General features: G+C 44.4%; 3 long non-coding RNA genes across 5 annotated transcripts; 2 read left to right on the forward strand and 1 right to left on the reverse strand.

Annotated features, from left to right (window-relative positions):
- The first annotated feature begins 60,618 nt into the window (after nucleotides 1-60,618).
- Nucleotides 60,619-431,031, forward strand: LOC129634988 (uncharacterized). Of its 3 annotated transcripts, XR_008706043.1 has the most exons (7): nucleotides 60,619-60,764; nucleotides 67,332-67,400; nucleotides 177,228-177,397; nucleotides 177,971-178,548; nucleotides 277,339-277,410; nucleotides 410,768-410,853; nucleotides 430,781-431,031. It is a non-coding gene; the product is annotated as an uncharacterized LOC129634988 (long non-coding RNA). The 3 variants fall into 3 exon arrangements; XR_008706042.1 differs by lacking the exons at nucleotides 177,228-177,397; nucleotides 177,971-178,548; nucleotides 277,339-277,410; nucleotides 410,768-410,853; nucleotides 430,781-431,031 and adding exons at nucleotides 113,309-113,423; nucleotides 165,830-166,129; XR_008706044.1 differs by lacking the exons at nucleotides 177,228-177,397; nucleotides 177,971-178,548; nucleotides 277,339-277,410; nucleotides 410,768-410,853; nucleotides 430,781-431,031 and adding an exon at nucleotides 75,466-75,841.
- Nucleotides 101,116-102,617, forward strand: LOC129634989 (uncharacterized). Its single transcript, XR_008706045.1, has 2 exons — nucleotides 101,116-102,415; nucleotides 102,513-102,617. It is a non-coding gene; the product is annotated as an uncharacterized LOC129634989 (long non-coding RNA).
- On the reverse strand, nucleotides 405,239-416,156 carry LOC129634990 (uncharacterized). Its single transcript, XR_008706046.1, has 3 exons — nucleotides 415,938-416,156; nucleotides 415,375-415,496; nucleotides 405,239-405,877 (listed from the first exon to the last, which is right to left on the reverse strand). It is a non-coding gene; the product is annotated as an uncharacterized LOC129634990 (long non-coding RNA).
- Nucleotides 431,032-563,578: the final 132,547 nt, after the last annotated feature.

The following is a 563,578-nucleotide window of genomic DNA, read 5'->3' on the forward strand; positions in this document are numbered from 1 at the left end:
GGATGCCCTGTGCAGCTCCTGACCTCACAGGTGAGACAGAAACTTCTCTTTTATTTAAGCCATTGTGTATTAGGATTCTCCAGAGGGAAAGAACCAATAGGAGATAAACAGGTGACCCTTGAACAACATGGGAGGGTTAGTTGTTGTTCAGTCACTCAGTTGTGTCCGACTCTTTGCAACCCCATGGACTGTAGCATGCCAGGCTCCTCTGTCCTCTACTATCTTCCAGAGTTTGCTCAAATTTATGTCCATTCAGTCGGTGACACTATCTAATCATCTCATCCTCTGCTGCTCCCTTCTCCAAAAATCCAAGTGTAACTCACAGTGAGCCCTTCATATTATTATCTGTGGTTCTACATCTGCGGATTCAACCAATCGGAGATTCAACCAACTACAAATCGTGTAGTGTTGTATTGATAGTATTTATTGAAAAAAATGAGTGTAAGTGAAATACCTGAGTAGTTAGAGTGTACCTACCTGAGTAGTTCAAGCTGTGTTGTTCAAGAGTCAGCTACAGATAGAGATATACAAGGTTTCCAAGCATGGCTATAAAGAACTGAATTCTGGGAAGCCTACAGTGGAGTTTTGGCGAGCAGGGAAGCTCACTGGCACAGGTGATGGTGGGGAAGGGGCCAAGCCTTGGTGCTGGGGGCCTGCTCTGTACTGCGCACCTCCAGTGCTTGCTAGGAAAATGAGTCCTCTCCGGCTTCCTCGAGGCTGAGGAATGCCATGTGGTATGCATTACCCACCGAGTAATAGGCCATTTACCTTCCCCAAGGCTGGGGGCAAACGAACCTAATTGGTGCAGCCCCTGGAATATTGTGTGTCTCTCATTGTGGTCCCAGGACTTGAGACCCTCTTACTTTTGCAACCAGGACAACATGTGGCAAACATGGTGGTCTTCGGTCTCAACGGAAAAAGCAACAAAACCACATTTTAGATGGTGTGTGGAGGGGAGGGGTTTGAAGTGGTTTCTGGTTAATCCTAGCTGCATCAGGCCATCTGAGAGGTTGGCTAGAGCTGGGGGCTGCTAGAATGAGGAAACGATTTTGCTAAGCCAGCCTGTGTCTGCATTCCCAAATATGGAGTTCAAGGATTCGTCTTGGAGAAAATGAAACAGAAGCTTCCAACAAAGGGTTCTTGGAAGTCGGTTTGTAATTAACCTTTCTGTGTAACATGAGATTTCTCAACTAGATGGAGGGGGGAAAATAGATTCCATTTTAATAATTAACAGATACTTGTAAACAGCAGTTCCAACATGCTTTATAGAGTATTGATAACCGTAGGCTGGGGTGTTAGTCGAGAGGCATGTCTCAACTGATCCAATCTACCTCTTGCCTTGAATTTGGGTTTTCTCCTGGGCCTGGCCTGACTCTGTGTGGGGGCTGCCACACAGCTCCTGGAGCCTGGAGCCTCAGTTACAGACTCTGCCCTTGTTTAATTAGCGACCTCGCAGACTCGTCTCCAAACCATAATTGAATTCCTACTTGATCCGTTTGACCCCAGCTTCCCCCTGGAGCCAACTCCCCTGTGGACGATGTGCTCCGGGGACCTGTGAGGCTGCAGGGGTTGCCACCTGTGCCCTCCTGGGCAGAATGCAGCCCCTGGACAAGTCTTGTGTGACCCAGATGAACTGAAAAGCACTGTGGTGGGTGAAGGCCGTCTGGGTACTAGTTTGTTAGAGCTGGCCATGATGAAGTGCCCCAGACTGGGTGGCTTAATAACAGATGCCTCGCAGTTCCTGGGGCTGGAAGTCCAAGGTCAAGAGATGGACAGGGTTTCTTCTAGAGCTGTAGGGAAGGATCTGTTCCAGGCCCGTCTCCTTGCTTTGTCGGTGGCTGTCTTGCCGTGTCTGTCTATATCGTCTTCCCTCAATATGTGTCAGTCTCTGTCCCAATGTCCCCTTTTTATGATGAAACCAGTCATAGTGGGTTAGGGCCCACCCTAACAACTTCACTTTAACTACATCTGCAAAGACTCTGTTTCCTAATAAGGTCGCATTCTGAGTTCCTGGGGGTTAGGGCTTCAACTTGTGAATTTTGAGGGGACAAGTTCAACCCCTGAGGCCATGGCACTTCACTTGCCATGGTGCTGTCCACCCACTGGTCCCTTTTACTGGGTGCCTATCATTAAGTATGGGCTTCTCAGGTAGTTATAGTGATAAGGATCCTGCCTACCAATGCAGGAACACAAGCAAGCGACTTGGGTTTGATCTCTGGGTTGGGAAGAGGGCACGGCAACCCACTTCACTATTCTTGCCTGGAGAATCTCATGGACGGAGGAGCCTGGCAGGCTACAGTCCATAGTGTTGCAGAGTCAGACAACTGAAGCGACTTAGCACACATCGTTAAGCACAGTCCCTCCTGGCTTCTGTACGCTTATGGATTGTGGTCCTGCCCTCATTTAGAAGTTTTTTCATTCATTCATTCGTTTGTTCATTCATTCATGTGTCAATCAAACATGGTAGTGCTTGCTTTGAAAGATTGTTAGAAAATAAAATATTTACAGTTTTAGCTTCACGTCTGACAGATACTAGGTACTCAACTGCATTGATTCATCCATGCATTTACTGACGTTTATTAAGCAGCACTAAAGCAGCCCAAGGCTGGGCTGAGCCTGCAGAGCCGGGTGAGATATCTGCCCTGATCAACACACAGGAAACAGAGGTGTGTGAACAACACTGCTGAGTGCTCTGTGAAGATAGGGGTCCCAGGAACCTGGGGCTGGAGCAGAAAGATAGGGACAAGAGGGCAAGGATGAGCTCCTAGAGGCAGTTCTGCAGAGCCCAGGGTCCACAGAAAGGCAGCTGAGCTTCCTTTTAGGGTCCCAGATGATGCCATTGGTAGTTTTTCAGCAGAGGGTGACAGAATGAAAGTTGTGCTGAGGGCATCGGGTTGGACTGGGCAAGAAGGGATTATGGCAGAGACCATGGCAAAGCTGCCGCTGGTGTCCCGAGGAGAGAGATGGGACCTGGGCCAGGAAGACGGTGGTAGAGACAGGGAGAGGCGGTTGACTTTGAGAGATGGGGGTTAGTGGCAATGGGCGAGTGGGTGTGTGGGCTGGGGGCAAGGATGGACTGGCTTGTGGAGCTTGCTGGGGGGTGCGGCTTCCCTCAGAGGAGCAGGAGGGTCTGGCTGGTGGTGAGATGTTGAATCGGAGGCAGAGGAGTCTGGACTTGATAAAGTATGAGGAGTTGCTGTCCATCGTGTGCTTGTTCATTCCACCACTATTTATGGAGTGCTTGTCCACAGCATGCACAGGGCTGGAGGCCAGGGTACTGCAGTAAGCAACGCAGAGCTTTATGCAATGGACATTCTAATGAGACAGACAGCAAGCATGGGAGCACATAGATGGTAAGGCCGTTCCGAACTATGATAGGGAGATGAGACCAGGCCAGGTGATGGGGAGAGGTTAGGGGCTACCTAAGTTGGAGTGGACAAGAAAGGCCTCTCTGAAGAGGTGATACTTGAGCTAAAGCCTGAATGGTGCGAATAAGTCATGTGAGGAAGAACGTGGGGAAGTTCTTGGTGGACACAGAATGTGCAAAGGCCCAGAGGAGGGAGAAAAAGGCTCCAGATGAGATGGGAGTGAGAACCAGGGACCAGGCCCCTTGGGGAAAGACAGGCTAAAGGAAGGCGTTCATAATTTCCCCAGGACTGTGCAAAGCCAAGAAACCTTTAAAGCCAGAGAGGGCCAAATTTGAGAAAAGCTGAAGAATTCTGGGGACCCTGTACCTATGGTTCTGTTTTGGCCTAACTTGGTTTGAGTTGACTTTTCATCACTTGTACCCCAAGGGTCTTGAACCCATCTGGGAAGAAAACTCTTTATCTGTAAGGAGAGGGGGATGGGAGTGGGGGGGGCGTGCGTCAGGTTCTGAGAGGCCCAGACCAGTAGAGCTCTGAGGGGCCGTAGGGCTGAGCTGGTAGACTTAAGTGCACACAGCTCCCCCAAGACTTCTGAGAGCCAAGACCCAGGTCTCAGTTTTCTGGAACAGCTGCTCTTTCAGCAGATTTTCATGTGGGGGTTTGCATGCTTGTTTACTCACACTGTCCTTGCCTGAAACTGTTTGGAAACAACTGAGCCAAGTGTGGGATGAGAAAACTTTTACAAATGGGGAAACTGAGGCTTGGGAAGATTAGTGAGTGCCTGAGCAGCACAGCTGTGAAGAGGTCACCCTGAGTGGGAGGCAGGCCTGCAGCCTCTTATTTCAGGGCCCTTGGTGGTGGAAAAGGCAGCCTGCCTCAGAGGCCTGGGATGGGAATTTTGCTCTGGCTGGGAGAATGTCCTTCCTAGATGTGGCCAGGCAGGGGCTTGGAGGAGCTACAGCCTTGGATCCATCTCTCCCTGAAGTGGACCAGGGCCGTGCACCCAGGACCATGAAGTGCAGCCTAAGTAGAGACCAGGGGCACAAGCTTTGGAATCAGAGCTAAGTTCTGAAACTGGAGCTGTGCCCAACTGACTGTGGGATGTAGGCACGTCAGTTGAAGTCCCAAGCCTCAGTTTCCTTACCTGGGATAAAATGTGCAGCAGCCCCGGCAGGATGCAATGAGATCAGAGTGAGACCTCACATGGAGTCTGCAACTCTGCACCTGTTGCCTGGCAAGCCCTGAATTAGCTACTGCTCAGCTATTAATAGGAGAAGGCAATGGCACCCCACTCCAGCACTCTTGCTTGGAAAATCCCATGGATGCAGGAGCCTGGTGGGCCGCAGTCCATGGGGTCGCTAAGAATCAGACACGACTGAGCGACTTCACTTTCACTTTTCACTTTCATGCATTGAAGGAAATGGCAACCCACTCCAGTGTTCTTGCCTGGAGAATCCCAGGGACGGGGGAGCCTGGTAGGCTGCTGTCTATGGGGTCACACAGAGTCAGACACGACTGAAGCGACTTAGCAGCAGCAGCAGCAGCTATTAATGCCATCATTTCACAAGAAACGTTATTTCATTCTAAGGCTCACACTGCAGGGCTGGGTACAGGAGGCCCCCCCGAAGGCAGAGCCTAAAGAAGGCCTGATCAAGCCCGGTTTGTCCATTGGCATGGAAATCCCACCTCACAGTAAATTTCTAATGGAAAGGAAGCCTGAGAGTTCAGTGTGTGTGCACTTAATGGAATTGTGAATTTTCTTCCTGCCATGGCTCTTTCTCATGGACCAAAGTTGCAGGAAATGCTGCCACTGCTGTTCTCACATCTTTGTTTTATTTTTATCTGATGAATGATTAAAATAAGTAAGTTGACTTGTGATTTCAAGGAGCTAAAGGAAAAAAAAAAAACAAAACAAAAAGGAAAACCTGTACAAGGCCTGAGTAGGCCCAGCTTGGATCACATCACCAGACCAGAACCAGTTGTCTGGTTAAGGGGATACAGTATTCCCATAGGCCAAAAATGGGTTTCTCTTTCTTGTGCTAGAACTATGAGTAGAGTGTCACATATCTAGAAATTTTGTGAAGCAGAGTAGAAGCCTGAAGGCTCGGGTAGTCGTCCATCTTTGTACCTCTGGGACCATAAGGTGAAGCTAATACTGAGGAAACAAGGCCAAAGGATGAGAAAGAATTGTGAGAACATTGTTTGAGCATCTGGATCCAGCTGTAGCTGAAAGCCCTGAAACTCTACAGCAAAGTCTTTGGAGGAATGGAAGTGGGCTTAAGCCAGTTTGAATTGGATCTTGCCACTGAAAACTCCTTAACTAGTTCAGAACCAGAGCTGAAGGTAGTAGAAAGAGATGGCTAAGACCAGCCTTGGGCCCAGATCCTAGCCCGGCTCCTGAGAGCTGTATGCCCTGGTTGAGCCTCAGCCTCCTCATCTGTAAAATGGGAACAGTAGTACTCTCTTCTATGGCTGTTGTGCTGCTAAACTATATAAAACAGGTTTTCTGGATGTGGCAAGTTGTAGGTACTCAGAGAATGGTTGATGTTTACTATAACCAGAGGATTCAGAAGCGGGCTTCCTGTTCTCCCTGGGCCAGGATCCAGCCTCACAGTTTGTTTGTCCGCAGATCCCACAAGTCACACGACAGCCCTTCCTGTCGCCCGCAGGAGGATGGGGTTGGCACGGGCTCTGAGCTCTGGCAGGCCTGCACCGTCTCTTCCAGAACCTCCCTCCTGCTCGTCCTCCCAGCCCAGAGGGCTCAGCACCTTGGAAATACTGCTGTCTCAGTCCCACAGACCAGCCTGGCTCTGCGCCTGGGGGGAGCCTCCTCCCTTTCCAGATCACAGGCTCCTGGAGACGGGAACCAGGGACCCTGGGAGCTCCTCCTGCTTTGGTGGAAGGAAGACAGAGGCTCTCGGCGGGGCTCTGCTAGAGCCAGGAGGTGGCACACCCAGAATCCAAACCCTGCTCTCCGCCTCGCCCTGATCCCCACCCTCAGCTCCGTCCCTGGGAGGGGAGGTGTGGGACTTTCTCAGCACATGCCCACGTGGCGGGCGGTCACTTGATTTTAGGGCACATGCCAGGGAGTGTTTTTAATTTTAGCAGCTTTGTATTCATTTGGACAGTGATCCCCCTGTCCCTTCCACAGGACAAAGCCGGGTCCACAGGAGAGGAATCCCTGTCTGCTTTGTCCCTACTGCCGTTTCCAGAGCCTTGAATACTGCCTGGCACATAGTCAGCGCTTCATCAATGTCTGGTTCACTGAACCAGGAAATAAAATTTTGGAGCAAATGTATGGCCGGCCAGTGGTTCAGTTTCTCCCCACTCAGAGATCAAGTTCTCTTTGGAAATCCATTGGAGTAGGACAACATTAGGTCGGTTTGAAGATAAATACTAAGGGATGAGGGGCGGCGCGTGTGTGGAGGTGGAAGCAGCAGTCACGTGGAGCCTGGGTGCCTGGATTCAAACAGTGCCGGGTGACTCAGACCCGGCATCCCTGCCAGCAAAATCGCCTGTGATTCTTTGTGGGCTGAAGCAAGAAATGAGCACGCCCTTCCCAGGTATATTAGTTTCCGTGGGTGTCATAACAGATTAACCACAGCTTGGCTGACTTACAGCGACCAAACTGTCTTCTCTCACAGTTCTGGGGGCTGATACCTGCCATCAAGGTGTGGGCAGGGGCACCCTCCCTTGAAAGGCTCCACGGGAGGGTCCTTTCTCACCTCTCTCAGCTCCTGAGGGCTCCAGGTGTGCAGGGGCGTGTGGCCACATCATTCCAGTCTCTGCCTCTGTCTTCACGTGGCCTTCTCTGTGTCTGTGTCTTCTCTGCTGTCTCTTAGAAGGGATATTGGTCACGGGATTGAGGACCTAGCCTGGAAATCTAGGGTGGGCCCATTTTGAGTACCTTGGTTATATCTGCAAAGACCCTCTCCCCCAAGGTTCCGGGGGTTAGGACTCTCTTTGGTGGTCCCAGATCAACCTATGATACCTGGGGGTCTGGAACCCGTGGAGCACCAACCCCAGTCCTGCGTGTCACCTTCTCCAGGGAAGCCCAGCTGTGTCCCAGTGCCTCTCAGGGTTGACATCCTTGGGGATATTTGATGGAGTCTGAGAGAGGAGCGGCAGACTCCTGGGGAGGGCTAATTGCAGGCAGCTACCGTGGGACCCCCTTCCCTGGCCAGCAGTTCCGAACAAGGAGAAGGGTGTTCGACTGGGAGGATTTGGCCCCTGGGGACTTCACTGAGGAAAGGAATCTGTTTGTCCACTTCTCTGGAGTGTCCCTCTGCAGACTTCTATGAGTATCACTTTCTTTTCTTTAAAAAAAAAAAAAAAAAAAAGTTATCCCTTTGGCTTAGGTCTTAGTTGCAGCATGTGGGATCTTTATTTGTGGCATGCGGGATCTAGTTCCCCAATCAGGGATCAAACTTGGGCCCCTTGCTTTGGGAGTGTGGTGCCTTAGCCACTGGACCACCAGGGAAGTCCCAAACATCACTTTCTGAATGTCTGTGGGAAGGAAGAAAGGAGCACCTGCATGAGGAATGTGGCTCAGGGTCCCGCGGGCCTGGCTGCTCACGTGTCTGTGCTGCTGTCTCAAACATTCATACGTCACCTGTTGGCAGTGGAGAGAAGAGTGACCCACACAGAGACAGTCCAGCCCTCATAGGGCTGGCAGCCTAGGGCAAAAGAGAGGGTAAATGTGAAGCTGTAGATAAAATGATGACAAGCTATTATCGCTGCGAGAAAGGAAACAGACTGTGTGTGGAGATGGAGCTTAACCACAGGGGAGGCCTTGCAGAGGAAATGGAATTTGAGCTGAGACTTAAAACTGGGGAAAACCATTCTAGACAAAGGGGTAGCATGTGCAAAGGTCCTGAGATTGGAAAGAGCCCAGCCATCAAATAAAATGGAAAGATGTCCAGTGGTCTGGAATGTAATCTGTAGGGGCGAAAGGGAAGGAGGTAGCAGGTGCCAAGTCCTGCTGGCCCTGTCAGCTGTAGGAGGAAATTTGGATTTTATTCCAAAGATTTCAAATAGGTTGTGTCATGCCTTGAATTAGCTTTTTGAAGGTTCCCTTCGGAGAATGGGCAGAAAACAAGACAGGGCAGGGGTTGGCAACCTTTCCCTGTAAATGTTCAGATAGTAAATATTTTGGACTTTGGGGGCCATCAAATCTCTGTCTTGACTAATCAGCTCTGCTATTGTGTAGCACGAAAGCACCCAGAAGTAATTCGTAAGCAACCTGGTGTGGCTGTTACTTTATAAAATTGGGCAGCACTCGGACTGGACTGCAGTCAGTGGTTTGCTGATTCCTGTCACTGGGGGACCAAGCTGGAAATGAGAAGAGCACCGTGGCCCTGAGTGAGTGACTTCGCCTTTGGAGTTCTGAGTGTTCTCATCTGTAGAGTAGGCACACCTTACCTCAAAGAGACGTTTGTGGTGTTTCTGAGTATTAATGGAGAGAAAGTGCTGAGCATAGAAGCCAGGCTTGTGGTCGGAGCTGGACACGTGGTGGCCACACACCAGTGGCCGCTCTCTTATCTCATTGAACCAGGGTGGTTGGATGTGTAAAGACTCGAAAGCGTGGGGTCAACAGCCTTATACATATGCTGGTCCTCATGGTGCTTTGGCGGCTGACTGAAACGCTTGCGTATGGAATTGCGTGAATCCAGCAGTGCCATGGATTAGAGCCTCTTCTTCAGTCAGGCTGACACTCGGCAAATTTTCCTCCCTGTTCGTCACTATGGCCTCACCTCCCCACCTCCTCACCTCCTGCCTTGGCCAGCCCAGCTGCTTCTCCTGTCACTCTCTTTCCCCTTTGGGGAGATATCTTTGCAGCTACAGCTGCCACTGTGCTGCCCCTCTGGGCTGCAGATGGGGTTTAATGACATAATCCTTGTTTATACCTTCCTGTGGCTTTTCTTCCCTCTCCCACCATGGGTGATTTGGAAACTTCTTTTTCTGGCTTGGTAGGAAGGAAACTATGCAGAAAGGTAAGTTTTCTGTTTTTCTTGAGCATTCTGGCTGGAGAAGAGGGAGGTGAGACAGAAGAGCTTTGGGGAGAGTCTGAGCTCATTCACCTTCCAGCTGATCCTGGGGGAACAGCTTGGGAGGAGAGGTAAGGAGGCTCATGTGGGACCTTTCCTGCCATGCTTCCCCCTGTTGTTGGGATCATTACCACGGGCACTGAGCTCGGAGAGCAGGTACTTCAGGGGAGGGCGGAGCTCCTCTTGAGGTACTGAGTTGGGAGCACCCTGTCGTGAAACTCAAGGAGGCAGAGGCAAGAGGGATGCACAGAGAGGCAGAGAATGTGGCCAGGACCCCAGGGCAGAGAAATGGATGATCCCCAAACCCAGAGAGAGAAAGAGAAGACAGATGGATGGATAAATTGACACAGAGATAGATACATACATACACCGCCCCCCCCCCCCCACACACACATTGGCACATACATACTTAAGATACAGAGCATGTCTTCTCTACGCAGTTAAGTGAGAGCCATTCCTTCATCAACAAAGATTTCTTGAGCACCAACAATGTGCTGGGCATTGGCTGGCCCAGATTACACAATGCCAAGTGAAACAGGCATGCTCCCTGCTCTCACGGCACACTCAGTCTGTTGTGAAATCTAATGCCCTGGGCCAACAGAAACTATTTTTATTCCTCTCGTTATTTCCTAGGGTGAGTCACCCGGCAGCACTGCCATTACCCCATCATCAGCCAGGAGAAGGCAGAGGGCAGGACCTGATGGCCTGGTATCCACATAAGGACATTTTAAGAGGCTGACTGGCATCCTTGAGCGAAACTGTGAACATATGAGAATCAGACCCGCCTAGGTTCAGATGGCTAGCTTTGCCACTCAGTGGCTGGGTGCTCTTGGGCCAGTGACTTTACCGCTCTGCACTTAAGGTGCCCCATTTGTTCGTTATTGTTGGTGCTGGGGACATGGCAGTGAGCAAGGCAGACAAAATACCCAGTCTCTGTGCAGTTTACATCCTAGTTGGAGGAGACAAGAAACAAATACATGAATTTCCAATACACCAGTTGGTGATGAGTGGAATGGAGAGAAGATGAGGCAGGGTACAAGAATAAGGAGTGCCAGGATGTGGGTTTGAGCACTTGAAGGGGGTGAAGGAAGAAGCCATATGGATTTCTGGGGGAAAGGCATTCCAAGCAATGAAAAAAGCAAGTGCAAAGGCCCTGAGGCTAGAGGGACTTTCAGATGTGATTAACGTAAGGAATTTGAGATGGGCGATGACCCAGGTGAATCCAGTGTAATCACAAAGGCCTTTATTAAGAGGGAGGCGGGGATTGGAGGGCTAGAAGACCACGTGAAAAGGGAAGCAAGAGGTCCCGTGATCAAAGGTAGGGCCGCAAACCAGGGGAGGTAGTGGCCTCTAGAAATTAGGAAAAACAAGTTTCTAGGCTGAAGACGTCGGAAGGAGCTCAGTTCTCCTGATACCTCAATTTCCTTTTAAGCTCAGCTCTCCAGAAATGTTAAGAGAATATGTTTGTGGCCATTTCTAACAACAGCCAAAGGAAACAAATCTAGGAAGTAGCTCGTTTCTTCTTTTGTAAAAGGAACAGGGATAGCCCCTGCCTGAGGGGCTGTAGAATTGGGAGAGCTGCTCAGAGACTGCCTGCTGCCCTGGCCACGGAGAAGGGCTCCCTCCCCCCGCTAAGTGTTCCTGGGAGCCCGGAGTGGGAGGTCTTCAGTTTGCCTCGACCGTCCCCAGCCCCAGACCTAGGGCTGCTTCCCCTGCCCCATCACCCTGGTACTAGAGTTCTGGCTCCACCAGCCGGTCCGGGTGCCCCTGGGGGGTTCCCCTCTCTCCCGCCTCCAGGTCTCTCACAGACCTTCCCTTCTGCCTGGAGTGCCCCAGCCGGTGCCGTCTGTGCCTTGGGCTAGCCCTTGATGTCTGTGACTCCTCTAGTCCTTTCTCATCCCCTCCTCTGTCCTTAGCCCTTAGCACGCCCTTGGTATTTAAAGGCTTATTTTCTTCTTTGTTTTTCTCTCTCAGGGAAAGACAAATGGCTCCTATTTATGAGTCCTCATTGCGTGCAGTCAGGGTCGCTGTGAAGAGCTGCCGAGGCTGTGGCTGATCACGTAGAATGTGAAGAGCACCTTGTAGAATTGTGTAAGGTGGCAGCCACTCGGCTAAGTGCTTGTTTCCTCCTTGCAATGAGCCCCAGGGTAAGGTTAAGACCATTTTGCAAATGAGGAAGCAGGTTTGGGACAGAAGGGACAGACTCTCAGCTCCCTGCGCCTTTTCTTTTGTAAGCATCGACTGAGCATTTGTCCAGCCCTCTCCGTGACTCTGAGACTGATGCTGTAGTCAGCCCCGTTGTGTAGATGGGACAGTTAAGACTCAGGGGAGGAGTCACAGGCCCAGGGTCACAGGTCTAGAAACCAACTGAGCTGGGATTCCAATGCTGGTCAGCCTGAGGTCTTAAGCCTCAGGAATGAGGAAGGAACGAATCAGGAGATGGCCTTCAGTTCCTTGGCTGTGACCTTGGGGATGCTTCATTACTTGGTTTGCGATAATTTGCTGCTACAGGTGGCTCTGAGAGTCTAATGAGATCCTGTCCTCAGCAGCCCTTTGAGAATAGGGCTGCAGCATTGCTGGGGGGGTGGGGAGGGAGGGATTTTTCTGGGTTCCACACCCAGGTTCTCAGCCCTCTGGGGAAATTCCACCCCTTGGCCTGCCCTGGCGCAGCCTGGAGCCTGGCCTTTTCTCCTGGCCCTGGAGAGACTTGAGAACACTGGGTGTTCCTGGAAGAGGCCCCTGCCCCACCATGGCTACTCAAGAACCCTGGGTCCTTGGCTCTTCCCAGGGGAACCCCTGAGACTTTCCTTCTGATTTTGCCTCCCTGTCCCCTGGGGGCCAGGCCAGTGGCTGCGGTGTGTGCAGAGAGTCTGTTGGATCCTTTGGGGGCCCGGGGGCACCTCAGGGTGGCTGGGAGGGCCTGGCGGGGCTCAGCTGCTTCCCTGCTGAGCGGCTGCTCCCAGCACTCTGAGGCTGAGTGAACTTCTGGCTTCCTTTCAAAGATTTTCATTAATCTCAACATCTCCTTTGATATGAATATGAATATCATGAGCGCTCACACTGCTTGGTCCTTTACCAAGTGCCAGGTACTGAGCTGCAGTCTTTATCCGGATTATATATTTTTCTCACAAGCTTATAGAGGAAGAGCCATTATTGACACCGCTCCCTTGGTGGGTGGGTAAGTGGCACACATATCGGTGAACCCAACTGGAGTTCTGCTAAACGGCCTCTGGTTAGAAATACCAGTTGAACAGATTGAGGAAACTGAGGCTCAGAGAGGTGGAAGGCCTTGCCCAAGGTCATTAACTTCGCTCCTGACAACCTGCTGCTCAGTGACCCCTGGGAGAGTGGGGAGCAGCTTGGAGGTCATGGCTTTCCTGAACTCCGGTGGGGCAGCCCCAGGAGGGCTGTGTTTTGGGAAATGCCCTGGGGCCCTGAGAGTGGTGGGCCTCTGTTTCCTCAGCTATAAAATGGCAGCGGTAACAGAAGTGTGCCTGACAGACACAGGCTCCTTCCTTAAGGCTTCCTCAGCCCTGAGTTCCAAGGCCTGAATTTTCTAGAGCTGTGTCTGGCCCGCAGCCAAGCCCGGTAACCGGCAGTCATGGGCCCTGCCCTGCGCCCGCCGGGCTTGCCTGCTTCCCCTCCCCCACACCGGGCTCCTATAATTGGAGTCCTGTCTGTGAGTTCTTGGCTCAATATTTTTATAGGTTTCCCCCCAGCCCCCTTTCTCCTCACTGCCCCCGAATAAAGGAGCCGCACGACTCAAGCCAAAAACACAGCTCAGAGCATGTGTGCCAGTGACCCAGCCCCTGTGAGGGTGAGGTGGAGAACTTTCCATGTGGGCCCAGCCCTGGGCAGGGCCTGTTCCCGTTCTCCCTCTGGCAGCTCCTGCCTGCCTCCTCCTGCTGCTCCACAGAAGCCGCTCTGTCCCCTCAGGCTGGGCCGGCTCCCTGCAGGGCCTCTAATGGTTCTTCTGGGACAAGTAGCGACTCTGTTTGCAGGCTGCCCAGGAGGTAGTCAGCCAGGAAAAGTCAGTCAGTCTGGCATTGTCTCACAGTCAGGCTCCGACAGACAGCCTGGGCCACACAGTGAGGCAGGGTCCCTCACAAGTCCAGTCACAGCTGTGGTCAGCCGGTCGCTTGGCCAGCCTCAACGGGTCAGGCAGCTGGGCAGTTAGCCACTGACTCACAGATGGACTTGGTTACACCTAGTCACAGCTGTTCACACCAGGGCTCACAGTCACCGGGTCATCCAGCCAATCTCAGTCACCGGCTCACAGTCAGCCCACCTCCAGCAGCCGCCCAGTCATCTAAACCACCTTGTCCTGTCATCTAACAGCCCATCACAGTCAGTCAGCTGGTCAACATGTTGCAGATAGTCAGCTGACAGAATGTTGTCTCACAGTCAGACTCAGGTACACAGGCCCAGTCAGCCAGTCAGGCAGGTGATCATCCATCAGTCCGGTCTGTCTCAGGCAGTGCATGGTAGTCAAGGCCGCCGGACAGTCAGTTTTCAGTGATTGAGGCAGATAGGCAGTCCATTCAGACCAGTCTTTCTACTGAGCTGTTGGTCAGAGTGAGACACAGGCAGCCACTGCCTGTGTCCAGGTCAGTTCCAGCCACAAGGTAACACCAGCCAGCCAGATGGTCATTCTCAGAGTCACAGGTGCGGGCGCCAAGGGCAGCTGAGGCCCTGGGGTTGCAGTCAGACATCTGGTCATCCAGTCAATCTGAAAGAGGCAACCCCTCCCCCAGCTTTAGTCCTTCAGGCAATATCACCACTCGAGGCTGTTGGACTGGGAGTCATAGTTACCCAGTTACCTAGTTAGTCTGAATTGGCCACCGGCCCCACTTAATTAGTCACAGGAGTCAGGCAGTCAAAAAAGTAAGTCATGGTAAGTTCCTAGGTATCCATTCAGTTTTAATTAGGCAAACAGCCAGTCAACTACCTACCACCAAGCCCATTGTCATGAACCAGTCAGCCAGTTGGTCATGCAATCCCAATCCATGAGCTAGTGTGCTGATCAACCAGTCCCTTGGCCAGTCAGGCTCCATCCATCAGCCTAGTTTCAGGCAGTCCAGTCAGCTGTGGTCAGCTGCAGGCTTCCACAGTCTGAGTCCAGGTCCAACCCAGTCACAGCCAACCAGCCGCCATCGGTCAGTCACTCATCTAACCTCATGCGCACCAAGGTTCAGGCTGGCTTCTTAGAGAACCAGATGAATCGTTAGCAAATCCCTGACAGAAATCCTAAATCAAACCCCAAACATGCCTCAACCCCCTTCAGCAGTGTCCAGAAACATCAAATCAGGCTTTGCTCCTGATTTGTCAGGAAGAGGGGGGTGAGGGGTAAGCTGATTTACAACTCTAGTGGAATTCACTTGTCAGCCAGCGAGGCTGAAGACCACCAGAACAGGGTGGGAGACCCCAGGACAGCTTCCTACCCACACCACCTATATGCTCTTGGGGGTGTTCTCAGAGCAGGGACCACCCAGGGCTCTTCGCAGAGGAAGGATGTGGGGGACAATGAGTGCACCGGATGCCCCAGAAACCCCTGGCATCCTCCTTTGCCTCGTGCCCCCTCTCACCTCTTGTTCTCCACTCCCTTTTCCATCCTCACCTCCCACCTGCTCTGCCCAGATCCGCACCCAGCCCTCCCCCATCTATTCAGATCCTGTCCTTGGCATCCCATAGTGCTGTTTACCTCCTCAACACATATGCATGTACACCTCTCTCCTTCACTTACCTCCTCATTTCAGAGCATCCTGATCCAAGCAGCCTGGGGAGGGAGACGCTCAGGCCCCCTCTGTGCCCTGTCTCCCCTTTCTGCTCTCATGAATTCCGCTGCCCAGCGATGCCCTTAGGGGACCCACTCCTGGCTTGAGAAGGGGCGTGAGAAGGAGATGCAGCTTTTCCTGCTGCAACACCCCGTCCTCCCAGCTCTCTGGAGGAGACAGATGACAAGGAAAAGCCTGGGAGGGTGGTGTCCACCCCCCTGATTTCCTGTGGTGGCCCCAGGATTTCCCTGGAGTCACACAGGAGTTCTCATCATGGGGCAAACAGGCTCCAGTCCAGCAGGGGAGTCAGCGGGGATTTCTTAGCCTGAGGGGAGGACTGTTCAGAGGCACTGAGGGTGCCTCCGGCTGGAATGGACCTGCTCCTTGCGGAGGGGCTATGGGCCCCTTCTGGCACTGGGACTTGCCCACTTGTGACAACAATGGACACAGTGGCTGGTTTTCAGAGCCTCAGATCCTACCTCCTAGGGTCAAGGTGTGGAAGAAGTTAAGAAAGCATTGAAAGGGATTAGGTCCCTGTTGACTTGGGGCTAATTTTTTCTAAGCAGGCAAACTGATGGTCCAGGCTAAAGGGGCTCATGGAAGCTTCTTCCCATGACTCTTCTCATCCTGATTCCACACACACCCAGCCCTGCCAGCAACTCCAGTCACTAAGGGCTTCTGTGCACCAGTGATACTAGATGGGATGTCAACATTTTACTCCCACAGAAATCACGTGAAGTCTGTGCTTTTGCTGTGTCCATTTTACAGAGGAAGAAATTGAGGTTCCAAAAGCTGGAGTAATTTGCCCACAGTCATGGTGCTAAGCGGCAGAGCCAGAACTGTCTGACTGCTAAGGCCCTTGTTCTGAGAGCCACGCGTGCAACATTTCAGTCTTTCCTCCCCGGTCTCACACTTCCCTTTCTTCCTGCCTCCTCTTCTGGCTCCCACTATTTGGGACTCCACTCTCTGCTTGATGTCCTTCAATATTTGTTCTTCCCTCTTCAGAAACTGAACCTCCAATTAGGTTAGGTGGATGTTAGGTGGATGCATGATCCCCTGGGATAAAGAGGACATTCCTGCAGCTGACCTTGCTGTTCTGTGTTTATGCCTGTGTTAGGGCTGACAGGATGCAAAATCGGGCTACTCTTTGCCTTCGGGATGGCTTTTCTATGAATTGAAGAAAGCTGCTGGTGGTCTCCTGGTAGATGAGGCCCCGTGGCCTAGGGCTGGGAGGGTGGCTGGCTGTGTGTCGAGGAGGATGCAGACCCGTGTTGGGGAGCACGGCTGGGGACAGAGTGCGGACTGGGGTTTCAGTCACCCTGTAAACCAGTCCTGGCATGGTGGGGGTATGAGGGGGCTCAGCCCTCAGGCCCAGCCCTGGGCTCTGCCCCAGGCATAGAGGGGAGGGGAAGGGTCAGTGATGAGTGGTCTGTGAGGGTTTGGCAGGAGCTCTGGGCCTGGGAGCCCAGGACCGGCTGTCTTGGGGCCTGTGACCGTCCTTACTCAGCTTCCCCCACCCGCCTCCCCCATCAGCCTCTCTCCCAGCTCCCCACCTCTCAGCTGTCCCCATTTTCCTTCCTCCTCCACTGCCTGCTCCCCTCTCTCCCAGCTCCTTCCTCCTCTCCCCCTTCCCCTGTCCCTCCTCCACACTCAGCCCTCCTCCTTTCTCCCACATCATCTCTTCCTCTCCTTTTGGGTTTCTCTCACTTGGTAGACCCTCCATCTCATTCCCAGGGGTCTGTCAGTTTAAAGATCCCTCTCGCCCCCTCCCTCAGTCTGTAGGTCTCTTTTTGTCTGTCTGTCTTCTGTCTGTTGGCTTCTCCTCCCCGCCTTCCTCCCTGCCCCCACCTTCCCTTATTTCCTTCCTTCGTCCTTTAGTAAGTCTCCTTTCCTGAACTCAGGTTTGCAGGAGCCGCCCCTGTGTCTGCAGTGTTTTGTAAGCCGACCGACCCTGACTCCAAGCCCAACCCGCGTGCTGGTGGGCCAGGTTCCTGCTTATCCGGCTCAGTCCCTGTGGAGCCTGCCCAGCGTCTTTCCTGCAGGGCTTGCCTGCACGTTAGGGCCTCTTCAGCCTTTCCCCACCCTCGTTGCTGCCTCATTGCCAAGTCCAGCGCATCCTTTGAAGTCTCCCAGGGCTGCTCCTTCTAAGCCACACTCGGGTCTGGCATTCTTCGGGATCAGATATGGGGGATCCGCTTCCTTGGGATCCCACAGGGGAGCCATCAGCTACTCTCCCCAGCCCCACCCACCGCCCTGAGGGTGCCCTGAGCACTTTAAAGTTCTATCCCTTTCCTAGGCAATGTTCCCCTCTCTTCCCTCTGGGAGCCTAGACTAATCTTCTAGATTTCACAACAGCCAGAGGCTATCTCCAAACCCTGCAGTAACCCCGAAGGGCCTGGCTCCCTGCTGGAGCCACTGCGAGCCAGCACAAACAGCTCTCCTTCTTTCTGCTTCTTCCCCAGCAGCAAAGGCAAAGCAAACACACATCAACAAAAGGCTCAGTTAAACATCGCCCCATCACCACCACCTGCCCCTGCCCCCCGCCCCCCATTCTCTGTATTCTCAAGTCACTGCTTTGCACACCCTTGATCTCTGTTAAGCCTTGCCCCGTATCCAGCTGAGGGGCTGCACACCTGTGTCCTGGGGGTGGATGTGCAGCAGGCCCATGTGGGAGTGCCTGTCCAACCACGTTCCCAGCAGGATCACTGCTCTAGGCTTTCCTGACAGCCTCTACTTGGACAGTCCTTTGGTTTAAAGACAACTCAAGCATCTTGGGAAAGAGTGCTGAGGCCTTTGAAGAGGGGTTGGGTGCTCTGTTTTCCTTATCCCAGGTACAATCGCCGCCCTGCCCCCTGCCCCCACCACCCATTCCAACTTTTGCTCCATCTCATAATAACCTGATAGGCTGTTTGCTGCTAACATGTGCTGACCCGAGGTTGGTGATCAGTTGGGTGGATGTTGGTGGAGGCAGAGGCCCTCAGCAGCCTGGGGAGGGGGGCGTGGCAGCCCCAGGGACACTTCAGAAACTCTGGCTGAGGAATTGGGCTATGAAAGGAATGTAGGCAAAGACTAGGAGGCACTTAGACACTATCTTTTGAGGATGGGGGAGGTGGTAGGAGAAAGGCCTCTGGTGTATGTATCTCCACATCTTTTGAGTCTTGGTCCAGATAACAGGAATCTTAAAAGCAACTCTTAACTGGCCCCGGCTTTGCAGGAATTGAGGGTTGTGTCTTAACTATAAACTTTCCCATTAGCAGTAAGAGCCTCAGGACCCCACCCAGCACCTCCTGAGACGCGGCTGCCTTGCAGGAGAGATTTCTCTAAGGAACCCTCTGGTCGCCTCCCAGCGACACTGCTCCCCTTCTGCATCCCCAGCGGCTTTGTGGAGGACTTTATTTGGATTCATGCTTGGTGGTGATGATATTTTTTGAGGGGCTTGCAGGGTGAAAGGCAGTGTCAGAAGCCCTTAATTCTGAGACTCGAGGGGGCTTTGCAAAGACAGTTCCTCCCCACAATGACAGTTCCTCCCCTGCTGAGCACAAACCTAGCATTTTCCTCACTTTCGGGTTCCAAGTAGGAGGGCCAGGCCACAGTGTGAAATGCTCTTAAAGGAGTCCTGCTGGGGTGACAAGGCGGAAGAAAAAGGCAGATGGCTTCCCACTGCCCTTGGGATGACATCCAAATGGCCTGCCTGCTGGATTCACAAAGGCCATCCTCACCCTACCCCTGGGCACTGCTCCAGCCTGTGCCCTTGTTCAGTTCAGTTCAGTTCAGTGGCTCAGTTGTGTCCAACTCTTTGCTACCCCATGAATCGCAGCACACCAGGCCTCCCTGTCCATCACCAACTCCCGGAGTTCACTCAGACTCACGTCCATCGAGTCAGTGATGCCATCCAGACATCTCATCCTCTGTCGTCCCCTTCTCCTCCTGCCCCCAATCCCTCCCAGCATCAGAGTCTTCCCCAATGAGTCAACTCTTCACATGAGGTGGCCAAAGTACTGGAGTTTCAGCTTCAGCATCGTTCCTTCCAAAGAAATCCCAGGGCTGATCTCCTTCAGAATGGACTGGTTGGATCTCCTTGCAGTCCAAGGGACTCTCAAGAGTCTTCTCCAACACCACAGTTCAAAAGCATCAATTCTTTGGCGCTCAGCCTTCTTCACAGTCCAACTCTCACATCCATACATGACCACAGGAAAAACCATAGCCTTGACTAGCCGGACCTTTGTTGGCAAAGTAATGTCTCTGCTTTTCAATATGCTATCTAAGTTGGTCATAACTTTCCTTCCAAGGAGTAAGCGTCTTTTAATTTCATGGCTGCAGTCACCATCTGCAGTGATTTTGGAGCCCCCCAAAATAAAGTCTGACACTGTTTCCACTGTTTCCCCATCTATTTCCCATGAAGTGATGGAACCAGATGCCATGATCTTCGTTTTCTGAATGTTGAGCTTTAAGCCAACTTTTTCACTCTCTTCTTTCACTTTCATCAAGAGGCTCTTTAGTTCCCCTTCACTTTCTGCTGTAAGGGTGGTGTCATCTGCATGTCTGAGGTTATTGATATTTCTCCCTGCAATCTTGATTCCAGCTTGTGTTTCTTCGAGTCCAGCGTTTCTCATGATGTACTCTACATATAAGTTAAATAAGCAGGGTGACAATATACAGCCTTGACGTACTCCTTTTCCTATTTGGAACCAGTCTGTTGTTCCATGTCCAGTTCTAACTGTTGCTTCCTGACCTGCATACAGATTTCTAAAGAGGCAAGTCAGGTGGTCTGGTATTCCCATCTCTTTCAGAATTGTCCACAGTTTATTGTGATCCACACAGTCAAAGGCTTTGGCATAGTCAATAAAGCAGAAATAGATGTTTTTTCTGGAACTCTCTTGCTTTTTTCATGATCCAGCAGATGTTGGCAATTTGATCTCTGGTTCCTCTGCCTTTTCTAAAACCAGTTTGAACATCAGAAAGTTCACGGTTCACATATTGCTGAAGCCTGGCTTGGAGAATTTTGAGCATTACTTTACTAGCATGTGAGATGAGTACAATTGTGCAGTAGTTTGAGCATTCTTTGGCATTGCCTTTCTTTGGGATTGGAATGAAAACTGACCTTCTCCAGTCCTGTGGCCACTGCTGAGTTTTCCAAATTTCCAAATTTGCTGGCATATTGAGTGCAGCACTTTCACAGCATCATCTTTCAGAATTTGAAATAGCTCAACTGGAATTCCATCACCTCCACTACCTTTGTTCGTAGTGATGCTTTCTAAGGCCCACTTGACTTCACATTCCAGGATGTCTGACTCTAGGTCAGTGATCACATCATCGTGATTATCTGGGTCATGAAGATCTTTTTTGTACAGTTCTTCTGTGTATTCTTGCCATCTCTTCTTAATATCTTCCGCTTCTGTTAGGTCCATACCATTTCTGTCCTTTATCAAGCCCATCTTTGCATGAAATGTTGCCTTGCTATCTCTAATTTTCTTGAAGAGATCTCTAGTCTTTCCCATTCTGTTGTTTTCCTCTATTTCTTTGCATTGATCACTGAGGAAGGCTTTCTTATCTCTTCTTGCTATTCTTTGGAACTCTGCATTCAGATGCTTATATCTTCCCTTTTCTCCTTTGCTTTTCACTTCTCTTCTTTTCTCAGCTATTTGTAAGGCCTCCCCAGATAGCCATTTTGCTTTTTTGCATTTCTTTTCCATGGGGATGGTCTTGATCCCTGTCTCCTGTACAATGTCACGAACCTCAGTCCATAGTTCATCAGGCACTCTATCTATCAGATCTAGGCCCTTAAATCGATTTCTCACTCCCACTGTATAATCATAAGGGATTTGATTTAGATCATACCTGAATGGTCTAGTGGTTTTCCCTACTTTCTTCAATTGAAGTCTGAATTTGGTAATAAGGAGTTCATGATCTGAGCCACAGTCAGCTCCTGGTCTTGTTTTTGCTGACTGTATAGAGCTTCTCCATCTTTGGCTGCAAAGAATATAATCAATCTGATTTCAGTGTTGACCATCTGGTGATGTCCATGTGTAGAGTCTTCTCTTGTGTTGTTGGAAGAGGGTGTTTGCTATGACCAGTGCATTTTCTTGGCAAAACTCTATTAGTCTTTGCCCTGCTTCATTCCATATTCCAAGGCCAAATTTGCCTGTTACTCCAGGTGTTTCTTGACTTCCTCCTTTTGCATTCCAGTCCCCTATAATGAAAAGGACATCTTTTTGGGGTGTTAGTTCTAAAAGGTCTTGTAGGTCTTCATAGAACCATTCAACTTCAGCTTCTTCAGCGTTACTGGTTGGGGCATAGACTTGGATTACTGTGATACTGAATGGTTTGCCTTGGAAACGAACAGAGATCATTCTGTCGTTTTTGAGATTGCATCCAAGTATTGCATTTCAGACTCTTTTGTTGACCATGATGGCTACTCCATTTCTTCTGAGGGATTCCTGTCCGCAGTAGTAGATATAATGGTCATCTGAGTTAAATTCACCCATTCCAGTCCATTTTAGTTCGCTGATTCCTAGAATGTTGACATTCAGTCTTGCCATCTCCTGTTTGACCACTTCCAATTGGCCTTGATTCATGGACCTAACATTCCAGGTTCCTATGCAATATTGCTCTTTACAGCATCGGACCTTGTGCATTTTCAGTCACATCCACAGCTGGGTATTGTTTTTGCTTTGGCTCCATCCCTTCATTCTTTCTGGAGTTATTTCTCCACTGATCTCCAGTAGCATATTGGGCACCTACTGACCTGGGGAGTTCCTCTTTCAGTATCCTATCATTTGCCTTTTCATACTGTTCATGGGGTTCTCAAGGCAAGAATACTGAAGTGGTTTGCCATTCCTTTCTCCAGTGGACCACATTCAAGTAACAGTGCCCTTTTACTTGTAGCCTATTCCAGCCACTAGAATGTCTTTGGAACAGGTCTCCTGGCACCCCAAACCACCTCCTCTATGGAGAACACTCTTCCCTCCCATTACCTCTTGGCCAACTCCTATACGTCCTTCAGGACTTAGACATCACCTCCTCCAGGAAGCCTTTCCTTATGCTCAGAGGAGAGTCAGCAGAGCATAACTGTTAGGATTTCAGGCCCAGTTGGGTTAGACTCTCACTTCCCGAGCTGTCTTCGTTGCCCAGTGCTGCTGTAACAAAGCATCCTAAGCTGGGTGATCAAACTGAAATTAATTGTCACAGAATTCTGCTTGAAGTCCAAAATCAGGCCGTCCGCAGAGTGAATCTGTTGCCCGCCTCTCCCCTAGCTCGTGGGAGCCTCAGGCATTCCTTTCCTTTTAGATGCCCTTCTCCCCGCTCCTCTTCATTGCCTTCCCTCTGTGTGATGTCTTTGTGTCCAAACATCCTGTCTCTATAAGGACAACAGTCAGTCATGTTGAGTGAGAGCTCGCCCTAATGACCTCATCTTAGCTTTACCTTTGTAAAAAGCATTTCTCCAATTCAGCTTGTATTTTGAAGTACTAGGGTTTAGGATTTCAAGGTATCTTTTGGCGGGGAGATACAGTTCAACCCATAACCCTACTCTGTGACCTTGTATGTGTCACTTACAGTCTCTGAGCCCTGTTTTTCTCATCTGTTAAATGAGGGCTGTAAAAGGGAAAAGCATTGCTCCAGGATGCTGGGGACTTTGGCTCAAGGCTTAGTTCCACTGACCAGCTGTGTGACCTTAGGGAAGTCCCTTTACCTCTCTCAATCAGTTATCTACTGCAGCAGACAAAGCACTCCCAAGCTTGGGGGCTTAAAACAACAACTGCCATATATTTTGTCATAAATCTGCAATTTGGGCAGGGCTCAGTGGAGAGAGCTCTTTTTGAGTTCTATGTGACAAAAGCTGAAGCAGCTCAGACTGAGGCTGGAGGATGAGTTAAGGTGACTCATTCATGTGCCCAGCAAGTAGATGCTGGCTGTGGGCTGGGCACTCAGCCAGGGCTGTGAGCCAGGGACCTTGGTTTTTCTTGTGAGTCTCTCACTGGAGCTGCTTGATCTTCTTCACAGCATGGTGACTGGCTTCCAAGGGTGTAGTGTGGTGGTCAGGTCAAGCTTCCAGAGACTCAATATTCCCCCACACCTTGAAGGTGCCATTTACTTGTGTTCCCTTGGGAAAGCACTTCACCTCCCCAGGGATTCAATTCCCTGTCTGAAAAAGGAGGCTGAGAATGGATGCCTCATTGTGGGTGAGGATGCACGTGCAGATCTTTGCATAGAACAAAGCACAGATGACATTCTCCGTAAACCTCTTTTTTTTCCGTAAACATTGCTTCTCATGTTCCTAAAATGGAGCTAGTATCAGAGGTGGGACCCACAGAAGTATTCCATGAAGTCACTGTCTGTGGCCATACGATGGCAGAAATGTAAGGAACCTGTAACCTACACGACCAAATGAATGAATGTTTTCTGTCTTAGGCTGCATCCCTTCAGAAGCAGACCCTGAGGCAAAGATTGGAGAGGACTCCAGGAAACACAGGCAGGTGTGTAGAGAAATGAGACAGGGCAGGGAAGCAGCCAAGACGGTGTGTATTAATGAACAGGTCACTGCTTTCGGCACCTGGGACTTGGTGCCATTGGGTCCCCTGGGAGAATTGTCCTGCTTGAGATCCGAGGAAGCTGGGTGTTTGATCCCTGCCTCCTGACTGTTTTGCTTGAGGTTGCTCCTGGGGGTGTTTACTGCACAAACTCTGCACAGTCAGGCTCAGCCCCGAGGCCAGGGGCTCCCAAAGATGAGGGCTGTCCAGGTGCTTGCCTGAGAAGCCTTTGGGTGTCAGAGAACAAGGATGTAGGTGAAGCACCTAGAAACTCAGCTTGGGGTCTCAGGGCTCCCTGCTTCTGGATGTCCTTCAAAGGCAACACATGATTCTGTACGTGGTCTCCCCTCTGCCCTCCCCTACACTCTGAATGTTCCCGTAGAACAATGGGTGTCTGTCTGCATGAACCTTCCTCCTGCTGGCATCTTCTGGGGCTTTTTCTCCCCATTGCCTCTGAAGCAGGTCATCTGACCTGAGACTCTGAAGAGTTGGGGCTGGCTGGGAAATTGGTGGATAGGTCTGGGAGGAGCTGGTGTGCATGAGAACATTTAAAACATGTTTGGCTAAAGAAGTAGGGAACTTTCCTGCATGGGTGTCTGGAGGTTGGGCGTGAACCTCTGGCTTGTTGGTGTTCCCCGCCCACTCCCTGCAGCTCCACATCTGGCTCCGAGTCCCCTGCAGGAAGGGGCTGCAGCAGAAACTGAGGTCCCCTTCTCTGTGGGATGAGGGGACAAGCTGGGCCTGGCATTGACGCTGCACTCTATGTTGGGCTTGGGTTCTGTTCCTGGCTAAGCCACTGTCTCGTGGTGACCTTGGACATGTCACTTTGTTCTCCAAGCTTATTCTTCTGCATCTGTAAAATGGGGTCAGTTCTTCACCTCTGCCTCACAGGGCCAATGTGAGCCTGGCACTTGGTAAACGATAAAGTGGGGTGAAGAGCGGCCCCCACTGCAGCCTGGAACCAGAGCTCTAGGGGTGTGTTCTTGGAGAATTTGAGCCTTTGAGGATCCAGAGTGGCATATATGCTATTGGCCACCTTGGCACTGGGGACATGAATGAGGACCCCCCCTCCCAAGACTCCAGGCAGTGAAGATTGATGGAGCAGGGCCTGCAGAGGAGACGGTGTCTGCGGCAAACTCTGGAGGCAGTGAGTTCATAAGACTGAGTGAGACACACCTTGGAAAACTCACCACACCCAGGGAAAATGGGGCCAGGAAGAAAGGACTGTGGTGCGTGCAGGGGAGGCAGGGCTACACGATGCTTGCTGACTTTACTCACAGAAACTAGCCTTGACTGAGCCTCTACTACCTATGCGGCCCCATGCGGAGTGCTTGCCTCAAAAAAAATTCTATTTTATCCAAGCAGCAATGGAATGAGGTTGAAACTATCTTTTGTCTTCATTTTATAGATGAGCAAATGGAGGCTCAGAAAAGAGAAGCAGATTCCCCGGGTGGGGGTGCGGTGGGGGACACACAGCTAATCACTGGCAGAGTTTGGGCTCGAGCTCATGTCTGGGGGTTGACTGTAGAATCTGGGTGTTTTCCACAAACACAACTATAAGTCTCGCTTTATTCTGAACAGGAGGAAAACAAAGTGATGAACTAGTCTAGCATGCAGATCAGAGGAATTTGCCAAGAGGGCCGGAGTTCTTCAGTGGGACCAGCTATAGTAATTTGTTGAACCCCAGAACTTTCCAACTGCGGATATGGAGCCCCTGGTTCCAAAATGATTTGAGAATTTCAAGGTGGTGACAGTTTGGTATGAAACTGAATGTGTGGCCCTTCTAAGTGCAGGGCCTGGGTGACCACATGGACCACACACCCACAAAGTCCCTGGCCTTGTACCCCTGTTGCCAACAGCTAGTGGGTACAGATGGGGTTCTCTGCAGCAGGATGAGTACAGGAAAAGCTCCAGGGCCAAATAGCCTGGGTTCGAACCCTGGGCTCCCAGCTTTCTAGTTAATGACCCTGAGTAACTTCTTTAACCTCTCTGAACCTCAGTTTCCTCATCTGCAAAATGGGATGTTGTTAGTTCTTCTTTTCTAGGAGCAGTGTGAGGTGGAAATAATATGATGCAGGTAAATTGTTGAGCCCAGCGCCTGGCCCGCAATACATACCAGCAGTACCAGGTACTGGAGTCAATAGTCCCTCCCCCCACACCTCCCCCAGGGCACAGACGCCAAGGAAATGCCAGGTCCCAGCTGTCATTCCCTCATGCTGCTCAACCCTGGGCCAGAATCTTAGAGATTGCAGCTTCTGCCTAGCAACCCCTCCTCCACTCCCCATCCCCCAGGCTTTTAATGAGTTTAGTATTTTCATCAAATCATTCTTCCTACAACACAGGACTGGGGGAGGCTAAAAATAGCTCTCTGAGTCACATGACAGCTCCAAATGCGGAGGCTCTCAGCAAAGGTACAAGTGCGACTCCCTGTTTCCTAGGAAATGAGAGTCATTGTGATGCCTGACGCCAGGCCTCTGCCAACGCAGCCAGGGCGCTAGCAAAAGCACATTGTCTCCTGTGACATCCCCGCGTGTGACAGGCGGAGGGCGCGGGGGAGGCAGAGCCCCCACAGCTGGCAGATCCATGGCCTGGTGCCCGGGGGTCTGAGCCAGAAGCTGCCCCTTGCCTTCAGGAGTAAGGGCACCCCAAGGCAAGAGCTTCCCCACGCCTGGATTCTCTGACCCCATCTTTCTACCCAGGAGCAGTCAGGGAACTGCTTTGCCAGCAGGAACGATGTGGTTTTTTATTTTTACTTCTGGTCCTTACACTTTCTACCTCTTGTTCTCCTGTCAACGACTTGCAACTAAAGGTTTTCTATTGTTTGGCATTGAAAGTGAATCTGTGGACAAACATTCCCTCGTGGAAACCTTGCCAGGCTCCTCCTCTCCCTGCCCCCCTCCCCCACCTACCCCCAGTATAACTCCCAGTTCCCTAGACTGGTCGTGGGACTCCCAAACTTGAGTGCCTCACAGTCGCCTGGAGGGTTCATGAATCCCTTGATGCTGGTCACAGCCCTGAGAGTTTCTCATCCTGTAGGAGTGGGGTTGGGACCAAGACTTTGCATTTCCAGGTAGTTCCCACAAGACGCTGGTGCTGTACTCCAAGGAGCAAACTTTGAGAACCACAGCCCTAGATGCTGTGGCCCATATTTCCCATCCCCTCCACCTCCCCCCATCCCTGCTTCCCTTCCCTCTCTGTTCTCATCTTAGAGCAACCCCATGTCACTTCTGTGCCCTGGCCCTACCCTTGGTAAGACTCTCTGGCCTGAATCTGCATCTTGCTGCCGGGGCTGCCCTCTCTCCCACTTCTCACTGGCTACCTCACACTTTAAGTGTAAGAATTACAGTAAAAATGATTGCTTATTGATCAGGAACCATAGAGTCCTCCCTCTTCACAATGCTGTGTGGTAAACATTGCTTTTATTTCCATTCTATCCACTGTCATTATCTCCATCCTGTGATAAGAAAACCAAGACTCAGATGGCAAGTCATAACCCCAAGTCACAGAGCTAGAAAACAGCTGGGGTTTAAGGTGGTCTGAATTTTAAGCCCATAGGTAAGTCACAGCTCATCTGCGTCCCTTGGGAGCCTTCCCTAAATCTTCTAGACTAGATTTCATATACCTTCTTGGAGTCCCCTTATACTCCATGTGTGTCTTTATTAATGCACCAGCAGCCTTGTACAACAGTTACCCTTTGATGGGTCCATCTCCTGATTTAGATTGTTTGTTGCTTAAAGGTGTGGACTTTGTCCTGACTCATAACATCACAAGTGCCTAGAACAGGGTCTGGCTTTAATAAGTGCTCAAAAATGCTAATTTGCTGGCTGACTGACTGAATAATGGTTGGTTAAATGTTTGTTGAGTGAATGCATAAATCGTTGCTGCCTGATTACTCATCAGGTAATGCATAAACAATAGGTGCTCATCGCTGGAATAAATGAATGAACTTTTTCATTCATTCAGTTCTCTAGACATGTTGGTTGGTTGAATGAATGAGCTGATGGTAGCTGCTGAAAATGCTTGCTGGATATATTAATGAATACATGAATGACTAGTAGGTATTCATTAAGTGTCTGTGGCCTGGCTGGGTGCAGGGATGGGATGGACTCGTAGGATGGATGAGTGGTTGAATGGTAGAATGGATAACCAGTTAGGTAGGTTGGTGAAAGTGAAAGTAAAGGTGAAAGTGAAAGTTGCTCAGTCATGCCCAACTCTGCGCTCCCATGGACTATACAGTCCATAGAATTCTCCAGGCCAGTATACTGGAGTATACTGAAGACTTTCCCTTCTCCAGGGGTCTTCCTAACCCAGGTCTCCCACATTGCAGGCGATTCTTTACCAGCTGAACCACAAGGGAAGCCCAGGTAGGTTGGTAGATGGATAAATAGATGGAGATGGGTGGTGGGTGAGTACCTGGATGGATGTGTGGGTGGATGAGGGGACGGATGGATGGGTGGGTTGGTGTATAGTTGGATGGATGGGTAAACAGTTGGAGAAGTAGGTGGGTGAGCTGGTGGGTGCATGGTTGGAGAAGGAGGGGGGCGGGAGACAGGGCCATGACTCTGGCCTTGTTAGCATAGGTACTCTCTGTGATGCCACTTCTACCGGATAGATGACGAAGAGTGAGTTATGCATGGAACCCCCGGGTACGTGGAGTCTGCAGTCAGCGGGGCGGCCGGAGGGTTCTCTGGGCACCAGCTATGACTTGGGAAGCCAGGTGGATGATGCATCATGAGTGTCACAAGGGGGCTGTGAAACTGTTTTAAATGTCAGGATGTCACCCCGCTGTGAGACTGGGTCTTGACGTTTGTCATGTTCCCGAATCACTTGTTTTAATGACTAATTATTTTCCCTCTTCTGACATGGCTCCTTGGGGGAGAGTGGGGGAGCTTGGCTGGAAGCCGGGAACCTGTGCTTGGCAATTGAATTCACTAACAAGCCAGGCGTGAATTAACCCCGACCTGCCAGGTGTGCAGCAGAACCTGGCAGGCCCAGCTCCCAGGCCCAGGCAGGTGCTGCTCGGCTGGGAGGTCCTTCCAGGGCTGGCAGGCACCCAAAAAGAATTCAGACTGTCTAAGCCCAAACCCAGATGGCTGTCTGAAAATCTATGAAAATGCAGGTTATTGGCTTAAGAGCTACTTGATTTTTATCTAAATGAAATGATTAGCCTTGTGGTTTTTATAAAAAAGTGCTTGCTATGTATGGGCCATTGTATAAATACTTCACCTGAAATATCTCATTTCATCCTTGCCATAGCCCTTTTATCATTATCTTCTCCATTTTATAGTTGGGGAAACTGAGGGACAGAAATTGTTATAGAGGTTTTAAAACATGTCTTGAAAATTCTCTGATGTTCCCTTTAAGAAGTGAAGTCTAATTCTCTTCCCCTTAAATTTGAACTGGGATTAGTAACTTGATTATGCAGAGCAGAATGAGGTAGAGATGGCCTATGTGACTTCTGAAACTAGATCAGGATGGTGGTACAGCTTGCTCCTGGCTCTTTCTTGAGACACATACCTCTGGAGACTCGAACCTCCATTAAAGAACTCAGGCTGCCTTGAAACCACCATGCTGGAGGGAGAGCCCTTTGGGGAGACCACATCCATATGGAGAGAGCTCTGAAGTGCTCTAGTCATTCTAGTCTCGGCGGTTTTGCATCTTTCTTGCCCTGGTACCAGACACGTGAGTGAGGAAGACTTGGAGGTGACACTATACCCAGGCCATGCCTGATTGTAGCTGCAAAACTGACTGTGAGGGAGAACCACCCAGCTGAGCCCAGTCCAACCCCATTATCACAAGTCGTAACAGTAAAATGACTGTTGTGAAGTTTGGAGAGGTTTTTATGTAGCAGTAACAGGAACAATGGGAAATGTCCTAGACGATACAGCCAGAGAATGGCCCAGCCACTATGTGAACTGGGCAAGTTGGCTCAGGAGCCACAAACTTACCCTGTAAAGTAGTCCAGACTTGCCTTCATGGTCTTGCCTCTTTACTCTACCTATTGCATGGACTAGTCTCAACCTTGGAGGCTTGGAAGAGGATTCAGTTAAATAATTTGAGTAAAGCATTGTGTTCAGTGCTTGGAACATAGTAAATGCACCATCTTAGTTAAATTCATCAACTTCTTCCTTGTAGATCCTCAGACATAAACTTTGTCTTTATCCTCACATTGCTTTCTTCCTCCCACATCACACATCTAACATGTCTACAGACCCATTTAGTACCACTGTCTTTGGATCCAGAAAGTCGCTCCTTCATCCTTCCTCCCATCCTGGTCTCTTCACTGTCTTCTCAACAAAAGAGCCAGAGAAATCCTGATAAAATCCAAGTCAAATTTTTCACCTCTGCCCCAGGCCTTCAGGGAACAGCCCATACCTCTCAGTCCATACCTACCTAAACAAAGTCCTTTCAATGGCCTGCAGTCTCCCTTTTCATCACATTCCTCCCTGATTCATCTCCTGAGATGCCTGCTGGCCCCCAAGTGCTCACTCCAATGACACAAGCTCCTTGCTAGAACAAGCCAGCACACCCTACCTCGGGGCTTGGCTTCTGCTGTTCCCTCTGCCTGAACTGCTTTGCCTGCTGATGTTGACATGGCTTACTTCCTTGCCTCTTTCAGACCATGGCTTGAATGTCACCTTCTTTGGGGGACCACTCCTCACCTCCCATTTAAAATGGCAGCCCCACTCTCTCCCCTCCTCTCCCTTTTCATTCTTCTCCATAGCGCCTGTCGCCACCTAACATGCCGATGTCTATTTTTTCTCATTCACCTGTTTCTTTTATCTAACTCCACTAGAAGGTGGGCACACGAAAACACAGATCTTTGTTTTGATCACTGCTCCTGGGAGAGTGTGGGGCACACAAGAAGTGTGTGTGTTATCAATAAATGCTTGGTAGGTGATAAATGAATGGTTGTTGACTGTTGTTATTAAGGGGACCAGGTAGGAAGCTGTTGAGCTACTCCAAGTGAGGACAGAGATGAGGAATCTGTGGAATCTGGTGGAAGAAGGAAGGAATCAGGACGCCTGGTGTTCTGGCCCATGCGAGGAGCTCCCCACCAGGAGACGTGGTGGCAGGAGCAGCTGTGGACAGAGGGAATGATGGCATATTGGTATGGGACAAGGTGGAAGTGCTGCTGGGATGTCCAGGTGAGGTCTAGGTTGGTGACAGAAATGAAGACTGGGGATGTGGTGGAAAGCCCAGCATGGAAGAATCCTGGGAACCCCAGGAGGGTGGAACAGTGAGAACAAAGAACAGCGAGGACAGAGGCCCCCCCACTGTGTAGCCCATGGGAGCCAGGGGGTCACGTTATGGAGGAGAGGGGCCTGTGGCGAACAGAAGCGCCTGTATCCCTGCTGGAAGAAGAGGGAGCCGCTGGGTTTTCACTGGCTTGTTTTTAGGTGTGAAGACAGGTCTGGGATTGTAAGAGCTTCTGGTTTGTTGAAGGAGGCCAGAAATCTGGATTTTCATGGGAAATTTACTCTTGTTTTGAGAGAGTTTATGCAAGCTTTGCAAAAGCGCTATATGGATCTAATAGTGCACACCTGTGAGCTGGATTCAGCCCATGGGCACTCAACTGACAACCTCTGGAGTAAGATGATGAGGGAAAGGGCTGCGGGCAGCCCCTGGAGCATGCAATCTCAGAGGGTGTTGTCTGGCTGAAGGCACAGGAGGCTGGGGTGCTCTAGGCAGTGGGTTGAAGTGCTGACCTTCAGGTAAGGGCCAAGAATCTTAGAAACCTGGCCCTCAGGGCATCACAGCAGAGCCTCACAGAGCAGGTCTGTGGATTGGAGGGGCAGAAGTCAGACTTTACTTTTCTGTTTAAAAGGTTTCCACCTTCCATACAAGGGTCAGCCAAGGGGAGACACAGATGGGGGTTTCTTTACTTCAGACAGGGGCTGCCCCTAGAAGAGGATGGGGCCAGGACAAGCCAGCTAGTGTGAGGCCAGTGCCCCCAACACCCACTTGAAGGGCACCCTCAGAGTCCTCCTGGAATATTGCAATTCTCAGACATTTGGAAATTAAATGCTAATGACGTTCACAACAGAAGAGTGAGGTTTGTGGCTCCCCCCTCCAACTCCCATACCAAACACAGCCTGGGGTGGACACTGCGGTCTCCCCACCAAGTTACTGTGAAAGCTGGAAGCAGCACTGCCTGCTAGGACTTTCCACGTCGATGGCAGCACCAACACAGCACCCACAGGCCACACGTGGCTGCCGAGCACGTGAGGTGTGTTGAGTTTGGCCGGGCAGCAGGATGCTTCATTTAATTGAATTGAAATGTGAGTGGCCTCCTGGGGTTAGCAGCTGCCTGAGTGGCCAGGGTAGGTCTAGAGATCTGGAAGAAACTGTCATGGGTATAAAGACAGGAGTCTGCTCTTCTCTGCCATGGCTCCCTCCTCTCGGGGCTGGATGGCCAAGAAGAGGCTGGACTTCCTCCTTGGGGCCCATGTGCCCACCCTGGTCCCCTCTTTGCCATTTCCCGGGAGCATCTCTGACGTCCAGGTCTTCTCTGGCCTAGCAGACAGCTGGACGAGAAGCCGGGCTCAGCGGAGGCTCCCGTGTAGGTTATGGGCCCAGGCCTTATGCTGCAGCTCAGTTCCCTGCCTACCCGGGCACCAGCCCAACTCATAATAAAAAAAGCCACTTTTAGCTTTCTTTCCTGATCTCTCATGTGAGTTTGTCTTCCAAAGGGACTTTGTGGGACTGAAGTGTGTGTGGCGGGGGAGAGCCAGTGGCTCTGGTTTGGCAAGATTGCTGCATTCCCGAGTTCCTAAGACATTTGCATCGAATTAACTGTAAGCCCCTAACAATGGTATTTTCTTATTTTTTTCTTCTGGTATTCTAATTAAAACAAAAGAACTTCATATATAACGTATGAACACAGTTCCTGTGTAAAAGATTAAAATAATTCAGAAGGCTTTCTCTACAGGTAAAATGGCCCGTGGCCTTAGCCTCAGCGCCCCCTCTGTGAGCACACACACACACAGACACACACATAGATAGAAACTGATACATAAAGACATACAGACATACACAGACACACGTGCACATGTGCACACGCAGAGACACACACAGACATTGAAACACAGAGACAGATAGACATACACAGACATTGACACACAAAGACATACAGACACACAGACACACACATACACAGACACTGATACACAAAACATGCACACACACAGACACACACACAAATAGACATGCAGACACACTCACACAGACACACAGGTGGGTATTTTTCCCCCAAAAGGCATCATACTAAATTCGTTTTTCTGTGACTTTCTTTTCTCACTTATCACATCTTAGGGCATCTTGCCCTTTCTGTTCGTGGAGTTAGGTCCTGTTTCTTTTGAACTGCTGTATGGTATTCCACCATATCCACGTGGTACAGTTTATTTAATCACTCCTTGTTGATGGACACTTTTGTGTCTCTAGCTGTTAATAGCACAACCTGTATTGTAGCAGACATTCTTGTCCATGCCTCTTTGTGCAAGAGTGTGAGCATAAGCCAACACACATGTATAACAGAGTTGTGCAGTCCAGATCACTGTCAGCATGTATTTGCTCCTCCCTTATTCCAAACTCTCTGACACGCAGATGCCTTCCTGTTCCATTGATGCCAGGCTTGGCTACGGGGCTTCCCTAAGCCTTCAAAGGCCTTGAATGTTTCTGCTTGTCCCTCTTGTCCTTCTACCATCACCAGATGAGGGACATTCCCCAGGAAGCTACTGATCCAAAGAGATAGGAGACATGGTTCAGATCAGCCCAACCCCTGCTGAGCTGCAGGTAAATGAGCTGGAAAATAAATGCTTGTTGTTTTGTGCAGCTGAAATTTCAAGGTCATGACCCAGGAGAGGATGCCTGACCCAGGAATGAAAACTGGAAGAGCTTTGAACATCTATCAACATGTTTCTTGACAGGCCCTTGGACCCGGCCTTCTATTTCCAGGTGTCCAGTTTCCTGAAACACTGCACACCAAAACATATGAAGCATGATCCTTAAGTGGGTGTCCTCTTTCCCATTTGATGGGTGGGACTGTATAGGCATCGAGCTGTGAAGTCACTTAGCAACTCATCCTGGGAGCCCATCGGGGGCTGGGGAGTTCCTGGGGCTGGCTCCCCTCTACTCAGAGTGACAGCCTCAGGGGTCAACAACCCCCATGGCTTTGCATGTTTGGGCACCCCCTGGCCTATCTGAGGTCAGATCATGGACTGAGAGCCTTGAGGTTTTATCGCCCTGGGAGACTTTTCCCTGCAGGAGCCGAAGCCCCTGCACAAGCAGTTCAGATCCCTAGAGGGCTGCCAGGGGCTCAAGATTGGCTGAGAAAACTCATCAGACAGAATGCCTGGGGAAAGAAGAATTTCCCATTGGATCGAAGTTGACTATTTTCCATTCAACCCCCAAACAGCCAATCTTTTCACCAAAGAACTGTGTTTTCCAGACTCTTTGTATCCTCCTGGTCCTCCAGTGGCCTCTTGGACAGGATTGCAGGAGAGCTTCCTTGGGGAGGAAGATGCTCAGTGCTGCAGCCGTGTGTCTATTGCCGGGGCTCCTCCTGCTCCCTCCCTCAGCCACTCAGCAAAGGCCCAGAGGGAGGACATGGACTTGACCACAAAGTCTCATGGACACTTACGCAGAGAAGTTGTCTTTTGCTGGGGGGAAGCCCAGATAGAATCTTGGAGCTGGGAGATAGATCTGTTTGCGGGCTGTCCCACTCACTTCTCGGTCCCTCTCTCACTGTTAGCTCAGTGCTGATAATTTTGTTGACTTGGAGCGCTCGCCTGGCTTGGCAGCGAATGGAAAGGAGGAGTTTTTCCCCAGAAGAGACTTAGCCTGTCCATGGTTATTTATGATGGATGCTGTTGTTAGATTTGGGGACGGAAGGTTGAAGGCTGGGAGGAGGGAGTGGCTTCATGTAGGGCGTTGGAGTCATTAGGGTTTCTGTGCCCAGTTGAGGTTATGGGCATCTGGGCATCCACTGGCATAGCCTGCCACAACAGGGAAGAAATAGATGAGCAGAAAAAACTGTACTCCTCAACCATCCTGGCTGTCCACTAGCCCGTCCAGAGGGGCTGCTTCATCTTTCATCAGGTCGTGGACGAAGGTCCTGTTCCTTTTCCAGCTGCTGCCTCTTATTTCCTTGTAGGTCTGTGATGCTGCCTTTGTGATGGTGAGGAGGTGGCCCCTGATTAAAGCAGTGTGGGCCCAAGACAGATTGTCCATGGGCTGGTCAACAATTTAGGAGGTGTCAGGCATGAAGCCTTGCCCAGCTGGCGTCATAGGCTCACCTCAGGACCAGATATACTCTTCCCTTTGCTGTGAGGAAGTGGGGGGTCTCAGTTCAGTTCAGTTCAGCCACTCAGTCATGTCTGACTCTTTGCGACCCCATGAATCGCAGCACACCAGCCTCCCTGTCCATCACCAACTCCCGGAGTTCACTCAGACTCACGTCCATCGAGTCAGTGATGCCATCCAGACATCTCATCCTCTGTCATCCCCTTCTCCTCCTGCCCCCAATCCCTCCCAGCATCAGAGTCTTTTCCAATGAGTCAACTCTTCGCATGAGGTGGACAAAGTACTGGAGTTTCAGCTTCAGCATCATTCCCTCCAAAGAAATCCCAGGGCTGATCTCCTTCAGAATGGACTGGTTGGATCTCCTTGCAGTCCAAGGGACTCTCAAGAGTCTTCTCCAACACCACAGTTTAAAAGCATCAATTCTTCGGTGCTCAGCCTTCTTCACAGTCCAACTCTCACATCCATACATGACCACAGGAAAAACCATAGCCTTGACTAGACGGACCTTTGTTGGCAAAGTAATGTCTCTGCTTTTCAATATGCAATCTAGGTTGGTCATAATCTTCCTTCCAAGGAGTAAGCGTCTTTTAATTTCATGGCTGCAGTCACCATCTGCAGTGATTTTGGAGCCCCCCAAAATAAAGTCTGACACTGTTTCCACTGTTTCCCTGTCTATTTCCCATGAAGTGATGGGACCAGATGCCATGATCTTTGTTTTCTGAATGTTGAGCTTTAAGCCAACTTTTTCACTCTCTTCTTTCACTTTCATCAAGAGGCTTTTTAGTTCCTCTTCACTTTCTGCCATAAGGATGGTGTCATCTGCATATCTGAGGTTATTGATATTTCTCCTGGCAATCTTGATTCCAGCTTGTGTTTCTTCGAGTCCAGCGTTTCTCATCATGTACTCTGCATATAAGTTAAATAAGCAAGGTGACAATATACAGCCTTGACGTACTCCTTTTCCTATTTGGAACCAGTCTGTTGTTCCATGTCCAGTTCTAACTGTTGCTTCCTGACCTGCATACAAATTTCTCAAGAGGCAGGTCAGGTGTCTGGTATTCCCATCTCTTTCAGAATTTTCCACAGTTTATTGTGATCCACACAGTCAAAGGCTTTGGCATAGTCAATAAAGCAGAAGTAGATGTTTTTCTGGAACTCTCTTGCTTTTTCCATGGTCTCATTCATCCTCAAAACAACCCTATGAGGTAGGTACCATCATCACCATTTTACAGATGCATAAACTGAGGGTCAGAGAAGTTAAGAATTGTGCCCAAGATCACACAGCTAGCATATAGCAGAGCTGGGATCAAAGCCAGGCCTGACTGACCCTAAAGGCCACCCACCCTCATAACTACTACCTCCCTAGATGGCCTGCTCTGCAGGAGATCAGGAAGACAGGAGAATTGGGAACGACAGGCTTCGTCCCCGGGCCTCATAGAGTTCCACATATGACAATAAGCCTCCCTACCCACACTCAGTAGCTTTATATAGCCAGGGTGGGGCTCTGGTTTCGGCCAGCAGTCTGATCAAAGTCCATGGCTTTTGGTTTGCTAGCTTTTGCCTAAAATAGCCAGATCACTGCTGCAGAAGCGAATCACTCAGGTTGAGTTGTGAAAGTCAATCGCCTCCCTCCTGGTCTTGCCCCTCCCCAGGGAAGCCTTTACCCTTGCTTTGCCTGCTTTGGGGTGATCAATGTCAAAGCCAGAGTCCTGGACCCCAGCATCAGCTCTTGTCACCCTGCAGTCAGAGAACACAGGTCTGGTGGGGATTGATGTTGGGTTGGGGTGCAGATGTTGCCAGTGGAGTTCTGCCCAGCCCCAACCTCCTGTAAGCAACCTGGAGTGCTGGAGGGCCAGGCTGGGTGGCGGGGGTCCCTCTGCCTGGCAACTCCTGGCAGACGTACTGCCTGGGGCTCTTCTGCATACAGCACCTCCAGGCTGGGCCAACACTAATATTTACATTCAAAGGCAAGGCTGCAGCTAAGGGCTGCTTCCCGTCCCCTTGGCTCTCCTGGGCCCAGGGGATGGAGTTACAGAGTGGGGTGCTGGGTGACTGCCTGTGTGGGCTGAACAGGAGCCAAGGGAGATGGCAGACAGGGAATCAGGTCCAAGGCCTCAAATAACAAAAATAACTATAGTGATCAGACCAGCAATTATTTATGAAGTTCTTACTTTGTGTCCGATGCTGGGATAAGTCTTTCTCATGCATTTCAATTTTAGTTCTCACCCTGGTTCTTCAAGGCAGGTGTATCAAGGCAGTTTTACAAGCTAGAAGAGAGGGAAATAAGAAGCTTGCCCAAGGTCACGCAACTAGTAAGTGATGAACCTGGGTGTCCAGCTGGAGCGTATGAACCTTGGTGATTCTCAAGCCCAGTTTCTACAAGGAATGGGCAGTTTAATGTAATGAGTGAAGCCTGGTAAGTGTGAAGCAGTAGGGAGTGGCGGGGACTGGGGCACACTGGAGAGGAAACCCCTAATTCTCAGCTCGAGATAGTTGTTGCCACAAGGAAATGTGGACCTAGTGGGGCCAGCTTGTCTGATTTTCAAGAGAAAATGTTGGCATGCTTATTTCTCAAATCAGGAGGAATATACATATTTATGCATCTACAGGTTTTTATTTGAAGTATTCCACTTTTTAAATGTTGGCAACACATTCCTTTTCTTAAAAAAAACACGGTGGGAGCCAAGTCAAACATGGCTTCAGGCGATCACTCTGCTCCCTCCGCAGAGCCCAGCTTGTTTGCCTGGCCCTCTGCTTCCTCTATGCAGAAGGGCATCACTGAGAATTCAGCTCAAGGCCCACAGTCCAGACAGTCACCTCTGGTCCACTTTTGGGCTGGGGACCTGGGAATAGTGGTACCCTTTGATCCAGATGATCAGGGCCCCACTGGTCCCACACTTCGGAGGGTCACCTACCGCTGTCCCCCCTGCCCATGAAGAAGAGGAGGGTCTGCTGGGCCAAGGTGTCTGCTCACCCAGAGCTCACACCCCTTCTTCTAGACCAGCCTCTGACTCCTGGCAACCCCAGAAGTCCCTACATCAGAGGCCCAGAGCCCGTTTGCCAGACCAGTGTATCAGTTTTCCATTGCTGTAGAAGAAGCCGCATGGCGTTAAATAACAGTCATCCCATTGTTATTACCTCTCCCGGTGCTGGGGCTGGCAGGGTAAGTGCAGCGGTCACCCCTCGGGTCTCTCCTGCCGTCCAGTTGGTGGCGGCCAGGGCTGAAGTCATCCTGAGGTTCTTTTACCCACACGTCTGCGGTCTCTGGCTGTCAGCTGAGGTCTCGGCTGGGGCTGCCAGCCAGAACATCTGCACGTGGCCTCTCCAGGGCCCCTGTTTCCTCATCACGGTGCAAATTATGCTCAGAGCAAGGGTCCCAAGATGGGGAACCAGGAGGAAGCTGGATCACCTTTACCATCTAGCCTGTGGGGTCACTTCTGCCGTACTTACTGGTGGAGGCAGAAACGAAAGTCTGCCCAGGTTCAAGGGGAGGGATGTGAACTCCCCCTGGATGGTGGAGGGGCAAGATGTCATGAGGAGAAGAACCTGGGTAGTGGGAGATGCTTCCTTCTGGGGCCGTTTGGGAGAGTCTTTTCTGCAGCAGTCTGCTTGTTTCTCTTCTCTGCAGGCCTCCTCTGAGGACCGGCTAGCAGTGGGAGAGTCCCCGGGGCGGTCACAGGGGCTGGGAGCAGTCTGGTGGGGCGTAGGCCAGCTGTGCTCAGGCCAGCGCCCAGGCCCCCTGACCCGCCTGTGTCAGGGGCAGGTTGCCTGGAGGGCAGGGCAGGCCCTCTGGATGCGCTTTGAGGAGCCCCCACCGAGAGCCACGTGTGGACAAGGCAGAGGCCAGCTCCTGAGGGATCAGAGTGACGCCGCCGCTGAGCAGGAAGGGCCCAAGGGGAGGAGAGAGACGGAGATAAATGAGCCCCTGTGTGTCCACCAACCTCCCGGCTGAGCATCTTGACTGAGTGTGTAAAGGAGAATCAGCACTTGGCTTGCAGGGAGCCGTGAGGGATTCTACATGGTACTTCCTGGCCAGAACTTGGTTTCGCTCAGATGAGACAGAAAGACACACAAGTCAGATATCAAGTAATGCAAGTCACTGGGTAAGTTTGGGTCAAAGCACAGGCCTTTCTAAAGATGTTTTTTTTTTTTTTTTTTAAAATGATTTATTTATGGTCATACTTCTTGGCATGGTGTGCAGGATCTTACTTCCCAGACCGGGGCTGAAACCCCTGGCCCCTGGAGTCTTAACAACTGGACAGCCAAGGGAAGTCCCAGGCCTTTCTAGAAGGAAGAGATCAGCGTCCTGGTTCTCTTATACCCCCTAAAAATCAAAATCACCTGAGGGAGCTTGGTGACCTAGTGATGCCCGGGTCCTGTCAGCTCAGTTCTTAAGCAATCTGTCCTTTGGAGGCCTAGACTTGGGGATTTTTCTGAACTTATTTTGTATAAAGGTAACACTGGTTTATAACATTATAAGAGTGTCATGTGTACAACCTTCTATTTCTACTTCTGTCTGCACTATAGCATGCTCCCCATCAAACGTTTAGTTTCGATGTCTCACTACACTGTTGGGTCCCCTTTACCCATTCCACCCTCCTCCCTGCCCCTTCCCCCTGGGACCCACTATGTTCCCTGTATCTGCCTGTTGAGTTTGGTTTGTTTATTTTGTTCTGTTTTTATACTCCATGTATGAGTGATATCATGCAGTATTTGTCTGTCTCCATCTGACTTATTTCACTTAGCATAATGCCCTCCAGGTCTCGCAGGGGGATTTTTAAAAGCTCCCCAGTGATTCCCATCTGCAGCCAAGGTTGAAACCCACTGAGCCAGAGCAGAAATAGCTGGAGGGCAAAGACTCCCCTGCCTTCATGAGGGAATGGCTGAATAGACAGAGGGCAAAAGAAGGCATTCCAGGTGGATGGAACAGCAGGAGCAAAGGAGACCCAGGTGGGAATGTGCTTTGCAGCATTAGGAACTATCCAACACAGGAATGGACGTTAATGTACTAGCCTAGGTGATGATGATAATAAAAAATACTGACATGTAAAGACACTGTGTTATAAACTTACAGATATAATCTCATATAGTCCTCACTACTACTGCTCTGTGGGTTAGGGATTTTAGTTCATGTTTTACAGAGGAGAAAACTGAGGCTCACAGAGATTCTGTGATTTTCCCATCGCTAACCCAGAGCTGGGATTTGAACACCTGACTCTAATTTTGAAAATGATACTTGGAGAGTTTGATTCACATGTGGGTGAATTCTCATGCTTGCTTCGGCAGCTTATATACACACATGTGGACCTGAGCTAGAGGTGACAGGGAGCCAGTGTAAAGTGGGCTTCAAGAAAGTGGCTGGCATGTTGGAGAAGGTCCCCATGAAGTGCTGAGAATGGCAGGGCTGTGTGGAGGGAAAAGGTAGGAGGGTGTGTGTGTGTGTGTGTGTGTGTGTGTGTGTGTGTGTAGGGCAAAAGATAGAGGGTTTGTGTGTGTATAAGAGAGGGTGTGTCACTTGAGGCCTGGCAACCTTCCTGAGCATCTCAAGCCTGCTGGGCTTGGCACGTGCTCTTCTTCTTGCCTGGAACTGTCTCACCCTCTTATCCACCTGTCTCCCTGCACATTGTCCATGCATAGCTGATCTGTCACCTCCTCCAGGAGTCCGACAAGCTGAGTTTTGAGTTTGAAATCTGACACACTCTAGTCCATGTTCTTGGGCAAGTTATTTGGCCTCCCTGATTCTCAGTTTCTTCATCTGTAGAATGAAGAGTGAAAATAGTCCTGGAGGATTATCATGCATATAAAGCTCTTAGGATGCATTATAGTTGCTATTTGTCTGTCTGTTTCCCCCTTGAGACTCTAAGCCCCTTAGGAATGAGGCTGTCTTGGCCTCCACTAGAACCCTGTGCTGTGCGCAGCAGGATGCTTGGCATGGCACGCTTCTGGGAGGGTTCTTGGTGCAAACTGGAAAATTCTGGACCTGATCTAGAGGTCACCTGATGTAGGTGTGGTAAGGACTGCTAGAGATAATCTCACCCAAGATGTTGCCTCTTGTATCCGTCTAACTGGTCACACCTTCCAGACTCTGGCAGCCAGAGTGGTCACGTGATGCTGTGGCTACGAACCAGCCAGGCTGTCTCAGTTTGCATTCTCAGAAGCAGACTCTTTAAGGCAAAGCTTCAAGAGCCAGTCATTTATTTGGAAGATGATTCCAGGAAGGATTTGTATGGCAGTGGAGAAATGAGACAGGGAGAAGAAGGCAAATGCAGACCCTGTGAGTAAGCAAGGGGGCAGCTGGGGCTCTGTTATCCCGGGGGCCTCTGAGGGTGAGAAAGCTGGAGTATTTGTCCACCATCTGCTGCCTGTCATTGGTTGAGGCTGCTCCTGGGTCCCATTAACTCTGACTTCAGGTCTGCTCTATGTGGTGAGCTGAACAAGCTACTGGGGCCCAAGGAAAATGTTTGTAGAAGTAGTTTCTGTGGCGCCCAACTAACGAGTGTCCAGGGGACATGAGAGGGGCAGGCCCCAACAGTGTCACTTACAGAAGTGTAAGTGGTTAAAGAGAACTTCCTGAAAAGCCCCACAAAAGGTAGCCAGACTCACCTGATAAGGGCTCTTTTGCTTATGACCTTCCCGCTCTTCTCTTGCTTGCTACTGCTGCTAAATCGCTTCAGTCGTGTCCAACTCTGTGCGACCCCATAAACGGCAGCCCACCAGGCTCCACTGTCCCTGGGATTCTCCAGGCAAGAACACTGGAGTGGGTTGCCATTTCCTTCTCCAATGCATGAAAGTGAAAAGTGAAAGTGAAGTCGCTCAGTTGTGTCTGACTCTTAGCGACCCCATGGACTGCAGCCTACCAGGCTCCTCTGCCCATGGGATTTTCCAGGCAAGAGTACTGGAGTGGGGTGCCATTGCCTTCTCCGTTCTCTTGCTTAGAATATAGTTTTAATGGCTGGAGCTGTGACAGTCATGTTATGTCCATGAGGAAGAGACCAACAGAACCATTAAGATTTCTTGCTGGTCTGACAGCATTTACCTAGAAAACAATTTGCCACTAGACACGATGTCATATAAGAGGGAAAAAAAGCAACACTTTATAGTTTCAAGAAGCCAATGATATTTGGATTTCATGTTGCTTTCAGCCTAATCCAGTTTTAGTTCAAAAGTTGTAAATATTGAAGAATGAATGAATAAACTCTGGGCAGGGTTTGGGATAAGGTAAAGAATACCTTTTGCTTACAGAGATACCCAGCAGGTTTGACTATATTCCTAGACTATAAGGGCTGGATAATAATTATTTTTGCTCATTATTTTATCCTCAGTCTGTACAGAGAAGTCTTGTAATAACTGTGTCCTGAATAGGTTAATGGCCAATGACTCTGGGGGACGAGAGGGATCTGCAGGTGCTCTGGACAAAATTGATTTACATTTACATTTATGGAACATTCTCCCATGTATCAGGCTGTACTTTTTTTTTTTTTTTTTTTTTTAACTAATGGGGAAGGACTGGGGAGGAGAAAGAAAGGAAAGCAAATGAGCTAGGATTATGTCCAAGTGGACCTTGGAGATGTGTGGGTTCAGTTCTAAACCACTGCAATACAGTGAATATCACAAGAAAGTGAGTCACACACAGTTTTCTCTTTCCCAGTGCACGTAAAAGTGATGTTTGGCAGTTTCCTGATGGTCCAGTGGTTAGGACTCTGTACTTCTACCGTAGTGGGCACGGGTTCTATCCCTGGTTGGGGAACTAATGTCCTGCAAGCCTCACAGTGTGGTCAAAAAAAAAAAAAAAGTGATGTTTACACTATATTATAATCTGTTAAGTGTGCAATAGGGCTTCCCTGGGGGCTCAGATGGTTAAGAATCCACCTGCAATGCAGGAGACCCAGGTTTAACCCGTGGGTCCAGAAGATCCCCAAGAGAAGGGGATGGCAACCCACTCCAGTATTCTTGCCTGGAGAATTCCATGGGCAGATTTTCTCCCTGGACTCTGAAGGGTTATTAAAATGTACCCGAGATCAGCTGACTGGTTTGTGGTGGGCCTCTCCACCAGCACCATGTGGGAACTCAGAAGGAACAAGTGCTACTAACTTTGGGACAAATTCAGCAGAGGAACTCCGTGACTTGGTCTTGTACTGAGGATCAAAATTACACAAGGGCACCAGTGGGCTCTGTGGTGGCTCATCTCATCACGCCTGGTTCCCTCCTATCCTCAGGCCTCAGAGACCTCAGGAGAGCCGCTCCCTGACTGAACTTGAATGTGCACATGCTGAGGGTGTTACACACGACCAGGGTTCTTGGGCTTCCCCAGGCAATAGAAACTGACTAGAGGCCAGACAAGAAATTCAGGCAAGGCTTTACTGGGGCCCCTGCTGCAGCAGGCAGGGAGTAAGAGCATAGGACAGGTTCCTTTGCTGGCTCCCGTGCAGGGCAGTGGGGAGTTGCGGGGAGAGGGGAATGGAGCTTGTTCCTTACAGGGGGTGAGGGCTGGGGTGTGTCCAGGGGTCAGGCTGGAGAAGTAGCTTAGGTATTTGCCCACCCCTTTCATGGCGTTGTGTGCATCGGACATGCTCAGTACGCTGTATTTGCTCTCCAAGCTGTGTTTTTGCTTCAAGCTCTTCAAAAGTGGCAGTTGGCTTTTTTGGTTTCTTTGTATCTTTTGGGTCCAGAATTTGCCCCAGCTGCACGTGCATGCAGTTATTTTTAGTTCCATGTAGTTTCTTTGTATTTCTTTGCTTAAGGAGAGGGGTGTCCAGATGTAAGCACTGCAGCAGAGGGTCCCAGGTCCCAGCCTGTCTCAAAAGGAGTTGACTTGGCATGGAACGTCTAAAGGAAGTGCCTTTTAGTGAAGTTATGGATGGAAATGTCTTCCAAATTAGGATGAGGTGCTTAATTCTCCAGCTTATTCCCTGAACAGGCTTCTTCCTCCTCGGGACTGTCCAGGTGCTGCCGATGGCAGACTTGCCGTCACCAAGATTGCAGACCCCAGTGAACTATCGGTGGCTGGTCCCACTTACCCAGGAGAAAAGAGAAGAGTTCCCCTCATCACCTGGCTGGTGGTCTTCCCTAAGGGGGGGTGACGATTTTTCCAAAATGTCTGTATGGTAATTGATGGCGTTATTAAGATTCATTGAGGAAACGATGCTCCTGTTCAGAAGCTCAGGTAGAAGCCCCTCTGACTTGCCTGTAAGTGGGCTTCCTTGTTGATTGAGCGTTAGAGCCCTACCTGTTCCCATGGTCCCCATCACAAACTCTGTGACCACCACAGTCTCACATCAGGTGACTTTCCTAAGGATGAAGGCCTCAGAGGACAGAAGGAAGGGGCAGGAGGCCGAGAAGCCCCACTTAGTCTCAACCTGAGAGACACTGGTACCAATGCAGGCAGTGCTGGGCTTTGGGTTTCTCTCTGCGGGGGCTGCCACTCCCTCCTCCAGCATCTTGTCACCTGAGCGATGGTTTTCCTAAGGTGACACTTACCCACAGGCAGAGCTGTACTTGGTGTGAAACAAGTAAACAAACACGGTCTTTCTACTTCTCGACAGAACTGCTGGAGAGTGTGGGGTGGGAAGCGACGTGTTCTTGGCTCCCGGTGTTTCCACCTCACCTCCTCTTCCACTTCACCCGTGGTGCACTCTGTACTTATTGCCTCGGGGAGGGGATGACTCAGCAGAAACTGAGAGCAAAGAGTGTCAGCTCCTGGCTTTGGAGTTTCAAAAGCGTAGGCCTCAGGGGGATGGGAGGGACTGGCAGGCATAAATAATAGATGTGAGGGAAGGGCTGGGGAAGAGAGAGTTCTGAACCTGGCTGAAGGAAGGGATCCCTCCGGCTGGGGGATGGGAGAGAGAAGGAGGGGATGTGATGATAGAGGACAGCGGACAGGGCACCTCATGGGCAAGAGGGGTTGCAGTTTCCAAATGCTGCCCGCCCCGCCCCACCCCGGGGAGGGAACACGTAGGTCTTTAGCCAGGGATGCCCAAGGGAGCCCAGTCAGGACCTCTGAGCTCCACAGTCTCTTCCTGGGGTCGCTGTGCTCTGTCAACACGCAGAAGCATAAACTATACAGGTAGGCAGGCCCTGGGCACTTGCAGAAGTGAAAGTGATGGAACAGACAGAACTCATCACTCCCAGCCCCCACCCTAACTGGACTTGCCAAGATGTTCCTGCTGAGTGGGGCAGGGCACAGCCAGGGGCTCTTGGAAGCTTGTTCGATCACAGTATGGGGAGGAGGGATAAGATGGGCTGTGGGTTCATATACATCCCTGAGGACCAACTGTCACTCCATCTTTTCTGCTCCTCTCTGGGAAGCTTGAAAAAAGTGAAAGTGTTAGTCGCTCAGTTGTGTCTGATTGTAGCCTGCCTAACTCCTCGGTCTGTGGGATTCTCCAGGCAAGAGCATTGGAGTGGATTGTCATTTTCTTCTTCAGGGGACCTTCCCAACCCAGGGATCAAACCCAGTGCTCCCTGAACGGTATTCTTTACTGTCTGAGCCATGCCTGCCTGCCTGCTAAGTTGCTTCAGTTGTGTCCGACTCTTTGCAATCCTATGGACTGTTGCCCACCAGGCTCCTCTGTCCAAGGGATTCTCCAGGCAAGAATACTGGAGTGGGTTGCTGTGCCCTTCTGCATGTCTGAGCCATGAGGGAAGCCTTAATGGGGTGAAATGTAGGAGAGAAGTCCCTCTGCCTTCCTCCTTTGCAGAAGCTCAGGGGATGCAGTCTGTGTTTCTCACAGACTGCCTCTGCATTTCTCCCCTGGGACCTCTCCTCCCCAGCCAGGCTGCCCAAGGGGTGGAGTCCCCCAACGGCCCTGGCTGGTCCTGCTCCCCACCCCAACCCTAGTCCACAGGCCTTTTCATTTGAAGAGCTCATTGCTGCAGGAAACAGATGGGATCTCAAAAATAATAAACAGTGAGAATTTCAGAGGTTCCGGAAGCTACAAGTCATGGTCTCGGGCCTGTAGTTAAAGACTTCCTTCTGAGATAGGTCCTGAAACTGACTCCACCCCCTGTTCCTTGGGCACCTGGGATGGCCAGGCAGGTGCTGGCAGCGTCCTGGGTTGTCAGCAACTGGACTGGTGTGTAAACCTGGGAGGGCATTGTTGCTGCCTTTTACAGATGCAAACATTGAGTTCAGAGAGCAGGCTGGGGCCACGTGATTTACGGGGCCCAGTGCACCATGAAAATGCAGTGCCCTTGTTCAAAAATGACTAGGAATTCAAGACAGTGATGTGTGCTCGGTAGCTTAGTCATGTCCGACTCTTTGTGACCCCATGGACAGTAGCTGGCCAGGGTCCTCTGTCCATGGGATTTGCCAGGAAGAATACTGGAGTGGGTTGCCATTTCCTCTTTCAGGGGATCTTCCCAACCCAGAGATCAAACGCATGTCTCCTGCGTCTCAGAGCATTGAACCAAGCATGGGGCCCTTCTGAGGATGGACTGGGCAGGACCCAGGCCCACGAAGCCGGACCTATGGGAGAGATGAGGCCAAAGCTTAGGAACACTCAGCTTGTGCAAGGAAGCCCAGGTTTCAATGCAAGGCCTCAGATAACCTTCAGCTGAATTTTGCTGTCTCCTGTCCTTCACCTGCAGGCACCCTGCATTCTCTCCCGCCCACCCACCCTGGCTGATGAAAGCTGGGCTGTGACCCTGATTTCCATGACTTAAAAAGAACAGTGAAAAGCAGAGCCTGACTGTAAGACAGGGACACAAGACAAATCCGATGTTGTTCCAAGCAGCCCTTTGGCTTGTGCTGAAATGGAAGCTAAAGAGAGGCTTGGGCATGCCCCGTGCCTGGCCTTCCCCATTCAATTAACTTGACAAGTCAACGTTTTTTAGACAGATGATTCTCATTTCCAATGCAGTTTGAAAGTCCCTGGGGGCAGGAAGAATATTCAGGCTTGCTTACTTCAGGAAGTGGTGTCTTCACTTCAATTTATGGGGACTTGATTTGCAGGGACTACAGCGAGCTCAATCCATGTAGATAAGTCTCCCTGATGGGACATGTATAATATAGGGTTTATAATATACGTTTGATGCAACAGCTTGAAAGCTGTTTATATGAGCATATATTTGTATTTTATTCCATTATCACAGTGATTCTCAGTGGAGGGAGGGACTTTACCCTTCCCTTTCCTCTGGGGACATTTGTCTGGGGATATTTTTGTTGTTACAGCTGGGTGGGGGGAGCTGCTACTGGCTCCTAGTAGGTAGAGAAACCCAGGGATGCTGCTAAGCATCACACAATGCACAGAATGGCCCCCACAGCCAAGAATTATCCAACAAGCGTAATTCATTTTGCTGTTTTCTAGGAATGATACCGGAGAAGGCAATGGCACTCCACTCCAGTCCTCTTGCCTGGAAAATCCCATGGACGGAGGAGCCTGGTAGGCTGCAGTCCATGGGGTCGCGAAGAGTCGGACACGACTGAGCGACTTCACTTTCCCTTTTCACTTTCATGCATTGGAGAAGGAAATGGCAACCCACTCCAGTGTTCTTGCCTGGAGAATCCCAGGGACGGGGGAGCCTGGTGGGCTGCAGTCTATGGGGTCACACAGAGTCGGTCACGACTAAAGTGACTTAGCATAGGAATGATACAGATCACTAAGACAGGAAGCCTACTTTGTGGAAATCTATCCTTAGGGAATGAAGTTTCGAGAGTGGCCCACTGAATTTGTTACCATGATGTAAGAAAAAACTGGGCCCCAATTCAGGGGTTGATTGAACCTTGGGTAATCCTCACAACAACCCCAAAGAGTCTGAATTGTTACCCCCTTTTGCTGATGAGCAAACTGAGGCTTGAAGAAGATAAGTAATTAGGGAAGGTGAGGTGAACCTTCTGAGAAGTGAGGTTCACCCGAAGATTCCACAACCGAGTCAGGCACAACATGGGGTTTTTTGACCCGAAGGGACCCACTTTTGTCTCCCGGCATCCCCAACTGCTGGAAATGATGCTGGGAAAGATTGAAGGCAGGAGGAGAAGGGGATGACAGAGGATGAGATGGTTGGATGGCATCACCAACTCGATGGACGTGAGTTTCAGCAAGCCTCAGGAGTTGGTGATGGACAAGGAAGCCTGGCGTGCTGAAGTCCACATGTTCGCAAAGAGTCAGACACGACTGAGCAACTGAACTGACCTGACCGCACCTGCTTTGGTGACCCCACCACTTGGGAGATCCTACTTCTCCACCTCCAGCCCAGGAATTCCTCTCTCTGCACTTGCTCACAGCAGCTTATATCTTTCTTGCCTCTCATTTACCCCATCTCTACTTCTAAATGCAGTGTGTTTGTAACACCTGGACTTTGCTTTCAGGGAACCACCCTCGTAGAAGCTTGACATGCACTACAGAGTCTGAGGATGGGGCAGGTCAACTAAGTGATAGCACCCAGTGAATAAATTTCCTTGGACCACAGTGATTGCTTCATGTTGAGCCAGTCTGAGCCAGTGAGAAGCTCTGAGAGGTTTGCCGCTCAATTGCTATCCCAGTGGACTCAGCCTAAGGGACTGCCAGAGAAAATACAGGAGTCCAGTTACATTAGATTTTCAGATAAATAGTGATTAAAAAAATTTTTTTATAAGTATGTCCCGCTACATGTTTCAGTTCAGATCAGTTCAGTCACTCAGTCGTGTCTGAAGCTTTGTGACCCCATGGACTGCAGCACACCAGGCTTCCCTGTCCATCACCAACTCCTGGAGTTTACTCAAACTCATGTCCATCAAGTCGGTGATGCCATCCAACCATCTCATCCTCTGTTGTCCCCTTCTCCTCCCACCTTCAGTCTTTCCCAGCATCAGGGTCTTTTCAAATGAGTCAGTTCTTTGCATCAGGTGGCCAAAGTACTGGAGTTTCAGCTTTAGCATCAGTCCTTCCAATGAATATTCAGGACTGATTTCCTTTAGGATCAACTGGTTGGATCTCCTTGCAGTCCAAGGGACTCTCAAAAGTCTTCTCCAACACTACAGTTCAAAAGCGTCAATTCTTCAGCACTCAGCTTTCTTTATAGTTCAACTCTCACATCCATACATGACTACTAGAAAAACCATAGCCTTGACTAGATGGACCTTTGTTGGCAAAGTAATGTTTCTGCTTTTTAATATGCTGTCTAGGTTGCTCATAACTTTGCTTCCAAGGAGCAGGCATCTTTTAATTTCATGGCTGCAGTCACCATCTGCCGTAATTTTGGAGCCCCCCATATTAAGTCTCTCACCATTTCCATTGTTTCCCCATCTATTTGCCATGAAGTTGGGACCAGACGCCAGGATCTTAGTTTTCTGAATGTTGAGTTTTAAGCCAACTTTTTCACTCTCCTCTCTTACTTTCATCAAGAGGCTCTTTAGTTCTTCTTCACTTTCTACCATAAGGGCAGTGTCATCTGCATATCTGAGGTTATTTATATTTCTCCCAGTAATCTTGATTCCAGCTTGTGCTTCATCCAGCCTGGCATTTCACATTATGTACTCAACATATAAGTTAAATAAGCAGGGTGACAATATACAGCCTTGATGTACTCCTTTCCCAATTTGGAACCAGTCTGTTGTTCCATGTCTGGTTCTAACTATTGCTTCTTGACCTGTGTACAGATTTCTCAGTAGGCAGGTCAGGTGGTCTGCTATTCCCATCTCTTTCAGAATTTTCCACAGTTTATTCTGATCCACATAGTCAAAGACTTTGGCATAGTCAATAAAGCAGAAACAGATGTTTTTCTGGAACTCTCTTGCTTTTTTGATGATCCAGTGGATGTTGACAATTTGATCTCTGGTTCCTCTGCCTTTTCTAAATCCAGCTTAAACATCTAGAAGTTCATGGTTCACGTACTGTTGAAGCCTGGCTTGGAGGATTTTGAGCATTACTTTACTAGCGTGTGAGATGAGTGCAACTGTGTGGTAGTTTGAGCATTCTTTGGCATTGCCTTTCTTTGGGATTGGAATGAAAACTGACCTTTTCCAGTCCTGTGGCCACTGCTGAGTTTTCCACATTTGCTGGCATATTGAGTGCAGCACTTTCACAGCATCATCTTCCAGGATTTGAAAGAGCTAACTGGAATTCCATCACCTCCACTAGCTTTGTTTGTAGTGATGCTTTCTAAGGCCCACTTGACTTCACATTCCAGGATGTCTGGCTCTAGGTGAGTGATTACACCATCGTGGTTATCTGGGTGGTGAAGATCTTTTTTGTACAGTTCTTCTGTGTATTCTTGCCACCTCTTCTTAATATCTTCTGCTTCTGTTAGGTCCATACCATTTCTGTCCTTTATCAAGCCCATATTTGCATGAAATGTTCCCTTTGTATTGCTAATTTTCTTGAAGAGATCTCTAGTCTTTCCCACTCTTTTGTTTTCCTCTATTTCTCTGCATTGATCACTGAGGAAGTCTTTCTTATCTCTCTTTGCTATTCTTTGGAACTCTGAATTCACATAGGTATATCTTTCCTTTTCTCCTTTGCCTTTAGCTTCTCTTCTTTTCTCAGCTATTTGTAAGGTCTCCTCAGACAACCATTTTGCCTTTTTGCATTTCTTTTTCTTGGGGATGGTCTTTATCCCTGCCTCCTGTACAATGTCATGAACCTAGGTCCCTAGTTCTTCAGGCTCTCTATCAGATCTACTCCCTTGAATCTATTTGTCACTTCCACTGTATAATCATAAGGGATTTGATTTAGGTCATATCTGAATGGTCTAGTGGTTTTCCCTACTTTCTTCAATTTAAGTCTGAATTTGGCAATAAGGAGTTCATGACCTGAGCCACAGTCAGCTCCCAATCTTGTTTTTGCTGACTGTATAGAGCTTCTCCATCTTCAGCTGCAAAGAATATAATCAATCTGATTTTGCTTTGACCATCTGGTGATGTCCATGTGTAGAGCCTTCTCTTGTGTTGTTGGAAGAGGATGTTTGCTATGACCAGTGAATTCTCTTGGCAAAACTCTTTTAGCCTTTCCCTGCTTCATTCTGTACTCCAAGGCCAAATTTGCCTGTTACTCCAGGTATCTCTTGACTTCGTACTTTGGCATTCCAGTCCCTTATAATGGAAAGGACATCTTTTTGAGTGTTAGTTCTGGAAGATCTTGTAGGTCTTCATAGAACAGTTCAACTTCAGCTTCTTCAGCATTACTGGTGGGGCATAGACTTGGATTACTGTGATATTGAATGGTTTGCCTTGAAAACGAACAGAGATCATTTGGTCGTTTTTGAGATTGCACTCAAGTACAGCATTTTGGATTCTTTTGTTAACTATGAGGGCTACTCCATTTCTTCTAAGAGATTCTTGCTCAGAGTAGTAGATATAATGGTCATCTGAGTAAAATTCACCCATTCCAGTCCATTTTAGTTCACTGATTCCTAAAATGTCAGTGTTCACTCTTGCCATCTCCTGTTTGACCTCTTGCAATTTACCTTGATTCATGAACCTAACATTCCAGGTTCCTATGCAATATTGTTGTTTACAGCATTGGACTTTTCTTCCATCACCAGTCACATCCACAGTTGGGTGTTGTTTTTGCTTTGGCTCCATCCCTTCATTCTTTCTGGAGTTATTTCTCTACTGATTTCCAGTAGCATATTGGGCACCTACCGACCTGGGGAGTTCATCTTTCAGTGTTCTATCTTTTTGCCTTTTCATACTGTTCATGGGGTTCTCAAGGCAAGAATGCTGAAGTGGTGTGCCATCCTTCTCCAGTGAGCCACATTTTTTCAGAACCCTCCACCATGACCTGTCTGTCTTGGGTGGCCCTACAGGCTTGGCTCATAGTTTCATTGATTTAGACAAGGCTGTGAAATGGAGTAGCCATCATGGTCAACAAAAGAGTCTGAAATGCAGTACTTGGGTGCAATCTCAAAAACGACAGAATGATCTCTGTTTGTTTCCAAGGCAAACCATTCAATATCACAGTAATCCAAGTCTATGTCCCAACCAGTAACGCTGAAGAAGCTGAAGTTGAATGGTTCTATGAAGACCTACAAGACCTTTTAGAACTAACACCCAAAAAAGATGTCCTTTTCATTATAGGGGACTAGAATGCAAAAGGAGGAAGTCAAGAAACACCTGGAGTAACAGGCAAATTTGGCCTTGGAATATGGAATGAAGCAGGGCAAAGACTAATAGAGTTTTGCCAAGAAAATGCACTGGTCATAGCAAACATCCTCTTCCAACAACACAAGAGAAGACTCTACACATGGACATCACCAGATGGTCAACACCGAAATCAGATTGATTATATTCTTTGCAGCCAAAGATGGAGAAGCTCTATAGAGTCAGCAAAAACAAGACCAGGAGCTGACTGTGGCTCAGATCATGAACTCCTTATTACCAAACTCAGACTGAAATTGAAGAAAGTAGGGAAAACCACTAGACCATTCAGGTATGACCTAAATCAAATCCCTTATGATTATACAGTAGGAGTGAGAAATCGATTTAAGGGCCTAGATCTGATAGATAGAGTGCCTGATGAACTATGGACTGAGGTTCGTGACATTGTACAGGAGACAGGGATCAAGACCATCCCCATGGAAAAGAAATGCAAAAAAGCAAAATGGCTATCTGGGGAGGCCTTACAAATAGCTGAGAAAAGAAGAGAAGTGAAAAGCAAAGGAGAAAAGGGAAGATATAAGCATCTGAATGCAGAGTTCCAAAGAATAGCAAGAAGAGATAAGAAAGCCTTCCTCAGTGATCAATGCAAAGAAATAGAGGAAAACAACAGAATGGGAAAGACTAGAGAAAGAAAATTAGAGATACCAAGGGAACATTTCATGCAAAGATGGGCTCAATAAAGGACAGAAATGGTATGGACCTAACAGAAGCGGAAGATATTAAGAAGAGATGGCAAGAATACACAGAAGAACTGTACAAAAAAGATCTTCACCACCCAGATAATCACGATGGTGTAATCACTGACCTAGAGCCAGACATCCTGGAATGTGAAGTCAAGTGGGCCTTAGAAAGCATCACTACGAACAAAGGTAGTGGAGGTGATGGAATTCCAGTTGAGCTCTTTCAAATCCTGAAAGATGATGCTGTGAAAGTGCTGCACTCAATATGCCAGCAAATGTGGAAAACTCAGCAGTGGCCACAGGACTGGAGAAGGTCAGTTTTCATTCCAATCCCAAAGAAAGGCAATGCCAAAGAATGCTCAAACTACCGCACAGTTGCACTCATCTCACACGCTAGTAAAGTAATGCTCAAAATTCTCCAAGCCAGGCTTCAGCAATACGTGAACCGTGAGCTTCCAGATGTTCAAGCTGGTTTTAGAAAAGGCAGAGGAACCAGAGATCAAATTGCCAACATCTGCTGGATCATGGAAAAAGCAAGAGAGTTCCAGAAAAACATCTATTTCTGCTTTATTGACTATGCCAAAGCCTTTGACTGTGTGGATCACAATAAACTGTGGACAATTCTGAAACAGATGGGAATACCAGACCACCTGACTTGCCTCTTTAGAAATCTGTATGCAGGTCAGGAAGCAACAGTTAGAACTGGACATGGAACAACAGATTGGTTTCATATAGGAAAAGGAGTACAACAAGGCTGTATATTATCACCCTGCTTATTTAACTTATATGCAGAGTACATCATGAGAAACGCTGGACTCGAAGAAACACAAGCTGGAATCAAGATTGCCGGGAGAAATATCAATAACCTCAGATATGCAGATGACACCACCCTTATGGCAGAAAGTGAAGAGGAACTAAAAAGCCTCTTGATGAAAGTGAAAGAAGAGAGTGAAAAAGTTGGCTTAAAGCTCAACATTAAGAAAATGAAGATCATGGCATCTGGTCCCATCACTTCATGGGAAATAGATGGGGAAACAGTGAAACAGTGTCAGACTTTATTTTGGGGGGCTCCAAAATAACTGTAGATGGTGATTGCAGCCATGAAATTAGAAGACGCTTACTCCTTGGAAGGAAAGTTATGACCAACCTAGATAGCATATTGAAAAGCAGAGACATTACTTTGCCAACAAAGGTCCGTCTAGTCAAGGCTATGGTTTTTCCTGTGGTCATGTATGGATGTGAGAGTTGGATTGTGAAGAAGGCTGAGTGCCGAAGAATTGATGCTTTTGAACTGTGGTGTTGGAGAAGACTCTTGAGAGTCCCTTGGACTGCAAGGAGATCCAACCAGTCCATTCTGAAGGAGATCAGCCCTGGGATTTCTTTGGAGGGAATGATGCTAAAGCTGAAACTCAGTCCTTTGGCCACCTCATGTGAAGAGTTGACTCATTGGAAAAGACCCTGATGCTGGGAAATATTGAAGGCAGGAGGAGAAGGGGATGACTGAGGATGAGATGGCTGGATGGCATCACTGACTTGATGGACGTGAGTCTGAGTGAACTCTGGGAGGCCTGGGGTGCTGCGATTCATGGGGTCTCAAAGAGTCGGACACGACTGAGCGACTGAACTGAACACGACTGAGCGACTGAACTGAACTGTGGTCCATGTGATCAGTTTGATTAGTTTCCTGTGACTGTGGTTTTCATTCTGTCAGCCCTCTGATGGAGAAGGATAAGAGGCTTATGGAAGCTTCCTGGCAGGACAGACTGACTGAGGGGGAAACTGGGTCTTGTTCTGATGGGTGGGGCCATGCTCAGTAAATCTTTAATCCAATTTTCTATTGATGGGTGGGGCTGCGTTCCCTCCCTGTTGTTTGACCTGAGGCCAAACTATGGTGGAGGTAATGAAGATAGTGGCGACCTCCTTCGAAGGGCATGCACTTGCTGCACTCACTGCCCCGACCCTGCGCTAAGCCACGGCCAACCCACACCTCAGCTGGAGACTCCTGGACACTCATGAGCAAGTCTGGGTCAGTCTCTTGTGGGGTCGCTGCTCCTTTCTCCTGGGTCTTGGTGTGTGCGAAGTTTTGTTTGTGCCCTCCAAGAATCTGTTTCCCCAGTCCTATGTAAGTTCTGGGGGCTCTGTGGTGAGGTTATTGGTGACCCCCTCCAAGAGGGCCTATGCCATACCCACGTCTGCTGCACCCAGAGCCCCTGACCCTGTGGCAGGCCATGCTGACCAGTACACACTTATACTAAAAAAATAATTCTTGTTTATCTTAAACCCAAATTAAACTGGCAGCCTGTATTTTTTTAAATTGAAATACAGTTGATTTACAATAAATACTATAGTAGTTTCAGGTATACAGATGACGATTCAGTATTTTTACAGATTGTACAACATTAGTTATTATAAGATAATGGCTATAATTCCATGCACTATACAAAATATCTTTGTTGCTTATCTATTCTATATGTAGTAGTTGGTACCTGTTAATCTCATACCCCTAATTTGTTCCTCTCTCCTTCCCACACCTCTTTACTAACCATAATTTGCTTTCTTATGTGTATATCTGTGAGTCAATTTTGTGTATATGTTTCCTTGTATTATTTTTTATATTCCACATATAACTGATACCGTATGTGCATGCATGCTCAGTCGCTAAATTGTGTCTGACTGTTTGCAACCCCATGGACTGTAGCTGGCCAGGCTCCTCTGTCCATGGGATTTCCTAGGCAAGAATACTGGAGTGGGTTGCCATGCCCTTCTCCAGGGGATCTTCCCAACCCAGGGATTGAACCTGTATCTCCTGAGTCTCCTGCATTGGCAAGTAAGTGGGTTCTTTACCACTAAGCCACCTAGGAAACCCAAGTGATATCATATAGTATTTGTCTTTTTCCATCTGACATTTCATTAAGCATACTGTTCTCCAGGTACACGTGTGTGCTACAAATGACAGAATTCCATTTTTAAAATATATATATTGTATGTGTGTGTATACACACACACACACCTCATCTTCTTTATCCCTTTGTCTGTTGATGGGCGTTTGGGTTGTTTCTACATCTTGGTTGTTTTAAATAGTACTGCTGTAAATATTAGGGTGCATGTGTCTTTTCAGATTAATATATTCATTTTTTTTTCAGCTACACATCCAGGAGAGGGATTGCTGGATTGCTGGATCTTGTGGTAGTTCTGCTTTTTATTTTTTGCTTTTTTGGCTACATGTGGCACGTGAGATCTTAGTTCCCTGACTGGGGATCAAACCCTCACTCTCTGCACTGGAAGTAGAATCTTTATCACTGAACCACAAGGGTAGTCCCCTGCTTGCTTTATTTATTTTTTTTTTTTGAGGAGCCTCCATACTGTTTTCCATAGCATCTGCACCAATTTACATTCCCACTGAAAGTTTCCAAGGTTCTTGACATTCTGTATTTTTAAAAATCCGGCCATTTATCAGAGGAAACTAAAGAGGAACTGGCTCCTGGTGACACCACGTGAGCCCTGATTCAACCCTGCTGCTGCTAAGTCGCTTCAGTCGTGTCCGACTCTGTGCGACCCCATAGATGGCAGCCCACCAGGCTCCCCCGTCCCTGGGATTCTCCAGGCAAGAACACTGGAGTGGGTTGCCATTTCCTTCTCCAATGCATGAAAGTGAAAAGGGAAAGTGAAGTCGCTCAGTTGTGTCCGACTCTTAGTGACCCCATGGACTGCAGCCCACCAGGCTCCTCCGTCCATGGGATTTTCCAGGCAAGAGTACTGGAGTGGGGGTGCCATTGCCTTCTCCATGATTCAACCCTACCTAAAGCCAAATTATCTTTGGACCTACAGCTGCATAACTCCTAAGGAACGTGTTATGCATTCAGGAAATTTTCTGAATCTTCTCAAAGTCTTGGCCTTAGGAAGCTTAGAAAGAAAGCCTCCTGAGGGTGTCCTGTGCTTCCTCTGGCCCTGACACCGTGCTCAGTGTCTGAGACAATGAAGGTTTATTGGAGAGCAAGCTTCTGGGCTTAGCTCCCTTATAATAAATTGTTTTTATTCTTTTGAGCAACTACTGTTGTTACAGGTCAGGGTTCTTGATAGAAGTTGATCAGAGGCCACACCAGAAATTCAGGCAAGGCTTTATTGGGGCCCTTGCTGCAGAGGGGTAGAGTGAGGACGAACAACAGGCTCCCTAGCTGACTGGCTCCTCGTGCAGGGGGGTGAGGCGGGGTGAGGCCTGGGGGAGGTGAGATGGGGAAATCAAGATTGTTCCTCATGAGGTATGAGGGTTAGAGTGTATCCAGGGGTCGGGCTGGAGGGCTGGCTTAGGGGTTGTGCCCACCCCTCCAGTGGTGTTGTGTGCAGGGGGCAGGGCAGTACTCTGCTTTTGCTCCAGGCTCTTCAGAAATGGCAGTTGAATTTTTGGTCTCTTTGTATCTTTAGGGTTCAGAATTTGCCCCCAGGGGTGCATGCACGCAGCTATTTTTAGTCCCATACTGTTTCTTTGTATTTTGTTGCTCGAGGAGAGACCTGTCCAGGTGCAAGCATTGGAGCAGTGCTTCAGAGGGTCCCACGCCCCAGCCTGTCTCACTGTGTGTCTGACACTGTACTGGGATTTCACTTAAATGACTTCCCACCCTTCAGATGTCTTGGAGTTAGGTAACATCACAGCCATTTCACAGGTGAGGAAACAGAGGTCTGGAAAGGTAGCACCCGTGGTTGTTGAGCTCAGGCTGAAACAGTGAGAAGTGGAGAATTTTCAACAGGTCCTCACACCTGCAAAGCTCGCACTGGTCCCTTCACAGCTTGCCACCTCCTGGCCCCACACCTTGCCTCCTGGTCAGCCCTTTGGAAGGAACCCAGTGTTAGCCACGGCCCTACCTTCCTCCCTGAGCCCTTAGGGACCCCCATGAGCTGCCCACCTCCTGCCTGAAACAAGCTGCTGAACATCTGGAAGCCCTAGGAGGTTGTTTCTCTGACAACCCTCACCTTAAGGGCTGGTGGAAATTCTTGCCTGTATTGGTGTGCTGTGAGCAGCTCAGGTACACAGGCCTCTGGAGGCCAGACTGATTTGGCAGCATCTGCTTCCCATTACCCCGGGGAGGGACTGCACCACCCGCCGTGGGTAACAGGAGCCCCTGGCCTCTGATTTATGGCCCATTTGGAATGAAGCCTCAGGAGCAATTACTTGGATGGAGCCTGGCAAGGGGTAAGAGCTTTGCAGAGCTGAGAGCGTATCTCAACTGACTGTGCTCCCTCCCAAGGCGGGTGAGAATCACCTGGTGAGGACCTTCTTATTTACGTAAATCACCAAATTCTTACAGGGACCTGCCCACCTGCCAGGCACTATTTTGAGCACCTCATGAATATTCAAGCAGTTAAGTCTCCTGTGGGGGAGATGCTATTATCATCCCATTTTACGGTTGAGAAACAGAGGTCCCCAAAGATTACATAGCTTGCTGCAGTCACCTAGCTGAGAACATGGGCTCAGCTGGTTTTTGAATCCAGGCCCCAGGATCCATGCTGTTCACCCTGATGCTGCCTGCAAAGGAATGAGCTTTAAAACATGTAAATAGGACCAAATTCTCCCTCAGAACCCCCAGTGGCTTCTATTCACAGTTAAAATAAAACTCAACATTTTTAAGCCATAAGGACCTCAGGGACCGGCTCCTTGTTCTCTGTTTTCTTGCTTACTCTGCTCCAGATCTTCCACCCCTTCTGGATTCTTTTTGTTTGCTGCTGCTTTTTTTTTTTTTTTTTTAAACCAATAGCTTAATTGACATATAATGAACATATAAAATTTATCCATAGAAAGTGTACAGTTCAGTGGGTTTTCCTTTTCTTCACAGAGTGATGTAACTATCACCACAATCTAATTTTAGAACATTTTCATCATCCCCAAAAGATGATGAAATACCATCATACCATACCTGCATACCATCGACCACTCATTCCCATCCTGCCTCCTCCCCGGCCCCTCAGTAACCACTGATCTTTCTGTCCCTATAGATTTGCATACTCTGGGTATTGCTTGTAAGTGGAATCCTACAACAGTGGGCTTTTGTGATTGGCTTCTCTCACTTAGCATCCTGTTTCAAGATTCAGCTAAGTATCCGAACCAGGACTTTATTCCTTTGGGTGGCCAAATAGTGCTCTGTTGTATGGATATACCCCATCTCATGTATCCATTCACCAGTTGGTAGACACTGTGCCATTTTGGCTTATGAATAACGCCCCTGTGAACATCAGTGTAGTTTTTGAAACCAAGAAGAAAACTGATGATTTGATAGGATGTTGTGTAGGAAGCAAGCACGGTGTGGCTTTTGGAATGGGCACTTTGGCTGAAAACATCTGGGTTGTGACTACTTATGAGCTCTGTGACCATGAACAATTAATTTTCTATTTTCTGGGCCTCTTTTTTTTTTTTGTTACTGTCAAATGAAAGTAATAAGAGTACCTTCTTAGTTGGATAGTTGTGAAGGTTGGATTAGCCAGGGTTCTTTGGAGAGACAGAGCTAATAGAATATAGACATATACATGATTTATTATAAGGAATTGGCTCCTGTGATTATGGAGGCTTAGAAGTCCTACAATTTGCCAGCTGCATTCTGGAGACCCAGGAAAGCCAGTGGTTCTAAGAACTGGGGGGCCTGCTGGTGTAAGCCTCAGCCCAAGACAGGGAAGATCAAGGTCTCAGTTCCCGCAGTCAGGCCCAGAGAGCAAACTCCCCCTTCCTCTGCCTTTCAGTCCTTTTCAAGCCTTCAGGGGATTGGACTGCTTTACAGTCCACTGATTTAAATGCTAATCTCTTCTGGAAACACCCTCAAAGGGACATTAAAGAATAATGTTTAACCTGGGCACCCCCGGTTCCCATCAAGTTGACATAGAAAACTGTCACAAGGGTAAATTGAAATACTTCGTGTTGGTTGTTTTTTTTCTGTGGATGAATGCAGAGCTCCAGAGAGCAGAGGGAGTGGGGAGGGTGGATGGGTAACTAGGCTGAAAGGGAAGTGGTGGGGAGTCAGTGAGGGCTTCCTGGAGGAGGTGGCATCTAAGCTGGGATAGTAAGAGGTAGCTAGGGTATCATGAGTTCCTTCCTGCCTCATCTCCGGGTCAGGGATCTAATAGCCAGAGGAAGACTCCAGGCAGGCACCTGTCCCACCACTTTGACCTCCCTGCTGACAAGTCTGACATTTGGGGGCAAGACCTCTGGGAGAAGAGGTAACACGACACAGTAGTTAAACTCAGAGCTCAGGTCAGACAGGGCCACCTGGTGTAGAGATCCCCTGCTTCCTGACCGTCCGCCTGGACACCCCTAGGCAACCTGCTGAACCTCTCCAAGCCTCCACAGCCTCATCTGTAAACAGGGACAGTGCCAGTACCGAGAGCACATGAGAGTCATGAGAATTCGGTGCAGTATTGCAGGCGATGTGGCCCAGGATGACTGGTGGGTCAGTGTCAGAGGTCAATCTTTCCAAATCCCTCTCCCATCTTCCCGGTCCCATCGCATCTAGTGCCTTCCCAGAGCAACAGCAAAGAGGCAACTGCTTTTGAACCTGGGGCTGCTCTTTGAAGAGCTGGTGTAGGGACTGGGACAAGGGAGTCCGGGTCAGGCCTGAGCCTGCTGTGTGGTCTTGGGAAAGTGAACCATCCCTGCTGAGCCTGGAGGGGAAGCCGGCTGACTGCAGAAGGGGAAATGAGATAAAGGAGGTCAAGCCCTCACTGCTTCCTGTCTCCCTGGGAATCCCTAAAAACATTCCCCAGCCTCCTCCTCCACCCTCATCTCTCTCCCAGGGCTTAATTGGGCAGCTGTAGTCACTCGGCACTTAACCTTCTCCCCATCTGCCCTCCAGGGAAAGAATTAATGTTAATCCCTGAGCACTGCTTCCTGGGCCGCATCAGGGAAGTGTGTGAGGAGCAGCGAGCCAGCCAGCCTGAGGCCTCCCAAGTAGCCCAGCCCAACTCCCTCCTCACATATCTTTGTCCTGGAGTCCTGGGGCCAGCCCTGCGGCCGTAAGCCACCTTCCTCTTTACCCCATCTTTGTCCCTCTAGCCTGGCACTTTTCGATGGAAATATAATGTGAGTCGCCTAAATAATTTTCCAGGATTTGCCTGGTGGTCCAATGTTTAAGACTTCACCTTCCAGTGTTGGGAGTGGGGGTTGGGGGGGGGTGTGGGTTTGATCCTTGGCTGAAGAGCTAAGATCCCACATGCCTCATGGCCAAACAACCAAAATATAAAACAGAAGCAATATGGTAACAAATTAAGTAAAGCCTTAAAAAATGGCCCACATCAAAAAAAAAAAAAAAAAAAAACCTTAAAAAAATAATTTTCAATTTTCTGGTAGAAACAGATAAAATTTTAATAACTCACTCTCTTTAACCCAGAGTATTCCAAATGGGATCTTTTCAACATAGAATCAATATGCACAATCATTAGCAAGATATTTTGTGTTCTTTCACACCTAGTAAGCCTTGCAAATGTAGTGTCCATTGTATGTTTTACATCATATCTCAATTCAGACACTAAGTTTTTCTGAGAATACTCGATCTGTATTTTTGACTTCACAAAATGTGTAGTTGAAAAGGGAAGTTCACCTCCCTAAGTTGTTTCAGACCCAGAGAAAAGTTTTCGAGTAACTGAATCAAGTATCTGATCTTGGGTGGCCTCGGCCTGCAACGGCTTGGAGTGAGGCTTGGGTTCCCAGCCAGAGATTGGGCTGGGCCTTGGTGGTGAGAGTACCAGATCCTAGCCGCTAGACCAGAGGTCAGTGACAAGGGCTCTGGCCCTTCAACTATGCAGAAAAGAATTTCCACAAAGACGGAAAGTAGTGAAGCAAGTGAACTTTATTAAGAGGAGAAGAGTATAGTATGTGTGACTAGACACAGAGGCGCACTCAGAGGGAGAGTCCTTGAGTTACACCCTCATGGCAGTTTGAATTACGTATATGGAGTATTTCTTCCTGATTTCCTTTGGCCAATCATTTTGATTTGCCTGGTTCAGAGTTTCTATTCGGTATATCTCAGGATCCTCCCATGTGTGTGCATGCATCTCTTAGCCAAGATGGATTTTACTGGAAAGGCATAAGGGTAGTCTGGCATTAGTTAACATCACTCCTGTTTGACCTCCAAGGAGCCTTTCTGCCTATGCGTGGATGGGGAGGTCTCCTGACTTTGGGAACAAGAAATATGTGGTCTTCCCTTAATTGTCTTGCTGTTCTGTCTTGGAGTTTTGGTCCATAGGCAATGAATCTCCAATTGCTTTACCTTGGTGGGTTTGGAGGGCAGTGGTGCCCATCTACTTCCTGCCTCATATCTATTTTTCAGTTTAAATGTAAATTAATTAAAATTAAATAACAGGAACAATTCAGTTCACTACACTAGTATCATATTGCCAAGGTTCACGAGTGGCCTGTGGTCACCAAATTGGAACCTGCAGCTCTGGCCTTTGCCTCCAAAACTTAAAACTGCTCCTCAGTGGACCTCCCCGAAAGGCATGTGAAGCAATAGAACTAGAGGAGATGGGAACTCTGCCTCCATTTGCTGTGTGACATCGTGTGAGTGGCTAGACCTCTCTAAGGCTTTTTCCAACCATCAAACTCTTTTTTCAAAGAAACCGAGTGCCTGCAACTCACCATGCTCTGTTTTTGGCTCTGGGAGTGGCCGGGAAAGAACACACAGTTCTCCCAGCACGTTTCTGGGCTGGGAAATGGTGTTAATAATGATGACAGTTAATACCAGTTAGTTGACTTACTATGTGCCAGGTGCTGCTGGACACTCTCAACATGCACCATCTCCTTGAGCCTCATGGTCATTTTGTGGGGCAGGTGCTCTGTCAGCACAAGTGGGAAAACTGAGCTGCACAGAGCAGTTACGAAACTTGCCCAAGGTTGGTCAGCCAGGGTCACTCAGCCGTGTCTGACTCTTTGTGACCCCAGGGACTATACAGTCCATGGAATTCTCCAGGCCAGACTACTGGAGTGGGTAGCTGTTCCCTTCTCAAGGGATCTTCCCAACCCAGGGGTCGAACCCAGGTCTGCTGCATTGCAGGCAGATTCTTTACCAACTGAGCCACGAGGGAAGCCCAAGAATACTGGAGGGGGTAGCCTATCCCTTCTCCAGTGAATCTTCCCAACCCAGAAATTGAACCCGGGTCTCCTGCATGGCAGGTGGATTCTTTACCATCTGAGCTATCAGGGAAGCCCAGGAAGGGGCATCACTAGGGTTTGAACCCAGGCTGTTTTGCCTCTAATCAATAGAGCGGCAATGGTGAGTGCTGGGAAGGAAAACAAGGCAAAAAAACGAAAGAGTTGTTATTTTAGATCAAGAGGATAGAAGCTGCCCTTCTCCAGGGTGACCAGACGCTCCCTAACACCCCTAACCTGGCAGCTCGTCAAGGGCTGATCCCACCCCTGGCTTTGCAGGGTAAAAGGAGGCCCCAAGGCAGAGAGTCAAGTCTTTGAGGTGGTTCCTGGCTCACATATGCCCCACAGCGCTGAGGGGTTGGGCTGCTGGGCTGCCAAGCACAGCGGGGCCCTGCCAGGCAGGGGTGTCACTCAGGCTGGGAGCCAGTGGCCAGCAGCTGCTGGGCTGAGCCAGGCTTGTGCCAGGGACTGCAGTCCAGAGAGTGGCCCGGCTTGTACTGAGCACATTTTCTTTACTGGTGTGGCCTTCTTTCCCTGATTCAGCTTAGTTCCCTCCCCTCCCCCACTTCTCTCCCTTGCTCTTACTCCTTGCTTCTCATCCATTCATCCCTCCATCCACCCGCTGAGGACTTGCTCAGATGGTAAAGAAGCTGCCTGCCAATGCAAGAGACATTGGTTCGATCCCTGGGTTGAGAAGATCCCCTGGAGAGGAAAATGGCAGCCTACTCCAGTATTCTTGCCTGGGAAGTCCCATGGACAGAAGAGCCTGGCAGGCTGTATAGTCCATGGGGTCGCAAAGAGTTGGACATGATTTAGCAACTGAACTAAAGCAATACATGGGAGGTGCAGGCAGACAAACAAGACTGGAAGCCAGGGAGTGGCTGCAGTAGCTCAGGGAGACAGTATCGTTTGAGAAAAGAAGGGACTGAACATTTGACACTGGGTTGGGTGTTTGGATTAAGAGCAAGGAGATTCCTGGGTTCTTGTCTGGTGCTTACTGGCCTGTGAGTTTACTTCTCTTCTCTGGGCATCAGACTCGCCATCTATATAACACTGGACTTTTATAAGATCAGTTATATTCCACTGCCCCTCCAAGCCCAAGATTCCAGGAAGTCCTTTTGTGGCCACGCAGCAGCTGAGGAGGTGTTGATTGACTCTGGCTTGAGACTGTTACCACCACATCAACCACAGGAGCTCCACCTCGATTTGTTTTGAACTTTGGCCTTCTAAGTTGTGATTTAAAGAAAGGGCTCCATGACTCAAGAGGGGCTGATGGGGAGATGACCTCTCATGTCCCATCTGGCAGAAGGTAGAGTCACACCCAGATGGGTGTTTCCCTGATGCTAGAAAAATGATGTCTCCATGAGTTAGAGGGAATTGACAACAACAGACCTTCCAGCAATAATCAGTGCAGACTCCAGATCCAGGAGACTCATGATCCCTGCACCCAGGATGTCCCTGTGGACTCATCTGGAGGATTAGCATCGCCAGCCCCAGCACTCCAGGGATCACAAATGAGATTCAGCTCTAGAGACACTTGCCTGGAGGTTGCCTGGAGCTGCACTGAGAAGGATTCTGAGGAATCCTTCTCAGTGCGGCTCCAGCTGTCTCAATGAGGATAAAGTGCTGACTGATTGGCAGTGTCTGCCCTGAGTGGAAGATGAGTGGTAGTGGTATGTGTGCCATATATCTCTAGCTTTGATCTATCTTTGCTCTTAACCAGGACATGAAGTCTTTCATCCCTTTCCTAGTCCCTGGCTGCTCTATTGAGCTTTCTCTTCCTTCTACTCCTCTTGCTGTTGAGTACTTCAAAGGTTCATCCTGGCCCGCTTCCCAGTGGACCAGTCACTTCAGGAAACGAATGGGCTGCTCTCTGGAGGAAGCCAGATCACTCAATGAGTTCCCATTTCTCCAGAATTAGGAGGTTAGTCATGCTGACCAGAGGCAGTGGGTGGGCTCATGGCCAGGGAAGTGCAAGACTTCTTTCCTGAGACCCAGGGCGTGGGCCTTTCTTCTGAAGAGATTCAAGGCTGTGTTCAGGAGTCTCTTAACACTAACCTTGATCCTGCTTGCTGTGTTGTAATGGGGGCCTGCCAGCACTCCTGGTGAGAATGAAGGCAGGAGTAAAAATTGGGCACTCCATTTCATCTCAGGAAATTCAAAACACACCATTATCTTTAACATTTTTAAAAAGTAATCTTGAAGAAGATGCTAAAAGATGATGCTGTGAAAGTGCTGCACTCAATATGCCAGCAAATTTGGAAAACTCAGCAGTGGCCACAGGACTGCAAAAGGTCCGTTTTCATTCCAATCCCAAAGAAAGGCAATGCTAAAGAATGCTCAAACTACCGCACAATTGCACTCATCTCACATGCTAGCAAAGTAATTCTCAAAATTCTCCAAGCCAGGCTTCAACAGTATGTGAGCCATGAACTTCCAGATGTTCAAGCTGAGTTTAGAAAAGGCAGAGGAACCAGAGATCAAATTGCCAACATCTGTTGGATCATCAAAAAAGCGAAAGAGTTTCAGAAAAACATCTACTTCTGCTTTAGTGACTATGCCAAAGCCTTTGACTGTGTGGATCACCACAAACTGTGGAAAATTCTGAAAGAGATGGGAATACCAGACCACCTGACCTGCCTCTTTAGAAATCTGTATGCAGGTCAGGAAGCAACAGTTAGAACTGGACATGGAACAACAGACTGGTTCCAAATCGGGAAAGGAGTACATCAAGGTTGTATATTGTCACGCTGCTTATTTAACTTATATGCAGAATACATCATGAGAAATGCTGGACTGGATGAAGCAGAAGCTGGAATCAAGATTGCCAGAAGAAATATCAATAACCTCAGATATGCAGATGACACCACCCTTATGGGAGAAAGCAAAGAAGAACTAAAGAGCCTCTTGATGAAAGTGAAAGAGGAGAGTGAAAAAGTTGGCTTAAAACTCAACATTCAGGAAACTAAGATCATGGCATCCAGTCCCATCACTTCATAGCAAATAGATGGGGAAACAATGGAAACAGTGAGAGACTTTATTTTCTTGGTCTCCAGAATCACTGCAGATGTTGACTGCAGCCATGAAATTAAAAGATGCTTGCTCTTTGGAAGAAAAGCTGTGACCAACCTAGAAAACATAATAAAAAGCAGAGATATTACTTTGCCAACAAAGGTCCGGTTAGTCAAGGCTATGGTTTTGCCAGTAGTCGTGTATGGATGTGAGAGTTGGACTATAAAGAAAGCTGAGTGCTGAAGAATTGATGTTTTGACCTGTGGTGTTGGAGAAGACTCTTGAGAATTCCTTGGACTGCTAGGAGATCAAACCAGTCAATCTTCAAGGAAATCAGTCCTAAATATTTATTAAAAGGACTGATGCTAAAGCTAAAACTTCAATACTTTGGCCACCTGATGTGAAGAACTGACTCATTGGAAAAGACCCTGATGCTGGGAAAGATCGAAGGCAGGAGGAGGAGGGGATGACAGAGGATGAGATGGTTGGATGGCATCACCGACTCAATGGACATGAGTTTGAGCAAGCTCCGGGAGTTGGTGAAGGACAGGGAATCCTGGTGTGCTGCAGTGCATGGGATCGCAGAGTTAGACACGACTGAGTGGCTGAACTGAACTGAACTGGATCTTGATTACATAAGTAAACCATACTCACTCTGTGTGCTGTGCGTGCTGAGTCACTTCAGTCATGTTCACTCTGTGTGACCCTATGGACTACAGCCCACCAGGCTCCTCTGTCCATGGGATTTCCCAGGCAAGAATACTGGAGTGGGTTGCCATGCCCTCTTCCAGGCCCAGGGGTCGAACCCTTGTCTCTTATATCTACCTGCATTGTCAGGCGAGTTCTGTACCACTAGCACCACCTAATCTTGATTTAAAAGGTAAACTGTACTTATTGTAGAAAGGCTGAAAAACATGAATAAGCAAAAGGAAGGAAATACAACTACCTATCATCCTAATGTCGAGAGAAAAGTACTGTTTCAGCAAGTTGGTGTGTTGGGCACTGGTCCATCAGAGTCTGGGGTGGCTGGGTTGGGACCCCTGCTGGACCAGGCATTAACCCTCTAGCTGCCGGTCATGGGAAGGCCTAAGGTCCAGCTGGTTGGGGCCAGGGCCAGTGGGGTGGCAAGTGATCTTTGAGGCTCAGGCAACAACCTCGATCAACCAGACTCAGAATAGTTTAATTTTAACAACTTGAGCTGGTCCTTTCCAGATGACCATCAGTGGTACCCATCCTCACTCCTCCAGAAGTGTGATTGGACCTGTCGGCTAGGGGTGGACCTGGGCTCTGGGGGGTGATTGGCGAGCAGAGTTGGGAGTCCACTTCCAGCCCAATGTTTCTTCCAGCTGTTATTGCTCCCGGAGTGTGAGCTGGGCCACACACACTCCCTTATCTTTTAAAATTAGTAATATTTCCCCCAACAGGGACCAAGGACTTCCCTAGAAGAGAAGAAAAGAAATCAAAGATTCTGGTCTTCATCTTGGGACTCAAAGGTAAAAACCAGCTTCTATCAAGGGTAGCTAGTCAGAAAGGACCACAGAATTCTAGATTCCTATAAGGGAAGAGAGAGTCTGGACAGACCAGAGGTCGGCCCCCAGGCACCCGGAGCTGGAGGTGAGGATTCTTGCAAGTGTGGTTTTAGGTGGATACCAGAACCCATTGTCACTGAGTGGGGACCCCACAGGACAGGGGGTGCGTGAATGCCGAGGCTCCTACACTCTGAAGCTCAGGCAGCATGGCTGTGGGCCCTTCTCGACTTTAGGAGCCTTCACACCCTGATCTGAAAGGGCAGGTCTCCCTAGGTGTGAGGTCCCAGCAAAATCTGCTCAGGGACGAGCTGCAGAGTGCAGTCCAGGGACTGGACTCTCCACCTCTATGGGTGGCAAAGATGCTCAGGACTCATTTGACAAGTAGTTTAACTTAGTGGTTTGTGAAAGTTGGGCTTCCCTGGTGGTTCAGGTGGTAAAGAATCTGCCTGCAATGCAGGAGACCCAGGTTTGATTCTGGAGTGAGACTGCTTGGGCTTAAATCCAATACCTAATGCTTACTAGTTGTGTGACTTTGGGCAAGTGGCTTAACCTCTCTGTTCCTCAGTCTTTTCACCTGTAAAGGGGGAAATGCATAGTACCTATTTTAAGGAGTTGTGGTGATGAACTAACATATGTGATTTCATACATAACTGGTTGTTAAAATTAATTGTTGGCTCATGCATCCCTAGGTGGTTTTGAAAATGCAGCATTTGAGAAAGGAAACCCTGGGAAAAGGTGGAAACTCTTTAAAAAAAAAACAAAAAACACCTTATTTATTTTTATTGATTTGGCTATGCTGGGTCTTAGTTGCAGCCTGTGAGATTTTCAATCTTTGATGCGGCATGCAGGATTTATTTATTTATTTATTTTAGTTGTGGCGTGCAGGACCTTCTAGTGGCAGCATGCAGACTCTTAGTTGTGGCACATGGAGTCTACTGCCCCCCATCAAGGGTCGATTCCAGGCCCCTTGGATTGGGAGCATGGAGCATTAGCCACTGGACCACCAGGGAAGTTCCTAGAAATTCTTATTAGTTTGGAAAGGGGGTCTTTGCGCTATTGTGTTGTGGCAGGTGATTGTGACACCTTAAAATGTATCAGGATCATCCAGAAGTCTTGTTAGAACAGATTCCTGGGCCCTCCTGCCAGTAGGTCTAGGCAGGGGTTGCGAATCTGCATTTGTCACAAGCTCCCAGGTGACGCCCAGGCTGGAGGTCCACAGGCGATGCTTGGAGCAGCACTGGTTTTGAAGATGTTACCAGTGCCCTTCATTTGTTTTCCCTGGTGTGAAACCCATCACACGCCAGTTATTCCTCTCTTTTGACTAAAGTGGGATCTTACCTGACATTTGGTAACTTCACTGTAAACTTGATGGGGGCAGAGGCCATGACCCTTCTCCTCAATGTATATACAACATCTGAAATGTAGGAAGTGCCCAGTAAATATCTGTTGAAGGGAGGAAAGAAACATGCTCTCTGCACTCAACATCATTCTTGTGTACATTTTTCCTGTTAATAAATATTCTTCCCCAGCATTGTTTGGTTGGTTGCATAGTTTGCCCTTGTATGGATGTAAGTGGGAGAACAGACTGAGCTTGCTGGAACAAAAAGGGGTGATGCATTCTAAGAGGCAGAGTGCCTCAGTGCCTGGAACCAGGGCCGCGAAGCTGAGACCTACGTAATGATCCTGCCCTGTTTTCTCTCCTCTGCACCTCTGTGTGATGGTTTGGTTCCTTTCCTTTAACTTTGCTGCCACTTTGTCCACATGGCATCCAAAATGGCTGCCTTCATCTCCCAGTTTTGTTACAGCTCCTGCCATGGAGGGAGTCAGTCTGTCTGTCTGTCTGTCATTACTCTCTCTCCTAGTAACCCCAGCTGGGACTCTGATTGGCCCTTCTGAGGTTGGGTACTTATTCCTCATCCAACCAGGGAGAAGGGCCACATGGTTCCAGTATGGCTGCCAGGTGCCCCTGCAGTGAGCGGGTACAGTGAAATGGGTCATGGTCATCCCCAAATGATCCATTCCAGTTGCCTTTCATTCATCTCTTCATCTCTCTGCTTAAACCTGATTTCATTTTCAATCTGGTGACCAGGATTTGGTTTCTGTGGACTTTTCTGGGCTCAGAGCAGGGATTTGACTGACTTAACCCCATCTCCGATCCATTAGTGATAATGACCCATGGCAATATCCTAGGTTTGTCTGGCGTCTTTGAACATTTAATCCGTGCAGTGTGATTTGGGGGGAGGCAGGAGGTTTCATCCAATGAAGCCTGTTTAGCACCAGCAAGTCTGTTCATGATCTGAGGTGCAGCTGAAAAAATAAATATAATTAAAAAGATAAGTCAGGCCAGCATTCCCGGAGACTGTTTTACATGGGTACATAATGAATGCTAAGCTTAGTGCAGCCGTGCCAAAAAGCAAAATAAATTCTTGGAGTTGGTCTGTTTCCTGCCTGCAATACATTTGCTTGTTCCAAACAAATATATTTGTCAATACAACACAATTAGGAAGGCTGAGCCAATCAGACCATCAAATATCCAGAGAAGCAGATCGTGGCTTCCATACACTCTGCTGGATGGAGCCAAGGTCTGAAGGTATCATGACCAAATCAATTACGGCCCGGGCAAGCCTTGCATTCTTTGCCAGGACAAGCTTTCTCATCTTTCCTGGTTATTGAAACAATTCAACCTCTTTTTTCTTTTTTCTCAATGTTACTCATACCCCTGGAGACACCCTCCCCCATTTCCCCTGCCTGCCCCAATCTTTTAGGTTAATTTGCTTCCTTTTTTTTTTTTTTGCCAACAGCTAGAAACAACTGCTGACATACACCATTTTTAGAAGGGCCTGCCAAAATGGGACTAATAATGAGTTTTTATAATAATAGCTAACATTCGTGGCATAGATGCCAAGCTCTTGGCATTCATGGTTTCTCCTGATCCCCACAACAATCCTGGGATAGGTATTACTAGTTCCATTTTATAGATGAGGACACCGAAGCTCAGGGAGGCCAAATAGCTTGCCCAAGACCACACAGCTAGTGAGTAACTAAGCTGAGAAATTCAGACTCTAGTCTTGTTGATACTAGGGCTTGTATTAGGAGTTTTGATGTTAAGAGACATACAGCCCAACTCAACTTGGCTTCAAACAGTATGGGGATTGAATGGCCTTTGTGGATCGATAGCCTGGATGTGGGTTTCAGGCAAGGCTTAAACCAGCCATTTTGCCCAAGGACCTGGGTTTTCTCTGCCTGCCTTCATTCTTACCCTCAGTGCTCCTGGGTTTACAGTTTGCCGCTCTGAACTCTTCCCTCATGGTAGGAAGTAGCTGCAGCAGCTGCATCCTTTCAGTCCTCAGCCAGGGAAAGAAAGAACTTCCCCTCAGGGAGCTCCCATGGAAAAGAATGGAAATTCTGCTTGGCTTGAGCTAGGTGCCCATCCCTGAACCATCTTGCCTGGCTGAGGGATGACACTGGCCAATTGCTGCAGGCTGGAGGGGGTGTGGTGTCAATCTATAGGGGGAATGGTCTAAGTAAGTTAAGCAACCCACTTGGCACAGGCACTGACCAATCGGAACCAGAGTGACCACAAAGACCTGTAAACCATTTGCTATTGAAAGCAAGCTACTGGTGTACCAGCATTGGCATAATTTGGGAACCTGCTGGAAATGCAGAATCTTGGGACCTTTCTCTGATGTACTGAATCAGTACATCATTTTAACAACATTTTTGCATTTTAACTACATCTTTAAACCTTTAACAAGATTTGGCAAGTTGGGAGCTCTGATTTAGCAGAGTGGTATAGCAGATGGGCTAGGGTTTCCGAATCAAACATGTGGAGTCTCAATCCATGCTCCATCACTTAGCTGTCACTTAGCTGGGTGAATTCAGGCATGGGGTAATGCTACCAGCCTCATAAAATTGTTGAGGGGAATAAAAAGAATGCCTTTCGTAGCTTGCCTGTCATGCTGCTGCTGCTGCTGCTACGTCGCTTCAGTCGTGTCCGACTCTGTGCGACCCCATAGACGACAGCCCACCAGGCTCCCCCTTCCCTGAAATTCTCCAGGCAAGAACACTGGAGTGGGTTGCCATTTCCTTCTCCAATGCATGCAAGTGAAAAGTGAAAGTGAAGTCACTCAGTCGTGTCCGACTCTTCACGACCTCATGGACTGCAGCCTACCAGGCTTCTCTGTCCATGGGATTTTCCAGGCAAGAATACTGGAGTAGGGTGCCATCGCCTTCTCCGTGCCTGTCATGAAGTAGGCACTAAATAAGCATTTCTCCCCTTTCCCCACCCATAATGTTTTTAAATGAGAAAACTGACTCAGGTACCCATTTGCCCAAGACACAGAACTGGACCTCTGGTGCCCTGAGCACTAGAATGGGGCTTTGAAACCATCCTCAATACACCAGAAATTCTAAGCCCTGGCTGCCCATTGGAATCACCCGGGGTGTTTAAAACATCTCAGTGCCCAGGCATCACCTCAAAGCAACTCAGTCAGAATCTCTTTGGGGGAGACCCAGGCATCAGTACTTTTAAATTTCCTGGGCCGTTCCTATGGGCAGCCAAGGTGGAGAACCAGTGCTTCTCACTTTCTTGACTCCTAAATGAATTCTGCTGTCAGAAGGCTCTGCTTTGAAAGCTTCTGAGTGGCTGGCTGCAAACCCTCTGCTGGTGAAGGTTCTCCCGTCAAACACAGCACTGAGCTCTAGGAGGGCATGCGGTGGGGTTTGTGCTCCTGGTTCCAGCTCACATGCCCGACATTCAGCAAAGGTTCAGCTTTTAAGTCAGGGAGCAAGCAGGTTCAGACCCTTGGCCTTGATTCCATGAATGAAAAATGACAAGCATTGTAACAGTGAACCTAATAGTTAAGAGTGTGCTGGCTCTGTGACCTTGGACAGGTCCCTAACCTCTCTGGGCCTTGGTCTCCACATCTGTAAAAGAGATTGCTACTAGTGCCTGCCTTATTATGGGGATTCAGTACCTGGCACCACGGGAGTATGTTTTCACCTTGACCTTTAGGGCTGTTTGACCAGGGCAGTGCACACACAGCCCGCTGTACACAGTGGCTGTTGAGCCGAGGGCCCAGATGTCCTGTGGGATCCAAACGGAGTGGCTTCAGAGCCTACTTCTTTGGCCAGACTTCTTGGCCTGCTTCCTTGGCTGGCTCGTGCAGGCTGCCAATTGCAGGGTGCAGCCCTGGAGGATACTCGGTGACCTTTACTCCCAAGGCACACCAGCCTGTGGGGCTGGATGGGGAAGAATTTGGTGGGAACCTTGGGAGAGGGATGGGGAGCTACTGCAGGCACACTCTTCTACTTCTTGCACCCTGCTGAACTGGGCGGCTCAAGGCCCTATTCCTTCGGGCCCTGGCCTCTCCCTTTGGCATGGCCCTGGACTCAGTGGGCTTTAGGGACACCTAGAGCACTGGCCAGGCCAGAACTCTGCCGCGGGACCTGGGTTTCTTAGGAAAGACCTCAACTGGGGCGTTGCCCTCCCTGCTTCTGTCTCTTGCAGTCTGGAGTCTCTCATTCTCACTGTTCTTTGATGATCCTGGGCCCTGCTCTGAGTTCCCCTCGCTTGGTCTTTACTGTCCCTGTCTCTCTTTCTCTGCTGTCTTTCTTCTCTTATGTCTGACTCTGCCTTTCCATCTCTTTCCATTCTTATCTTTGTTTCTCTCTGTCTAGCCCTCTGTCTCAGGTCTGTCTGTCTCTCTCTGTCCATTTCTCTTTCCATCTTGCCTCACATCCACCCCATGTATTTCTGTCACCTCACAAACCCCGAAGCCCTCTGGTGCATTAATGCTGAGCCCCCCACCCCCTTTTGATTCAAGACCTGGGTGACTGTGGAAGGCAAAAGTTTCTATCCACACCAACCCCCACTCCACCCCGCCCTCTGGAGGCAGAGTTTTGAGAGGTGTGAATGAGGTAGAACCTGTGGAGTGCCTGGGGCTCATGAGTGTGCAGTAAACCTTAGCTCTTAGAGCTCCTTGAGTACAAGACTGTGTCTGGACTACCTTCAAATCACCAGCATTAGCCCAGAGTCTTCTCCACAGTTGATGTTTAGGAAATACTTATTTGCATGAATAGAGACAGCATGAAAGAAAACACAAGTACTTTCTATCAGGTAAAATATACTCATGACTCTTTGTGCCTGCTGGTACCTCTTTATAGATTTAGATGCTGAAATCTGTAGTTAATTCTTTAAACCTCATTTGCTTCTTTAATTCCCACCCTTCCCCCCACTCTCCTGAAACTTCATGTTCCAGAATATCCCAGAATGTGCCAAGCTGTTTTTATACTCTCGGTTCTCCCTGCTGACTCCTATTTATTCTTCACATTTCCTCTTGGATGTCCCACTCTTCAGGAAGTTTCCCCGACTGCCCAGCTGGGTTAGGGCTGCCGCTTGTGTTTTCCTATGGTAATCTGTGTGCAGAGCCTCTTGATCCTCTTCCCTCAAGATTCCCCTCTTCCCGTGGGACTGGCAGCTGCCTGAAGGAGGGGAACAGGCTTTCCTCATCCAGCCCCTGCTTCGCCCTGGGAGGGGCAGCTACCACATGCATCCTAAGTGCCTGCCCGTGTAGCTGTGGCCCTGCGCCCTCTCTCTGGATTTTAGCTGTCACAAGTCTGTCCTCTCCAGGCTAAAAAAGACCACTCGGAGCACAGGCAGTGAACACAGACCACTCTGGAAAGTCACTCCCAGGAGCGCCAAGCTGGCTGCTGCCTGCACAACAAGTTACCTGGCCTTCAGCTTCCACTTTTGACAAGTTGGTTCTCAGCCAGGCTGAGCCCCAGGCAGAAAAATAACTACCTGTTCAGACCGGTGCTTCACCCTCATTCTCCCCCTCCCCCATCCCTGCCACATTTTTTTCAATAGGAGGAAGGGAAATGCATGAATTATGAGCCCAGTGTGTGCTCACATGCATGTATTGGGTCACCAGGTCCTGCCCTTGAAATGTGCAATTCCAGGTGTAAATGAAACTCTCAGTCGTGCCCCTAGCTCTGTGCTCTGAGGGTGTTCATCACAGCGCGTCTGCCTGGAGTGGCTGCACGTTCCTCGGGGCCTTGCCAGGCTTGGAGGAAATCCTCTGGCTGCAGCCCCACCTTGCAGGGGGTGGGAGGACATCTGCCCATTGCCCCTCCAGCCCCCAGTGGCTGTGGAGGAGGGGCTGAGATAAAGCCACCAGCACGGGCAGGAGATTAAGGGCTGCTGTGTTTATCCTGGTCTCACAGTCTCCTGTTGCAGGGGCATTAATTAGCAAGCTGGGCGCTGGGGGAGCGTGTGCAGGGGCCACCCAGCCCTCCAGCCCATCAGGTCCCTGCCTGGGAGCCCTGGGGGCAGCTGTGACAAGAAGCAAAAGACAAAAGGGATCCTGGATTGTGGCCTGGAAACTGAGCTTTTTACAGAGGCTTAGGCATTGATGTTTTAACATTCAGGAGAATTAAATGCTTTCGTGATGACATAGCAGTGGCCAGAAGTCACTGCGCTTGCTGCGTTCCTGGCCCTCCGCTTATGACTTTTCACCTGCTGTCCTAATTACTCCTCCCTGTAGAATGTGCTTCGGGTGCTTTTCTGATTCCCAGGTTTCAAAATAAGGGGGCAAGCCTCACAGGGGGCCAGGAATGTGCCAGGTTCTCACAATAGTAAGCAGTGGAGGCGGCCCTTGAACTTGTATAGTCTGATTTGAGTGCCTACACTTTTACCCGCTGTTCCTTCCAACTAGTGTCAGTAACAGGGGACACCGCTGTTGAGAGACAACCTGCCTGATGTGGAACCAAGTACAGCTCCCAGCTCGGTGGCTTCCCAGCTGGGTGTCCTTGGGTGGCTCCTGGCACCCTTTAGAGCCTCACTGTCCTCATGTGTGACGCTGTGGTAGCGACACCTACCTTGCAGGCTACTGTTGGGATCAGAGGATATTACATGCACAAGGTATCTGCCCTGGGCTGAACTGGATCCCCGCCTCCCCCCAAAAGATGTGTTGAAGTGCTTATCCAGTGCCCCAGGATGTAACTGTATTTCAACACACGGTCATTGCAGATGTAACTGGTTGAACTCCTATGGAATAGGTGGATGCATAATGCAATGTAACTCATGCCCTTATCCTGGGGGAAGATTGGGTCTCAGAGACAGACACACACAGTTTGAAGACACAGAGAAGATGACCATGTGGAGACAGAGGCAGAGTTAGCTGCCACAAGCCAAGGAATGCCAAGAACTGCAGAGAAACATGAAGCTGCAAGAACCAGGAAAATGTTCTCCTCTAATTGGTAACGGACAGAGAAGCCTGGCCTGCTGCAGTCTGTGGGGTTGCAAAGCGTCAGAAACGACTGAGTGACTGAACTGAACTGAGGGACTTCTGAGGGAGCCTGGCTCAGCCGACACCTTGATTTTGGACTTCTAGTTTCCAGAACTGGGACACAATAAATTGCCGTTATTTGAAGCCACCTGGTTTTGGTGGTGGTGGCAGTAGTTAATAGAGCAGCTCTGCACAGCGGATACCAGCAGTGCCCGTCTATCTTCCCCAGGCTACCTCGGCGGTCGCCCACAGTTTGGTCACACAGCAAGGCTTTCACCTCTAGCACCAATGGTTCTCTGCCTGCAGGCTTTCCCTGAATGCAGAAGCCGGCCAAGCCAGGTCTGCAAGGGCCCAGGAATTAATGCTGCTGTGAGCAGCCTGCAATTAGCAGGGAGTCAGTGGACAGACGCTCTGATGTCTCGGCCCTGGGGGAGACAATTCTGAGGCCTGTGCTCCACGGTCTCATGGAGGCAACCAGTGGGGTGGTGGCCCCTCTGCCCACCATGGTGACCTGTCAATGCACCCTTTACTTAACCTCCCATCTTTCCTTCCTTCCTTCCTTTCCTACGGGTGTTTCCTGGGATCAGCCCCTAAACTGGCCCCTTGTGTCCAATGCCTCATCTCAGGTGTGCTTTGGGGAGATGCTAAAGATAGGTATAGAGTGGCAGCTGCTTTCTCCTCCTGATCATGGATGGAAGGTCAGATGTTGGCACCTTTGAGCTAAATGGACCAGTAGCTGGTCTTCAACTACTTTGGGAAACTTTGAAGACCTAGATGGCCCTCAAATACAGGTCCAGAATCTCAGGAAGAATACACACACACACACCACGTCTTCTTTATCCATTCATCTGTCAGTGGACATTCAGGTTGCTTCCATGTCTTGCCTGTTGTGACTAGTGCTGCTATAAACATAGAGGTGCAAGTGTCTGGTTTTGAATTACAGTCTTATCTGGATATATACCCAGGAGTAGAATTGCTGATCACATGGCAACTCTATTTTAGTGTTTTGAGGAACCTCCATACTGTTTTTCATCATGGCTGCACCAGTTTGCATTCCCATCAACAGCAACACTTGCGGTTTTCACCTTCTCTTGGAACCGTCAGACCCATGACATCCTTCTTGGGCCATGATGGGTGCTGATTGCTTATGTTATTTTGATACAAAAGCCCAGATGGGGATTACACTTCCTCTTTCTACCCCACTTTGCACTGTGCCACTGCTAAAAGAAAAGGAAGCCTTGGTCCTGGGCTTAGTGCATCAAATTCAGAAAAGAGGAGGGTTGGAAGTTGGGAGGGAGTCATTCTTAGAGAATCTTCATGTTTCCTACATTTGACTAAATAGAAATGATATCAAATAAGCTTTCAGCTGCTGTCAAATATGTATTTCCCTTACTTGATGCAGCAAAGATAAGCCACCATGGGTGTGCTGGGTGTCACAATAGAGTGGGCTCAGAAGTCATTGTTTTTGAACTCTTTCTGAAGCTGACAGAACTGCAGAAACACTGAAAATGCTTTCAGTTTCTAGATAGACTGGCAATTTAATAACAACACGCAGAAGGAAAACCAAAAGAAAGAATAGCTGACATGTTGAGAGCTTACTATCTGCCAGGCACTATACTCAAGCCCTTTTTCATTTATTATGTTGGGACTGTTAGGAATAGATTAAGTTTTCAGATGAGGCAACAGAGTGGGTGCAATTTGCTCAGGGCCACACGGTTGGGAAATGGCAGAGCCCTGAGTGCAACTTCAGAGCCTAGCTCTGAACTGTCACGTTGGAACACCTCCCAAGAAATACCACCTTAAATCCTCCCATCGATTTTAGGTCACCTCTTGATTTCCAAAATGTTACAAAATGAAGAAGCATGTGTCTTAGAGGTGAGGAAATATGGAAGCTCTCAGCACGTGGAGGAGCCCTGGGAAGGTTTCTATAACTCACCACCAACTGCCCCTCCCTCCTGGGAAGAAGGCAGGGCTGACACGTCTCAGGGGCTGATGGCTCCACAGAGGCAAATCCATCTCCATCTCCCTGTGAGGCTGACTCATGATGAATGCCAGTGTTAGGGGTTTGGATGGGACTGGACCCTGCTGTTCAGTGCAGAACTTTTCCTTGGGAGATACAGTCCCAGGCTCTGTGCTGCAGCTAAAACCCCAGAAAGGCTCATCGAGGGGCTGAATCACACTCCCCTCCTCTTTTAATTATTCATGGCCTGACACGCTGACTGGGAATACATCACTCAGAGTACATGGCTGGTAAGATTAAATATTAGAGGAAACTCTTAATTAATTTTTAATGCGTTCTTTAGAACAATTCTTCATACCTAACCACACACTGAAACTGAGTACTTAAAAGGGAAATTAACATTCAAGATCTCAAGGGCTTGTAGGTCCAGACAAGCCCCTATTTTGCTTACCTCTGAGCTACATATTGGAATGTGCCAGAGACGACATCCATGGCGCGGAAGTGGAATGACAGTATGTCCTGGTTTTATTGGGACAGTCCCAGGTTATGCCTGTCGTCCCAGTGTACTAACACTGCTCCCTTTTACTCCCCAAAGTGTTCCAGTTTGGATGTTAAATTATATGATCACCCTACTTCAAGGCCACTACTCTCCCTTCCCCTGCCAATGACAGGCATCACTAGTTGATCACGGCATCCAGTCCTTGATGATCCTCCAAGGCATTCTCAATACAATCTTCCAGGCAGCCTCTCTGGTGATTAAAGTTGACATCAAGATGGATCCTCTTTTTCCTTGCTGAGAAAGCAGTTTACATTAAGTGCTTATATTTTTATTTCATCTTTAAGTTCTCTATACAGGTCTTTAATGTTGTGACTTACTGTTTTTCAGTCAAAGCGCTATTATTATTTCATGTGGGGCAGTTAGCTGTAGGTAACTATCTCAGACATTTTTGGATATTTAATATATTTAATATTCTTGGGCTCATGGGCATTAAATGCCAATAGCACACTCTCTTCCACCCCACAAACCTGGTCATTGTGGCAATAAAAATATGCCCCCTGCCTATTTCCAGAACACCCCCATGGACACACTACTGTCCTGAATTGGAAATAAATATAAGTATTGAGAACTGTGCTAGTCCAAACATGTTGCTTTGGCTGCCTATTGCTGTGTAATAACACCCTTTTCTCACTCCCTTCCAAGGATTGTTGCTGTTTAGTCACTAAGTCGTGTCTGACTCTTTGCGACCCCATGGCCTGCAGCATGCTAGGCTTTCCTGTCCTTCACCCTCTCTTGGAGTTTGCTCAGATTCATGTCCATTGAGTCAGTGATGCCATTCAGCCATCTCATTCTCTGTTGCCTCCATCTCCTCCTGCCCTCAATCTTTCCCAACATCAGGGTCTTTTCCAGTGAGTCAGCTTTTTGCATCAGGTGGCCAAAATATTGGAGCTTCAGCTTCAGCATCAGTCCCTTCACTGAGTATTCAGGGTTGATTTCCTTTAGGATTGACTTGTTTGATCTCCTTGCAGTCCAAGGGACTCTCAAGAGTCTTCTCCAGCATCACAATTCAGAAGCATCAATTCTTGGCACGCAGCCTTCTTTATAGTCCAACTCTCGCATCCATACATGACCACTGGAAAACCATAGCTTTGACTAGATGGACCTTTGTTGGCTCTGATTTTTAATATGCTGTCTAGGTTTGTCATAGCTTTTCTTCCAAGGAGCAAGCGTCTTTTAATTTCATGGCTGCAGTCACTATCTGCAGTGATTTTGGAGCCCAAGAAAGTAAAATATGCCACTCTTTCCCCCATCTATTTGCCATGAAGTGATGAGACACGATCTTTGTTTTTTTAATGTTGAGTTTTAAGCCTACTTTTTCACTCTCCTCTTCCACTTTCATCAAGAGGCTCTTTAGTTCCTTTTCCTTTCTGCCATTAGAGTGGTATCATCTGCATATCTGAGGTTGTTGATGCTTCCCCCAAGAATCTTGATTCCAGCTTGTGATTCATCCAGCCCAGCATTTCACATGATGTACTCTGCATATAAGTTAAATAAGCAAGGTGACAATATACAGCCTTGACTTATTAATTAATACAGCCTTAATTCCAAGGATTAAGTGATTTAAAAACAACAATTTTAAAGGTTACTTTCCACTTACAGTTATTACAAAATATTGGCTATATTCCTCATGCTGTACAGTAGATCCTTGAGCCTATCTTATACCCGATCGCTGGGACCTCCCACTCTCCCATCCCTATATTGTCCTCCCCAACTAATAACCACTAAGTTGTTCTCTAGGTCTGTGAGTTTGCTTCTTTTTGTTATATTCACCAGTTTGCAATATTTTTTAGATTCCACATATAGGTGATATCTTATAGTATTTATCTTTCTCTGTCTGACTTATTTCACTTGGCACAATGCCCTCTTAGTCCATCAGGTTGCTGCAAGTGGCAAAACATGGGTTTTTTGGGTGGCTGAGTAGGATTTCATTGTATACTTGTGTAGCACAGCTTCTTCGTCCGTTCCGTTCTTTATCCATCTATCTGTTGATGAACACTTTGGTTGTTTCCGTATCGTGTCTGTTGTAAATAATGTTGCTATGAGTGTTCGGTGCATATACCTTTTCAAATTTGTGTTTTTGTTTTTTTCATATATATACCCAAGAGTTGTGTGGTAGTTCTACTTTTAGTTTTTTGAGAAACCTCCATAATGTTTTCTACAGTGACTGTACCAACTTATATTCCCACCAACAGTGTGGGAAAGTTCCCTTCTTTCCACATCCTCACCAATGTTTATTATCGTGTTCTTTTTCAGGATGGCCATTCTGAGTGTTATAAGGTGATATCTCATTGAGGTTTTGATCTGTATTTTCCTAATGATTAGTGACGCTGAGGATCTTATCACATGTCTGTTGGCCATTGGCATTTCTTCTTTGAAAAATATCTATTTAGTTCTTCTGCCCGTTTTTTAATCCGGTAGCTGTTGTTGTTGTTTTTTAATGTTGAGTTGTATGAGCTGTTTATATATGTTGGATATTAACCCCTTATTGGTCATATCATCTGCAAATATTTTCTCCCATTCACTAAGTGACTTTTCATTTTGTCCATGGTTTCCTTTGCTGTGCAAAAAAAGCTTTTAAGTTTAATTAGGTTAATTTTTTTAAAAAACTTTTGTTTCCTTTACTTTTTGAAGTGGATTCAAAAAAGTATTGCTTCAATTTATGTCAAATTATGCCTATGTTTTCCTCTAGGAGTTTTATAGCATCCAGTCTTACATTTAGATCGTTATTCCATTGTGAGTTTATTTTTGTATATCGTGTTAGAGAATTTTCTAATTGCCTTCTTTTACATGTGGCTGTCCTGGTTTCCCAGCACCGCTTAATGCAGACTACCTTTTCTCCATTGCATTTTCTTGCCTCCTTTGTCGTGGATTGATTTTAAGTCTGTAGACTGTAAGTCCATGGGTTTATTTCTGAACTTTCTATCCTGTTTCATTGATCTTTGTGTCTGTTTTTTTGTGCCAAAATTGTGCTGTTTTAATTGCTGTAACTTAGTAACAGTAGTTTTTTTTTTAATTTGGTCATAATTTTGTGATTTTGGTAAGGCTTGATGGGGTGGCTCGACTGAGCAACAGGCTCTTCCAAGAAAGTTCCCTCACAGAGCAGACAGACAGATTTTGGCTGTCAGCTGCAAGCCCAACTGGAGCTCCAGCTAATTTTAGTTCTTCCTGTGGGCCTCTCCATGAGGCTGCTTGGGCTTCCTCAGAGCATGGAGCCTGAGCTTCAAAGGGGAGGAAATAGAAGCTGCTGGTTCCCTTAAAGGTTAGACCTGGAACTGACCTATGGTCATTTATTCCATATTATATTGGTTAAAGCAGGCACCAGCCCAGCCCAGACTCAGGGGATGAAGAAACTGACCCTACTTCTTGAGGGGGCAGTAACAAAGGATGTTAATTCATTCCACATTCCTTCACATTATCTTGATCACATTATTATGATAGTCTTAAAAATTAGGTTGGGCAGATCCCATGAATTTCTTCACTTTGCTTATGCTGAAACTAAGATCCAGAGGCTTGGTGTGGCTTGGCTGTGGCAGGTAGGTAGTTCACAAGCTGTGGAACAAAGGGAAGGTCATGGCAAGTTCTGAAGCATTCCTGTGATTTCCCTGGAACCAGTATTGTGATAGGCAAACCAGATGGAGTCAGAGGGTGTCACTTGGGTGAGGACCATTTCTTGGAAGCTCTACCCTGACAGGGCTTTTGCTGTGTTAGACATGTCACTGGTGCCTGGGTTTCTGCACAGCCTCAGAGCCTCTGTCACCTACTCACGTGTGACCTGTTTATTGAGCATCACCAGGGGCCAGATGCTGTGCTAGACCTGGGGGATGGTGAGGTGTGTCCACAGTCTGCAGGGGAGGCAACAAGATTTAATTGCACACTCTGAGGGACAGTTACAGCAGTGAGGAATGCTGAGGGGAAGGTGCAGGCGCCATGGGCATACACAGGAAGGATGCTGACACGTCAGGACATCAGAGGAGTGTCCCTGAGGAAGTGACACTTCAGCTAAGATCTAAAGGATGGGAAACAAAAAGAGAGAGAGGGGGCTGGGGAAGAATGTTCAAGACAGCGCTACTCCATGCGCCATAGTTCGGGCTCTGCAAAAACAGTAAAGGAAGCCCGGAGGCGAAACCACAGCACGTGGAGTGAGAGAAGGCCGTGGAGGAAGGAAGTGAACGAAGGGGGCCAATGAAAGATGCTCTTCTGCTTGTTATTCTTGTGTGTTATTCTGAGAACAATGGGACCACATCTTGTTTGGAGAGATTGTTCCAACTATGATTCGGAGAAGGAATTGGGGGATGGAAGTGTGTGTGGAGAGAGCAGGGCCTCAGCCCCTCTGAGAAGGTGGCTGGAGAGCATGTCAGACATGCCGAAGGAGCTAGCCCTTCCCACTCCTCTCCATGAGGACCGCTCCCACCTCCACCTCTGCCGCATGGTTAGGGTGTGTTGATAAAGATGGTGGTGCTGCTCATAGTAAGGGCTCCTCATCCACAGGATCCTAGAGCAAGGGCCAGATGCCTGGGGCGCAGAACCGAGGGAGCCATTCCTTCCCTGTCTGTGCTGCGCACCCCTCAGAGTGAATGCCTCCCTTGCTCCCTCTCCTCCCGGCCCTGCCAGGAGGGTTTATCTCCAGCCTCACAGTGTATAGCAGGAAGCTGGGAAGGAGAAGGAGGGGGCAGCGTGCCCCTTCCTTGGAAGAGCGTGACCCATGACCGGACCTGTCGCTCCCCACACATCCTGCAGGCCAGGATGGAGTCACTGCCACTGCTGATGCCCAAGAAGCTATGCGTGTCCCCTTGATCCTGGGCAGCCTGGTGCCCGGACGATGTTCCGGAGTTCTGTGACCGTAGCAGGGGAATCAGATAGCCCTGCAGCATGGTCAGATTAGAGAGGCTTTATGGTGTGGAGGTTTAGGAAGGGAGGTGAGCTTCCAGGTTGTCCAGGCTGGATTCGCTGGCCAGTTCTGCCGGCTCCTGGCTGAGTGGCCTTGGGCAAGTTATTTAAGTGGCCTCCTCTCTTCATGTGTGAGATGAGGATTGGGGTCGAATTTTTTGCAGAGAGCACTAGAGAACGTGGATTCTGATTCCAGAAGCACAGGCTGAGAGAGCGAGCGAGAGAGAGCTGGCAGATCATTGCATATCAGCTCCCTGATTTTACAGATGAGGACCCTGGGTTGTGGGGGGCGGCGGGCTGGCCAAAGTAACCTACTGAGTGGAAGCTGGGGGCTGGAACCCCAGATCCAGGGTAGCCCCACTCTCCTGACCTCCTAGTGTCTTAGCCACTCCTTTGTGGCGTGGCTCCAACAGACCCATAATGAGGGACGGGGTGCTCTAGTGCACCACATTCCTGGGGGACGTGAGTGGGCTTCCGTCCTCTTTAGAGCTAGGAGGGGACAGGCTGGGGAGGAGCATCAGAAGGAGTTCTGCCTCCTCCGGCCCTCCCCCATCTCCTCTCCCCTTTCTTCCCATCCTCCCTCCCTCGTGTGTCCTTCTCTCTTTTCCTTCCCTGGCTCCATCTCCCCTCCCGTCTCTCCCTCCAGAGCACCTTCCTCTCCTGACTTCATTCTCTCCTTCCTGCTGCATTCCCCCCACCCCAAGTGCCCCTTGTCCCTCCCTGGCACAGGTGACATCTGAGGAAGGGCTTATGATGGAAAGCTCCCGATTTGGTGCTTTGGGCACAAAGGGTGCCCTGACTCGCCCGCCCGTGGCTTCCTCCCTGCTGTGTGTTGTTGGAGGCTCGGCTGGTAGGTGAGGCTCGCTGCCTCCCTGGCCCCGCAGCCTGGAGGACAGGTCCCGCCTGTCACAGCTCAGGCTCAGGCCCCAGGGTCCTGATGGGCCCCTTCTCTGGGCAACACTCCCCTTTTTTTCCCCCTTTCCATTCCCTCCCATTCCCTCTTGTCTCTTCATCCTGCATCTCACTCCCAGCACCTCTCTGCTGGGAATTCCATGCAGGGCAACTGAGGGTGTTGGCAAGGTGGGGAGGTTCATCCAGGCTCTGTCCTGGATCTCTTTTATGTTCACTGAGTCAATAAATACTGCAGATTCTCCTTGGCTTTTGCTTTGCATGCAGCACCTGGAGACGGTTCATCACAGAGCAAAGCCACCATCCCTTTCTGAGATGTTAGCCCTCCGTCCTCATGGCTTCCTCCCTTCTCCCCACCCTGCCTCCCTCCCTCCCTCCTTCATTTCTTCTTTCTTTGCTTTCTCTCACTTCTGCTCCCACTCCCATTCTCTTCTTCTGGCCTGTGACCTCAGATGCACTATGTAACCTTTGTCATGTGCCAGGTTTCTGGAGTCAGGGGCGGTGGCAGCGGTGAGATGGGTGGAAGGCGCACAGTAGGTCTGGGGTGAAATGGACAGAGCTAGAGCTTGGGGATCAGCCATGTAGGCATGGCAGGGTCCTGAAGCCACAGATTCACCTCCTCACATTCGTATTTATGCACCATTTCAAAGCAGCCCCTTCCGTTCTTTTCCCCACTCTCTCCTCTTTCCCCTCAGACAATGAATTATTTGCTTAAATGGCCTTGGCCGAGGGCTCACGTGACAACAGCATTCCATTAAAAATCTCTTTGCCTCGCTGGAGTGCAGTAAGAGACGTTTGTGGTAGATTTGAGGCGCGGGAGTTGGGGGGAGCACCGATTGTGAAAAGAAAAAGAAACAAAGTCCTTTTCTTCCCCGCTGAATGAGAAAATACTTTCAAGACTCAGTGTCAAATGGTTTCCTCACTTTCTCCCTCAGTGTTTTGCCAGAGACCCTGGCAATGAACCACTCTCTCTTTCCCGCTCTCTCTCGGGGTCACTATGGAGGCAGAGACGTTTCCTATTTGACTTGGGTTTAAAGGGTGGATGAGTCCAGAGGAAGCCCAGAGATCTGCAGAGGGTCTGTGCTTTTCTGTCTTAGAGCGTCTGCTTTGGGTGAAGAGGGTCTTCATTCAGTCAAGGGTCATCACTCTTGGAAACACAGAGGCAGGGAAGGAAATTCCCTCTGGGCCGGTCCCTGGGGGTAAGTGAGAGGGTCTGTTTCCTGGTGACTTGGCCGTTCCATCCTGACCCAGCCTGCCCTCCAGGTGGGCAAGACAGGCTGTGTTTCTGCTTCCAAACAACCAGGAGAAGAGAGACTTGTGACTTGAAGCCAGCTTGAGCTGGGCTGTGTCGCCTTGGCCAAGTTGCTTTCCCTCTCTGATTTCTATATCCTTAAGAAAAAGTTCAGAAAAAGCTTCCCAAACTTGGCAATGAGGCCATAGAAGGACGATGTGTCTTGTGCATGCCACACCAGACCACCAGCTGACAGCCCCATCCAAAGATTATCTAACTCTCTAGGGCTCCCGCCAAATCTGACTGCCGCCTGTTTTTGTAAATAAAGTTCCACTGGAACACAGCCACACCCATCCATTTATGGATCATGGCTCCTGCTTTCACTTGACAGCAAGGCAGCGTCCAGTAGTTGCAACAGAGACCAGATGGCCCACAAAGCTGAAAATTATTTACTGTCTGCCCCTTTATAGAGAAGGTTTGCTGACCCCTGCTCTAGGGGGATGTGGTGGTGTTTGATTTACTGTTTACTACTGATTCAGGTCCAGGCTCTGGAAAGTGTGATGCTAATTTGTGGAAGATTGATAACTTGTAAATGATTTTGATCCAGGGGTCATGAAAATGATTTCTGTCCAGTATAAAAGATACCCCCACAGAAAACGATTTTATTGACCTGCAGGACATCCATCATCTCCGTGTCTAGCTTGGCATTCTTTTTCCAGCATACTCTCTGTTCTTCCCTAACTTTGGTCCCTCCTATAAGACTTTGAACCGACTTTCCCATCCGGCTGGTTCCCCTGGTAATAGGTTAGAGAAATCCTTGCCCCATGCCCATTTTCTGTTTGTGTGAGAGTCAGGACCTTAACTTTTGGAAATTATTTTCTGACATGTGCGATGAGGGCATTGGACCAGATCAGTGGTTGCCAAACTGTGCTCTGGGGGACCACCAAGTGTCTTCAGAAGTCCCTGAGGGTAGATGCTAACGAGATAAGTAAAGGTCAGGCACCAGCGTCCCCTGCTTCTTCCCCAACCAAAGAAGCTCCACTTGTCAGCCTGCCTTGTATTTTGAGGCTTCCAGCATAAAATTCCTGGAGGAAAAGGAAAAAGCATGTTGCCACACACAAAAAATGAGTAAGTAAATAAAAAGTGTTGCAGCACTGGACGAAGTGATGGGAAGTTTCCAAGTTCCTGAGGACTGTGTGTGGAGCAAACTCAGCTATGCCAGGCCCGGGTAACTGCTGGGGGCTGCACATTCCTCCCGGTCTGTAACCAGCTCCTGGTCCATCTGTGGCCTGCGGCTGGAATGTGGGGTATTTATGCTCCTTCAGAGAGAGGCCTCCAGAGACCTGACGTGAATACCAACAATTTCCCCAGGTCTTAATGGGGCGGGGTGGGGTGGGGGGGTGGAAAGTGTGCCTTTTCTTCCTAATTGTGTTTCTTAAACTTTAGCAGAGTTGCACAAGGAGTGCTCTGTGGTGCCTGATTATCGACAGTTTCTCATGAGAACAGGAGGCATTTGTGCTGGCCAGAGACCTGCAGGGTTCACCAAGTGCTGTATAGATTGGTGCAGGCAGGTGTCTGGGATCCTGTGGGTCTGCTGCGGGTGCAGTGGAGATGGGAGGAGAGGAAACTGATCAGAGTTGTGTTCTGTGAGTTTCCTCTTTTATTTTGGAGCTTAGTTGTTCATTGCATCCTGATGGGAGGGAAGCCCCTCAGGGCTCAGCCACTGCCTTTCTGGAAGCAATTCCACCTTCTCCCTGGCTGGCTGGGGCTTCCTGGGAGTGGGGTCTGGTGGGAAAGCTTTGAACAGCTGTCGGAGTCTGAGCTATGCATATTGGGCTTAACTTGGGTTAGATGAGCCTGTTGTAAGAGCCTTTCTGTTCTTGCCAGGTTGATCTTTTTTCTCTTATGTAATCGAGGTGAAATGCACATAATAGAAATTGGGATGACATGGTGGCTCAGACTGTACAGAATCTGCCTGCAATGCAGGAGACATGGATTTGATCCCTGTGTCAAGAAGATCCCTTGGAGAAAGGAATGGCAACCCACTCCAGTATTCTTGCCTGGCAAATTCCATGGACAGAGGAGCCTGGCAGGCTATACAGTTGCAAAGAATTGGACATGACTGAGCAACTAACACTTTCACATAATAGAAAATTAACTGTTTTAAGTTATACAATTCATTGGCATTGAGTGCATTTATAATATTGTAAAACCACCTTTATCTAGTTCCGGAACATTCTTATCACTCTAAAAGTAAATATCCATTAAGTAATCATGTTCTATTCCCCTACCTCTCCAACCTGACCACAACCCCTGGTAACCACTAATCTGCTTCCTAACCCTATGGTTTTACCCGGATATTTCATACAAGTGGAATCATACCATATAAGACCTTTTGCTTCTGGCTTCTTCCACTCAGCACAATGTTTTGGAGGCTCTTCTATGTCATAACTTCATGTGTCAATGCTTCATTCCTTTTTGTGTCTGAATGATGTTGTATCTTATGACTAGACCTCAGTGTATCAGTTCATCCAGGGATGGGCATTTTGGTTGATTCTATCCTTTTCTACTGACTGGCTTCTATCCACTGGTTTCTACCCACTGGCTTCTATGACCCACTGGCTACCCACTGGCCCACTATGCTGCCACATAACCTTCTCAGTCCCTCAGCAGCCTCAGTGCTCATAGTGACAACCCCCACCACAAAGTCTCCCCCAGGTATTTCTGGGTGTCCCTGGGGGGTTTCACATGATTGAAGTTCTGTTCCAGGTGCCTGGTTGCAGCCTCTGCACCAAGACCTCCTGTGGGTGGACAGCTCCGCCACACCCAGATGGCACCCCTGGAGCCCCTGTCCACTGAGCTTGTCCTGTGATGTGCTGGTCGCATGATCTGTGTCAGGGCAGGACCTGGGGACCTCTGGTTTCATGATGGAATGGGGACCTTGCCATCTTCCGAGAGCATTCTGTTACTCCCTCTCAGCCTGTGAGTGTTTATTTTTGGCCTGGTCACTTTTCCCTAAAAGGAATCATCTGGTCTCAGAGGTATCTAAGAAGGGTGCCACCTCACCCTGGGTGATCTGGGACTGCTGGTCCATCATCCTGGGAAGCCCGCTCAGTCCCAGGCAGACCGGGACCATGGGTCCTGTAGGTTTCAGCCTGACTGGGGAGCTTCTCATCGTTCAATATGCTGCCTTTCAGCGTATCCTCCTGTTTTGAATCTGACCTTCCATAGCACCCTGAAGTCCCTATCCAGAGCCTATTTGTCCACAGTTGACTAGAGAGTAAGCTTCTTTTCTTCCACTGGATTGGTTAGTTATCTTGCTGTCTGAGGCTAGGAAGAAACCTGGAGATTTAAACTCTTTTTAATGATTTTTTTTTTTTTTTTAAACCAATCCTCTTGCTTTCAGCCTTACTGGCCTCCTGCTTTCAGGGCTAGCTGGTACCTCTGGTTCTTGATGTTTTCTGGGGTGCTGTGGACACAGATCACCTGGCTTCCTACCATTTACCCTTGGGCTTGGGTGGAGCTTTTTCAGCTCTGATATATCACTCAGCTCTCATCTAATTGCTTTTCAGCCTCCCTACATCCCTCCCCTTCCAATGTATTATTGTATTTTAAAACATCTTTTGCCTGTTCTTCTCACATTTCTTTATGACTTAAACAATTCCTTTACTCGCATGTTAGTGAGTCTCAGGGAAGAGCAGAGAAAAACATATGTTTTGTTGGACATTTTTAGCAAGAAGTCTCATTTCCTCCATGTGTGAGGCCAGGTTGCGTCTCCATCGTGGCTCACCTTCTTAGCTAAGTGGTCTTGGACAAGTGCTAATACATTGATCTCTCTGAGCCCTGTTTCCTTCAATGCCTGGGTCCCCTTTAAAGTAGGAAGAGTGGAGTGGTGTAATAACAAACCAAAGAACACGTGGGAAGCCCCAAGTGTGGGCCAGGCATGGGTGGCTTCATATCTCCTCAACCCCTGTGTCCTCCCTACCCTCTTGTATTAATAGGAGCTCAGAGACTTTTCTTGTCTAAAGGGGACACACCCCTCCAACCCTCCACCCTTCATATGCATTTTCTCTAGGATTCAGAGTAAAACCTTCCTCCCCCATCTACCAAGAGGGTCACTAGCCCATCTTTCCCTTCTCACTCCTAGTTTGGGCTCAGCTTGGACACCTGTCCTTAGTTTTCCAGCCACGCCTCTGCTCTGCGTACACACTCATGTTTGACCTCCATTCTTGTTGTTCAGCTGCTTAGTTATGTCTGTCTCTTTGCAGCCCTGTGGACTGCAGCTTGCCAGGCTTCCCTGTCCTTCAGTGTCTTCCAGAGTTTGCTTACTTTGGCTCAGCATCTTCATTCCTTCTGGAGCTATTTCTCGGCTCTTCTCCAGTAGTGTATTGGACATCTACAGACCTGGGGAGTTCACCTTTCAGTGTTATCTCTTTGACCTCTAAGGTCAAGCTCAAAGTCATCTTCTCCCAAGAAACATTTCCTAAACTTGATGGCCTCCACAGAAACCCCTCCCTGACACATTTTGGGGCAGGCGGTGGAGCACAGAGGCTAAGTGTGCAGGTTCTCAAGGAGTTGCCCACCTGGGTTCGAGTCTCAGCTCTACCGCTAGCTGGCTGTGCTGCCTTGGGCAAGTGACCTCACTTGCCCAGTTCTGAGGCTCAGTTTCCTCACGAGTAAAATGGGGCTGAATAATAGCACCTAGCAGTCACAAATGAGACCCATCATTCCAGAGATGAAAGGATATGATGGAAATAAAGAAAACACAGTGGCCAGTGTACATGTATAAAAGTTTACTGTTCTTTTTGCTTCTGTCCTATTTTGATGTTTGGTTTGATTTAGCTGCCAGGCTGTCTCTAGGGGTAGGGACTTGTCTTCTTCCTCTTTCTCTACTTTGCAGCCTGGCCTCAGTGGCCCAGGAGGTTATAAGAGCACTGGAGCAGGAATCCCAAGTCCAGTTCGCCCAGCATCATTGGAGGGGTAACCTTGGGCAGATCACATCACTTCTCTGAGTCATTACTTTTGGAGGCAGCTGGGAGACCAAGTCCTGCCAAGGCATGCAGAAAAGAAAGTGAAAAAGAGACTGGAGCTGGTGACATATGTTTCTTCCCTCTTCCGGCAAGTTTATCCCCCACTGGCTCAGCCAGAGTCTTGTTAACACAGAGCTGGATGGAACCCTCTGTGCCCCTGACTCTGTGGCTCTCAGTCTCCACTTCACACGAGAATAAACTGGGGAGATTCCAAAAGTTTGAATGCCAAGGACTTGACTTTGGATGTGGGAAACTGGAATTTTGGAGGATGGGGTCTGATTAGAAAGGATTTTAAAAGCTCCTAGATGATGTGGATGCTTTTGGAGCAGGGCCACATCTGAGTGGTGAGTCTACACAATCCTCTTGTTCTTCTGGGAAGCATAGCTCAGGCCCCTCTGTGCCAGGCAGAAGGATCAATCTCTATTTACAAAGCTCCATTGAGCTTCATCTCTAATGCCATAGAACCCCTCTTTTCTGAGCCCCATTCATTTGTTGGACAGCAGCTCTGATGATCAGCAAGTTATTTTCATCGAGCTGAAGATAGCATCTCTGCAAAACCATCTCTCCATCCCCGTTGAAGGTGGCTCAGCCCGACCCAGGGAAGACACCTTGCATCCGAGCTGCCCCTCATCTGAGTGGATCTGGCTGGGGGCTGCCACATGGATTTCGAAGGGCCTTGGATCCAGAAGAGGGACCGTCCTCCTAACTCGGCTCTAGTCTAATGGTTTCCAATTGTACCTTTGCCAGAATTTTCTTGGCAACACGTCCCAAATATAACCCACTGAGTCAGAGTCTCCAAGGGAGAGGCTCAGAATGCTATCTGTTTAATACTTGTCCCAGATGAGGGTCATGATCCAGTAGTATGGAAAACATGTAGTAGGTTGATTAGATTAGCTACTTCTGGCTACAGATGGTTCCAGGGAGAAGACTCCAAGGTAGGAAAGAGCCTGGGGCTTAGCAAGGGTGGTGAGAGGTGGGACTGGGGTAAAGATGGGGTGGGCGTGGGGTGAAGATGGGGTGGATTGGAGATGCCGAGCAAGTGAGGGTAGAGGGAATCTAGGCCCAGGTGGGCCCCTCCCTGGGCTTGGGCCTTGCCGGTTGGTCGCTCTGGGACTGTGTGGGTCTGTGGCTGTTGAATCAGGAATGCGTGCTTCTTCTTGGCCCAAAGGGGTTCTTTCTTTTCATCCTCAGTTCTGGGGAAGGTGGAGGAGATAGTCGAGACCATTTATGTTTCAGTCATGCCTACAGAGTTCTGTTCTCTGGGAAAAGATTCACAGTTTCAGGACTCAGTTCTGTGTTGTTGGGTTTTTCCCCCTCCTGGAACAAGAGAATCGATCCTTATTTAAATAATGCAGTCCTGTATATTAGTTTGCGAGAGCTGCCATAACAAAATGCCACAGACTGGGTGACTTAAACTTTGGCTGGAGCTGGAAGTCCAAGATCAAGGTATTGGCAGTGGGGTTTCTCCTGAGGCCTCTTTGCCTTGCACACAGCCGCCTTCTTGTGGAGTCCTCATGCGGCCTTTCCTCTGGGTACGCACATCCCTGGTGTCTCTCTGTGTGTTCCAATTTCCTCCTCTTCTTATAAGGATGCCAGTCACATTAGACTAGGGCTCATCCTAAAGGTCTTATTTTAAGTTAATTACTGATTTAAAGGCCCTAACTCCAAATACAGTCATATTCTGCGGTTAGGGCTTCAACATTTGAATTTGAGGGGGACAGAATTCAGCCCATAACATTCTCCTAGGTCTGTGTAAGTGAGTGACTGCTGACAGTATTAAAGGGAGGCCTGGGTGGAGTATTTTTTAAACAGGAAGAGGAAATGTGCAAAGAAACAAGGGCTAGAAATCCTGACCGCACTGGCTATGTCATTTTGGTTACCTAACCCTTCTGTTATCCTGTTTTCCATTTCCAGATACTCTTTCTCATTTTCTGTTTATTTCTGAGTGTATCCTATTCTTGTTTGAAGGATATATTATTTTTTTTTTCTTAGGGTGATTTTAAGAATCTTTTTCTGTTCCTTGCATCTTCTGAATCTGTATTTTTCCCTTGGTGTCTGTTTTGGTTTCTCCCTGTCAAGGTAGAAGTACTCTTGAAATGTCTAGGGTGTATAGTTGTCTGATTGGAAAACCTGTTGATGGGCATTTTCTTCTAAGGACCCTAAATATCAAAATCTTTTGGTGTTGGTTTTTGGCTCAGTCTGGATCCTTGGATAAGAACCCTCTGATGACAGGTGTGTATATGCATGGGTGTCTTGGAGATGGTGCTGGGATGATGGTGAGATAGGGACTGAGTTGGAGGAAAGGTTGTGAGCCTTACTCTTCAGTGGATGGACATTCATTTACTCCCTGTTTTTAGCACAGCTCCTCATTCCTACCACTGGTGGGGTCCAGTGCCCGTAGGCTAGAGTTCGTGGCATAGCCTATCCTGAGAGTCAACTTCTCTGCCTCTACTGCAGAGCCGGCACCTGCCTGGCACTGGGGCCTGGGGAGGGGAGCTCTAAGCTTGAATCGACTTTCAACTCACCCTTCTGTTTCAGTGTCTCCCCTGTGTCTATCTCCAGGTGCCTCTTGAATCTTGCTTCTTATCACAGGCACTTAGCAAAGAGGAGGAAGCCGAGATCTCTTGTCACTCTCTGTCTGTGCAAAGTCAAGTGGGCCTTAGGAAGCATCTGTACAAACAAAGCTAGTGGAGGTGATGGAATTCCAGTTGAGCTATTTCAAATCCTAAAGGATGAAGCTGTGAAAGTGCTGCACTCAATATGCCAGCAAATTTGGAAGACTCAGCAGTGGCTACAGGACTGGAAAAGGTCAGTTTTCATTCCAATCCCAAAGAAAGGCAATGCCAAAGAATGCTCAAACTACTGCACAATTGCACTCATCTCACGTGCTAGCAAAGTAATGCTCAAAATCCTCCAAGCCAGGCTTCAACAGTACATGAACCATGTGTGAACTTCCAGATGTTCAAGCTGGATTTTTAAGAAAGGCAGAGGAACCAGAGATCAAATTGCCAACATCCATTGGAGCATGGAAAAAGCAAGAGAGTTCCAGAAAAACATCTACTTCTGCTTTATCGACTATGCCAAAGCCTTTGACTTTGTGGATCACAACAAACTGTGGAAAATTCTGAAAGAGATGGGAATAGCAGACCACCTGACCTGCCTCCTGAGAAATCTGTATGCAGGTCAAGAAGTAACAGTTAGAACCGGACATGGAACAACAGACTGGTTCCAAATTGGGAAAGGAGTACATCAAGACTGTATATTGTCACCCTGCTTATTTAACTTATATGCAGAGTACATCATGTGAAATGCTAGGTGGGATGAAGCACAAGCTGGAATCAAGATTGCCGGGAGAAATATCAACAACCTCACATACGCAGATGACACCACCCTTATGGCAGAAAGTGAAGAACTAAAGAGCCTCTTGATGAAAGTGAAAGAGGAGACTGAAAAAGTTGGTTTAAAGCTCAACATTCAGAAAACGAATATCATGGCATCCAGACCCATCACTTCATGGCAAATAGATGGGGAAACAATGGAAACAGTGAGAGACTTGATTTTGGGGGGCTCCAAAATCACTGCAGATGGTGACTACAGCCATAAAATTAAAAGATGCTTGCTCCTTGGAAGAAAAGTTATGACCAACCTACATAGCATATTAAAAAGCAGAGACATTACTTTGCCAACAAAGGTCCATCTAGTCAAAGCTATGGTTTTTCCAGTAGTCATGTATGGATGTGAGAGTTGGACTGTGAAGAAGGCTGAGTGCCGAAGAATTGATGCTTTTGAACTGTGGTGTTGGAGAAGACTCTCAAGAGTCTCTTGGACTGCAAGGAGATCCAACCAGTCCATCCTAAATGAGATCAGTCCTGAATATTCATTGGAAGGCGTGATGTTGAAGCTGAAACTCCAGTACTTTGGCCACCTGATGCAAAGAGCTGACTCATTTGAAGAGACCCTGATGCTAGGAAGGATTGAAGGCAGGAGGAGAAGGGGACGACAGAGGATGAGATAGTTGGATGGCATCACCAACTCAATGTACATGAGTTTGAGTAAGCTCTGGGAGTTGGTAATGGACAGGGAGGCAGGGCATGGTGCAGTCCATTGCAAAGCGTTGGACACAACTGAGCCACCGAACTGAATCAATAATAACAATGTATCTTGCTCGAAGATATGTTTCTTCTTAACAAGAACCTTCTGACTAACTTTGTTATTTAAAACTTGTATACTGTGGGAGTGGGTCTGAAGACCTTTCTATTGTTAGTTCTAATCTTGTTATTTTAAGATGTATGTTGTGGGAGTGGGTCTACTAGTGAGGGGGCGCCCTCTGTCCCCCTTCTGATGTCTATGTCAGAAGCTTTCTCTGTCCCTTTTTCACTTTAATAAAACTGTGCTACACAAAAGCTCTTAAGTGATCAAGCCTGGTCCCTGGTCCCTGGTCCCGAAGCTAAATCTTCTTCAGAGATCACGAATCTGACATAGTTCACCGTAAGCTATTACTCTGTCCTAACTAACTCTGGTGAGTTTTGGGCAGAGATCATCTGCTTGATTAGCTGGAAGTAGACCTCTCTGCTAAGCCTTCATCTCCTCATCTCGAAAATGGGCTAATAATAGCTTGTGCCTCAAAGTTGGAGGCAATTAAGACAGATAGTGCTTATGGAATGCTTAGTATAGGGTCTAGCAAAAAAAAAAAAAATCCAATAAGTACTAGCAAAGCAGCTAAGTAAACTTATTGATCTTATCCAAGGGCCCTTGGAAATCCTCAGAAACAATGAGGTTGTTAGAGCTACCCAGTGACCCGTCTGACTCAATGTTCTGTTCTCTGGCCTCTGGTGCTTGCCTTTTTCCTCCCATTATTGGAAAAAGAAGCCAAGCTTGGCATGTACCCACAAGGAAACATACTAGAGTGATGCTCCTCAAACCTGACCAGATACACCAACCCCCTGGGCTCTATTAGAACGCCAGTTCTGGCGCTTGCTCTGGGGTGGCTGGAGACTATGCACTGCTGTCATTCCTGCTGGTCCGAGGACCACAGTTTGAGTAGCAAGACAATAAATGGTAGCGATGTACCCAGTCAGCCAGTGAGGTGCGGGGAAAGGGAAGATGTCCCCCTGGGGCATCTTTGGGTGGTGGCCTTTCAGTGGAACTCTTCTTCAGGATCAAAACCCAGAGGGAATAGTGTGGGTTCCTCTAAGTGGCCACAAGATGTCATAATGTCATTACAGGAATTCTCCCGGAAAGGTTCAAGTCTGGGTGTCAAATTACATACTTTAAAGCAGCAAAGTGGCGGTTATCTCATCAGGGCGGCTTCAGGGACCCATCCCAGTTAAAACTGTCCCCTGGGATCTAGGATAGATGTCAAACTGACAGCAGAATCTTTTTCTTACTCACCTTATTCCACTCACCTTGTTCTTAGTCCCTTGGACCCTAGCAATGGAATCTATCGTGAGGGGAAACTGGCCTTCTTTGAAACAGAATGCAGCATCTCCACAGGGTGGTTCCCAGAACCTGGTTTGGAGGACGGCTTTGCACAAGCAAAAATTGTCCTGCTCAAATCAGTTAGGGAGATGTTTCCCGCTCTATCTCCATCAGAGTCTTCGAGAGGCAAGTCAAACGCTTTGATCAGACTTGCAGGGAACCAGCTTGATAACAACCATTTCTCTTCTGCTTCTCAAACCTCATCAGACAGGCCCATCTTCCCCCTTCCATGAATGCTAGTCAAACCTAGAAAGCCCCAAGGGAATGCTGCTTGAAAACCGGTGTTGCACATTTCCTGTTGGAAACGGAGAATGCCGTAGTGCATTTTGGTCACCAGGCAGGGTGAAGAGAGATGCATTTGGGGTCACCTAGCTGGAATTGTCCGGAGAAGGCAATGGCACCCAACTCCAGTACTCTTGCCTGGAAAATCCCATGGATGGAGGAGCCTGGTGGGCTGCAGTCCATGGGGTCGCTAGGAGTCGGACACGACTGAAGCAACTTAGCAGCAGCAGCAGCAGCAGCAGCTGGAATTGTCTACTCCTTCAGAGATAGTTTCAGAAAAACCATCCAATTAAATCAGCTCTACTGTGGTGATGGCCTTTTATACTTTCTTCTTCACAATAGAGTCATCTGTGTTTATTTCATCTCCCCAACCATTAGGTGGAACCACATGAACTGCTGTTTCTGGAGGTCAGGATGTCAAATATCAAGTTTCACGTGGTTTCACCTGGACTAGGGGCCAAACTGGTCCCACCCCGGCCTTTGTGAAACATTTTATTGGGATACAGCTCCACGCTCTGCGGTCATTCACGTGCTGTCTCTGATGGTTCTCAGGTTGCAGTGGCAGAGTTGTGGGATTGTCACACAGGGCTTCTGGTCTGTAAAGGCAAACTTTTTACTATCTAGCCTTTTGCAGAAAAATTGCTGACCTCAGTGCGTGTGTGCTCAGTCACTTCAGTCGTGTCTGACTCTTTGTGACTCTGGGACCGTAGCCCGCCAGTCTCCTCTGTCCATAGGATTCTCCAGGCAAGCATACTGGAGTGAGTTGCCATGCCCTCCTCCAGGGGATCTTCCCAATCCAGGGATCAAACCCATGTCTCTTATGTCTCCTGCATTGGCAGGCAGGTTCTTTACTACTAGCACCAACCTGGGAAGCCCTCAGTATATCAGTGGTAACTCCTATAGAAGAGAACTCTTGACTCATTTTTGTAGTCTCTCAGCTCCCCACCCCCAGCACCACAACCTGTAAATAGTGGGTGATTAATAAATATTGGATATGGAAAATCGCCATAAGCCTTCTTCCTGGAGAAGGACTACACCTGGTCTTTAATCTGCTTTTCCAGACCTTTGGCTTCTGTGCTGTGAGTCACTCTCAGACGTTTGGCAAGCAAGCTCTTGCTGCCGCCAGCAAAGGAAGCTTCCTCTTTTTGAGGGAAAAAAAAAATTCTTCCAAAAGCCTCTGAGGGCTTTTGGACATCAATCAACTAGCTCTGAGAGTTGGGTGGACGAGGATATACAAATGAAGCAAACATATGGATTATATTTCCATCAAAATACACATAGGCTCTGAAATTAAGTGGGAAAGGGTTTTGTGGGGTTATTCCATTGCTTGGCCATTTCTGAAACTGTTTAAGGAAAGTTTGATATGTTTGATAAACCTCGAACGCAGCATGGAATTAACCTTTCTCTCCCCAGACTGTGTAGAGGGGGCTGGTTGAGGTCCACTGAATCGAACTACTCATTTGAAAGGCTGCTTGAGTCCAACACTGCAAATGATTGGCAGCTGCATATGCCCGTTTGGGGTATTTTTTTCAGTCCCCCTTGGAGGGGGAGAATGGAGGCAAAAGTTTAATTTGCTAGGGTGGTATTTTCATTTCCTGTTTAACGTATGGCTGGTGTGGTGGTGGTGGTGGTGGGGGGAACAACCTAACTGAAAAAAATGATTACACACCAACCACTTTGATTGTCAAGAAAATGAGAAGGGACAGATGGACACAAAGAAGAAAGTAAGAACTGGTATGGTGCCATTTTACTGTCAAGAGATGGCCACATGGTCCTATGCTCAGATATTTGAGCAGAAGTCAAAGTTGGGAGGGATATTTTGGAAGAAGAATGATGTTTCTTAACAATGCAAGATATATTTGGAGGTTTAAAAGACAGGAGCGTTCTGGGGGAGGGAGTGGAGAGCTAGGAGGGTGGGATCCGTATATGGATCCTGTTTTCAGTCGTTCAAATCGGCTTTTGCCCTTTAAGAGCTCTGGCCCTTCGTCCCAAACTTCTGTGCTGTGCGACTATGGGTGATCCTGGAATTTGACTCTGAGCACCAGGAAATCATGAATTGCTTTAACTTTCTTGTAGACCTATTAGACTTTCAAAATACTAGGTTTTTGGCAGCATAAATGAAGGAACAGGGTTGGTTCCTGAATAGGATCATTTGTTGTCCCGACCTGCAGAAGTCTCACTTGCTCCAGAAAACACAGGACGTGGGAGGTGGCAGAGGCTGACTCGACCCTGAGTTGTGTTGTTCATTCCTCGCTGTGTCTGTGTTATTCTTTAGTGCACCTGGTAGGCCCTGCTGAATAGTTACCCACACTTGGTTTGCAGCTTCCTTTCCTTTGCTGCTTTCCTGTGTGGAGGAAAGCAACCTGGATAATTCTTTTCCCTGCTTCCCTTGCAGCTAGGGCAGTCCACTACAGTTCTAGCCTGTGAGAAAATGCTGGGCAGGACGGGCTGGGAAATCCTTCTCTTTCTTGTGCAGAAATGAGTACTGCTATCCATTTTTCCTGTGGCCAGTTTACTTTTGACTTGAACATGGATGAGATGTCTGGAGCTGAAGCAGCCATTGTTTGTCCATGAGAGAAACACTAAGAGAATAGCTGTGGTTGGCCCTGAGCTCATTAAAACCTGGGTCAGCAACTACCAACCTCTAGGCCTGCTGGTACGTGAGAAAATCATCCCCCTCTGTTTAAGTCAGTGTGGATCTGGTTTTCCGTTATTTGTAGCCAATGGCATTTTAGCAGATGCACCATATAACCTGCTCAGTTTGGCATTGAGACCTATTCACATCATAGTGACAGTATATAAGCATTGTTGTTGTTTCTCAGTCACCCAGTCATGTCTGACTCTTTGTAACCCCATGGACTGCAGTATGCCAGGCCTCCCTGTCCCTCACCATCTCCGGAAGTTTGCCCAAGTTCATGTCCATTGCATTGGTGATGCCATCCAGCCATCTCATCCTTTGATGCTCTCTTCTGCCCTTGGTCTTTCCCAGCATCAGGGACTTTTCCAAAGAGTCGGCTATTCACATCAGGTGACCAAAACACTGGAGCTTCAGCTTCAACATTAGTCCTTCCAATGAGTATTCATGGTTGATTTCTCTTAAGATTGACTGATTTGATCTCCTTGCTGTTCAACGGATTCTCAGGAGTCTTCTCCTGCACCACATCTCAAAGGTATTAATGCTTTGGTGTTCTGCCTTCTTTACGGTTCAGCTCTCACAACCGTACGTGACCACTGGGAAGACCACAGCCTTGACTATACGGACCTTTGTCGGCAGAAGTAACGTCTCTGCTTTTCAGCACGCTGTCTAGGTTTGTCATAGCTTTCCTGCCAAGAAGCAGTCATCTTCTGATTTCATGGCTGCAGTCACCATCCGCAGTGATTTTAGAGCCCAAGAAGAGAAAATCCATCACTACTTCTACCTTTTCCTCTATTTGCCATGTAGTAATGGGGCCAGATGCCATGATCTTAATTCTTTTGCTTTTTAGTTTTAAGACCGGGTCTTTCACATTCTTCTTTTACCCTCATCAAGAGGCTATTTTGTTCCTCTTCCCTTTCTGCCATTAGAGTGGTATCATCTGCATATCTGAGGCTGTTGATGTTTCTCACGCCTATCTTAATTCCAGCTTGTAACTCATCCAGCCCAGCATTTCTCAAGATGTGCTCAGTGCATAGGTTAAATAAACAGGGTGACAGCAGACAGCCCTGTCATACTCCTTTCTCAATCCTGAACCAATCAATTGCTCCATACAGGGCTCTAACTGTTGTTTCTTGACCTGCATACAGATTTCTCAGGAGGCAGGTAGGATGGTCTAGTATTCTCATTTCTTTAAGGGCTTTCCACAGTTTGTTATGATCCATAAGCATAGTTCTGGCAAATGCCAACTTTACAGGATGCTTTGAATTTGTTGGCTGTGTCTGAATCTCAGCAGGAAATTGATGATATACTCAAGCAGGGTAATTGAGAAGAGTTTATTAAAAGGATGATTCACAAAGGTGTCCAGAAGGTTTGGGGCTTCCCCGGTGGCTCAGCGGTAAAGAATCCACCTGTAGGGCAGTAGCTGTAGGAGATGCAGGTTTGATTCCTGGGTCAGGAAGATACCCTGGAGGAGGAAATGGCAACCCACTCCAATATTCTTTCCTGGAGAATCCTATAGACAGAGGAGCCTGGCAGGCTGCAGTCCATAGGGTTGCCAAGAGTTGGACATGACTGAAGTGACTGAGCATGCCAGAGGACTTAGGGAAACCATAAGAGATTGGTCACGCCCCAGGACCACTAGCCTGGAGTTCTTACACCCTTAGGCTAAAAGGGGAAGGGAATAAGTGATGACCTGAAGCTGGGAGAGAGAGGCCAGATGAAAGAATCTTCCTGACAGGGGTGTGACCTGGGGCAGAGGATGCTGCTAACTTGGGGAGACCCAGAATGGGTCTGTCTCTCCTTTCACCCTTCAGAGCCCTACCAGTGTTAAAAGGAGGCTAGAGGGCAAAGGAGACTGTGGATACATTCTGTATGGGGCCGCCTCTCAGGGCATGGAGCCAGGTGGACTAACATGGCTGGTAGATCTGGAGGTCTCCAGCCCACTGATCCACCAGTTAAAGGTCCTAGGCATTCCAGAGAATTGTGTTCCCCCAGTGGAGAGCTACAGCTCAGGGATCCAAAAGCTCCATTAAAGTTTGAGGACTCTTTTATCAGTGTCTTTTCTCTAAGAAATGGTCTCTGGGTTTCTAGCCAGTGGCCCGCAACTGTTCTTCCAGCTGTGACTGGCCCTCCCGGGCTTGGGAGGCCCTTTGTAGAAGCTGCTTATCTCTGGAGACCCCTGGGCTGGCTCAGGGCATTGGGAGTTGCACGAGGTGCTCTGGAATCAGTCTGGTTTTTAAAATTTAAACTCTATTTAAATGTCCCCGGGCTCAGAGCAACCTAGTTAAAAGCAAACCCTTAGACAACCAGAAAGGAAGGCATCTGGGCCGCCATCAAGTGTCCCACCCGCCTTCAGGATCTGATTTCATCCACATGACGCAATATACCCAGACCTGACCCAGGTGGGAATGGAGGCACAAGAGGGCAAGAGACTTGTCCCAAGGCGCAGGGCTGGCAAGCGGCAGAGTGACTGGGGCTCCCCTGGCTGGCCCTGCCCCTCCCACACTGCTCTTCTCTTTCTCACAGGGATACAGGGTCTGGGGCAGCTACCTACTGGGCAGCCACTGCTCTGAATTTTCACCTCACCAGGTATTTGTTGTAGCCTCCCTTTCCCGAGGAGGCACAGGGATGTTGAAGGACTTGCTCAAGGCCATGGAACTAAGTGGCATCTCCAGAAGGGAGACCCAGGTCTCCTGATGCAAAGCCTTTCTTCTTAACAAGTTAGGCCTAGATCCAGCTGCTTCAGGGCACTGCAGATCCACAGCCTCTCAATGTGGGTGCCTCCTCTGGGCTTTCTCTGGCTTGAACTACAGTTTACTTGGCACCCAGAGAATTCAGCAAAGTCATAGAAATCACAGTAGAGAATAGTCATAAAAGTACTCTGAGTCAGGCAGAAGAAGGTGAATTCTTAAACCCTGTGGACCTCAGTTTTCTCACCTGTAAAATAGTCCTATAACTTTCATAGGTTGGATTCCCCCCAGAAGCTGACCTTGGGACAAGGATTCTAGCACAAGCTGTTTCTTGGGAAGGTGACCCAAGGAAACACTGGGAAGGATCTGGGGAGTGGGTGAGACAGGAAAGGAAGGCAGCCCACACCAGGTATGATATCAAGCAAATGACCATCCTGGGTGACCAGAGTTTCATCCTATCAGGATTAAGCCCAACTGGGAGCCAGTGAAGACCACACAGAGTTCTCTCATTCAAAGAGCAGAGGAGCTGGGGTATTGATCCGCCAACTCCTTCCTTATTGGCCAAGGTTGCTCTGGGGGGTGGGATTATTTATTCTCTGGCACTCCCAGCCTGCTGATGAGTGGGCAGAGGCAGCTGGAGTAGGAGGAAGCCTTCAGCAAAGTGACGCAGGGGTTGCAGATGATACCAACCAGAGCATCCTGTACCTAAGGGTGGAGATGGGGGCTCTGGTCTCTGATGCTGATGGCCTTGAATCATGAGGAGGCCATTAAAAAAAAAAAAGCCTGTCACTTAGTAAGTGCTCATTTAATGGTGCCCATCATTATTCCTATCATCTTTATTGCCATGACCATTACTGTGACTGCTACCTACCGAGAGCAGATGGGGCAGCCCTGGAAAGCTTATTTGTCTCCCTCTGAGGATTTTTGCCATCAAAATGTTCTGCTTCAGCCAAGCATTTTATTTTCCCCAGGGACCATCCACTGGGAGAAAGCTCTGAGCTCCTGGCCCGGGCTTGAGAATTCGAGCCAGGTGTGTTTCCCAAGCACAGGAAAGAATTTGCCTTGTGGGAGGAAATTGGACCTGGCTAGGTTCACAGGGCTGGGCTCTGTTTTCTCCAACTCTTCAGAGAAAAGCAAAAAGTACCAGCCCTCTGCCTTCTGGAGCCAGGAGAGCCTGCTTCCCCTCCAGCTGGCAGCCGGTGCCATGCGTACAGCCAGGACTGCGTGCAGCTGTCTCCTCCATGGGCCCCCTGCCCTCTTCTTGGTTCCCTGAAGGCCCAGGGACAGAGAAGGGCCCTCTTTGAAGCTGCAAGAGGGTGGAGTTGCTTCCTCCAATTGCCCTCCTTCCTTCCTTTGTATTTTCTGTTGCTTCCTCTTCCGCCTCCACCCCACTCCCACCACCCTGTCCCCAGCCCCCATTCTATATCCTTGTCACCCTTTCTCTCCTGGGCTCCTAGGGGAGGGGTGGTATTTCGGTCAGGATTATTCCCACATATTCCCCTTAGAAGCCCTGGCTGGATGTGGAGTGTGTTGAGGGAAGCTTTTCGCTCCTTCTCCCTTCTGGGTCTGTTCCCTCCTGTGTTGCTTTGATCTCCAACTGATGCCGACAAGTGGACCGGCCCACCCACTGATCCCATTCAGTCTGGTTGAAAAGCAGTGTTTTCGTGTTCTTGCGGCTGGGCTGCTGTCCTTGCTGCCCACAGCAGGAAGGGATGCTGGCTGGCATGGGAGCCTCCTGAGCCCTGCAAATTGAATGAGCTGGCAGTGCTGGCTGACTTGCTATTAGGGAGCTGACGGTTGACGTGTGGCTTTGCTGTTTACTGAGGGTTGGAGGCAGGGCAGGGTGTCGGATGGGGCAGCCACAGGTGACGTAGGACAGGTCCTCAAGAAAATGCAGCAGTCTCTCTCATGAGGGATCTCTAAGGGCCACTGTCGAGAAGCAAAGTACCTGCTACTCTGGAAGAAACACAAAGAAGAAACAGACCGGCAGAACACTTGGGGTCGACTTTTAAACACGTTACTACCTGGCAGTGGGGTCTGGGATGAAACACCCAGTCCCGTGCCAGCATTTTCTGACAAAATTGATACCCTTCTTTGTTTGGGAGCCCATGGGATCAGCCCTTACTGCCTGAAAAGAACCCCCCAGACACAGTGGCTCATAACACTCAGTGGTTTGGTTCAGCTAGGCAATTTTTCAGTTTTGCCTGGACACACTCATGTACCTTTTATTAGCTGCTGGGCCGTCTGGGGGCTGTCTGTTCTAGGCTGGCCCAGCTGAGACAGTTGGTTTTCTCTCCCCTGGTTTGCTCTCCTCTGCTGGCTGGCTCTGGTGATGCCTGGAGTCGAAGAGAGAAAGGCAAAGTGCACATGGCCTCCTGATGCTGTGACCTACTCCAGTGACATTGTCACTCTTGCTCTATTCATTTGGTCAGAGCCTGTCACAGGCCACCCAGATTCAAGGGGTGGAGAAACAAACTCCACCTCTCCGTGGGTGAGCCTGTAGAGTCATGTTGTAAAGAGGTGTGACTACAGGGAGGGAAATCATCTGCATCATTTTTGCCAACAATCTGCAGGACCCATAAAATAATAAATTTACAGTTGCTTTGGAGACCAGGAAGTCTGTCATAATGCAAAGAAAGAGGCAAAGGGATGAAAATCAGTTTAATCCTGCCCTGCAGCGGGATGTGTTATTGATATTTGTCTACACCATCTAGTCATTTTCTAGGCTCACGTGATGATGTTTGGCTTTCCTCATAGCTCAGTTGGTAAAGAATCTGCCTGCAATGCAGGAGACCCTGGTTCGATTTCTGGGTTGGGAAGATCCACTGGAGAAGGGATAGGCTACCCACTCCAGTATTCTTGGGTTTTCCTGGTGGCTCAGCTGGTAAAGAATCCACCTGCAATGCGGGAGACCTGGGTTCGATCTCTGGGTTAGAAAGATCCCTTGGAGAAAGGAAGGGCTACCCACTCTGGTATTCTGGCCTGGAGAATTCCTTGAACTATAGTTCATGGGGTCACAAAGAGTCGGACACAACTGAGTAACTTTCACTTTCATCATGGTGTTCTGGCTGAGCAGGAATCAGAATTTGAATGACCAGGTGAACAGACTTAGATGAGAACTCTTTTCCTGGGTACCTGCTCACAATCTCTGAGAGATATAGGCCTCCTGTCTCATCCACCTTTGAGTTTGAATGTCCGGTACAGATGGGACTGGAAGATTTAGATAGCTTGGATGGTGGTACAGTTTCAAGGACCTTTATCATAGGGAATGGAGTCTAGTATGGGACCCCAAATGTCTCACCGAGTGTAGCATCAGAGGGAGGAGGCGATACAGTTCCTTTATAATGAATACCAGCACCTATCCTAGCTCGTGGTGGCATTTGTGTTTTCTGGAATAAAGGAGCCTTAGCTGTCACCCAAAGAGGAGCTGTTGCCAAGCTCTAAGGATTTGGAGATGTCAACCACCTTGCTGTGAGACCCTTCCACGTGATTGTAGCACCAAAGGCATTCCATTCATCTTGCTCATACGGCGCTGGGAATTGCTGGCCACCGGGAGCTGGTGTCAGTGGAGATTTGGGGCTGTGAGGATGGCGGAGTTTCAGCCTTACCAGCACCAGCAGTGAGAAACCCAGTTTCACTGCAAAGGGGACAAAATCCCGAGGCTGCAAAATCCAGAATTGCCAGCACCATGGTCCCTGAGTCTGTCTCAGGGACACATACAAACAGTCTTGGAGCCCGAACTAGCCTCCAGAATGCCAGCCACTTGTCATTCCCACCAGCAGTCTACTAGACTGCCTATTTCTCTTCTGCTTTTGCAGCCCTGAACATGCTCAATTAAAACAAACAAACAAACAAAAATACCCTGCCTGGTTTTAAGTGGATCCTCTTGATGCATACATGCTTAGAAGCTGAAGTGTCCAGAAGCCATTCAGACTGGGAAGCAGTTTGGAAGACGAATGATGGCAGCCTCATTGTGGGACACTGCCAACCCACTGCCATCCTGCTCAGGAGGGTCCCCCAGTCTGCACACGCTTTCCTGCTCTGCGGGCAAGTCCTTCTGCCTTCCTGTCCAAGTACCTGGCCCGACTACGAGGTCCTGTTCCCTCACCAAGGCCCGTCCAACCCCCGATCGGCTGATTACTCCGTGCAGGGCCTTCACCAGCAGGGGACTGCCTTGGCAGCCCTGTGCCTGCCCGTGGCCAGCCCAGATGGGTGGCACCTCCCCGCCCTCACCGGCTGCCGGGGTTTGCTTTGTTTTTGTTTCTGTTGGCTCTGTTTCAGTGGAGCCTACAGATGTGGTCAGACCGGAGAGGGGTAGGGGGCGGGGGCTGCCAGCTGAGGGGGAGAATAAAAGAGCCAATCATTTCTGATATAATCTGATCTGACTAGAAGGTTCAGAAGGGGGGCCAGTGAGACAAGCCAGACTTAGGCTGGGCCCCTTCTGGCCTGTCTTCAGGGTCTGTGTCTCCATCCCACCCAGAGAGTGGGATGCCCCACGGCTCTGGGAGCCCTGGAGAGTCTCAGCTAAAGAGCCCCACGCAGCCCTGCACGGCTCAGTCACAGCAGCCGCAATTCCCAGGCCAGGGCAGGAGGGCCTGGCTCATTTGCCTGCTCTTCTTTGGGGCACTCGGGCCTGACTCAGCCCTAATGAGGGGAGACAGATAAGAGAGGGAGGAAGCCGGTTTGACAGAGAGCTGACTTCCCCTCGCCCAGACTTTTCACCTGTCAGGTAAAAAGGATCCCAATTAAGCACCTCAGCAAAGCGGACCCTGCAGCCCCACAGCCCGTCCTGTCTCCTGCCTGCCAGGGTGGTGGAGGCCGCAGCAGGAGCCTGGGGGAGTGGCAGGGGCATGGTGGGGGGAGTCAGTCCCTAGGAGAGGCTGCCCCTCTCTGGGGTTTCCTGGCCTGGGGTCGGACCACTCAGAAAGCACAGAGCCTTGGGACCCTTCTAGAACACGCAGGCGGCTCCTGGTCTCTGGCTCCAGCAGGCTTTGGAGGAGAGACTGTGAAAGAGTCCAGAGGTCCCCTCCCTCCCTCAGCGGCCGGCCTCCCCGTTCCTGCTCCTGCTGGCAGGCACCCACTTCTGGGCTTCCCGTGGCTTTTCGGCAGGGAGGCACACAGGGCCCTGCCCCCGGCTGCATCTGCCAAATGCAAATAGTTGCTAAAGTTATTTAGTGTCCTCATGTCTCCTTTCTGTCACTGGTGTTCCCTAGGCAACCGCTGCTGGCATGCAGTCAGCTTCTAGGGGCTCTGCGCTCAGGAACATGAAATGGCTCGTGCTCGCTCATGCTCGCTTCTCATTTGGGGGCGTCTCCAAGCGGAGTCGGCATTAAGTGCCCCCATCTCTTATTTGAAAAGAGGGCACTGAGAGAAATCGGGTCTATTGGCCCCCAGAAGTTGAGGCAGTGGAGACTCCAGCTCCTTGGCTGAATCTCCTTGGGTGGGCATGAGAAGGGCTATGGAGAGTGACCGCTTCATTTCTCTGGGGTCCTCCCACCAAAACCTCCCTGTAAGTGTGGCTGCGGCAACAGAGAAAGACAGGATGCTCTCTTTTCTTTCTAAAGACTCTTTTCTTTGTTTTAATGCTTTATATATACATATAAGCATAGACTTATGGCAAAACCTTAGGAAGCATGCTGCCGCTGCTGCTGCTAAGTTGCTTCAGTCGTGTCCGACTCTGTGCGACCCCACCATAGACGGCAGCCCACCAGGCTCCCCCGTCCCTGGGATTCTCCAGGCAAGAACACTGGAGTGGGTTGCCATTTCCTTCTCCGATGCATGAAAATGAAAAGTGAAAGTGAAGTCGCTCAGTCGTGTCCGACTCTTAGTGACCCCATGGACTGCAGCCCACCAGGCTCCTCTGTCCATGGGATTTTCCAGGCAAGAGTACTGGAGTGGGGTGCCATCGCCTTCTCCGTTAGGAAGCATAGATATGTATAAAAAAAGCAGGAAAATTCTACCCCAATGACCCATCATCTCATCCTGCAGAGAGAGTGACTATTAACATTTTGGATAGACATAGAACTGTATAAAACTTTTAAAACAAAAGCAAGATACAAAAACTGTATCTTGAAATTGTGTGAAAAAGGCACTATGGTACCAACCTCCTTCCTTGTCAGTCACATGTGCCCACCTTGTGTCAGGCACCTGCTGCTGTGTAACAACTAACCCCCAAGCTCTGTGGTTTTACACAGTGGTGCTCAAACTTTTTAGGTCCCAGGGCATTTTTAAATATTTGAAATCACTAAAGACATCACAGAGCTTTTGTTTATGTCAGCTCTATCGATCAGTGTTTCCTATATTGGAAATTAAAACCAAGAACATTTTGAAAGCAAGCATACATAAGCATACATTGTGGTGCTCAGATGCTCAGTCATGTCCAGTCCAACTTTTTGCAACCCCATGGACTGTAGCCCACCAGGCTCCTCTGTCCATGGAATTTTCTAGGCAAGAATATTGGAGTGGGTTGCCATTTCCACCTCCAGGGGATCTTCCCAACCCAAGGATCGAACCCATGTTTCTTATGTCTCCTGCACTGGCAGGCAGACTCTTTACCACTAATGCCACCTAGGAAGCCCCCAAGCATACATCCTACTTGCTATCAAAGTGATGATGTCATCACATGTCATGGGTCCTCTGGAAAAGTCCTTTGTACACTCACGAGAGGATGACATTGAAAGGGCAAAGAAGGTCTTCCTGGTATCAGAAAAAGAGTTCTGACCTTGTAGACTCTCTCATAGGATCTCAGAGTCACTCTTGAGGTACCCCTGCCCTGGACCTCACTTTAAGGAATGCTGGATTTAAAAATCAGTACTTACTGTTGCTTACAAGTCTGCAGGTCAACTGGATGGATCTTCAGGGCTTAAGTGGGCTTGCCCGATGTGTCTGCCATCGGCTGGGGCTGGCAGGGCTGGGGGGTGGCCCTCTTGATCTTGGTCAGACTCTCTTGTGTTTGAGGGTCACCTGCTTTGAGGCTGGTCTGGGATGGCTTTAGCTGAGACAACTGGGCTCTCTGTCATGCAGTTGTTCATGCTCCAACAGGCGAGCCTGGGCATGTGCACATGGAGGGGGCAGGATCCAGAGAGCCAGAGATGCAGAGAGAGCGTCAAGCAGGAAGATGCGGTTACCAACCCCAGGGGAGGTTCCCACTGTGTGGAAGATAGCAAAGATCATAACAACATCAAGTGCCAGAAGTCGGAGCCCACAGATGTGATCCGCTGTGTGCTTTAGAGGTTAGGAGTTGCCAAGGAGGACTCCACACACAAGGCGCTGGTTGGAGCAATGCTTTACTCACAGATGGGCAAAGAAATGCAGCAAGCTCAGCATCTCCAGTGTCTCATGGCCATGAGTCCCTCCTGCTAGCCACGGCAGGGGGATGGGATGGGCTGCATGCACCTCTCTAGTGCTATAGGCAAAGACCCCTGATCCCTTCCCACCAGATATACTAGGTGCCTGGCCAGGTGCCAAATGCAGCACATGGTTTGGTAGTTCCCATTATGGCTGCTTGCCCAACAGAGAGGGAGGGATAGAGAGGGAGAGAGGGAAGGAGGGAGGGAGAGAGGAGAGCTCAAGTTCTCATAAGACCTAAGCTCAGTGCAGAACAGATGTACGGTCACTTTGTACTCTGTTGACCAAAGTGAGTTGCATTGGTGGCCAGGAGGGTCCAGAAGACACCCCTTCCCTTGGTGAGAGTTGCTGCAGAGTCACGTTGCCAAGGGCATGCACAGAGGAGCACAACTGTGGCTATTTTTGCAATCTCTCTACACATACTTCCTTTCTGTTTAATGGCTGCATCATTTTCCATTGAGCAGACAATACTTATAATTTACTCCAGCCCCAACTGCTGGACCAATGAGGTTCATTTTCATTTTCTCCTAATATAAATGAGGCCGGAACAAGCATCCCTCTGTATTTGTCTGACTCTTTCCTTAGGACAAATTCCTAGAAAGGAAATTGCTGCAATAAAAGTTCTGAGCATTGTTAAATTTCTCATGCCTACCGCCAAATTTCTCTCTAGAGAGTTCCCACTGGTTTATGCTCCCACCAGCAAGGAAGATGGCGTCTGCCTGTTGAGAGACTATTTCTGCTGGGGTGTCTGTGTAGGGGAGATGACTTGTTAAGCACGGTTCTCTGTACTTTGTGTAGACAAGGTCTGAGGTTGTCAGCAACTGTCTCGGCTGAGTAGAGAGCTACTCTCAGCCTTTCTCCACAGAAGTGACCATGTCTTGAAGATGATGCTGTGAGGGGCATGATACTCTGTTCAGTGACTGCTGATTCTGATTTTACCTAAGGGCGCTGCTTTCCTGTCTAGCTTCTCACTGGCCTTGATTACTTACTCATTAGAGAATCGAGATGCGCTTCTTCCCAAGAGAAAAGGAACGAGTTCTTTTAGGCTGTCAAGAGCGGTGTCACGGGCTGTCTCTCAGGAATGGAGTCCTGAGCTCTCAGGGGAAAGAAGCCAATCCTGGTTGCCAGTGGCTGAGGCTCTGAATATGGATCAGGTGACTCCTCCCCAGCGAGCCTCACCTCCTTTCTGCATTGTGCTCCCCCATGTCCTTGTGTTCCTGGGTCAGTTATCAAGTCGCTGAGTCCACAGGCCCTGTATGCATTTTCGTTTTATTTCTTACTAATTCCACAGGTGCCTCCTTGACCCCATGTTTCTGCCAAGCTGTGTTTCCTATGGTTTCCAGAAGAATCTGTAATGAATGACCCCAGCTTCTGGGTTTCTGCTTCTATTGTTCCCTCTGTCAGAATTTCTGTTCCCATCTCTGTCCATCCCATTTTTCATCCAGCCAATTCATAAGTATCCTTCCAAATTCAGCCTAAGAGAATTTGAATGGTCCGCCTTTGCATCTGGGTTGATGTTCCAGGCCCTGAACTGATGCCTCCAGTGAAGTAGCTCAGGCTGAGCTGGGGGAGCCCTGACTCTCACTGTTTCCTAGCTGTGTGACATTTGGCAAGTTAACTGACCTCGCTGAGCTTCAGTTTTTCTCTTCTGTAAAATGAGGTTTCCTGTTTGGCTTGTATATCATTCTTGGTTGCTTTGAAGAGCAAATGAATTCATAGAAGTCATCGTCATTTAAATTGCTAAAAATGCAATGTACTATTGTTATTAAAAAAAAAAAAAGAAGTCCTACTTTGGGTTTCTCTCAAAAAGCAGAGGGCTTCCCAGGTGGTACTAGTGATAAAGAATCCACCTGCCAATGCACGAGACCTAAGACACCTGGATTCAATCCCTGGGTTGGGAAGGTCCCCTGGAGGAGAGCACGGCAACCCACTTCAGTATCCTTGCCTGGGAAATCTCGTGGACAGAAGAGCCTGGTGGGCTATAGTCCGTAGGGTCACAAAGAGTTGGACAGGACTAAATCAACTGAGCTAAGAGCTTGTGTGCAGATAGTGTATTTTGATGATGTGGTTCTTGGGAAAGGGTGTGGGTGGGGGGCTGGAGACTTCAGCAGGGAAGGCTGGTAGGCCGGAATGCCTGGAAGAGGCCCCTGCTGTGGGCACATGATCTCTGGGGAGCAGATGAGAGCGCCTCAGTGTGGTCCACTCATGACAGAGGGGAGTATCCGTTCCTGCGTTGGCTAAGGTTGCCCCTGGGGGCAGCACTTAAACGTGCCTGGGGCCCCATGGCAGAGTTGCAGTGGAGGCTTCCAGTAAACAGCAGCCCCCCGTGCACTGACGTAAGGCACCCTTGCTTCAGGTGTTCAAGGTCCAAGTGTCTGACAGGACAGAAAGGTGGATGATAAGAATCGAAGACACCGAGTAAAAAATGTCTCACCCAGCCCCAAAGGCTGTCTCTGTCATCTGTGAATCCCCACTTGTGAGCGTGGTGCCTGGCACAGAGCAGACAGTAAACCAATGAGAAATGAGGAAAATCTTCCTGCTGAACTTGTTCACGGCCATCAGCTTCTGATCAGAGTGGCCAGAGGCTCTTATCCATGGTGCTTTTATACCTCTCTGGAGCCTGGAGGGAGAAGATTCTCTGATCATTGAGCAAGGCTGGTGGAGCTAATGACAATAAAGGGCTGGGTTAGATGAGCCTTTTCCAAATTCATCCTCCAGGGACCTTGTGGGCAAAATTGCAGGGATGGATGGGGTGGCTTGTGCATATCAGGAAATAGTCTCACTACCTAATTCCTGAGAATCATCTGAAACAGCAGCCATCAGCATTTGCAAAGCACAGACATTTGCCAGAGTGAATTCCCCCAAATTGGATCTCCTCCTCACCTCTTCATCCAGGGCAGTTCCACTTTCACCTCTTTGCTATTTTGAGTTTGTCTCAGTTGGGATTTGGAGAAGGCAATGGCAACCCACTCCAGTACTCTTGCCTGGAAAATCCCATGGATGGAGGAGCCTGGAAGGTTGCAGTCCATGGGGTTGTGAAGAGTCGGACACGACTGAGCGACTTCACTTTGACTTTTCACTTTCATATACTGGAGAAGGAAATGGCAACCCACTCCAGTGTTCTTGCCTGGAGAATCCCAGAGATGGCGGAGCCTGGTGGGCTGCCATCTATGGGGTCGCACAGAGTTGGACACGACTGAAGCGACTTAGCAGCAGCAGCAGCAGTTGGGATTTGGGTGCAAGCAACAGAAACCAACTTCTCTTAACTAAAGAGCAAAGAAATTTATTGGAAGCGTATGCAAACCCTAGATCTGTGGGCAAAGTCATTTGGGAAATAGAATTGAGCAAAGTAAAATAGGGCTATGTATTGCAGAACTTTTCAAAATCTTTAGTGTGCCAATGCAATTCTCAGAGGGGATATACAGTTTGTAAAGCTTTCTGAATGTATTTCTTGGATTCCAAAATGTGCTGAATGTAAGATGGATCAGCAGTTTAATAACAGATTTCTAGGATTCAAAACCAAAAAGGCAAACTATCACATCGGGCATACAAATGGATTTGAAGAAGCAACCTGCTTTCAGAACCCTGTTTATTTGTTTGAAGGCAACACATAAGTTCTCACTATACCAGGTACCACTTTAAGAAGTTTTATGTAAGTTAATCCTACCTTTTGAGGTTGGTATAGGGCTCAGAAGGGCTTGAGGATGTGCTGCTCTTACTGCTAGGGGTGGAATTGGCTGAGGGCCCCCGCCACTGAACTCTGAATCCATCTCTGTATTGGGCAGAGACCTCACTTTGTACGAGCTGTTGCCTCCAGTGACCCAGCGCATTGGGGTATAGAGACAGGCTCTTTCCTGGGTGATGCGTGATTCCTCACAGTTGATGGGGACTTAGGAACTCCTTAAAACTTTGCCAAAACTTTCTTAGAGTGGCCCTGCAATCTGAGGTCTTTTCTTTCTTTCCTCTCTCTCTTTTTTTTTTTTTTGCAGGAATTCAGTCTGCTTGGAGGTTTCACAGCATTTCTAGCCTCCTGCAGCCTCTTCCCACACTCTCACAGCTGTTTCCCTCATACACATCTCATCTTGGCATCTGCTTCTTGCAGAACCTCCCTGAACACAGTTGGATCATTTGCTTCATTCTCAATTTGTGGCTGGGAAAGCTGAGGCTCAGAGTGGTTAAGTTACTTGACTGAGGTCACACAGCTAAAAGGAGGAAGAACTGATCATCAAACCCAGTTTGTCAATTTTCAGAGTGCATGCTTGTAACCACTTCATCACACAACTTCTCATTTCATTCTTTTAAAAATCTTTATCCATTTATTTGGCTGTGCCGGGTCTTAGTTGCAGCATGTGGGATCTTTAGTTCTAGTATATGAACTCTTAGTTGAGGCATGTAGAATCTAGTTCCCTGAACAGGGATTGAACCTTGGCCCCCTGCACTGGGAGTGCAGGGTCTTAGCTACCAGACCACCAGGGAAGTCCCTCTCATTTCATTATAATATGTGAAAAATAAGAAAGCACATCAGAAGTATCTAGAAAGTGAGATATTGGATAACAAGATTTTTTTTTTTGTACAGCATCTTGTAGGACGAGGATTCAAGGAGCTGTGCCCTGGGAAAGGCTGGCACACTGCTTTGCCACACGCATCTGTTGGTAGGGACCAGTTCTCATCAACAGACAGGAAGGACGCAGGTGAGGAGGAGCCCTCCACGACTGTCCTGTGCGCCTGTCGACTGTGGCCTTGGAGAAGTATAGGAAAGACCCTGTCACACACTTGATCTTTGTGTGGGTCCTTAGCTTAATTTTGCCATCTACATGTCTGTTAGATTCTAAAGAGCCTGCCACTGTGCTGTGGCAGGAAGGCTGCTGCCTCGGGGGCCAGATGGCCTGAGTTTCCAGCCATCACCAAGCAGTGCCAGGGCCCTGGTAAATCAATGAGTTTCTCTCCCCTTGCTTCCCTCATTTGTACAAAAGTGATGGGATGAGATGGAGGCTTTTCAAACAGCGCCCTTTCAGGCCTCAGAGGCCCTTTGGAGAAAACACAGAAGCCACTGTGAGCAAGCACAGGAGGGAGGCGCCCTTGCCCAGTCTCCTCCATTTCAACACCGAGTCTCCACTTTTATCCACTTTAAATATTGGGATGAGGTGAGGATCTGTAGGCATTATTGGTTGTAAGTATCAGAAAGCTGAGTCTCCTAGCCAAACGGAAAGAAAAATGTATTAAGAGGATCTTAGAGCCAGGGATAGTTATTCAAAGACTCAGTAAGAGGCTGGAGGACCAGGCTTGGGATTGGGATGATAACTGAGAGAGTCTGAGAAGGCTTTCCACCATCATGAAGACTGCTTTCCAATCAATATGCCTGCCCTAGGTTTCTTGTTCAAGACTGACTCCGGAAAGAAGATGTCCAGTTGACTAGGCTGGCTTCTAAGACAGAAAGGAAAGACGTTGTCTCTCAGAATTCCAAACTGGGCAGGGGGTCACTTAAGAGTCTTTCCAACCAAGATGTCACAAATTGGCACAAAGTATTTCTCAAGAGGTAAAGAAAGTTCTTTAAGGAGCAGGACTGAATACCAAATACCCCCTGTATGCGTGAGGTTTTGCTTGCAGAAGAGTTCCACCATTAATCCATGTGAAAGGCACTGGCTAAGAGCCGTTCCTGCATGACACTCTGAGCCGTTCATCCCGTCCAGCCGTCTGGGTTTCAGTTGGGAGAGGAGGGAGCAGAAACTCTCTTGTTTTTGGCCACAGAACTGCCACGCGTGCCCCTGAAAGCCTCACCACCCCTGCCAGCTGCTGGGGAGAGGGCAGGAGAGCAACTGTCTGGGCTCAGGTTTCCCCGAGAAAGAAGAGCTGGAGACTGAAGGCTTGCATGCAGGTAGTTTAATTTGGGCATTGACCCCAAATCAGTCAGGGACAGGGGATGAGGGAATGTAGGGGTACATTACTGAGGTAGTCATCACTGGGAACCATCAACTGGCAAGGGTCCTCTGAGGAGTCATGTAGAACAGCACCCAGAATCATCGAGCTGCAGTACAGAAGAGGGAAGTGCTGCCAGCCTGACTTTGGTGCCTTTCATTCGAGGGTCAAGGTTGCCCCTGGTGCGTGGGCAGGCTTGTGCTTCCCAGTCTGGTGAACAGCCGAATGGCTGGGTGGGTTCCCGCACAATGTGGCAGCTGGGAATCCCCGGGGTGGAAAGTGGAGAAGAGGGGCTGCTGCTGAGATCAGCTGTGGTCAGGTCCACCTGGGCCCAGGTGATTGCTGTAGCCTCAGCTGGAGGCACAGGTGGCCGGGAAGGATGCGGGGCAGATGCGGGGCAGGGCACAGGAGGTGTCCCATACCAAACTCCTTGGTACTTGCCCGAGCGGCATCTCCCTGAGGCCGATGTGCACACAAAGTACCTGATGTCAGGGTAGCCTGGGGCTCACCCAGCGGGGTCTGCACGCTGGCAGGTGGGGGCTCTGGCCCATGAGGAAGGTGCCACCTTTGACTGGCTGCACAGCAGAGTGCTTCTCACTGTTCAGTGGCAGATGTGTCCCTGGGGACCTCACACTGCTTTCCCAGCACCTTTACATTCTTCAAAAGGCAGCACGTTTGCAGAATGTACTCAGAGGATGAAATTTGCATCCTGCTCCCTGTTCAAGCAAGCTCTGCCCCAGGGGGAAACTCAGCAGGCTCTGCCCCAGCGGGGAAGATCAGTGCTCTCCATCAGGGGCCTGCCGTCCTCAGGGACAGTGTTGGGGGTAAGCGCCGGCCGGGCCAGGTCACCAAATGCTCAAGCGGGCAGGGTTCCTGGTTTTGGCTCCAGCTGCTGAGAGCAGGGGAGGAGGTTGAGTTTGGCACCTGGTTTGGACCCCCGCCAAACTGTCCAAAGCTCGCGGGAGAGGAGGGTCCCGGGAGCTTTGTTGTTTGAACTCAGTGGTGTTTAGAGACTCCAAATGGCTTCACTGGAGGCCTGAGTTATTTTTATAAGTTTTTATTTTTAAAGTCCACTGGCCTCTGGCTCTCCTCCGAGTGGAGACAAGAAAGAGGTCAGCCTCTCTTCTGGCACAACCACTCCAGCTGAAGTCTGGCATTTTTACCCTCGATGGGAGAGATTGCTATTAGTACAATTCTGCTTTCAGTGATATTCATATATAATTGTTCTACTTAACAATATTTATCAGGTCCAACAACAGGCACTGTGCTAAGAGCTTAATGTCCCTTCTTTCATGTCACTCTATTTAACTCCCTGCATCCTTCAGATCTTCATTGTCCCTTCCATGGGGACATCTGCTTTGACTCTCCTGTGCTCCCCACCCCTCCATCATAGGCTCTCATCACACCACACACTTTCCCTTTGAGGCCTTATCTCCATTGACATTTTGCTTTTACTTGTGTTATGCGTGTACACTTTCTAAGTCATTTTAGTCCTGTCTGACTCTTTGTGACCCCATGGACTGTGGCCTGCCAGGCTCCTCTGTCCACGGGATTCTCCAGGCAAGAATACTGGAGTGGGTTGCCATGCCCTCCTCCAGGGGATCTTCCTGACACAGGGGTCAAACCTGCATCTCCTGCAGCTCCTATGTTGCAGGTAGATTCCTCACCACTGAACCGCCAGGGAAGCCTTTTATTTGTGTAACTTTTCTGTAAATGTCTGTTTCCTATGCTGGAAAGAGACCTCGATGCAACCTGCTGCTCACTTCCACTCTGCACTCTGAGCACAGTGCTCAGTCCATAGTGGACACTCAGTAGGAGTGAATGAAGAATGATTGAGTAGCCTTACCAGAGCCCTGCAACGTGGATTTTACCCTGAGGCTCAGAGAGGCTCATCGCTGGCTCAGGGTCACATAGCTAGTGAAGGGAGAGGCAGGATTCAAATGTGGGGCTGTCTGGCTTCAAGAGCAGACCTTCAGCATCACGCCCTGCTGTCTTCCAGTGTCCAGGTGCATTTTTTCTCTTCCCCTGCCGTATCCCTCCTGTGAAGGGCAGAGGGGTCCTGTCCCTCTCTCCGGCCCTCTTGTTTTACCTTCTGGCCCCTCTCCCCTAGGGGCCTGGCACTCAGCCCTGTGCCCCCTCCAGCTGTGAGTCCTGCCCTCTGCAAATGCCTTCCATAATGCTCGGCGGGCTCTTGGCTGCCAGCGTGGGTGCCCATCTGCTGAGATGGCGTGGTGCCCGCTCACAAGATGGCATGCTATTTTTACCCCACTTAGGTGCCAAGCCAGCCAGATGTTTTTCAGCAGCGCAGGGAAGCTGAGCATTGCTGGGGCATGGAAGGAGGCTTCCAGATGTCAGCTCCTTGGGGGGCTCTGGGACCTGGCAGAGGAAAGGCTGTGCCTTGGGAGTGGACACTCCCAGGAAGTTTCCCGTTCCTGGTACTGTCTGCAGCCCCGGCAGCACGTGACACACTGGCTGCCGGCTACGGGCACGTGCCGGGGCTCAGATAGGTCTGCCCCAGGGAGGAAGTGCCCTGGGTCAGCATTCCCAGGCCTTATCTCAGGCGGGGGCCCAGCTTAGTGATGGCTGGAGCGCTTCCCTTCCACAGCTAACTGGCTGCCTGGAAAATTCCAGGTTTGGCTGGCTGCTTTGAGGGACTGGCCAGATTAGGCCAAGTCCAGACAGTTGTGAGCATCAGCTTTCCCTCGGCACAAATGGATCCAGTGGTCTGGCGATGTTAAGCCCTGCTCTCTCCTTCCTGTGAGGGCTTGGCCCTCAGTTGCGGTATAGCCCCCACATAACAGCCAATTAGAGACAGGGTGTGTGGGTCTGACCCCGCTAGCTCGGCTCCCTGCTCTCCGAGCTGCTCCAGTCCTCACCTGTGACACCTTGAGCAAGTCCCAAACTCCCTGAGCCTCAGTGACCTCACCCAGGGAACCTCCAAGACCCCTCCCGTAGCTCTGGGGGTACCAGTGGTGCCAACTGTCTGTAGTGACCTCTTCCCAGGACCAGCCATTCTCAGAGCTGCAGCCAAAGAGCATACTGTAATTCCTCAGAGAGGCACGCAAATCTCACACTCAGACACGAAGCCCATTTTCTCGCCCTTGGGGACTATTTCCAAACCTTCAAACCACCTATGAGAGGTTGCCCCCCGGTTCATGTTTCTGGACAAAAGACCTCATGCTCCATGAAGGGCTGGGGTTCACCTGCAAGGAGATGAAATGTTTGCAATGGTGGCAACCGAGCTGAGAAAACCAGACCTCGGGAGGGGTCCTCGCACCTGATTGACTCGCCTGGCAGCCCTGAGCCTGAGAGATGTCTGCCCTGTTGGGCCCCAGGTGGGGGCTGCTCACACTTGAATGTGCATTTCAGGCACCTGCAGATCTTCTTAAAAGGCAGATTCTGATGGTAAGTCTGGAGTGGGCCTCCAGAGTCTGTGAGGTAGGCAGAGGAATGGCCCCTCAAAGACGTCCACGTCCAAATCCCTGGAATCGGTGGATATGCAAGTGACATGGCAGAGGTGAATCAGGGTTGTGGATGGAATTAAGGCTGCTCATCAGCTGACCTAGAGATAGGAGAATACTCTAGATCAGCAGTCCCCAACCTTTTTGGCCCCAGGGACTGGTTTCATGGAAGACAATTTTTCCATGGACCAGAGTGGGGGAGGAGGTGCTTTTGGGATGATTCAAGGGCATTCAATTTATTTTGCACTTTATTTCTATTATTATTACATCAACTCCACCTCAGATCATCAGGCATTAGATTCCAGGGATCGGGGACCCCTGTTCTAGAATATGTGGGTGGGCCCAATGACATCACATTCCTGTGTGTATGCTCAGTCGCTTCAGTCATGTCCAGCTCTTTAAGACCCCATGGACTATACCCCTCCAGGCTCCTCTGTCCATGGAATTCTCCAGGCAAGAGTACTGGAGTGGGTTGCCATTTCCTTCTCCAGAGGATCTTCCCAACCTAGGAATTGAATCCATGTCTCCCGTATTGCAGGCAGATTCTTTACCAGCTGAGCCGCCAGAGAGGCAATGATATCACAAGGGCTTTTAAATGTGAAGGGGCCAGGTAGAAGCAGAGGTGAGAGTGGGGAAACGTCAGAAGGAACCAATGTGCTGTTTCTGGCCTTGGAAACATTATGTGGGGAGCCATGGCCCAAGGACTGTGGGCAGCCCTGGAAGGTGGAGAGTAAAAGCCTGGAGGCTCCAGAAGCAATACCACCTCACCAGCAGCTTGGTTTTCGCCCATGAGATCTTCAGACTCCTGACCTCCAGAACAGTAAGGCAATATCTTTGTCTTGCTTTGGGCTACTTAGTTCATGGTAGTTTGTTACAGTAGCAAGAGGACTTGGATGTGGGAGAGAGCTGTTTGCTGGCTTCCATGGAAGCTTCTCATAACCTTGTTTGGTCTCCTTCCCCTGTTCCTCCCTAGACAGAGATTATTTGAGGTCCCTTGGGTGTCTCTTGGCCTCTTGATGTGTTCCAAGTCAGGGGATTTCCTGGTTTGTGGACTACAGCTTCCCCCAAGAGAGAGCTGGGGGCATTACTGTAAGGCCCCGATACTCTTGTGGGTGCTGTCTGGCACCCAAATATGTGAGGCCACATGCAAATTACATTTCTCAGATGTTATGCAGCTGCCATGAATAGGCTAGTATTGGAGGGAGGTGATTTGGAAAAGAGGCTTGGCCCTCTGGTTCAAATCTGAACTCTCTCGGGACCCATGTGTCCCTATGTGATCTGGCCCCTCCCTCCTCCTCCAATCCTACCTTGCTCATTTCTCCGCATCACATGGTAAGTAAGCTCCAGTCTTTGTTGCCTCGGTATCTCCCTGCTCATGTCAAAAGTTACCTTCTTGGGGGGCCCCCTCCCTCATGCCCTGAGCATGCCCACCTGTTACCCTTTCTTATGGCTCCAGTGTGTTTTTCTTTTAGTGTTGATGACAGTTCGTAGCTACATATTTATTGGAAGCATTGGTTTGTTTATCATCTGTCTTTCTGTCTGCATTGAGTTCAGCACGGGCAGGGCCAGGGGAGTTTGGGTTCGCCTGTATCCTGTGTTCTCACACATTGTGTGCTTAATACATGTTTGACTAATAGATGAATGGATCTACCTCTAGCCCCCCATGACAATTCCACAATGTGTCCACTTTCCTCAGTGCTCTGAGGCTCAAACTCAGGGTTACCCCCGTCTCCTGGAACACTGGTCCTCGAGCCCCACCTGTGAAACTGGAGCCCCATGACCAACGACCCTGGTCCCTGTTTTCCTTCATGTCTCCTTTCCCCTTTTCCATTTCTCCTCTCCATCCTCACGGTTCATCTCTGCCTCGAGGAGAATGAGCTTTGCTACTCTCCTCTGTGTGATTGGTTGTCCCCTAATGGAAAAAAAAAAAAAAAGCTGCAGGCTTGGTGCCTGGCATCCTTTCTTCCATTTTAATCTCAAGTCAGTGGGGCTTTTGTATGGCATGAAGCTGAATACTAGTATTTACTTTTGTTTTATCCCAGAGCTTGCCTGGCTTGTGTGAGTCCTGGCAGCTGCTGGAAATATTCTGCTTCTGGTCTTGCATCTCATCCTGGTGGGAGAGGCCTGGGCCGAGAACACAGGACCTGACTTCCATTGTAACAGGCAGGAATCGCAAGGATCAGCCCCACGTGGACAGAGTGTTATGAGTGGGAGACGTGCCTCAAGCTACCAGGGAGCAGAGGTCCCTGGAGAAGTTTGGGGCAGAGATGACCCTGTCCTTTGGGACTGATGTGAGCACAGTGGGGTCTGGAGGTGGGAGATGGGCAAGATCCAGCCACCGGGACCCAGGTTGACTGCTGGCTTGGGTTTACTCTTTATACCCTGTCATCCACATTTCACACCATGAGTGGGAATAGCTGAACATCTCAAATCCTTATAGATGAAGAAACTGAAACTCAGGGAGGTTAAGTAACTCATTCAAGGTCATACATTCAGACCATGAATCCCAGTCTGACTGACTGTGGATCTTTCGTGCTCCTATTGCCTGTGCTTCCTCCTGTGCACTTGAAGATGTCCTACTATGCTCTCCAGGTGTTTGTTCATGTCAGTTCCTTCAGAGGGATGCTTCGTCTGGCTTGGGGCTCCTGGAGGAGGCACCCTATATGGATGTGCATGCGGAGGGCTGAATAGTACCCATTTGAGCACTGCCTTCTCAGCGTCCATTCCTCCTGCTTCCAGTAATAATGCCTGGTTTGGAGAGGAACGAGGGGCAGGAATGGGCTTCCCTGGTGGCTCAGAAGGTAAAGAATCTGCCTGCAATGCAGAAGACCTAGGTTCCATCCCTGGGTCAGGCAGATCCCCTGGAGAAGGGAATGACTATCCACTCCAGTATTCTTGCCTGAAGAATTTCATGGACAGAGGAGCCTGGTGGGTAGTCTGTTGGGTCACAAAGAATCGGACATGACTGAGTGACTAACACACACTCGGGGGCAGGGATAAGCCACTTATTACTAATTCTCAGTCCTTATTGTTTATAGATCCTAAACATAGCTCCAAGCATGGAATATTGGGCCCAAGCCTAAGTCGGTCCATGCATCCCATGCTTCTGATCACAGGTCAAGATGGTCACATGTCCTAAGCAGATTTCATCACAATAGAACTAAAAATTTTTGAGAGGGTATCAGAAAAGTTTTGGGCTCTATTTAGCTGGATTTGGACCTTGTGGAGTTGAGGTTGGTACCATGGTAACCATATTGTCACCACGAGGGGAGAGTCTGGAGTGTAAGGCTAAAGTGGAGGATGGCTAGAAATTGAGTCTCCAAATCATGGTTTGATCATTGATCCAGCTGTACCTGAAGCTAATCCTACCTATATGAACCAGTAAATTCCCTTTTTGTTTGTTTAAGCCTGAGTCATTTTTTCCTGTCACTTCTAATGGTGACAGCCCTAGCCAATATAAGTAAGGTAGGGGGTGGCCACACAGTGCCAGCTGGGAAAAGAAGTGCAAAGAGAAACATGTTGTGAGCCTGAAAGTGTGGGAGCGAGAACGTCTCTGTATCTAAGTTCATGATATGTATCCAACTGGAAAAAGACTATACTGTGTTAGAGCTTGCCTATCCTGCCGCACAGGAGGCTGAACAAGTTGAAACTTCTTGCTCAGAACAGTAGTGTCCTGGAGTATTAATAGGTGTTTCGCTAGGGAAGGGATTGTGTGGTCCAACAAATTTGAGAAACATGGGAGCAAACAGAGAGATAAAGGATTCACTACCAGACCTCTTGAAGCCTTTAAAATGCTAACATGCATTGTCAGCTCCAAGGAGAAGAGAGAGAATGTGTGTGTGTTTCCAGAACTTACTTCTCTTGAAGCATCTCATGGGACTAATGTTGCGAAGAATATTTTGGAAAACATTGGCTTAGAGAACAATTACTGTGCAGGTTTCAGGGAGGTTACTTTCCAGAATGAAAAAGTTCTGCAAAGGCATGAGTGCTTATCTAGATGTGCTTAGGGCTGGGGCCTAGCCCTAAGCACATGGGAAAGGGGGTTCGTTTTTGATTCAAGGGCCCCAGAAATACTTTGTATTTTTACAACCAGCAACAGGATTGAAATTCTTATGAGTAAGGGCAAAGTTTGAGCTTGGAGGAAATCTTCAAGAAATTCCTCTTGAACTGTAAATGCAGAATTGCTTGGAGGCCATCTCTAGTTTACATTCATGCATTTATTCATTCAGCACTTATTTATTGAATACCTAGTATGTGCCAAGTACTGTTCAAGGTGCTTGGGATCCATCAGTCAGACAGAAATTCCTGCCTCTGTGGAGCTTAAATTCTAGCAGCTGGAGGCAGACAGTCAAGTAAATATATTTGTGGATTGTATGTTATGGGGTTAAAGAGGAACAGCAAGGAGCTAGTGCAGCTGGATAGGGTGAGTCAGGGAGAGAGGGTTGATGCTGGGGGAGGTGACTGTGGGGCCAGGTCATGTAGAGCCCTGGAGGACTTTAGCTTTCACCTTGACTGGAATGAGCAGCCTTTCATTTGTAAAGGAGGGTTCCGGCTGCTTTGTTACAACTTGAATGCGAAGGCCCAGGGTGAAAGCTGGGTGACCAGGGGTGAGGCTTTGCATTTCGCAGGGGAGAGCTGCTGGGTGGAATAGTCTAGCACTGTAAACAGGCGGAGGTGGGGAGCAGTCATTGGATACTGGCTGCGTTTTAGAGATGAAGCCAGCAGACAGACCGTCCTGAAAGATAGAAGGTGGGGAAAGAGAAAGAGAGTTGAATCAAGGCTAACTTTTGGTCCATGGAAATGGAAGGATGAAGTTGTCATTAATGGAAATGGCTAGGTTTGCGCTGTGTCTAGAAAAAAAAATGAAGCCAGTGTTTAAAAATTGGGAGATTTAAAAAAAAATCCATATCTCCAATCTCTCTTGAAAAATGAAAACATCTGGCAAAATGAGGCCCACCTTCTACCTGGCTTCCCCTGGGTTGGCATTTGCTGGCTGACCCTTGCTTAGGAGGATCTAGTTTTGTCATTTAGATCACCCACCTGGCCCCTTAGGGGTTTCAGTGGGAGAATCTAGGGATGGGTAATCAGTGGCACAGTGGCTCTTAAACTTGAGCGCGTGTAAGAACCACCCACAGGGCTTGTTAAGATAGTTCTCTGGACGCACCTGTAGAACCTTGGATATGGGAGATCTGGAGTAGGCCCGAGAACCTGCAATTCTTCTAACATCTCAGGTGATGCTGATGCCCCTGACCCATGGACCACTCTTTGAGAGGCATTGAAGGAGCACGTTTTCCCCATAGCATCCCTTCTCATACGCTGTGAATGAGGTTCTCAGATGTTCTGGGAATGGCCTGTAAGATATGTTTTCATGGGATTGGGAGGGTGGTGGCAGCTCTGTTGGGGACAGTCTAATTAGCCAGGAGGTCTTTTGAGATTTGGGACCACTTCAGGGCTTGTCAGGGGTGCCAGAGGTGCATTTGACTTGCTTCTTTGTTTTTGGCAAAAGCTGGCTTTTCTGGGTGAGGTCAACAGCAGTTGAGACAGAATGTTTAAGACCCAGAGGAAGATCAGAATCCAAGAGAAAGATGAATTCCCTGCAGCCTGCCCAAACTGCTTGCACAAGCCTTCTCCTTATTTATTTCAATTAAGCTCCAAGTTCATCATGTAGCCCCAGTGCCCACTCTTCTGCAGGGACAAGAGACATCACATTTCCATCTGCTCCTCCAGCTTTGAGAGCTCAAGAGAGAGGCCAGGGGCCACTTCAGCACTGGTCTCCCAGTTTTCCCCAAGCACATGAGGCTGGAGAAGATTCTTGAGTCCCTTGAAGCTCTTCCAGATAAAGGATGGGAATCTGGCCTGCATTTGAGGGGCAGGAGTGTGAGAGCAGGACAAGCAACTTTTGCTTTTTCTCCTCACAAAAAAAATCTCTCTGTACATCTGGTTTGCGTTTTTCTCTTGGCTTCTGCCAGAAACAATCGTGCAAACAGAACACAGCCCGAGACTGAAAGAGTCTGTCCATTCCTCTGGAATTCTCCATCTGTCTGGTTGGGCCTCATATTAAGATTTGAGGAATTCCTTAATGTGAAGTCATCAAGCTTTAAAAATACTGCAGGCAGTCTTTGGTTTCCCAGTGGTTTCTCACCTTCAAATGTTGGCCTCAGACTCTCTGTTGCCCTAGAATGGCCTCCTCACCCATGCCTATCATGATCCAATATTGATCACACTCTTTTGTTGTTTTTGTTGGGCTATACTATGTCTTGGTTAGAGTGAGCAGGATGAGTAGTTGCTACCATCTTGGTTTGGTTTTTTTAAATACTTAAAAAAATTTTTTTTTTTAATTTATTGCTGCATCTAGTCTTAGTTTTGGGCTTCCCTGGTGGCTCAGATGGTAAAGAATCCGCCTGCAATGCAGGAGACCTAGACTCAATCCCTGGGTTGGGAAGATCCCCTGGAGGAGGGCATGGCAACTTACTCTAGTGTTCTTGCCTGGAGAATTCCCACGGACAGAGGAGCCTGATGGGCTATAGTCCACGGGATCATAAAGACTGGACACGACTGAGCACTAAGCACATCCACAGTCTTAGCTACAGCATGTAGGCTCAGCAGTTGCAGTGTAGGCTTAGCTGCCCCCTTGTGTCTTAGATCTTAGTTCCCTGACTAGTGACCTAACCCATGTCCCGTGTGTTACAAGGTAGATTCTTAACCACTGAACCACCAGGCAAGTCCCCAGTTGCCACCATCTTGAGATTGAGAATCTGTATGAAAGAAGAGTGATGAGTAGTGGAGAATATGAAGCAGTGCTTCTCTAATATCTGTAAAGGACCCATCATTTTCTGTTTATCATCAATCATTGATCAATACATGGCCCTCCTGTGTGTACATGATTTGTGTGTACTTCCTACCATATAAGTTGGGTCATACTTGAACCCATCCAAAGCCTGTTCAATGAGTTGAATCTACTGATCACTTACTTGCTTGTCACAGCCATGTCAATCTGCAATAGAAGTTTCTAAACACTTACATTCTATAGGTTGATATGGAAACAAAACAATCTGTTCATGGCCCAGCACTGGTCTCTATTAAGGACAAGAGAGGGTATTAGGAGAGAGAATAACAGAGGCCTTATCCAGACTGGACTAGCAGTGGAAGTGAGACCTGAAAGATGAGGAGGGACACCTGAGGGGGAAGTGGAGGGACAAGTGTTTCTGGAAAGGAACAGCATGTGTCAGAGTTCAGAGGAGGGAAAAAGTTATAGTTTGTCATGGAAAGGAAAGAGTTGTGTGGACGGTGTTGAGAACCGGGTGTTGTTCAGAAATGGAATGCAGAGTGACGGAGCAAGGCTGGGGGAATGATCTTTTCCCATGTTCATTTTAAGAAGGTCCTTCTGGTTGTAACTAGAGCATTTTTCACAGGTCGGGGTTTCAGGGTGAAGGCTGGCATGAGTGGAAGAGGGAAGAAGCTTTAGGAGCTACTAAGATTTGGCTGTGCATTCCTTTGCTGGGGTACTGTATCACAGACTGGATGACATAAAGCAATAGAAATTTACCTTATTGTTCTGGAGGCTAGAAATCCAAAATCAAGGTGTCCACAAGGTTGGTTCCTTCTGAGAGCTGTGAGGGAGTCTTTTCCATGCCTCTTGCCTATCTTCTGGGGATTTGCTGGCTGGTAAGGAAATGGCAACCTACTCCAGCGTTCTTGCCTGGAGAATCCCAGGGACGGGGGAGCCTGGTGGGCTGCCAGATGTCTATGGGGTCGCACAGAGTCGGACACGACTGAAGCGACTTAGCAGCAGCAGCAGACCTTTATTTATTTACTTTTGGGAAAAAGTAAATAAATTTTTGCTGGGTCTTCATTGCTGCTCATGGGCTTTCTCTAGTTGTGGTGAACAGGAGCTACTCTTCATTGCTGTGTGTGAGCTTCTCATTCCAGGGACTTCTGATATAGAGCACAGGCTCTAGGGCACGCGGGCTTCAGTAGTTGCAGCATATACACTCCAGTAGTTGCGGCTCCCAGGCCCTAGAGCACAGGCTCAGTAGTTGTGGCCTAGGGGCTTAGTTGCTCCATGGCATATGGGATCTTCCCAGACCATGGATTGAACCCACGATTCCTGCATTGGCAGGCAGATTCTTAACTGCTGAGCCACCAGAAAAGCCCTGGCTGGTGATTGCTGATGGTCCCTGGCTTTTGCTGCATCACTCTGATCCCTGCCTTCATCTTCCCACAGTGCTCCTTCGAGCATCTGTCTCTGTGTCCAGATACCCCCTTTTCAGGACACTTTATAAATGGTGTGGGTCTTGCTAGATTTGGACCCCACCTAGTAACCACATCCTATCTTCATCATCTACAAAGACCCTATTTCCAATAAAGGTCTAAGTCACAGACATTGGAGTTTTGAACTTCAACATTGTTGCTGAGATACAGTTTAACCAAGAACAAAATAAGAGAGGGGCTGTTTATACCAGGGAGTTGGTAGGAGCCAGGGGGCAAGTAGAATGGATTTAGGAGATATTTTACAGTTAAACTCATCAGGCCTGGGTGATTGATGAAATGTGTGGAGTGAGGGAGAGGAAAAAGATCAGAGCTATGCCTCTCAACTTTTCATGGGAGATCACATAGAGCTCTTAGACGTAGATTCTCATTCAGGAGGTCCAGGCAGGTCTGGAGATTCTGCACATCTTATGAGTTCCAAGGTGATGCCAGCGCAGCTGGTTCATGCATATGCCCTGAGGGGTGAGTGCTTACAGCTTCATTCTCTAGCACTGAAGTCACTAACCCCTGTGACCATTGGGGGCTTCAGTAAGCACTGAGATGTGCTGGAAGTATAAAGATTTGGTATGAAAGAAAGATGGCAAACATCAATTAGTATATTTTTATTATTGTTGAACTAATATTTTGAATTATGTAGGGCTCAAATAAGATAGAAGATTAAAATGATTTCAGTTTGTTCCTTTTTACCCTTTTCTGTGTGGCTGCTAAAAAAATTAAGTTTAAAAAACTTAGAGATATGGCTCACATCACTGGCATCCCTTGGAGATAACTGCAGGTTTGATTCCAGTCCGCTGCAATACAGCGAGTATCGCAACATGGAAAGTCTCATAAATGTTTTGGTTTTCTGGTGCATATAATAGTTATATTTACACTACACTGTAGTCTATTAAATGTACAAAACTGCTGCTGCTGCTTCTAAGTCATTTCAGTCGTGTCCGACTCTGCGTGACCCCACAGACGGCAGCTCACCAGGCTCCTCTGTCCATGGGATTCTCCAGGCAAGAGAACTGGAGCGGGGTGCCACTGCCTTCTCCGAGTGTACAAAAGTGTTATGTCTAAAATGATAATGTACATGCCTTAGTGTAAAAATATTTCATTGCTAAAAAATGCTAAACATCCTCTGACAATGCAGGGTTGCCCAAACTTTCAGTTTGTTAAAAAGAAAATGACAAAACACCCCAAACCTATCTGTGAAGCACAATAGAGGAAAGCACAATAAAACAGGGTGTGCCTGTGTATTCCATGATATGTGTCTGTTGGCCAGCCCTGGCTTAGAGGGCTTGTCCTTGAAGTCATATTTCTTCCTTCCCAAAGCCTCCTGACCATTCCAACTGAGGGAGGTGTTTCTTACAGGCACTTTTCTTTAGAAACTATTTACACGTCACTTAGCATCTGTGGCTCAGCCCTGTAGTCACTTGGGTCTGTGTAAGTTCTTCACTTGGGTTCTCAAGCTCCTCAAGGGTTAGGGCTCAGCTCTGAGTCTCCTACATGACCTGTTACTCCCTTACTAAGATGATGACTGTTGACCGGGCACATGCTGAGGAGGCAGGTGTCTCTGGGGGCTACACGGGTGCTCTCTGGGGATCTGACTGAATGCTGCAAGTAGAGGCCAGGGTGGAGCTAGGCTCCTGGACCCCAGTTTACGGGGTTTGGCAGAACCTTCAAGAGCCACTCACAGGCTGAAAGAACACCGTTCCCACGACAGACAAAGACCAGGAACTGTGGCCTCTGAGGAAGGGATTTCCAGGTGCCTCCATCCTTTTTACTTAGCCTTAAGGCAAGCGCTGAGCCACCTTCTCCGAGGGGGTGGGGGCGTTGCATGAAAAGGCCAGGGCCCCATGGGCAGGGTCCTCTCTCCCCTCCTTCTCCCTTCTCTGAGGCCAGAGAGCGCTGGGAGCAGAGCACAGCCCTTGGGAAGAGGCCCAGCCATCCCTCTCTCCATCCTCAATCCTAACTCTTCCCTGCCTCCCACCTGGCAGCTTGACAGGGTGTGTGGTCCAGGTCAGCCTTAGCGAGCACATGGGGAAGCAGCCCTGGGTTTGTGCTAGCTCTCTCCCCGCCTCCCCTTTCTCCCCTCCCCTACCCCTCCCCTCCTCGCCTTTCTCTTCCCCCTTCTCTCTCCTTTATCCCCGCTTCTCTCTCCTCCTGCTTGCCCTGGCTGCCATCTCTGCTTAGGGGGTTACATTAGCTGCTGATCTCCCCTCTCCCTCAGCCTGGGCTGACATCTGAAACACAGGTTTGCCTTTGGGGAGCCTCGTAGGTGGGGTTTCCCCCAAAGCAGATTCTTGGATGGAGCTCAGGGTGCTAGAAGTTGATTAGGGAGCAGGTCCTGTGAGAGGAAGGGGGAGGAAGCAGGACCTGGCAGAGGGAGGAGCAAGAGGTGATGCCAGCCTGACAGGCCTTGGGTTCAGCCCAGCTGGTGGGGAGCTTTGGAGCAGCGCTACTTGTCAGTGTGGCTGAAATGGCCTGAGCTGGGAGGGCCAGCTGTGCCACCCACAAGCCTGCAAGCCCCTTCACAGAGGGCTGGGCTCTGTGTCCAGCATTTGGGTGTGAATGATTACTGGGGAGGTGATCCCAGGGGGCATGCTGAGAGAGTGGAGAAATGAGACAGAAGGGAGGAAATCGGATCAATACGGGGGAGTCCCTGAGCAGACTACTGCTGGGGACACCTGGGCTCCGTCCCCTGGGACCTCTGGGGTCCTGTGCAGGGCACACCATGGAGGGGCAAGGGAGCTGAGGTTCACATCCACTCACACTCACCCCCAGCTGGATACTACTCCCTGCGCCGGAGAAGGCCTGAGGCAGAGGCGGGGCACCTCCGGGTGGGGCCCTGGAGACAGGTAGCAGTTAGCAGCTCCCCACGTGGTACAGGCCAGTGTGTCAGCCTTCTCTGCTTTGAGGAGCCCTTGACTGCCTCAGCCAGCACTGCCCTGTTGCCGTGGGTCCTTGAGAATAACTGTCCCCTCCTCAGAGCCTCTGGGACAGGAGCCTGGGAGAGCCTGGTGGGCAGGCGAGGAGTCTTGCTTGGCCTGGAACCCCAGGTCTTGGTACCTGGCACGTAGTCAATCAGTGTTTGTGGCTGTTTCTGAAGAAGGGGCAAACAGTTAGGGTGAAAGGGTTATATTGTAGGGAGGGACCAGGACCAATCCTTCAAGTCCCGCTGGTTACTTGAACTTCCTCCAGCTTCTTTGGTTAAGCTCCCAGTGCATCCAAGCCCACAGTCAAGGCAACACGACTGTCTCACTCTGTCCTGATGAAATAGTCTCAGTTTATCCTTGCTTACCTTGGATGTTGGCCATGCTTGTCACTCACTTAATCCAATCACCCTGTGACATCGGTATTGTTAGCATCAGCATCCCCTTTCTAAAGATGGGGAAAGTCAGGCTTAGAGAGGATGATGCCGCTGCTGCAGGCCGGGCAGCTAGCAAGTGGCTAGGGTGGGTGGGATCTGAAGCCAGGGATCCACCCCCATCCCCCAGACTATATTTGGAGAAGAAGCAGTTCAGGCCTGGGGTAGGGGAGAGGGAGGATAGGGGCAGAAGAGTGTGTGTGTAGACACACCTTTGTTACTCCCTTCAAGAGGCTTAAGTTGCCACAGTGTAGTCCATCTTTCTCAGCCAACTTTGTCTCATCACGGATCAGAAGCCAAGGCCGGTGAGGGCCATGCCTGTCGCTGGTCAGGACCAGTCCATTGTGAGTCAAAGGACTTAGGGTTGGTGAGATGGACACTGTCAGGAGCCTGGCAGAGTCACCAATGCCTCTGGCTTTTCAGTACCTTCCCTGAGAAGGCACTGTAGCTTCTTCGCCCCTGGGGATGAGGTGAGGGTTCCCATGCTCTGTCCCAGGTCCTCCTTGGTTCCTGCCCCTCAGCCTGCCATCACCCCCATGGAGGACCAAACTCTTCCTAACTGTTCACAGCCGCAGCCTGAAAGCTGAGGCGGTGGTTTGTCAGGGCCCCTCTTCCTGCAGCTTCCAGTGGCGGAGCCAGCCTCATTAGAAGAAGAGGAACTAAGCTAACATGAAATAAAGCCCTCTCTGTAAATGTTTCCTGTTTATGGGACCATCAGCATACTCGCCTCCTATGGGCTCTGCCAGGTTCCCAGAGACTCAGGGTTCTCAGCCAATTCCCAGGGAGGGGCCGAGATGGAGCAAGGAAGAGCTCTTCCCCTCTGCTGCTGTCTACCCTTAGTGAGCGGCTGTGATTTGGGGAACCGAGAGACCATTGGGAGAGTCAAGGAGACGCGGTGACTGCCCCAGGACGCGCTGCCCTACACAGGATGGGGGGAGACGTCTCCAGGGATTGGAGGGCCACCAGGGGTCAGAGCTAGATGGGGAATGGGACACCCTCCCGAGTTTCGCTGGTCTTTGAGCACAGCTGCCAGATCTGGCCAGGGCTCAAGACCCTGCCCTGGGCAGATGGACAGGGACCCAGGAGAATGGTAGAGGACAATAAAACAAATGTGTTGATTCTAAACGTAATTAAGTGTTTCTGGTAATCCATTTTTAGAAGGTGTTAGGGGCACATTTTCTCTTTGATTACCTGACACTGACCACTGAGAAGGTCACTGAATTTGATAGGCACACCTATTCCAGGGACTCAGGAGGATAGGGTCTAAGAACTATAATTTGTCAACCATAAGATGCTGTCATCTATAAGATGCGCCAAAAGTTTTGTTGTACTGGGAAAGAAAAACACTGCAAATAAATGCTTTTCAAAGAGAATTTTATTTCATACTGATTGAAGAGATCTTTTGAACTTAAAAAATATGGTGTTTATTGAGCATTTACTATGGCCGGAACTTTCCCACCCATAGCTCATTAAATCCTCACAATAGTAGAGTGAAGTATTAGCAGTGATAGGGATGGTAGTAGTAGAAGAAGTAACGGTAGTAATTAAAATAGCAGCTGTCAAACTTTCAAACTTTTGTAGTAACGATGAAACTGTCTTAAGTACTTCCTGTGTTGCCAACTCTGCTCTTGACCTCCACCTACATTATTTTGTTGAACCTTCACAAGGACCCCATGAGAGGATGCTCGGCTTTCTGAATAAGCCCAGAAAAACGAACCAACATGAGCGCACTCTAGTTTCTTGTGACGGCTCCAATGTCACAGCCTTGACAGAAGTAGAAACTGAGGCACTAGGAGCCTAAGGCCCTTGCTCAGCGCTCCATGGTGGAACCTGGATTTAAACCCTGAAATGTGAGTGCTTACAGAGTCCTGCTCATAATCACTCTGCGGACTGCTCCTCATGTCGGCATGTGCCAGCACAGAGACACCTGCTCGTGTGAACCAAAACGACCCATGCAGGCTACATGGCATGGCCCCTCTCAGCTACTCCACCCTACCTACTACAGCAAAGGAGCAGGCGAGGCTGTGTCCAATAAGACTTCATTTACAAAAGCATGTGGCCAGCAGGTAGGGTTGCCAGATGAAGCATTTTATTTCCTGAACCTGGCAACCTTAGGTGAGCCAGATGTGACTGTGGGCCATAGTTCCCCAGCTTCTCATCTGTGAGTGCCTCAGAGCAGCTCTTGACAAGCATGCCCTCGATTCCCAGAAAACATCAGAAAGGAGGGTATTGTGATTCACATTTGACAGGTAGGGAAACTGAGGCTCAGAGGATTGAGTAACTTGTCCAAATTAAGTACAGTTTTGGGTTTGAAATCTTGGTCTATTTGACTCCTTAGCCTCCATGTACCCAAAAGACTTGAGGCTCTGGAACCAAAAGGCAACACTCCTGGCATCTTGATGAAATTTAGGCCAAAGGGAAAGATCTTCCTGCTTCCCTCCCACTCTTCTATCTCCGATCTCTGAGGCTAGTCTGCTCTTTGGTTTGTACCTGATCTCACTGGGATTACTGGGGGAAGAGAAAAAGACGATGAATGTGGCAGAGAGGTTTGTTGGGGCGCTGTCTTTCCTGGCGACGACTCTGAGTGCTTGTCCTAGTTGCGACTTCTTTTTTTAGAGCAGATGACAGTAACTGCTTATTCCTCATCTAAGCTGACTTCTCTTGGCCTCATCCAAGAAATGCGGCAGATGAATGGCTTTGGAGCCCATGAACTCTGCCACTGAGTCTCAGTCCAGTTTCCAAATTGTGGGCAGAGTAGATCATTTGCCAGTGGGCAACATCTGGAGACCTTTTGGCTTGTCACAACTCAGGAGGGAATTTGTTACTGGCATCTGGTGGACACAGAGGGGGGTTGCTGCTCAACACTCTATAATGCATGGAATATCCCACACAACAAAGAACTAGCTAACCAAGACTATCAGTAGAGCTAACCTTGAGAAGTGTCGATCTGCAGTAAAGTGACCCATGATTTGGTCTGCTTTGAACCCACTTACTGCTTTCCTTTCGTTCCAGCCCCCTTGTTATCATATCCCTTTCCCACTTTTTTTTTTTTTTTTGGCAGGTGGGAAGCAGGAGGTTGACCAGTGAAGGTTCTTCAGGGTGAAGGGCTCTAGTTGTCTCCCTCTTCTTCCTTATTTTCTGCAAAGTATACCTTCCCCTCCCCACTGTAAATCTCACCTGTATTTGCCAGACCTGCTGTGTTACTCAGGATCTAAGCCGAAAGACAGAAGCCCTCTCAATTATTTGCAGTGAAGGGCATTGAATGCAGGGAACTGGAGGAGCTGAGAAGACAAAGGGGGTGAGCCCCCTCCCCAGGAGGAAGTGGGGTTACAGGTGCAAAGGTCATCCAGAAAGTGGGCACTTGGGGGTTCTGTCCAATGGGAACTAGAGCATGCAGGAGATGTTGCTGCTGACTTGGACACAGTGGAGAGGGAGAGATACTCCCAGTACCTCCAGTTGGGCAAAATAGCTGAGCAGGAAGTCAGAGGACTCATGGACTTGAGAAGTGCAGCTACAAATGTTAGCGCCTTTGATACATGCAGCAGAGCTGGGGAAGGGTGGGAAACAACTCTGAAAGCAGTCCCTGGAATGATCTGTCTCTTCTTTTGCTGGAAGGAAGATGTAGAGGTATTCTGGTTGTGCACAGGGATTTTGGGCTGCTGTCAGATTTTCCTGAGAGAGGGGCTTGAATTAACAACTAAAGCTAATTAAGAGTTCCTACAGGCATCTCAAGGGGGGCCCAATACATGAATCTTTTGCGTATTTGGTTCAATCCTGGAAGTTGTTATAGATGCTTGAGTCAGCTCCCAGTGGATGGGTTGATTCTCACTGTAGCAAGATCACTTGCATCAGAATCCCCTAGGGACTGCTAGTAACGCCAGCTCCACAGACTGACCCAGAGATTCAGAATCAGAATTTCCAAAGGAAGAAGGGGAGGAGACCAGAAGAGAGCATTTTCAATTAAGTTCCCCACAGTTGGAGAACTACTGCTGAAAGGACCTAGTCACGTTAGCACTGGTTTAGGGGACGTTTCCCCTCCTAATTTCCCACTCTGTTGATAAGCTATAAATATAATAACTCAAACATTGTTATTATCTACTTTGTAAATGTCCCTGGAGTACTGGAGGGTTTCCTATGAGCATATTATATAGATAAACTGGATTCCTAAAGAGAATAATTGGTCAGCTGTTGTTTTTCTCTTTCTGTGAATGAACTGTACACTCTGTGTGTGTGTACATGTGAGAGAGACAGACAGACAGAGAGAGAGTAGGGGAGTGGGGGATCACATCATCAAGGGAGGGTTGATTTGTGATCAAAGAACATCAGGTATTCCTGACCCTGAGATCCTTATCTTCTCTGGGCCAATTTCTTCTCTGAGCTCACTCTCATAATGATAAAAACCAGTTCATTTTCCTAAAACCCATTTTGTGTCCAACACTTTGGATAGGTCATTTCAGTTTCTCACAGCATCTCTGTCATGTGGGGATCAACTTTTCTTATCACAACAGATGAGGAAACAAAGACACAAAGAGGTAAAATCATTTGCCTGAAATTTCTGAGCCAGTGGAAACAGGATATGCAATATACTTTCAAATAAGTCTCAGAATACATCCCCTTGTCATTCTTCCAGGAAGATTATGAGTCAAATTAATATTTAAATACTCAACTGGGTTTGACTTCTGGCATAACTGCATAGGAGCCTCTGCTGACCCATCCCCAGTGAAACTTGTCAAAACTATAAAAGAAAAAAAATTGTGTCTCTGGAAATGACCCTAAGGACACAGAAGAAATGAAGAAATATTTATTGAAGAAAATCTAATATTTAGTAAGAGCTTGAATTTGGTGAGAGTCTCTGATGTCTGAATCATGACCTGCTCCCTCTCAACTCAGTGAAACAGAAATCCCATTCCGGACTGATGAAGCCAAGAACACAGAGCTTCCCCTTGTCAGCATCTTGAAGCCTGCCTGCCACTACCTGTTGCTGGGAAAACTTTTGGGCAAGTGAAGCTGAGAGGTGGTGTAAGCTGAGAGAGCAGGGAGTCCCCAGAGAAAGAGAATTAGATATGAATTTCTTGACAGAAGAGAAGCCACTTCTAGCCTAAGCCATTTTGTGACCTAAGCATGGCCACGGTGCTTGCCCTTGAACATATCTCAGTAATTAAGGATCTTAAGGGAGCGAAAGAATGTGGAAACAGGCAAGAGAAGGAAAAATAACAATATGTTAAAGAAAAGATGTTATATCACTTGTAGAGACTCCCTGTTCTGTCATTGAAACAGAACCATTGAAGTAAACATTAGCCCGAAGTGCTAAATGACCAGATCAACTGGAACCTAAGAGATGATGATGTTGACCTTTTCTGACCATTTTGTCTTTAGTCAACTAAAGCTTGAACTCTGTGGCACCCCTCCAGACCCTGTCATCAATACACATGTACCCCCCAGGTGGCCCTGTGGTAAAGAAGCCATGTTCTCATGCAGGAGACATAAGAGATGCAGGTTTGATTCCTGGGTCAGGAAGATCCCCTGGAGTAGGAAGTGGTAACCCACTGTAGTATTCTTGCCTGGAGAATCCCATGGACAGAGGAGCCTGGGAGGTTACAGACTCTTTACAAGTCACAGAGTCAGGCATGACTGAAGCAACTTAGCACTTAGCTTAAAGGGCAGGTTTGGTGTTCAGGGAGACATTGCTTTGGGAATGATCCCTGGTAATTCCTTACTTGCTGCAAGTAGTAATTAATCCTTTTCTTGATCTTTGGCTTGGTTGTGGTTTTGATTTGATACTCACCAAGAGGCAAACCAAGTGCTTTAGGTAATAGTGGGAGCTCAGTTTTTCTGCCCAGGCAGCTCTCATAGAATGGAGGTTCTACACTGGATGCAGCACCACTGAGGCTACTGGGGCCCTGGCCCTTAATCTGGCTTGTGAGATAATGGGCTCCACACTGACAGAGACAAGATAGGGTGACTTGGAGTTGCTGGCCCTCCCTCCACAGAATTCTAGCTCAAGGAGATAGTCAATGCCCAAGCACCAGAGCCTTAGCTAAAGAGATTTGCCTGGTGGGGGGCGAGTGGGGGGGGGGGGTGGGCCTGAAAGCGAGACATAGAATAGAGAGCTCCAAACATCTTTCCAAAGGAACTGACTTCATTTGCAGCATAGTGTGGAAAAGTTCAAGTCAAAGAGCCCTCTCAAAAATAGTGAGAGGGTGGTGAAAGATAAATTGATAGATTGATAGATTCATTACAGGTACAAGCTAAACTATACGAAACTACAATAATTTTCTGGCAAGAAATGGAAAGAGCTGGCAGTTTTTTTCTGAAAAAAATCTCAAGCAATGACCCTGGCAGTTATCCTTTCAAAGGAAATGGAATGTGATTGAATCAATCCATGAAGTAACTTATGCCCCAGGGGCATTGTTGAAAATAATAGAGTGATCAGTCAGCAGTATTAATTGGTAAGACCCACTAGGATGTGGTAGTGACGCGCAGCTGGCAGTGGTCAGGGAAAGAGAGACTTAAAAAGAATCTGCTAAAACTCCTCGCATCCCAGGGTGAAGGTGGGCAGCCCCCAAGCTGTGATCCCCGAGATTCTCCCTGAGGAGAAACGTTAGAGATTTTACAGTACAGGGTGAAATAGACTTAACTAGGATAATCCAGCCAGTCACTAAACAAGTAAACAAGCAAATAATAGTAACAAACCCTAGAGATGAGTGGACTCGAAGCCAGAGTTGTTGCAATCAGTTCAGTTCAGTTCAGTCGCTCAATTGTGTCCGACTCTTTGTGACCCCATGAATCGCAGCACGCCAGGCCTCCCTGTCCATCACCAACTCCCGGAGTTCACTCAGACTCACGTCCATAGAGTCGGTGATGCCATCCAGCCATCTCATCCTCTGTCATCCCCTTCTCCTCCTGCCCCCAATCCCTCCCAGCATCAGAGTCTTTTCCAATGAGTCAGCTCTTTGCATGAGGTGGCCAAAGTACTGGAGTTTCAGCTTCAGCATCATTCCCTCCAAAGAAATCCCAGGGCTGATCTCCTTCAGAATAGACTGGTTGGATCTCCTTGAAGTCCGAGGGACTCTCAAGAGTCTTCTCCAACACCACAGTTCAAAAGCATCAATTCTTTGGCGCTCAGCCTTCTTCACAGTCCAACTCTCACATCCATACATGACCACAGGAAAAACCATAGCCTTGACTAGACGAAACTTTGTTGGCAAAGTAATGTCTCTGCTTTTGAATATGCTATCTAGGTTGGACATAACTTTCCTTCCAAGGAGTAAGCGTCTTTTCATTTCATGGCTGCAGTCACCATTTGCAGTGATTTTGGAGCCCAGAAAAATAAAGTCTGACACTGTTTCCACTGTTTCCCCATCTATTTCCCATGAACTGATGGGACCAGATGCCATGATCTTCGTTTTCTGAATGTTGAGCTTTAAGCCAACTTTTTCACTCTCTTCTTTCACTTTCATCAAGAGGCTCTTTAGTTCTTCTTTGCTGTCTGCCATAAGGGTGGTGTCATCTGCATATCTGAGGTTATTGATATTTCTCCCGGCAATCTTGATTCCAGCTTGTGCTTCTTCCAGTCCAGCATTTCTCATGATGTACTCTGCATATAAGTTAAATAAGCAGGGTGACAATATACAGACTTGATGTACTCCTTTTCCTATTTGGAACCAGTCTGTTGTTCTATGTCCAGTTCTAACTGTTGCTTCCTGACCTGCATACAGATTTCTAAAGAGGCAGGTCAGGTGGTCTGCTATTCCCATCTCTTTCAGAATTGTCCACAGTTTATTGTGATCCACACAGTCAAAGGCTTTGGCATAGTCAATAAAGTAGAAATAGATGTTTTTTCTGGAACTCTCTTGCTTTTTCCATGATCCAGTGGATGTTGGCAATTTGATTTCTGGTTCCTCTGCCTTTTCTAAAACCAGCTTGAACATCAGGAAGTTCACGGTTTACGTATTGCTGAAGCCTGGCTTGGAGAATTTTGAGCATTACTTTACTAGCATGTGAGATGAGTGCAATTGTGTGGTAGTTTGTTGCAATAGATAATCTAAAATGTCCAGTTTCCAACTAAAAATTATAAGACATGCAGAGAAATAAGAAAGTGTGGCTCATGTACTGGCGGAGAAATGGTAAAAACACTGCCTGTGAGAGTGACTGGATATTAGATTAAAAAAACTTTAAAGTAGCTATTAAAATTTGTTCAAAGAGCTAAAGGAAATCATGATGAAAGAAGTAATGAAAGATATGATGAAATGTCACATCAAATAGACTGTCAATAAAGAGACAGAAATTATAAAGAAGAACTTTTATGGAAAATTTGAATCTGAGACATACAATAACTGAAATAAAAATTTTACTAGTAAGGACCATCTGTATGTTTGAACTGACAGAAGAATTAGTGAATTCAAAGATAGATTAATAGAGATTATGCCAACCAAAGAATAGAAGGGGGAGAAAAGGGGATGAGAAAAAGGACCAGAGTCTCCAGAAGTGTGAGGCACTATCAGATGCACAAACATGAGTAATGGGAGTATCAAAAGGAGGGAAGTGAAAGGAATAAAAAAAACTTTTCAAAGAAATAATTACTGAAATTTCCCAAATGTGAAGAAAACTTTATACATTCAGGAAACTCAAACTCTTAGGAGGATAAATTCAAAAGAATCCATAGATATATCATAATCAAAATGCTTAAAGCCAAAAATGAGGAGAAACTCTTGAAAGTAGCAAGAGAAAAATGATATCACTTATAAGGAAACCCCAACAAGATTAATAGCTTAAGTTTTCATCAGAAGCAATGGCAACTAGAGGCAGTGGGATAACATATTCAAAGTGTTCAAAGAAAAGACAGTCAGTCAAGAATTCTTTATCCAGCATAGCTGTTTTTCAAAAATAAAGGCAAAATATAAAGACATTTCCAGATAAACAAAATTTGAGAAATTAATTGCTAGTAGACTCACTTTACAAATATTAAAGGAAGTTCTTCAGATGGAAGCAGGTAACACAGGATAGTAATTTGAATGCACACAAACAAAACAAAACAAACTACTAGTAAAATTCATTTTAAGAAATGATCGGTTCAGTTCAGTTTAGTTGCTCAGTCTTGCCTGACTCTTAGGAACTCCACGGACTGCAGCACTCCAGGCTTCCCTGTCCATCACCAACTCCCGGAGTTTACCCAAACTCATGTCCATTGAGTCGGTGATGCCATCCAACCATCTCATCCTCTGTTGTCCGCTTCTCCTCACACCTTCAATCTTTCCTAGCATCAGGGTCTTTCCCAATGAATCAATTCTTCACATCAGGTGGCCAAAGTACTTGAGTTTCAGCTTCAGCATCAGTCCTTCCAATGAATATTCAGAACTGATTTCCTTTAGGATGGACTGGTTGGATCTACTTGCAGTCCAAGGGACTCTCAAGAGTTTCTTCTCCAACACCCAGTTCAAAAACATCAATTCTTTGGCACTCAGCCTTCTTTATGGTTCAACTCTCACATCCATACATGATTATTGGTAAAACCATAGCTTTGACTAGATGGACCTTTGTTGGCAAAGTAATGTTTCTGCTTTTTAATATGCTGGCTAGGTTGGTCATAGCTTTAATACGCTGTCTAGGTTGGTCATTTTACGGAGAAGGCAATGGCACCCCACTCCAGTACTCTTGCCTGGAAAATCCCATGGATGGAGGAGCCTGGTGGGCTGCAGTCCATGGGGTTGCTAAGAGTTGAACACGACTGAGCGACTTCACTTTCACTTTTCACTTTCATGCACTGGAGAAGGAAATGGCAACCCACTCCAGTGTTCTTGCCTGGAGAATCCCAGGGATGGGGGAGCCTGGTGGGCTGCCATCTATGGGGTCGCACAGAGTTGGACACGACTGAAGTGACTTAGCAGCAGCAGCAGCAGGTTGGTCATTTATAAGAAATGATACATAAATGCAAATTCCGTCTTCTTTCTTGTCTTAATTGAAAAAGACATTGTATAAGACAAAGTGTGTATTATATATTGTTGGGCTTATAGGATGTAGAAATGTGATATATTTGCCAGTAATAGCTCAAAAGAGACAGGTTTAGAGCAAAGCTGTATTGGACTAAGGAAATGATTCCAGATGGTGACCCAAATCCAGAGCAACTGAAAGGAACCAGAAAGGATAAAAAAAAAAGGAGGCTAATGTAACAAAAACTATAAATATTTGTTTATTCTCCATTCTTTTCTGAGTTTCTTTAAAAGACTTCAAAGATATAAAATTACAAAAGTTATAGAATTCTAAAAATTGTACCATTAATTAGAACAATGCATTATTACACATTTCTAACACATATTGACTTAATATATACAAAATAACCCAAAAAAGAGAAAGGAGAATGGAGCCACATGGCAATAACCTTTCTGTATCTCACTGGAATTAAGGTAATAGCAATCTGAAGCTGATGTTGAGAAATTAAGACGTATGGAGTAAACTCCAGAGCAAACACAAAGAAAGTATTCCAAAAATGGAAAAAACTCATTAAAGAAAATGAAAATTCTTCCTATATATATTAAGAGATTGATTGGCAAGAACTGACTTACGCGAATGTGGTGATGGACCAGGACTGTGGTGGGCTCACACTCCATAGGGCAGGAGGGTTCGGCTGGGAACTGTTGGGCAGAATTGGCACTGTGTTCACAGGTAGAATTTCTTCTTCCTTGGGGAAAACCTCAATTCTCCTCTTAGGTCTTTCAACTGATCAGCTGAAGCCCACCAGGTCATAGAGGACAATTTCTTTTATATAAGGTCAATTGACTGTAGATGTTAATCACTTCTGCAAAATACCTTCACAGAAATTAGTGTTTAATTGAATAAGCAGGGACAATTGCCTAGCCACACTGACACATAAAACTGACCATCATGCATCCCAGATAAACTCCACGTGCCTAAACTTTTGCTTTAGAGTCAGCTTTTGGAGGAACCCAAAGTAATATACTCCTCTACGTCACTCTCTTTTTCAACTCAGCAGTGGCACAAAGATCGCCTTCCCGAGGAAGTAAAGCTCATTTTGAATACAAGCAAGTGACAGCCCATGGTCTCAAAACCCTGTGGCTCCTTGAGTTTTTCTCGTCCAGAATGTTATACGTTGGGAGATTGTGTCAGCTCTCTCTTGGATGGTGTTCACTCATGCAAGGCCAAGTTTGACACATTATTTTGGCTGCCACAGCCCCCTGTATCCATAAGCCAGTGTTTTCTGTCATCACCTTTGCTAAGCGTCCCAGGATTCACATAAATACCACATCCCCTGAGTAGTATTTACAGCTGTCTGAAGAGGGTATTCATAGGAGGGTTTCTGATTTAAAAATTTTCCCCCATTTCCCCTGAGCCCAGCATTGAATATTTTCACTACAAAGCCTGACTCAGGACAGAGAAATAGCAGATAAATATTGCCATATGTTTTTAAAACCATGTAGGATTTTTTTTGGAGTGAACTGATACTACTCTCAAAAGCTTTATAGGAGGGTCTCTTATCATTTGTAGTTATTAAAACAGAAGGAAGCAGTTGGGTTGGAGGAGCCCCCATCTTTTTCTTTCAAGTCTTTTATAATTTGTACTGGAAAACTGCAGCTGGAGCCTAAAATCTTTGAGGAGTACGTACAGGGTGGGGGCTAAGAGCCAGCAAAATATTTGTTGTCTCTATTTATAATAACAAGAGCTAAGAATTATTATCAGCTTCTCCATGCTAAGTGCTTTGCATGCTCAATCTCATTTGATTTTCAAAACAACCCTGAGATAGGTGCCGTTTTAATCCCCAGTTTCAAGATGAGAAAACTGAGGCCCAGACAAGCCATATTAAGTTGTAAACGGTCTCATAGGTGTAAGTGACAAAGCTGGCCTTAAACCCTGTCCCTGTCTGATGACAGAGTGTATGTATGTAACCACTGTGCCTCTTGCTGCTTCTGATAAAATGCTAATGCAATCTGTGAAATAGATGTGGACTGTTGTTCGTAACTCCCTACAGTTCACAGAGATGTTCTCATTGGGATGTTTGTGTCTCAGCGATGACATTAAAAGTCATCATTGCCTGTGGTAAGGCTCGAGTGGACGAGAGGAAGATTTAAAGGGAATGGTAAAAATGAGAATCTATATTCCCACGAGAAAAGAGAGTCTATTTCCCTATCACTTGCAACATGTCATCAGAGGGAAATAACCTTTGTGACACGGAAACAATGCCACTGAAGATGTGGACTTGTCTTCCTCCATTCAGTTAAATGATTAATTTTCTTCATATTAACTTAAAATGAGCCCATTTAAAAAAGTACTTTTTTTTTCCTTGAAAGCGTTGCTCATTATGCTATCATTTTAAGTAATTAAATCAGAATAAATGGCTCTGTGAAGCTATTTTAATGTAACATCTAATTATATCTGACCTAGACTGTGAACTATAATCATTAAGTACATGAACTGTGTAATGTTCTGCACGTTCTTTAATAATTTATATGGCAGAATTCAGCTGCATTGGAGCCTTAAGTAGGAACAACATCTTCCACGACACTTGTTATCTACCCGGATTGCCGAGGTGGCCTGTCTGTCAGATGCTGCTTCAGCTCTTCATCCTTCTCTCTCTGAGGATGCTCGACTCCAGTGCATGGAAACTGTCCCTGTATTTTGGATGCACATTAATTATTTTGACAGGGAGCTCAGAACAAATCAGTGAAATTGGTAGCATTTATATACTTTTGGCAATAGAAATGTTTTCTGGACCCAACTAAAGATTGGGGACACCTTCCCAGATGAACTAATTCTGTCATCCAGGAGGTGTCTGGACCGCCAGAGTCACACTCTGGCTCTTACTGGAATGGCTGCTCCGTGTTTGCATTTGCATTCGCAATTTTAAGTCTTTCACTTGGCCATGGGAATGTGTTCTTGGCAGCGGCTCAAGAGAAGACCTCTCCAAAACCAGGAGGGATGTTTCAACCAAATTTGGGAAGACACGTCAGTGTGATAGTTTTTGTTTTTGAATTTGTAAGCAAGGACTTTTTTCCTTTTAATCCATTGCTGTTACTAAAATTAGTTTCCATTTTGGACCATTTTCTTTTTCTCTTCCTCCTTTTGCATTTATCATTCTTACTGGGATACTGTCATCATTTCCCCACCCCCTCATCCCCACTCCCCTCCTTTTAAAATAGTTAAGCCTGCCATGCTTTGGGAAATGAAGATGTTTGTTTCCATTGCCCCTTTCAGGGAAGAGAGTGAGAAACTAAAGATTCTGATCTCTGAGAGAGAAGTACAAATTCATTATCCCTTCTCTGCAAGTCTGTAAATTCTGAAAACTGAAAGTGTTTTCATTGCTCATTTGGCATTGAAACCCGCCCTGACCTCTGGTCATTTGGCTAAACCTGACCTTTACCTACTAGCGCTGTTGGTTAATCCACATGATTGATCACCCTTCTGTGAATGTTCACAGATCCCACTGCAGAAGTATTGCTGTGTTTAATGATCATCTACTTCCCTAAACCCACTATGAATATCACAAAGTCCACTGTATTGATTCCCTAAACAGTTCTGGGACCTAGGGTTTTAGAGAAGGAGCCGTGAAACTTAGGATAAAGATGATATTCATAACTATCATTTGTTGAAACTCACAGTGTCCCAGGCATTTTTCATGTGTTGTCAGTTTTAATCTTCATGGTCATTCATTGTATAGATTGTTCTCATTTAACAGATAAGAACATCAAAGTTCAGAGAAGTGATTTGCCCAAGGACACAGAGATAGCATATTTACTAATCTTTATAAATATTCTTTTGAACAGATATTATTTTAGCATTTAGTTTTCCTGGCCAGATACCCAGAAAGTAGTAACTATTCAGAATGTCTAGCAAAAAGGAGACTGACTCATCCAAACGATGTGTGTGATTTGTGCTTTATCTTGTGTCCCATCTTGGGTGCTACAATTGTCTCATTCTGTGTTCATGGCTAATGGCCGAGGAATGCTTATTACACGTCAACATGTAGTTTTTGTTCATTTTACCATCACAACAATCCTGTAAGATGGTACTGTTGTCTCCCCTCCCCCACCCCACTTTACAGATGGGAACACTGAGGCTTAGGGAGGTGACTTACATTGCTTTGAGGTCACACTGTTGTAAAATCCAAATCCCTGTGCCCATCATACAGTGAGGTGACACAAACTGAAATGTCAGAGTTTGGAGCAGAGAAAGGCTTATTTCAAGGGCCAACTGTATGGGCAGCTCATGCTCAAAAGACTTGAACTCACCCATGATTTTAGGGAACAGTTTTTGAAGGCAAATTTTGGAGCAAGGGCTATCAGATGTGTAAGTTTCCTGACTGGTAGGTGGTGAGCTAAGAGGGTGGTGGTCCAGGAATCTCAGCCATCAATCTTCTGGTTCCAACCAGTCCGAGGTCTAATGCTCCCGTGTTCAGTCTGAAGTTACCATCCTCCACCTGGGTGGGGACCTTGGTTCCTGTAGAAGAACTCAGAGATATGGACCAGGTTGTTATTCACCCCTTAAAGACGAAGTAGAACTCTGCTTTGTTACGACCCTGTTGTTTCTTGACAGCTTTTCCTTTGTTTCTGTTTTCCCTCTCTTTTCCAATAAGTAACTGCTTGAATCTGCCCTTTGGAACTCGGGTGGAAGGCCTACAAATAAGAAATGGGGGCTATAGAAACACTTTTGTACCTGGGAGGGCCCCACAAAGCCCTGCATGACCAGGCTGATAGCAGAGCCTGTACTGTCTCATAAGCTGAGCAGCCATTACCTCGTCAACTCACTCTGAAGTTTAGAAGTGTTAAAATTCACTGAGACACAAGAGAAGAATTCAATTACAGCCAGTGTAACTCACAGCAAAAGAAAACTTTTCAACTGCAGGCCTCTAAATCTGAAAGCCTCTTAACCCAGTTTATGGAGCCAGTGCCCTGAGAGAGGCCTCATGCGTTTCTGGGTTGGCTACCAAAGGCCAGCAATGGCGTGTCTGTCTGTGTCGTCAGCTCAAGGTTCATGGTGGGTGGAATAAACCCATGACATACCATTTCTGGCCTTTTTGGTTTTTTTTGACTCAATATCTCAAGTCAGTTTCTGGTCCCTATATTAAATCAAATTAAATATTTACTTGAGTTACTGGCACATATTGGGTTGGCCTAAAAGCTCATTTGGGTTTTCCCATAAGATGTCATAGAAAAACCCAAATGAACTTTTTGGCCAACATGATACCATGTACCCTTTTTTAAGGGTTGAGCACAGACCAGTGACCAAATCAAAGTGTCTACTTTTAAGAAGTTTATGTTCTAGTGGCAAGGAGGATAGTCATTGAGAAAATAAAAATATGGTGTGTCAGTGACTGCTAATGAGTACAGGCTTCTTTCTGGGGTGATAAAAATGTCCTGGAATTAGATAGTGGTGATGGTTGGATAATCCTGTGAATGTGTCAAAACCTTCTGAACTGCATACTTTAAATGGGTGAAGTTTATCGTATGTGATTTATATCTTAGTGAAAATTAAGGAAATAAGGAAAAAAATGAAGCAAGGTAGAGAGCCAGAAAGTGACAAGAAGTGCCAGCTTGGGCAAGATGGTCAGGGAAGGCACATTAGGGGCTGCTGGTGTTCTCCTACCTGCTCTCTGTCCCCGTGATTTGCCACTGGGTGGATTTTGGTTCTGCCAGCAGCTCTCCCACCTCCAGTACCCACATCACTCTGATTCTAAGCCCAAGTTCTTTCTTGCCTGTCGTGGAATCTGCCCTGTGTGAATATGTACTATCAGGACAATCAAGCAATACAGCCGGGGCAGGGTGTTATGGACTGAATTTTGTCTCTTCTCAAATTCATGTGTTGAAGTCCTAAATTCCAGTTCTTTAGAATGTGCTTGTATTTGGAGTTTGGGCTTTTTGAGAGGTGATTAAGTTAAAAGGAGCCAATCCAATTGGTGATGTTATGTTGTCGTTTAGTCGCTAAGTCATGTCTGACTCTCTGCGACCCCATGGACTGTAGCCCGCCAGTCTCCTCTGTCCATGGGATTTCCCAGGCAAAATACTGGACTGGGTTGCCATTTCCTTCTCCAAGAGATCTTCCCGACCCAGGGATTGAACCTGGGTCTCCTGCATTGCAGGCAGATTCTTTACCATCTGAGCCACCAGGGAAGAAGAGGAAATTTGTATATACAGACAGACACTTGTATATACACATCCAGAAGAAAGGCTGTGTGAGGACACAGGGAGAAGGTAGCCGTGTGTAAGCCAGAGAGAGGCCTCAGGAGAAACCACACCTCTGACACCTTGATCTTGGACTTTCAGTCTGCACAGTTGTGAGAAAATGAATTTCTATTGTTGAAGTCACTCTGTGTAGGCATTGAAAATTCCATATATTTTAAGTGTGCAATGTGTGTTGCACACTTCAGAAAATAAACACACCTGTGTGCCCAACACTGCAAGGGAGAAACAGCACCCACCAGTGTCTGAGGAGGAGGAGTCCCTCTGCTCCCAGACTGACAGCGCCTGAGAGTTACCACTACCCCAGACCATGACAGCAGAGATTAGTTTTGCTTGTATTTGTACTTTACGTAAATGGAATCACCGAGTATCTACTCTTGTGTGTCTTATTTATTTCATAAAGCTTGTTTGTGAGACTAAGTGTTATTTTTATGTGTGTGCAGTTATGGAGGGGCATTCTCTCCTCTGTAGTACATTTCAATGTGAGAATACATCATAATTATCTTTTCTACTGTGGATGGGTGTTTGGGTACTTTCCACAATGGGACTCTCACGTGTAGTGTTACTGGCCATTGTTATCTTATCCCATATTTGAGTCTGGTTGAAGAATTCTCTGCCTTCTCCAAGATGTTCTTCTACCGTGTCTTCTAAAGCTTCATTGTTTTCCTTTTCGTATTTAGGTCTGTCATCCATTAGGAATTAAGGGAGGGGGAAGACACATTTTTTATTTCCTGGAAATAGCTAATTGACCTACCAGTATACATTGAAAAGACTATTCTTTCTGACTGCATTCCAGTGTTCTGAACTTCACTTTATAAAGCTAGAATTAAAGTGTTTTATATCTGAAAGTGACCCCAAAAATCTAGACCTCTGCATGGTAGATTGTCTGGGGGCAGAGAAACAAACCTCCTCTCTCTCTCTTGCTAAAACGTGTGTATGAGAGGTATATTTTTGTTTAGATATATGTGCATGTGTGTGTTAGTGTGTATGTTTTAGGGGCGTATGTTGGGTATGTGTTTATGCATAGATGTGTATATGATTGAGAGTGTGTATGTATGTTAGTTAAGTGTGTGTATGTACAGGTGTGTGTACTAGGTGTGTGTGGGGGGCCTAGTAGGTATTGTGTGTGTAAGCATGGGGTGTATTTATATCTTAGGGTTGTGTATGTGTGTTAGGTATCTATATATTAGGAGTGTGTATGCATTAGAAGTGTGTATTAGGTATGTATATTTATGTATAGGTGTGTGTATATATTAGGCATGTGTTAGATTGTATACAGGTCTCTGTGTGTTAGGTACGTTTATGTATTCAGTGTGTGTATGGAGTCAAGGGCTCCTCTGTGGAGAGGGTTCCAGACCCAGGCAAAGGAAGGGGGTTATCCAACTATAGGATAATTGGGGCAAAGGGCAGGGTGCTGCACAACTTGGTGTTTAGAACAGGATTGTTAATTCAGCACCTAGTCGGCTGCATGAAAAAAACTAATGGATTGGGTTCTCTCTCTGTCTTCCGCTCCAGGCAAGACTGTTTCTCAAAAGGGGTCTCCTCCGGGAGGGATTTGAGGATGGCTGCACCCATCCTGAACCGAGTGCTGGTGTGCCGGGGGTGCAGGCAGGACTGGTGAATCCTATGTTTCTAGGTGCTCCCCACTCCCACCCCCAGAAGCAAAGACCCACTGTGGACTCTCCCCGTTCAGTGAGCCAGGAAGCAGGCAACTCAGACTGGCTTCTCATCACTCGACTGGGAGCCTGCTTTTAGTCCCCCAAATAGATATTTGTTAGTTTCAGTGGGTGAATTTTCTTCACATCTACTTCAGCAATACAAATTCTGCCACCAAATTTTCCTAAACGTCTGTCTTCTGTGTAATTTGTATGTCACGCTAGAGAGACTGCTACTTGAGATACTTCAGTGGATAAATTATTCTCTCCTCCACTTCTGCAAAAAATTACACTCTTTGATGTGAAAATTATATGCACTTAGAGATATGCTAATCCGAAAATGATTTGAGAAGAGGAGAGGAAGGGAAGCAGCTGACTCAGAGGCTGCTGTGGTCGCGTGCACCTGCGCTGGGCGATTCCTGAAGGCGAGTGATATCTTGGCAACTCTCCTCAACCCAAAGTGGTCTTTAGTTTCAAAAACCATTGATTTCTCAAAATGTGATGGAGGCAATTTTCATGCAAAATATGATGATTTTAAATATATTAAGTGGTTGGGAGGCACGAGTGGGGATTAGCATGATATTAGGGAAACTTTCATGCATTCATCAATACTCATATTCAATGACTATTAATGGAACACCCAGTGTTAGATACTCACAGAGAATAAACAAGATGGTGAGTCTGTGCTCTTGGAGTTGTCAGAACTTAAGATGGTAAAGGTCTGTTGGCAAAGAACACTAGGAATCTACTCTAGATGAGTCAATTGTTGCTCAAGGTATGTCCATACAGCATCCTCAGTGAGACTGTCAAAAAGGCAGACATTTCAGCACCAGCTCCCCTAGACCTAGTGAAGCAGAATCTGCATTTTGGTGGCTCAGACAGTAAAGAATCTGCCTGCAAAGCAGGAAACCTGGATTCATCCCTGGGTTAGGAAGATTCCTTGGAGAAGGGAATGGGAAACTACTTCAGTATTCTTGCTTGGAGAATTCCATGGAAGAGGAAACTGGCAGGCTACAGTCCATGGGGCTGCAAGGAGTTGGACAGGACTGAGTGAGTGACTTAACACTTTCAGTTTCACTTTTTTTTTTGAGATGACTCATATAAATGTTCATCCTTGGCTACCCATTAGAGTCATCTGGGGAACTGAAAAAGCACTGGAGTACACTCCAGGCCAATCAAATCAGAATCTCCGGGGGTGGGATTCAGGCATTGTGGAAAATTACTCCTCAGGATGTCCTGAGTCACGGTTTCTGGGCAGGACCCAGGAACCTATCTGTAGCAAACCATTCAGACAAAACAGATGAGGAAGGTCTTTGCACGGTGGAAGGGGAAGGGGATAAAGCAGAAAGGAGAACTCAGTCTAGAGGGTGGGGTAGGTGAGGACAGTCCTGAACCTCACAGCTTTCCTTAACTTTTAATATTGACATAGTTTCAGACTTATAGGAAAATTGTGAGAATAGTATAAAGAATTCCCTTATATATATCATTCAGACTTCCTAGCTCAAACTTTATCCTTTATCACAGTTGTGGCTCTTCCGGCTCTCCTACTATGTATATGTGTGTGTGAGTATTCGATTTGTTTGTCTGATGTCTTCTCATGAATGAACCCAGGTTGTGCACCTTTGGCAGGGATACCCCTGAAATGATCCCGTGTCCTCCTAGTATATCAGATCCAGATGCGTTTGCCCTTGCCTGTTACTGGTCATGTTAACCTCCATCACTTGGTTAAGAAGCTCTCTGCCAGGTTTCTCCACTGGAAAGTTCCATTTTACCTTTTGTCATTCATTATGTTGTGATAAGAGACTTTGGGACTTTGTAAATACTGTTCCTCCTCCAACTTTTACCTGGAAAAGGTTTTATGCTGAAACAAATTTCAGCATCTGATGATTGTTGATGGAATCAGTTATTATTACCATGTTTGCCAAATAGTCATTTTCTAATTTCATCATTCCTTTGATGTCATTATTAGTTTTTTTTTTTTTTTTTTTTTTATTGTGAGGGAGGTCTTCCCCTTCTCCTCACTTGTTCATTTACTTACACAAGTTCATGGATTCTTGATGAACTTCTGTTCATCATCTTAATTCTGCCTGTTACTCCTATTGACTGTTTAGCATTCAAATGATCCTGGATTTGGCCAGTGTTCTGGCTCCTGTGTTCTCTGGATGTGTCTCTATCAGTCTTTGATCACTTCCTTACTTTCTGGGGTAATAAGACATTCCAGGCTCAGATCTCTCATTAGGCATGTTGAAATATGTTGGGGCTGACACTTCCTGGGAAGAAGTTTCACAGTTTAACACTGACGTGACTGAATGAGGAAAATTTTAGTGAATGGCATTGGTAAGACGATCCGCACTGGGTTTTTACAACCTATAAAAATGCTAAATTTGACTTTCAACAGTCAGTGTTTTCCTGAAACAGTACGCAAATGTGGAGTTGGCAGGGGGATTAAATTCTGTTTAAAATAATGCAGCTATCTTGTCTACACCTAACTCCATAACATTTTTAAAGCAAATTTAATTTATGGACTCTTTTCATAAATTTCCATTTTTTTCCCAAATTATAAAAGTATGATAACACATTTACAGGAAACTTGGAGAATACAGAATAAAGTTACATATAGTTCCACTATATATTAAAATTTTTTTATGTAGATAAATTAAGTTTTTAGTTGGAGTTTCAATAGCAGACTCTCAAAAATTAATAGAATGAATATATAGAAAAGTAGAAGGATATAGTAGACCTGAATACCTCATGAACCAATGCAATATAATTAAGATTTATACAATTTTCACACAACAGTAGGATACAAATTTTATTCAAGTTCCCATAGACTATAAACTAGGAGACACTGAACTATATCCAGGGATGTAATAAGGTGCAAAAATTTCATCATCTAAAGGTATTGAAATCATACACAGTTTATTCTCTTATCATTGTACTTTCCATAACTTAGTTCTCATAGAAACAGCAACTTCTATTGCCATTTCAATTTTTGAAGTGAGTCCCCACCAGTAACACTGTCCCTTTTAACAAATAATAGTGTTAACGTGGTCCACTGCAGAAGGGAATGGCAAGCCACTTCAGTATTCTTGCCTTCAGAGTCCCATGAACAGTATGAAAAGTGTTGTTAAAACAGGCTGCAAAAATGGGCTAAGTGTTCATATTCTAAGAGAGACTGGTCACTTGAATAGTCACTATATTTTCTCAATTCCAGAACTTGTCCAGATGAAAAAGTTCTGAAATCAAGTGCTTAAAGACCGATGGAGACACGTCCAAAAAACATAGGAGTCAGGTTTACAGGGTTCCCACTGGCCAAATCTGGGATCATTTGAATGTTGAATACTAAACAAGTGTAACAACATGGAATAGCTTAAGAATCCCTGAGTTTGTGTAAGTAAATTAATAAATGGGGAAGTTCTTATGCAAGGATAGTTTTGCCCCTGGGGATATTTGCTGAGGTCTGGGGACATTTTTAATTGTCACAACAGGATAGGGAAGGACTTGTTACGGGGTAGAGACTAGGGATGCTGCTAATCATCCTGCAATTCACAGAACAGCACCACAATTAAGAATTATCCCTCCCAAAATGTCAGTAGTGCCAATATGAAGAATTCTTTCCCATAGGAAAGTGTCCACAGTTTCCCAAAGTGTGATTTGTAGAACACTAATCCTCTAAACTAAGATTATGGCATCTGGTCCTATCACTTCATGGCAAATAGATGGGGAAACAGAGACAAACTTTATTTTTCTGGGCTCCAAAATCACTGCAGATGGTAACTGCAGCCATGAAATTAAAAGACGTTTACTTCTTGGAAGGAAAGTTATGACCAATCTAGACAGCATATTAAAAAGCAGAGACATTACTTTGCCAGCAAAGGTTCGTCTAGTCAAAGCCATGGTTTTTCCAGTAGTCATGTATGGATGTGAGAGTTGGACTATAAAGAAAGCTGAGCACTGAAGAATTGATGCTTTTAGACTGTGATGTTGGAGAAGACTCTTGAGAGTCCCTTGTACCGCAAGAAGATCCAACCAGTCCATTCTAAGGGAAATCAGTCCTGAATACTCATTGGAAGGACTGATGCTGAAGCTGGAACTCCAATACTTTGACCACTGGATGTGAAGAACTGACACATTGGAAAAGACTCTGATGCTGGGAAAGATTGAAGGCGGGAGGAGACGGGGACGACAGGGAATGAGATGGTTGGATGGCATCACCAACTCAATGGACATGAATTTGAATAAACTCCGGGAGCTGGTGATGGACAGAGAAATCTTGAGTGCTGCAGTCCATGGGGTCGCAGAGTCAGACATGACTGAATGACAGAACTGAACTGAACTGAATCCTCTAAAGTGTAACAGAACCTCAATTTTAGTTGAGGTGGTAATGGACCCAACAAAAAGACAACATGCCAGTTTTACTTACAGTTAGGGAGTGTGAGTGACTGGAAATGTTGTACAGGACTTTGGGGAAAAATCGTGAAAAAAGTTGATGCACTTGCGAGATGGACTCCTTTGTCTTTCCCTCCTTCATCCATTGCAGGCCTGGAATGCACATGTGGTAGCTGGGGGTCCAGCAGCCATATTGGACCATATGGTAACTCTAAGGATAGAAATGACTCCCTTCAAGTTTAGCAAAGCAGGAAGATAGGGACATGCCTGTCTAATGTTAATAACACCATGAGTTTCCATAGGAACTCTAAAGTATCTGGCTTTGGATATCTTTTATTTATGTGTGAGAGAAAAATTCTAAGTTATTGTTATTTTAAGTACCTAGGCCTTTTCAATTTTTAATAAATATGGTTAATGATTTTCCAACTTGGCATTTAATACATATATGTGTATGTACATAACAGACAGCCCTTGAATTAGAAAATCTATGGAGAACAACATTCTCCTTTAGAAAAGCATGCGCTTTCCCCCAAAGATAATTTATTTTGAATGAATACCTTCCCACAAGAGGTATTTTGCCCCTAGCAGAGGGAATGAGTTCTTTTGAAAAGGGTATATATTTTGTTCCATTTACTTCATACACATTCCAAAATAAATGAGTATTCTAATAATTTAGTGCATGCCACATGATTTCTACCATATGCCCATGTCAGGAATAAAGGGCTTCAGTGCATTTTCTTATCTGAGTGCTGAACTGAGCTCCTAAACTTCCTAGCCAGCTCGCACCATCAGGCGACCATCTGACTGGGACAGAGTGGTTTTTGGTGCAAAGTGGGTGCTCTGCTTCATCAGGGCAGGACCTCATAAGCATCTGTACTCAGAGAAGGAGGTTTCTCCCTCTCAGGAGATTTCAGTTAAGAGTCTCTCAGGCACCAGAACTGATGGGTTATGTGAAAGGAAGGTGGGCTGTCTGCTAAGGAAGACCTCCCTCCTGTACTCACTTAGGATGCAGCTCTGTGATTTCAGGGTCACAGTGAGTATTAGCAAGTTTTTAGTAATTTCCCTCCTTTCCTTCCCTCCATCTCTTCTAAGTAGTGACAATAGGCAACATTCATTGTACATTTATTATGTGATACTCATTGGAAAAGATCCTGATGCTGGGAAAGATTGAAGGCAGAAGAAGAGGGCGACAGAGGATGAGAGGCTTGGATGATATCACAGATTCAGTGGACGTGAACTTGGGCAAATTCCAGGAGAGAGTGGGGGACAGAGAGGCCTGATATGCTGCAATCCATGGGATGGCAGAGACTGACATGACTTAGAGATTGAGCAACAATAACAATAATATGTGTTCTACATCATCTACTCGTTTCATCTGGGCTCTGCTGTGCTTAGTCACTCAGTTGTGTCTGACTCTTTGTGACCCCATGAACTGTGGCCTGCCAGGCTCCTCTGTCCATGGAGATTCTCCAGGCAAGAATACTGGAATGGGTAGCCTATCCCTTCTCCAGGAGATCTTCCTGACCTAGAAATCGAACTGGGGACTCCTGCATTGCAGGAGTCTTTACCAGCTGAGTTACCAGGAAAGCCCCATTTCATCTGGAGGTACCATTAGCAGCCTCCATTTGGCAAACACTTTAAAATGTGTAAAATGGCATCTGTAAAGACCCTAGCGTCAAGTAGAGTCATATTTTGAAGTCCTGGGTGGATATAAATTGGGGGCAGTAGTGCTTTTCAACCCACTGGAGTACCCAAGATTTTAACTTCTGAGGAATACTCTTATGTAAAAGCCTTCCGCATGCAATGTTTATTTTGGATTGTGTGTATGCATGTGTGCATTTCCCGGGGGAGAAATTTTACATAGAATTCTTAATGCTTCTCCAAGTGCAAGTTCTATCCTGAGACTGAGATGTATTCTCTTTCTCAGGCATGAGTACAAGCCCAACCCATTTGGCTTTTACTGGGTGTCACGGCTCCATCCATCAGGATTGCCTGTGTCCAGAAGGCTGTTTTCATGCATTTTTATGGCTTCTGGAGACTCCATTAAAGGCACGTTCAATCAGCGCCCTGACAGTGACAGAGCCCAGTTGCTCACCAATTCTCTCTCTTGAAATTTATAGAGATCGTAAAAGACTCGTAGGAAATCCTTCGGCCTCCACATTTGGGTTGTAAAGTGTCTCCTTTAGAAGGCAAAATGCCACTGAAGACCATTTAGACATGTGGCTTTTGCATTTCCTGGGACTGGTTTCCTACACTTGCTTTTCCCACCCAGGCTCTGGGTCTCATGCTATAAAACCCAGGCTTGAGAATGAGGGAGCTTCTTTAGAAGGGACAGCAATACTGCTTTTCTTGATTTTTTTTTTTTTTCTTTTCCTTTCCTAATTTCCCAGGAACTGGGAATATATCAGCAAGATCCTGACCTTGGCCATAGTTTGGCATCCTAGCAAACCTGCAGCTCTGCCGTGTGCAACTAACCCAAGTTGGGCCATTTGCAACTGTGCAGCACCGGGTACCCATCCGCATGGAGCAGCACATGGTGGATATCTGGGTTTGCCAACCCCGCATCCATGTAGGCTGACAGCACCTTGCTTTTGCTTTCGGGGCTGTCCTGCTTCTCTTGGTGTCTGTGGGGCTGACTTCCACCCCCTCCCCGCCTCTAGCACTAGAAGTGGGCCTGACACCCATACCTGAACAAATCAAGCACCTTTCTAAAGCTTCTGTTGGAGCTATTAAGTTGACCAGAAAGTTTGCTTGGGATTTTCTATAAGATGGTACAGAAACATGGACAAACTTTTTGGCCAGCCCAATATTAGCAAGCTCAGTTTCCACAAGGATTACGCTGGGCCTTTTGCCCTCAGAGCTTGTCTCCTGCTTCCTTGCTTTTCCTCTATTCTTGTCTGTATTCCAGAGGCCCGCCCCTTGCAGGCTACATTTCCCCAACCCCTTGCTAACTGACTTCTAGCTGGATTGGGCCAATGGAAGGCACTGCGCTTCTCAGATGGCACCAGTGCTAAAGAAGCTGCCTGCCAATTCAGGAGATGTAAGAGATCTGGGTTTGGTCCCTGGGTCAGGAAGATCCCCTGGAAAAGGGAATGGCAATCCACTCCAGTATTCTTGCCTGGAGAATCCTATGGACAGAAAAGACTGGTGGACTACAGTCCATGGGGTCACAAAGAGTCGGACATGGCTGAAGCAATTTAGCATGCGTGCATGGGTAGACTGAGGGTGAAAGTAGGGAGGGTAGTTCTTCCTCTCCCTGCTCGTATTAATCATTGTCTCCAGCAGCAACCGTAGCTCCTCTCTGGCTCCAGCCCCCAGCAGGCTGGTACCCAGCCTCTGGGTACATCATGTCCCCAGTTGGGTACATCAAGTCTCCAATTACATCATGCTGTTCTTTTTGTCTCTCTGATATGAAAGGCAGTGCCTTTCTAATGTGGCTCATCTCTGGATTAGTCAGTATCCCAGGTTGTCTTCTAAGCAATCCCCTCACCTGTGTAATCAATTCCCTGCATTAATTTTTTTTCCAATGCACATACCCAGGGTAGTTTGTTTTTATGAGTGATTCAAGAAAAAAAGTAAACTGGAACTGCAGCAGGCCAAACATGGCAGATTTAGACTGAAGCTAACAGGGAGGAAAGCAGGACTGAGAAAGAAAAAGAAGGCAGACTGACTCCAGATGATGTCTGAACTGCTGGATGCAGCTGTGCCTGAAGTTTCTGGGCGTTTCATTTATGTTAGCCAACAAAGCTAACAAATCCCTTTCTGTCCCCACTCTTTATTTTTTGATATGGTTTGATTTGGGTTCGTGTCACTACAGCTGAGATTTCTGTCATAGCAATATTGAATGTGGTGAGATGCCATTAAGTATTATTTTTGTTGGTTTTTTGTTGACTTTTTGTTTTCAGCAAAAAGTTTGTTTTTAAAAGGTTATTCATCAGAGGCAGCAAATCACCTTAGAACAGATTTTTTTGTAAGTCAGCAAAGATTCTCTAGTTAACCAAACATGAGGCAAATTTTGGGCTTCCCTGGTAGCTCAGCGGTAAAGAGTCTGTCTGCAATGTAGGAGACCTGGGTTCCATCCCTGGGTCAGGAGGATCCTCTGGAGGAGGGCATGGCAACCCACTCTAGTCCTCTTGTAGAGAATCCCATGGACAGAGAAGCCTGGCAGACTGCAGTCCATGGGGTCACACAGAGTCCGAAACAACTGAAGCGACTAAGCAGTGGCAGCAGCAGCAGCAGAGGCAAATATTCACCTAGGGTTCCCAGAGAAGACTCAAACAGAGGGATTATTTCACCATTCTGAGCTGCACTATGTTTTAAAAAATTCTTATTTGTAAAAAATCTAGGTGTGTATCATAGATATATGCATATGTTACAACAGATATAATTGTATACTTTTGCTACAGTTTAGTCCATGTCAATTTAATAAAGTTGGAAAATGCCAAAAAAATCATAGAAAAAAAACAAGTAGACAGGAATACTATTTAGCACTAAAAAACGATGAACTACTGTCAAGCTGGATACATTCAATTTGACTCTGCCAATGAAACTAAGACTTATTATGCTGAGTGAAAGAAACCAGACACAAAAGTAGACATATTATGTCATTCTAGATATATGAAACTCTACACAACACAAGTCTAATCTATAATGACGGAAAACAGATCAGCGGTTGCCCAGGGAAAGAAGTGTGGGAATTATTTGAGATGAGACATGAGGGAACTTTTCGGGATAATGGAAAGTTTCTGTGTATTCATTGTGGTCGTAGTTACACAGGGGTAAAATTTAGTCTAACTCATTGAATTGTACAATTAGAATGGGTGCATTCGAATGGATGTAGTATGTAACCCATACCTCAGTATGTTTGATATAAAAAAATCAATGTGTACATTTCATATAATAGAATTTTTCCCAATTGAAGAGTTATTATTAAATCTACAGTATGGTTTCCCATGAAATGGAAATGGAGGAAATAAGGCAACACAAATGAAGCCACTACATATTGGGGGTGAGTGTTGTGTGCAATGGAAAGAAGGCTTGGCTTGGCTCCTCAAATAAGGGGGCTCTGAGAGTTCTTTTTTGGGGGTCTCTTAGCTGGCACTTCCAGCAAAAGCCTTTTGGAGGACTTCTCTGGTGGTGCAATGATTAAGATTCCACATTGCCAATGTAGGGAGCAGGGGTCAGGGAACTAAGATCCCACATGTCATGGGGCAGGGCCAAAAGATGAAAAAAAAAACCCCATTGGAGGCCAGGCAGGAGCCTCGATGATAACTTTAGGGTTCCTGAGTTTAAAGCAGGGCCTTGTAAAAGCTAGGCATGGATGAAGGTGGGAGCATGTAAATCCACGTTTCTAGCAGGTGGATGGTGTGGGGTCCTGAGAGCTTGGGTGAGGACAACTGGCAGAGTCAACTGACCATGTCTGTGTGATTTTTATGGGCCAGATGTCCTAACTGTCAAGAGTCTTGGAAATTCCTTGGAAGTTGAGTGAACATTAACAAAATGTGCTTGTGCAATTCACTGGATAAGCTTGGAATCATTACAAGAACATTAAAAGAATGCTAACCAATTTTGGCCTCTGTCCTGATGAAGTGAGGCGTTTTGTTACAATAAAATTCTGGAATGAATCACAGAGCATGATGTGACCATGACAGGAAAGTTCAAATCGTTCCTATGGCAGGCACTGGCACAGACAAAGTCATGCTACAGTTACTGGTGTTGAGGGGAGCAAGGAGTCAAGAGTAAGGGGTTGTAATGTCAAAGAATGACCCCCAGATTATGGCCAAAGAGGAGATGGCAACAGAGAATTCTGCCCCCTTGCACTTTCTCTCCCTCCCACCTTTTCTCCTCTTTCTCCTTTATCCTGATAGACAACGTATTGGTTTTTTATTCCTATGTATCAAACAAACTGCCCTTCTCCCACAAAAAAACATTTAGCAGTTTAAAAATGACACACATTTATTAAGTCACAGTTTCTGGGGCTTGGCTTGGCAGTCTGAGCATGACTTACCTGGAGACTCCAACTTGGTGTCTCTCACTGTAATAACGGTGTTGCCTCAGGATCTGTGGTCTCATTTGAAGGCTCACTGGGGCAGGATCCACCTCCAAGTCACCTAGTGGTTTTTGGTAGTATCCCCTGTGGGCTATTGGACTGAGAGCCTCCTTGCTGGCTGATGACCAGAGGCTTCCCTCCATTCCTTGCCAGGTGGTCCTTTCCATCAGGGCAAGAGCCGGAGTGTGCCATACAATAGCCACAGCCTTTTATAACCTCTCTGAAGTGACGTCCATCACCTTTGCCATTTTCTATGTGTTAGAAGCAGGTCCCTGGGTGGGCATGAATAACACAAAGTGGGGTCCCTAGGAGATAGTGAAAGGCTGCTCCCCTATCATAGGCAAAAAGCATTTATTAAGGCCCGTTCTGTGCCACATTCTAGATCAGGTGCTAAGATTCATTATTCATAGATGAACAAAGAGGGTTTATGGCCTCAGAGGTGTTCCATTCAAGGTTAAGAGCTGATCAAGTGAGCAAGCAGTTAAGACAGAGCGGTACATTTAGTGATAGAATCGTGCAGTGGAGCGGAGCAGAGCAGAGAGAAGTCTGTCTTTGGAGTTAGAGCACATGCTTTATCACTCTGGGTTGTTGGCCAACAGATTTACTGATGAAGGAGCTACAGGCACTGCTGATAATGTTGTTGAATATTGCCTAGATTCAAAATGGAAGGCTATGCTAAACTTCAGGTAAACAGTAATGAAAAGGATGATGTAATTTTTATTCCCATTCAAGTTCATATACCTTCTGAATTCTGTCCACAGACCATATCCAGCAGCTGGATGGTATCTGTGGTCTCCATGGGTCTCCATTTTCCATGGGTAGCCTTTTTCACTTGATCGCTCTCTGAGCAACCCCCAGAGGCCTTTACAGAGAAAGGAAGAATAGGCTAGAGTCAAACAGGTGTGGATTGACTCTCGGTTCAACTACTTTGTGGACGTGTGGCCTTTGACAAGTTACTATTGAAGGCTCCTGGCCATGCCTGTGTGCAACCCTTAGCACCCAGCCATCGCTGCCTACTGTTACCCTGCGCCTGGTTACCAGGAAACCGTTACCGAAAGACCGTTAACGGTCATTCAGTGATTGGTTGGCACCTGCAGTGGGCTCATCCCCCAAGAGAGCAACTGTCAATGACCGCCCGTTAGCGGTCCCGCTCAGCCATTGGCCGGTGCTGCAGTGGGCCCCTCCCCCAGGTGAATAACTGTCAAACAGCGACCGTTAGTGGGCCAGTCTATCTCAGTGGAGTTGTAGTCCTGAGGAGGAGACGAAGATAAGAGATGGATCCCGGCCTTCTCCCTGGCTCTCTGACTTACCTGGCCTTGGACGGGTGGGTGAGCTGTGGCCCAGGGAACAGGCTCAGGGCTGTGCCCTGCAGGGCTTCCCGAGCCCTCACCAAGTCCACCTACTGGCTGGGTCCAGGCCTTGAGGCCATGGCAAACTTCCCTGCCATCCCCGCCTCTGCAACCTGATGGCAGCAGCCTGCCTGGGACGCGGTCTGCGGGTGCGGCCTGAGGACCCTGGGGAGCCTGAGGGCCAGGTGGGTTGGGCACCCGGCTCCCTCGGTGATGACAGGTTGGCGGGGCCTGGGCACTGAACCCTGAGGGAGCTGCCAGCTGAGATTTGTGTCCTCTCAGCCAGGACCTGGGACTCAGAGGGTGAAAGCTGTGCCTTGAGAGCCTTGCCCTTTCTTGTCAGAACAGATAGTAACATTTTTTTGGTGGAGATTTACGGGATCATTTGTGACCTGACCGTGATTGACCTCAAGAGCAAAGGCTCTCACTAAGAAGTTTGTAAAAACTCACCACGCCCCCTCCCGCACTTTTCCTAGAAGAGAGCTTTGCTGAAAGCTTTTGGGGTTTTTAAGACAGGAGCCACCCATCTCCTTGCTGTTCAGTTCAGTTCAGGTGCTCAGTCGTGTCCAACTCTTTGCGACCCCATGCACTGCCGCACACCAGGCTTCCCTGTCCATCACGAGCTCTCAGAGCTGGCTCAACCTCATGTCCAGGGAGTCGGTGATGCCATCCAACCATCTTATTCTCTGTCATCCCCTTCTCCTCCTGCCCTCAATCTTTCCCAGCATCAGGGTCTTTTCCAATGAGTAAGATGCTACCCAGTTCTCCTTGCAGGGCCCTCAGTAAACCATTCTGTGTTCCCAACTCTGATGTTTTGGTGTCATTTGGCCTCCCTGTGCATCAGGTACATGATCTGGCATTTTCAGTAACAACTTCACCTCTCTGAGCTTTGGTTTCTTCATATGTATTAAATGATAGGGTTGTAAGGATTACAGTGCCTCATGGCAGGATCCTAGTACCCAGGAATTCGTGAGTTACAAGTTTATAATTATTAATCATTATCTGAATTTTATTTATCCAGCTTTCAAGTATCAAGGTAATCCATATTTCAATTATGAGAACATCCAGACCATTCCACTTAACACCTCAGTCTCCTCCTTTAGAATTCCTCTTTGTAAATCTAGATTGGTACTTGGATATCAACATGCGAGTATAATTATATGTATATTTTAATGTGTTAGCAAAAATAAAGTTGCTTCCACTATTTTCTAAGAGCTTAAAAAATTCAGAGAATGTACAGCCATTGTACATACCTTACCCCATTTAAACTTGCGTTAGTAATCTTTCTTTTTAATCCTCATAGTAACCTCCTAAAGTGGGCACTAACATTATCCCATTCTTCAAATAGATAAACTGAGGTCCAGAGAAGTCAAGTCGTCTGTCCAAGTTTGCAAAGCTGGTTGGTAGCAAAGGCAGGAGTCTAACACAGGGCAGTCTGACTCTGGGGCTGCTGAGGACAGGAGCCACAACTTCTTTCAATTTGTTTTTGCTTTGTTGTTGTTTTTTTCTGTTAGCATATGGCATAGTTCCTGATGTATAGCAGGCCCACAGCCTGTGTCTAGTTGCTGTGGGAACAAATAGGGAGAGAGAATGGTGGAGAAAGTTCTAGAATGAGAGAGCCCCAGTTCTTGCCCCAGCTCTGAGACCACCTACAGGTTTGTCCTGGAAGGATGTTACTTTGCCCCTTTGGAGAAAGGTCCTCAGCCTCTACAAGGAGAGGTTAAGTGCCTGGGCTATGGGATGGCAGCCTGCCTTCCAGTCCCCGTCTTTACTTTTTATGTGACTTTGGACAGACCCAAGTGAAACCTCAGTTTCCTAGTGTGTAAAATGACTTACTTCCAGAGATGGGGAAAATAGAATGAGAACAGTCACATCGAATATATAGCCCTGTATTCTCTATTAAATAGCACTGTTTGCCTGACACATCCAATGTGTCATAGAGTGAGATATTGTGAGGCTGCCGGGGTGGTTTGTGATGGTGGGGTGGTGTCAGGGATGCTGTCCCAGTGGTGTTTGATAGAGAGCCAGATATGAGGGACACAGGGGACATGAGCACCTAAGCAGGAGATGAGACTCTGTTGCCTGGCTCCACTGAGCTGGACAACACAGCCCCTGGCGCCCCTTCAAACCAGTGGGTCGCTGTCTCCACGGCTGAGATGACTTCCCCTGAAACCGCAAGAGTAGGCTGGAAAATAAGAGTTGCAGTCAATTAGCTTTTTGTTATGTCTACACGGTATTTGGCAGTCAGTTTGATTCTTTTTTCTTCATGGATTTGGCCACATAAAATAACTTGAGGGAGGAGGGCATCTTGAAGGCAGAGGCCCCAAGGACAGCAGAGCATAGCTGGAGAGGGACAAGCCTTGGAACTGGACTGATTTGTTTGTGAGCCCTGTTTTTTCTGTACCAGCTGGGGACCTTTGGAGATGTTTATTACCAGTGTTGAGTTTCAATTTCTTCTTTTGGAAAATACGGGATAATTGATTTTTACCTTCCCAACTTGAGGCACTGTGCATATATTTGATCAAAATAAACTTTCAATAAACAGAAGCTATAACTATTGTAGTTAACAATTGTAGTAAACGATAGAGTTTCATCTTGGGTAGTTATTGCCCATACTGGAAACAAATTCAACCCTTGGATTTCCAATAACATTAACAACACAGTCCAACAGTAGAAACACAAGATGCTTTCCTGATGTAGACTATTTCATTGTAAAAGATACATTTTGGCTCTTCATCTGACCAACCTTGTTATGAAAATTTTAAAGTTGGTGATGCAAACCACATGATTAATCTCTTCCTCTGAAAAGGTTCAAATAATATAATCCATGCATGAAGATGTTTGAAATGATATCGTTTTATCATCCAAATTAGCTTTGCATGAGTTCCTTGGAGAAACCCAAAGAAAAAGGATTCCTTTATTCATTCCAAAGAGACCAGCAGAAAACATTTAGAAATGTCTTTAAATGGCCAACAGAGCTCCATTGTGAGTGGAAAACTGTATGGGGGATAAATAAGCGTTATCCAAATCTCATAAAAACCATAAAGGTAACTGGCAGAAATACTGAACTGGTCATTCACTCGTAAATAAATATATGGCCTTCTTAAACATCCTGGCATATCCTGTTTAGTTGATTCATGGCTGTTCACCAAAGACAAAGATTCCTGCCTTGGAAGATTTAACACCCTGAGCTATATGTCACTGTCTTGTTAACAGATCTGGAGGTGAGATGAGCTTTGGTTAACTGGTGTTGCTGACACCTGTGTTTAGTTAGCAGATTGGTTAACAATGCCTGGAAATGTGTGAAAATGACCCCCCTCTTTGCATGCTTTGCTCATTCTCTAGAGAAAATCACCTTACTCTAGGGAAATCAATGCCCAGTAAAGCAATACAGAGAAAGTGCAGACTATGCTTTGGAATGAGCCATTCGAACCTGGATTCCATGGCTGATTGCATGGTTTCATCCAGATTTTCTTAGCACTTGCAAGTGGGTTCATGTGAGCACTTGGCAGCTCAGTTTTTGTTTCCTCCTCACTGTCTCTCTCTGGCTCCTTGCTCACATTTGTGGCTCAGACACTCCAGAGGGTGAATGTTTATGGTTTGATGAATAGGTTCCTACTTGCATGATATTTCTGACTGATTGGAGGTATCTGCTGGATTACTCTGTGGGGAAGGATTCTGATGCCTTGTCTTGGATCAGTGGGAAAGAGTGCTGTGGTTGATTTGTGATGTCTGCCACAGGTAGAGGACTGGACAGTAGAGGGGTACATGCTATCTATATGTATCCTGGCTATGCGTTTTAGATATGACAGGAAAATATATGGTTTGCTAGCCAGCCTCTGGTTTTCTCCTATTTCTATAGTGCAGTGTAGAGATTGGGGTGGTGTGGGGATTAGGTATTATACAAGGGCTCTTTTAAGCATTAAATGGGGGTGCTAACCCCTAAGGTTGGTCATAACTTTCCTTCCAAGGAGTAAGCATCTTTTAATTTCATGGCTGCATGCTCCTTGGAAGGAAAATTATGACCAACCTAGATAGCATATTCAAAAGCAGAGACATTACTTTGCCAACAAAGGTTCATCTAGTCAAGGCTATGGTTTTTCCTGTGGTCATGTATGGATGTGAGAGTTGGACTGTGAAGAAGGCTGAGCACCAAAGAATTGATGCTTTTGAACTGTGGTGTTGGAGAAGACTCTTGAGAGTCCCTTGGACTGCAAGGAGATCCAAGCAGTCCATTCTGAAGGAGATCAGCCCTGGGATTTCTTTGGAAGGAATGATGCTGAAGCTGAAACTCCAGTACTTTGGTCACCTCATGCTAAGAGTTGACTCATTGGAAAAGACTCTGATGCTGGGAGGGATTGGGGACAGGAGGAGACGGGGACGACAGAGGATGAGATGGCTGGATGGCATCACTGACTTGATGGACGTGAGTCTGGGTGAACTCCGGGAGTTGGTAATGGACAGGGAGGCCTGGTGTGCTGCGATTCATGGGGTCGCAAAAAGTGGGACACGACTGAGCGACTGATCTTATCTGATCTGAACCCCTAAGGTACTATGTGGCTCTAGTTACCAGGTCTGCAGTGGCTTTTACTCTGAAATCTCAAGCTTGTTTCCCTAGCTTCTTTCCACTGCAAATGTCATACAGCGATCAGTGAGGAGCAACAAGATGGTAAGATCAATTTCAAGGATTCAAAGAGAGTAGGGACTTTGAAGATCCCAAAGGTGTGGTCCCAGTCCCAAATATTGAAGAGGGGTCAGAAGCAAGGGCGACTAAATGCCAGACATTTTACTCACTATTTCATTTTCCATTCCTAAGGATGCTGTGAGTTAGGTTTCATCAGTCCTTATTTTCTTGGTGTAAAAAGAGGGACTCAGAGAGGTTGAGTACTAAGCTGGTGAAAGTGAAAGTCACTCAGTCATGTCCAACTCTTTGCAACCCATGGACTGTTTAGTCCATGGACTTCTCCAGGCCAGAATACTGGAGTGGGTAGCCGTTCCCTTCTCCAGGGGATCTTCCCAACCCAGGGATCGAACCCAGGTCTCCCACATTGCAGGTGAATTCTTTACCAGCTGAGCCACAGGGAAGCCCAAGAATATTGGCATGGGTAGCCTGTCCCTTCTCCAGTGGATCTTCACAACCCAGGAATCGAACTGGGGTCTCCTGCATTGCAGGCAGATTCTTTACCAGCTGAGTTACCAGGGAAGCGCCCCCCACTTCCCGCCCCCGCCCCCCCACCCCACACAGCTGGTAGTACATGCTAAAGCTGAGAGACAAACCTTGGTCTATGTGATCTCTAGATTTGAGCTCTCTGTTTTTCTAAGTCAACCACTACATTAACCTCTGGGATTTCAGTCTCCAAGAAATGGTGACCAAGGATATCCCAGTGCACAAAGGTGAAGAAGGCAGTAGCAGATGCTAATTTCTTCCTCTACCAAAGCTTTTCATCTCTCTTGGTCCTGCCCAGGTCCTGGTATATCCTACCCCTCTCAACACCCTGCTATGTGCAGGATGGAGTGATTTCCAAGGTGTAGTCCCAAGGCTGTGTTATGCCAAAGGCACTATTTTCGAATACTAATAAATGGCTATTCAATTCAGCCCACCGAATTGTGGAAGAATCACTCCAAGAATATCTGTTCCCTGCTGATCTGATCTGAGTGCAAGTGACTCTCTTGCTTCCTGGAAATCAGGCTAAGGAAAGGGAGGAGTTGCTGAGAAAGGAGACATTTCTCCCTCTAAAGAGGCCTGAGGGATTAAATTAGTCACCTGTGAGGTCTCCTGTCGGCTGAGTGATAGAGTTTCATCTCCTTGTCAGTGGAGCCAGCAGAACATGATGTGGTAGATATCTGCCTGCTGTTCCCCTGCGGAGAGAAAGAGAACAGAAGATTCTTGCTTTGTACTCTTAGGAGACCAGGGAAGGCAGGGCCAGCCTTCTGAGTCTCTTTCCTTTCTTCTGGGAGTTGTGACACAGTTTAACTTCTGTCTGTAAATTCTCTGACAAAGGTGCTCTGACTCTCCAGTTTGCTCTTCATGGAGACAGGAGAAGAGCACAACACTCTCTCCACCCCATACCTTTGTGTTAGATAACACATTCCTGTAACAAATAAACCTCAGCCTCATGGTGCGACATACTAAAGGCTTATCTCTCTCCCAGGTCATAGTCCAATACAGGTGGAGCTGAGAAGTGAACATCTGTTCCACTCAGTCATTCAGGGATCCAGGCTCTCTCCATCCTTGGGTTTTTCATCCCTTAGGGTCTCAGAGTTCTCCCCTTAATGTCTGGGGAAAAAAGCATGAAAGGTCACATAGCAAATCTACCAGGGGCCGGGCTGGGAAGGTGTGTCTGTCGCTGTTGTCTATATTCCATGGACCAGATCTGTCACATGGTTCCATCTCTCTGTTAGGGGAAGCACACTGACTGAAACTGCCCACCCGGCCAGCTGCCATAGTAACCATTTGCCTGGATGGTTTTACAGCAGGAGGTCCTGGTAAGGAACAAAGAACTAATAAGCCACCACCAACTGGAAGAGTTTGGGAAAGGTCAAAAGGAGACACCACAGGTCTGACCATCTCCCAGAATCCTTCTCAATGGCATCCATCTTGGCTGAGCAATGCATGCTTCACCAGGAAGGACTCTGAGTCAGAATGATTGGCCAAAGGCAACCCGGAAACTAATCCCATCACCATAAAACCTGAGACTGTGAGCCATGTGGCAGAGCAGTTCTCCTGAGTTCCCTTACCCTGCTGCTCTTCACCCGGGTGCTGTTTTCCAATAAAGTCTCTTGCTTTGTCAGCATGTATCTCCTTGGACAATGCTTTTCTGAGTGTTAGACAAGAGCCCACTCTTGGGGCGCTGGAGGGGGCCCCCCTTCAGCACATCTCTGCAGGGGACATTGGAAAATATACTCTAGCTTTAGTCCCAAGTGAAAAGGAGGTAGAATTTGGTGAACTCGTGGCATTGCTGTCTCAGCCTCCATCTCAGATGGCCAGATCCTCACGTTAAGAGAACAGATTGACAGTAAAAGGAATAGTGCTAACCCAGACATTATCTGCTTAGTTATTCTTGAATAGGGCAATTTTCCAACTCTCCACTCTAGAGCAGTACTTCTCCAAATGAGGTACACAGTCTCCTGAAGGTTCATGGTGGTTGCCAAAGGGCATGTGTCCCCACCAGGTCAACACAGGTTATTGTGTCCATGTGGCAATTTTACCTGAAGTTTTAAGGGAATTTAAAATGTTGAATTTTTACTTCCTTCAAAGGTTTAGACATAAGCATACTTAAGGGAAGTCATGAGATTTCTGATATTCCTCAAGTTAGGAGTCTTACATGTTTAAAACTCCCTTTATGGACCTTAGGGATATTCCTCCTCTTTTCTTTACATTTAGGGGAAGTTGAGGAAACTCCCTGGGAAACATTTGACTCAAGATGTGTCTTTACCTCCTTTCCTCAGTTTGAAGTCACAGGGTTCCAAACTCAATGGGAAAGATGAATTGAGAGTTCACCGCAATCTAATGATACTAGAATATTTTCTGAATCAACTGTGAGTCAGATACAGTGCTATAGGCTTGTATGTGTTCTGGTTATATATTGCTGGATTGCAAACTACCCTAATACTAACTGGCTCAAACAACCATTTTATTGTCTGATGATTTTGTGGGCCAGGAATTTAGGCAGGGCTTAGCTGGGTGGGTCTTATGCTCTACATGGCTTCAAGATGGCTTTACTCAAATACCTGACACTCGAGCCAGGGAAAACAGGGTTCAGCTGGACACCTTTCCTCCTTATATGGCAGCTCAGGGCTCCAAGAACCAAGTGTTGCAAGAGGGCTGGGTAAAGTTGCAAGGCTTCTCATGACGTCAGAATGCCTGAAACTTCCTCCATATTCTGTGGGTCATGAAAATCAGCTGATTGAAGGTGAAGGAAATTAGACTGCACTTTCAATGGGAAAATTCACCAAGAATTTGCAGCCATCTTTCATGGACCACTGTCTGGATTTTCTCATTTCATCTTCCTAGCATTCCTACAAGGTAGAGATGACTTCTATTCCCATTTTACAGTTGAATCAACTTTATTTACTTGCTCACATATTCATTGTACCTAATAGTCCACATACTATCTAAATAGCGTTAGAACTTCCAAAGGCTTAATCTAAGTAATTACTGAATAGGAGAGCCCCTTTTTAAAACTTTCTTGTTCTAAGTAACTTAGAACTTAAAATGGTGACCCTAATATTTATAATACCTAACCTTTCAAATACTTTGATGTGCCCCTAACCTTGGATCCCTATAAGAGTTGTATTTGTTTGTTTAATAGATTGTATTATTATTCAAAACATTGGCCCCTCCTCCCCATGGGAGAATTTAAATTTCTACCTTATTGTTTCAGTCTTGGCTATGTGTCAAGTTTGGGGTCGTGTAGTATGATTTCTGGAGAAGGCAATGACAACCCACTCCAGTACTCTTGCCTGGAAAATCCCATGGACAGAGGAGCCTGGTAGGCTGCAGTCTGTGGGGACGCTAGGAGTCAGACACAACTGAGTGACTTCACTTTCACTTTTCACTTTCATGCATTGAAGGAAATGGCAACCCACTCCAGTGTTCTTGCCTGGAGAATCCCAGGGATGGGGGAGCCTGGTGGGCTGCCATCTATGGGGTTGCACAGAGTCGGACACGACTGCAGTGACTTAGTAGCAGCAGCAGCAGCATGACTTCTAAGCAGAAGCTTTCACAGTCATTATGTGGTTCTGCTAGGGTCTCTTTTCCTCCACCACAAGATTGACAGTGTCCCAAATGCAGGCTGTAGCCTGCATCACTGAATAAAGATCCCATGAAGCCAAGCCATGTCTAGCCCAGATGAATATGTGAGTCTAGCAAGCCATAACCTTTTCTTGTTACAAGCCAGTGTGATTTGAAAGTTGTTTGTTACTGCATCATAATTCAGCCTAAGATGACTGGTGCTATTAATTTTCCCATTTTATAGATATGAAATAAGTTGAGAAGAATTAAATAACTTACCCAGGTCTAGGACTTAACCCAAGGTTTTTGATTCCAGATCCTTGATCTTAATTGTCTGTATTTGTTGTTGTTGTTGTTCAGTTGCCAAGTCATGTCCAGATGTGAAGAGCTGACTCATTGAAAAAGACCCTGATGCTGGGAAAGACTGAGGGCAAGAGGAGAAGGGGGCGACAGAGGATGAGATAGTTGGATGGCATCATCGACTCAATGGACATGAGTTTCAGCAAGCCCGGGGAGGTAGTGAAGGACAAGGAAACCTGGTGTGCTGCCGTCCATGGGGTCACACAGATAAAAAAGAAAATCTTCTATATAACTGGTGGAATGGAGAAGGCAATGGCACCCCACCCCAGTACTCTTGCTTGGAAAATCCCATGGACGGAGGAGCCTGGTAGGCTGCAATCCATGGGGTCGCTAAGAGGCAGACACGACTGAGCAACTTCACTTTCACCTTTCACTTTCATGCATTGGAGAAGGAAATGGCAACCCACTCCCGTGTTCTTGCCTGGAGAATCCCAGAGATGGCTGAGCCTGGCGGGCTGCCGTCTATGGGGTCGCACAGAGTCGGACACGACTGAAGCGACTTAGCAGCAACTGGTGGAAAAAACATAACTATATGTGGTGATGGACTCAGACAGGAGAAACCACAGGCTTGAGTTGTGTGTTTGGCTATTGTCTTCGTCAGTTTGGGCTGCTGCAGCAAAAATATCACAGTCTGGCTCAAACAAAACATTTATTTCTCATGGTTTCAGAGGCTGAAAAGTCTAGGATTAAGATGCTAGCAGTTCTGATGTCTGGTAAGGCCCCACTTTCTACCTCATAGACAGTTGCCTTCTTGCTCATCCTCACATGAATATGAGATAGAGATAGAAGAGAGAGAGATTAAAGCAAGTTCTGTTGAGTCTTTTCCTTTAAGGGCACCAATCTTATTACAAGGGCTCCACCCTCATGATCTGATTACCTCCCAGAGACTCACTCTCCATAAACCATCACCTTGAGAATTTAAGCTTCACATGTGAATTTGGGGGTGACACAAACATATATTTCATGACAGCTACTTAATGTGAAGGTTGTCTGATCTTTAGCTCAGAGACAACAACTCATGTGCCAAAGACACCTCTGACTTTCTAGAGAGTCACTAACATGTCTCACGGTTAGGGATGCAGCTGAGTAGTTTATTTTATCACAAGGGGGCAAAACTGTGTAAATATTTTTTGAGCTTCTCATGGTATTTCATAGGATTTTCGAGGTAGACATCACTTGGGATGATTTAGCCTTTCCTGGTCTGACATGTTTCTCTGCTCCATTTTTCTAAATAACAAGAAAAAGAAGGAAAGCAAAATAGAGGCTTAGTTGGTACGTGAATTATAAGGTGTCAAAGGACTGTCTGGAACTTTCTTCTTTCTCAGGAATTTGCACAGGAATTGTGTACAAACACCCTCTACTTCTTAGTCTATGGCTTTACTGGGCAACCGTGGCACAAAAAGAAGAGAAGTCACAGTGGGTTTAGGTGAGAGGACTTCACCTGAAGTGGAGGAGTGTCCTGGCTGGTCACCTAAGTGCTGGATTTCTGGAACCCACTCTGTTTCTCAGCACCATTTCTTCTTTGTTTTGGAGTACTTCCCTTTGCATACTACTCCTAGGCTGTATATGATTTCAGATGATTTTGGCTGCAAGACCCAACTATAAGAGGCTTTATCAACAAGGAATATTCTATTACATTTTTAAAAACTGAGACATAATTGACATATACCATTGTGTTAGTTTTAGGTGTGTAACATAACGATTTGATATTCGTGTATATTGTGAAATGATTACCAGAATAAGTTCAGTTACCATCCATCACTACACAGTTATGGTTTTTCTTATGATAAAAATGTTTAAGCTCTACTTTCTTAGCATCTTTCAAATATACAGTACAGTATCATTAACTGGATTGACAAGGAATATTTATTAGCTGGCATACTCAGAAGCCAAGACGTAGGGCAGTTGTTGAGTTGCTTAATTTAGTAGCTCTGAGACATTATTAAAGACACAGGTTCTTACCATCTTTTTGCTCCCTCATCCTCAGATTGTTGATTTGTCTCTTACGTAGGTTCCTTTCCTGGCCACCTTGGGGCTCTGTAGTTCTATGTGCAGAAAGCAAGATCTTCTAGTGAAAATGGAACTTGCTTCTCCTGTGTTGACTTACAGCAGTTCCTGAGATGGAAATTTGCATACATGGGTGATGCAAATATGAGTGATTGCTCTCAGGAGCAGGTCCTGATGGGCAGGAGTGATGGGCAGGACTGCCCAGTGAGAGAAATTGAGCAGCAGAGGCCTTAGCTGACCCCACAGGGCATCCTGGAGTTGGTTGGATTCTCAGAGTTCCCCAAGTTGAGGCAAGATGCTGCACCTCTATGTGGACTGGTCGCTGGAGGTTAAGGTTGCTGAACCTTGGCCATAGACCTCTTGGAAGGCGCAAGAGTGAGGGCTTCTGCCCTGAAGGGGGGCCTGGGTGACACACCCAGCATCTACTACACATGTCTCATTTCCTAAGCAAAGATGTGTTTCCCACATGCCCTTTCCTGTTCCCCTGGATGACTTTGCCACTCATATCCATTCTAAACCATTTATTGGTAATGATAATGGAGATGCCACGGTTGCCTTTAACTGAAAATGAGCCACACTCTGGGGATGGCTTGGGTTTCTTCTGAAAGATGTAGCTGCTTTGAAGGTATGTTAGCAAGGAAGGGTGGAATGGCCGTTCAGTGACAATAGAATCTGGTCCACGTAATCCTGAATGTTTATCTGTCTGATTGATGCTGAAAGCAATGGAGGGAATCCCAGATAACAAGGTGTCTAGAAATTTCTGCATCTCTCAGTGCTATGGGCAGAGCATACAAAGATGGGATAAAGGGCTACTTCCCATGGGAAGCACCAAGTTGTGGTTGCACTGGTGATGTAGAAGGAAGGTTTCTCTCCTCTATGTAGTGATCCTGACAACATGGTGGTGAGGGTTGCCAATCCTCTGCAAAGTGGAAAGTCTGCCTATAGTTTATCGTGAGCCCTCCCTATGGGTGGTTTCTCTGTATCTGTGGTTCTATGTCTTAGAATTCAACCGGTCTTGGATCTTGCAGTGCTGCAGTATTTATAGTTGAAAAGAATCTGCTTATAGGTAGACCCAGCCAGTTCAAACCTGGGTGGTTTAAGGGTCAACTAAGCTAGATTCAAATGGGTCTTGTAGAGGATGGCTGAAGACCCCATTGTCCTGGCTCCCTAGGAGTCCAGATGGACCTTAAAACACTAGTAAAACCTCTGCTGTGGACTAGTGTGTTTTTCTTCTCGTTGTGGCCGCCTCCATCTTAGTTTGAGGTCCCCCAGCACAGACTCTGAGACCAAATGCAAGTGCAAGCCATGTGTGTGGCAATGCGAGTGGGGAAGGCGGCCTAAGACACTGGAAGGGGTGACAGAGGATTGTTGGATAAAGTGCAGGACCCCAGTTAAGTGTGAATTTCAGATAAACAAGTAATTTTTAAAGTATAAGCATGTCATATACAATATTTTTTAGACGTGAATTTTTTTTTTAGGGTATGTCCCAAATGTTGCCTGGGGCATACTGATATGAAAAAAATCAGTTTTATCTGAAGTTCAAATTTAACTAGGGGTCCTATAATTTTTATTGAATCTGACAGCCTGAGGTGGCAGCCATTAAAAGATGCACGATCAAGTCAGCTGCTACTGGGGTGACTGGAGCTGTAGCCACTGAGGGCTCTGGTAACTAGAGCCCCAGAGTTACTGCACCTAGGAGGCACAGGAGCTGGGGCACACTCACTGCAGTAGTGTTTGGTTGAGAGCTGGGTGGGGAGGGAAGCTGGCCCTGTGGTGGTTATTTCCTGGCTTTGGTGAGCTTCTGTGAGCACAGACAGAGCAGCATCCCTTGTGTGGTTTCTGAGAAAAGCATTAGGCAAAGAGATGCAGGTCCTAATAGCTTGAAGTTAGCTGATGACCGTGACATGGTAAAGTCTAAGGGAATACGAGCAGGGCCCTAGGACCTCAGTTACAGAACTGACGTCCTAGTAATATAAATTATTAGAAGTCAATTGATCTGGGTTAGAATTTTGGTTCCATTAGTGAATATGTGGCCTTGGACTTATATAACTTCCTGCCCCCTTTCTCTTTATCAATAAAAGGGGGCTAATGATACTTCATAGGGTTATTGTGGGGATTAAAACACAAAAGTAGATACAATGCCTGGCATCCAGTAGATTTTCAAAAAATATCTGGTCATGAATATATTAAAATGTGTGGGCTTTGAGATCAGACCTGAGTTTGAGTCCTAACCCTATCGGCTACCAGCTGGTCTTGGATAGGCCACATCCCCTCTCTATCTCTTCATCTGGAAAAATCAGGTGACACCCACCTCCTGAAACTCTTTTGAGGTTGGAAAGGTATGAGGTATGTTAAGTGCTGGCATAGAGCAGGCATTTGTGTCCATGAATGTTTGTGCTGTTTTTCCTTAGAAAAGTGTGAGGAGGGTATGAGGTCATCACTAAATGATCCAGGCCAAACTTAGGATATAACTCTGCCAAAGTCTATTTAAATCCCTGATGGAATGATAGACAGGCACAGGGCTAGGATTTCCGAGAAGGAGGATCTGGGTAGTCATTAGGAATTGTTGTCCTTCTGGGCACAGATCCCCTCCCTCTTGAAGTTATGCATAGACATGTGGCTTGTGTTGGCCAATAAAATGTGAGCAAAGTGAAAGGCACTTCTGTGGGGTGTGGACTGCTTCCATGCTACAAATGCCTAGCTGAGTAGTTACACTTGAATAGTTCCAACTGAGATTGTCTAGCTCTCAAAACCTGCAATATTTGCTATCTGCCTCTTTACAGAGTTTGCTGACCCTCACACTAGCCTATCCTCAAATGAGACACATGCCAAGGGATGTCGATGCCGCTGGTCCATGGACAGTCCTTTGTGCAGCAAGACTCTAGGGCAGGGTTTCTCAACCTCAGCACTACAGATATTTGGGGCCAGATTATTCTGGTTTTGGAGGAACTGTCCTGTGCATTATGGGATGTTTAGCATCATCCCTGGCCTACATTAACCACATGCCAATATTTCCCCCTAAAAATGTGACATCTGAAAATATCTCCCAACATCTCCTGGATTACAAGTCACCCCAAACTGAGAATCTCTGCCCTGGGGTGTCTGGGGTATGGTCAGCAGGCTCATAGTCCTCCGAGGTCTTGGTAACCAGATCTTGGGCAGTAGGGTTGGTCTGTTTCCTGCTGTCTGGACCCAAGAATGATGGAAATGGTACAGAAGCTCGAGCACTGGTCTAGGGCAGGTTATGTCAGGTACTAGGGAAGTGCAGAGGATGCCAAGCAGGAAGAGAGTGAAGTTATGCTTTTCTGCTCAGCTTGGAATTATCTTCTGTTCTGCTTGGATTTTAAAAAATGTTTCTCTGAAAAAGCTGGATAAGATGGGTGGATATATTTGACTAACGAGAAAGTTTAGAGTCTGGAAAAAAAGGAGTCTAATTGGTGGACTTCTTCACTAACAGCTAAAAGCTTGTCCAGGTGTACCAACTGGCCAGACATTCGAAATTTCCTGATTTTGGCCTGTTCTGCCTGTCCTTTCTCTGACCTTCCATACAGAGCAGGACTGAGTGTCATCTTTATCCAACCCTGTTTTAGGGGTGAGAAAGGGAAAACCAGCACCCAGCCCCTTGCTGTATGTCCTAGGGGAATGCTGACTTAAATGTGCTGGCAAAGCAAACCTTACACTGGATGAATCAGAGGTGGGTGGCCATGCTGTGTTCACTCTCAGAAAGAAACAGCCTGAGTGAGGGTGCTTTGAAATCAGGGTAAAGAATCCTCCACACGTGTCTCAATTTTCACTATTTGCATTTGGCCACAAGAAGAAACCCGTGACAATCTGTTTTCTTTTAATATTTTTTTTGCAGGCCTTTGACATGTAATATGGTTTATTATTCTATTTATTTTCCTGGTTTGTCTACAATTACTAAAGCCCTAAAAGACTGTTATTTTGAAACTTCAAACTGTAGAAATGGGTTAAGTTAGGAGGGAAGGTCTTCTTACCTCCCGCCAATCCCACTCTTGGGAACTAACCTCATGACTGTTTTGTCACAACCGGTCCAGATCCCAACAAGATATTTATATATATTTAATGTGCATGTAGAGTGTTTACATGTAAGATTGTAATGCAGTGTGTGGGATAATTCTGCTTTATTTGTTGTCATTGAACGTCAGGGCTAGGATGAGAGGGAATTGAGTAAGGCAGCTAGGGTGCAAAATTTGAGGCACTCACTCCTAGGTGCACACTGGTACAGGGTCTGCACTTGTACAACCCTGAAGGTGAGTACTTCCTTAAATTTTGCACCCCAGGCATTTCACTCTTAAACACTCTCAGTGTCTTGCAGGTGGTCCCTAGACTGTCCTCACCCTAGCCTTCTCCCTGCTTGTTCTGTCTTTCTCTGTTGTTCAGTCACTCAGTCACGTCTAACTCTTTGTAAACTCCATGGACTGCAGCATGCCAGGCTTCCCTGTCCTTCACTGTCTCCTGGAGTTTGCTCAAACTCACGTCCATTGAATTGGTGATGCCGTCCAATCATCTCATCGTCTGTTGCCCTTTTCTTGTTCTGTCCTCAATCTTTCCCAGCATCAGGGTCAACTGCTAACTTTCTCTAGCAGTCAAATAGATCTGCCTCACTTTTTTTTTTTAAGTTTTAAAGGAACTAGTTCTTCAATTTAATTTCTAGCTACCCAATAAGTGTACAAAAGGAACAGAGTTACTTGTTTATACTTTCCTTCACTACCTTTTAGAAACTTCTGTGCTGTGCTTCTCAGCACCTTCTTCTTCTTCTTTTAAAAAATCTTTCGGCCATACTACTTGACATGTGGGATCTTGGTTCACTGACGAGGAATCAAACCTGTGGCCCCTGCAGTGAAAGCATTGAGTCTTACCAACTGGACCACCACTAAAGTCCTGAAACTCCCTTCCTTATAGGTATTGACCTAAAGCAAATAGGCAGGTATTTCTCCAGCAAAGATGGATTTCTCTGGGATCAGCAGAGAATTGCAATTTGGAGTCTGAACCTCTTCACCCCCTTCTTGAGCTGCCCTGTTAATAAGTTGAGAGGATAATGGTAAACAGTTAGAGAGGCCAAGTAGATTTACATCTGAAAAGTCTCCAAGTTACTTGGGAATAAGGGGTAGAAAAGGTGAGACAAGTGGGTAAGAGAGAGCTTTAGGAAGAGGCAGTAAAAGGAGCCTTGGAGTGGGGGAGTAGCTGCTTCTGAGTGAGAATTTGGGAAAAGAAATGTCTAGAGAGGAAAGTTAGCACATGTGATGTAGTGTGATTCATTCTCTGTTGCCCCTTCATGTCCTCTTGGAAGAGCCTTATATTACTCCTCCAGGTTTTCTGGAGTTGAGCTTATGTTGTTTGGGGTGAATCATGGTGCAGATGGTGACTGCAGCCATGAAATTAAAAGACGCTTATTTCTTGGAAGGAAAGTTATGACCAACCTAGACAGCATATTAAAAAGCAGAGACATTACTTTGCCAACAAAAGTCCATCTAGTCAAATCTATCGTTTTTCCAGTAGTCATGTATGGATGTGAGAGTTGGACTATAAAGAAAGCTAAGCACTGAAGAATTGATGCTTTTGAACTGTGGTGTTGGAGAAGACTCTTGAGAGTCCCTTGGACTGCAAGGAGATCCAGCCAGTCCATCCTAAAGGAGATCAGTCCTGGGTGTTCAGTGGAAGGACTGATGTTGAAGCTGAAACTCCAATACTTTGGCCACATGATGCAAAGAGCTGACCCATTTGAAAAGAGCCTGATGCTGGGAAAGGCAGACCCTGATGCTGAAGGCAGGAAGAGAAGGGGATGACAAAGGATGAGATGGTAGGATGGCACCACCAACTCAATGGACATGAGTTTGGGTAAACTCCGGGAGTTGGTGTTGGACAGGGAGGCCTGGTGTGCTGTGGTCCATGGGGTCATAAAGAGTCAGACACGACTGAGTGACTGAACTGAACTGAACTGATGGTGTAGAACCCAGCCATAAGGTCAGTTGGACATAATTGGGTTACAGGTATCTTCTGTGTAGAGCTGGTCTAGAAACACCAGAAGCCAGAAAAAATACTAATTTTTTGCCTAATCAACTCTCCTTCCAACAGGGAGTAATGAACATACAGGGTCCTAGGCCACTTTGAGAAGTTTTGGGAAGCTATGAACCTACTGAGAATAATGCAGGTGAACAAATACATAGGCAGTTTTGCCAGCAGTATTCAGGGATCCTTGATGCCCAACCTCAGACCCCTTCTCAAGAATGCAGAGGAGGGTTCTGCCTAATGCTGTACCCCTAGCAAACCACAACCTTTTTTGTACCAGGGACCATTTTCGTGAAAGACAATCTTTCCATGGACTGAGGGGGCGGGGGAGGGGGGATGGTTTGGGGACGACTCAAGTGCATTACATTTACTGTGCACTTTATTTCTAACCTAATGCTGCTGATTTGACAGGAGGTACTGGTCCATGGCCTGGAGGCTGGGGACCCCTGCTGTAGCCCCAGCCACCTGCAAATCAAATCATGTTGAAATTGTGCCAAATCAGTGAACCTCACTGTTTCCAAGAGGACCTGGTAGAGGCAGATATGAACTTGAAACCTGAGTATTTAGAATCGTGGTCTCTCCCGCTTTACAACAGGAGGGATATTTGGGAGTTTGGCAGAATTTTCTGACCCAGAAATCTTACAATGGAAGTCTGTCTCTGAAATCCCAGTGGAGACCATTAGTGGAACGATTTGTAGGCCCTTACTTTGCTAGGGGTGCCAAGAATTGTTCTGTTTTCAGGAGGCAGCCAGCCATCCAGGACTGGGAAGGGGAAGCAAGGATATTCTAAGCTCCACTGAGTGGTCCCTGGTGGAAGATGAAGAAAAATGAGAATGTGAATCCTTGGTGGCTTAGAGAAGCCTAAAAGACTGGACATTAGGACCAGCCTAGGAAAGAAGTAACAAAAGACTGTAAGTGGGGGAAGCTCACTTTTTTCCCCTCTTCCTCCTTCTCCTTCTTTAAAAGCTATTCCATCCTCACTAGGAAGACTTCCGGACCTTTCTTTCCCACTCTGAAGCCAAGTAAGGGGGATTGCAGGAGAATCCTGGGTCGTCTTAGCTTGAGTTTGCCTTGAAGCAGCAAACCACCGCCCCGCCTTGAAAACAAGACTGTTATTGCAAGTAGTTTATTTGTAGGGAACTCCAGGAAACCCTGGATGGGGGGTGGAACTGGGAGGAGGGGAAGGGAAGGCAGCCCCTTAAAGGGTGTCTTTATAGTGAAATATCAGTAGAAAACATGCCCTCAGAGATTCCAGATAAGAGGCTGGGTATTTATTCCCCAGCTCTGGACAGCCATTGATTAAGGAGCTGATCCTGGAGTGTTATTCCTTGTCAATTTCAGCCTACTGCAGGCTTGGGCAAGTGGGCTCCAGTAGTCACAGAAAACCTGCAGGCAAAGGGATTCGGGTGCCAGCAACTGGCAATTGTGTGTACTAAAATAGTAACAGTGAGGGCTTCTCCTCTTCTCCCATTTGTGATCATTAGCAACGCCTCCAAGGAGCAGAGCTTGTTTGCCGAACTGTGAAAGCTAATAGGCACCCCTGATGGAGCCACTGGACAGAAGAGTGCTGAGAAATTTCGGAGTGAACTTGAGCCAGGAGCCTTGTGCCTGCTTCCAGTCTAGAGACTGCCCCTGACAGCAGGGCTTGAAGGGGCCACGGTGTACAGTGGTTGGACAGAGATGGGGCAGCTTCAGGACAAGCTCTGTTCTTCACTGCAGTTGGAAGGTGAAGACACCACCTCTTCTTGCAGCTCTGCATGGAAAAGCATGGAGGTCAGAGTCTGAGAAGGAGCTGTAGGACTTGTCCAGGAGGCCACTGGCTCACACAACTGGATGTCCAACATGAAAAAGTCATTGTCACTTTGAATTGCTGTTGGTGCCAGAAAGAGACATAGCTACTCTTCTGGGAGAAGTCACTCTCATTGGAGGGGAACAGGGGAAAGCTCAACACAGTCACCTTTGTGGTGGTCACTGTGGGGACAGAGGTGATCAGCATCGCTGGAGCCACTGGGAACCAGCGATGCCGGGGATACTTCACCAGCAATAACATGTAGACATTCAGGTAAGGAGACCACTGCCTCCTCCCTCCCTCTCTCAGGCTTCAACCCTGAAGCAGCCCCTAAGAGGGTGGGGATGATGTCGTCTCTTGCTATTCTTTCCAGTGTTATTGAGATACAATTGACGTAAAACATAAGTCAAATATACAATACAAGGATTTGTTATGCTTGTACTGTGAAAATGATCAGCACAATAAGCTGTTAACATCCATCCTTTCACATAGTTACATTTTTTTTTTTTTGGCTTGTGTTGGCAACTTTTAAGATGGACTCTTTCAGCAATTTTCAAATATACAAAATTTTATATATTTTAGCTATAGTACTGTTAGCTATAGACATGATGTGTATTATATCCCCAGGACTTATTTATCTTATAACTGTAAGTTTGACTACTTTCACTCAGTTCTTCCAGCCTGATTCCCCACCTCCTGATGTTAGAAACCATAAATTTGATCTCTGTTTCTTATAAGTATTTTTTTATATTGAAGTTTTTGTTTTTGTTCTTCTGTGTGTTTTTGTTTTTTAAAGTATTGTGTTAGTTGTACAGCAAAGTGATTCAATTATATATATTTAGATTTCACATGTAAATGAGATCACAGTGTATTCGTCTCTCTCTGTCTGACTTATTTCTCAGTGCCCTCAAGGTTCATCTATATTTCCATTTTTAAGTTGGATTACTTATATTTTTGCTGTTGAGTTGTTAGAGTTCTTTATCTATTTTGTGTAATAACTGTTTGTTACATCTGTGATTAGCAAGTATTTTCTCCCATTGTATAGACTGCCATTTCATTTTGTTGGTGGTTTCTTTTGCTGTGCAGCAGTGTTTAGTTTGATGTGCCCCCTACTTGTTTGTATATTTATGTAATTAATTTTATTTATTTATTTTTGCCTGTTCGTGGTCTTCACTGCTGCACGTGGGCTTTTCTGTAGTTGTTGTGGGGCGGGGGGCTACTCTCTAGTTGTGGTGCCCAGGGTTTGCATTGTGGTGGCTTCTCTTGTTGCAGAGTGCACGCTCTAGGGTGCCTGGGCTTCAGTAGTTGCTGCTCCCGGGCTCTAGGGCACAGGTTCAGTAGTTGTGGCGCATGGGTTTAGTTGCTCCAGGGCATGTGGGATCCTCCCACATCAGAATCCCACCCATGCCTCCTGTATTAGCAGAAGGATTCTTTACCACTGAGTCACCAGGGAAGCCCCTCACTTGTTTATTTTTTGTTGCTTGTGCTTTAGGTGTCATATCCAAAAAAATCATTGACAAGACCCATGTCAGGAAGTTTTTTTTCCTATGCTTTATTTTAGGAGTTTTACAGTTTTGGGTTTTACTTTTAAATCTTTAATTCATTTTAAGATAATTTTTGTGAGTGCTCTAAGGGATTTAGTGTCACTCTTTTGCATGTGAATATTTGATTTTCCCTGAATTTATGCTGGGAATGAAGAGACGGCTTTTTCTCCACTGTTTTTTCTTGGTTTCCTTGTCAAATGCTAATTGTGCATAAATACACGAGATTATGTTTGGGCTCTTGATTCTGTTCCATTGATCTACATGTCTATTTTTATGCCAGTACCATACTCTTTTGATTATAATAGCTTTGCAATATAGTTAAAAACCAGGACATGTAATGACTCTAGTAGGATTTCTTTGGCTATTCCTAGTCTGTTGTGGTTCCATACAAACTTCAAGATTGTTTTTTCTATTTTGTGAAAGAAATCATTGGAATCTCATAAGGATTGTATTAAATCTACAGATGGCTTGGGGTAGTATGGATATTTTAGAAATACTAATTCTTCCATTCCTTGAACAGACATATCATTCCATTTATTTGAGTCACCTTCAATTGCTTTGTTAAGTTTTTTATAACTTGTAGTGTAGAGATTTTTCACCTCCTTGATGAAATTTATTCCTGAGTATCTTTTAATACTATTGTAAATGGGATTGAGATGGTCTTAAAAGAAGATCCCATGCATTCCCAACTTTAGGCAGCTGGGGGCCACAGTACTGGCCTGCGTTTAATCTCTGGGTTGTGCTTCAGGGTAAATTTTTAAAATGAAGAATGAGAAGAGTAGAAAAATTAAATGTGGTAGAACCTTCAGTGGAATACTATATGGTAATGAGAGTGAACAAACTATAACAACACACAGCAATAAAAACAAAATGTTGAGTGGGTAAAGTGAGATGCATGAATATATATACACTATTGGATTCCATTCATGTGAAATTCCAAAAGCAGCAAAATAAAGCTATGGTTCCAGAAGTTAAGATAGTGGCTATCGGGTGTAGAGTAGTGAATTATAGCAAAGGGACACAGAAAGGTTTCTAAGATTTTGGTCTTGTTTCATTTCTTGATCTGAATAGAGTTAACACAGATGTGCTCATTGTATGCAAATTCATTGAGCTGTACAGTTGTGATCTGTGTACTTTTCTGTATGTCTTTTATACTTCAATACACTTACTCAATTTTTAAAATGTTGAACAAAAATACTAAATATTATACCTTGGAATGAACTGTTCTGGTAACCAGACATAACTGAAAAGTTCCGGAATTGGACCATGATGTCATCAAGGGAGCTATAAACCTAAAGGAAAATGGGAACTCAGCCGAGCAGAGATGGGGGCAGTAAACTCCATACTGTGGATCCAGGGATGACAAATAGCCTTTTGCTTCAACAAAAACTTCAGGGATCAAAAGCAAAGAAAGGAGAGGGATAGAAAGAAGTCTGTTTTGTAATGACACTTCCCCAAAAGCTGTGATTTTTTTGATGAATTAATGATGGATTGCAAGTGTTTGGCAACAGCATTTCCAAGACTGTTCTCAAGAGAAAAAGTTGCAGAATAAAAGGATTTTTTTTCAGCAAACTCCATCTCTGGGAGGCCTGACAGGCACTGGCAGCCACGCTGCCCAACACATAGGAGGGACTCATTGGCTTCTTTAAGCTTGCCATAAAATTTTGTGATGAACCACAGTGTGGCTGCAATTAGATCAAATAAAAGCAATGTGTTAAAAGCACAGCAATGGGAGGTCATGCCCATAGCATTAATAAGCATGTTCCAAATCGCACTCTTGCAGTAAGCCTAATAGAGGTGGCATAGAACTGACATGTACTGGTTTGTGGGGTCATCCTGAGTTTGCCAAGGATTGAGGGAGGGGTACTAGAATGACACAGCTCATTTTTTTCAGGTCTTCCTCTATGTCAGACTCTGCGCTAACTGCTTGGCAGCAATACTAAAGAAGTGGATTGTATGAGTCCCATTTTGAGCTGAAGAAACTGAGGTCTTAAGAAGTTAGGAGAATTGATAAAGGTTAATGAACAATTAACTAGGGCCTGTGTCTACTGGAGTCCACGGTTCACCTGCTTTTTAACTTTTAATTTTTCTAAGTTTTTTTACATACAGGAAGTTACATACATTTTAAGTGAACATGATGAGTTGTTATGTCCCTGTACATCTATGCAACCACCACCCAGATCAAGATAGGGAACATCTCCATCATTCCAGAAAGTTCTCTAATGCCTCTTTTTAGTCATCACCCCCAAAGAAAGTACCATTCTAATGTCTATTGCCATATATTAGTTATACCTATTCTTGAACTTCATAAATGGCATTGTATTACATGTACTATTTTGTGAATCTGTGACAAGGGTACAGGCTGCAGGATTGAAGACAAGCTCTGTTATTATTTAAATACATCTTTTCGGTCTTTTCCTTTTAACCTGAACTTCAGTTTTACCTGTTGTGAAAGGGATTCATTCATATAGCTTACCCCATAAGGTTTTTGGGAGAAGCAAAGGTGTGACATCATGTGGGTGGGGCTTAAAGACAGGTATTTTGTTAGCTCCACCCACTCCCCCAAGAATTCTAAGCAGGTGTTCCTGATCAAATTGACTTGATACAAAGAGGGGAGGGTTCTAAAGTTGTGCCTAAAAGAAAAATTGCTAATAGTCAAAATTTAGGAAATTCGTTGGGAAGGGACTTCAATGGAGAGGACAGCTTTGTCTCTATGAATAGAATGGCTTGCTATGTCCTCACCAAGACAGGGATGAAGGAGGTGGACATCAGGTCCACCTCAGTACAGGGAGAGAGTCACTGAAGGGAGCACAGGGGAATTGGGACTGGTTGAGGGGTACCCATCCAATGGCACAGGCAGGATCTGACCCCAGGCCATCTGGCCCTGGAGCCTGGGTCCTTAACTACACTGCTACATGGTTTGATGGGGAAGAGGGCCTCCAGCACCCTCAACTGACAAGGCAGTGCCTGGGGTAAAGCAGTGTTAGGAGTGTCAGTCTGGATTTAGCCTACTGACTGGTTGAAGACAGCAGGAAGATGGAACACAACCATCCCCCACAACCCAGCTTCCAATCATCACTGGCCCCCTAGGGCAGGACCAGAGCAGGTCACTTACTGATAAATCAATTCAGCCACCAGCCTTGGTCTGAGCTGCTCATGAGTCAGAAAGGCTGGATGCTTTGAGTTTTCTTTGTTTCTTTTCTTTCTTGGTTGTAGGTGTTAAGAGGTGATAGAACAGCCCCCAACAACACCCTAGGATGAATAAAAGGTCTGGATTATCCTCAACCTGGAATTCAACAAGGGGCTACCTGGGGCAGAAGGGACTTGCCCAGACATGTCTGCAAACCTTCAAGGGCTTGGGAAAAAGGATGCAGGATTCCTGGCTCCCCTCCAGACTTTACAACCACTTCCTCTTCTCCTGTTCTCCCACTGTTAAATGTGGATCTCTTTCCAGAATGCTCTAAGCCTTTTTTAAAGGCAGCAAAGCTCTGTTTCTGCTTTGGCTATTACCTTTGAGAAATGACTAGCACATTGCCAAACAACTACTTACTGGCCTTGAACCTGTACTCTAGACTGACCTCTGGCTAAATGATGGCTATCAGGAAGGACCTTCCTTCCTAAGACTTGCAAGCTGCTTCAGACTTGGCCATGAAAGTGCATATTGGCATTGGTTCTGTCTTTTTCCCCTTTCCCTCACCATCCCTCTCCTGGACTCTGTCAGCACCCCAACCTGGATTTCAGTTCATTCATCCAGTGAGTCTGTCACAGACCTTGCTGGTGCCCTGCTTACATCTGTCTCAGGTGACCAAGTGGTTTCCTTCAGCCATCATCACCTGGGGCTTTCTCTGGCTGCTCAGGCTAGCTTAGCCCCTAGGATAGGACATTCCAGAAGTTACAGGATATCATCGCTACTCCCCTCCCTAAGTCCCCAGTAGCCAATGCCTGGTGGAAGGTGGTGGATAAATGCCCCAGCTCCCTTGCCCAACTGTTGGAGTAACCCCAAAGTGTGTTCTACACCATGTGCCTTGGAGCATACATGTGAATGTAACAATGGAATGACTTAAAAAATTGTCAGTTGTAAGTGTTCTGCTGCATGTAATGAACTACTTTAAATTGGTGCTCAGTGAGGTTTAGGCTGGGCTGTGAATTGCAAGACAAGCCAGATGGATAAAGATAAGGCAGGGGGAGATCACAGGCAGAGGGAAGAAAGTAAGACCAAAAACATGGGGATGGGGAACTATGTTAGAGTGTTAGTAATGCCGTGGTTTTGATTGGGACAGTGACTAAGGGTAATGCCTGATACAGAAGGCAGACTTGACTAGGGATACCAACCTGGCCCCAGGGATTAGTGCAGGTTTCTCTGAGGAAGTAAGAAGGAAACCTAAATCTGGAGAATCATAAGGATTAGTAGAGGATTGGGAAGGAAAAAGAAGCTTCCAGGCAGAAGAACGTCATGTGCAAAGGCCCTGAAGTTGGAGATATCATGATACATGCTGACTGAAGGAAATCAGGGGTAGAGAGCTCAAGATGAGGCTGGAGGGGTAGTGTGCTAGATTGTGTTACAGTTGAACAAATGTTTGCTCAGCAGCTCTCTGTCCTGTTAGGTACGAGGATACTTCCTATTGACTTGAGCCCTGGCCTTGTGACTTGCTTTAGTCAATGGAATGTGAGCAACAAGGACTTAAGCAGAGACCTTAAGTGTGTTTGAGCAGTTGGACTTGGCTTCTAGCATTTCTAGATGCAGGAGGCCATCAAAGTGTTATATAGGAAGTTCTTCTATCATCTACTGTCCCGCTTAGGTTGGTCTATTGTGTGCCTACTACTTCTATATGGTTGTCATACAAGGTGACGTAGTGAAGATGTGTGGATGATTGATGGGAAGCTCAAAAGATGCCTTTTAGGTAACAGAGAGGAGCTAGGCTGCTGGGAATGAGACTTCATGTGACATAAGTCTTGTACTTCCTCATCAGCCCCTGGGGATTCCAGGTAAAAGGGCTATTCTTTGTGCATGGTCTATGATGGTGGTTTAGTAGGAGGCCAGGTCAGACTCTTCTTTCCAGGGTGGAGTCCTTGTAGGCAAAGATTTAAGGGTAGACAGATGTGACAGTAAACATCCTGACAAATGAAGAGAAAAGCAACCAAGTTGAGCATACAAAACTTTCAACAGGACAGCGGAAGGCTGACCACCATCTTGGCTCCTCCCAAAGGACCTGCTGGCTCTTGGGATGCAAGCTCCCAGGAGGGCTGGAGATCCTGGAGTAGGAGAGCCTATTCTCCATGGTGTAACAGGAATTTTCAGTGTGGGGAAGAACAAAGGAAAGAGAGTGAATATCTTAGGAGGGATCAGATGGGTTATTATGTGGGCAGTCACTCAAGGCCAATGTCAAAATTTCAACCTCTGTTGGGATTATAGTCTGGGTAAGGATGGGGGAAAGGGATTATGTGTTCATAAGCCAGGAGTTGCATTTTGGGTCTCCAGAACAGCTCCCAGTTCACCTTGCTAACTTTAGGATTATACTGTCCTCTGTCTTGACTGTAGAGTTAGAGAATCTTGAGGCACAGATGCTCAGTGTCTCAGGAAAGTTTTATAGTCTCTTATACTCAGCTTGGAGAAGGAAATGGCAACCCACTCCAGTGTTCTTGCCTGGAGAATCTCAGGGACGGGGGAGCCTGGTGGGCTGCATAGTCCAGTCTATGGGGTCACACAGAGTCAGACACGACTGAAGCGACTTAGCAGCAGCAGCAGCATACTCAGCTTGGCAGAGATTCAAAACACTAATCAATTGCTCTTTCCTTTATTCATGCAACAAATATTTATTGATAATCTACTATGTGCCATTCACTGGAATTACAGAAGTTAATGCACAGTCTGGTAGGCAAGCACAGTGTATCTCAACATTTGTGATGCCACAGCCCATAGTGAAAATAACTTCATATGACATCACCCTGAGATACTATCATGCTAATTGAGCCTCTTCATTCTCTACTTTACCAAAAGCCTACTTCTTTTATCCTTGTTTAGTTTTGATCCTGGGCCCCAAAAAGAGCATATTAATATGCTAGAACCTATAAAGGTGACGAATATGTAAATAATGAAATATTGGAAATAATCTGAATGTCCATTTTTGCAGAAGCAGATTCACAGACAAAGATTTGAGCATAATTATTTTTGAGATCTGTATGTGTGTGTAGGGTGTGTATAACCCTGGAAGGGGATGGTGAAGTGGTACAGACAAGAGCAGGCAGCCAATAGAGAAAATGTGTTGTTAAGCTGAGTACCAATGGAGCGTATTTCCACAGGGAAAGCTCTGAAACCCAGGGTGGCTTGCATTCCTTAGAGTTGCCCCATCTACTGGGTGAAGGAGCTGGGGGATTGATATACCCACTTCCCCAGTCATTGGCAGATGTTAATTCTCTGACATTTGCACCTGCATCATTCATAGGCCGTGTAGCATTCTGCAGTTCTGGAACCAGGCTTCCAACCCAGCGATGTATGTGTCAGTCAGTAGTGGCATTTGGCTGGAGCCCATGGAAATGTTAGGGACATGGGTGAAGCCCTGGCAGAGGCTGCTAGACCTACAAAAAAGTGATAAACATTTATAACATATGATTTCATGCAAAGGATAAGGTAGAACTATGATCATTGACTTAGAAACACTCAGCTACATATTGTCGAGTAAACAAAAACAGTTTACAGAACATCAAGTAGGGTTAGACTCAGTGGCTCGATTATTCTATGTATGTGAATATGTCACACATAGGGGAGGGAAGGCAAGGCTGGAACTAGGCTAAGGCAAAGACACTTGCTTTGTGCACAGATTCTATAGGAGCAACAAAAACTTAGTAATCAAAATAAATATTTACATGCAATATTTTTAAAGTATCAAAATTAATGCAAACAGTTCTTAATGAACAAAGTATCAAAATTTTCAATAAAATGGAGAGCTGACCTTGCATTTGCACAACTTGGCCTCATTCCCCTCATCTTAATCTGGGCCCTGTTGTATTCTGGCCATTGGAGGTAGAAAGCTGGGGAGATGCCCTGGGGTCTCTCAGCACTTCAACCTCTTGTTCCTGCCTTCCTTGGCCCATCCCAGCCACTAACACTGATGTTGGAGCCCCAGAAACTCAACATGCAGGGGGAAGTCTCACCTGCTCTGTCTTCTCCTATCTCTCCTGCTTACTCACCCCTAAGCAGAAAAGCTAACAGGGGAGGAATGTATATGAAGACTCCAAGGCCTGGGACCAGTGCAGTTTCCTGAGGAACCCCAATAACTTGGAGGCCAGAAGAACTGGTTCCAAAGCAGACCCACAAAAAAAGCCCTAGCAACCAAGACTTCTGTCTTCCATGCCTGGTCCTCAGTGGGTAGTTAACTGCACATGCTCTTTCACAGTCCTCTGGGGTGACAATCTGGGGTTGGGCTGACCTGGCTGGGCTCTGCTTGGTGGACTGAGAGCCCAGAGCTGAAAGCTAAGTCATCAAAGCCAGCTTGTTGAATCCAAGCCATCTCGATGCCTCTCTTCCTGACAGCTGGGCCAGTGCCAAGAGCTCTCGGATCCCAGCTCCTCCAGGAGTCTGTATGTTGAGAGCCTGTGCAACCAGCGCCTTTGCAAGTGGACTTCTTAATTCATCAGGCATAAAGGACTCAGTTTACGTAGGTCAGTGTGCTAACCGCTGATACCCATGGAAGGCACAGCAGGGCAAGTTCTGAGAGGTATTTTCAGGGCAGTGGCAGGGAGACTGAAGTCACTTGGGAAAGTGTATGAACTAGCGGACTGAATGAACTTTGTTTTCATTTGAAAACTCCATGGATCCTAAGCAGTATTTTCTTTGGGAGATGTTGGCCCACAGCGGTGAGAACAAAATAATGTTTCCGTTTTGACTGAGACATTTGGCCAAAGTATTAATTTCACAGCCAATGTTCAGACTGACAGTTGCACACGACCTTTAGTTTTCTTCCATGGAAAATAAAAGTGCAATGACTTGTTTTTTGGGTCCCTGGCAACTAGCAGAGGAGAGTTTTCATTGTCTTGTTCGTAGTGGGTTCCATTTCCCCCTGTCTATACCTGTAATGAATGTGTAAAAGTGAAAGTTGCTTAGTTGTGTCCAACTCTTTGTGACCCCATGGACTTCTACTGTAATTACCCCATGTAATTCTCCAGGCCAGAATACTGGAGTGGGTAGCTTATCCCTTCTCCAGGGCATTGTCCCAACCCAGGAATCGAACCAGAATCTCCTGCATTGCAGTTGGATTCTTTACCAGCTGAGCTGCCAGGGAAGTATGAATGAATGCATGGGCGTGCCTCAAAAGCAGAAGCTTAGAGAAAGGAGGAGACAGAGTTTTAATATTCCACAATGAGTATCAGCACCTTCTTGAACACAACGAATCAGAGAAATGCTCTTCCTCAGAATAACTGATGATGACTCTGTGGCCCATGGAGGGTAGGAGTGGGTGAATTTGATCTATAGATCTTAGTCTTTCTTCACTGCCTGGCATGTTGTTAGCCATGGGTTAGGAATGGAGGCTCTGAGTTCCAGTCCTTGCCTGCACCACGTTCCAGTGCTGTTTGTCTTTAGACGGTTGACTTAACCCCTCTGAGCTTCAGTTTCCTCATCCATAAAATGAAATATGACAGTACTTACCACATAGTGTTGTTGTGGCCACTGAATGTGCCGCTGCCTTTTCTCACAGTATCTAATGAAGAGGAAGAGCTTAATCAATGACTCTTTTATTATTGCTCTGGCCCCAGCTGCAGGTGGCAGTGGTAGGCAGCCATCAGGTATGGGAAAGCTGGTTCCAAAGAGACACAGGTAGGGCACTGCCAGCTCCAGGTGCACCATCCTGGAATTGCTGGAGTTTTATATAACCCTTTGCATTTGACTCAGGATATGTATTGCATGTTTAAATAACTGCCAGATCTGATGGGATGATTTTGTGTTACCTTAATGCACCCGGTGCATGGGTCTTAGTCTCAGAGACAATGTGATTTCTGCTATCTGGGCACATACGCATGCATGCAGGCTCAGTCATGTCTAACTCTTTGGGATCCCATGGACTGTAGGCTGCCAGATTCCTCTGTCCATGGAATTTTCCAGGCAAGAATACTGGAGTAGGTTGCCATTTCCTACTCCAGGAGATCTTCCTGACCCAGGGATTTAAACCATATATGGCATTACCTGCATTGACAGGCAGATTCTTTACCAATGTGCTAGCTGGGAAGCTCTATCTGGGTACAGCTCCCCACTAACAAATCTGCCTTGAATGGTTGTCTTTTCTTGAAGAGAGCCACAGAGGCCAACTGTCAAGGCTCATTCCCTCTTTGGGCTCTCTGTAGAAGAAGCCAACATCTGGCACCAGGTTTTTATGTGAGACACATGAAACTGAGACCAGTGCTCAATCTTGAGTTTACTAAGAGCCACAGCTTTGGGTCAAGGTGACCTGATAGAGCCCAGCTGACACCCAAAGAATAATCCACTGAAGTGCAGTTTGCTGGCATGTTGATACCATGATGGTAGGCTGCAAGACCACATTCTAACACTTCCTGTATTTCTTGGTCCTTCTAACTTAACATTAACTATCTTCATTGAGTTATTTCTATATGTCAGAAACTGAGCTAAGTACTTATGTCAAGAGACAAATTGATAACATCATTTGTTTTAGAGATATGGAAATACAGACATAGAAATTAACTTGGCCTACATCATAGACTCAATAAATGTCAGTACAGTTGAACCCAGATTGCTCTGACTTTAGAACCCTTATTCTTAACCACTTCACTACTACTCTCTCTCTCTCTCTCTATATATATATATATATATATATATATTTTTTTTTTTTTTTTTGCTATACAGGTCTTTTTTTGGACCTTGAAATGTTTTTTCCCAGTACTGTGGTGGGAAACTGTTTCTACAGGATGGAGTTTAGGGAGTGGGATGAGGAGGGATGGAGGCAGGGAGACTAGCCTTAATTTGTAGCATGTGCCAATTTTTGTGCTGTAAATACTCTCACCATGGTCAATTTGAAGTTACCAAGAGTTTAACAATCAGTTTACAAAATTCCTGGATGTTTAACAATTGGCTCATACAAGCTGGTTTGAACCAACTCCAGCACATCTTCAGAGGTCTCAGTCATCAAGACTTCTAGAGAATATTGCTGAAATAGCTTCTTTCCTAACCATTGCACTCCTTAAATCTTGGCCCTGAGCTCTAAGATTATAAATGAGGCACTGGTCTTTATTCATTCAACAAATCTGAAGTGTTGAAGAGGCAGGAGTGGTGTAGAGGTGATTGAGGCACAGTCGAGCCATTGAATTCTCCGGAAACAGACCCAGAGGTGAGGAGTTGAATGATTTATGAGGCAGTGTTGCAAGGGAAGCAGGGAGGATAGCAGAAAGTATGATGGGAAGGAAAGGGGCAGGGCTAGGGTGTGCTGTTATGCCAAATCTCATTGAGGGTGTTTGGCTCAGTCCTGTTAAGGGAGCTCTGAAAAGAGAGTAGAATACACTCAAAGTATCTTCATGGGGATGGGGAGGGCTAGAATATTTAAACTTGCCACCTTCACCCTTTTGTTATGGGTTAAGGGCTGTCTCCAAGAAGACATACATGTTCAGACACTTCTGGCTTCCCACTGGTACAGGCAAAGCTGGCCCCAACAAAGAGGCACAGGTATGGTTTGGCCAGGATCAGAGGACACCTGTATCTGAAAATAGTGAGGGGATCTGAGGACCTGGGTACAGAGCTCTCCCTATCTCCTGAGTAGCTCCTGTGTGCCAGGCACTGTCCCAGGTTCAGAGGAGAGAGGATGTGTGCAAATAGACAGTGTCCCTATGCTCATGGAGCACATGGTCTGGGCACGGGACGGGGTGTCTGAGCAATCAGACTAGGTATAGATCATGACAGATTGGGATGAATGGTGTAAGGGCAAGTCCAGAGTCATGGGAGAGCCTATACCAAGACAGATGCTAGTTTGGGGCATAGGGGTTGGGCTAGGAAAGGCACTGCATGGTGTGCTACAGTCCATGGGGTCGCAGAGTCGGACATGACTGAGCAACTGAACTGAACTGAACTGAGAAAAGGCATCACTCAGTTTGACAGGATAATCCCTGGCTTTCACCAATGGTCTTGAAATAGTTGTAAGGCTAGAGGCTAGTCTTATCTTGTCTTTGAGTTTCATCCAGTACCAGAAAGTCCCTTGCAAAAATGAAACCAGCACATTAGAGCCACAGGTTACCTATGGTGATTAATGATTCATGGTACATAAATCACCTACCCCAAATTATATTGTAATTCAGTTCAGTTCAGTTTAGTTGCTCAGTCGTGTCCAACTCTTTGTGACCCCATGAATTGCAGTATGCCAGGCCTCCCTGTCCATCACCAACTCCCGGAGTTCACTCAGACTCACGTCCATAGAGTCGGTGATGCCATCCAGCCATCTCATCCTCTGTCGTCCCCTTCTTCTCCTGCCCCCAATCCCTCCCAGCATCAGAGTCTTTTCCAATGAGTCAACTCTTTGCATGAGGTGGCCAAAGTACTGGAGTTTCAGCTTTAGCATCATTCCTTCCAAAGAGCACCCAGGACTGATCTCCTTTAGAGTGGACTGGTTGGATCTCCTTGCAGTCCAAGGGACTCTCAAGCGTCTTCTCCAACACCACAGTTCAAAAGCATCAATTCTTCGGCGCTCAGCTTTCTTCACAGTCCAACTCTCACATCCATACATGACTATTGGAAAAACCATAGCCTTGACTAGACGGACCTTTCTCCTAACCAAAGCCCTATAGATTACTCTGGTCATTTATAACTCCTCATTGTGCATTTATTCTCAGAAATCTTAGAACTTTCATACCATTGACTTACTATGAGACTCAGAGTGAGAGTGCCTAGGTTCAAAATTTGCTGGATCTCCTAATGAGTATCCTTGGGCAAGTAGCTTAACCTCTCTGCACTGGTTTCTTCATGTGTAGAATAGGGGAACTAGTACCTCACATAAGTTCTTTTGTGAAAAGTAAAATAAGTTGATATATGCAAACTACTTAGCGCTATCTCTAAGCATACTCTAAGCACTTTATAAAAGCTATTTGACATGAAATGATTTTCTTTAGTACTTTTAAAGTAAAAAAGTGGGTTTATGCATCAAATAGTTTGAATAGATTTTCTCAAACTTTGACATCAGAACTCTTTATACCCTTGAAACTATAGAACTCAAAGATGTTTTTCCAAATGTGGGTTTAAAATATATTTATTTGTCTATTAAATAATAACAAACTCCTTACATGTTAATATATTGTCTTAGTTTGAGCTGCTATAACAAATAACCATGGACTAGGTGGCCTATAAACCACAGACATTTATTTCTCACAGTTTTGAAGGCTGGTATTCCATGAAAAATGTGGCTAGTTCAGCTGACAACTCAAGTATCCCGCATGTGGTTCTCCTTCAGACGACCATCAGACATCAATATGCAGAAGAGGTGCTCTGTGCATACTCTCCATTCCATCACAAAGAATATTGGGAGGAAAGTACCCTCAAGGGTACAGATATTTAATAAGGTTGATCATTTGCAGTGCTTCATCAAGGACAATCTTTAGAAAAGGCAGTTTCACTTGACTGCAACTGTGTGAAGGCGATACCAGTACCAATGACTACTGGCACAGATGGGTGCTCATTTTAGTTCCTTTCACTTTGCAGCATCAACGCAAATAGCACGGTGGAAAAGGCAAATCATGTACTAGTACTATTATGAAAATAGCTGTGACATGAGGACTCTCTGAACAGGTTTCAGGACCATCAGGGTCTGCAAATCACAGTCGAAGACTGCACACTGGACTATTGAAGCGTTTATTTTGAGGAAGAGGCTATGATTGATACAAGGGCCTTTGGAAGGTGTGATAGGTTTTTACTTCTGTATTTGTTGAAGTTTTTAACATCCATCATCTACTGTCAGAAATAAAACAGAAGATATTTCCATTTTATAAAAATTAGTAAAGAGACTTCCATTCTGGTCTCAGGTCTTGTTTATCCATCTGAGAAATTGCCATTTCTCCCCTCTTCCTTCAGGGGGCTGTGAAACCCTAGGTTCCCCAGAGTTGGAAATGGTGTTAGACTTGATTACCTCTTCTATGAAAGAATTGTGGGAAAGGTCAATGGAGAATTAAGACTGAGGGCTGATGAACATTTTCAGGTCCTTGGATTACCCTCTAGGGCAGACTTCTTGAGTTCATAATCCCAGTTCCCACCTTTCCTAGCCATGAGCTTGGGAAAGTTACCTAACGGTTTCACCCGTCAGTCCTTCCTTGGCAAATGAGAAATAATTTTAACCTGTATCTCAAAATGTTCTCAAGAGGATAACTGAGTACCTGAGATGTGTCTGATACGTAGTTCATGCTAGGTAATATCAACTTTTATGAGAATGATTGCTTTACCTGCCAAGGTAGTTTTTCTTGCTGGAAGTTTCCAATATGATCAACAGGTCCATGCTTTCCTCCCTGCTGGTCATAAGCTAATGGAAAATGTCTTTCTAGGGATGAGTCATAGATCATGACCTCCCTAATGGAAGCATCTCCCCTGGGCCTATAGGGCCTGGAGGGGTTGAGCAGAAGTGTGGTCTGTGTTCCCCTTGCCTCCAGAAGCAGCCCCAACTTGGCTGCCTTTGATTGTTCAGGTCTGACAATGGAAAGATAAGGCCATGGAATTTCCATGCAGCCTTAATATCATACCAGCTTAAAGCTTCCAGTGACTCCTCTCTGCCCCATGGTCCTTTCCCATAAGCCACAGGTCGGTGTTACCAATAGGGTTCAGCAGGGCCCTTTTCCAAGTGAGGCGACACTGTGTTAACTTTAGTGAGTCACTGATTTTTAAATTTTTACCTTTTTTTTTCATATAGTCTAGATATGGCCTGTCTGCATCCAACCCCTTCTAGTTTCCAGTGACTTCTCCTCTTCCCTGTGGAAGGATGGATGTGTTTCCAGGAACAGTTAAAGGCAAGACAGAGAACAGTATGCGGCCACCTTCCAAATAACCCTCAAATCAGTGGCTTCTCTCCCCGTGATCTCCCACCACTTAGACAGAAGTCACTTTCTTTTTGCTGGGACTTCTTCGGCAACAGCTGCCATCTGGTCTGCAGGCATTATCCACTCTCCTCACTGCAGCCAAGGAGCAAGTCTGAAACATTCCTGCCCCTGATATTGCTGGTGATTGGGAGAGAGTATCCAGGGAGGCCCAGGCCTGCCATGTTCCCATCACTAGCTCCATAGAGCATGGACCCCCACTAGTGTTCTGCTCCAGGGCTGTGGACAAACGCCATAGCAGCCTCGCTGGTGGAGGAAGAGAGACCAGAGATGAGGCTTGCACAGGCCCTAAAGGTGGGCCTGGGGTCTTGGGAGCAGGAAATTTCGAGTCCCAGGTAGCTAAAATCTAGAGGGGTACAGGTGCCAATATGGTATATTCTTTGGCACCACAGGTCTCTTGACCTTTCCGGAGGGGTCGGGGAGGCCCAGTATGGGACATGGTGAAGGGCACCCTGAGCAAGGACTTTGGGTGCCTTTGTCTGAGGGCAGGGCAGTCTAGAAATGTAACACACTTGCCTTCAGTTCATAACACCATGCAATGGCTCTCTTCTGGCTATGGGATTGAGTCCCCACTGCTTGGTCTACCAGGCTCTTGGCAGTCTGGCTCCTGCCCACGTTTCTGTCTTGCCCTTGACTATCTCTGGTGCTAGCCTTCCCTTTTTGTTGGCTGTCCGTGCATCCCATGCTCTTTCACTGCAGGGATACTGCCAGATGCTGCCACCTCCAGGCCTTCCCCTGCATGATAATTCTTCCCCTATACCCCATTCCTCTAACCCCCCAAGTCTAGGCTGGGTCCTGTTCTTCAGCCTTCATAGCTGTCATCTCTTTGCTTCCTCCCTCCTGTCTCCAAGAATCAGAGCATGGCAATAGTCATTAGGGAGGGCTTGCTGCTTTTATGCCCATTTTCCCAATGAGAGAACTGAGGCCAAGAATGGAAATTAATTTATTTGCACAATCAGCTAAGAACAGAGCCAGGCTCTGAGTGTAGTCACCTAGCTTTTAACCGCAGCTCCTATTGATGGTCGGTTCTTAAGCTCTGGGGTACGTCAGTGTCACTGGTGGCAGTGGTGACTGGGTGAGGAGGCTTGTTGAAAAGGTAGACTGCTGGGTCCCACTGCTACAGCCGTTCTCATTCTGTGGGTCAAGGGTAGGGCCCAGAAGTCTGCGTCTTTATTAGCTCCCCAGGGGTGTCTCGTGCAGCTGTACTACACCCGCAGTTACAGTGACTCACAAGATTTACTTCCAACCTGCAGGCCCTAAAGGGCAACCTGCTGAATATAATAAGCCCAGTGGGGTCCAGAAGGGGAGGAAGAAGACAGAAGCTCCTGCTTGCATCCAGCCATCTGTGTGCTGTCTCTGATGGTGGTGGAAAGGAGTAGGGGAGATGCCCTCCTCTGGGTAGAAGATGCAAGCCCTGTTTGTACCATACAGACACCACACAGGAGCCATAACCTAGGGTGGCCAGAAGCCATCAGACCCTCCTTTCATGTTCTGTCTCCTCCAGGAGGAGGGGAAGAACCACATTTCAGTGACAGTGTTCAGCTCTGACTTCACCTTAACTACCTGGAATCTGATCTGTTTGGTTGACCTGCTTCCACTCCATCCCATCAGCTGCTGGAAGCCAGTGGCCAGAAGGAAGCAGAGGTTGAGAATACAACTCCAGAGACTTTGTCTGTGGCTATTGGAACCCAGTTGCATCCTGTCTGCACCTACATCTCTTCCCTGAGATTTGAAGGCACTTAGATACTTGACCTGCAGCCCTACTAATTGCCATCAAGTGTGGGGATAGAGAGGCAGAGGCAGTGCCAGCAGGGGTGGTGGCCTCTGAGTGGGCCTCACTCAGGCACAGCGGCTCTGTCAACAAGAAGAGGGACAAGGCCATTCTTTGGAGAGGAAATGTGTCCCCAACCCAGGAGACCCTAAGGACAATCTGAGAGACACCAGGCCTTTCTTCTGTCTGATCATTCCTCCTCCACAAATGTCCCTGCCCTTCCATTCCTTTGTCAATTGTTTGTTTCCTCTTTCTAGCCCACTTCCTCCTGTTCTTGGTACTCCTGCTGAGGGATTCATGGTCCTTGAATTCTGCCTCCTCATCCATAGCCTATTGGCCATGGTCACCTGGTATTAGGCTCTGACTTGACTCCAGCAGCTCTGTGGACTAAACCTTTTAAGTGCATAGATTTGGACTTTGACTGCCATGTTGGAGCAGCTGACAAGCTCCCCCCAAATTCATATGCTGAAACCTACTACTCCACGTGATGAAAGTAGGAAGTGGGATCTTGGGGGAGATTATATCATGTGTGTAGAACTGTCACGAATGGGGTTCGTGCTCTTCTACAAGAGGCCCCAGAGAGCTTCCGTGCCCTGTCTACTGTGTGAGGACACAGTGAGGATCTGGCAGTCTGCATCCCATAAAGAGAGCCTTTCCCAGAACCCAAGCCTCCTGGCACCTTGGCCTTGGACTCCCCACTTCCAGAACTATGAGAAATAAATTTCTTTCTGCAATCCAATCTGTCATATTTTGTTAAAGCAGCCCAAGGGGACTGAATCAGCCATGCTGGGTGGCCGCTTTCAGGCCATGAGTTCTGGAAGTGCAAGCAGAAAGAGCTGGAGAGCTGGTCTGCCGCAAAACCCAGGAGAGTGAAGCAGAGAAAGAGACAAGTGTTCCCTCAGGATGTGAAGAGAGAGAGGATCAAGAGCAGATTTGATCCCTGCCAGCTTCCCAATTCCCAGTACCAATCTCTTGTGAAGAATTTCTAGTTTTAAATGAGCGAGTACCCGAATGATTTCTTGCCCTTGGGGCCTGCCAGATAACCTAACTCCTCATAATTGCTTTCCCTTTATTTAAGTTAGCTCAAGTGGGTTTGTTTTTGCCGAGTAAATGATCCCTGATTAAGACAGCCCTTCCGGGAGAGGTGAAGCCTGGCCTGACTCTTGTAAGTTAAGAAACAGTGGCTGAGCCCAGGTACACGGCAGGCACTGGGATAGGATGGAGCCCCTGCTCTCTTGAAGCCTTTGGGCAGAGCTCAGCAGTGCGGAGAAGCAGGGAGGGTGCTTCATCCCCAGGGAGGGGTAATGGGGGAAGCACAATCCAGGGAGTGAGTGCTGACGAGCCAAGCAGCGTACATTAGAGAAGCAGGCATTTGTATTCTGTGCTCTGCACAAGACAAAGCAGAAGGCTTCGGGATGGGCAGAATGCCAGGACTCAAGTCAGAGATATGCCAGGTGCTTGCTGAGTACCTGGGCAGGTTTCTTAGACTCTTGAAATCTCAACTTTTCTAAGATGTGACCAGAATGGGAATGCACTGAAAGGGCTTGACCTTAAACAGTGCCTGACACGTAGGAAGTGCCCAGTGTGCTTGGCTGCTGTGATTGGGATTGGGGAGGGGACTGGCTAGAGTCAGATTTTCCACAGGGCCAAAACACTGAAGGTTTGATGGACCCAGTTTTTGGATGGATCCACTTTTTCTGGATTTCATTCAGAAAAAGTATGGGAAACTTGAGACGTTTTAAAGCAAGCAAGTGGTCTGATCTGATGATTACAGGGGTTTTCAACCAGGACACATTTGTACCTTTACCCTCTCCCCCAAAGCATATACACACCAAGGAGACATGTAGCAAAGCCTGAAGATGCTGTTGGTTGTTAAAACTGGGGATGGAGGTATACCACTGGCATCTGGTGGGTAGAGCCCAGGGATGCTGCTAAACATCCTGCAATGCACTGAACAGCCCCTGCCACAGCAGAGGCTTATCTACCCAAAATGTCAGCAGTGCCAAAATTGAAGAAGCCTGGATTAAAATATTATAAAGAAATTAATTACTTCCCATCTTGGGTCCTCAGTTTTCTTATCTGTCAAAGGATGGGCTGGGAGGACTTAGAAGAGGTGTATGGTTTTTTCCTTCAGTAGGAGTCTGTATCTTCTGCCACTGAGGCTGACCCTGTGGTCTGGACACTTCCTAACCAGCCATGTGGCTCTGGGCTGGGGCCCTCTGAGCCTCTTATTTCAGATAATCCTGATGGAGGCAGGGAGCTTATATAGAACGTAAGGCTTTGGCAATGGCACCCACTCCAGTACTCTTGCCTGGAAAATCCCATGGATGGAGGAGCCTGGTGTGCTGCAGTCCATGGGGTCGCTAAGAGTTGGACACGACAGAGTGACTTCACTTTCACTTTTTCACTTTCATGCATTGGAGAAGGAAATGGCAACTCACTCCAGTGTTCTTGCCTGGAGAATCCCGGGGACGGGGGAGCCTGGTGGGCTGCCGTCTACAGGGTCGCACAGAGTCAGACACGACTAAAGTGACTTAGCAGTAGCAAGGCTTTGGATCCAGACCATCCATGGGATCAGATCCTGGCACCACTCCTTGCCAGGTCTGAGACTTAGTGCCATTTTCTTTGCCTCTCTGACCCTCTGTCTCCCTGTCTGTAGAATGAGGCTGATGAGGATGCCTCCCCTGTGGCACAGTGGTGAGGGTCTGCAGAATCTTTAGCCTAGCATGTGACCCATCACAGGAGCCCCATCAACATCAGCTACGGGGAAGGTGCTGACTGCCCCCCACCAGAGATGTGAGGTTGATAAACACAAAGGACCTTGTGAGAAATGCACCCAGTAGATATTCAGACAGGCTGTCTCCGGATGCCTTTGACAGCGCCCATCAGTCAGAGGGAACTCCAGGAACACACACTCCTTTGAATATTTGCTGAACAATCGGGAAAGGAGAGCAGGAAAGAAAGCAGAAATCCTTGTTGTGGAATGGGTCTCACAAACTCAGTGTCTTAGGGATAGGGGCAGTAACCGGACTACAAGGTTAATCAGTAAATTAGTAAATGTCTTGACTAAACGGCACTAGTCATTTAGTGCTCTCCAAAACGGCACTAGAGCCATGAATGCAAGAGATGCTTTTTTTCAAAGAAGCAGGAGGGCAGACCCAGGAGCCTGGGTGCTGGGTTCAAATTCCTGTCTGGCCGCAAACCAATTGTGGGAACTTAGGCAAGTTGTTTGACCCCTAATTACCCCAATTTCCCCAGCTATAGAAATATAAATAGTGCCTACTTCACTTGCTGGCCCTGAAAATATTGAGTTGGCCAAAGAGATCATTCATGGTTATCTATAAGTTGCTATGGGAATACCCAAGTGAACTTTTTGGCCAATGCAATACATATTATATATAGAGGAACCTAGTGGGCTATCAGAGAAGGCAATGGCACCCCACTCCAGTACTTTTGCCTAGAAAATCCCATGGACAGAGCAGCCTGGTAGGCTGCAGTCCATGGGGTCACTAGAGTTGGACACGACTGAGAGACTTCACTTTCACTTTTCACTTTCATGCGTTGGAGAAGGAAATGGCAACCCACTCCAGTGTTCTTGCCTGGAGAATCCCAGGGATGGGGAAGCCTGGTGGGCTGCCGTCTCTGGGGTCATATGGAGTCGGACACGACTGAATCGACTTAGCAGCAGCAGCAGCAACAGTGGGCTATACTTCATGGGGTCGCAAAGAGTTGGACACGACTGAGCAACTAAGCACACACACACACTCACACAAGCTCTAAATCAGTGCCTGGTACAGAATTGGGGCTCAGATGTCATCACTTCTAGTAATTCCCATTCCGCTTCTGTTTCCCTTCTTACAGCATAAGTGAGCCATCTCCATCATCCTTGGTGTCAAGTGGGTTTGGTGCCCACAGACCTACAGCATCAGCATCACCCAGGATTTGGTTAGAAATACCAGCTATTCAAACTTCACCCCAGTTCAGTTCAGTTCAGTTGCTCAGTCGTGTCCTACTCTTTGCAACCCCATGAATCACAGCACGCCAGGCCTCCCTGTCCATCACCAACTCCCGGAGTTCACTCAGGCTCACGTCCATCGAGTCAGTGATGCCATCCAGCCATCTCATCCTCTGTCGTCCCCTTCTCCTCCTGCCCCCAATCCCTCCCAGCATCAGAGTCTTCTCCAATGAGTCTACTCTTTGCATGAGGTGGCCAAAGTACTGGAGTTTCAGCTTTAGCATCATTCCTTCCAAAGAAATCCCACGGCTGATCTCCTTCAGAACGGACTGGTTGGATCTCCTTGCCGTCCAAGGGACTCTCAAGAGTCTTCTCCAACACCACAGTTCAAAAGCATCAATTCTTTGGTGCTCAGCTTTCTTCACAGTCCAACTCTCACATCCATACATGACCACTGGAAAAACCATAGCCTTGACTAGACGGACCTTTGTTGGCAAAGTAATATCTCTGCTTTTCAATATGCTATTTAGGTTGGTCATAACTTTTCTTCCAAGGAGTAAACGTCCTTTAATTTCATGGCTGCAGTCACCATCTGCAGTGATTTTGGAGCCCCAAAAAATAAAGTCTGACACTGTTTCCACTGTTTCCCCATCTATTTCCCATGAAGTGATGGGACCAGATGCCATGATCTTCATTTTCTGAATGTTGAGTTTTAAGCCAACTTTTTCCCTCTCCTCTTTCACTTTCATCAAGAGGCTTTTTAGTTCCTCTTCACTTTCTGCCATAAGGGTGGTGTCATCTGTATATCTGAGGTTATTGAGATTTCTCCCAGCAATCTTGATTCCAGCTTGTGCTTCTTCCAGCTCAGCGTTTCTCATGATGTACTCTGCATATAATTTAAATAATCAGGGTGACAATATGCAGCCTTGACATACTCCTTTTCCTATTTGGAACCAATCTATTGTTCCATGTCCAGTTCTAACTGTTGCTTCCTGACCTGCCGCCACCAATTAGGAACTCTATATTTACTGGCTGTGTGACCTTATTTGGAAAGATTAGCTTTCTAAGCTCTGAATTCCTTGTATGTAGGGGATTATACTACAGCCTACCCCCTCCTCTGCTCTCAGCTCTCTAGGGTGACACTGGCCTTCTGTCAGTTTCTAGACTATACCAAGCTCTTTTCTGCCCAGGGCCTTTGCACATACTGTTTCTTCTGCTTGGAACATCTATTCCTTGGCTTTGCCCATGGCTGACCCTTGTTATCTTTCAGGCTTCAGCTTAATGTCACCTCCTCAGAGCGGCCTTCCCTCATCACCTTCATTTTTATCCCGCATTACTCCATGTTTCTGCACATTGTATATTTCTTTCCTGGTGCTAATCTCAATCTATAGTTACTTTATTTTTGAGTCTGCTTATTTGCTTCTTATCTTCCTTATCACTATATAATCACCAAGAGGGCAGGAATTGGGTTTTTCCTCTCTGCCCAATGCCTGGCTCAGGATTGGTATTCCATGAACATCTGTAGAAGAAATGAATGAGTATATCGTAATTAATATGGAATACTTGTTGCAGAGCTAGGCACTTGATGAAGGCTGCATCATAAAAATAGGATTATGATATTATTATGGTAAAATAGGCCACCATGCAGCCCCAGGCTTCATGTGACTTTGGACCTTGGCCTTTGCAAATATCTACTCAAGCAATCAATACTGAGGCTCACAGAGGCCTTTCTATCCACAGCTCCAGAGCTCAGCTGCTGCCTGAGTGACCCTCCTGACCAATCATGTAGCCATCCTGAAGATGCTGCCTCATTAAAATATGGAAATAGCTGTCCTGTCACTATCACAGCCCAAGCCATCAAGTGCTCCAAATTGGTTTTTGCTGTTTAATACAGTACAACATACATTTGTTCACTTTTCAAACAGTAAACACCACCTGCAAAATGCCTTTAATATTTAATGTGACTGTAAATTGTTTTGAAAATAAATCCAGCCATGTGGAAAAGTAGCAGAAGGGACAGGAAACAAATCCAGGAACCTGTACCATAGAGGGTGGGGGGAGTGGGGGACAGGGTGGCCACGGTGGCTGGGACTCAGGTGGCAATTCTGATAACCTGATTATCTAAGTACTTCAGTGCCCTAATGTTCCAGCTTTGTTGACAAGGGCTCTTGCCCTCCCAGCCTACTGATTTTGAACTCATGACCAAGCTTACTTGGTTCTACAGGGGAGGTGGCTGAAAGTTTATGATGTTCACCTTGACCAGGACTATCCCAGGGGAGAGGACATCCACCATCCACCACTCCGATGAGGAAAAGGATGATTAGCAATGAGCTCTTTTGGCCAAACTGTTGCAGGAAGGGGGACCCCTTCCAGGGCCTGAAACTGATCTCTTGTCTAATACTCAGAAATGAACAGTCTGAGGAGACACATGTGCTGACAAAGCAAGAGATTTTATTGGGAAAGGGCAGCCGGTGGAGAGCAGTAGGGTAAGGGAACCCAGAAGTGCTCTGGGTTTTATGGTGATGGGATTAGTTTCTGGGTTGTCTTTAGCGTCATTCTGACTCAGCCAAGATGGATGCCAGCAAGAAGGATTCATGGAGGTGATCGGATATGTGTTGTCTCCTTCTGACCTTTCTCATCCTCTTCCAGTTGGTGGTGGCTTATTAGTTCCATGTTCCTTACCAGGACCTCCTGTCATAAAACAACTCATGCAAATGGTTATTATGGTGTCTGGCCAGGGTGGGCGGTTCCAGGCAGTGTGCTTCGCCTAACAAAACCTTTACTAGCCACCCTGCCCAGCATCATAGTGGGGATGGGGTTGAGGGTAGTAATATAGGGCCTCAGTTTATTGTCTTCCTTCCCTCATAAGTAAAATTAAGATGTGGTTAATATTTACCTTGTTGGTTGCTATAGATTTGAACAGGTGAGTATACATGAAGCAGTGCCTGGTGTGCAGAACAATACATGAATGCAAGTTTGTTGCTGTGACTGACCTCATGGTCCTTGTCCCTCATCCCACTCCTCCAGTGGCACCAACCTCTCCATGCCTGGGTGTTTTGCGTGTTCCCTCCCTACACCAGGCCTTTGCACTATCTGTGTCCTCCACTTACCTTGCCTTTCCTTTCTCTTTTTGCCTGGTTAATGCCTGTTTTTCTCTCAGCCACCAGCTTGAATGACTGAAATGTTGAACTTTTGGGCAAATTGCAATCTCTCTCCTTTTGATGTCACAGGTACTGACTAAGACTCTGGGTCAGGGTGGGGGGAATTCTTTGATTAGCCTACACCAGGTCATTTGTCGACTTGTGACTGTAGTCCAAGGACCAAGAGCAGCCACATCACAAGCTATATATGGGGGGCAGAGCATTGGCCCCAGAGAAAGGAGCCGTTGGTCTTGGTAGACTAAACTATCATTGTCTATTACAATGAGATGTGTGTCCAAAGACAGTCACCCAGAAGCCACATGAGGACCACCTGTAGTTGGTGACCAGTTAAGCAGCCATTGCTTTAGTCAAGGCTAGGAGGATAAGGGCTGATGATTTGGGAGATATCAAAGAACTGAGACAGAGAGAGAAAGGAAGCAAATTTTGGGGCTTCTAACTTGCATAAGAGAATGTATGGTGTTATCTGGAAGTTTGAATGACAGTGTTCTTAACCAGGGACCTCATGACATCACCTAAAGAAGTGGGTGATCATGTGAGGGTCTGAGACAACAGTATTCAGCTCAGAGAGGAAGACTGCCTTGGGGGTTTAAAGAAAGAGCCCAAAGTCTCAACTTGCACCTTTGAAGTAAGTACATAAATTTAACGCTGACACAAACCCTAATAATTATCAAAGGGGTAGTAACACCACCTAACTCATTGCTTGGCTTTTCTGGACAAATTCAAAGCTAACGTTCGTTCTGTCTCCCCGCCATCTTGATCATTCTGAGAATATCACGGGCTCTGTGTAAGTACCACTGAATAGCTGTCCTTCTGGTTCTTGACGCTCCCAGTGATCATGCTCCTCTATATGAGAAACTTAGGTCCCTAATGGAGCATTTGCATAAGAGCCACTGAGTTCTCTGAATGGCACAAGAATCCAAATGGACTCCTTTGCAGGAAGATATTCTCTGCTCTTCTCGTCAGGGTACCATTAGGATCCTAAAATAGCATGCCCAGAAGACTTCTGGAAGTTTTCCTCCCAAACTTGGCCTTCTCATCTCAGTAAATGGCACCACTGTCCACCAAGATCCTCAAGCTAAATGTCTAGAACTTGAATCCCATCTTTCCCTCCCCACCAGAGCCAATCTACCAATCAATCCCATTGGCTCTAATTCTAAAATATACCCACTCCCTACTCATCCAAGATTTATCCCAATCTCCCATCTAGTCCAGGGGTTGGCAAACTTTTCCTGTATTGGGCCAGAGTGTAAACATTTTCAGTTTTGTTTTCTATGCCATCTTGTTACAATGAAATCAACTTGCCTTGGGTTCAAAAGTAGCCGTAGACAATATGTAAACATGCTGCTGCTGCTGCTAAGTCGCTTCAGTCGTGTCCGACTCTGTGCGACCCCATAGAGGGCAGCCCACCAGGCTCCCCCGTCCCTGGGATTCTCCAGGCAAGAACACTGGAGTAGGTTGCCATTTCCTTCTCCAATGCATGAAAGTGAAAAGGGAAAGTGAAGTCGCTCAGTCGTGTCCGACTCTTTGCGACCCCATGGACTTCAGTCTACCAGGCCCCTCCGTTCATGGGCTTTTCCAGGCAAGAGTACTGGAGTGGGGTGCCATCGCCTTCTCTGATGTAAACATGACAGTGTCTGTATTCCAATAAAACTTTATTTGCAAAATCAGCAGCCCACAAGCCATAGTTTGCTGACCCCTGTTGGGCTTTCCTGGTGGCTCAGATGGTAAAGAATTTGCCTACAATGCAGGAGACCTAGATTTGATCCTTGGGTTGGGAAGATCCCTTGGAGAAGGGAATGGCTACCCACTCCAGTATTCTTGCCTGGAGAATTCCATGGACAGAGGAGCCTGGTGGGCTACAGTCCATGCAGTTGCAAACAGCCAGACGTGAGTGAGTGACTAACACACACTTTCACCACATTCACCACTGTTTCTTATCTGGACCAGTGCAAAACCTCCAGACTGGCCTTCCTGCTTCCACTCTGGCCACCTCGACCATGCATGATCAACCCAGTGGCCAGTTACCTTCAAAAAAGTAGTCAGATGATGTGTCTCCCTGGCTTAATGGTCTGGTAGTTTCCCATGGCCCTACTCTGTCTTCACCCAGCATGACCCAGCTCCTACCTTCTCTCTGATCTCGTCTCCTGTCCCTCTCCTTGTCTGCAGTGCTCCACATTCATTGGTTTCCTTTATACTCTGCTGCCTTCACTTTTTGGCTGGAACATTCTTCCTCTAACTTGTATCTGCATCCTTTTCATCATTCAGCTCCTGATTCAACACGTCCTCCATAAAAAGACTCCTTCTGATATCTGTCTAATGCTGCCTGCCCCTTTCTCATGACCCCGTTTGAAATTGTCTTATGTGTTGACTTGTTGACTCTTGGTCTTCCCAATATATGGAAGCTCCATGAGCAGGGACCTTGTTTATCTGGTTAGCACTAATATCAGCTCCAATGTGAGTGAATGAATGGAGGCTACTCATATGTATTTCCAAGTAATACCTGTTCTGATATCTGTTCACCTCTGATTTCCTCAGCTTTTACCCATGAAAGGCTTGACCAATAGCTCCCCTAGTGCATTTGGGAAAGCCAGAAAAAAAATAAACAAACAAAAACACTGCTTGTCTGAGTCCTTGGGCTTGTCCAGGGATGCCTGTACAAACTTATGTGTCATGCTAAGACCAAGCCCGGAGCAGGGCTGCTATTCAACAGCTGGCCTCCACACGGGGCCTCTTTAGACAGCTGTGATGTTGTTGAGGGGCAGTAGGGATGCTTTCTGGAAGCTCTGATCCAGGAATCCTGTCTTCTGTTCCTGGTGCTCCCTGACACATGATAAAGATTTACTCAAGCTTCATTTCCTTGTTTCTCACATTTTCTCTCTTAAGGCCTCTCCTTGCCTCCCTCTCATCCTCCCACCCCCTTTGCTTACTCCCCTTTTCACTATAATGCTGGGGCAAGAGATTTCTTGTTGCCACCAAATATCCTTTCTTCCTTGGTCATGGGACCCCAATTTTCCTGATTTTATTTGAGGTGACAGTGAAGGCAGCAGAAAGCCTATATTTGCCAGTCTCTCTTGCAGTTAGGGGTGGCCATGTGACTGTGTCCTGGCTAATGACAGATAAGCAGAAGCACTGAGGGAACTTCCGGGAAGGGTAATGAAAGGGTGCTGACTCAGCTAGTGTCTTAGTCTGTTCAGGCTGCTGTAGCAAAATAACATAGACTGGATGGCTTAAACCACAGACATTTATGTCCTTCAGTTCTAGAGACTGGAAGTCAAAGTGCAGGGAGCCAGTTGATTGCATATTCTGGTGACAACTCTTTTTGTGGCTTGCAATCAGCCACCTGCTCACTGTGTTTTCACATGGTAGAGAAAGATGGCTGTCATCCTCAGATTAGGACCTCTACCTTTATTCACTCATTTAACCTTAATTACCTCCTAAAAACCCTATATCCAAATACAGTCACGCTGGAGATGAACACATCAAGATAAGATTTTTAAAATTTTTTAATTGAAGGATAATTGATTTACAGAATTTTGTTGTTTTCTGTCAAACATCAACATGAATCAGCCATAGGTATACATATGTCCCTTCCCTCCATAAAAATTTTTTAATGGTGTTTAACATAAACAGTTTTTTTAACAGATGAATTTTGAGGGGACATAATTCAGTCCATAGCAGCTAGATTTTACCATAATTTTGTCCTTCCCTTCCTTCTACCTTCTTCCCAACTGGAATGCAGATACAATGTCTGGAGCTTCAGCAGCTATATTGGGCCATGTGGTATACTTGAGGATAAGTGCCCAATGGCTTAGGAATAGAAGTGTAGAATGAGGGGAATGGCCAGGGTTGACTTTGTAGAGCCTCTCTCTCATCACTGGAATAATGTTAGAATTTGCTTCATGTTGGAGCACTGGTTCCTAATTGCAGCCCATTGAAATAATCTGGGTAGCTTTGAAAAATACTGGTACTTGGATGGCATCCCCAGAGATGCTGATGTAATTGGTCTTTTAGGGTGCAGTCTAGGCATCAGGAGGTTTTCTAAAGCTCCTCTGGTGATTCTGATGTGTTAAAGGTTGAGAACACTGTGTTGAAGAATAAACACTTGCATAAGAGGATCAACTATATTTTAAACTATGGTATTTTAGTTTTGTTATATGAGACTAACACAACTCCTAACAATCAGAAATCTAATTTCAGAAGATGAATCACTTCCATCTTCTAAGATTTTCAGAGCAAGAACTAAGCAAAGCCAGCACATCCTACCATGTTCAAGAGCATATGTAGGTACAGCTCAGTTCAGGCTAAATGGTGATGAGATGTGAAATATTAAACACAATTTTCTGTCTCTTTGCCCACATGAACAAAACAGTGAGTACAACTAAAAATAAATTGCAGGATTAAAATAGATATTCAAATTTTAAAAATAGCCAAATGAGGTATTTTTGTCAATACATTTTTTTTTTTCTGAAAGTGAAATGATCACCAGTGATCACTGGAAGCCAGTGAACTCTTGCTTCCTGTGCTCCAAATGCTTTTCCTTGTCCCCATCCCATGTGAGACAAGATCAAGGTAGGAGCTCTGCCAGCTTCTAAGAGAGTGGGTTGAAAATAAGCAGGTGCATGAGTTCAAATCCCAGCTCAACCACTTAGCAGCTGAGTGCTCTTAGGTAGGGTAGGCAGCTAACCTCTCTGTGCTTCACATGACCCCTGTGCAAAATGGGACGCAGGACTGCACCCAGGGTTGTGGTAAGGATTAAACAACAGCATGTGAAAAAGCACTTGGCATTCTGCCTGACATGCAGCAACTGCTCTGTAAGTGTCAGCTGTCACTCTTAGGCACAGCCAGCTGCTCCTCCTGAACTGAGTATCCTTCCTGTTGAGTAGGGAGACTCTGCCCCTCCCTTTCTGGAAAACATTGCTGAAATCAGGCTGCTTTTATGAATAGAGAGCTAAATGAGCAAACACATGTCTGGAAATAAAGGTAATTTATCCCTGGGGAGATACCATCTCCCAGGTTCAGGGGTTAATGGGCTCGGAGGATTCATAACAAACGGTGCTCCAGACAAATTGGCTGAGCAGCTATTGTTGCCCAGACAGCTCTTCAGCCGTGTCTCATTTATTAGCATGGCAGCCTGAGAAACAAATGAAAAGGCGAGCCCCCTCCAAGATAACAGAAATCTAGCGCAAGGGGCAAAACGCCCTGGAAGTTGGAGCCGGTGACAGAGGCCGTGCTTCTTCCTGGGCTGCCAGCATTGAACTCTGGAGGAAGCTGGGAGGGAGCCAGAGCTGACGGCGAGCGCTCTCCTCGGTAAATAAGGGAGCTGCCAAGAGCCGAGCCATGGAAAAACACTTACAGATGAGAGGGAAACACATGGCAAGCATGACCCTCTGCAATCGTAAAATGCGTGGTGGAAGAAGATGGGAGGAAACAAATCATTCTCCTTGGGACTGTCCATCTGGAAGTGTGTGGCCAGGAGCATTATTACAAATAAATACGTCCAGCCCAGCAACGTCTGGGAGTAACTGGATGTTTTCATCCTTCTGGAACCTGTGGAAAAGCTCCTCGTACAAACACAGGTCCTGAAAGCCACAACAGACTCTCCCCTGCTGCAGGCATGCGGAGTCTGCAGTTCCCTGCCCGTGGATTGGTTCAGCCCATTTTCTAGGGAAGGCCTGGGAGTGGCGGGGGCTTAAGATTCTAGAAGCTTTTGAGGGGGAGCTTGAGCCTAGGAGAGAAGACAGGAGTCTTTGCAGACCTGTGGGAAATATGACCATATGGAGTGCAGGCCTCTGTGGCTAACCAGCTCCTATAGGGTTTCTCAAAGTTGAATCCTGGAGCCATTTTTATCCTAGAGTCCTGGCAAATCATGTGGGTTGCTGGGTCCTGAACTCCAGACCTCCAGGATTCAATTTTTGGAGAAAGAGTGTTGGACTCTTACATTTTAATACAGATTCTTGAGAGATTCCTATGCAAACCAAGCCAAAGCAGTGGTTCCCAACCTTGAAATTGCACCAGGGTCACCCAGAGAGCTTGATAAACACAGACAGCAGGGCCCCACCTCAGCAACCACCCCAGATTCAGTAGGTCTGTGGCAGTGGCAGCTACACACTTGGTTTCTAACAAGTTTCCCAGATGCTGCTGCTGCTGCTGGTATAGGGACCATACTTTGAATAGCAGTGCATTGAAGATTGCAAACCACTGAACTATAAGGTTTGTGCTCAGGCTGAGCAAAGTCCCATCTATCAACAAACATATGTGGAGCTGCAGCTGAGTGCTGAACCTCTGTGTCTTTGGGCATCGTGGGGTCTAAGGGCCAAACCTTCACTCCTAGGCCCCCATAGGAACCTGAAGAGGTGACGAGCAAGTTAATAATTGCTCCAGGAGGAGCTATTATTGTTCTGGGACTTTGCTTGCAGAAATCCAGGGCCTAGTCAGTGTTCTCAGCCAAGTGACATTTATCAAACACCCCACAGCCTGACACAAATGCTTAACCAATCACTTTAGGCTCTCTGGGGCGAAATTCGGGCACCATCAGTGTTTTCAAAGCTCCCCTGGAAAGTCCAGTATGTAGGTGGGGCAGAAAGCCACATACAAACTTTGTCAACCCTGAATACTATTATAATTACCCAGGCAGTGGGGAAAAGACACCACCGCTGGGCCCCACCCCTCCCTGGAGGTTCTGACTTCCTGATTTAGAGTGATGTAAAGGACGCGACTGAGCGACTGAACTGAACTGAACTGAAAAGCCTGCTGGTGATTCTCAGGGCCACTGGGGTGCAGACCTGCTGGCCAAGTGGAAAGGGACCTGGGAGGGCAGATCTTGGGAAAGATTAAGGGGTGAGAGGAGCCAGGATCAGGCCAGATCCATTCAGGTCCCAGAATCAATGACAACGTAAAGCATGTCACGACAGTGGAAAGTGGTTTTGTGAAGTGTGGTCAAGACAAATTTCTCGTTCTTACACCAGAAACAACTGTAAACTCAGATTGTCTTTTCCACTGACCTGAGCAGGCATTTGCTGGAGGAGGATCTCTGTTTGCAGTCTTCAGACCTGCCTCCCCCGGGGTGCACAGAGAGGAGGGTGTCCCCACCAGATGCCAAACCCCAGACACGTGGATTTGTACTGCTTTGCAGGGACCAAGGAGAAGGTCTGCTAGAACTACTGCCTCCTCTGGGTAATTTTTATTCAAACAAGGATTCCTTGGGTGCTATTTCAGCATTCTGAACCTGTAGGTAGGACCCTAGAATCTGCACTTTAAGCAGACATTCTGCCTGATTCTAATCTGCATGATAATCAGGGAACCACCTGCTTGAAGGGTCTAGCTTCAAGGCAGGAGTTTAGAGATGGTGAGGAAGAGAAGAAAAGGCATAGTTCTTCATCATTTTTGATTTGGTTGAGTCCCTGCTGGGTACAGGATCTCTGAGAGAAACCTTCCCCACAAGATAAGAGCATGACCTTTGAACAAGATTTCCATCTGAGTCCAATACATGGAGCTGACTTTACCCGGGAGAGCTTTGGTGTCATACTCAGCTGCCTTTGTTTTGATGTGTTTTTAAGGCCTCTCTAATAGGATGGGCTAGATTGCTGGCCAAGAAATGGATTTCTCTTCTCTCTGGAGAATTCTAAATCTCCTCACTGGAGATTTAGGCTGGCTGTCCCAGCAATGACGAATGTTTAATGGCCCAGCTTTGGCCACTGGTCCTGGCCTTCGGTGTCTGCCCATGACAAATGTTCCCTTGTAATCTGCTCACTCTGGGGTTTCCAAGGATTTCAAATTGGGTGGAGGGTGTGGAGAGGGAAGGAGACAGAAAGAGAGAGTAAAAAAGAAAGAAAGGGAGGGAGGAAGGAAGGGAGACAGAGAAAGGACTGTTTACTATACCTTGGCATTCGCATATTAACTCTGTAGGACCCAAAGTTCTGTGACAACCCCCCACCACCACCTGCCAACCTCCAGTCATTAGTCATTTTGATGAAGCACAAATCTGAACAGTGCATGTCGCAAGGCTGTGAAGGCAAAGGGGTCTCATAGCTGGGCAGGGGCGGAGATGACCACCAGCATCCTAGCTTCGTGGAACTCAGGACACAGTGGAAGTTTCGTTTCCTGGTGAAAGTGGCCATGTCGTTGGAGAGAGAATGTCAGGAAATGTGGAAGTGTCTGTCAACTGGCGGGAAGAGAATGGGAAAGGGTGCTCAAGACTGTTTGGGAGCCATGTGACTCGGGGCAGAGCCAGGAATCGGTGTCATCATTTCCAGTGCTCACAATCCAGGCTTCCTGGAGGTCTTGTAATCAACCCTCCCAAATATCTGTGGTCTGCGGCATGTTAAGTCGTAGAGGAAAGGACAGTAACAAAAGTTCTTATTTGAGAGCTTATTAGGTGCCAGGCAAAGTGCCAAATGTTTAATACACATCATCTCATGGAACCCTGACAGCAACCACAGAGGTGCATATTTGCACAATCACCGTTTGCTAGACAAAATGCAGAGAGGTTCTCCAGTTTCAGCAAGGCCACGTGGCTGGACAGTGGTAGTGGTAGGGCTGGGATATGAACTAACAGCCTCTCCCCTTGACCAGACTTCATGAGTCTGTCCAGCCCAGTCTTGGCAAAGAATCTGGCTGAGTCCATTTAGAGAGAACCACTCCCCTCCACCACATTGATAACTCATCACCCTTAAGATGTGATCAGGTTCCATGTTCATTAAGTCCTTGATCTGTGTTTAGCAGGAATCCTGTGATGTCTATTGACGAAGACTCTCCCCTATCCTTAGTGTCTCATCCTAATAATTTTCTACTCACAAACTCATTGGCTGCAAATCCAAGCTAGTGCTAGGTGTATTCCGTGTAAGCCCAATCCCTCTTCCTGTTGCTATCCCCTTTGCAATCATCTTGAATAAACCCTTCCTTACCAATTTTAGCAAGTGTCAGAATAACTTTTTCTTTAGCAGAAAATAGGCAGTTGTCTCCTAGTAGCTGCTTTTTGCTTCTCTTCCCTGTTCTGCCATACCAGCGGTATCCACTGTAATGCAAGTCACATAAATCACTTCAAATTTGCCAGTAGCTCCATTAAAAAGGAAAACGAAAAGGGTGACATGAATTTTTAAAAATATTTTTCTTACAGAATATATCTGAAATATCATTGCAACAGGTAGCAGACAGTAAAAAAGGATCAGTGGGATATTTCATGGTCTCTTTTGTCCACTAGGTCTTCGATACCTAGTGTGTATTTCACGTGTCGAGCACATCAAGCACATCTCAGTTTGGATGAGCACATTCCAAAGGCTCAGTCACCACTGAGTGGCTACAGTAGAGGGCCAGGACACTTGGGTTGGAAGATCTCTTCGTGGGAGAGCCTGGGACAGTGGCAACACTGAGTGGCGAGGAGAGAGGAGAAGCAAAAGGCAGGGCACCTGGCTGAGCAAAAGCACTGCAGACATCTCTGTGGGCAGAATCCACATGTGGGGACCACATGTCAGGGATCTGCTGGCTATGGGGGTATGGGGTGTGGGCCTGTGGCTGGGGACTGTGCCTAGAATGAACGTTGAAAAAAATGATTTGGATTAAAAGTGAGAACTGGCTCTGAGGCTGGGACAGCGCAGGCTTTGGGTGGATGGGCAGGGCTGACTGGCGATTAATGAGGACAGTGGCTCTTTGGCTATAATTTGCACTGGTAGCACCTGGGATCCTGTTCAAACACAGATTCTGACTTGGTGGTTTGGGGATGAAGCCTGAGAGTTGGCATTTCCTTTTTTTTTATCTTATTAAAGAATAGTTGGTTTACAATGTTGTATTAGTTTCAGGTGTACAGCAAAGTGATTCAGTTTTTCAGATTCTTTTTTCCTTACAGGTTATTACAAAATATTGAGTATATTTCACTGTTCTATACAGTAGGTCCTTGTTGGTTATCTATATTATATATAATAGTGTGTATCTTTAATCCCAGACTCCAAATTTATCTCTAATTTTTTAAACTTTGGTAGCCATAAGTTTGTTTTCTGTGTCTGTGAGTCTATTTCTGTTTTGAAAATAATTTCATTTTTTTCCATATTCCACATATAAGCGATATTATATGACATTTGTCTCCTGTCTAGCTTACTTCATCTAGTATGATCACCTAGGAACATCCATCCGTGTTCCTGCAAATTACATTGTTCCAGTCTTTTTTTATGGCTGAGTAGTATTTCTTTATGTTATGTACCACATCTTCTTTATCCCTTCTTCTGTTAATGGATATTTAGGTTGCTTCCATGTCTGACTATTAAAAACAATACTGCTGTGAACATTGAGGTACCTGCGTCTTTTCAAATTAGAGCTTTATTCAGATATATGTCCAGGAGTGAAATTCCTGGATCGTATGGTAACTCCACTTTCAGTTTTTTCAGGAGCTTCCATACTGTTCTCCATAATTGAGAGTTTGCATTTCTAAAGAATGCCATGTATAATATCATATATGAAACGAGTTGCCAGTCCAGGTTCAATGCACGATACTGGATGCTTGGGGCTGGTGCACTGGGACGACCCAGAGGGATGGTATGGGGAGGGAGGAGGGAGGAGGGTTCAGGATGGGGAACCCGTGTATACCTGTGGTGGATTCATGTTGATATATGGCAAAACCAATACAATATTGTAAAGTTAAAAAAAAAATAAATTAAAAAAAAATAAAGAATGCCAAGGCATGATGATGTTGCTGGTGTGTGGACAACACTGAGTAGCAAGGATCCATGCTTTGAATGGCTGACAAGCAAAAAGGAAGGGGATGAAGTTGAAGTTTGCCTAAGCCATGGAGAGCTGTTGGCTTCAGTTCCCTGTAAACTGTGGTAATAATTGCAGCTCACTCCTATTGAGACTTACTGCATGCCAAGCATTGAGTTCTGTACTTTTTATCAGGGATTGGCAAACTGTGGCAGCTGGCCAAATCTGGCTGCTTCCTGTTTTGGTAAATAAAGTATTATTGGAATCCAGCCACACCCATTTGTTTATACATTGTCCCAGCTGCCTTCATGGTGTGATGACAGAGCTTAATAGTTGCAACAGAGACCAGAAGGTGTGCAGAGCCTAAAGTATTTAACATCTGGTCCTTTATAGAAACATTTTGCCAGTTCTCTACACATTATCTTATTTAATTCTCACCAAATTGCCCCATGAGGTGTGAGTCCTGTTATTATCCCCTTTTCAGTTCAGTTAGTTCAGTCACTCAGTCGTGTCCGACTCTTTGCGACCCCATGAATCACAGCACGCCAGGCCTCCCTGTCCATCACCAACTCCCGGAGTTTACCCAATCTCATGTCCATCGAGTCGGTGATGCCATCCAGCCATCTCATCCTCTGTCGTCCCCTTCTCCTCCTGCCCCCAATCCCTCCCAGCATCAGGGTCTTTTCCAGTGAGTCACCTCTTCACATGAGGTGGCCAAAGTACTGGAGTTTCAGCCTCAGCATCAGTCCTTCCAATGCACACCCAGGACTGATCTCCTTTAAGATGGACTGGTTGGATCTCCTTGTAGTCCAAGGGACTCTCAAGAGTCTTCTCCAACACCACAGTTCAAAAGCATCAATTCTTTGGCATTCAGCTTTCTTCACAGTCCAACTCTCACATCCATACATGACCACTGGAAAAACCATAGCCTTGACTAGACGAACCTTTGTTGGCAAAGTAATGTCTCTGCTTTTTAATATGCTATCTAGGTTGGTCATAACTTTCCTTCCAAGGAGTAAGCGTCTTTTAATTTCATGGCTGCAGTCACCATCTGCAGTGATTTTGGAGCCCAAAAAAATACACTCTAACACTGTTTCCACTGTTTCCCCATCTATTTCCCATGAAGTGAAGGGACCAGATGCCATGATCTTAGTTTTCTGAATGTTGAGCTTTAAGCTAACTTTTTCCCTCTCCTCTTTCACTTTAATCAAGAGGCTTTTTAGTTCCTCTTCACTTTCTGCCATAAGGGTGGTGTCATCTGCATATCTGAGGTTATTATCTCCTGACAATCTTGATTCCAGCTTGTGCTTCATCGAGCCCAGCGTTTCTCATGATGTACTCTGCATAGAAGTTAAATAAGCCGGGTGACAATATACAGCCTTGACATACTCCGTTTTCTATTTGGAACCAGTCGTTGTTCCATGTCCAGTTCTAACTGTTGCTTCCTGACCTGCATAGAGGTTTCTCAAGAGGCAGGTCAGGTGGTCTGGTATTCCCATCTCTTTCAGAATTTTCCACAGTTTATTGTGATCCACACAGTCAAAGGCTTTGACACAGTCAATAAAGCAGAAATAGATGTTTTTCTGGAACTCTCTTGCTTTTTCGATGATCCAATGGATGTTGGCAATTTGATCCCCTTTTGCAGATGAGCAAACAAAAGCTTAGAGGCCACAGCACTTGCTCAAGGCCTCACAGCTTATAAAAGAGGCAGAGCTGGTCCTCATACTCAGATAGACAGGCCAGGGAGACCAATACCGAGATTCTCTGTTCTATGCTAGTCTCGTGGAAATAGAAAAGGTTCTAGAAAGTAAAAGTGTCTGCATGAGCAGAAGTCAGAGTGGGAACAGATCATTGTTTCATGGGAAGGGCCAGACACATACATTCCTTGAGCACCTACTATGTGCCAGCACAGGCTGACAGCTTTCTTTGGTAGCTCTTGTTTCGTTCACAATCCCCTCTTGCCCACCTCTGGGTTCACCTGTGCCTCCCACCTGAAACCAGCATCTCTGCCTCAGACATCTCCCTATAGTGGGTTGGCAGCTGTTAGGTAAATATTGCAACTTGCCCGTCCTAGTGTGGGATGATTCAGAGGGACAGTCTCTACGCTTCTCCCAGGTACCTTGGCAGTTACCTACTTGCTACTGGCTTCCCCATTCTATGCCCCTGTCACTTTCTCAGTCCCCAACTTGTGCTTCCAGGATCACCTTCTAAATAAACTCCCTGCATCCAGATCCTCTGTCAGACTCTGCTTTGGGAGAAACCAAGCTGCAACACATATTCAATGGTTCAGATACTGCAGTCACCATGAAAGCAGTGAGGGTTCACATTTCACAGGTGAGAAAACAGTGACCCAGAGAAGACAGAGTCCAGTGATAGGGGTTCCAAGCCAGATCTGTCTGAAACGTTCCTTCTTGGGTCTCACTGCCCATTCTGCAGTGGAGGGTAATTAGGATGATGCTGGTGATGATGATGACTGAATGCTTGCTGTGAACAGCTGAGGAGTCCATGGCTCAGGGCAGTGACTTTTCTGAGTTTTGTCCACGTGAGATTTGTTTGAAGGAAGCCTGGAGTAGAGAGGTGGAGACCCACACGTGCAAGACAAGCATGGGCCTGGAATCATCTCCCTGGGGGGATGCCCTGGTGTGACCTGGCATCTCTCAGCCCTGCCCACTGGGTGGGATAAACATCTTCAATGACTGATCCCAGGCAGTTGCCATGGTTACCACTGGGTAACCATCTAAATAATGGAGGACTCCGATGGTAACTGCCGCTACTGTCACCCATCTGTTTGACATTCTCTCCACCCCTAAATTCGTCCAGTTTCATTGGAGCTGGGAGGGGGGTTGGTTTCGTTGCCATGAGAACGAAGAGAAACAGCTCTCATGACCTCGTCTTTAGAAATCCAGTGAACTTTGCCCCAGTGCCTGGGAGTTCTTATTGCTCTGCTCTCTTCCCTTCTCCTCAAATTTTTCCCCAACCAGCATGTGAGCAAGAGCCTGCCTGCCAAGTGTGCCTGTCACTGCTCACACCCTTGCTGCTCTTTTATGTGATTTTTCTCCAACCCCAGCACCTTGCCTATGTCTCTCCCTTCCTCTTCCTATTCCTTCCACCCTCCCAGAAATGCAGTCTTATAAAGGCTGCAAACTCCACACGAGAAAGTCATTAGGGTTGGAGAGAGGCTTACAGAGTCCAGGCTGCCTCTCCTGAGGCTCTGAGTGGTTAAGTGATGTTACTCTCTCCTCATCTGTAAAATGGGGACAACAGCTATGCTGCTGCTGCTGCTGCTGCTAAGTCACTTCAGTCGTGTCCGACTCTGTGTGACCCCATAGACAGCAGCCCATCAGGCTCCCCCGTCCCTGGGATTCTCCAGGCAAGAACACTGGAGTGGGTTGCCATTTCCTTCTCCAGTGCATGAAAGTGAAAAGTGAAAGTGAAGTTGCTCAGTCATGCCCGACCCTCAGCGACCCCATGGACTGCAGCCTACCAGGCTCCTCCGTCCATGGGATTTTCCAGGCAAGAGTACTGGAGTGGGGTGCCATTGCCTTCTCTGGACAACAGCTCTGGAGAGGATTAAACATCAGGACCATGGCAGAAAAGTGAAGAGCCTGATCCTGAAGTCAAACAGTTATGCCTTTGCATCCTGGCTCTACTGCTGTGAGTGCTACCAGAGGCTGGTCAATTTTCTGAACCTCTGGTTCCTCTTCTACGTGAAGAGGGTGACAGCTGCCTCCATCTTATCCAGGTGCAGCATGCTAATAGTTCTAAAGCACGGAGCATCGTTACCTGTTTGCTTCTCATAGTTCCTGTGCCTCTACGTACCTGTGACACTCTAAGGCTTCAAGTCTGCTGAGGGTGGTTACTTGATCTCTCTTGTTGCCCATGCAGTGACATGAGGCTGTGCCCTCCACCCTCAGAGACAGAACAGCTCGCCTTCCTGCCGGATGCAAGGACTGGAGATAAGACACCTCTGTTTCCTCTCCTGACTTGCTGTGGCTGTCACCGGTGGCTGATAAGATAGTACCAGCCGGGTGGGCCCCAGTAGCTCCAGAGGGAGATTAAGGGCTTGAAGTTGACAGGGACACAGAGCTTCTTGAATCCTGTTGAGGTGGTTCCCTTTGTCACTTTGAGACATGAGGCAAGGGTGACGGAAACTGAAGATGGGAAAAGGGACAGAGCTGTGAAATTCCTTTTCCCAAGCAACATTGGTCCTATGCTCCCTCCTCTCACCGGCCCGCAAGATGCTCAGAGCACAGGAGGAATCAGGGTTGGGGAGAAAGGATCTCCCTAAAATCCGTGCTAGGCTTTGGGATGTCTATAAATTCTACAAGAATTTGGGGGGTGGGGTGGAATTTGCAAGCGTACATGTTTTGTTAGGAAAAGTGGGACCAGAATGTTCTGCAGGTGAAGTTCTTCAGTTCTTGCAGGTGGGGCTCTTTAACTCTGGTCCCTGTATCACTGTGCTGGATTGGCTTGTCCCTACTTAAAGGAATCAATTGGTAAATTTTCAGAGACTTTGTGAGCTGGTTGTTAAACACAGACATTCAATATTAAATGATGTAAACTTATGACAAAATGAGTTATGTTAAAAACCAAGGTGATAAATACTCAGTATTCATTGCTTCCTAATTAGTTTACTTCTCGTGGCCCTTCTTGTTCGTGGAGCTGTACTGCTCTCGTATCTGCAGTATTATGTAGTGGTGTGTTCCTGAACATCTTTCCTCAACTCTGAGTTCAGCTGCATCACATGGAGGCTGACACTGGCCACGGTAGGAATGTTTGCAGCATACACTACAAACCAGCCTTCGCCCATGTCCCAAGCTCTTCTTACACAGTCATCAGCACTCGGCAGTTCCTGTGCCACCCACAACAGAATGATCTGAGGTGGTGGGATACAGATACAGATCCCAGAGCCCATCTCTGGACCCAGTGAATTTCTAGGTTGGGGTCAAGGATCTCTGTTTTCAGAGCACTCCAAAGGATTTATAAACTTACGGTAAACAGGGATTTACCTGTTAAAAACAGGGATTTACTAGATTGGAAGGGAATAAGAGAGGGAAGGAGATGAGGAAGGAAAGCAAACAGGGAAAATAAAGCGTTCCCGGGAGAATTTTTCCTAGCACCCATTGCAGGACAATCGTAAAGTGGATAAAGGCTGAATTCCAGTATCTGCTGACTTTTATTATTATTATTGTACAGAGGGAGACATCTGTGGAGCACTTACTATGGCTCAGGTACAGAACTACATGCCTTAAGTGCGTTTCATCTATAATTCACCTTAATGAAAAAAACTGTTTATTGTACCCATTTTACAGGTCCGGTGTCTGAGGCTCAGGCTGAACTGCCTTGCCCCAGGTCCACACCTAGTAAGAGTTAGAGGCAGAAATCAAACTGCAGCCATGAGCTGACAACAGAAGTGCTGGTCTCACTCCAGTCTTGTGGCCGGCACAAAGGAGGGCCTCCGTGAATATAATGTAGGGACTTATCCAGAAGTTACTCCCTGCCAGAGCAGCATTTCCTCTGGGTGGGTTTAAGATTCAGGGTTATTTCTTTTCTTTTTTTAAGAGAAATTTAAATTTTATTTTTTATATTCCATCTCTTTATAAAAAAAGTGTATTTTTTTTTTTTCAAAATCCATGGGTGAGTAATTGGCAGTTGAAAACAAGGAAAATATAGATGACAAACATGTTAAAAGATTGAATATTTGTAAAGTTACTGTTTTAGACTGTACATTTATTTATCTCTGAGCCTCCTGGCCTCAACATTTTTAGAGTAAGGAAGAAATGAATTTAATACAACTCCAAGAAAGAAATCCAAGATTTTAAGTTAACCTAGACCTTCATTTGGTCTTTTAGTGGTCACATTTGATAAAGGAGAATCTCTGAAGTACCCAGGGAAGTAGATATATACTTCTGCTTCTGAGACAAATTTCCAGTATTTCATTTCATAGGATCTTGGAGATCTGGCCCTTTGAAGTTATTTCCTTGATAAGAAGACTCAGGGTTATTTCCTGAATGCCATTTGGCATCTTGCATAAGCAAGAAGGAATACGGCTCATCCCTAGATAAAAAGAAGACAGAGTGCCCCCATCCAGGGGCAGGCATGGGAGAATGGCCAGGGTTATAGTTCATAAAGCAAAGGGCTGTTCATATCTGGGTCCTCACTGGTTCCTCTCCCCAGCTCCTTTGCTGGTCTGAATAACTTGTGGATTGGTGAGAATAAAGGTGGCAGTGGTCCTAGAGCTCCCAGCCTGGTCTGGCAGATTCAAATCTGATCACACTAGAAGTTAGAAATACTGCAGAAGCAAAACAAGAGCACCAGGTTCCTACTTGTGACAGATTTAGTTTACAAATGTCATTAATTCAGAAGAGAGAATCTTGTGGGGTCTTTGGAGGCTCAGAATGCAGCAGTGACAGATGAAGGTGGAGAGTTGAGTTGATGTTCATGTGAAAGGTTGCTCAAGAATGTTGACTCTAGAAGCCAGGGAAGCATGCTGTGGTCTCCAAGAATGGGAAGAAGATGAAAGTGCTGTCCTCGGAAGGCCCTCAGGAGGCCCTGGAGGAGACTGACTCTGTAGGCCTGACACTTCTGTGGACACCTGGCACTCAGCATCCAGGGTAGGACTGAGAGGTCGAGGTGGGTGGGGGATGCTCCCTTGGTTTTCCAAAGACTGTAAGACAGTGTTCAGTTGAGGCCAAGAGAAACCCTTTCCTGCCTTCCTTTCTGTACTGTATAAGTCCCAAAGAGTAGTATTTCCCTCAGCTGAGACATACAGGAATTCCAGGGGGAAAAAAAAAAAGTCTCATAGTTAGATGGGTTCAGGAATTGAATTGTTGTTGTTTAGTTGCTAAGTCAGGTCTGACTCTTTTGTGATCCTGTGGACTATAGCCCACCAGGCTCCTCTGTTCATGGGATTTCGCAGGCAAGCATACTGGAGTGGGTTGTCATTTCTTTCTCCAGGGGATCTTACCAACCCAGGAATTGAACCTGTGTCTTCTGCATTGAAGGTGGATTCTTTACCACGGAGCCACCAGGGAAGCTCACATGCATGTGTGTGTGTATGTGTGTGTGTGTATTCTTTTCCACAGAGATGATAGTGAGCACATTAAAGCATTGAAAAGCTCTGCAGAGAAGAAACATTTTTCACTCTGTAAACCATTTGACATTGCAAGTAGCAGATGATGGCAGGCTTGACCTAGATGCCCCGAGAGCCCTAGTTCCTGTTCTGGCCCTGCCCTGGTTTCTAATGGCGCCTGTGGCTCTTCTCTAGAGGACTCCAGTCCAGCTACGGGGCCTAATGTGTCCACAACAGAGCAGCAAGGGCCTTCAATTTATTTTTCCCAGGGCAGCCCTGGACCAGTGATCTGTATGTGGCCCTAGTTAGGAGCGCTGAAGGCTATTTTAGAGCTTAGAACTTCCCTGCAGGACCTGCCCGAGGCTGCCACCAGGAGACTGTGCCCCGACTTGCAGGCTCATGCACTTCCCTGATTCTCCACTTGCCAAGCCCCCTTAAACATGGCATCCCGGGAGCAAGCACACCCCTGATTAGTCCCTTCACTCAGGGTCCACCTCTGGGAAAATGTACCTAAGACAACTCATTTCTCTAACATTCAGGTTGTTTTGTTCCTGAAACACTTATCAGCCTGGTTTAGATCTTGAATTGTCCTTTGGTCCTGACTTTGACAAACTCCTCCCTGGAGAATAGCTTCCAAACATTGCATTGATCTTCTGGAGAGGAAGAGCTCTGATTTGACTAGGGAAAAAAAGCATCCTTTGGAGCCTGTCTCCAACTTAGCACCTCTCTCCAAAGACTTTCCTTGCTGTCCAGTAGGGCTTCTGCAAGGGGTCTGAGAAATGATTTCCTCTCTTGGTGTAACCTGGGGCATAAAGCAGATTGGGCAATGGTGACTGCATTAATCTCTATCACAGTGCACATTTATTTCTGGAGACTGAGATCCCCATAAATAACCCCTTTCTTACCATTTTGAATCCACATCTCTTTGTGGCATAAGACTTGCCTGGCTTAGATAACCACAAACTCAAATGTCTGCCTCAGTTGGGCAGATAATATAAATGAGTTCATCTGACCTGGTGTGAGGCAATTGGGAGTAATGGTGAGTGGGACAAAATGGGGAGCAAGCATCCTATCTAAGAGGACAGCTACCAGTGGCTCTAAGCTAGTTACCACTGTGCAGGAGTCAGATCCAGCCAGAATTTTATTTTGAGAAGCCAGAAACCCAGATTTTATTTGAAATCTCTTGACTTTCCAGTCATCAAAATAGTTCCAACATTGGAAAACTGTCACGGAGTAGTACAGATAGATAGACTAGTGAGATATACTAGGTTACAATATTGATATTTTTTTAAAATATGTATTTATTTACTTGCCTGTGCCAGGTCTTAGTCGTGGCATTCGGGATCTTGAGTTGTGGCATGTAAACTCTTTGATGCAACATGAAGAACCTAGTTCCCCAACCAAGGGGTCCTGCATTGGGAGCACAGAGTCTTAGCCACTGAACCACCAGGGAAGTCCCACAATATTCGCCTTGATTGTCTTTAGAAGGTCAAAGACCAGAGAGAGACCTCATCATTGGTAAGTTGCTCAGTCATGTCTGATTCTTTGTGACCCCATGGACTACAGCATGCCAGGCTGTCCTTTACTTTCTCCTGGAATTTGTGCAAACTCATGTCCATTGAGTCAGTGATGCTATCCAAGCATCTCATCTTCTGTTGTCCCCTTCTTCTCCTGTCTTTCCCAGCATCAGGGTCTTTTCCAATGAGTCAGCTCTTCAAATTAGGTGGCCGAAGTATTGGGACTTCAGCTTCAGCATCAGTTCTTCCAATGAATATTCAGGGTTGATTTCCTTTAGGATTGACTGGTTTGATCTTCTTGCTGTCCAAGGCACTCTCAAGAGTCTTTTCTAACACCACAGTTCGAAAGCATTGATTCTTCAATGTTCAGCGTTCTTTATGGTTCAACTCTCACATTCATACGTGACTACTGGGAAAGTCAAAGAGAGAAACATAGCCATGGATTAAGGGCGCTATGGGCTGTCTCACCCTCATTCATGCCGTCCACAGCATGAAGGTTGGTCCCTCTGCCTGCAACATTTGTCCCCCAGCTCTGCCTGACTAATTCCTCATCCTTTAGACCCCAGTTTCCTGCTGATGCATCAGATGGCCTTGTCTCTGCCCTGAGCAAGGTCCCATTGTTCTGAGCTTCCCTGTTTGTCAGACTTGTCCCACTTATAATGACTTGTTCAAAGTCTGTCTTCCCCACAGTTCTGCAAGTTCCATAAAAACCAGGGCTGTGTCTGCCTGTTTTCTGTTACATTCTCAGCCCCCGGCACAATGCCTGACGCACAATGGGTGTACAAAAGGCTTCTTTTCAATGAAATAAAAAGGAAAGTGCCCAAGAAGTTTCCCTAAAGAGAAGATTCCAGACTCATCACAGACAATTCTCCTGCCTCCTTGAATACCACTCCACCAGGATGGTTTTAAGTCCTTGTTGGAATTGTTCCTGTTATCCTAGAATTGTGACAGAATGATCTCAGGTCATTTCTAAGGCAAACCAGTCAACATCACAGTAATCCAAGTCTATGCCACAACCACTGATGCTGAAGAAGCTGGCAGTGACCAAAACCAACACAAAGAAAAAGAAATTCAAGAAGGCAAAGCGATTGTCTGAGTAGGCTTTACAAATAGCTGGGAAGATGTACCCAACTGAATGTAGGGTTCCAGAGACTAGCAAGGAGAGATAAGAAGAAGTTCTTCAATAAACAAGGCAAAGAAGTAGAGGAAAACAATAGAATGGGAGAGACTAGCAATCTCTTCAAGAAAATTGGAGCTATCAAGGGAACATTTCATGCAAGGATGGGCACAATAAAAGGCAGAAATGGTAAGAATGTAACATAAGCAGAAGGGATTAAGAAGAGGTGGAAAGAATACACAGAAGAACTATGCAAAAAAGGTCTTAATGACCCAGATAACTGCAATGATGTGGTCACTTACCTAGAACCAGACATTACAGAGTGTGAAGTCAAATGGGCCTTAGGAAGCCTTACTACAAACAAAGCTAGTGGAGGTAATGGAATTCCAGTTGAGCTATTTCAAATCCTAAAAGATGATGCTGTAAAAGTGCGGCACTCAATATGCCAGCAAATTTGGAAAACTCAGCAGTGGTCACAGGACTGAGAAAGGTCAGTTTTCATTCTAATCCCAAAGAAGGGCAATGGCAAAGAATGTTCAAACTACTGTACAATTGCACTCATTTTATATGCTAGCAAGATTATGCTCAAAATCATTCAAGCTAGGATTCAGCAGTATGTGAACTGAGAATTTCCAGATGTATTAATACAAGCTGGGTTTTGAAGAGGCAGAACTAGACATCAAATTGCCAGCATTCGTTGGATCATAGAGAAAGCAAAGGAGTTCCAGAGAAACATCTGCTTCATTAACTATGCTAAAGTCTTTGACTCTGTGGATCACAACAAACTGTGGAAAATTCTTAAAGAAATGGGAGCACCAGACCACCTTACCTGTCTCCTGAAAAACCTGTACTTAGGTCAAGAAGCAACAGTTAGAACTGGATATGGAACAACAGACTGGTTCCAAATTGGGAAAGAGTACCTGAAGGTTGTACATTGTCACCTTGCTTATTTAACTTATATGCAGAGTACATCATGCAAAATGCCAGGCTGGATGATGCATAAGCTGGAATCGAAATTGTTGGGAGAAATATCAACAACCTTAGATATTCAGATGATACCACTCTAATGGCAGCAAGTGAAGAGAAATTAGCCTCCTGATGAGGGTGAAAGAGTAGAATGGAAAAGCTGGCTTGGTTAGGACTATGTATGTTAAATTTTATGAATTGAATCTTGTAGAGGGAAGGAGGCAAACTGTGGCCTTGGGCCAAATCTGCTCATTATCTCTTTTAATAAATAGAATTTTATTGAAACATAGCTATACCCGTTCATTTATGTATTGTTTGTAGCTACTTTTGTACTACAACAGCAGTCTTGTGTGTCTGAGACTGTCTATGTGGTCTGCACAACCTAAAATATTTATTATTTAGCTCAAGTGAGTGAAATTTTATAGACTCTTTATAGACTCTGCTGTAGAGTTGTGCTCAACCTGCATAGTCATACATGACAGCCATGGCGTTAAGTGTACCTCAGTCCAGATTCTAAAACCATCAGCTGCTGGGCCCAGCCACTTCCCTGCAGAGCTTATAGACAGTGACATTTTGGCAGAATCCCCATTATCATCAGTACTCTCTCTCCATTCCTACTGTGGATAGAAAAGAAAAGGAAATAGAAAGCCGTGGGAACCAAAGCAGAGTGGGTGACAGCAACCACGTTCCGTTTTGCTCCCTCCACCTCTCACAAGATTAACAGGACGGAAATGCTGGGGACTGCTGATGGTCTCTTTGGCCAGGAATTGTCACGTTCCATCCCAGGAGCTTCTGGACATGAAGAAAGGGGCAGGAAGAAGATGGAAGAGGAGACACAGTGACTGTTAGGAGAATGATGGAGTCCCTGCTGGTTCCACTTTGGGGCTTTAGCAAGGAAATGTCAGTCTCTTGTGGTGCTATGGCCAGAATGCTTGTATCTCTCCCAAATTTATACATGGAAACTCTATCCCTCAAGATGATAATGGTATTAGGAGGTGGTGGTCTCTGGAGTGATTAGATCACGAGGATGGAGCCTTCTTGAATGAGATGTCCTTGTAGAAGAGACTCCAAGATCTTCCTCGTCCCTTCCGCTATGTGAGGGTACCATAAGATGTCTGTGACCTGGAGGAGGGTCATCACTGGACCATGCTGACGTTCTAATCTTGGGACTTCCAGCCCCCAGAACTGTGAGAAATAAATTTCTGTTGTTTTTAAGTTATCAAGTCTATGGGAGTTTGTTAAAGCAGCTCATACCTTCTTAGACCCATGGACCAATGATATCAGTGACAGTAGCTGACCTGGTCCCACCAGGAGGGTCACCCTCTGGGCACAGGGATCTCTCAGCAAGAAGCTATGAAGCAAATATGCTAAGGAGGAAATTGAGCCCAAACCAGATTGCCTGTGCTGGACGTCTGCAGAACAGAGAGATCTCCACTGGGCATTCCAAAGATTATTGCTGTGGTTTTCTAGTGTTGTATAAACAGCACTGGAGACCTTAACAAAACAACAGAATTTACTGTGCTCATGAATCTATGGTTTGTGCAGTTTTCAGCAAGGATAGCTCATCTCTGATCCACTCATTCTCAACAAAGAGGGCTCTGAGGCTGGGGCAGGCATCCCCGGGGAGTCCCAGCTTACTTGCCTGACTGTGGGCACTGGCTGCTGGTGAGGGCCTTCACAGGGGCTGTCATCTGGTCCACCTGCACGTGGCTTTTCCAGCAGCTACAGGCCTTCCTCTAGCATAGCGATGAGTTCCTAGACCAGTGCCCCCGAGACAGAGCCAGAGGGAATTTAGATCCCTTTTCTACCCTAGCCCAGAAGTTACTTGGCACTATTTCTGCCGCATTCTGTTCAAGAGAAACAAGTCACTCACACTGCTGCTGCTGCTGCTAAGTCGCTTCAGTTGTATCTGACTCTGTGTGACCCCATAGACGGCAGTCCACCAGGCTCCCCCATCCCTGGGATTCTCCAGGCAAGAACACTGGAGTGGGTTGCCATTTCCTTCTCCAATGCATGAAAGTGAAAAGTGAAAGTGAAGACGCTCAGTCGTGTCCGACTCTTAGTGACCCCATGGACTGCAGCCTACCAGGCTTCTCTGTCCATGGGATTTTCCAGGCAAGAGTACTGGAGTGGGGTGCCATTGCCTTCTCCACTCACCATGGCCCATGTTTAAAAATATAGACTAAAGAATAAGCTATCAAGGGCTTCCCTGGTGGCTTAGATGGTAAAGAATTTGCCTGCAATGCGGGAACTCATGTTTCATCCCTGGGTCAGGAAGATTCCCCTGGAAAAGGGAATGGCTACCCACTCCAGTATTCTTGCCTGGAGAATTCCGTGGACAGAGGAGCCTGGCAGGATACAGTCCATAGGGTGGCATTCAGTCAGACACGACTGAATGACTAACACACACACATAAGCTAACAAAAGTAAAATGAAAGTATAAGCTGTCAAACCTGTGGGCATGTTTTAAAACCTCCACCAAGACACTTCCCCAAGATTGAGCTTTCAGAATCGCCCTACAGAAAACCCAGAAACAGCAGTGAAGTAAAGGACCACAACCTCTGCCAGGCTGGGAAGGCAAAGGAAATCTATTTCCTCCTCCCTCCCCATCACCCATGGACTGTGGGAAAGCAGAAAACAACCTCCCTGGCCATGCACAAAGACTCCTTCCTCCTGCTGGACCACTCTCTGTGCCCTCTGGGAAAGAGCAGGCAAGTCTCTAAGTCAAATGCCAGATCAAGCTTTACAGTGAGTAGGAAAAATCTTAGGATGCAAAGTGAGACTGATGTAATGATCAGAAGTGATGGCAAAGTTACAGAATGAGATGAAAAGTTATTTAAGGAATCTTTAACCACTTGGGGCAGTAGGGTCAGTTGGGAGCAGGGGTGTTCATGGAGCACTGGCGGGAGCAGCAGTTGCAAAAGTAAAAATGGTCTGTATTTATTCTCCAAGATGTGTAGGCTGAGATTCCTCTTGTAATGAATGATTTCCTTTCAAAGGCTTTCCTCAGTCGTCTGATTGTCCTGAAGTTTGCTTTTTAGGCCCTTTATTTGGGAGAAATTGGGGGAATTGAAGAAATTAATCTCTAAGGGTCCTTCCAGAACGAACACTCCCTGCTTCTCTTGCTAACAGAGGCTGGGTACTGACAGTTTACTTAGGAAATGGTCACTAAGAATGTGTTTATCTTATGAAAGCACCTCTCAGTAGAGAAACCATAATAGTAGCAGGAGAAATTAGCTCTGTTCTCTGATTTTGCTAAAGGAAAAATAGTTACATATAGTCTCTCTCCCTCTCTTTCTTTCTCTCTCTCCAACCCCTCCCTCTCTTACACACCTTGAGTGGCAATTTGACAACTTTAACAAGCTTCCAGCAGGGGAACCAAACTTCCACCAGCTTCAGCATCTTGACTGCAGGGAGTCAGTTATACAGTCTTTTGTCTTGAACGTGTTACTACTCAAAGTGCAGTCAGATAGCCATCTGTATCACCTCAGGAGCTGCTTAGGAATGCAGACTCCCAGGCCCTGTCCCAACCGCCTTGGATCAGAACCTGCATTCTTAAAGATTCCCTATGGTATTCAAATCTACACAAAAGTTTGAAAAGTACTGTTGTAAGGGTCCTAGGCCCTTGGCTTTCTACAGATTTTCCCTCCATCTGTTTCATGACATCTGGAAGTAGGAGGTTCTCAGAGGTGAAGCCCCTTGGTCTCTAACCCCTTGAGTCCCTGGCAGCCCCTTTTCAAGCTGGCTCTTCACTGATGGCTGGAGAGCCTAGGCAGATGTCACCATTCAATAGCTAAGAGAAATCAAGCCTCGGTTCAAGTGCTTGAACTTAAAACACTCTTGACTCTGCATCTGGAGACACACTGGATGGAAGTACTTATGGTAACTGGTTGATATTCAAATTGCCTTTTGTGGAAAACCATCCTTTGAATTCTGTCTGATTTCAGAGCTACAGTAGCAAGATTTCCGAACACCCTGGAGTCATTTCCAACTCGTGTGTTTCAGTCTTTAGTTAATGTCAAAAGGCTTGTCTCATTGCAAATTTCAGGAACGTTTTCTATTTTAAGGTTGCTTGCCTATAGCTATTTGTATAAAAAGCTAAATGGGCATTGGAAAGGTGCAGTAAAAATCCTTCTGTCCATTGGAAGTAGCACACTCTTGTGTCCAGCTGTTATATAGACTATTTTTTTCCTTCCCTCAGCCTCACACCGAGGATGTAAAAACCAATGGGGCAGTTTTGTAATTTTACATGCTTACAACTCTGTACAGTTGGAAGGGAAGACGTTTCTCATCTGACCTGATAAAATACCTCAAGCTCTACCAGACATTTCCATTTTGAACACATTTTGTCTTACTGGAGTGACAACAGTCTATGGGAGCACTCAGTCGGTATTTAAGCCTGTCACTGGAAGAATACCTAACCCTGTGGAAAACAACCAGGCCCCTGAGAGAGCCCACCTTCAAAGCAAGATTGCCCAGCACTCATCAACTCTAGACCTCAGATGAATAATAATATCCATGAGTGTTTTAAAAGGCCTACTTGCATTTGCTAAGCCTTCTAGTGATTTTTCATCATTCTAAGTTGGGGGTCCCTTGAAAGCAGAACCTAAGGCAAAGATTTGGGTGCAGGGGAATTTTTTTTTTTTTTTTTTTTTTTTTTAGAGGTGATCTCCAACAGCGTGAGTAAGGTTAGAGTGTGCGGAGAGTAACTTGGAGGAGACCAGGCCAGGACAAAGGGGTTTCTCAAGTGTGTTGCTCTAAGCCCCAGGGCCAAATTACAATGGGGCCTTTGAAAAGCACAGAAATACTTCCAGAACATAGCCCCTGAGAGGCAGGGAGCCTGGAGCACTCATTCACTGCTTTTGAACCTAGTTGGTGGAAGGTTGCAGCCAGGGACTTTGAGCCCTCTGCCGTTCTGGCCTGTGCTTCCATCCTGGCTAAGTAGGTTGCTGCATGCAAAGCCTGGGGTCTAAAGCAGAAGGATGCTTGGCTTTGGATGAAAGGGGTGCAGGCCCTTAAGGTGGGCACAAGCTCAGACAGACCTGTTCACCATGGGCACAGCCAGAGGCTACTGCCTTGTCTCTGACTACCTCTATTAGGCACTGTTACCGTCTCCGCCTTACAGCTAAGGGAAACGGAGGCTCAGATATGTTGGAGAGTTTGCTCTGCTGTGAAACAAGGCCTTGAGGTCCCAACACAGGCCAACTGACTCCAGAGCCTCTTCCCAGAGCTGCCACACTGTCCTGCAAAGAACTGGGAGGCAACTAACCCTCCCCTTTGCCCATGACAGGCCGGGTTTTAGCACCGAAAGTGCCACTTCCGGGAAAACCCTTATCCTGAGCAAACTGGAGTGGTTGGTGGCCTTTGTGGGCTTTCTCGGCCTCTGCAAATCCTGGCCTTCTGCCTGGGCTCCCTCCTGGGCAGCTGCACACAAATGGGTTCCAGACGATCTTTCTTTCTTTCGTGCTCGACTGCTTCATTCCGGCGAGGCTGTTTCCAAGTAAAACCCAGATAAAATTGGATTTCATATGGTGGTTTCCCCTGAGTGAACCTTTTATGTAGAAGCTGGGAGACTAGAAAGTTTTTGTTTTACTTTTTACTTCCTTTAAATGGGGCCCATTTATTCTAATGATGCTGGGGGAGAGTATGATGACGATAAATGAAATCTGATTTATTTGTTAAGTGTCCATTATTGTTTCATTGTTTCACTAGGGGCTTTTTCTTTTAAATGAAAAAAGTGTGTGTGTGTGTGTGTGTTTAGGCATACATGTCATCAGTCTATGTATATAGTTTCCTAGGTCACTTTGCCATAACAAAGTACCACAGATTGCGTGCCTTAAATGATAGAAATTTATTGTCTGGAGGCTGGAAGTTCAAGATGAAGGTATCTACAGGGTTGGCTTTGAGGGATAATCTGCCCCAGGCCTCTCCTTGACTTACAGATGGCCATCTTCTCCCTATGTCTCTTTCTTTCTTTCCATCCCACCCGTGGCATGTAGGATCTTAGTTCCCGACCAGAGATCCAACCCGCGCCTCCTGCATTGGAAAGTGGAATCTTAACCAGTGAACCACCAGGGAAGTCCCTCCCTATGCCACTTTACATCTTCTTCCCTCTAAAGACATCTCTGTGTCTACATTTTCACTTTCTATAAGAACACTGGTCACATGGATTAGTCCCACCCACATGACCTCAGTTTAACTGGACTGTATCTATAAATACGGCTACATTCTGAGGTACCTGGGGCTAGGATTTCAACCTATGAATAAAGGGAGTCTGCCTCAATCCTTACCATTATGTTCCTCCAAATAAGTGAGATAGTCTCAGCGAAATCAAGACATAGCCTTTACACCCTCTTCATTCCCCATCGCTTGTCACTCTGTAAGTTGGTCTTGGGGGGTGGGGGTTTCACCAAGTTACCTCCAACTCCTTTCTGAACATCTCAGGAGAGAAGCTCATGTCTCCCCGAGGAGTGACAGCCCTTTATTTTCTAACATTTACTGTACCCTGCTGGGTGTCTGGCCATGGGCTAAATGCTGAAGGAGGTACAAAGATGACTAAGACTCAGTCAACCCCCGCCCTCACCATGCTTATCCAGGGAAGCAGAGAGACTCTAGTCTTTATTGTCAAATAATCTTTGGTTCAAATTCTACCTTTAATTTACCCCAGCCTTGTGTCACATGGTGTCTCTGCGTCTCACTTCCTCCAGCTGTGGAGCTGGGGTGATGAGAGCTCTCAGCCTGCAGGGCAGTTGTGAGGAAAGGAGTCTGGTAACACGCCCAGCACAGCATTGGGTGCACGGTAGGCATTTGGTAAATATCTGTTCAGTGAGAGGAAAGGTATGTGTTCAAATAATAGAATCAAAGAGGTAATTAGTAATAGCTAATGGTATAAACAGATAAAGGAACAACAGCGAGAGGGAGTGCCACCCCAGGCTGTGGAGGGCTGTGGCAAGTGTCAGGTTGGGCTGTTGAGCTTGGTTCTTTGGGGATCTCCTCCCCCATGCTGTGGGTCCTCCTGAAGCTGACCTCAAGTGCCCTGCCTCCTCAGTGCTGGGTCAGGTCCCTGACCCAGGGTGTCTGGCGAAGGACAGAGAACTTTATCCTCCCCGGTGATGGGCAGGGGAGAAGCAGGGACAGTGATGCCTTCCTGGGAGTGACATTTGTGTGTTGAGAGACAAGGTCCTGTTTCCCACTGGGATTATGTATAGATGGCAGTCATTGTCCAAGGTATACAGAAGAGGCAGTGCAGAAAATGACAGAACTAAGACATGGGGAGATGTGGAAAGAAGGATGGAGGTACCTAATGAAACTGACAGTGTTATTCTGGATCCAGCCATGCTTGAAGCTCATCCCACTCCTAAATGTCAGATACATGAGTCAGTAAGTTCCCCAAATCTCCCTAAATTAAGTTGAGCTTAGACATTTGCAGCTGAAGGATCCGTGCCTATAAAAGGTTATAAACACACTTTTAGGGAACCCAGAGGACAGTCCCATTAATCCTGATGAGAAGAATCAATTCAGGTTTCCTGAAGGATGTGATACATGGGCTATCTTCAAAGATAAGTCAGTTCTCATCCAGCCAAGAAGCCTGGGGGCATTTAAGGGATGGGTATGTGGGCAGTGAGGTGTGAAAGGGCAGGGCCTGTGGGGGCTGGCAGGGTCATTTTATTAGGGATGAAGGAAGTGGTGGTTAAAAAATCAGAGTTATACCACAAAGGGCCTTGGATGCCATGACAAAATCAGGCTCCTCTGCTTTCTTCCTCCCCTTGCCTTCCTCAGGAAGAAGGAATGGAACAAGGGAGTTGTTTAAATATGAGACCAATCCAGTCTCCAGATTGTACAATGAAGGAGTGCCCATTCTCCCACATTTCTCCTGTGTTTCAGTGCCCACCCTGAGGAAGGGAAATGAATGGGAGGGACCAGTTCATGGAGAGGCAGGGGAAACCATTTTCCTCAAGGACCAGGTTTCCTATATCTAAATAATAACAGATCCAAGTAAGCAAAGGCCCAGAAAGGGAACCTGTTACTAGGCAAAGACCTCAAAATGCTTCATCACAGTTTCCTCTAAAAATGGCAGGATGTGACCATGAAAGTGTAGTTAGATAGTGGGATTGACAGAATAAGGACCTCCAAACATGGCCTTGTTGATCTCTGGAACCCATAGATGTGTTACCCTACATGATGACTGCAGTAATCAAGAGCCCACCTGCCAATGCAAGAGGTGCAGGGGACACAGGTTCAATCCCTGGGTTGGGAAGATCTCCTGGAAATTGCAACCCGCCCCAGTATTGTCTGGGAAATCCCATTGGCAGAGGGGCATGGTGGGCTACAGTCCAAGTGGTCACAAAGAGTCAGACATGACTGAGTAACTGAGCACACACAGATGACGAAGGGATTTTGCAGGTGTGATTAAACTAAGGATCTTGAGATGGATCGGGAAGATTCCCTGGAGAAGGAAATGGCAACCACTCCAGTATTCTTGTCTGGAAAATCCCATGGATGGAGGAGCCTGGTCAGCTACAGTCCATGGGGTTGCAAAGAGTCAGACACGATTGAGCGACTTCTCTTCTCTTTCTTCTTGAGATGGAGAGATAATTCTGGATTATCCCAGTGGGCACAATGTAATCATAAGCATCACTGTAAGAGTGAGGCAGGAGTGTCAGAGTCAGGGAAAGAGATGTGATGATGGAAGCAGAGGCCAAAGTAATTTAATGACTGGATAGGACCATGAACCAGGGAATGTGGGCAGATTCTAGAAGCAGGGAAAGCCAGGGGATGGATTCTCTCCTACAGCTTCCAGAAAGAATGCAGCCTTGCTGACACTTTAATTTTAGCCCATAAGACCCATTTTTTGACCTCTGAACCTATAAAGTGAAAGTCACTGGGTCAAGTCCGACTTTTTGCATCCACATGGACTATATAGTCCTTGGAATTCTCCAGGCCAGAATACTGGAATGGGTAGCATTTCCAACTGACTTTTCCAAGATCTCTAGGGGATCTTCCCAACCCAGGGATCAAACCCAGGTTTCCCACATTGCAGGCAGATTCTTTACCATCTGAGCCACAAGGGAAGCCCTCTGACCTATAAAACTGTGAGATAATAAATTAGTGTTAAGTCTCTAAGTTTGTGGTGATTTGTTACAGCAGTAATAGGAAACCAGCACAGTGTGGAAGCAACCTAGATTACAATTATGAAATAGTAGAATGAAAGGTTAAGTGTGTGGGCTTCAGAGCCAGCTTAATCCAGGTTTATAAACCAGCTCTACCACTGTCCAACTCGACAAATTACTCCAGCTCTGGGCCTCAGTTTCTCCCACTGGACCTGCATTCACTAAAGCCCACCTTGTACTAGAGTTGAAACAAGTCGAATGAGATGATGTGTGCAGTAGCCGTCACAGTGCCTTATATGTGATAAATGCTCAAGAAATGTTAGCCATTTTCCTTTTTATATTTTTTCATCATGATATGCAGGAAAATAATTTTTTTTAATGTCATAGCTTGCATTCAATGTAAAAAAAAAAAATACACTTCTCTTCTTAAGATGTTTATCTTCCAAATTCTTTTCCCTGTAGTGTGTAGGGTTGTCATTTGTTACATAGAAGGAGAAGTATGAAGAAAGTTTTATGAACATTTTTAATAACAATTTTTATGTTTATATTATGTTTCATGGGCTATGCCTAAACGTGATATAAGACACAAAGCTAGGACTAAACAGAGTTATGTTAAACACAACCAAACCAAAACTTCATTTTATAACTTAATTTTATGACTGGATAAAAATAATTGGCTGTTTCAAATTATTTACCTTTTAATGCAGAAGTAAGGACTGTCTTTTTTCATTTATAAAGCACTGCATGGTGGTGGCCCATGCTCTTTTCCAGACATGTTCCCATTTTGCAGATGAGGGCATGAGTTTTCCAAGGAGCCATGTCCTTGCTTTTATGTCAGCAAATGTTGGAGCGCCTGCAAGCTTTGTCTGCAGCCCCCAACCTCACCTCACCTTTCTTTCCTCTTTCTTCTCCTTCTTTGATTTACACCTTTCATGGGTGATCTCATCCAGTTCCGTGGTTTTAAATGATGTCGTGTACTCAGGAATCCTAAGGATATATTTCTAGCCACGCCACTGCACCGCCCACCACCCCCCCCCCCCCCCCCCCCGCACCGCCCCGCCCCGACTTTTGCACATCAGACTCCTGTATCAGCTGCCTACCTGCTGGGCACTGCTGGGGGCCTGCTGGGCACTGCTGGGGGCCTGCTGGGTACTGCTGGCTCGTCCAGAGAAGGCCTTTGCATTTTCCTCTCCCCTGGTTTGCTCTCCCTCATCCAGTCCCTCTCGGTGGCATCTGCATTCTCAATCCTGGGCCCTTGAGCACTCCTCATTTTATCACACCCACACCAGGTAGTACTGTTGGCTCCAGCCCCACATTGTGACTTGAGTTCAGTCACATCCCAGCATCTTTATTGCTACCACCTTTGTCTAGATGCCATTAGGATCCCTTCACGTATTGCAGTTTCCTCCCAATTGGGCTCCCTGCTTCGTGCTCGCCTTACTGTGTGCTGTTCTACAGAATGACCAAGGTGGCCTGCGAAAATCATGTATTTTATTATACCATCCTCATGCTTAAAATTCTATGGTGGCGTCCTGTTGTATAATCCAACTAAACCCCTTACTGTGGCCAGCTGACCTTCATGAGCATGTCTTCACAGGGCAGGCATATAAAAAGCATGTGCTAGCTGAGGTGACATGAAAGGGGAAGAACAGAGACTGTCTCGAGGTCTGCTTTAGGGGAACATGAACTAAGACGTCTTAACCAGGCTGTCTGTATAAAGGGAAAATCAAGTCCCTGATCGGAAATTGCCAACATGCTCTATTCTCTTCTTAATTTCTGCTCTATTATTCTTCCTTAGTAATAACAGCTCTTTTTTGTATTGGGCACATGACTGGAATAAAGACTAAGTTTCCCAGTCTCTCTTGACACCAGGTATGGTTTACGTGACAAAGTTATGGATAATGCGACATCAAGGTTTATATGTACAGTTCTGGGAAGTATCCTTTAATGAAGTATCCATAATGAACATTTCTGTGAAAGAGCTTTGTGGTGCTATTCGTGGCTGGCATTCTGTGGTTTGAAGCAGTGTAGTCGTGTCACAAATTTGCAGTGTGATGACCCATATTTCAATCAATGCACTATCTTGCTACTGTATGAATTTATGTTTTTCCATATATCTCTGTAATTTCCATTTCTCATGAAGAGAAATGCTCTGGGTAGAACCTGTTTTTAGGGGCTAACTCTTAGGTAATGATGTTATTTTTCCTTGAGCTCTGGGTCGTTACACTCTATGACAGCTGTCCCCAACCTTTTTGGCACCAGGGACTGGTTTTGTGGAACACAAATTTTCCGTGGACTGGGGTGCGGGGGGATGGTGCAGGCAGTAATGCGAGTGATGGGGAGCAATGGGGAGAGGCAGATGAAGTTTCGCTCACTCACTGCCTACCTCCTGCTGTGGGGCCTGGTTCCTAACAGAGTGCAAACTGGTACTGGTCCTTGGCCTGGAGGTTGGAGACCCCTGCTCTATGACATACATACACTTTGAACCCTAGGCTCTGGGTGAATAAGAGGTTCATAGTTAAGATAGTCTCCCAGGCCCTTATACAGACCTTACTTACACGGGATTTATGATTTGGTGAAGGGAGGGGTAGTTCTGAAATGTGCTTGGCACTTTAACTCATTTGGCCTTTCCTCTTATTTGGGTTGGCAGAGTCACTCATCTTCTTTATAAAAGCTTGGCACATTGAGGATGGTATTTTATATTTTTTATGTTAAGCTGGAATTTCCGGATTGGGTTCTGCAGCATATGGCTCTGTTTTTACTAGATTCTGGTGGGCTTACAAAGGAATTTTTTTCTCTTTTGTTTACTTCATGCTGGAGTTTAGGATCTGATCCTCATGGAGGAGGAGGGGAAGAATTGGCAGGGGAGAGATCATCTATCCAAACATAAGTCTATCCAGTACAAGTCCTGTTTTGGTTCCAGCCCTGGAGATCTGGTTATCCTCAGACTCCAGGCCAGAATCATAATCACAAGGGAAATGAACTGTACTGAGGTCCTTATTTTCACAAAGCAATTTGGCTTCACAGTAAACTCAGGCATCCAGTTGTGGACCAACTGGGTATGGGATGGGAATCCCTGACTCTGCTCCCCTGTAGAATTGTTTATCCATCTGGAAGTTTCAAAAAAACTTTGAAAATCATTGCTTTAGAAGAAAAATGGTCCTGTGTAATCAGCCTTGAAAGTGACCCACAGTCTTTTCCACCTCCTAATATTCACATCTTTATATAGATCTCTTCTACTTTCATAGAGCTAATTGTATAACCAGTGGGTTTCTACAGATGTGAGTAATGTAACTTCTGAACCTGGGTCATAAAAGACATTGCAGATTCCACTTTGATCATTCCTTTGGGACATACAGCTATAGGAGCACTCAAGCAATCCTATGGGGAAGTCCATGGGGTGAGGAACTGAAGCCTCCTGCCAACAGATGTGTGAGTGAGTAATCTTGGAACCCCCAGTCAAGCCTTCAAATGACAGCAGCCCCTGTTGACATCCTGATGGCAACCTCATGAGAGAACCCAAGCCAGAACCACTTAAGCTGCTGACTCCTAAAAACTGTGAGATAGTAAATGCTTATTGTTTGAAGCCACCAAGGTTTGGGTAATATTTTACACAGCAGTAGGTAACTATTACAGATATACTTCTAAAAGACACGATGACACAACTTGAAAATCTTACTCAACACATCATTGCTGAAATAAAGCAACAAAATAAAATCCTTTAACAGGGAACCTCTTCTGTAATTTCCCCCCTTTTTTTATAATAACCTTAAAAACATTTTTTTGGCTATCATTGTTAATGGTTGTGGTGAATTTGTCATTTATGGTTGCCCATCATCAATTTCTTTTACCTCACTGCAATTCAAGTTTCTATTAGGGATTTGTTTCTCCCCTTACGTAGAAACCCTGGTTAAAATCTCTTAGTTTGTGTTCCCTTAAAGCTGAACTTGAGTGCACGTGATTTGATTGGGAGAAGATTCCAGGATGCACTACTGAGAGAATTCGGACATGAGGCATGGAGAAGAGGCGGCCATCCTTCATGGCATTAAAACTGAGCTTATCACTGTGGGTACCTGGACTCAGTCACATTGACCTTCTGAGAAAGAATACACTTCAGAATTTCTTTCTGATGGGTGAGGAAGCTGTGTTCTTGATATCCTGTGCTGCCTTGGTTGATGGTGGTCCAGTAGCCAGGGAGAGAAGTAGTTCTGTATATAGGTGAACCTATAGGTAACTTCTCCTTTAGGCCAAAAGGGTAGAGGTGGGCATTTGTAGCAGCTTCTGGAGAGGGCAGTTTCCAGTGAACATTTTCCACTGGGAGTCAGATTCTCCTTCACTCTACTCTAGTTGGTGGAAAGGGATAGGGAGAGGGGGGAGAAAGAGGATAAAGCTCAGCTGACTTCCCCAGGTACTTTCTCTGTAAACTCCGAATCTCAAGCAGTGTCAGAGCTTAGAAATCTCTCCTGGACTTGGAGGCTTTGGGGCCAGACTATTCCAGGATCTAGACTGTAGCTCTCCCCACTGCTTCCTTGGCATTGTGAATCTCCTTTGGTTCCTGTTCATCCCAAGCCTAGTCCCTATACATCATACAAGTCTTCTGTTAAGCCCATGAGCCCTTGACATCCTTTCATTAAGTTTCTCTTCGCTTACGTTGGCAGAACTGAGTTCTGCTGCCCTTAACAAAGAAAGCTTAACTGAGACGATGGATCTCACTGAAATTAATAGTAAAGTTCACACTTTTCCAACCCAAATCCCAGCGGGATGGGATAGATTTAAGAACTTGCTAAATGGAGTCTAAAGGTCATCTTTATGTGCAAGATATTCAAGAAGGCTTTGAAAAAGAAATGTGAGGCTACAAAGATCTGTGACAGCATTAAGTAGGAACTACAGTTTATAGAACCACTGGTTTAAAGATAAACGGTCACTGGCTGGTCTAATTTGGCAGACAAAAATTTCATTTTCTGGAGCACAGAAGCCTCTCCCTCTGTTGGACGAGAGCTGAGATCCTGTCTATAAAAGCTTGCTCTCGTTTCAAAGGTCAACACTTGAATTGTACATCTGCCGCCCTCTTATTAAAGACCAAAGACTTGCGAGGAATGACTTGATATTTAAGTATGACCTCCCTGTCTAGATCTTTTTCATTCTCTCTCTTGCTTTCTTTTGCTCCCACTCCTACTCCAGCACCCGTCAACATCACTGATTCACAACTTTTACTAGCTGATTGGAAAGAGATGAAGAAAGACTGCTTGGACCTGAGAATCATCAGCAATAATGCTAATCATTTTCATCAATTGTAGACCACCTACTGAGCTATTTGTATCAGTGGGGAAGAATAGTCTTTTAAGATAGTTTATTTTCCTGCTCAATGTCATGGACATGGTAAAGCTTGACCATCATCACAGCAGTATAGCATAATGGTTAAAATCGGAGTTTTTATTCAGATGGCCTGGGTTCAATTCCTGGCTTGCTATTTTCCAGTTGCATCATCATCAGTTCCCTAGGTCTCAGATTTATCATCTGTAAAGTGGATTAACAATTCTCACTTCATGGAATTCTTGGGAGGATTACATAACACAGTGTTTGCTGAGCTTATAGTTAGTGTTTAACATGGTTCTTATTATTTATATCAGTGGGGAATCATAGCAGAAAGCAAATTCTAGATAAAAATTGGGTAACTTGGAGGAAGGTTAGTAAAGGGACTGATTACAAAGTATAAGGAGGGCATAGGGACACCAAAAGGGAGAATGTAGTTACTGAGGGTGGTTACCACCCCTCGGCAGGGAAGGGGTGAGGAGAGAGAAGCTCACTGGGACCCTGACGTTGAGAGAGTGGTACAGAGAGTGGTATCCTCTATACCCTGACATATAGCAAGGCCACTTGGCAAAACTATGACAAGAAATGCTGCCTGCCCGTGATGGCCGTCAGGGAGGAAGGTGAGGAAATAACCCTCTTGGCCTTCACCCCTTCCCTAACCTTAGGATCCTCTTGGTGGTAGTGCTCCTGATTGACTCATCATGGAATTAGAGCACAAGAGAAGTGGCGAGGAGATGGGGACAGGGCAGGACTGTTGGGCACAGAGCAAGGTGGCAGTGGTACAGAGCGGCTCTGGACAAGGCATTCCCAGGCTATGAGTATTGCTGCAGAGTCTGGGGTACCAGTGAGTATGTGGATTGCATGGCCATGGAATTGTCTTCTTCTGGAAAGTCTCTGTTACCTAAAGCTTTTCTGTGTTAAGCTGTCATTGATTTGACAAAGGGGTCCCCTTTTTCCATCTTCCCAGCTTGTTTTGGAAGAAGACTTGCTTGGTTGAAGCAACCTCTCCCTCTCTTTGCTCAGGTATTACCAAAAGTTTCTAAATGCTGGCTCAGTTCCTGTTGCCAGCTTCCCACTGAGACCCTGGCTGCCCGTTTCATTATAATGGCTAGACGGTCGATACATTTTCTCCTAGCTAAAGCTACATGAGGTGAAAGTGTGGAGGCTAGACCTTGGACACACAATTACATCTCTGCTGGGCTGTTGGCAGCCAGTTTTGCTTTTGAGGTTCAGTTCAGTTCAGTTCAGTCATTCAGTCGTGTCCAACTCTTTGCAACCCCATGGACTGCAGCACGCCAGGCCTCCCGGTTCATCACCAACTCCTGGAATTTACTCAAACTCAAGTCCATTGAATCAGTGATGCCATCCAACCATCTCATCCTCTGTCATCCCCTTCTCCTCCTGCCTTCAATCTTTCCCAGCATCAGGGTCTTTTCAAATGAGTCAGCTCTTCGCATCAGGTGGCCAAAGTATTGGAGTTTCAGCTTCAACATCAGTCCTTTCAATGAATATTCAGGACTGATTTCCTTGAGGATGGACTGTTTGGATCTTCTTGTAGTCCAAGGGACTCTCAAGAGTCTTCTCCAACACCACAGTTCAAAAGCATCAATTCTTTGGCACTCAGCTTTCTTCACAGTCCAACTCTCACATCCATACATGACTACTGGAAAAACCATAGCCTTGACTAGATGGACCTTTGTTGACCAAGTAATATCTCTGCTTTTTAATATGCTGTCTAGGTTGGTCATAACTTTTCTTCCAAGGAGTAAGCATCTTTTAATTTCATGGCTGCAGTCACCTTCTGCAGTGATTTTGGAGCCACTCAAAATAAAGTCAGCCACTGTTTCCACTGTTTCCCCATCTATTTTCCATGAAGTGATGGGACCAGATGCCATGATCTTAGTTTTCTGGATGTTGAGCCTTAAGCCAACATTTTCACTCTCCTCTTTCACTTTCATCAAGAGGTTCTTTAGTTCTTCTTCACTTTCTGCCATAAGGGTGGTGTCATCTGCATATCTGAGATTACTGATATTTCTCCTGGCAATCTTGATTCCAGTTTGTGCTTCATCCAGCCCAGCATTTCTCATGATGTACTCTGCATATAAGTTAAATAAGCAGGGTGACAATATACAGCCTTGATATACTCCTTTTCCTATTTGGAACCAGTCTGTTGTTCCATGTCCAGTTCTAACTGTTGCTTCTTGACCTGCATACAGATTTCTCAGGAGACAGGTCAGGTGATCTGGTATTCCCATCTCTTTCAGAATTTTCCACAGTTTATTGTGATCCACACAGTCAAAGGCTTTGGAATAATCAATGAAGCGGAAATAGATGTTTTTCTGGAACTCTCTTGCTTTTTTGATGATTCAACAGATGTTGGCAATTTGATCTCTGGTTCCTCTGCCTTTTCTAAATCCAGCTTGAACATCTGTAAGTTCATGGTTCACGTACTGTTGGCGCCTGACTTGGAGAATTTTGAGCATTACTTTACTAGCATGTGAGATGAGTGAAGGTTAGCTGACAGTTTGTGGGTGTGGCTTACCTGCTTGAGAAAGTTTCCCCTCCTTTTGTGTATCCTGGTGCTTTTATGATTTAATTGGATTCCTTGTTTCTTAAAAATCCTCCATTTGAATAAATATTGGTTTATTTATAATAATATAAAATAGTCCTATTTTGAATTTATATAAATTAATTTTTAAAAACTTTATTTAAAAACATTTACTATAATCCTAAACTCTACTCATATACTGGAAGACTAGGTATGTCTTCAGTCAGTTCAGTTCAGTTGCTCAGGCATGTCCGACTCCTTGTGACCCCATGAATTGCAGCATGCCAGGCTTCCCTGTCCATCACCAACTCCTAGAGTTCACCCAAACTCATGTGCATCAAGTTGGTGATGCCATCCAGCCATCTCATCCTCTGTCATCCCCTTTGCCTCCTGCCCCCAATCCCTCCCAGAATCAGGGTCTTTTCCAATGAGTCACCTCTTCACATGAGGTGGCCAAAGTATTGGAGTTTCAGCTTCAACATCAGTCCTTCCAATGAACACCCAGGACTGGTGTCCTTTAGGATGGACTGGTTGGATCTCCTTGCAGTCCTAGGGACTCTCAACGAGTTTTCTCCAACACCACAGTTCAATAGCATCAATTCTTCGGCGTTCAGCTTTCTTCACAGTCCAATTCTCACATCCACACATGACCACTGGAAAAACCATAGCCATGACTAGAAGGACATTTGTTGGCAAAGTAATGTCTCTGCTTTTTAATATGCTATCTAGGTTGGTCATAACTTTCCTTCCAAGGAGTAAGCGTCTTTTCATTTCATGGCTGCAGTCACCATCTGCAGTGATTTTGGAGACCCCCAAAATTAAGTCCGCCACTGTTTCCACTGTTTCCCCATCTATTTCCCATGAAGTGATGGGATCAGATGCCATGATCTTAGTTTTCTGAATCTTGAGCTTTAAGCCAACTTTTTCACTCTCTTCTTTCACTTTCGTCAAGAGGCTTTTTAGTTCCTCTTCACTTTCTGCCATAAGAGTGGTGTCATCTGCATATCTGAGGTTATTGATATTTCTCCTGGCAATCTTGATTCCAGCTTGTGCTTCTTCCAGCCCAGCGTTTCTCATGATGTACTCTGCATAGAAGTTAAATAATCAGGGTGACAATATGCAGCCTTGACATACTCCTTTTCCTATTTGGAACCAGTCTGTTGTTCCATGTCCAGTTCTAACTGTTGCTTGCTGACCTGCATAGAGGTTTCTCAAGGGGCAGGTCAGGTGGTCTGGTATTCCCATCTCTTTCAGAAATTTCCATAGTTTATTGTGATCCACACAGTCAAAGGCTTTGGCATCGTCAGTAAAGCAGAAATAGATGTTTTTCTAGAACTATCTTGCTTTTTCGATGATCCAGCGGATGTTGGCAATTTCATCTCTGGTCCCTCTGCCTTTCCTAAAACCATCTTGAACATCTGGAAGTTCACGGTTCACGTATTGTTGAAGCCTGGCTTGGAGAATTTTGAGCATTACCTTACTAGCTTGTGCTGCTACTGCTAAGTCACTTCAGTCGTGTCCTACTCTGTGCAACCCCATAGACGGCAGCCCACCAGGCTTCCCAGTCCCTGGGATTCTCTAGGCAAGAACACTGGAGTGGGTTGCCATTTCCTTCTCCAATGCATGAAAGTGAAAACTGAAAGTGAAGTCCGCTCAGTCGTGTCCGACTCTTTGCAACCCCATGGAATGCAGCCCACCAGGCTCCTCCATCCATGGGATTTTCCAGGCAAGAGTACTGGAGTGGGGTGCCATCACCTTCTCCTACTAGCGTGTGAGATGAGTGCAATTGTGCGGTGGTTTGAGCATTCTTCAGCATTGCGTTTCTTTGAGATTGGAATGAAAACTGACCTTTTTCAGTCCTGTGGCCACTGCTGAGTTTTCCAAATTTGCTGGCATATTTAGTGCTATTTTGAAACACCCACATTGATTACCTAGTCTCAAAGGTTTAGAGTTAAATGTTTGCTGACAGTTGAAAAATATGATTCTCAACTTTGTGGAAATGGCCAGGTCTTGAGCACCCTCACCTTGCATAGACATAAATGTGCCCCTGTCCTCAAGGGCCTTCGTGGCTGAGACAATCCCTTTGGGGCCGAGGGCTTTTCAGCCGACTTTTGACATCACTTCTTATAGTTTGGGTATCAAGACCTTCCTTGAAGGGGCCTCTAGGAGGAGATTCCCTGTGTCCTTCTTAATGACCTTGAGAGAAGATACAATTTTATACCCATCCTGTGCACAGGGAACCTGAGATTGTGTAGATCCTACAACTATAAATTCACAAGCCACAGTCTGAAACACTTAGTATGAGAGTTTTATGTTCATACATTTTCTATGTTAGAAAGAAAATTGAATATGCATACCGTATATTACACTGTATCTCTGCACTAAGCTTCTACTGTCACTGTAATGAATAATCACCAACTCAATGGCTTGAAACAACACACTTATTGTGTTACAGTTCTGTAGGTCAGAGGCCTATAATCACAGTGTGTTCCTTCTGGAGGCTCTAGAGGAGAATCTGTTTCTTTGCTTTTTCTAGTGCTCAAGGCCACTGGAAGGCTGTGGTTGATGTCCTTCCTCCATCTTCAAGCCAGTAGCATATCTCCAAGTTTCTCTTTCTTTGACCTCTGCTTACCATCATCATGTCTCTTGTATCTCCAGCTCTTCTGCCTCCCTCCTGTTAGGACCCAGGGGATTATACTGACCTCACCCCATTAATGCAGGGGTCACCTCCCCCAGCTCAAGTTCACTAACTTAATCAGATCTGCAAAGTCTATTTATCCATGTCAGGTAACATTTGCAAGATTCAGAGATTAGGAGACACACATCTTTGGAGGCTCTTCTGTCTTCCATAATGCTACAGGGGTCCAGGAGACCACCCACAATCATTAATATTTCTTTGGCAAAATGTATGAAGATTCATACTAAATTGTACACATCAGTGGTTAGCAAACTGCAGTTGATGGGTCATGTCCACCTGTTTTTGTAAATCAGGTTTTATTGGAACATAGTCATGCCCACTCGTTGTGGCTGCTTTCATGATACAAGGGCAGCATTGAGTAAATTGGGATTTGCAAAGCCCAAAATGCTTACTGTCTGGCCTTTTACAGAAAAAAAATTCAGACCCCTGCTATAAATAATATCTCTAAAAAGTTTGGCTTAGTTTTGCCACCAAACAAAATTTCCAGAAACCTACAGAAAATCTTGTGGTTTTCAATGATGCTGAGTTTCAGAAGTGTAAGCAAGGGAGCATGGACAACTTGTTAGTGACTGAACCAAAGACTCAACTCTAGTTTACTGCAAAGCCTAAGTTCTTAATTCAAATAGCCCCAAATTCCATTTCCTTTGTATTTGAGCCAAGAGTACGTTATGTGTATACACTGGACCCATTTTATGATCTCAGATGCTCAGAGAATTAGAGTAGAATGTGGTCATCATCCGGTGCAAAGATAATAGTTGGAAGATCACCCTGGGTCAGAGGTGTGTCAGCTAGAACTGCGCTCTTACAACAAGGCACTGAAAGCCGTTAGTCAGGAGTATGCACTCTGATTAACCGCAGTCACCACCATTCCCTGTCTTCCTTATTGCCTCACCTAAGCTCCTCCTCACATGGACATTCCCAGCCTGGTCCCTGAAGGCTTTATTAATACTTACATGTCGACCTAAGCTCTGCCTTCCTGCCTAGAGAGGAGGAAAGCAAGGTCCAGAGAAGCATCTGTGGAGGTCAGGGAGAAAACAGGTGGCAGAGCTGAAAGCAGAACCCAGGTTTCCTGCCCTCTCTGCCCGTTTTCTTTTACTTCACTGTCAGGTACTTGGACTTGGCCCCGGGCCAGTTATGATTCACATGCTCAGCCTTCGCTGGCTGTTCTCCCTGCCCTGTCAATCCACCCACCCCCGGCTCTACTTTGTTTTCTCCACAGGTCAGCAGTAAATCACTTGCCTAAACAATCATCACCTTCAAATGCTCAGCTGCAGTCCCAGATGTTGTAATCTCTCTTGGCTTCCTTTGATACTCTGGAGAGAAGTTTCCTTGGAGATCTTCCAAATTCAGGGCTGATAATTTGTTATCACATGAATTTCAGATCATGCTAGGCTTTGGCTTTCAAAATCATCAGAGCTCACCTTTCCTCTAGGTCAGGGTTGAGTTGTAGGCTGTGCCCCCAGTTTTTGGCTGGTCTGTTCTAGATGGGCTGCTGGAGTCTGGTTGTTGGAAGGAAGGACTTTTGACCCAGGGATGATGATCCACTGACGTCATTTTCCCTGAAGGCATTCCAGGAGGAGGGAAACAAATGCATCTACCTTGATGAGAAAGGGCGTAAAATCTCTTCCAGCTGTTGAAGTTTTGTAAGGACGATAAAGTTTCTTTATTGAGTACCCCTCCTCTGGTTTGAGCTTAGCCAAACCTCATCCATAAAGAATCCACTATTGGGATACAAATCACTTTTTAATCAGAATCCCTAACAGTGGGTTCAGGGATAGGGCCAAGAACACCCTTGTATACTCCATTACATCTTCCTTTGAGAGACATTGCAGAGAGCTGGATGTTTCTAGAAGCTGGATGTCTGCTTTCCCTGTATTTGAATGTAGGTATTATTTTCATTACTATTTAGTGCTTTGGACAAGTATATGACCATTGATGTAGACTGAAAGTTATACCTGGAAGGGTTTCACTGGAGGGAGGAAATTTTAATTCTTCCGTTATTTCCATCAACTAAAGCCTCCTCCAGCTATTCCAAGTGAACACACAATCCGAGTAAAAACAATGAGCTTCTCTGCAGACACACTTCCATGCTAAAACTCCAAGCCATCCCCTTTCCTTCTGCCCTATTGTCCCCAAGAAACTCTGGATAGAAATTGTACCAGAGACACTGGTTGGAATTCAGACAATTTTATTGATACATTATTTGCTACTTAGATTATTAGTGTATAATCTTCAACATTGAAACAAATGACTTTTTTTCTTTATACATGTCTAGATGTCTTTTCACAAGCCAAAACTGAAGGATCCCTTTAATTTCCAGTAGCTCCTCAAATATTTCATCCAAGCTACCCACGTTGATGAGCATCTGTTATATCAGGCCTTCATCTGGGCTAGCCCAGAGTTTCAGTGAGGCTGTTGTGAATATTACTTGATTTCTTCATTCATTATCCAAGTATGCTTGTATATGTACTAAGTTCTAATTCTAAGTGCAAGGTTCTGTCAAGAATGTCTTATCCCTTCTATTGCAACTAATACTCATATACTAATATAAAGCTGATGCTGGATTGCTTCCAACATACCAAGCACTGTCTTAAGTATTCCATGTTAACTCATTAAATCATCATAAGAATCCCATAAAGCAGGTACTACAGTATTATTACTCACATTTTACAGAAAAGAAACCTGAATCCCAGAGAGGTTAAGTAACTTGCCCAAAGTCACACAGCTAGTGAGTATCAACATTAAACAGGACTGTAAGTGGACTGGGTCCTAAGTCTATGCTTTTAAGCATTACATTGTATGAAAATTAAAAGGGATTCTTTCTGCTCTTAAAATTGTTACAGCTACAGCAGAGCTGCAAACTCATATGCTGGCAGGGACCAGGCAGGAAATGAACAGAAGTGAAATAGGCCAGGCGGCCATTGTGGGGACATGGAGAATTCCCTCCCCTTGCAGGGGTGTTGTGGCAAGGATCCAGCCAATCATAGCTACTACAGCAGACAAGCCCCATATGACCAGGCCTGCCCATGCTCTAAGAGAAGCCAGAAAGACAGTTTTGAAGTCTGAAATCTCTCACTAAAACAAGCAAACAACTTTCAGGTTTAGCAAGTTTCCACAAGCTGAGTAGAGTCCTCAGGTTGTCCGTTTGCAAACTTGAGTTATTATTAGCGGGGGATATAACATATGTATGCTAGTACCTGTAATGTGATGAGAAAGTGCTGTGTCCCGTCAGAGGTACATTAGAAAAACGCTGTAGGAATTCAGAGTAACAGGGGAAAGTGACTGCTATATGACACTGTGGGGAAAGTAGCAGTTAAGATGGTCTATAGAGAAGGAACAGAGAGGAATGTAAAGGGCATGTCAGAAGAACAGGAAAAACTGTTTGGCTATAGGGAGGTCAGATAACCGTCAAGTGTTGAAATATACCATACTGGTCGAGAGAGAACTGTGGCTCCCCTAGGGGTTCTCCACCAGAACTTCCCTTGAGCAGAAATCAAAGGGTCAATGCCTGTCAGTGTCTCTGGCTGATCGTCAGATATTTAAATGCTGCTCTTGACCACAGTAAAGGTAATGAAGTCAAGACTGGTCAGGGAAGTTGGGTGACTCTGGGTGCCAAGTCCAGGTGTGTGAACTTTAATGCTGGAGGGTCACGGGAGGTGTTTTGTTGGCACTGACCTGGTCAGAGCTGGTTCTGACAGCTCTGGGTCAGCTGATTTGGAGAGACGAAGACATTGGATGCGGGAGACTAACTAGAAAATGGACTAGGAGAGTCCTGGTTATGGGAACTGGGGTAGAGGGCACAGGTGAAGCAGAGGCAGGCCTTGGGGAGGGGGTTGACGGGGTGCTCCAGTGAGGGGGTGAAGCTAAGGGCCACCTCCAGATTCTAGTCTGGGCCAGTGGTGGTATCACTAGGCAGCTGGAGTGGGAGTGTTGAGAGGGAGGAGGATGAATAATCTTTGGCACATTTTGGAATCCAGAAGAACTGGTGGAACTTGAAGGCACATATATATTATTAAATGTGTTCAGAAACAATAACTATACATTCTTCTCCCTCCCCATGCCCTCTGGAAATAATTTATTTAAAACAGATCCAAGCTTTGAGGGAATGGAGCATATGACCAGTAAGTTTGACTTCAGAGGATAAAAGATTAAATTGGGGAACTTTTCAATAAAAAGCAAGTTATTCGGCACGCATTGTCTGGGGCAGCTCAGAACTGAAGGAGGTAGTATTTATTGAATACTTACTGTGCCCCAGGCACTAAGCAAGGGTGTACATTGATGATCTTGATCTCGTTTGATCTGCAGAACAGAACAACCCAATGGACTTTAATTATCCCCATTTTAAAGATGAAGCAACTGAGGCCCAAGAATGTGAAGTCATTTATGGGAATTGTCCAAGGAAAAGATGGGGACCTTTAAGGCAAACTTAACATTTGCTTCACAATGCCTTTTTTTGTTTTTACAAATGGCCCCCTTACAGGGAACACAGACTTGACTAGTTGTGGTTCCACCATTTCCCACAAGACAAACATGGTGTGGATGTAATCGTCGCAACACTGGTGGACTCGTCTGAGAGCCTTGTTTATACAGCAAGCACACGGCTTTTCTTGGGGCTCAGGGTGCCTTCATTCACAGTACACACAGTCATTAGAAAACTTCCATGTTAAAGAGTTTTTTTCTTTGGGTGTGAAGTTAGGTTGAGAGAGCCCCTTGATGACATGTGGCTTCTACAAGTGAGAAAATGTTGAAAAACTTGGCCTTTGGAGTCAGAAAGGCCTGAGTTCAAATCCCAGCTTTGTGATTTACTGACTCTATGACCATGAGCAAGTCATCAAGGTCTCTATACCTGTTTATTCATATTTAATGCCAATCTCATTAGATTGCAATGGAAGCTATGTAATCTTTCAAATGTAAACTTTTTCCCTCTGCCAGCCTCTCCTATGGTCTCTTTTCCCACTCCAATTTCCTTTTGGAAATAATCTAGACTTTTTAAAGAGCCAAATAGGAAACATTTGAGGCTTTGTGTTTATCACACAGCCTCATTGCCAGTTGCCCTCCTCTGCTGTTGTTGAATGAAAACAGCCACAGACAAGAATTAACAAGTGGGTGTGGTGGCATTCCAATAAAATTTTGCTTATAAAATTGGCAGCATTTGGATTTGGTCAGGGGATGTCGTTTGCCAGCTCCTGGTCTAGACTCTAGCACTATGGCAATGCCTTGGCAGGTTTGAGGATGAGACATGCTTTTTTAGCAGGCAACCCCAACTTCCTAATAGGGGGACAATTCCAAAGCACTCTTTTCTATTTTTTTTAATTAAAAAAAATTTTAATTAAAGTATAGGTGATTGACAATGGTGTATTAATTAACTACTATACAGCAAAGTGATTCTATTATATATATATACACACATATACATATATTATTATATATAATTATATAATATATTATCTTAATATAATATATATATTTGTGGGCTTCCCTTGTAGCTCAGTTGGTAAAGAATCTGCCTGCAATGCAGGAGACCTGGGTTCGATTCTTGGGTTGGGATGATCCCCTGCAGAAGGAAATGGCAATTCACTTCAATCCCATGGACAAAGGAGCCTGGCAGACTACAGTCCATGGGGTCGCAAGAGTCGGACACAACTTAGTGATTAAACCACCCCCATATATATATAATTTAATATTATGTGTTTTTTCCACTGTGGCCTATCATAGGGTATTGAACACAATTCTCTGTGCCATACAGTAGGACCCTACTGCTTCGCCATTGCATACGTCAAAGCCCACATCTGCTAACCCCAACCTCCCACTCCATCCCACGACCAACCACCTCCTCACTGACAACTACCAGTCTGTCCTCTTTCTGTCTGTGTTTCTGTTTCATAGATGGGTTCATTTGTGTTCTTTCTTTAACACCCACTACTTATCTTTAGCACATGATGTCAACTCTCTTTCTAAGGAGATGCACAAAAAGGCTGCAGGGATTTCTGAAATGATTTCCAGAAGATGAGCCTTTAATCACTTTTAATCATGCTGGGATTAAACTGATCAGATTTACTTTCAAATGTACACTAGTCTAAGAAGTGGTAGTTAAAATACAACAAAAATATAGCGGGTTGGGATTCTTGCCACACCTAGAATGTGATATGCTTTGTCACTTTCAGGGAATGGGAAGCCATTACATCCAAGCAAAACGTTTATCACTACCCCTTTTCCCCCACAGGGTAGAATCTTCTGTTCAGATCATATCAGTCGCTCAGTCGTGTCCGACTCTTTGCGACCCCATGAATCGCAGCACGCCAGGGCTCCCTGTCCATCACCAACTCCCGGAGTTCACTCAGACTCACATCCATCGAGTCAGTGATGCCATCCAGCCATCTCATCCTCTGTCGTCCCCTTCTCCTCCTGCCCCCAATCCCTCCCAGCATCAGAGTCTTTTCCAATGAGTCAACTCTTCACATGAAGTGGCCAAAGTACTGGAGTTTCAGCTTTAGCATCATTCCTTCCAAAGAAATCCCAGGGCCGATCTCCTTCAGAATGGACTGGTTGAATCTCCTTGCAGTCCAAGGGACTCTCAAGAGTCTTCTCCAACACCACAGTTCAAAAGCATCAATTCTTCGGTGCTCAGCCTTCTTCACGGTCCTACTCTCACATCCATATATGACCACAGGATAAACCATAGCCTTGACTAGACAGACCTTTGTTGGCAGAGTAATGTCTCTGCTTTTGAATATGCTATCTAGGTTGGTCATAACTTTCCTTCCAAGGAGTAAGCGTCTTTTCATTTCATGGCTGCAGTCACCATCTGTAGTGATTTTGGAGCCCAGAAAAATAAAGTCTGACACTGTTTCCACTGTTTCCCCATCTATTTCCCATGAAGTGATGGGACCGGATGCCATGATCTTTGTTTTCTGAATGTTGAGCTTTAAGCCAACTTTTTCACTCTCCCCTTTCACTTTCATCAAGAGGCTTTTGAGTTCCTCTTCACTTTCTGCCATAAGGGTGGTGTCATCTGCATATCTGAGGTTATTGATATTACAGGAACATTAATGCCACAAATGTCCGTGGTACCTGAATCCCACTGGCTCTTGTTGCGCCTTATTATTATTATTTTTTTTTTGAAACCTGGCTTTCATGGATGTGCTCTTATTTGAGCTCTAGACAGGTTTTCTGAGTCTGAGCCTCAGAAAAGTGTGGCAAAGCATCTTAATTCTTTGACTATGTGCGAATTCTTTCTTAATATATGTGGTGGCCATGAGCATGCCTCTGGAATTAGAGATGGTAACTAGCCAGTTATTCCCAGGTCCTGAGTTATGAACTCTATCCTTACATTTGTACCAAAGCCACACTTCTCATAGTCTGCTCCCAGCTAGTGAGCCAGTGGAAACTCTGGGGCAGACCCATTCCTGAGAGATACAGACTCCTGTGGTGACTGTGACATGGAGTCCTGCTGAAATGTCCTTGGTCAGCACACATTCTGGGTTGCTTTTTTCTACCCTTCATCCCTCTGTTCTTCACTTGGGGTCAGTCTGACATTATGGTCTGATGGTTCTCCCAGCCTTTCCCACCTCCTTTCCTATTTTTCATAATAAGACCCAGCATATTTTAATGCCATTTTGGCATTCATTCCTCAGAGAACTAGACTAATACAATATATACTTAAAAAATATGTCTATGGATCTCTCACACTAGAGTAAGAAGTACCTCTCTATGATGCAAGACTGAATTTTGCTCCTGTGTCCTTTTATATGCGGAAGTTCTAACCCTCAATATAATGATATTTGGAGACGCAACCTTTGGGCAATAATTAGATTTAGAAGAGGTCATGAGAGTGGGTTCTAAGGCGCTTAGGTCATGTTTGACTCTTTGCGACCCTATGGACCGTTACCTCCCAGGCTCCTCCTTCCATGAGACTCTCTAGGCAAGAATACTGGAGTGGATTGCCATGCTGTCCTTCAAGGGATCTTCCCGACCCAGGGATTGAACCCACATCTCTTAGGTCTTCTGAATTGGCAGGCAGATTCTTTACCACTAGCACAACCTGGAAATGAGAGGAGGAGTCTTGCAATAGGATTAGTGTCCTTTTAAGAAAACACCCAGCTTGCTTGCCCTCCCTCAGCCTGTGCACAAAGAAGAGGTCATGTGAGCACACAGATAGATAACAGCCATCCACGAGAAAGCTTCCCTGATAGCTCAGTTGGTAAAGATTTCGCCTGCAATACAGGAGACCCCAGTTCAATTCCTGGGTTGGGAAGATCCTCTGGAGAAGGGATAGGCTACCCACTCCACTATTCTTGGGCTTCCCTTGTGGCTCAGCTGGTAAAGAATCTGCCTGCAATGAGGGAGACCTGGGTTTGATCCCTGGGTTGGGAAGAGCCCCTGGAGAAGGGAAAGGCTACTCACTCCAGCATTCTGGAATGAGAGCTACTCATTCCAGAATTCCAGGGACTGTATATATATAGTCCATGGGGTCACAAAGAGTTGGGCACGACTGAGCAACTATCATATATATATATGTATGTGTGTATATATATATATATATACACATGCATACATACATACAAGAGATAGGAAGAGAGACTTCACCAGAACCCAATCAGTCAGAACCTTATCTTGGACTTTATAGCTTCTCGATGTATGAGAAAATAATTGCTTGTGCAAATCTCCCAGTCTATAGTATTTTGTTAGGACAGTTTAAGCAGAGGAAGACAGAGGGAAAGTTGATGTCACTCTTTCCTTTTGTCCCCACCTCTACAGCCAGAGCTTGGCTCTATCTGCTAAACACAGCCACATGGCCATGGATAGTGGCTGCAGAAGGTTTGAGGTCTGGAAACGTCTGCAATGGTGTCTTAACAGGGTTGCTAACATTATTTCAGAGAAGGCAATGGCATCCCACTCCAGTACTCTTGCCTGGAAAATCCATGGACAGAGGAGCCTGGTAGGCTGCAGTCCACGGGGTCGCTAAGAGTCGGACACGACTGAGCGACTTCACTTTCACTTTTCTCTTTCATGCATTGGAGAAGGAAATGGCTAACATTATTTAGAATGGGATAATTCTCTGGGCGACACTGTCACATGCGTTCCAGGGTATTTAGCACCCCTAATCCCTGCCCATTAAATATCAGTGGGGCCTCCCAGTCCCTGGGGCAACGAAAACCACCCCCACATATTTCCAAACACCCCTTGGGGCAAGATGGTACTGCTTCCAAGTGCAACCAACTGGCTTCTCTAGTGTCTAAGCTTTTAATCATCTTGCTTCACTACTAGGCTCATCATTGGCAGGTAAAAGTTTGTCCAGTGGTCAGAGCCCAGGGAGTTGGAGAGGAAAACATTTCATTCCTTGGTGTTTGGTGAGAAAGTTTCCTTGTGCTGTAGGGTTTCCAGGGCTAATCCAAGGTTGGTTGTTAAGTATCATCTGAGCTCCAGGCCCTGGGGAAGCAGGATGGCATGTGTCCAATGGGTGTTCAGTCAGAATTGCATGTTGAGAAATTCTTTAACTGACTTCTTGCCTCCAGACAGAATATATTAAATTTATGGCGAGTGTCACCATTTTCCCTGGCTGACCCTCAGCTATTTGTCTTAGACCCTGCTCTAAAAAATCCCTTCCTTAATTAGTCTTGCTGCATTTTATACCAGCTGCTTCTTGCCTTGACATCCTGTACCCTAAGAGACCATATAACACATGGTAGTTTAGAGGCCGAGTTCTGGAGTGAGATAAGTGGTTCAGATCCTACCACTGTCCTGATCAGTTGTGTAACTGTTATTTGTATAACTAAGAACAACATTCTTGTTTTCGGTCTATAAAAGAGGGGCAGCAGTAATTTTCCCTACTTCCTTGGCTTGTTGGGAGGATAAGTGAAATTCCTAACATTCAGGGGGCAAGAAAACAACAATTGCCTGTAAAAGTTTCCTGACAGACAACACTCAGTGGCTTTACCAAGGAAATTCTCAAATTTCTCTGCCATTTTAGGGGGTTGGATTAGTTAAAGCTTCAGTTAAAATGTAAATATTGAGGAACTCTTGGAGTACAGAGTTTGTGTGTAATTTACCTTCATAGTCCTCTCAACTAACCCACAGAAAATGAGCACTGAATGATGAGGTTTTGTTTGTTTTTATTGAAGTATAATTTGATTTACAATATCATACTTGTTTCAGGTGTGCAACAGTGATTCAGTAATATATATATGTGTGTGTGTGTGTGTCTCTATATATATGTATGTGTGTGTGTGTGTGTGTCTATATATATATATATATATATATATATATATATATGTATGTGTGTGTGTATGTGTTCTTTTTTTGATTCTTTTCCCTTAGAGGTTATTACAAATATTTAGGAGAGTTCCTTATGCTATGTGGTGGGACCTTATTGATTATCTATTTTATATAAATTACTATGTATATGTTAATCCTAAGCTAATTTATCCCTCACCCAGATGGTCGTAGTTGAACATGTTCAAAGGCTATATAGCAGACCTCATTTTATTGCAGTTTGCTTTATGGACCTTCACAGATGCTGGTTTTTTTTATTTTTTATTTTAACAAATCATGGTTTGTGGCAACCCTTCGTCAAGCAAGTTTCCCTGGTGCGTCTGTTCACTTTGTGCCTGTGTGTCAGGTATTGGTAATTCCTGCAGTAGTTCACACTTTTTCATGATTATTCTATTCGTTATGGTGATCTATGGTCAGTGATCTTTGATGTGACTATTGCAAAAAGACTATGGCTCTATGAAGGCTCGAATGATGGTTAGTATTTTTTTTTTAGCAATAAAGTATTTTAAATTAATATATGTGCATTCTTGGACATAATTCTATTGCACACTGAGTAGACTACTGTATACTGTAAACATAACTTTTGCCTGCATGAGGAAAGCAAAAAATCCACGTGCTTTGCTGTATTAGGACAGTTGCTCTGTTGGAGTGGTCTGGAACCAAGTCTGCGGTGCTTCCAAGGTCTGCCTGTACAAGGTCACTGTGACAGTAATCATGATAGGAGCTAGCTGTGAACAAGTGCTTCCTGAGTGACAGGCTCTATTCTAGTGTTTTACATATATATTAAGTTATTTAATCCTTATAAGGTAGATAGTTTTATCATTTCCATTTTACAGTGAGGAAACGAAGTTCAGAGAGATTAATTTGCCCAAGTTCACACGGTTTGTCAATGTGACCTTGGAAAAAGACAAAGTAACTTGAGAGTTTTGGAAACCAAGCTCTGCCTGCTCTCAGCTCCCCAGGGTCAGGTGAACTGGATCTGGAGTAAAAGAGTGATGGTGATGGTGGTGGTGGGTGGTGGCTTTTCTCCAACAAGCGATCACACAGGACGTCATCTGTTCTCAATTTCCATTCTGGTTGTCTTCCATGGCAGCCCTCCAGCCCAGCACACGTGCTCCGGCTGTTGGCCAGGAGCTAAATTTATTTGTAAGCTCAGAGTTCAAGCAGGTACATAAATTACACGTATACAGCCTCATTCCTCAGTTCAGCTCGACACAGCTGAGAACCCATCAGGGTTTTCCAGGCTGGCTGCTGCCAGTTCTAAGCCATCAGCCCTTGTTGCAGTGCCTTCAGCTGCCACCTCCACCCTGCATAGCAGGTACCTTATAAAGAGACTCTGGCACATCTCCTTCCTGCCCACAGTCTTCGATCTGAACTCTGTGCCCAACTCAGTGCTCGGGCACTAAGGTGACACGACAGTGAACTCTGTCATGGTCTTACATCTTCTAAGGGTGTGAATCACACACCTCACCATCTTTAACACTTTTCTGTTCCACCCAGGGTAAAGTGGAACCCTCTTCAAGTGAGTTACAAGTCACTTTACACTCTGGCTCCCACCCACCACTCCAGGATACCTCCCAGGCTGCTCCCTTCCCACTGGCACCTCCCTGTTCTTCCTTAGTTACTTACAAAGGAGCAGGATATTTTCTTGTCCTACAGACTGGAGAGTCCTTTTTTCCTGAACTGTTAAGGAACCGTCTTCTGGTGATACAGTTGTGTCCACCAGTATAATTTTTACTTTGTGAGAAGTAGATAAATGCCAGAAAACTGCTTAAAACTTAAATCATAAATCTTTTCTGCTTTTATGTTTAGTCACATTGTATGTATGCCTTTCAGAAAAAGTTGTCTAAGGAGGTCCATGTGATAGGCTCAGGCAGATTTGAGAGAACTCTCCTCCCCCAGTGACATTTTTTGGAAGGTGAAAAGTCCAGTAGATTGAAAATGCCTTGAGAATAGGGCCTTAATTTGGGTTCTTCTGCAGGATTTGCCATCTGTTGAACTGAATGGGGAAAGGGTGGAGTCTGCCTAGGATATTTTCAAGGATGAGAAGAGGAGGACAAAACACTATGATTTATTGCAGACTACCCTGCAGCAAATGCTTTATATTACATTATATCCTTTAATCCTCACAATAATTTTATGAAGAAATATTATTGTTCCCATTTTATGAAGGAAGAAACAGACCCAGAGAGGTTAAGCGTGTTGCCTAGGGTCACACAGCTGGTAGTCGAAATGGAAGTGTCATAATTCAGGTCTCATTCTCATTCTACAAAAGGACCATCCTGGTTAAATCTGGTTAAATCTCTCACTTTAGCTCAAATAGATCTTTGTGTTTTGCCCTGTTCCCACAGGACCCTATTTTTTCAAATCTCTAGTGAGGGCCTCTTGATAGAACAAGAAAGTATGACTCAGTCGCATTTCAAGTTTTATCAGAATTCAGAAGTTTGGGAAACCTTGCAGTTATGCAGATTTTAAAAGTGAAATGACAGTGTTTGTCAGTGTTTGCAATCCACTGTCTGGACATTCAGGAGAGTGTCAGAAATCTAACTGGGTAATTTGCTGAAGTTTTATTCAAATGTGCATGTGTTATGAAATTTTTCAATCACTAGAAATTATTTGCGTTGTTGAATTGTTTCTACCAGAGAACACTATTTTTTTTTTAAAGGAGCTTAATTTCTTATTAAATAGTGCAATCTATCTGGGGGACTTAATTGCTGTCGATATGGAAATAGGGCCACTTGGGTGATACGTGATTTGTTCCCAGTTGCCAGTTTCTCATGCACTTAAACAATCTGTCTCCTTTCAAATGTGACAGTTGGCAGAAATTCTTGGGCATATGAAATTGTGATTGTTTTCAGACATTAAAAATCAGGCTTCAGATCATTCTTGCTGAGTGGTCTAGCTTCAGCCTCCGCTTGCCTTTTAAACGTAGCTCTAGCTCCCCAACATCATCTTGCATGAAGTAGACTCATTTGGGTGTTTGCGCCTGGGGAACTGGATTTGATGCTCCCTACCTTTGCACTGGGGTGGCTAACGGCTGCCATTCCCTCATGTAGAGAATCTATCAGCTGCCCAGAGAAGGCAGTGAAGCGTGTGAAACCCAGGAACAAACTCTATTTCCTAGCAACCAAGGAAAACCATTTCTCCTCTGTCAGCAGGAATGCTCAGATTTATGTAAGCTACAAATGCCCGTTATCACCATAATAAACCATATATTTGCAGGCGATATTTACAGCCAGCTTACTGTGGCATTCCATCCTGGCAGCCCCCATGCTTGTGAGTTTTCCATTTGGAGCCCCCCAAAATACGATTAGGTGAATGCTGAGTACTAATTTCATGAACAGCAGTGCCTGACAAAGCTACTAACTGCCTAATTATGAAGGAAGATTACTGATACAATTAATTGAATGGTTGTAAAATTCCGGTAAAGTCAGATGGTAGTAAAGTCCGTTTTCAATTTACTAGGCTATTAAAAGTATTTCCGGCTATAAAATAAACAGACACAAAGCATACTAAACAGGCTAATATGGAAACATAAAAAAGAGAAGGGAGAAGCTTGTCGTAGCAATTAGTGGTTGTGATTAGCTGCACCACAAACCCAGCAGTGGAAATTAAAGATTAATTTATGACAGCACTCTGGTGAGGGAGATTTGTTGGTAACTGTTCTGCCTACAGGTGGGTTGGGCGCTTGTCATTTCAGTTGCCAAAGAATCATCCCCAGCTTAGGCTATGTGTCAGCCTTCCTTGGGACTGTTCTGTCTGTTACCTGGAGTTGAAAGACGCTCAATCAACACATTTCCTCATTCAGAGCCTTAGTTTCCCAACAGGAGTAAGCTGGGCTAGGGGCCTTTTAGCTCCAAGAGAACCTAAGATGATCTGGTCCAACACTACATCCTAGCAACCTGCATCTTTGCTGACCCTTACGTGCAGTATACCTGTTCATGTGCTCATACCCTTTACCTGGACACTGTCCTCTCCACCCTCTCATGGGAAACCCTTCTCAGTCTCTACATCCTGGAGAGTTTTCTTAAGAACCCAATCTCCATACTGCCCACTCACAGTTCATCTTCACTGCCTCTGTCCTGGCTATATTTTCAGTTCCAACAGCCGATAAGTTCCTGAGGAGCTCAATAAAGATATGGGAATTGATTGAGGGTAAAGGACTTGCATATTTAAAAGCAGAGACATTACTTTTCCAACAAAGGTCCGTCTGGTCAAGGCTATGGTTTTTCCTGTGGTCATGTATGGATGTGAGAGTTGGACTGTGAAGAAAGCTGAGCACCAAAGAATTGATGCTTTTGAAGTGTGGTGTTGGAGAAGACTCTTGAGAGTCCCTTGGCCTGCAAGGAGATTCAACCAGTCCATTCTAAAGGAGATCAGTCCTGGGATTTCTTTGAAAGGAATGATGCTAAAGCTGAAACTCCAGTACTTTGGCCACCCCATGCAAAGAGTTGACTCATTGGAAAAGACTCTGATGCTGGAAGGGGTTGGGGGCAGGAGGAGAAGGGGACGACAGAGGATGAGATGGCTGGATGGCATCACCGACTCGATGGATGTGAGTCTGAGTGAACTCCGGGAGTTGGTGATGGACAGCGGGGCCTGGCGTGCTGCGATTCATGGGGTCACAAAGAGTTGGACACGACTGAGTGACTGACTGAACTGAACTGAACTGAAAGGACTTGCAGGACAGGAAGTGTTCCACATTGTGATCTGTTTCTCCTGGAAGATGTTGAAAAGTTGAGCAGATACTCTATAAGAACTTGTCACTCTACAGAAATAACAGGAACACTAGTTGGTATGAAATTTTGCCCTCAAAAGGTCTTTGGTGTTCTGATGTCCAAGATAGCCATAAAATAGATTAATAGGCATGTTGCCAACCTCACCACTGAGAGGATGAAGGCTTAGAGACAGCTGGCCCGGGTTCTGATGGGTTAAGCTGAAGAACTCCTCTAAGGATTTCTTAAACCCTAACTGTGTGGTCCTCATCTGTAGAATGAGCACAGCAACCTTAGGGGGCTTTTTTACCCCACTTTGAGAATAATGTCTAACATATGATTTATCATATGCAGTAAAGACTTTATGTAGCAGATGAAGCTGGGGCGCATTGCCTTTTTTACATCTTCTTCTTGGCCTGGACGATTGGAGATTGCTTCACCAAATTTTAAGCGCCACCATCCCCTTCTTGTTTCTTTAGCCTAGACCTGGGATTCTCCAAGTGTGGTCTTTAGATCAGCAGCATTGGCATTCCCAGGGAGCAGGGGAGAAATGTAAATCCTTGGGCCCATCCCAGGTCAACTAGTTTACCTGGAATTGTCTAGAACCTGCTGCCTAACAAGATCTCAAGTGTTTCCGATGCACAGGCTAAAAATCATCTCAAGTTTTTGTTGAACATAAACCTCTTTGACTCTTCTCTGGAGATTCTCCACAACATTGGGTTTAGGATGAGGCCTGGGTGTTTGTGTGGGTAACTCCTGCCTACATGGGTTTCTTTTCCTGAGGAAATTTCAGAGTTCTCTGCTCTGAGCGGTTTTCAGTACTGAAATTAGGAATACACTCATAATAATTCCATTCAACTAAGTAAAAGTGAAGCCCAGGTGCTTTGCTGGCAATTCTAATGTACAAGCAGGGGCTTGCAGCCACTCTCTCAGTCGTGGCTCTCAAAACGTGGTCCACGGACCAGTAGGAACAGCTCAACCTGGGACCTTGTCATAAATGCAAATGAGGGGCCTGCCTTCCTTGAAGTGAGCCCAGTTATGTGTTTTAATAAGTTCTTCAGACAAGACTGGGCTATGTAATTCATGGGGCCCACTGTGAATTGAAAACACAAGGCTCTTATTCAGAAATTATTAAGAATGTAAGATGGTGACAGCATAGCACTGAACCATAGCTAGAGTGTTCTAGGCAAGGAGTCCTGTGTGACTGCACAGCACATACACCACGAACCTGACTGCCTGCAAGTGACTCTTGTGACCACTGAAGTTTGAGAATGACTAGTCTGGGTGTAGGTGGTGTTTCCACTCTTGGCGTGGTCCAGGAATGACTCTTGGGACTTATAAGCCACTGGCCCTGAAGTGATGATAATAATACCAATCATTGATCATTTGTGATGTTCTAGGCACTGAACTTGCACTTCTCACGTGTTTTTGTCATTAAAGTCTCACAGCAAGCCCAGGAAAGGATGCTGTTACCTTCATTCCCATTGTGCAGATGAGGAAACTCAGCACCAAGGCCAAAAGCCATTGGTAGGTTGAGTATTTTGAATATCAACTGCCTGCCTCCTTCTTCACCCTTCTTCCTGCGCCAGTAATTATCAGCCCTTAGAACATCCTCGCTCCTTACTCCATGGGTGGGGACTTATTGGAATAGAAGGGCCTCTAGGATCTCTAAGAAGGGGCCAAGAATTTTGCTCCAGCAAAATAGAGGGTTTATAATCATGGGTTTTCTACTTATCTTTTTGTCAGTGAGGAACTAGGGGCTCAGATGGGGGACAGAGCTACCAAGCGACAGAGTCAAGATTTGAGTCCAGCAACCTCCCATCTCAAATGCTTCTCTTCTTTCCAGGCTGCCATGGTTGTAAATACTCTTTTACAGGATGGGTAACTTTCCTCTTCTTGTAGTTTGAAATGGAGAGGAAGAGTTAAAAAGCAAGGAAAGAAATGAAAGTCTCCAGGGATCTGGAAAGAGACCAGGGGACTATAAATTACACTGAGGAAGAGAGGGAGCGCTAAAGTGAAATTGACCCAGTGGATTCGACTGCCCTTTGGCTGGGTGTCCTTGAGAAAATGACCTCACCTCTCTGAGTCTGATTCCTCTCCTATCCAGGAGATATTATGGTAACATCCGCTGTTATTGCGTTGTTGTGAGAATTCCACAAGATGATGGTTTCAGTGAGTCACAGTGCTTCACAGGACTTCTGCCACTTAGTAGGTACTCAATAAAAGATTGCATTATTACTCTATTGGCCTTTCTGTCCCAATAAGTCCTCATCTGTGGAGTTAGGAGCGAGGATAAAGGACGCCTTTGGCTCAGGCCAGTAGGACCTAGAGTCTTGGCTCTGTCCCTCTCCTTATTCCCTTCTCTTCTCTGTCCACCTGCCCCACAATGGAGTTGGGTAAATTAGGGAATTTAGGATGGCTCTGGGAGATCTGGGGTTCTGTCCTAAATCTACCACCAAATCATTTATACCTTGGACTTGTCTCTACCCCCTTCTAGGCCTTGGTTTCCTCATCTGACAGTAATAGGCTGGAACCAGTGATCTATCAGATCAGATCAGTCACTCAGTCGTATCTGACTCTTTGCGACCCCATGAATTGCAGCACACCAGGCCTCCCTGTGCAACACCAACTCCCGGAGTTCACTGAGACTCACGTCCATCGAGTCAGTGATGCCATCCAGCCATCTCATCCTCTGTCGTCCCCTTCTCCTCCTGCCCCCAATCCCTCCCAGCATCAGAGTCTTTTCCAATGAGTCAACTCTTTGCATGAGGTGGCCAAAGTACTGGAGTTTCAGCTTTAGCATCATTCCTTCCAAAGAAATCCCAGGGCTGATCTCCTTCAGAATGGACTGGTTGGATCTCCTTGCAGGCCAAGGAACTCTGAAGAGTCTTCTCCAACACCACAGTTCAAAAGCATCAATTCTTCAGCCCTCAGCCTTCTTCACACTCCAACTCTCACATCCATACATGACCACAGGAAAAACCATAGCCTTGACTAGACGGACCTTTGTTGGCAAAGTAATGTCTCTGCTTTTCAATATGCTATCTAGGTTGGTCATAACTTTCCTTCCAAGGAGTAAGCGTCTTTTCATTTCATGGCTGCAGTCACCATCTGCTGTGATTTTGGAGCCCTCCAAAATAAAGTCTGACACTGTTTCCACTGTTTCCCCATCTATTTCCCATGAAGTAATGGGACCGGATGCCATGATCTTCATTTTCTGAATGTGGAGCTTTAAGCCCACTTTTTCACTCTCCACTTTCACTTTCATCAAGAGGCTTTTGAGTTCCTCTTCACTTTCTGCCATAAGGGTGGTGTCATCTGCATATCTGAGGTTATTGATATTTCTCCCAGCAATCTTGATTCCAGCTTGCATTTCTTCCAGTCCAGCGTTTCTCATGATGTACTCTGCATAGAAGTTAAATAAGCAGGGTGACAATATACAGCCTTGACGTACTCCTTTTCCTATTTGGAACCAGTCTGTTGTTCCATGTCCAGTTCTAACTGTTGCTTCCTGACCTGCATACAAATTTCTCAAGAGGCAGATCAGGAGGTCTGGTATTCCCATCTCTTTCAGAATTTTCCACAGTTTATTGTGATCCACACAGTCAAAGGCTTTGGCATAGTCAATAAAGCAGAAATAGATGTTTTTCTGGAACTCTCTTGCTTTTTCCATGATCCAGCGGATGTTGGCAATTTGATCTCTGGTTCCTCTGCCTTTTCTAAAACCAGCTTGAACATCAGGAAGTTCACGGTTCACATATTGCTGAAGCGTAGCTTGGAGAATTTTGAGCATTACTTTACTAGCATGTGGGATGAGTGCAGTGATCTATAAGGCTCTACAATGCCCTGCTTTCCTTCTAGCATCACAGAATCCATTACAATTCAGGCCTGATCATTTGTTCCTATGCACTAGATTTCTTGAAAGACATTTGAAGGGAAGTCTGGAAAGGGAGCAGCTTCAGGAGCAAGTTGGCTTGAGGTTTGAGTCTGGCACCCTCCTACCTATTAACTGGAAGAAGCTTGTAAATATGAAAATCCCTCCCTCTGTGTGCTGATCCTTGGGTGCCTGGCTTCAGGGTTTCACCAGCGTTGTTATGAAGACCATCAGCATCCCTGGCTCTCCATGGCCCCCAGATCTGAAATCTGATTGACATAAGTTGTGCTGCAGCTTAGTGTTTCCCTGTTTTCCTTCTGCATGTTGGGTTTCTCAGGAAGCAGACTTTGAGATAAATCTTGGTGAGCAGGAGATGACATCTGTGGAAGGGGAAGGAAATAAACTGGGCAGAGGGAAAAGTAGGGCTACAGAGCAGTCACACAGTTGCGGGGGGTCCTCAGCTGACTCTCCATGGAATTCTCTGTTGGGAGCAACCTTTAGAGTCATCTGAGCTGGAATAGGGATGGAAGGTCAGGACTTCATACCCCCGTGTCAGCCAGTCATTGGATGTAGCCCCCATGGAAGTGGGTGAGGCCTTGTTGAGGAGATGTCTCTCTTCAGCCCACACAGCCTCTTTAGGAGACTGATGGCTGTAGACTCTCAGTGGGCAGCTGTCCCAGCTACCAGAGGCCTAAGCGCTGGGATGCTGGGAGAGGAATACACCCCGGCTCCTCCTCATTCCTAACCCTGCTGTTTAGGAAATGCAAACCTCCTTGATCTTAACCTTTGCAAGTGCCAACTGGGGGGAGATGATACAGTCTTAGTTTTCCATGAATTTGACCTTTTCCTCTTGAAAACAGCCCATGCTGGAGAGTCAGAGCTGACCAAGAAGCCAAGTAGAGGCGGAGATGCAAGCTAAAAGCTTTCAGTTGCTATCAGTTACTGAATGCTAACTATATTCCAGGTTTATGATGTCTCCAGTTTTCCTTAAAAGTCCTTCAGCTTATCTAATGCAATATTATGAGTTTGTTGAATTTATAGCTTAATATTGCTGAGAGCAGCCCAATTGAAACTGCCTGGTCCAGGGGAGGCCGGAGAGGTCCATTCTAGGGGCCCTGTTGCCAGTACTCTAGCTTCCCACGTCTTGAATAACAACCAAAGCTTTGCTAATTAGCTCCCATAATGTCAGAAGTGTATGTGTTGTGTGTGTGTGTGTAAAATACTGACTTTTGACCAGCCTCATAAATATCAGAAATGCTTTCCTCTTGATGAAATTAAAGAGATTCACTATATATGGATTGGCTTAAATCTTTTAGAGATGGGCCTCTTGTTTCATGAATAGGGCTTGTAGACTTTACCCTAAGAAAAATCACTAGGCAAAAATGACTAGATGCTCCCGTGAATGAACCCTCTTATGCTGATGGGTGGTGGCAACAAAAATAGGTCATATGAATTGCTTGGCTGCTCCCTTGTTAATGATTTAAAAGTTGATAAACCTTCTTATATGTGTTTAAGAGCCCCTTTAAGACTTGTAAGCAAACTTGCGTGGGGCAGGATTGACCCTTAACATCTCAGACGTCTTCACTGGCAGCTCCGTATACTCTGTAGAGAATCTAGCAGCAGTCCCTCAACCAAATTGTCTCCTGTCCATTTGCATCCAGGCGCTGTGCCAGCCGTGCACGCACATACTTCATTCAATGTCCAGAGCACCACTAGGGGGTAGATACAATTGTTTATATCATATTAGTGAAATAAACCAACCCCAAAGTGACTTATTAATTCACTTTGAGATCCTCACAGCCAACTAAGCCGGGATTTGGACCCAAGCCTGGATGTTTCCCAAACCTGTATTCTTCGCTTGTGGCCCACGTGACTTGCCACATAGCTTCCTGGGAAGGAAGGAGAGAAGATAAATGGGCCCAGTGCTTCTTGGCTGGTAGTTCCTTGTTCCCACAGGCACCACAGTCTAAAATACAGCCAGGGAAGTAGCTATACTTTTACATTTATGTGGTACATCTCTAGAAGATCTCAGCCAGGCCCTGAGTCCTGAATTTCACCCAAATTTCACTTCACTTCACCAATGAGAGCTCATTTCTGCTATTCACCAGGCAATTCAACAGGCTAATTTTTCAACTCAGTAAACAAAAATAAAGCAAAACTCTTTTCTTATTCTCTGGATGTGAAGACTTACTTCTGGCTGCTGCTTGGTCCTGAGTCTTCCACATGACACTCAGCCAGATTCTCAAACCCCTTTAAGCTTTGCTTCATTTGTCCAAATGGAAATCTTTCCTTCTACAGATTTATGTTTGTGATGTGTGTATGTGTTTCAAGAAGAGTAAAATAAGACATCAAGGTGATGGAATTCATCACCTAAAATGGGTTGAAATGCCTCCAGAGGAGGGGTCTGCTGCCCAGACCCAGACAAGAGCATCAGGAAGCGTAGGCAAAGCTGGCCTATAGCTCAGTGGTCCCCAACCTTTTGACACCAGGAACCAATTTCATGGAAGACAGCTTTTCCATGGACGGCGGTGGGAGGGGATGGGGAATGGTTTCAAGATGATTCAAGCACAGTATATATTGTGTGCTGCTGCTAAGTAGTGTCAGTTGTGTCTGTGAGACCCCATAGACAGCAGCCCACCAGGTTCCCCCGTCCCTGGGATTCTCCAGGCAAGAACACTGGAGTGGGTTGCCATTTCCTTCTCCAATGCATGAAAGTGAAAAGTGAAAGTGAAGTCACTCAGTCGTGTCCGACTCTTCATGACCTCATGGACTGCAGCCTACCAGGCTCCTCAGTCCATGGGATTTCCCAGGCAACAGTACTGGAGTGGGGTGCCATTGCCTTCTCCGACATGTATTGTGTACTTTATTTCAATTATTATTACATCAGCCCCACCTCAGATCATGAGGCATTAGATCCTGGAGATTGAGGATCCCTGCTGTAGCCTGATGGAAAGATGAATAGCTCTGGAATCTGTCCATTCCTGGTGGCAAGGGTTTCAGTCCCACGCATCTCTGTGGCACACACCACTGCTGTTGCACACACCTCTCTGGGCTTTCTTTGCCCACAGGGGTACATTCAGCCCATGCACAGGCCAGGATGCATGTGCAGAGGTGGTGGGCCCCCCAGAGAGCAGCCCCCACCAAAGCCTCGGTAGCCTATAGAGATAACTACTCTTATTCACTGTATTGGTTTTCCTTCCTTCTGATTCTCTTCCCTATTCCTTACCATGCTCTCTGAGACCACCTCCTGAATGTTTGCACTCAAATATTTCTTTCAGGGTCTCCTTCCATCGGCAAAAGCTCCCTGACTCACATCACTGCTCTGCCACAGAGCAGCCACAGATGCTTGGGCACGTCACTATGATCATTGGAACCTCAGCATCCTCCCCAGGAAGAGTGAGATAATATAAGTAAAGCAAATCTCACAAGAGAATTGGGAAGGTTCCAGAATAGTTTGAGTAAATGATTAAGAATAGTACCTGGCATACAGCAGGCATTCAGTAAATGATAATTTAAAAAATACCAATTGATAGCTCCTAAAATTTCTTTAGTCTAAATCTAATCTGAGAGCTCTTTGCTCTAAAACTTTAGACTTTCTCTGGCTGAATCTCCCTGGTTATTTTAGGAAATCTAGTTCCTTTATTCATTTAATGTATCTTTAGCAAATATTGACTTAACACCTATTATATTGAAGACTTGGTGCTATGGTAGATATAAAGAATAAGATGAGGTCACTATCTCCAAGGAGATAAGACATAATCACACATAGCTATGGTCTAAAGCAAATTGTGATAAGTGTGCTACTCTATAAGCAGACCTCGTTTTATTTTGCTTTGTTTTATTGCACTTCACAGGTACTGCGTTTTTTGGTTTTGTTTTACAAATTGAAGATTTGTGGCAACCCTGTATTATAAGAGATTAGCTTTTTTTGCAATGAAGCTTTTAAAAATTAAGGTATGAATGTTTTTACACATTAATTGCACACGTAATAAACTATAGCATAGTGTAAACACAGCTTTTATATGCACTGGGAAACCAAAAAATTCATGTGACTTACTCTGTTGCCATATTTGCTTAATCTCAGTTCTCTGTAACCAAACCTGCAATATCGCTGAGGTCTGCCTGCACGTGCCAGAAATGTAGGAAGTGAGTGGAACAGAGGGTAAAGGTAATTGTATCTGGTGTGGAGGAGGAAGAGGTACTGGGGGTGGGTTTTGAACATTGCATGGAATTTCAGCAGAGAAGGTGGAAGAAAGAAGTGCTATCAAAAGTACAAGTGGTCTTATTGAGAGACCCAATAGATAAGTAAAGGGGACAGCAGATTCTCCAAAAAATATTTATATAATAATAATAATAAATAATAGATTACTATACCTTACACATAGTACTTACTATATGCCAGGAGCTACTGGAGATGTATGACATAAGTTAACTTGTTGAATCCTTACCTTCAAGTTCATTTCAACTGGTACCTCCATCTTATAGATAAGAAAACTGAGGCGTGGAGGGGTTGAACATCCTGCCTAAGCTCACTCAGATACTGTATGGAGGGCTGATGTAGAAACACAGGCCGTTTGCCTTCCGGGTACCCACTGCATACTTTCTCTCAAAAATGGTGCTTTAGCTGAACTTAAGGGGAATAGATAGCCATGGTGTTGACAAGACGCAACAGGAGAAAGAACCTCCCCCACACCCGCCCCCAGCCCCACAAAAGCGGTCTCTGCAGCAGCGGTGCTGGTAGTTGCAGGTCACCATGACAACACAATCCTGAGCCCAGCCATGCCTCCAGGCTCAGTCTCACTGGTTTCCAACCCCTGCGCAGGGCCCCTTTCCCTGCGGGGCCTGCCGGGGAAGTCTCCCTGGCTTGTGGTGGCTGTGGTTTGGCACTCAGGACCCAGATGTAAGAGGAGCTCAGGCTGAGGCAGGGGCCAGCGCTGGTCTCCAGAACACAAGCCCCAGAGCGCCTCAAATAGGTGGTAACATACCCAGTTTGATCCAAATCAAAACAGGGCTGGATTTTCCTTTTTGGGTTTTTTTTTTTTCCTTCCCTCCAGTGGGGAGAGGAAAGGAATGTGCAGTGGCTGCTAATTGGATAGTTGGAGTGACCGATTTCTTATTTTCTTATTCATGCTGAGCAGAGCTGTAGGGAATCTCTGGGGCCAGGAAGGACTCAGCGGGAGTCTCTGGGTCTCTCTGAGACAGAGTTCACAGTTGGGACTTAGAGCTGCCAGCTGACATGTTTTATTTGGCCTGGCCGGTGTTTAAAAATGTTTTAAAATAGATGCTGACATTTTAAAAGGGGGGAGATGATACATAAAATTCTGCGTTCCTGGCTTGTGTTGAGACATGGGAAGATCTGGGCCCGGATCCCTGCAAGTCAACAGTTCCAGGGTGGGGGTGGGGGCTGAGGGGCTGAGCTGAGACTGCTCGTTTATATAGGTCACTAGAGCCCTTGCTCCCCACCCCACCCCCCAGCTTCACTCACCTGGATTACCTTTTTGGCCCTCATCAGCATTTGCAGTTGTGACCCCAGTAGACAGGAAACCTTCCCTCCTAGGACCTCACCAATCTCGGAATGGGCCCCACCTTCTGATGCCCTGAGTCAGCAAGCAGACCAATGGCCAAGGTGACCAGCGAGGGGCACTTCCAGAGTCAGTTTAATGGCAGATTAAGGTGCCCATTACGAAGCCATTAGAACACAGCATGATGCATCACTGGGTAAAGAAGGGTCTGAAAGCTGGAGACAGATTCCTGGAGTGCTCCATCCAATTTAATTCTTCTCCTTTTTTTTTCAAAACCCTAGGCAGATGAGAGCAGAGGCTGTAAATCACGCTCTATACCCTGGCTCATCATAAAGGATATGGAGAGAAATTAGAGAAGGCAGAGAAGGAAAAGCAGTGATGAACAAGGCAGGGGTTGTTACAGAGTGATTGAAGACAGGCAGGTAGTACGTGAGAAGCTGCTGGAAATCCAGCTTGATTTGGGCATCCCAGATGGATGGAAAAACCAGCAGCCCAGCCTGCTGCTCTGCCTCGGTGTGTGACGAGGGGAATGTATGTACAGAGAACTTACTGAGAATGTGCCTTTCAGTGCCAAACATGTGGCATTTGCTTCAGTTGGTATGTCTCTTAATCTTGGCTCTGTCATTTTTTGGCTGTGTGACTTGGGGTAGGTTACTTAAACTCTCTGAGTCACATTTTCCTCATCTGTTAAATGAAGTAATCATCATAAATGCAAAGGATAATGCCAGAAGTCACAGCAAGCTTTCACTGGATGATGCTTTCTTTACTGTAATGTTGTAAAAGCTTTAAATTCAACCCTTCCCAAGTGAAAGTAGATTTCACTTAGGTGGCAATTAAAAGGTGATCTCTGAATGTTCGGTTTCGATCTTCCCGAGGAAGGGCTGAAAGAGTGCACCTTGCAGGGTCCTCTGAGCATCCACACAGGTTTGCCTTGACACAGGAAGGCAGGGTTCGCGTGGGAGAACTCAGTCCAAGAGGAGGGCAGCCTTAATCTCACTGAACTTGTCTGCGGTTCCCCACACTGGCTGTGATCCATCCATGAAGGATGGACATACTAGTCTCTGCCCTTCTCTCCCTCCTCCCTGCTACCCCTAGCTCAGTGCCCTTGGACCCTGATCCTGGCTGTGCGTCACCCATTGTCTTTGTTTGGGCTTCCCCAGGAGCAGAGGCTGATGTCAGGACTTGAGCATTGTTGGTTTCTCAAAGGTTGTAGGGGACATGGAGATGCCCATTCAGACCCTCCTGCAAAGAAGGACTGATTGCCCCGCTGTCAGCACCTTCAGGGTCTGCTCCAGCTGCAGAGAGAGCACCACTGGGTCGTCCGAGGTCATGCCTGCCCTTCCTGGGGCTGCTGGCATCCTCCTGTGCACCTGTACTCAGAGCCTGAGTAGGACTGGGGGACCATTCAGCACCACAGGGACACCCAGGACTTGCTCCAAGCTCCTCCCAGGCAGCCCAGGGCGTTGTTGATTTTGCATCACATCTTAGCTTCTCCTTCCACCCAAGCCTTCTTCTGTTGTGTTCCTTTGATAGGTGTTAATTCCCTGATAAAACTGCATACCCTAGATTCTGTCTCAGAGACTGCTTTCAGAGAACTCAACCAGTACCAGAGCTCTGGAGTAAGGGGGCCAGAAAAGAGGGAGAGTCAAAGCCAAAGATCCTGCTGGGACCTCTGAGAAGGGTCCCAGATGCCCCTCCTAGAAATGGCCCAGTGGGAGCCTTTGGTCAAATTGCAGCTCCCAGAACTGCTTATGACGGCCCTCACTTCTGGGGTTAACTTACACAATGGCTGAACAGGTTCCCCACCTTCAGAGATGCCCAGAGAGGAAAGTAGTTGTGCTGAAGGGGGGATGCTGTCAGCGGGAGTCTGAGCTTATGAGGAGTTTTCACTGTGGTTGAACTCAGCACAGGGCTTCCCAGGTGGCACTAGTGGTAAAGAATCCGCTGGCCAGTGCAGGAGATGTTAAAGATGCAGGTTTGGTCCATGGGTTGGGAAGATCCCCTGGAGTAGAAAATGACAACCCAGTCTAGTATTCTTGCCTGGAAAATTCCATGGACAGAGAAGCCTGGTGGTCTACAGTCCATGGTGTTGCAAAGAGTCGAATACTGCATAGAACTCAGCAGAGAGCCTGGAGGCATAGTGTAGGACACCCCAAAACACCTGTAGACAGTAGGCACTCGGGCCAAGCAGAGGCACCAGCCGGAGCTGGGAGGGTGGGAGGAGAGGAAAGTGGGATTGTTTTTGTTCTGCTTCTTCCTGCCTCTGCACAGGGGCTCAGGCAGTGGATCCAGCTTCAGGCAGCTCCTCCTGGGTACCAGCTCTCTCTGGGATCAGAAACACTGCCTCCTACTCCTTCAGGCTGAGGCTTGTTACGCCTCCTGATGTTGCTTGTCTCAGCATGTCTCCACCTCCCTTAGTAACTCTTTTCACCCTGTCACCCCTCTGATAATGGTTTCCTAGCTGAAAGGTCTTTGGTTGAAAGCTCTGCCGGGATCTTGATTGACACAATGGGCCAGACCAACTCTGATGCTGAAAGCCTTACCTTCCCCATTGGCCCCACCTTCTCCAGCTCTCCCATCCCTCCTCCCTCCCAGCCACTCTGGGTCCCCTACAGCTTGCTTTTGAATGTACTTCTTATATATAAATTCATGTCCTCCTCCTTCACAGCTTTGCCTTTTGATTTGGAGGAAGGAAAAAAAAAAAAACTATTCTGTGAATCTATTAAATGTTTTCCTTTCACAAACACCAGTTTTATACATCAGAAGCCTTGCCTTTCATGGCTGTTGAATTCTCAGAAATGGGCTTCAAGTGCGTGTTTCAGGAGTTAAAATTGGAACATCAGTTCTTTTCCCCTCTCTGCATTCCTGCCACACAGTCCTAATCCTTTCCAGGGTGATGGATCCCTCTGACTGGGCAGAGGGAAGATCATTGAAAGGAAATGTGAAGAAGAAGGGAATAATACTCCATTTCAAGAGATTTTTCTCCCAACAGTTACTTTCAACAGGTGAGAGGGAGTGAGGTTGGCAGCAGACTCTCCAGAGAACACACAACTACTTCATTTCTGCACTCCCACCTCCTAACACACACATTCTCCAGAAATTCTGGAAAACCCGATGAGTGCATTCATTCAACATATTAAGTGAGCACCCACTGCATGCCAAGTGGCTGGTTGCTGAGAACAAAAACATGTGATTCCCACCCCAAGCCACAGAGTTTATAATCTATGTTGAGCATAAGAGATTAATTGGTGAGTCACAAAAGGTGACATTGCAATGTTTCCTTGGCATCTGCCATTCCTTCTGGCTGGAATGCTTTTCCCTCCACTGTCTACATGGCTTGCTCCCTACCTCCTCCAGGTTTTCTGTTTTTGCAATCATCACTATTCTTGGAGGACTTCAGTGGCCATCCATACCTCTTTTCTTTCTTTTGTTTTGTTTCCTTTTTTATGGTCCATCTATCCAAGAATGTAAGCTTTATGAGAATAAGGATTGTCTTTTTTGTTCTCTGAAGTATTATCAGAGCTGAAACAGTACATAGTATGTAATAGGTACTCAAATAATGTTTATTGAATGAATGAACCAAGCCAAGTACTCATAAGGGGGCTGAGAAAGATTAGACATATAGGGCTAAGAGAGACGAGACACTTCTCTGGAGAAGTGAGAGTTGGACTGATCTAAGAAAGATCTGAAGGCATTAACTAGGTCTAAAGGGGAAGCAAGTAATCCCATGCAGGAAACACTGGCATGTGCAAAGGCCCTGTGAATGAGAGCATAGTGGGTTTAATGAGCTAGAAGTTGTTTAGTGAGATTCAAACACAGGAAATGAGACAGAGATGTGATGAAGTAATAATAACAGCTGAACAGTTCACAAACTTCTGAGAAACTTACCAAGCTTCACAAAACTCTGGGAAGAAGGTACTTATTCCCATTTTATAGGTGAGAAAATCAAGGCCCAGGTACTTTTGGGAACTTGCTCAAATCACAGACCTAATAAACATCAGAATTAAACCTCAGTATTCTGACTGCAGAGCCCATGACCTAAACTTTTGTGGTCTTCAGTCTCTTGTAGGATAGGTCAGCACTTGTGGGGATGTGGAGTGGCATAGCCCCACTGGGGAGAACAGACAAATATAGGCTGAGCATCTCCTGGGGTGATTCCCACAGGTCTCCCAGCTCTGTGCTTCCCACCCCACTTGGCTCTCTACAGGCTCACCAGCTTGGATTGAATTGACTGAATAGCATTTCCAACATTTCTAGTCTAGATGGGCAAAATCAGTGTACACTTTCTAAGGTTTGGCCGTGTACCAAGAAGCTCCCTTTAGAGAGTATTCTGAAGCTAGCATTCTGTTCTCTGGGATGACGGTTATTTCAAAAAACATTAAGTAGGTCATTGGCGGTGCACTGTGGTGCCTCCAACCTTGGCTGTCCACTAAAATCACCCCGGGGAGGTTTTTAAATGTCTCCGTGTCCAGGCCACATGTTGACCAATTGTGTCAGAATCTCTAGAGGTCAGACCCAGGCATTAGTAATTTTTAAAGCTCCCCAGGGGAGCCCAAAAAGCCATTGAATTTGAGAATCACAGCCCCTTGTTACTCAAAGAGTAGACCAGGGACCAACAGCATCAGCCTCCCAGGAGGCTGTTAGAAAAGCAAAATCTCAGGCCCCACCCCAAACATGCTGATTTAGAATCTGCATTTTTAATAAGGTTGATTTCTGTCTGCATTAAGATTTGAAAATCACAGCCCTAGAATTACACTAACACTGTGGCCACTAACCACGAGTGCTTATCTAGACTTAAACGAAGTAAAAATTCAGCTCCTCAGACACAACAGCCATATTTCAAGTGCTCATTGGCAGCTAGTGACCACCATATTGAACAGCACAGATAAAAATCACTGAATCATTGCAGAAAGTTCTGTTGGACTGCACTACACAAGAATATTCTGGAAAGAGGTGGTAATCAGTCACAATCTTTTTCCTTTAGATGCTATAGGCATACCAATAAAGAAACGATGCTTGCCCTTTGAAAGGAACAAAACTGGAATACCTTCAACTAGGCACAAGAGGGAACCCAGGTGTCCTCCACTTTTCAAAAGCTCGTTTTACACTACTTTTTACAAAACACCTACATTAGTACTTGTTTTTGGTAACTGAATGAAATCCAAAGAGGATTTTTGCTTTAACCAGAAAAGACTAAAAGTCAGAATAGAGTTCAGGGTTGGTTGTTTTGAAGTGAGTAGTCCAAGAGGCAGCATGAGGGACACCACCCAGCTCTTTCAGGAGCCACACTCAGCATCTCAGCATCAGGCCACCATAGCTTTGAACTACCTTCATGAGCATCTGTGCTTTATCTTAACTTATCTCGTGCATCCCTTATCAAGATGTGTCCTGAAGTAATTGCTTCTTTACTTTATGGCCAGTTTGGCTTACGAAAGCTTTATTCTACTTTCAGATAGTGGAGGAAACCTGTAAATCTAGATGATTTAGTTTCTGTTCATTTTAAAGAAAGCAAGAACACAACTTCATCTTCCCAGGCCTCGGATGAGAGCAGTTTGTTGAGGTGGGGAACATAGGAGTAAGGAAGAGAGGAGAAATGTAAGAAGCAAGATTGATTTCAAATGTAGAGCAGAATGTGGGGCAGTAAGCCCTGGTCCCCACCCTCCCCTGTTGGTCGCCACCAGGGCAGCAGGAACACACTCGGAAACTAGATGTGACTGATTGTGCCCATATGAAAAGCAGGCATTCTGTCAGCTAACAGATAGCCAGGTTACAACGTGACATGGCTGGGGGCTTAGCTTGTTTTTCTTTGAGGAGTTTTTGTTGCAGAAGGAAATTCAGTCCCTTTAGCACAATCCTTCCTTTTGGGGGGGAAAGGCCAGTGATGTTTCTCCTGGAAGACTGGCGGCTGAAAGCATGATGTACAGTGCAGTTAGTGCTGAGCAGTACCGTAATAACAGAGCGTCCAGCAGTGGAGAGAGATGGGAATTTTCCTGGGAGAGAGTTGCTCACTAGATGTCAGGTACCGTTCTAAGCATATTTATGTGTATTAGGTTATTTAATCCACATAACAGCCACATAGGATGGATAGGTATTATGTACATCCCCATTTTACCCAAAAGGAAACTGAACACAAGATCTTAGAGTTAGTAGGTGGCACAGCCAGGATTTGAACTCTGAGAGCCTGTGCTTTTTGGCACCATATGGGTAACCCGAGAGACCCCTAAGGTTTCACCTGATCACGAATACCACCCACACCCCACCCCTCATTGACCATAGTACCTCTTTACATGTACTATCTCATTGCATATTCTTAACAGTTCTTTTAGGTGGGTACTCTTATTCTTGCCATTTAATAGATGAGGAAATTGAAACTCAAAAAAAGAAAATAATAATTTGTTCAGAGTGTTTCAGTTAAATAAGTGGTTAAGTCAAAATCCAAATCCAAGAGCCTGCTGCTGCTGCTGCTGCTGCTAAATCGCTTCAGTCGTGTCCGACTGTGCGACCCCAGAGACGGCAGCCCACCAGGCTCCCCCGTCCCTGGGATTCTCCAGGCAAGAACACTGGAGTGGGTTGCCATTTCCTTCTCCAATGCATGAAAGTGAAAAGTGAAAGTGAAGTCGCTCAGTCATGTCCGACTCCTAGCGACCCCATGGACTGCAGCCCACCAGGCCCCTCCGTCCATGGGATTCTCCAGGCAAGAGTACTGGAGTGGGGTGCCATTGCCTTCTCCGAGAGCCAGAGCTCTGCACTAATATGGGTCACATTTTTTGAGCAAAGACCTGTGTCTCTCAAAGGTCCCCTATGAAAATGAACCTCAGTTGTATAGAACAGGTATGACTCTTTTTATTCAGTCCCTAAACAATGTTGGAGACTTGCCAGTTTTATTGAAAACTCCCAGAGGTACTAGCTTTCACTCTGGGTGGCGATTATCTAGTGACTGGAGCTGCCCAATTAAGTAAATACATGCACACTGATCTCCTTAACTTAGATTTCTCTAAATTTCTGTCTTCTGGCCATCTTTGAACAATTCCTGCTCTGTCTGTCTGATCTCACTCACTCCTGGGTGTTAATATCCCCGTATTTGGATGAATCCCAAACCCACATCTTCAGCCCAGACTTGGCTTCAAGTCTCCATAGCTTTAGTTCCACCTGCTGCCAGGATCTCAGCACCTGGATTCTCCCTAGTACAGCAAAGGCTGGGGTATTCAGCCAGATCCCACTGGGTCATTTTTCACTCCCATTTCTCAGCTGCTGCCTGCACTGATGCAGCTGAAGGCTCTCGCCTGCAACCTCCCCCAGAGACTTGGCCTTGGGCAGCAGGGGCTGCCTCACTGTGAGTTGCCTACAGGTCACATAAGGCCCACCTTCACCTGACCTCAGGCATAGAAATGGTAAAGAGATTTGAGGGGTTATGGGCAGGGCATTGGTGGTGTCTGTTCCATGAATCTCATGCACATTCCTTAGATTAGCAATCACTACCTCCCTGTGTGCATGCTAAGTTGCTTTAGTGGTGTCCAGCTCTTTGTGACTCTATGAACTGCCAGGCTCCTCTGTCCATGGGATTTTCCAGGCAAAAATACTGGTGTGGGTTGCCATGCCCTTTGCCAGGGGGTCTTCCTGACCCAGGGATTGGACCCACATTTCTTATGTCTCCTGCATTGGCAGTGGGTTCTTTACCACTAGTGCCACCTGGGAAGCCCGCACCACCTCCCTGTGATGTTCTTAGTCGCTCAGTCTTGTCCGACTCTTTGTGGCCCCATGAACTGCAGTCTGCCAGGCTTGTTTGTCCATGGGGATTCTCAGGCAAGAATACTGGAGTGGATTGCCATTCTCTTCTCCAGGGGATCTTCCAAACCTAGGGATCAAACCCAGGTTTCCTGCGTTTCTCTTCTCTAGGGGATCTTCCGAACCTAGGGATCAAACCCAGGTCTCCTGCATTTCTCTTCTCCAGGGGATCTTCCGAACCTAGGGATCAAACCCAGGTTTCCTGCTTTACCGACTAAGCCACAAGGGAAGCCACCTGGCTACAAATCTTTGCTCCTGGTCAAGCACAGAACAACTCTACATTCCTCAATATGGAGGAATATTGCTCTGCTTTCTGGACTTCTTTCTTTTGCTCACTGTGGTTCATGTGCCTGGAATGCTACTCATCCTTTGAAGGCCAATGTCATTGCCTTTTAGCCCATGAGGTAGTCCCAAATGATGCTTGCCCCTGCCATGTGGGTGATTGTTAGATATGAATGGATCTCTAGTCATCATGGTGGGAAATGAATCTGATTCATCTCAGCTGTTTCTACGTTCAGGGTGGAATCTTGCCCCCACTAAAAGCTGTTGAAGTCCTAATCCTCAGTACTGTGACTTTGACCTTACTTGGAAATGGGGTCTTCTCAGATGTAGCAAGTTAAGATGAGGTTTTTAGGGCAGACCCTAAACCAGTGTAACTGGTGTCCTTGTAAGAAGAGGAGTAGAGACACAGAGACAGACTTGCACAGAAGGAAGGTGACATGAAGACACAGGGAGAATGCTGCCTTACAGCAGAGGCAGAGACTGAGATGATGTGCATGCAAACCAAGTCAGGTTAAGGATCCCTGGCAATGCCAGAATCCAGGAGAGAAGCATGGGGCAGATCCTCTCCTAGCATGGTCCTGCCAACACCTGGATTTCAGATGTCTAGCCTCTAGAGCTATGAGAGCATACGTTTCTGTTATTTTAAGATGCCCTGTTTGTGGTGCTTTGTCATGTTAACCTTAGTATGTGACACAATGCCATACACAGAGCAGGGTACTGACAGAGGCCTGTTCAATTCCAATGGTGGTAGTTGATTTCTCTCACTGGTTCTTTTACAAACCCTTTAACATTGACGGCAACATACCTTGGCAGAGCTTCTGAACCTCTGGTTTGTCATTCCATACTTATAAAGCCACTCTTTCCTACCAAATACCCTTACCAGTAAATTCCATGTATACTATATTTGTGAGGGAGAAGAAGGCTTACACTCTAATATATTAGTTATGTATTGCTGCATAACAAGTCACTCCAAAGTACAGTGGCTTCAAACAATAATAATCACTCCTTATTTGTGACGTTTCTGTGGAGTGGCTTGATTTGGAGGTTCTGACTCAGCATCTCTCACAAGGTTTCCATATCATATCACCCAGGGCTGCAGTCACCCGAAGGCTCAACTGAGGCTGGAGGATCCACGTCTAAGGTGCCTGGAAGACTGGTTCATGGTAAGTGCTCAATAAATAAATAAATGAGATTTGTAACAAGAAATACATGTTCATGTATTCATGCAGTAAGTTTGGGAAATGCATGTATTCATGCAGTAAGTTTGGGACATGACATTCCTCAGGTCCTTGGATGACTAAACTGGGTGTATAGTTTATTATGTAAACAATGGGGAGTTTGAGGCAGAATCAAAAAGAAGAAGCATATGTTGGAGAGTTATGAGATCAGTATGACAACAGAGTATTATATTACCTATAGGCTGTAGAATTCAGCAACCTTGAACATCAGAATCACCTGGAAAGCATGATAAAATACAGGTTGCTGGGGCCCCCACTCTTTCTCTTTTGGACTCAGTAGGTCTGGGATATAGTCCAAGAATTTGAATTTCAAAATACATTCCTAGGTGATGCAGAGGCTGCTAGTCCAGGGGCCATACTTCCTGGGAGGGAGGAAGAAAGAGAAGAAAGACCAGCATGACCTTTGGCTGATGACTCAGTGCCAGATAGAAAGCAGACTGTGCGCTCTGTGGTAAATGATGGATAATGCAGGTAGTGCAAGGAGCTGCCAAAAGAAATAGCTACAAGAATGGCAAGCAGTTATGGCATTGGGTGCCTGTGTTTCTTTTCAGGGTAAACCACTGTCATTAGAAAACTTGCAAAACCTTGGCTTACAAAGTGAGTAGATAATGGAATTGGAGAATCGGCTTTCCTGCTTTGTCCAAGTTGTGGATTTCTGTTCACTGATGACTATTTGAGGCCAGGGGCTAAAATGGCACAGACAAGTTGCAAGGTTGTACCATAAATAACGCTGGTAAAACCATTTGAACCCACAGGTTCATTAAATGTTGAGTTGAGTCTAGGATGGTAGGAGTAAGACAGTCTGTCTTCCATGTATTTTTCTTAGGACCCTAAGGTGAACATTTGTTGTTTCTTCCACTCAGAAGTCTTTCCTCCTTTGTATTTGTACCTGCGCTCTCCTGTCATCTTCTTTGGGAAATTGCTTGTCTTCACAGAGTTCCATATAATACTTGTCAGTCTCCTTAGTCCTTTCTTTTGGCCTCAGGGGCTGGCATGGGATTGAGGTCTGGCCAATCAACAGTATCCCCTCCCTGCAGCCCTAGTCATTGGGCTAAGGAGTCATGTGACCTGGCACAGCCTATCTGAGTCCTCCTCTTGGTCTCAGAAGAGAGAACTCTTTTTCCTCTGAAGATGCTAAGATGTGAGGATATGAGTGAAGCATGCAGCTCGTCCAACCCCCAAACATGAATGAAGCCCTCTTGTCATGGAAGAGAATGAGCCCTACTCATAAAGGAAAGAGAAGCTGAATTTTGGAAAGAGAGCGATCCTTCTTATTTGTACCACTAGAATCCCAAGGTCAATACTGCATGCAGTGTTTCATTTGCTTGTGTCAAAAAAAATTCCCTTTTTAATTTAAGCTTGGAGCTTGTTTTTGGCAATTTTAGATATAAGAATCTGAACAATCAAGTCCATTTAGCCACCTGTAACCTTCTAACTTCTAGAAATTGCCTGCTGCCTGGGGAAACTGTTAATCCCATACTCAGATGCCTCTATCAGTGCTGCAGGAGTTCTTTGGAGATGTCTAAAATTTCAGGGCATTGTCTCTATAGGAAACACTGAGCATGCACATTTGGCTTGGAAAAGCTAAACAGAAAGAGGCAAAGAGAGAGAGATAAGGCTTAACCAGTCTTGAAAAGCTTGAATCAGTCTGTTTAGGAAAGAAAAAAGGAAGGAAAAGTGGTAGAAGACACTGGTCCTGTTTATAGTGGATGAGATAAGGCAGGGTCTCTGTTATCAAGCAGTGAAAAACTTAATGGTTACTGGTGGTCAGGAACTTTTTCTCCACAAAGCCCACTAGTGCCTGGCATTTTCTGCATGGCTCAATGGTAAAGAACCCGCCTGCCAATGCAGGAGACATGGGTTCAATCCCTGGGTTAGAAAGATCCCCTGGAGAAGGAAATGGCAACCCGCTCCAATATTGTTTCCTGGAGAATCCCATGAGCAGAGGAGCCTGGTTGACTACAGTCCATGGGATCATGAAGAATGAGATGTGATTTAGTAACTAAACAACAACCACTGCCTGGTGTTTGTAGGGTGTGCTAACTTTTCCAGGGGAACTGAAGTTACATAACCTACACATTTGACTAAAGTGAGTTCACCTCCACACCCTCTTCACAAAGAACAGAGGAGGGAGGAACAATTTCCACAGTGCAGCTGTTCCATCCATCCACCCCACCCAGCGGGCTATGACAGTGTGACTTCCTACTCACATCTCGCAGCATTTGTGGGCATTAGGAGGGATTTTCCAAGAGCCATTTTAATTGTACAGCCTTTTCATCTTTGTGAAAATTTAGAACCCAGCTCCCTGAATAAGCTGAGACATCCACCACCAGAAGCCCCAAAATTCAAGCTCTTACCCAAGAACGTTCAGAGGGCTTGAGTAGGGGGTGGTTCTTAAAATGTATCTGGTGATCACATGAGTCTCAGTATAAATAAACCACAGATAACTGGGTTCCGTAGTATTTGAAATCACTTTTAGACTCCTTTACTGCTCTGGGCTGTTGTGAATGATAAGTCCAGCAAAATGTCTTGTGATATGTGGGTAAAATCCTCTCAGCAGAATACCAGACAACTTTTACACCATTGAATCACTCTAGACTCCAAGGCAGTAACTCTGCCATCAACAACACATAGGGAAGGCTGAACTTGGTGGTTGGTCTGTTTTGTGTGTGGTGGGCACTTGCTGTTCTACTTGCCCAGCGGCACTTTTTAATTGGAATGATTTTTATTTGGTCTGACTTCCTGAAATAGAATCCATTGCCAGCTAACTCCAAAAAGTCTGTCAGGACAGAGATCAAACTGTCCAGGGTTCTTGGCTTGGTGGTGTGGGGTGAGACAGCTGGGAGCAGGGCAAGGTGCAGCATATTCAAACCTGATATCGAAACAGTCTGTGTGTGTTTAGGGAGTCTCCACAACATTTGAGTTGACATCCCCACCCAAACCTCAAATCCCAAACCCCAAACAGGTTCCACTCCAATAGCCAGACTCCAGTCCATGGTTTCCAAGTGTCTTTTGAATGGTTTATTTCTTCCTATTTACAAAGTGAGCTGTTTTTGAAGGGGACATCAGTTTCTATTCATGTCCCGGACCCTGAGTGGGTCTTTGCTTCTATTTGTCCTGCTTTTTTGTTTAGGCCAAAGAACACTTAGAGCCGGTAACTAGGGACCTGCGACAGGCACCATCACCTGATGTGATGTATGCACGGTGATGGAAGAAGTGATCATAATATAAATAAGGCTCATCTAGCTGTGTTTTTGCGCAAGTTCCAAACCCACACACAGACCTCACCCTTGGCATGTACTCATTTCCACTGAGGAAAAAGCAAAAGGGAAAAGGCTTGTTGGGAGCCTGACGTTGGCGTGTAGAACTTAGCAAATGCTGTGTGACTTGTGTGCACAGTAGACTTCTTTTCAGATGGAGGATGGCGAGGAAGCAACATGGTTTCTGCAAATTAAGGCACCTGATGCACGACTCTCAGTGTGATTTTTGTCTCTGTTGGACCCACTTTGGATTTCTTGCCTTAGTTTCTTTTGGTGGACTATTTTCCTTCATTGTAATTTCACTGCTTAATTACCGCAGCCTCAGTCTTCTGAGGCAGCATGCCAGGGAGATCAAGTTTATTTTTGAAAGTCTGTCACCTTTCCTTCTTTCATTCCTCACCCCTTCTTCCTTTCCTCTTCACCCCTCCCACAAAAACCTCTGAAACGTTAACCACCCCCACATGGTACTCCTTTTGTAATCCACCCAAGCCTGTCATTTTTATTTTTCAGTTTCTAATTATTTTCTACTCTGTGCCAGTGGTCAGCAAACTTTGTTCTGTAAAGGAGCACAGTAAATAGTTTCAGCTTTGTGGGCCATGCTGTCTCTGTTGCAACTGCTGCAGTCTGTAATTGTGTCATCAAGGTAGTCATCAGCAGTGCATGTCTCCACTCCAGAAGAATCATCATGCGTCTAAGAAACATCATTCATCTTCTTTCACAAAATACACTGCTTCCTCTATGCCGTGGAGTGAATTTGTGCTGTCCAAATTGATATGTTGAAGCCCTCACCCCTAATTTGATGGTACTTGGCGACCGCCTGTGGTAGATAATTTCGTTTAGGTGAGGTCAGGAGAGTGGAGTGCCTGAGAGGGTTATTATTCTTATAGAAAAAGAGACACTAGATAGTTCTTTCTCCACGTCTCTCTCTTTCTGCTCATGAGGACATAGTGAGAAGACAACCGTCCACAATCCAGGAGAAGGGCTGTCACCAGAATTGCATCACCTGGGGCCTTGATCTTAGAATTCCCAGCCGCCAGGACTGTGACAAATGTATGTCTCTTCTGCAAGACACCAAGTGTCTGACATTCTGTTATAGCAGCCTGAGCAGACTAAGACAACCTTCAAAGCAAAAGAAAACAAAACTGCCACCCCTCAAAACAGCCCTTGGGCTCATAGCTGATGGCATTGGAGATCCTTGCCTTCTAGGGTTTGTATACCTATGTAATCCCTACTCTTGGGGTATGGGTGTGCCTAGCAGCTCCCTTCTAACCAATAGAATAGAACAAAGGTGATGATACACTCTCCATGCTTATATCATGTAAGATCACAATGTCCATCTTGCTAACAGATTGTATCCTTTGCTGGCTTTGACAAAGCATGTCTCATGTTGTGAACGATGCTACAGTGAGGCCCACATGGCAGGTAACTGAGGGTGGCCTCCAGCTGGCAGCAAGCAGGGGACTGAGGTCTCTGTCTGAAAGCCTTCCAGGAATTGGGTCCCATCATCAGCCATGTGAGTTTGAAAGTGGATCTTTTCCCAGTCAAGCATTTAGTTAAGACACTTGTTGTGGCCAAAACCTTGATTGCAATCTTACAGAGAACCCCACTGAGGCATTTCCAGACTCCTTATGGCAGAAAGTGTGAAATGACAGATGTATGCCATTTTAAGTGGCTAAGTTATGATCATTTGTTACACAGCTACAAATAACTGATACGGGTTGAAACATGGGTTTTTTATGGGTTCAAGTCTCCTGCCTCCACTGTGCACTCCTATAATCTTGGACAAGCTGTGTATGCACTGAGAGCTTGAATCTTCTCATATTCAGAGTGAGACAATAGCAGAGCCCACAGTATAACAAGTATTCAATTATTCTTAGCTGTTATTATTTTTAAGTGCTAAGGAATTGCAGAAGAGGGTAATTTAATTTTCTCTAGAATCAGGGGAAAATAATTATTACTAACACTTCTACTGGACTCTCAAATTTATGAGTTCGCATAGAAATTATTGAGTTTGGTCATTACTGCATGATTCTCAGCTATAGATGATTTTCTCCCCTGGTGGATATATAGCGATATTTTTGGTTATCACAGCTTGTAGAGCGAGCTCCTGGCATTGAGAAGGTAGGGGCCAGAGATGCCACTAAACATTCTGCAATGCATAGGAAAGCTCCCCACAATGAAGAATTATAGGACCAGGACTTCAGTAATGCTGAGGTTGAGAAACCATACTTTAGCAATTCCGTGTGTGTGTGTGTGTGTGTGTGTGTATGTGTGGGAGGGATCATGCATGACTCAAATGAGAAAGCAAACCAAGAGAGGCTGAATTCCAGAAGGGGTAGGAGATTACATAGGCAATATATTGCAAAGTTTGGGCAGAAATCTTTAATTTCAGGCCCCAAATTCATTCCTTTTTCTTCTCCCCAACTTCACCTATCTATCCTGTCTAGAGGGCCATTGATATCAGCCTGGCGTCAAGAACCAGTATGCTTTGGCCCAAAGAAGGGACCATAATGGTGGAGATTTCAGGCCATGTAGCTGGTGAAGGGGAACTAGAATTCTTTCAGAAGAGATCATTTCAACCCCACTTGGTCGGGTTTGGAGTTGGGTTCATAGATATCTTCTACCAGAATCCAGAGACATTCTTGCCTAAATATAAACTTAAGCTTTTGTATTTTGTTGTATTCTCTTCCAACTCCTGCGAACATTTCAGGCTAACATGGATACTCAATCAAGCAACATCTCTGGTCACTGTTTTCTGCTGAGACCTGTATCATTAAGACCCCTCAATCTGTACTCATGTCCCCATTGAACAGATGAGGAGACTGCGCCTCAGAAAGGAATGCAGTGGCTTGTCAAAGGGCACACAGGTTGCAAAGGGTGGAGCTTGGATTTGATCCCAGGCCCTTCAACTTAAAGTCCACATTAATTTCCCCAATAGAACTGAGCCCGCTATGCATCCGGCTCTGATTGGGATACTGGGGTGTGTGTGGTAGCGTATATAAAATGTTTCTTGCTTTCAGGCAATTTGCGACCTAAAGGAGGAGAAGCAGTTATAAACAGGTGACTAAACTCTAAGTGTAAGTGCAAATATGTACTTCTGACAGGTGCAAACCTCACACTCTTGGGACTGCAGGGAAGACAGAGAGAGGGATGTCCTTAAAGGTGGGACTGAGGGGCATGTGGAAAGGCTTCAGGGAAGAGGTGGCACTTGAGCTGAAACTTAAATTTCAGGCAGAACAAAAGGCCAGTGCCCCAAACCAAACAGTAGATACACTTGTTAAAAGTGGTTTCTGGCTCCAGATGCTTTTTAAAAAAGTTCCTCATTCAACTTTCAGCCAGTCCTCCATGACAGAGCTCTGGAATTTCACACATGTTCTGATTATTGCTCTTTTTTTTTTTTCCCTTTCGTAATTGCACAACTGAGCAACCAAGTTCTCTAAGCTTCTGTTCAGGCCTGAAGATTTGCCATATTTGGCATGCCTTGTGCTTTCCGTCATCATCCTGATTAAAGTAAGTTTATGAGACAAGCCTCTTATCACTGCTATCAGCACTTTTGTTTCCCCATTTTCTGCTCATTTTCCCTAAATAATCAGAGCCAAGAGCTCTTAAATAGTCAAATAATCACTCTAACAGTCACTCACGTAACACTTACTAACACATTAAGCTATGTGGAAAATGGAACCATGGATGAGAAGACCCTATACTCTCATCACTTGGACCATCCGTTCAACTTCTCATGAACATAAACCTGATTTCTGTGTGTGAAGGATTATTTGGGGGCTTTGGAAGCAGAAAGCATGAATATGCAGATGATATAAATTCATTTATTTATTCATTCACTCTATAAATATTTATTAGATACCTACTCTATGCTAGGCTCTGTTTCAGGGACTGGGGATGAAGCCACAAACCACCTATCAGGTAGTTTCCTTTGTGGAGCTTCCAGACCAGATGAGGGAGATGGACCATAAGTAAGTGAGCAAATCTATAAATAAGGTAAATTCAAATCACAATAAGTAGGACTTCCAGGTCAAATATAATATGTCCAGTTAACATAAATTTTGGATAAAACTCACTTTTTCTAGTGGATGTATTTTCCAAAATTGCATTCTGTACTGTTCTTTCTTAAGTCAGGCAACACTGGTCTTCAGAAAATAAATGAAGTAACTGGGATAGTGTATCATTCAGGGTTCTGCCAGAGGAAGAGAACCAGTAGGCTACCTATTTTTAGAGATTTTTGCAAGGAATTGGCTTAAGAAATTATGAGTAATGGATAAGCAATTCCAAAATCCACAAGACCTGCTATCAAGAAGGGCAGGCTTGAAATCTTGGGCACAAGATGAAGCTGCTGTCCATAGGCAGAATTTCTTCTTGTTCTTCAGAGAAAACTCACCTCTGCTCTGAAGGCCTTCAACTGATTGAATCAGCACCCTCACCCCATGCAAATTATGGAAGATAACCCTTCTTACTTAAAGTAAACTGATCATAGACTCTAATCTACCAAATATCTTCCCATCAACACCTAGATTATTGTTTTATTAAATAACTGGAGAATATAGCCTACCCAAGTCCATCACAGATAGGAAGGGGAGGGGTGTTCACAGCAGCAGGGAAAGCTTCTGTGTGGAGGGGACTCAAAGTTGAGACTTGAACATTGACACATTGATTAGTAGACTCCAATTTAAGAACCAGGAGATTAAAACATTACACATTAAAAAAAAAAAAAAAAAGACCCTGGGGTAGGAAAGAACCTATCTTGTTTTTAGAACCCCCCAAAAAGTCAGCATGGCTGTAGGTGGAGTGCTCATCAAGGGGAGAGTGATCTGTAGTTGGGTGGAAGAAGAAGACAGTGACTGGGTCATACAGAAGTACGAAAGTTAAGGACATAAAACTCCAGGACTAATTCTTTGTGACCCCATGGACTGTAGTCCACCAGGGTCCATGGAACTTTCCAGGCAAAAATACTGGAGTGGGTTGCCATTTCCTCCTCCAGGGGATTGTTCCGACCCAGGGATGGAACCCGAGTCTCCTGCATCTCCTGCATTGACAGGCAGATTCTTTACCACCATACTCCAATAAAAATTAATAAATAAAAAAAAAATTTTTTTAACTCCAGGACTATTTGTAAAAGACGTTAATAGGTACAGAAAAGAGAGTGAGCTCTTTAAAAAGGCCTTTTCCTAAAGTATTTCTGGGTGTCTGATTGGTTCTAAAGCTGTTTGCAGACTCAAAAATAATTGCTGTGGGTCATTTAAGCATGGGGTTCTATGCAGTAAAATTCTCATTGTTTCTGAAAAGGAATCTCTTTGAGAGCTAAAGAAAATGCTCAATAGATGGGCAGCCACTGTGAGGCATCTCCAGTTTAGAGTTTTTTCTTCAGTCTTTGCATTTGGTAACCTTCCTTTAAAGGCTGATATTGTCAGATGGCAAACCAATTGTTTGCGAGAAATAGCTGAATATGAGTCAACACCTACTCTCTATCTGTGTTTACAGATTCACGGTTTGTTGAAGAAAAGAGTCCAACAAATTTCATTAAACAGAAAACAAATCAGTTTTACATGTTGATCCTATATTAGAATTACATAGGCAGCTTTGTCTCTTAGAACTCATAAATATATTTGTGAATCCCCAATGCTGTTGCAGGAAAAATTACTACCTGAACAAGGTGGAGATTCCTGGCATCTATAACTTCCCACAATTTGCCTGTTGCCTCCAAGTCACACCAGGAATCCTCCAAAATAGAAATAATAACTTTGGGGAAATCCCCTCTTCTCTCTAGACCTGGGTTTCCTTATCTGTTATTTTACATGAGGATTTCAGCTCTGAAGTATTGTTCAGCCCAAACATCATGGTTCCATGAGAATTCTCTGAATTGTGAACTGTCTCAGTGTGGTGCCTTGATTTGGGAGGCAGTCTACGCAGGAGATGTTGATCTCTGTTGTGTATCATGTACTAGAGCTGTTTCATTCCCTCAAGATCTTGATGATGAATCTTTCCTGTTCTATCTCCCCATCCCAGCTAACCATCAAATAGTATGTAGTTGTATTCATTATTGTATAAACAACACTGTTGTCTAAAACAATTGTATAAAACAATGAACATTGACCATCTCACGGTTTTTGTGTGTCGGGAATTGGGGGTGACTCAGCTGGATCCTGGTTTGGGGTCTCATAGCTACGATGTCCTCAGGGGCTGTCAGCACCTAGCTGTTCAGCTAGGGGTGGGAGAGCCCATGGCTAATGGTTGGAGGCCTCAGTCCCTCACCATGTGGGCCTCTTCACCGACTGCTTCATGCGACCTCACAACAGAGCAGCTGTCTCCCCCCAGAATGAGTGTCCCTAGAAAGAAACAAAGAAACCGTAATACCTTTCAAGACCTAGTCTTGGAAGTCATACATCATCAAAGCCACCATAACTAGTTGTTATGAGTGAGTCACTATGTCTAGCCCCATAATGAAGGGGCGGTGAATTAGGTTCTAGCTTTCAAGGAAAGAGTGTCAAAATTTGTAAACATGTTTTAACTAACCTAGTTGTATCTTGAGTGTGTGTGTGTGTGTATGTATACTAGAGAAATTTTACTCCCTGAGATCTTGATGATATTATTCTTCCAACTCTCTCTCTCCAATCTTACCTCACTAGTAATTAAATAGTAAATAGCCTATAACTTACCTATCCTTCTGTCTTCTGTAACTTATCACAAGCACAGTGTGACCTGGCTTCAGAAAGCTTGCACATTACAAAGATGGCTGCTTTGCTGTTTTCAAGCCCTGAGTAACTATCAAGACAGTAATTAGCAAGTCTTCCCTTCCCCAGCCTTTGGGTAGTCCCTTGCTTGGGGACAGTGAGAAGGGAAGGGAAGTGAAGTGATATTCGCCCAGTTGTGTCTGACTCTTTGCAACCCCATGGACTGTAACCTGCCAGGCTCCTCTGTCCATGGAATTCTCCAGGCGAGAATATTGGAGTGGCTTGCCATTTCCTTCTTCAGGGAATCTCTCCAACTCAGGGATTGAACCTGAGTCTCCTGCATTGCAGGCAGACTCTTTTACCATCTGAGCTACCAGTGAAGGGTAAAATAAGAAGGTGGCTTTTGTTGTTTTTTTCTTTCTTCAGCCCCCTTAGAAGAATGAGCCATTCATGCACAATTGCATCCCATGAAAAGTTGTGCAGAAATATTCTAGAACCAAACTTGGTAGAGGATATTTTTCTGAAGAGGCTGCCAGCTTATCTAACCAGAGGGTGTGTGGCTGGGATGCCAAATATTCACTTCCCTGGGAAGCTTCTCCCTCAGGCTGGGTTCTCCTAGAAGTAGATCTGGGGTAAGATCTCTGTGCAGGGATGTTTATTTAGTAGATCCTGGAAACATGGGTAGGAAGTGAAGAAGTGGGATGGGAAGGAGTGAGTTATCAAGCTGTTTACTTTCTAGGTGACTAGAGCTTAATTCCACCCGTAAAACTCTGAGAAATGGTGTAAAACCCACATCTCCAAGTTTCCCAAACTAAGAGCAACAAGAAGGCTGGGTTATTGATCTACGGCCTCCCATCAGACTTTGACAGACAGCTGCACCTGACTATTTCTGTAATAGTTGCTAGATCTGTGTACCAAAGTACGATGAATCGAGTGGCTGAAAGCAACAGGAAAGTGTTGTCTCACAGCTCTGAAAGCCGGAAGTCTGAAATTGAGGCGTTGGCAGGGCCAGGCTCCCTCTAAAATGGTTAGGGAAGGGTCTGTTCCAGGCAGCTCTTAACCTTTGGTCACCTCTGACACATTGCACATGCTTGCAGACGCATTGCTCCAGTCCTGTCCTCAAGTGGCCCCCTTCCCGTGCATCGCTGTGTTGTCTCCCCTCCGTGCATGTCTGTCTCTCTGCCTAAATGTCCCCTTTTAAAAAGTATATCAGCCATATGAGGTTAGAGCCCATCCTAATAATCTCATTTTGTTACTTCTGCACAAAACCTGTTTCTAAGGTCACATTCCAAGGTACTGGGAGTTATCTTTTTGTGAAGATACAAACTCATACGACTCTGTCTATTCAGAGCTTGTGTCTATTGTTGGGAGCAAGTAGGTGTATCCAGTAGGGATCCTGGCTTTGGATCTTTGGGGTTCATTTCTGGTTTGGGGCTCTCTTGGGTTCCCTTTGGAAGAGCCAGGCTTTGAGTGTAGCCATATACAATGTTGGAGACAAGAGGGCCCAAGTGGATGAATCCTCACTGTCCAGATGGTCAGATTACAAATCTCAGAGTCATCTCTGCTTCCTCGTTTCCTCTCTGTACTACTTGCAGTCCATGGCAAACACATCTATTCTAGCAAAGCTTTTTTTTTTTTTTTTTTTTTTAATCTGGTTGCTCTCCATCAGTGCCGAATTATATTCTCCCACCCAGAGTCATATGTTGAAGCCCTGCCTCATTCCCTTTAGAGGGATGCACCACATTTGCTGTTCAGTCTTCAGGTCAATTTTACCTTCTCTTTCTCTTGTCTTTCCCTCCTGCTCTTTTTCCCTCTCTCTTCCTTTTCTCTTCACCCTCTCCTCACTTCCTATGAATCCATAGCAGTCTGAAAATTTTGAAGTATTGTAGGCATAGAGTATTTTCACAGAGTAATATTAATAGAAAGAATCTAGAAAGAAAGCTGACCCGACTTAGATCCATCTTTGTTGACTTTGGCAAAATGAGGTTTGACCTTTCCAAACTTTCATACTTTGTCCTTCTGCTGGGCTTCTCTCTCACTGCCAAGGCACATGTTTCTATTGTGCTTGACCTTGCACCCATGGTGTCCCTTCCAAAACTATATATATATATATATATATATATATATATATATATATATATTTGTTGTTGTTCAGTCACTAAGTCATGTCTGACTCTTTGCAATCCGACCCCATGGACTACAGCATGCCAGGCTCCTCTGTCCTCCACTATCTCCCAGAGTTTGCTCAAATTCATGTCCATTGAGTCAGTGATGTTATAACCTAACCATCCCATCCTCTGCTGCCCCCTTCTCCTTTTACCTTCAATCTTTCTCAGCATCAGAGTCTTTTCCAATGAGTCAGCTCTTTATATCAAGTAGCCAAAGTATTAGAGCTTCAGTCCTTCCAATGAATATTCAGGGTTGATTTCCTTTAGGATTGACTGGTTTGATCTCCTTGCAGTCCAAGGGACTCTCAAGAGTCTTCTCCAGCACCACAGTTTGAAGGCACCAATTCTTTGGTGCTTGGCCTTCTTTATGGTCCAATTCTCACATCCGTATGTGACTACTGGAAACATCATAGCTTTGGCTATACAGACCTTTGTTAACAAAGTGATGTCTCTGCTTTTTAATATGCTGTCTATGTTTAGCATGGCTTTCCTTCCAAGGAGCAAGCATCTTTTGATTTGATGGCTACAGTCACTGTCTGCAGTGATTTTGGAGTCCAAGAAAGTAAAATCTGTCACTGCTTCCATTTTTTCCCCTTGTATTTTCTTCTAAAGTAATATCTGCTCCAAATCAGAGATACCAAGAAACTGGTTGAAGCTGGGGTGCTTGAGCTGGAGTATGTGTCTGCCTATCTACCTGGAAAATACAGGATAGGAGATGGACAGGATCCCACAATTCTCACAGAGCCTGATTTCACTGCTATGCCTCCCAACCAGTCATCAAAAACCAACAAAGAGGGATTGGGGGCCCTGCATTTCCTGCGAGCCATTGGAAAGCATCAGTGGGTCAGTGTCTGATAAGAGGTATTTCATTCCCTCTTGGGTTGGTAATGCTGAGGAATCCATGGGTCTAGTCTATCATGGCAGACACTGCCAAGCCTCACCTAGACTAGACCCCCTCTCTCACCTGTTGACTTCCAACTGCCAGCACCTCTATTTCTTTGCCTTGGAACTTTCTCTTGCTGTTGGAACTTTCTGTGAGCACGCCCCAACTAATTCCTGATGGAACTTGGTGTGTAAAATCCCAACTCCCTCACCTACTAGCTCTTCGAGTTTCTTCAGTGGGACTCAGCTCTAGACTCCCACATGGGTAGCTGGCTTGAAAAATACACCCTTTACTGACTGCTCACTCTTCCCTCTCATGTTTCCTGCTTGGCTACGGTGTTTTCATCCTTCTCAAATAAACTACCTGCATTCTAATAATCCTGTCTCAGGGAGAAAGTACTCGCTACCACCACACACACACTAAAACAAGTTGACTTTGAACAGGGCCATAAAGTGTGGACTTTCCAATCAGGTAGACCCAGGGTTTAATTTTCACTCCCCCAGAAATGAGCTGTGTATGGACATCATCTCAGAACTTCGTCTGTAAGGTTAGGATAATAATGCATCAGACTCCTAAAGTGGAAAAGGATTCAGTGAAATTATGCAAGAGATGCGCTAAGCACAGAGTGTGGCTCCCAGTAAGTGCTCAACAAAAGTTAATCAAATTTTGTTTCATTTGTTGTTGTTCAATTTCCACTCTCTTGGCTTACTGCCAGCTGGGGACAGTAGCAGAGAATGCAGGTGTCATCTACATTGGGCAGCAACCAAAGGCTCGGGAGTTGGACAAGGGAATCCAGGCAACAAGGAAGCCCAAGATTAAAGTAAAAGTCACATGCCATCAGGAGGGGCAGGGCAAGAAGGGGAGCCAAGGGCAGCACTTCACAGGCTTTACTCTGCATGCAAATCACTTGGGAAAATTGTTGAAGTGCAGATTTTGATTCAGTGGGTCAGGGCTTCAGCCTGAGGTTCTGTATTTCTAACAAGCTCCTGGGTGATGTCAATGCTGCTGGTCTTCAGCCCACATGTGAAGTTACATGGAACTAAGGTTTGGAGAGCAAATGTCAAAGCCAGGAGAAAAAAAGGATTGGAAGTTAGAGTATAAAACCCAAGTATGATCAAGGCCAGCCAATAGTATATTTGCATTATATTTTCTATCACTTATCTGGAGCTGTGCTGTCCAGTATGGTGGCCACCAGCCCCATGCGGCTATTGGCACTTCATCCTGATTGGGATGAGCTGGACATGTAGCATACACACTGGAATTTAAGTACAAAGAAGAGAATGTAAAATAATTCAATACTTTAAAAAATACCAGTTCATGTTTAAATGATAGTATTTGGGATATATTATGTTTAATGTATTACTGACTTAAATTTCACCTATTTCTTTTTACATTTTTTTTTTATGTCACTACTAGAAAATTTTGAGTTACATTTGTGGCTTGCGTTAAATTTCTGTTGGCCATCACTGGTCTAGCAAGAGCCTCTTTCTCCCCCTCTCTCTGCTCTGCTGCCCAAGAATCCATCCTTAACAATTCCCTAAGTGCCTTGGGGAAAACTCAAGACTAGAGAGGTTCGTTGCTCTAAAGGGGAGACAGGCAAGCCCACAAAAGGGAGCTGTTTGGGAGGAACAAAGCAGAAACATGCCAAGTCATTCTCTGCAACAGCAGAGCTATTGCCATGGGGCCAGCAGGGCGGCCTGGATCCCAGAGATGCCAGCCTGCCATGCTCCAGTGCCTTCTGTCTGGGCCTCTTCAGTCCTTTTGCAAGTTTTCCTCCCCATCCTGGGCGACAGGTAATTAGCAGGGCCAGCTGGCAACCTCCACCAGGCACTGTCGCCAGAGAGCCGGCAGCCGGCCTGCAATTACTGTAATCCTGGCTTGGTCTCCTAAAGAGAGCTCTATTCAGCTCTCCCTCTGCAAGTTGGCTCTGGGTGATGGGGCTCGTAACCTGTACATTCTCAGGGTGTCTCTTGGCAATGAAAGGCCTACAGAAGAAAGTCCCCAGTGTGCAGACCTGCCACAGGCTTCCTTGGTAAATAACTGGGCAGTTGGGCATAAGTCACTGCCTGTTGGCAGCATGGGGAGGCGGTATTTGAAATGTCTTGCCCGAGCCATCTATTCCTTAGACAGTTGCTTTTGCGTGTTCACAGTATCTCCTCTTTCAGAAAAGCATTTCTCAGAACCAAGCACCAGTCTTTTCAGCTCCAGGAAGCTTGTCCAGAGCAGATCCTAGGCACCTCAGAAATACATTAAGAAGGATGCTTGAAAATCCATTAATCTTAGCTTCCATGAAGTGAGAAGGAAATGAGAAAAAAGGCTGTTTCATCAAGTTGGGGACTACAGGCAAGGCCAGTCTACAAAGAGTCAGCAGAAAGATCTTTCTGGTCACTGCACTAATATTTTAGCTTCTCAAGCCTCAGTCTTCTCATAAGAAAAATGGGTGTAGTTACAGGGGCATTATGGAGATGAATGCAACATTCTGTGTGACAGGTTCAGCATGGCAAGCACGTGAACATGAGCAGTAAAACTAAGTGCAATAATAGGGAATAAACTCAAAGAAGCAAAACAGATGGAATGTGTGTAGGTGTTCCAAACTGGAGCAGTGAGGTTTAATGGCAGTGGCTCCTTTTAACACCCAGTCACCTTGAAAGTCTGTCCACACTACATTATCTGTGAGGTCTGGTGCAACATGAAAATGCAGGGCCCCTTGTTCAAAATTCAAGAAATAGGAGCTATTAAAGCACCTTCCACAGTCTATCTCTATCTTTGTATCTCTCTCTGGCTATCTTCCCCTATGTTTCTATTTCCTATTTAATGTCCCACTCCTTTGGGCAGGGAGGCCAATGCAGACCATCTCAGGTACCTGGGATGTACCACTTAGCACATGCAAGCATTCATTCCCACACCCCCTCCCTCTACCTTAAGTTTCCCCTCCCAGCAGCCACCAGACCTATGGCCTATGCCCCAGCCAGGGACAAAGAAGTCAGTTCTCAACCTACAGAGGATAGGCAATCACATGCTGGGACACATCCAGTGTGAATGTGGGTGGGAAGGAGACTGGGCCCTGCTAAGAGCCTATATCAGACATGCCATGGCACTGCTGCATCTTGCCCTGCCCTGAAGTGCTCCCCAATCTTGACTTTTCCTGTTACCAGAAAACCGAGCTCTCCTCTTGGTGTGTTTTGAGCCAAAGGACACAACGAAGCCAAAGATCTGGAGAAGAAAGGATTTATTACTTGCAGCAAGTAAGGAGAATACCAGGGAACTTTCTCAAAATAGTTGTCTCCCCAACAAAATTGGGGAAGTTTCAAGCTAAGGGTGCATGCGTATTCATGAAGGGGCTTGGGCAGTAGACATAGTCCAAGTCTTAGATGACTGAAGTCCTGAGAGCCAGAAAAAGTCAATACATCATCCCTTGGGTTCTAGGTGATCTGGTCGTTGAGTACTTCAGGCTAATCTTTACCCTTGACTCAGAACTGGGAGTCTTTACAATGGATATATTATCTTTGCTATTGTTACTTCTCTTGCAGACAATGTTTCTGTACTCAATGTTCCCTTAAGATAATTAATTATGAGACAAGGATGAGCACTGCTTGCAGGGTTATTTCACAAAATGGCTTAGGTCAGAAATGGCTTCTCTTATGTCAAGAATGCTGTGACTGGTTCTCTTTCTCTGGGGACCATCTATCCTATCTCCTTACATTCCCATGTACCCTTCTAAGCTTCTGTCAGGAAAAAGGGCAGCATGGATTACTTGGGGGAGTGGGGTCAGGGAGCCAGGTGGTGGGGTGGCTGTAATCACTGGGCAGTGGTGGGGAGGGGGAGGCCAAGCAGGTCTGGGGTATCACCTGCTTGGGGTATCACACTAGAGTAAAGAGCCAGGCAGCAGAGTACTTGTCCTAGGGAGACAGAGAGGTGGAGACGCAGCAGGAGGCAGGACCACAGGTGCCCCACGGTCCTATTAGAACTGACATGTAAATTCCCGAGGGCTTCCCTGGTGGCTCAGATGGTAAAGAATCTGCCTGCAATGTAGGAGACTCAGTTTTGACCCCTGGGTTGGGAAGATCCCCTGGAGAGAGAAATGGCTACTCACTTCAGTATTCTTGCCTGGAGAATTCCATGAACACAGGAGCACGGTGGGCTGCAATCCATGGGATTGCAAAGAGTCAGACACGACTGAGCAACTCTCACACACACACACACACACACACAAAACCCCAAATCACACATGTAATTATCAGCACTCTCAAGATGGTGACTATTAGGCATTATATGGCTCAGGGCAGGGCACCTCTCAGGGTGGCATTGTGTGAGTGCAGTGCCTGAATGCCCTTGAAGCCAGCTCTGGATGAGATGGATGTCACGTAGTAATCTGACATCATGTTTCCTATCACAGGTAGAGCCTGGCAATCAGATCCCACCCCTACCTGTCATTAGTTCTGTGATCTTCTGCAAGTCCTTTAACCTGTCCAATGCATCCATAAAATGGGATAAACGATAGAACCCAACTCATAAAGTTGTTGCAAAGATTATAGATGTTGCAAATAGGGTTTAGCTTGGTGCTTGGCATAAACCAAAGCCTTAAAAACTGTTAGCTGTTGCTCGCAAAGTGACTTTGAAAGAGAGGCATCCTTTTCCCCATTTATCTCTTGAAGAAGGAGTTCTTCACACTTTTCCAAGGCTCAGGGATCCTCCATTTCCTTTCTTCACAGGACCTGGTGAATGGCTGAATGAAACAAACCAACAGGACAGGGTTCCACCAACATAAATTAGAAAGTGGACGACTTAGCCACACCCAGACTTCTGTGCTGGCAAAGCATTACTCCTGTCACAGATTCAGCTTGGGCCCAGTCTTCTAAGAGAAGCTGGAAGGCAGTGACATGGCTTCTATCTAGGCTTACCTGTGCCTTCTCACAAGCTGGTTTCACTCCGTTTTCCTGAGAAGGTCTTCTCTAAACTCCCTCTGAGAACTCAAACTCTATCACCATCTGCATGACCTTGAATGAACCACATCTAATAGTTTCTCTTAGGTGTTTAGTGACATCTTTTTACTAGAAGATCAGCTCCCTGAGGACAAGGTCTGGGTCTGGTTTTGCACAGTGTTGAATCTCCCAGTGCCTAGCATGATCCCTGACTTGTGGGAGACAATAAATGTTTGTCCAATCATTGGAAGGGTGGATGGATAAATGGACAGATAGAAGGAAGAGATGGTTCTATTTTGTGAACTCTGAGTTCTTTCCCAGCTCTGATGGTCTGTTATGCTATAAGTCCACTTCATTGTTTCTACTTCTTCCCTTGAAGGATAAAGTTGGAAACTTCAGGGCCTCCTCCTCCATGATGGGCCTGCAGGAGGAAACCAAATCAGAAGTGTAGGGTGAGTTGGTTTACTATCCCTGATTTAATGAGGGATTGACAGCTGGATCGACTAGTGCCATCTTGGTCTTAGTGAAGCTTTTCTTCCAGGTCACATTACCTCTTATGTGTCTATGGCTCCCACTCCATTCCCAAGGTGCTAGGGATCACCAAGGGTCTCAGGGACTGAAGCAAATTCTCTGGTCAAAGAAGAGCTGTCTTCCTCCTGTATGATTGTGTGGCAAACTGTCCATGAGTATTCCCCAGCAGGTGGCCATGAAAAGGGCACCTGACTGGGCTGCCATGTGGCTCCCTGGCATTGGAATGGATGGCGGATCTCCCAGAGACCCAGAGTTTCTTGATCTCACTTAGCTGCTGTCTCCATGGTTCTTCTTCTCCCTCTTTCCTCCAGGGGTAGAATCTTTCAACGTTTATGGCATTGGGGACAAAAATGTGTTCTATAAGTATACATGGAAATACTGATTTAAATTTAAACCTGTAGATGTTTTGAACTCAATAGTCAGAAACCTCCCTTCTCCCACTTTATTTTCTGATTTCATAGCATTGCTTCTTCCCAAAGCAGTGGGTGATTCCGTGTATCTGCCCAAACTAGGGAGAAAAATGGCTAGGCTAAGGATTGCTTTTCAAACTTGAATGTGCCTGTCAGTCCCTTGGGGATCTTGTTTAACTACAGTTTCTGATTCAGTAGGTCTGTGGCAGGTCTGAGACAACCTTTCTAACAAACATCAAGAGTGATACCAATAAGTAAAGCCCAAGATGGTCACTTCAAATAGCAAGACTCTATGGGGGAAAAAATTGAAATCCTAAGAGGGATGAGCAAGGAAGATTAGATACATCATACAATAATAGAATATTAGATGATTCTAATATTTCAAGACATTCTTATATCTCACACAGACTTGAGTTCTAGAAATAAGTTTGGTAAAGACAGAGAGAGAGAGAGAGAGTTGTGTGTAGCCAGCTGGTCAAATCCTCTGCTTTTGCTTCAAAGGGAGACTGAATAACAGACAGTGAAGAGTTGTTGTCAATAGTCCATTTGCACAGCCTGGGAAGGTCATAGAGTCTAAAGAGGAAAACTCAGGTACTGTTGTAGTGAAACATTTTTTTTTAATTTATTTATTTATTTTTTTAAATTTTTCTGCAGTGAAACATTTTCTCATGGCCCCAAGAGATTACCATTCAGAGACAGGATGGGAGCTGCCTGAGTTCCCTACCCTGGGCTCTTTTTTAGATTAAAAACAAGAGTTGGCCCTCTTTCTGTCCATCTGCCCGCCAGCTGGACAGCACTTTGCTTGCCCTGCTGCTCTCACACACAGCTTCCCAAAAGCTCTGAGCTAATTGGAGCTGAGACAGGGAGATGACTTTGGGCTTGAAGTGGCATTGTGCTCCCGGTTCTTGGCAAGGATCCAGAGCCAAGGGATCATTTAGGACAACAGAAGACAGAGGCATGAGGGCTCTTGAGTGGCCAGCACTCACAATTCACAGAGTCTAGTGGGCTTGGACTTTGGGGCCACCAGAAGGATGGATAGCATCTTTCACAGGCTTCATGTTGTCCTTTATTTTATAAAGCCAGGAGGCAGTGACAGCCGCAAATGGATTAGATGCTCAAGAGCCCTTCTGAGCCACTTCTCCTCCATCCGCTGGGATCTTCAGTTCAAAGACCCACAAGAGTCCTTGCACGTTTCTCTTCAAGCCATACTCCAGCCAGCTTCTAAATCTTTCCAAAGAAAAATTAAGGAGGGCTTCAGAGAAGACTGTATCCGCTCAGCTAATGAATAAAGATCTTGGCTTGTTTTCATAGGTGAAGGTCAGAATTGAGGTTTTGCTTGACTCTCCAGCTAATCAATCCTGGGTCAGAGATTGCAAACCTAAATGCCTACAAGGGCCAGCAGGAAGCATAAAGGTGCCAAGAGGAATGCATATGAGAAAACCAGAAGAAGGGGGAAGTTTCAGCTGATGGTTGTCATGTGGGTCTATGGCTCAGCTTTCCCAGGTCCTGGGCCTTGGGGGGAGATTCTAGAAACCTTTATTTTTTTTTAAATAGTACTAATCACAGGGTTTATAAAATATGTACAATGTACCACACATTACTCTCAGAACTTTACATATTTTACATTATTTGGTTCTCCATGGCACCAGGATGAAGATATTATTATTATCACCCCTATTCTACACATGAAGAAACTGAAGCCCAGGGAGATTAAACAACTTGCTCAGATCTTTCACCTGGGAAAATGGCAGAGCTAAGATTTGAAATAGGCAATGTGGCTCCAAGTCATAATCCACGTTCCTAACCACCATGCTCTATGGCTGGTCAGAAAAGAAACTATTAGATTCTGCAGGTTCATACTTGTATTAGTTTTCTATTGATGTATAACAAGTTAACTGCAAATTTAGGGGCTTAAAATTGCACCTTTTTATTAGTTCACCATTGTATAGCTCAGAAGTTGATGCCGACTTAATTGAGCTCTTTGCTTAGGGTCAGAATTAAGGTGACAAGTAGGCTGGGCTCTTATTTCAAGGCTCCAGGGAAGAATCAGCTTCTAAGCTCATTCACATTGTTGGCAGAACTTGGTTCCTTGTGGGTGTACAGCTGGATGCCCCTTTCCCTGCTGGGTATAGGCCTGGGGGTATCTTAGCCTCTTGAAGCTGTTCTTGGGTGGTTAAACATAACCCAGTCCACTTCAAAGTGAAAAACAGCCTGTGAAATCCTTCTTGTGCTTTGAATCTCTCTACTTCCCTTCTGCTGCAGCCAGAGAAAGCTCTTAGCTTTCAAAGAACTCACTTGTTTGGGTTGGGTCCACCCAGATACTTGCCTTAATTAGGCCACTGACTTGGGAATTAAAGTTAATTCCATCTACAAAATATTTTCAGATTCCTGTTTGATGGAATAACAGGGGTGGGCCTCTTGGGGGTAGGGCCATGTTTAGGTTTCTGCTTACCATAGCACTTAAAAAAGTGTTAAAAATCTTGTTTATGGCAAACAAAACATCTAAGGAAAGGGGTTTGGGGTTTCTAACCTTTGGTCCTTTCTTTTCTGTATCCAACAACTGATTGCTCACTGAGTGCCAGCTCTATGTGCCCTGGGAATGCAGCAGCAAACAAGACAGACAACCTCACCCTTGAACTCCCAGATTCCATGTCACTAGGGCATCCATGCAAGTCCCCGTGGGGAAGTGACGGTCACCATCCCTGGGCTCCAGTCCTGTTACTCTGCTGGAATATTTGTTTGTCTTCAATTTCATGCCCCACAAACCCTGTTTGTTTTTACTCTCTGTCCTGAATATTCATGACCACAAACGGCTCAGATTTCCTAATCAGTCTTCCATGTGAGCCACATTCAAACAGGGACCACATCTAACACCCCTGTTCTGATGTCTTGGCCAAAGCAAATAGAATTACGAATGAGCAGGAGCCTGCTAAATTCCCAGTCCCATGAGACGGCTGCTCTAGACAGGAAAACTGAAGTCCCAGGAGCAGGGCACCAGATGCTGGTGGCACTGGGGGAGCAGGAAGAGAGGGATAATTTCCCAACTGCCGATCTCTGTCAGCCCTGTGGTTTGAGATATCAGTAGGGAATTTCTCCCTCCATTTTGGGCTTAATATTCCTGAGATCTTGAGCTGTTACCTGCTACTAAAATATGATTATGCACAGCCAAATGGTCTGATCCAATATGCACAGCCTTGTGGTTAATATTCTCATTAGTTTGATTTCATTAGTATTTACTGAACTCCTTGCATTAGATGTTTTAGGAATTTAACTCATTTCCTTGCCTGACATACTCCTACCTTTCTGTGTACACATTCTGCCTCCATGTCACATTCTATATGGCCCAGAAATACATCTGTATATTTAAAAAATATATCATGTGCCAACATCCCTCCAAGTGTAACATCCAGGAGGAAACAGAATAGTGCTGATGTGGTCTAAGCAATGACCTTCTCTTTTGGAATTACCTGTCTTTCCTTTCTCTATGTTTCTCTTAACACTGAGTCCCTAGTATTGGGATCATTGTGAGGATAAAGCCAGATCCCAAGGGACAGTTTCACTTGATTCAGAGTCATCTCTTTTCTCTTGACTCCTGGGAAAATGTGGCCAGTCTCCCTGCAGGGTCCCCCTTTTGAGTCCAGCATGCTAGGGATCATAGGCAGACCACCAGTTTTATTTGCACAGAGATTTGGTAGTCCTATTAGGAGAGCTGATCACCAGCACTGAGTAAGACTCAGAGGACTAAAACCAGAAGAAGGAAAAGAGTGGATGGTGGACGTACATCCCTGAGCCTCCAGGACAGGGCTCTTTGCATGCACAGTGCCCTGGGTGGGCCTGTATCATCTTACTGAATCCTCACAGTCATCCCAGAGGTGGGTCCTATGAATACCAGCACTTTAAAGACAAAGATACTAAGGTTCAATGGAATTAGGCATCTGCCCAAGGAAATATAGGTAGCAAGCCTCTGTGCCCAGGTGGCAGAGAATCAAGACTTCCTAAGACCCTCTGGGAACATGGCTTTCTATCAGCTAGGGGAGATCATCCACTGAGAACCCTGAGGAGCAGAGTTCCTCTTCTTCCCAGCCCAGCCTTCCAGTCTCAGGGGAACAGGAGGGGGAATCTTTAATACTGAAACAAACAAACAAATAAATAAGACTTTAAAAACACTTTCAATATTAGCATTTGAGGGGGCTAGCTAGGAACAGAGAAACGAGCCCTGAACCTCTCCCAGGAGAGAGTGCTCATGGTTTTACTTTGTTTTAATTTTCTCTCCTGATGAAGAATTTGCCATGGTTAAAGAGGCACCGAATAAACAGAACTGTGACTGATGTTTTCCAATTTCCCTAGTGAAGTCCACGTTTTTTTTCTTTTTTAGAGTCCCATCCATATTTTGACAGCTTCAATGTGGTTGCCCCTCTGGGAGGCTGTGGTAAAGGTTGGGATCCCCGACCTCTCCCTTTCCCCACATCGCCAATGCTGTCAAGGGCCCGAAGAGTCAGAAACTGGTGGGGGGGGGGCAGAATGAGGGAGACAGCATTGGGGTCCCACCAGATGCCACCAGCACTCATCTCTATCTGTGAAGGCGGCTACCAAATGATACTGGGGCTCTGCTCATGTGTGTTCTCCTTTTAGGACAGAGATTCTGGGCAGGACAGACTGCTGTGGGCTGAATGTGCCTCCCTAACATCCATATGTTGAAATCCTAACCCCCACAGTGGTGGTATTAGTAGGTGGAAGCCTCTGGGACGTGATTAGACCGTAAGAGAGAGCACAGCCCTCATGGATGGGATTAGTGCCCTTATGAAAGAGGTCCTAGAGAGCTCCCTCATCCCTTCCCCCACAGGAGGACACAGTGAGAACAGCCGTCTATGGCCCAGGAAGTAGGCTCTCACCAGATACCGAATCTTCTAGTACCTTGATCTTGGACTTCCCAGCCTCCAAAATCCTGAGAAATAATTTTCCATTGTTTATCAACCACCCATTCTATGGTATTTTTAATAATAGCAGCCTGGATGGACTAAGACACACCCTCCACCAATATGAATGGATAGACCACACCCAGCTCTGCACACTCCCGGTGAGAGAACTTGAGGCATTATCTCCATCATCTCCCAGGGCTCGCCCGAGGAATGAGCCCCCAAAGGAGGTTCCTTGATGATGCCCCCTACCTGTTCCTCTCCCTTTCCCTATTCACTGCCTCCCCGCAACCCTGGTGCCCCCTCCCAAACAAACTGTACTCGAATCTTTGCCTCAGGGACTGCGTCTAGGAAAAGGGCTTCATAGCAGAGAGCACTCTGGGGAAATCCAAACTGGAAAGCAAGAGTCAGAAACCTAGCAGAGAGTAACCACAATAACATCAGAGGGGAAAGTTCAGGAAAGACCCACCCAGAAGCACAAAGCCAGAGGAGGCTTTGATTCAGAGGGTCAGTGTCTGCCAGAAGGAATATCTCTGTTCTCTTATTGTCAGAGGCTTGAAGGCCCTTCTCAGAAGTGCACCCGCCATCTGCCTTCATCCTGCTCGGCCTTTTCTGGTGGGTGGGCAACATGCCAGGAAGCCCAGCTGGGCTAAAGTTGAGATCTCTGTAGCTGGTATGTGTTGTGCATGTGCGCAGGCCTGGGGGCTGACTTAACACAAGAAAAAGTCCAAGGATTAGCCTCAGCCTCCCCTGGGAGGGGCACAAATGGGGTAACATGGGCAAGTCGCCTGTCCTGGCAGCAGAGACAGATGCAGAGTTCAACAAGAGTTATTGGCAAGATTCTCCCACTTGTTCACGCCTGGCATAACATATTCAAAGCCCCAGTCTTACTATGCCTTTCCTTCTGAGTCAGAATATGTCAGAATCAATGCCATGACCTGGGCCTTTTTCCCCTCCACTCACAGATTGAGGCTCCCTAATCCCTCCAACTCCATTCCTTCTGTACCCCATCTTTCTGCTCTTCTCCATAAAGATCCCTCCTCAGTACACAGGTTCTCTGCAGTCAAGGTCTAGACTCACTAAGCAGCAGGCCTAAGTGCTGTAAATGAGGATCAAATTAAATTCTGTTTAAAATCCCATTTAGCTTCAATTTTTTCAGATGAGAACACTAAATGCACAAAAAGGTTGAATAAGAGGCCCAGCGTCACACAGCTAGTGTGGTCCATTAGGGATTTGATGTCAGGATTGGTTACCTCTGAAACTTGGGTTCTTACCTGCTCTGCTCTTCTGTCTCCTGGAAGTTTGTTCAGTTGCAGGTATAAATATCTGAAGTAGGTGGCAATTCTAATTGGACCTGGAGTTTGTAAAGCACTTTACTGTTGACAAAGCCCTTAAATCTCTTTGATATGCCTCTCACCATGACTCTGTGATCTGGACAAGAATTATTAGGCTGCAGTGCTCAGGGCAGTAAGTAAACAGTAGTCACTGGCAGTAGCAGCCTCATGTTCCTTTTACATGTGAGGGAACTAAGCCTCAGCTCAAGTGCCTTGGCAGAGACACCCTGCGAGTGCGGAGCTGCGTGTTAGGACCTGCACATAGCTTGCCCTCTCTCTCTTTCTCTTTCTCTGTCCAGTGACCAGTCTGGTACATTCTCCCAGTAAGTCCCTGGACCCCTGCTCTCTTCTTCAAAGCCTGTTGGCTGATTTTCAGCAGAATACACAGGGCTTTCAAGGAAGTATTTATTCCCTACTCTCAGCTCAGCTTGGAAATCAGAAACAGAATGTCAAAAACACAAAGGGTTCAGGTTGCACTGCTGCTGGAATGCAAAATCAGGAAACTTTGCTTCCTTCTCTTGAGAGGTTGTAACAAGATGGCTGGAAATTAACTTGGAATTTTCTGGGGCATGGGAAGGAGGAGACAGAAGTACAGAAATGGTTCATCGGTGCCTGCTCTGATTGGAAAGCTGGTTCCATGCTAAGTGATGCTGTGTGGACATATCTTTCCCACAATATTGGTTGGGGAGCCCACAGGGGTGAGCAGGGAGAAAAAAAAAAGGTTTGATAATGTTATGGTCCACATTTCCTATCTTTCCAATGTAAGAGCTTGACTATCCCCAGCAGTGGTTCTCCCCTGAAGGTGACTTTGCCTCCCAGGGGACATTTTTGGTTATTACAGATAGGGCATGGGGGTGGACAATTTGGTAGATAGAGGCTGGACATCCTTCATGCACAGGACAAATCATCTGATCAAATGTCAGTAGTGCCAAAGTATCTTGAATATTCTTCCCAAATTAATCCTACCATCAGAGAGTAATGGAAACAGAAAACATATACTGTGTTTTGAGGGTGCCAAGGTGATGTATCTTTAAAGTGTTTTATCTGAAAATTGCAGTGTTACTCTGATATTGTGATTTATAATAAGAAATTTATATTTGGTCTTCATGCCTTTTCTTATCATAGAGCTCCTAAAATTCTTGGAATTTCCTATGCTGAGATCTATAAAGATGTCTTTTTTTATATTAATTAGGTGACTTTGTGGAGGTGCCTCAGAATGGGTGAATGGGGAGTTGGTTGCCAGGGGAGTCAGCCAGTGATTAGAGGACTAGAACTCAAGGGAGGTGAGAGGGGCTGGAGACTGAGTTGAGTCACCAATGGTCAGTGATCTAACCAAACTTGTCTATGTAATGAAGGCACCATAAAACCCCAGAAAGGGCTAGGTTTGCAGAGCTTCTGCGTTGATGAATACATGGAGGTGCTGGGAGGGTGGCGTGCTTTGCCCATCTGGCTGTTTCTGAGTCATATCCTTTTATAATAAATGCATGACCTAGAAGATAAAATGTTTCTCTAAGCTACCTTAGAAAATTAATGGAACCCATGGAAGGGGTCGTTGGAATCTCCAGTCTGTAGAAGTAGAGAATGGTTGGACCTCTCACCTTTTGCTGGTTGGTCAAAATCCCACAGATGATAACCTGGATTTGCAATTGGCCTCTTGCCTGGAAAATCCCATGGACAGAGGAGCCTGGTGGGGCAGTCCATGCGGTCGCTAAGAGTTGGACATGACTGAGCGACTTCACTTTCACTTTTCACTTTCATGCATTGGAGGAGGAAATGGCAACCCACTCCAGTGTTCTTGCCTGGAGAATCCCAGGGACGGGGAAGCCTGGTGGGCTGCCGTCTATGGGGTCGCACAGAGTTGGACACAATTGAAGCAATGCAGCAGCAGCAGCAGCAATGGGCCTCTGAAGTGGGGCCAGAGGGGGCAGTCCCATGGAACTGAACCCTTAATCTGTGGGATCTGATGCTCTTTCCAGGTAGTATCAAGATTTGAATTGTAGGACCTCAGAAAATTGTTGGGTGGTTTTGGGAAAACTCACAAATTGAACTTGTTGTAAGAACCCTAATTACACTATATGCTGATTCACAACACACTCATTTATCTTTTCATTCATTTGACTAAGCTCTACTGAGCATTTTTGCTCTGTGCCTATGTGCCATGCCTGTGTTACACAAAAATTGAGTTTAACTCTTGATGAGTGTTGAGCCAGAAGGTACAACCAAACCAAAGATCAGGAGAAGGAAGAATTTTTTACATGTAGCAAGTCAGACACTGGGGATTTTTCTTGATGCAGTGTCTCCCTGAACAGCAAAATTGGGGACCTTTAAGCTATGGGTACATGCATATCCATGAAGGGGCCTCAGCGGAAGAGAATTCAGCATAGAATTGGGGCAAAGGTTGACAGAGTCTAAGCTTTAGTTGATTGAAGCCATGAGATTTAGAGAAGGTCAATATTCTATTGTCCACCTGGTTATGGACCTTAGTTCCTGTAGAACTCAAAAATACGTGTCATATAGTTATGTATATCCTTTGAGGACTGTTTTATTGCTGAAATGTTGTTTCTTGACTGCTTTTCCTTTGTTCCTCCATTTCACTTCCCTTATGACCATTAATTACTGAGACCTCTTCAAGGGCAAGCAGGGTTAAATCACAAAATGGTTAAGGCCAAACATGGCTTCTCTTATGTCAAGAAAGCCATGCTTGGTTCTCTTTCTCCAGGGACCCCCCCTACCCTGTCCTCTTAGACTCATTCTGGGGCTCTTTTTTTGTTTTGCAATAGTATGATCCTCTCATTTTTCTGGTCTTAGCTCACGTATCACCTTCTCAGAGAGTCTTCCCTCCCATCTAAAGCAATTCACCCCTTCCTGTTATTCTCATTATCCCCATTTTACAGGTGAGAAAAATGAGGTAGAATTTTTTCACTTTTTTTCTAAATGAATAAAGAAAGTCGCCCCCCTGCCCAAGCTGTGCTATGCTATAACTTGGCATATAGTTACTCACCACATGCTCCAGGGGATGATGATCCCAGCTGAGATGTTTAGAGAAATGTGCACATTCCGTAGGATCTGGTGCAGGCCTTGTAACTTCCTCACAAGCTCTTTGATCTTGAGGAAGTCAAGTCCTCATTCTGAGCTTCAAGTGTGTGTTTTGTTTTGTTTTGTTGTAAAAAAAAAAAAAAAGAGATTGGGTTAGGTCTTTTTTTTCCCCCTCAAATTATGCCCCTTAAAACATTGCCGAAAAATATTATTAGACTTTTGTCCCCCCAAAATGGAGGGTCTCCAGTCAAATATATGTGGGAAATGCTTTAAATTAAGATTTTTTTTTTAATGCAGAACTTATCAGAGCCTTTCATAGGCTACTGTCGTGTGTGAATGCCCAGAAGGAATATGTCTTTTTCATTATTTCCCAAACATATCTATTCAAGGAAACCAGTTTCTGAGAAGCACATTGTAGGACTTGAGTCCCTCAACATATGCCTTGAGCAATGTCGGGCTGTATCATTTCTAGGCACTGCCTCCCACCCCTGCCCCCGCCCCAACCCCTTACATTCAGAATCTCTATTGTGAATACAGGGTAGTGAGCATCAGTTATTCTCAACTGTAGACTCGGCATTTGTATTTAAGAGCTTGCTGCTCTCCCATAGCTGAGGTTTCTCTCCTGCCTTGGCACTTTATTTCACCCCTCTTATTTCTAGTGTCAGGGCCTGTGTCTTGTTCTGGTCAACAGAGTGAGAGCAAGAGGCAGGATGTCTCTAAACCATCCCCAGGTCCTCCACCCTGTTTCTCCCTCAACTCCCAGCCAGATGCTAGGATCCAGTGAGGCACCTCAAAGTCCTAGGAAATGGTAGGGCCACCAGGTGGAAAGGATCCAGGCTTCTAAAAGCTGTGTGGCCTGGAGAGGAGTGAGAAGTTAACCCACTATTGTCTGAAGCTGCTGAGACTTGGGGCTTGTTTGTTATAGCACTTAGCCTAGACTGACAAACGGGTCATTCAGAGAGAACTTCCTGATCAGCTCACAGGCTGAATGGAGACGAAGAGCTGACCTCTCCCTTTTTCACACCTCCTGTCTCTGACCACAGGCCACCCCTGAGGTTAACAGGTGTCTTGTGTTTCCTGGTGTCAGTAACCAGAGGCAAGGAAAGAATGTAATGCTGTCCCTCAGGCAGCAGAGCCTTTAATAATGAGGGCTGATGTTTACCAGGACCCTCTCCCTCCCTTTCTTCCTTTAATTTGGAACCAAAAGCAGGGTGACCAAAAAAGAAAAAAATCCCTGGAAATCTGTGAGCTCTAGTCAAGCAACCCAAGTTTCTTTTGGCTCTTGTCAGTTTCCTGAGGATAAAGCGAGTCCCTCTTGACACCTGTCAAGACACTGGCGCTTCCCACCTGCCTGTGGTTAAGATGCTGACAGCTTTGTTGGCCAAGTGTGGGAGCAGAGAGTTGTGCAAGGATCGGGTCTCTGTTGTATACCAGACACTGGGATGCCCAGGGGTGCTAGGGCTGCCGAGTCCCCTTACTGGGCACTCCGAAGTTCTGTGCCTGGTCACAGGAAGAGGCAGAGCCCATGTGGGAGGACTTTCCCAGAAACCTGTGAGTCTGGGATTCAGCACTGGGCACCCTTGAGGAGAGGAGGCAGACTAGGATGGACTGGGTTCAGCTCCATCTGTCTCTGGCTCCTGTTTGGCATCTTGGCTGTGAGCCGGGAGCCCTCTGCAGTTCCCTGCCTTTCTCGGCAGCTGCTCCACAGAGGACAGGAAAATTGCTCTCCTTCCAGTGGACCAGTCAAGGAAGGAGCCTTCTCTAGGAGTCCATGGGCCAGAAGCCATCCGGGCTGGCCAAGATCAACAGACCAGACCAGGCAGGCATCTGAATCTTCACTCTGAGCTTTGTCTTTATTCACCCAGCATGGCTGCTCCAGACTGAGATATTAGCCCAGATAGACTCAACATGAAAATCATAATCCAGCAAGTCATGGCCATTCTTGTCAATTCTCTTAAAGGTTAATCTGCTTTTCTCCTTATTAATGAAGGGCCTCAGAAAGGCAACCGGGCCTCTCCCATATTTTGGTAGATTTGGGCTAATAGGCTATTTTATTTCCATGGTAACAGCTTCCAGTGTTACAAGAAGATAATTTTGCAGACAAAAGATTTGTGAGTCTTATTATTCTGCAGGGATCTGACTGCGAGGCTGGGAACGTGGGTTCAAGGGCTGCCCAGGATTGCAAGTTCGATCCATTCTGGGCACCAGTCTGCCTTCAGCTTCTGGTATCAAGGCTTGTTAGGGGGACGCATTGTAGGAAATTGCCAGGGACTGAATAAAGATATTCTTTGGAAGACAATGCCCTAAATTCATTCTCTGATCAGCCAGTGGGATTTGAGTGAGAAGTGGCTTGGTAACTTAGAGTAATTGCTGACACAACAGGGGCTTCGGCCCTGTGGAGTGAGCTAGGAGCCAGCCTGCTTAGCATGAGGGTCTCTGGGTGAGAAGCCCCTACGCCATGCCATCCTCCTTCTCATCTCCTAGTCTTGGGGCAGACCAGCAGAACCCTCTCCTCTCCTTCATTCAGCGCCTACTTCATAACCACCAGCTGGGTACCAGGCAAGTTACAGGGAGACAAAAGATGAACAAAACAGGCATGACTCTAGCTTTGACAGAGCTTTGAGTTTCTTGGCGTGTTAGGGAGTGGGTGGGTTGAATAGAGACAGAAAGCCAGGAAATGGCAGCACTATGTGTTATGTGTTATAACAGGATGCTATGGGAAAACACTCTAGGTCAGGAAAGACACACAGGGAAAGAGCTCTTATAGATGGACTTAAGAGCTGTGTAGGGGTGAAAGCTGCTCAGCCATTAACCAAGTGTCTATTGTGAGCCAGGCATAATCCTAGATACTTGAGATTCAAACATAAAGAAAACAAGATAGATTCTTGATTTATACCCTGTTAAGGGTTCCATCCCTGGGTTGGGAAGATCCCCTGGAGAAGGAAATGGCAACCCATTGCAGTATTCTTGCCTGGAGAATCCCATGGATGGAGGAGTCTGGTAGGCTACAGTCTATGGGGACACAAAGAGTTGGACATGACTAAGCAATTAACACTTCACTTCAAAGAGATATTAATCAACTTTGTAAATTACGATTGAGGCCAGTGCTAGCAGGGGGAAGTTCTTAATGCAATGAGAAGCAGTGACATGGGAATTTGACCAAGACCAGCATTCATTTCTCATATATGGTTGAGCAGGTTGCACACTGCACAACTCTAGGAAGAGCTGGTGTACCACTGTCTCCCTGGCACTTGGCACAAAGTAAGTCTCATCGAGCAAGTATTGAATGCATGAATGTGGGCATCAGAGGATAGCCATCCCAGAGCTCAGTGTGCAGCACTACATAAAGTCCAGAAGACATAGTGCCACTTGACAGAGAGCAACATTCAGATAAGGAGATAAGACCAGCTTAGAAGGAGGATTAAAACTTGACCCCTAAAAAGGAAGCAAAGTGTAATGTGACCACAAGGGGGAAAATGCCCTTCACTGAGACTGTTGTGAAGATATAATGACAAGATCAATATCAGCTTGCTCTGAATGGTTGAAGATACTTCATGAATACCAGGGGCAGTAATTCAACGTTAGAAGGGCCAACAGAGAGGAGGTCATATCAATGAAGGTAATACATGGATGAGCTAGAGTACAAATTAAACACAGGTTTCAGAGCATTCATCCCACATAAAAACCTATATATACATGTTCATAATAGCTTTACTCATAGTAGCAAAACCTGGAAACAATCCTGATGTTCTTCACCAGGTAAATAGTTAACAAACTGGTCCATCCATACCATTGAATACTATTCAATAATCAGAAGAAACAAACTATTTATGCAGGTAACAACTGGATGAATCCCCAGAAATTTTTGCGGAGGGAAAAGACCAGTCCAAAAGGAGCATAAGACTCTTGACAAAATTCTAGAACTCGAGAACAGGTTTGTGGTTGCCAGGGGTTAGGGAAGAGGGAGAATGAGTTACTTGGAAGGGATATGGGGGTAGGCATTATAAAAAAGCAACTGAATGGATCCTTGTGGATGTGATGGGATTCTTCTTGACCTCTTGTAGACACACATACAAATGAATCCAAGTAAAACTGGGGCAATTGCAGTAAAGACCATGGACTGCATCAATGTCAAGAGCCCACTTGTGGTAATCCACTAGAGTTTTGCAAAATGTTACCATTGCAGAAAAGCTTACAGTGGAGCTCTCAGTATTATGTCTTACAATTTCACCTGAAACCAATTGTCAGAAAAAAGTTAATTAGAAAAAACAACTTTCGTGTTTTCCAGCTTGGTTAAAAGTTGGAAGATGACCTGAGGTGCATTCCTTACCATTTTCCACCTCCGCAACCCCTCCCTCACCCCGCAACAGGATGATTTTTCTGGAGACTCCTGGCATGTCACATAAACTACACAATCTGTTACAGACTGTAGCTCTAGCAGAGCTTTCTGGAAATGTGTGTTAGTTGCTCAGTCATGTCCAACTCTTTGCGACCCCATGGACTGTAGCCTGCCAGGCTCCTCCGTCCATGGGATTCTCCAGGCAAGAATACTGGAGTGGGTTGTCATTCCCTTCGCCAGCGGATTTTCCTGACCCAGGGATAGAACCTGGGCCTCCCACATTTCAGGCAGATTCTTTACCATCTGCGCCACCAGGGAAGCCTTCTTTTCTTCCCAACCTCCCTACTTTCTGGAAGACCTCATGGCAACTCTTAGTGTCCCTTGTAGACACAAAACCAGTTTACTAGCTTCCAGACTGGCCAAATCTGAGGACATTTGCATTTTCGAACGGCAGGCTATGAAGTCACATGTGAGGGAGAATGCTCCTTTTGCAGCCTCTACTGCCACCTTGGGAAGATTCATGTCCTTGATTCTAACCGCCTACTTTGCTACGCAGCTTCCGTGCTAGAGTGTCAGCACCATGAGGACAAGCAAATGGTGGCATGTTGCTCCTGTTTCCCTGGCCCACAGTTCCTGTCATACAGATGTCCCTGTAGTGGCCATTTGTGATTTCTGCCTGTCCAGCCTCCAGCTGTCCTTCTGACAAGAGAATCTTGTTTTTCCTTTGGGTAACCACACATCCCTCATTACAGATAGTCTTGTGGGTTATTGTTGTTACTCAGTTGCTCAGTCATGTCCTACTCTTTGTGACCCCATGGACTGCAGCACGCCAGGCTTCCCTGTCCTTCACTATCTCCCGGAGTTTGCTCATTGTCCTAATTCCTACTGTGGTTAAAAGGGAGGCAGTAGACCCAAGCCAGGGCAATCAGAGTTGATGAGTGATGAGCCCTAGATTTCCATGGAAAATGATTTAAAGGACAGGTTCTTTCTTTCCTCCATGGTGATTGTTTTGATGGAATATCAGCTGAGAGCTATTGGGAGCTTTCTTGTTACCTTCCCTTGGAAGAGTTTGTCTAAAATGAAGCCAACGCAGCAAAAAGCAGAGCCAAGACATGGCAAGACAGCAGCTCCTAATGCATCATTTGAGAACCTGGATCTAGACTTGCCTGAACCCAATACATCCTTGAACTCCTCAACCATGTGGATTACTCTGGTGCCTTTTTTCCCTTATGCCACTTCATTTTGGCTTTCTGTCACTTGCAATCAAGACTCCTAAATCATCCACGTACTTGTAGATATTCAACAAAGGAATGTACAAACAAATGCCATGATGCAAATAAATATTTATCATCTGCTATGTGGCAGGTGCTATTTTAAGATCCAAAGGAAGAAGCAAAGGAGCAGCAGAAACAACTGCTTCCCTTGAAAGCCAAGTCTGTGGCCTGACGACCTAGAACTTGGGTCAATCCATCAACTATGGTGGCTGCTTGGTGGCCCTTTTCCTCTCAGTCCCCCTCTTTCCTTCTCCTACTATGCAACCGTGGCTCATGCCAGTACTAAGGCATGGCCCCATACCTGCTAACATTCATGCTCGTATTCACTCCTGAGGCCAAGTGACTTGGTTGTGTCTGGTTATCAGATGCAAACTTTGTCACAGCAGGGATTTAGGCTAGACATTAGGGGGAATATTGTGGTACCAGATGGTGTTTCTGAAGAAGGTTGTCCTATTTTTGCAGTTTTAGGATTTGACAATAAATCAGCCTGGCAGGCCTCAGATGTGATTTGGCCTCAAAATCATCTCTGTTAATCCTTGATGCTGTGTGTATCTGTCAAGATCCAAGCAGGAAAACAGAGCCCACTCTCAGCATGTGAACAAAGGAAATCTAACACAAGGAACTGATTACACAGATGAAGGAAGGGGCTGAAAAGCAAGCAACAAGGAACTAGGAGGCAACTTAGGGATTTGCAAGGGCCTGAGGACACCACCATGATGAGGCTAGAGGGACAAAAGGGGCAGGTGGTGGTGCCTAGGTCCAGGCCTGGTGTCACCCAGCGGAGGCTAGAGCTGTGGTGAGTGGAAGCCAGAGCCAAGAAAGACATATGGTCCATGTGACAGAAGCCACCAGAGACCAGAGGAGCAGAAAAACCCTACCTTTTCCTTCTTCATGCCTTCCAAATTCACAGCAGCTGTCCCCTGTTGGCCATGGTCAACCAGTCCCTCTTGTTGTTGTTGTTGTTCAGTCACCCAGTCGTGTCCAACTCTTTGTGACCCCATAAACTGCAGCAGCCCAGGCCTCTCTGTCCCTCACCATCTCCCAGAGTTTGCCCAAGTTCATATTCATTGCATCAGTGATGCCATCCAGCCATCTCATCCTCTGATGCCCTCTTCTCCTTCTGCCCTCAATCTTTCCCAACATCAGGGACTTTTCCAATAAGTCATCTATTCATATCAGATGACCAACATACCAGAGCTTCAGCTTTAGCATCACTCCTTCCAGTGAATATTCAGGGTTGATCTCCCTTAAGATTGACTGGTTTGATCTCCTTCCTGTCCATGGGACTTTCAGGAGTCTTCTCCAACACCACAGTTCAAAGGCATCAATTCTTTGGCGTTCTGCCTTCTTTATGGTCCAGCTGTCACAGTCGTACGTGACCACTGGGAAGACCAAAGCCTTGATTATATGAACCTCTGTCAGCAGAGTAATGTCTCTGCTTGTCAATACACTGTCTAGATTTGGTACCGCTTTCCTGTCAAGAAGCAATCGTCTTCTGATTTCATGGCTGCAGTCACCATCTGCAGTGATTTTGGAGCCCAAGAAGAAGACATCTGTCACTACTTCCACCTTTTCCCCTTCTATTTGCCATGCAGTAATGGGGCTGCATACCATGAACTTAGTTTTTTAAATATTTAGTCTTAAGCCAGCTCCTTCACTCTCCTCCTTCACCCTCATGAAGAGGTTCTTTAGTTCCTCTTCACTTTCTGCCATTAGAGTGGTATCACCCACATATCTGAGGTTGTTGATGTTTCTCCCGCCTATCTTGATTCTGGCTTGTAACTCATCTAACCCAGAATTTCTCATGGTGTGCTCAGTGTATAGGTTAAACAAACACGGTGACAGCAGACAGCCCTGTCGTACTCCTTTTTCAATCTTGAAACGATCAGTTGTTCCACACAGGGTTCTAACTGTTGCTTCTTGACCTGCATACAGATTTCTCCAGAGACACGTAAGATGGTCTGGCATTCCCATTGCTCTAAGAAATTTCCACAGTTTGTCATGATCTACACAGTCAAAGGCTTTAGCATAGTTGATGAAACAGACGTTTTTCTGACATGCCGTTGCTTTTTCTATAATCCAGAGAATGTTGCCAATCCAGCCCCTCCATTGGCCACACCCGACTCAGCACCTCCCAGTGGTCACACCCAATGAAGAGCCTTCCACTGGCCCTGGGAGGCAGCCTGAAGTGGTCAGCCACCTGTGATAGATAGCAAAACCAGAATTGGGGAGAATGGATCAGAGAGCCACGAGACCCAGGACTTGCATACCTGTGTCACCCAAAAGCTACCATTTCTGAGTTCCCACATGCGACACTCCTTTTCTCACTTGGGAAGAAATGGACCTTTGGGATCCAAAGATGTCATCACCAAGTTTGTTAGCAATGGGGATCAGGTTCTAGAACTCATATGCTGCTGTTAAGAATATAATGTGGAACAGTCATCTTCGAGGACTGTTTAGCAGTTTCTGGTAAATTAGGCATATACTTGCCCTCAGTTCAGTTCAGTCACTCAGTCAAGTCTGACTCTTTGCGACCCCATGAATCGCAGCACACCAGGCCTCCCTGTCCATCACCAACCCCTGGAGTTTACCCAAACTCATGTCCATTGAGTTGGTGATGCCATCCAGCCATCTCATCCTCTGTTGTCCCCTTCTCCTCCTGCCCCCAATCCCTCCCAGCATCAGGGTCTTTTTCAATGAGTCAACAATTCGCATGAGGTGGCCAGAGTATTGGGGTTTCAGCTTCAGCATCAGTCCTTCCAGTGAACACCCAGGACTGATATCCTTTAGGATGGACTGGTTGGATCTCCTGGCAGGCCAAGGGACTCTCAAGGGTCTTCTCCAACACCACACTTCAAAAGCATCAATTCTTTGGCGCTCAGCCTTCTTCACGGTCCTACTCTCACATCCATACATGACCACAGGATAAACCATAGCATTGACTAGACAGACCTTTGTTGGCAAAGTAATGTCTCTGCTTTTGAATATGCTATCTAGGTTGGTCATAACTTTCCTTCCAAGGAGTAAGCGTCTTTTCATTTCATGGCTGCAGTCACCATCTGCTGTGATTTTGGAGCCCAGAAAAATAAAGTCTGACACTGTTTTCACTGTTTCCCATCTATTTCCCATGAAGTGATGGGACCAGATGCCATGATCTTCGTTTTCTGAATGTTGAGCTTTAAGCCAACTTTCCCCCTCTCCTCTTTCACTTTCATCAAGAGGTTTTTTAGTTCCTCTTCACTTTCTGCCATAAGAGTGGTGTCATCTGTATATCTGAGGTTATTGAGATTTCTCCCGGCAATCTTGATTCCAGCTTGTGTTTCTTCCAGTCCAGCGTTTCTCATGATGTACTCTGCATAGAAGTTAAATAAGCAGGGTGACAATATACAGCCTTGATGAACTCCTTTTCCTATTTGGAACCAGTCTGTTGTTCCATGTCCAGTTCTAACTGTTGCTTCCTGACCTGCATACAAATTTCTCAAGAGGCAGGTCAGGTGGTCTGTTATTCCCATCTCTTTCAGAATTTTCCACAGTTTATTGTGATCCACACAGTCAAAGGCTTTGGCATAGTCAATAAAGCAGAAATAGATGTTTTTTTGGAACTCTCTTGCTTTTTCGATGATCCAGTGGATGTTGGCAATTTGATCTCTGGTTCCTCTGCCTTTTCCAAAACCAGCTTGAACATCTGGAAGTTCATGGTTCACGTATTGCTGAAGCCTGGCTTGGAGAATTTTGAGCATTACTTTACTAGCGTGTGAGATGAGTGCAATTGTGCGGTAGTTTGAGCATTCTTTGGCATTGCCTTTCTTTGGGATTGGAATGAAAACTGACCTTCTCCAGTCCTGTGGCCACTGCTGAGTTTTCCAAATTTGCTGGCATATTGAGTGCAGCACTTTCACAGCATCATCTTTCAGGATTTGAAAGAGCTCAACTGGGATTCCATCACCTCCACTAGCTTTGTTCGTAGTGATGCTTTCTAAGGCCCACTTGACTTCACATTCCAGGATGTCTGGCTCTAGGTGAGTGATCACACCATCGTGATTATCTGGGTCGTGAAGATCTTTTTTGTACAGTTCTTCTGTGTATTCTTGCCACCTCTTCTTAATATCTTCTGCTTCTGTTAGGTCCATACCATTTCTATCCTTTATTGAGCCCATCTTTGCATGAAATGTTCCCTTGGTATCTCTAATTTTCTTGAAGAGATCTCTAGTCTTTCTCATTCTGTTGTTTTCCTCTGTTTCTTTGCATTGATCACTGAGGAAGGCTTTTGTATCTCTCCTTGCTATTCTTTGGAAATCTGCATTCAGACGCTTTTATCTTTCCTTTTCTCCTTTGCTTTTCACTTCTCTTCTTTTCACAGCTATTTGTAAGGCCTCCTCAGACAGCCATTTTGTTTTTTTGCATTTCTTTTTCATGGAGATGGTCTTGATCCCTGTCTCCTGTACAATGTCACAAACCTCCTTCCATAGTTCATCAGGCGCAGGAGCATCTGAGAGGAGCTACCCCATGTCCGAGGTCAGGGGTGGTGGCCGAGAGAAGCTACCCCACATCCAAGGTCAGGGGCGCCAACTGAGAAGAGCAACCCCACATTCAAGGAGCGGTGGCTGCGTGGGCGCAGGAGGGCCGAGAGGAGCTACTCCATGTCCAAGGTCAGGAGGGGTGGCTGCGCTTTGCTGGGGCAGCTGTGAAGATATACCCCACATCCAAGGTAATAGAAACCCAAGTAAGATGGTAGGTGTTGCGAGAGGGCATCAGAGGGCAGACACACTGAAATCATAATCACAGAAAACTAGCCAATCTGATCACGTGGACCACAGCCTTGTCTAATTCAATGAAACTAAGCCATGGGGGGCCACCCAAGACGGGCGAGTCATGGTGGAGAGATCTGACAGAATGTGGTCCACTGGAGAAGGGAATGGCAAACCACTTTAATATTCTTGCCTTGAGAATCCCATGAACAGTATGAAAAGGCAAAATGATAGGATACTGAAAGAGGAACTCCTCAGGTCAGTAAGTGCCCAATATGCTACTGGAGATCAGTGGAGAAATAACTCCAGAAAGAATGAAGGGATGGACCCAAAGCAAAAACAATACCCAGTTGTGAATGTGACTGGTGATAGAAGCAAGGTCCGATGCTGTAAAGAGCAATATTGCATAGGAACCTGGAATGTTAGGTTCATGAATCAAGGCAAATTGGAAGTGGTCAAACAGGAGACAGCAAGAGTGAATGTCAACATTCTAGGAATCAGCTAACTAAAATGGACTGAAATGGGTGACTTTTACTCAGATGACCATTATATCTACTACTGTGGGCAGGAATTCCTTAGAAGAAATGGAGTAGCCATCATGGTCAACAACAGAGTCCAAAAGGCAGTACTTGGATGCAATCTCAAAAATGACAGAATGATCTCTGTTCGTTTCCAAACCACAGTAATTCAAGCCTATGCCCCAACCAGTAACGCTGAAGAAGTTGAAGTTGAATGGTTCTATGAAGACCTACAAGACCTTTTAGAACTAACACCCACAAAAGATGTCGTTTTCATTATAGGGGACTGGAATGCAAAAGTAGGAAGTCAAAAAGTACCTGAAGTAACAGGCAAATTTGGTCTTGGAGTATGGAATGAAGCAGGGCAATGGCTCATAGAGTTTTGCCAAGAGAACGCACTGGCCATAGCAAACACACTCTTTCAACAACACAAGAGAAGACTCTACACATGGACATCACCAGATGGTCAACACCAAAATGAGATCGATTATATTCTTTGCAGCCAAAGATGGAGAAGCTATATACAGTCAGCAAAAACAAGACAGGGAGCTGACTGTGGCTCAGATCATATTTACCCTATCACCCAACAATTCTGCTCTTAGAGACTTATTCAAGAGCTGTAAAAGTACTGCATGAAAAGAATTATACAAGAATGTTTATTACATTATTTTCCTAATAGTCAAAAATTGGGAGTGACATAAATGTACACTGCAGGAAAATAAATAAACACAATTATGATAGAGTCAGGCAGTAGAACACTACTCAGTGATAAAATGAATACCTGACTGCCACACTCAAACATGTGAATGTATCTCAAAGCAATATAAGTGAAGAATCCAGGCATATACTAACTCATTCCATTTATGTGAATCCAAGAAAAGACAAAAATCTAATCTGGTGATAGAAATCAGATAGTGGTTGTGGGGATGGAAATTGACTTGGAAGGGACAGGAGGGCACTTTCTGGTGTGATGAAAATGTCCTTTATCTTGTTGTGGGTATCAAGCCTTGTTAAGCTGAAAACCTGAGACTGGTCTCATTTGTTATTTATATGTCAAATTAGTTGTAAAAGTAAAAAAAACCACAAAGAATCCATTTTGAATGTAAAGAACAAATTTCATGCTTTTCTGTATGGGTCTGTACCATCAAGAAGAACAGCATTATTGTGTTCTGGCAGCTTCCTTATTCTTCATTTCCATTTTGTGGGATATAACCCAAGAGTAGGTCAAGGGCACTTGTTTCCTTGGACTAATTAAATGCAATAGGCAGCCCTAATGCCCCTGCCAACCACATGACTCATGGACATCAGGTTGATGGGTGTTTTACATTAAACTAAGTGATCATAAATATTTAATCATATGACCACTGTTTTTAAATACATCACCCAGGACTGCACATTCCTTTTGGAAATGGTGCTCATCTGGCTTCATCCAGATAGCCAATAAGGGTCCCTGGGAAAAGATACTAAGGCAAGAAATGGAGTAACTACTCTGTAAATGTTGCTTCCCCAGCATTCATTTCCCCAATCCCCACTCCCAGTTTGCATTTAGGGGTCCATGTAGTTCTAGGGAAGATACCCTGGAGGAGGAAATAGCAACTCACTCCAGCTTTCTTGCCTGGGTAATTCTATGGACCGAGGAGCCTGGTGGGCTACAGTCCATGGTGTTGTAAAGAGCTGGACACAAATGAGCAACTTAGCACACATGTGGTTCTAGGGACGCTAACCCTCCCCCTCCTTCATGTTTGTTCCTGCCAGTTCTAGGTTGGTAGCCCATGACCAAGACTAAGCCAATCATTGCATACCACCCCTGCCACCACAACAGAGACTGGATGAAGGTGGACAGGTGATCTAAACTGGTCCAATCATATTGAATCACAGAACCTTAGCTTAAAAAAGTTTTCCATCTTTCTCAGGACAACTGTGGTTCTCTTCCTTGAGGAGAGCCGTGGCAGAGGCACAACAGAAGGGAGAGATGAGAATCTGACAAAAAACAGGGCTTTGCCTGCTGGCATGATAATATGTCTGAGGTTAGCCCATTCTCTCTCAATTTTCTGGTTACATGAACCAAGAAACCCTCCATATTGTTTAAGCCAATCTGTGCTGGGTTTTATATTGTTTGCAACCAATGGCATCCTAACTATTAGATGATAACCAGAATGCTAGGTTTGTGTGGGCAAAGGCCAAAGTTTGTGTAAAAGGGTAGAATTAGGAATCAGAAGCCCTGAATTCTGATTATTGCTGGGTCATGATGGAACTATATAACCCCAGAGAAAACATTTAACCTGATAGCATCTTAGTTTAATCTTCTGCATAATAGGAAATTAGAAAGCAGAATCTCTAGGTTCTTTTGCATTAATAGCACTGGAAGCATTGATGATAGTGATGATGAAGATGGTGATTTATTAAGTTCTTGCCATGTGCCCATGCTGTGCTCATTGTTTCAGATCCACTATTTCATTTGATTCGTGTATCTCTTGGAATTTAATCAGGAAAGCAGAAGCACTGTGAATATTATGCAATAAGGTCTTTATTTTAAGAAGAAGACCCTAAACAACTGTGGGAGAAGTTAAGGGTCCAAAAGAGGTAGTTGGAGGATCAGAGTAAAGTCAGTAACCAGTCCACCAATCTCTCCTCCAGAAGCTCTGGTATAGGTAGAGAGTAAGAGCTTACAGGGGAGTATGGGTGGGCAAGCACTTCCCACTGCCATGGTGGCTCAGCAAAGGAGAGCCTGGGATGAAGTCTACCAGCATCTGGTGGGGGGGCTGGGGTCTGTGTTGGTGAGCTGGGCTGGCAGTCAGGAAGAATAGCTGAAAGTGGGGTGAGAGAAAGTAGAAACAAGCTGAAACAACTGGTACTTACTTCCCATATGTTCCTCACTGCATCAAGCATAATGACCTTCAGCACTTAAAGGCTACTGCTTCACTTCTGCCTCTCAAGCTTCATGAAAAAAAAAAACTTTATACACAGGGAAGAGGAGTCTGGGAAATGTAGTTTCATCACAGTGAAGTCTACAAATCCTCTAAGAAAAGCAGGATAAGCATTTCCCCCCAAATTTAAGGAAGCTTGTACAAAGTCATCCATCCAGCTGGTACTGGAAACAGAACTAAGATGCAGGACTTCTACTTCGTTCTTTTTCCATAGGACTTGATCAGTTCAGTTCAGTTCAGCTGAGTCGCTCAGTCGTGTCCAACTCTTTGCGACCCCCTGAATTGCAGCATGCCAGGCCTCCCTGTCCATCACCAACTCCCAGAGTTCACTCAGACTCACATCCATCGAGTCAGTGATGCCATCCAGCCATCTCATCCTCTGTCATCCCCTTCTCCTCCTGCCCCCAATCCCTCCCAGCATCAGAGTCTTTTTCAATGAGTCAAATCTTCGCATGAGGTGGCCAAAGTACTGGAGTTTCAGCTTTAGCATCATTCCCTCCAAAGAAATCCCAGGGCTGATCTCCTTCAGAATGGAATGGTTGGATCTCCTTGCAAGCCAAGAGACTCTCAAGAGTCTTCTCCAACACCACAGTTCAAAAGCATCAATTCTTTGGTGCTCAGCCTTCTTCACAGTCCAACTCTCACATCCATACATGACCACAGGAAAAACCATAGCCTTGACTAGATGGACCTTTGTTGGCAAAGTAACGTCTCTGCTTTTGAATATGCTATCTAGGTTGGTCATAACTTTCCTTCCAAGGAGTAAGCGTCTTTTAATATCATGGCTGCAGTCACCATCTGCAGTGATTTTGGAGCCCAGAAAAATAAAGTCTGACACTGTTTGCACTGTTTGCTCATCTATTTCCCATGAAGTGATGGGACCGGATGCCATGATCTTCGTTTTCTGAATATTGAGCTTTAAGCCAACTTTTCCCCTCTCCTCTTTCACTTTCATCAAGAGGCTTTTTAGTTCGTCTTCACTTTCTGCCATAAGAGTGGTGTCATCTGCATATCTGAGGTTACTGAGATTTCTCCCGGCAATCTTGATTCCAGCTAGTGTTTCTTCCAGTCCAGCGTTTCTCATGATGTACTCTGCATATAAGTTAAATGAGCAGGGTGACAATATACAGCCTTGATGAACTCCTTTTCCTATTTGGAACCAGTCTGTTGTTCCATGTCCAGTTCTAACTGTTGCTTCCTGACCTGCATACAAATTTCTCAAGAGGCAGGTCAGGTGTTCTGGTATTCCCATCTCTTTCAGAATTGTCCACAGTTTATTGTGATCCACACAGTCAAAGGCTTTGGCATAGTCAATAAAGCAGAAATAGATGTTTTTCTGAAATTCTCTTGCTTTTTCGATGATCCAGTGGATGTTGGCAATTTGATCTCTGGTTCCTCTGCCTTTTCTAAAACCAGCTTGAACATCTGGAAGTTCATGGTTCACGTATTGCTGAAGCCTGGCTTGGAGAATTTTGAGCATTACTTTACTAGTGTGTGAGATGAGTGCAATTGTACGGTAGTTTGAGCATTCTTTGGCATTGTCTTTCTTTGGGATTGGAATGAAAACTGACCTTTTCCAGTCCTGTGGCCACTGCTGAGTTTTCCAAATTTGCTGGCATATTGAGTGCAGCACTTTCACAGCATCATCTTTCAGGATTTGAAAGAGCTCAACTGGAATTCCATCACCTCCACTAGCTTTGTTCGTAGTGATGCTTTCTAAGGCCCACTTGACTTCACATTCCAGGATGTCTGGCTCTAGGTGAGTGATCACACCATCGTGATTATCTGGGTCGTGAAGATCTTTTTTGTACAGTTCTTCTGTGTATTCTTGCCACCTCTTCTTAATATCTTCTGCTTCTGTTAGGTCCATACCATTTCTGTCCTTTATTGAGCCCATGTTTGCATGAAATGTTCCCTTGGTATCTCTAATTTTCTTGAAGAGATCTCTAGGACTTGATCAGATCAGATCAGATCAGTCGCTCAGTCGTGTCTGACTCTTGTTCCTAAATCTAACTTTGTTTCTAATATAAAACATAGTTAATGTTATTGATTGCTCTTTTTTCTTGTCATTTCCCTCCATGGTGATCAATGTCATCCATGACCCTATCTCTAGCTCCTTCCTTTTCACTATCCTTAGCTCCTTAGCCTCATGGCCTTATGGGCACAAAATAGCTGCTGCAGTGCCAGGTAACACACAGGGTAAGACTGTATACAGCTGAAGGAGAGACGGGGTCTTCTCTTAAGATTCTTTTTATTTGTTGGAGCCCCATTCCCCAAAGTGTCCATCCCTAGAACTGGATCGCACATGCATATGCTCTAGGTGCAAAGGAGGCTAGGAAAACAAGTCTCCAGACTGCAGCCTCCATGTTGGGAGGTAACTTTGCCAGCAAGAAAAAGAGCATAGGTGACACTCTCAGGCAGGCATTCAACTGTGTCTGATGTGCCCTTTGCAGTTCCTTCTTTCTAACCTTATACTTCAGTCAGCAAAACTGAATAGTTTTGCCTATGTTTGAATTACACAATGAGTCGAGAAATCTCTTTTCTACTTGGAAATCCCTAAAATTGCCCACATTAGCGTCACTATGTAAAGACCCTGAAAGCAAATGGTCCTTACCGCACAGTGCCCTTGAAGAAAGGAATGTTAATGCTGCACCAAATATACAGATTATGGTTTCTCACCATTTTTACCATCCCCTCCAAAAAGCCTTTTTAGACTAGACATTTTTTCCTGGTCAACCTCTCATGAAATTTTGAAACCACAAATGTGTGTCTGTTTGTGTGCCATGTGTATATCTGTAATTTACACATAGAAAGAGGAAAGTTTGGTTTTTTTACACCCAAGACTCAATTTTCCCCTCCTTGACTCTGAGATAGTCTTCACTGAGAAAGCAAGATCTAGATCCATTTCTGAGCTCTTTCATATATAAGAGAAAGATACTCATATTTTCCAAAGAGGTGGATATTTGTATTTGTTCGGGCATAATATTCAAGTCCCCTTCCTGGATCACAGCCCTGCCATGGCAAAGGGGCTTGTGTAACAATGAAACTATGAGCCATGCCATACAGGGCCACGCAAGACAGATGGGTCATAGTGGAGAGTTCTGACAAAATGTGGTCCACTGGAGGAGGGAATAGCAAGTCACTCCAGTATTCTTGCCCCAAGAACCCCATGAACAGTGTGAAAAGGCAAAAAGGTATGACCCTGGAAGATGAGCCAGCCAGGTTGGAAGGTGTGTGATATGCTACTGAGGAAGAGTGGAGGGCAGTTACAAATAGATCCAGAAAAGTGGCAGGACCAAAATGGAAACCTCTGTCCAGCTGTGGCTGTATCTGGTGGTGAAAGAGCAATGCTGTAAAGAATTATATTGCATAGGAACCTAGAATGTTAGGTCCATGAATCAAGGTAAATTGGATATGGTCAGGCAGGAGATATTAAGAGTGAACATATGCATCTTAGGAACCAGTGAACTAAAATGAAAGGGAAAGGGGAAATTTAATTCAGATGACCTTTATATCTACTAGTGTGGGCAAGAGTCCCTTAGAAGAAATGGAGTATCCTTCATGGTCAACAAAAGAGTCCAAAATGTGGTACTTGAATGCAATCTCCAAAACAACAAAACAATCTTCGTTCACTTCTGAGGTAAACCGTTCAACGTTATAGTAATCCAAGTCTATACCCCAACCACTAATGCTGAAGAAGCTGAAGTTGACCATTTCTATGAAGACCTAGAAGGCCTTCTGGAACTAACACCAAAAAAAAAAAAAGATGTCCTTTTCATCATAGGGGATTAGAACGCATAAGTAGGGAGTCAAGAGCTACCTGAAGTAATAAGCAAGTTTGACCTTGGAGTACAAAATGAAGCAGGGCAAAAACAGAGTTTTGTCAAGAGAACACACTGGTCATTGCAAACACCGTCTTCGAACAACACAAGAGATGACTCTAGGCACAGACTTCACCAGATGGTCAATACTGAAATCAGATTGATTGTATTTGTTGCAGCCAAAGATGGAGAAGTACTATATAGTCAGCAAAAATAAAACTTGGAGCTGACTCTGGCTCAGATTATGACCTCTTTATTGCAAAATTCAGGCTTAAACTAAAGGAAGTAGGGAAAACCACTAGGCCATTCAGGTATGACCTAAATCAATCCCTATTGGTTATACAGTGGAGGTGGCAAATAGATTCAAGGGATTAGATCTGGTAGACAGAGTGAAAGAAGAACTATGGACAGAGGTTTCTAACATAGTATAGGAGGTGGTGATCAAAACCATCCCAAAGAAAAAGAAATGCAAGAAGGTAAAGTGATTGTCTGAGGAGCTTTACAAATACCTGAGGAAAGAAGAGAAGTGGAAGGCAAGGGAGAAAGGAAAAGATATACCCAACTGAACGCAGAGTTCCAGAGAATAGCAAGGAGACATAAGAAGGCCTTCTTCAATGAACAATGCAAAGAAGTAGAAGAAAGCAATAGAATGGGAAAGACTAGATTTCTCTTTAAGAAAAGTGGAGATATCAAGGGACTATTTCATGAAAGGATGGGCACATTAAAGGACAGAAATGGTAAGGACCTAACAGAAGCAGAGGAGATTAAGAAGAGGTGGCAAGAATACACAGAAGAACTAAAAAAAAAAAAAGGTCTTAATGACTCAGATAACCACGATGGTGTGGTCACTCACCTAGAGCCAGACATCCTGGAGTGTGAAGTCAAGTGGCCTTGGGAAGAATTACTATGAACAAAGGTGGTGGAGGTGATGAAATTCCAGCTGAGCCATTTCAAATCCTAAAAGATGATGCTGTGAAAGTGCTGCACTCAATATGCCAGCAAATTTGGAAAACTCAGCATTGGCCACAGGCCTGGAAAAGGTCAGTCTTCATTCCAATGCTAAAGAATATTCAAACTACCGTACAATTGTGCTCTATTCACATGCTAGCAAGGTAATGCTCAAAATCCTTCAAGCTAGGCTTTAGCAGGACTTGAACCAAGAACTTACAGATGTACAAGCTGCATTTAGAAAAGGCATAGGAACCAGAGATCAAATTGCCAATGTTCATTGGATCATAGAGAAAGCAAGGGAATTTCAGAAAAACATCTACTTCTGCTTCATTGGCTATGCTAAGGCCTTTGACTGTGTGGATCACAACAAATTGTGGAAAATTCTGAAAGAGATGGGAATAACAGACTACCTGACCTGCCTCCTGAGAAGCCTGTATGCAAGTCAAGAAGCAACAATTAGAACTTTACATGGAACAATGGACTGGTTACAAATCGGGAAAGAAGTACGACAAGGCTGTATATTGTCACCCTACTTCTTTAGCTTTTATGCAGAGTACATCGTGTGAAATGATGGGCTGGATGAATCACAAGCTGGAATCACAACTTCTGGGAGAAATATGAACAACCTCAGATATGCAGATGATACCACTCTAATGATAGAAAGTGAAGAGGAGGTAAAGAGCCTCTTGGTGAGGGTGAAAGAGGAGAGTGAAAAAAGCTGACTTAAAACTCAATGTTCCTAAGATCATGGCATCTAGTCCTATCACTTCATGGCAAGTAGAAGGGGAAAAAGTAGAAAAAGTGACAGACTTTATTTTCTTGGGCTCCAAAATCACCATGGACAGTGATTGCAGCCATGAAATTAGAAGACACTGGCTCCTTGGAAGGAAAGCTATGACAAACCTAGACAGTGTAGTAAAAAGCAGGGCTATCACTTTGCCGACAGTGGTTGGTATAGTCAAAGCTATGGTTTTTCCAGTAGTCATGTACAGGTGTGAGAGTTGGACCATAAAGAAGGTTGAGCGCCAAAGAACTGATGCTTTTGAATTGTGATGCTGGAGAAGACTCTTGAGAGTCACTTAGACTGCAAAGAGATCAAACAAGTCAATCGTAAAGGAAATCAACCCTGAATATTCATTGGAAGGACTGATGCTGAAACTGAAGCTCCAATACTTTGGCCACCTAATGCAAAGAGCCGACTCGTTGGAAAAGACTCTGATGCTGGGAAAGGTTGAAGGCAAAAGGAGAAGCGAACAGCAAAAGATGAGATGGTTAGATAGCATCACCAACTCAATGGACATGAATCTGAGCAAACTCCAGAAGACAGTCAGCCATAGGGAAGCCTGGCATGCTGCAGTCCATAGGGTCACAAAGAGTCAGATACAAGTTAGCAACTGAACAACAAGAACAATATTCAGGTGTGTCATCCTATTCCTGAAGAGGAAATGAATATTTGCCTCCGTTTCTGACTTTCCATGTCTATTTTCACCAAGACTGACTCATTTACCTTGGTATACAAGCCTTCACATGTGAAGCTTCACATAAAATACAATGACAAGTTCAAGACAGGGGCCTGGGTAAAATGAAGAAGAGTAGAGAGAGCATAGTTATTCATTGGGACTCTTTATTTTCAAGTAATAGAAAGAGTTTCTTCGAGGGGGCGGTCACTGATGAGATATTGTCTCAGTTTATTATGGATGCTATAACAAAGTACCCCAGGCTGGGCAGCTTCATCAATAGAAATTTCCTGTCTAATAGTTCTGGAGACTTGTAAGTCCATCAAAGATTGAGGTGTCACCAGGGTTGGTTTCTCCTGAGGCCTCTCTCCTTGGCTTCAGCCATCAGAAGGTGCGTCCTTGCTGTGTCCTCACAGGGCCTTTCCTCTGTGCAGGTGCATTCCTGGGGTCTCATTCTTCCCTTAAGGACCCACTCTCATGACCTCATTTAACCGTCATGACCTCTTTAAAGACCCTATCTCTAAGTACAGTCACATTCTGAAGTATTAGGGGTTAGGACTTCAGTGTGTGAATTTGAGGGGGCATAATGCAGCCCATAACAGTTAGAGGCTCTCTCATAGACTCCATCAATATGACGATGGCTGTAGCAGAGTGGATGCCAGGACTGCTCCAACTGGTGTTTGGGATTTTTCTTTTTAGAGCAGAAACCTCAAACTATAATGCTTCTGAGCCCTAGAAGGTAGAATAAACGAGGGCAGTCATAATGCATGGTAGGGCAGGGAAGTGGACAACTGGAGAGCAGAAGCCCTGTCTAAAGAGGGCACTACTCAGCTCCAGCTGATGGCATGCCTTCTAGCAACAGAGGCCCAGAATAGCCAGATAATCCACCTTCTAAGAGAAGTAAAAATCTGGGGGGTTGGGGTGGGAAGGGGTTTGGTAAATTTTCAGAAAAGAAAAAAAGCTGTGCAGGCCAAAATAAACTTCTGCCAGCTGAATCTGTCCCATTTATGATTCCTGCTTTAGCACTTTCTTGTAATGTGACTCAGCTGCCTTCTATATGTCTTGGTTCTAAAGGGACAGGATCCGATTGGCTGAGTTGGAGCCTGATGTTCTTGAGAAGGATAACTCAATGGCTCCTGGTAAGCAGAGATGTGGAGAGGGTAGTCCCTAAAGAGAAGGGTCTAACCAGAAGCTGCAAACCTCTCTGCAGGGGAAGGGGCAAGGTAGAGCTGTTGATGGCTTTTCAGTGTCAGTGGGACTTGGATCATCAGGGGGAGCAACTTTCCACAGCTTCCAAAACGAAAGATTGAGATGAAATAAACTCAAACTGAAACACAAGGAATTTAAATCAGGCATTTGTAAAAACTTCCAAGGGGAGTTGTAAAGGTCTGAGTCTACTGTGTGGTATCTGGTCCTATGAGATTGAGTTAAAACAGATCAATCATTTCTGGGCTCCAGGAAGACCTTGTCAACCATTCATCTTTGTCTCTACCTCCTTTCCCCAGTGCCCAAATCCCATTCACTGTCATCCCTCCAGACAGCGAGCGCTGTTTCATATCTCACCAGCTTGCAGATCAAAGTTTGATCTGGGCACCGGGCACCAGCCCACCTGCCTTCGCCTAGTCTGCCTGTTAAACCACCGAAACCCCTTTTGTACTCTTTGATGTTGCTGCTTCTGTGTTTAAATGATATCTTTATTTGAAAAGAAAAAAGAAACAAAAACAAAAACAACTCAGTGATGGGCTGACACCACTGGGAAAACTGGTGTTGTCAACTGTTATTAAGAGGATATGCGAGGGTGATGATAAATTTTGTGCATAATTAGTTATTAAGAAACAGGTTGGCACCACTCTTCATCTGCTTTAACATGCCTCCCCCCATCTATTAACTTGTGGCTGTTTGAAGGTTATATGTGCAAACAGAGCTAGAGTTATCAGTAGGGGCACAGCTGTTTGGGGGAAACAAATTAAATCATATTCACAGAACTATTTTGGTGTTTAAATCCATTCTAAAGATATCCTAAGACCAGTGAGGGTTCTTTCTGTCTTAGTCAGTCAAACCCAGCTCAGGCTCCAGAGTTCTGTCTAAAACTCAGAGGGCAGCAGCGGCAGAAGGGAAAATTATAGTATCAGAAACTTCACAGCTGCTAAACTGTGTGTGGGTCTGCTTCTGATGACTTTTCTACCTTTTATTATTCTGATAATTAATTTGCATAATGCTTTACAGTCAAAACAGTCGACAGGGTGTTTTCCAGCATTTCATTTGTTAGAATAGGCTTATTTGATGCCTGTCATGTGCCACATTCTATGGGGTCGCAAGAGGGAGAGGCAGGAGAACATGTACAGAAAGAAATGAGTAAAGGGATGGATTATCAATTGTGGATATTAGAGGAAGAACCTAAATGGTTGGAAGGAGATCTGCTCAGGAAGATGTGGGGGCATATGTTCCAGAATACTGGTTTTCAACCAGGGGGTGATTCTGTTCCCAAGGGACATTGGGCAATGTCTGGAGACATTTTTGGCTGTCACAACTGGGGACCAGGAGGAGTAGCTATTGGCGCCTGGTGGGGAGAAGTCAAGGACAGTGCTCAACATCCTATAATGCACAGGCCAGCCCCCAGAGCAAACATCCAGCTCCAAATGTCAGTACTGCCAAATTGAGAAACTCTGTTCCCAGTGAAGAGAATGGCTTCACACAGAGGGAACAGTCAAGAAAATTGAAGGTAACGAAAAGAAAAGTGAGGGCCTGAGTATATTAATGAACTCTGGCTGCAGTAATGCTACAATGCAGACGTTAAACTTGGTGGCTTATAGCAGCAGGCACTAATTTTTGTTGCCTTCCAGAGCTGTGGCAACAAAACTGCTGCTAACTCAGGCATGGCTCCAGACTATAGGCTGGACTCAGATGTGCTGCACATTTCCCTCTCTCTCCTTGGACAGGCAGTTACCTGGGGCACATTCTTCTCCTGGAAGATCACGGAAGCATAAAAGGCTGCACCAAACTGTACACAGATTTCAGGGCTCTGGGCTTCCCTGGTGGCTCAACTGGTAAAGAATCAGCCTGCCAATGCAGGAGACATGGGTTTGATCCCTAGTTCTGGAAGATCCCACATGCCGTGCAGCAACTAAGCCTGAATGCCACAACTACTGAGCCTATGCTCTAGGGCCCAGGAGCTGCAACTATTGAAGCTCATGTGTCTCGAGCCTGTGCTCTGCAACTAGAGAAACCACTGCAATGAGAAGCCTGCCCAGTGAAACTAAAGAGTAGCCCATGCTTGCCACAGGGTGACAATATACAGCTTTGACGTACTCCTTTTCCTATTTGGAACCAGTCCATTGTTCCATGTCCGGTTCTGTTGCTTCCTGACCTGCATACAGATTTCTCAAGAGGCAGATCAGGTGGTCTGGTATTCCCATCTCTTTCAGAATTTTCCACAGTTTATTGTGATCCACACACACAGTCAAAGGCTTTGGCATAGTCAATAAAGCAGAAATAGATGTTTTTCTGGAACTCTCTTGTTTTTTCCATGATCCAGCGGATGTTGGCAATTTGATCTCTGGTTCCTCTGCCTTTTCTAAAACCAGCTTGAACATCAGGAAGTTCACGGTTCACATATTGCTGAAGCCTGGCTTGGAGAACTTTGAGCATTACATTGCTAGCATGTGAGATGAGTGCAATTGTACAGTAGTTTGAGCATTCTTTGGCATTACCTTTCTTGGGGACTGGAATGAAGACTGACCTTTTCCAGTCCTGTGGCCACTGCTGAGTTTTCCAAATTTGCTGGCATATTGGGTGCAGCACTTTCACAGCATCATCTTTTAGGATTTGAAATAGCTCAGCTGGAATTCTGTCACCTCCACTAGCTTTGTTCATAGTGATGCTTCCTAAGACCCACTTGACTTCGCATCCCAGGATGTCTGGCTCTAGGTGAGTAACCACACCATTGTGGTTATCTGGGTCATTAAGACCTTTTTTTTAGTTCTTCTGTGTATTCTTACCACCTCTTCTTTATCTCCTCTGCTTAAGATGGTCCATATCATTTATCATATCATATCATATCCATATCCATGATCTGAGTTCATGATCTGAGCCACAGTCAGATCCTGGTTTTGTTTATGCTGAATGTATGTTATCCATGCCACTGGCCAAAGCTAATACCCAAGCCCCTAGTCCAAGTATGGGTGAGTTCACATATCCATACCCATATTATATCCATATCATATCTGTTAGGTCCATATCATTTCTGTCCTTTACTGTGCCCATCTTTGTGTGGAATGTTCCCTTGGTATCTCGAATTTTCTTGAAGAGATCTCTAGTCTTTCCCATTCTATTGTTTTCCTCCAGTTCTTAACACTGATCACTGAGGAAGGCTTCCTTATCTCTCCTTGCTATTCTTTGGAACTCTACATTCAGGTGGATATAGCTTTCCTTTTCTCCTTTGCCTTTCACTTCTCTTCTTTTCTCAAGGCCTCCTCAGACAACCATTTTGCATTTTTGCATTTCTTTTTCTTGGGGATGGTTTTGATCACTGCCTCCTATACAATGTCATGAACCTCCATCCCTAGTTCTTCAGGCATTCTGTCAAATCTAATCTCTTGAATCTGTTTGTCACTTCCACTGAATAATCATAAAGGATTGATTTAGCTCATACCTGAATGGTCTAGTGGTTTTCCCTACTTTCTTCAATTTAAGTCTGAACCTTGCAATAAGGAGTTCATGATCTGAGCCACAGTGAGATCCTGGTTTTGTATGTGACCCATGCCGCTGACCAAAGCTAATACCCAAGCCCCTAGTCCAAGTATGGGTGAGTTCACATTACCATTTAAATCCATGGCTGGGCTATTACAGAAAGGCTGAGAATAGAGTACCCTGCTGCTCTCCATCTCCCTGAGCATGGTAGAGATGGGAGTGGAACTGTGAAATAGGTTTGGGCAAGATCAGAGAGACATGGACTGGGGGTGTTATTCTAAGTGTCCTGAGAAGCTACTGGAAGAGTTTACTCTGAGGAGTTACACATAATCAAATTACATTGAGCAATGATAAATGACTGTTTTGTGAAGAATGGATTGTAGGAAGAAAAGGAAAGCAGAGAGTCTTGGGAGGGTGCCATTTCAGAAGACCGGGGAAGATAAGATGGTGTCTTGGTCTAAGGCAATTGAAAGAAACCTAAGTGCACATGTTTAGGGTGTATTGCAGAAGTAGAATCATCTAGGCTTATTGATGGATCTGGCATCCAAGGAAAGGAGAAAAATCAGGGGTAACTCTAAGAGTTTTTGTCTTGAGCCACTAGCCTAGATGGGAGGAGGTACCATTTCCAGAGATGGAAAACTAGGAAATAAACAGATTTAGGCAAAAATCAATCTTTATCTCATTTAATGCAATGGTGTCAACAACCCTATCTAGAGGTACTTTATTATCTCGTTTTCTTAGAAGAGGAAACAGGGACCCAGAAAAGTAGAGTAACTTTTCCCTGACCACACCACTGATCAGTGGCAGACCCAGAATTTGAATATATAGGCAGAGCTCAGTGATATTTTGGGTTTGTTTCCAGATCATCTCAATAAAGTGAATATTGCAATAAAGTAAATTGCACGAGGTTTCTATTCTGAATGCATAAAAAAGTTATGTTCCTACTATACTTTATATTAAGTGTGCAACAGCATTATGTCTAAAAAGAATGTCCATATCTTAATTTAAAATATTTTAATGCTAAAAAGAAAAATACTAACCACCATCTGAGCCTTCAGTGAGTTCTCATCTTTTTGCCATAGTCACAAAGAGTACAGCTCACCATAACAAGTACAATAATAATGAAAAGTTTGAAATACTGTGAGAATAATCAAAATGTTGCAGAGAGACAGAAAGTGATTAAACACTGTTGGAGAGATGGCACTGATAGATTTGATTGATGCAAGGTTGCCACAGACCTTCAACTTTTAAAAAATGTGCTATCTGCGAATTGCAGTAGAATGAGGTATGCATATAGTTAGTCTCTACCCAGGCTACACACTGTACAAGGTTGTTTCACTACTTCTCTCCGCCTGTAGGAGACACCTTATTTTGAAGCTCCTGAAAAGCTTTCCTGCTCCTAAATAGATTTGTTTTGGACCATATGTTCTAGGGTTAGTCATTTATGTGTTGGGGCAGTAGGACACGAGATGGAAAGCAGAGAGGCCTGAACTCATGTCCCAGCTTGTCTGCTATCAAGCTTGTTTAACAAGGATTCAACTTATTAGGAGAATGAGGAACAAATGCCTTTCTATGTCCCTGAGGGATCTGAGTCTGCCTTCCTACAACCACATCAGCTCAATCATCCCTCCCTGGGCTAGTTCCAGCCACTGGTCTCCTCTCAGTTCCTAGGACAGGCTGAGTTCTTTCTCACCCACAGCCTTTGTGCCTGCCACTCCCTTATCTGGTTCTTCATTCACCACTCCTTTGGCATTTATTTTATCTCCTCCATAGTGCTAAGTACAGTGTTTTCCGAAATGATTCCTTTCCCTTTCTGCTGCCAGAAGAATGAGGAGATTTTTCTCATACTTTCACCACGAGGAGCTGGTGGGGTTCTTAGAGGTAAAGCTCACACAAGTGTGAGGAGCCCATTGGAATTTCTAATTCTCAAGCTAGTCCATTCATTCCATGAATGCCAACAATTCATCAATTACACTGTAAGGTATCCCTGCCTGTACTGGTTCCTGTCCTGGGATTTCTGCTCTCAGGAAGCTGTGATGCTCTGTATCCACCTGTCTCTCTCTCCAGTTTTCCAGGCAGCAGTTTGCCCCCTGATCTCAATTCTTCTGTGGATCTTAGTCTTGCTTACTTTTGTTTTGTTTAGACTTTGTCTTATTGTGTTGATGAAAATGACAGCTTCCAAATTATTTCTGTGTTATACCAACAACCAATAAATTTGGGGGGAGGGATCTGCCTCCCCTACTTTGGTAGAGACCTTCTCCATTATTTCACAGTGTTTTCTCAAGATCCTGGAACACAGCCTTGCACATAAAGGTGCATAATATTCTGGGCTTATAGATGAATGTGAGAACCTAGGTTCATCACTAAATGTCAAGTTTTTTAGCTAGAAGTTGAATTACATAATCTCACAGATTCCTTCTAGTACAAAGTCTGTGATAATAAAGTATGGAGATTTTCTTGCAAAATGTGACCTGAAGTGTAATTCACCAAGCTATGAAAACTATTTAATGTAAATGAAATGGTTCAATTTGTTATCCAGTCTCCTTTTGGAATATCATAAATGCAGTAGACCTCAGACACCAAATGAAGGGATTCACCAGCTCCTAAGGACTGAAAAGGACAGAAAGGAGTGGAAACTTTTAAAAATATTTCCAAGAAAAATTGGAAGTGCTATGTTTTCCTGTTATTAAGAACATGAACTCAATAATGCCATTTATTACATTTTAAAATGTGAGGATGAATTAATTACATGAATGCCTGCTGTTTTGTTTGGATGACATGGTATTGCAAAACACAAAACACAGGGTTATTACAAAGAAGACAATTATCAAAGAGGTGGTGCCAATTTGGGAAACTCAGAAGGTCATGTTTCAGTTTCCTTCAGCCTTAATAGGCTTCCCTGTGGCTCAGCTGGTAAAGAACCTGCCTGTAATGTGGGATACCTATGTTCAATCCCTGGGTTGGGAGGATCCCCTGGAAAAGGGAAAGGCTACCCACTCCAGTACTCTGGCCTGGAGAATTCCAGAGACTGTATAGTCCACGGGGTCACAAAGAGTCAGACACGACTGAGCAACTTTCACTTTCACTTCGGCCTTAATCTCAGGTGGCCCTCCCCACCAAGTTAGAACTTGTGTCAATTTTCTCTGAACTTTGTCCTTGTTTAGTGCCCCACATGCTGTGGACCCTTAGTGATCTGACCTGCTGATGATCCCTTCAGCGTTGTCCCTATAGCAACATCATGATTATTCATTCAGAAAGCATCCCTGCTCCTCCTCCAGGCCATGAGATTGAATGAAATTAGCTGTAGTTTCTCGGTTTTATGGTGTAGGTGGCCAGAGCTGGCCAATGGATATATTTCAAACCAGGGATGGAAATATGACCTGTCCTATACCACGAGAGTCAGGCTCAGGATTTTAAATGGAAATTTTTTAACTATTTATTTTATTTACCTCTTTATTTAGCTGCACCAGATCTTGGTTGCAGCTTGTGGGATCTTTAGTTGCGGCATGAGGAATCTTTTTTAGTTGTGGCATGTAAGATCTTTAATTGTGGTGTACAAACTCTTAGTTCTGGCATGTGGGATCTTGCTCCCTGACCAAGGGTGGAATCTGGGCCCCCTGCATTGGGAGCATAGAGTCTTAGCCACTAGGCCACCAGGGAAGTCACATAAATGAAAGTGTTTGGAAGTTCTCTCTCCACTGAGTCAGACACTGGCAGGATGCAAGCCTACAGCTATTGCCACCATAGAGCTACCATATAGCCAGGGTATCTTAGGTGGGGTCTCCAAGAGAAAAACCCTGAAGCAAAGGTTTGTGTGGAAGAGGTTTATTTTAGAGGTGGTCCTAGAAGGCACAGGTAGGAGCGTAAAGAAGTGAGACAGGAAGTGAAGGAAGCCAAATAGAGAGCATTTGTGAGCAGGTTATGAGCCAAAGTAGAGCGCACCTGAGGCTCAGCCCTGTTGGAAGCATCTGGAGAAAAGTATATTCTGGAGTTGTCCCACCCAAAGAACCCATTGTTTTTCAATCTACTAACTGTCCTTCATTGGCTGATGCCTGCTCCCCAGGCTGTTGACTCCCTGGCACTTTTGCCTGCCTGCTGCAGCCTGAATCTATTCCTGTGGCTGGAGAAGGCCCCAGGGCTGAGCATCACAGAAGCTGCCACTGAGTGCCAGCGTCATGTACACAGGAACGCTAAGTGCGGAAAGCACTGATAGGATCAGCTGCAGTAAACTTCCCTGAGAACGGAGCCAGCACAGATGAAGCAGAGCAGATATGGAGAGGGACCATGTTCTGACCCCACTGTGACCCGTGCATACAGCCATATCTTGCTAGCCCTGTTCCTGTGCTTTCCTTTCTATGGATCAGTATCTCTCCTCCTTCTCAAAGATTATTTGAAATGAGTTTCTGTGCCTTGGCCTGAATAGATCCTAATTGATCCATAGATTTTTGTCCCATCTTACAAGTATTTGGGCACATATCTCCCTGTATCCCCCTTAGAGGGTAGACCCCATAATGAGTTTATTCTTTAATCTTCCATAGCACCTATTGCAAGATTTTCAAGAAATACTTGTTAAATGAATGAATGAATACTGATAAGATCCATCAAAATTAAGTGCAAATCTGTATATATTAGAAGCCCATTGTCAGGCCCATACAGTGGGCAAGTGACATGGAGAAAATGGCCAGAATGGACTTATCCTAACAGTAGCACCTGCTAGGGGAGGATGGAGCACAGTACTTCCTATTGGAATGTCCACGTGAAAATGCCCACGTGTTAGTGGGCACACTACTTATTAGTGTTACACAGAAACCTAGGACTTCCTTGTTTCTAGTTTTTCTCACAGCCCCATTTTTTGGCTCTTCCTTCAATTCTGAGGGCTATTCTGTAGCTTCTGGTCAATTCTTTAATTTGGCTTGATTTTTGACTCAGTCTCTGTCACTGACCACCCCTGAACTCTAACCAGCAGAGAAATACAAAACAAGATCCTGCACAAGCCAGAGTCCTCTCATTGCAGTTCCAGATTCTGTCTCTAGTGGTAGCAGGATGGGAGTCTGTGTCACCAAGCCTGCTTCCCTGTAAGATTCTGACTTTAACAGATTAGAAATGTTCCCGGCACATCCCACGCTTCCGCTAATAAATGGTTCCATATCTATCATGAATGAATTTTTCAAGTCTTCCATTACTGGGCTGTGTACCTACTCACGAAGTACATTTCCAGGCGATTTTGTCTGAATTACATGGTTAATTGCCTCATATTTCCAGCTCATGTTACAGGCTCTCTGAGTTAGAATGCAAGAGAGAGGTACTATGTATCACTTCCTACACAGGGGACAGATTCACAGATAGAGCACGGTATATATTGATGATGAATGCTAATTTGTTTCTGACTTCTGAGTAGAACTAAGCTCAAAAGAGCCAAAAGGTTGAGGGATAGAGAAGTCAGACAGTCATCCAGAGAGATGTTTTAGCTTCCAAATTTTATACTCATTCATTCATCTCTTTGTCGAAACAAACAAACGTGCAAGTCTCTATGTTAGGAACAGTGAAGGATAAATACACAGATACACTCTTGTGTTGCATCCTATTAATAACTCAGGCTGTGATGTGCACACCCATGAAGAAATAGGAAAAAGAGCAAGGATCAAATAATAAAGTTATAATACAAAGCAAGATAAGTCTCTTCTAGAATTTTAGGCAGTAAATTCAATGGGAGTTCATAGGAAGGTAAGGTCAGTGACTGAAGGTGGGATTCATGGTCAGAGTTGTCCCCAGAGGCAGGATCTGGATGGACCTTAAAGGAGGGGTGGGCAGTCATTGGCTGAGACAGAGGGTGACATCATTCCAGGACTAGGAAGTTTCCTGGCACAAAGAAAGCTGGGGAGTGGAACTTCCCAGGGTACAATTTTGTTGCCTCTGCTCCCAGGCTCTAAATCCCTAGCTGTCTCATTGTATTTGGAGTGGACTTGAGTCCGATCTCTCTCCCCTATTGTACCAGCCTTGACATCTGTCACAGTACTCCTGAATAAAGATGGCCCTTGTCCACATAGGTTGTATGAGCTTTCCCACCCTCTGCTCAGGGGCTCCAAGGGTCACATCAGAGGAGGAGGTTGCAGCAGGAAGCAGAAAGTACCCACAAAATAGCAGTTGGAGGAAAGTTTAATCAAGGGCCTCTTTGTAAAGATATGGGTGGGAGGGACACAGCAGGTGTGGTACAGGATGGAGGTGGGGGATGGTTGAGCTGGTAACCAAAGAGGTGTCATTGCCTCTAGGCAATGAAAGGGCCAGGCAGTGAGTGGGCATATTTCAGAACCTGGAGGCAGAAGGGGTTGCCTTACATGGGACCACTGTGATATACACCTCCCAGATCTCATTCAGTAAAGGACTAACTACCCAGATGCTGGCTGTGCTGTGTTGCCAAGGCCGTGTTCCTTCCTGGTGCAGCCCACATTCAATGACTGACAGACATGGGAGTCCGAGTGCCTGACCTTCTTGGGTGATTCTGAAATGCCATTCCAGCTCCAGGTCCCCCAGTGAGGTTGGCCAAGGCTGTCATTGCGTCTGCATCCCTGGGGTCACTGGGGCCTATGGCCGCTCTGCTGGGGTCCAGCTCTCATGAAGTCTTTCTTAGGAAGCTCAGTTAGGTTAGTTCTTTCTTCAACCCTACTCTCTGAATCAGGGGTATTCAGATATGGTCCAGGCACTTGGTCTGGGGCAATGACCATTTTACCTCCTGTCCAGCTCCTTTCTCCTCCCAGTTCTACTTAATTTTGTAAATGTTAACAATGTGAAGTGTCCGATGTGGGCCAGAGACTCTGCCAGATGGTGAAATTCAGGGGTGAGCAGAAATAGACACTGTCTCTGCCCTTCTAGAACCTAAAATGTAATGGAAGAGACATATTATTCAAATATCCCCACAAATAATGCAAATTGAAGCTATGGTGAGTAGGATGATGGAGAGTTTATATGATTCTCCCAAATGATGTGATTGTGAGATGTATGTGAGATTCTCACACATACTGGAATCTCACACACTAGGCAGCTATGTCGGGGAAGCCCTCCTTCGCTTACCCCCAGTTCGCATATAAGGAGAGACCAAAGGATGATTAGAAGTGAAATGTCTGAGATGGAGTTCCAGGCAGAAAGAGGCCACATGCACACAGGTCTCAGGTGGGGAAGGGTCCACGGGATGGAAAGGAGGCCAGGGGAACAGGTTATCCAGTGGCCTGGTATAGTGCGTGAGTGGCAAGAATAACAAGAGGGTAAAATGAAACTAGAGATACAAGCAGTGTCATAAAGGAGAAATGAACAAAGAGAAATGGTTTGGTAAAAGTAATTCCCACTATATTCTTTCACCGTTCTGAAGACTCCCCATTTACATGTGATCTGGCGTACCATTGATAAAGGCTTTGTCTTTGGCCAAATTTGAGTTAGGCTCTTCTGAGCCCTCTTTTAGACTAGACCTTGTCTGTGAGCCCTGTGTTTGAGCTTCCAAGTCCAGTTGTAGCAAGAAACTTATTAACTCAGTTTACAGAGATAAACCCTTGATATCTGCTCATCTCAGCCTGCCTTCAGTAAGAATTACGTTGATTCAGTAAGCAAAAATCACCTTACTGTTGATGTCTCCTCTTAATAATTTCACATCCACACCCACTCCTATTTCTCCCCTACTGCAATAGTCTTGATACCTATGGCAGCAGTCCTGAATAAAGTTTTTCTTGTCCTTTTGACAAGTGTCAGGATAAATTTTTTAACACCATACAGTGCTATGATGCATTTGTATTTCATCAGATCCATGTCAAATTATCTTGTCATAAGTTTCATTTGTTTGGAACATTGAGTTTCATACATCAAGACATTCTTTGTTTTTGGCATCTGTTTGTCCTATTGGGTTGGGTATCTACTCACAATTTAAAAACTTGTAGCCAGTACTATTTACTGCCTAGCAGCTTAGATGTAAAATCTGAAGTAGTAAAACAATATGGGTCATTCAGAAGGGATTGTAGAAAGATGAAATGAGAAAACCAAAGTCAAGCCTTGAATAATGCCCATGGTTAAGTTCAACACAGGATACTCAAGGTTAAGAGAAAGAAAGAATTTGAGGAAGAGCAGAGTATGTCAAGATGTCAAATCTAGGGGGTTGTCAATGACTGAGATGACTATATTAATCCTTAGCTATTTTTGTTACGAGTAACAGAAACCCAAGTACACCAAAAATAGTTCATTCACTTACATAATGGAATATCCCAATAGCATCTCTTCAAGTATGGTGGGCCCGGGGTCTCAACATATGCCTTGAGGACTAGAGCTCCCTACACCTCTTGGCTCTACTTCTCACTGTACAAAATCAGGGTTTTGCTAACATGGCAAATGTCTGGGGAATGGTTGTTGTACTAGGAGCCAATAGGTCACTAAGACTACGAAGCCCCCCTACTTTGATGTATCTTCTCTTCATATCAAGGGTGCCAGCAGTTCTAGACTAGATTTGCATCCTCTCAAGCCCAAGTCAAGCAGAAAACAAAGCCTCTGTCTTTGCTACTGTTCTGAGAAAACCCTGGTAATGAACTACATTGGATAATTTTGATCATCCTACCAACTATGAACCAGTCATAGTGGACAAGGGATACTCTGCTCAGGATACCAGCCTGAGTGACACGTATTCCCTAAAGACAAAGGTGGTGTTAGTCTCAGTATAGACTGAATCCATAGGAGGACTGGTTTCCCAAGGGAAATATGGTTTCTCTAAACAAAACTTGAGAAATTGGACACTGAACAGAGGGTAAAAATCATAAATGCCTTCTCTAAAGATGGAACAGCCAGACAGAGCATCCTTCATGAAAAACCCACGATAAACCACACATAAATACTATGTAGGTAAAGCATCTGGTTGACTGAGTCAGTGTCCCTCTCCTCCAGCTGTCTGTCATCGTGGAATCTCAGTTTCTATTATCCCAGTGATTCAGTTCATTCTGAGTTCTAGAAATAATATAAACAGATCTACAGTTGTCAAGCTTTGAGAGAGGTAAAGAATCCCCCTCCCACACACAAGCAGTGCTATTTTTGTAAGAATGATTGTGAGGATTAAGAATGAATCATTTTGGCAAAGGAGGTGGATGAATACAATACAAATGACTTTTAGGATAATATCACCTCCTCCCCCAAGGAGCTCTGATGGAGATGGAATGTTCTGTGCTCCAAGTCTTTCAAGTGATTCAGGCACTCACCGAACACCAAAACCATGTGCCTGACTCATGAGCAAGGCAAATGCCTACAGCGTGTTTTGCAGACTTTATTCTAGAGGAGAAAGGAAAGGGAGAAAGTAGGAGGAAGGTGGTACCTTGAAAAGGTCAAAAGGAATCCTTGCTCTCTTTTAAAAACTGGGCTTGCTCATTTCTGTTGATGGGTAACCTGGTAAGGACTGATAGGCATTTCCTAGTCTCAGGAACCTGCTGTTTCCTAGCCAACCCCATCCTCCACCTTGCCCTGTTAGCAGCACCCTGATTTTGTGCAGGTTTGAGGCAACCATAGCTTCAAGGGGGCTGGGTCCTCCTTAGTCCTGTGTTGGAGTCATAGTGTGGCATAAATTGTTGATGGCCAATATTCATCAAGGCTTCCCCACCCCATCCTTGTCTATAGTAGTAGACATCTCTGCTAATTTTTTTAGCTGGGCCCATAGCAGTGCAGGAGACAGGGATCAAGACCATTCCCATAGAAAAGAAATGCAAAAAAGCAAAATGGCTGTCTGGGGAGGCCTTACAAATAGCTGTGAAAAGAAGAGAGCAAAAAGCAAAGGAGAAAAGGAAAGATATAAACATCTGAATGCAGAGTTCCAAAGAATAGCAAGAAGAGATAAGAAAGCCTTCTTCAGCGATCAATGCAAAGAAATAAAGGAAAACAACAGAATGGGAAAGACTAGAGATCTCTTCAAGAAAATCAGAGATACCAAAGGAACATTTCATGCAAAGATGAGCTCGATAAAGGACAGAAATGATATGGACCTAACAGAAGCAGAAGATATTAAGAAGAGATGGCAAGAATACACAGAAGAACTGTACAAAAAAGATCTTCATGACCCAGATAATCACGATGGTGTGATCACTCACCTAGAGCCAGACATCCTGGAATGTGAAGTCAAGTGGGCCTTAGAAAGCATCACTACGAACAAAGCTAGTGGAGGTGATGGAATTCCAGTTGAGCTCTTTCAAATCCTGAAAGATGATGCTGTGAAAGTGCTGCACTCAATATGCCAGCAAATTTGGAAAACTCAGCAGTGGCCACAGGACTGGAGAAGGTCAGTTTTCATTCCAATCCCAAAGAAAGGCAATGCCAAAGAATGCTCAAACTACTGTACAATTGCACTCATCTCACATGCTAGTAAAGTAATGCTCAAAATTCTCCAAGCCAGGCTTCAGCAATATGTGAACCGTGAACTTCCTGATGTTCAAGCTGGTTTTAGAAAAGGCAGAGGAACCAGAGATCAAATTGCCAACATCTGCTGGATCATCGAAAAAACAAGAAAGTTCCAGAAAAACATCTATTTCTGCTTTATTGACTATGCCAAAGCCTTTGACTGTGTGGATCACAATAAACTGTGGAAAATTCTGAAAGAGATGGGAATACCAGAACACCTGATCTGCCTCTTGAGAAATTTGTATGCAGGTCAGGAAGCAACAGTTAGAACTGGACATGGAACAACAGACTGGTTCCAAATAGGAAAAGGAGTTCGTCAAGGCTGTATATTGTCACCCTGCTTATTTAACTTATATGCAGAGTACATCATGAGAAACGCTGTACTGGAAGAAACACTAGCTGGAATCAAGATTGCCAGGAGAAATTCAAATACCTCAGATATGCAGATGACACCACCCTTGGCAGAAAGTGTCGCCTCTGAGAAGGAAAGGGAGTGAAAGGCTTAAAGCTCAACATTCAGAAAACGAAGATCAGGGCATCCGGTCCCACCACTTCATGGGAAATAGATGGGGAAACAGTGGAAACAGTGGCAGACTTTATTTTTCTGGACTCCAAAATCACTACAGATGGTGACTGCAGCCATGAAATTAAAAGACGCTTACTCCTTGGAAGAAAAGTTATGACCAACCTAGATAGCATATTCAAAAGCAGAGACATTACTTTGCCAACAAAGGTCCGGCTAGTCAAGGCTATGGTTTTTCCTGTGGTGATGTATGGATGTGAGAGTTGGACTGTGAAGAAGGCTGAGCACCGAAGGATTGATGCTTTTGAAGTGTGGTGTTGGAGAAGACTCTTGAGAGTCCCTTGGAGTGCAAGGAGATCCAACTAGTCCATTCTGAAGGAGGTCAGCCCTGGGATTTCTTTGGAAGGAATGATGCTAAAGGTGAAACTCTAGTACTTTGGCCACCTCATGCTAAGAGTTGACTCATTGGAAAAGACTTTGATGCTGGGAGGGATTGGGGGCAGGAGCAGAAGGGGAGGACAGAGGATGAGATGGCTGGATGGCATCACTGACTTGATGGACGTGAGTCTGAGTGAACTCCAGGAGTTGGTGATGGACAGGGAGGCCTGGCGTGCTGCGATTCATGGGGTCGCAAAGAGTCAGACATGACTGAGCGACTGATCTGATCTGATCTGATCTGATAGCAGTGCAGAGCTAAGATGTTTCTCAGACTCTGTTACAGCTAAATAAGGCCATGTGACTGAGTTTTGCCCAATGGAATTAAGTTGACGTGATGTGTACTGTTTCTAGAAGTAAGCATCCTTTATAGAAAGGGATTTTGTCTTTCTGCTCCCTTTTTGCCTTCTTCTGTGCTGGAATGAGGACTAGAGGCCTGGAGCTGATGCAGCCATTTGGGGTATGCTGGTGCAGCCATCTTGGGCTATGAAGCAACTGGAATTGAAACATGCACAGAGAAGCATAAGATGAGAAAAAGCCCGGGTTCCTGAGGCTAGAGGTGCCAGAGAATTCTGGGCAGAGTAACCAGACTCCAAATGTGAAAGTCAACTTCTATATAATGTCACAGTTAATTGAGATTGTTCATTACTTTCAATCAAGTGTAATTCTTACTTACATACATGCTAATTTGATACTCCTCTGATAAGATTGATTTTACACGTGAATAGAGTTTATCTGTTTATTCTGAACAGAGATATGAGAGGATATCTGATGAGACTCTAGGAATTTCTCTCTCAAACTTAAAAAAGGAGACAAAAAGAGGCCCTTTCTTTTCCTGTCTTCTTGTTTACATATGATGCATTTTATTTACATATTATGTGAAAGGGATCCTGAGATACTGAGAGGACCCATCCCAAGGCTGAGCAGAGACTGGCAGAGTAGCTAGTGGGAAAAGATCTGTATCCTGATGACATCATCCAGTCATTTGATGAACCCCAGCTCCCGGGAGCTATCTCACAACCAGACTTCCTGTTACAGGAGATTATATCTTTTCTTTACTTAAAAAAAACCTTTCCCTTATGTTTTCTTTCTCTGGAAGCTGGCAGCATTCTGACAGCTACCCTAGGTCCATTTCCTTCCTTGTAAATCCAGGCCAGTGAGTCAAATAATAATAACAAAACCAGTAGTAACAGTTGACATTGATGGAGTGCTTAGCAAGCCAGTCCCATGCTAAGTCCTATGCATACCATTTTTCTCCGCACACAGTCTTCCTAGCCTTTCACTTGCCAGGTGAGAAAACTGGAGGCTTGAAAGGGTAAGGAGCCCAAGTTCTCTCAGCCATGAAGGTTGGGATTTGATGCAGGAAGGCAAGGGGCACAGGGCTAAGACCTGGTCTGGGGATTCTACAAAGCTAAGTAGCTGCCCATCTGTGGCATCTCAGGGTTTTAGAGGAGAAGGAAAAGAGTCAGACTTCATACCCTTAAAACCCCTTTCAGGTCTGGCCATTGACCTGTAGGGAGCACTCAGGGCTCCTCCCTTGGCAGTCCACTTGCTCCTCAGATCTTTTTTGGGTGGGGCCTGAGGTAACTTTTTATTTTGAAATGAATTCCGATTTATGGAAAATCTATAGGAATAATGCACACACACACACATACACACACATATATGCGTATATATGTATGTATGTATGTGTATATATACATATATATCTCCTTCACCCAGATTCCCCACTGATGAGCATTTTACTACATTTGCTTCAGAGGTTGGTTGGAGGGGAGGTGGAGAAGGAAGAGAGAGGGGGAGGAGGAAAGGAGATGGGTGAGCAATGGAGAGAGGAGAAGGCGGGAAGGAGGAGGGAGGGAAAAGGGAAGGGGACTAGAGGGAAGGAGAAGGAAGAATAGGAGAAAGAGAGAAAAGAAAGGAATGTTCCTTTATCCATAAATGCTTTAGTGTTTATTTCCTAAGAACTGTCTCTGTATAAATAGATGATACAATTTCCACAATCAGAAAATTAACATTGAGATGTATGCCCCATGGCATCCAGACCCCCTCAATATTGTCCTTCATAAACCTTCATCCCTCTCTGGTCTCGGATCAAATCCAAGATCCCACATTGCTTTTGAATGTCATGCCTTCGGGCCTCTTCCGTTCCTTAGAGTTCCCTTAACTCGCATGATCTTGACTTTTCTCAGGGAAACAGGCTCATGTTATGTTTGTGGAAAATCCCTCCATTTGGCTTTGTCTGATGTTGCCTCACGATTAGATTCAGGTTGTATATTTTTGGCACATACGTCACAAAAGTGATGTGGTTTTTCTCAGTGCATCCCATCAGAAGGCACACAGTGTCCATTTGTCCCATAATTGGTGAAATTAAATTTGCCAGCCTTGATTTAGGGGGAGTCTACCAGGTTTCTCCACCTTCAATGACCATTTTCCTCTGTATACGTACTGATAAGACACATTCTGTGGAAAGAGACTTGGGAGACCACATGAAAACCATAATATGAGATTAGGTGAATAGCTCTCCGTCAGCAAACTGTTACTTAGTTGTTTCAGCAGTGGTTGATGGTTCCTGAAGTCATCAGACATCACTTACTTTGATGTTGGCCAAATGCTGGCTTCCTTAACTCCAGAGTATCAAGAGAAAGTTACTCCACCCACAAGGGAGTGTTCCTCTCCTGAGTGGGCCATGCTCCCTCGATGGGAGCCCTTGCCTGGTTAGAGGGTCTAGAACATCTGGCCATGACCGCCTTTTTCGGGGAGCTCTGCTGCTGCTGCTAAGTCACTTCAGTCGTGTCTGACTCTGTGTGACCCCATAGACGGCAGCCCACCAGGCTCCCCCGTCCCTGGGATTCTCCAGGCAAGAACACTGGAGTGGGTTGCCATTTCCTTCTCCAATGCATGAAAGTGAAAAGTGTAAGTGAAGCTGCTCAGTCGTGTCCAACTCTTAGCGACCTCATGGCCTGCAGCCCACCAGGCTCCTTCCTCCATGGGATTCTCCAGGCAGGAGTACTGGAGTGGGGTGTCATTGCCTTCTCCATTCGGGGAGCCCAGATTCCCCTTATTCTCTGGGCATCCTTGAAAGTGTGCTCCTTTCCCCATTGCCTGAAGCAGAGCTTGGGGTCAGCTCCTCCCATGTAGAGTGATGAAGTCTCTGCTGTGGGTTTCGGCATCAAGGGAAGGCAAAACGGCCCCATGAGCCCCCCATCTGGGGTTGGTTACTGACAGCACCACCCTGGGTTCTTCACCACATCCCACTGCCATTTGCCACACAGACCTGCTGCAAGAGTGACTCTTGGGCTGTTCCACTTTCTTCCTGGCCTCTTTTTCCCATTTTCTCTAGGCAGTAAGGTATTTTGAGATATAAACTAATGTTGCTGCTCTGTAGTCTTTCCTAAGGCTTCCCACCCTTCTCCCCACTTTGGACAGCACAGCCACCGCTTGTTCGTTTTGTTTTTTTTCTTGTCTCAGAGAAAGGTTATGTGGAGGACAAGGCAGGTAATTTTCTAAGGCATTTGTGTTTCAAAAGCCATACATATTTTAAAATTGAGCATTATAGAAAGTAAAAGAGAGAGCTTGTCTTGTTTGTTTGGTCCGCACTGCTGCTTCTAAAGTCCCTACAGCCTGTGAGAACTAGAGAGAAAGAGAAGGAGGCTCAGGTGGTGGGCATTGCTGACCTCCCCACCAGAGAGGAGTGGAGACACGGCAGGATCCCTGCGCTGATTCAGAGAACCTGAAAAGAGGATTGTAGGACCTGCATAATCCAGAGAAGGGCACGGCTGGAGCACAGGGGGGCCGACAGTCTCTGAGGAGGAGAGAGAGCGGCCGGCAGCACCTCCACCAGGTGTGTTGGGGCGAGTCAGCAGATGGCAAAGTGGAGGTGGAGAGAGGACAGCGTCTCATTCTGCACACAGACCTCATTCTGGGAAACTCAGAGGCAGTTCCGCACAAGAAGGGGCAGACTCTGAAGTGACAGAAATTAAGTTTCTGTCCCATTGTGGGATAGGAGCTCCCGATAAAGCTTAAGGAGCTAATCCAGAACAAAGGAAGGTTTATTTCTTGTGACCTGGTTTTGCAGTCTGAGCCTTACTCCATGTACTCTTCTCTTTCTACTTTCCTATTTCTGTCATCTCCTTTTATCATCCCATCTCCTGAATTAGTTTGGTTTAGGTAAGTCACATGTAACCAACAAAACCCTCAAAATGTCAGTGGCAAAAACAAGAAAAAAATCATTTCTCTCTTATGCTGAGAAATACTGAGGTAGCAATCCAGGGTTAGCGGCGTTGTCATCAGGAAGCCAGGTTCCTTCTATCTTTCTGCTCCATCGTCCTCAGCACGGGCTTCCATCCTGTAGGTCAACTCACCGTCCTAGAGGCCTGCTGGAGCTTCAGCTCTCACAACCAAATTCCAGGAAAAAACTGGGGAGGACGAAACTGCCTCAGATGAGTCAGCATCCTTTAAGGGACCCTCCTGAAAGTCACACTGAAAACTTCCACTCCTTAGTTCTTTCACCAGAATGAGGGCCACGCCCAACTACAGGGGAAGTTTGGTAATGTGATCCATTGACTATACTAAAACCTGGGTCTCTTGCTAAGCAGGAAGGGGAAATGGCTTTTGGGTGGTACCTACACTTTCTTCCAAGCCACCCTTTTCCTGTACATACATTTTCCCCTCTGTCTGTCTGTCTCTCCTTTGCGCCTCTCTGGCTCTCATCTTTTCCTCTCTCTGCTCCGAGTTCCAACTCTAGTGCACAGCACCTGAAAGAGCCACCGCTTCCTAGCCCCCGTGTACATCCCAGATTCCACACAAAGGACATCGTTTCCATCATGTTAGTCACAGTTGGCCAAGCATGCCGCTGCCATCATGCTCGCCTTGCCCACGTGTTTTCAGTTCCACGTGGTTGCAATGGCTATGCTTCCTTCTTGACGACAAAGTTTCAGGCCACCTCCTGTTACCCATTGTGTGTGGTTGTGTGTGTGTGGATGCATGCCAAGGAAGTCATCCCAGAACCTCCAGATGGTACTGTGAGCTGGAGCTGCCACTGACACGAAAGCTTGCAGTGCAGGTGCCCTGGGAAACACTGGCGGGGCTCCCCTTTGCTAAGGGAAAGGGAGGGGAGAGGAAGAAACTGACATTTATTGACTATCATGTACTAAGTCTTGCGATTCTCAAATGTGATCTCAAATGTTTTTCTCTTACGCCAAAATGATGAAGTAGGTAGGTACTTCTCTTAGTTTGGGTTCTGTTTAAAGCTGACCTGCAATCAGAACTTGGAGACAGGGATTTATTTGTGCAGAGGTTCCAGGAAGAACAAGTGAGGAAGTGGTAGGTTAGTAAATGTTTATCAACCAGCTCTCCAACAAAAACAACCACCACTTGATTTGTAGCACTGGGTGATCTCCGTGGTGTAAATATGCCACCAGGGCCAATTTCAGGTTGCCGTGATGATATCATGAAACACAGAGCTGGAAGGAGATGTACCCATGGCTCTCATAAATCAGTGTGATCTGGCTCCAGAGAGTCAAAAGTGAGATAAAAGGTTAAAACCAATGAAGGATGCCTTAAGAAGCAGGTCCCTGCTGTGGACCATGGAAACTCAGTCACATGGGGCTGTTCTGGGAATCCACTAATATCAGATCCAAACATCTGTCAGACTCCCTTCTCTATTGACTATGGTCACCCCTAGGCATTAATCCTCCTCCACCTCCAGTTAGACCTCCATACCCTTAATCAAACTCTCATGACACCTTCAAAGGCCTTCAGGCAGAGAAGAGTGAGCTCAGGTACTTGAGGTGGGAAGAGGTGAGCATGCAGGGAAAATCCTTTGCCTGTAGCTGTTGGTGAACTCAGATGGGCAAAGGTACAAGGGTTGGGGCAGCACCAGCAACAGCATTTACAGCAGAAGGATCCAGCCCACTTTTGTTTAAAATAAAGGACCAGATAATAGATGTTTTACTGTCTTTGCTTGCCATATACGTCTTTGTCACATATTCTTTTTTGTTTGTTTGATGACACTTTAAAAATGTGAAAATCACCCTTAGCCTGTGAGTTGAACAACATTGGGGTGAAGGCCATAGACTGCCAACTCCTGTGCTCTAGAGCAGCAGTAGCAGGACCTGGGAGCTTGTCAGAATTGCAGACACCAGCCCAGCAGTCAGTCACCATCTGCGTTCTGGGTACAGTAGAGTTTGAGAAACATTATGCGGCCGTATTACTGTTTCCTTATCAAAATGAGGAAACCTGACCTTCAGAGATGTCGAGTCACTTAGCAAAGGTCACACAGAGCCAGGACTCAAACCCAGGTCTGACTGATCCCAAGGCCATATTCTTTACAAGCTTAAGTATAATTGTAAATGAGCCATAAACTCTCATTTTCATATTACCATATTTAAAGCGATCTGGCTAATTCAGCACGGTATCTAAGAGATTTAGCACTGATGTCATTGAGGGAAACTTGGAAGTGGAGAAAAGAGTCTTTTTTAGCAGTCAGTTTGCCAAAAGACAGGCAAGGAAGAGAGAAGCCAGAAATGTGTATTCCTGGGTCTGTGAGGACCATCTTCCTTATATAGGATCTTGGGTATCCTTGGAGTATACCTCAGACCTCCCAGAGAATCAAGTTGCTTCTACAATGGAACAGAGACAGAAGGTTCACAGACTCCCACTGCTAGATTGACCTCAGTTTCACTGCCAGGAGGTCAGTTTAAGGGGTTCAGCCTTGGGACTCATCCTTTACAATGCGCTAACCTCACTGGGATCCTACTCTGTGGTGTAGAACAGTGTCCACTCTGAGGCAGGTGAGTTGTAGTGTATAGATTAGAGCATAACTCAGGTCCTCAACTCGACTTCCAGACCATCTGATCTGTTTGGCCCTTCTTGGGGTTCTATTATATCCATGTTGGATATTATGATTTTACTGTTTATACTTCTTTTCTCCATCATTGCACCTTTTTAATCTTGTCTGCAGAATGTTTTAAGAAGTTCTTAAGCATATTTATCTGATTTTAGTTTTCTGTAGTATCCCAGGAAAGACATTGCTGCTAGTGTGTGTGTGTGTAATAGCTTTATTGAAATATCTTTGACATACTGTTTTTTTCAATGTGATACCCATAATTTTCATTTCCATTCAATCTTTATCAGATACTGAGTTATTTTTTTTTCGTTATGACTATCTGCCTTCATTTTATAGATACGATGTGTCCTGAGTTGTGTTCAAAGTATTAATAAAAATTTCCTAGTTTTCAAAATGTTTATCTTTCATAAGAAGACATTTGCGTATTTTTTCAGATAGGTCCTCTTTCCACTGCTACAAATATTAATTTCTTTTTGTTCATTTTTTTTTTATAGAGAATAGTTCTCTCTTTGAATTATTAGGAGTCAGGATGTGTTCTTTCAGAGGTTGTGTTTGTTCATGTCTAAGTCACTGATAGGACATGGAGGGGAAAGAGAATGTGGGGCAGTAGTGTTAGCAGCCTGGACTCTGATGCTAACTGCCTGCCTTCAGGTCCCAGCTCTGCCACTCCCTACTTGTATAATTTTGGGTAATTCACTAACAGCTCCAAACCTCCGTTTTTTCTTCTATTAGATGGGAATAATAATACTGGCCTCCTGGGTATGTCTTGAGCCTTGACAAATGGTGCTCAGAAAAGTGCCTAGTACAGGGTAAGCGCTGATAGCCATGATGATGGGAATAGTGGTGGCCGTGGTGGTGATGTTGAGGATAACAGTGATAGTCATGGTGATGATGACGGTGACGACAATGTTGACAGTGGTGATCGTGATCAGACTTCATTCAGAAGACTCTTTGCCTTTATTTCCAACTCCATTATTTCTTTGCTTTTGGATCAAGTCAGTCTTTGAATCTGCTCTTGTGTTATTGCATTTTTCATAAGTTCTTCAAGGTTTCAGGCATATAGATATGGGCCCCTTCCTTGGTATAATACAGTGGTATATTTATTATTTTCTCCAGAGCAAAATCTTCCCTGGTACCCAAGAAAGACCTGTTTTTCTTAGGAGATATTTTAGTTCTCATTCCATAGAAAATAGAGCCTGAGACCATGTGTATCTGACAGTACTTACTGGAGAATGCAAAATCCCAGGTCACAAGAGTGAGGGGAAAAAAATAAAGCAGAGAAGGAGGGAAAGTAAGTACAGGTCTGCAGGGCTGAGCCAGCCACAGGGTCACAAGGAAACCTAGCATGGTGGTCACGTGGTGGCACCGCAGATAGGCGGGGTAGGATCTTTGGTCTTTGGAGCAGTCCGTCAGGAGAACCATGTACAGGAATTTGAATGCTGGCTCCGTCACATCCATGTCTGTCATTGGTCAGTGAGAGCCCTGTAGGGCATTGACTTACTGTGTTTCTAGGTTGTGTTATCCCCTCCAGGTAGCTGCTGAGGAAGTCAAATTCCACACCCTAAAGCGTGCTGCTACTTGTGGGCTCAGACATAGTGGGCGGAGCCAGAGTCTCCATGGGTCAAGGCAGTCCTAGACCCCAGAGCTGGTGTGATGGACACCATGTGAAAGCTTTGCTTTCTGCCCAAGAGAGACTGGGACTGCTGTGGGGACGAGGATCAGGGGGCCTGGCACATGGAGGTGGGCCCTTCACTGACAGACTATTGAGAGGAAAGTTTTATTTTCTCTAGTGTAGCATATGCCTGGTCATCCAAGAAACACCTGTTTTACTGGGAGATGTTTGGGCTCAGGTTGCCTGAAGAATGAAGCTTAGAGTGGTGGAGCTGAGCATATATGAGGAGGCCCATAAACTGGGTCCCACACAGCTTGAATATCCAAGTATGTTAGGTAAAAACACATGCTCATTGAATTGATTTTTAAAAGGCTAAATTCAGTGTGCTAGTCTGTTAAGTAGGGAATGCAAGCTGAGGGCCAGGTGGAACTGTGTAGAGTGGTAGGGGGGTCACGGAGAGACAGGATAGCCATCTCCTTATGAGATTCCCAGGGGGAAAATAGAAAAGTTTTTCCAGGAGTTTCATGAAGTTTTGTCTGTGCTGAGCTATAAGCATTCTTCCCCACTTTCTTTGAGAACCTCAGCAACGTCTACATAATATGCTGTAAAATGGACTTATTTAGAGCAGAGGCATTTGCCAAAGTGCTGAGTCTAGCCTCCAAGTAGGCACAGGGCCAGCTGGCATTGCACTGAAATGTCTGCTTTTCATGGGTTTCACCAGGTGCCCACATTTCTCCTAAACCGTTCAGATTCTTGATTTCAAGCAACAAAAATGAACCCTGGCTCGCTCCAGTGAAAAGGAATCTAGAAGGATATAGGGGACTGGAGGATTGGCTATTACAAAATGGGCAGAAACGAAGGCAGTTCCAGCAGGTCAGTCAACAGGAAGATGCGCAATGGATTTTAACAGGAAGCATCTGTCTGGGACACTACCACTCACTGCCATGAATGAACCAACCACCTGTGACTCTGCCTCACACCCTGCTAAGCTGGAGTCCAACTAGCTCAGTCACATCAGACATAGTCCTTCTGGCAGGGGAGGAACCCTGCTCCAGCTAATGTTGTATGGGGCGGGGTGTTTGTAATTCCACTTGGAACTGGAGAACACAGTCATTTAAACAGTGAGCCGTGGGATCAGCTGGCCTGGATTTGAATCCCAATCCTGCCATTTCCTTGCTAGCTGTACTTGGGAAAGTCACTTAAACTCTTGTTTCTCAGTTTCCTTATCTGTGAAATATGGCATCATTAAGCTTTAGTTTAATAATGTATCAGTATGAAAATGAACTATGGTTAGAGCCCTCATTTCTGGTGCCAGAAGTTGTTTACCATTCTGGCACCAGAAATGAGGGCCTAACCATAGTTCATTTTCATACTGATACATTATTAAACTAAAGCTTAATGATGCCATATTTCACAGATAAGGAAACTGAGAAACAAGAGTTTAAGTGACTTTCCAAGTACAGCTAGCAAGGAAATGGCAGGATTGGGATTCAAATCCAGGCCAGCTGATCCCACGGGCTCACTGTTAAATGACTTTCTCCAGTTCCAAGTGGAATTACAAACACCCCGCCCCATACAACACTTAGTTACACGATTCCTCCCCTGCCAGAAGACTATGTCTGATGTGACTGAGCTAGGTTGGACTCCAGCTTAGCAGGGTGTGAGACAGAGTCACAGGCTGTTGTTCAAAGAAAGTCATTGCATGGGTGGACATTTTTCTAGAGGGTCACCATTTAACCCACCACGTAACTCCTTATTTCCACATACACCCCCCAAATTGAGAAAGGGGTTGAATGCTGGATAGCCAAGCCAGGAGACCCTTTATTTATTTCTGTGTTGGTAATCCCAGTGGACACGGGGATTTGGAGAGGGTGTGCCTTATATAATGAGTCATTCAGCTTGTGTGAGTCAGGCACATGAACATATGCCACCAATATTGTTTTGATCTGAGTCCTGAGGGGTGTTTTTGGAGCTCATGTGAGAAACACCTTAGAGGAATAAACATGGAGACATGACGGATCATTCCCAAAACATACTGTTTCCTGCCTTAAGACCTAAGCTGTCAGCTATATTAACACCTGGTGATTGAAGGTTTTTGCCCCGTGAGCTAAGATGACTGAGGATTTGAAGCTGAAACTTCTGAGATGATCTCAGTGGTAAAATGTCAGTGACCACAAGCCCTCCCATACTGCAATAAACTCTGCTTTTGTGCGAAGCTAGCCCTGCGTGCTGGAAGATTATGATTTTTCTGGAGAAACCTCAGAGAGGGGAAAGGAATGGTGCAGAGGCCAGGAACTGGTTCTATTTGTACCCTCCTAGATGGTGGCAGAAGACAGAGGATCCAAGATCAAGGTCATCCAAAAAGGTCAGGCAAAATAAGATGTGATCACCTTTAACTTTGTACCATCAGGGCCCATCCTATCATTTGGAGTCCACAGTACACCACTGTGACATAAAAATTATTTTGAGCGGAAGGCATTTGAGTTCCTGAATTTCCTTCTTCCTTAAAAGCAGAGTCTCCCCCAAATACATGAAAGTCCCCTCACCAGGAGCTATCAGAGAAGTTTGATTCTTATTACTGGAGACAGAAGTTTCCACACCACATGGAAAAGACATTGTCGCAAAACAACAATCTATTCTAATCCCATCTATTCTCCTAATGGCCAGTTTGCCCTTTTGCAAAGTCATTTGTTTTCCAGTCAGTGCCCTGCTCTGCCTCCTCTTTCCCTATTAAGATAGTATATAAGCCTCAAATTTTTAACCACACCATTGAATCACATTTGTCTATGAATTTCTCTCTGTCCGTTATTAGCTCTGTCTTTTCTCTTGCTAATCTGTCGTTTATCTATTTAATTTGTAAGCCCCCAAGGACAAAACCTAAGAGGGTAGAGAGATGTTTTTTCTCCCTGATACTTTCATACACAGTTCAGCACAGTTCTGCCTCCAGGAGATAGTCTTGGTTTTTTCTCTATTTCTTCATGTGTGTGTGTTCTCTTTAAGAATATTATGATATCTTCTGGAAGAAGGAACCACATTCCTGCAGGGGCTGTCTTACGGATCTTACACACACACACACCCCCCCCCCCCCCACCCCCTGAAAGAGACTCTGAGAGAAGGATTTAAGTACAAGGTGTTTCTCTGGGAGAGGATCCCACTAGGGAAATGGGGAAATGAGACAGGGGAAAAAGGAAGCTATCACATTTGTTACTGAACATCCTATCGCTGTGGCCAACTGGGTCTCAGTCCTGCTGGGACTTGAGAGAACTGTGTAGAACACACTTTAGAGTTAAGCCACCCAAGGGACGGGGAGCTGGGTATTTATCCTCTCCTCTGCCTCCAAGTCATAATTAGCTGACGGCTGCTCTTAGGAGTATCTCTTCCCCTAGCACTTAAAATCTAAGCCATGTTCTGGGAGAGAAGTCCCTTAGGCAGAATCACAGGTACTCACAGAAGACGCCTCAGGCATGAATGGACTAAGAGCCAACAGTATTTAGGTGGGCTCAGTGCCTGTGACTGTGGGCTTTGCAGTTACAAAGTCCTGGATCCAAAGCCTGATTCAGCTGTGAGATTCTGGCAAGTTCGTTCTCTCTCTCAACCTCATTTTACTCCTTTGTAAATTGAGTGAAATAATTATTTAACAAGGTTTGATTCAAAATGAAACACTCTTGTGAAACGTTTAATACATGTCTTGTGTAGGGGAAGCACAGCACTGACGCTATAGATACCATCTGAGTGAACTTTGAAGTCCCGGAGAATCTGCGGAAAGACATGAGGTGCTGCACTTATTTTGATACTTTGTGATTTAAGTGAGTCCTGAAATATAACTGCATATGTTAGCATACAATTGGGGATGAAAAGAAAAACTCCATTCTTCTGCCTATTGAACACTTCTGACATCAAATGTGTGGACAACACCAACCAATTCTCCATCATCATCTGAGTGTCTTACGGTTCAATTCAGTTTGACGCTGTCTCCTTGAAAATGGCATAAAATCCCATAGATTGAGGGCTTCATCTCATAAGACTGTCTTCCACCTCAGATGCCAGTTGCAATAATAGGCCCTCAGGGTATCCATGTTTCCATCTGACTAGGCTTCACATCAGGGGTTCCATGATCTCTTCCTCATATTCAATAAGTTGCTGTAATGGCCCAGAGAATTCAGGGAAAGCCTTATATTTACCAGTTATTATAAACAACGGATATGATAAAGGATGAGCATGAACAGCCGGATGAAGAGGCACACAGGACAAAGGCTGGGAGGGGTCCCAAGCACAGAAGCCTTTGTTCCTATTGAGTTGAGGTTATGTACCCTCTGGGCATATGAAACATTCACCAACCCAGAAGCTCTTCAAACCCCGTCCTTTAGGGATTTTTCTGGAGGCTTTATCACATAGGCATGACTGATAATTAACTCCATCTTCAGCCCTACTTCCCTCCCCAGAGGATGGGGGATGGAGCTGAAAGTTCCAAGCCTCTAAGCATGACTTGGAGTTTCCGGTTAATCAGCCCCCATCCAAAAGCTATCTAAGAGCACATCAAGAGTTGCCTTGTGAAAACCAAAAGATGCACCCGGGAAATTCCAAGGGATTTGGGTACTCTGTATCAGGAACTAGAGACAAAGACCAAGTATTAGAACAATGTCCCTAGCATCTTTATCACTTAGGAAATTGCAAAGGTTTGAGGAGCTCTGATCAGGAGCCAGGGATGAAAACCAAAATATTTGTTTCTTATTTTACACCACAGTACCAAAAAGGATGCATGCATAACTCCTTCCCTTTCAGGGTCCTGGTCCACAGCAATCTAGGACAAAATGGGGAGGTATTCAGCTAGTCAGAGGGGTTCAGAGAACAATGAGAATGAAAAAGAGGGAGACTACAGAGAAGACCATTCCTTGTGGCCATCAAAATAGTCCATCCATGGACTGGTGGTTACCATGGAGACAGCTTGTATCATGCTGTGGCCTTTCATGGTGTGGTTGGCCACAGCCAGGTGTGTTAACCTAGAAGCCAGATTGTTCGGGAAATGGACTCTACCTTCCCAACCTTCTAAATATTAAGAGCCCAAGAGAGGGACTACATGCACAAGGCTTCTTACAGAGAGCCAGCCTCAGGCATGGTCTGCCTATCAATCCTTACTTAATCCTGCTTTACCTAATGTTTTTACTGAGGAAGAAGGTCTTCAAACATAATATCCTTTGAACCCCAGTCTCCTGTGGGAATCATGGTGCTAGTTGTCTTAGCCCAAATTCTCTAGAAAACAGAGCCTGAGGCAAATAATTACATGCTAATATTTTATTGGGAAGTGCAAGCCCAGGAATTCTGGAGGGAGGGGAAAGGGGACTGAGGCTGGGAATGAATGACAGCAAATAGGAAATGTGTAAACCAAGTTGGCACAAAGAACAACCAATTGCTTCCCTTCTGGTCACCGTCCTCAGAGAGACTTGTTAACCTCTCAGGCCAGAGTGCTGGTCAAGAGGATGGGAGAAGAATTTATATTTGAGTGCCTGTCCCCCACTCATCAAAGGGTTTTTCCATAGGGTGTTAACCTCCCCCAGTACACACTTCCAGGGGTGTTGCATATATTGGGGTACAGGAGCATCTCACAGCTCAGCAGCAAGAGGGATGCTTTAGGGTGGGAGGGGACAGGAATCACGAGTGAGGGCTGTCAGGTCATACTCTGCTGGGCGGTGACAAAGATGCTCTTTGACCAAACTCTAGTCAGGCTGTTCTGAGTATTGTTGCAAGTAGACCCTGTCCCTGGACATGTCCTCACAAGCTCAGATTTAGCCACAATCCTGTTAAATCAATTTTGGTAGAATCTCTCACCGGCTTCCACCCCCCAAGTAGCTGCCTGCCTTCAGGAAGAATCCTGTTGTGTCAGTTTAGCAAAGAGTGGCCCCACCCACTTAGTAATTTTCCGTCTGCTGACATCTTTCACCTTCCTCTTTGGCTATAAATCCCTACTTATTCTTGCTGTGTTTAGAGTGGAACCAACCTCTCTCCCCTACTGCAAAGCCCCAGTGTGGCAGTTCCCCTAAATAGTGTTTTTCTTAACACTTTTAACAAGTATCAGAATAATTTTTTCCTTTAATAGTGGCCAGGTCACAAAGAGATGATCCGTTCCTGTGAGTTCAAAATCCATACAAGGTACTTGATATGCCATTTCTGTAGGAAAGAAGGGACTCTGGATAAGAATTAAATTTTTTGAGTATTTACTTGGCACTAAACACTCTTGTAAGTTCTTTATACTGCTCATTGTTTTGTACCATTTTGTGAAAACTTACTGGGGTATAGTTGCTTTATAATCTTGTGTTAATTTCTGCTATTAACACAAATTTAAATTTGTGTTAATTTCAATGAAGTGAATCAGCTGTATGTGTACACATATCCCCTTTCTCTTGGACCTCCCTCCTACCGACTTCTATCCCACCCACCTAGGTCATCACAGAACATCAAACTGAGCTCCTAGTGCTATATAGCAGATTCCCACTCACTAGCTATAATCTGGTACCATTTTTAAATCTATTTTTTAGAAAATGAAATGTGAACACCATGAATTCTAATCAACTAAGTTAAGATCACTCAGCTAGTAACTTTCAGAGCCCAACTCTGAACCCAGGTAGACTAGTCCCATAGGATGCTTCCTTAGCCATTTTCCTTTGACACAGAATACTATTAAAATGTACAGAAGTATGTGCTGACTCCATCCCTTGTCAGCCATGGGACCTAGAACGAGGAAGGCCATCCCTGGGGCCCTGTTTGTTCATCTGTACGATGCATGTGAGCATTCATTGGCATTGTATGAGAATAAACATTGTGAAATAGACCTGCCTTATGATCCAGCAATCCCACTGCTGGGCATACACACTGAGGAAACCAGAAGGGAAAGAGACACGTGTACCCCAATGTTCATCGCAGCACTGTTTATAATAGCCAGGACATGGAAGCAACCTAGATGTCCATCAGCAGATGAATGGATAAGAAAGCTGTGGTACATATACACAATGGAGTATTATTCAGACATTAAAAAGAATACATTTGAATCAGTTCTAATGAGGTGGATGAAACTGGAGCCTATTATACAGAGTGAAGTAAGCCAGAAAGAAAAACACCAATACAGTATACTAAGGCATATATATGGAATTTAGAAAGATGGTAACAATAACCGTGTGTACCAGACAGCAAAAGAGACACTTATGTATAGAACAGTCTTATGGACTCTGTGAGAGAGGGAGAGGGTGGGAAGATTTGGGAGAATGGCATTGAAACACGTAAAATATCATGTATGAAACGAGTTGCCAGTCCAGGTTCGATGCACGATACTGGATGCTTGGGGCTGGTGCACTGGGACGACCCAGAGGGATGGAATGGGGAGGGAGGAGGGAGGAGAGTTCAGGATGGGGAACACATGTATACCTGTGGCAGATTCATTTTGATATTTGGCAAAACTAATACAATTATGTAAAGTTTAAAAATAAAATAAAATTTAAAAAAAGAAAAAAAAAAAGAAATATACCAGAGAGTTTTCATCTTAGAGCCCAGCTCCAAATAAACACACACACTCCGTTTTATGTGTTATTATTATCAAATAACTTTTAAGTGATTTCATTTTACCTAAAACAGTGCTTATTGAATAGAATGCATTCTGGGGGTTTTTTTGCCACAAAGAATCACACTTAGCTTCTTTCAAGTTTTCATTTTGATCACCTCTACCTGCCCGAAGTGTGTAGTGCCCGTAGCTATGGAGTGTTGGAGCGATTAGTGACTGAACACGCAGTGACCCCCATTTACTTTCTGTGAAATCCAAATTGAGTGAGCCGACACACCACAGGGACAGAGCAGAGCTGTTTGGATAATTGCTGATCATTCATGGGGATCAAATAAACCTTCACAGGAAAGCTCATCCTTGTACTGGATTATTATAATGCTTCAGCCAGATCTCTGACTTTCAAAATATCTTATAAATTTGGTTTGAACGCTTGTATTAGGTTTAATATCATCTTATTTTTCTGTTTTATGAATCATGTCAGTTTCTCTCTGGAGCTTGAAAAAAACGCTATCCATTAGCAGAAGGGAAAGTCGTTAAATGACTCATCCTGTCGCAGCACGGCAAGATGCTCTATCTCACGATTATTTTATGTGCTCATTTGGGGGTGGGACATGAAGACGCTAATCCCGCAGCTGACCCTCTGCCCCGCCCCCTCTCAAAACCCTCCTGAGGCTATTTCCATGCTGTTCTTATCAGCATGCGCATAACACACCCCTGACTGGTTTTTGCATACATAACCACACATCCATAGTTCAGTGATCCACTCAGTAGAAAAAGGAAGGACTCCCCAAAAGTAAACTGTTCAACTAAATGAAGCTTATCCTTGCAAGCAACGCATTTAAAATGTTTAATCATATTTGAAAGAAATGTTTCCAAGACGTATGTGTCCTAGTCAGAAATAATTTGGTAGTAAGTGACAGAAACCTGCACAGACTACCTTAAGCAAAATGGGGAATTTATGGAACATTACAGTGGTGTCTCCTGGAATCTAAGGGCAAAACTGACCGAGATTTCCTGAGGGACAGGCAAATCATAGTTCAGTCACTGGCCCAGTTCATAGTGTCAAGGACCATGCATCCACTCATCTCTAATTCTCAATAGCAAACTATAATAGACAAGATTCACAGTCCTGATTACTCACTGAGGAGTAAGAAGCTAAGTTTGGGTACCAGGTCTAGCTGTAACTAATACCGTAAAGTCAGTCATTTGCTAGTGGTTCTTAAGCAAGGAAGGGCATCTTCCCCTCTACCTCACAAGAGTACTAGGAAATAGATTAGGGCACTATTGACTGTCCCAGTGACTTGGATGGGGGACACTGATGGCATTTAGTGAGCAGGCATTAGGGGCCTTCCAGTGCACACAGGAGTCCCACAAATGAGCAAATGGTCTCATATAATGCCACTCTTGTCCTCAAGCCACCAAACTCCAGTGATGCTCTTACTGAGAAACATGAAATGCCTGTGAATCTTGATTTCACTTTCTCAAAATGAGCTCTGTGGGTTATTACAGGTTTTAAACTCTGTGGCCCAGCTCTGACTGTGAGATGTCTTAGAACAGACCTTTGGTAATGATTTATGCTGTTAGACACACATTTTGATCATCCCCATTCTGGGCACATGGAAGGACAGGGGAATGTGACCAGTATTGGCCAAAGAGCTGTGAGCCAGATAGCATGTCACTTCTAGGATAAACAATTGGTGGTCAGTAAGACATCCAGGAAGGTGCTCATTTCCTTTTGCTGTGGCAACAGACATTGTGACAGATGGTGGCTGCTATGTGAGCCTGGGTCCTAGAATGAAGGTAATTGTGATTCAGAGTGGAATCTCCTGCCTACCAATGATGGACATATGAGTGAAAAATAAGCCTTCATTATTTGAAGTCGCTCAAATTTGGGAGATTGGCAAGCAAGCCAGCCAATCTGGACTGTTACAGGTTCTCAGAATTGTCATGTACCAGAAACTCTTTAGGGAGAGGACAATGGCATCCCACTCCAGTACTCTTGCCTGGGAAATTCTTGCCTGAGGGACAGGCAAATCATAGTTCAGTCATGGACGGAGGAGCCTGGTGGGCTACAGTCCATGGGGTCTGGAGAAGTCAGACACGACTAAGCAACTTCACTTTCATTTTTCACTTTCATGCATTCGAGAAAGAAATAGCAACCCACTCCAGTGTTCTTGCCTGGAGAATCCCAGGGATGGAGGAGCCTGGTGGGCTGCTGTCTATGGGGTTGCACAGAGTCAGACACGACTGACATGACTTAGCAGCAGCAGCAGCAGAAACTCTTTAAAGCCCTTTTCGAATAGTAACGCATTTAATTCTTACAACAACTTTATGAAGTAGCTCCACCTTATTATATTCATTTTATAGATGAGGAAAGTGAGTCACAGAAAAGTTGAGCAGCTTGCCCGCATGATAGGAAGTGATAGGGCTGCAGTTCCAACCTAGGCAGTCTGCTCCAAAATGCATTAACTATAGCGCTATACTGCCTCTCATCTCTTAGGCAGCAGTTACCCCTAACTAAATGGGCTTAAACTAATGTGCTTTATTTATCTACTTTCTGCTTTCAATGTTTTTAGAATTATGATTCTTTATTCCTGTTAGTTATCACTTTTCGCCATTACCTGCCTCTAGCAATAACCCCTCCTTTTTTCTCTTCTAATATGCTGTCTCTAATTCATTATGGGCTAGGAAACCAGATAATTAAGCTTGTTATGCGTGTTCTAATTGTGACTAATTGAGTCTGGCCACCTTGATAGTCAGCCTTGCTCTCTTCCACCCCCACTCGCCTTGCTCACTGTCTTGTAGTTGTGTGATAGGTGGCTCTTGTATCTGTCTCCCTTCTAGACAGTGTGGTCTTTTGAGAGAAGGCAATGAGCTTAATTCACCTTTGTGTCTTTCTGTCCCCTTTCCCCAACATCTAGCACAATGCTGTGCATATGTTAGGTGATTAATAAATATCTGCTAAGACTATTAAGTAATTAGGTTCTGAGTAATGGCCTAAAAGCTTGCCTATAAGTTAATTAGATGGGCTTTGCTACTAGCCTTTGGGACATCTGTTTTAACTGTCCAGAGGCCTTTGGGACTTTCTCAGTATGTCTTGGATGCTTAAGATTATGGGTCAAAGAGATCAATAAATTCCTTCATTTAGTCCCTCAGCTGATAGTTATTGAATTTCTACCATCATATTAAAATACTAGCAGCTTATATTTCCTGAATACTTACCATGTGTAAGGTAATGTTTGAAACTCTTTATAAGCATTCATTTATATTAGACTCACAATAGCCCAACAAGATAGATACAATTATCATCATCCCATTTGATAGCTGAGGAATTTGAGGCCCTGAGAGCAATTTTCCCAAAGTTTCATGGCTAGTAAGAAGTAGAGTTAGACTAACTAGGTACTGGGGATATAGGTGGACAAGAAAGAGAAGGTGCCTGTCTCTATGAGGGTGACATTCTAATGGGAAAGCCAGATGAGAAACAAGCAAGCATGGAAGTCCACAAAATAATTGCAGTTTGTGATCAATGCTTTAAAAGGTATAAATAGAATATTGAAATAAAAAATAAAGCAACATCATAGGGGTGTGATCCAGCAGGGCATCTGTAATGATGCACCTAGTTCATCTATCACTGCATAAAAATCACCTCTATATTAGTACTTAAAATAAAAAACATTTATTTATTCTCCCACAGTTTCTTTGGATCAGGAATTAGGAAGTGGCACACCTGAGTGATTCTGGCTCAGTTTCTCAAGAGGTGTCAGTTGAGTTTTTGGCTGGGGCTGCAGTTATCTAAAGGCTTGACTGGGGCTGGCAGACCAGTTTCTGAGACAGTGCAGTGTACCTGACAGTGCTCAACCAGACAAGCAGAGCCATCAGGAGAGAGATCTATCTAGGAGCTGTGGCGGCTGGTTATCAGGCTCTCTCCACATCTGGTGCCAGAGTCTGTAATCCAGAGAGCAGCAGTCAAGGTAGAAAGATCCCTAGCAGGCTAAAAAGCCACAGGCACAAACTAGAACCCTACAAGGACAGACTGAAACTTGTCTTCATCCTCATGAGGAGGACATCCTGTAGAAGCCGGGGCCTTTTAAGACACATCTAAACACACACAAATGGAGTGGCCATCATGGTCAACAGAAGAGTCTGAAATGCAGTACTTGGATGCAGTTTCAAAAATGACAGAATAATCTCTGTTTGTTTCCAAGGCAAACCATTCAATATCACAGTAATCCAAGTCTATGCCCCAACCAGTAACGCTGAAGAAGCTGAAGTTGAACGGTTCTATGAAGACCTACAAGACCTTTTAGAACTAACACCCAAAAAAGATGTCCTTTTCATTATAGGGGACTGGAATGCAAAAGGAGGAAGTCAAGAAACACCTGGAGTAACAGGCAAATTTGGCCTTGGAATATGGAATGAAGCAGGGCAAAGACTGATAGAGTTTTGCCAAGAAAATGCACTGGTCATAGCAAACACCCTCTTCCAACAACACAAGAGAAGACTCTATACATGGACATCACCAGATGGTCAACACCGAAATCAGATTGATTATATTCTTTGCAGCCAAAGATGGAGAAGCTCTATACGGTCAGCAAAAACAAGACCAGGAGCTGACTGTGGCTCAGACCATGAACTCCTTGTTGCCAAATTCAGACTTAAACTGAAGAAAGTAGAGAAAAGCACTAGACCATTCAGGTATGACCTAAATCAAATCCCTTATGATTATACAGTGGAAGTGAGAAATAGATTTAAGGGCCTAGATCTGATAGATAGAGTGCCTGATGAACTATGGAATGAGGTTCGTGACATTGTACAGGAGACAGGGATCAAGACCATTCCCATAGAAAAGAAATGCAAAAAAGCAAAATGGCTGTCTGGGGAGGCCTTACAAATAGCTGTGAAAAGAAGAGAAGCAAAAAGCAAAGGAAAAAAGGAAAGATATAAGTATCCGAATGCAGAGTTCCAAAGAATAGCAAGAAGAGATAAGAAAACCTTCTTCAGTGATCAATGCAAAGAAATAGAGGAAAACAACAGAATAGGAAAGACTAGGGATCTCTTCAAGAAAATCAGAGCTACCAAAGGAACATTTCATGCAAAGATGAGCTTGATAAAGGACAGAAATGGTGTGGACCTAACAGAAGCAGAAGATATTAAGAAGAGGTGGCAAGAATACACAGAAGAACTGTACAAAAAAGATCTTCATGACCCAGATAATCACGATGGTGTGATCCCTCACCTAGAGCCAGACATCCTGGAATGTGAAGTCAAGTGGGCCTTAGAAAGCATCACTACGAACAAAGCTAGTGGAGGTGATGGAATTCCAGTTGAACTATTCCAAATCCTGAAAGATGATGCTGTGAAAGTACTGCACTCAATATGCCAGCAAATTTGGAAAACTCAGCAGTGGCCACAGGACTGGAGAAGGTCAGTTTTCATTCCAATCCCAAAGAAAGGCAATGCCAAAGAATGCTCAAACTACCACACAATTGCACTCATCTCACACGCTAGTAAAGTAATGCTCAAAATTCTCCAAGCCAGGCTTCAGCAATATGTGAAGTGTGAACTTACTGATGCTCAAGCTGGTTTTAGAAAAGGCAGAGGAACCAGAGATCAAATTGCCAACATCCACTGGATCATGGAAAAAGCAAGAGAGTTCCAGAAAAACATCTATTTCTGCTTTATTGACTATGCCAAAGCCTTTGACTATGTGGATCACAATAAACTGTGGGAAATTCTGAAAGAGATGGGAATACCGGACCACCTGATCTGCCTCTTGAGAAATTTGTATGCAGGTCAGGAAGCAACAGTTAGAACTGGACATGGAACAACAGACTGGTTCCAAATAGGAAAAGGAGTTCATCAAGACTGTATATTGTCACCCTGTTTATTTAACTTCTATGCAGAGTACATCATGAGAAACGCTGGGCTGGAAGAAACACAAGCTGGAATCAAGATTGCAGGGAGAAATATCAATAACCTCAGATATGCAGATGACACCACCCTTATGGCAGAAAGTGAAGAGGAACTCAAAAGCCTCTTCATGAAAGTGAAAGAGGAGAGGGAAAAAGTTGGCTTAAAGCTCAACATTCAGAAAACGAAGATCAGGGCATCCGGTCCCACCACTTCATGGGAAATAGATGGGGAAACAGTGGAAACAGTGTCAGACTTTATTTTTCTGGACTCCAAAATCACTACAGATGGTGACTGCAGCCATGAAATTAAAAGACGCTTACTCCTTGGAAGGAAAGTTATGACCAACCTAGATGGCATATTCAAAAGCAGAGACATTACTTTGCCAACAAAGGTTCGTCTAGTCAAGTCTATGGTTTTTCCTGTGGTCATGTATGGATGTGAGAGTTGGACTGTGAAGAAGGCTGAGCGCCAAAGAATTGATGCTTTTGAACTGTGGTATTGGAGAAGACTCTTGAGAGTCCCTTGGCCTGCAAGGAGATCCAACCAGTCCATTCTGAAGGAGATCAGCCCTGGGTTTTCTTTGGAAGGAATGATGCTAAAGCTGAAACTCCAGTACTTTGGCCACCTCATGCAAAGAGTAGACTCATTGGAGAAGACTCTGATGCTGGGAGGGATTGGGGGCAGGAGGAGAAGGGGATGACAGAGGATGAGATGGCTGGATGGCATCGCTGACTCGATGGATGTGAGTCTGAGTGAACTCCAGGAGTTGGTGATGGACAGGGAGGCCTGGCCTGCTGCAATTCATGGGGTCGCAAAGAGTCGGACACGACTGAGCAACTGATCTGATCTGATCTGAAACGCACACACCTGACCTAGCCCCTTGCATCACATTGACAGGGTGAATTAGCACACCAACAACAAAGCATGTGTGGTTCAAAACTACTGCTGCCCCCCTTCTACCCTCCAAGCCTCAGAGAATTTCCCTTGTGGCCCACCCGACCTGGAAACATACAAAAAAGGAGAGTCTGTAGTTCACCCTAGTCAAGTTGACACACGGCAAAGCCATCACACCATCGCAATCACTCCTGAGACTGTTGGAAGACTACACTGGCCTTTGACAGGTGGCCTTAGTTCCTTACTGCATGGGCCTCTCACTAGGGATGCTTAAGCATCTTCATGTCACGGCAGCTGGCTGCCCCCATAGTGAATTATCCAGAGAGATAATAAGGAGCAAGCCACAACTCTTTTCTGGCATAGTCTTAGCACATACTCTCAGATCACCATATGCAGTTTATTACAATAGGTGACTGCATTAGGAACACATTCAGAAGGAGGATCATTAGGCTCCACCTTTTGAAAAAAAAAGTACAGAAGACTTTGAGGATATATTTTAAAATGTAGTAACTCAAAGAGCCAGAGTCAAGTGTTGAAGGCAAGAGTGACAGCAAGGGGCCCTGAGCAGTTTGATGTGTGCAGTTCCCCTCCTGAGGGTCAGTGTGGCCAGAGATTCTCAGGCAAGCCCTGGGGAAGAGCAGCCTCGCACGAGCCAGGCCTCCCCAAATACTACAGGCCTCCCCAGTTACTACCATACTGCTATTCTGTAATTGAACTGGTGAAAACAAAACAAAACTCAATCTTCTACTACATAAATCATTTAGATTTATAGTTGAATTTAAACATATTTTCAAGAAGTTAAGGACGAAATCGATCTATAACCACCTTCCCGAGAAGGTCCGTGTACTGGGGCATGACCCCTGCATAAGCAACTCTTCCAGAAGCAAGGCAAACCCAGGGCCATACAGAACAAGGCGGAGGTATCCTGGGAGAACACATCTAGTTGAGGCTCCACATTCCAGCTTTAGCAAACCCTTTAGTTGTAACTGATCTGTAGCAGGGAAGCCATGTAGGGAAGTAGGTATTTTGCAAGCCGATGCTCTGTCCTGGTAGTCAGATGAGATAAATCAACTGATTTCCCCAATGAGATATGTTTTCTGTTTAAGCTCGTGCTTTCAATTATCCAGATGAAAAAAAATTTCATTTGGGAGCTCTTTGCCAGATCTTGATTTTCTCGCTGATTCCCAGCTCCTGAACACTTCCTCTTTGCTAGCTACTTGGAAATAGAGATTCTGATCTTTCTGCTTAGTGGAGTGTGTGTGTATATGTGTGTTTCATTGGGAGAGGGGGCAGGCAGGGGTGGGACAGCACTCTGAGAAGTCATGAACTACCAGATAAAATGCCCTTGATCTGATAGATTTGCTTCAAACCATCAAACCGCATCGCTCGACAACCCGGCAGCCTCCAGCTGATGTATTTGCAGAAGTGCTCAAGGATAATTGGCATTTTAATGGGAAAATGCCATGTTCCCAAGTGTCAGAATAGCAATAAGATACCCCAAGGGCCATTAACACAGTTCTTGGGTAATTAAAGCTGCTCACCCATCAGTCCTGGTCTCAGAACTTTTTCCATGCTTGTAGCTGGGCTTCTGGGGGTGCCCAATTCTCAGAAACCACTAAATTGGAACTCTTGTGATCAAATATCTCTTCCCATTCTAACACATGCATGCAAAAGACACCAAGGAGCAGTTATACCTCTGTCAGTGACTGACTTTCTTCTGTCTTATCTTTGGTCCAGGTTGGAGTCAGGTAAGAACTTTGAGAGCCTTGGTTGATAGAAAGAAGAATCCTTTTATCTATAAGCCTTCTGGTGTCAGCTCACTAAGGGCATATTTATTGCAAAAGGACATTTTGAGCCAATGCAGCCACTATTTACTGGGAGTTTCCAGGTACCTGGTGGGACAGTGTGCTTGGTACCCCTTGGCTTGATGAATCGGGCTGGGGTGACATTTTAACCTTCACTCACCCTCTGGTGTCTGCTCAGTTGTATGAGCTGGTTCTTGCTAATGTTTGATGAGTATTTGCTATGCACCCAAGCATTGCTTCATTTCATCTGTATAACTATTGTTCCCTGTAAAGATGAGGGAGAGGAGGTTGAGAGAGGAAAAGTCCAAGGCCACACAGGATATTGGAAATCAAGGTCAAACTGTTTGACTCCAGAGCTCAAGGTTCTAACTGCTATGTTACCTTTCTTTCATTCACTTTTCAAAATTTGGAGGCTACTTATGTCTATACCTGTTATGGAAGTATGTTCCCCTAGGAATGAATTCTTAATTATCATTTTGCCTGCTGCTGTCTTGGGAGTATGGAATAGGGTGCATGTTAAATTGTAGGGACCCACTGAGGGCTTTGAGATGAGGCTCCTGTCATAGTCCGTTCAGACTGCTCTAACAAAATAGTACACATTCATTTCTCACAGTTCCGGGGGCTGGGAGTTCAAGATCAGGATGTCAGCAGATTCACTGTCTGGTGAGATCGCACTTCCTGGTTAATAGATGGCCATCTTCTCCTTGTATCCTAACATGGTACAAGTTAAGAGGGGTCTCTTTTATAAAGGCACTTATCCCACTCATGAGGGCTCTGCCCTCATAACCTCATTATCCTGCAAGGGCCTCAACTCCCAATTCCATCACTTCAGGGGTCAGAATTTCTACATAAGAATTCTGAGGGTACACAACATTCTAACAGCTGGTGTGGTAGAATGGTGCTCTCTTTTTCCCTGACAAGAACAGTCTTCAGGAAGAGATGTAACAGTCATCGTTCTAACAGTAAACAGATGACTGACTCAAACAAGGTAATCTGTGGATTGTTTAATGAAGGGACTCTACAAAGCTGAGGGCATAGTTTGAGTAAGCCAGGAAGAGGTGGGAGAAAATAATGAGTCAGGCACAAATCAGAGCTGTTACCTCCTGTAGCTGTGAAGGGAAAGACAACCTATGGTTTGAGGTCCCCAGAGAAGGTGACCCTTGAGATGGCTGCCTGATGGGAGCTGTGGTCTCTGGTAGACAGACAAGCTTCAGTGAACCAACATGCGGAAGCCAGGGGATAAACCCCTAGCCTCAGTCTCCTCCCATCTTTCATTCTCCTGCCACTGCCTGCCGTTGGCCAAAGCCAATCAAAACCCAAAGGGCACAGGAGCCCAGTTCACCCTATGCATGTCTGGGCGACCTCCCCAGCACACAGCATGTGGGCCAGGATGGAGGCAGGTCTCAAGCAGGAAGCAAAGCTATCCAACAGCACAGAGCAATGAAATAGAAACAGGTACAGCAAGACACCAAGTGGGAATGACTTGATTCCTAAGAGCTAGCTGTTGGAGAAAATACTCTGTTGTTGTTTTTAATGAGGAGAATCTTGACTTCCTTCTGCTCCTTCATTTAGAAGAGGAAGAATTTATTGAGTGACATGCTTGGGACAGACCAGGCATGGTAGCCCCGCCCCTTCCTTGTCTGTCCCCCTTGGGGACCTGCCTACCTACACAAAGTATGTATTCAGGTGCTGTCTTTGCTATGAGGGTTTCTTAGCAATAAATCCCTGCCTCTAAGGAGAAGGACCTATGAGTTTCCAGGGTTGTCTGAGATTGGCTAGGTAAATACATCAAATTCTGGGTTGCAGTATTAGCAGGACCTTTTCACTTTCACTTTTCACTTTCATGCATTGGAGAAGGAATTGGCAACCCACTCCAGTATTCTTGCCTAGAGAATCCCATGGACGGAGGAGCATGGTAGGCTACAGTCCATGGGGTCGCAAAGAGTCAGACACGACTGAGCGAGCTTCACATTCACATTCACTGCTGAGAATTCCTCCATCCCATGTGGTGTCACCCGAGGCCCTTGGTTGTGTGCAGCTGCTGGTGGATGGACTGGATAGTTGACTTGGTGGCATGACTGGAAGGCTGGGCTCAGTGGGGACTATTGATCAGCGTGCCTGCACTCCGCCTTGACAGCACAGTAATCTCAGAATTGTCAGACCTGGTGGGCTGGGTCTCTCAGAGAATGTTCCAAGAGATCCTCATGGCAGCTGCAAGGTTTCTTATGACCTAGCCTGAGAAGTCCCAGAATATCCCTTCTATTGGGGCTTCCCTGGTGGCTCAGCAGTAAAGCATCTGCCTGCCAATGCAAGAGATGTGGGTTCGATCCCTGGGTCGAGAAGATCCCCTGGAGGAGGGCACAGCAACCCACTCCAGTATTCTTGCCTGGAGAATCCCATGGACAGAGGAGCCTAGCGGGCTGCAGTCTATAGGGTCACAAAGAGTCAGATACAGCTGAAGTGACTGAGCACATACCCATGTCCCTTCCATTGCATCCCATCAGCCCAGGTTCAAGGGGAGAGCAAAGAGATCCCCCCTTTGCTAGAAGCTGTAGCAGAAACTCCACAGCCATCTTTATCTACCCTGGAGGCATCTGGCAGGTGTCTAGCCAGGAGGTATGGGTCAGGTCAGGGAAATGGGGGTGGGAGGCCCCTCTCTCCAGGCTTCCGGTACAACTTAGTTATCTGCCCCAGGAGCAAGCCTGTGCTGGCTGCCAGCCCAGCAGAAGGCATTGCCAGAGAAGTCGAGAGAGCCTCACATAGGAAGAACAGCACCAGCTTAGAAACAGTTCTCTCTGCTTCCCCAGCCTGCCTCTCAAGCCCCACTGCAGAAAGGAGGAAGGCTGAGATGGAGGGGGACAAGCTGAGGCGGGACCATACCCCTTCGCTACATGACCCTGAGGGTCAAAGCCAGGCATTTTCTGGGAGGTGAGATGTGAGAGTTTACTGGGATGGGCAATCGCAACTTGAAACAAACTTGGACTGGACTTTTAAATCCTTCAAATGAATGGAAAGTTAGGGAATTTGTTTCACTAGGAGAGATTAGGCAGCACACTTGAAGGTAGTAAGTGGAGAAAATATAACAGTCACTTGTAGCCTTATAGAACCCAGACTATTCAATAAACCAGTGACATCTGCCTCATAACATATGGATGTTAGGCAGCTCGCAAGAGACAGGTGTATAAGAGCTGAAGAGGCTCTTTTCTGTGAGAAGTGTGGGATCCACCACAAGGGCCCACCATTCTTGTTCTGAGATGGAGCAGGGACGAGAGGGAGGTCAGAGTCAAGAGAAACAAAGACAGTGGGGGGATCAGAGGAGAGGGAGAAACTAATGGGATACTAGAGGAGGGACTCTTGGACACCTGAGGCAGAGTGCCTGGAGGAAGAGAAAAAGGCATTCTATTTTGCAACGTTCTCTGGACCTTGCCTATGTTTCGGTCAGCTGTGAATAGGAATGTTGCCTTCCGGGGTAGGACGTTGGTGGCCTGTCCACAAAGGACTCACAGTTAAGATGAAACGGGTGCAAAGGTTCTGACTCTGTTTCCACCAGGTTCAGAAGCGCATTGCTCACTTAGAGAAGAACACACAGGAGTATTAAAAATGGCATTCACTATGTTGGGGTCATGACAGATGGTGCTGTTGGTGTGGGTGACTGGAGGAGTGTTTAGTAAAGGGAATATTTTTAAGGGAGTGGGCAGGTGAGAGACACATCTGGCTGTGGAGATACAGTCATACAAGGCTAGAAATATGGACCTAGAACCACGCTGAAGGCCTGAGGGACAGGGGAAGGGCAGTTATGGGACCTGGAGGCGGCAGTGGCTGCCTGGCAGGAGCTGTGGCGTTTGAGGGATGCTGCCCACCTAAGACCACTCCAGAGAGGAAAGAGAGGCTCCAGTTGGAAGAAACTGACAAGATGCCAGAGAAGGTCAGCCTCCTGGGGCACACAGCAGAGGGAAGAGCGGTGGAGAGTGAATAAGGGCAGAAAGTGGGAATATCCAGCGTACATAAGATATAGCCTCAACAATAGTGGCCAGACACTCATTTAATTTCAGACCTCATGCTCAGCATTTTACCCATCGTTGCAGATTTAATCCTCAGGACCTTTTCAGTACAGTTTCTGGGAATACTGCCCAGAGGGCAAAAGATGAAACCAGGTCTAAGGACATCGGGTAAATTGTCCAATGTCACACAGCCAGGAAGTGGTAGCACTGGAACTAAAGCAGGTATTTGGGCTCCAAAGCCTGTGCCTTTGACTCTGGTCTGTCCTGCTTCTCCAAATAGGGAAATGGGGAGTCCTGGGCTCAGCAGGGAATCCTAGGACATAGCACTCTGAGAACCAGTACTCTGAGATCTAACATCAGTTCCCAGGAGGAGAAGAAACTGGGAGTCATTATATCTTCCTCTATTCTCAGGAATCCCAAAGGGAGAGACTGGTCAGTCGATTGCAGGGTGAGTAGGGTGGGGGTACATGCAGGTGGACCATGTTAAAGGGAAATATTTTTGAAAGGTAAAATAATGATTCTCATATACATAGATGGAACACAGATCCAGGATTTTATTTAACCCATTAAGCAGTGAAAAACAAATCAGTTATTTCAACCACCTCAAAGAAGAATGAAAAAAAAGCAGGCTCATGTATAGGTAGTCAGAAATGTCAAAATGGGCTTGCTAATGGATGTAATATTCCTCTTCCAGAGGTAGGTGGAGATCAATTGCATCTACCCTAGGCAAAATTTATTTGCTTTATATGGTCAGTTTCCTATGTTGACAAAAATTAATCAGTTGATCTAAAAAAGAAATGGAAACATTTATTTGTGCCAAATAAACAACCTCTCAGAAAGCTCCAAGAGCTGTTCCACCCATCAGGGGTCAAAGCACAATCATTTAAGTTTTTGAGACAGAGGTCTATACATTAAATGACATATTATTGACAGTTCATACAGTCTAGTAAGTAGTGGGTCCTGGGTCATTGTGGCCTTTACATGATCAAGAAGGAATGTTATCCTTTAAGAGGTTGTTTTGTTGATGCTGGGAGAATGTTGCTTTTTGTAACTGAGCTGGTGTTTCTGCTGATGGGGGTAGATTGGGGCGATGCATAATGCAGATTCACAGTGCACAGTAAAGGGGAGAGAGGAGGCCAAAGTGCAGAGAAAAAATTTTATGTTGAATTTTTCCTTGTCTTACCATAAATTTGATTTCACACCTACAATGTACAGAGTTTTAAAGTAGCTCATGAAAGGCGATGAAAGGGCCAGACCCCGCTTCTGATTCATTGGCCTAAGTTCCAGGATTCACACCACCAGCTACCCAATCTACTAAATGCCTTTCCTCACTTATCTCACATCCTCCTGTGCTTGACTGAGCCTCTAATTTTGGAAGCTGTCTGAGATGATGGAGCAGGAAATGGACGCAGAAAGTTCCAGAACTTCTGATATACAGAGGACCAGACTCTCCAAGCTAGATCCTAGCCCTTTCAAATGCTCTTAGAAAAGGAAGACCCAAGTTTTATGAGAACTGAGGCTTATTAATTGGTGGCAGAGGTGGTGGAAGTAGGGTCCTTTAAGGAAAAAAATGAGAAAACTAGGTTTGTAAAAGTTTATATAGAATATGAAAGGGAGCCTTAGAGCTACAGACCCCTTCTTCTCAGATCCTATTGGGCAATTTCCCAGGAATGCTTACGTGGAGGTGTTTACATACATGTGTCTACTGGATGCAACCTAACCTCCACTCCACTCCGAGTTCAGTGGACTAGCAGCAAGGACATCACCTGGGAGCCTAATAGAAGTGCAGCATTGCCCGCCTCCCCTTGGACTCACTGAATCAGAGTCTGCATTTTCACATGGCCCTGGGAGATTGATTCACATGGACATGAAGGGTGGACTGACACTGATTTAGAACTCTGTGGAGCATCATCAACTCCAGGGAGCTCACAGGGCCTGGGAACCCAGGAGCCCCAAGGCTGACAATTTCTTAGGTTTTGGGTGAGTCCTTCCCTGCTCCCTGGCCTTTGTGGTCGGGCTTGCTGCTGGCTAACACTGCAGTGGCATCCGAGGGACCAAGAAACTGGAGTTCTGGCTGAGGCAGTGCTAATATCTGCTTGACACCCATTGAGGGACCATGGTGCACCCCAGCATGGTCAGAAAGGGAACTGGGGTCCTCAAATAGAGCATGAGTGGCCGTACGTAGGATTTCTGACATCCTTGGGGCTGTGGGGTGTGGGGTACAGATGCCCTCTGGCTCTGTAGCCCGCTGGCCAGCACACGCTTACCTCTGAGGACTTTCTATGCAGCTGGAACCTCTCTGCTAGCAAGGCAGGCTGCATTGCCAGAGAATGAACACCCAGCATCTCCCCAGTCAGCATCTCTCAGCCAGTGTCTGGTGAGCCTGGGAGGTGCCAGACTCCCTCACCTTCTCCCTGAAGTCCGGACTCCCCAGAGGGGTCATATTCTCTCTGCCCACTGTGGTAGTTTATTTGACCTCACTGCTTACACTGGCGTCTTGCGCTTCCCTAACTGTCCCCTACCCCCCTAGCAGTTTCCTGGGGTTCCTCTCCAGATCAACTACTGTGTGCTCCAGTCCTTGTCACAGAGTCTGCTACTGGGGAACTCCAGCATAACACAGGGGAATAAAGGGGTTGCAGTGAAGATGCAGGGCTAATATTTCTTCCTCTGTGAACCATGACAGCATCTGCAAAACCAGACCATTTCCTGAGGAACAGTCCCGTTCCATGCAGAATAGAAGCTGTGAACAAAACTGGAATGTAGGCCTCCTGCCCACTGAGCCGGTAGCGCTAAAAATCACCGTTGGGTCAACTCAGGAGTCCTCAACCTTTGCCTGGGTTGGTGTTAGGATTAGGATTAGGGTAAGGATTAGGGTTAGGGGAACATTCTGTGCATGATAGGATGATTATAATGAGCAGATTTCCTGGTCTCCACTCACCACCACCCCCCCAACTGTGACAATCAAATATGTCTTTAGACACCGTTAATGTCCTTGTGAGCAGAGACAAAAATCACCCCCAGTTGTAAGCCATTGGGCTAACTAAACCCCTTTTCTTCTGAACACTGGTGAGCAAAAGCCAGGCTCCCTCTTTCCACCTGCAGTAGAACTTAAAGCCTTTTGGTTCCCTTCTGCCCTCTGCCCTGCCTTGCCCCGAGCACTCATGTTAAAACCTATTTGTCATCACTGTCTTCTTGAGGATGGATTTCCAGATGGTCTACTGATGCTAACTGGGATACTGTTTCTGGTTTAAAAAAAAAAAAAAGGCCCAACAAATTGGATCCCTCTTGGTCTCGGGATTTCAGACTGCCCTCCAGTGGCAAGAAGCAGCCACTCCCTCTGGCTCCCCTACAGATTCCAAGCCAGTCTGGAAAGAACTGTGGGACATCAGGGTGGGAAAGGTGAGGACTTTCCCTTTGCTGGTTTCTTCTCTGAGAAAATCCACTTTCTCACTATTTTGTTCTGAAAATTCAGCAGCGTCATCTCCAGGCCATGTCAACTTGGAACTTGTTTGGTGGTGCATCCTTGAAAGATGTATCCTGTGATTTATGTTGTGTGTGTTCTCGGGTATGTGTATTTTCACAGTCTGGTCAATAAGGAGGAAAGGCAGATGGAGTAAAAAAGCTTGGAGGAAAGTGTACATAAATCAGCCGGGGTGCTGGTGGAGGGCACCAGGTCCCTGTCAGACTGTCAGGACCAGCAGGGCTGCAGGGAAAGTTTGGGACCCAGGAGGGGGCTGCTCTGCTCATCACGGTCCCCATTCACTTCTTGAGGTGCAGCCAGATCCCACGGACTCTGTGTTCTCTCTCCAGACACCAGCTTTAGCACTTGCCAGCTGCCAGAGAGAAAGCAGATCCAGTTCTAGAGTTTTCCAGGTCTCTCCGGGAAAGACGCTTTAAGAGTTAAGGGATGGCGGTGTGCCCAGCTGGAGAGCCCATACAATCCAGTTTGCAGAGAGCAGACAAGTACATGCAGAGCAAAGATTCAAAACCAGGGCGCTGATCAGGCTGGAAAGGGAAGGACTTGGGCATAGCGTGGAATCCCAGCCCTCCCTATGCACTGCATTTTAAAACCACTACGGCATGGAGGGCTCAGTTGCCCAGATGACTTCCCCTTGATGCTAACGCTCTGTGGGCAGCCAGCCTTTTCTGTCATCATGTTCCTGTAATTGCGCAAGTTCCGCCCTAGGCTTCGGGGCTGTCCTTCATCGCAAGCCGCGCTGCACACACAGGTCTGGCCTGTAAAGGTGCACTGTCATCGTTTGTTGGCTGAATGTGTAAGTCAGAGAGGAGTAGGATTTTACAATACAGATGGGAAAGGAAGGGAATTCAGGATAAATTCATCAGAGAAAACAGAAGAGTGCAGTCTACTTGAAGACCAGGGAGAAGACTCTTTTGACTAGATGGAGAACAACTGTTGATAAAGGCAAGCAAAACAAAGTGCAACTGTCTCTTGAGTTACACACTAGTTGCATTCCTAGAAACCTTAATATATGTTAAAACTGTGCAAAAATTTTTTTGCTGGTCTGAAAAAGGAGTTAAGTTATTGGCTCATATACTAGTTATCTCCTGCTACACGACATTATCACCAATACTTAGTGGCTGAAGACAATAATAATCATTTATTATCTTTCACAATTTCTGAAGGCCAGGAATTCAGACAGGTTACAGAATGGCGCCTTGTCTCTCCTCCAGGATGTCTGGGGCCTCAGTTGGCAGACTTGAAGGCTGATGTCTAGAATCATCTGGAGGCTTGACTGGCACTGCAAGGGCCACTTCCTAGGTGGCTCACCCACAGAATGGCAAGTTGGTGCTATATGAGGGCAGGAGGCCTTAGTTCATCCCTGTGCAAATTTCTATACACAGGGCTGGTTGAGTGTCCTTACAGCATGGCACCTGGCTTCCCCCCAAGTGAATGAGCCAAGGGACAGAAGGAAAGACCGAAGCTCTGTTTGTAATAACTCACCCTCAGAAGTCATATAGCATCCCTTCTGCCACATTGTTTTCTATAGAGGAGAGTCACTAGGTCTGGCCATGTTCAAAGGAAGGGGAATTAGGCTCCATGCTTTGAAGGAGGAGTGGCAGTACAGTTGCAGATATGTGTTAAAACCACTGGTGCTTCCCAGGTGGCTCAGTGGTAAAGAGTCTGCCTGCCAATGAAAGAGATGCAAGAGACGCAGGTTCTATCCCTGGGTTAGGAAAATGCCCTCTTGCCTGGAAAATTCCACAGACAGAGGAGCCTGGTGGGCTACAGTCCATGGGGTCATAAAGATTTGGACATGACTGAATGACTGAGCACACACACATTAAAACCACTGAATCTCAGATAACCCCAAACTGATTTTTCACCTACATGAAGTCCCCCCAAAATTGTGTGATATGTAGTCTAAAAATCCGTTATGTAAAATAATTCTACACCTTAAAGTATGTCTGACACCTTGTCACTCCACCCTTACTCCACCAAATGGCAGTAGCGCTTCTCTATTGCTGTGTCAACCAAACATATCCCCTTCATTTCCATAATTCCCTTACCTTTAAAACCACTATCATGGGTAACAGAGAGCTACAGAAAGTATGAAGCAAGGAAGCCACACGGTCAGATCCTGACATTAAAGGGTGCTGGCAATGGAGGGTTCTAACAGAATGTGCAGAAAAACCTCCCCATTGCTTTTAAGCTGTGTGAGTCATGCTCTGCCACTCCACCAGCCCAGCTTCTCTGCTGCCCTTCCCTTAGCCACTGTCGTCCACTCACACTAGCCTCCTTTCAGCTCATCAGACATGCTCAACTCCCTTGTGCCTCAGGGCCTTTGCACGTACTGTTCTTCTTCTCTAGAACATTTTTCTCTTCTTTCACCTACCCCTCTTCACCTCATTCTCAGCCTTTCTTCAAATCCATTTCCCTTTTTCCCTCCAAAGATATGTGATTCCCTTGGAGGCACAATTTGCTCAATTTGAGCATGTCCTACAGATTTTAGTTATGGATTTGTGTGATTGTGTGTTCCATTTCTGTCTTCCCGATACAAATGCACACTCAGGAATGAAAAAGAAAGGAGGGAGAGATGATGGAAGCAAATGAAACTCTTGTGTTAGCCATGGAGCTGAGCTGCCTCCGATAACATGGAAAAGTTTACAGTTTCTCTTGGGCTCCCTGAATGAATAGCCCCACATATCATCTGTGAAAGGAAAGAGCAGGAAGGACCCAGTCTCTGTTGAAATATTGGTAAAGATATATATCTGAATGTGCCCGTGAACACATTAAGAGGCATATTATCTCCCCAGTTTGCAATGAAAAACCGCAGATGCTAATGGTGGTGTTGCTAGGTTGTTCTTCGGAGCATGATTTTCTGTTTCAATTACTGCAGTGGTGGTGATTTAGCAGCCAGACTGTCTGAGATACTCCTAAGAGGTTAGGTAGTAATTGCCAGCAGGAAAGAGATGGTCTGGGTTTGTTTCTTCCTGACTCTTTTTCTGTCTGTCTGTCTCTCTGCCTCTCATGGTATAACAGGCAGGTTAGGGACTTCCCTGGCAGTCCAGGGGTTACGACTCTGTCCTTCTACTGCATGGGGCTAGGGTTCCATCCCTGCTCAGGGAGCTAAGAGCCCATGTGCTGCAACAACAACAAAACAGACGAGTTGGCCTTTATCATCCACCCAAATAGACCTTCCAGGTTAGGCTGGGGCCAGACCACTGCTGTAGATGGTGGGCTAGGAAGCCATGCCACTGGGATCTAGGTATACTGGGCACTCAGTACTACTATAAAGCAGGGCTGGGTGCTCTCCAAGAGATCTCATAATCACCACCACTGTGTAGAGGGCATTTATGGTGCAGCAGGTTCCCTGGCGCATGGATGTGCTTCTTGCCAGCTTGCCCCTGACGTGATCTCTTGGCAGCCCCTCAGCAGCCCCAGTGGCCACCCACACCTTAATGGTGAGTTCACCGAGGTTTTAAATAAGTTACTTAAGGTCAAGTTGTTATAAAACAGTGGATCCGAGACTCGACCGAGATTCAATCTGATTGTCCTGCATGAGCTCTTCATTGTTGTTCGCTGCTGATTCCTGCCCTACCAACAACCAGGACTCTCACTTCATCCTCAACTCCCCATCATTAGAGGCTCTGCCTCTAGTGTTCCTGCAGGTTTGGGGGTGACTCCAAGGTGTGGGGACACTGGTCAAGCTGGGTGGTGATGAGGTGATGTTCTTCCACTCCCTGGAGAGGCTCTCAGGTAAGAATGCAGGTGCAATCGTGCAACCTTCGTGTCTCCACTTTACCACTGAGAAGCCTCCGATTGCTCCTGGCAGCTGGTGGGCCGGAGAAATCCCATGACGTTCCAAGGGAAGGCATTTCATACAGAAGGCACTGTTAGTCCCATTGTGTAAATAAGGAAACTGAGGCTCAGAGAGTTAAGTGAAGGGCTCCACAGGTCCTTATGATACCTTGTGTAGTAAAGAGCCTCATCCAGGAGGAGAGGTTTCAAAATGTCACTCACTCAGCAGATGAGTTATAAAAGGGCATGCCTTCCTGTGGACTGCTCGAGCCCAGAACCAGAGAACTCAGCTTGGTGAGCAGGACCTGGGCTGATTTCAGCCCCCACACACCCTCCAGGTCAGGCATAAATGTTAGGACAAAACCTACACAAAGGTGCTTTGCAGCCTTAGTTAAGGGTTTCACCTAAGGTTACACAGTTCTAAGTGGTAGGGCTGGGTTCCAGACCCAGTTCTGTCCCTCATTTTTTAACAGCTCTACTGTGTTGCTAGATGATCTCACTTGTCTCTTATCATTTGTGTGTTTCTGTGTATATAACATACACACACACACACACACACACACACATATATATATAATGTATATGTGTATATAGTTACGATTATCTCTTCTTAGAGCCTACCTGGTATTATAATACCTACACTTAGTATCTACTCAGTGCTTACAGAATAAACAAATGAATGTTCTGTTTCCTTGAATAGCTTGTAAACACATGACGGGAAGGGACTGTGGTTTGTATCACTTTGACACCCCAATGCCTGGCACTGAGCATTATAGATAGATAGATGTGTGTGTGTGTGTGTGTGTGTGTGCATGTTCAGTTGTGTCTGACTTTCCAACCCAGGGATTGAACCTACTTCTCCAGCATCTTTTGCATTGGCAGGCAGATTCTCTACCACTGAGCCACCTGGGAAGCCCTTATTTATATATAAGACTTAATAAAGATCTCTCATTAATGATGAGGATGATTGTGTATTATAAGTACTGGCCACATTTGTGCTGTAACATCATGAGGTTCACTTGTGAAAGTTCTATGGAGGATGTGGATTCTGACTGATCCCCAAAAAATAAGATTTCCAGAAAAAAATGAAAAGGGTATACCAAGTTGAAGGAATGACCTGGACAAAAGTGATGGATGGGCATGATGGCTTTAGAAGTAACAGTAAGATCAGCCCAAATAAGAGAGAGGATGGATGTCGGGGGAGTGCTTAGAAATAAGATGGGCTGAAATTAATCCCAATCCCACATCCAGCTCTACCATATGAAATTAACCCAGACCTCTGTTTACGTGAGGAATTTGAAGTAAAGGCCACAAAACCAATGCATCACTGTTCCCCAGGGACTCCAACCACAACCGATGACATGAACAGCCATCAGTGTTCTTCGGCTCTAAGAACTTGGAGAGGCCAATAGCCATAAAAGACATCCTGTAATTAAAATCATCAACCACTATCCATCTAATGTTTCAGGCTCTGTGGGAGAGTGTGGGGAGGTGGGGAGGAGGGAAGTAAGGAGGGAATGTATGACGTATGTTTGTTTGTATGATTGGTTTTACAAGCCCTAACCAGCCTCTGGCCATGTATTATACCACTGATACTAGCAGCCTTGTCCTTTGTCATATAAAATTGCTATGACATAAATATAGGTGATAAGATTAGATACATTGGTTAGGACCTTAACTGCCAAAATAAAAAGCATTTGAAGGTCAGTTTAGGTCTTAGAGAAAGCAAACTGCCAAGAAGCTGATCTTCCCAGTGAGTAAATTCTGTGGTTTGGTGCCCCAAATTGCATGCTTCAGTGTCAGCCATTATTGTTCCTCAATTTGCCTGTGAAATGGAGAAACAAATCCTCACCCTAAATGAGGTAGCAGTGTATGGCACCTGCGATTGTTGCCATCATACACGTAATGATTCTATAGTGGCCACGAGTGGCTATCTTTTGCTTCCCTTTCCTTCATTTGTTAGTCTCTCAGTTGTGTCTGGCTCTATAGCAATTCTCCAGGCAAGAATACTGGAGTGGGTTTCCATTCCCTTCTCCAGGGGATCATCCAGACCCAGGGATCAAACCTGGGTCTCCTGCATTGTAGGCAGTTTTTTTAACCTTCTGAGCCATCAGGGAAGCCCTTCAGTGTCTATGCTGCTTCTTGAATCCTCTCTGTGCTTTCCCATGGAGTTTAGTATTCCATTTTCCTATCTGCCTTGGTTGAGGAAGATAGCACAAAAGGACATGACATTTCAACTGTGCTTTGAACATAAGAAGGGGCTTCCCTGGTGACTCAGATGGTAAACTGCAATGCGGAAGACCCAGGTTCAATCTCTGGGTTGGAAGATCCCCTGGAGAAGGGAATGGTAACCCACTCCAGTATTCTTGCCTGGAGAATTCCATGGACAGAGGAGCCTGGCAGACTATAGTCCATGAGATTGCAAAGAGTTGGACATGATTGAGCAGAAGAAAGGGAAGAGCCAGGAGATGCCAAGGAGGCTCGCTACTCTTTGTTCTGGTAATACCTTGTTGCATCTCACCCCACTCCCTCTGTGGCTTCAGCTCCCACCAGCAGATCTGCCTGATTCCAACTTAAGTTAGGTGATCCCAGTGACTGGGCCCCATCAGTCCCTCTCCCTATGTTGTCCCTCCAGCCTCTGAGGGCTTCCTTCACTGACTTGTCTCTGGGATTGCCTCACTGAGTCCTGATTTCTCTCTTGTCCCTGTCCATCTCCTGCAAATCAAGTCCTCATAATGAACTATCTCAGTTGGAAATACTTAAAGTGGAACTCTGACTGGGACAGTCCAGTGGGAAGGTTTTAGTACAGTGTCTTTTTTTAAAAACTGAAATATACTTAATTTACAGTATTATGTAAGTTTCAAGTGTATAGCAAAGTGATTCAGTGATACACACGCGCGTGCACACACACACACACACACACATATATATGTATATACACACACACATAAAATATATATGCATTTGGGGTTTCCTGGGTAGCTCATCTGGTAAAGAATCCACCTGCAGTGTGGGAGACCCCAATTTGATTGCTGGGTCAGGAAGAACCCCTGGAGGAGGGCATGGCAACCCACTCCAGTATTCTTGCCTGGAGAATCCCCAGGGACGGAGGAGCCTGGTGAGTTACAGTCCATGGGGTCACAAAGAGTTGGGCACAACTGAGCGACCAAGCACACACACACACATATACACATTTACACACACACACACATATATATATATATATATATATTCTTTTTCAGATTCTTTTCCATTACAGGTTATTACAAGATACTGAGCTATTTCCCTCTTCTCTATAGCAGTTCCTTGTTGGTTATATATTTTATATATAATAGTTCAGTTCAGTTCAGTTGCTCAGTCGTGTTCAACTCTTTGGGACCCCATGAACCACAGCACGGCAGGCCTCTCTGTCCATCACCAACTCCCGGAGTTTACCCAAACCCGTGTCCATAGTGTTGGTGATGCCATCCAGCCATCTCATCCTGTGTCGTCCCCTTCTCCTCCTGCCCCCAATCCCTCCCAGCATCAGGGTCTTTTCAGATGAGTCAGCTCTTCGCATCAGGTGGCCAAAGTATTGGAGTTTCAGCTTCAACATCAGTTCTTCCAGTGAATATATAATATTATGTTTCTGTTAATCCTAAACTCCTAATTTGTCTCCCCCTACCTCTCCTTTGGTAACCATAAATTTGTTTTCTATGTCTGTGGGTGTATTTCTGTTTTGTAAATAAGCTCATTTATTTGTATCATTTTTAAGATTCCACCTATGAGTGATGTCATATGTATCTGCTGTTCTCTGTCTGGCTTATTTCATTTAGTATGTTAACCTCTAGGTCCATTCATGTTGTTACAAATGTCATTACTTCATTCCTTTTATGACTGAGGAATACTCCATTATGTATGTATGTGTATATGTATACGTGTATATGTATGTGTGTGTGTATATATATATATACACACACACGCCACATCTTTGTCCATTCATCTGTTAGTAGACATTAAGATTAAGATTGCTTCCATGCCTTGGGTGTAATAAATAATGCTGCTGTGAACTTTGGGGTGCGCATGTCTTTTCAAATTAGAATTTTCTCCAGATGTATGCCCAGGAGTGAGATTGCAGGAGTGGAATTTATCAGGAACTTCTGGGTACAAGAGTAACCAATATGAATCTGTACTACATTTCTCAGGTTAAGAAATGTCACATTTCTCTATATTTTTCTAATCAACTTAAAACTGGCTCAATTCTCCCACCTGCCTGGCTGGCTGGAGGTCCCTAATCAGACAGCACTGGGACTCATCCCCATCTGTGTATAAGAATCTCAGGTTCACCCTGTCTTGAGGGATTGGACAGGGATCTGACCCTTGATTCACCAGGTTCCCTGCTGTTGTTCAGTTACTAAGTCATGTCTAACTCTTTGCGACCCCATGAAGTGCAACACACCAGGCTTTCCTGTCCTTCACTATCTCCCAGAATTTGTTCAAACTCATGTCTATTGAGTCGTTGATGCCATCCAACCATCTCATCCTCTGTTGCCCCATTCTCCTCCTGTCCTTCCCTGTTACCATGACCTTTTCTGTTTCATGACCCTGCTGTCAAATTCAGATTCTCCTTCACTGATCAGACTGCTTTTCTGGGCGAGCCACAGAAACGACTCTCCTAGTCTTCTATACCTATCACAACCTAAGCCACAGGCAACCCTTGACAATACATTCAAGAGTATTGTGTTTGTTGTCCAGCCTCTCTGGCACCCCCTTCAGAGTAGCAGCCCCTTCTGGGTTGCTGCAAAGGACCACCCCAGCTTAATGGAAGCCACCGCTCACTCAGTCTCCTTGGGTCAAGCCATACCTCCTCCTGCTTGACCCAAGACTCTCCACCTGACACAATGTCCAACTCCCTCCTCTAGGGTCTAGAACACTGGTCTCCCTCAAGCTGCAGGGCTACAGTCTAGACAGCACCCTCAGATATGTTCTTTTTGGCACTCAGAATGTTTTTTTTTTTAACATTTTAAAAATTGGTATCATTTGTATCAATCCATTTTAAATGAAAATTTGAGCTTCCCTTTTTTCCTGAAATATCAGAAAAATCCAGCCACAGTGACTCCACAGAGTCTAATGCCAAGAATCATGCAGAGCTAAATAGCTGTTGTCCCTTCAGAAGGGGCCTTCTCTCCTGGCTCATTTCTTCCATGGAGTGTGACCTGCCTGCTGCCAGGCACCAGATGAACCAGCTCTAGGTCGGTCCTTCAAAGCAAGTTCTGTGCTTTCTATCCTGGTGCAGCACTCATGAGCTAAAAGTTTGGGTGGTGCTGGGGTGAAGAAGGGCAAGCACCTTTTCTGTGTTTGTGTGTGTGTGTGATTGTTTCATTACTACAGTTACATTTTTAAAAAATACCAAGAGGTAACTTCTCAAACTGGTTTATCTTTTTATACTTTTTTATTATGGAAAATTTCAAACATACATAGAAGTGGAAGGAGTAGTATAATAAATCCCCATGTATCCATCAATTAACTTCAAGAATTACCAACACATGGTCAGTCTCATCTCATCTATATCATTCTCTTGTCTCCTCTTCATTTTTTTTTTTTAAAACAGTAGGTTTAAATTGGTTAACCAATAGGTAGGTCCTTATTGGTTATTTATTCTAAATATAGAGTTGTGTACATGTCAATCCCAGATTCCCTAACTATCTCTTCCAACTCTGGGTAACCATAAACAAACTGGTTAGCTTATTTTAAAGGACTTCCCTAGTGGCTCAGATGGTAAAGGATCTGCCTGCAATGAAGGAGACCGGAGTTCGATCCCTAGGTTGGGAAGATCCCCTAGAGAAGGGAATGGCAACCCACTGTAGTATTCTTGCCTGGAGAATTCCATGGACAGAGGATACAGTCTGTGAGGTTGCAAAGAGTCAGACATGACTGAGTGACTTACACTTTCACTTTATTATGTGAAATATTTTTGTTATGAAAGTAACAGAAAAACCAATTTATACTAGTTTAGGCAGAAAATGTGAATTTATGAGGATATAGGGGTATCTCTGAGAACTGAGAAGTGAAAATGCCTATGGGTCTCAGGAAGGAACCAGCACTGACTGGCCTTTAAAGTCTGGACTGTCTCTTTCTGCCTCTCATCTCTGCTTCTTTCTTTCTTTCTCTCTCTAGAAGATTCTCTCCTGCTTCTCTGTGAAAGATACCCCACTTACAACTGCCAGGAGTACATCTTAAAGATCCAGGCACCCCAGGAAAATGACTCACTTTCACTGGATTCCACTTCACAGTTCCCAAGGAAAGGACTTTGATGGGCCCAATGAATCAGGCACCCAAGGCAGACCAATCACCGAGAGCCATAGTCAAGACTGCATGTTCCCGCATGTTACCAAGTGGCACTGAGCTAAGGAAGTATATCTGGTTAGGGAAGATGGTTGTCAACTGGGCAGACACTCAGAAGGGTCCCACCCTCCACCCCACTTCCCCTCACAGCCAGTGGTGCGGGGCACTTGCTTTTGAAACTTCTGTGGTCTTGAGAACCTGGCATATAAAATGGCATCAAGAGTGAGCCATGAAAGATTCATTAAGTGCCTGCCTCTCTGTGAGGGAAGCAATGCCAAACCTTGTTCATTCTCATCATTAATTTAGACCCAGGCTGGATTCTTTGGCTCAGAGCTTTCAGCTTAAAAGAAATGAGCTTGGATGTATACTCAGCCCCTGGTTGTCTGCAGGTGATCTATGACGACTCTGACTTCTCTCTGGAACACCCTCCTTTCAAAGGTATTGCCAGTTAACAGATTCAACACAGCCCTAACAACCCCTTGGAGGACATCTGGGGCTCTGGATTTGTAGTTAGCACCTTTCTTTGCTTAATTACCGTGTTATGGATATCTATACCCTGTGTTTAACTCTACCTGCTGAGACATTTGCTGAAACCCAAGTGCCACCTGCCTGGCTCCAAGGAAGGTTAATGATGAGACCTTTCATCAAGCAGAGAATAAACCTCTACCCTCAGGGAGATGTGACTGGGAGGAGACAAGCAGGGCAAGCACCAGGTGGGAAAACTGGCTTTTGGATCCCTGCCTCTCCCGAGTCAGGTCTTTACAAAGGAGCTTTCTTTTGTTCTTTCTCTCTCTCTCTCCTTTTTTTTTTTTTAAAACTTTTTATTTTATATTGGTGTATAGCTGATTAACGGAGAAGACAATGGCACCCCACTCCAGTACTCTTACCTGGAAAATCCCATGGACGGAGGAGCCTGGTAGGCTGCAGTCCATGGGGTCGCTAAGCGTTGGACACGACTGAGCGACTTCACTTTCACTTTTCACTTCCATGCATTGGAGAAGGAAATGGCAGCCCACTCCAGTGTTCTTGCCTGGTGAATCCCAGGGACGGGGAGCCTGGTGGGCTGCCGTCTATGGGGTCACACAGAGTCGGACACGACTGAAGCGACTTAGCAGCAGCATAGCTGATTAACAAGGTTGTGATAGTTTCAAGTGCACAGCAAAGCAACTCAGCCATACATGTACATGTATCCATTCTCCCCCAAACTCTCCTCCCATCCAGGCTGCCACATAATATTGAGCAGAGTTCCTTCTGCTGTATAGTAGGTCCATGTTGGTTATCCATTTTATATACAGCAGTGTGTACATGTCCATCTCAAATTCTCAATATATCCATCACTCCCATCCTTCCTCTCTGGAAACCATGAGTTCCTCCGCTAAGTCTGTGAGTCTGTTTTGTAAATAAGTTCATTTGTATCATTTCTTTTTAGATTCTGCATATAAAGAAATATTCTATTTCTTTTTCTCTGTCTGACTTATTTCACTCGGTATGACAATTTCTAGGTCCATCCATGTTGCTGCAAATGGCATTATTTCATTCTTTTTAATGGCTAAGCAATGTTCCATTGTTTATATGTACCACATCTTCCTTATCCAATACCCTGTTGATGGACATTTAGACTGCTTCCACGTGTTGGTTATTGTAATTAGTGCTTCTCTGAACATAAGGGCGCATGTATCTTTTCAGACTGTGTTTTACTTTGAATGTATGCCTGGAGTGGGATTGCTGGGTCATGTGTAGTTCTATTTTTAGTTTTTTAAGGAACATCCATACTGTTCTCCATAGTGGCTACACCAATTTACATTCCCAGCAACAGTGTAGGAGGGTTCTCTTCTCTCCACACCCTCTCCAGAATTTATTGCTTGTGGATTTACTTTGTTCTTGGAATAAAAATAGCCACCAGGAAGAGAAGGAAGATGATTGTTGTTATCATGTGCTGGGCACCCAACTATGCTCTTTACATACAGTAGCTGTTTTGTAAATTCTTATTGATGACAGTAATAATGATATCTAATAATTTTGAGTGCTGAACAAATATTGACTCATCTAACCCTTACAATAAATCTTATAAAATAGTGGGAGGAAAAGTAGCTCATATTATTTAGCTCTTAGTTATGTGCCTGTCACATGGTATGCCTGGTGGGCTGCAGTCCATGGGGTCGCTAAGAGTTGGACACGACTGAGCAACTTCACTTTCACTTTTCACTTTCATGCATTGGAGAAGGAAATGGCAACCCACTCCAGTGTTCTTGCCTGGAGAATCCCAGGGACGGGGGAGCCTGGGGGCTGCAGTCCATGGGGTTGCTAGGAGTCAGACACGACTAAGCAACTTCACTTTCAGTTTTCACTTTCATGCATTGGAGAAGGAAATGGCAACCCACTCCTGTGTTCTTGCCTGGAGAATCCCCAGGACGGGGGAGTGTAGTGGGCTGCCGTCTATGGGGTCGCACAGAGTCTGACATGGCTGAAGTGCCTTAGCAGCAGCAGCAGCAGCAGCACATGGAATGAGTAGTGTATTATGTCAATCCCAGTCTCCCAGTTCATACCCCTCCTTTCCCCCTTGGTATCCATATATCATTTCTCAATGTCTGTGTCTTTATTTCTGCTTTCCAAATAAGATCATCTATACCATTCTTCTAGATTCCACATACATACATTAATATATGATGTTTGTTTTTCTGACTTACTTCACTCTGTTGAACACTCTCTAGGTCCATCCACGTCTCTGTAAATGGCACAGTTTTGTTCCTTTTTATGGCTGAGTAATAATAGTTCTTTGTATGTATGTACCACGTTATCTTTATTCATTCTTCTGTGGATGGACATTTAGGTTACTTCCATGTCCTGTCTATCGTAAAGAATGTTGCAAAGAACTTTAGGATGCATGTATCTTTTGGAGTTACAGTTTTCTGTGGGTATGTGCCCAGGAGTAGCATTGCTGGGTCATATGGTAGCTCCATTTTTAGTTTTTCAGGGAATCTCCATACTGTTCTCCATAGTGGCTGTATCAATATACATTCCCAGCAACAGTGTAAGAGGGTTCCCTTTTCTCCACACTCTCTCTAGCATTTATTGTTTGTAGTTTTTGATGATGGCCATTCTGATGGCTCTTAGTCATGTTTTCCAAGGTTTCCCCGATTCCCTAATGGGATAGAGCCTCAGTTGCCCATAGTGGGAATTTGATTGATAACACATCTTTTATCTGCTACCTTCCCTTCCCTGTTTCACTCCCCAACAGTACTCTTGATCATCTCTCAAATTAACTGCTTGCATTCAGATCCTTGTCTCAGGATAAGCTTCTGGAAGGACCCCGAAGACAGCTAGGAAGCGGCAGTGCTGGTTCCCAAGCTAGCTCTCTGAACCGTGACTCCACTGAGACTCACACAAGTCAAACTTCTCAGTGTCAGAGATTCTGATTTTCAAATGCAAATAGACCCAACACCTAATAAGAGTAGAATTATCTGCTGTTTGGGATTAGCCACATTTGTGATCTCTTCATTCATGTAAATTGTTGAGAATTCACTCAGTAAATATGAGGCAGGGGGATATTATTCACTGTTGGTTTGTGTTTTACTCTGTAATTTCAGATAGTCAGGTTTGTAGTTGAACTCTGGCTTCATGTTTTCAGAGCCAAAGGGATGGAGTTAGCTGAAAGTAGAGTTCATGCCTCTGAGTGTCAGCCAGGGATTCCTCCCGTCTTAGAGGGTGGTGAGCTGGAGCAGCCCGAAGCCCTGGAGAGCAGCGATGAGCAGTTGCCACACCAGTCAGCTGGAACAGAACTGCTTGGAATCATTTTTCTTCTCCTCATTTGCTCTTTTGAAAGCATCAGTGCCTTTGGCAGCCTCAGTGGGGTTGACCAGAAAGCCAGAGGCTCTGAAAAAAGATCCACCTGGCTCTGGAGAAATCCCTAAGCTTTGTATCCTCCTCTCCCCAGAGCCCCCAGCCCTCGAGCCCTCTGTTCTCCTGCCCAGCCACTTCCCCCAGCTGACTTCAGGCCTCCGCTTTATTTTATGAGCAGTCTCCTCTCGGAAATACCACGTCTCTGCCTGCTTCTCTCCCTGCCAGTAAAGCACAAGGGAACACAATCTTCCTGTCCATCCTCCTGATGCCACTTCCAGAGCTTCCCCAGGAGTGCCTTTCCCTTTTGCTTAAAAGTAGAAAGAAGTGAGTAGAAAGGAAAGTCACAGTACACGATATGTCTCTCTAATGGGCCTGTCATCTACCTTAGCATCGCTAGTACCATCTTCCACAGGCCCCTAGTGCCTGGAGACATGGTAATAGGTGTTTTATAGTCAAATAAGAACTGCTGCACATGAAATCTCTTCTTAAAGATTAACAATGCACATTTGTATAGTAGAGGCTCTGATATGTCCTGCAGTCAAGAATTTTAACCCAGTGTTTTCCCAAAATGTGTAACTGCACATTACCCCTCACTTTTTAAAACAAAATACCTGTTAATAACTGGTTAAGCACTCATGTTCCATGAAATAGTTTAGCAGTCATTATCCTAAATCCTACAATGACTGCCTACAAGAGGATTTTCCTGATCCCTGTTCATGTTGGGCATCTTAAGTTTATGAGACAATAAAACAGACAAGGCTATCGTTTTCCAAGTATCTGCTGACTTTTCCAGATTGCCAAGCAGACTAAGTGAACATAGGTAGAGTCTGAAGTATCATAGATGTCTGTTATTATTACTGCTTGTAAACTCTCAATTGTAGTTTTATTTATGAGGATTACTAATAATGGAGCCTCTAACAGGCAGTTTCAGTACCAAAAAGTAAGCACGGAGATCGGGGGTGCTCTTGGGATCAACGCCTGAGGAAAAGAGAAGAAAACAGGATTGAGCAGAGGGAGAAGTTGGGTTATGATGCATCTCAGTGATGGTTTAAGTCAACCCCAGAGGGCATGCTGGAGCTGGGCTGGCCACTCACAGTTGACATTATTTGGGGTAAGCAAGAGGAGAACTTTACATCCCCACACTGATCAGTCACTGGATACATGCTCCTTTGGAAGGTGACATGGCAATTCCTGCATTGGGCTACGAGCAGTTGGGAGAGCAAATTCTTTATTCCTAAGGGGGGCCTTGGGTGGCACATCATTATGCCCATTCAATAACATTCCACAAGGTTCAAGGAGATTACTGTGCCATGCCTGACCCCATTTAGAATATCAATTGGTAATCCCATCACTGACCCTTTATTGATTTGGGGAGGTGATTAATATCTTGCCTTTCGGAACTGACCTTTCAATACCGAACAGGCAAATTTGCAGAGAGACTCCAAATCAAAGCCTCACCTTGAGGTATGGTCATTGGGGAATGCTAGATCTCCCCTATCGATGGAGCCACTTCCCCCTTTCAGCTGGCCAGGGGCTTCTTAGGGTTTTTCTTCCCTCTGAATGGGAAGAACGTCCTCCTCTTTGTAGGCAGTTGTGCTGGGTGTCCCTGACTTGGCTCTGTTTTGCACCTCCATGGACTGACTGCTCCAGGGGCGCTGCTGTCATCTATTAATAGCTTCCATTTGGCTTCGTCCATGGGAGGCACCAGGAAGAGAGCCTTAGAATGCGGGTGCAGAGAGAGGTTGGGGTGCTTCCTCTTCTCAGTTGCTGTATCCAAGGGCAGTGCCTCTGTTCCTTGATCAACCTTTTCTCTTGGTTCTCATTAGTTCCAGTAACTCCTGCTTCCCTGTTCAGGCCTGGGGAAGTAGCTTCCCTCTGCTGTTAGCTGCAGTGTGTTTCATTGTTGCCCTCTGGCTTATCTTAAACCTTCCTTTGTAATTTCACAAAAGTCTCCCTAATCACTCCTCTTGATTTTTTTTTTTTTTCTGACAGATCCCTCACTCAGTTAATAATTCCACTAGTGTTACTTGTACATCCCTTCCTTTTGTCCAGAAATGAAGAGACTTCAACCAGATTCTCGCCAGACTCTTGAAAGACCAGAAACCAGAGAGTATCTGTATATTCTGGTTCTTGGAGATGGACACTGAGGTCCCTGAAACTCGGCAGTCCAGACTTTTCTCTGCTTTTCTCCGTAAAAGCAACTTAGGAATGTGAGTCAGGCCTTTATCTATATCTTTCAGGGAACTCAGCTTGGTGATTCTGCTATGTGGCAGATTTATAGTCTAAATTGTTAACAGTTTCCCAGCCAAACAGCTATTCTTTGTTTCTACATCTTCACATTTCCTAATCATTAACTCTTGAGTCAGCCTGGGAGACCTGGGAGACTAAAGCAAAAGCCTTTAACTTCACAGGACAGGGACACAGGGGCTTATTCATGGCTTCATTAGGACACTGTTTCTCAACCATTTTAAAAGACATGATGTCCATTATAATCGTTAAAACTCTGCTTTACATGCATCTCCTCCTTGGCCCTCCCATCATGTCATTCTCAACAAATGTTTGTGGAAAGAAAGAATAAATGTTTCTGAGTTCACATCCCTTACTTCCAAACTAAAGGTAATAACTTTCCTAAAAAGCTTCTAAAGTAGGTTTCATTATTACCACAATTTCATAAGGGTGGAAATTAAGGATCAGAGAGGCTGAGAAAGTTGCTCAAGGTCACACAGCTGGAAAAAATCAAGATTAGAATAGTCTGGAGTTCTTGATAACTGTACCACTGTCCCCTACTCTTCCAGTGTAATGCAAAGAAACCAAAGCGCTCCTGAACAGTGTGGAATATGGATTTCTAAGACCAAAGAGATATAGATATTTATTTTGTTTCTTTTTCACTATCCTCTGAAAATCCACAGCAGAAGTCAGCCCTTAACTTCTTGTAGGGTCTGGGTAGAAACATTTCCCTTCTTGTAGGGTCTGGGTAGAAATATGCCCATCATGGCCCTGGAAGTCCATTGTCATGTGGACCCTTGACCTGTCCTTGCAGTGGTTCCAAGGCCAAACCTTACCTTCCTGTAACTTTTATTGAAATGGTGACTCACTGGGTACTGAGAGGTGACAGAACATGTGTGGCTTGCAATTCGAGCTGCCCCACTTGTAAAGGGGTGTGTTTCTAAATGTCTCAAAGCTTCAGTTTCCTCACTATAAAATGGGAAAAAGTATTCATTTCACAAGGTGACAGTGAGAGTCAACTGGAAAAAAAACAAAACCCTAATACAGTGCCTGGTGCCAAGGGGCTGCTCAGTGTGTATTGAATCCCATCACCCCCCCCTCCCAGGAGGTCCTCAGCTCTTTCCAGGGATTAGCAGAGCATCACCATTCTGGGTTGGGTACCAGGAAGAAGTAGTGTCTGCTATTGATTTATAACCTGGCTGTGCATGTTGCATTACAAATGAGCTAAGGTGCACCATCACCGTGCCAACAACGGTCTGTATAGTCAAAGCTATGACTTTTCCAGTAATCATGTATGGATTTGAGAGTTGGACCATAAAGAAGGCTGGGCACTGAAGAATTGATGCTTTTGAACTGTGGTGTTGGAAAAGATTCTTGATAGTCCCTTGGACAGCATGGAAATCAAACCAATCAATCCTAAAGAAGATCAACCCTGAATATTCATTGGGAGGACTTATGCAGAAGCTGAAGCTCCGATATTTTGGCCACCTGATGCAGAGAGCCAACTCATTGGAAATACTTTGACCATCTGATGCTGGGAAAGATTGAGGGCAAGAGGAGAAGGGCGGGGCAACAGAGGTTGGAAGGTATCACTGATGCAATGGACAGGAATTTGAGCAAACTCTGAGAGATACTGAAAGACAGGGAAGCCTAGCATGCTGTAGTCCATGGGGTCACAAAGAGTTGGACATGACTAAGTGACTGAACAACAACAAGATGTGGAAGGCAGTTGTGTCAGACCCTGGGTTACTTTCCAGCAGGTCAGGACACTGTTAGCAGAGCTTCAGGAACCCTGTGTGCAGTTCCACAGTGCTCTGTCAAACCTGATAGCCACCATCTGATGTGAATTGCCTCCAGAGTCACGGGAGCAAAACCATTCACAGAAAGTCATTCTGCAAGGAAGTCAGAAACGTAAATGATCTGATCGGGAGGAGAAAAGCCCAGATTTAGTACAGCGAATGCCAAGCATTTCCTAGTTCACAAGGCTCTGTCAGGCTCCACAGGTGGAAGTGGAGGGGTCTTGAAAATGTTTAGTTACAAATGATAATAACCTGCTCACGTTGGCGGCTTGTAGGGCAATATGAAACCACCAGACTTATGAGGAGGTGGGAAGCAGGCACCTCTCAGAACAAAAGTCTACAAAGTCTTAAATTTTGCCATTAAAATAACTAAACTTCCAACTTTCTCATCTCTGTTTCCTGGTTCAAAGAGAGAGAAATATTTGAATGGTACAAAGCCAGACAATGATCACTACCAGTCTAATCAGGTGTAAGCTTGCATAGGTCCACTGTAATTACAAGATCTTCCTTCTCCTGAGACTGAAGGAGGCCAGTTCTCAGAAAAGGATGTAGATGAAGTGGCCAGAATCTCAAGACTTATCTATAGTAATGAGCAAACTCTTTAGCTTTTACCATTTACATCTGGCTCCTCTGCTGTCTCAAGTTTGTGAAGTACTTTACTATTTGCAAGTTTTCTAGAACCTCTTTTATTTCCCTAATAGTGCCAAGTTAAATCCTGCTTCAATGGCACCCCACTCCAGTACTCTTGCCTGGAAAATCCCATGGATGGAGGAGCCTGGTAGGCTGCAGTCCATGGGGTCGCGAAGAGTCAGACACAACTGAGCGACTTCACTTTCACTTTTCACTTTCATGCATTGGAGATGGAAATGGCAACCCACTCCAGTGTTCTTGCCTGGGGAATCCCAGGGACGGGGAGCCTGGTGGGCTGCCGTCTATGGGGTTGCACAGAGTCAGACATGACTGAAGCGACTTAGCAGCAGCAGTAGGGGTTCTACCCCCTCTGCCTGGAAAGCCCCTTTAGCCCTTCCCCGTCCTTTTTGGCCAGGTTTCGCTCTTCGTCTTCAGATCTCAGCGTCATATCCTCGGTAAAGTCTTCGCAGACTCTCGGCTAGCTCAGCCACACTTGTCAGTGCTGTCCTCTGGTGATAGTCTATGCTTTTCCTTCATGGAGTTCATGGCAAATGGAGTGGCTGATTCCTTTGTGGAATTATTTAATGTTTGTCCTGTTGACTAAACCTAGCTCTGCAAGGGCAAGGGCTGTGTCTTCTTATTCACCACTTTGTCTCTACTGTCCATCAGATTGCCCAGAATAGGTAGGAGCTTGCAATGTATTTTGGTGGTTGTTGTGTTGAGTTCATAAATCCTCCAAATAACCTTCATCCTTAGTGTCTTCATCTTCCCCGTAAAGATGCAGGCTCAGAGACTGCAAGTGACAAACCAGAAGCCACACAGCTGGGAAGCTGCAGGGCCAGGCAGTGTGTCTGTCAGACATGGAAGCCAGTACCCTTTTAGTCCCCTGGGCAGCCTCTTGGAATAGACCTGCAACACCACATATCAAGATTCAAATCCCCACAAATGCTCAGGATGTCCACACGCTCCTGTGACATTTATGCTCAGGATTCTAAGGACCTTCGAAGCAAAGGTCCTCAGGGTCAGTCTCCTAACCTACAGACTGGTTCCCAAAACCCCAAACTCAGGCACCATTTTGTTGTTGTTCAGTAACCAAGTCGTGTCCAATTCTTTGTGACCCCATGGAGTCCAGCTTCCCTGTCCAGACCTCCCTGCCCCCCAGCATCTCCCAGTTGTTGTTGTTCAGTCGCTCAGAGTGAAGGTTCTCAGGGCCAGTCTCCTAACCTGGACATTGGTTCTTGGCACCCCAAACTCAGGCACCTTTTTGTTGTCGTTGTTGTTCAGTCACTCAGTCCTGTCTGACTCTTTGTGACCCCATGGACTGCAGCACTCCAGGCTTCCCTGTCCATCACTATTTCCCAGAGTTTGCTCAAACTCATGCCTGTTTTGTCTGTGATTCCATCCAACCATCTCATCCTCTGTCATCCCCTTCTCCTCCTGCCTTCAATCTTGCCCAGAATCAGGGTGTTTTCCAGTGAGTCAGCTCTTGGCATCAGGTGGCCAAAGTATTGGAGCTTCAACTTCAGCATCAGTCCTTCCAATGAATATTCAGGGTTGATTTCCTTTAGGATTGACTGGTTTGATCTCCTTGCAGTCCAAGGGACTCTCAAGAGTCTTCTCCAGCACCACAGTCGGAAGGCATCAAATCTTCAGTACTCAGTCTTTTTTATTGTCCAGCTCTCACATTCATACATGACCACTGGAAAAACTGTAGCTTTGTGTATATGGATTTTTATTGACAAAGTAATGTCTCTGCTTTTTAACACACTCTCTAGGTTTGCAATAGCTTTTCTTCCAAGGAGCAAGCATCTTTTAATTTCATGATGAACCCCTCATCTCTCAGAGTTTGCCCAAGTTTATGTCCATTGAACTGGTGGTGCCATCCAACCGTCTCATCCTCCATTGCCCTCTTCTCCTTCTGCCTTCAATCTTTCCCAGCATCAGGGTCTTTTCCAATGAGTCAGCTGTTCACATCAGGTGGCCAAAGTATTGGAGCTTCGGCATCAATCCTTCCAGAGCATTCAGGCATCTAGGGAGCATGTTAGAAGCCCAAAGGGCCAGTCCCATTCCCAGGGATTTGACTCAGTTGGGGTGGGTGAGGCTCCATTGCCTATCCTTTCGACAAGCACCCCTGGGTGATTTTGATATACAACCCAGATGTAGAACCAGTGCCCTAGGGAATGTGGTACCTGGCAGATTTTTCTGTTTTGATGGCAGTGACCCCAAGGAGGTTGGCAGAGGGAGATCTGAAGTTTGCTTCAAAGAAAAGCTAAGCTGACTTTTCTATTCGAAGGGAAATGCATCCCGTTCAGGAAGATGGCAGGAGGGCACCTGAATTGTTTGAGTTGCTGGGATGAGGACAGGTTCCTTTCTGCTTGCTTTGGCTGCCTGTTAGTGCGGTACCTCGGAACAGGTGGACCTCACAAGGGGGATTACGGGCTCCAACATCAGCTTGTAAATAAGTCATACAGCCCAGCTGGGTCTCTGCCCTCATAAATATTGACCAGCTGTGATTAAACTGTCCACTTCACGTCACATTATCTAGTGTGAAAGCCCCTTTATTAGAGTATTAAATAACCATGAGCCCATGCCTGCTCTGTACAACCATGTTCCTCATGAAGTACAAGGCTACAGCCAGGTGACATCAAACCAGGCAGGTAAAAGAACCATCAATTGCATTAAACACATTATTCACTAAGTGCTTGCTACATGCCAGGCATTAAGCTACGTGTTGGTTATGGTGAAAATGAGATGTTTTAATTAGTCAGAAAATATGTTAAAAATAAATTCACCTATCTAAAAGTACCAGCAATGAAGTCAGAGAAAGGTGTGGAAGAGAAGGAGCCAGAGCACTGCTAGGGTAGCCTTTATTGGAAGATGCTTGTTGTATTCGTTTCCTAGGCATAAGAATTAGAGAAGACTACTTAAATGGGAACAAGTAGAGTGTGCTCTAGCAAGGGAGTCAGCTCCTATCATTTGCAGAGACTCAAAGACGGGCAGAGGAGAAGGAGAGCTTTCTAGTGGAAAAAAGAGGTTTCGTGTATGTCCTGATTGAAGGATAGTGGCATAAGGAACCTATTGATGTATTAACTAGAAATGGAATATGCTATGTGATTGGCTAGGGTGCATATTTGACTTTCTCCAGCTTGCTTTTCTAAATTAGAGGCAGGGGCACAAATTAGGGACCCTGCTGGTTATTAATCTGGTCCTGGTCTTTTAAGGCCAGTTGTTACAGGAGTTATTTTTTGGCTTCCTGGACTTAACTACTACAGATAATTGTCAGACCTTCTGGGCTAGTTACTGCGGATAGTAGGTCGGTTTCCAGGACTGGTTGCTTCAGGTTGTAGGTCAGAGTTCTACTTGCATATAATAGTCTGGTAATTGTCCTTTTGTATGCATTCTCTCATAGGACGACCACAACAAATTACTATAAACTAGCTGGCTTAAAAACAACAATCCAGAAATGTGTTCTTTCACATTTCTGGAGACATGGATCCAAAATCTGTTTATATATCCTCCGACGGAGCCCAGTCACATGGCCACACCTCGCTACAAGAAAGACAGGAATATAGATTTGGAGTTGGAGTCACTGTCACCCTGAAATAAAGTCACACTTCTGGAACCAAGAAAAAGGGCAGAATGGATATTAGATGGGCAGTCAGCTGCCACTACCACATGGGCTATCAAGCAAAGAAACATCAATCTGTGAGAAAGTGATGCTAATGTTGAGAGATATGCGTGACTGAGCGGGGTCAGTGGGGTGGGGATTAACCTTGTGAAATGCAGAGGAAATGTGGGACTCCACAGATGGGAGGATCAAGTTCTTTCAGACAGAAGAGTAGAAACAGGCAGAGGCCTAATGATGGAGGGGCTTATTAAAGTTTTAGGCCTCTATCCTAGAATCCTGGAGCTTCTAAAGGGTTTTCAGCAGGGGATGGGGTAACTTGATCAAATACTTGTGTTCTGAGCACATTACGTTGTTTGTGGTTCCAGAAGCTGGTGACCCAGAGCTATGGCATCATTGTGTCAGCACAGAATGGTTTTTCAGGAGGGCAGCCTCATTGTAGATTAGAACATACAGATCCATGTACCCAGCTATATGCAGGAAAGTATGGGTGTCAGGGAATGGTTAATAGCAGAAATGACTCTTGAGAGTTGAGTATAGTTTCCAAAGGATAAAAGAAATGCCAAGAACATTCCAGGTAGAGTTGGGACAAAGACTGGAGTGTCCAGTGTGGAGGATCTGCCGATAAGGATTATTCCTAGAGGCAAAACTGCAGATGACACTTGAGGTCAGGCAGGGGTCAGATCACTAATGGTCTTGTGTATCTGGCTAAGGAGCTGAATGTTGGGGGATCATGGAAAGGTGTTCTGTCAGGGAATGACACTTCATGAACTGAGGTCTAGAGCGTCAGTTCTGGCAGGAGCACAGCACAGATTGCATAGTTTATTAAGGGGGGAACTCCTTTTTATGTGCTTGAACTTCTGCCTATTGGGATCTTGACTAGTTTTATCATAGTAGGCAGGCATCTATTCTGCTCCTGCTCCCCTCTGTGAAATAGTACCATCTATATGACTTACCAAAATTCAGAAAACTCTGAAACCTGAACTTTTTTTCTTGGTAATTCATTTGGTGGCCAGACTTAAAACTGACCTAAACTTCCTGAGTTGACCTCATCTGGTATGAGGTGATTAATGGTCTATTTATCCCACTTAGTGTGAATATTTATGTTTTGCCATGTAGAAATATTAATGACTTTTTTAGGTGTTAAATAATAGATGGTGTATATTTCTAATATAAAAAAATTCTAAATTCTATCATATATCCAGCCCAAGAGTTTTAGATAAGGGACTGTAATCCCTGTGTATGATCAAGAAGATCTGAACACTGCAGAAAAATTTGCTCTGAGTAGAAGGTTGCACTTAGAGATTGTTTTAGTGGATAAAAGGAAAATCTACTGGATGCAGCAGACACTAAATTTATGGAACCTCTATTTCATTGAGCCATAGAAACTATAAACTAAATAGGCTCAAAGAGAGTTTTCCTACCTTTATGGATGATAAATCAATAGGAGGTTAATGAAGAAGGCTTGGGGTTACCTAGGACAGATCCATTAATTATATGAAGTTAATGTCATGGTGAACATCTAGCATCTACTTCCACAAGGCCAGTGGCATTATTCTTATTAATAATAATAATTTATATGTATAAATGCTTGAGAATGTACCAAGTTTTTGGAAATGCTTTCTCCTTTCATTCTTGTAATAATTATGATGGATGGATGGATATATTGCATTTCCTGGCCTATAGCCAAGCACCCCAAGCTTGGAGGAGGTGGGTAACTCTTTCAAGGTCATTCAGGCAACATTTACACACAGGACCCAGACTAGGTCCTTGTGATTCTGAGATCTGTGGTCTTAAATTCAACGAGCAATAGCATTCTTAGCTGAATGGTGACAACCTAAAAAAGAAAAAAGATCTGTCTTCTACTACAAGCCAGCCCAATGGATGTCATCTCACAAGCCTACTCTGCCCAGCGTTTGTAGCTGAAAGGCAGGCAGTTGCAGATTTTGAGACTGATTCTAAATTTCATGAGGAATATGGATTAGATAAGAGGTGAAAAACCCAGGGAATGTTTTTTAAAAACATTCCCCGTAGAACCCTGATTTGGTAGACCAGGAGCCACACTTAGGAATCTGTTGTTTAAACTTAGTAATAAAAATATCCAGTCACAAGTAAGTAGGACAATGGCCCTCCTTCCTGCCCCCACACCTTCAACATTTTCTTGTATTTATTTCCCCTCTTTCATGCAAGATCTACTCCATTCACCCCTCCAGGCCTCAGAAAGGGTGAACTCAACAGCTATGTTCATGGGGTTTCCTTTCCCTTCAGCTCTCAGTATCTTCCAGCAGGGACAGGAAAATCAGAAAGCAGGATCGGCTGTGTGTTTTCCTGGCTCCCTCCTGGCAGATTGACACTGGCTCCTCATTCCTAGTTACAGCTCATAGCAGCCCGCCTTCTCTGACCCCACACCTCTGTCTACAGTTAGGTCCTTAGCCATTCCTGTCCCTTGCCATTTCAGATCAGGAAGTTACCCTCCTCTTGCTTGCTCCATCCACAGTGATTCCCCTAGATCTTGCACATATCCTTATAAACAATGACCTTCATTACATGTGCCACTATTTCCTTTGCAGACCTGGCCTGATAAGTACTCACTCCTCTTTCTATTTATGCCTGAATATTCTCAAGCGAATCACTATGCATCTCAAACACCACTATCATAGTCAGTGAAATGATAACTCCCTGATATCGTCTACTAGCAGGCATATAGTAGACAGCATTGAGTGCCTCATTGGTGTCTCTCATCAGTTAGGTTTGGAAATCACTGAAGTAATTCACTTTGGAAGAGTCTTTCCAACTCAAATAATCTGCCTCTTGAATATGCGAAGACCATCCCAGTTTATAGATTTGAGTCAGTCTCCACCTGGTGGCAGGAAAGCTTGCCTGGACTGTGAGCTGGTAAATTAGAACTTGGTCCTCAGAGAAGTGAAGTTGCCATGGAAACTGCCTTAGAACATTTAGGATGTGGTTTGTGCACCTAGATGTGGCTCCACCAATAGTCTGGCAGAAAAATCAAGTGGATGCTGAACCAAAGAATCTACCCAAGTACGTATCTTCTTTCCTCCAGGAATGGGACAGTCACCCATAGGTCCAAAAAGACAAGTCATTATTCCAGACCCTGAGAGTATGTCCTCTTCCAAGTCTCTCAAAGAAATCTCTCCTAATACTTTATCTTAGGTAGTCATTCCCCTTTCTTGTGTCTTACCTTAGACCAAACTTGTATTTACACATTTTAGTCTTAGAACATTTGATTGGCTTTTTCAGGTTTCAGATCAAAAACATCCAGAAAGCAGCCTCTCCAAGAAAGCAGCAGTTGTGGAATCTGGCCAGTTGGAAAGGCAACGGGTTGGCAAGATGGGACATCTGAACCCAGCTCTATACCTAAGTGGCTGGTGTGTGAGCAGGTTTCTGCCTGTCTTTGGGACGAAGCTGCACCTCTGCCCTGATTCTTGGGACTTTGGTCTCAGTGAGTTTTAAGAAAGCATTTCATCCTCATCATACTAAATTCCAATCCTGAATGAAAGGCTTGGCCAGAAAAACTCCATTCAAATTTAGAGCCACAGAAGTTGGCTGGGGATCAAAGTTCCTCATTTTTTAAAAACAGTTGCCTGGGGCATCCAACAGGGTGTTTGGTAGGTTGGTGCCAGGCAATGATTTCCATGTTGGCTTCTACAGGAAAGAACTTTCCACTGAGGCAGGTGATTTATTCTAATTTTCAAAGTAAATCCTTCAGTGACCAGGCTCCTAAAATCTAACTGACCTTCAGAGGCATCTCTGGTCATTGATCTGCCCCACCATACACTTAACACCGAAGAGCAACCTGAGATGTACGTAGATACAGATTTCAGCATGTGAGCACTTGAGCAAGGAAATCAGGCAGAACTCAAACTGTAGAGAGCATTTTGGTGGATGGAGAAAGGATCACCTGTCATCTAAAAGCCCACCTGACCATTGCCTTCCCCTTCCTATTCTTTTTTTTCAGTTTTAGTTTTTTTTTTTTTTTAAAGTATAGTTGATTTACAATGTTGTGTTAATTTCTGCTGTATGATAGAGTGATTTGGTTATACATATATATACATTTTTGTTTCATATTCTTTTCCAATATGATTTATCATGGGATATTGAATATAGTTCTCTGTGCTGTATGGTAGGACCTTGTTGTTTATTTGTTCTCTTAGTTCTTGATCAGCAGTGTTGAGGTCTCCCATTGCTTCTACCTGGGGTGCCACAGGTTGTTTGAGTTGATGAACAATAGCAGACTTGGGAACAGGAAGGCTTTGGGCCAAGACCTGAAGTTCTGTGAGAGGTCTTGTACTTCAAACCTATGCACACAGGATGTTTTTCCTTTCAGATGATGTGCACAGGATGTGTAACAACAGTTGTTTCTGGAGTCCCCCTCCTACAGAGGGAGGGACTGAGCCAGCTGCCTCCTCCAGGCTGATGGTAGGGAGAGCTTTTACAGTGTGGATACCAGACATCACACCTAGATTTCCTGGAGGCCTGAAAGAGCCTAGAGAATCTGCATTTTTAATAAGCCCTTCTGCCTTGTGGCCAGCAGCGGCAGGAAACCAGGTCAAGGCCTTCCGTCCTCTCCTGGCGATTTGCCTTGAGTTCAGAAGTGAGGCATGCGTCTGCAACTAGAAGAATTTGAATTTGCTGGGCAAGTCAAAATGATTTACACGGCGAAAGTTGGTTTTATACCCTTAGATTGTGCCATCGAGGCATCAGACATCTGGATCAATTAGGAAAAGTGATTGCTTCACTTTGAGGTAACAGAAGGCCCCCATTAAAATGCAAACATTAGCTGAGTCATTAGTGATGCCAGCAGCCCCCAAGATGCAGTCAGAAACGGGGAGAGGCCAACATGTGGTGGTTAGGGATGCTGGCTTTGCTGAGTTGAAGTCCTGGCTCTGCAGCTTAACTATCTGTGAGAGGCTCAGGTGTGTTATTTAACTTGGATTGTTCATCTGTAAAGTGGGGATAATAATAACAATCTCATTGGGATGGAATCAGGATTTTTTTTGAAAAATAATGCATGTCAAGCCATCAGCTGTGTCTGTATCCCAGATGATGACCTGGGAAAATGCTGTCTGTTCTACTTGCTATTGGGTGTTGGCAAAGAAAATCAAGTTAACAGAGGATTTGTTAATAAATACTTTAGTAGAGCCTCCATTGCCCGCCCTCTACCCACCCGTCAATCCATCCTTCACACAGCCCCCTGAGATGGCTTCCCAAATTCAAATCTCATCCTGTTCCACCCATCTTACGTTCTGTTGCCTGCATTTAAAATCCTACAATGTCCTTCATGCTTTTGCCTCTTCCCACCTCCTTATCTCATCAGTCAGAACTTCTGAAATTTAATATTCCAGTGTGGTTTCCAAACTCCTTAACTCTCTCCCACCTTTCCCCTTCTCTCTGCCTGCAATCCTCACTCCACCCAACCCCAGCCCTTTTCTCTTCTGGGTTATTTGACCCACTCCTACTTATCCATAAAAACCATCCATAGATTGCCTTCCTTGACCTTGACCTCCCTGTTCACCTGGGCTGGGGGAGGGACCTCCAGTGTGACCCTGGAATTCCTCTGTTGGCACGCTCATCTTACATAGTAACTGCTCTATAGCAGGGGCTGATACGTCCCTGCTCCTTAAAATCAACAGGAATCTCTAAAGTCCCAGTGCCTGGCTTCAGCCCTGACCAGTTAAATCATTCTCTGGGGGTGGAACTTGGGCAGCAGGACTTTTTCAAATTCTCCAGCTGATTCCAGGGTGCAGCTGGGCTTGGAAACCAGCGCTCCAGATATGAGCACCTTAAGGTCATCAAATGTGTGTGCAGAAATGCCGATGACCTATGATATTTTGCACGGTGACTGCCATGCCGTGGTCTCTGAATGCATGCCAGAAGGGCGGTGATTGTCGTCAGGAACTTCCAGAGCTGTGTTGCCATCTGGGAGAACAGGCTGCACAGAGGTGCTGGGAAGGGTGACTCTGAGAGATAGAGGGGCCACAGGAGGTGTGGAGATCAGAGTGGGAGGCTGCAGTGAAGGCAGGGTGAGGTCACTGCCAAAGGTGTGCCCAGGGCTGTCGTGGGGAGTGAAAGGCAGGGGAGCATGAACCCGCTTGGCTATAACCACATCCAGTTCCTTCAGGTACACTTCAACCTCACCAGCTAGGAGTGCTTAGGAAGAGAGTATGTCACATGGGATTGGTGGCTCCGTCAGGCTTTTAGACTTTTTCTTCTGCTTTCCTGGAGAGGGCTATGGGGTCTTCAAGTCCTGGCAGATGAAAATCATTCTCCTGGCCGTCTACACCCTCTAGACTTTCTTTGGGACCCTGGGAGGTGGCAAGTAAGTCCTATGCCTGCAAGGATATCCAAGGCCTCCAGGAGCCCTGCCTGATCAATCCTCCTCAAATTTAAAATTAATCTAAAATTAATTTAAATTTTAAAATAATAATAATAAAATGATAAGAAGATTGACATAGCAAAGATCAATGAAACCAGAACTCTCTGTGAAAATGTATCTACTGGTGAATGTGAGTCTTGAAGGAATCAATCAGCAGCTTTTGAAAAATTGTATGTCCTGTAAAAGTGTCACTGGAGATTTTACAGTGTCACAATGCAGGTGCTGATGACTGGGCACAGAATGGATGGCCCATTAATACTCATTGATGAGTTTATTGATTGGTGTGTCCAGTATAATTAGCCCCAAAGATCCTCAATCAATACAGAACAGGGTGGTGATGAAGCCTGTGTATCCTGGAAAAATGTAGGGCCAGGCTCAGTCCTGATGGCCACTGGCTCGCTGTGTGGCCTGGTAATACTCCTGGACTGCTCAGAGGGTCAGTTTTTTTGCCTTTAAATGGGGAGATAATAGTTCAGTGTTTCCCAAAGTGATTTCTAGCAAACTTTAGCTCTTGGCAATGTTAGTTTTTGTTTTAAACAAAAGTGTTTAAGTGATCGTATTTGGGCATTGCTGATTTTAAATAAGTTAAGCAAGACTCTCAGAGCTGTGGTATCCAGGCATTATGAATCACCAAGAAGCGGGATATAGTATACATTTATTTATTCATCTGATCTACACTATTAAGCTTAGAGCCTATGCCAGGCACTGTTCCAGGTGCTGGGGGCATAGCAAAGAACAAAAGACCTAAGTCCCTTTGCCAAAGTGTTTGCATCCTAGTGAGAACACAAATAGATTATCAGTCAACAAACATAAATAATATGTTAGATGGTATTAAATCATATAAAACACACACACACACACACACACACACAAACCCACAAAAGACTAATGCACTGAGGGGGTAGAAGGCAGTACTACCTTATACAGAGAGGGACTAGGACCTTTCTCCTTAATGAGGGGTTGTTTTGACCAGAGACCTAAAGGAAATAAAGGAGGGAACTATAGCTGATGAGGGAAGAGAAGTGATGGGGAATAGCCGAGGGTCAAGCTCAACTTCAACAGAGGAGCCTTCCCTCTTCATATCTACATAGCCTCTGAGTTTGGATAACCAGAGTTCAGATGACAAGGCCTAACTGTTAGAGAGGTGTATTGTGTCTTCCAAGCTCATGTCATCAGCAGGAAACCACCTCTCCTCCTCCTCTCCTCTCTCCCCTCCTCCTCCGCCCTTCCTCCTTATGATTATTTGGTATGACTCTTAAGACCAGCATTCCACTGGAATAGATCATTTGGAAGTACAACACTAATGTTATGACCAAGGGTGGGTGGGGGGAATGAAAAGTGTAAATTATAAAATCCTTTTAGAGAACTATCCAATCAGAGTGAAGCTCAAAACTTAGCTGGATGGTTGGGGAAAAGGAAACCGTCTTATTCTCCACACTGTAGAAGGGAAACCATGCAGCCCAGGAACTGCAGGGTGTCATCTCAGTACTCTGAAGGCAGCCAGCCTGGGCAGGAGGCCAAGACACAGAGGAAGGCAGGGCCCAGAGAATCCCTGATAAATGAAGCCCTGCCCTGTCTCTCCACCTACCTCTCAATCAGTCCACTCCTGAAATGCCCCTCCTGTGGACCTTTCAGGTCCAGGAGCCAATAAATTGCATCATTTTAAAGCCATGGTAAGTTGGATTTGTCTTTTACTTCATAGTACAAAGAGTCTTAATTGATCCCCATAACTTATCTCATCAGATCACCATGACAACCCTGCTATAAGATGCTTTTATTCCCATTTTACAAATGGAAAAACACTCAGAGAAGACAGCTGAACTGCTATTGATTGCTTAGGAACAAAAATTTGATAGAGTAGATTTGGGGTTCAAAGATGTGGGTTTCTGTCTTAGATCCATTGTATACAGGCTGTTTCCTCATCTATAAAGTTAATACTTTTTTTTTTTTAATCTTTTCTCCCAAGGTTGACATAGGGTGATAAATCAAAGATCCCTTAGGAGGAGGCTCTTTCCTACTGTTAAAGTGCTCTACAGATGGTTGCTATTGCTATGCATGGAACCCACAGCTCCAGCCTAGAAGTTCAGGCTGGCATGTTGCTAGCTTAATGGACCCAGGCTACAGCTTGTTCTTTGATGCAGGAAAATATTTTGATTTCCTTTTTATATGATCTTCTGCTTGACAAGTCCTTCCTTCACAACTCGTAAAGATCCAAAGCCAAACCTAGACTCTGACCCCTCATATTATGAATGGGAACTCAGCTACACGTCAAGTATAAGCTTTACTCTTCAATTATTTGGCTCCTATCACTCACACATGAATGCATACTCCAAGACCCCAGCAGTCTTGGGCTGAGAGGCCTGGATTATTTTCCATGGGTTCAGTGATAGATTTTCTATGTCGTATTAGCATCCCATATGTATATTTTATATCTTCTGCCTTTAGGGATTAAAAAGATAAACACATTTCATTGTGCAATTTTCTCTTGTTAGGAATAACTTTGAGGCAAAAGTCTCTAGTTATTTAGAGTAAAGAAAGTGAAAAACTGTTTATAATTCAGTTCAGAGGGTAAAAATTTGTTCTTTTCATGAATATACTGAAATGATTTGCCTAAATGATTCAGAGTTGATTTCCCAAATATATTAGTTATGAACAAAAGAATTGTATTCATCTTTGGACTATTTATAATATTAGAATAAAGTACTTGTCAAATAAGGCTCTAGTTTGATAAGCACAATATACAAGGAGAAAAATGAGATATATTTATTCTTGTTATTTAGGGAATATGTGCTTTATTGTACACACTTTGCTTCTGGCTATGGAAAAAGTTATTTATCGGTAAGTCTTTTCCTTTCATTTCCCTTGAATATAAATATTAACTGATGGTTTAACAATCTTGTTCAGGCTATATTTATGAAAGATAGCTGTTCTCACTCAAAAACTCCCAATATTGAAGTTGTAGCATTATTCATAAAGATATGTTAGGAAGACCTTCAGTCATAAAAGTTGAGATGCATCTCACATTAACAACTTGAAAGGAATCTGAGCTGGAATTTCTTTTATATTAATGTACATGAAAGGGAAAAGTGACAACAGCCAAGAACTGAAAAAAATGAATTTTAGCAATCGGGTTGACCTAGTTTGAGCTCATCAGATGCCAGTGCAGTAAAGGTATGTTTAGAGTGTCAGAGTGTGGCTTCCTGTGGTCAACCTCCAGGAGAAAACCAAGCAGTGGGTGTGACATTGAGTAATTAGCTTGTTTTCTTTGGCTTCAATCAAAGGCCCTTAAAATATATTCAAGGTTGGTAGCAATGTCCTTGGAGTTGAAGGCGACCTGTTTATATTGTCTTCATCAAAGTCAACTGTTGGGTTCCAAAGAGGAAGAAATATAATCCAGGTTCAAGGACAACAACCATTGAGAAATCCCTTCATCTCTGAAAGAAAACCAAAACATCTCTCAGTTCTGTTTATGAAATGCTTAAGTAATTTTTCTCCGCTGCTGGAAAAAAACACACCCCACAGCTGGAATCACTTACAGCATAGGTTTGATTGTTTTTTTGCAAATTGAACGATTAATTCAGGCAAACAACCAAAGATTTAATTTAATTTTAAACTGGAAGGGATGGACAATCATACTGGCTGAATTCCTAGCTTGGCAGACTTTGGGGTCTCAGCAGTTAGTTTAGATAATATTGTGACTCCAGCAAGTCCATACTGGAAGGTAGACCAAGTTTTTAAAAAATGATTTGGTACCACTGGCCTAACTCTCTTTTTATGAATGTTTTCCTGTTTTAAAATGGAGTACTTGAAGGGATAATTTCAATCCTATTCCTTTACCCAAAGGCTCTGTGAATCTGTAATTGCATTTCACTCCCACCTGAGGAAAAGTAACATGATCAAAAACTGCCAGTAACCACAGACAGGAATTTTTATGACTTGAGTGGTATCTCCTCTAGTTTGGCCAAGTATATTTATGCACAACCAGCTTACTCCACTCTATTCCTGCCTGCACACACTTTGGAGGCAAAGTTGGACCTTTTGTGAGCCGTGGAAGACCAAGCTAACCAAATTTACCCTGAACCACCCCAAAGATCAAGCTAAGGATGACCCAAATGATGAAGCCAAGCATGAGCTACCGTCGTTATTCAGCAGCTCTTTGTAGAGGATGGCACAATGCCAGGCTGCAGAATGTTCTGAAAGATGCTTTTACCTGGCGATAAAGTCTAATTGATGAGGCAAAGAGCAGAATTAGCACAGAGAAGACAACACAGTTGACTCTTGAACAAGATGGGTTTGAATTGCACAGGTCCACTTAGATGTGAATTTTTTTCAATAGTAAATACCACAGCAGTACATGGCCCATGGTTGGCTGAATCTGCAGATGAGGAACCATGGTTATGGAGGGTTGACTGTAAGTTATACTTGGATTTTTGACTGTGCAGGGGTCAGTGTCCCTATCCCTCCCGCTGTTCAAGCTTCAGCTATACTCTTAAGGCTGGTCAGAGACTTTCTTTCAGGGAAAAAAAATTGAATTGCATAGTATCCTGGGAATTCTAGAACTTTGAACACTTCATTATTTCTTAACAGGTCTGGTCAGTTAAAATGGCAGTGGGGTTCACTGCCTTTTGGCTTTGTTTATTTTTATCTCTCCTCCCTCCTTTCTACCTTCCTTCCTTTCCCAACTTTCCTCCTTGCTTCCTCTTTTCCTTCCTTTTGTGTGTGTGTGTGTGTGTGTGTGTGCATGAAATAAATCTTCTCTGATACTTGTATATGTCTATACTTTTCTCACAGGAATAGATCCAAAATAAATGCATGTTGCATAATGGATATACTTTTAAAACTGAAACCAAGGCAATACTAGACTTGTCAAAATGCTGCCCCATTTTCTGAGTTTCCACATCACCTTGCCCAGGCACGTCACACCCAACTTCCAGCTCCACATCAAAGAACTTCCTGCCCTTGTTTGTCACACCATGATGATGACTCCCTCCTCTGGATATCCATGCCACCTTCAGACAATCCCTTGTGCACTCCCAGTTGGCAGTTTTTACTCTAAAACTTTGTTTTATTATACAAGTAATACAGGAAAACATCCTTGCTGGATAAAAATGAAACATTGCAGAAGGAAACAAACCAAAATGGCCATATAGACCCCTCATGGGGGTCACTCATAGGCTATAGAGTGACCTCTGTTCACTCCCAGAACAAACAACTTCAGAGCTCTGAAAGTATCTTCCCAAGAGTTCTTCTAGGGATTTACACCCAAATTCATGCATATCTACGTATGTATAGATGGGTTGTTTATATGTATGTGAAATCATCCTTTTATATACTTTAGCAGTCTCTTTGAAATAAAATCATGTACCATCCATTTTTAAAAACTCTTATGAGAATATTTCACATCCTTGTCAACACTTGTGATTATCTATCTTTTTTATTATAGCCACCTTAAGGGGTGTGATGTTATATCTCATTGTGGTTTTGATTTGCATTTTCCTAATGGTCACAAGGAGTCAGACACGACTGGGCAACTAAACAACAACAGCAACAATGGTCATCCCTATGAACATCTTTTCGTGTGCTTTTTGGTCATTTATATGTTTTCTTTGGATTCTTTCTCCATTTTTAAATTGGGTTATTTGTCTTTTTATTACTGGGTTATAAGAATTCCTTACATGTTCTGGATTCAAAGCCCTTGTGTATATGTATGCTCAGTCGCTCAGTTGGGTCCGGGTCTTTGCGACTCTATGGACTGTGGCCCACCGGGCTCCTCTGTCTATGGGGTTTTCCTGGCAAGAATACTAGAGTGGATTGCCACTTCCTCCTTCAGGGGATCTTCCCAACCCAGAGATTGAACTTTGTTTCCTGCACTGTCAGGCGGATTCTTTACCACTGAGCCACCTGGGAAGGCTTATCAAATGGCAAATATTCTCTTCAATTTTGTGAATTACCTTTTTATTTATGTGGTGGTGTCCTTTGAAGAAAATTAAAGATTCTTAATTTTGGTGAAGTCCACTTAATCTTGTTCTTTTGTCACTTATTCTTTTGGTGTCGTATCTAAGGAGGTTTTGCCTAACACAATGTCATAAAGCTTTCCTCCAAAATTTTCTTCTTAGTTTGTAGCTTTGGCTCTTACATTTAGGTCTGTAATCCCTCCACGGTTAATTTTTGTGTATGGTGTAATGAAAAGGTCCAACTCCATTCTTTATCAGGCAATTACCTAGAGTTAGAAGGCTCTGTAATGTACCTTTCTCATCCCTACTTTTCTATAAAAGTGAAATTGCTCAGTTATGTGACTTTTTGCGACCCCGTGGACTGTAGCCTACAAGGCTCCTCCGTCCATGGGAGTTTCCAGGCAAGAATACTGGAGTGGGTTGCCATTTCCTTCTCACGGGATCTTCCTGATCCAGGGATCTAACGTGGGTCTCCCGCATTGTAGGCAGATGCTTCACCATCTGAGCCACCAGGGAAGTCCACTTTTCTATAAAAGTAGCCACTATTCTGAGTCTATTACCATTGTTTGGTTTAATTTGCCTTTTCTTAAACTTCTAATAAATGGAATCATTTAGTATATACCAGTTAATGAGTGACTTTTTTCACTTAAAAATTCCTGGGTGGTTTATCCACATCCTTGTTTGTCTCCTTATTTTTTTGTTTTCATTTTTATTGCTAAGTGGTATTCTATTGTATTTCATACACGTTTATTCATTCTCCAATTGGAAGACAATTGGTTTGCTTCCATCAGGGGACTTATAAATAAAGCTGCTGTGAACATTCTTGAGCATGTCTTTGAGTGGACATATGCACTCAACTCTGCTAGGCATATATCTAGGAAAGAAATTTCTGAGTCATAGGCAGATGTGTGTTTTGCCTTGGAAGATAATGTAAACAGATTTTCAGAGTGACAGTGCAGTTTACATTCCCAATGGCAGTGTAAGAGTCCCGATTGCCTACAGCTTGACCAGCACTTGCTATTAATTCTTGGCATTCTGGACCACGGGTGGTGTTTTCTCACTGTGGTTACAGTTGGCATTTTGCTGGTGACTAAAGATGTTCAGAACCTAATCTTGTAGTAAGCTTTGGCCATTTGTGTAAACACCTTTGGAAAGTGCCTGGTAAAATTGATTGCTAATTGTTTTATATCGGTTTGTCTTTTTCTTGTTGGTTTGTAGGAACTCTTTATATATCCTTATATTCTCGATAGTTTTGTCAGGTGTACATATTGTATATATTTTCTCACAGTCTGTGGTTTGCCTTTTCTCTCTCTTACTGATTTTGAAATGCAATTTTCTAAGTTGAGATATAATTCACATAACAAAATTCATCTGTTGAAAGTATTTAATGCAGTGCTTTCACCACATTCTCAAAGTTTTATAACCATCAACACTGTTTAATTCTAGAGTATTTTCATCACCTCAAGATGAAATGCCATATCTATTACTCCTTCTTCTTCCTTCTGCTCAGGCCCTAACAACCACTGATCTACTTCTGTCTTAATAGATTTGCCTATTCCAGACATTTCATTTAAACAGAACCATACATTATGTTGTCTTTTGTGACTGGCTTCTTTTACTTAGCATAATGTTTTCAAGGTACATCCAGGTTTTAGCATGTATCAGAATGGCATTCATTTGTTTAATTGCTGAGTAATTTTCCACTCTATGCATATACCACTTTTATTGATCCACTCATCAGTTGTTGAACCTGTGGTTTCTTTTAATAGATTTTTGATGAATAGAAGTTCTTAATTTTAATGAAGTTCATTTTTTAACGGACAGTACTTCATTATAATCTACTTAAGAAATCCTTGTCCTCTTCCGTGATTTACTATTTAAACACCTTCATTGTCCTAGATATCGTCCCACAATGGGATATTGGTGGAGGCTTACTTCTTTCTTTCTCCTGACTCCTTGTAGCCACTTCTCCATTGCTGGATACTGGATGATTTTTCAGTGTGTTGCTATTAAAAACAATGTTGAAATAAAAATTCTCTCACCAGCTGAGTTTGTGTATGTATGCAAGGATGTCTTTAATTAACTTCCTAGAAATGAAATTGCTGGATCAAAAGTTTGTACATTTTAATTTTTGACAGAGCCTACCAAATTGTCTTCCAAAAGAGTCTTCACCAAATTTATGTGCTCACCAAGAGCTAGAAAAGTGCCCATTGTGCCACATCTATGCCACTACTTGATATTGCCGGCATGCTTAATTGCTCAGTCATGTCCAACTCTTTGTGACCCTTTGGACCATAACCTGCCAGACTCTTCTGTCCATGGGATTTTTCAAGCAACAATACTGGAATAGGTTGCCATTTCTTCCTCCAGGGGATCTTCCTGACCCAGCGATTAAACCCACATCTCCTGTGTCTCCAGCACTGCAGGTGGATTCTTTACCCACTGGGCTATCAGAGGTATTTACTTGATATTATTGGTCTTTAAAAATGTTTGTCATTCTTATAAGCATACTGATATTTTGTTTAGGACATTCTTGCTTTCACAATCCTTGATGGGTAGGGATTCCTTTCCCCTTACCCTTGTAAGTCTCCCTTAAGTTTTGAGGTTAGCACTGTGTCACTGTCAAGGAGAAAAAGTTTTCTTCTGCTTTATTTTGTTCAATGCCTGGGGGCCTGTGAATTAAACTAATAGGAAACAGATTAACAGGAGAAAAAGCACACAATTTTTATGAATATTTACATACACAGGAATTCACAGAAAAGAGAAACTGAAAAAGTGATTGGAGTCTGGGGTCTCATATGCCATTTTAACAAAAGAAACAGATTCAGGTTTCAAAGGATGATATATTGTGGGCCAGTGACTGCAAAATATCTTCCATTAGTTCTCCCTATGAGTTATTTTCAGAAGGTCTGTTTATGCCAACTCATCTCAGTGTCAACTCCTAGTCTCTGATGACAATTTGTCCTTCCTTTTTTGGTACTGGGAAGGCACCTTCATGGACAGAAATCTCTGCCTTGCTTTTAGGCAGATAGGGGTGCTGCTACTGCTAAGTCGCTTCAGTCGTGTCCGACTCTGTGTGACCCCACAGACGGCAGCCCACCAGGCTCCTCCATCCCTGGGATTCTCCAGGCAAGAACACTGGAGTGGGTTGCCATTTCCTTCTCCAATGCATGAAAGGGAAGAGGGAAAATGACACGACTCTTGGCGACCCCATGGACTGCAGCCTACCAGGCTTCTCCATCCATGGGATTTTCCAGGCAAGAGTACTGGAGTGGGGTGCCAGTGCCTTCTCCAGCAGATAGGGGTAGTGCAGAGAAATTCTCTCCTGCATCTGTTACCTCTCAACTGCCTTTGGCTCAAAGTAACCTCTATGCCAAAATGGCATATTTTGACATGGCATATTCTGAACCCCTTTAGCAAGAAAAGTGAGAGTCGCTCAGCCATGTCCAACTCTTTGTAACCCAGAATTCTCCAGGCCACAATCATGGAGTGGGTAGCCTTTCCCTTCTCCAGGGGATCTTCCCAACCCAGGGATCAAACTCAGGTCTCCCGCATTGCAGGCAGATTCTTTACCAGCTGAGCCACCAGGAAAGTCCAAGAATACTGGAGTGGGTAGCCTGCCCTTTCTCCAGCAGATCTTCCCAACCTGGGAATCGAACCGGGGTATCCTGCAATTGCAGGCGGATTCTTTACCAACTGAGCTATGAGGGAAGCCCCTTTAGCAGGAAAATGAATACTTATTGCTTAATTGTTAATTTAACAGATTAGAATAATCAGAGTCAGACTTGATTTAAATCTGTAAGTCTGAGATAAATGTGTACATTGCTTTTCTCTGCTGAGGGTGGAGTTTCTGGAGTTCTTTCTCACAGGCTGCTCAGCCTCAGTCAGGGCCTCGTCAGTGTCCACCTGTTTGAGTGAGGACCCTGCAGGTACTCGACCTGAGTAGTCACACTAGGGAGAAGATTGTCTGCACTAGGGCTGAGCTCACACCACTTCCAACTGTTAAATTGTGGACATCGTTTGGCTCACAAACCAACCATTCACGTGGTTTTCATTTAGCGAGTTTAAAATGGACCAAGAAATGCCCTGGGCCACCTGACTGTCCCCTCTCCATACACAGCTTAGAGGAAAAGTTGTTAATTCCAGTGGGCTAATTCATTTGGAAACCCTAATATCCCTCAGATTTCAGATAGGCATCCTGTCTTGGGTTTTAGTTTTAATCTGCTCTTTTGCCATTTATCTTTGACAAAGAGGCAGTGTAGGGAGATGATGTAACATATTTATCAATCTGATGGCTCTAGACTGAACATGAAGCCAAGAAGACTAATTGGTGACTTCATGAATCAAAGTTCAGTTGACATTTAGCTTGTAAAGGAAGCTGTTTGTTTAAGACTTAAGAGTTAATTAATGGCTTCAGTTCTTCAAACCATAGGCTGAACCTGAGTGTTTTTGCTGTTAAGTTAGATCATGAGATCAACACACTTAACTCACATGTGGCTTTAATTCACTAAGCACCTCAGTTGATGTAAATGATGAGCCTTCACAACAGAAATGCAAACAAGATGCTCATTCCTTTGCTTGCTAATTACTCTCTCCGTTCCTCTCTTCCTCTTGCTTAGAAACGTATAATCAACACAGCAGGCACACTTAGCTGAGTGAGGTGCTCACACCTAGCAAAGTTCGTAGACCCACCCAGGAACAGTGGGCAATGTCATGGCTGCACTAAGCACTCAGGCCAGGGCATATGCACATGTGTGCAAGGGCGATGTCAGCACCAGTGTTTAATTTCTCTTTTTGTGTTTGGCTGAGACTGTGCAATTACATTTCTGTGAGTCAGTATTGCTCTCCCAGATCACTCCTGGAGTTCTGTTAGGTCTCTTTGGCTTGTTAAGAACAGAGACTACTTCTAGTAAACATTACCCATTCTAATTTATGGAAACATTTCAAAAATAGCCAAATATAACCATGTTGCAGGGGAATGGAAATATAGAACTGTGCAGTTTTCAAAATTAAGTTAGGTCATGCTCTCCCTCTCTCCTTCCCTGCTTCATGTTCTCTCTCTCTCCCTCTTTCTCCCTCTCACGCTCCCACCTCTCTCTCTCTGCTTCACTGAGCCTCTCTTCTACACTCTTCCTTTCTTCAGCTTTCATAGCCCATTACAGGTTTCATTCCTACACTTAAACATACTAGTGAAATTCCTGAGATCCTCTGATTGGCCCACTTTCCCCTTCACCACACATCACGAGAGCAGCCACCCAGAGTCCACTGCCCACCATGTCCTTAGAACAGGTACAACAAGGCTTAGCATCTCTTCAGCATCATCTCCCTGCCTACCCACTCCCCTCCCCGTCAGGTAGTGTTGCCTCTGCACTCCCCTCTGGTCTCATAAAGTCATTGTTGTTCCTAGTACCCTGGATGCTAAGTGTTTGCTAACCTGTCTGTCTTCCCTGCCAGTCTCAAACTCACTACTTTCCAAATGTCCTATTTCACCATTAGTCCCCAACATCGAGGGGAATCAAGAAACGCTTGCACAGATAGATGAATCTGTATAGCTCCTCACCTGAGAAATACTGTCTTGGTTGATTCAGGATGCTGTAACAAAATGTCAGAGACTGAGTGACTTCAACGACAAACATTTACTTCTCACAGGTTTGGAGATTCAAGATCAAGGTGCTGGTTGCTGCAGTTCATGATGAAAGTGCTTTTCATGGTTTGCTTTTCATGGCCACCTTCTTGCTGTGTCCTCACATGGCAGAGAGAGAGAGCCCTAGTCTCTTCCTCTTTTTATGACATTAATCCTGTCATGGGGCTCCCACCCTCATGACCTCATAACTCGGTTACCTCCCCAAAGTCCTACCTCCTAGCACCATCATGTTAAGGATCAGAGTTTCAGCCTATGAATTTGAAGAGGATGCATTTGGCCCATAACAATAGCTGGACTGCATTGTCTGTTCATTTTTTTTTAATGTAGGTGAAATTAATAGTGTAAGATAGAATTTCCCAGGCTCTGGCTCCATACCTCCAAAAGCTGAGTGAATAGGGCAGCACAGTACTGGGGTCCAGGTCTTACTCCTTCGACAGCTCCTTTCCCACATGCACCTCCTGCATCCATGGGGGAGCGCCAGCCCAGGAGGCAGGATCTCGGTGAAATCTAGGCAGCCAGATGCTTTCACCTGGATGCTCAGCGTGCTGTTCTGAGGATCGCTGCCCAGCGTGTCTGCCTGCTTCCTGCACAGAGACACTTCATTCCTGGCCTCTGGCCCTGCCATCGGTTTGCTGTCAGCTTCGACATTGATTTTAAATTTTATTATAGGCTTTTAGAGCACTCGAGGACCCAAGGCTTTCCTTCACCATCGATTCGCTTGTTCACAGCCGAGGGAATAAGCTTTACCATCTTCATTCCCTGGCGGGTGACCAGCTCCTCTGTCTTGCTTTTGGAGATATCCTTGGCTTGCTGTGGGTCAAGTCTTTGAGATTGTGCTCACTTCCCCAGGCATCTGTGGTGCGGAGACACCTCGTTCCAAGCCAGATTGAAAGCTCTGTCTGTTCACCATGACCGAGTGACAAGAGCTCACTTGTACTGAGTGCACAGCATTTGTCAGCTACCTTGCTAACCTCTTGACACACCGCATCTCATTTCATCTTCCAAAAGTCCTTAGGACATACATGATTTATTCCCAGTTTACAAACAGGGAAACTGAGACTCATAAAGGCACAGCAACTTAGTGACTATAGAGGCATACTAATAACCTCTTCAACAGTGCTTGTCAAACTCAGTGCCCAAGATGTTCTGTGACTGTGCGTGAGTAATAAACAGCTCAGGCCATGGGAAACACACCCCACAGGCTCAAATTCAACACCCAAACTGGCCTATGTCATGGTCAATGAGACAAGTCAGTGATCATATGCTGGAATGTCTTGGTAGCATTAGATCATGCTCAAAGTTTCTAATCATGGCTCCTCAGTTCTGCACTTACCTTTTACTGACTGGTACCCAAGGATTCTCAGACCTGCTCCAGCCAGTGGCCCACACTTGCATGGCACTGCTCCCATGGACCTGGAACATCTCTCCTGAGATGTAGCCCTGTAGGAATTGTTTCTGTAGCCAAAGACGGGAAGGAAAGGGTCATCCTTGTCACATGGGATTCTGGCTTTTTCCTGCCCTACCAGCTCCACTTCTTTCTGTCCTCGTCACAGCCCCTGCAGGAGTAAACCGTGTCTGCAAGTTAACTGCCCTCCTTTGACTGCAGAGAAGATAGCCACCTGAAACTCTGAGCTGTAAACTCTAGGTCAGCACAGTGCTTCCTGCTTCTAAAAAGCTCAGGGATTGGACAGAACCTTTTTTTTTTTTTTTTTACAGCCTTGGCCTTCTGATCTGCTCTTCGTCCTCTTCCCTCCTTCTTCCTGTGCTCTCTCTCTCCTTCCCCGTTGTGTAGTGGCCTAAATTTTTCTCCATGAAACATGTGTCTGTCACTATGAGATCCCAGGACAGGCCTGAGAGCCAACACAGCAGAGCACAATAAATCCTGTGTCTGGGTACATGGGCAGGTGGCACGTGCCAGCAGCCTGGAGCTAAAAACGCAGCCAGATCTTCTGGGGGAGTGGGTTTTTTCGTGGCCTTGCCAGCATCCCCAGCAGGCTGGGAGCACTGCTAATAGACCTCTGTGTGAGTGCTAACAGAATAGGAAGGGAGGAAACCTTCTAAAGGCTAACATTTTTCACAGTGCAGTAATCACAGGGAGCTGTCACTCCCCCAGGCGGGAGGCGCACGTTTAATTTATGCACCCTGGCCGCCAGGTTTTGGAGTTCGCGCTGGCTCTTCCGTGCCTTCCGGGGTTCAGAGGATCAGATGGGCGCCACCCCGATGGGCATGGCCAGGTGGGCCCAGGGCTACTCAGGACCAGTACTTAGGGGTCCTCAGCAGTTCCTCACTACCACCACTCCCCTCTCCTAATAAGTCATTTAACCTCTTAAACCTGAGTTCCTTATGTGTCAAATGGAGTTGATAAAAGTTAACTAGTTTTCAGGGACTTGGTGAGGATTCAAGGGGTAGTCCGGTGAGCGTCTGGGACCCAGCACCCAGGAAGGTCACAATGAACGTTAGCTCTGTTTTGCTGTCATCATCATTGCCTGTCATTTACAGGAGAGGTCTAGAAAAAGTCATCAAACTGCCCAAAGTCACGCGACCAGTAGGAAGTAAAGCCAGGATTTAAACCCAGATATTCTGACTGCCAATCCTAGGTGCTTAGCCACTGTGCTTTATTACTGTGTATAGACTGTGTTATAGAAGTGTTGATAATGAATCTACAAATTCCTCAAGGACCAGGATTGTGTCTTTTTTTTTTTTTAACAAAAAATTGAAGTATAGCTTATTTGGGGCTTCCCTGGTGGTTTAGTGGTAAAGAATCCGCCTGCAATGCAGGAGACCTGGGTTCGATCCCTGGGTCAGAAAGATCCCCTGGAGAAGAGAATGGCAACCCACTTCAGTATCCTTGCCTGGAGAATCCCATGGACAGAGGAGCATGAGGGGCTATAATCCACAGAGTTGCAAAGTCAGACACAACTGAGTGACTGAGCAGGCATACACGCATAGCTGATTTACAATATTGTGTTAGCTACATAGATGTACAATATAGTGATCCAGTATTTTTGCAGATTCTATTCCATTATAGTTTATTATAAATAGTAGGTATAATTCCCTGTACTGTACAGTAAGTATATCCTTGTTGCTTATCTGAGCTATATATAGTACCTTGTATCTCAGTCTCATAGTTTGTCCCTTTCCCCTTTTCCTCTTCCCTTTTGGTGATCACAAGCTTGTTTTCTATATCTATGAGTCTGTTTCTGTTTTGCATATACATTCATTTGTTTTTTTTTAAGATTTCACACATAAGTAATATGTTAAAGTATTCATCTGACTTATTTCTCTAAGCATAATATTCTCTTGGTCCATCCACATTACTGCAAATAGCAGTATTTCATACATTTTTTGGGGCTGAGTAGTATTCTGTAGTATATATATCTACACATCTTCTTAATGCCACATCTTCTTAATCCAGTTGTCTGTTGATGGGCACTTGGGACAATATTAGAACCTACTTCCCAGGGTAATGTGGGAATTAAGTGGAGTCCCAACCTAAAGATGAAGAAACTGAAGCTCTGAGAAGCTAATGTGCTCGAGGTTATACAGACAGTAAATTGGAGAAAAGAGTTTTGACTTCCAATAGTATGACTCCAGAATTCAAGTTCCCAACCATTGTATTTGTCAAGATTCTCCATAGGATGTGTATATACATATGTAGACAAACTGATTTAATGGAATTGGTCCACGTGACTGTGGAGGTACAAATCTGAAACCTGCAAGATAGACTAGCAGGCTAGAAACACAGGAAAGGGCTGTGGTCCAAGTCTGAGGGTAATCTGCTGGCAGAATTCCTTGCCTGGAGAATTCCATGCACAGAACAGCCTGGAGGGCTACAGTTCATGGGGTCGCAAAGAGTCAGACACGACTTAGTGACTAAACTACCACCACCATACATGTAAAACACTGAGAATGATGCCTAGCCCATAATCAGCACTGTGCTAAGCGTTAGTTGCCTGGTCAGGGCTCTATATCCAGTATCTGGAGCTAGGAGCGCACATACAAGGAGCTGAATACATATTTGTTGACTGACTTGACTCCCTCTAGTGCTCTTTGTTAGGTTTCAGGCCAAAGATGTTTAGCGCTAAAAATATTACACACATCTAACTCCCTCGTCCTCGTGCGTGATTCCTCCCATAAGCAGCGGAGCCCAGAGTCCTGGAGTGATATCTCGTTTCAGGCACACTTAATGGGGCTCCATGGGCAACCCAGACTCTGCTCAAATGCCACGCCTGGATATGTGCCACATTCTCTTCTCTTCTCCCCTCTCCCCTTTCCCACAAGTAGTTAACGCAGTATCCAAAGTGGCAGTCACACACAGCACAAGCCTTGACAGATGGGTTTGGGGAGATCTTTGCATCTAGAAATGAAAGCAGGGCAGGGTAGCCTCCTTCTCCTCAAGTACAATTACCTGTGGTCTTTAAACTCTCAGAAAGCTCCCCATCGACCAGGAACTTTGTGACTTAATTCCACTCCATTAATATTCAATAGTGAAAACTAAACCAATTAACTGTTACCAAACCTGCTTAATGCCAACCTGAAGGTGAAAAGTTGGCCCTCCCAGCTGTGTTTCTACAGAACTTTACCTACAGGTGTTTCTGAGCTAATGAGAGTTTAAGGGAAAAAAAGGAATTAGGAAATAGTCAAACAATAGGAGCCCCTGTCCTATAACTTTTCTCTGTGGGTGGTTTGCTTAGGAAACCACATAGGAGTTTCTAATTAAAGGAGTATTAGAAGAATACATCCATAAATTTCAGAGCCAGACTTAATTTTCTTGTTTGAAAACTGCCAGGGAAGAGAGTGGATTGCAAATATATGAAATATGACCAGATGAGACTTAATGAATTCTAAGTTTATTCACTGAAGTATTTAACTATCCAAGCCATCAAGTGGGGATAATAAATTTGAGTGTGTCATAAGATTGGCCCACTTTAATTCACATTTATAAAATGAGCTATAAATAAAGGGCCTGATTCAGTGCTTAATTTTTAGAGATACATTAACTCTTAATTCCTGTGCCTCCATGATGCTGAGCAATGGAAGCAAATGAAGAACACTGCGAGATCAGAAGGAAGCTGACAGTTCTGATACTTGGGCCAAAGGGCAGAGGACTAGCCTTGATGATTCAGCATCTCTCATCAGGACACAGACCTCTTCCCTTGTCCCCAAAGTCAAGTTAAAACCTAAGTTAAGCACCTGGGAAGGAGGAGAAGGCTGATTTGCTGGGTTAATGACGGAGAGTTTAATAAAGAAGATGTTGTTTACAAAGATGAGGGCAGGGTTAAAGGCAATCAACAAAACATGGCAAATCACTATGGAGCCCTTTTCCCACCTCTAGATCTAAAGAAAGCTACTAGAACTACTCTACTATGGGGTCTCTCAACAACCTACTCCTAAGAGATCTTCATGCTTAGGGACTCAGAGGTCAGTAAACTCAGAAACACAATATATTTTCAGGTATTGATAAGTGAAATGATGAAAAATAAGGCAGGAAAGGAGTTATAAACAAGTAGTGGAAAGGTGGGGAGAGACTTCTTGAGCAAGGTGGATAGCAAAAGCTTCTCAGGAATGGTGATGTGTAATCTGAGACTGGAGTCAGAAGAAGCCAGCCCGAGGAGGGCAAAGCATTCCTGCTGCCAAGAACCTGAGGGGGGCCAACTGGGCATGCTTGAGGGCCAGAGAGAATCCCCAAGAAGCTGGAAAGTGATGAATGAGGTCAAGAGGGAGACAAAGCCTTCTAGACTCTCATATGCGTTAGGTTATGTTCTAGCCATGACAGATCATAAATGAGAAGATTTAAGCAAGGGAGGGGAGTGATCTGATTGACATTCTCCCATCCAAGTACTAACCAGGTCTGACCCTGCTTAGCTTCCGAGACCAGATCAGGCATGTTTAGGGTGGTATGGCCATAGACCTGATTGACATTCTGAGTGACACTCTGATTGCTGTGAAGGGGATACAAGAAAGCAGAGATAATAAGACTGGTTACAAAGTAACTGCCCAGTAACAGATGAAGATGGCTTGTACCATCTTCATGGGAGGACCAAAAACAAAGAATGGTGTTGGGTCTGAGGTCCATTCCATCCACCTACTCATACTGCAGTTAGCGGGCAAGGGGCCTCCCAGAGCTTGAGACAGTCACTACCCAAGAATAAAAGTAGTTACAAAAAGAGAACTTTGTAGCATAGTGTCCTAAAATTTCTGTATGCTGCATTTACTACTTTTGAAATTAGAAGAACATTTGTAAAAATTTAAAACATTTAGGAAAAATTTAAAACATGAAGGAAAGAACTTGGTTAGGCAGCAGTTGACTTTAATATATATAGAAGAAAAATACGTAGGAACTTTGGTAGATCATAGGATCAATGTGGAGTGGGAGATGGCTTTTGCAGAAAAGATCTTCACGACCAAGATGATCACAATGGTATGATCACTCACCTAGAGCCAGACATTCTGGAATGTGAAGTCAAGTGGGCCTTAGAAAGCATCACTATGAAAAAAGCTAGTCGAGGTGATGGAATTCCAGTGGAGCTATTTCAAATCCTGAAAGATGATGCTGTGAAAGGGCTGCACTCAATATGCCAGCAAATTTGGAAAACTCAGCAGCGGCCACAGGACTGGAAAAGTCAGTTTTCATTCCAAGCCCAAAGAAAGGCAATGCCAAAGAATTCTCAAACTACCGCACATGCACTCATCTCACATGCAATGGCACCCAACTCCAGTACTCTTGCCTGGAAAATCCCATGGATGGAGGAGCCTGGTGGGCTGCAGTCCATGGGGTCGCTAGGAGTTGGACACGACTGAGTGACTTCACTTTCACTTTTCACTTTCATGCATTGGAGAAGGAAATGGCAACCCACTCCAGTGTCCTTACCTGGAGAATCCCAGGGACGGGGGAGCCTGGTGGGCTGCCGTCTCTGGGGTTGCACAGAGTCGGACACAACTGAGGCGACTTAGCAGCAGCAGCAGCAGCACATGCTAGTAAAGTAATGCTCAAAATTCTCCAAGCCAGGCTTCAGCAATACGTGAACCATGAACTTCCTGATGTTCAAGCTGGTTTTAGAAAAGGCAGAGGAACCAGAGATCAAATTGCGAACATCTGCTGGATCACTGAAAAAGCAAGAGTTCCAGAAAAACATATATTTCTGCTTTATTGACTATGCCAAAGCCTTTGACTGTGTGGATCACAATAAACTGTGGAAAATTCTGAAAGAGATGGGAATACCAGACCACCTGACCTGCCTCTTGAGAAACCTATATGGAGGTCAGGAAGCAACAGTTAGAACTGGACATGGAACAACAGACTGGTTCCAAATAGGAAAAGGAGTACGTCAAGGCTGTACATTGTCACCCTGCTTGTTTAACTTATATGCAGAGTACATCATGAGAAATGCTGGGCTGGAAGAAAAACAAGCTGTAATCAAGATTGCCGGGAGAAATCTCAATAACCTCAGATACGCAGATGACACCACCCTTATGGCAGAAAGTGAAGAGGAACTCAAAAGCCTCTTGATGAAAGTGAAAGAGGAGACTGAAAAAGTTGGCTTAAAGCTCAACATTCAGAAAACGAAGATCATGGCATCTGGTCCCATCACTTCATGGGAAATAGATGGGGAAACAGTGGAAACAGTGGCAGACTTTATTTTTTGGGCTCCAAAATCACTGCAGATGGTGATTGCAGCCATGAAATGAAAAGACGCTTACTCCTTAGAAGGAAAGTTATGACCAACCTAGATAGCATATTCAAAAGCAGAGGCATTACTTTGCCAACAAAGGTCCGTCTAGTCAAGGATATGGTTTTTCCAGTGGTCATGTATGGATGTGAGAGTTGGACTGTGAAGAAGGCTGAGTGCCAAAGAATTGATGGTTTTGAACTGTGGTGTTGGAGAAGACTCTTGAGAGTCCCTCGGATTGCAAGGAGATCCAACCAGTCCATTCTAAAGGAGATCAGCCCTGATATTTCTTTGGAAGGAATGATGCTAAAGCTGAAACTCCAGTACTTTGGCCACCTCATGCGAAGATTTGACTCATTGGAAAAGACTCTGATGCTGGGAGGGATTGGGGGCAGGAGGAAAAGGGGACGACAGAGGATGAGATGGCTGGATGGCATCACCGACTCGATGGACGTGAGTTTGAGTGAACTCCAGGAGTTGGTGATGGACAGGGAGGCCTGGCGTGCTGCAATTCATGGGGTCACAAAGAGTCAGACACGACTGAGTGACTGAACTAAACTGAATGAAATTTTTGATTGCATAATTAGAAAAATGGTTTCTAGGATGAGCAGTGTGATTCTTTGAGCACCTTGAGGGGATGACAGTCTTATCCATGTGTTTGTCCCCCATTTATAGGTGCACACTACCTGGTACCTAAAAAGCTTGGAAAATATGATTTTGTGATATAATAAGAAATATATTTTTCCCTTGGTTCTTGACACAGAGCTCTTAAATCCCTTGAAATTTTGAAGTATGGGGACTCCCCACCTTTGAGTTTCTGTCTGGGGGTTCCTTTGGCTTCCCATAGTATGTCAGCTTACCTTCTACAAAGACTATACCTGCCACTTGGTATGTTAATGGCAGACATTAACCATGTTTTGTACATAAGCCTTTTTGCCAGTTCTGAGCAAATTTTTACCCATGAAAAGTGAAAATGCCATGTATCAGTTATTCCCTATTATCCCAGGATTTTTAGTTTGTTCCTAATTGTTATACCAAAGTTAGGATCTTCACTGGGATTCTGTTATGACTTTTGAACTAAATTACTATTGGAAGATGAACTAGGTATTTATATTGGTCAGGCCACTTTCTTTGTAAGAGACAGAATCACAGTTTAAAGCAGCTTGAGCTCAGTGGTTCACACAAGTGGAAATTCCAGGGATAGTTAGTTACAGCTTCAGGCCCGGCTGCATCCAGAGACTCAGAAGGCATCATCAGGGCTTTTCCCCTCTGCCGTTCTCTTGAATGCTTCTCATCAGATAGCCAGTATAGTAAATATGTTCTGTCTGCTTAGCTAAACTGAAACTATATTTTCCATAATTCATTTCTGTCCATAGTTCCAGGTTAGTATGAACCACAGACTTTTTGTATGAGATTTGGAATTGGAACTAGAGTGTCATTCATATTTCTTTTTATGCTTGGAAGGCCAGTGCAGGTCATGAGGTGCTGCTGTGGCTTGCTTATACTGCCACTTGCCTGTTTACTCACCTTGTGGGGCTGGGCTCATACGTCTCCAACTTCTGCATCTTCACCTTCTCTTATTCCCAGGCCAAGTGCTTTTTTAGCTCCATGAGGAGCCAGCTTCTCCCCCAGCTTACTTCCATCATCGAAGTGGATGACTTGGAGGTGGAGTGAGACCAGTGTGGATCCTAGTCTCGCTGCATGAATTTCTGCCCATCCTCACAGAATTCAGTTTATCTTTTCATCCCCTACTTTATGCCCATCTTTCCTTCTCAACAGCCCACCCTGCAGACCTCAGCTTCCTGCCCTCGACCCAGAAAGAACACCTTCCCATAGACTGTTGAACCACTCTTACAATTACAAAAGGCCAAACCATTGTAGCAAATAACCCCAAATATGTATGTTCTACAGGTTCTGCTTTTCTGAGCAAACTCTGACAGAGCAGGAAAGGCAGCTGTCGTATGCACAGAGTCCTCACCCATACAGACTTAGCACTGGGTGAACTATTATGGTATCTCCAGCCAGAAAAAATATCCAGGGAGGACTCAGAATAGAGGCATTTTGACTCATGGATTCATTCCTGCATCTACCATCATGGTTCAGGCAGGGGCAAGAGGTTCACCAAAGCCTGAGACTCATTCCCACCTTTGTGGCTAAAAAGAAAAGAAGATAGTAGACTTCACCCAATACACGCAGAAGATTACCTTCAGGGTAAAAAGAATTGGGTCCTTGGAAGGAAGAGTAAAGAGTGACAGGCAGGCAAAAGCACATGTCCACAATGCCCTTCCTGCCTTCTTGTTTTTGGTGGTGGTGTGTTTACTTGGAGAAGAAGAAATGAGATACAGTTAACTGAAAAGCAGTGGTTACTCTGCCCAGCACTGAGCTTAGCACTTCCTATATATTATCTCCTTTTCATGCCCACATTAACTCTATGAGGAAACCGAAGCTCAGGGAGGTATGACAACCAGCCCAAAATTCCCCAGCTGAAGAGTCCAGGGGTTCGAATTTGAACTTAGGTCTGTCTGCCTGTGCTCTTAGTTTTTTCAGTGTCCTGCCCATATACCCAGAAATTGTGTTGTGTTTAACGATGAACACATGCTCTCTCTGTTATATTTGCCTAACCTTGGTGATTTTGTAAAAAATGACCAGCCAGCTGAAAAGGAAAATAAACAAATAAAAAAACCCAAAACAAAAACTGCTTCTTTCTCCCAGGCTGCAGAAGCAGACAGTGCTGCTAGTGGGAAATAGATGGTTCGCTGCATGTAATTCTCAGCAGTGTTTGGCAAGACGGCTCAAGTGTTAGAAACTTTTGGGGGGCGGGTGTAGGCAGAAGGAAGAGTCCTCATATTAACAACCCAGAATGGTTGGGAAATTTTTAGGTGTTGGCAAAGAAAGTTGCCACTATCTGAATGCAATTGCAACATCACTGCATTATTAAGTGTTTGGGAATTGCAACTTTTTGTGACAATGGAGAAATCTCTCAGATTGATATTTCATTAGCAGATTTTAAGATGAACGGGAGAGTAACAAAGGTTTAAGTTCTAACTGTGTGTATTCTGTGGAGGAGAATTGAGTAAGAGCTCAGAGGGAATGTGGGCAGTCTGTGAGTTTGAGGAAAGGCGGAGGGTAGTTTCTGCTTCTCTGTGCCACTAAAGGTTCCAGTCCTCTCTAGGAAACATAAGATCCTGTCCTTTGCATAACAAAGGGGCAAAGGTGCTTATAACCCGAAGTTCCTTTTTACGTAACCAGAAATATTAGTTGAGCACCTGAAAGATGTTCAGGATTATTTAATGTACCAAATAAATGTCTGACTATATGTTTTCTCAGCTGGAATTTGCAACTCTCACACCAAAGGAAGTTGAACTAGAAAGTCCCGACAGAAAGTGCTAAAAGGTTAGGAGACTTCCCATTTCTACTCAGTTCTCCTCTGCACTTTTATCTGGAGAAACCAGACAGCCCTGGGCTGAGGCTGAGCGGCAGCTATCTGAGCAATAAAATGATGCCATTCTTTTACAGGTGTCCTGTTTTCTAAAACAAATTCTGCATGACTATGGTGTTTTTCCTGTCTTGGATCATAATCTTCTCTGGGAATATAAACTCTGAGCTATAGCTCAAGCATCTTTAGCTGGTTCACACACTCACCATTGCTTTGGAGCCCTTCAAATCCCTTTTTTTTTTTTTTTTTTACTGGAGGGGAATTGTCATTGAGAGCAGGCAGTTATTTGAGTTTAGGCTAATCTAAAAACCAAAAAGGATGAGGGGAACTCAAGAAATCCCATGTTACCACACATCCTTTTACACATGAAAGCAGAACAGAACAGTAGATGAGAAACTACTGCTCCCAGTTCCTGCGTCCCTCCCAGGTTTTGCTTCTCTGTGTGATCATCTCAGTTCCTGTTGCTCCAGGAGCAGACTTGGGACGAGGATCTGGACACAGGGAGTTGATTTAGGAGATGGTTTCAGGAAGCACTGACTAGTGAGCAGAGGAGTAAGCCAGGAAAGGAAGGAAGCCAAGAAAGAATGTGTTAGCGAGCAATCATGTGGAATGGGGAGGTGAATCCCCCTGGGACGTGGGTGCCAGGGGAGAGAACCCCCATTTCCCTCCATCATTCATTGGTTGAAGGCTGCTTCCAGTTTTTTTGGAACTTATAGCCTGTCATGGGAAGAATCAAGACCTTGGGTTAGTTCCAGAAAGCCTCTCAGGCAAGAAAATGCAAAGGTGGCAGTGGATGGCCCACAGGGCTCCCTGCATTGGTCAAGTGTGAGGGGCACAGCAGCAGCAATGACCGCTTCTGAGTCTACTGTTGTGGAGAGGAGTGAGCCTCCATCTTGCTCACCCACCTCTCTTGTGGCCATCGACCCCTTGTTCCTCTCTCGGCTGTGGACAGAGGCTGACTCTGCCCAAAGTCTACAGAGATGCCCTGAGAAGTTCTTTCTCCAAACCTTGCTGAGGACAGACAGTTAATTATTCACCAACCACTTAGTTCTGCCAATAACGGTCTCCTTGGCAACCTACAGCCCAATGTAATAGAAATGAAATACGTTGAAAATATATATATATGGGTTTGAAGACATAGGTAAAGGATCTTTTTTACCTTTTTCATAAAAATGCCTTTAATTTATATTTGACTTTTGAACACTAATTAAACATAATAGAGTTTCCAGTGCCGTTATCAAGAAGTCCTTACCACATCCATCCCTTGCAGCTCTAGATCCATTTCGGGGTTGTGTGCTTCTAGGAGACAGGCAAGGATGCTCCCTTCCAGCTGAGATGCCTGCTTCTTTTTATAGCAAATGAAGCACTGTCATGTGACGACCCCCAGAGAGCCCTCCACTACTAATGACAAGCCTTGACTGGCTTCGGCAACAATACTCACTTGTGGTGTGACCTTGGGCATGTCACTTACCCTCTCTGGGCCTCCATGGTCTCATCTTTGAAAGCCATAAACTGATGCCACACTCTTGGAGATAGCTGTCTCTCTCATCTAAAATAAATTCTGCTTGACTGTGATGTTTTTCTGCCTTGGGTCAGACCTTTCTCTGGGAAAGTTTACTGGGGGGAAATTGTCATTCTGTCTCCTTCCCTTTAAGATCTCAATGTAATAGCTAAGAACTAAAGCCCCTGCCCACACTTCCTTCTGCTGCAGTGCCGGGAAAAGAGTGAGGCTCCAGGCCCAGCTCTGCTGTTTTGTCAGCTGTGTGATTTGGAAAGTCAGCTAACCTCACAGAACCTCTCTTTCCTCATCTGAAAAATGGGGTACATAATTGTACCAACATCTTAAGAGTTATTGAAAACATTTAAAGGAGATAATCTTTGTAAAGCTGCTCAGAAAATATTGCTTTCAAAGGGAAAAAGAGGATTTCAGTTTTTCAGGATCCTCTCCTTTTTGCCTCTCTCCTCTGTCTGCCCACACCAGATCCCAGGAGTTGGTCTCCTAGAACTCTGGGAATTTTTAAATTTCCTCTAGTGATTCTCAGATCTCTAAAGTTCAACTTGATGACCATATTACATTTATTGTTTGTTTCTAATTAGCAGAGGAAGACAGGCTCACTGTAGAAGAGACAAATAAATAAACAAAACCAAAAGATACAGAAATAAGGAGATGGAGGGCACATAATCTACAGTCCATCAACAACCATGGTTAATAGATGTATGTTTCTGTTTACTGTTTTTTGGAGGGATGGGGGTACATGATTAAGCCCATACAGTATACAGATTTTTGTGTCCTGCCTCTTGCCTTTAACATTACCATGCACTCATTTTACTCCATCATAAAAACTTCTTCATGATGATCTACTGTGAGTAGATACTATTATTTACTTAACTATTTCTCCATTGTTGGATGTTTAAAATATCCAATATTTTATATTGTTGGATACTTAAAATATCCAAAGTATCAATATTTTCCCCATTAAAAATTGAGCACAGAACTCAGTCACAGATCTCCCAGCTTGCCCTCTTTCTTTCAGTCCCCTCAAGCCCTCCATGGCAATCATGTCACTGGCATTTCTATGAAGAAGTCTTTTGCAAACCCAGCACAGTTGTAGAAACAAATTCACTTCATTGTTCTCTACTTTCCCCCTTCTGTGCCCTATGGCAAGTCCTTGTGGCTTTGGGGAAGCTTTCCTGCCCCTGTAAGTGGACAATCATAGCCTTTGCTTCTTTCCTGTCCTTTGAGTGTTGACAATGCCTTTCTGGAACTCAGCACAACCCCCTGGGCCAGAGGTGGGCATGTGAGTCAGGCCTGGCCCATCCTGGTCTGTCAACCAACCAGCAATGGTGATTGGTCCAAGAACTAGTGACAGGAACTTGGAGGTCCAATCGGAATCCTCCCCTGAGAAGAATGACAGATGCTAAGACGTAAAGACCACACAAGGCAGCTGTGTCAGCCCAGAGCAGCAGTGTCATCTTGTCTTCCCTTTTCATGAGGAGGGCTTGTGAGACAGCAGCCTGAGGGAATGCAGAAAACAGAGGTGGCCAGTGAGAGCGCAGGGCTTGGGGGCAGGACACACAGCTCTAACCCTGAGTCCTGCCTGCGGCTCACCTCACACTTAGACTTGGGGAATCTGCCTTAGACGTGAGGGACCATCACTGGGTCCTTCCCTGCTGCCTGAGCCAGCGCCTTCCCTCTTTGCTTATAATAGTGTGAGTGAGGGTTCAGCTCCTTACACAGGGAGTCCTGATTGCTGCTTTCCTCAGCGTGGCCTTCCTAGAGGCTGTCCAGTAGACACTGTGACGTCTTTCAGGAGAGTTCAAATGCACGCCTCCACAAGACTTGGCAACAGCTGCCCATTCCTCTTTCTGGACTTCCTCAGAAAAAAAAAAAAAAAAGAGGAACCTGTGTAAAGGAGTCAGGAGCCCCAGAATCCCCCTGCATCAAACCAAATGTCTCCCCATCAACACAGGCTCATGGTGACACGGTGCTTCAGCCATAGAGACTATTAATGCCCCAGACGTAGACAAGAGGGGCCCAGAAAACGTGAGCCTGACTTCTGAGAACTCAGTGATATACCACAGACAGGAGAGAAGACAATCAGAAGTAGATAAAGCTTTTTTATTTTTGTTTTTTCATACACATATCCTTATTTTTAAAGTGTGAGTTTCTCCCCCATTTGCTCTTAGACTGCTGTTAACCTTTTTCGTCATTGGATAAGAAGGAAATAAAGGGCTATTTTTGGAGGCATGATGCATAGGAAAATTCTCTGAAAGTGATTTCTCATCCTCTCCATTCAAAATGAGGCTCGTGGCTCTGAAAGGTTACTTGGGGTGTGAGAAACAGGCTCTTTTTTTTTCTTTTGGCAAGAATTGGGCTGACATCAAGAAAAGGTTTATACATGTGAAAAACTTTTGGGAAATCGCTTTGTTTTTGCTTTGCCAAGTGGATTCATGAAGGAAAGAGAGGTTCAAACAGAAATCCCCCTCAGCAGGACCTGTCTTATGTCTGGGAAGCATAGGGGATGTTCTCAACATATTTGGCATCTAAATCCCTGCAGAAGTTGGGATGCAATTCAGCTTTCCTGCCTCCTCCACTGAGCTCTTTGGGTGATTCTGAAAAAAGACTTGTCCACTGTCAGCACACCAGCCACGTATTTGACATGAAGGCCTCCAGAGGGCGCCGTTCTTTCCATATGATCCCATCTCCTGCAGTGTTGAGTTTCAAGTTAATTCTTATCTACTGCCTCCAAATGCCTAACCTATAAACATCTTTGTGAACTCTTTTTTAAAATGCAAATATTTGAAGAGAGGAAAAGCATGTTTTGATTAGTCATGAAATCCTTAGAGCCAGGAAACACAAACCACATTGAGTCCTGCCTATGAGGTATTTCATACATCATGCCCCTTATTACCAGTCTGTCATTGTCCCCAGCTGACAGGGTGAAACTGACACCCACTGGAGTTAAATGACTGCCTAAAAGTCTTAGAGCTTAGGAAGTGGCCCAGCTGTGATTTGAGTGTAGGACCACCTGACTCCAGACCTCTTTTCTTTGCGGGTTGACAGCTAGACCCTGCAGAAAGAGGGACAGAAGAGGCCAGTATTGCTGTTTCGGAGTATGAGCAGAGGTGAGTGGAAGCTGCTGCCTGGATTGGCCAGGCCTGGGGAAGGGAGGCGGCCAGGAGAACCAGGCGTGTGTTGAGCCCCAACAAGCAAGGGGTGGATGGAGATCGAGGCCACCTGCCTTTGCTCCTTGACGTGGGCACTGATGCCACGGGGAGCTGCCCGAGGCCACACACCTGGCTCTTCTACCCAGAGCCATCACAGCAGTGGTAGCAGTGGGTGCCCAGCGGTGGCCTGCTGCTGTTGGCAAGAGCACAGCTATGTTTTACTCTTTCATTGCCCTTCTTCCATTGGCAAATGCTAGCCTCCCTTTTTCTCTTCTTTTAATCAAAGAGAGGTCTTATTCATGAAGCACTCTGTCTAAGCGACCCTTCTAACTAGATTGTTGCTTTTTTTGGCTTCCAGATTAGAAGGGACCCAAAATGTCCTATTGTTGGTTGAGCTGTTAGAAAAACCTGCCTCTCACTCAGCATGGGTATGCTAGTCTCTGCCTCATAATGTTGCATTGTGGGAGTTGTGTACAGCACACAGGCCCTGATGCATAGTACGAATGCTGCTGCTGCTAAGTCGCTTCACTCGTGTCTGACTCTGTGCGACCCCATAGACAGCAGCCCACCAGGCTCCCCCGTCCCTGGGATTCTCCAGGCAAGAACACTGGAGTGGGTTGCCATTTCCTTCTCTAATAGTATGAATGTTAGCTGGCATCATAACGTTGGTAACTAGAAACTGTTGGAAACCACAAACTTTTTTGTGGACTTCTGGCTCTTCCCCAATCAGCTGAGTACAGAACTAGCTAAAGTGGTCGCCCCTCCCTGGCTGGCACCTAGGGATTCTAGGAAGTGTGGCTTGTTTTTTATTTGTCTGATTGTCAAAACTGAAATGAGAGAAGAAATCACACACACTCTTGAAGTCTCAGGGTCACTTCCGCTGCTGTATACTCATTCCCTGAGAGTGCTTTGTCTACCCGTTCATTTGACCTCTCCTTTCTTTTTTCAACCCACTTTCCCCAAAGGACTCTGAACTGTGCCAGAGAGTTTGGTGACAAAACTGGCTATGAACCAGAGATACAGCTCACTCATAAATGTTTCATCAGGGAAAGAGGAACAAGTGGAAGAATCTTGAGATCTTGCTGGAGGCACCACAAACGCTCATTCTCAGCTCCAAAACCCAGCAAGTAAAAGCTGCCTTTCCCAATCACAACTCACAGCATCTTTTCTTACTAATTTTTAATTAGACCACCAATCCATGTGTGTATCCTCCCAGTAAATAAAAATGAAAATTTCCAGATAAAGCAACTATCTCTTTGACCAATCCTTGTAAAAACAAAAAATCAACCAGACCCACATCACCCCTGAGATTACCACCAACATCTTTGTCTCCATCTTTCATATGCCTTTCTGTGTCTTTCTATACCTATATCTGGAGACACTGAAAATAGATATTTCCTGTGTCTATAATTTGTCTATTGCTATGTAATCAATTACCCCAAGCTTAGCAGTCAAAACAACAAATGTTATTACCTCCCAGTTTCTGGGTCAGAAAGACAGGGAGGAGGTTAGCTGGGTATTTCTCACGCAGAGTGTCTCATTAAGTGGCAGACAAGCTTGTTGGCATCAAGCTGGGCTCCCTGGAAGACCAGGCCTGGACAGAAGGCTGACATGCAAGCCCACTCATGTGGTTGTTGGCAAGTGCCTTTCCACCAAGGCTTCCTCACAGGGCTGCCTTCTGACATGGGAGCAGGGTTCCCTAGGGCGAGAAATCCAAAGAGCACCCAAGACGGAAGCCCAGTCTTTTGTAACCTAATTTCCAAGAGCACATCCTGCCACCCTCTATTCATTAAGCAAATCAGTAAATCCAAAGGTAGAAGGTTCTCCCTGAGGGGAGGAGATTGCCAGAAGTCAGAAATCGCTGGGACCCATTTTCAAGGCTACCTACCACTGTATGTTTACATAAAACATACTGTCCTTGACTTTCTATAGCTCTCCTTTTTCAGTCAATAATATCTTGGAGATCTACCTGTGTTGGCACATATGTCCCAACTCGATTTAAATATAGCGTAGTGTTCATGGAATAGATCATTGTTACTTAACCCTAATTTTGGTGGTGGTTGTTTTTTTTTAACAATACTGATGCACATACTACAGATTCTACATCTGGCCATGGGGATTCTATTCTGTAGTAGGCTAGGAGTCACCATAAATCTTCTTAATAGCTCCCCAAGTGTTTTAGGGTACAGTCAAGGTCAAGAGCTCCTGGTACTGATATACTACAGTTTATTTATCCTTTTGTTTAAAACCTCTATTGACAGCCATTCATATTGTTTTCTCTATCACATACCTCCATGCATACCTGTATCAAGTGGAATCATTTCAAGGAGCAGGATGTGTATTTTGTCTCCTGGAGAAGGCCAAACAGCCCTGGAAGTTCCATTCCCACCAAAGCATTCCTGTTTCTCCAAACCTCACCAGCACTTAATATTATCAAACCTTTGAATTTTAGTCAATCTAGCGGTTGAAAAATGATACTCATCATTTATACTTTACTATAGCTTTAAAGCCATCTGGTCACATTCATAGTCATTGTAGGAATCCTGTGTAAATTTGATTTTAGCGTTTTTTACAAAGATAAGTGAAAGTCTGAAATGACTCTTAGCTTCTGATTCCTTCCTTACATTCTTTGATATTTGTATGACAGAACTATGCTCTTTTCTCTTCCTTTTTGCTTCCAGCTTTTTCTCCTTCCTTTCTTTCTGTAATGGCAAGGCTTCATCCAGATGTAGACTCATTTGCGTAAACTCAGTGTAATTTAAAGATTTGAGGTATGTGTACTGTTCTGTGCTGGTAGAATTCTCCCAAACAGAACTGCAGGCATCTCAGAGGGTCAGGCACAGCCTTGGTCTCCTGCTTAATTTCTCTCTCTAGCCATCCCTCTTTAGGTGTAGTGACTACTTTGTCATTCCTACCAGACAGGAAGGGGCATTTTTCTTTCCCACAAAGGCAACATGGATCTAATTGTTCATCCCACATATGTTTACTGAGCACCTTTTATGAGCCAAGTTCTGTTCTAGACAGATCCCTGCCTTCAGGGAGCTCATATTCTCATAGACATAGTCAATAAACAATACATTGAATGCACAAGTTAATTATAAACCATGTTAGAAGGTGATGATCACAATGGAAAAAATATAAAGCAAATCATAGTAAGAGAGTTTTGGAGTGTAAGAGCTAGAAAGGGAGCAAGATACCATATTGAATAGAGTCCTCTGGGGAGTTCTCAGTGACAAGGCATTCTGGGTTGAATTGTGCCACCCCACTCCCACCCCCAAAAGAGAGATGTTGAAGTCCTCATCACCAGTTCCTCAGACTGTGACCTTATTAGGGGACAGGGTCTTTACAGAGGTCATCAAGTTCAAATGAGATCATTAGGGTGAGCTTTAATCCAGTAGGACTGGTGCCCCCATAAAAAGCAGAAGCTTGGACAGAGATCACACAGACGGGAGATTAAATGAAGAGAGACGCACAGGGAGAAGACGGCCACCTACAAGCCAGAGGATGCCGGAGGCCACCAGAATGTAAGAGACAGAGCTGAAACAGATAACTGCCTAGCGTCTTCCAAGGGAGGCTGGTCCTGCCAATACCTCCATTTTGAACTTCTGGCTTCCAGAGCTGTGAGACAACACATTTGTATTGTTCTAAGCCACCCAGCTTGTACTTTGTTACGGCCACCGTAAGAAACTATGAGTGAGCCATCTAGACTCGCCTGCCCCTAGAATTTACGGTATCTGAGGCAAGGGTTCAAATGGAGGACCACATACCTTATGTCCAAATACTTAAAAGTTTTAAATCAAGCCAATAATCTGTTAACTAAGCAAAGTTTTATCTTCCTCCCTTAAAATTGACTTTCCTTATGACCAAAAGACATTCCCAACTACTCAGAGTTTGACCAGAACATGATCGTACAAGCAGACCAGGCCCAGGCCCATAGCTCCCTCTGCTTCTCTTCCTACCCAAGGCGGGGCACAAACAACTGCCCTTTGTGGCTTCGAGGCTCACCTGGGGGCCCGGGTGGAGCTGGGGGAAAGCTGCACAAAGGCCCTGGACGCGAGCTTGGAGTCATCCAGTGGCGACCCCAGAGTCCAAGTTACCCAGCACATGATCTCCAGGGTTCTCCCCTTCCAAGTGGGCACTCCCTTGCACACAGCCTCCTTACTCCATGGCGAGGAGCGCAGCCAGACAAGGCAGGGTGCCATAAAGCAGAGCTCCCCGTGTAGTGTGGGAAGTAGTGCCACGAGGTACGAAAGAAACTGAGAGTAAACGCAGAAATCTGCAGAGCAGTTTGACTTGCTGTGACAGCCAAGTGTTTGGGGGCACTTAAATTTGAATTTCTTATTTTTGCCTATCACAAATATTCTTTTTTTTTAAAGTTTTGTTCCCCATTGATATAGAAAATATAGAAATCATCCTTATTTGTCTGTGGATAAACAGAAGTCAGCTGGATTTGGTCTAGATGCCACAGGTCACCCTCCTCTTGGTGGAGGAGGTGGAGGGGAGGGCTGCTGGAGGAATGTTCTCGAATGGGGTTGAGGAGCTGGAAGCCAGTGTGTCTATGGAAGGATTGATTTATACTGGAGCACAGACTGTTTATCTATGATAGCAGGAAAGGGAAATTAAAAAATAGGGCTTTGGTGACTGAAATATTTTGCTTCAAATCCTCTTTTAAACCTTTAAAACTGTTTGCTTTCAGGAAAGCACATACATTCTCCAAGCTGGAATCATTACTATGAATGAGGTGTATAATATTTGCCCTGTAGATTGGGAGATGGAAAACATATACATTCAATATGTTCATTTTTCTTCTCACTCTTAGCTTCAGTGATTGAATGATCCAATTCAACTATTAAATATTTTCTGTTGCTTCTTCATTATTAAAGGAGAAAAGCCTCTTTTCTGACAATGGATTTTACTCTTTCTTTGGACCTTATTCTCCCTTCTCTCTGTAAACAAACACACAATAATTCTAAGGACCCTCTTCTTGTTTTCCCAGCCATTTCAGGCAACTCACCAATATCCTGAAAGCCAAGGTTGAACTCAAACTCCAAGTTAAGGAACTCTGATTTACATGCTAACCAAGGTTCTGAGAGTCATATTTTTCTTTCAACATTGCACTTGGTTTTTTTTTTTTTTTTTGAAAGAAAATAGCTACATGCCTGAAAAATGATTATTGTAATTACACGCACTGTATGCTGATTCCAAACAGCCCACCATGAAGTCCTATTCAGAAGACTAGAGAAAAGGGTGGAGAAACTTTAAGAAAGAAGGGAGAGGGCGAGTGTCACTCAGCTGCATACCTTTCAAAGCCATTCTACTAGGGATCCACCCCCATTTCTAGTCCTTTCTGTGACCCAGCTACTCTATCTTCCAAAGAAAAAGAGGAGTAGATAATGCTTTGTGGAACTCCATCAGTTCATTGATTATATACCCTTTGAGGGTTACACCATGAATAGAAACTTCTGATAACAGATTTTATGTTTTCTATAGTCAAGAATGCTTGGTTTCCACTGGCCTAGCAGTATCCATAGCTAGCACCCAAAATGTAATTCTCCTAACTCTCCTGGACAGCACTTAGAAAACATGCAAAATAAATATCAAGATATAAGTCAAAAGAGAAAAATATGAGGTGTTTTCAAACTTTCAAACAGCTGCTGAAAGTAAAGGACAAGTCATAGTCTAAAAAAATTTTAATTTTCTTTTGAGTATTGATGTTAACAAGCAAGATACTTTGTCAGTGCTAATCCTTTCATAAAATGTAAGTAGGAATATTTCTAAATGGAATGTCGCCACAGGAGGCCAGCTCAGGTCTTGGCTGTAAGGCTTTCCTGGAATATTTTATTTCCCTTGGAATTTACAGTACTGTCTGGTTGAATCTCATTTGACATTCTAACAATTGGAGCATTGTATTAGGCACAGTGAAGCAGAAAATTCACCCTGTTCTGGTCCCCATTCCTCCTTCCTTTGCCCTTGTGAAGAATTTCCCACTGTCTTATCCCACTGAAGCAGAATGTTCAGGAGAAGACCAATGTCACATCTAATTCAGTCCACAGTCCCATAAAAGATAGGTTTTTAATGCCTAGAATACATTTTCCATTCATTCAACAAAGAGTTTGGTTCAGTGGTAGCTCCAAGGTTTAAAATGTGCATAGCTGACTTATCCCAGTTTACCGTCAAATAACATTATACCATGTCTCATACAGTGTAAAAGCCTTACAGCTTTATACATCCGTTTCCCCCTCCTAACCCTTGTACTGTTGTCATGCATTTTACTTACACATATGTTATACTATCCGTACTATTTTGTTATTTTTTCTTCAAATGGTCGATTCGGTTTTAAGAATTTACAAATGAAGGCAGGAGCTTTATTTAATGATATCATTTAAAAGGTTCTTCATTTCTTTGTGTAGATTTAGATTTTCATTTGTTATCATTTTTCTTCTCTTAAAGAACTTATGTTAATATTTCTTATGAAGTTCTGCTGGTGATGAATTTTGTTAGATTGGTTAGTCTGATAATGAGTTTGTTTCTCTATTTTTGAAGAGTATTTTCACGGGACATAGAATTCTAGGGGGATAACTTTTTCTTTCTTTCAGTACCTTAAAGATGCTATTCTACTGTATATGGCTCACAACTGTGGTTTTTTGGTTTTGAAGGTTTTTTTTGAGAAGTCAGCCACAATTTATATGATAATTTTTCTGTATATAACTTGTTTTATTTATTTATTTCTAAAATTTTATTTTCATCATTATTTCACAGCAGATTTCTCATAATGTGCATTCATGTATATTTCTTTTTGTTTATCCCATCTGATATTTGTTGGGCTTCTTGAATCTATGAGTTTATATCTTTCATCTAATTTGTAAAGATTTGGGCTTATATTTCTTAAAATATTTTTCCTGCCTGTCTATCACTATCTTCTTTAGGAACCAAGAAATAAATTTTAGACTTGGTATTATCCTTCAAGTCATTAAAACTCTGTTCAGTTCCTTTTTTTAGCTTCTTTCTCTGCATGCTTCAGTTTTATTAGTTTCTTTGAATTCCCTGATATTTTCTTCCATAGAGTCTCATCTATTTCATATTAAATGCTGCATTTTTCAGTTTTAGATATCAGTTTAGTTCTTTCTTATTATTTCCATTTCTGCATTGAAACTCACTATCTATTCCCTCATAATGTTTTTATTTTCTTTTAATGTCCATGATTTATAATCATGTATTTTTTTAAAGCCTTGTATCCTGATTCTATCACCTCTATCTTTTCTAGTCTGTTTCAATTATTGACTGATCTTTCTTCACCTTTTCTTGTTTCTTCATGTGTCATGGGCTTTGTGGATGATACACTATTGAATATCTGTGTTTTGTTGTTTTCCTTTAAATAATGTTGCATTATGTCTGGAAGGCAGTTAACTTCCATATGGATTAGCTTGATCCTTTCAATCTTGTTTTTAACATTTCTTAGGGAAAGTTTAGTATATTCTCAAGTCTGAATGGTAGCAGCTCTTCCCCTATGCATGGTCTTTCTTTTGTGTCAACTGAGTCCCCAGAATTTTCAGTGGTCTCTCCAATTACACTTAAAAACGTTCTCTCAGTTCTGTTCAAGTTCCAGAATCTCAGTGTAACTCAGAGTTACACAGTATTTATTCTTTGCCTCTTCTTAAGGATGCTTATCCTGCATACATGCCACTTGGTATTCACCCAAAGATTCTAGGAGATCCTCGTGCAGATTTCTGAAGCTCCTTGTATTACTTTCATCTCTCCACAACTCTGCCCTGTAAGTTCTGGTCATGTTATCAACCCTAATTCCAATCTGCTTGGTGAAACTGACATTCTCTTCTTTGGTTTTCCCTCCCTCTACCATGATCTGAAAAGAGCTTCAAAGCAAAAATCATGGGCAGTGAGAGGGATCAATCACCTCATGCATTTGAAGGACAAAGTATAATGTAACCAAGACTCCAACCAAGTTGTGCCACACACATTAGACATATTACTTAAACTTTTGATACAAAGGAGACGTAAAAGGGTTTATACAAAATATTTTTGCAAGCTGGATGTCATTGATCTCCGCCCTTTTAACCTCACCTTTCATATAAGATTCACAGGAAGCAGGTGTGATGCTGATTAGAGGCAGCAACAGGAGACCGAGCCCCTGGTATCAGCGTAAGAGTGCACACTACAAGGCTCACTTGACTTTATTCACATAAGGGAAGACTGTCTCCAGGATCTGGCCTGGCCATATATCGTGAATACTACTGGTTTACTTAATGAGAACCGACTTTTTGCATCTAATATGTTAATTTAACACCCCTAATTTTACCAAAGAAAATACTTTTCTTATGTTATTTTGTTATGTATCAAAGACTCTTCCACTAAGGATTGTCAATGCTTCTAGAATCAGGCCTTTATGATTTAAAGGAAGCTGAGTGCCCCTGGTTATAAATTCTTCATTTTGGCAACAATCTTCCTTAGCATGTAGCTTAAGGCAACACGTATAGTGTATCGCACTGTTTGTGCTAAATTCTTGAAACATCCCATTACCCTGTCCATAACAAAGAGCTGGCATTAGGAAAAAACTCAAATCTGTACCCTCTAGGATCAAATGCTTTTGAACGGAAGGGGAACAACAGATGCTTTTGGACAGAATCTGGGAAATCTCTCACAAGGGTAATCTGACTTCCAAGGTTGGTTGTCCCTTCATAATCTGATTTTTCATATTAGAGACCAGCATTCCTGCAGTCCTTCTCTGTCTGTCCTAACCTGACTAGCATGGAGGCCTCAGGGCTACATTCCAGGGGGCTACCTTCAGGTTCTGTGGGTCAGAGCATGATATAAGGCCAGCCCAAATTCAAAGGTAGGGAAGTTGATTTGATAGGAAGAGCTTCAGAGACTTTTTGGACCTGTTTCAGCTACCACACAATATGCACTCTGAAGACAAGGAGCAGGGTTCTATGAAAGTGTCAAAGAGATCAGCAGAATCTCACATGGCTGAAGGCTCAGCACTAGCCACCAAAACCAGTGTCTAAAGTGAGATCTCAAGAATGAAGAGACATTAACTAGAAGGAGGATAGCGTTTAAACAGCAGGATCATCATGTGTAAAGACCTGTGGCAGGTAATACATCCCATCAATGTGAAGAATGCAAGAAAGCCTTCATTTACAAAGGGATGAGTCTAGAAATGTCATGGAATTGTGAAAGGATAGTTCTTGGTCAATAAGTGTGGTAAAGAGAGCACTGAACTCAAACTTCAGACAACCAGGAGTCTCTCCCAACTTGGGAATTCAGTGGCTGTACCTTCTGATGGGAAAATGGTAGAATAAAGGGGCCACAGAATCATCCAGTGCTGTTTCCGAAATGTTTTCAGAATACTGTCAGTAAGGTGGTCCTGGGTCTAAAATGTTTGGGAAGTGCCCAATTAAATGAGTTGATTGCTGAACTGCTTGGAGACTTTAATAAGCTCATATGTATTAGGACCAATGTGTGCTGATAACTGTTTAACAACTGGCTCTCTGAGAAAAAATATAGCTCTGATTTTGAACATTTTCCAATTTCTGGAGTATAAATACTGCTCTGGTGTGAAGTTATCAACATCACGTCATTAAATGCATGGTTGGTTCACAGAATTCCTGAATATATAACCCATCAGCTGCCAAGCCAGCTTCAGTACACCTCTGTTAGGACTCTCAGAGGCAAAGAGAATGAAGCTTTGCCCAAAACTTCATGGCTACAGCACCCTTTTCATTGGTCATCTAAAAGGATGACTATTTAGTGGACACACATTAGGAAATTCTGGTTTAGTTATTTTATAAGTAGGGAGACCAAGAAGCTAAGTGTCTTGCCCATAAACACAGATCTAAATGCAAATTAAGCTCTTCTGAACCTCAGTTCTATAGCAAAAAGTTTAATGTCTTCCTCCTTTCAAAAATGTTCTAGATTCGAAACTGCCATTTTCTCACCATGTACCATGGTGAGTACTCTGTTAAACAAATATAAGCGTCATCACATCTGATGCTTCCCTGTGAGATGTCTAATTTTATTATCCCCATTTAAACATGAAAAAACTAGGGTGCAGAGATGTTAGGTAATTCCACCAAATGCAGCAGAGACGTGGTTTGCTATGAGATACCTTGCTCCCATGTAGAGAATTTGGTGCCATACTGCTCTATACCATGGTCAGCTACAAGAAAACAAGGCTTAAGAAATGAACAAACAGCTTTCAAACATGGAGGAGCAGGAGTGGGGGGCGAAGTCGGCTCGCGCTGGGAGCCCCGCGTGCCTGCAAAAAAAAAAAAAAAAAAAAAAAAGAAATGAACAAACAAAAGAAACAAAAAAGAAAGAAGAAACATGAAAAAAAAAAAGAAAAGAAAACAAGACTGGTGGTCTTCCTTTTCACCAATAGTGTCAGCCCTTCCCTGCTCTGATCCTTGAGCCAAAACGTTCCCATGGGCCAGGTTTAGGTAGCATTCAAACCATCAGCCCAGTCACCCCACCAGCATTTACTGATGGGTGATGTTATGGATTCAATGTTTGTGTTCCCACAAAATCAATACCTTGAAACCCTAACCCCCAATGTGGTGGTATTGGAGGGTGAGATTTGGGGAAATAATTAGGAATAGATGATGTCGTGAGGGTGGGACTGTCATTATGGGTTTAGTGCCTTTCTAAGGAAAGACACCAGAAAGCTCACTTGCTCTGTGCATGCATAAAGAGGAGGTCACAGCAGCACATGGCAAGATGGTGGCTGTGTACAAGTTAAGAGAAGAAGCCTCAGAATTCAGCATCTCTTGCTACAGCCTTGATCTGGGACTTCACAGCCTCAAGAAGTGTGAGAAACAAAATTTTCATTGCTTAAGCCACACAATCTATAGTGTTCTGTTAGAGCAGCCTGAGCAGACAAATGTGGTGAGATGTTGAGTCTGGGGGCTGGAGAAGGAAGGAGGGAGAAAATTAGTTCAATGGCCACAGAATTCATGACTCCACTTCCCAGGACTCCACTTAGTAGGTTAGTAATAATAGCTTTCCACTTATAATCTTTCACACCCATGATGCCATTTGTTCCTTAAAGGGCCCTGTGGAATGTTTCCTGCCTCAGAAAGGCCTGACTTTGTCCAAGCAGTGAATCATCTTCTGTCCCTGTGTCCTTCTCAATATATCAAGCAGCTTTATATTAACTGTAGGCTATAGATTAGGGATGGTTCTCCCTGAAATAAAACTTAGAGCAGAAATAAATGCAAAAGAAACAAAAGAGATCATAGCAAAAATCAACAAAACCAAAAGCTGGTTTTTTGAAAGGATAAATAAAATTGACAAACCATTAGCCAGACTCATCAAGAAGCAAAGGGAGAAAAATCAAATCAATAAAATTAGAAATGAAAATGGAGAGATCACAACAGACAACACAGAAATACAAAGGATCATAAGAGAGTACTATCAACAATTATATGCCAATAAAATGGACAACGTGGAAGAAATGGACAAATTCTTAGAAAAGTACAACTTTCCAAAACTGGACCAGGAAGAAATAGAAAATCTTAACAGACCCATCACAAGCACGGAAATTGAAACTGTAATCAAAAATCTTCCAGCAAACAAAAGCCCAGGTCTAGACGGCTTCACAGCTGAATTCTACCAAAAATTTAGAGAAGAGCTAACACCTATCCTGCTCAAACTCTTCCAGAAATTTGTAGAGGATGGTAAACTTCCAAACTCATTCTATGAGGCCACCATCACCCTAATACCAAAACCTGACAAAGATCCCACAAAAAAAGAAAACTATAGGCCAGTATCACTGATGAACATAGATGCAAAATTCCTTAACAAAATTCTAGCAATCAGAATCCAACAACACATTAAAAAGATCATACACCATGACCAAGTGGGCTTTATCCCAGGGATGCAAGGATTCTTCAATATCCACAAATCAATCAATGTAATACACCACATTAACAAATTGAAAAATAAAAACCATATGATTATCTCAATAGATGCAGAGAAAGCCTTTGACAAAATTCAACATCCATTTATGATAAAAACTCTCCAGAAAGCAGGAATAGCAGGAACATACCTCAACATAATAAAAGCTATATATGACAAACCCACAGCAAACATTATCCTCAATGGTGAAAAATTGAAAGCATTTCCTCTAAAGTCAGGAACAAGACAAGGGTGCCCACTTTCACCATTACTATTCAACATAGTCTTGGAAGTTTTGGCCACAGCAATCAGAGCAGAAAAAGAAATAAAAGGAATACAAATTGGAAAAGAAGAAGTAAAACTCTCACTGTTTGCAGATGACATGATCCTCTACATAGAAAACCCTAAAGACTCCACCAGAAAATTACTAGAACTAATAAATGACTATAGTAAAGTTGCAGGATATAAAATCAACACACAGAAATCACTTGCATTCCTATACACTAATAATGAGAAAACAGAAAGAGAAATTAAGGAAACAATTCCATTCACCATTGCAATGGAAAGAATAAAATACTTAGGAATATATCTACCTAAAGAAACTAAAGACCTATATATAGAAAACTATAAAACACTGGTGAAAGAAATCAAAGAGGACACTAACAGATGGAGAAATATACCATGTTCATGGATTGGAAGAATCAATATAGTGAAAATGAGTATACTACCCAAAGCAATCTATAGATTCAATGCAATCCCTATCAAGCTACCAATAGTATTCTTCACAGAGCTAGAACAAATAGTTTCACAATTTGTATGGAAATACAAAAAACCTCGAATAGCCAAAGCGATCTTGAGAAAGAAGAATGGAACTGGAGGAATCAACCTACCTGACTTCAGGCTCTACTACAAAGCCACAGTTATCAAGACAGTATGGTACTGGCACAAAGACAGAAATATAGATCAATGGAACAAAATAGAAAGCCCAGAGATAAATCCACGCACATATGGACACCTTATCTTTGACAAAGGAGGCAAGAATATACAATGGAGAAAAGACAATCTCTTTAACAAGTGGTGCTGGGAAAACTGGTCAACCACTTGTAAAAGAATGAAACTAGAACACTTTCTAACACCATACACAAAAATAAACTCAAAATGGATTAAAGATCTTAACGTAAGACCAGAAACTATAAAATTCCTAGAGGAGAACATAGGCAAAACACTCTCCGACATACATCACAGCAGGATCCTCTATGACCCACCTCCCAGAATATTGGAAATAAAAGCAAAAATAAACAAATGGGACCTAATTAACCTTAAAAGCTTCTGCACATCAAAGGAAACTATTAGCAAGGTGAAAAGACAGCCTTCAGAATGGGAGAAGATAATAGCAAATGAAGCAACTGACAAACAACTCATCTCGAGAATATACAAGCAACTCCTACAGCTCAACTCCAGAAAAATAAATGACCCAATTAAAAAATGGGCCAAAGAACTAAATAGACATTTCTCCAAAGAAGACATACAGATGGCTAACCAACACATGAAAAGATGCTCAACATCACTCATTATCAGAGAAATGCAAATCAAAACCACTATGAGGTACCATTTCATGCCAGTCAGAATGGCTGCGATCCAAAAGTCTACAAGTAATAAATGCTGGAGAGGGTGTGGAGAAAAGGGAACCCTCTTACACTGTTAGTGGGAATGCAAACTAGTACAGCCACTATGGAGAACAGTGTGGAGATTCCTTAAAAAACTGGAAATAGAACTGCCTTATGATCCAGCAATCCCACTGCTGGGCATACACACTGAGGAAACCAGAAGGGAAAGAGACACGTGTACCCCAATGTTCATCACAGCACTGTTTATAATAGCCAGGACATGGAAGCAACCTAGATGTCCATCAGCAGATGAATGGATAAGAAAGCAGTGGTACATATACACAATGGAGTATTACTCAGCCATTAAAAAGAATACATTTGAATCAGTTCTAATGAGGTGGATGAAACTGGAGCCTATTATACAGAGTGAAGTAAGCCAGAAAGAAAAACACCAATACAGTATACTAACGCATATATATAGAATTTAGAAAGATGGTAACAATAACCCTGTGTAGAGACAGCAAAAGAGACACTGATGTATAGAACAGTCTTCTGGACTCTGTGGGAGAGGGAGAGGGTGGAAAGATTTGGGAGAATGACATTGAAACATGTAAAATATCATGTATGAAACGAGTTGCCAGTCCAGGTTCGATGCACGATACTGGATGCTTGGGGCTGGTGCACTGGGACGACCCAGAGGGATGGAATGGGGAGGGAGGAGGGAGGAGGGTTCAGGATGGGGAACACATGTATACCTGTGGCAGATTCATTTTGATATTTGGCAAAACTAATACAATTATGTAAAGTTTAAAAATAAAATAAAATAAAAAAAAATAAATTAGAAAAAGACGTGTAAAAAAAAAAAAAGAAGAAAAAAAAAAAAAGGGGATGACCTTTGAGACCCTTTCAAGATTTTAGGAAATGTGGTGTGAATACCTTCAGATGCAAGTTTGAGCAGAAGGAATAACATTCAATAGTATGGCGCAGTTGCAGGAGCTGAGAATTAAAGCCAACCTTTAATTAATACAATGTAGCACTTCCTAGAGGTTGGGCACATTTGAAGGGTTTTATGTGTATTAATTCATTTAATCTTCACAATAATAACCCTAAGGCATAGCACTTATTATTGTTATGCCATTTTACACCTTAGGGAGATAAAAGTATAGAGGAAGAAACCACAGCTCTGACTTCAAGTGTCTCTAGATAGTTGCTGTGTGTATAAAAGGCACAGGAGAGGAGTGAGGGATTCCAGATCACAATGTTTCATGTTCTCTTTCTCAGTTCCCTTAGAATCAGAACCACAATTTCCCTTTGCTGTCCATTTGCACCAGCAGCCTGGTTTCAGCTTGAAGCCTCCTTCATTCATCACTCCTTCGGCACTGAAACATTTTGTTCAAATGCAAATTTACCCCGGAGAGGGAAACACATTAAACCAATATTTTCCATTTCAGCTTTTTTTGTGTGTGAATTCATTTTCTTGATTGGTTTTTGAGTCATTGAAAAAGCCCACCCAGGGTACAAAACTAAGGGTTTTCTGTGGTGGTGGTGGTTTTGGAGGAATGGGAAGTGCCAGGCACGATACTCTGTCCTAAGGAAACGTGACCGTAACTAGTTCCATTCATTGAGCACAAATCCCATGCCAGGCACTGTGCTGTGATTCCTGAAGTTCACAAAGCCATACTCTTCAAGGTAAATATCATTGTCTCCCATTTTACAGGTGGGAAAACTGAGGTTCAGGCGAGGTTAAGTGCCAAGAAGGGAAAGCCCAGACATAGCATGACAGCTCTGAGCACTTTGGCAAGCTGGAAAACACCAGAAAAACACTGCACATTTAGCATGTGTGTGAGTATGAGGGAGGAGAGATGAACATGAGTTACTGTGAGGGGCGGATGTGCAAAGAAACATAGTCAGGGCCGGGCAGGAAGGACAGGCGCTCTGGCCACCCTTTCCTTCCAACTCTGAGCCCACACTCTGTCCCTCGGGCCTGGCATAGCCAGCAGGTGTCCACTCCTCTTCTAATTGGCCATGCAGCTACCCTAGAGACCCCCCCTCACCCCCCGCCCACACACACACCTCAACAGAGTGCCCTGGCTCTCTGGGGTCGATGCCTCACAGAAGGCCAGGGCCAGTCTCTGACCCTGGTTCCCACAGCTCTGCTGGTCGAGGCCTATGTGTCTTCCAGTGTCATTGCGTCGCCTTCCTTCTATAGTCACCTGAGCCTGCAGGCAGAGGGAAGGTTGGCACCAGGCCATGTGGGGAGGGGCAACGTCTCTAAACCCTAGCAGGCCTTTGCCATCTCAGGCGAGCCATCTCTCCAGCCTCCCCCACCAAGGGGTGGGCCTTGGACAAGATGAGCTCTCCCTTGATCACCTTCCTTCTCAAAGCAAAGGAATGGTTGAAGTTCTGCCTCTGACAGCTCAGTGATGCAGAGGAAATTGCTCAGAGCCCTCAGTTTCCCCACATGTGAAATGGGGTGATAAGGGTAATTGTCTGGGCAGGTGACTGTGAAGATAAGTGAATTAATCCACAGACAGTGCTGAGCCCAGGGCCTGGCATGTAGTAAATGCCCATCAATGTTCTCTGCTCTTGGTGGGGGTGTTATTATCCATAAAGGAGGAATAATACCAGTCACAGTAATCTTGGGCTGCATTCTGCATTTTAACCATTTTGCTCTTCTACACACGCACACACACACACACACACACACACATCGTGTCTGTGGGTGTAGATGCACAGGCAGAGCCAGCAGATAGGAGCTCTGTTCAGCTTTGGGCTGTGCCCAGCTCCCTGGGGCAGCCCTGGGCAAGTCCCTTGTCCTCCTCACCAGGTTCTGGGGTGGACTTCAAATTTAAGTGGAAATTGCTGACGTGAACTGTCAGGGGTCAAGACCTGGAGGCCAAATTGAGGTGGCAGATGAGTTCTTGGAGCAGTGTTTTGCCAAAAGTTTTCACTTTCATCTCTGGTTCAAAGGATTTGTTAACAAAATAAATAATACAAATATTTATTAGAGAATTATCTAGCTTATTTTCAATATACTCACATTAAAAGAAAAGAGAAATAGGAAGAGCAGAGAATACAATACCAAATTTGGTTTTCACCAACATCCAGACTTAAACAGAGATGGAAACTCCCATGTCACAACACATCTGGAGTCCCAGTTGGGAAAGAGTCCCAGGCAGCACGTCCACACCACGGGTGAGACTTTAAAGATTACAGTTTGGGGATTCCCTCTTGTAATCCCTGGTGAGGCAAACTGATATCATCATCAGTCTGTAACCAAATTGCAAGCCTGATTTCATGTTAATGCTGTGTGTTTCGTCTTGTGAAACTTGGAATAATGCTAAGCCTAGGGCTTGGTTGGCCAGGCCCCCTCCAGGGGTTCAACAATCTCAAGATTCCTTCCCCATTTTATCTCAGTTCAGTTTAGTCACTCAGTCATGTCTGACTCTTTGTGACCCCATGGACTACAGCACACCATGCTTCCTGGTCCATCACCAACACACAGAGCTTACTCAAACTCATGTCCATTGAGTCAGTGATGCCATCCAACCATTTCATCCTCTGTCATCCCTTCTCCTCCTGCCTTTAATCTTTCCCAGCATCAGGGTCTTTTCAAATAAGTCAGTTCTTTGCATCAGGTGGCCAAAGTGTTGAAGTTTCAGCATCAGTCCTTCCAATGAATATTCAGGACTGATTTCCTTTAGGATTGATGGGTTTGATCCCCTTGCAGTCCAAGGGACTCTCAAGAGTCTTTTCCAACACCACAGTTCAAAAGCATCAATTCTTCAGCACTCAGCTTTCTTTATTGTCCAACTCTCATATCCATACATGACTACTGGAAAAACCATAGCTTTGACTAGGTGGACCTTTGTTGGCAAAGTAATGTCTCTGCTTTTTAATATGCTGTCTAGGTTGGTCATAGCTTTTCTTTCAAGGAACCAGCGTCTTTTAATTTTATGGCTGCAGTCACCATCTGCAGAGATATTGGAGCCACAAAAATAAAGTGTGCCACTGTTTCTGTTGTTTCCCCATCTATCTGCCATGAAGTGATGGGACTGGATGCCATGATCTTAGTTCTCTGAATGTTGAGTTTTAAGCCAACTTTTTCATTTTCCTCTTTCACTTTCATCAAGAGGCTCTTTAGTTCTTCTTCGCTTTCTGCCCTAAGTGTGGTGTCGTCTGCAAATCTGAGGTTATTGATATTTCTCTTGGCAATCTTCATTCCAGCCTGTGCTTCCTCCAGCCCCGCATTTCTCATGATGTACTCTGCATATAATTTAAATAAGCAGGGTGACAATATACAGCCTTGACATACTCCTTTCCCGATTTGGAACTAGTCTGTTGTTCCATGTCCAGGTCTAACTGTTGCTTCTTGACCTGCATACAGTTTCTCAGGAGGCAGGTCAGGTGATCTGGTATTCCCATCTCTTTCAGAATTTTCCACAGTTTGTTGTGATTCACACAGTCAAAGGCTTTGGCATAGTCAGTAGAGCAGAAGTAGATGTTTTTCTGGAATTCTCTTGCTTTTTCAATGATCCACTGGATGTTGGCAATATGAACTCTGGATCCTCTGCCTTTTCTAAATCCAGCTTGAACATCTGGAATTTCATGGTTCACGTACTGTTGAAGCCTTGCTTGGAAAATTTTGAGCATTACTTTGCGAGCATGTGAAATGAATGCAATTGTGTGGTAGTTTGAGCATTCTTTGGCATTGCCTTTCTTTGGGACTGGAATGAAAACTGACCTTTTCCAGTCCCGTGGCCACTGCTGAGTTTTCCAAATTTGCTGGCATATTGAGTGCAGCACTTTCACAGCATCATCTTTCAGGATTTGAAAGCGCTCAACTGGAATTCCATCACCTCCACTAGCTTTGTTCATAGCAATACTTACCAAGGCCCACTTGACTTCACATTCCAGGATGTCTGGCTCTAGGTGAGTGATCACATCATCATGATTATTTTGGTCGTGAAGATCTTTTTTGTACAGTTCTTCTGTGTATTCTTGCCACCTCTTCTTAATATCTTCTGTTTCTGTTAAGTCCATACCATTCCTGTCCTTTATCGAGCCCATCTTTGCATGAAATGTTCCTTTGGTATCTCTGATTTTCTTGAAGAGATCTCTAATCTTTCCCATTCTGTTGTTTTCCTCTATTTCTTTGCATTGATCACTGAGGAAGCCTTTCTTATCTCTCCTTGGTCTTTGGAACTCTGCATTCAGATGGATTTATCCTTTCTTTTTCCTTTGCCTTTCACTTCTCTTCTTTTCTCAGCTATTTGTAAGGCCTCCTCAGACCTCCATTTTGCCTTTTTTGCATTTCTTTTCCTTGGGGATGGTCTTGATCCCTGCCTCCTGTACCATGTTATGTACCTCTGTCCAGAGTTCATCAGGCACTCTGTCTATCAGATCTACTCCCTTAAATCTATTTGTCACTTCCACTGTATAATCATAAGGGATTTGATTTAGGTCATACCTGAATGGTCTAGTGGTTTTCCCTACTTTCTGCAGTTTAAGTCTGAATTTGGCAATAAGGAGTTCATGATCTGAGCCACAGTCAGCTCACGGTCTTGTTTTTGCTGACTGTATAGAGCTTCTCCATCTTTGGCTGCAAAGAATATAATGAATCTGATTTCAGTATTGACCATCTGGTGATGTCCATGTGTAGAGTATTCTCGTGTGTTGTTGGAAGAGTGTGTTTGCTATGACCAGTGTGTTCTAAGCACCATCTTATCTAAGGTGCTTCAAGTCTTGCATTCACAGCAGGCATTCACTCACAGTCACTACCAGTCAGGGCAGTATCCAGGTAGGTTAGAATCAAGGTCAGAGGCCTGCTCTGCTTTGTCTCTGAATCCTAAACAAGACTTTATTTAATAATTTCCCTAACAGGCAGCACTGAGCTTTGAAAAGTAGGTGGTGTCACCTCAAGGTCAGGATAGCTGGCTTGTCCCAGCAGTTGGGGTGAGTGTGCCAACTGATCTCTGGGAATCAGGAAGAGCTGTGGAAGGTGTGTCCTACCACCCGGCCTGGGCTGCCTTGGATTGTGCAAACCTGGGAGCCATGAATTCTCTTGTCTCTTCCAGCTCTACAATTCAGCAGCTGAAACCTCAGGTTTGTCTTGCAGGGCCAGAAGTTTTGTCTCCCTGCCTCAGGGGGTTAAGTGACTGCTTTTGCAAGGACAAAGCAAGAGATGCCGCGATAAGATAAGGAGCTCTGTTGTCAGAGACACTTCTCAGAAAGAACAGGCTTTCCACTGTGATCCAGAGGATAAGAATCTGAGCCTCTGCATCCTTCAACCCATCCCCCCTCCCCTCGGCCACGCGCCTGGGCCACTGTGGGATGTGTCTGCCGCTGCTGCCATCTGCTGGACTACCGCGGCTCTGCAGCCTACCCGTCTGTGAGGGGCATTGAGGGCACTTGCAAACTCCAAGCCTGAGTTACAGTTCTTGTCCTGATGGATATAGTGTTTTTCACCACTGCAATTGCTAGTATTTATTGAGCACCTACTAAGGGCTAACACTATGCTTAGTACTTTAATGAACTGTCTCCTTAAATCCATTCAGGAGAGGAAGCCTATGTGAGCCGGAATTTTTATCTCTTTTCTTCATGACAGCATCTCCAGTGCCTAGGACAGTGCCAGGCACAGAGTAGGGACTTGGTAAATAGGATTGCTTGAGAACAACTATAAATATGGATTCTGTCATCACCCTGGTGTTATGGATGAGGAAGGTGCTGCCCAGAGACAGTGTGGCTGTGGCATTGTGGGTAAACCTGTGCTGGAAGCTAGAAAGATTCTGGCCATAGGCAGTTTGGATATTGCCGTGGGTGGTTTTGATGCTGACAAAGTCAGGTAACACGTAGGAATGAACACCTCCAGCAGTTAGTGTTCTCTGGAGCTCAGAACACTCAAACCATTAGGGAAATAAACCAAATCCACAAAATATTGCAGTGGGGTCCTGAGAATTCAAGGAGTGTGCAGGGTTCCGACCAGGGTTAGAGGCCACTGATATATAACTGGTGCTTTAAAAATTATTATTATTATTACTAAACTGATTTTTTGAGGAATTTTAGGTTTGCAGAACAGTTGACTGGAAATCACAGAGAGTTCCCTTTTGCACCCATACTCCCTCCTCCCTCTCTGTTATTAATATTGTGTGTTAGTGTGGCACGTTTGTTATAATGGATGGGCTGATATTGATGAATTATGATTAACAAATCAGTAATTTATTGATAAACCTATCAAAACCTATCCAAAAAGTCCCTAGATTCCATTCCAGTTTTCTCTCGGTATGATATGTTCTAAGGGTTTCGAGAAATGTGGAATGACTTGTATCCAGCATTATAGAAGCATACAGAATAGTTTCACTGCCCTAAAAATCCTTGGTATTCCACCGGCTCTTCCCTCCCTCACTTCCCCTTGACTCCCTGAACCCCTGGCAATCACTCATCTTTTTACTATCTTCACAGTTTTGCCTTTAGGCTTCTCTTGTGGCTCAGCTGGTAAAGAATCTGCCTGCAAAGCAGGAGACCTGAGGTTTGATCCCTGGGTTGGAAAGATCCCCTAGAGAAGGGAAAGGCTACCCACTCCAGTATTCTGGCCTGGAGAACTCCATGCACTGTACAGTCCATAGGGTCACAAATAGTCGGACACAACTGAGCGACTTTCACTTTCATTTCACTAGTTTTGCTTTTACCAGAATGTCATATAGTTGGAATCATAGACTATGTAGCCTTTTCAGATTGGCTTCTTTCCTTAGCAGTAAGCATTTAAGGTTCCTCTGTGTCTTCTCAATGCTTGATAGCTTATTCCCTTTTATAAAACACTGAATAATGTTTTATTGAAAGGATGTACCATAGTTTATTTATCCATTCACCTATTGAATGGATGAATTGAAGGTGAAGGCAATTGTCGATAAAGCTACTATAAACATTCATGTGCATGTTTTTTATGGACATAAGTATTCAACTTGCTGGGTAAATGCTAAGGAATCCAATTGTTATATCGCACAGTAAGTTTTGTAAAAACTGACCAAACTTTGCCTTCCAAAGTATCTGTTCCTTTTTTGTACTTCTGAGCATCACTTTTAATAACACTCTGGCTGGCCTGGAACTGTTCTCTAGGTTGACAAGGCCAAGAGAGGACAGGCCTATGATTCCTCCCTTCCTGTCGGCATCTGCTCCCTTGCTGAGCCAAACCCACTGGCCCTGCTGAAAGGATGAAAACAGAGGATCTTTTCTTCCCACGCAAAAAGGGACCCATCTTAAACAAAGCATGGGGCTGAGGCAGCTCTGGTCAATTGAAATTCCCAAGTCACCGCCTTGGGTAGGAGAAATGGGCCCACCACCATGAAAGGTTAACTTGTGCCTTGTGGCTCAAAATTCTTGGCTTGGGCTTGTGGACATGGGCTGGAAAAAAAACTGCTGCTGTTCTGGTGTGTGGAGCTGTCAGGTCCCACATCTGCGAATCCCTCTTGAAACTGATGCCACTGGGATCAGGACACCCAGCTCCTGTTCACATTCGGTCCTTGTAAAGTGTTGAAGATATAGATAGCACCTTAATTTGCATCATCCCCAAACACATGTTCTGGAGATAGTGGTACTATGGATAAGCAAGCTAGGAGGGTTTTTTTGTGGGGTTTTTTTTTTTTCCACTTTTTTTTCCCTCTCTTTTTAAAAATCTTATGAAAAATTAGATAAGGCTGTTTAAAATTACTTTCAGAACAAACTTTTTAAAGTTAAGCTAACATCAAACTGCAGCTGAAGGAAAGATAGAAGGACCTTTTTAATTGTGTCTTTGATATTATTTCCCAGAATCCAAAATGCCCAGTTTGGTTGCTTTAATGCATTTACATCTCCTCTTCCTGCCAAAGACAAGCAAACAAAAATCTTCACCAAAAACTTGGAGTAAGTCGTTTCATGGCAGGTTTGTTTTTTAAGGCTCATACTCTCTGGTGACTGTGTAGGAAAACTCCAAGAATCTTATGTGAACAGCTTCAGTCTAGGAAGAGAAAAAAGCTTTAGTTATGCTGGTAGGAGGAGGGTTTATTTATGTGTCTCAATTTACAAGCCTAAGCATTGCAAATGTAAACTCTCCGAAGGAAAATTTTGTCCTAATTACTTAACTGAATCCAGAAACATCTGCTTTGATTTCCTGGAACACGTCCAGTCTGCTCTTCATCTGACGTTTTAAAGCAGGCGGAGGTAAGTTCACAACGCATACCTCTTCTGGTCCCACGAAGTATTTCTCAGAGAGTGGGGACCTGGTGAGGTCCAGAATAAATAATGTTGTTCAGTTCTCCAAATGATTCTTATAGAGACTTAAGTTTGAGAATCACTGCTCAAGGCAAAACTTGCTTTTCCTTTTTAGGTATTTCCCCCCCCTCCTTTTCATCTTCACCTACAAAATAGTGTATCTGAATAACTTGTTTCTTCACATTGTGTTTGGTTGGCTCATTGAAAACATTTTAACTCTTTTTTTAGAATTTCTTAAACTTGTACTTTTTGAATGAATACACAGTAAAACTGACCTTTTGCACATATGTACATTTTGATGAATTTTAACACTTGTATGGATTCATGTTATCACAACCACCCATCAGAATGTACCCTCCCACCTGCAACTCTCCCCCACTAACCCCAATCTCTGGCAACCGCAGATCTATTGTTCTTGTTGTTTAGTTGTTAAGTCATGTCCTATTCTTTGTGACCCCATGTAGCCCACCAGGTTCCTCTGTCCATGGGATTTCCCAGGTAAGAATACCAGAGTGGGTTCCCATTTCCTTCTCCCGGGGATCTTTGTGACCCAGGGATCAAACCCATTGTCTCCTACATTGGCAGATGGATTCTTTACCACTGAGCCACCAGGGAAGCCCACAGATCTATTATCTATCCCCAAAGTTTTGTCTTTCCTGGAAGATTTAATTAATGAATTCATACAGTGTTTCACATTTTGTGACTGGCTTCTTTCACTCAGCATAATATCTTTGAGATTCATACAAGCTGTCACCTGTATCCACATTCCATTTCTTTTTATTGCTGAGCATAAGTCCCTGGTGTGGATGGAACCCAGTTTGTTTGTTCACCCATTGAAGAATATTTGGCCATTTCCGGTTTGGGACAGTGATGAGTAGAACTGCTATAAACATTTATGTATAGGTTTTGGGGTCAAGATAAATTTTCTTTATCTTAGATACATTAACCTATCTAGGGTAATACCTGAGTTGGGTTGCTGAGTCAACTGGTAGGTATATCTTAAGATTGTCAGAAACGACCACTCTGTTTGCAGAGAGGCTGGACCATATTGTGTCCCCCTGCTGCCAGCAGTGTGAGAGAGTTCCAGTTGCTTTGTATCCTCACCAATACTTGGGAGAGTTAGCATTTTAAAATTTCAGTCATTCCAATGGTAATGCTGTAGTATCTCCCCATGGTTTTAATAAGCTTTTCCCTGATGGCTAATGACATTGAACATCTTGGTATCTGCTTATTTGCCATCCACATATTTTCTTTGATGAAGGGTTCAAGTTTTTGCTCATTTAAGTTTTGCTGTATTTAAAAAAAGTTGTATTGTTCATTCTCTTGCTGTTGAGTTTTGAGGATTTTTTTAAATTGAAGTGTAGTTATGTAGTTACAATATTATGTTAGTCTCAGGTGTGTTAGTTTCAGCAAAATGATTCAAATATTCATGTATATTTGATTCTTTTCCCTTATAGTTTATAACAGTGAGCATTCTTAATGTATTTTGAATACAAGACTTTTGTTGGATAGATGGTCTATAAATATTTTCTCCCAGACATAGCTTGTCTTTTCATTAACAGTGTTTTTCTAAAAGTATGTTATTGATTCTGTTGAAGTCCAACTTATCGGTTTTCTTCTGTTATGGATCATGAAGATTTTTCCTTATGTTTTCTTCTAAAAGTTTTATAATTTTACTTAAATCTATGATTTAATTAGAGTTAATTGTAGTATAAGGTATAAGATTTAGGTCAGAGTTCATTTTCTTTCATATGGAAGTATGAATGTTTTAACACCACTTACTGAGAAAATTCTTTTTCTCTATTGATTTGCCTCTGTATTTTTATCAAAACTTCAATTGGTAAAAGAGTTTTGTATGGGACTTAGTGTTTATTGGAAGGAAGAACTGGGGAATTTTCTGAAGTAATGGAAATAGCGTATGAGCTACATGCGGGCATAGATTTGTCACACCGCTCATTTTGCACACTTCTGGTCTGTGCATGTTGCTGTATGTAAATTACACTTCACTTAAAACAACATCAGTTGGCCATGTCTGTGTAGATCTCTTTCTAAAGTCTATTCTGTTCCACTGATCTATATCTCTTCTGGCCAATACTGTGCTACCTTGACCTCAATTATTGTAGCATAGAAGCCTTAAAATTGAAAAATATAATTCTTTCATTTCTATTCTTTTTCAAAATAGTTTTGGCTATTCTAATTTCTTTGCCTTTCCATGTACATTTAGAATCACCTTATATTTATCTCCAAAAAAATCCTGTTGGAAAATTGATTGGGATTGATAAATCTATGAATGAATTTGGGGAGAGCTGACATTTTTAGAGTATTATATTCCAGTCTTATGAACTGGAATAAATAGTATGTCTTTCCATTTATTTTGGTCTCCTTTGATTTCTTAATTCATCATTTTGTAGTTTTCAGATCCTGTACATGTTTTATTATATTTATATCTAAGTAATCTCATTTATTAAGCTATTTTAAATAGCACTTAAAATATTCTTTTTCCAAATCCCTATTGCTATTATATATAAATATAATTGATTTTTTTAACTTGTGTCCTACAGCATTGTTAAATTCACTTATTAGCTCTAAGAAGGGTGTGTGTGTGCACGTACGTGTGTGTGTGTGCACATACATGTATGTGTTCCCTGTGATTTTCCACATAGACAATCATTTCATTTGTAAAGAGGGGAAATTTTATTTTTTCTTTTTCAAACTGCATGCCTCCTTTTCCCCTTATTATACTGTCAAGAAATTCCAGTATGATATCAAATAAGAATGAAGATAAAGGAAGTCTGCCTGTTCCCATTCATAGTGGCAAAGCATTCCATCTTTCTTCATTAGGTATGACGTTCTATAAATGTTTTTCAACCATGCCTCTTATCAGGTTGACAAAAAGTCCCTTCTTTTCACACAGTTTGCATGAATGTATATTGAATTTTGTGACATGCTTTTCTATATTAATTGATATGATCATGTATTTTTTCTTCTTTTGACAATATTACATCAATTGATTTTCAAATATTAAGGTAATCTCTTCTAATTATTGAACTAAATAATGAACTAAATGTTGACATAACCCAAGATAAAGCCCACTGGTTGTGACTTCTTATTTTTTTAAAGGTTGCTAGATTCAAGTTGCTAAAATTCTGTTAAAAATTTTTGCATCTATGTTCACAAAGAATATTGTCATTTTCTTATACTGGCTTCAGCATTTAAGATAAATGAATTGGGAGGTATTCCCTCCTCTCCTCCTTTCTAGAAAAGTTGTATATAATCACCATTAATCATGAAGCATTGGTAGAATTTTTCAGTGAAACCACCTGGAGCTGTAGATTTTGAGAGAGGTTTTTTGAGATATGAGTTCACTTTCTTTTCCAGTTATAGCACCATTCATGTTTTCTACTTCCTGTTGAGCAATTGGGCTCATAATGAGCCAATAGTCATTAGTCTGTGGGCTCCATAATGACATCCCTTGTTTCCTTCCTAATATTATAGTTTGTAACTTCCCTTTTTTGTTAGTCTTTTTAGATGTTTATAAATTTTATTGATCTTTTCAAATAACTAGATTTGTTGTTTCATTGATTTTCTCAATTATCTTTTTATTTTCCATATAATTGATTTCTGTCCTTTTTATTATTTCCTTTCTTCTGCTAGAAGGAAGGATTTATTTTTCTATTGTACTTCTTTTGTTAGATTGTTAAAGTGAAAGTTTAGATTATTAGTTTGAGACTCTGCTTTTTTAACACAAATATTTAGTGCTAAAAGTTTCCCTTTTAAGTGCAATTTTTGCTGTAGCCCACAAATTTTGATATCTTGCTTTTATTTTCACTCACTTCACAGTATTTTCTAATTTCCCTTGAAGTTTCCTCTTTGAACATTTGATTATTGATTATTTATAAATTGTTTAATTTCCAAGTGTTTGGAGATATTCCTGTTATCTTTCTCTTTCTGACCTTTAATCTAATTCCACTGTAGTCAGGAAACATACTTTATATAATTTCAATTCATCCCAATTTGTTAGGCTTTGTTTTATTATTCAGGATATGGTCTATCATGATGAGTATTTCATATACACTTGAAAAGTATGTGTATTTTGCTGTTGTGGGGTAAAGTATTACATAAATATTAATTATATCCAGTTATTTGATGGTATCATTAGTCTTTTATATTCCTGTTGTTTTTTCTGTCTACTAGTCTATCAATTACTGACACAGAGTATTGAATTTTCCAATTATGATTTTGGATTTACCTGTTTGTATTTTTTCCCCCAGTTTTATTTATTTATTTTTAAATTAATTTATTTATTTTAATTGGAGGCTAATTACTTTACAATATTGTAGTGCTTTTTGCCATACATTGACATGAATCAGCTGTGGGTGTACATGTGTTTCCCATCCTGGACTCCCCTCCCACCTCCCTCCGCATCCCATCCCTCAGGGTCATCCCAGTACACCAGCCCTGAGCACACTGTCTCATGCATTGAACCTGGACTGGCAATCTATTTCACATATGATAATATACATGCTTCAACGCTATTCTCTCAAATCATCCCAACCTTGCCTTCTCCCACAGAGTCCAAAAGTCTATTCTTTACATCTGTGTCTCTTTTGCTGTCTGGCATATAGGGTCATCATTACCATATTTCTAAATTCCATATATATGTATTAATATACTGTATTGGTGTTTTTCTTTCTGGCTTACTTCACTCTGTATAATAGGCTCCAGTTTCATCCACCTCATTAGAACTGATTCAAATACATTCTTTTTAATAGCTGAGTAATATTCCATTGTGTATATGAACCACAGCTTTCTTATCCATTCATCTGCTGATGGACATCTAGGTTGCTTCCATGTCCTGGCTATTGTAAACAGTGCTGCAATGAACATTGGGGTACATGTGTCTCTTTCAGTTCTGGTTTCCTCGGTGTGTATGCCCAGCAGTGGGATTGCTGGGCCATATGGCAGTTCTATTTCCAGTTTTTTAAGGAATCTCCACACTGTTCTGCATAGTGGCTGCACTAGTTTGCATTCCCACCAACAGTGTAAGAGGGTTCCCTTTTCTCCACACCCTCTCCAGCATTTATTGTTTGTAAACATCTTGATAGCAGCCATTCTGACTGGCGTGAGATGGTACCTCATTGTGGTTTTGATTTGCATTTCTCTGATAATGAGTGATGTTGAGCATCTTTTCATGTGTTTGTTAGCCATCTGTATGTCTTCTTTGGAGAAATGTTTGTTTAGTTCTTTGGCCCATTTTTTGATTGGGTTGTTTATTTTTCTGGAATTGAGCTTCAGGAGCTGCTTGTATATTTTTGAAATTAATTCTTTGTCAGTTGCTTCGTTTGCTATTATTTTCTCCCATTCTGAAGGCTGTCTTTTCACCTTGCTTATAGCTTTTTTCGTTGTGCAAAAGCTTTTAAGTTTAATTAAGTGCCATTTGTTTCTTTTTGCTTTTATTTTCATTACTCTGGGAGGTTGGGTCATAGAGGATCCTGCTATGATTTATGTCAGAGAGTGTTTTGCCTATGCTTTCCTCTAGGAGTTTTATGGTTTCTGGTCTTACGTTTAGATCTTTAATCCATTTTGATTTTATTTTTGTGTATGGTGTTAGAAAGTGTTCTAGTTTCATACTTTTACAAATGATTGACCAGTTTTCCCAGCACCACTTGTTAAAGAGATTGTCTTTTCTCCGTTGTATATTTTTGCCTCCTTTGTCAAAGATAATGTGTCCATAGGTGTGTGGATTTATCTCTGGGATTTCTATTTTGTTCCATTGATCTATATTTCTGTCTTTGTGCCAGTACCATACTGTCTTGATGACTGTAGCTTTGTAGTATAGTCTGAAGTTAGGCAGGTTGATTCCTCCAGTTCCAGTCTTCTTTCTCAAGATTTCTTTGACTATTCGAGGTTTTTTTGTATTTCCATACAAATTGTGAAATTATTTGTTCTAGTTCTCTGAAAAATACCATTGGTAGCTTGATAGGGATTGCATTGAATCTATAGATTGCTTTCGGTAGTACACTCATTTTCACTATATTGATTCTTCTGATCCATGAACATGGTATATTTCTCCATCTATTTGTGTCCTCTTTGATTTCTTTCACCAGTGTTTTATAGTTTTCTATATATACGTCTTTTGTTTGTTTAGGTAGATATATTCCTAAGTATTTATTCTTTTCGTTGCAATGGTGAATGGAATTGTTTCCTTAATTTCTCTTTCTGTTTTTGCATTGTTAGTGTATAGGAATGCAAGAGATTTCTGTGTGTTGATTTTATATCCTGCAACTTTACTATATTCATTAATTTGCTCTAGTAATTTTCTGGTGGAGTCTTTAGGGTTTTCTATGTAGAGGATCATGTCATCTGCAAACAGTGAGAGTTTTACTTCTTCTTTTTCAATCTGGATTCTTTTTATTTCTTTTTCTGTTCTGATTGCTGTGGCTAAAACTTCCAAAACTATGTTGAATAGTAGTGGTGAGAGTGGGCACCCTTGCCTTGTTCCTGACTTTAGGGGAAATGCTTTCAATTTGTCACCATTGAGGATAATGTTTGCTGTGGGTTTATTATATATGGCTTTTATTATGTTGAGGTATGTTCCTTCTATGCCTGCTTTCTGGAGGGTTTTTATCATAATGGATGTTGAATTTTGTCAAAGGCTTTCTCTACATCTATTGAGATAATCATATGGTTTTTATCTTTCAATTTGTTAATGTGGTGTATCACATTGATTGATTTGCAAATATTGAAGAATCCTTGCATCCCTGGGATAAAGCCCACTCGGTCATAATGATTTTTAATATATTGTTGGACTCTGTTTGCTAGAATTTTGTTAAGGATTTTTCATCTATGTTCATCAGTAATATTGGCCTATAGTTTTCTTTTGTGTGGCATCTTTGTCTGATTTTGGTATTAGGGTGATGGTGGCCTCATAGAAGGAGTTTGGAAGTTTACCTTCCTCTGCAATTTTCTGGAAGAGTTTGAGTAGGATAGGTGTTAGCTCTTCTTTAAGTTTTCAGTAGAATTCAGCTGTGAAACCATCTGGTCCAGGGTTTTTGTTTGTTGAAAGATTTCTGATTACAGTTTTGATTTCTGTGCTTGTGATGGTCTGTTAAGATTTTCTATTTCTTCCTGGTTCAGTTTTGGAAAGTTATACTTTTCTAAGAATTTGTCCATTTCTTCCAAGTTGTCCATTTTATTGGCATATAGTTGCTGATAGTAGTCTCTTATGATCCTTTGTATTTCTGTGTTGTCTGTTGTGATTTATCCATTTTCATTTCTAATTTTGTTGATTTGATTCTTCTCCCTTTTTTTCTTGATGGGTCTGGCTAATGGTTTGTCTATTTTATTTATCTTCTCAAAGAACCAGCTTTTAGCTTTGTTGATTTTTGCTATGGTCTCCTTTGTTTCTTTTGCATTTATTTCTGCCCTAATTTTTATGATTTCTTTCCTTCTACTAACCCTGGGGTTCTTCATTTCTTCTTTTTCTAGTTGCATTAAGTGTAGAGTTAGGTTATTTATTTGATTTTTCTCTTGTTTCTTGAGGTAAGCTTGTATTGCTATGAACCTTCCCCTTAGCACTGTTTTTACTGAATCCCATAGGTTTTGGGTTGTTGTGTTTTCATTTTCATTCATCTATGGTTTTTCCTGTGGTCATGTATGGATGTGAGAGTTGGACTGTGAAGAAGGCTGAGTGCCAAAGAATTGATGGTTTTGAACTGTGGTGTTGGAGAAGACTCTTGAGAGTCCCTTGGACTGCAAGGAGATCCAGCCAGTCCATCCTAAAGGAGATCAGCCCTGGGATTTCTTTGGAAGGAATGATGCTAAAGCTGAAACTTCAGTACTTTGGCCACCTCATGCAAAGAGTTGACTCATTGGAAAAGACTCTGATGCTGGGAGGGATTGGGGGCAGGAGGAGAAGGGGACAACAGAGGGTGAGATGGCTGGATGGCATCACTGACTCGATGGATGTGAGTCTCAGTGAACTCTGGGAGTTGGTGATGGACAGGGAGGCCTGGCGTGCTGCGATTCATGGGGTTGCAAAGAGTGGGACACGACTGAGCGACTGATCTGATCTGAAATGACATGCATTTTTTTATTTCTTCTGTGATTTTTTGGTTATTCAGAAGTGTGTTGCTTAGCCTCTATATGTTTGTATTTTTAATGTTTTTTTTTTTTTCCTATAGTTGACATCTAATCTTACTGCACTGTGATCAGAAAAGAGGCTTGAAATGATTTCAAATTTTTTTTTTTTAATTTACCAAGGCTAGATTTATGGCCCAGGAGGTGATCTATCCTGGAGAAAGTTCTGTGTGCACTTGAAAAAAAGGTGAAATTCATTGTTTTGGGGTGAAATGTCCTATAGATGTCAATTAGGTCTAACTGGTCCATTGTATCATTTAAAGTTTGTGTTTCCTTGCTAATTTTCTGTTTAGTTGATCTATCCATAGGTGTGAGTGGGGTATGAAAGTCTCCCACTATTATTGTGTTACTGTTAACTTCCCCTTTCAGAGTTGTTAGCATTTGCCTCACATATTGTGGTGCTCCTATGTTGGGTGCATATATATTTATAATTGTTATATCTTCTTCTTGGGGTGATCCTTTGATCATTATGTAGTGTCCTTTTTTGTCTCTTTTCACAGCCTTTATTTCAAAGTCTATTTTATCTGATATGAGTATTGCTACTCCTGCTTTCTTTTGGTCTCCATTTGTGTGAAATATCTTTTTCCACCCCTTCACTTGCAGTCTGTGTGTGTCCCTTGTTTTGAGGTGGGTCTCTTGTAAACAGCATATATAAGAGTCTTCTTTTTGTATCCATTCAGCCAGTCTTTGTCTTTTGGTTGGGGCATTCAACCCATTTACATTTAAGATAATTATTGATAAGAATGATCCCATTGCTATTTACTTTGTTGTTTTGAGTTCGAGTTTATATACCTTTTTCTGTGTTTGCTGCCTAGAGAAGATCCTTTAGCATTTGTTGAAGAGCTGGTTTGGTGGTGCTGAATTCTCTCAGCTTTTGCTTGTCTGTAAAGCTTTTGATGGAGAAGGCGATGGCACCCCACTCCAGTACTCTTGCCTGGAAAATCCCTGCAGTCCATGGGGTCACTAAGGGTCGGACACGACTGAGCGACTTCACTTTTACTTTTCACTTTCATACACTGGAGAAGGAAATGGCAACCCACTCCAGTGTTCTTGCCTAGAGAATCCCAGGGATTGGGGAGCCTTGTGGGCTGCCATCTATGGGGTCACACAGAGTTGGACATGACTGAAGTGACTTAGCAGCAGCAGCAGCAAAGCTTTTGATTTCTCCTTCATATTTGAATGAGATCCTTGCTGGGTACAGTAATCTGGGTTGTAGGTTTTTCTCTTTCATCACTTTAAGTATGTCCTGCCATTCCCTTCTGGTCTGGAGAGTTTCTATTGAAAGATCAGCTGTCATCCTTAGGGGAATACCCTTGTGTGTTATTTGTTGTTTTTCCCTTGCTGCCTTTAATATTTGTTCTTTGTGCTTGATCTTTGTTAATTTGATTAATATGTGTCTTGGGGTGTTTCGCCTTGGGTTTATCCTGTTTGGGACTCTCTGGGTTTCTTGGATTTGGGTGGCTATTTCCTTCCCATTTAAGGGAAGTTTTCAACTGTTATCTCCTCAAGTATTTTCTCATGGCCTTTCTTTTTGTCTTCTTCTTCTGGGACTCCTATGATTCTAATGTTGGGGCATTTAATATTGTCCCAGAGTTCTCTGAGGTTGTCCTCATTTCTTTCAATTCTTTTTTCTTTTTTCCTCTCTGTTTCATTTATTTCCACCATTCTATCTTCCACCTAACTTATCCTATCTTCTGCCTCAGTTATTCTACTGTTGCTCCAGAGTGCTTTTGATCTCAGTTATTGCATTATGCATTATTGATTGACTCTTTATTTCTTCTAGGTCCTTGTTAAACATTTCTTGCGTCTTCTCAATCCTTGTCTCCAGGCTATTTATCTGTAACTCCATTTTGTTTACAAGATTTTGGATCATTTTTACTATCATTATTCTGAATACTTTTTCAGGTAGACTCCCTATCTCCTCCTCTTTTGTTTGATTTGGTGGGCATTTATCATGTTCCTTTAGCTGCTGAATATTTCTCTGCCTTTTTATCTTGTTTAGATGTTTGTGTTTGGGGTGGCCTTTCTGTATGTTGGAAGTTTGTGGTTCCTCTTTATTGTGGAGATTCCTCTGTATGAGTGGGGTTGGATGAGTGGCTTGTCAAGGTTTCCTGGTTAGCGAAGCTTGCATTGGTGTTCTGGTGGGTGGAGCTGGATCTCTTCTCTGGAGTTCAAAGAAGTGACCAATAGTGAGTTTTGAGGTGTCTGTGGGTTTGGTGTGACTTTTGGCTGCCTGTATTTTAATGCTCAGGTTTATGTTCCTGCATTGTGAGAGAATTATCTTGGTATGCCTTGCTCTGAAACGTGTTGGCTCTTGGGTGGAGCTTGGTTTCAGTGTAGGTATGGAGGCTTTTGGATGAGCTCTTGTTGATTAATGTTCCCTGGAGTCAGGAGTTTTCTGGTGGTCTCAAGTTTTGGATTTAAGTCTCCTGCCTCTGCTGTTCAGTCTTACTCTTACAGTAGCCTCAAGACTTCTCCATCCATACAGCACCAATGATAAAACATCTAGGTTAGTGGTGAAAAGATTCTCCACAGTGAAGGACACGCAGAGAGGTTCACAGAGATATATGGAGAAGAGAAGAGGAAGGAGGGAGATAGAGGTGACCAGGAGGAGAGAGGGGGAATCAAAAGGGGAGAGACAGATCTAGCCAATAATCAGTTCCCTAAGTGTTCTCCACAGCCCAGAACACCCAAAGAAATTCACAGAGTTAGGTAGAGAAGAGAAAAGGGGGAAGGAAGAGATAGAGGTGACCTGGGAGAGAAAAAGGAGAGTCAAAAGGGGAGAGAGCAATCAAGCCAGTAATCACACTCCTAAGTAAAAATGGGTACTGAAGATTGGATTCTTAGAGGTACAAAATGGATAACAAATAGCAAAAAGCAAAGAGTAAAAATCTAGAGTAGAGGTTAGACTCTCAAAAAATATAGTATTAAAAAAATCACAAAAATTATAAAAATTATATATATGAAATTTGCTTTAAAAATAGGGTCTTTTTTTTTTTCCAAGGTAATAGTGGATTATGCTGCTAAGTCGCTTCAGTCGTGTCCGACTCTATGTGACCCCATAGACAGCAGCCCACCAAGCTCCCCAATCCCTGGGATTCTCTAGGCAAGAACACTGGAGTGGGTTGCCATTTCCTTCTCCAGTGCATGAAAGTGAAAAGTCAAAGTGAAGTCTCTCAGTCGTGTCCAACTCTTAGCGACCCCATGGACTGCAGCCTCCCAGGCTCCGCCATCCATGGGATTTTCCAGGCAAGAGTACTGGAGTGGGGTGCCATTGCCTTCTCCAATAGCAGTGGGTAGGAGAAGGCAATGGCACCCCACTCCAGTACTCTTGCCTGGAAAATCCCATGGACGGAGAAGCCTGGTAAGCTTCAGTCCACAGGGTCGCTAAGAGTCAGACACGACTGAAGCAACTTAGCAGCAGCAGCAGCAGCAAATATATATATACACACTCATGAGTGCAAGTAAACTGGGAAAATCTGAACCTGATCAGTGGTTTACATCAATGTCAGTCTCCTATAGTTGTGATACTGTTGTAGATACTGTGATACAGGGTCAGACATGACTGAAGCAACTTAGCAGCAGCAGCAGTAGATTATAAAAATGAAAATTAAAGGAGTAATAAAGAATTTAAAAATTTTCAAAATTAAAAAATGATAATAGTAAAGTATATCTAGGAATTTCTCTGGAGCTCTTGAGGGCAGTGTAGGGTCAGTTCAGTTTCAGATAGTTCCTTGTTCCAGCTTATACTTCTTCTCAAGGTCTACAGGCACCTTACAACGTAGTCAATCTGTTAATCTGTTGTACCTGTCACTTCCAAAGGAGTTCCCTCTTCTTTATTTATTTTGGCTCCCTCTGTTTGCAAGTCTCTTCAGTGTCTAATTTCCACCCTGACACAAGGGGGCAAAGGTGGTCACTTATTTAGGCTCGCTTGTTCAGTTGTGCTGGGGGGTGGGGGTGGGACGGCGGGGGGAGGAACACTGCAAACAAATATCACTAGTGTGTGTGGGAGTGCTCACAGTGTCTGGGCCACACTGGGTTTGCCCCCGCTCACGGCATGTGTGCTTTCCTGGTTTACACTGCTCAGGCTCCGGGTTACTCTGCATGGGAACTGTCTAAAGCGGGCCCTGGGTTGCGTGCACTTTCCACGTCTAAGCAGCTCAGGTTCAGGTTATCGGGTACTCCACAAAGGCACAGACTCAGTTGGGTCTGCGTTTTGTGCCCTTCCCAGGTCCGAGCAGCTCAGGCGACCTTGAGTACACTTGGTGAGTGCACTCTCCCAGGTGTGCTGCTGCTGATGCTGCTAAGTCACTTCATTCGTGTCCAACTCTGTGCGACCCCATAGACGGCAGCCCACCAGGCTTCCACGTCCCTGGGATTCTCCAGGCAAGAACACTGGAGTGGGTTGCCATTTCCTTCTCCAGTGCATGAAAGTGAAAAGTGAAAGTGAAGTCGCTCAGTCGTGTCCAACTCTAGCGACCCCATGGACTGCAGCCTACCAGGCTCCTCCGTCCACAGGATTTTCCAGGCAAAAGTACTGGAGTGGGGTGCCATTGTGCGGTGAGTCTTATCACCTCCCCAGTCCAGGCTGCTCGGTTTCCTGGGTGTGCAGTGGGAGTGTTGTCTCAGGTGTGCCCTGTGTCCCCTCTGGGAAGCTGATCTCTGACTGAGACCCTCCTGGCGATGTCAACCGTCCAGGATCCCAGGAAGACTTGGTTAGCAACTGGGAGCCTGCTTGCAGTTTGGTAGAGGGTGCCATCTCTGGAGCCAAGATTGCCCCTTGTCAGCTCTGACTGTCGCCTTCCTGCCTCCCTGCCTCTGGTGGGGTAGGGGCCGGGCTGCAGTCAGCTAGCTCTCCTCTGGTATTTGCTCAGTCCTTTGATCTGTGAGCAGGCCCTGTAGTGCCTTAGGTTAGAGCTTTTCGCAGGAAAGTTCTCTCTGTCTTTTTTTTTTTTTCCCTCTCTCTGGCTATTCCACAGTTTGGGTTGCTGTCTCACGTTAGCTCCCTCAGATTGTCCTCAGGTTATTCAGGCCCAGTCCTTACCCTAAGCATGCAGCCTGCACCTACCTGTTCAGCCCGCGCTCGCTGCTGGCAGATGCGAGCGTCTGGGCTACTTCTCTGCTGGGAGTTGTGGTTAGGCATGTAATCTGTGGGTTTTTGTTTTTTTTTTCCCTCCCGGTTATGTTGCCCTCTGAGATTCCAAAACTCCCCACAGACCTGACTGTGAGAGGTTTTCCTCATGTTTGGAAACTTCTCCTCCTTCATGACTCCCTCCCCGGGACAGATCTCCGTCCCTGAGAATGGGCTGCCTTTCTGGGTGTCTGGTGTCCTCTGCCAGTGTTCAGAAGTTGTTTTGTGGAATTTGCTCAGCGTTCAATTGATCTTTTGATGAATTTGTGGGGGAGAAAGTGATCTCCCCATCTTATTCCTCCACCATCTTAGGACTGCTCTCTGTTTTTACTTTTAGTTCTCTCAGTTTCTGCTTTGTATGTTTTAAAACTATTGTTAGGTGTATACACATTTAGCACTGTTATTTCTTCTTGCTGTATTAATCTTTTTATCATTATGCAATTCTTTTTATCCTTGATAATTTCCTTTGCTTCACTGTCTACTTTATCTGACATTAATGAAGCCATTCAAGTTTAATTTTCCTTCATTTTTACATGGTACATCTTTTTCACCTTTTTTACTTTAACCTAATTGGATCACTACGTTTAAGATGAGTTTCATAGAAGTAGCATATAGTTGGTCATGTTTTTAAATCCATCTTGATAATCTCTGTCTTTTAAAATTGATGTATTTGACTCATGTACATTTTAATGCAATTTTTGATATGTTTGAATTTAGTCAACCTTTTATCTGCTTTCTGTTTCCTCTGTTTTTATTCTGGTTTCCCCTTTCCTGCCTTTTGTGGGGATTATTTGAACATATTTTTTAGTATTCCCATTTTTATTTACCTGTTCTGTTCTGTGATTTTTCAGCCATCTCTCTATTATTGGTTTCCAGTTTGATTCCACTGTGGCCCAAGAGCATATTTTGTATGTATGTATTCTGTTTGTGTGACTAGATCTCCTTGTGTAGTATTTTTAGCAATTGCTATAGGGATTACGATTTACATAATTTTTCACTTTTTACTTTTAAATATTTTAGCATTTCAGATTGAATATTGAAAGCTTACCAGTAAATGTACCAAGTTTTTTATACATTTAACAGACAATGAAAACTCCAGATAATGTTACAATTTTTGCTTTCAACCATCTATCGTATTTTAAGAAACTCAGTAGGAGAAGAATGGCTTCCCAGGTGGCTCAGTGGTAAAGAATCTGCCTGCCAATGCCCAAAATGTAGGAGATGTGAGTTCAATCCCTGGGTTGGGAAGATTAACTGCAGGAGGAAATTCTACCGACTCTATTATTCTTGCCTGGAGAATCCCATGAACAGAGATGACTGGCAGGAGAATCGCATGGACAGAGGAGCCTGGCAGCTTACAGTACATGGGGTTGCAAAGAGCTGGACATGATTGAGAATGCATGCACACACAGAAGAGCAACATATTGTATTTACTTAGAAATTTGCCATTTTTGTGTCATCATACTTGACATTAAAAGTTTCCTTCTGGTATCATTTTCCTCTGCCTGGAGAACATCTTTGGAATTCTTTTAGAGCAAGTCTGCTGGTAATTCTCTTGATTTTCATTCACCTAAAAATATTCTTACTTCAACTCATTCCTGAAGGATATTTTCCCCAGACTAGAATTCTGACTACATAGTTATCTTCCTGCACTTTAAGTATGTAGTTGTACTCCATACCAGACTCCATGGTTTTTCGTGAGAAATCTCTAGTCACTTCAATTGTTGTCCTCCAGTAAGTATGTGTTGGTTTTTCCCAGGTTTTTTCAAGAGTTTTTTTCCTTTTACTTTAATTTTCAGCAGTTTTATTATTATGTGTGTAGATTTCTTTCAGATCAGTTCAGTCAGTCAGTCGTGTCCAACTCTTTGTGACATCATGAATCGCAGCATGCCAGGCCTCCCTGTCCATCACCAACTCCTGGAGTCTACTCAAACTCATGTCCATCAAGTCGGTGATGCCATCCAACCATCTTATCCTCTGTCGTCCCTTCTCCTCCTGCCCCCAATCCGTCCCAGCATCAGGGTCTTTTCCAATGAGTCAACTCTTCACATGAGGTGGCCAAAGTATTGGAGTTTCAGCTTCAGCATCAGTCCTTCCAATGAACACCCAGGACTGATCTCCTTTAGGATGGACTGGTTGGACCTTCTTGCAGTCCAAGGACTCTCAAGAGTCTTCTCCAACACCACAGTTCAAAAGCATCAATTCTTCCACGCTCAGCTTTCTTCACAGTCCAACTCTCACATCCATACATGACCACAGGAAAAACCATAGCCTTGACTAGACGGACCTTAGTTGGCAAAGGAATGTCTCTGCTTTTGAATATGCTATCTAGGTTGGTCATAACTTTCCTTCCAAGGAGTAAGCGTCTTTTCATTTCATGGCTGCACTCACCATCTGCAGTGATTTTGGAGCCCAGAAAAATAAAGTCTGCCACTGTTTCCACTGTTTCCCCATCCATTTGCCATGAAGTGATGGGACCGGATGCCATGATCTTCGTTTTCTGAATGTTGAGCTTTAAGCCAACTTTTTCACTCTCCTCTTTCACTTTCATCAAGAGGCTTTTTAGTTCCTCTTCACTTTCTGGCATAAGGGTGGTGTCATCTGCATATCTGAGGTTATTGATATTTCTCCCCTGGTGGCTCAGATGGTAAAGTGTCTGCCTACAATGTGGGAGACCCAGGTTCAATCCCTGGGTGAGGAAGATCTCCTGGAGAAGGGAATGGCAACCCACTCCAGTATTCTTCAGTTCAGGACAGTCGCTCAGTCGTGTCCAACTCTTTGCGACCCCATGAATCGCAGCACACCAGGCTTCCGTGTCCATCACCAACTCCCGGAGTTCACTCAGACTCACGTCCATCGAGTCAGTGATGCCATCCAGCCATCTCATCCTCTGTTGTCCCCTTCTCCTCCTGCCCCCAATACCTCCCACCATCAGAGTCTTTTCTAATGAGTCAATTCTTCGCATGAGGTGGCCAAAGTACTGGAGTTTCAGCTTTAGCATCATTCCTTCCAAAGAAATCCCAGGGCTGGTCTCCTTCAGAATGGACTGGTTGGATCTCCTTGCAGGCCAAGGGACTCTCAAGAGTCTTCTCCAACACCACAGTTCAAAAGCATCAATTCTTTGGCGTTCAGCCTTCTTCACAGTCCAACTCTCACATCCATACATGACCACAGGAAAAACCATAGCCTTGACTAGACGGACCTTTGTTGGCAAACTAATGTCTCTGCTTTTGAATATGCTATCTAGGTTGGTCATAACTTTCCTTCCAAGGAGTAAGCGTCTTTTAATATCATGGCTGCAGTCACCATCTGCAGTGATTTTGGAGCCCAGAAAAATAAAGTCTGCCACTGTTTCCCCATCTATTTGCCATGAAGTGATGGGACCAGATGCCATGAAGTGATGGGACCAGATGCCATGATCTTCGTTTTCTGAATGTTGAGCTTTAAGCCAACTTTTTCACTCTCCACTTTCACTTTCATCAAGAGGCTTTTTAGTTCCTCTTCACTTTCTGCCATAAGGGTGGTGTCATCTGCATATCTGAGGTTATTGATATTTCTCCCGGCAATCTTGATTCCAGCTTGTGTTTCTCCCAGTCCAGCGTTTCTCATGATGTACTCTGCATATAAGTTAAATAAGCAGGGTGACAATATACAGCCTTGACGTACTCCTTTTCCTATTTGGAACCAGTCTGTTGTGCCATGTCCAGTTCTAACTGTTGCTTCCTGACCTCCATATAGGTTTCTCAAGAGGCAGGTCAGGTGGTCTGGTATTCCCATCTCTTTCAGAATTGTCCACAGTTTATTGTGATCCACACAGTCAAAGGCTTTGGCATAGTCAATAAAGCAGAAATAGATGTTTTTCTGGAACTCTCTTGCTATTTCTATGATTACCCCCCCCCAAAAAGGGGGGGGGCTCAAAGAAATAGATTTCTTTAGGCTTTTATTGGAGTTGGTGATGGACAGGGAGGCCTGGTGTGCTGCGATTCATGGGGTCACAAAGAGTCGGACACGACTGAGTGACTGATCTGATCTGATCTGAAGGTCCCTAACTCTGCACTTTGACAACTTTTGCCAAATTTGGGAGGTTCTTATATTGTTATTTCTTCTAATGTATTTTCTATGCTTTTCTCTACCTCTTCTCAAACTCCAAGATTAGGAATGTGTTGTTTTTGTCTTTTAACTTTCCTACACTGGGTCTTAGTTTTGGCACATGGGATCTTTAGTTGCAGCATGTGAGCTCCACAGCATGTGGGCTCTTAGTTGCAGATGCAGGATCTAGTTTCCTGACCAGGAGTCAAATCTGAGCCCCGTACTTTGGGAATGCAGAGTCTTAACCACTGGACCAACAGGGAAGTCTCCCAGATAGGAATGTTAAACCTTCTGGTATTCTCTCCCAGGTCCCTCAGGATCTGTTTACTTTTTAATCTTTCTTTTCTGCGTTGCTCAGGTTGTTTTCTTCCTATTAGTCTATCTTCAAGTTCACTGACTCTTCTCTACCATCTCTATTCTGCTGATGAGTCCATCCAGTGGGTTTTTCATTTCAGTGATTGTATTTTTCAGCTCTAAAATGTTTATTTGAAAAAGAAAATACAATGTTTATTTGGTTCATTTTATCTTCTTTGCTGAGACTTTTTGTTTTTCCATTTATGTCCAGGGTCTTCCAGATTCCTTGTTAGAGCATTTCTTTAACAGCTGCTTTAAAGTTTTGTCAGATAATTCTGATATCTGTGTTATCTCAGCATGGGTGTCCTTTGCCATGTGAGCTGAGATTCCCATTTCTTTACATGCTGAAAAATTTTGGTTTGTATCCTGGACATTTAAAATATTACATTATAAGATTCTGAGTCTTTCTGAAATCCTATGGAGATTGTTGATATTTTTGTTTTAGCAGTTAATTAGCCCAGTGGGGCTCAGTCCTCAGTTTCTAAAAGGCTTTCTATGGGTTGTGGTTTCAAGGTCAGTTCAGCTTTTAAATCTAGTGTGGTACTATTGAGATTTGTGCCATATCTTCACCACCCAGGGTCCAGCCAGGAACTTGGACATAGTCTATTCTGTAGCTCAGTTCAAAGGGCTGTGTGTTGTTTAGAGACAACTCCAGATGTGAGTGAGTGAACCCAGGAGCTTTTTCCTCCCTCTTGAATGTCCCTGACACTTTTCAGCTCCCTGAACTCCACTTTTTGCTCACCTGGGCAGAAAACTGGAGCTTTATCAATCTCACTCTGCCACACACAGCCCACAGATGTGCTTACATCCAGAGCCATGTTTTAGGACTTAGAGGGTTAAAAAGCAATGATGGTTTGCCTTACCTCCTGGAGAGACCACAACTCTTGTTTTTGGAGGCAAAGGTCCCTTCCACCAAGTGCTAAGCTCCCATGGGTCTGCACTGCTGCCTCTGCTCTGACAACACAACCGTTTGCACCTCAAGACTACTTGTGGGCTGAGGTGCAGCAGGATGGAAAAGACAAGAAAGAACAGCAACAAAGACAAGCAGGATGTTTTCTCATCCTCTCTCAGTGCTAGGAAACCTCTTCTTCCCTCCTCAAACCAAAGAGAGAGTGCTCCTCCTGGAGCTCCCCTGTCCACACCGATGCCACTCCCCAGTTTCAAGCTGCATTGAGTTCAGCCCACTGGGTCCCAGAGGGAAGAAAGGATCCTTGTTGTTTATTTACTTATATGCAATACACTTAACAGCCCTAGCTCTTTCATTACAAGCCAAGAGAAACTGGCTTTCCCAAAAGATGGGATTTTTACATCTTGAATAACTGAAAGCTTTGTTTTTGCTTGTCTGTGCTTCCTCGTTTTTAAAGTAAAGTTTCTGTTGTAATGTAGTGGGCATCTGTTGGGCTTCTTTGGGTGATAGCCCCGAAATTCCTTCAGGGATCCACTGCTGACCCTCTGCCAGGCTGTACAACGTGCATATTCTGTATGCCCTGAGTGCGGTTGTCACTGCAGGAATGAAAACCAAGAGCAAGAGTTTACATGGAACTCTTGGGAAACAGTATCTCTTGTTCTGTTGGGGTTACTAAGTGAGGAAGATGTGAATCCGAAGCTGCATCTTCCCATTGCTTTCAAAGAGCTTACTGAATAGTAAAAAGTCAAGAAAAAAGCACAGTTGATCAGTGGAGGTAACAGATTTTTGGTAACACCAATAATATGCCTGCAGACCTTCCTCTTCTTGCAGCACTTCAGTTACACAAGCTAGGCAATTTCTACTTTGCTCAAGCTACTCTGTGTTCATTTTCTGTCCCTTGCAACCAAAAGTGTCCCCACTAATGCGTAAATGAGCCCTTTGTCTGCTTTCCTTCATTATGGCCTGAATCTTGAGTTGATTATCTTTAATCAGTAGCACATGGAGATTTGTATTGGAGTCATTTGTCAAAACCCACTGGAAGAAATTGAACTTGCTGGGCAAATTTTATCTGCCTGTACTCTCTTCTTGTTGTTGTTTTGTCAGTAATACCCGTTCAGTGTTTTTAGGGTACTGCTCATTTTGTGTTTTCCCCAGAACTAGACCCTGGGTAGAGAATTTGAGTTGTTGTTGTTCAGTTGCTCAGTAGTGTCGACATTTCGTGACCCCATGGACTGCAGCATGCCAGGCTTCCCTGTCCTTCACAATCTCCCAGAGCTTGCTCAAACTCATGTCCAGTGAGTCAGTGATGCCATTCAACCATCTCATCCCCTTCTCCTCCTGCCTTCAATCTTTCCCAGCATCAGAGTCTTTTTTGATGAGTTGGCTCTTTGCATCAGGTGGCCAAAGTATTGGAGCTTTAGCTTCAGCATCAGTCCTTCTAATGAATATTCAGGGTTGATTTCCTTTAGGATTGAATAGTTTGATCTCCTTGCAGTCCAAAGAAGTCTTCTCCAGCACCACAATTCAAAAGCATCAATTCTTCAGCATTCAACCTTCTTTATGGTCCAATTTTCACATCCATATATGACTACTGGAAAAACCATAGCTTTGAGAATTAGAGTACCAGTGGTTTATTTCAAAGGTGATCCCAAGAGTATTAGCAAGAGATTGTGTGAATAAAGGTGGGAAAATGAAGATGAGTTATTGAGAAATTTCCCACATAGTGCCACTGGGGCCCAATCCTGCTGTGGGGTTCTGGAGGACACTATAGAATAAGCCCCAGAATTAACTCAGTCAGCAAGTGAGAAATTGTGATGAGTGAGATTCATTCATCTTCCAGCTCATATTCATGATTGCTGAGTACTGTTTCTAGAATTTTAATTCCCTGGCACTTTTCACCTGTGCTTCTCAGGAGCTGAGAGCAAGCCTTTAGAGGAAGTTGTAGAACCTATAACTGGACTTGGTAGGCATGTGGTTGGGGGACCCCCCCCCACCAAGAGTTCAGAAGGACATGGGAGGGGCATAGCCAGCATTTGCCCCCAGACTTGTGAATATTCTTGTGTTTTGTTCCTAGACTTTCAGCTTAGCCTCTTTACACAGAATAAGGAAGTGTATTGATTGCATGTGTATCGATTGATAAGTGATGTCTCTTGACAAACACAATAGCTTTAAAACTTATCAAGCTTATCCATGTTTGGAAAGATGAGATTGAGGTCAAAAGTATGATGGTTTCTAGACAATTCCTATCATTCATTCATTTATTCATGCATACAACACATGCTTTAGGGGAATGGAAATCAATAAAGTCCCTGTCCTTACAAAGCCCAAAAGCTTGTATTGGGCAGACCGAAGTGTAATTCCTGGTGGAATAAAATGTTGTTTTCTTTAATAGCAGTGGATATAAACTGTTGTTAGAGGGCAGAGGTAGAGTTATAAAGAAGATAGTATTTATGTCTTAAAAGATGAGAAGGAAAGAAGGGAAGGAAGAAGGGCATTTCTTCTTCTTATTATTATTGCATAGCAAATTTTCAAAAAATTATGGCATAAAACAGCAACCATTTTATTATGCATATAATTGTGTGGGCCAGGAATTTGAAAGGGATCCCAGAGGCATCAGCTCATCTCTAGGCCATGATATCTGGAACCTACCTAGGCAGACTCAAAGCCTAGAGGTGACTCTGTGACTAGGGTGTGGCATCGTCTGAAGGTTCACTCACTTGCTTGTCTGGCAGTCAGTGCTGACGTTTTCAGAGACTTTGGGATGATTGAGGACCAGTACATCTATACTTGGCCTCATCATGTGACTGCTTGGGCTTCCTCACAGCATAGTGCCTGGCTTCCAAGACCAAGTGCTCCACAGCAACCAGGTAGAAGCTATGTTGCCATTTATGGCCAAGCCCTGGAAGTCACCTTCATGATGATCACAAGCCTGCCCACACTCAAGGGGTGGAAACTTGAGCCCATCTATCAGAGGGGAGAGTGTCAGAGTCATATTACGAGTGGTAAGACAGATATTGTTGCAACCAGTTTTAGAAAATACCATTGAGGACAGCATTGAAATGATAAAATCATCTCATCCATCTTGTATTTAGTAATATCTTTCCCGGGCTGTATTATTTTATGATATATATCATTTTAAATTACTTAGATTGACTGTCAGATTGAGTCATAAGGATATGATGAGAGAGATATATTATTTGGTGCATTTGTCACGGTCTCTCTCCCTGACCCACACTGTGAGAAGCAATGCCATAGCGCCTGCGCAGAGCTGGGGAGGAGGGTGCTAGAACTAGCAGAGCAGATTCTCTTTAGAGGTCAACAAAGGCAAAGACTGTGAAATTCTTATCTTAATATTAAAGTTGATTATAAACAAACATATATATTCCAGTTTATTTTCTCAGTGAATCTAATTTTGGGGTGTATTTAAAAGTGTTGGATTCACTTAGTGTGTGGTTTTATTGCCTCCAAAAGAACATTCTAATTTATGCCACTTTTGAAATAATTATAAGAAGATGCAGAGACCAGTTGAGAAAGTCTCTTTTGTCCATTGCTTGGATTTTGTCTTTAAAACTGAAACTTAATATAGATGGTCCCTGATTTGATGGTTTGACTTAGAACTTTTCAGCTTGATGGTGGCATGCATTCAGTAGAAACTGTACTTTGAATTTTTGATTTAGTTCTCTCCTTGGGCTAGAGGCATGTGGTACAGCACTCTCTGGTGCCAAGCACCCTCTCAGCCATGCAACCAGCAAGAAAAACAATCAGTGCACCTACAACCATTCTGTGCCCAGACAACTGCCCTACTTTTCACTTTCAGTACAGTATTCAAACATTACATGAGATATTCAGCACTTTGGTATAAAATAGGCTTTGTGATAGGTGATTTTGTCCAACTGTAGGCTATTATAAGCTTTCTGAGCACGTTTCAGGTTGGCTAGGCTAAGCTGTGATATTTGGTAAATTAAGTGTATTAGATGCATTTTGACTTGAGGTATTTTCAACTTATGATGGGTTTATGGAGATGTAACCCCATTGTAAGTGAAGGAAGATCTATCGTTCGCATTTTTAAAGCCGTATTTTTAAAAATGTTTATAATAGACAGCTCATAATCAGACTGGGCAGGACATGGAGACACTCTGGCACTTTAGTGCAGGCAGGAGCTAGGAGGCAGTGTTGCACTGTAGTCTGGCGGTTTAGACACTGAATCCCAAACGTGTCACCTGCACTTCTGTGATATGCGGGCAACTGACTCAAATTGTCAGAGTCTTGATTTCTTAACCTCTAAATTAGGGATAATGTTGCCTACTTTTTTGTATTGCAACATAGATAAAATAAGACAAAGTCTCTGATACCTAGGAGATAATAAATTGAATATTGAGGGAGGATCTAAGAGAAATTGAATCTCATGCTCACTCAGTTCTGTCTGAAATTAGATGGCAGGTCAGTAGCCACATCATTAGTCTTTATATAATTTCCCTAAAGGCAGGAAAAAGGCATAAAACAGCTAGAGCCTTCTTATTACATATGTGTGTGCACATACATGTATGTGTGTCAGAATCTTGACTATAAAGAATTTTTTATCAACCATTTCCCCCAACACACACACCTTTATCTTCTCCCTGTTTCCATTTTGTGGGAGTTGAAGCTTCACAGGCATTTCCTGATTACTTCTCAGTGATATGTATTAACTGAGGAGAAGGCAAAGGCTCACAGGGGAGAGGCAGCTCAAGTCCAAAGTGTTCACTTGGCTCAGAGCCCCATTTCCTGAGCAGCCTCTTTCCCCTTTCCTTGCAATCTGCGTTAGAGGCAGGTCTGCGGTGTCACTGCAGGTCCAGCGATAGAGCTGTCGGGAGGAACAGAGCCCACATCTGCCCTGCCTTGTAATTAAAGTCCTGGTCCTCCACCATCACCCCCACCACGTTGCCATGAGACACCAGCTTCACTCAGGGCCCCTGGAAATGGCAAGAGAATCACCATATCACCTGATATTCATTCTTTCTTTCAAGTTAGAAAGCCATGAAGTCACAGTAAAATCACTGAAAATGTCAACCTCAAATTGCCCTTGTGTGTGTGTGAGTGTGTGAAGTGTTTTTTAACTTAATTATTATATTGATGACACTCCACCTTTCAAATTCAGTCCCTTTGCTCATTATCCTGGTTTATCATGATTATTGTCTACGTTGAAATGGATTTCACGACAACTCTGAAAAACCAGAGTTGGCTAAATTTAGCTTTAATTAGGCAGCATCTTAGCCCTGTGATTATCTCCTCATTTCATTTGGATTCTACTCACTGGAATGCTGAGTGCGGTGTGGCACGACATTCATGCCGTTTTCACAGAATTCTGCACCACATTTCTTGCGATCAGGGTCCTTGTTTTGTGCCACAAATGGTTTTTGCAGATAGATCTTTAATCCTCTTGTGTAATCCAGGGTTTATTGGAGTTAGTTGAGTTATCCTTCACAGCTGGCAACTGCTAGGAGGAAAACCCCAAACAGAAGATCAGGGTATCTCTACCTCATACTGACTCCCCTCACCCGGAGGACCCCTAGTGGGCACTGGACATCAGCTACTTCAGATCAGGTGCTCCTGTCACCTCTGAATAGAGATTTCCACTTTAGTCAGATGGTGTACAAAATGGATTTTTGCAAACCTTAGCCAATTCCTCCCTTTCCTGGAGAATGTGAAATATCCTGTTTGAGAGGTAGTCTCTGAAGCCAGAGAAATTCAAATCTCAGTCTGACCTCTTACCAGCCCTTTGATTTCAGGAATTCTCTTCTATGTGCCTTGGTTTCCTCATCTGTAAAACAGCGATATGGTAGCACCACTTCACAGCATCACCATGGGTACCAAGTGAGCTACACATGTAAAGCACTTAGAACAGTGCCTGGCCTGGTAGATGGTGTGTATGTACTTGTTATTGCTGCTGCTTCTTTTATTACAGGCCTCTTGAAGAGTGGTATCTGAAGAGTTATGTTAGCAACTAGCAGTAAGGTAGGTACAGTCTGAGATTAATGGACAAAATTCTAGTTGCAGGTAGAGAAACTTCACAAACCAGCCAGAATTTAGTCTGTAGTGGAGTTGGTGATGGACAGGGAGGCCTGACATGCTGCGATTCATGGGGTCGCAAAGAGTCAGACACGACTGAGCGACTGGACTGAACTGAACTGGACGTCTATAGGTACTGTGCGCCAGACATCCAGGCCCTATCCTGGGTTTTCCTTGGAAACTGTATAGTCAGAGTCTAGTTGGCACAATAGTAACCACTCCAGGTATTTCAAAGAGAGTGAACTGCATACCATGAAACAGTTATGCAGTTAATGAAAGGGTTGAGAAGTCAAATGAGATGGTGAGGGTGCCCAGCAGGAAATCTCTACTTTACTTATAACTAGGAGACCACAGGTAAAGCAGTGTTGCCAGAGTCCAGGGTCATCTAGGGAAGCTACAAATATGGTGGGTCTGAGCAGCAGGAGCTGGGACTGTGAAGGGAAGGGCTCCAGAGAGACACATACATAGTTGGAGAAGGAAATGGCAACTTACTCCAGTATTCTTGCTTGAGAAATCCCATGGATAGAGGAGCCTGGTGGGCTACAGTCCATGAGGTCACAAAAGAGTCAGATACTACTTAATGATTGAAGAACAACACACACCCACATACACACACATATCCTACTTAATCTTTCCTTGTGAGGACAATTGCTTATGAGATATGAATTATTATTCCTATTCCCATTTTAAAATGTGAAAACTGAGGCTGATATGGATTAATCAACTTGCCTAGCTAGCATTTGAACCCAGTCCATCAGATCCTAGATCCCACCATTCCAACCATATGAAACACAGCCTCCCTCTTCCCTGAGAATTCTTATTCATCTTTTAGGTCTCAGCTCAGGTCATCCCCCAAATTAGATTGAGTCATCCCGGTTGTGCACTTCCCAAGCTGCCTGTTCTTCTCTCCCCATAGTCATCAACACACTACACTGTAATTGCTGGTCTCACTGTGTTGGGCAAGGTGGGGTGGTGGCTTCCCTTTAAATTAATGAATGTTACCACTGTTGGTCATCCTTGGGAACTCACAGGTACCCTGGGAACTATACCCAGCTAGGGAAGACTTTTCTCCCCCTTCAAGGAGACCTTGATTCCTCAGTGGGGGACTTCAGTTGATCCCTAACTTATGGAGGGTCTCCTGGGAAGCATTTAACATGAGTTCTCAACCACTTAACTCATCCTCAGGATGATTTCAGGACTGCACACTCTGGAAGAAACTACTCTTGGAGCAGATGTGTCTTATTTCTGTAATTCCAAAATTTTCAGTGAATTCTTATTAGAAGAGAAAAAGTAGAAGTTCCAAGTGTAAATTTTGGCATCATGTAGGTCTATATCCTTTCACTTCCTAGTTGTGTGCTTTTCAGCTTACTTAACTTCTCTGAGCCTGTGATTCCTTATTGTAAAATGGATAAAAATTGTTGCTAACCCATGGTATTATTGCATATTGGCTGAAAATGTATAGAAACAAATTAGAATCTTACTGACGTATTGGTGTCTCCATGACTCATTTCCCAGAGGCAGGCTGACTATAAACTAAAGAGAATTATCATTATATATTCAAAGTAGCATAGTTATATTTTGTTTCAAAATGCCTTTCCCCAGAGAAGTTCTAATTAGATGTTGATGGGATAGAATATTTTCATTTTTTTTTTCTTTTTCTTTCTTTAGTGAGGATGTAGAAAAGCACGTTAGTGCCTGTTAATGAGATGATCATGACAAAGGTGCTGTGAAGAAATAGGGGGAAAATGAATCTATGACGATAACATCACTTTGGTTAAGCTTATTTATTATTAAGCATATTTAAAAAGAAAAATGGGTAGTAATTGAATTCAATTTATAACACTTTAATTTTAATTAAATGGTAAAGACTGCATATTTTAAAACATGTTGTTTATATTTGGCTAGGAGGGGAAATTTCATTGCTTGGAGAGTGAGAAGAAAACTGAACAGAATTCCCCCTCAACCAACAAGGCACTGTCCTGGAAATCTGGTCTGCCTTATTCCGTAGGTTTGATTGTTCAGCTACTCTGCTAATTGTTTCAACTGGCAGTTTTCAAAGACATTAACATGAAGAATTCTGCAAAGTGAAATTGAGCATTCGGTTATAAAATCTGGTGTGAAGTCATTTCGGTGCACTACTGTGAGAATATCAGCGGAGCCTCTAACTTCGTGAGCTGTTAACAAAGCGTAGATTTTAAACACAGAGACATATTTCTCGACTAAGCACAATGTTACAGGTGATTTTCTGGCTGCTTTCGATTAAGTGCCTATCTTTTAATTATTTTTAAATCGCCAAAAATTTGTAAGCCGTTTGGAGCTTGGATTCTGGACTCAGTCTACTAAGGTTGAAATCCCAACTCTTCCATTCACCAGCTCTGTGACCAGCTTACTTAAACTTCTTGAAGCCTCAGCTCTGTTTTAAGTCTTTAAAATGGGAGTAAGAATACTTACTTCATGGCTTGAAGTAAGGATTTAATGATGTAATGTGTAAAGTGCTTAGCACAATTCTCAAAAATCTTTGGTATTTTTTTGTTGTTAATATTGTACTTACAAATAGAAACCTAACTCAAATTAGTTTTCAAAAATGATAATGATAGCATATATTGGGGACTTCCTGTGTGCCATTCACTGATATAACCACTTCATCTTCATTGATTTAATTAAAAGGGCTTTAAAAAATTATGTAAGTGAAAAAACATAGATTTGGTCTGGCAGGTAAGGCTCGAGTCAGGAGCCCAAATGAGGCCCTTAGAAGTCTGTCTCTTTTTACTTTTCAATACTCTTCTCCATGTTGGTGTCAGTCTCAGTGAGATTCTCTCCAGGAGAGGGTCAGAGAGCTTCTAGCAGTTCCAGGCTTTTATTCATTCTGCTCCTCTCATCCAGTCATTCCAGTATAAGTCCCAGATAGCTTTTGATTAGATAGAAGTAGGTCAGTGCTCTTTCTTGGCATAAAACCATGGTCCAGAAGATGAACCTTCTGATTAACCTTACCTGGGTCACTTGCCCAACTCTCGTTTGGATTGAGGATTGAGTGTAGGGATTGATGGAGAAGGAAATGGCAATCCACTCCAGTATTCTTGCCTGGAGAACCCCGTGGACAGTGGAACCTGGCGGGCTACAGTCCAGGGGGGTCTCAAAAAGTCAGATGCAACTTAGCAACTGAACAGCAGCAGGAGCATAGGGATTGAAGGCAGCCCAATTTGTAATCTTTCTACTTCAGTTTCTGAAAAGCAGTGAGCGCATCAGGAATAGCAAAAAGCAACACTCATTTACAACATCTTTAGCAATATTAGGAGACAGAGAAAACCCCAAACCCAGAGAGGCAGCAGAACTGGTATGAAATCAACGCTGACACAACAGGAAGGAAGGGAGATTCTGAAATCTTATAAGCTGCAAACCCACCAAGTGTCCAAATACAGAGGAGGGTTGTATCTTGAGTGAGAACTACTGTGAGAAGATCTGAGAACAAAGAGTATGAGTGGGAGCCCAAGAAAGCAAGAAGAACTGACATGCTCAAATCACATTTCCTCATCTCAGGCACAATTGAGTCATCCAATTATGTACTTCAATACAACCCCCAACACTCCTGAGAGAAATGGCTGGTTCTAGGTCTGGGGCAGGGAAGATACAGGATGAATTTGAGGTAACTTCTGACTAGAAGGAAAGGAAGTTTTCTAAGATTAATAGACTTGTATCAAAAAGACATAGAAGGTGGTCAGAAGGGGCTTCCAGTGGCCAAAGTTGGGACAATTTGGGCATCAAAAAGAATAATGATTACAGATATTGATAAAATGTATTTAAGGTATAAAATTCATGACTTCATTAAGTCACTCAAGACAAAACCAGAAAAGTGTAGTATGAGATGGCCATTAAACAACTTCTTACTTTTGAATTGATAAATAAAGGTAAATTGGTTAAATAAAGGAAAAAAAACTAAAGATTTATCCTACCTTTCCAGGAGGTATTGTATGATAAGATAACCAACTATCCCACTTGATGAAGAGGAACTATACTTTACAAAAAATACCAGTTAGTACATGTAGAAGGAAAGTTAGTGTATTACATGTAAAGTTAGTATATTACATGAATGATGAAAGTTAAAAAATATAATTTTATAAAATCTATGAAATTATGGATTTAGGCAAGATTTATGTATTAGGTGAGTGTTTAATGGAGAACAATACATTGCATAGGGCCAAAGTAACACTATAGCAATTCCTTTCTGATCATCTGTTAGTTACCTATTGCTGAGTAATAACCCATTCAAAAAATATGTTGGTAAAAAGAATAATCATTTATTATTCTTTATCACTCTGTGAGTCAGTTGGTTGGTTCTTCTGTCTAGACGAGCTTTATTCATCTCTGTGTTCAATTGATGGCTTGCTCACCTGGGGCTGCTGGGTCTCAGATGGCCTTACTCATCTGTCAGGAAGTTGACAGAGATGGCTGAATAACTGAGGTCGCCTTCTCTGTGGTCTCTCAAGATGGCCTTGGATGGCTTTATTCACATTTCTGTAGCCTCAGCAGGAGTAGCTGGGGGCACTGTCCATGGGGTATCTCATCCTCCAGTCGGCTAGTCCAGGCTTCTTTACATGGCAGTCTCAGGGGCTCAGCAGCCAAAGATAGGCAACTGCTGAAGCACAGACATTCTCCAAGCCTCTGTTGCATCACATTTACACTAGTGTCTGATTGACCCAAGCCTAGACTTAGGCAATGAAGAAATAAACTCAATCTCTAGGTAGCAAGTCTGGTAGAACTTTCTGTGATGAAGGAAGCATTCCATGTATGCCTTGTCCAAATGACAGCCGCCAGCCGCATGGGGCTTTAGAGCACTTGAAATGGGGCTGGTGCAAGTGAGGAACTTTATTTTCAGTTTTAATTAACTTAAGCTGAAACGTAAATGACTACATATGGCTGGCAGCTCCCACACTGGACAGTGCAGTTCTAGATACAGGATCTCCTCTGGTGATTTCTAGTCAAAAATATGAATCCACCAGTACTTTAGAGCTAACTTTCAGTCTGTACAAGATAAGAGGGGTATAGAAATCAGCTTCATGGTACAGTAAGGAACAAATAGACAAATCTAGTAGGTGAGATTTTGCACGGGAAAACTGACCCCATGTCTTCAATAAGCCAATGTCATAAAAAGGGGATCCTGACAGACTGCAGAAAAATAAGAGCTGCTATAACAGCCAGAGAGCTTTATTCACAGGATTCCTGGATAGGACTAAAATACTTGTAAGATCTTCAGTGACAAAGAAAACGTACAGAAGCAGAAAGGTTAAGATCGTTGACGCAAGGCGGTTAAGTGTTACAACAGTATGTAGAGTATAATTTCAAATTGGAAAAGAAAAATATGCATATGTGTGTATATATAGATACACATGGACATCACCGGACGGTCAATAACAAAATCAGATTATGTTTTTTTGCAGCCAAAGATGGCGAAGCTCTATATGGCCAGCAAAAACAAGACCTGGAGCTGACTGGAACTCAGATCATGAGCTCCTTATGGCAAAATTCAAGCTTAAATTGAGGAAAGTGGGAAAAACCACTAGGCCATTCAGGTATGACCTAAATCAAATCCCTTATGATTATACAGTGAAGGCAACAAATAGACTCAAGGGATTAGACCTGGTAGACAGAGTACCTGAAGAACTATGGATGGAGATTTGTAACCTTGTACAGAAGGCAGTGAACAAAGCCATCCCAAAGAAAAAGAAATGCAAGAAGGCAGAATGTTTGTCTAAGGAGGCCTTACAAATAGCTGAGGAAAGAAGAGAAGAGAAAGGTAAGGGAGAAAGGAAAAGATATACTCAGCTGAATGCAGAGTTCCAGAGAACAGAAAGGAGAGATAAGGCCTTCTTAAATGAACAATGCAAAGAAATAGAGGAAAACAATAAAATGGGAAAGACTAGAGATCGCTTCAAAGAAATTGAAAATATCAAGGGAAATTTCATGCAAGGATGGGCACAATAAGGGACAAAAACAGTAAGAACCTAATAGAAACAGAGGAGATTAAGAAGAGGTGGCAAGAATACACAGAGGAGCTATACAAAAAAGGTCTTAAGGACCCAAATAACCTTGATGGTGTGGTCACTCACCTAGAGCCAGACATCCTGGAGTGTGAAATCAAGTGGGCCTTAGAAACCATTACTATAAACAAAGCTAGGGAAGGTAATAGAATTCCAGCTGAGCTATTTAAAATCCTAAGGGATGATGCTATTAAAGTACTGCACTCCATATGTTAGCAAATTTAGAAAGCTCAGCAGTGGCCACAGGACTGGAAAAAGTCAGTTTTCATTCCAATCCCAAAGAAAGGCAATGCCATAGAATGTTCAAACTATAGTACAATTGTGCCCATGTCACATGCTAGCAAGGTTATGCTCAGAATCCTTTAAGTTAGACTTCAGCACTACATGAACTGAAAACTTTCAGATGTACAAGCTGGGTTTAGAAACATCAGAGAAACAAGAGATGAAATTGTCAACACTCATTGGATCATGGAGAAAGCAAGGAAATTCCAGGAAAACATCTCCCTCTGCTCCATTGACTATGCTGAAGCCTTTGACTGTGTGAATCACAACAAACTGTGGAGAATTCTTAAGGAAATGGGAATACCAGACCACCTTCCTTGTCTCCTGAGAAACCTGTATGCAGATGAAGAAGCAAAAATTAGAACCAGACATGGAACAACTGACTGGATCAAAATTGGGAAAGGAGTATGTCAAGGCTGTATATTGTAACTCTGCTTATTTAACTTTTGTTCAGAGTATATCATATGAAATTCTGGGCTGGATGAATCAAGATTGCCAGGAGAAATATCAGTGATCTTATATATGCAGATGATGCCACTCTAATGACAGAAAGTGAAGAGGAACTAAAGAGCCTCTTGATGAGGGTGAAAGAGGAGAGTTAAAAAGTTGGCTTGAAACTCAGCATTCAAAAAACTAAGATCATGGAATCCAGTCCCATCACTTCATGGCAAATAGAAGGAGAAAGAGTAGAAGCAGTGACAGATTTTATTTTCTTGGGCTCCAAAATTACTGTAGATGGGGACTCCAGCCATGAAATTAAGAGGTGCTTGCTCCTTGAGAGAAAAGCTATGACAAACCTAGACAGTGTGTTTAAAAGCAGAGACATCTCTTTGCTGACAAAGGTGCATCTAGTCAAAGCTATGGTCTTTCTAGTAGTCATGTACAAATGTGAGAGTTAGACCATAAAGGAGGCTGAGCACCAAAGAACTGATGATTTTGAACTGCGGTGCTGGAGAAGACTCTTGAGAGTCCCTTGGATGGTGAGGAGATCAAACCAGTCAACCCTAAAGGAAACCAACCCTGAATAGTCATTGTAAGGACTGATGCTGAAGTTGAAGCTCCAGTACTTTGGCCACCTGATTCAAAGAGCTGACTCATTGGAAAGGACTCTGATGCTGGGAAAGATTGAAGGCAAAAGAAGGGGATGGCAGAGGATAAGGTGGTTAGATAGCATCACTGTCTCAGTGAATATGAATTTGAGCAATCTCTGGGAGGTAGTAGAGGACAGAGGAGTCTGCTGTGCTGCAGTCCATGAGGTCACAAAGAGCTGGACATGGCTTAGTGACTGAGCAAGAACAACGATATATAGATACAATAAACATGCAAACATACAAAGACCCAGAAGCATATGCACTAACATGTAAGACATGGTGATTCTGGGTGATAGGAAGGTGGAATTTTGTTTGCTTGATTGTGTTTTGTAATTTTTTTATAATGTTAAGGTGCTACCTCTAAAATAATAAGAGGGTTATTAAAAATAGAAGATAAGTTCACTACTAAACTGGAGATGCCAAAGATAAGCAGCCATTGTATTCTCTGTGTGTGTGTGTATGTGTGTGTGTGTGTGTGTGTGTATGTATTTTCAGGAAATGCTTTGTCAAGATAGCATTGCAAATACTTCCTGCAGACAAGGGAATCCTATTGGGTTCCACAGCTGCTGAAAGGGCTTAGCTTATCTGTAGGACCTGGTAAATGGATCACTTCCTCCTGATGCCACAGCAGCTTCAACTGTCAAGTTGGATTAGACAATCAGCATATACCATTGAGTGACATGTTCTAGAGTGTTCTACTATGAATCATTCATGTAGGCTTCTAGTTACGGTGCTTGGTTTTCCTTGAAAATAATGGCCCCAGGGACTGAATGTCGTGTAACAGAGAATGTGAATAAATTGGTCCCAGCCCCGCCAGGTGTCAAACAAATAGGAATATATTGCAGGAAAAGTGCTCAATCTATAATTAATGACAGCATTTTAAAGTTTTATCAGAAATTGATAATACACTGCTCGCTTTTATTTTGGCTTTCCCTTTAGTGATGTATACATATTTTTGAAGTAGTTCTACTATAAAATATACATTAAACTCTTCTTAGAAACATAATTCAGTACAAAAATACTATATTTATAACTGTCCCATTGTAACCCTTTTTGCAATGATTCATTCTCTGTGTTTAGTGTAGAAATTTTAAGAACATACTGTCTCAGAAGGCATAATCAAGACTATCAAGTAAAAAGAGAATTTATAACTGCCAATTTTTTTACAGCTTTTTACATAATTGCCAAATTGCCACTGTCATAATAAAAATTTAGATTGACACTAGTCTGTTTTGAAATTACATGGCTATCCTTTAAAATAAACATATATTTACATTTCTGAGTTCCAAGCCCATTTGGATAGCTAAATCTTTCTACCTGTCAACTGAATAACTGAATAGCAAGGCCAGAGCTTTTATTATCCCTCAAATCTACAGCTGAACATTTGTGATGGAACAAATGGATATATTTCTCTTGGGACCCATGATAGAGAAAGGGGAATTTTTAAACTCCTATAGTTCAGCCAACACTACTTATTCAGTGTTAAGTTCTAACAAATAAGATTAAGTAAAATAAAATTCTCGTCCCATTTTTATGCTTTATGACTTTATTGAAACTGTTTATTCTGAGACACAATAGGCTGTCACACCTGTCCCCTAAATTTCCAAAGCATTAAGTCACCACCATACCGCCTAACTTCTATTAGCGCTGCTTGCATTTCTTCTTAAATTTGGGAGTAAACACAAGCTTTAACAAGATCACAGAATCATCTTGTTTTCTATAGGCTCCTACTGCCAGCATTGTTATCAAGTCCCTGAAAATATTACTGTTTCATTAGATCTAGTTTGCAAATATTGCACAATGTGATGTTTTGATGATGGATAAAGAATGATAATGATTTTGTAACATTTTACCCTTTACGTTTACACAGAGCCCTCTCAGATTGTTTGTTGGGGGATCCATCTGCAATATTTCTTGAGCACAGTTGTTTACAAAATATTTTATCGAATTGAAGAGGGTGGAAGCCATCAGGGGATGAGAAATCAAAACCTTCAGAGCTAGAAAGTGTGATTTGCATAATATTCATTCTTTCATATGTTTTGAACACTGGTAGTGTGCTAAGCATCATGCTGGGTGTTAAGGATACATGGGTGAGCAGTGCAGGCACTCTTAAAACTTACAGCCTGCTGGGAGAAGCAGAAATTTAAAATGTAATAATCAGTTAATGCAATTAATCAATAAATTAACTGCAATCACATGAAATGGTAGGAAGGAGAAAAACAGGCTATACAAGTATGTAACAAGGCATTTGAACTGTCAGAGCACAGGGAGTGGAGGCTGGGTACAGGAGAATCAGTTAGAAAGGCTTAATTAAACGCCCCTCCAACTCAGGGAGGCTTAAGTGAAGAACCGAGAGAAATGTTGCAGACTAAGTAGGGGAATAGCGTGTGCAAAACTCCTGAGTTGGAAGGAACTTGACAAGTTCAAGAACTCACAGGAGGCAAATATGGCTGACTGGTAGAAAGTACAGGGAGAATGGTATAGTATAACCGGAAAGGGCCAGGCTCCAGCCAGATGGTGCAGATCCCACAAAAGGCATCAAGTAGATTTGATTATCTGGGGTTAAAGTTGGGCAAAAAGGAAAGATTAGGTCAGATCTTTTGGCTCTAATATAATATGCAGTGTTGTACCACTTGAGCAAGAGAAAAAAATAACATTCTGTCACTGGTGTTTGAACCGTAGTGCATAGCCAAGATGGCACCAGGTTGGGACTGGAGACAGGGCTCCCAGCAAAGAGGATTCACAGAACTCTGCCCAAGGTGCTTATGAGTTTGGATGCGGGAGGAAAAGCGGAAATGTGAAGCTGAGTCAGTATAGAGAGGTAAGACCCCATCAGCTTTGATAAGAGAATGGATGAGAAGAGTGACGGAGAAAAAGGAGCTGAAAAAAGGCTCATGCTGATGGCATTGATTAACCAGTATATGATGGGAGATGTGGATAAATATCCAGCTTTGGGGGTGTGCTCTAGACTGCTCCCCAAAGGTCCCCAGTGGGATGAGTTCCAGTCGCCTGCTTTTACATACCTTTTATCAACTCCCTTCCCTTCTCCATCTCGCCTACTGTTTTCCCCACTTCCTGAAACCATCTCCTCAATGAACTTCTTGACCCCAGGAGCGCAGGGGAGAGGTGAAACACACACACACTCTGAGTTTTAAAGCTTCAGCAATGTCAAAATTTGGCATATAACTTTGGGTACAGTTTGCATGCAGGTGATAATTGAATTTCACAGGAAGCTGAGTTTCTTAAAAAGAAAAAGGAGGCTTAGATGCTCTTAGAGATTGTGGAAAGATAAACTCAATGGGTGGAAAGGGTGTTGCTATGAGTAAGAGTGACAAAGTTTGGGTTGGTAGTCTTTAACATACAAAATTTTCAGAGTATCTGCTCTGAAATTTGGAAGGGAATTTACACCTTTGAGAAAATCGTATACAAGCAGCACAAGTGATTTATGAAAAACTTCTGGGTTTGTGTTATTTTTTGGTCATTAATTTGTATAGTAATATGTTATTTCAGTAAGAGGTCACACAATTTACTTCATGTAATAGGTTAAAAAAAAACCTGTAATACATATTTTATAAGATTCTTTTGAGGATATGTCTAGATGGATTTAATTTATTTTCAAAGGTTTGTTTTGTAGAAATTAGCCATTAGAAAAATGCTACATGTATTATCGCCTTATACTTGCTAGCCCATTGCCCATCTAAATATTTCACAACTATTTTCATCACTTTAATAACTTACCAAATATTAGTTTAGGAAATATGTTATTAGTCTTATAGTCTAGATTTGGAATTGACATAGAGAAGAAATGTGACTCACCTTGTTACTAGTTACTGTTTACTTCTACAATTAATGATGAATCTGAGATTATGACCCAGAGCACTTGACTTCCTGTGTTTCTCTGAATTTGATTAGAAATTGATGCAATTTAATAGCTTTGTTTTGTGGTTAGATATTTGATGACAGTTTATGAAGGAAATGCTCCTGAAGCAATCATTTGGTAATAAGAGGGAGTGTTTTGCTCTTTTCCCTGTAAGTTATTTCTGTAAAATAGTTAAGTGTGTTTATGATACAGATTTGTCTTTTCCTATTGTTCATGTGGCCCAGCAATAGGGAAAGATCTCATAAGATGGAGGACTTATCCCTCAAAACCAGCAGGATCAGGGAGCTCAGCTGGGGACCCTGTTCTGAAGAAACTTTGGTCGAATAGAGTTCATTCCTCTTATTTTTAAAGATCTTATAAGGCCTAAATTATTAAATCTAAAAGCAGAATATATTCAAATTTTTTTCTTTTTCTTCTTAAGCAGTTATTTCTCTTTCCTACTTAAAGATGCTCATTAAAATTGGTATTCAGAGACTGTGTTCCTTTGCTTGGGCTGCTGTTATAGAACCCAAGTTTGTGTGCTCAGTGCAAAGTAAGGCCAAACAAAATGAAGCATCAGAGTTCAGAGCAGAGGAAGGTTTATTGCAAGGGCTGAGCAAGGAGAATGGGCAGGTCATGCTCAAAAGACCAGACTCCCCAATGACTTTCAGGGAACAGTTTTTAAAGGCAATATTGGGTTAAGGGCTGCAGGATGCATGGCTCCCTTTGTAATTGGTTGGTGGGGAGGTAACAGAATGATATTTCAGGATCTCAAACATCAGCCTTCTGGTTCCAGCCAGGCTGGGGTCTGTGTCTTTGTTCTCAGCCTGAAGTTACCATACTCCACCTAGGTGGGGACCTTAGTTCCTATGGAACAAATCAAAGATATTCATCATTTGTTGTTGTTCAGTTGCTCAGTCATGTCTGACTTTTTGCAGCCTCAAGGACTGCAGCACATCAGGCTTCCTTGTCCTTCACCATCTCCCAGAGCTTGCTCAAACTCATGTCCATTGAGTCGGTGATGCCATCCAATCATCTTGTCCTCTTTTGCCCCCTTCTCTTCGCACCTTCAGTCTTTTTCAGCATCAGGGTCTTTTCCAATAAGTCACCTCTTTGCATCAGGTGGCCAAAGTACTGGAACTTCAGCTTCCGCATCAGTCCTTCCAATGAATATTCAGGACTGATTTCCTTTAGGATTGACTGGTTTGATCTCTTTGCAGTCCAAGGGACGCTCAAGAGTCTTCTCCAACACCACAGTTCAAAAGCATCAATTCTTCGGCACTCAGCCTTCTTTACGGTCCAACTCTCCCATGCATACATGACTATTGGAAAAACCACAGCTTTGACTATATAGACCTTTGTTGGCAAAGTAATGTCTCTGCTTTTTAATACACTGTCTAGGTTTTTCATCATATTGTTATGTATATCCCTTGAGGAATTAGGGCTTTGCCTTAATCACTGCATTATTGCTTCTTTATTGCTTTTCCTTCCTTTCTGCAATCCCTTTCTCCCTTAATTGTTGTTGTTGTTTAGTCACTAAGTCATGTCAGACTGTTTTGCAACCCCATGGACTGTAGCCTGCCAGGCTTCTCTGTCAATAGAATTTCCCAGGCAAGAATACTGGAGTGAGTTACCATGCCTTTCTTCAGGGGATCTTCCTGACCCAGGGATCGAACCCACATGTCCTGCATTGGAAGGCGAATTCTTTACCACTGGGCCACCAGGGAAGCCCCTTCCCAAACTAGTAACTGTCATGGTCCTTGAGAAGGTTGGAAAAGAATTTCCAGACACGAGGCAGAGTGAGAGGAGAATGAAGTTTATTAGAGTGGGAGACACTGTTAGAACACTGAGCTGGCTCAAGGAAGAGCCAAACACTTTCTTAGGCTAGTAGCCAATTTTTATAGCCTCAAGACAAAGAAAGTTCCTACTGAAATGGTGGCATTAGATGATTGGTTCAGATGCTATAGGGTGAGTAATAGTGGGGTATCTCACCTAATATGGGGTCAGAGATTTAGATCTGGAATCTGGAATCTGACTGATTTAGATCTGGAATCTTGTGGCAACAGTTGCTATGGGGCTTGGTCAACTCCAGAGATTTTTGTCCTGTGACCTTGGTACGAGGCTCCAAACCTGTGGCATTGGTATAGGGTGCCACAGTGCTGCTTTATCTGCCCTTGGAAACTCAAGGCAGGGATAGGAAGCTTAAACCTTTTCCTGCAAACGAGAAATGAGAGACACAGAGAGGCTTTTGTACCACAGGGTCCTGCTTGGTTTTACTGTGTAACAAAGTATCACAGACTAGGTGGCTTCGACAACATAAATTTATTTTCCACAGTTCAGGAAGCAGGAAGTTCAGGATCAAAGTGAGAGTGTTAACTCAAGTTCATGTGCCTGATGCACAGTGAGGCCAAACAAACTGAAACGTTGGAGTTTGAAGCAGAGAAAGGTTTATTCCAAGGCCATGCAAGGAGATGAGTTCCCCAAAGGGTTTCTGCAAAGCATTTTTAAAGAGCAGGTGGGGAGGAGGCTCGCAGGGTCTGTGATGGATTCTCTGTGCACGATTCTCTGATTGGCTGATTGTGAAGTACCAGGGTGGAGTCACAGGGTTAATTTTATCAGTCCCTAGGCTCCAAGAGGCCTGGTGCTGTGTGTTCATGGTTATCAAGTAGTTCTTCCATTTGATTTTCACATCTGCAAAACAACTCAGGAAATTTGCCTCAAATACTGCTATCTAGGTACTTCAGGGAGAAGGCAATGGCACCCCACTCCAGTACTCTTGCGTGAAAAATCCCATGAACGGAGGAGCTTGGTACACTGCAGGCCATGAGGTTGTGAAGAGTCGGACATGACTGAGCGACTTCACTTTCACTTTTCACTTTCATGCCTTGGAAAAGGAAATGGCAACCCACTTCAGTGTTCTTGCCTGGAGAATCCCAGGGACGGCGGAGCCTGGTGGGCTGCCAGCTATGGGGTCTAAGAGTTGGACACAACTGAAGCGACTTAGCAGCAGCAGCAGCAGGTACTTCAGAGAGGAGCTAAAGCAGAGCTTATGGGGGAAGGCCTGTCCTGGGAAGACTCTGTTGACTAAAATAGATGCACATCTTGAGAGTTGACAAGTTAAGTTTTCCTTGGGACAAAATGAGGACTGTAGCCCAGGAGGCAGCACCTCAGATAGCTCTGAGAGACAGCTCCAAAGAGGCAGTTGGGGAAGGTCAATATATAAGATTTCATTGAAGGGGGGAGGGTGTTCAGTGCAACTGAGCGTTTACTTTACAAGAGGTTTTCTGCTAGTCACAAGGAGCTGATGTCACCATGAAGGGATTTAGTGATTTTCTAGATATGAAGAGATGTGAGATTTGAGATCATGAATCATGATCACGGTCAGTCACTCAGTCGTGTCCTACTCTTTGGACCCCGTGGACTGCAGCATGCCAGACTTCTCTGTCCTTCACTGTCTCCCAGAGTTGGCTCAAATTCTTGTCCATTGAGTCAATGATGCCATCCAACCATCTCATCCTCTGTCGCGCCCTTCTGTCTTGCTCAGTTACAAAAGCAGGGTTGATTTTATTCTGAAACCTCTCTCTTTGACTTGTGGATGGCCACCTGCTCTTGCCTTGTCCTCCCATGATCTTTTCCTTGTGCACGTGTGTCCCTGGTGTCTCTTTGCATGTCCAAATTTCCTCTTCTTGTAAGAACATCAGGCAGATTGAATTGGGGTCCACCCTAAGGGCCTCATTTGAATCTCATATTCTGAGATATTGGGCATTGACAAAGACTCCTTAACTAAACTCTAGTCAGGCTGCACTAAGTTCTCAAAACCCTGAGCTTGGGTTTTGTCCTTGGCCTACTTAGTATAATTTTAGCAAGAATCCTGTGGCATCAGTTTAGCAAAAATCTCTCACCCTTGATAGATGATCCATTTCCTCCATCCAATCCTGGCTATCTTATTACTGGTCCTGTCTTTGGCAAAGATCCTACTGAGTGGGCCTAGCAAAAATCCCTATGGACTTTTAGTAGTTTTCCATGGGCTAATAATCCTCTACATCACCCACTCCCCCCCACCCCCCAACCAAAGTCCTTGTCTGTAAATCTCCACATGTCCTTGGTGTGTTTGTCACTGGGCTGATCTTTTCCTTCACTGCAAACCCCTCATTGCATGAAACTGGCCTCACCACCTTAAATAAATATTGTGACTCTTATTTTCTGTAACAGAATTAGGGCTTCAGCACATGAATTGAAGTTGTTGTTGTTGTTCAGTTGCTAAGTCCTGTCTGACTCTTTGCAACCCCATGGATTGCAGCACGCCAGGCTTCCCTGTCCTTCACTGTCTCCCCAAGTTTGCTCAAACTCATGTCCATTGAGTCCGTGATGCCATCCAACCATTTCATCCTCTGTCATCCCCTTCTCCTCCTGCCTTCAATCTTTCCCAGCATCAGAGTCTTTTTCAATGAGTTGGCTCTTTGAATCAGGTGGGCAGGGTTTTGGAGCTTCAACTTCAGCATCAGTCCTTCCAATGAATATTCAGGACTGATCTCCTTTAGAACTGACTGGCTTGATCTCCATGCAGTCCAAGGGACTCACAAGAGTCTTCTCCAGCACCACAGTTCGAAGGCATTAGCTCTTCAGTGCTGAGCCTTTTTTATTGTCCAGCTCTCAGATCCGTACACGACTATTGGAAAAACCATGGCTTTGACTGTTCAGACCTTCAGTAGGCAAAGCAATATCTCTGCTTTTTAGTCTGTATAGGTTTTTCATTGCTTTTCTTCCAAGGATCAAGTGTCTTTTAACTTCATGGCTGCAGTTACTGTCCACAGTGATTTTAGAGCCCAAGGAAAAAAGTCTGTTTTCCACTGTTTTCTTTGTTTCCCCATCTATTTGCCATGAAGTGATGGGACCAGATTCCATGATCTTTGTTTTTTGAATGTTGAATTTTAAGCCAGCTTTTTCACTCTCCTCTTTCACTTTAATCAAGAGGCTCTTTAATTCCTCTTCACTTTCTGCCATAAGGGTGGTATCACCTGCATATCTGAGGTTACTGGTATTTCTCCTGGCAATCTTGATTCCAGCTTGTGCATTTCTCATGATCTACTCTGCATATAAGTTAAATAAGCAGGGTGACAATATACAGCCTTCACATATTCCTTTCCCAATTTTGAACCAATCCATTGTTCCATGTCCCATTCTAATTGTTGCTTCTTGATCAGCATACAGGTTTCTCAGGAAGCAGGTACAGTGGTCTGGTTTTCCTATTGCTTGAAGAATTTTCCACAGTTTGTTGTGATCATATAGTCAGAATAGGGGAAATTATATATTCAGGCAGGGGGATGTGATAAGGATCAAAACAGTAACAGTCTAGCATTCTTCTTTCTTTTGCAAAGTTTCAAGAGTGGCATTTCTGACAAGGTGAGGGTGTGTGCAGGGTCTTAGGTGGTCAGTCAGCTAACCTTGATGAGCCTCTCTGGTTTCTTTACTCTTAACTCAGTTGGTTTCCTGTTTGCTCCTTTCTTGATTAGCAACTGTTCTGACCTTTGGAGGACTTCCCTACTGGCTCAGACAGTAAAGCGTCAGCCTACAATGCTGGAGACCTGGGTTCAATCCCTGGGTTGGGAAGATCACTTGGAGAAGGAAATGGCAACCCACTCCAGTACTCTTGCTTGGAAAATCCCATGGATGGAGGAGCCTGGTAGGCTACAGTCCACAGGGTCGCAAAGAGTCAGACACAACTGAGCAACTTCACTTCACTTCATTTTGACCTTTGGAACTCAGAGAAGGTCATGGAGGCTGGAGTCTTGCCTACATGAAATGGGGGACAAAAAAAGCCTCCATGCCCAGGAGCCCCACAGGGCTCTGCTTGGCATCAGTAAGAGATGTACACATCTGTAGATCTTTCAGAACTGCGAAGAAAATTTCCCTCTTTTTCAAAGATAAAATTGACCTATTTGGTTCTGGTCAGACCCTTTCTGAAGCACAGAGAGTTGAGAAGTGACCCTCATTCAGCCATACGGTACTCAGGGGGACATCCCTGAGCCTGGCTGATGGCTGTGTCACATCCCTCCAACACTAATGATTTTGGCACATGCAGTTGGACAGAAGCAGTGTTTGGACAAGGACTCTTGAACCGTTAGACAGACATGGATTTGAATTCTGCCTGTATCCGCTGTAAGATCTTTGGCAAGGAACTTTCACTCTTTCAACCTCAGTTTACCCATCTGTAAAATGAGAGTAATAATCGTCCCTGTATTCTTATCTCTAACACAAAATTTGGGATAAGAATTTAAGAAGACAATGCACATAAAGTACTTGGCGTGCAGTTGGCACTCAGTAAATGTTAACTGTTATCATCAATAAAGATCATCTGAGCCACTGCCTGAAAATGTTGGTAAGAAATCCAAGGATGGATGTTTGCCTCTTTTTGGCTGACCTTCTTTCTAAAACCCTTCCCTATTTCAGGTGCTTTTCATTGAAATCTAAGGGTTAAACCCTGAAATCTAAGGGTTAACAGTGGTCTACAGATTCACCTTGAGGCCCTTGACCTATATTTGAGGGGCTCTAAATGTACTGTCCATCTGAAGTCACCAGGGTGACTTCCCTGGTGGCTCAGACAGTAAAGTGTCTGCCTGCAATGCCAGAGACCCAGGTTCAATTCCTGGGTTGGGAAGATCCCCTGGAGAAGGAAATGGCAACCCACTTCAGTACTCTTGCCTGGAAAATTCCATGGACAGAGGAGCCTTGTAGGCTATGGTCCATGGGATCGCAAAGAGTGGGACACGACTGAGAGACTTCACTCACTCAAATGCACTGTCCATCTGGCTTTATCTAAAAGAAAGCACATAGCAGGAAAACTAAAGGAAAAATATTCCCGTTTCTCCTTACTTTACCAAAGATGGTAATTACAGTTGATGAGTAGCACTCAAGGAGACATACGGCATGGGTTACAGCTCATTTAAAAACGAATAAGAACTCAAATTCAAATGTTAATGGGGTGATTTTTTTTACTTGGTATTCTTTGAAACATGTAAGCACTTTTCTCTTTTAAAATTCAAGACCGGTTGCTGTATTCCCTTAGGTCTTCATTTAGAAATGAGTGGCTCATTAATTATCTTCTTGACTGCAGAAGAGAAGATATTTCATTTTATTTTCACATTGGATGAGTCAACTAAAAGGAGTCTCATTGCTTAAAACCATGGATCACAATTTCTTCATTTCTCCTCTCTTGGTAGTGCCTTGCACCCACCTCCTCCATAGAAGTGTACCAGTTCTCCAATTGCATTGAATTTGTTTGCTAATTCTCATAAATTTGGTACAGTGAGGTGTTTGGATACAATTTCATCAGAAATATCATCTCCATCCTTTGCCATAACATATATGTAATGCCAGGGTAATTATGCATTGGACACCTGTCAAATCACATGGTTTATGAAAAGTACTGACCCCATTCTTTTTCCACACAGATGTTTACAAGCAGAAACAATTTCCAAGTTAAAACAATAGTGAAATCTGTCCTTATTCTCAGGTATCAGAAGAAAAGTGAAGTCACTCAGTCGTGCCCGACTCTTTGCGACCCCATGGATAGTAGCCTGCACCAAGCTCCTCCATCCATGGGATTTTCAAGGCAAGAGTATTGGAGTGGGTTGCCATTTCCTTCTCCAGGGAATCGTCCCAACCCAGGGATCAAACCCAGGTCTCTCACGTTGTAAACAGACACTTTACCATCTGAGCCACCAGGGAAGTCCAATATCAGAAGAAAGCAATCTGTAAATATTTTCTGGAATAAAATTTCAAGCGCAGTTACTTGATGTGCAAATTACACAGATCTGAACTATTTCTCTTTCTCCTTGGTTTCCAGAGTTTTAAAACCTGATTCATGGGGTTATTTTTAAAAGTATAGCTAGTTAACAGGATGGCCACTACATATGCCGCAAAATACAGAAAAAAAAAAAAAAAAAAAGCCAACCTCTGTTCTTTTTCTTAAGACTGACACCAGTTTTCTTGACTTCTAACACCTTCTTTTAAATGAGGAAATGACGCATTCTCTATGTTGGAGGTACGATTGTTTACCATTTATTTCATCTCTTCCTAAACTGCTTTTGCTCCCTTTTATACAATCACTATGGGTTTTTAAAGGTCTTCTCTAAACAGAATAGTTGTGCTTTTTCCCCTCACTTTAACAAAAGCTGTGTCTTCAGCTTTCTTTTGCGTTTTCCCCCCTGGTTTCAATAGAACCGGTTCATGTTAGTAGCAAAAGGAGAGTAATTTATTTATAGGGTACAGACCTTTGAATGAATTGCCCCCAAGTCCCACACAATTATAAAACAGAAGCTTTTAAATAAGTTCAGTATAATAAAACAGAGAGACTCAATCAAACAAGAATAACCAAACAATGCGGCTAGATTAACTATTTAAGGTATGAATGAGAAAACCCATTTCTAAATGGCTTTTGAATATGGGATTAGACAAGATCAAATGATGGCACCATGGAAGTGTTTCATAATTACAGTGGGAGGTTTTTCAATGGATGGTATGTTTGAGAACATTTTTCATTTGTAGGGAAGCACGCCTCAAACAAACAAACGTGAAATCCTAAAAAGGAGGAACAAAGAACTCAGGAGAAAATAAAATTTGATTGGATGTGACATGAAAATACTCACAAAATGAGGACTAATGAAAAGAACAAAGGAAGAAAGGGAGTGGGAGAAGTGGGATGCACCTGAGTCCCAGTAATCCTTCCCCTGAATTTTCACTCTCCTCTCGGAGGTCTCACTTTCACCTCACCTGTGGCCATCTGCAAATGTTGGGCCAAATTTAGGCACACGCAGATCACTCCACAGGGCCTCAGAGAAGAAAGAGGTAGCACAAAGGACCGCAGAACTCGAATTCTTCTCTAGGATTTAAAGATGAGCAAAACCCTCTGAGGCCAAGCCCATGCCTTCTCTGGGTCTTTGTTTTCTCACTTGTGAGATGTAAATATCAGTACTCACTCTATAGAGTTGTGTGTTTTAATTGAACTATCGTTGATTTAGGGTTTTTCTGGTATGTAGTACAGGGATTCAGTGAATATATACATACATATATCCTTTTTCAGATTCTTTTCCATTATAGTTTTGTATAACATATTGAATATAGTTCCCTATGCTATACAGTAGATTCTTATTGTTTATTAATTTTACATATAGTATTATATACCTGTTAATCTCTCACATTTGTAATGTATCCCTCCCCTTTTTCCACTTGGGTAACCATAAGTTTGTTTTTTATGTCTGTGAGTCTCTTTCTATTTTGTAAATCAGTTCATTTGTATCATTTTTTAAAATTCCACATATAAATGATAATATTTAATATTTCTCTTTGTCTGACTACTTCGCTTAGTGTGATAATCTCTAGATCCACCCATGTTGCTGAATGGCATTATTTCATTCTTGTTTGTGGCTCAGTAATATTCTATTGCATATACTGTTGTTGTTGTAGTTCGTTTGCTAAGTTGTGTCGAAGTCTTTGGAAGCCCACGGACTAGAGCACACCAGGCTTCCCTGTGCTTCACTATCTCTTAGAGTTTGCTCAAACTCACGTCCACTGAACTGATGCTATCTAGCAGTCTCATCCTCTTGTCACCTCTTTCTCTTTTTGCCTTCAACTTTTCTCAGCTTCAGGGTCTTTTCCAATGAGTGAGCTCTTCCCATCAGATGGCTAGAGTTATGGAGCTTCAGTTTCAGTATCAGTCCTTCCAGTGAATATTCAGGGTTTATTTCCTTTAGGATTGACTGATTTGATAGCAACATTACTGGAGTGGGTTGCCAGTTCCTTCTCCAGGGGATCTTCCCAACCTAGGAATTGAACCCAGGTCTCCTGCACTGCAGGCCAAGTTCTCACCAACTGAGCTACAAGGGAAGCCCCCTTGTAGGCTAAGGGACTCTCAAGAGTCATCTCCAGCACCACAGTTTGAAAGCACCAGTTCTTTGGTGCTGCTGCTGCTGCTGCTGCTAAGTCGCTTCAGTCGTGTCCGACTCTGTGCGACCCCATAGACGGCAGCCCACCAGGCTCCCCCGTCCCTGGGATTCTCCAGGCAAGAACACTGGAGTGGGTTGCCATTTCCTTCTCCTTTGGTGCTAAGCCTTCTTTATTGTCCACTCTCACATCCATACTTGACTATGGAAAAACCATAGTTTTGTCTATATGGACCTTTGTCAGCAAAGTGATGTCTGTGCTTTTTAATATGCTGTCTAGGTTTGTCATAGCTTTTCTTCCAAGGAGCAAGCATCTTTTAATTTAGTGGCTGTAGTCACCATCCGCAGTGATTTTAGAACCCAAGAAAATAAAATCTGTCACTGCTTCCACTTTTTCCACATCTATTTGCCATGAAGTATTGTGGTTGTATACCATGATCTTAATTTTTTGATACTGATTTCAAGCCAGCTTTTTCACTCTACTCCTTCATCCTCATCATGAGGCTCTTTTGTTTCTCTTCATTTTCCATTAGAGAAATCTGCATATCTGAGGTTGTTGATATTTCTTCCAGAAATCTTGATTCCAGCTTGTGTGTCACCCAACCCGGCATTTCGCATGCTGTACTATGCATATAAGTTAGATAAGCAAGGTGACAGTATGCAGCCTTGATGTACTCCTTTCCCAATTTGCAACCAGTCCATTGTTCCATGTCTGGTTCTAACTGTTGCTTCTTGACCTGCATGCAGATTTCTCAGGAGACAGGTAAGATGGTCTGGTATTCCCATTTCTTTAAGAATATTTCACAGTTTGTTGTGATCCACACAGTCAAACGCTTTAGTGTAGTCAATGAAACAGAATTCCCTTGCTTTCTCTGTAATCCATTGAATGCTGGCAATTTGATCTCTGATTCCTCTGCCTTTTCTAAACCCAGCTTATACATCTGAAAGTTCTCCGTTCATGTACTACTGAAGCCTAGCTTGAAGGATTTTGAGCATAACCTTTACTAGCATGTGAAATGAGCACAATTGTGTGGTAGTTTGAACATTCTTTGGCATTTCCAAAGAATTGGAATGAAAACTGACCTTTTCCAGTCCTATGGTCACTGCAGAGTTTTCCAAATTTGCTGACATGTTGAGTGCAACACGTTAACAGCATCATCCTTTAGGATTTTATTTGCTTTTTTCATCAAAGCACTTGTTTCATTTGTTACTTTTACAAAGAACTTAGTTTTCCTTTTAAATTTAATTTTTAAAAGTTAATTAATTTATTTTAATTGGAGAATAATTACTTTACAATATTGTGATGGTTTTTGCCATGCATCAACATGAATCAGCCACAGGCATACATGTGTTCCCTGCCACCCATCCTGAACCCCCCTCCCTCCTCCCTCCCCACCCTATCCCTCTGGGTTGTCCCAGAGCACTGGCTTTGGGTGCCCTGCTTCATGCATCAAATTTGCACTGGTTATCTATTTTACATATGGTAGTATACATGTTTCAATGGTGTTCTCTCAAATCATCCCACCCTTGCCTTTTCCCACTAAGTTCAAAAGTCCCTTCTTTGCATCTGTGTCTCCTTTGCTGCCCTGCATGTAGAATTGTTGGTACTGTCTTTCTAAATTCGATATGTATGAGTTAATATACAGTTTTATCTTTCTCTTTCTGACTTACTTCACTCTTTTAATAGGCTCCAGGTTCATCCACCTCATTAGAACTGATTCAAATGTGTTCCTTTTCATAGCTGAGTAACATTCCATTGTGTATATGTACCACAACTTCCTTATCCATTCTTCAGACAATGGACATCTAGGTTGCTTCCAAGTCCTAGCTATTGTAAATAGTGCTTCAGCGAACATTGGGGTACATGTGTCTCTTTCAGTTCTGGTTTCCTCAGGGTGTATACCCAGCAGTGGGATTGCTGGGCCTTTAGGATTTTAAATAGTTCATTTGGAATTCTATCACTTCCACTAGCTTTGTTCATAGTAATGCTTCCTATGGCCTACTTGACCTCACATTCTAGGATGTCTGGCCAATTATCTGGGTCCTTAAGACCTTTTTTATATAGTTCTGTGTATTCTTTCCACCTCTTCTTATCTCCTCTGCTTCTGTTAAGTCCTTCTGTCCTTTAATGTGCTCATCCTTGCATGAAATGTTCCCTTAATGTCTTCAGTTTGAAGAGATCTCTAGTCTTTCCCATTCTGTTGTTTTTCTCTATTTCTTTGCACTGTTCATTGAAGAAGGCCTTCTTATCTCTCCTTGCTATTCTCTGGAACTTTGCATTCAGTTGAATATATATTTCCCTTCCTCCCTTGCCCTTCAATTTTCTTATTTCCTTAACTATTTGTAAAGCCTCCTCAGATAACCACTTTGCCTTCTTGTATTTCTTTTTCTTGGGGATGATTTTGGTCAGTGCCTCCTGTACAGTGTTACAAACCTCCATCCCTACTTCTTCAGGCACTCTGTCTGCCAGATCTAATCCCTTGACTCTATGTATCACCTCCAGTGTATAACTATAAGGGATTTTATTTAGGTCATACCTGAATGGCCTAGTGGTTTTCCCTACTTTCTTCAGTTTAAGCCTGAATTTTGCAATAAGGACCTGATTAGCTGAGCCACAGTCAGCTCCATGTCTTGTTTTTGCTGACTATATAGAGCTTCTCCATCTTCAGCTGCAAAGAAAATAATCAGTCTGATTTCAGTCTTGACCATTGATGTCCATATGTACAGTCTTCTCCTGGGTTGTTGGAAAAGGGTGTTTGCAATGACCACTGTGGTCTCTTGACAAAACTCTGTTAGTTTTTGCCCTGCTTTATTTTGTATTCCAAGGCTAAACTTGCTTGTTACTCCAGGTATCTCTTGACTTCCTACTTTTGCATTCCAATCTCCTATGATGATATGGACATCTCTTTTTGGTGTTCGTTCTAGAAGATGTTGTAGGGCTGCATAGAACCAGTCAACTTCACCTTTTTTGGCATCAGTGGTTTCAGTATAGACTTGGATTACTCTGATGTTGAATGGTTTGCCTTGGAAACCAACTGAGACCATTCTGTCATTTTTGAGATTGTACCCAAGGACTGCATTTCGGACTTCTGTGGACTATAAGTGATACTTCATTTCTTCTAAAGAATTCTTGCCCACAGAAGTAGATAAAATGGCCATCTGAATTAAATTTGCTAAAAATTCCATTTTAGTTTACTGATTCCTGATATATTGACATTCACTCTTGCCATCTCCTGCTTGACCACATCCAATTTATGACATCATGGACCTAACAGTCCAGGTTCCTATGCAATATTTTTCTTTACAGCATTGGACTTTACTTTCACCACCAGACACACCCACAATTGAGCATTATTTCTGCTTTGACCAAACCACTTAATTCTTTCTGAAGCTATTAGTAATTGCCCTCTGCTCTTCCCCAGCAGCATATTGCACCTCTTTTGACCTGGGGACTCCTCATCTTTCAATGTCATAATACAGTTCATGGGGTTCTCATGGCAAGAATACTGGAGTGGTTTGCCATTCCCTCCTCCAGAGGACCACATTTTGTCAGAATTCTTCACTATGACCTGTCCATCTTGGGTAGCCCTGCATGGCATGGCTCATAGCTTCATTGAGTTATGCAAGTCCCTTAGCCACAGCAAGACTGTAATCCATGAAGGGACCATTGTGTGTATGTATACACACACACACACACACACGCACACACACACACACAAATATACATATATGTATACATCTTCTTTATCCATTCATCTGTCAATAGACATTTAGATTGCCTTCCATGTCTTGGCTATTGTAAATAGTGGTGCTATGAATATTGGGGCGCATGTATCTTTTCAAATTATTTTTTGTCTTTGCTGGATATATGCCCAGGAGTGGGATTGCTAGATGGTCATAGAGTAGCTCTACTTTTAGTTTTTCTAAGGAACCTCCATAGTATTTGCTTTAGTGGCGTCACCAGTTTGCATTCCCACCGACAATGTAGGAGGGTTCCCATAGAGTATTGCATGTAAAGCATTTTACAAATGCAGAGCTCAAAATAATACTTGTGATCAAGTCATTACGTAGACACTCAACCAACAGAAAGCCTGTAGGTGATTCGTTTCACAGGATAAGGCAAAAGGAAGTTTGCTAATGCACAAATACGAGAAATGCTCTTTAGCAATCACTTGCAGATGGTAGGAATATGACATACGGGATAAGCTGAATGAGATAAACTAGAGTTAATTAGCTTTGCTATATTGTGATAGTTACCTAAAAGTTTTACAGTTTCAAAAACTGAAAAAAAAAAAAAAAGATCAATATGGATTCTTCTTACCCCTCTTCCCTCCTGCATGCAACCAACTGGATCAAGTTTTTGTCATTTTTAAAATAAAAGACATCAAACCAAACTTTGTTGAATGTTTGTTGAATGTTAATACTGGAGGAAATTTCTTATGACTCTGTAAGTTCTATTTCACATTGATTTCAGTCTTCAGGTTTTTCTTTAGGACTAGTGTTTGATTGCCCCACAGCTGCCAGAACAATAAGTTGTCACCTAAAAGTTTTCGCTTTTGCAAGGGGTTCTAGGTTTTGCACATACAGACACAAAACGCCTAGTTAAATTAGAATTTTAGATCAGCAATGAATATTTTTAGCGTAAGTACGTCTCAAATTCTTATACTAAGCGTCGTTGTTCAGTTGCTAAGTTGTGTCCAACTCTTTGCGACCCCATGAACTACAGCAAGTCAGAATTCCCTGTCTTTCACTGTCTCCCTGAGTTTGCTCAAACTCATGTCCATTTATTTAGGTAGTGATACCAACCAACTATCTCATCCTCTGTTGCCCCCTTCTCCTCTTGCCCTCAATCTTTCCCATCATCAGGGTCTTTTCCAGTGAGTCAGCTCTTCGCATCAGATGGCCAAAATACTGGAGCTTCAGCTTCAGCGTCAGTCCTTCCAAAGGATATTCAGGGTTGATTTCATTTATTATTGACTGGTTTGATCTTGCTGTCCAAGGAACTCTCAAGAGTCTTCTCCAGCACCGTAGTTCAAAAGCATCAACACTTTGGTGCTCAGCCTTCTTTATGGTCCAACTCTCACCTCCATACATGACTACTGGAAAAAGCATAGCTTTTACTTTATGGACGTTTGTCGGCATAGTGATGTCTCTGGTTTTTAATACTGCCTAGGTTTGTCATAGCTTTTCTTCCAAGAAGCAAGCATCTTTTCATTTTGTGGCTGCAGTCACCATCTGCAGTGATTTTGAAGCCCAGGACAATAAAATCTGTCACTGTTTCCACTCTTTCTCCATCTATTTGCCATGAAGTGATAAGACAGGATGCCATAATCTTCGTTTTTTGAATGTTGGGTTTTAAGTCAGCTTGTTCACTCTCCTCTTTCACCTTCATCAAGAGGTTCTTTAGTTTCTCTTTGCTTTCTGCCAATAGAGTGGTATCATCTGCATATCTGAGGTTGTTGATATTTCTCCTGGCAATCTTGATTCTGGCTTGTGCTTTATCCAGCCCAGCATTTTGCATGGGTTAAGTATAAGTTACATATAAGTTATAAGTTAAATAAGCAGGGTTACAATATACAGCTTTGATATACTCCTTTCCCAATTTTGAAGCAATCCATTGTTCCATGTCTGGTTCTAACTATTGCTTCTTGACCTGCATGACGGTTTCTCAGGAGACAGGTAAATTGGTCTGGTAATCCCATCTCTTTAAGAATTTTCCACAGTTTGCTGTGATCCACATTGTCAAGGCTTTAATATAGTCAATGAAACAGAAGTAGATGTTTTTTGGAATTTTCTTGCTTTTTCTGTGATCCAGCAGATGTTGGCAGTTTGATCTCAGGTTCATCTGCCTTTTCTAAATCCAACTTGTACCTCTGGAAGTTCTTGGTTCATGTACTGCTGAAGTCTAGCTTGAAGGATTTTTTTTTTCTTTTTTTCTTTTATTTTTTTTTTTAATTTTATTTTATTTTTAAACTTTACATAATTGTATTAGTTTTGCCAAACATCAAAATGAATCCACCACAGGTATACATGTGTTCCCCATCCTGAACCCTCCTCCCTCCTCCCTCCCCATACCATCCCTCTGGGTCGTCCCAGTGCACCAGCCCCAAGCATCCAGCATCGTGCATCGAACCTGGACTGGCAACTCATTTCATACATGATATTTTACATGTTTCAATGCCATTCTCCCAAATCTTCCAACCCTCTCCCTCTCCCACAGAGTCCATAAGACTGTTCTATACATCAGTGTCTCTTTTGCTGTCTCTACACAGGGTTATTGTTACCATCTTTCTAAATTCCATATATATGCGTTAGTATACTGTATTGGTGTTTTTCTTTCTGGCTTACCTCACTCTGTATAATAGGCTCCAGTTTCATCCACCTCATTAGAACTGATTCAAATGTATTCTTTTTAATGCCCGAGTAATACTACATTGTGTACATGTACCACTGCTTTCTTATCCATTCATCTGCTGATGGACATCTAGGTTGCTTCCATGTCCTGGCTATTATAAACAGTGCTGCGATGAACATTGGGGTACACGTGTCTCTTTCCCTTCTGGTTTCCTCGGTGTGTATGCCCAGCAGTGGGATTGCTGGATCATAAGGCAGTTCTATTTCCAGTTTTTTAAGGAATCTCCACACTGTTCTCCATAGTGGCTGTACTAGTCTGCATTCCCACCAACAGTGTAAGAGGGTTCCCTTTTCTCCACACCCTTTCCAGCATTTATTGTTTGTAGACTTTTGGATCGCAGCCATTCTGACTGGCGTGAAATGGTACCTCATAGTGGTTTTGATTTGCATTTCTCTGATAATGAGTGATGTTGAGCATCTTTTCATGTGTTTGTTAGCCATCTGTATGTCTTCTTTGGAGAAATGTCTATTTAGTTCTTTGGCCCATTTTTTGATTGGGTCATTTATTTTTCTGGAGTTGAGCTGTAGGAGTTGCTTGTATATTCTCGAGATGAGTTGTTTGTCAGTTGCTTCATTTGCTATTATCTTCTCCCATTCTGAAGGCTGTCTTTTCACCTTGCTAATAGTTTCCTTTGATGTGCAGAAGCTTTTAAGGTTAATTAGGTCCCATTTGTTTATTTTTGCTTTTATTTCCAATATTCTGGGAGGTGGGTCATAGAGGATCCTGCTGTGATGTACGTCAGAGAGTGTTTTGCCTATGTTCTCCTCTAGGAGTTTTATAGTTTCTGGTCTTACATTGAGATCTTTAATCCATTTTGAGTTTATTTTTGTGTATGGTGTTAGAAAGTGTTCTAGTTTCATTCTTTTACAAGTGGTTGACCAGATTTCCCAGCACCACTTGTTAAAGAGATTGTCTTTTCTCCATTGTATATTCTTGCCTCCTTTGTCAAAGATAAGGTGTCCATATGTGCGTGGATTTATCTCTGGGCTTTCTATTTTGTTCCATTGATCTATCTTTCTGTCTTTGTGCCAGTACCATACTGTCTTGATAACTGTGGCTTTGTAGTAGAGCCTGAAGTCAGGTAGGTTGATTCCTCCAGTTCCATTCTTCTTTCTCAAGATCGCTTTGGCTATTCGAGGTTTTTTGTATTTCCATACAAATTGTGAATAGCTTGAAGGATTTTGAGCATATCCTTGCTAGCATGTGAGTGCAATTGCACGGTAGTTTGAACTTTCTTTGGCATTACCTTTCTTTGAGATTGGAATGAAAACTGACCTTTTCCAGTGCTGTAGCCACTGCTGAGTTTTCCAAAATTTATGCATTATTGAGTGCAACACTTTAAGAGCATTATCTTTTAGAATTTAAAACATCTCAGCTGGAATTCCATCACCTCCACTAAAGCATGCTTATACTAAAAAATTAGTTGTTGTTGCTGTAAAATTCAAATGTAACTGGATGACCTGGGTTTAATGTGGCAGTCCCATCTCAGGAGCTGGGCCCAGTCTAGAGGGTACTTTGGCACCCTCACAAAGAAGCTTTGAGTTTTATTCCAACCTGAGGAATTGAGGTGGAAAGGAGAGACCCCAGATATTCTAAGAGTGGAGACAGAACTTGACTGTCTCCAGGCCAGGGTAGAGAGGCTGGTCATATAGGACTCTGTGTCTTGCCACCTCTGCAAGGCACCATTCAAGCAAGACTGTTTCCTCATCAGAGAACTTACTCTGATATAGTCCAAATCAGACATCTGGCTAGAAGAAGCCAACTGTCTATATGTTAATGTTTCATACACTTATACATTTAAAGTATAAATGTAAATAAATATATTTATTCTGTGATGAGTTTAAAACTTCAGCCTAGTAAATTTGAAGATCTAATTGGTTGCATTATTGATTCATGAATCAGGTACATCCCATCTAATAAATATAAGGGTGCTCTGAGAGATTGTACAGTATGAAAGTGAAAATCACTCAGTCATGTCTGACTCTTTGTGACCACATTGACTATACAGTCCATGGAATTCTCCAGGCCAGAATACTGGAGTGGGTAGCCTTTCCTGTCTCCAGGGGATCTTTCCAACCCAGGGATTGAACCCAAGTCTCCCGCAATGTGGGCATATTCTTTACCAGTTGAGCCACAAGGGAAGCCCAAGAATACTGGGGTGGGTAGCCTGTCCCTTCTCCAGCAGATCTTCCCAACCCAGGAATCGAACTGGGGTCACCTGCATTGCAGGTGGATTCTTTACTAACTGAGCTATCAGGGAAGCAGTTGTACAGTATACAGTTTTTATAGGCAGAAGGAGGGTGGGATGAGGAAGCTATGAGCAAAAGAGGAGAAAGGATTGATTCAGACCAGGTCACCTTCTTTTGGTGGGAGAGTGAGGATCCATCATACTCATTATTTCATTGGTAAAATTACATTGCTAGGTTCTATTTTTTTTAATGGCTGAATAATATTTCATTATACCCTTATCTATATACCTTATCTTCTGTCCTATTTATCTACTGATGGAGTCTCTCAGGTTGCTTTCATACCTTGGCTATTGTAAATAATGCTGCAATGAACATTGGAATGCATATATCTTTTCAAATAAGTGTTTTCATTTTCTTCAGGTAAATACCCAGAAGTTAAAATGCTAGATTGTATGGCACTTTTACTTTTAATATATTTTTAGTAGTCTCCATACTGTTTTCAGTATGGAGTTCCAGTATAGAGTTCCAAAGAATAGCAAGAAGAGGTAAGAAAGCCTTCTTCAGCGATCAGTGCAAAGAAATAGAGGAAAACAACAGAATGGGAAAGACTAGAGATCTCTTCAAGAAAATCAGAGATACCAAAGGAACATTTAATTCAAAGATGGGCTCAATAAAGGACAGAAATGGTATGGACCTAACAGAAGCAGAAGATATCCAGAAGAGATGGCAAAAATACACAGAAGAACAGTACAAAAAAGATCTTCACTACCCAGATAATCACAATGGTGTGATCACTGACCTAGAGCCAGACATCCTGGAATGTGAAATCAAGTGGGCCTTAGAAAGCCTCACTACGAACTAAGCTAGTGGAGGTGATAGAATTCCAGTTGAGCTATTCCAAATCCTGAAAGATGATGCTGTGAAAGTGCTAGCAAATTTGGAAAACTCAGCAGTGGCCACAGGACTGGAAAAGGTCAGTTTTCATTTCAATCCCAAAGAAAGGCAATGCCAAAGAATGCTCAAACTACCACACAATTGCACTCATCTCACACGCTAGTAAAATAATGCTTGAAATTCTCCAAGCCAGGCTTCAGCAATATGTGAACCGTGAACTTCCTGATGTTCAAGCTGGTTTTAGAAAAGGCTGAGGAACCAGAGATCAAATTGCCAACATCCGCTGGATCATGGAAAAAGCAAGAGAGTTCCAGAAAAACATCTATTTCTGCTTTATTGACTATGCCAAAGCCTTTGACTGTGTGGATCACAATAAACTGTGGAAAATTCTGAAAGAGATGGGAATACCAGACCACCTGATCTGCTTCTTGAGAAATTTGTATGCAGGTCAGGAAACAACAGTTAGAACTGGACATCGAACAACAGACTGGTTCCAAATAGGAAAAGGAGTACATCAAGGCTGTATATTGTCACCCTGCTTATTTAACTTATATGCAGAGTACATCATGAGAAACACTGGGCTGGAAGAAAAACAAGCTGGAATCAAGATTGCCCGGAGAAATATCAATAACCTCAGATATGCAGATGGCACCACCCTTATGGCAGAAAGTGAAGAGGAACTAAAAAGCCTTTAGATAAAGGTGAAAGTGGAGAGTGAAAAAGTTGGCTTAAAGCTCAACATTCAGAAAACGAAGATCATGGCATCCGGTCCCATCACTTCATGGCAAATAGATGGGGAAACAGTGGAAACAGTGGCAGACTTTATTTTTCTGGGCTCCAAAATCACTGCAAATGGTGACTGCAGCCATGAAATTAAAACACACTTACTTCTTGGAAGGAAAGTTATGGCCAACCTAGATAGCATATTCAAAAGCAGAGACATTCCTTTGCCAACAAAGGTTCGTCTAGTCAAGGCTATGGTTTTTCCAGTGGTCATGTATGGATGTGAGAGTTGGACTGTGAAGAAGGCTGAGCGCCAAAGAATTGATGCTTTTGAAGTGTGGTGTTGGAGAAGACTCTTGAGAGTCCCTTGGACTGCAAGGAGATCCAACCAGTCCATTCTGAAGGAGATCAGCCCTGGGATTTCTTTGGAAGGAATGATGCTAAAGCTGAAACTCCAGTACTTTGGCCACCTCATGCGAAGAGTTGACTCATTGGACAAGACTCTGATGCTGGGAGGGATTGGGGGCAGGAGGAGAAGGGGACGACAGAGGATGAGATGGCTGGATGGCATCACTGACTCGATGGACGTGAGTCTGAGTGAGCTCTGGGAGTTGGTGATGGACAGGGAGGCCTGGCGTGCTGCGATTCATGGGGTCGCAGAGTCAGACACAACTGATCGACTGATCTGATCTGATCTGATACTGTTTTCAATAGTGGCTGTGCCAATTTACATTCCTACCAACCAGTAGAAGAGGGTTGCCTTTTCTCCACAACTGGTAACTTGCTGTCGTTTGGTGATGGCCATTGTGACAGTTGTAAGATGGTGTCTCATCACAGCTCTGATTTGCATTTCCCTGATGTTTAGTTATGTTGAGCATCTTTTCATACATCTGTTGGCCATCTGGATGTCCTCTTTGGAAGAATATCTAAGTCGTCTACCCATTTTTTAATGAGGTTGTTTTTCTTGTTGTTTTGATATTGAGTTGTAAGAATCCTGTATACGTTTTGAATATTATCCCCTTATCAGATATGTCATTTGCAAATACCTTCTCCCATTCAGTAGGTGTCCTTTTCATTTTGTTGTTCGTTTGCATTGCTGTGCAAAAACTCTTTCATTTGATGCTTGTGACAATGTGGATAGTTTAAATGGTATTATGCTAAGTGAAATTAGTCTGACAGAGAAGGACAAATATCATATGATCTCACATGTGGAATCTAAAAGTCAAGCAAACAAGCAAATGAAATGAAATAGACTCATAGATATAGGGAGCAGATGGGTAATTGCCAAATTTCAAGACAGCGAGAGGATGGGTAAAACAGGTTGAGGGGATTAAGAGGTACAAATATTCTAGTTATATAAGTCACAGGAATGTGATACTATAGCATAAGAAATATGGTCAATAATATTGTAAGACCTTTATATGGAGACAGATGATTGGTAGACTTATCCTGGTAGTCATTTCAATATTATTTTATATAATAATAAAATAAAAAATTAAATTGAAAAATTGTTCTCTTGGGGAAAGTCAGAACTGCAGTTAGGCCAGGTATTAAATCTAGGGTTTGGTATCATGGGCTTTAGTACCAGTGATACCATTTTGTGGCCTGTGATTTAATCTCTAACCATAAAAACATATGGTATAATCAGATTTCATTTGTACTTTACATATATTCATTTTAAATCTCCTGGTAACTTTGCAAGGTAAGTGTTATTGTTTCATTTTATCCATGAAGAAACTGAGGCTCAGAGATGTTAAATAAGTTGTTCAAGGGCACGTTGCTAGTAAGGGATAAAGCTAAGGTTTGACCCCTGGTCTGGTTGGCATGGAACCTGTGCACTTTCCCTCCACCATACTGTTGTTGGTGAAAGGGCCACTGGGCCAAGATGTTTAATAGACATGATTTATAAAACTCGCTCCTTTCAAAACAGGAATAAAGGTAATACAACATAATATAAGAATAAGACAATTAAAGCAAACAGAACAAAAGATAGTTTAGGATGTGTTACATTGGAGTTGAGAAGTTACTTTAGGTTCAGTTCAGTTCAGTCGCTCACTCGTGTCTGACTTTTTGCAACCCCATGGACTGCAGCACACCCGCCCTCCCTGTCCATCACCAACTCTCAGAGTTTATTCAAACTCATGTCCATTGAGTCGGTAATGCCATCCAACTATCTCATCCTCTGTCATCCCCTTCTCCTCCCACCTTCAATCTTTCCTAGCATTAGGGTCGTTTCAAATGAGTCAGCTCTTCACATCAGGTGGCCAAAGTATTAGAGTTTCAGCTTCAGCATCAGTCCTTCCAGTGAATATTCAGAACTGATTTCCTTTATGATGAACTGGTTGGACCTCCTTGTGGTCCAAGGGACTCTCAAGAGTCTTCTCCAACACCACAGTTCAAAAGCATCAGTTCTTTGGCACTCAGCTTTCTTTATAGTCCAACTTTCACATCCATACATGACTACTGGAGAAACCACAGCTTTGACTAGATGGACCTTTGTTGACAAAGTAATGTCTCTGCTTTTTAATATGCTGTCTAGGTTGGTCATAACTTTTTTTCCAAGCAGCAAGCGTCTTTTAATTTCATGGCTGCAGTCACCATCTGCAGTGATTCTGGAGCCCAAAAAATGAAGTCTGTCATTGTTTCCACTGTTTCCCCATCTATTTGCCATGAAGTGATGGGACCAGATGCCATGATCTTAGTGTTCTGAATGCTGAGTTTTAAGCCAACTTTTTTTTACTGTCCTCCTTCACTTTCATCAAGAGGCTTTTTAGTTCTTCTTCACTTTCTGCCATAAGGATGGAGTTATCTGCATATCTGAGGTTAATGATATTTCTCCCAGCAATCTTGATTCCAGCCTGTGCTTCATCCAGCCCAGCGTTTCTCATGATGTACTCTGCATATAAGTTAAATAAGCAGGATGACAATATACAGCCTTGATGTACTCCTTTCCCAATTTGGAACCAATCTGTTGTTCCATGTCCAATTCTAACTGTTGCTTCCTGACCTGCATACAGATTTCTCAAGACGTGGGTCAGGTGGTCTGATAGCCCTAGCAGTCAAGTAAAAGAAGTTAAATTGCATACTCCTTTCTGTGTTGCAAAGGCACTGAATGAGCTCATCTGCAAAGACAATGTTTTCTCTTCCATGATTTTTAAAAATTTGTTTTATTGAAGTATAGTTGATTTACAGTGTTGTGTTTATTTCCACTGTATAGCAAAGTGATTCAGTTATATGTATATATACATCGTTTTTCATATTCTTTTCCATTATGGTTTATCATAGGGTATTGAATAACATTTCATGTACGATGGGACCTTGGGACCTTGTTTATCCATTCTCTATATAATAGTTTGCATGTGCTAACTGCAACACCCAATCCACCCCTCTCCCACCCCTAGTCACTTGGCAACCACAAGTCTGTTCTCTATGTCTATGAGTCTGTTTCTGTTTTCTTTCCATGATTTTATAGAGGAATTTGTGACCTGAGTTCTTTATTAAGAGATACTCAATAACCCAATGGATACTGCCTTCCTTAATCTTTGGTTTTGTAGAAATCCAGTTAGTTTCATGGAAACCTTGAGGCTGAACTGCATTTGAGGTTAGAAATTATCAGCATTTTAAAAGATGTTTATGAGGAACCAGAGATCAAATTGCCAACATCCGCTGGATCATGGAAAAAGCAAGAGAGTTCCAGAAAAACATCTATTTCTGCTTTATTGACTAATCCAAAGCCTTTGACTGTGTGGATCACAATAAATTGTGGAAAATTCTGAAAGAGATGGGAATACCAGATCACCTGATCTGCCTCTTGAGAAATTTGTATGCAGGTCAGGAAACAACAGTTAGAACTGGACATGGCACAACAGACTGGTTCCAAGTAGGAAAAGGAGTACATCAAGGCTGTATATTGTCACCCTGTTTATTTAACTTATATGCAGAGTACACCATGAGAAACGCTGGACTGGAAGAAACACAAGCTGGAATCAAGATTGCCGGGAGAAATATCAATAACCTCAGATATGCAGATGACACCACCCTTATGGTAGAAAGCAAAGAAGAACTAAAAAGCCTCTTGATGAAAGTGAAAGAGGAGAGTGAAAAAGTTGGCTTAAAGCTCAACATTCAGAAAACGAAGATCATGGCATCCGGTCCCATCACTTCATGGCAAATAGATGGGGAAACAGTGGCAGACTTTATTTTTCTGGGCTCCAAAATCACTGCAAATGGTGACTGCAGCCATTAAATGAAAAGACACTTACTCCTTGGAAGGAAAGTTATGACCAACCTAGATAGCATATTCAAAAGCAGAGACATTCCTTTGCCAACAAAGGTTCGTCTAGTCAAGGCTATGGTTTTTCCTGTGGTCATGTATGGATGTGAGAGTTGGACTGTGAAGAAGGCTGAGCGCCGAAGAATTGATGCTTTTGAAGTGTGGTGTTGGAGAAGAGTCTTGAGAGTCCCTTGGACTGCAAGGAGATCCAACCAGTCCATTCTGAAGGAGATTGGCCCTGGGATTTCTTTGGAAGGAATGATGCTAAAGCTGAAACTCCAGTACTTTGGCCACCTCATGCGAAGAGTTGACTCATTGGACAAGACTCTGATGCTGGGAGGGATTGGGGGCAGGAGGAGAAGGGGACGACAGAGGCTGAGATGGCTGGATGGCATCACTGACTCGATGGACGTGAGTCTGAGTGAACTCCGGGAGTTGGTGATGGACAGGGAGGCCTGGCGTGCTGTGGTTCATGGGGTAGCGAAGAGTCGGACACGACTGAGTGACTGATCTGATCTGATCTGATATAGCAATTTGATGGACATGACTGTTTCTTATATAATTTATCTTATATGCAGCAGTATTAGCATTAAATTACAATTCATTAATGACATTTAGGAAAAGGCTGACTTGGAATGACAGAGGTAGTGCTATTTGGTCATCTAATATAGGATTTGGCAAATTTTTCCTCTCAAGGGCCAGATAATAAATATTTGAAGCTTTGTGAGCTGTGTGGTGATTATCGCAACTACTCTGCTCTTGTGGATTGAAAGGATCCATAGACAGTACATACATGCACAAGTGTGGGTGTGTTCCAATAAAACTTTATAAAACCTGATGGCTTTGGCTTTTGGGCTGTTGTTTCCTGATTGCTGATCTACCATAATAAAAGATAGAACTTTCAGATTATATCCCTTTATCCTTCTGTCTCAAAGATTCAATGTCCAAATAAACCTTGTGTCACAAATAATTCAAGGAGGAATGATACTGCATGAATGCATATTGCCTATTATTGCTTCAATAAGGTTTCATTCTGTAACCAGACAAGAAGCTGAGTTTACTTTGTGAAGATGTGGTATAGTAGCACGCAGCTAGCCAGGTTGTTCCCTCCACAGATTTTCGGCCGTGGGAGCTAAGGGTGGTGGAAATGCGGCTAATGCTTTGCTGAATCCACCCAGAGAAAGGGTTGTCTCTTTCTAACTCTTCCACTCAGAGGAGGAATCTTTTTCTAATTTGTTTTTTTCCAATTTGTTATCTCCTCAGAGGAGGGGTGTCTTTTTCTAAGGGCATGGTATGTGCTAACACAAGCCTTGTGAAAAACTAGGAACCTGACTCATATCCTTCCCATTTCTGTGGGCTGCCACTTAAAAAGTAATCATTGCATGGCTCTATAATAAGAATTAATTTGAAGCTATAGGGTTTGGCGCCATACCCCAGGAAAAAGATGCTTTAGGCCTGAAAAAGATTAAGGGAAGCTGTTAACAATTGACTAGTGCAACGAGAACATCATAAGATTGTGTTTACCCTCTCTGATTTTTGTTTTAGTAAACTGTCATGAGCTTTTTTAAAGTTCCTCACTTTCTGGAACATCCAGGAAAATTACATAATTTATATAATGGTCTGTCACTCTCAAGGGGATCCAGTGCTGACTTTGCATGATGAATACTGTGAAGAGTCTTGGATTGTCTAGACTTGTTTTCTGATGAGATTTACCGTTAAACCATGATCGGTTGTGTAATAATTGTTTAAAACGTGCTTGTTCTTCATATGACATCAATGAATCCTGTGTTGCAATTTGTGAAGAATGCTGGCAGAGACTTGTTTTTTTTTGTTTTTTTGTTTTTTTTTTTTTTAGTGGGGTTAGTCTAATTATTTTTATTATAAAAATAACCTCAGAGAAATTAAAACAATACTGAAGTATGTAAAAGAGAACACTGAAGTCCCTTGGGCTTTCTGGTCTTTATGCAATGCTGAGAAAGAAGTATCCTAGTTCAGGGTCCTTGTATATTTCCTCCTAGTACTATTAGGTTTTTGCATTTACAGCTTTAGTCTTAGCTGAAGATACTTTTGAGTGTGTTGTGAGATAGAGATTTGACTTTGACAACTAAAGCAGTAACCAGTTTTCAGTCAAATATTGACTACTCCATTATAGTAGGCAGAAGTCCTTTAGGGGCATATCTTAAGATGTCATACAGATGATTAAAAAGATTAACCCCAATAAAAAATAAATTAAAAAGAAAAAAAAGATTAACCCCAGGGGTGGAAATTGAATCAAATCTCTAATTTTTATTACTTCATTAAGGACTATAAGTGAAACTGACATGTTTGTAACTGAATGAGGCTGGTGCATACAATGACTCCTCCTACAGTTCAGCATCCCCACCGTGATTTGTATCAGGAGATTACAAGTCACACTCACTGTTGTCCATATCATCCATGCCAATGTCAGCACATTAAAATAGAAGAAAAGGCAAATAATGTTTTAGTATTATTATGAAGATAATTTTGGCTTTGCAGGCCTTCCCAAAAGGATCACAAGGACCAAGGCAATAACATATATTCTATGAAAATAGCAATTCTGTCTATCTTGCTTGTTATTGTGGCCCCTGGACCTAGCATGTGGTTGGTTGATAAATATTTACTGTATTGAATAAAAACTTGTTGACCACCTCTATCAATTAGCTTTGTTGCAGTAATTCTGTACAATAGATAAGCACAAAATCTTAGTGACATTATAACAGTAAGCATTTTCTACTCATATGTCTGTGATTTGGCCAGGGTTCTGCTGATCTTGACTGGGCTCATCTGGGTATTGCTGCTTCTCACTGCAGGTCTCTGTGTCAACTGGGATGCTCTGCACCGCTTGTCTCTCATCCCCCTTGGGCTAGTGTGCTGACAGGTCTAGTGCAGAGCATTTGTGTGGCAGAGATGTAAGAGAGAAAACAGAAACACACAAGACCCCTCAAGCCTTCTGTTATTTAGACCCATATGTTTTTGCCAAAACAAGCCACTTGGCCAAGCCTAAAGTCAAGGAATAAAAGGTTTATATTGTCCACAGTGAAGTCATGAGAAAAGTATGGATGCAGAGTGGTAGGCATAAAGAACTGAGGCCAGACTCCTCATGGGGCTGGGGAACCAGTTCATCCCAGTTGGCTAGGATTTCCCCAGTTTCAGCACTGAAGCTCCCATCCCCCAGGAGCCTCTAGTCCCTGGCAAATTGGGACACGGTTGTCACCCTGACTACTCCCCAGTCTCTTAGAGCTGTAGTCAGGTTGAGCATTGTATGGTATGGGAACTGTTCCCATTAAAAGGTTTTTCTCCTTTCTCAAGCACCGTAACTTTAAGTGTAAATATTCAATAAAAAAAAACTTTTGGTTATAATGGGCAGGGTTGCAAAAATAAATCTTTCATAATTATTTTAACCCTTCTATAAAGAAGATGTACTCCATGTACAGATAATCATCAGGTCACACATTAATACAATGATTTTTTTTTATCAGAACACATTTTCAATCTATATACTAGGAAAATATGTGAAAACTATGGCCACAATCACTTGTATTTTGCAAATATCTTATAACATTTTATTCAATTCAGTTCATTTTTATATCCTTAATCATAAAACTATAAAAACAAGATGACATTGTTGCTGGCGCCATGTAATTATGTAACAACTCATTGGGCAAGAAAGAGCACATTTAAAGGAGTGATGTAAGCAAAGGATATTTGGGGGGCATTAACAACCTTGAGTATGGAAGCTGAGAGACTGAAACAAATTTATGGGGTTACATTGCATCTTTAGCAGTTAAAAGACAAGAGGGAAATAATAAATCAGCTGAATCGTGGTAAGAAAATTGAATATTGTGTACAGAGATTAACAGAACTACACAGAAATTGAGAGACTTATATGCCTGTTGCTAGGAATGCTAATGAGAGTATCAGAAATGGATAGTTCTACATCGTCCTTGAAATATCATTACCTGTTGTTCAAAAAGCCCTTTCCCATTTATATTTCTCCTTAATGTAAAACATTTGTTTGCATCCTTATTTGGGGAAATGGTTTGTAATATGTCAGAAACATTCTCTAATTCCAGTTCAAAATAACAAGGTTCCAGGATCTCAGAGAAAGACTTTAAAAAATTACCAGTGCTTAAAAATGTGTCCCTTAAAAAATATATATTAGAAACCGAAGAATCCACTCTTGCTCTCAACTGAAGATGAGTATTTATTAAAAAGATTGACTATCACTACCAAAGGTATCAGTGGGAATGTATCAAGAATGAAATAACAATTAAATATACATTGTATTGAGAGTATTTTCATTCGGTATCATTCTTAACATAAATGATTAAATGTTAATGCAGAAGGATAAAGACTTATAACTCTAGCACCACCAAGATATCTGTAGAATTGTTCAATGTCCCATTATGGAAGGCGGCTTGAAGACATACACTGAAAATATGTAGATAGTTATACTATTTATCATCATCATAGCGGTAGAAAGTTGACAGAATCATCCTCATTTTACAGATAAAGAAACAGGATCAGATCAGAGTGGTTAACAATTAGTTAAGGTCCATCTAGTCAAAGCTATGGTTTTTCCAGTAGTCATGTATGGATGTGAGAGTTGGACTATAAAGAAAGCTGAGCACGGAAGAATTGATGTTTTTGAACTGTGGTGTTGGAGAAGACTCTTGAGAGTCCCTTGGACTGCAAGGAGATCCAACCAGTCCATCCTAAAGGAAATCAGTCCTGAATATTCATTGGAAGGACTGATGCTGAAGCTGGAACTCCAATACTTTGGCCACCTGATGCAAAGAAGTGACTTATTGGAAAAGACCCTGATGCTGGGAAAGATTGAGGGCAGGAGGAGAAGGGGGCAACAGAGGATGAAATGGTTGGATGCCATCACCAACTCAATGGACATGAGTTTGAGTAAACTCTGGGAGTTGGTGATGGACAGGGAGGCCTGGGTGTGCTGCAGTCCATGGGGTTGCAAAGACTCAGAAATGACTGAGCAACTGAACTGAACTGAACTGAATCACACAGCTTGTAGATATCATTGTGGGTATTGTTATTATAATCTCCTGTATCCAAACCCAGTGTTTCTGCATCAACATCTCAATGGGCTCTAAATGGGGCCAAAAATGCACCTCTCTTAGAGACTTTTTCTAGTATCCTCTGTTGTATATGTTTCTCTCTTGTTTCCATCTGTTCAGTGTTCTGATGAAAAGTTCCTTCCCTTTCCATGTAATTGTGGTGAAGCTAGCAAATATAGTGCTGCTATGTACACACCCTCCCATAATCCTGTTCTATGTCTTACAGGATTATGCTGTCACTACATTGGGGCACTCATAATACCAGTTGTTCCACTTGGCCTCATTTCCATGAATTTTCCACACCGGGATAGCACAAGTTAATTTCTTTCTCTCTCCAAACTGTGAGCAATTAGTCCTTGGAATCCAGCTGTCATCTTCCTACCACAGCCTCCACACCACCACTCCCAACTTCCCAAAACTGTGGCTTAGAGAGAGCCTCTTTGTGTACAAAGAATCAGCCCAACACACAAAGAGAAGCAAAGATGAGAGGTGAATGAGAAAAGAGAAATCTAGAAAGTTCTATACAAGCCCTGGATCAGCCATGCCATATCTTCAATTGACATGAGTCAATAAATTTCCTTTGTTACATTTGGGTTGCGTTTCTACTATTTTCAACTGAAAGGGTCTTGAATACTACACCTCCCCCTTCTGTGGTCCCATGTCCCTCAGGCTTTGTCTTTATTGTATGGCATGTGTTTGTATATGCATTGTTCTTCCCAATGAAACTGAGAAGTACTCTGGGAGGCAGACTGTGCCTCATTTGTTTTGAATTTCCAGTCCCTAGCCTCATTTCTGAACTAAGTGCTTACTCATGAGTAGGATCCAGTCAAACAGGCTTCCCTGGCAGTCCAGTGGTTAAGAATCTACCTTGCAATGCAAGGGACCCCAATTGAATCTCTGGTCCGGGAAGATCCTACATGCCACAGGGCAACTGAGCTCATGCACCACGACTACTGAGCCCAAACTCTAGAGCCCGTGAGCTGCAACTACTGAGCCCATACACAACAACTACTGAAGCCTGGGCACCCAAAGAGCCTGTGCTCCACAACAGGAGAAGCCACAGCAATGAGAAGCCCTCACACTGCAACTAGAGAGTAGCCTCTGCTCACTGCAACTGGAGAAAGACACAGTGCAGCCAAAAATAAAGAAGCAGTGACTACTATATATAAAAAGACAAAAGTCCTGTCAAATGAATTCACAGGAAGCAGATATGCACCCCAATCTGAAAGTAGTCAATGAAATGCTTAGGTACATCATAGAAGAGGAATCCTGAAAAAAATGTTCAACCCCACTAATATCCAAGAAGCACAACTTTACCTAATATTCCACCATCAGAGGGATGATAATAAGTTTCAGCCATTCCTAGAGTGGAATTTTCCAGAGCAATTAAAATGCATGAAACAGATCTCCATCTGTCCACCTGAATCCACACCTCAGTAAGGTGGTGAGGCATGGAAAACCAAACTGCAAGAGGACTTGGGGAAAAGATACCATTTACTCAGATGTTTAAAAACCCCAAACAGAGTTCCTATGCCATTCTGTCTAATTTTCTTTATCTTTAAAATGTTCCATAATAACATTTCAAATTATGCTTTATATTGCTTACACTGAATGTAGTAGAAGATTTAAAAAGAAAAAAAGGGAAAAAATTAGAGTATTTGCTTCATTGCACCTCTGAGAAAGGAAGAAGAGGGTAAAAGAAACTTCTACTGAATCTGTAATTTTTGTTTCTTTGGGAAAATTTTTATCTGAAGCAAATATAGCAAAATATCAGGAGTTATTATATCTAGGGGCAGGTAGATACTTTCCTGTATGTTAGAAAAAGAGTTTTCTTAAAAAATGATTAGAAAAGTCAAACAATAAAATGAAAAAAATTATTTTAATTAGTAATCAGTATTCAATTTCTTGGAGCATCCCTGGTGGTTCAGTTGGTAAAGAATCAGCCTGAAATGCAGGAGATCTTGATTCAGTCCCTGGATCGGGAAGATCTCCTGGAGAAGAAAATGGCAACCCACTCCAGTATTCTTGTCTGGAGAATCCCATGGACAAAGGAGCCTGGCTAGCTAGTCCATGGAATCGGAAACAGTCAGACATGGCTTAGAGGCTAACCAAACCATTCATTTAATTGGTGCTGAGGGACTCCTCACCCCAGCACCCTTTTATTGCTACTGGGAAAGAAATGTCTTTCTGTCAGAAAGCACAGTGATCATGGGGGAGAGAGGGGAAAATATAAAAATCCTCTGATCATTTACAATGCACAGTGACTTTTGTTGTGTTGCAGTGATTGAATATCACAGAGAAAGGCATCTGAATTTCTGCTCTGCAGATTGTGTGAAAGCCACAAGAGCTCCGTTTTTATTTATTTATTTTAGCCCTCCCCATTACACCTAGCTTCCCAGGTGGCACTAGTCGCCAAAAACCTGCCTTCCAATGCAGGAGGCATAAGAGACACAGGTTCCATCCGTGGGTTGGGAAAACCCCCTGGAGAAGGAAATGGCAACCCACTCCAGTATTCTTGCCTGGAGAATCTCCATGAATGGAGGAGCCTGGTGGGCTACAGTCCATCAGTCCATAGAGTCGCAAAGAATCGGACATGACTGAAGCAACTGAGCAAGTAAGCAATTAAACCTACAGAATCCCATTCACTAGAGCCAGGATTCCATGTATACCAGCTGCCTCCCGGAAACAGATCATCGGCTAACCAGATAGATCTGAGTGTCTGAAAGAAGCAGGTTTTACAGAGTGGGATTTTACAAAGAAAGGCCTTTCTGAGGGCAAGATAATATTTATATGTGAGGGATGCTAATTCGGTATTTATAAGTACCAAACTTTATGGTCAAAATACTTCTCATTTTGTGAGCAATTGATTGAATGACAATAAGTTCCATAACCTGGTAGTCTGGACCAGGGCCAGCCACAGTCACGGTTCCTGACAACATGCCTATGCTGAGGGAGATTGGGACCAGGCCCCGAACTGGAGAGAACAGTCTCCCATCTGTGGACAGTCAGGATGTCAGAACGGGAGCATCCGCACACAGTCCAGAGTGGAGAAAGGCAGTCAGAGTGTATGCTCTTGGAATAATCTGGGGCTGATTGTACCCCTCCCCCATCAGGCAGAGGAGTCAGGGGTACCACATTTGGGGTGTTTGTCTAATTCTCTCCTCATCCTTATAGCAGGGCAAGGTCCGGAGAAGCTCAATAGAAAGACTATAACCCTCCCAGCCTACAAAGCTCGCTCAGAAATGTGTTAGTAGGTGTTTTGGGGGTAGTTTTCATTCCCTTTCTGTGAAAGGAGGAACCAAGAAAGGGAATCCAATGTCCACAGAGGGAAAGGCCATGGCGGGTCAGATGAATTGGCAGCAGAAAATCACAGTGTTGACTTGTGGGTTGATGATGACAATAGTCTACAGTGTGGATTGTTGGAGTGACATGATCTGAGACCTGGCTTCAGAAAATGAGCAAGAGAAGCAAAGAACCCAGTGCAGAGAGCATGAGTGTGAGGGCTCGAGGCATGGCTATGCCAACCAGAGTTCCCAGGAGATATTCTGAATTCAGCCAGAATGTGAATGCAGGAGCTGACTTGACTCTCCATCTACACTAATTTAACTGGCCACTTTTAGTTGAGGCTACTATCGTTGGTTACCAAGAACCCCAACTTCTTGTGTCTGGTTCATTATTAGATTAGCAGAAGAAAGGGAACAGTGAACCTTGATTTGTAATTACCAGGACATCTTTGCTACTTGCATTTCTGTTTGACATACATCTGTATTGTTCTATATTACCCCTTTTATACCTGTGTTGTTGGAGGGAGCATGTAGGTACTGCCCCTGCACAGTAGCCAGGGTAATCTTTTTTAATATGTGAATGCAATGAATCAGTCGCCTTTTGTAATATCTCATCTCTTTCGGAGCACAATCCAAAGTCCCCACAATGGCCTCTAAGTTTCACAGTGGCCTGTAATGTCCAGGTAATTACAGATCAAGGCCTTTAAGTAGACCCTGCCCTCCCCTACCTCTCCTCCACCCCCACCCCCACTGCATACACCTCTGACCTCAGCCTTCTCTACTCTCCCCTCCCACCCTCTACTCAGTCACCCAGGCCTCCTTGAGTTTCTTAAGCACCTCAGGCATTTAGCTGCCTGGAATGGTCTTCCCTTGAGATCTGGATGACTTGCTTCAACATTTTCTTTAAATCTTAAATCGTCACTTTCTCTTTCCTGACTGCTCTCTATAAAATTGCACCTCTTATCTCCAGCCCCCATCCCCTTCCCTGCTTCGTTTTTCTCTGTGGTCTCCACCACCATCTGACACTCTGTATACTTTAGTCACTCATTGAATAACTACCTCTCCACTCCCACCCTCTTAGACTGTTGGTTTCACAAGGGTAGGGGCTTTGTCTGTCTTGGTTGCTGCTGTCTTCCCAGGGAGAAGAACCTGGCACATAGAAAGTACTCAGTAAATATTTATTGAATCCTCAAAGAACCAGAAAGAAAGGTTTTCAATGAACCCAGGAGATGGAGCAAAGTATTATTTTATCAACTAAGTCATGTCCTAATGGACTCCGGGAGTTCCTCCTCTCTTTGAGGTCCTTCTTTCTTCTTATTAGTACCATCTGGCAACCAACTGTCTTCCCCTATGCCCTGGCTCCCTCCCAGGATTCCTGTTCCATCCTGGATAACCAGAATGAGGTCTTTCAGGTCCAGTTCTTTAGAGCAAAGCCTCCTCCAAGCAAACAAACTTTTATCTCACTAACATTGACTGCTTCCGGAATTCTAGTATCAACTTCTTGTGCCTTTACCCAATCAAACCCCATTTTCTAAGAACAGATGTTGGAAAGAATAAAAGAAGAAGCAAGAAAGCTCATCCAGTCATATCTTTAGGGCACATAGACAGAGGCAGTGATACCAGAAACACAGTGGTGACTGCCCATGGCTCTCATGAGCAAAGTGTCCCTAGAACAGGGATTTGTAAATGTCTTTGATAGCAACCTATCGTAAGAACAACATTCTACACTGAGATATGCACACACACACACACACACACACACTTATATTTATGTAACAACTTTTATCATTATTGTTATAACTGACATTTTCTAATCTATTCTATTTCATTTTAAAATGCCAATCTTAATCTCCAACTTCACTTCTTAACTCAGTGGATCACATACTACAGTTTAAAAACCTCTGGTCTAGACCCAAGTCCTTGAACTAGAATGTCATGTGCAATTTTGCAGCCTGTAAATCTGGAATAATCGCTGTCCTTCGACACTTTCCTGCTTTACAAATACAAGTGTGGTTTGAGCAAAGAATATGATATAAATATGAATGTATTTTTAAGACCTTCTATTTCCAGGAGAAAGGTTGCACTGCACAGTTTGAGATATTTTAAAAGAATAAATATGATTATGTTACCAGGGAAAGTGTTACATGTATAGAATATTCTTTCACCATATGAGCAGTTTCCAAATCCTGCATTCTAGTAAATATGTTACTGGGTGACTTTCACTTCGTACCAAGTGAATTTCCTGGGTGCACAATTTCTCTGTTCCTCTCTCATGCTCACATCTATCTACCCCAGCTCTCAGGGACTACATTGCACTGGTACTTGTTATGGCACTTTGTAAACTAAATACCAATCCCTGGAGCAATGAATTAGCTACTAAAAAAGCGGTGATACCTACTGAAAAACATGCTCAAGAGGTGGGGAGCCTATTGCAAGTATACAAATTTCATATCAGATGATGCAGGTAAAGTAAGTACCTTTGAAAGACTGCAGCTTGACTTGAGGTGAATTTTTCTTGAGGGCCCTCCAGGTTCTAAAACCACAATGTCCTTTGCATATGCTGGTTCAGCCCATCCTTGTAGGAATGTGTGAAGGAAGGAAGATAGACGCTGAGACTCTCAACTTTCAGTTGTGCCAACCATATCACAAAAAAGTTAGTCAATCTGGGTGAGACATCTACTTTCCCATTTCCAGTTGCAGGAAAGCCTCTATAGCCTCAGGCTGTATGGAATTGATCGCATCAGAGTTTGGACTGGAAACAAGGTGGGGTCTATCTGGAGGGAAATGGTTGAATAAATATTCATATCTATAGTATAAAATATTATGCAGCTATATTATTTATTTTTTATTAAAGTGTAGTTGAATTACAATGGTGTATTAATTACTGATGTACAACAGAATGACTCAGTTATACATATATATACATTCTTTTTCATATTCTTTTCCATTATGATTAACTACAGGATATTGAATATAGTTTCCTGTGCTATACAGTAGGAACTTTTTGTTTACCCATTCTAATGTATATCATTTTTATGCAACTATTTTAAATCTAAACAACACTAAGTGTCTTAAAATTATTCATAAAAGCAAGCTGAAGAAAAATTTGTATAATATAATCCCATTTTTTAACTTAAAAAAAAGAAATATACTATATTTGGGTAGAACAGTCTTTTGGCCTCTGTGGGAGAGGGAGGGGGCGCAATGATTTGGGAGAATGGCAATTGAAACATGTATAATATCATATAAGAAATGAATCGCCAGTCCAGGTTTGATGCAGAATACAGGATGCTTGGGGCTGGTGCACTGGGATGACCCAGAGGGATGGTATGGGAAGGGAGGTGGGAGTGGGGTTCAGGATTGGGAACCTGTGTATACCCGTGGCGGATTCATGTTGATGTATGGCAAAACCAATACAATATTGTAAAGTAATTAGCCTCTAATTAAAACAAATAAATTAAAAAAAAATTGCTTGTAGGTGTTAAGAGGAGGTTGGTAAAAAATACAGATGGATATATAGGAAATGATTAATATTAGTTATTTAAAGAGAGATGGCCTATAGGGGTGGTCAAAGAGATGGAGGGATGAATAATTGTTTTGCTATATAATTTCATTTCTTCAAAAAGCAGTACTTCCAGAATTTGAAAAATATAGCAAAGAATATTTAAAACAATGAAAGAAAATGATCTTCTTTTTAGTTCTGGTTTAGGTGAAGTGACCTTCCTAAGGTCACCTATATTGAAAGGGGCAGCCTTAGGACTACAGCGCATGTTTCTGAGCCCAGTGCTGGGCCCGATCCTCAGTGCTGCAGCTGTTTCTAGTATATCAAGCACATGTGAAACTTTATCCCCTTATAACTAGTGTTGAGTGTATACACAGAGTGAAGAATAGAATAATGCTATGAAAGAAAACACGGCCCAAATTACTGTTGTTACCATAGAGTGTTTAATGCAAATTTCAGCATGCGAATCAGGTACCACAGTAGCTGTTGAAGAAATGTAATGCTGACAGTATTTGGCAATAAAATAATAATCACTGTGTGTATCTCTGATGAAATGAGATTTAATCCATTTGAGCTCCTAATTGTCTTCCACACTACATTAAAGATGGATACAACCATTGTCTCCACTGCTCAGAAATATGAAATTCAAAGCAATATGCGGAATGTCTTGAAATAAGCTAGCTTAATGAAGCAGCAAATTAGACCTTTCTATCTCTTTATTTAACATGCAGTTCCATGAATTTATCAGAGTTCATTACAAAGGTGCAAAAATTTAAAGAAATGCTGCTAAATTCATTTATGATTAGAACTAATGACTTTGAAAAAGACTTCTCATAGTTTTAGAGAACCATTATTTATTATTGAATTTATATGGCTTTGAATAATAAATGTTCAATCTTCTCAATTACTTCTGTTATTTATAGTTTAAATCTTATAATATAGCCACACACACACACACACACAAATCTCATGTAAAGAAATCAACTTCTCCCCACAAACACAGCATTGACATTAAAAAGAGCAATAGCAAAGCCTTCTTGTTGACCTGTTAGTGGTTTTAACTTTGTAAGGGGAAGGATTGCCCCGGCACAGCAGTCCCCAACCTTTTTGACACCAGGGATCATTTCCGTAGAAGACAGTTTTCCCATGGAACAGGGGTAGGGATGGTTTGAGGATGATTCAAGTGTATTACATTTATTGTGTACTTTATTTCTATAATTTTTACATCAGCTCCACCCCAGATAATCAAGTATTAAATCCCAGAGATTGGGGACCCCTGCCCTAGGGTATGTTGTCAGCGTCTGGAGACATTTTTGGTTGTCACAACTGGGGAAGGTGCTGCTTGCAGCTAGTGGATAGAAGCCATGGATGCTGTTAAACAGCCCATAATGCACAGACAATCCTCACAACAAAGGCTTACCCAGCCCCAAATATCAGTGGTGCCAAGACTGAGAAATCCTGACCCATGTCAATGTGTTTCATTAAAGAATGCCCCATTTAGTTCCACATTTTCTTAAAAGAGATCACGTTTCATCTTGTCATGTAGATTGAGAGCAAGACCAACTGAAAGCAAGAATCTGGCTCAAATGATTTGTTTTCTAGTAGTTATGGTAATAATGACAGAGTTGAGGACTCAAATGGGACCCTTAAATGTAGATTAAGGAAATGACTTTTAATTTGCTCAAGCATTTATATTATTTTCAAGCAACAAATATATTTTCCATTTTGAACTGAAAGCATCTAATTATCTTATACTTTTCAACATGTTAGCAGTTGGGTTCAAAGTGTTTCGAAGAAATCTGCTGTCATTCTGATTTAGATGAGTCTATTTCCAGAGTAAAAGATGATGATGAACTGCAGGAAGATCAAACGGTCTGATTCACTGTAACATGTGTTTGCCTAGAACATTATTTATGGTCAGCTTCAAGGTAGAAACTTGACACTTTTGATAGTGAGAGGTTTGATTTCACTATTGCTGAATTTTTTTAAATAGGCTTGGCTCTTGTTTTAATCTGTATCTTGTATGCATGCATGGGGAAGTCTTGTTAATTTAATTTGGTACTTTTATAATGCCCATGATAACAGTGATCAAAGTTTTTATGGGTCTTATTTATTTAAAAGAAAATCTAATAATTATGAGGTGAACCAAAGAAGAAGAATGAAAGAAACTGAAATTCTTCTCATCCAAAAGAAAATGACAATCAAGTACCAAAAAAATAAAAAGATTAGAATCGCAATTTGCTAAACTTCTAAAGAACTAGGATGTTTTGAGGGAAACCTGATTTAATATCCACCATATGTTCTTTTATTCTTCGATCTCATTAAGTACAGTTGATATAACTGAAGCAGTCATAACTTAAGAATTGTGTAACACAATATTTCTTATGGTAAGGAGAATGGTTTAATGATTATGTGGGTATTGTCATGTTCTTGCCTTGAGAACCCAAGGCAAGAATTAAGAATTGTGTAACACAGTATTTCTTATGGTAAGGAGAATGGTTTAATGATTATGTGGGTATTGTCATGTTCTTGCCTTGAGAACCCAAAGCAAGTTGGGTTCAGTATGAAAAGGCAAAATGTATGAACAGTATGACAAGGCAAAATGATAGGATACTGAAAGAGAAACTCCCCAAGTCGGTAGGTGCCCAATATGCTACTGGAGATCAGTGGAGAAATAACTCCAGAAAGAATGAAGGAATGGACCCAAAGCAAAAACAATACCCAGTTGTGGATGTGACTGGTAATAGAAGCAAGGTCCGATGCTGTAAAGAGCAATATTGCATAGGAACCTGGAATATTAGGTCCATGAATCAAGGCAAATTGGAAGTGGTCAAACAGGAGATGGCAAGAGTGAACGTTGACATTCTAGGAATCAGTGAACTAAAATGGACTGGAATGGGTGAATTTAACTCAGATGACCATTGTATCTACTACTGTGGGCAGGAATCCCTTAGAAGAAATGGAGTAGCCATCATGGTCAACAAAAGAGTCCAAAATGCAGTACTTGAATACAATCTCAAAAACGACAGAATGATCTCTGTTCATTTCCAAGGCAAACCATTCAACATCATGGTAATCCAAGCCTATGCCCCAACCAGTAACGCTGAAGAAGCTGAAGTTGAACAGTTCCATGAAGACCTACAAGACCTTTTAGAACTAACACCCAAAAAAGATGTCCTTTTCATTATAGGGGAATGGAATGCAAAAGTAGGAAGTCAAGAAACACCTGGGGTAACAGGCAAATTTGGCTCTGGAGTACGGAATGAAGCAGGGCAAAGGCTAATAGAGTTTTGCCAAGAGAACGCACTGGTCATAGCAAACACCCTCTTCCAACAATGCAAGAGAAGACTCTACACATGGACATCACCAGATGGTCAACACTGAAATCAGATTGATTATATCCTTTGCAGCCAAAGATGGAGAAGCTCTATACAGTCAGCAAAAACAAGACCAGGAGTTGACTGTGGCTCAGATCATGAATTTCTTATTGCCAAATTCAGACTTAAATTGAAGAAAGTAGGGAAAACCACTAGACCATTCAGGTTTGACCTAAATCAAATCCCTTATGATTATACAGTGGAAGTGAGAAATAGATTTAAGGGCCTAGATCTGATAGATAGAGTGCCTGATGAACTATGGATGGAGGTTCGTGACATTGTACAGGAGACAGGGATCAAGACCATCCCCATGGAAAAGAAATGCAAAAAATCAAAATGGCTGTCTGGGGAGGCCTTACAAATAGCAGTGAAAAGAAGAGAATGAAAAGCAAAGGAGAAAAGGAAAGATGTAAACATCTGAATGCAGAGTTCCAAAGAATAGCAAGGAGAGATAAGAAAGCCTTCCTCAGCAATCAATGCAAAGAAATAGAGGAAAACACCATAATGGGAAAGACTAGAGATCTCTTCAAGAAAATCAGAGATACCAAGGGGACATTTCATCAAAGATGGGCTCGATAAAGGACAGAAATGGTATGGACCTAAGAGAAGCAGAAGATATTAAGAAGAGATGGCAAGAATACACAGAAGAACTGTACAAAAAAGATCTTCAAGACCAAGATAATCACGATGGTGTGATCACTCACCTAGAGCCAGACATCCTAGAATATGAAGTTAAGTGGGCCTTAGAAATCACCACTACGAACAAAACTAGTGGAGGTGATGGAATTCCAGTTGAGCTATTTCAAATCCTGAAAGATGATGCTGTGTAAGTGTTGCACTCAATATGTCAGCAAATTTGGAAAACTCAGCAGTGGCCACAGGACTGGAGAAGGTCAGTTTTCATTCCAATCCCAAAGAAAGGCAATGCCAAAGAATGCTCAAACTACCACACAATTGCACTCATCTCGCATGCTAGTAAAGTAATGCTCAAAATTCTCCAAGCCAGGCTTCAGCAATACGTGAACCGTGAACTTCCAGATATTCAAGCTGGTTTTAGAAAAGGCTGAGGAACCAGAGATCAAATTGCCAACATCCGCTGGATCATGGAAAAAGCAAGAGAGTTCCAGAAAAACATCTATTTCTGTTTTATTGACTATGCCAAAGCCTTTGACTGTGTGGATCACAATAAACTGTGGAAACTTCTGAAAGAGATGGGAATACCAGACCACCTGACCTGCCTCTAGAAAAACCTATATGCGTGTCAGGAAGCAACAGTTAGAACAGGATATGGAAAACCAGATTGGTTCCAAATAGGAAAAGGAGTACGTCAAGGTTGTATATTGTCACCCTGCTTATTTAACTTATATGCAGAGTACATCATGAGAAATGCTGGGCTGGAAGAAACACAAGCTGGAATCAAGATTGCCAGGAGAAATATCAATAACCTCAGATATGCAGATGACACCACCCTTATGGCAGAAAGTGAAGAGGAACTAAGAATCCTCTTGATGAAAGTGAAAGAGGAGAGTGAAAAAGTTGGCTTAAAGCTCAACATTCAGAAAACTAAGATCATGGCATCTGGTCCCATCACTTCATGGCAAATAGATGGGGAAACAGTGGAAACAGTGTCAGACTTTATTTTGGGGGGCTCCAAAATCACTGCAGATGGTGATTGCAGCCATGAAATGAAAAGACCCAGAGGGAGGGTATGGGGAGGGAGGAGGGAGGAGGGTTCAGGATGGGGAACACAGGTATACCTGTGGCGGATTCATTTTGATATTTGGCAAAACTAATACAATATTATAAAGTTTAAAAATAAAATAAAATTAAAAAAAAAAAGAAAGAAAAGACGCTTACTCCTTGGAAGGAAAGTTATGACCAACCTAGATAGCATATTCAAAAGCAGAGACATTCCTTTGCCAACAAAGGTTCGTCTAGTCAAGGCTATGGTTTTTCCAGTGGTCATGTATGGATGTGAGAGTTGGACTGTGAAGAAGGCTGAGCGCCGAAGAATTGATGCTTTTGAACTGTGGCCTTGGAGAAGACTCTTGAGAGTCCCTTGGACTGCAAGGAGATCCAACCAGTCCATCCTAAAGGAAATCAATCCTGGGTGTTCATTGTAAGGACTGATGCTAAAGCTGAAACTTCAATACTTTGGTCACCTCATGCGAAGAGCTGACTCATTGGTAAAGACTGATGCTGGGAGGGATTGGGGGCAGGAGGAGAAAGGGACGACAGAGGATGAGGTGACTGGATGGCATCACCGACTCAATGGACGTGAGTCTGAGTGAACTCTGGGTGTTGGTGATGGACAGGGAGGCCTGGCGTGCTGCCATTCATGAGATTGCAAAGAGTTGGACATGACTGAGCGACTGATCTGAACTGAACTGATCACAAAATGTGATTTTACTGCTCTCAAAAATAATGAAGTAGTCCAAGGTTTTAGGCCCAACTATATTTAAAGACAAATACTAAGTAAATAATATTACAGGTGCTACTCAGATATGGTAAAAAGAAAAAAATGTGATGGGTACACAGACAACGTAATTCTGGAGTGGTATTTCAAAGTCATCATTCTAAATATTTATTGTATGGCATTTTGGGTGAACAAAGTAATAGGGGTGGAAGGCTAATGACCTCAGCATATGTCATTATATTGGTTTTTACAGTTAATGCCTACTGGGCCTTTGTGATCAAGCCCAGTAACATTTATATAGTGCTTACTACAAACCATGATGTTACTTTTTCTTTTTCTTAATTACTTTACTCCACAAAGCAATTCCATAAATTCCGTCACAGCTAGGTTGAACTGAGATTTGCACTCAAGAGCCTGCCTCTAGAGTCTGTACTCTTAACATCTGTGCGATAGTGCATCTCTTGTCACAAGAACAAGCGCCACGCAGTGTCGGAGGTGTGCACATAGCACCTGCCTAATCCTCTCTGTTCTCTTCTGCTGAACCCTGTTATCTCATTGGATACGTGAAGTTGGTGGGGAGAGCCAACTCATTACTTACTAAGTTGTATAAATGGATAAATTTCTAATTACCTGAGATTCTTAAATCAGTTGAAACCAAAATAGTGAGCCAATGAGTTGTGAGAAGAGAAAAAAGAAGATAGAATTTCATTAACATTTGTTTCTTATATCATTCTTTTAGAGTTCATTCTTTGTGGTGATTATAATGTCTTTATCCATCAATGCAATAGCATGTGATGTAATTTATAAATAAATATACATATATTAGGAGTGCTTGAGCAAAAATTTTATACTGATGGGTAAATACTTTTCAGGAATTCCAGATTTTCTCCCTACCTGGGCCCTTTCCTTGGCATATGCAAATCAACCTGAAAACTTGTATGGTCTCCTTGAAAATCTATATGTACGTATGAGTTCACTTGCTATGCATATTTAAATTCATTAAATCAGCACATTGTCACTAATTGCTGGAATTTATCTCAGGCATGAAAGAATAGAGGTTTCATCCACAAGACAAAACCAAAGGCAAAATAGCTGATCAATTCAGGGGCTTCCCTCATAACTCCGTCGGTAAAGAATCTGCCTGCCATGTGGGAAACCTGGGTTTGATCCCTGGGTTGGGAAGATCCCCTGGAGAAGGGAAAGGCTACCCACTACAGTATTCTGGCCTAGAGAATTCCATGGGGTCACAAAGAGTTGGACACTACTGAGCAACTTTCATTTTCACTTTCTATCAATTCAGAGAAAATATCTGATTGCCTGAAGCAATCCACGAGGTTAGATGAGTGAGCCATTTGGATATCCATTGAACAAATATTCACATAGCCTTGTGCTAGGTATGGCAGGTGCCACACCCATGTGGCTCTGTTCCCAAGTGACTGATAGTCTAGCACAGTCATTAAGAGCTTGGATTCCTGGCTTTTTGACCTTGGGCAGGTTATACAGCCTCTCTGTATTCAAGTATTCTCATTTGTACAATGGACATAATAACAGTACCTACCTCAAAGAATTGTGCTGAAGGAAAAACTAAATTAATACATTAAAAGTACTTGCCAAAGTGGCATCCCCAAGGCACCATATTCTCATTATTGTGTGTGGTGGCTTATTCTATATGTCAATTTGGCTAGACCTGGTGCTCAAATTATTTGGTCAAACATTATTCTAGATGTGAAAGTATTTTTGATGAGATTAATATTTAAATCAATAGACCTTGAGTAAAGCATATTATTGGAGAAGGCAATGGCAACCCACTCCAGTACTCTTGCCTGGAAAATCCCATGGGTGGAGGAGCCTGGTAGGCTGCAGTCCATGGGGTCGCTAAGAGTAGAAAACCACTGACTGACTTCACCTTCACTTTTCACTTTCATGCGTTGGAGAAGGAAATGGCAACCCACTCTAGTGTTCTTGCCTGGAGAATCCCAGGGACGGGAGTGCCTGGTGGGCTGCCATCTATGGGGTCACACAGAGTCAGACACGACTAAAGCGACTTAGCAGCAGCAGCAAAGCATATTATTCACAAAGTGGGGGAGTCTCATCGAAACATTTAAAGGCCTCAATAAAGAAAGAATGACCTCCAAGAAGGAGGAATTCTGCCAGCAGACTGCCTTTGGACTGTACCTGTAACATTTCTCTGGATCTCTAGCCTGCTATTCTACCCTAGCCCTGGAGAAGGAACCCACTCCAGTATTCTTGCTGGAAAATCCCATGGACAGAGGAGCCTGGCAGGCTACAGTTCATGGGGTCGCAAACAGTTGGACACAACTGAACACATACTACTCTATAGACTTTTGGATTTGCCAGCTTCTGCAAACATGTAAGCCAATTCCTTAAAATCAGTCTCATGATCAACATACACATGCAATATGTACATACATCGAGATACAATATATACATACATTCTACTGGCTCTATTTTTCTCGAGAACCTGCCTAATACACCATAGGACATTAAGCCCTTCCTATATATTCTTCAGCACTTCAAATAGGATCTCATTTATTCTTCATAAAAGCCACATGACCCTCATTTTACAAACAAGAAAACTGAGCCTAAGAGAGAGAAGTGTCTTGTCCAAGGTCATGCCAATGAATCTGTGACAGAATCAGAATTCAATGCCCTCCCCAGCTCCTTCTCAAGTAAATGCCATCATAGTGTAATTTAAGGTTCAAAGGTTAAAAGACTGGTTCTGAGTGGAGTGATTTGTGTTCAGCATACCCACAAGGCTGGGTGACATAAAAATAATTACGTGGCTATTTCACAGTCCTTCCCAAGCTTTTGAGAGATACTAAATGCTAAATAATAAATGCAAAATGAATTTTGCCCATCACTAATTGTAATTCTTGCCTGACTTGAACTGTGGAACTCCTTTAGCGAAGACATTCACAACACTGTAGACAGAATCCAACTAGGCCTCAAAGAACATGGAGACCATCAAGCCCTCTTAGTATGAGGCTTACCTGTCAAGCTTTCCTGATAGCTCAGCTGGTAAGCAATCCATCTGCAATGCAGGAGACCCTGGTTCAATTCCTGCATCGGGAAGATCTGCTGGTGAAGAGATAGGCTACTCACTGCAGTGTTATTGGACTTCCCTTGTGGCTCAGCTGGTAAAGAATCTGCCTGCAATGAGGGAGACCTGGGTTTGATCCCTGAATTGGGAAGATCCCCTGGAGAAGGGAAAGGCACTCTAGTATTCTGGCCTAGAGAATTCCATGGACTGTTACAGTCCATGGGGTCGCAAAGAATTGGACACAAGTGAGTGACTTTCACTTTCACTTTTCTACCTGGCAAAGGGGAAAAAGGTTAACATCTTAAGTGAAATTAGACAAGGTTTTAAGAAGACCAGCTGTGGTTTTTGAGAGGAAGAAATACTTTTCTGAAAGAGACTGGGGGATTAGGTGTTTGATAATGGACTTTCAGCACCTCTCCCTGCCATCCGTGGGGCACATTATGGATTAAGCAAATCCAGTCAGGTCTCTCCAGTACCTAGGACTCTGATTATTGAATGAAGCTTATCAGAGGGTACACCAAAGGCATTCAAACCAGTTCTAGAACCATCAGGGAAAACCAAATTAGCTAGCATTCACAAACGATTTCCTTTTATGTGCAAAGCTGTTTCCAAAAAGAAGCTTCAGAGTTCGAAAAGCTATGAGAGAATATTTTTGCAATCTGTTCCACTGGGTAACAGATTCAATTTAGCCTTAGCTGGTGATTCTGGTCTTTTTAATTATTGGCAATAGTAACACTTTACATTGATATGGTGCTTTTAACTTTAAAAGTTGGTCAAGCTCATTTATCAACTGATCTACTTTGTTGTCCTGTGCTATAATTTTCAACTGATAGACCAAGATAGCAGGCTAACACATCATGGAAAAGGACATGCTAAGAAGTGTTGTCAGTGTCTTTTTTTATTTCTAAGCAGAATGCAGGTGATGATGACACGATCTAAAAAAAATGTTCATATCTGAAACAGTTTATCTAGTCCTCACTGGCATATGAAAGTCAGTGAACAGAGAATACTTGATAATGTAAAAAGAATTTTTAATATCACAACACATTCTAAGTATTAAAATGAAAACCAAAGCCAACTAGGAATGATTGGGGTACTTTGCTGTACATTTCTCTCTGTGAATCTAAGTAACTGAGAATTTACTGTACTCTAATGCTTCCGCAAAATACTAGAACAGAATTAAAAGCAAGGGGCTTAGAACTAGCTTTTGAAAGTTTCATGCTGTGCCTGGCTATAGAAGCATCTTTTGGCTTATAAAACATGTTCATATACTCACCATAATAAGTAATAGTTAGATCTACAAACCCTTCAGCTATAAAACTTGCTAAATGGTATTTAAAACAGCAGGAGAGCCTTTGTCTATACATCTTGTACTACTGTTTTGAATTGTATGAGATAAGATTATATGGCACAGTTCTAAATTATGTGACAGAAGAAGGCAAAAATTCCCAAAATATATGAGACTTCAAACTTATATTTAGATATTTCACTGTATAAAAAGACAAGTCTGCAAAATGAAATTAATAGAGATATGCTTATGCATGTTTTGAAAGTAAATCAAGGAACTAAGACTATGTGATATATAATTTCCTACCAGGAATAAGACATAAAGATAAATTAGTCAATGAAAGGTACCTGTATACATAAAGCATGTACTGGATTATACTCTTTCATGTTTGCAAAGGGCTTCCTTGATAGCTCAGTTGGTAAAGAGTCTGCCTGCAATGCAGGAGACCCTGGTTTAATTCCTGGGTCAGGAAGATCTGCTGGAGAGGGGATAGGCTACCACTCCAGTATTCTTGGGCTTCCCTTGTGGCTCAGCTGGTAAAGAATCCACCTGCAGTGCGGGAGACCTAGTATGTTTGAAAAGAAAAATTCATTATCAAATAACTATAAATGCCATATGGCTATACCAGAATCAACTCTTACAAATTTTATACAAAAATTGAAAAAACTTCTTTCTGTCTATAATTAGTCAAAGTTCACACTTCAGTCTTCATCCATAGTATTTCTGTAATTCTCGCTATTAAACTGCAGTCTCTTGCATTGCAGACAGATTCTTTACTGTCTGAGCTACCAGGGAAGCCCAGTAACTAACCTCTTCCAAATAAGGTGCTGTACAGTTCAAGCACAAATTGGAGGCTTCTTTTGTTTCCAGTATGCTCAGCAAAATTACCATTGTTATTGCCAGAATGGTGTCTCCAACTCTCCCTCTATGTATCTTCCATGAGAAGAAAAGGCTCTTGCTGTTGGAATGAAAACTAGGTCCACAGCATTATACAGCTTCAGAGATAACATTCACCTTTTAGTCTAAATGAATCTCTAAATCGTTTTTGTAGACTATCAGGTAAATGGTGCCCTTGGAGTGATGCAAATCCCCTCAAACTAGCTTAAGCTATGTGTGTGTACTCAGTTGCTAGGTCGTGTCTGACTCTTTGCCACCCCATGGACTGCACCCTGCCAGGGTCCTCTGTCCATGGTATGTCCCAGGCAAGGATATTGAAGTGGGTTGCCATTTCTTTCTCCAGGAGATCTTCCTGACCCAGGGATTGAACCCACATCTCCTGCTTAGCAGGTGGATTCTTTACCACTGAGCCACCTACTTGATTGAAAAGGAACTTAGGCTATAGAATTTAGCAAATGTGAGGAAGGTTACATCAAGAATACAGAGCTTCTCTCTGCTGTTGGACTTTCTCTCTCCACCTTTACAAGGGCCAGACACCTGCAGTTTCAGCCCTGGCTTTTTTCTCACAGTTCATGTACCTGACAGACCAGATTTGAAAATCTGAATGCCCTATCACTGGCCAGGTATCCACATGCTCTCAAATTAGCTGTGAACACAGAAATAGTTTTGTGTGGTCCACTTAGCAAAAGAAAGAATCTCTGAGAAAGGGGTATAGATCAGGTGGGTAAGTTGGCCACTGAGGTATCTGTGGTCACATAGGTAATGTTAGATTTATCAAGAGATTTTATATTCTCTAAGAACATTCTCATTAGGTAGGAGTCATTGACCCTAAGATACTCCTCTATAACAGTAAACATGTTCTTCATGAGTAGATTTTATTTATTTTAAAATATTAGCTTCCCCTCCCTGTGAGTGAATTACAATTTCCTGCCCCTCTGAAGCCAAATGTGGTGCTGTGGCTTGCCTTAGCCATTAAAATGTTAGTGAAAATGATGTCTGTTACGTCCGAGCAGAATCTCTGAGTCATCATGTACTTTTCTCATTGCTCCTTTCCATCTACCATCACAGAAGCTATGTTTTAGAAAGTTCTTCCTCTAGCTTAGGTCAGAGAGGGATGAGCCAGAACCAGATGTGATCATCTCTGCCATTTGAAGGGACTATTTATCCATTAATATTTAATGTAGTTATCTACATGATTTCATTTAGTTATAGCATTTTAGTATTTTTTTCTGTTTCCCCTCTGCCTTTTGATCATCTGTTTCCCTTTCCTGTCTTCATCTGGTTATGTTGTGGAAATTCTTGATCCTCTAATATTCTTACTAAGACTGTTGACGGTTTTGCTTTGGCAGGCAGTGAACTTGGACAGACTAAGACGCTGAACTCTCTTGCTCAGATTTCAATTTTCTTCTCTTAGCCTTTCTCCAAACTGTTTCGAGTTTCTGCTCTCTGCAAAGTGTATGCCCAGAATTTGAGGCTCCTGTACACTGGCTCTCTCTCTTCTGGGATTCCCTCCTCACTTTCCAGCACCAGAACCTTTGGTTTTTCAGGCCAGAAAGACAGCAGATTTTCTAGTGGAATTTTAGGCCACCCATGCTGTGACTGCAGTCTGATGTCAGATGAAGCCTAAAAAAGGGAAACTTGTGCTCTGATGATCCTTCTTCCTCATTTTGACTCCCTACTGAAATCTGCCTGCTTTTGCTTACTCTCCAGGTAGTTGCTTTTTTATGTATCTTGTTCAGACATCAACCTTATTATCTGCCAGAAGAGTGGTCAATTAGGGACCTACTTTGCCTTCCTGGAGGTAGAATTCTCTAAAATCTACTCTGAGATCAATGTTTAATGAGAATTAGAAATAGGCTTTTCTGATTAAAAGCCATTGAGATTTGAGGATATATTTGTTTCTGCAATTTAAGTTAACCTAAACTGACTAATTAGCCAGTCAGGGCAATCTGGAATATTACCAAAAATTTCACACTTATACTTATAAAATCTGTTCAAGGACAAATGAATTTCCCCAAATCATTCTGACTTTATGAGTTTTGCTTTCTACTTATGCCATTAAGATATTTTAAGTGGAACGCTTTCCTTCTTAGTTTCCTCTGCAATCATGAAGAATGATGTCCATAACATTTGAAAAACCTTCTTTATTCCCCGTCTCTGCATTCCATCTTTACCACTGTGATCACAGGGTTTGGAGACCAGAAATCAATACCTAAATTGAATGCATATCTACCATACTGTGCCACTGGCAGAATTAGACCTGGTAAAAATTATGAAATATTTCATTTAAAATTACTGTATGTTTAATTGATTTCTGCTAAAACAGCTAACAAAGAAAGTTAAATTAGAGATAAAAGCAAATTAGGCAAAGGAATGTATTTTGGGGGGGGGTTGCCATTTCAGTGTTGGTTTCCCCTAAAAATGATTCAGTAGAAAGTAGGTCTTTCTTCCTACAATATAGCCAAACAGGTCTTTGGTGTAGATGTTGCATATTATATATGATATTGCCTTCAATAAAAATGCAAGATTCTGATATGCAAGCTTCAAAATTAGATAACTTTCTGTCTCTTACTTGATTAAAATCATGAAAAAAGAAATATATGTACCCATTCTTACAAACAAATACACTTCTTTTTTTTTTCCCTAGGCCGATTACTTTGCAGTCTAGGATCTAATTGGTGATAAAACTTCCTCATTAAAGTCTATAGGAGGGACTTCCCTGATGGCTCAATGGTGAAGAATCTGCCTGCCTGTGCAGGAAACATGGGTTTGAACTCCTGCATCACAACTACTGAGCCTGTGCTCTAGGGATGGGAACCACAACTACTGAGCCTGCATGAAGCAGTATTGAAGCCCACATGCCCTGGAGCCCATGCTCAACAAGAGAAGCCACCGCAGTGAGAAGACACCGCAATGAGAAGCCCGTGAACAGCAACTAGAGGGTAGCCCCTGCTTGCCACAACCAGAGAAAAGCCCACTCAGCAATGAAGACCCAGCACAGTTAAATTAAAGTAAAGACATTTATAGGAGACTTACAGATGAGAAGACTCTTTTTGAAATATATCACAGTCTCTGGGCATTGTTGATTTCCATTTAAATTACAAGTCTGAGTGACTTACCATGGGAGATGTCTTACAGTCATCCTCACAACTTCCTTTTTATTTGAACACTCATCTATAATTAGTTTTGTAAACAGTCTGGACTCATGTTTCTATAGCTCAACTTACTATTCCTATTTTATTTTATTTTTTTCCTTTACATAGTTTCAGCAGACTCTTTCAACCCCTTATTCAACCAGTATTTTTTGAATGGCAATTTTGTGCCAATCTCTGAAGATGCAGGAATCAATAAGACAAAGTTTCAGCCTATATGGTGTATTCATTCTGGAGGAGAGACACATGACGAATAAGCACACAAATAATATCATTTCAAGTTGCAGAACATCCTGTTAAGAATGAATAAAGCAGCAGAATGCAGAAGGCAATGGCAACCCACTCCAGTATTCTTGCCTGGGAAATTCCCATGGACAGAGGAGCCTGGCGGGCTACAGTCCATGGGGTTGCAAAGAGTTGGACATGACTGAAGTAACTTAGCATGCATGCACACAAAGCAGAATAAAGGGGCTAAAAACCCACTTGAACTTTCTTTTGCCCAGTGATTTCTTAATCTGTGCATCATCACTAATAACCGTGACTTGCTGAATGTAAGTAATCCCCACAAAGCATTTGGTGGCTTACCCACAGGTTGCTTCTACACATCCCAACTTGCTCCACTGACACTGCTTTAATGAGAACATCAAAAATCTTGTTTTTAAATCCATTGAACACTGTGTGCTTATTTTCTGAGTTGACTGCTCTGCAGTCTCTGACACCATTCCTCCTTTCCTCATAAAGCTCTCCTCCCAGGGAACATCCCTTATCATGTTTTCTCAGCTTCCTTTGGACTTTCCTCTTCATCTGGCCATCTATGCATTGTACGTTGGCACCACATTTAGATGCTTTTATGCAGCGGACAGTGTGTTTTCCCTTATGAAAGTGCTTGTCACTCAGCATGGCTAATGCTGTTTATTTGTCTATTTTCCTACTAGGCAAGAAGATATTCACTATTGTGTCTCCAGCACCTGGCACAGTGGCTGACACATAAGGGTCCTATAAATATTTGATGAATGATTAAACAAATCATTTTCAAAAGGGATGATTTTTTCTTTCTTCTCATTGTGAAACTTCATAGCAGTAAATACTACATAGTTTAATGGTTAAGTTTTATGGCTAAGTATAGTTTTGGCTCCAAAGCCAGACTGCCTGTGTTTAAATCTCAGTTCTCCCACTGGCCCAGTTTGGAGTGTTATATGTATGTGTCACTTTGACATATGACCTGCCTCTTGAGAAACCTGTATGCAGGTCAGGAAGCAACAGTTAGAACTGGACATAGAACAACAGATTGGTTCCAAATGGGAAAGGGAGTATGTAAAGGCTGTCTATTGTCACCCTGCTTATTTAACTTATATGCAGAGTACATCATGAGAAACACTGGGCTGGAGGAAGCACAAGCTGGAATCAAGATTGCTGAGAGAAATACCAATAACCTCAGATATGCAGATGATACCACCCTTTTGGCAGAAAGTGAAGAAGAACTAGAGACTCTTGATGAAATTGAAAGAGGAGAGTGAAAAAGTTGGCTTAAAGCTCAACATTCAGAACACTAAGATCATGGCATCTGGTCCCATCACTTCATGGCAAATAGATGGGGAAACAGTGGAAACAGTGTCAGACTTTATTTTTCTGGGCTCCAAAATTGCTGCAGATGGTGACTTCAGCCAGGAAATTAAAAGATGCTTACTCCTTGGAAGGAAAGTTATAACCAACCTAGACAGCATATTAAAAAGTAGACACATTACTTTGCCAACAAAGGTCTGTCTAGTCAAGGCTATGGTTTTTTCCAGTAGTCATGTATGGATGTGAGAGTTGGACTATAAAGAAAGCTGAGCACTGAAGAATTGATGCTTTTGAACTGTGGTGTTGGAGAAGACTCTTGAGAGTCCCTTGGACTGCAAGGAGATCCAACCAGTCCATTCTAAAGGAAATCAGTCCTGGGTGTTCACTGGAAGGACTGATGCTAAAGCTGAAACTCCAATACTTTGGCCACCTCATGTGAAGAGTTGACTCATTGGAAAAGACTGATGCTGGGAGGGATTGGGGGCAGGAGGAGAAGGGGACGACAGAGGATGAGATGGCTGGATGGCATCACTGACTCGATGGACATGGGTTTGGGTGGACTCTGAGAGTTGGTGACAGACAGGGAGGCCTGGCGTGCTGCAGTTCATGGGGTCACAAAGAGTCGGACATGACTGAGTGACTGAACTGAACTGAACTGAACTGGACATAGATTTCCTCATCAGAAAAATGAGGTTAATAATAGTCTCCATCTCATAAGGTTGTTAAGAAAAGTAAAGAAGTAGAATAGTTAAAGATATTGGTACATGGTTTGGCACACACCCTGCTTATTTAACTTATATGCAGAGTACATCATGAGAAATGCTGGGCTAGAAGAAGCACAAGCTGGAATCAAGATTGCCAGGAGAAATATCAATAACCTCAGATATGCAGATGATACCACCCTTATGTCAGAAAGTGAAGAGGAACTCAAAAGCCTCTTGATGAAAGTGAAAGAGGAGAGTGAAAAAGTTGGCTTAAAACTCAACATTCAGAAAATGAAGATCATGGCATCCGGTCCCATTACTTCATGGGAAATAGATGGGGAAACAGTGGAAACAGTGTCAGACTTTATTTTTCTGGGCTCCAAAATCACTGCAGATGGTGACTGCAGCCATGAAATTAAAAAATGCTTACTCCTTGGAAGAAAAGTTGTAACCAACCTAGACAGCATATTAAAAAGTAGAGACATTACTTTGCCAACAAAGGTCCATCTAGTCAAGGCTATGGTTTTTCCTGTGGTCATGTATGGATGTGAGAGTTGGACTGTGAAGAAAGCTGAGTGCCGAAGAATTGATGCTTTTGAAGTGTGGTGTTGGAGAAGACTCTTGAGAGTCCCTTGGACTGCAAGGATATCCAACCAGTCCATCCTAAAGGAGATCAGCCCTGGGTGTTCTTTGGAAGGAATGATGCTAAAGCTGAAACTCCAGTACTTTGACTACCTCATGTGAAGAGTTGACTCATTGGAAAAGACTCTGATGCTGGGAGGGATTGGGGGCAGGAGGAGAAGGGGACGACAGAGGATGAGATGGCTGGATGGCATCACCGACTCGATGGACATGAGTCTGAGTGAACTCCAGGAGTTGGTGATAGACAGGGAGGCCTGGCGTGCTGCAATTCATGGGGTCACAGAGAGTCAGACACGACTGAGCGACTAACCTGAACTGAACTGATGAGTAATCATCGGCTATCGACTGTATTATTGTTTGAAGAAGACACTTTTAGTATTACCTCCTAAATAATTTTGTAGTCCATTAAAGGATGTTTCTGGCTAAAAGGTACAAAGAAGCCCATCCTAAATGACTTAAACAATAAGGAAATATGTTATATGACATAACAGGAAGGCGTGAAACTAGCAGCAGTTCAAAGATGCTATCTCTATCACACACCTGACTCTGCATCTCTCTGCTCTAGCTTCCTCATGCTGTGTTGTGCTTAGTCATTCAGTCGTGTCCGACTCTTTTCGACCCTTTGGATTGTAGCCCACCAGGCTTTCCTATCCCTGAGATTTTTTCAGGTAAGAATACTAGAGTGGGTTGCCATTTCCTCCTCCAGGGGATCTTTCCAACCCAGGGATGGAACCCGCATTTCCTGTGTTTCCTGCATTGCAGATGGATTCTTCACACATGGAGCCGTTAGGGAAAGATTCAACCCTGATCCTGGAGTACCTTGTGATTGCCACAAGGCTGTCAGTGGCGAATGGAGCTGCCTGCTGCTTTATTCTCAACCATCTGATGAGAGGGCAGAGCCACACCTCCAAGCATGAAAGGTAAATCTTTCCTTCATTCAGATTGGATCAATCTTACTTGTGAGACCAATCAGAATCCTGGAGCATGGGGGCGTGGGGCATGGGGACAGATGACTTGTGATTGACTCTGGATTCACCCCCAGAGCCTCGTCTTGGATTGCATTCCCCTAAGTCAGGAGACATGTGCAGTGGTGAATACTTGAGCAGAATGTGGCTTCTATTAGGAATGAAAATAAGAGGAATAGAGACTAACTGGACAACCAGCAATGTTTACCACATGCACTATTGCTGTCAGAGAATGTGGAGATGCCCTATTAACCAAGAGGATGAGTTCTAACATGTTGCCTTGTGCCTAGAAACTGTTTCCAGATGTAAAAAGTAAACATATATATATATTCACTAATATTGATTGAGAGGTTATTTTGTGTCAGACACTATGTTAAGTTCTTTACATTCGCAATTCACTTCAAACTTCACAACCACCCTCACTCATTTATTTAATCAAGCAATATTATTGAACACCAACCATATTTCAGGGACTCTCTAGTCACTAGGAATGATAGTCAAAACAAGACCAACCCCCAGCCCTCAAATGCCCCACATTCTCCCACAAATGGGAGGCTGCAGCCAAAAAGGAGTGAATTTCCCTGAATCACAAAGCATTAACGTGACAAATCTGGGAGTTGAATATGGGAAGTTCGGCTCCAAAGCCAAGAGTGGATTGTGGCCCGAAAATGTCTACATGGCCCTAAGGGGAATAATATAAATGTGAGATAAGAGATTAACTGAAATTCAGACATAGTACTGAGCCAATCCTGGGCAGCTGAATTTAGTCCTAAGTGACTTTCAAGACTTGGTGGAGAGTTGACCTTAGAAAGGAGAAGTTCATTTTCAGAGGAAGGAAGAAACAGAGGATAAATACAAAAGGAGGTTAGAAGGCTTCTCAGCTACAGGGTCCCTGTGACACTTAGACACAATGCCAGCAAAATAAGCAAAGAGCAGGGTTTGTTATCTTTGTGGGAGTCGTTACCTGCAGTACTGGGTTCATTTAAACCAGAGTTTCTCAACCTTGGCATTACTGACATTTGGAACTGGATCATTCTTTGCTGCGGGGGTTGTCCTGTGTGTAGTAGGGTGTTTACCAGCATCCCTAGCCTCTACCAACTGGAGGCCAATTATACCTCCCCCAAGTTATGACAGTAAAAGTATCTCCAGACATTGCCAAATATCTCCTAGAGGACAAAATTTCCCTCAGTTGCAAGGCCCTGCTTTAAGCCGTTACCTTTTTCATTCAAAAAGCCCTGGATAGGGAAGATGCCCTGAAGGAGGAAATGGCAACCCACTCCGGTTCTCTTGCCTACAAAATTCCATGGACAGAGGAGCCTGGAGGGCTATAATCCATGGGGTTGCAAAGAGTTGGACACAACTGAAGCAACTTAGCACACACATACATACACATATACACACTCACGTATATGTGTACATGTATATGTACAAATCACAGAAGAAATTCACTCTAAGTGTACATTATTCTTTCTCACTATATATCTGAGTTTCCACATCTACACATGGAGAAAGTTAAGAAATAAGACATGTAAGGTATCTTACATAAGATAGCTCGGAAGTTTGTTTTTTTTTTCTTTTAAAACTAGAAATAATCCATGATTCACTGAAAACTTTTTTGAGTTACCCTCCCCCTTAACCAATGATTCAGTTTACAAAAGTGGGATTTGCAATCCAATTTTGGAAAAATAGGTCTATAGAATGAAGCATACTCTTTTTCTTTCCAAAAATGTCATTGAGTAATATAATTATTTTAAGGTAGAAAACGGCCATTGATCTGTGTATTTTAAAATTCTACAAGGTGGTTGTGCCATCACTGGTTCACGGTCCGGCGTGACATCATTATCTTCTGAAAGCACTCATGATCAAGTCCTCTGTGTTCATTTTACAATTGACACGGCCACAGTCAAAGAGAATATGCCGAGAAAAGGTCACTAAATGCTGAGGTGAATCCATTTGCATAGAAGAAAAAAAGGAGGAGGCTGTTTCCATGGCTTCTAAGAGAAGCAAAGAGAGAAATGTGAAAAATGAAAACTAGTTTGCAGTGGCAAACAAAATGAACTGGTCTATAAATATTTCATAATTTTAGCCCCATGAAGTCTCATTGTTTGGTGGTTAGCTTTATGATGAGTAATCATGGGTTGCTTTATGTTTGTTTCTAGCTTTTTCTGCTGATCTCTGTACCATCCATATCTGAAATAGCACCCACTAATTTCTTTTTCATTTACCTCATTCTGATATAGAGAGAATATATGTAGTCATCAAGTAGGGAGTTAGAGATGTACTATCCAACTTAAACATATAAAGTACATTTTTAGAGTCAAAGTCTGTAAAAATGAAAAGTGAAAGATAAACACTTTGGTGACGCTTTTCATTAGAAATAGAATAATTTTGAAGATAGCTTCCGGTTTCCCAAGAGGTTAAGAAGGTTCTCCTAGGAGCAGTTATGTTGCAGTTATCTTCTGTCTTGGGAAGATTATATCACTCATTGGTAGCTGAGATGTGTACAGAGTAATCCTCTTGCCTCAGAAATGAAGTAACTGCCTGGGCTCAGAAGTGGGACACCCATCTCTTGCTTTTGCTTGTGCACATCCATCCTCTCTTCCTTTGTTACCATCACCTTTATCTTCCTTCAGAGAACCACCTGTTTCTCACCTTAAGTTCAATTGGTCTGGTAGGACTACCCTCACATGTGTATCATCATCATCACACCTCCATATCACAAGCCTGTCCAACAACACAGTCCGTTGCTGTGGCTACAGTGATGGGTTCAGAGATGAACATATAACCTCAAAGGGTCCACTGAAACCCAATCTTGGGATCTCTGATGAAATTATTGAAGAGAAGGACTTGCCCTTGATCCTTCAAATTTCTAGAGTACATAAATTCTTTCCCTTTGCTTGAGCTAGCTTGAATTCAGTTTCATTGCCGCTGCTGCTAAGTCGCTTCAGTCGTGTCCGACTCTGTGCGACCCCAGAGACGACAGCCCACCAGGCTCCCCCGTCCCCGGGTGCTATTGCTGTTCAGTCACTCAGTCATGTCCAACCCTTTGTGACCCCATGGACTGCAGCATGCCAGGCTTCCCTGGCCTTCACCATCTCCCAGAGCTTGTTCAAACTCATGTCCATTGAGTTGGTGATGCCATCCAACCATCTCATCCTTTGTCGTTCTCTTCTCCTCCTGCCTTCAATCTTTCCCAGCATCAGGGTTTTTGTAATGAGTTGGCTCTTCATATCAGGTGGCCAAAGTATTGGAGTTTCAGCTTCAGCATCAGTCCTTCCAGTGAATATTCAGGGCTAATTTCCTTTAGGATTGACTGGTTTGATCTCCTTGCTGTCCAAGGGACTCTCAAGAGTCTTCTCAAGCACTGCAGTTCAATAGCATCAATTCTTTGGCGCTCAGCCTTCTTTATGGTCCAACTCTCACATCTATATATGACTCCTGGGATAACCGTAGCTTGGACTAGATGGACCTTTGTGGGCAAAGTAATGTCTTTGCTTTTTAATATGCTGTCTAGGTTGGTCATAGCTTTACTTCCAGGGAGCAAACGTCTTTTAATTTCATGGCTACAGTCACCATCTGCAGTGATTTTGGAGCCCAAGAAAATAAAGTCTGTCACTGTTTCCATTGATTCCCCATCTATTTGCTGAGAAGTGATGGGACTAGATGCCATGATCTTTGTTTGCTGAATGTTGAGCTTTAAGCCAACTTTTTCACTCTCCTCTTTCACTTTCATCAAGAGGCTCTTTAGTTCCTCTCGCTTTCTGCCATAAGGGTGGTGTCATTTGCATATCTGAGGTTATTGATATTTCTCCCGGCAATCTTGATTGTGCTTCAGTCAAGCTTGTGCTTCATCTAGCCCAGCATTTTGCATGGTGTACTCTGCATATAAGTTAAATAAGCAGGGTGACAATATACAGCCTTGACATACTCCTTTCCCAATTTGGAACCAGTCTGTTGTTCCACGTCAAGTTCTAACTGTTGCTTCTTGACCTGCATACAGACTTCTCAGGAGGCAGGTAAGGTGGTCTGGTATTCCCATCTCTTGAAGAATTTTCCAGTTTGTTTCATTAGTACTTGCAGCTTAAAGGTTCCTGAGGAATTCAGAAGTCAAGTTCTATAGAACCTGGAACAGACTATGGGATCATAGATGCTTGTGGAATGATGTGTAAGAGCTCATGTTTGTTTAAGGATCTGTACATTGCTGACATAACTACAAAACACAAGCTAGGAAGTGATTAACAAAAAAATCAGTGTGTATTTGGAGGGCGACACACAAGGGCTTCAGAAGCACAATGCAGTGTTCAAATGATGAAGCTGGGTGATGGCCACAGGGACTTGTGGTTATAGAATTTTTAAATGTACATATGTATTTTATACTTTCATCTTTAGATTATATGTGTCCATTTTTCTGAGATAAAGAAACTTGCACCAAACCACAGGGCTTGTAAATGGAATGATATTAGTCCTTAGTTCACTGGGTTGGGAGGATTAAATGAGACAAAGCAAGTAAGGCTTTATGATCATGCCAGACACATAGAAAGTACTTGAGGGATGTTAGATGTTGGTTTAATAATAACTGGGGATGTCTGGAGACTTATAGAAGATAATGCATATTAAACATGTAGCACAATTTCTGGCATCTAGTAAGTGCTCATTTTAATATTTGTTAGTATCATTTTCATCAGAACTAGTTCCTATGTTTTCCTGACTGGCATATCTTCTGTAGAAGTGGGTCATCCATGGTATTTGTGGGCTCAGGGTTTTTGTCCTACCATTCAGGCTCTGTAGCCTAATACATTTTGCCCAAAAAGGATAAGGGTAGAGATACTGGTCCATGCGTGCATGCTCAGTCGCTCAGTCATGTCAACTCTTTGCAACCCCTATGGACTATAGCCTGCCAGGCTCCTTTGTCTGTGGGATTTCCCAGGGAAGAATACTGGAGTGGATTGCCATTTCCTCATCTTTTGAATTCTTTTCCAGCCTTATGTTTCAAAGATCTTTACAGCAGTGTAGAAAATTTTAAATTTGTGTCAGTACTGTACCATAGAGTAATTGCTAGCCATGTGTGGCTATGTAAATTTAAGTTAAATTGAAAATTTCCCTCTTCAATTGTACCAGTCACATTTCAAGTGCTCTGTAAGGATATGTGACTAATCCTATTGTCCTGGACCATGTGGGTATGGAATTTTTCCATCATTTTGGAAAGTTCTATTGAAATGCATTGTGCTATATGGGGAGTGATTGAAACCAAAACTGGAAAAGCCTAAAACCCTCCATTTATAGAACTGAGAGGGAATGCACTTTGGGAGGAAGGCTTCCTGGCTGTATCCCAAAAGAGGTCACAAGTTGACGCCTCACCTTGATTCAGTAATGATCATACAAAGTCTCCCAGAAACTTGCAGACTCAGAGCCTGACCTGTCTGCATCTGAAAAGAAAGAGCAGGGCACTTACGATAACCAAGCCTCCGTGGTGTGAGTCCTGAAATTAGAACACCGGTCTGTTGATACTGGATATAAACCCTCACTGCCCAGGGCCTTAGCGCTCAGGCCCTCTGCCTCCCACGTCTTCTCCTCCCCTGTTTAAGGAGAGAGCTCCAGCGATCCAGAGTGAGAGTAAGGACAGTGGCTTGTGTGACTGAATGTGCTTTTCACCAAGTTCCAGGGAGACCTGCCTGTCATTGGAGACAGACTGGTACATTCTCAGGCTGGGTACCCTCAGGCATCCTGATGATGGTCAGCATTGGTGAATTGTACTTTGAGGCTGTTCCTTTTCTTTCTTTCCTTCTTCTTTTAACACCTTATTTTGAAATAATTTCAGAGTTACAAGACATTGCAAAAATAATACAGAGAGTTCCTGAGTCCCCTTCACCCACTTCCCCCAACAATAGCATCTTACATATTCAGAGTCCATTGTCAAGACCAGGGCATTGATGCTGGCACATTAGCCTTTTCCTTGAATAATAGTAAATGTTTTATTGGGTCCTTACAGTGTATCAGGCATATTGTCATTCATTTCTTGTAACAACCCTCTACTGTAAGTATTATTATCATTAGCTCCATTTTATTGATAAGAGAACTGAAGCTCTGAGAATTTCAATATGTTTCCCAAGGCTAGTCAGGTCATAAATGGCAGAGCTGGGACTAGACTCCATCAAGTTTGACTCCAGAGTAACACTCTTTAAATACAAATCAATGTTAAAAAACTTTAACAAGCAGGCTTCAAAGGTCAGACTGGAAGGCCTTTCAGCCTTTCACAGCCTACGTCTCTGAGTTGATTCCGTGTCTGTTCAGTCTGCACTGCCCCAGTAGGGGGAGAGGGAGCTGTTGACTAGAGCCCCCAATTTTTTTTTTTTTTTGGTTTTTTAGAGTGTCTTTTTATTGTGGTAAAAGTCACGTAATATTGAACATCCTATTTTAACCATATTTAACTGTACATTTCAGTTAGAGCCCTAAAGTTTTGACAACAAATTACTAAACCCCAAATTTGCTCAAACTTTTAATAAATGTATAATAATATTTACTGAAAGTAAATAATAGCATTCAAACTATGAAGTGCACTGCAGGGTAGTTGTCTTTTTCAGACTCTTTAACTTCAAGAGCTTGTCAGTTGATATATCATGACTGATTTTAATTGGGGCAAGCATTCAAAGTTTAAATAAAGAACTTCACTAGAGGTCTGATTTTGGAAAAAAAAAAACAGAAAAATTACAAACACACATTTAGGAAGTAGGTAGATAATAATACAAAAGAATATGCAATGATAATAGCTGACATTTCCAAAAATTCTTATATATCCCCTGTCCTGTGCTAGGCACATAGATACCTAGATATGTTACTTTCTTTTTTTCTTACTGTATGATAGGAGCATCATTATCATCTTTGTAATATAATAGCTAACAAGGAGAAGAAAATGGCAACCCACTCCAGTATTCTTGCCTGGAGAATCCCATGGACGGAGGAGCCTGGTGGGCTGCTGTCCATGGGGTCACACAGAGTCAGACACGACTGAAGCAACTTTGCATGCATGCATTGGGGAAGGAAATGACAACCCACTCCAGTGTTCTTGCCTGGAAAATCCCAGGGACAGAGGAGCCTGGCGGGCTGCCATCTATGGGGTCGCACAGAGTCAGACAAGACTGAAGTGACTTAGCAGCAGCAGCAGCAGCTAAGAAACCAAGATTGGGTGTATACTGTATGCCTTGCAATCTGTTAAACCCTTTACAGTCTCACTTAATACTTTCAATTCTTGTTATTACTACCTACCAGTCATTTTCTGCCTTGTAGGTAGGTATAAGGATGCCCATAGCTGACATTTATTGAGCTCTTGCAATGATGCAGTCAGTGGACCACATGTGTTCCTTGTTCCGTTTGGTTCTCATTGCAGCCCTGAGGCGGGAGGCATCATTATTCCCATTTTACAGATGAAAAGGCTGAGACTCAGAGCCATGAAGTAACCAAGAGCAAGTGAAGGAGCCCTGATTCATATGCAGATGTGTCTCTCAAGTGGCTGGGGTCTACACTCCACATGCCTTCAGATTTTAGAAGAGAAATTTAATGTGGACTGCAGTCCTTTGGAGGGGAGACCACGCACAGCTTCGACTTTGAAGAGTGAATAAGCAGTGAGCCAGGTGAGGGACAACCCTGCTGAAGCAAATGCAGAAGCAGGGATGCTGGTGGCTGCTGCTACTTGTGTAACCTCAGGAAAGAAACCTGCCTGGTTAAAATTCCAAGATGAGACTGCTGACCAGGAAGGCTGGGTTCAAGTCACAGGGAATCTTCCACACTTTTCAGAGGAGTGTGGACTTAATGAGATGAGCTCTTCATTTCGGAAATCAATTTAGGGCTTTGAACATGGTAATGGTAAAACTGTGGCTCTCCACAGAACCATCTGGAAGCAACATGCAGTGTTGGCTGATTCTCATTGCACTCTTCTCCCTACAGGCATACAGCAGGGTCTCTGGCAAAGACAGTTGCCTCCTCTTTCCCATCACAGCTGCCACTGCCGTCTCTGCACGTAAAAGTAAGAAAATCAGGAAGAATTTTACATGGCAGGGTTCTGATCAAAACTTGGCTGTTCCACTAGAAAAAAAAGTTTGAAATCTACTGTTTTACACCAACAGTGTATTGGAGTTCAGTTCAGTTCCGTCACTCAGTCCTGTCTGACTCTTTGCTACCCCATGGACTGCAGCACGCCAGGCTTCTCTGTCCATCACCAACTCCCGGAGCTTGCTCAAATTCGTGTCCATCAATTTGGTGATGCCATCCAACCATCTCATCCTCTGTCATCCCCTTCTCCTCCTGCCTTCAATCTTTCCCATCATCAGGGTCTTTTCCAATGAGTCAGTTCTTTGCATCAGGTGGCCAAAGTATTGGAGTTTCAGCTTTAGCATCAGTCCTTCTAGTGAATATTCAGGACCGATTTCTTTTAGGATTGACTGGTTTGATCTCCTTGCAGTCCAAGGGACTCGCAAGAGTCTTATCCAACCCTGCAGTTCAAAAGCATCATTTCTTTGGTGCTTGCTGCTGCTGCTGCTAAGTCACTTCAGTCGTGTCTGACTCTGTGTGACCCCAAAGACGGCAGCCCACCAGGCTCCTTCATCCCTGGAACTCTCCAGGCAAGAACACTGGAGTGGGTTGCCATTTCCTTCTCCAGTGCATGAAAGTGAAAAGTGAAAGTGAAGTCGCTCAGTCGTGTCCGACTCTTAGCGACCCCATGGACTGCAGCCTACCAGGCTCCTCCATCCGTGGGATGTTCCAGGCAAGAGTACTGGAGTGGGGTGCCACTGCCTTCTCCGTCTTTGGTGCTCAGCTTTCTTTACAGTCCAACTCTCATATCCATACATGACTACTGGAAAAACCATAGCTTTGACTAGATGGACCTTTGTTGGCAAAGTAATGTCTCTGCTTTCTAATATGCTGTCTAGGTTTGTCATAGCTTTTCTTCCAAGGAATAAGCGTCTTTTTTAATTTCATGGCTGGCAATCACCATCTCCAGTGATTTTGGAGTCCCAAAAAATAAAGTATCTCACTGTTTCCATTATTTCCCCATCTATTTGCCATGAAGTGATGGGACCAGATGTCATGATCTTAGTTTTTTGAATGTTGAGTTTTAAGCTAGATTTTTCACTCTCTTTCACTTTCATCAAGAGGCTCTTCAGTTCCTCTTCGCTTTCTGCTCTAAGTGTGGTGTCATCTGCATATCTGAGGTTATTGATATTTCTCCCGGCAATCTTCATTCCAGCTTGTGCTTCCTCCAGCCCAGCATTTCACATGATGTACTCTGCATATAAGTTAAATAAGCAGGGTGACAGTGTACATCCTTGACGTACTCCTTTCCCAATTTGGAACCAGTCTGTTTTCCATGTCTGGTTTTAACTGTTTCTTCTTAACCTGCATGCAGATTTCTCAAGAAACAGGTAAGGTGGTCTAGTATTCCCATCTCTTTCAGAATTTTCCACAGTTTATTGTGATCCACACTGTCAAAGGCTTTGGCATAGTCAATAAAGCAGAAATAGATTTTTTTCTGGAACTCTCTTGCTTTTTCGATGATTCAGCAGATACTGGCAATTTGATCTCTGGTTCCTCAGCCTTTTCTAAAACCAGCTTGAATATCTGGAAGTTCACCATGCACGTATTGCGTAAGCCTGGCTTGGAGAATTTTGAGCATTACTTTACTAGCGTGTGAGATGAGTGCAATTGTGCAGTAGTTTGAGCATTTTTTGGCATTGCCTTTCTTTGGGATTGGAATGAAAACTGACCTTTTGCAGTCCTGTGGCCGCTGCTGAGTTTTCCAAATTTGCTGACATATTGAGTGCAGCACTTTCACAGCATAATCTTTCAGGATTTGAAATAGCTCAACTGGAATTCCGTCCCCTCCACTATCTTTGTTCCTAGTGATGCTTCCTAAGGCCCACTTGACTTCACATTCCAGGATGTCTGGCTCTAGGTCAGTGATCACACCATCGTGATTATCTCGGTCATGAAGATCTTTTTTGGGTAGTTCTTCTGTGTATTCTTGCCACCTCTTCTTAATTTCTTCTGCTTCTGTTAGATCCATACAATTTCTGTCCTTTATTGTGCCCATCTTTGAATGAAATGTTCCCTTGGTAGCTCTAAGATTCTTGACGAGATCTCTAGTCTATCCCCTTCTATTGTTTTCCTCTATTTCCTGTGTCTGAGATCAGTATACAAATCAGACTGGCGACTGATTAAATTAAAATAATATAACACCAAATCAGTGTACAAATTTCTGTATTCAAGATCAGTGTACAAATCAGACTGGCGATTGGTTAATTTAAAAATAATGTGACAGCTGGAATCCCTGGGTGCCAGAATTAGCTTTGGAAGTTTTCATCAGCTTTGAGGACTGTTAGGCCCTCAGGAGAGGTGCGGTTCTAAAGCCCCATCCCCTCTGCAATGCTTGGATGAAGCATCCAAAACTTATCTGATCACACTCCCTTTTTGCTCCTGTATCTCCACCTATTAGAATGAGGGTCTGTTAAACAGCAGCCCAAGAGAAAATGGGAGAAAGATTGCTGTAATAAAATCATAAAAGTGTCATTACTGTGGATCATTGGCTAGGGCTCAGAAATACTTTCATTATGGTGAATTTCATCTATCAGCTCAAAACATTTTACAAGTAAACAAATGAGTTACCAGTTCACCTCCTAGGATTCTTCAAGTGAGAGTTTATCCCACCAAAAGTAGTTTTTCAACAACCACCCCTCCCCACCAGCCTATGCTATCCTTTTTGCTAATTCATAAGCCAAATGTTGATGATACTTTTATATACATTTAGCAAACCCCAACTCTACCAAACTGTGAACAGCAATTGACCCCAGTAGAGATCCAGGGAGCTTTAACATGATGCACAATTTCCTGATCATCTCTCTTACTGTAGGAATGTTAGAACCAGCAACTGCCATGACTCAACACACATGGCAGGAATATACATAACATAGTAACATAGTCTTCTGATTTTTGGAAATGTGTTTATAACTGTTTTGTGGATTGGTTCCCATACCTCAAACAGATGTATGTTTAATAAAACAAACAAAGAAAAAACATCAACAAAAAAACCTGAACTAGGAAGCAGGAGAAGCATGACCTATGTGCAGCTCAGTCTCTCTCTTCCTATGAGATGACGTCTTTTTATTTCACCCATTTCCTCATCCATAAAGCAAGTTAGATGAATTAGAATATCTGAGCATTTCTTTTATTTGATTAATGAGCTCATCTAAGACTGGCTACATGTTCAAAACACTTACTCTAAAGTTAGTGGATTTTTGGTTTAAGGCTGTCTTGTGCTAAAGATTGAAGTTTAAATTTGCCTAAAATTTTACATCTGATATGTGCAAAAACTTGTTGTTGTTCGGTCACTAAGTCATATCTAGCTCTCTGCGACACCATGAACTGTAGCACACCAGGATCCCCTGTCCTCCACAATCTCCCAGAGTTTTCTCAAATTCATGTTCATTGAGTCTGTGATGCTATCTAACCATCTCCTCCTCTGTCGTCCCCTTCTCCTATTGCCTTCAGTCTTTCCCAGCATCAGGGTCTTTTCCAATAAGTTGACTGTTCACATCAGGGGCCAAAATATTGGAGCTTCAGGTTTAGCATCAGTCCCCCCAATGAATACTCACGGCTGTACTCTACCCTAAATATTTTGTAAATGCTCTGTTGAACCAAGTTGGGCTGGTGTCTCCTTGCAGGACTTCTCAGGGCTTTTAATGAGTCCTTACAAAGTCTTCAAAATCATTTGATTATAAAACTCAATATTTTTCTAAGAAAGAACATTCACGGGTTAATGCTGTGTTAGAGCCCTCAGCCTCCAACCTTAAGCTCACTCTGCTAAACTTTCTGCTTAAAATTGCAAGCAGGATGCCTTTGACAGACTACTTGTGAGATCAGAGGTACCAGTCTTACCTTAGACTTATCACAGATAAACCTATAAAGCAGAAATGTTGACTGCCTCTTTCCTTTTTTCAAAAAATTATTTATTTTTATTTATTCATTTATTTGGCTGCACAAGGTCTGAGTTGCAGAAATGAGGTCTTTGATCTTCGTTGCATCATGCAAGGTCTTTTGGCTGCAGCATGAAAACTCTTGGTTGTGGCATGATGGATCTAGTTGCCTGACCAGGGATTGAACCCAGGCCCCCTGCATCGGGAATGTGGAGTCTTAACCACTGGACCACCAAGGAAGTCCCTGATCACCTCTTTCCTTTACAAAAAAAAAAAAAAAAAAAAAATCTGAATCTGTTCTTCAGGGAACCCTCGAACAGAAAGTCCAGAATTATACCTGTTTTCTGCCACTTTGTTTTTTAAGTCTTGATCTCCCAATTGAGAGAGAAAAAAGGTTTTAAGATGAGTTTGAGAAAAATTCACAGCATAGCGACTAATTCTTCTGGTTGTTGGTACCTAAATTACTTACGCCAATATTTAATTAAAGCATATAATCAGGAAGAATAACATTGAAGTTTTGGGCATAAAACCAACTTGGGTTGAAACTCAGCTCTGCTACTTAGAAGTGATTCTAATTCTGTGTAACATGGTTAATCTCTCTGAATCTCACTTTCCTTATCTGTAAAACAGGGATTGTAAAAGCTGCCCCATAGGGTAACTGGGGCTATGATAGAAGATGTGTTGAGATTTATTGAGCTCCAACCATATGCAAACCATAAGAAAGCTAGCTTTACATTTAGGAATGTAGGCTGTTAACTGATTTGTGGCTAAAATTCCTCTACCTGGATGCCTTATTATTTCACATCATTTCCCTCAATAGAAAAATAAATATAATTCAAATTTAGAGGAGAAAAACAAATTGCTAAATAAATTTTAGCATAGGATAGCAAACATTGATCTAGAATAATAGGGAAGTAATTACCTAGCCCTGTTTTCTATCTTTAAAAAAACTCTTTACTATATGAGACTTGCTCTTTCTCTCTGGAAAGTACCAGATATGCTACAGATTGCATAACAATCCCTCCCTTTTAATGAAATACATGATATATAAGCTTTAGCCTTAAGGCCCTTCTTCAATGCTAAAAATGAATATTAAAGACTTACAGCATTATAATGAATAAAACTTAAATCTTTGAGAACCCAGTGTTCATCCTGACCCCTCATATTATTTCAAATGTATTTTGTACTAATTGTTTTGGGAAAACTCTTTCTCTTAGCTTAATATTTCAACTGTTTTAAAATAGGTAAACTTTATCATACATTATCACTTGAATAGAACAAATAATTTTAGTGCCTCCATAGACAATTGGCTTTCAAGTTGAGACATGGTGATTTGTTTTTAAAAATAGAGAGAAATCATCAGCATTGAAATAGATTAAAATAGATGTCTTACTTAGAATTATAAAAGCAGTTCCATTTTCATATGTCACATTTAAAGCACAGTTATTATTTTAAAAAGATATTTCAGACTGATATTATGGGTTTATTAACAAGAAAAGCCACTGTGTAATAGTACAATGATAAAGGATAAAAGATGAAAAAACAAGCAGAATATCATCTATTTTACTTTTTTGAATCTGTCTCAATGAAAATCATTTACACAAAGACAAAGGGGACCCAGTTATTAAGTTACCAGGCTCACCTATTATTCTGTAATACTTGGAAGTCTTAAGAATATGATACACAAAAAAGTAAGTCATCAAGCAAGCTGTAATCACTTTTAAAACTGGAACTTCATATACAAGGGTCATAAAAGTGCTCTTCGTATATGTATATATATATATGAGAAAAGGTTTTTGACCCCCAGCTCAAGACAGCAGATTAAGCATACATTTATTGCCCTGTGCCTCAAATTCTACTGACAAATATATATTGAGCACCTACTATGTAATGGGCAGTTGAAATGAAAATATGTCTAACAAGATGAACACGGTAGTGGTCTACCAGGAAGCTAACACCTGGGGCAAATTGCCGAACTCAGGAAGCAGAGAATTAAGCTGAGAAACCAGAGAGAGCATCAAAAGTACAGCCCGTAACAAGCTCAAGAAAATTTGGTGGTAATGAATTTGCCCTAAAATTAAAGAAAGCAATAGAGAAACAAAGCAATAGAGAAACTCCACATTCCTCCTTATTCCCTAAAGCAGGAATCAGCAAAATCTATAAAGGGCCAGATAATAAATGGTTTTAGCTTTGTGGGCCATACAATCTTTCTCTCGAAAGCACTCCAGTCTTCTCTTGCAGTGTAAAGCAATCATAGGCAACATTTAAGTGTGTTGTGTAGCTGTGTTCTAATAAAACTTAATTTATAAAAATAAGTAGTAGATCAGAGTTTGCCAAGCCCTGATCTAAACTTTTGCCATAGTGTCTATATTATATAGAAATGGAAATAAAAAATATTATATAGAAATGGAAATAAAAAATAATTTAAAAGGAATATATATGGCCAGAATTTTATCTCTAGTCCAGCCTCTTCTCTGCATCCCAGGTCAGTCTGGCTGCCCTTCCCCGCATCCAGGTAATTCCTGCACCCCAGCATACCCAGTGTTAATCAGTTATACATAATGAATCCTTGTGATGAATCTTGGCCTTTCCTTTTCTGTTCTTTATCTCAATTAATAGGCTCTGCCTGTTTCACTACTTGAATGAATCAGTTCATTTCTCTCCCTCTTTCCTGCCCACAACAGTAGCAGAAACCCCCTAGACCACTACAGTATCGTCCCATCAGGTCCATGCTCATCCACCCATTTGTCTATCTGTCTATCCATCTACCCATCCATCCATCCATTCATCTATCCAATCTCTTCTCCATATTTTCAGTAATTTGTTCACCAAAAGTTTATCAAGTGCCATCTACATACCAGCCACACTTCCAGATACTGGACTTAAACTGGTGAACAGAAGATTTCTTTAAAAAAAAATCCCATTTTGTGGAGCTTCTATTCTGGTCTATGTGTGAAGAGGGTGGAGCAAGACAAATATAAGATAGAAGCAAATAATATAGTTCCAGAAGGTGTTAAGTGTTAGAGGAGAATGCAAAATATGAAAAGGAGTAGAGTGAGGGGCATCTGGAGTGCTGGGGAAGTTCAGTTCAGTTCAGTTGCTCAGCCCAACTCTTTGTGACCCCACGGACTGCAGCACTCCAGGCTTCCTTGTCTATCACCAACTCTCGGGGCTTGCTCAAACATATGTCCATCGAGTTAGTGATGCCATCCAACCTTCTCATCCTCTATCCCCTTCTCCTCCTGTCTTCCATCTTTCTCAGCATCAGGGTCTTTTCCAATGAGTCACATCAGGTGGCCAAAGTATTGGAGCTTCAGCTTCAGCATCAGTCTTTCCAATGAATATTCAGGACTAATTTCCTTTAGGATGGACTGGTTGGATTTCCTTGTAGTCCAAGGGACTCTCAAGAGTCTTCTTCAACACCACAGTTCAAAAGCATCAAGTCTTTAGTGCTCAACTTTATGGTCCAACTCTCACATGCATACATGACTCCTGGAAAAACCATAGCTCTGACTAGACAGACCTTGTCAGCAAAGTGAGGTCTCTGCTCTACTGTGCCAGGGCAGTTGTGCACTTATCAGGGTTGTTGGAAGAAGCCTCTTTGAGGTGAGGATTGAGCAAACACTTGAAGGACTGAGTCAGTTGTGTTCCTGTCTACTGTGAAGAAGGGCAGCCCTGACAAAGAGAAGTTTCAGACAAAGTTCCCAGAGTGGGAACCTACCTATTGTTCTTGGAACCTCCAGGAGGCCAGTGTGGCTGGAGCAGAGCTGGCAGGAAGACACTCAGTCATCGTATCATTGTAGTAGAGGAAGCAAAGACCTAAACTCTCTGTGAAGGGGACCAGAGACCACTACAGGGTTTTGAGCAAAAGGTCTGTCTTAAAAGAAGAGTTGAGGCAGCTGGGGGGATGATGGGATGTAGAGGGCAAGAGTGAGACCAGGAGGCTAGTCAGAAGGCAATGCCAGTCATCCAGGCTGGAGATGATGATGGCTGCAAACAAGAAGGGTGGCCATGACAGAGGGCAAAGTGGTCAGATTCCAGATGGAATGGACATGGTGTGTGGGAGAAAGAGAAGCTCAAGTATGCACCAAGGTCATCCTTGGGAGGACAGAGTTGCCATCAATAAAAGAGGTTCAGGGTGGGGACCACAAGGAGATTGGTCCTAGACAAGCATCTTCTTTTCAAAAGCTACTTGTCATGCCTGGTCACCCTTATATTTTCTTCTTCCTTGGCCTTATTCCCTTCCCTTCCTTATATGAAGAGTGAGATCCTCAGTGTTCCCTACATAAGGCTATAAATTGGGTCCCTGCTCCCTGTCTGGCTTCACGTTTATACTAGATTTCCCATTAGGCTTATTCTTTGGGCCACACTGGCTTCTCTTCTGTTCCTTGAATGTGGATACTCTTTCCAGTCTCCGAATAAGCAATTCTTCTGCCTGGAATTCCCAGTCATTCTCCCACCACCAACCTCCTGCTGCCCTCATTAATCTCAGTTTAATCCTGTTTAAGCTTCAGATCTCAGCTTTGACACCATTACTTTAAGAAAACCTCCAGGTCTCCCCATATGCTCTCTCCCAGTGCACTCCCATCCCATTTCCTGTAATTATATAATTGTATAGTTATTCAATTCATGTCCTCTTCCCACTAGACTGTATATTCCTAGGGGGCTGGATTCACATGTTTTCCTCACCACTGTACCTCCAGTGCCTTGCACAATATTTACATTTAGTAAGTACTTAGTAAATGTCTACTGAATGAATGAATTGCAGTTTTCCATCCACCTAAAAGAAAATATCAGCTTATATGTTTACTTTTTTCCAGAGTGTTTTAGGGATATTGAACTTGAGAAAACACAAAGGAAATAATGCATTATCATTTAAAATAATTATTAATAAAATTTGAAGTTCATTATGTTTATTACCAAGCTCAAGCTCATACTGCTTGATGCATGACAGGCCAGTAAATGAGAGACCAGTTGTTGGGGTAAGGAATAGTGACTGTATTTGGAAAATCAGCAAACAGAAAAGATGGTGGACTTTGTTGCAAAGAACCCTCTTGCCTGAGTTAGAATTTAGGCTTCTTTTATACTAAAAGGGGAGGAAGTAATTTCAAACATTTCCTGATTCCGATCAGCCTCCAGAGGAGATAGGTTAATTTCTCCCTGCAGTCAGTCATGGGTGGGCCTGGTCAGGATGTTTCCTGTGAGCTAAAGAAAAGTATTTCAGCTGATACTCATTACCTGGGAAGCAAGGTTCCCAGAGATGGACCATCATGTATGTATGTGTGTGTATTAGTCATTCAGTCATATTTGACTCTTTGCGACCCCCCATGAACTGTAGCCCGCCAGGCTCCTCTGCCCATGGGATTCTCCAGGTAAGAATACTGGAATGGGTTGCCATTTCCTTCTCCAGGGGATCTACCCAACCCAGGGACCGAACCTAGGTTTCCTACATTGCAGGCAGACTCTCTAACATCTGAGCCATCAGGGAAGCCCTTTATGTATAGTTTAAACTTAGAGATGACATCCCTTTAGTGGTTAACTTGTTATAGAATGCAAAGGTTTTTCCCTATCACATGCTCATTAGAGAGAATAAACCACAAATGATCCCTTTCCTGTAAAATATGGTGCTGTTCACCAGTTTATGGTTCTCCTCAGAAAACAGAGGGTATTACAGACTCACATTCATTGTCTGTCCCTTGAAGATGGACTAAGTCGTTTTTTTTTTTTTTGGCCATTAAAACATGAGCAGAAATGATATATGCCAATTTCAGAGGCTTTTTTTTTTTTTTTCCCCAGATAGAGGCATTTCCCTCCCAGGTGGCTCAGTGGTCAAGAATCAGCCTGCCAATGCAGAAGGAGCAGTTTCGATCCCTGGGTTGGGAAGATCTCCTACAGTAGGAAATGTAGGATACTCCAGTATTCTTGCCTGGAAAATTCTATGGACAGAGGAGCCTGGTGGGCTGCAGTCCATGGAGTTACAAACAGTTGGACACGACTGAGTACACATGCGTTGTGCACCCCTCCAGCCTCCCTCACCTGGAATAGAAACTTATTCTCTCACAGTTTTGGAGGCTAAAAGTCCAAAATCAAGATGTCAATAAGACTATGCTTCTTCTGAAGGCTCTAGGGAACAATCTTTTGTTGACTCTTCCGGGTTCTGGTGGTTGTTGGTAATCCCTGGTATTTTTTGACTTCTACATGCATTACTCCAGTCTCTGCCTCCATCTTTACCTGGCCTTCTCCTTGTGTCGCTTTGTGTCCAGGTATCCCTCTTCTTTCTCTTATAAGGACACCAGTTGTTAGATTTAGGATTTAATCTAATCTGGTGGGCAAGGCAGAAAAAACTGTGTTGGCTGAAGTTGTCAGAGAACACCAAAGGATAAGACTTAATAGGAGGCTATGCTTAACAGGGGCTTCCCTGGTGGCTCAGATGGTAAAGTGTCTGTCTGCAATGCAGGAGACCCAGGTTTGATCCCTGGGTTGGGAAGGTCCGCTGGAGAAGGAAATGGCAGCCCACTCCAGTATTCTTGCCTGGAAAATACCATGGACGGCAGAGCCTGGTAGGCTACCATCGGGGTCGCAAAGAGTCGGACACGACTGAGCAACTTCCCTTTCACGCTTAACAGGACTCCTAGTACGTTCTAAAGACTGTGCTAAGCATGTTATAGGTATTATCCTATTTAAACCCCATGGAGGTTGTTTACCATGAGATTGGTATTTTTATCCATTTTACAAGTGAGAAAACAGAGGTTTAGTGAAGTTTTTAAACAGCTTGCCCACTGGTCACTGAGAATTCCAATCCAGCTCAGTCTAATTTACAATCCTGAGGTCCATGGACTTGCCTGTACTGCTCCTTCAATTCACCTGTTCCCTTGATGGTCTGCTAGAAAACAGGAACCTAGATTCTGAACTACACAAAGTTTGGTTTTCTTTCTATAGTTATCCCAAGGCTGCATTGATCACGTGGCAAAATTAACAGTAAGAAAGAGAATAGAATAGTCAAACTACTCTTCAATTTCTATTTCAACAATGGCTTCCCTAGCTGATGTTTATGAACTAGTTAAACTCAGCTTTCCATCTTTCCCTTTATGAGATGCAACCAACTTTCAGACTTCAATATTTTAACTTGGCCGTGGATACAAAGATCTGTCATATCAGAGGCCTTCATTTCTCCTCTAAGCATTAAAACAATCAGAAGAAACAGCAGGATCAAAAGAATCAACATGAAACCAAACCAACTCTAATTTTAAGTGTTTCCAACTTTGTTTCAAAACATCTTTATGAGGATTGTTTTCCAAATAGCAGTGTGTGAAGCCTTCTACTTTTGAAAACTGACTTTACTCTGGAGACATAGCCTGTTTTGTATGCCTGGAGAAGCAGGGAATACCCAAACTGGCATTCAGCAGTAACAAATATAAATTAGACCATTAAAAAAAATTGTAGGAATGTTAAAATCCATGTTGACTGGTTTTTACATTTACCCGGCAGCATTCCCATGCTACCGTTGGCATGGAGATTGGAAAATGAAACTTTCCACCGATCTGTCACTTGCTACTGTTTCCACTTACTTTAACCGTGAATCCAATTTTTACCATTTTTTAATGTAAAAAAAAAAAAGTTTGATGCTTTTTTGTTTTCTCTTTCAAGACATTTCTCAAACATAAAAACACGCATGAAAAGGGTTTTTAAAAATCAGTCAAAATTTTAGTTTTCCAAATATTCAGCTGTTTAACATTCGGATAATTGCCTTTAAAACATTTTTTTTTCCATATTTAGTCTGAATGCTTTGGCATGGGGGGAGCCCCACAGTCTGAAAGTAACTTTGTCCCGACTCTCCCCACTGCATTTATTATAGAAACTGGAAGACACATCTGCTTTTCAACAGGGCCAGGGAAAGCTGAGGTTTCAAGGAATAAAGTCGAGCTTCCCAGAACTTTGGTGGAAACAAGTTTGGAATGGTCACACCTAGGTATTCTCGAAAGAATTATCTTGAGGATAAACACGCTGAGATTCTTGAAGCTAGACTGGAGGTCACAATGGAAGGGGAAGCTCTCACTGGTCCTCTCATAGGGGTCCTAGAACCCAATAGGCACTCAAATCATATTTACACAAATGAACGAATCCCAGTAACGTCGTATCGTGTCTTACAAAGACTGAAAGATGATTATCTTGGACTGGAAAGTAAGAGAGCTGCCTACCTAGAGCGTAAGGCGCCTCAGGCTGGCATCCGGAGCTTGGCGATCTCATTTCGCTTTGGCATCATCCTGAACTGCTCTGCCTGAAGCTGGCGCGACGTTAAAGGGAAGAAATGAATGCGAGGAAAATCAGAGAGCAGAGGGTAGGGAACAGATGTGAGCAGAAAGGGAGGACAGTCCTTGAAAGAAATAAATTGGACTCCCACAGCTGGAAGGACAAACCCCTCAGTGTCGTCAGGGACGTGGGATGAGGGGTAATTTTGCCCTCCCTTTGTTCTTTGCCCCTTGTTTTCCACGTTTCCAGGTTGTTTGTTTGATGTCTGTCTTTTCTGTTCAGTTACTGGACCCTAAGGACAAACCAAGTGGCTGTAGGTGGCATACAGAAATGAATACATTGAGCGGCTTTTGGCTCCTCCCTTGCTCCCCCGGTGTGTTCACAGCGCCCAGCACCTTAGTAGGCACTCCCTAGACATCTGGAGAGCAAATGAGCTGCAAGTTTGCAGCGCTGAGTACGTGGAGCTGGGG

The sequence above is a fragment of the Bubalus kerabau genome, chromosome 20, assembly GCF_029407905.1.
Source record: "Bubalus kerabau isolate K-KA32 ecotype Philippines breed swamp buffalo chromosome 20, PCC_UOA_SB_1v2, whole genome shotgun sequence".
NCBI lineage: Eukaryota > Metazoa > Chordata > Mammalia > Artiodactyla > Bovidae > Bubalus > Bubalus kerabau.